Source organism: Mesoplodon mirus (assembly GCF_964341445.2).
Source record: "Mesoplodon mirus genome assembly, chromosome: 7".
Taxonomy (NCBI): Eukaryota; Metazoa; Chordata; class Mammalia; order Artiodactyla; family Ziphiidae; genus Mesoplodon; species Mesoplodon mirus.
This window is the reverse complement of record NC_138983.1, coordinates 43,854,044-44,430,759: the sequence shown is the minus strand read 5'-3', so window position 1 is coordinate 44,430,759 and position 576,716 is coordinate 43,854,044. Positions and strand designations below refer to the sequence as shown.

Below are 576,716 nucleotides of genomic sequence, written 5' to 3'. Positions count from 1 at the left end.
TGCCTCACTCCACGTATCTCATCAGGATGTTTCCCCTGAAGATTTGTTTTCCAGGTTTTAATGGTGAAAGAAAGAGAGGCTACGTACTTACAGGATTTAGAATAAGCCAGACTTTCACTCATGAACAGATGCTTTTACGCAAATCAATTTTCCATTTGCCTGGGTTTAAAGCTCTTCCTTCCTGGACAGAGCTCTCAACCAGGGCCCTTAGAGTGAAAGACTGGTTCAATTAAAATGAAAAGCTAAATATTAAATGGGTGAAGGGGTGTGTGTGTGTGTGTGTGTATTACAGTGAATGAACTTGCTGAGGCTAAAAAGCAACTATGTATTAACTAATATGTATGAACAGTTCTTTTTAACAAATTAATCAGGTGTGAGCGTTTTAATTGGACATGTTGATTAAGAAGGCTACAATCCCAAATTGAAGTTATGTTTAGATCTCAAATGAGTGTGGTGTTTTTCTTTATACTGGTATCAGAGACAAAAAAAATTATTTAAGTTGCAAATATAAATTTTTTTCTTTGCTTTATTCCTCACCTCCCCAGAAAGGGCTCTTGCTTGCTAGATCAGCTTTTTGGGGGGAGGGGGAAGGGAGAACAGTTGGAGTTATGACAAAACAGGCAAAAGAAAGAAACCAGAGAGGTTAAATTGACCTCCATAACATAGAATTAAGATAGAGAGAGGAATGGATCTATCAGAGCTTAAATGCACTGAATTGGGGGAAATTTTAGAACTTGAAGTAGGGGAGGAGAAATACTTTGGAGCAGGTTCCACGCATGAGTGATGATAAAATGACATGAGATGGGAAACCAAGAATATCAAATAATTTTTGCTTTTGATTATTTTCCATTCGGTGCTGAGAGACTTCAATACAAACTTACGTTTCTCTTTGATTATTATGGATGTAGGACCAAATTTCTTTGAATGTGAAACCATGGAAAGAGTCACTAGGCTGTTGAAACTTATATGGGTTATATACTGAATGTTAAATTAGAGGCATTTTTTTTCAACATTAGCTATTGCGTATACACCCATAAGCTTTCATGCACACACACATCATTTAACATCATCGATTATCTAATAACTGCTTTCTGATATTCCAGGGGAACTGCCAGGTGAGAGTGATTGTGTTAGAGCAAGACCATTCTCTCTATTGGGAGAAAAAAATCAAAATACCACCTCTACACTATATCTCAGCAACAAAAGGCAGAATTATCATATAATATTAAAGGCATAGATAGATAGAATATCAATGACAAACGGCTAAACCTGGAGAATCTCAGAGAGAAAAAAACATGTGACTCACAAACATGGACCATATAATTTTTTTCATACTCTTTTATAGCTCTAATTTACATAGAATTATCATCAGCCCTCTATATCCCGGGTTCTGCATCAGATACAACTGTCCCTGAATCGAATTATCCACAGTAGGATGAACCGTGTATGCGTGGGCCCGTGGATGTGAAGGGCTGACTGTATGACATCATTTTATACAAGGGACTTGAGCATCCACAGATTTTGGTATCTGTGGGGTCCTGGAACCAATCATCTGTGGATACCGAGGACAACTGTACTATAATACATCCAGCTATAAAGAGTCTCTCTATTGTTCCATGTATTTAGTTAGTTATGTCTCTAGAAATTTCTGTAGCCTAGCAGTGATCTTAATTTTGGTAAGGTCAAGAACATCTTTGAGACTCAGTTGAAAACTATGGGCCCATCCTAGAAAAATGCACATACATAACAAATACATACTACTTGCAACCTTAAGGGTTCTCCTGGAGACTGGCTTAAAAACTTCTAGATCTTTCTAAAACATCAAAAGCCTGCAACAGAGATGCCTTTGTCCTGTAACGAGACAAGCTGGCAAAGCAATGGGATTCTTCTCTCCTAACTATCTTCTGTCATACATGAGAGAGGAGATAGTTCTTGAGCAGAAATGCTGCTCACCCAGTTCCAAATGTTACTAAACTAAGGACCAGTTTTTCAGTGGTGTAACATATGGAGTCAAAGAGAGACTCATTAACACTCCTAAATAATTGAAAAAGAAAAACATGCCATCCTTCCCTACCCCACACATAAAGAGGAAGCAGGCCAAAAATCATGAAGTAACATTTGTGCATCTTTAAAGTTACAATTAATTATTTCACTGAAGCTTTCAAACGCATATTTCTTTGTTCCATAGCCTTAGGGAGCACTTAAGCAAATTCTAGGGTTATGGATCAAACTACCAATGAGCAGCAGGGTTAGGTCTTGCCAACTGAACTTAAGCACTGAAGTGTTTTTAATGAAAAAATGTTGTCTTCATAAAGTTGAAATGTATAGCTCTCCATTTAGAATCATGGCGTCGTAAGTGTAACTTGATGTGTATCTACTGGCTCTGCCACCAGAAAATGTTTCTTATAGGGATACTGTATATAAAGCTTTTAGCACACTTCATCTGGGAGCCCTTATGCTTGGACATACCACCTCTGAAGGCACATGACTTAGCAAGGATTTGGCATTGAGCAAGGGCTTAATAAAGAGTCATGTCAGCAGGCTCTCCTAAGGCAGCAGGGCCCTTTATTGCTGCTGCTCTACAGATGCTACTACCACTGCAAAGGATTTTTGGTGGCTTGGCTGCCCCAGTTCAGCCTCTGACCCATGGCTGAAGCAAAGAAATCCCTAAACTCTAATGCTTGCTTTATTCATACCCCTTGGTATCTGGTCATAGCAGGAAGCACACAGAATGGTGGCAGGGCCTTATACCTCCTTGCCTCTAGTTGAGAGAACAAGTTTATATACCTAGGAACAAAACTGTTTCTCTACTCACAACACACTTCTGACACCAAAGGTGTGGGGGTTTTGCCATGCAGCAACTAGTCCTTCAACTCTCGGGACATCAACTGGGTGCCCAATGATTTGATTTAATTCAGACCCTAACTACCAGGACTTAATGCAGACTCCACGGGTTACGGGCTGAGTCTCACAGGACTGCCCACACTTCAGATGCTCATCGCAAGTCTGGATTTCTGGCACTGCTGACCAACTGGCTATACGTTGGGAGTATCCACAGCCCTCTCCTCAGGTTTGATAATTTGCTAGAATGACCTCATAGAAGCCAACTTGGGGAAACAGTTTACTTATTATTACCAGTTTATTATAAAGGATACAACTTAGACACAGCCAAATCTAAGAGATGCATAGGGCAAGGTATATGGAAAGAAGTGCAGAGCTTTCATACCCTCTCTGGGCATACCACCCTCCCAGCACCCCTATGTGTTCACTAACCCAGAAACTCTCCAAACCTCTTCATTTAGGGTTTTTATGGAGGTTCCATTACACAGGCATGATGGATTAAATCACTGGCCCTTGGTGATTAAATGAATCCCCAGCGTCTCTCTTATGCCCAGAGGTGGGGGTAATGAGGCTTCGGGCTGAAAGTTCTAACCCTCTAATCCATGCTTGGTTTCCCTGGCAATCAGCTCCCACTCTCCAGAGTCATCTCCTTAGCATAAAGTCAGGCAGGCTTGAGGCGGGCTTACAATAAATAACAAAATATGCTCTTCTCACCCCTGTCACTCAGAAAATTCCAAGGGTTTTGGGAGCTTTATGCCAGGAACCAGGGAAGAAAATCAAATATATCATTCTTATTACATCACAACATCAAAATACTCCTCTTAAGATCACCTGCTATGTCTTTACATGATTAATTTCACATTCAATTCCTTCAAAGCAGGAGATAGACCCTGCAGGGAGTCTGTTTGGTCACTATGTCTTCATCTTCACCTGTTGATGCTCCCTTCTGTTTTCCTTTGTGGGGAGGGGCTCAGTGGAAGGGAGCTGGGATGCATGTAGGCATCTGGGAGCCCTTATGCTTGGACATACCACCTCTGAAGGCACATGACTTAGGCACTTGTTCCCAACCCTAAGTGTTAACCCTCATATCTACTCTGGTCTAGCAGGTACATAAGTCATCATCATTATCATCATTTTCCTCAAGGCTTAGAATGTATCTTTCTCTTTCAAATCCTTTAACATGCTCTCCCCAACCTACCTTTCCAGCCCTATATTCCACTGTTACTTTCCCACCCTTTACAGTTCAGGTAAATGAATATCCATCTTCTCAAATTTTAATCCCAGTTTCAATTTCTTTCCTGAACTCCACACTTGTATATCCAACTGCCTACTTTAATAATGCCACCTGGATAGAAAATACATAATCCCAAACTCATCATGTTGAAAATTAAACTCCTGATTTTTTTTTTTTTTTTTTAGTTTTCTAGAAGGTTCAGCCTGTATTCTGGAAGAGTGAAGCATCCGGCATGTTTTATTCATCTCTCCTGTTCAGTCTTAGAATTGCAGTGTGAGTCTTGTTCAGTATAAGAGGTTTCTCCAGTTGAAGCAATGTGGACTGGCGTCCACTCTGATCACTGACCTGGAATGTGCTTCCTTCACGGTCTGGCCAAATCTGCCTGTTCATTATGTCCCAATCTTGATGTCACATCATCCATTCATTCCTTAGATGTTTATGTCACTGCCTCCTCTCTCCAAGGACTGTGAGAGCTGGAACTGTTTCTGTGACCTAGACAAGCATGGTCTTGGACCTCATAAACTATATACACTAGAGTGGGGAGACTTTTACAATAAAAGTAAAGTAATAAATAAAATCATTCCAGACCATGAAAAGCAATAAGAAGGATCAGCACAATGGATATGAATGTTTCTGGAGATAGAGCTACCACTCTCTCCTCTGAGTAAGGTCCATCTTCAATTTAGGTGCAACACTCAGCCAAATTTAATAAACTTTCTAGGGACTTCCCTGGTGGCACAGTGGTTAAGAATCCACCTGCCAATGCAGGGGACACGGGTTCAAGCCCTGGTCCGGGAAGATCCCACATGCTGCGGAGCAACTAAGCCCGTGCGCCACAACTACTGAACCTGCGCTCTAGAGCCTGCACACCACAGCTACTGAGCCCGCGTGTCACAACTACTGGAGCCCATGAGCCTAGAGCCTGTGCTCTGCAACAAGAGAAGCCACTGCAATGAGAAGCCCGCGCACCGCAACGAAGAGTAGCCCCCACTCGCCGCAACTAGAGGCAGCCCACGCGTAGCAACGAAGACCCAACGCAGCCAAAAATAAATAAACTTTCTATATCCCACTCCAACTGTACCACTGAATATCTCTTATTTTTATTTAGATGAGGAGTCTTGGCAGTGAAAGAGGACTTATGTAAAGGGCATTCACCATTGTAATTTGCCACAGATTAGGGAAACCAGAGGCTTCTCATAGATTTACTCCCTGTGCTTTTGCTGCTAAAATCCCTGCTAACTTCGTGTAGAAGTTCAAATGGAAACTCTGTTTCCATTTGAATGAATCTATTGAACAGTTCTTGAATTCTGGTGCAAACTCTTGCCCATCTTTGTCTCTAACATATTGCCTAATTATTTGTTGAGTTTGTTGTATCCATTTATCAAATGTTAAGTTGTTGACCCAGGCTGCATCCTTTCCCTTCCTCCTTGAAAAACTTCCCTTTTGCTAAGTGTTTTTCTTCACTGTGTCTTTTTTCACTACAAGTGCTTTCGGCTTGTCCTAGTGCTCCTAAGCTAGCACCAATTTTATCTAGTCCTTACTGAGGGTATTTTGGCCTGTGTTGGGTTTTCTACCACATATGCCGCTATAAGTGTATCAGTTGCCTGTGTGCAATTTGGAAATGTATTTTCCATCCGGAAATGTTGATTTCCCCAAGATAAAGTCATGTGAGTGTAAGTCACTCTTAAATATATCTTATTCTGAGTGTGCCAGAAAGCTTCCCCTAGCTACCCTTGGCAAAAGTCAGAGACTTCAATGAAATCTCACCATGTTACTTCTAGCATTAGCATTACTCTTGATTTCCCACTAAGATTTGCCATGGCTGAGTTCTTCCAACCCATTCTGCTTTTGTCCTTTCTAAACATGGGGTGGTCAGATAAGACTTCTCCGACCCTCACCCCACCATACACTCCCATGGCATCCTGTATTTCTCCTTCACAGCACTTCACTCGCTTGAAATTGTTATTGTATGTATAATAATTTAAGGTGTCACCACTGCTAGACTCTAATTCCAGTGAGGATAGGGACTATGTTCTTCTCATTCATCACTGTATCCCCAGAGTCAAACAAATTGCCTGAGGCAAAGTAAATGCCCAACAAATACAAGGTAACTGATTGACTTAACTTTCGTGTCACGAGATAGTGAAAAGAGCTGGTGGCTCTGGCCATCTCAAGAGCACAGTGTCATTCTGTAGATCATGTCTGTAAACTCTGCAGTGATCTTTCACCAATGAAACTTGCTAAAATCCAATGACTTGGAGGAACAGGCACACCTAGACTTTCAACAAGGAGGGTTTATATGCCTACCTACTGCCATCTTGTCACTCTCAGGTTTTTGGCTACTTGACTCAAATTCTCTTTTCAAAAGCATGCTGTCCTTATCTTCTCCTCGTGTGTTTACAAGAGTGCCCATCCTCTGCTGTAATTAGTTCCAAGGCTTTGGGGATTTTTTTGGAATTCCTCCAACCCAGCAGAAAACAAAGAGCAAATTTATACTCCTCTGCTTTGGTCAAAACTGTAAAGTAGAAAAACTTCATTGTTGAGGCTGCCTTCCTGTGAGCCATCTCACTCATCTGGGGTGTCTCCCCACTTGGGTCATCCATCTTCTCCATGTCACCCTCAGGTGATCAGCTCCCTCATTCTGAACCCCAGCTCTCTCCCCACTCAGCATCCCCTAGTTTAATGCCTCCCCTAGAGCTCTCTATCCCAGAGGGCACCGACCCTGCTGCGCTGTCCTGGCTGCTCAGTACTAAGGGGTTGCCCATCTCAAATGATGAGTTTGCATTTCAGTGAAGCCTCAGAGGGACACAACTGAACCTGAGTAACTAACTCCACTGATCGGAGTGCCTGGGTTCCAGAACAAAGAAGGAGAGATATGGGGACGGTCAGAGCCCTAGAGCAGTCAGGATAGAAGAGGAGAAACATTGGCACAAGTGTTAGAGCCTGACAGACTGGCAGAGCTGGTACCCTCATGTATGAAATCCGGAGCAGATAATTTTTTAACACTGTCCTCTGTATGAAAAAATTATTTGCAGTAAATAGCTTTAGATTAGCCCATTTTATTCCTTATTCTTTAATAAACATTTTGTCTACATAGTTTCCTAACAGTTGACAATCATTCAAGCACACTTTGGGTATGGTTGATGTTTCCCATCCCTTTGAGAGGACATATTCCCTCGCTGAAACATTAGATTCAGAATAAACAATGTTAGTACAGTGACTGAAAGGCAAAGACATGGAACTTGAGTCACTTCAATTCTGTCACCCTGTGTAATCATTTGGAATGTTTATCTGTCTAACATTTAAAACAGGGAAACAAAGGGGCCAGAGTGATCATTTGAAAACTATGTTCTGATGAATGGGATCCAGGGGAGGATCGGTTTCTAGTTTACAGTGTGTGCCGGAGGACCATGTGGCTTTCATAGGTATTATTAAAACTCAACAGTAACCAAGCAGCAATTGTTTAGAAATTCTTAGGGCAACAAAAAATATTGGAGGGAGGAGTATTTTATCACTGACAATGTTTGGAATTCTCTACATTTGACAATAATGGAAAGCAGACCAATGGCTTATTCAGTTTTATGATAGTTTTAAAATTCTCTGTGGAGCTTGCACACACCCCTTGCTGGCATCCAGGGCAGGTCATTCCCACTGTCACCTTGGGTGTTCACTACCAGTGGGTTCAGATCCACATTTTGCCATTTACTGTACAATCTTGAGCAAATTTATACATTTTCTAAAAGTTAATTTCTCTCATTATCTATCACTATCAAGTGCTTACAATGTGCTGAAACCACGTTACGGGCTTTGCATGCCTCATTTAATCCTCACAGCACCCCATTGGCTGGGTATTGTCATTATTTATAGTTTGCAGATCAGGAAACGGGGACTCAGAAGATAAACAACTTAGATGTTCACTCGATGAGTAAGCTGCAAACTTGAGACTTGAATTTAGGACTGTGTGACTTTAAATCGTGGGCATTGGATCTTCCCTCTCTAAACATCACTTCCCTCATCTGCGGATGGGGATACTCATATTACTCTACTACCAGGCCCCTGCCTTTCTCTCTCTGGCTTCATTTCCAGATCCTCCCCAGTTCCCACTGTGGGATCTGGCAAGACCACACTATGTATCATGCCCTCAACCCCACATCTCCACTCGGCCCTCTCCTATGCACTCTTTAAGAATCAGCTCAGACATCATCCCCAGGAAGCATTTCTTGACTCCTTCCCTTGCCTGCACCCAAGCAGCCCCCTGCATTGGGCTCTCATAGTGCCCTGCACATAAACTCTGATGCAGCACCTCCTCTCCTGATCTAAATAGTCTATTTGTGTGTTGGTCTCCCCAGCCATCCCTATGCTTCTGAAGGGACTTTGTCTTCATTTTTATGCCACTAGCACCCAGCACTGTGCCTGGAATACAGAGGAAGCTCAAGAAAGATTTCGGAATGATTTAGAAACACTGGATCTCAGTTTTCCTGACCTGGCAGGATACAAGGAACCTCATCATCGGCTTGGCTCCCTCTACAATATTTTGCTACTCCTTTCCTGGAGACTCCTTACTTCTCAAGACAGACAGACAGACAGGTAGAACTGTGGGAAAGTGCTCTGTATATTCATCTTCACCTTGTCTCGTTGTATCCTACAGAATTTGCCTTTTTGTAATATTGGCCATTCACCTGAAAGGCTTTTTCCAGACTTGCCTACCAATGCATTTGACCTATTCATGGGTGATGTTTTCCTATTTTAGCAAACAGAAAACCATGAGGATTGAGGGTCCTAACTCAATGATCAACTGGCTACCCTCAAAATTTTAGTGCAATTAATTAACAATCATTGAAGAAGCTATCTGTGCATTAACACATTTATTAGCTTAGGTGGGTGTGAAGGTCACGGAGGTAATGTGTATTGATTGGTGAATGAGGGGAGAGGATTTCCTCCCCCCATCTCAGAGCTTTTATTGGAGGCAGACTTTACCCAAGGAAGTCCCCTGGGCAGAGTCCCCAGGTTTCCATTTGTCCAGGTTTCAGTAGCCTGAGTTTTCACTAGTCTAGAGCAAGTTACTCTGAGCGTTGCCTGTGGACCTCAGCAGTTAGGAGTGCTTTGATTTGATATTCGTCTTTTTTTTTTTTTAACCCACCCAGGATCAATGTCAACATTGTAGATGTTTTCATCTTGGATGCCAAATTGTAATATGACCAAACAAAGGCCTCTCCAAGCGGTTTTCGCTGCTCAAATTGTAGGCTAGGCCAAAATCAGTGCAGCAAGTGCCTGAAGGAGGCAAAGCTGGGCTTCCCGGGGTTCCAACCTGCCCCTCTCCAGGGAACCAGAGGTTCAGGCGGATGAATATCTGGGTGTGATTGGCAGACTTTCCTTAGACCCATCCCCTTTTCCTTGTCTCAGCACCATGTTTGCTTTGCTGTGTTTGCTGTTAGAGATCTGTGTGTTGAGCCAACATTCCAGCCTGTGGATGCTTGTATTTGCCCTGCTCTGTTTCACACTGAAGGACTATTTACATTCTAGTCTTCAGCACTTCTAGAAAACTGGAAAAGGTTATGAGTCCTGGGCCTCTAGGCTAGACAAGCTGTTTTTTTCTGTGGTCAAGGAAATGCAGCAATTTCTAGGGTTGAGAGCTAATGAGAGCATCGCAGAGCTTCTGGATTCACGATGTTGTCGTATTCTGGAAGACAGCAAGGAATTCTGAGAAATTGCCAATGTTTTGTTTTGTTTTTTCAAAATAACCATAATGAATGGGCCATAAGCAATCCAAAAGCAAAGAGCGCATCAGTGTTCTTGTAACTTCTGCGACCACACAAGCTAGAATCTTGGATCGGCTGCTTTCTTGCTGTGATTCCTGGGAAAGTTCCTGAAACTCAGTTTTTCAGTCTCTAAGTGTGGCTAATAATACCTACTTTTTGGGTTGTTGTGACTAGCAAATAAACCAATAAAAGTAAAGCATGTAGCAGAGCCCCTAGCACTTAGTAAATCCTTGATAAAGTAGTAATTATTGTTATTGGCTGGGTTTTTTTTCTAATTTAAAATTCCTCTTTAGCACCTAAGTTATTTTCCTTTTTCTTTCTTATATTCTTCTGCTAGAGCAATGCTCAGTTTGCTACTGAGAATACAAAAGCTTCTTTACTGTAATATATACTGATCTTATCATTTTGACTATGCAGGAGCACTATTAGATAAAAATCTTCCTGTAGCATATTGCTGGCAATCATCTTTATACTGCCATGAATGCAATAAATACAAACTCATACACAATATGAGGGTTAATAGTTTTTACATTCTGCTTTCTTCTTTTTTGTTTCAAAGGATTTGTGTCCTACCCAGAGGCCTGCAATGCCTTTTATTTATTTATTTATTTATTTTATTTTTTATTTTTTTGCGGTACACGGGCGTCTCACTGTTGGGGCCCCTCCCATTGCGGAGCACAGGCTCCAGACGTGCAGGCTCAGCGGCCATGGCTCACGGGCCCAGCCGCTCCGCGGCATTGGGATCCTCCCGGACCAGGGCACGAACCTGTGTCCCCTGCATCGGCAGGCGGACTCTCAACCACTGTGCCACCAGGGAAGCCCCTGCAATGCATTTTAGATGCAGCAATATTGACTCTGAAATTTATCATTCAGAGATGACTATGTAAACTTATTTCACCTAAGCCTCACTTTATTCATCTGTGGAGATAATACAACTTTCTATCCATAAGGGTGTGGTGAAGATCTTATAAGATGAAGCTTACCTAAGGTCTAACATACAGTATGTACTTAGTGAGTGTAGCTATACTAATTAAATTTTTTGCTGTGATCCATTGATTCAATCATTTTTCCTTTTTCTCAGACTAAGACTAGTTTATTACCTTATAACTGTGCATGCATTTGACTAGTGATGTATGAAAGAAGTTCCTGAACCTTTCTAGGCCTTATGTACATATTTGTTTATTTATTTGTTATTAATAAGCTTAGGAATTGCCATATGAATCAGAGAAGCAGAGGGAGAAAGTCTGCAAAGTGGGAGGAATGAAGCTGAGGAATAGGAAGAGTGACAGGGAGGTAGAAGGCTCAGTGGCTTGTGATTCCAGTTCCTTCCAAAGGCTAGGTTACCTGTCTCATGTCTGACCTTGGAATCTGAGCTGGCTGCCTAAGCTAGCTCAAGTTACTTTTTGTTACTTGCAACTAGACAGACCTAATAGAGTTAAGCTTCATTAAATGGTTAGCAACTAACCATTCATGGCAACCTTGATATCAAAAAGATCTTACATTAAAAAAATCAGAAAATCAATATCCCTCATGAACATAGGTGAAAACATTTCTAACAAAATACTCCCAAATAAGACACAGCAATGTATAAAAATGGTAATACAGTGTGACCAAATGGGGTTTATCTCAGAAGTGCAAGGATAGTTCAACATTCAACAATCAATCAATATAATTAATGTATTAAGAAAATAAAGGAGGGACTTCCCTGGTGGAGCAGTGGTTAATAATCTGCGTGCCAGTGCAGGGGATATGGGTTCGAGCTCTGGTCTGGGAAGATCTGACGTGCCACGGAGCAACTAAGCCCGTATGCCACAACTACTGAGGCTGCACTCTAGAGCCGCAAGCCACAACTACTGAGCCCGTGTGCCACAGCTACTGAGCCCGCATGCTGCAACTACTGAAGCTCACGCCCCTAGAGTCCATGCTCCACAATATGAGAAGCCACTGCAATGAGAGTACGTGCACCACAACAAAGAGTAGCCCCCGCTCGCCGCAAATAGAGAAAGCCCATGCACAGCAGTGAAGACCCAATGTAGCCAAAAATAAATAAATAAATTTATATTTTAAAAAAAGAAAATAAAGGAGAAAAACTATGTGGCCAAGGAAATGAATGCCAAAAGACAGCTGACAAAATTCAGCACCCATTTATTTTTAAAATACTTAGCAAAATAGAAAGAGGAACTACCTGAATATAATAAAAGGGATCTATGAGAAAACCTACATTTAACGTAATTATTAATGATAAAATGCTGAGTGCTTTCTCCCTGCAATGAAAGACAAAGTAAAGCTGTCTGCTCTTATCACCTCTATTCAGCATTGTTCAGAAGGTACTAGCCAGTGTCATAAGGCAAGAAAAAAATAAAAGTCATAAAGATTGGAAAGAACAAAGTAAAACTATCTTTATTCAAAATAGAGTCACAGACATAGAAAACAAACTTATGGTTACCAAAGGGGATAATAACAGGGGGCAGTGGGGGGAGAAGATAAATTAGGAGTTTGGGATTAATATTACACACTACTATATATAAAATAGATAAACAGCAAGGACCTAATGTATAGCACAGGGAAGTATATTCAATATCTTGTAATAACTTATAATAGAAAAGAATATGAAAAAGAATAGATACATATATGTATAACTGACTCACTTTGCTATACGTCTGAAACTAATACAACACTGTAAATTAACTATACTTCAATTACAAAATAGTTGTAAAAAAACTGTCAATACAAGGTTGCCCACTCTCACCGTTATTATTCAACATAGTTTTGGAAGTTTTAGCCACAGCAATCAAAGAAACAAAAGAAATAAAAGGAATCCAAATTGGAAAAGAAGAAGTAAAATTCTCACTGTTTGCAGATGAAATGATACTATACATAGATAATCCTAAACTACTAGAGCTAATCAATGAAATTGGTAAAGTTGCAGGATACAAAATTAATGTACAGAAGTCTCTTGCATTCCTATACACTAATGATGAAAAATCTGAAAGAGAAATTAAGGAAACACTCCCATTTACCATTGCAACAAAACAATAAAATACCTAGGAATAAACCTACCTAAGGAGACAAAAGATGTGTATGCAGAAAACTATAAGACACTGATGAAAGAAATTAAAGATGATAGAAACAGATGAAGAGATATACCATGTTCTTGGATTGGAAGAATCAACACTGTGAAAATGACTCTACTACCCAAAGCAATCTACAGAGTCAATGCAATCCCTATCAAACTACCACTGGCATTATTCACAGAACTAGAACAAAAAATTTCACAATTTGTATGGAAACACAAAACACCCCGAAGAGCCAAAGCAATCTTGAGAAAGTAAAACGGAGCTGGAGCAATCAGGCTCTCTGACTTCAGACTATACTACAAAGCTACAGGAATCAAGACAGTATGGTACTGGCACAAAAACAGAAATATAGATCAATGGAACAGGATAGAAAGCCCAGAGATAAACCCACGCATATATGGTCACCTTATCTTTGATAAAGGAGGCCAGAATATACAATGGAGAAAAGACAGCCTCTTCAGGAAGTGGTGCTGGGAAAACTGGACAGCTACATGTAAAAGAATGAAATTAGAACACTCCCTAACACCATACACAAAAATAAACTCAAAATGGATTAAAGGTCTAAATATAAGGCCAGACACTATAAAACTCTTGAAGGAAAACATAGGCAGAATGCTCTATGACATAAATCACAGCAGGATACTTTTTGACCCACTTCCTAGAGAAATGGAAATCAAAACAAAAATCAACAAATGAAACCTAATGAAACTTAAAAGCTTTTTCACAGCAAAGGAAACCGTAAACAAGACGAAAACACTCAGAATGGGAGAAAATATTTGCAAACGAAGTAACTGACAATGGATTAATCTCAAAAATTTACAAGCAGCCCATGCAGCTCAATATCAAAAATAAAGAAACAACCCAATCCAAAAATGGTCAGAAGACCTAAATAGACATTTCTCCAAAGAAGATATACAGATTGCCAACAAACATATGAAAGGATGCTCAACATCACTCATCATTAGGGAAATGCAAGTCAAAACTACAATGAGGGATCACCTCACACCAGTCAGAATGGCCATCATCAAAAAGTCTACAAACAATAAATGCTGGAGAGGGTGTGGAGAAAAGGGAACCCTCTTGCACTGTTGGTGGGAATGTAAATTGATACAGCCACTATGGAGAACAGTATAGAGGTTCCTGAAAAAATTAATAATAGAACTACCATATGACCCAGCAATTCCATACTGGGCATATACACTGAGAAAATCATAATTCAAAAAGAGTCATGTACCACAATATCCATTGCAGCACTATTTACAATAGCCAGGACATGGAAGCAACCTAAGTGTCCATTGACAGATGAATGGATAAAGAAGATGTGGCACATATATACAATGGAATATTACTCAGCCATAAAAAGAAACAAAATTGAGTTATTTGTAGTGAGATGGATGGACCTAGAGTCTGTCATACAGAGTGAAGTAAGTCAGAAAGAGAAAAACAAATACTGTATGCTAACACATATATATGAAATCTAAAAAAAAAAAAAATGGCTCTGAAGAACCTAGGGGCAGGACAGGAATAAAGATGCAGATGTAGAGACTGGGCTTGAGGACACAGGGAGGGGAAAAGGTAAGCTGGGACAAAGTGAGAGAGTGGCATGGACATATATACACTACCAAATGTAAAATAGCTAGCTAGTGGGAAGCAGCCGCATAGCACAGGGAGATCAGCTCTGTGCTTTGTGACCACCTAGAGGGGTGGGATAGGGAGGGTGGGAGGGAGACGCACGAGGGAGGGGATATGGGGATATACGTATATGTATAGCTGATTCACTTTGTTATACAACAGAAACTAACACACCATTGTAAAACAATTATATTCCAATCAAGATGTTTAAAAACAAACCAAAAAAACACCCAAAAAACTGTCTTTATTGATTGACAACATGTTTACCTAGAAAGTCCTAAGGAATCATCCCCCTCCTATTGTTCCTGGCAATGCTGGATACAGGGATAACCCGTGAGCACGTCAGGCATAACGTGCTCTCAGAACTCACAGTCTTGTAGTAGACGGAGAATTATGATAGAGTATAGTAGATTCTGCGGAGGAGGAAATACAATAGTGAAAGATCAAAAACCATGCAAAGGCATGAAGAAGAACCAGCTTTTAATACAGGTGAACAACAATTAAGATGCATGAAAGTCCTGAATATACTTTCATATCTTAAAAGAAACAATGTTGTGAATGCATGTGTATAGCGTTTAGGTTACTTTCCTTTCCTATTACTGAGCAGTGAAGAGACTTGCAAAGATGTGGGATCAAATAAAAATGGCTGCTTTACTACTGTGACCCCTTCTATTGTGATTTTCCATGTAACACAATTCTCACCTCCACCCCTACCCCACCTCCATGATAAGTGATGTCAAAACTGATGAAAATAAGCCACTGGACTCTGCATCCTAGAGGTTAATAGTTTGCACAGTAAGTTTTAGGAACTTTTTTCTGCCCAAGGCCAGATCCTGTTTTCATCTCCACTCCCAGCCACCGAAATTGCTTTTTCCATCACACTCTTCTTCTCCAGGACTACCAGAGGGTGAAGCATGGTGCAGAGCACTGGCTGGGCCAGAGGACACACCCCAACCAGCTCTCGAGGCTGACAGTGGGTGTGAGAGACGCCAATCCCCAAATGAAAGGTGAAGACCCAGCTGGCCACCGTCACAGTGCAGAGTGCCTAAAGCAAGAAACAGCATCTCAGACAGGCAAGTGGCAAGGACGGGTACTCCACCAACAGAGGAGCAGCCAAGCTAACCTGGACAATTCTAGAAGAGAAATCTGCACACATCAGAACTCAGACTAATGAGCTGGTGAGCCCTGAGCAAACTCAGGAGGGAAAGAATACCTGCCATCTAGCAGCCATCAGATTGCAGCCTCTCCCTAAGGTGAGCTCTGAGGAAACTCAGCATGGGAAAACACAAGATACTGGCCCCAGAGAGCTGAGATGCACATCAAAGGAATGATTTCAGTGAGCGCAGACTCTTGCATCTTTCCCATGCATAGAAAAGCACTAAATTCTTTAGCTTGACATATCTGGTTTTCTTTAATTAACAGTAATCTTTTGATGTTCCCGACTACCTGCCCTTTGTTACAAAACTCCTATATATCCTAGCTCCCCACCTCACCTCCTCAGAGTGGTTCTCTCAGGGTTACTTGAGATGCTGCCTCCCAGGCTTGAAGTCTTAAAAATTCCCTGCTGAATAAAACATAACTCTCAGAAAAAAACCAAAAAAACTCAGACTAACTGGTATTGTACTGGGTTTCATTAGTTCCTGAGTGATGAAGTGGTGGAAGTGTCTTTTAAAACCCAACGTATACCATCTTAAGTTGTATATTTAAGGATTTCTAAGTGAGCTGTTTAGTAAAATACATCTAGTTCTAAAAAAAAAGAAAGAAAAGAAAACACAAAGACTAAGGAAACTGCAAAAACCTACTAGAACTAATAAGTAAATTTAGCAAAAGGCCACAGAGTCGATATACAAAAATTAATTGTATTTCTATATATTAGCAACAAACAGTTGGAAGATAAAATTCAAACATATGTTTTGCAATGTACATTTACAGTAGTATAAAAAAATACAAAATACTTTGAAACAAATGGAAATTTATGGGAATTTAATCGAAACTGTGCAATAGTGATATACTGAAAACACAAAATATTGCAGAAAATCTGCATTTTACTGACCTGCTCACTTAGAAATCTTTAAATACACAATGTAAGATGGTAATCAAAAGAAAACCCAAGGGCTTCCCTGGTGGCGCAGTGGTTGAGAGTCCGCCTGCCGATGCAGGGGACACGGGCTCGTGCCCCGGTCCAGGAAGATCCCACATGCCGCGGAGCGGCTAGGCCCGTGAGCCATGGCCGTTGGGCCTCCGTGTCTGGAGCCTGTGCTCCGCAACGGAAGAGGCCGCAGCAGTGAGAGGCCCGCGTACTGCAAAAAAAAAAAAAAAAAAAAAAAAAAGCCTGGGCATCGATGGATGAGTGAATAAAGATGTGGTCTATATATACCACAGGGGATATTATTCAGCCATGAAAAGAAGGAAATCCCGTCATTTACAACAACATGGGTGAAACTGGAGGACATGATACTAAGTGAAATAAGCAGACAGAGAAAGACAAGTATTGTGTGATCTCACTTATACATGGAACCTTTAAAAAAAAAAGATCAAATAGAGAAACAGAGTATAGAACCATTGCTGCCAGGGGTGGGGTAAGGGGGTAGGGGAAAATGGGGAGATGTTGGTCAAAGAGTACAAAGTTACAGCTATGTCGGATGAATAAGTCTAGAAATCTAAGGTACAGCATGATAACTATAGTTAATAACACTCTGTTGGATACTGGAAATATGCTTAGAGTAGATATTAGGTCCTTTCACCACACACAGAAAAACAGTAACTATGTGAGGCGTGTATGTGTATGTATATAAGTATACATACATACACACACACATATATACATGTTAATTAGCTTGATTGTAGTAACTACCTCATTGTATATATGTATATCAAGTCATCATGTTGTATATCTATCTTAAATATATACAATTTTTATTTTAAATAAAATACTTGGGCATTTTTTTCCTTCAGACTTCCATGTCAAGGTTGAAGTTGCTTGATAACAGATGTTGTGGTTAACTCCCCATGTTTCCGTAACCTCCACATCTTTTCTCATAGACAAAATTAACTAGAATTTGTCTGACACGTATTAGGCTTGGGAATCCAGGACTCCTCAATGTATAAAAAACTCTTAGATCGGTGCTCGGCAAATGGTTAGTTCTTAATATATGTCTGCTACTATTACTATATGACTTATTTATAAATAAGCTCTTGCCTGCAATGAGACATTGTTCATACAACGAGGAAAGAAAGCTATTTTGGTTATTTATTCAGCATAATTTATTCTTGAATATATTGCATACTGAAGGTAGAGATGAAAATTACAGTGTTTGCCTTCAAGGTGTTTTCCTTTAGTTGGGCAACAGACGCATAACGTGGCAAGAATAGATTCGTGTATTACATGCAATGATGGATACATTTCTTCCATGTTTTCAGAAAAGATGGGAGGGAGAAAGAGACCAAGAGAGCGATGGGTGGGAAACTGAAGAGAAAATTGGAGGAAGACTCTACACTGCTCCTCACTCACTGTGAGGATAAAGGAGCCCAGAAAGGGAAATCCCAGGGTTGAGAACACACATTTTTAGGCAGTGCATTCTTTTCCTTGGGATAGCTCTATGGCAGAAATAAATTGGATGTGTGCATTAAATCTATTTCTCTTGTACTCTGGGCAGTAATGTATGGAGAGTTGGGTTTTTTCAACTTAACTGACTTTAAGGACCTTTGCCCAGAGAGGATTCATCAATCAAGGTAGCCATGTGCCATCCACTGTGGGAGTCCACCCACCCCTGGGCCTGAAACGTGAATATGGCATCAGTTGACAAAGGATGCCTGCCAGTCCACTGGCTGTGGAGGATGTTTTCTAAACAACACCTGGGAGTTTGGTCAAGATCATGGCGTGGATAACTTAGTGGGTCTCAGCATTTTACTACACACCTTGGGAAATGGCACAGGGCAGGGCGGCATTCTCAGTTGAGGTATTATGACGTAGAAGTGGATTGTGGTCTGTGGAAATCATCACAAGTAATCTATTAGAAATAATAAATAGGTAAATAATGTTTGCTAGTTCTTTTCTTTTTTTTGCGGTACGCGGGCCTCTCACTGTTGTGGCCTCTCCCGTTGCAGAGCACAGGCTCCGGACGCGCAGGCTCAGCGGCCATGGCTCACAGGCCCAGCCGCTCCGCGGCACGTGGGATCTTCCCGGACCGGGGCACAAAGCCGTGTCCCCTGCATCGGCAGGCGGACTCTCAACCACTGCGCCACCAGGGAAGCCTGCTAGTTATTTTCTTTAAAAATACACTGTAGTGGATAAAAGTGTCTCCTTATAATAACATCACTGTCACACATTGTTTACTAATATGCTTTCTTCAGTCAAAAGAGACGGGTTGTCAGGACTTCCCTGACAGTCCAGTGGTTAAGACTCTGTGCTTCCAACGCAGGGACCTTGGGTTTGATCCTTGGTTGGGGAAATAAGACCCCGCATGCTGCGAGGCGTGGCCAAAAAGAAAAAAAAAGAAAAAGAGAGGGGTCGTGTCATAGATAGTAGGCAAGAAACGTGTAACTCATGGGAGCGTGTCACACACTGAATATCATTCATCATCGTTTGAATAAATAGTGGGTAAGTCATTTGACCTGTGTGATCTTCCAATTTTTGGTTTGTTTGTAAAAAAGAGACATCTCATAGAATAACCTGAAAAGTAACAGTATGTGACTAAATTTAGCACAATGTCTGGTAAGCCATGTAGGGAACTGCTCAGACCCCAGACTTAGTATAATGATTATTTTAAAGTGAAAACATTTGAGCTAAAATGATGCAGAAAGAAATCTTATCTGAATGCCTCATATCTAACTAAAGCAGAGCCTCCAAAAAATACAGCTGCAATTAACCCCCTGTAAACAAACCTTGTCTTTTCTCCTGTTAATTTGCCTATGGTCAGTTAATTTGCAGGCCCCAATCACTGGACCCAAGTTGGAAGAGGAAAAGTTTGTCCTCTCCGACAGACACTTAGTTTTCTTCCTTCCGGAATGATCACTGAAAGTGGTGAATAAGATGATGAAAATTCACAGCAAAACCTTTAAAGGGAAGAAATAATTGTGAATACTTAAAACTTAGTATAACCCAAATGTCTTCAAGTCCCACCAAACTGAGAGAATGAATAAATTCTCACTAGTACCCAAGTTTTGCAAGCTCACAGCCCCACCTTCAGGATCTCATCTCTTTCTCAAAGATCCCTCTTATTTTGGTGGAGTCCCTAGATCTCACCAGAACTTAAGAACAAGTCCAAAATTGTCCTACTGTGTTAACCTCCTTGATGATGTCCATTGCTCCAAGACACCTGAATGTCTCCACCACTGCCAATGCCTTCCCTGACTATCCTGCTTCCCTCCTCGAATCCCCAAACCCTGGCATGCTGATGCTTTACTGTGCCAGAATCATTCATGTTGGGTTGTGCAGAAATGTAAAGAAAGATAGGTCCTCACATCAGTGCCTTGCCACACCCTGCCCATCCTATGGATGACAGGAAAGCCAGCAGGACATGCAAGCAGCTTCTGCTGAGGCCAGATGGAACAACAGACCCTGGGCTAACCCCTCTCCTGTGCTGCCATTATCCTGCCACCAGTCCATCCATCCGTCCTCAGGTCCACTCCAAATCACATCCTGATATTCAGCCACTCAAATGGAGAACTTCCTACTCTTCCATTTTTCTGTGTTCCTTGAGCCCTTGTGAATCCTCTGCAACTCAAAGTGTCCTTAATATTGAACATAAGCATCAGGCATCTTACTAAATGCTTTATATATATTATCTCTTGTAATTTTTTAACACTTTGAGGTAAGCACTAGCCTTAATCTCATTGGACAGATGAGGAAACTGACACATAGCTATTAAGCAGTTTGCTCAAAGTCACACTGGTGATTAGTGACAGAGCTAGGATTTGAGCCTGGATTTCATGTCAATCTCTCTAAATCTAGAACGCTTAATCTCTATATAACCCCGCATCTCTAAGGGAAGAAAAGCTGCTCTATTATAGGATGACTACTTTCTTTTTTTTTTTACTCTTTACTCTCCCCCAAACGATGAGCACATTTAATTTTATCCAGTCCCATTCATTTCAATAGATATTTATTAAGCACTTCTTGGGATCAGATTCTCTGCTGGCCACTCCTTACAAGGAAGGACCTGTTTCTTAGGCTTCTGTGTAGCCCCAGTTCCCATCAGTGCTTGGATCTGTAGTGTCTTTGACTGAGGCATGACAAAATGACTAAGCACACACAATGCCAAACAAAATCCCTAGACAAAGAAGGAAATCAAAGAGAAGTGCAGGTAATAAATAAATTAGCAAATCACAATTTCTCCCAGACATTCCTTCCCTCCCAGTCACCATAGGTCTCCTCCTTGTTAATAATGATTAATCCTGCTTCGGTGGGAGGGAGAAACATGATTCTTATATGTGAATATTTTTCCCTCTAAATTCAACACGGTGTTGGATTCCAAATTGGCTGTTTAAACTCCTGCAAGCACCAACACCACAGTCAATCCTCAAGGTGATTCACTGCCTTTAATCCAGAACTTGAATTGATTAATGCATGAATACGTGTGGGAACGTGCCTGACACCCTAGAGCAAAGCAGCTTACTCTGCCCAGAAAGAAGACCTTGCGGACTGCCCTTGTGGCTCTAAAGGCTCCTACAGGTTCATAGACCTCACGGGCCCCCAAAGGAATGATGAGATGCTTATTCTTCTAAGGACTAACAACCATCCCAAAGAAGAGACTAGCATCCTCAGTTCCCTGAAATACTCAACAAACACTCTTCTTGATCAACTGTATGGGTTTACATATATACAGTAATATCACGTCCTTTTTTGTTCTCTTCTTTATCTTCTGACGTGGATGCTTATAAGCAAAGAGATAGATAAATTAGGGCTTGAAGAAGCTAGGGTTAACTTGTCTTTTTTTTACACTGCATCATTTTCCTGTTCAGTTGTGATATATCATTTGTTTAAAGGAGAAAATCAAACAAAAGTTTAATAACATGCATACATGGGAGAAACCCAGGAAAACTGAGTAACCCACCCAAATGGCTGAAACCCTCACCTGAAATATCATCTTCAGCTAAAGACAAAAGAGGATGTTAGGGAGGAAGGCAATTTACATGGAAATGGAAAAGTAAATGTTTGGTAAACAAATGTTTGCTGGGCCTTGCAAATCAATACAATACCCATAGAGCAAAGTTTGTTAAAATTCCTCTATGGGTATCATATTGTTTTGACTAATACGTTTTAAATGGAGTAAACAAAATCCTTAGATTTCGCAGAGAGCTGAGGCTGCCACAGGACATTTGCACAGACTATTATTTCTGTGTGGAATGCTCCTATTAACTTCAGATCTCAGTGAAGTAGTACTTCCCAGAGAAGCCTCACCTGACCTATCTTACTAGTCAGATCACCTCATTATTCACTCATAATGATGCAAGTCCACCTTCTACCATTTATCACAATTCTAATTTTACGTGTATTTGTGTAACCACTTGATGAACATCTGTCCCTCCCACAAGCAAAGGGACTACATCTAATTTTTGCTCACCACTTCTCATCAGTGTTCTGCACAATGCCTGACACAGAACAGAGGCTCAACAAATATTTTTGGAATATATGAATAAATGAATGAAACTCTATTTCTAAGCACTCCATTTCACCTACTCCATTTCACCACAGCAATAAATATGTAAAACAGAAAGAGCACAGAATCTAGAATCAGGCACGCCATTTTATGTCTGTAATACACTTATTAGTAATACTGTGACCTGGGCCATACTAACAATTCTGAGCTTCTGGGTCCTGGAGTATCACCTACCCATAGGATTTTGGTGAATGTAAAATAGCACAATAGATGAGAAAAGGTACTGGGTAGACTCTAGTACTGTATACAAATGTTAAACTACTGTTCTGAATGCTACAGATACAGAAGTTCACAGAATACTTGCTACCCTCAAGGAAGATGTGTTTTCCTTGAGCTTCCAAAACACACGCATACAAACACACACACACATACACTGATTACAGAGACTGTCGCACACACACACACACACACACACACACACTGATTACAGAGACTGTCAAACACACACATACACACACAATGGTTACAATGATTACAGAATAGTATAAGACAGTCTGGCATAAATGTGAGTGCTACAATTCTCTGGGAATATTTGAATGCTTCCAGAAGCAATGTGGCAGAGAGGAAAGTACGGTGAGTTTGAATTCTAACCCTCATTTCCCATTTAGAGGATTGACATTATAATTCCAACTCTGCTACTGACCAGCTGTATAGCCTTAAATAAGTTATTTAACTCCTTTAACTTTCAGTTTCTACATTGAAAATGGGGGTAATCTTAACACCTCTATAAGGCTGCTGCAAGAATTTGTGCAGGCTGTAAATTCCTGTATTAAAAAAAGAAGAAAGACCTCAAGTCAATAGCCTAAACTCTACCTTAAGAAACTAGAAAAAAAGAACAATTATACCTAAAACAAGGGAATAATAAATATCAGAGTGGAAACAAATTAAATAGAGAGTAGAAAACTAATAGAAAATCAACAAAACCAAAAAATGTCTGTTTGGAATGATTAATAAAATTGACAAGGCTTTCGCTAGATTGACCAAGGAGGGAGAGAAGGAGAGAGAGAGAGAGAGAATCCAAATTAATAAAGTAGGAATAAAAGAGGGACTATCACTACCAACCTTACAGAAAGAGAAAGGATTATAAGGCAATATTATGAGCAACACATTTTGTATGCCAACAAATTAGATAACCTTTGATAAAATGAACAAACTCCCAGAAAGCCACAAACTACTGACTCAAAAACAAAAAAAATCTTAATAGACCTATATCAAATAAAGAGGTTGATATAGTAATCAAAGAAAAGTCCAAACAGAATAGATTCATTGGTGCCAAAACTTCTTTAAAGAAGAATTAATACAAATCTTCACAAACTCTTACAAAAAAAAGGAGACACTTGACTTATTCTATGATATCAAAACCAAAGATATCACAAGAAAAGAAAATTACCAACCAATATCCCTTATGAATATAGATGCAAGAATCCTTAACAAAATATTAGCAAACTGAATCCAGAGATATATAAAGGACATCATACACCATGACCTACTGGTATTTATCCCAAAAATCCAAGTTTGGTTCAACATACAAAAATTGAACAATGTCATACATCATATTAATAGAATAAAGACCAAAAACCAGGTGTGCATTTCATTGATGCAGAAAGAGCACTTGCGAAAACCCAACATCCTTTCATGAAAAAATATTCAACAAACTAAAAATAGAAGGGAACTTCCTCAGCCTGATGACGGACATCTTATGAAAATCCCACAGCTACCATCAGACTTAATAATGAAAGACTCAAATCTTTCTCTCTAAGAACAAGAACAAGACAAGGATGTCCAATCTTGCCACTTTCATTCAATGTTGCACTGGAAGTTCTAGCCATGAAAATTAAGCAAGGAAAACAAATAAAGTGCATCCAGATTAGAAACGGAGAAGTAAAACTATCTTCATTCATAATAAAATGAACTTGGTTATAGAAAATCCTGAGGAAAGTACAAAAAAGAAAAAAAACCCATTAGAGACAATAAACAAGTACAGCAAGGTTGCAGGTTACAAGATCAACATACAAAAATCTATTGTATTTCTAAATACCAGCAATGAATGATCTGAAAATTAAATTAAGAGAAGAATTCCATTTATAATAGCATCAAAAAGAATAAAATATTGATACTTAGGAATAAATTTGATTTTAAAAGTGGAAGAAATATGCACTAAAAACTACAAAACTGTTGAAAGAATTTTAAAAAGGTATAAATAAATGTAAAGACATCCCATGTTCATGTATTGGAAGACTTTATATTGTTAAAATGTCAGTACTCTCCAAACTGATTTACAGAGTCAACACAATCCTAAAAAAAAAAAATTCTAGCTGTCTTTTTTACAGAAATTGACAAACTAATCCTAATATTCAAATGGAAATGCCAGGATCCAGAAAAGGCAAAGCAATCTTGAAGAATAAAGTTGAAGGACTCACACTCCTGATTTCAGAACTTACTGCAAACCTATAGCAATCAAGATGGCACGGACTGTCATAAGGTAGATATATAGATCAATTAAATAGAATTGAGAGTCCAGAAATAAACCTGATTAACTGATTTTGACAAAGGTGCCAAAATACTCAATAAGGAAAGAATAGTCTTTTCAACAAATGGTGCTGGAACAACCGGGTATCCACATGCAAAATAAACTTGGACTCCTACCTCACACCATATACAAAAATAAACTCAAATGGCTCAAAGTTGAAAATGTAAGAGTCCAAATTATGAAAGTCTTAGAAGAAACATAGGTGTACATCTTTGCAACCTTGAATTAGGCAATTGTTTCTTACCTGTGGCACCAAAAGCACAAACAAAGAAAAAAATAGAAAAAATGGAATTTATCAATTAAAAACTTTGTGCTTCACAGGACACTATCAAGAAAGTATCCCACAGAATGGGAGAAATATTTGCAAATCATATATCTGATCATATATATATCATATATCATATATCTGATAAGGGAAGAGTAATATATATATAGAACTATTACCAGAATATATAAAGAACTATTATACTCAACAAGAAAATGACAAATAATCCAAATAGTAATGGGCCAAGGATTTATATGCATAGTTCTCCAAAGAAGATATATACACACTTCCAATACATTCCATCGTTCAGAACTTACCGACACAGTCACACTTATTGCTAGAGGCCAGGGAAACTTAGCCCCTGATTGCAAAGCTACAACTCTATACAATGAAAGGAAGAACACAGATTTTTGGTGGAGACTTAGCCAGACAGGCCTCAGTAGCAATATTTAATCATATTATTCCATCATTTGAGGCAGAAAGTATGTAATGCCTTAAGAATCCTTTCAATCTCAAGGTCACTCCAGTTTGGTGAAGCTGACCTTGGCCTCTCAGTGTTCAGGTTGTTATTCTATCCTTGAAGCCTGAAACTCTTCTCATCCAAGGCACTTAATATGGTGACACTGGGTTTCCTTTGATCCCATATGGGATATGTAAACTCAGAACAAGAAAAATATGTGCTTTGTGTCATTTGTACATAAGTCATTTCCCCTCTTGGAATCTCTGAGGCTAATGAATGAGACTTTTCATCCTCTATAAATACTCTTCATGCTTCATGAGCTGTAATGAATAGGAATGACATTCTCTGAATCCATTTGATGTAGGTGCATGCAGATTGAATGTCTTGTCATTGATTATACTTTTTGCTTTGTGGTAACCCATGTGATAATAGCATTTCCTTGTTATTGTAGAAAGAAAAACTTGGGGGGAAAAAGCAATGCAAAGACTCCCAGCTCAGTTCGGTTACATTTGGATTAGTTAGCTATGTGCTGATGCCAGTAACAAAAGATTGACCCAAATCCCAAAGCAGGCAAGCACTCAGAAAGTTATTTTATTTTGAGAGTGAGGTGATCTCAACCTTATTTGATCCCAACCCCCAAAAGTAATAAATCTGATTTTCTAAAGTCAACAAAAAGATAATACAGTTGCAAAGCCCTTTGCAGCTTTGCAAATAGCTCTTATCTTTTATTGCAGTGTGGTGGGACACTTAATATGTATTTGGTGAGTACCTACTATGTGCAAGGCACTGCCTCAGGTGTTGGGTTTTTTATTTCCCTGTTACTTATGAGGAAACTGTGGTTCAGAGACGTAAAGTGGTTTGCCCAAGATCACAGCCAGTGGGATTAGAACCTACTTTTCTTAACTCTGGTTCTCCTAAATTAACAGTAGGCTATAGTAGCAACTGTTGATTATTTACATGTGCAGGCAAAGTGGTAGAAACTTTATATACTGTATCTCATCTAATCTTCTCATCAGCTGTGAATAGGTATTGTTTCCCTCATTTCACAGATGAAGAAACTAAGGCTCAGAGGAGTAAGGAGCCTTGCCCGAAGTCACAACACCTGTAGGTGGCAAAGCTGGCATCTACATGTAGGTCTGTTTATGGAGAGCTCTCCTTTGCCTGTACTACTCTTCCTCTCTGTTGACTGGCTGTGGCCAGGAGACCCTGCTGTGGCCACACTTGATTGGATAAGGATTGACACCTGATACCCAGGCACCTCTCCTGACCAGGCCCAGTGCTTTGTGTGCCTCACCACCCGTGGCACACTTCAAGACATAGCCCTGCTGGGGTATCAGTTGCTGCCACGGTCCTTGCCTATTCAAGCTGGGTCACTGACCTCTGCCTGGCTCTATTAGGTCCTAAAATCACTTGATGACTGCCCGTGCTCCCTGCCCTGATAACCAGGGGGGGCCACTACTTCATCCTTCCCTTGTTCTTCTTGCCAGCTTGTATTTCTGGAAATGAGTCTTGGGTTCAATTCTCCCTGGCCAGCACCAGCAGCATAATTTTCAAGGCCCAGTGCAAAGTTGAAATATAGATAGGGTCTCGTGTTCAAAAATTCTTAAGAATTTCAGGGATTTCCCTGGCTGTCCAGTGGTTAAGACTCCACACTTCCACTGCAGGGGGCACGGGTTCAATCCCTAGCTGGGGAATTAAGATCCCGCGTGCCATGCTGTGCGGCCAAGAAAAAAAAAATCTTAAGAATTTCAATACATCAACAGCAGAGCACTGAGGCAAGCATGGGACCCTTTTGAGTGTGGGACCCTGTGCAACCTCACAGCTCACATGCTCATGAAGTCAGCCCAGGTCCTGCAGGTTTTACTGAAATTTTTGGAATGACCTGGTTTTCACCACAGATTCTCCCTTTGTTTTTGGGGACTTTTTATTTTATTTTTTTATTTTGGTTGCGCCGAGTCTTAGTTGCGGCAGTGGAGCTCCTTAATTGCGGCTCTCAGGCTCCTTTAGTTGTGGCACGTGTGCTCCTTAGTTACGGCTTGCATGCTCCTTAGTTGTGGCATGCGAACTGTTAGTTGCGGCATGCAAGTGGGCTCTACTTCCCTGACCACGGATCAAACCCACGTCCCCTGCATTGGAAGGCGGATTCTTAACCACTGAGCCAACAGGGAAGTCCCTCTCCCTCTGTTTTTGCAACACATCTCCCTGCTCTAACCTAGAACAAGTCTGCCTTCACCATGGCTGTTAGGAACTTGGTCTCCATCTGTTGGCCCCTTCCCCCATTTGTCTCTAACTTCCCAAGACTCCAGTAACCTACCTCCCCCGCCAGACCAGCCTTTACACTGATATTCTCCAGAACACAGCTCACCCATTCAGCTTTCCAGGCAATGACTCTGCAATGTGTACAGACAGGGGACTGATGGGGAGAGAGAGAAGACTGTGTATGTTCGGCAAAGTATTTGTTTATAACAATTTCTGGCATCCGGAGTAATTTTTGCTTTTTATTAAAATATACCTCTGCATTCTGGAGTTGACTCTCAACTTGGCCTGAGCTTCTTGAGGGAAATTTTGGGAGTGTGCCAAACGACAACACAGAGCTTCATATTTATGTTGTAAAAGCCAGCAGTGTCGTCATAGACAACTTCATTCCTTTGTTGGAGCAATTTTCTAAAAACCAGATCACAGCTGTTATTCAGTACAGTCAACCACACCTTCCACTCCTTTAACGTTATTGACAACAGCAAGGCAGAGCATGTAAGTCATATCCAAATGGAAAACATTGGCTCCAGTGCATCCTGTTGTGAAATCAAGAGGGGAACATCAAGAGGGGAAAGAAAAAAAATTCCAAATGGAGAAAGACAAAAGAGGGAGAAGTTCAAAAGGCCACAGGCCAGGACGTCCTGTGCATACCCAAGACTCTGGCTCTCTTAAATCAATACTAGTTGACAATAGCAACAATTTATTGGGCATTTGCCATGTGCCTGGCATGGCTTGATTGCATATCATATTTATCTGGTCTTCCTAACAACCTTGGGAAGTAGGTATTATTTCCCTCATTTTATGGATAAGGAAACTAAGGTTCAAGGAAGTATGAAGCCTTGCTCAAAGCCTTGCTCAAAGTCACATGTCCTGGAAATGACACAGCTGGAATGTATAGATAGATACTCTTCAGGTCAAGAACCTTCCATAGTCTATACTGTCTCACTCCCTGCTGATTGACTGCAGCCTAGAGACCTCGCACTTGTGGCCACAGCTGATCACATAAGGCTTGGACATCTGACACAAGGGCAGCTAATTCAGGGGGTGGCCAGCAGCCTATGGCTTGTGCAGCCAGGCTTTAAAGTGTGATCTGGGCCCATCTGGCTCCTTTCTTATGATTTTAGAATCTAGAAAAATCACAGCCACTGAGCTATGGAAGCTGTGCTGAAGATTGGTGAGATGCACTTAATACAGGGGCGACAATTCTGGGTCACATGCGAACTACAGTGAGCAGAACTACAGGCAGAGAGAGGGGAAGACAGAACAGACACACAGAAAGAAGCAGAGATGTCAAGAGAAAGTGAGTGTAAAAGCAGAGAGATACAGAAAGAGACATGGAGAGGCAGAAAGAGAGGAAGAGATCAGGGCAGGGACACAGAGCCAAAGGGAATGGAGGCTGGGTTCCTGACAGAGCCCTGACTTTAGGCCCCAGGAGTCTTAGCTGCACTGTTGGGCTTCTGAGAGGTCTTTGGAGCCTCGTAATAATCCTTTCTACCTGAGCTCAGGAGAGTGGACCTCTGCTGCATCCCCCCAAATTCTGACTTCAACAGCCTGATGTCAAAGCTGTTCTGACTCCACCTGACTACATGCCCCCCACCCCCTCATTCTCATTAAGGGCGACACCCGCTGTGTGTCCCAAGGACAGCCGAGAAGCCAAAGATTCCCGAGGCCGAGTTTCATGTCTCATGTTGCTTTGGTTAACCTTCCGCTCCCACCATCCCTGAGTAAACACTGGGTCTCTGCCTCCGGCCCACTCCTGACCAGTCCCAGCTTCCCCTCCAGGGCTGCTCACCAGGCCTCCTGCCACCATGGTTACGGCCAGCATCTTCTCAGGTCACTGGCCTGGAGCTCGAGGGGCACCAAGGCAGGTGGTCAGCCCTGAACACTGCCTCCTCTTTCCTATACGTCCTCTCCTCCCCCAGCGCCCAGATGTGGGCTTTGTAGAGTCCAGGACTTTATCTGGATACAGAGTTAATAAAAGCAGAGACAGTTTAGTCTAGAGACTGAGATGTGAGCAGACCCTGGCTTCTTGTCTGGATTCTCTTCCTAACTGGCTGTGTCACCTTGGGCAAGTTGTTGGCATCTCCGAGTCTTGGATTACTTGGGTGTCTATATAATGACATGGAGGGTGGATGACAGGAGCTGAGGCCCCTTCCAGCTCTTTCAAAAATCCCAATTTAAATGCCATTCCCTTTGATTGGCATTTGGAGAAGGGGACCCTGGATCCTTTCTGGAATTTGCGCTTAATCATCATACCTGTTCTGGCTACAAGTATCAAAAAAGCACCAAGAGTAGCACTGACCAGATTATAGAAAAGGAACCACGTTGGCAGAGAAGGTACGGAAACAAACTAACTGGAGATTCAAGCAAAAGCAAGATCTCACACCTAAGAGACGCCTTGTCACGCCGACAGCCCCAGGAACGTGTGGGCAACTGTGTGAACGGCAGAGGTGCAAGGGTGTGTGCGCTGCTGAATTAGCAAATTTCTAAGACCTCTATCACAGCAGGCCCACTTGCAGGCTTTATTTAGGTAAAACTCCCATTGAGCTTCGGCTCTCAGGGCCCAGTCTGACTCAGAGCTTCAGAATCTTGGCCTGTGGTGCGATGAGTCATGGTGATGAAATTTCAACAGAAAAGGACATTCTTAAAATTAGCTTTGAGACAGCAACTGGCTGTGCTTTTGCTCTGTAAGTGCCTTTCCCAGGTTATTTTAGTTGGTGTCCTCTTTAAGGGGACCCGGAATGGTCGGGTGAAGTCTGCCTCTGGTTCTCCAGCCCTCGGTTCCTCAGGTTCCCATCACTCCAGACCCTCTCTGTGCTCCTTCCTTTCAAGGAAGCAAGCGCAGGACCGGGACACTGACCCTCAGGCCTGGTCTGACCTTCACACTTCCGCCTGTGATCTTGTGGTGCTTCCAAGCTGGGCTGGAGTTCTCAGAAGAGACTAAGGCGAGGGCTGGGCTGGGCTGGCTTGACCACCCCAGTGTTAGAACTTCCACCACCAAACAAAGATGGAGTGTGAGGGTCTCCTCTCACCCAAACTCACAATTCCTCTGACTCTTCACAGGCCAACTTTGTGCCTTTTGACCAAGCCTCCTCCCGGGGCAGGAACTCAAAGCTGACACTGACTTTGCAGTCAGAATATTTCCATGAGCAATGAGCTGTGGACGAACAATTTCTCCTCTGTTCCCTGTACAACAGAGGGTTCTGTTGAAATCAGGCAGGCGTGGCTCAACTCCCATTCTTTATTTTCCCTGATGGAGATCTTGCTCTCTTCAATGTCTCCATCCCTCCTTAGGGGCATTCTGTCTTATGGGGATAACTGGGATTTCCCTCAAAAATCCAAATGGGCACAGAGCTACCCGGGTCTTCAGGGAACATGATTGGAGCTACAAGTAGAAACAACGGGCACAGCGCAGCTGGTGAGAATTGAGGAGGTCCAAAAGATCTAAATAAATATATCTCCCTTTGGCCAAGTTCCTTCTATCAACATGCTTACATTCATTTAATCATTCACATCATAAGAGTTGACTGCAAACCAACCAGAGCACATCACGATGCTGCTTTACAGGGACTATTGCTATGAATAAGATACAGTTGCTGCCCACAAAGAATGCACCTTTATATGATGGATACGGGTAAATAATCAGTTATAGTACAAGGTGGTATGCTATCACAGAGGCTTATACAAAATATTATGAGATACAGAGAGAAGGAATGGAAGGTAGGGATGTGGGCAGGCTACAAGAGAAAGGTGAAGATGTTTATTATTAATTAAAAAAATAAACAGAAAACAGGTAACACCTTTTCTGGTTTGTATAACTAGTATGTTGAACAAGCATGACTCATGGCACATTAGAAATGAAGCTTTATCACTGACTCCCCCTGTCCTGGTTTTTCCCCACCCCTCTCTCCCCCTCTGCTGTTTCAGGTCAAAGCCATGAGCAAGAGGAAAGGTAAAGAGATAGGACAGCTTTGATTTGAGCCTGGCCTTTGGCCAAAGAAAGCACCCCTGGTTGGGCCAGAGTAGGACTCTTCTCCTGGGGTCATGCCATGGGTTCTTCCAAGATCACCTTCTGAGAACTCTGTCCTATAGTTCCCTTGACCCTGACAGATGCGATTCCGTTCCTGAAGGCACTTGAGGTGCTGGCGAGTAGCACATCTTGTCTTCCTGCCAAAATCCCTTCACTCCTCCCGAAGGCACTTTCAGACAAGATCTAAATGACCCAACCACACAATTGTTCTCTTTTTGGTATGGCCCACATCTTGTGCACAGGAAACAACTGCATCTCTCACCCTGAGAAACTCTGGGGGTTCAGTCCAAAGCCCCACAGCACTCTCTTCTGGCTCCTGAACCTACATAGCAAGTCACCCCTCTCTCATCCTCTACCTCTTGGGGGAAGGAGCCAGGTGCCAGTCACGGTTGGCTTTCTGGGCATGACTAGGGCACTGGTTCTCTGTGTCTCCCTTCTGTAAGGAATAGTTTTTGGTGTTCTCCTGCAGCACCTGCACCCCTCCCCTGAAGGGAGAGAGCAGGAACAGCTCCCCTCAAAGGAATCTCTTCTCTAATCGTCTCCCTGTTCCACTCTCTCTGACCCTTTTCCCTGTCCTTGAGCTGGATGAAGAGTGAAGATACCTGAGCCCTTCCCCTGGAAAATCTGCATCCTGTGTGTTATCATACTCATTTTTGAATCTTCATGTTCATCATAGTGGGGTCTCAGGTGAACCAGTGGCAAGAATCCCCTTCCAACATCTTGTTAATGTCCCATCACTGTAGCAGCCTGTTCTGGGTATGGCATCTCCAGGAATGCTCAACCAAGCAATGGCCTGCTTGGATGCAGAGGCAGGGACCTCTTGAGGACCCAGTTATTTCCAAGATGCTCCTCATCACCTAACTTTCTGAGCTCCTTGCACACAACCCAGGTGAATTCTTTCTATCCTAGAGTTTACCTGGAGGAACTATGGGGTTGGGTTACAGCCTGGATTAAAAACTGAAGTTTTTTGAACAGCGTAGTTGAGAAAGAACAGGTATGAAGTGAACCCATGTTTCTTCACACGGAGGATTTCTTCCTCTACAGGGTGTTGTCTCACGCTGACAGACCATTGTCACGCTGACCTCCACCCACCGAGTGGAGGATCCACACTAGGAGTCCACACAGCAGCATCAGAAATGGAAGTTGACCTCACTGGTGAGGCCACTTCAGTGACCTTGGTCTTGGCCAATCCATGAGCACCTCTGACAGGTTAAAAGGTGCTCCTATGAGCAAAAGGAAAGAAGCAGAGCCCAGGATCCCTGGCTCACCAGCACATCACTAACCTTCTGTCACCTCCATGTAAATCCATCACCAGGATCCCAACAGCCAAACTCTGAGCCCTGAGTAGGAAGTGAAAGCTGAGTCACAGATTGGTGACTCACCAATGAGAAAGCACACAATGAGTCAGGCAGACAAGCCCTGGGGACAATCTTTTTAAATCTGAATTCTCTGGACTGCTTCTAGAGAAACACCCTTGAAGGAGAGAAGGCCCCAGAGTAAACAGGTGGGAAGGCAGGTCAAGACACCAAACTCTGCTCTGAGGACAATGAAGTGCCTTGGCTTTTTGCATGGCTCCCTGAGAGCTTGGGGTTTTGTGCAATAGATTCTAACGCTGTTCTGTAAGCTCCGACCCCACTTACTGATAACAAATTCATCAATCACCTCAGGTCTGCTGCCAGCTGTCAGTGACTCATCACTGTTCATTTCATCATCTATGACCCTGGACACAGAAGGACTGTCAGGGACAGGGCGGTGACATAGAACAGCAGCTGTGGACACAGCCTTGCTTACTACACAAACCTGGGTTTGAAACCTGGCATCACATTTAAAGGGATCTTGAGCAAGCCACTTGCTTCCTTTTTTTCCATCATTAAAGCAGAAATAATAGTGCACTTAAGAGCTGCATGGAGGGATGAGTGCGATGCCATTTCTAAATGGCCCAGAATGTAGTAAGTGTGCTATAATTGGATAAATATTATGTTATTTACTAAGGATTTGTGTTTTCATTGATGATTTCTCTTCCTCAGAAATTTTCTATTTGCTTGCAGAGTTAGATAATTATTTATCATTTATTTGGGGGCAGAAAAAAAGAAAAAATGTGCCAATATACTCCCTTCCCCTGCAAAAAAATCAAACAGCAAGAGGGATCTAAACAAGTTGGAACACACAAACCCTTGAGACAAGGGCCACATTCGGTCCATTTTGTATCTGCAGGGCCTGGCTAAAGGTGCTTGGGCAGTGGCTCTAAATAAATACAAGACTGAATGGTGTGTATGTCCACACTGAACGTTTTTGGAGTTTATGTCATGGGTATCTGGATACATTCATTCATCAGGAACCTATGTGCACAGCTCTGCATCCCATATTATGTGAGACACAACTTGGTCATCCACGCACAGAATAACAAAACAAGCATGTGCTCAGGTGTGGGGAATCCAAGGCCACGGAGTGACTAGTAGGGTGAGGGCGGTCCTGAAAAACATTCCTGAGGCAGAATTGGGAGCTAGGACTTGAACGAATGGGTGGACTCCTCCAAAAAGCAGGGTCAGGAGGGGCACCATGAAGGGGAGAAGTACTAACTCACGAGGGGGGTGGCAGCTTCCCGCCTTGGGTAGCAGCTGCATTGTTGGGCAAACAACCATCAACGCTGATTCTTGGATACAGTAAGCATCCCTGGGGCTTCTCAGAGATGTTTCCGAGGGGTTTCTGTCAAAGACTGTTCTTCCTACCTTCAAACAGGTTGAGGCTCAGTGCCCTAGAGACTTGGGTATTACACGTAAATGTGATTGCCTTGGTAACGCCTGGGAGGGTCAGATCATAGACATAAGATTGGGAACAAGGTTCATTTAATAGGTAATCTCTGGCTGTTGCTTTGTTATTTACGCTTCTCTTGGTTTAGTGGTTACTCCCTGCAAGCGGTAACTGGTCTGCAAAACAAAAGCCTGGTTCTCATGCCAGCCACTGAGGAACTCACAGCCGCCATCTCTTTTTATGTCCCTTAATCTCAGGGTGATGGGAGGTGTATCCAAGTGAACCTTCCCTCTCTAGCGCCCCTGCCCTATCAGATGGCTTCTGGTTTCCCAGGTAACAGCTGCTGTTTAGCTTCAGAGTTGCAGGAGAGACCCTGGGGATTGACTGCAGTGGATTCCACTGGGCTCAGAGGCATTCTCCCTCTTGTTTTGCCAACTGGGATCCACGCAGGCATTTGATGAAGGCAGCTGCAGAATATGTGGTGTGGCAGCCCACAGTATTCTTAAACTTCTGCCACAAAGGTGTCAGGGAGGCAGCACAGAACTGCTGAAATAATGCAGAGTTTGGAACCTGAAAGATGACCAGCTGTGCAGCTTTGCACAAATCACTTAACCTCTCTGAGCCTCGGTGTCACCATCTGTCAACTGGACTTCATAACTCTGCCTCACAGGGTGGTTGTGAGGATTAGCAATAGTGTATGCGAGGTGCCTGGCACAGTCATGGCTCAGGCAATTAGTGGTATTAGGGTACCAGAGAAGGAGGCTAATTTCACAGCCTGCATCACAGGACCGTGTTTGTATCCCTTCGTTCCCAGTGTGCCAGGCATCGTCCTGGCATGAAACTCACCTCCTGTCCTCCCTCCAGTGAGCTCAGTCCAGTGACTGTCTGGTCTCCTTTCCGGTGGCACAGACTGTGTCAAACTCTTTCTGCCTCTGGATGGGGCCCATTCTGGATACCTCTGACTCCTGTTGTCTTGGGAATGAAAGTAAAGTGGCCCTGGAACATAAAACAACAGATTGGTGCGGGGCCGGGAAGCCAGCAGCAGGCATGTGAAAATAAGATCTTAGTTGAATAGCTGTGGCAAATATTCTTGAAACATTCTCCCTCTGTTCTCAGGGTGAGAGGCACTCTCACCCCTGATTGCGGGGCTGGAAAAATCTGTTCCTCATTAGGGGCATCAGTTCTTTCAAGCAACCCCATGGTGACAGCCTGGGTGCTGAGAAACCAGGCTAGCTCTTCCCAGCACTGAAAACCAGGCTCCAGGGCACTGGGGGGGCCTCCAAGTGCCAACAGAAGTGGCAGATCTGTCTTCCCTTCTTTTCCAGTCAAAGGCATGTTTCTCACTATACCCTCCGTAAGCAGAAAGGGAATGATCCTCCTATCACCACCACGTTTACTGAACACCTATTCACCAGACATTGAGTGAAGACACCCCATCATCTATAACCAACCTTTTCTGTGTTTTAAGCTTTGCTCTCCGCCCCTTTTCACCTCGTATCTTGCTTAATCATTTGTTGAGAAAATAGACCCCGTGGGGCAAGCACATGTCACTCACTGCAGCAGTCAGTGTCCAACCAGAAAACAGAACCTCCCTAAGTATTTAAAACAGAGAGAATCTAATACCAGGAAATGGCTATGGAGAAGATGGAAGATGGGAGAAACCATAGGGGTGATGCGGCGGTCCAGGGGTTAACCTCAGCAGGAAGTGGCTGGCACTTTCAACTGAAAGGAGGAAGGGAGGAGCTCACGTCCCCCAAGTCGAGGTACTGGGCGAGGTACTGGTACTGCTGAACCCCGACCACGGTGGACATGCCTGCAGGAAGCTGCTGCAAAGGCGAAACAACTACTCTGGAGGTTTTACCCCAAGAGGGAGGCAGGAGAAATACTCCCTCTTCTCCCTTCCTCCCACCTTATAATCTCCCATCAGCACCACCTCCCATTGACTACGCCCAGAGAGGCGCCAGCTGGTACGGGAGCTGGGAAATGCAGGCGCAGCCCACACCATGCAGAGCCAAGCAGGGGAAGGACATGGAAGGAACATCATCAAGGACCGGCACACCAGGGACAGGAACATTCGCATTCGTTTATTTAGTCCCCACATAAACAGTCACACTCTCAGGCAGGAACCACTGTTAACCTATTTTTCTGATGAGGAAATTGAGCCTCATAAGAGTCCAACAAAATTGCCCATGGGCTGTTAGAGCTGAGATATTTTGGCATCCGAACTAATCTAAGGTCTGTCTGAGATTTAAACTCTCAAACCTTCTTTTCTCTCCTGACAGGAGAGCTGGGTAAGCTTTGATGAAAAGTGAGCCAGATCTATCTTTAGACTCAATCAAAGGCTTTTAATTTAATTTTTGAAAACCACGATTAATGGGAAGTACATTTGTTCCCAAAAGCAAACAACTAAATGAAACAAGCCTTGTGGCTGGCTGGAGCTTGACAGCCAGTCAGCCTTGGAGAACAAGCATGGGGTCTCCAGGGACCGCAATGTGGCTCAGTAACGTGGACAGAGAACCGCCAGGGTCGGCTCTGTGCCCGGTCAAGGCTGCCTGAGGTCTCACCAAGTCATATGTACCTTTCTGCCAGTGTCGCTGCCTGGCACCATTGCTGTGGGGTTCCCACAGCTGTGTCGGTGACCCATGAAGAGCCTGCAAGGAAGGCTATTCCAGGCCACTGTCCCTTCCTCCTGGGGCTCTGACCCAAGTCAGGTCATTTGATGGCCCTCCTCACTATCCCCTCAGCATTCTGAGCCGGCCTCCATCATGGGACTTGATGCACTGCTTTGTAATGGTCTATTTTCTCATTGATCTGCTCCAGTGGATTGTGAGCTCCACCAGGTAAGGCCCTGTATGCACCCCGGGCTTAGCACAGCACTCAATACACAATAGATATGCAATAGAAATTTGAGGAATGAATGAGTGAAAGGACATACAGGAACCCAGAATATTCTTAACAACATGATTCAGCAGAAAGAATGTGAAGTCTGGTGTCCATTCAACCAAGAATTACACCCCAGGTGTGCTATCCACACTAGGTAGTCATGTAGGGTCTGAACTTCAGTATTCTCCTCCATAAAATGAGATTAACATAATCTTCCTTTAAGGCTTGTTGTGGCTATTCAAAGCTTACACTTGCTCAATGATTATCACTTCCTTTCTCCCTTGACGTTTTGAAAGGAAACTATTCTGTTCTCCCCTAAAATGTTTTTTGGGTGATGAAAGAATTAAATATTGGGATACTTAGGCCATGATTTTGAAGCGGGGTGATGGTATGAACTAAGATTCTGTACAGAAAATAGAAATCATTTTGAGTAATTCAAAAAGAAAGTGATTTAATGCAAGGAATTAGGAAAATAAAATTGCCAAAAAGGCTGGAAGAGTGGATGTCAAGAACCCAGCACTGGACTACTGAGTTCAAGGGCATCCATCCACCACAGCTGCCATGCTCATGTCAGGAGGCTGCTGCCATCACATGAGCTGCCACAACGGCCAAATCATCTCCAGGATTTGTAACCTCATGTGTTAATTTTCTATTGCTGCATGACAATTTTACCACAAACCTAGGGGCTGAAAACAACACACATTTATTATATCATAGTTACTGTAGGCCAGGAACCCAGGCATAGCTTACATGGATCCTCTGACTCAGTGTCTCATGAAGCTGCCATCATGATGTCAACTGGGGCTGCAGTCTCATCTGAGTCCTGCCTGGGGAAGGAACTGCTTCCAAGCTCACGTGATTGTTGATGGCATTCAGTTTTCTGCAGGGCCTCAGTTTCTTACCAATTAGTATTAGGCAAAGGGCATCCTCAACCCCTTACCACATGGCCACTAGCTTCTTCAAAGCCAGTAAGAGAGAGAGCATCTCCTAGTAAGATGGATGCTACTATCTCATACAACATAATCATGTACATGTAATCCCATCACCTTGCCACATCCTATTGGTTGGAAGCAAGTTACAGGTCCCACCACCCACACTTCAGGGGAGAGGATTACACAAGTGTGTGAATGCCAGGAGGAGGGATCACGGGGCCACCTGACAGTCTGTCCACCACACCTTGTTTGCCAGCAGTCTTAGCAGCAGGAGGGTGGCTTCCCCTCACTTCTTTCTGCCTTCCATGTTATTCACAAATGCATCTGATCGCAAAGCACAATTTACATTTATAACCCTAGCTGCAAAGTATTCTAGAAAATGTCATGTATAGTTTTCCAACTTCTCTAACTAGATGGAAGGTAGAATTGCCATTGAGAGAGTCAATCCAAAATATCATCACCAGTGGCACGTGATATTGAGTACCTGCTCTAGTGGACAATCTTACTAATATGTTGACGAGACATGTATTGAATATTGCTGCGTTAAGAGTTAGTGTTGCAAAATGGTAAAGAGTGTGGGCTTTTAGTCAGGTTGCCTGGATTTGAATTCTGGTTTTGTCTTAAAAATCCTCATCTGTGGGACTTCCCTGGTGGCACAGTGCTTAAGAATCTGCCTGCCAATGCAGGGGACACAGGTTCAATCCCTGGTCTGGGAAGATCCCACATGCTGTGGAGCAACTAAGCCCACGAGCCACATGTACTGAGCCCGTGTGCCACAACTACTGAAGCCTGTCTGCCTAGAGCCCATGCTCTGCAACAAGAAAAGCCACTGCAATGCGAAGCCCGTGCGCCGCAACGAAGATTAGGCCCCGCTCCCCGCAACTAGAGAAAGCCCGCGCGCAGCAAGGAAGGTTCAACACAGACAAAAATAAATAAATAAAAAATAAATAAATTTATTTAAAAAAATCCTCATCTGTAAAATGGGCATGATAATCATACTTATATAATCATATAGTCCGTGAATGCTTGGCATAGAGTCAGCATTCAATCAAAGTTAGGTATCATCATTCTTGTGGGTCAAGCAATTTCCTAAGTGTTTTCCACACATTATCTCATTTGATTTTCACAAGAGCCTTACGAAGTTGCTATTGTTATTCCCATTTTACAGATGAGAAAACAGTCTCAGGGAGGTTATACAATTTCCCAAAGACGAGCAAAGCCAGTTATTAGCAGAATTCACAGCTCTTAGTCATTGGGTTAAACTGCTTCCTCTTTACACTTTGAAGATAGATTTGATTTTTATAAATGGCCATAATCAAAATAACAGGAATAATAATAATCCTTTAAAAGTACGTAGGACTTTACATCTTACAAGGTGTTTTCTCACTTGAGCCTTCTGACAGAATGTTGTAATGTGTATTTGTTGTTTGGTTTGAAAATACTCAATTCTGCAACAGAGAAAAAGAAAAAAAATTAGATAAGTGAAATTCATAAAATATGTTAGAAAATATGGCATGTATATATTTAACATAGATAGAAAGGGATGGAAAGATCAAGAGATACCTAATGTTTATGAGGCACTAAATATTCATGAGGCACTTATATACTAAGAAGTGATATATAAATATGCATGAGTCCTATGAGGAACTAATATGCTGGGTGTACTACATATACATGAGCAATCAATATTCATGAGACCATAATTCAGCCACACACTGATTGACACCCATTCTGGCTCATGTGTCCTCTGCAAGCTCATGGCTGAAACTCATGGCTGCTTAGCAGGTGAGCTGCAAGCTACAGCTATTAGCCTGGTGTACTTGTCCTGTCTCTCCAATAGTTTAAGTGTGTGTTCTTGGCCAGGGCACTTTCCATTTGCGAGCCCCTTAGCTCAAATCTCAACTCTGGTCCTGTAACCAAACCACCAGCGGGGAAGGCTGATGTGGCAGAGAAAGAGACAGGGCAAATGAACACTGCCTACCCCAGGATTCGGTGTGTCCTTCCACCCTGATCACACCCTACCTCAGAGTGCTCATCTCTTTCCTCTTGCTTCCCCTATGTGTTTTACATTGATTTTATAATCCACGTGATTCAACATCCTAATTTGGTTAGTGAGCCTTTCTATTCCATGACCTCTGGTAGGGTGTACCAGTTTGCCTGGTAGAGTGACCTTAGAGGCTACCACTGCATCATGGTAATTTCCCATGTGATAAATGATGGGAGATAGGTAAGGATCATGCTTCCCACTTTATGGATAAGGAAATCAAGAAATATAGAGGATATGTGACTTATCCAAGTACACACAGCTAGTAAGTAGATTAACTGGAATTAATAACACAGGTTCCAACTCCAAATCTAGTTCTTTTTATTCTAAACAAGTCCACATACCAAAAAAAAAAAAATCAGAAGGTACTATAAAAAAATGAAATAGTTTTTCCTTGTGGGCCTCTAAAGAAAGTTTGCAAAGAAAAATTCCAAGGCTGTTCTGAGCAGTGGTTCCTGGGCAGAACAAGACATCGCTCTGGTGAAGCCCTTATTTTGATGACGCCACACTCACACTCATGCCCGTACTGGGAGCATCCTTAAAAGGGGCCTCTTGTTTAGATTTACAGCCACCCTTCCTCTATTCCTCATTTATTCTGTAAACACAGCCTCCTTATATGCAAGACCCCCAGCCAACAGGCGCATGGAGGCTCTGAAGCTATGAGGAATTAGGTCCAGAAAAAAAGGAGGCTCGAGCCAGAAAGGGTTCAGTCGTCTTCATGTCCTTCCCAAAGCTGGGTCCCTTGCCAGACAGTATCACCCTCAGAGGTTTGACCTGTGTGTTTGCTCTGGCTCTTTTAACTGTTGACTTTTGAATCAACTCTAGGTTGGCTCGGGTATGAAACTTGCTCTCCTCAAATTAATAGTTACTTGAATAAGCACTTTTGTTCTTCCTTCCATTCCCTTCCTCACTACCTTTGAAGCCATGTGTAAATAAAGGTTGCTGGCCAAAAGGATTTGGGGGCTGTGACTAAGGCTCTTGGGTAAGGACCATCTATGTCAATTCCCAAGCTTTTGTGGGAAACGTCAGTCTTTTCAGGGGAGAAAATGGGTAAGCCACAGTGGAACCTTGCAAATAATTTCAGCAATCATTAGGCACCCCAAATGGGTAATTTTTCTGCAAATTTGCACTGGCTTTGCTCTTGCTTCCATTTCATCATAGCCATATTACCTCCTTCAATTGCCTTCAAATCCCTAGGTTAGAAAAACATCACAACTGCTATTCATGGATATGAAGAACTCAAGGTATTAACAAGGAAAGTGGACACAATACAGTCCTGTATTTTTTCAATCATGTTTTTGTGCATGTGTTTGAATGTGTGCAGGCACACATAGAGACAGCAAGAAAAACATGTGGAAGGAGAAATAACAAAATGCTTAAGTGTACTTATGGAGGAATTATAGGTAATTTGTACTTGATTTTTTAAAATAACTCTCCATATTGCTTAAATTCTTATAATCATCTTTCACTGCTTTTACCATTTAAAAAAAAAAGCTTCTCTATTTCCTTTCTGAATAGAAATAACAATACTTAACAAGGTCTTTATTGTTATCAAGGAGTTTTTTAAAGCTAAATAATCTCAGCTGAATTTCATAACATCCCTGGGAAGTCAGTATCATCTTTATATCCATTTTACAGATGGCTCAGACACCCTGTTGTATCCAAGGTTACACAGCTACTAAATAGCAAAATTGAGAGGCAAAGACATATTTTTGACGTCAAAGCCCATGTAATTTCCACTCTGCCATAGCTGCTCTCTGTAAGTACTTTCAGCCATGTGTCCCCAGTTTCAATCAACAATTGTTCTCTGGCATGGCACTCCGGAGGGGTGCAAAGATAAAAATTCTGCCCCTCCAGGAATTCACGGTCCAGAGCAGGGGTTCTCAGCCCCAGCTGCTCACTAGATTCACCCTGGGCCAATTTTAAAACTCTTGATGCCTGGGCCAACCTCAGATGGTCTTTAAAACTCCTCAGAAGATTCCAAGGTGCAGCCAAGGTGAGACCAACTGGTCTACCAGGGAGCTGGCACATCCGTAAATGCACAGATCCACCAGAGACAATATATATACTCAATTATGATAATTCACTGTCGTTTCCAGTAATTGCTTCCTTCCTGGCATTTTATGGGTACTTGGCACATGGATTTCTTTGCATGGATGTTACAATTGAAGACTATAAATTTAAGGCTATGTACTATAAACAGGTTTTAGTGTTTATCCTTGAAATTAGTCAGAAATAACTTTTACACTCTCTTACTGCAGTGTAGTTGGGCAGTGCCGTGTAGCAAAGAGAATTCTAGACGTGGGGCTCTGAAGACAGGTTTAGTCTTGTCTCAGGCTGTAAAAACTGTGATTTGGGACAAGTCACTTCTCCTCTCTGGGACAAGTTTCTTTCTCTATAAAATAAAAGGGTTGAACCTAGGGGCAGGACAGGAATAAAGATGCAGAAGTAGAGACTGGACTTGAGGACACGGGGAGGGGGAAGGGTAAGCTGGGACGAAGTGAGAGAGTGGCATGGACTTATATACACTACCAAATGTAAAATAGATAGATAGTGGGAAGCAGCTGCATAGCACAGGGAGATCAGCTCAGTGCTTTGTGACCACCTAGAGGGGTGGGATAAGGAGGGTGGGAGGGAGACGCAAGAGGGAGGGGATATGGGGATATATATATGTATAGCCGATTCACTTTGTTATACAGCAGAAACTTACCCACCATTGTAAAGCAATTATACTCCAATAAAGCTCTTTAATTAATTAATTTTTTAAAAAGACAAAAGCAGGACAAAAGCAGCAAGGCCATAGCAAAATGCAAGAAAATTCATCTGAAAACTTTAATTAAAGAAACACTGTTTTTTCAGACATTATCAAAGGCTGACTAATTCATAAAATGTCATTACATAAAATGTCAAAAAACAACATATTCAAGTGATGGTCAGTATGCCTTGTTTGTAATTTATAAATAATGATAACATAAAAATAAATAAATAAATAAAAGGGTTTAATTAGATGCTGTCTGCCATTCCTCTAGCTCAAATTTCCCATCATTCCCTATCATGTAACTCTAGATTGCCAAAAAGCAGGGAGTCCAAGATAGACAATGAATTTAAAACCTACCTATTTCAATTACATATTGCTACATTATAAATCACCTCAAAATCTAGTGGCTTACAACAATGGTTTCTTATTTCTGATTCGGTGGATTGACTGGGAGGTCCTACTGGTTTCACCTGGGCTCACAGGTGCAGCTGCAGGCAGGGGGAGCCAGCTGAAGCTGGAACATCCAAAAGGGTTTACTCAACTGCCAACTGGGCTGGCTGTGGGCTGCAGAGCCTTCGTTCTGCTCCACATGACCTCTCATGCTCCAGGGAGATAGCCTGGACTTTCTCCTAACATGGCGGTCTCAAAATTCCAAAAGGGTAAGAGTGTAAGCTGCAAAGCCTCCTGAGGTCTAGGCTCTGGAACTCCCACAGTGTCACTTCAGCCATAATTATTGGTCAAAGCAAGTCACAGGATTAGCCCAGATTTTAAAAGAAAAATTTTAAAAAGGGTGGAGCAATAGATTCCACCTCTTGATGAGAGAGGCAACAATGACAAGATGCAAAGTGGTGTGGACACGTGAAGTATGATTCATGGGTGGCTATCATAATAATCCTCTGTGGTATTTTTGCCTGGAGGTGCCATATTATGTAGTGGTTAAAGACACCGTCTTTGTACTCAAACAATCTGGTTTCAAATCCTGCTGCTTCCACTGATTTGTGATATAGGTCAAGAGACTTAAATCTCTGTGTGCCTGCTTCCTCGCTGGTAACTTGACAAGGATAATAACTGTGCCCACCTCATGAGGCAACTGTGGTAAATAAATTTGATTATGTCTGTAAAGCCTAAAATGTGTCCTAAAAGCTCTCTGCTCTTGCTACTGCTCCTGGTTTCCTACAGGAGGTGAGGGAGCTGCTGCATCCCTCAAGTCAAGGCAGCGACCCTTATTCCCCTCCTTCCCAACATTACATGGGTTAGACTGACTGTAGTCACTCGTTGCAAACCTGAGAGGTTAAAATGCGTTTGGTACTGGTTATCACTGAGCTCATTCACATACAGCATCTCTTCTGTGAAAGGTCCAGCTCTGAGCACTGATCTTAAAACAAGGAATGTGACTTTTGGGCTCAGCGGGGGGAGTGTGTTTCTGGCATGAACAGCTCTTGTTCCCCGGTAGCCCCTGACTCCTGACTGCCTGGCTGAGTGCAACTCCAGGTGAGAGAGCCCTCTGCCCCCGGGAACCTCAGCCCCACCTGCACAAAGCATGCCACCACTTGCTGACCTTGGCTCTCACTTGGAGGGCTGAAAGGGCCTTCAAGTCACTGGTGTGGTCCAGCCTGCCATTTAGTGCCCGAGGTGCACAGGCTCCCTAAGTCAAGACTTACCTGTGACTTGTTCTCTGGGATATATGACCTAAGTTTTCTCCAAGGCAGTTTAACTATACTTAGCAGTCTGACTTGGGGCTTTGGAGTCAGACAGACCTGGGTTCAAATCCCTATACTGATACCTCATGACTCAGGGCAAGTGGGATAAGCTCACTAAGCCTCAGTTTTTTCCTTTGTAAAATCATCTACCTTACAAGGTTGCTGTAAAGATTAGAAATATGTATATAAAGCACTCAGCTCAGACTCTGGATATTAGTAGGATTAAAGTAGGTAATTTGTTCAAAGTGCCTAAGAGCTCAGGGTACACAATAGGTCCTCAGAAAAAAAAATCCTTTTTCTTCCCTTTCAGTATCAGGGTGAATCTAAGCCTGAAGATATTAATTTATTCAACAAACCACTGCAAATGCTGCAAAGAATACAAAAAGAGAATACAAAAGTATATCAAACTCCAAACTGGAAGGCCCATGAAAGCAGGGATCCCACCTTTTTGTCACTCATTGTATAAAAGTTATCTAGTACAGTGCCTGAAACACAGTAGGTGTAAAATAAATGCTTGTTGAAAGAAAGATAATCTAGTCTCTGCCATCCCTGAGTTTGGATTTAAAGAGAAGATGAGGAATATACATAAATAACTGCATTTTCAGGTTGATTGATTCAAGTGATCAGAGAGGAGCAATGGTTGTGGAAGAAATTCCACCCTCCTGAGGGTTAAGGTAAGGCTTCAAGGGAGAGGTGCATTTCGAATGAGCTTTGAGGAAGGGGAGGATTTCAAAGTGCAATATGGTAAAGAAGACTGAGAATAAAAAGGAGGACCACGTTTAACCTATGGCTGAAATTTAGAATTGAAGTTGTAAGCGGCTCTCTCTCTCTGTATGTTTATATGTCTGTAATTCAGAAAGGCCTCAGAAAACCTCTCATTATCTGATTGTGTAGTATTTTCCCATCTCTGGGTGGTATTCCCAAATTATATTATAAAATATCTTAAAGCAGTTCATTGTATTCTGACTGGCTTAGAGACAAAAAAGCTCATATATAAATTGAATATTCCTAAAATTCTCAGGAATAAAGGAAAGTGAGCCTGAAATACTTCCAATGTGGAAAAGAAAAGGTATTCTTATAGAAACAAACTCAGAATTTTTTTAAAATTCAAGTTCTCAAGATGTAGGTGAATCTTTGGCAAACAAGACTAGGTCAGTAATTTCAGTTTAATAAAATAGCTCTGTTTTCTCTGAGTTAAAGTTAAGCATGATACAAACATACGTTTTTTACTTTACATAAATATCTTCTTCCTAAGCTTATCCAGAGTTACTGATAGAGCAGGTTAGCATTACTTCTACTAAATATATAGAATTTTTTAAAATTTAAATTTTTGTTTAACCATATTGGATCATTATTCTGACCAACTTTATTTCAACATTAATTGAAATTGCATCAGCTTGAAGGTAATTTCCAAGATCCTTAGGTAACTTAAAACCTTGGACTGATACTAAACTGAGTTAATTAATAGATATTCATTAGATACTAAGATCATTTCTAAGAAGATTCAATACTGAAAAAGTATCACTAAGTATAATTTAAGATTGTATACTTTTGCTTCCTATTTTTATATGCTATGGAGAGGGTATATGTACATATTTGGGTCCGTTAATGAATGTGTTTGTTTTTATCACTTTGAGAAGTTGTAATAAAGGATGTGCAACAGATATAGAAAATCGTAGAAGGTTCCTGAAAGGGGATTTAATTGCGGTCAGAGCTGGCTACATTTGTTGGGTTTATTTATGAGATTTTCATTGTCTTTGAGCTATTTTACACCTCTCTATAAATTGTAGATGATGAATATGCAAACTCTGTCTTGTCAGGTAGAGATTAATTGACTTCCTTCTTCCGCTTAGAGAAACCAGTTTTGGTACCTAAACTGCAAACTGAACCAGATCCCGTTACCTTGCCCAAACTGTCAATTTTCCCCAATTTTTCAGTCTTCCAGATTCCTTCATTATCTGGCTACAACCTTCCAAACTAACTTTTCCAATTCATCTGGCTTCTGCCTGGTGGCATTACTGAGAACTATAGCCTGACTGTCCGTATCCTTCCTGGGACTCTCTGTTGCCTTGCAGCTGGCCATTTTCCCCAGGACCTGAAGAAGGCCTGGAAGCTGAAGCTCTATGGCTTGATATAAAGCTCGAAGGACTCACCATTGCAGTAGACCATGCATGAACCCGAATTCTCTCTGGACAAGCCACTGTCTGGATTACTAAGTAAGGCCAATGAAATACTTGGGTCACGCATGCCCTTATATGAGGGGTAACCTTGACTGTGGAAAATAACATCACCAAGAGCATTGACATCCTAGCTCAAGAGCTTCAAGAAACTCAAGGAGCTGTGCTGCATAACTGGATGTTTTCCTCCACTGGCCTGTTGGAATCCACTGCACTGGTTACCCTTAGAGTTCAACTCCTGGTTCTTTAATACAACCTTTTATGTTACTGTTTCCCTTTTCTCATTTTAAGCATACTTCTTTTAAGATGCCTGATCTCCAGGAGTCTAAAATAACCAACTTTTGCCACCACTTCTCTGCAGATGGTTGAACTGGTTTTGCAGGAATAGAGGCAAGAAAACGTCCTCGAGAGACTATTTCTCAGACCCTGCTTCACTCCATTCAGGGGTTTATAAATTACCTCTGAGTTGTTCAGTGACAAGTGATATTCATTCATTTTGAACAAAAGGGCAGACTGACAATGTTGAACTTTACCTGAGCCCTGTGCTCTCAGAAAGCAGAGCTGGCTAAGAAATTCCCCTACACCTTTGTTCTCTGAAATCCCTCCTCTCTTTTGTGTTCCAAGAAACAGCTACCAGCAATGCTCTCCCATGTACTAAAAGAAGACCCATCTCTATCCTTCTTCATGACTCTTGTAAGACTGTGGATGACCCCCTTGTTGACCTGCCTTTATTAAAATCCCAGGCCCCCTTTCCCTTTCTTAGAGAACTTTCTCATTCATGAACATTCTCCCTATTGCAATAGCTTGAATAAAATCATCTCCTTATTTGGCAAACTGTTTTGACTGTTACACTTTCCAATTTAAAAAATAAATAAAGATATAGGAGGCTTTTTTCCTGCCTTTGGAACAGTTGTGTGAGGAGGTGATGTCTGAGACAGTGACAGCCACCTCCAACCATGGAACAAGCCTGAGGATGGCTGTCCACATGCTGAGGATGACACAGGGAGAAGTGGAAAGTACCTGGGTCCTTGATTACTTTGTTACGTTGCTGAACTAGTCAATCCTTTTACTCCCTGTCACTTCCAGACTTCTTGTTATGGTAAGTAACACAGAGTCTTATGTTTTAAGTTATCCTCTGTTGGGTGTTCTGTTCTGAAGCCCCAAATACCCCAATAGGATGCTTGTTGGCTTCAGGAATAAAGAAAACTTGTGCCCAGAAATCTTGAAAGGTGTTTGTTTGAGAAGAAATGATTGCTTGTTATGTGTAGGCTGTAGAAAGACTCGGTTTCCTGTGTCCTTCTGTGGCACTGGAGTTTTAGAATCATTCCTGAGAGGCCAAGACTGCCACAGACTCAAAAGAAGCTTTCAGGTGTGAATGAAGAATGATTCAAAGGCAACCTGTGTGGATAGATGATTGAGAACCCAAAGAACTGTTGGACACCTCAGCAGATGCCAGCACAGGTACATAACCTCACGGATCAAATGCACCCTGTACTTCCCCTATAGCACATACAAGTGTTTCCAGGGAAAAGTGGGAATGCTCAAATGGACAGAGATGAACGTTTATCCACATGCAATTGCCAAACTCATGAGGCGAGGGCTTTGAAGATGACTATCTAGAGGGGTGGCCTTCATACTGAACTCCTTCAAACTCTAGAGTTCCCAGGAGGAAACTTGGAGTATTGGCATGAGTTGGGGAAGGGGGGCAGCAACATAAGGGATGGGATCCCGACCCCCTGCTGCAATTCAACCAGAGCAATCCAATTTTATGTTTTCTATTTTGGGGTTGAAAGTAAAATTTTACTCAGGACAGAATTCCAATGCTAGAAAAAATTATTTTGAAACCTCTGAGCTAGAGGATGCATCTCAACATCCTTCTCCCATCCCCATCCTCAGGCAGACCTTGAGGCAGCAGGTATATGGCTGGGGTTGAAGGTGGGTGTTGGGCACACAAGTTTCCAGAACTTCACTGACATGAAGGCCTATTTTTACTATGGGTCAGAAATAGGAGGGAGCGGGGCCCAGCTGTAGCAACCATATTTTGATAAAGAAATTTACGGTTACATTCTCCCAATAAAATAAAACTCAAATCCTCCAAAATTTAGCCTGGAAGGAGAATCTCCAGGTGGAGGATGGGAGTTGGACCTAGAAATCCTCTTCTGTCCCTCTGGGTTCCGAGCATTCTCTTCCTCTTTGGATTTTCTCAGTTTGCTTGCTGCCTCCAGTCTTTTTTTTTTTTTTTTTTTAATTATTTGTTTTTATTTTTGGCTGTGTTGGGTCTTCGTTGCTGTGCGCAGGCTTTCTCTAGTTGCGGCGAGCGAGGGCTACTCTTCGTTGCGGTGCACGGCTTATTGTCGTGGCTTCTCTTGTTGCGAAGCACGGGCTCTAGGCACGTGGGCTTCAGTAGTTGTAGCACACGGTCTCAGTAGATGTGGCTCACGGGCTCTAGAGCACAGGCTCAGTAGTTGTGGCACACAGGCTTTGTTGCTCCGCGGCATGTGGGATCTTCCCGGACCAGGGCTCAAACCCGTGTCCCCTGCAATGGCAGGCAGATTCTTAACCACTGCGCCACCAGAGAAGCCCACTGCCTCCATTCTTCAATGGCTCCCCACCTTCCTGGGCAGGAAAGGTGCTGTTCTCCCAACATCTTTCTATCTTTCTTCAAACATCTTTCTATTTTCCCCTTAAAATGACAATAAGTCACTTTCACAGATTCTTCAGCTAAGACTGGAACTTTCAAAAACAACTGAATGTTAGGGAAGAGCAAAAGGGGAAAACAGAGAGTACAAATCATTTAAATGATGCAACTTCCAAAGCACAGGCTGTGATTCCACTTGAACTGGATAGGTCTCAGGGATTTTACCTCTTCCCATTTCACACAGGTTCCATGAATGGCAATGAGCTAGTTATCCAAAGGGCTGACATCACTTCCCAGAGCCTTTGCCTAAGTCCTCACTTCAAAGCTCCCACCTGTTGCCCATGGGTGATGCCGTATTGATGGCCACCACCTAGGATCTTCTCTTAAACATCTCGACTCTTTCCGTTGACAAGATCAAAAGAGATTCTCTCCCCCTACCTATCTAAGCTTGGTTCTGACACATATTTTTCCCCCCAAGATTGACGGGATGATTCATTCTTCAAGGGAGATTGCCCAGTACAAACAATGGTATAGCTTTACACTTTTGGATCAAAGAGTCTACTGTTATCTTAATCCTTTTATAACCAGATAGGAAAAATTATGCACCAGGATTTCTCTTACAAAGAACATTGTATTTTGGCCTGAAGGCTGTGGGATATGGGGTGGAAAAGCTTTTATAAATACTTGGGGCTTGAAATTTATCTTAATCCCTGGATCTGAGTCCAGGTCTGTTCCTGGGCCAGGGTAACAGATGCGCTTTTCAGTAATAGAAGAATTTGAAGTTTCAACAGGTAATCCAGGAAATGAGGAAAGGTGCCTTGGGCTGGTTACTGCATGAAGGAGGAATTTGGAGAGAACAAGAATGTCTAAAAGTGGACTTTGGTGTGACTGCTGTAAATTCTTCCTCTAACTCCCCTTAGAAATCTTTGGTAAAATCTACAATGCTCATTTGTGCTTCGGTGTGAGTGAATTCTTTTGGATATTGACTTTTGTGTCTGGTTGGGGTCATCCTTGGTGCAACACAGGGTTGGAGGAAGACAAAATCTAGAGACAAATGGGCCATGAGAGAATAAGTCCTCGGGGAACAAGTGCTGAGAGAGACAGGCTGTGAAATTGGAGTTGTGAGGCGAGTTTAGCTGGATCTTGTAGGTCAAGGAGGCCTTAGGTGACTTCAGAGCCACAGTGTGATAAATTAGCATTGTAATCCTTCACTGATCCTCAATATCTAAAGTCCATACTCTTTGGTGGGAGAGGGGCTACTCCTCCAAATACCTTTCTTTCTTCAGCTATCTTTCCATTTTCGTTCTAAAATGGCAACAAATCTCTTCCACAGAGATTTTTTTAGCTAAGGCCAGAATTTTCAAAACAACTAAGTATTAGGGGACTATAAATCAATTAAATGATGCAATTCCCAGATCACAGTGCTCTAAGTCTTTGTATGGATGACACACAAAGCCCATTAAAATCTGGCCTCCCCAATTCTCCAATGTCATCTCTCCCGCACTCCTACTTGTCACTGACCCTGCAGCATTACCACCTTTAAGAAACCTAAATGACCGCTCTCTCACTCCACCAGGTAGAACTGACCGCTCTTCACTCCATGTCTCATTGGAGAATAGCATCCAAAATGCTTTGTGTAGATATTTATTCACATGCTTTTCACCTCCAATAGACTGTGAGTTTCTAACCCCAGGAACTAACAAGTGCTTAAAAAGTAGTAGAATCTCAATAAATAATGTGTTGAATGGAAAGGATTCCAAAGCAGGATACAAAAACAAAAAAAGAGCTGATAGACTAGGGTGAAATGACAGTTCTGTCACTTATCAGCCAGAAGACTTTGGATAGGTTCCTGAATCTCTCAGAGTGTCAACTGCCTCATCCATTAACAACAGCTACTTTGTAGAGAGAAGTTGAAAGCAGGGGTCCCCAACCCTCTGTTAGGAACGGGGCTGCACAGCAGGAGGTGAGTAGCGGGTGAGCAAGTGAAACTTCATCTGCCGCTCCCCATCGCTCCCCATCGCTGGCATTACCGCCTGAACCATCTCCCCCCAGACCCCCCCGTCCATGGAAAAATTGTCTTCCATGAAACTGGTCCCTGGTGCCAAAAAGGTTGGGGACCGTTGGTTTAAAGTATGTAAAGGACTGGCCCATAGTAGGTGTATAGTAACTAAGTGGACACTGTTAGTGAGTAGGCTGGTGGTTTTCAAGATATTTCTTTTCTAGCAGTGTAACCCTTTAAAAAATGAAATGGTTCACAGCCCTGAATAAGAGCAGAGCTGCTCTAACTTACATGTGCAGCCTCAGAGCCCTACCTGCTTAGCTACTTCCCCATATTGACACAGTCACTCTCCACCCCAGAAGAACCCAGGGCTCCCAGAGTAGGGAGTAAAATCTACTGCCTTAGACCAGCATGCGAGATACACAACGGGTAGTATGTGAGATGATTTTTATGTGGCTTAAAGATATAGCATTAAATAACACTGATACTTTTTAAAAAGTTAGTCCCTATTCAATTAAAACAAATTTTCTGATTCTTTAGGGGAAAAGTCTGAGTTTGGGGATAATATGTTTTTAACTTTTCTCTTACTTTTCCTAAGACTCCAATATTCAGAGAGGGCAGACTGCAGCCTCAGAACCTTCTAGTGGTACCTAGCTGGAATTTAACACTATGGATTTGTTCAGTTCCAATCTCTACCTATATAGTGCTCTTTAAGTTTGGGAAAATTATTTGACCACAAACTTCATTTTCTTTATTTGTAAAGTAAAGGTAATAATGCTTACTTCATTTGTGAGTATCAGCATGTATTTACTCTAAATACATTTACTGAGAGATTTCTGTGTACTGGGTGGCCTGGTGGAATACAGTGGTAGACCAGACAAATGAGATCTTTGCCCTCATGGCTTTTCCAATCTTGAGGTAGATATAGATTAACAAAGAGAGGATTCATTTATATAGCACGGTAAGCCCACAGGAGGCATCCAGGATGCTTGGGAAACATTAAGAAGGACACCTAACTTGACTTGGGGGTAGGGGTAGTCAAAGAAGATTTCTTGGGGAAAAAATGGCAGCTCAACTGAGTTCTGAAGACCTATTTAGTCCAGAAAGAGAGGAGGGAACAGCATGTGTAAAGATCTAAGAGGCAAGGGGCACTGAAATAAAATATGCTGAGTCCTTAGTATAATGTCTCGAACACAGACATTTTTCAAAATGGCCAGTAGCCTTTAGAACTGTTATGTACTTGGCCTCAAGAATATTAGATTTATCTCTGTACCTCAGCATGAAAGCAGTTTCTGCCACATAGTGGATGCCCAGTAAGTGCTGAAAAGTGAATGATTGAATAAACAAATAAATGAGTAAATAAATGAATGAATAAATAATTGTTAGTTATTTCTATCTGCTCCTAGAGACCAGTCCATACCACGAGCCATATTCTTACTCAGCCCTTGCCTAGAATAGTCTGATTCCCAGCACTGTAGAGAGAGTAATCCTGCAGCCTGGTTTGGACTTGAGACTTGGGAGATTTTTGCTGGGTTCATCTGGCTTCACATGGCCTCCCTTACCTCTAACCCAGGAGGGGCTGTGCTTTTCCCTCCTATGACACTGATGCTACTAACTGAGACCCACATAGCTGCTTTTCTTCGAAAGGCATTGTGTCTGAATGGCTCTATTTGTCATCCCACAGAACTAAGCAACTTGTCATATTGTAAAAACAACATGGCTGCCTTATCTTCTGGGACCACACCTGATTGTGGCTCATGAGCCAATGGAGCAGCTTAGCAGGTGAGAGGGCATTAAAAAGGAGTTAAGGCAAGTCAAGCTAACAATAATAGTAAGGATAAACATTTATTGATCACCCTTGGAAATGGATAATGATATTATCCATATTTTACAGATGAGACAACTGAGGCTTGGAGAGTGATGTGATGGTGTTTAGTCAGGGGTAGCTGGGATCAAACCCCATTAGTGCAACAGAAGAGCAGGTACTCTTAACCTCCACCATGTTAGCACAAGCAAACAAAGCAAAACAATACTTGCACATGCTGCCCACACCTGTCAACACCAACAAAATCAGGGACATGCCAACAAAAATCTATGCCAAACTTTGTTTTTGTTGACTTTGAGAACCTACTAGGACACTGAGTAAACATTTATTTAGGAAAATGGGGGAAAGATAACAAATAGATTGAACCAACCAATCCCAGTCATGGAATCATTTTTTCTATTTTGAACCACATCATCTCAGATTGCACTTTATCAGTTTAATATTTCTTAACTTGCAGTCAGTGCAGCAAAAGGCTCAGACTTTGATAGCAGAGTTAGTTCTGCCTCTGGAATTATAACATGGCCTCCGAATTCTCGATTTTTCCTTTCTTTGTAGAACTAGCTCTTCTTTCCAAATCTCAACACCCAGATGCTGGAGAGCAATATACAAACTACTAAGAAACTCTTTGCTTTAGACATCTGCCTTCCAGTCCCCCCTTCCCCCCTCCCCTCCCTCCCCACACTGTAGGTGTTTGACCTTGAAACCCATCGCTGCCCCGACCCAGAATTTTGTCCCTTTGAGATTAGTTAGGCCCTGAATATGTTCCTCAAGATTCACCTCGAACACGGATAATTTTCATCATTTGTTTAGGGCCTTTACTACCCAGGCCCTGAGCAGTGCATCGTCCATGCACGACCTCGTGTACTTTCTGCAGCCCACACAAGTCCTGAGCTCCTCTCCAACGGCCCTTCCATGTGACCTCCTCTTTCTAACTCCACCATTTTCCTCACTCCCCATTTTCAGCAGATCGCCATGCTGCATACTTCATAAAGACGATAGAGGCGATTAGACAAGATCAGTTCTCCTTGCCCCTCCTACCCAAACCCACCCCCTCCCATCTCGAGGGCTCTATGCAATTTATCTTTTCTTTCCTAAAATGTAAACCTGTCCCTCACCTGACGGCCTCTGTTAGAATCTTTCCCTTCCTTAAACACACATAGTCTCTCTTGAAATTCTGATCCATTCTTGCTTTTATCTTATTTTCTTTTCTACTGAGCCAAAGTTTTCAGATTCTCTTTTTACTTTCTCCCTTACCTTCCAGTCCTCTGTGGTCTGTCTTCAGTTCTCACTGCCCCATCAAAACTTATTTGGCAAAAGTCACATGGGACCTCCTAATTGCCAAGTCTGTTGGTGAGATTTTTGAAATTGTCTCATTGGGTATCTTTAGGATACCCAACACTGTCAATCATTCTTTTTTCTAATAACCTCCGGGCTAACCTGACTTAGGAGACTGTACTCTCTCCTTTTGCTCTTTATTTCTCTGATCCTGTTCTCTCAAGCTCCTTCAGAGGCCTCTTTTCCTCTGGGTGACGTCCTGGCCCACCTCTCCAGCCCCATCTCCCACCAGGCCCTCCGTTCTACTTGACCCTGTAAAGACACTCACTCGCATGTGTCTGTCTATATGTACCACACAGCCTCAGGCCTCCATGCCTTTGCTCCTGCAGTTCCCCCTTCCTGGGATGCCCTTCCCCCCTACTTTGCCTGGCTCACTCTTACTCATCCTGTAAAGACGACCCGGACTGTACCTCTGGTTTGGAAACTAGCCTGTCCCCTCTCGCTTTCTCTCCTCAGCTCACCCCCTCCTTTGCTCCCAACAGCTCAATGGCACCATTTGTCTACGTCCTTTGTCACACTCTTATGGTTTTTGTTTTTGTTTTGGCCTCAGATACTCTCAGTGGAACTCCTGGATTCATCTCTATGAGGCCTGAAAGATCCATGGCAACCACATGGTGGCACAAGGGGCACAGGGAAGAGCAGTGCAGGGGATTCCTAATCAATTAACTGAATTAGGAAGCTCAGTTGGAGTCCCTGAGGTCTGATGGGGAACCCTGGACCCCATAATCCGAAGCCGCCCGTGCAGCCAAGCCCTCTCTTTTTTCTCTGCTGGCTTTGCTCTCTGTTCTCAGGTTGCTCCATGTCACAGGAAAAAGTCAGGCCACTGTTATGATTAGCATGACTAATCTAATCATGCTAATTATCTAATCTCCGTGGCACTGAGGCCACTCAGAAAGCCTCACTGATGCTGGCTGACTCCTATCACGTTCCTCAGACCACATTTTCTTCCAGCTGCTTCCATTTTTCTTAAGCCCCCGCAACCCACTCCAACCCCCTTACCCATGGCTCCTTCTTTGCTTGGAAGACTGAGGTCCTTGACTTCCTTCTTCTCCCATTAAAAACCTCCATGTTTCTTCCCAGCCTCTCCCTCTTCCCGGCCTCTTAGGGACACCCGTGCCCTGGGCTTGAGGAGGTACTCCTCCCCCTACCAGTCCTAGAGATCCGACTCCCCAAGATCTTCTCCTGGTTCCTGCATCTTCTTCTTCAGTTCCCCTAGGCCCATCACCTCAGCTTAAAAAGAGGCTCCAGTGTTCCCCACACAAATACATACATAAATGGATAAACGGGCAACTTTTTTTTTTCTATGTGCTTCATTCAAAACACCATCCCACCTTTCTCTTTAATGGCTGCTTCCTCTCCTTCACCTCTTATGGATTTGAATTACATAAGTAATCCATGTTCATGGCAGAATAGTTAGAAACTGTATGTAAGCAAAAAGGAAAAAAAAAATCTACTATCACAACACCTCGGAAATAACTCTATTATTATCTGGAGTACATCTTCCAAACTTTTTTCTCTGCACCTATGTCAGTAAAGTTAAACAGATTTTAAAGATAAAATAATATTCTGCGTTGTGTTCTGTAACTTGCTTCTCTTATTTCACAGTGTACTTGGAGCGTCTTTTCACTGGGCTTGCCCAGATAATCCAGGATCATCTCCCATCTCAAGATTCTTAACTTAATTACACCTGCTAAATCCTTTTTGCCATATAAGGTAACATATTCGCAGGCTCCAGGGATTAGTGCTTGGACTTCTTTGGGGGAGGGGGCATTATTCTACCCACCCCAATTAGTCAGTAGCCCAGAGACATGGGAAGGGTTGGAGTGATAGGTGGGGGGATTCCCGGCACAGGGAACCGCAGAGCTCTGATGAAACCTCAGTCTTTCCCCATCACCCAAAGCCTCCATGCCCATAAAGGTAGATCTATACAGTCTTTTTAAAAAAACAAGTTCACAATTATAATGGTACCTCTTTTTTTTTTTCTTTTGCGGTACGCGGGCCTCTCACTGTTGTGGCCTCTCCCGTTGCGGAGCACCAGCTCCGGACGCGCAGGCTCAGCGGCCATGGCTCACGGGCCCAGCCGCTCCGCGGCATGTGGGATCTTCCCAGACCGGGGCACAAACCCACGTCCGCTGCATCGGTAGGCGGACTCTCAACCACCGCGCCACCAAGGAAGCCCAATGGTACCTCTTTTCTGGTCAATTCCTTCCTTTTGGAAGACACTTTTCTCCCACAGCACGTGATTCTGCTGGGTTTGTCAAGGAAGGTACATGCGCTCCGGGCTGACCAATCACAGTACTCCACGCCTCTGCGCACAGCAGTTGAAGGATGGGCAAGCAATGCAAATGCGGTTGGTAAGATTCTTGAGGGAGGGGCCTGGCCTGGATGCGGAGGCCAGGAAATTTTCTCTCTTGTGGAGACGGTGAGCTCTAGAAGTGCTGGAACCACGGGAGGCCATCCTTCTCATCATGAAGAGAGATCCTGTGTAAAAATGAAGCCATTCCAGAGGAAGGGAGAGAAACATGGTGGTGTGGGGCGTGGAGTGGAGAGAGAGAGAGATCTTAAAATCAGAGGACATCGTCTGAGCGTTTCGTTCCAGACCTGCCTAAGGCCAGGCAACTTCTGGACTCTTTAATTGCATGAGCCAATAAATCCCTCTTACCTTTCTTTGCTTGAACTTTGAACTAGTTTGATTCAGGTTTCTGTTACTTAAAATAAAGAATCCTTACTAATATAATATTATTCCACCATATAGATGCATTAAAATCAAATTAACCAAATTCATTAATATTTGGCCTTTAGATGGTTTCCAATTTGTACTAGTACTATTTTAATAGGACCATAGTTAACATCCTTGTACATCTATCCCTATGCATATGAATGATTATTTAGAAAACATTCAAGGAAATACAGTTAGAATAAATTTGAATGTATTCTTTAGAATACAGTCAAAGAAACCCATCAACTTAACCCGCTGTGATCTGGCTACAACCCCACAGCTCTCCTTAAACTGCCCTCTCCTAGGTCACCAAACATTTAACTGCCTATTCCAATAATCCTTTTCTCCATCCTCATCCTATTCAGCCTTTTCTTACTCCTTCCACCTCGAAAATCCTCTTAGACTTCAATGAGCCTTTCTCCTTATCTTCTTTTCTCATTTCCAGGATTGAATTCGGATGCCAATTCAGAAAAATTGGTGAAAAATTGGGAGTACTAGGTTGAGGTGTGGTTTGTTAGTTTGTTTGGTCAGGAAGAGGTGATGTATTTCACATATAATGGAAAATAATATAAAAATGAGTGGAAGCGTCTTTTAGGAAAATCACTTGACTTCTTGTGACTATTGAATAAATATACATTTATTTCTAAGAGAGTGCTTTCTTTTTTCCAGTTTTATTGAGAAATAATTGACATACATCACTATAAGATTAAGGCATACAGCATGATGGTTTAATTCACATTTATTACCACAGGAAATGATTACCACCATATGTTTAGCTAACCACAACCATTCTCTGCCAGAGAATGTGTGATCAATTAGCGATGTTTACCAATGCACCAAGGCACTGGCGGGGAGGGCCGGGGGCTGAAGTGGGAGGTAGTAAAGACTGTAGCAGGAGTCAAGCATTTGCCATTGCTATAACTAGAGGTTCTTAACCTGGAGGATACAGATCAGGAGATTCCCTGGGGGTTCCAAAGTAACCCTGGGGCTTCATAAAGCCCCTGGAGTTGTATGCAAATGTTTGTCTGATTGTGCATTTTTCTAGGAAGAAAAAACCATAGCTTTTATCAAATTTTAAGACTCCCAAAAAAGATTAACAGCCATCTCTGGGATGGTTTCCTATCCTGTGTTTTCCTCAAGTGACCTTATGGCGCTCAAGGTTTGGAGAAGGAGAATCAAGTAACCCAGTAATTACCATCCAACCTAACACATGCAATGACTTCATGAAGATATGGGAGGCCCTGAGAGATTCTTCAGGGAGAAACACAGAGGCCACTTAACACTGCCCTTTGGGCCAGCCCAGAATAACTTAACTGAAGGGGAGGGTGGGCAGGCAAGTTAAGAGGAAGTGCAGCTGCCCTTTGTGACACATATTCATCCCTCTTCTAACCTGTTCTCCCAACCCTCTCCCAGCCTGCTCTGCCTCTGCTTCTCCCAAACTACTCCTAGCTCTCTGGTACCCAGGAAGCCAGCTCAGTGCATGACCAGGGGCCGCCCTCCAGCTGTGCCCCCAAAGCAGAGAAGTTTGTGACATTTGGAATTTTGCACGTTTGGGAAACAGTTTTCAAGCCAGCTACCATATTTCACTTTCAGTATAATTTCCTGTCTCCCCTTTCTGTCTATTGTAGGCCTCTTAAATCATGGTGGCTCCATCCAGACCTCCTCATCTTAGTGACTATCTATGTTCTGCATTCCTTTCTTCCTCTGCCCACGTCCCCCACCCATGTTTAATGGGAAATGTTTCCTGTCAACTTTTCTTCTGTCCTTTCTGTTGACTGTAACTCCAGCCATTTTATTATCTTCAGTGAATTTAATTAAAAAAGGATGAAGATCCCATGTTCCAGGATCACTAGTGTAGATATTAAGTGAACTAAGATTGACCCTCAGGCTTCATCACATCCTCTGGAGACCTCCCAGAATCCAGCCTAATAACTGTTTGTGTTTTTATGTAGTCCATGGTCATAGTTCCATACTGTGCCTTGACAGACCACGTTGGATTCCTTCCAAGAACACAATTTCTTGAGACCAAGTCAATGTCCCATTAAAATTTTAATCTGCCTCCTGTTACCCGTAAGTATTTGTAAGCCAGACTTTCCAAATACCACTTGATCTTCCACAGAGAATTTATATTTTACATATTTTCTCCTCACATGATTACATGGAGCATTGCTGCACACAAAAAAGGCCCATGCATCTCAAGGCCCTACAACTTGATGCCTTCTCCTTCTAGACATTTGTCCTCTACAGGAGTATGAGCTCTGAACTCACAGGACCTACATTCAAATTCCGCCTCTTATATTTCCTAACTGTGTGACTTTGGGCAAGCTGATTAGCATCTGTGAGTCTCAGTTTCCTTATAGAGTGACTGATAGAAATAAACTGCATAGAGTTATTGAGGTAATTCAATGAGATAATACATGAAAAGCATTTAGCAAAGTACCTGGCCCATGAAAGTGGGGGAATGCCCCCACCAAAACTGTCCACATCCTAATGCCTGGAACCTGAGAAGGAAATGGGGAGATTATCCCGAATTATCGGGGTGGACCAAATTTAATTTCATGAGGCTTCAAAAGCAGAGAACTTTCTCTGGCTAGAGGTAGAAGAGAGAGAGGCAGCAGAAGGAGAAATCAGAGATGCATGGAGCCTTTTTGTGTCAGGCCCTATGCACATTAATTATTGACTTTAATTCTTCTAAGAACACTGTGGGGTAGATAGACATATACCTTTTTATAGGTGTCTCAGTGAAACAAACTTGCCCAAAGTCCAACAGCTGCAAAGAAGAAAAGCTATGATTTGACTTTCGGTGAATTCAGGTCTGCCTGATTTTAAATTTATGTTGCTTTCCACCGTCTTATGATGTTTTGCATAAATACCACTTTTGCGTCATCACAGCGGCTATCCCTACAGCCCTGTAAAAGCAGCTCATGCTCACAACCACACACTTTGAGGCAGGTTTTATTATCCTCATTTTAAAGATGAGAAAATTAAAGCCCAGGGAGCTGAAATGCCTGAGTGCACACAGTCCCTGAGAGACACAGTTAGATTTAAGCTCAGGATCCCTGACTGCAAAAACACTTCAAGTGTTCTTTCCACCACACCACAGCTAGTTCCAGTCAATGCTGACGAATTCAATGTTGTGTAGTCTCAGGCTTGCTCTCTCTTTTCTAAAATTACTGCAAGGCAGTATTCCTAGCACCTCTGAGTCAGATTTCGGTTGCTTCTCTGTCTTGATTATACGCGCCACACCTCCCAGTGCTGGGTCAGCTGCAAATTACATCTGTGTCACTCTGACTTCTCCAGAACACACACACAGATGAGGAATGAAACAGATTCTGACGCCAGCTCCTGAAGTCTCTGGGTCCCACCCTCTCCCCCAACACAGGCAAACTGGCTCACGCTCCCTTTTGTTTAAGGTCTTTTGGTCAATTTTTAATCAGCATGACTTTTTTTTTTAAATTTATTTTTGGCTGTGTTGGGTCTTCGTTGCTGCTCACGGGCTTCCTCTGGTTGTGGCGAGCGGGGGCTACTCTTCGTAGCGGTGCGCAGGCCTCTCACTGCGGTGTCTTCTCTTGTTGCAGAGCACGGGCTCTAGGCAAGGGGCTCAGTAGTTGTGGCTCGTGGGCTCCAGAGCGCAGGCTCAGTAGTTGTGGTGCACGGGCTTAGTTGCTCCTCAGCATGTGTGATCTTCCCGGACCAGGGCTTGAACCCATGTCCCCTGCATTGGCAGGTGGATTCCTAACCTCTGTGCCACCAGGGAAGTCCAACAACAACATTTTCTGAGTGCTTACTACGTACCAGGCATTACTCTAAGCATTTTACACATATTAACTTATTCATCAAAACAAATATGTGATAAGTTAACAGTCTTCATTTTACAGACAAGGACACTGAGGTACAGAAATATTAAGTATCTTGTCCAAGGTTACACAGCTAGTAAGGGACACAGCTACAATTGGTACCCAGGCAATCTGGATGTTATGTTAGGTGTTAGTTCATAGGACATGTCGGTGGCTGTCTAGGAAGATGCATGAATTTTCAAATAAGTATTTATTATTTCAAGAATTAGAGAATGTATTCATTTTTTCAAAAAGCACCTACTAAATATTGACTCTCTGCCTCCACTAGAGTAGATACTATGGAGAAGAGAATTAGCAAACTGGTCCATATATACTGAGGGAATTTAAACCTAGCTGAGGAGATCCGGGATACAGATATGACACAACTAAATAGTATTGAATAGAATCAACATCTGAGTAACAGATGATATAGAACAGTTTATCTGTGACAATGGAAATTATAAAATGGGGACATTAATTGTGGATCCATTGTGTCAAAGTAGTGCAATGGGCTAGCACTACAGCGTGAGTAAATTAAAAGACGTAAAAGGAAAATCTTGATACTGTGAATTCATTCAATTAATTCAAACTATTTATTGGGCACCTACTATGTGTCAGGTAGTATATAGTTACTAAACATTAAACCAAGGCATGAATTACTGAGAGAAATTATAAAATTACTTTCTCCTGGGGCACTTTAAAAAGTAGGACAGTCTATATTTAGCTATGCCCAGAGGCAGGGAGATGAACTGGGTGATGATAACTGTACCTAATAATACCAGGTTGACCTAAAAGAGGGTCGCCTTCATGTCTCTCTCTTGCTGCCCCATTGAGGTACACAGGGAGAAGTGTCTTCAGGTCATCTCAGGAGCTCACAGAAGTTCAAGACTCCTGCTGCATACTTTTCATCATCCAACCCAATCCTTCACCCCTCAGTTTCCTCCCAAACCCTTTTCTAGAGCCCTCTGGAAAGAGATCTGTGATCAACAAACTTCCCTGTGTCCTCATTGCTCTTGAAACAGAAGGAAAGGGGGCAGGGCACAACCTTTAAAGGAACATAGCCACAGGACATGATGAAAACTAGTTAGAATCAACTAGGTCCAAGATGACAGAAAATTTGACTTCTGGTGGACCTTGAGTCTCATTATATGCTCAGTGTAATACATTAGCATGCTAAGTGACACACCCACCAGCACCATGACAGTTCCAAGGCCGACCATCAAAGATCAAAAAGTAGGCGGTGGCCCAATTCCTGGAAATCTCCGCCCCTTCCCCCAAATAGTTGGAATAATCTTCCCACTCATTAGCCTATAAAATTACCCAGTCCATAAAAACTAACCACCTCATATTTCAGGGCCTCTCGCCTTCTGAGATGGCACACACTCTGACTGTAGAGTGTGTTTCTCTCTAAATAAATCCACTTCTTACCTATCACTTTGTCTCTCACTGAGTTCATTCTGTGAGGAAACATCAAGAACCTGAGCTTCAGTAAGTCCTGAGACCAGGTGTGTGATCTCAATTAAAAGTCCCCATCTGGGTTGCACGGTTTCACTCTGACCACTCTCTCATCTCCTGGCCTTGTTGAAACCTGGCTTTCCCCCCAGACACTGCTTCCCCTACAGCCTCTCAAGGCCCTGTTCTCCCTCACACCAAGTGCATTTCAGTGCTCGGAGGTGGGGTGAGCATCCTCTTTGCACATGCTCCAGTTTAGACCATTTCTTCCGCTTCCTCTCTCAGAAACTGCAGCTCCTTTAAAGCTCCTGCCTTCAGCTCACACAAATGCCTTGTAGTTGTCAACTGTCTGCCCCTCCAGTCACCAGTCACTCACCCCCCTTCTTTAATTGAAGGCTTTGGTTATGGGTTCTAGGTCTTATTCTACCTCTGTCATCTTCTGGATGCTTTCAACATGCCTATAAATGGACCATCCAAATCCTTGGCCTCTCTGTTCCTTGCTTTTCTCACCTTCTCAACCACAAACATCCATTCCCATGGTCACACCCTAGACCTTGCCATCGGTGGTAGCTCCACCCTGATTTCAAATAGCCCACTCCCTGACAACACTTTATCAAAACTTGCAGTCTACTGACCCCATCACTTTCTTTCTATCCTTCTCTCCATCACATTCTTCTTACCCAGTTTAAACAGCCACTCCCTGGCAACAGTCACCCTCAACTCCTTTGCTCAAGTCTACTCCTTCTCTCTCCGCCTCTCTCTCTCTCTCCATCATACTCACCCATAAACCTCAGCAGTCAGTGAACCAAGTTCTCAGATTTTCTGTGCCTGCACCCAAACAGGTGAATATTCACGGAGAAAAAAGCACAAAACAAAGCCAATCTGTTTCTTTTTAAATTCATGCTCACAAACCTCAAATGAGCACTGTCTGGAAAACTTACTGTGCTTCTCCAGCAAATCCACTCCCCACTCTCCAAGTCAACTAGCTCACACCCTTTTCATTCTCCTTAAACTTCCCATATCCATTCTTACCACTTTTCCCTCTCAGCTGAAGACTTTGATTTATACTTCACTGAGAAAATACATGTTATCAGAGAGGAAATGCCTCAAATCACTTCCAATAAAATGCATACGAAAACCATTAAAAAAAAAAAGAAAGAAAGAAAAGACAACTTACACAATGGGAGAAAATGTTTGCAAATGATGCGACCGAGAAGGGCTTAATTTCCAAAATATACAAACAGCTCATACAACTCAACAACAAAAAATGAACAACCCAATTGAAAAACAGGCAAGAAGACCTAAATAGATGTTTCTCCAAAGAAGACATACAGGTGGCCAACAGGCACATGAAAAGATGCTCAACATGGCAAATTATTCGAGAAATCCAAATCAAAACTACAATGAGGGGACTTCCCTGGTGGCGCAGTGGTTAAGAATCCACCTGCCAATTCAGGGGACATGGGTTCGAGCCCTGGTCCAGGAAGATCCCACATGCCGCAAAGCAACTAAGCCCGTGAGCCACAACTACTGAAGCCTGCGCGCCCTAGGGCCCATGCTCCGCAACAAAGAGAAGCCACGGTGATGAGAAGCCCGCGCACCACAAAAAAAAAAACACAAAAAACTACAATGAGGTACCACCTCACACTGGTCAGAATGGCCATCATTAAAAAGTCTCAAATAACAAATGCTGGAGAAAGTATGGAGAAAAGGGAACCATCCTACACTGTTGATGGGAATGTAAGTTGGTGCAGCCACTATGGAAAACAGTATGGAGGTTCCTTAGAAAACTAAAAATAGAATTACCATATGATCCAGCAATCCCTCTCCTGGGCATATATCTGGACAAAACTATAATTCAAAAAGATACCTGCACCCCTATGTTCATAGCAGCACTATTCACAATAGCTAAGACAGGGAAGCAACCTAAATGTCCATTGAGAGATGAATGGATAAAGAATGGATAAAGAGATGAATGGATATATACATTATATTCATAATGTATATTTATGGATATACAATAAAAAAGAACGAAATAATGCCATTTGCAGCAATATGGATGCAACTAGAGATTATCATACTAAGTGAAGTAAGTCAGAAAGAGAAAGACAAATACCATATGATATCACTTATATGTGGAATCTAAAATATGACACAAATGAACCTATCTACAGAACAGAAACAGACTCGCAGACATAGAGAACAGACTTGTGGTTGCCAAGGGAGAGGGGGGTAGGGGAGGGATGGACTGGGAGTTTGGGGTTAGTAGACGTAAACTATTATATACAGAACGGATAAACAACAAGGTCCTACTGTATAGCACAGGGAACTATATTCAATATCCTGGGATAAAGCATAGTGGAAAAGAATATAAAAAAGAATATATATATGCATATAACTAAGTCAGTCTGCTACATAGCAGAAATAGGCACAGCACTATAAATCAACTATACCTCAATTAAAAAAAATTTTTTTAAATCTATACCAATCTTCTCGCCTCCTCACTTATGGAAATGGAAGAACTGTCATTTTCCTGTCAATGTTCAACCCCTTTACCTGTGCACTCCCCCACATTCCCTCTGGTCCTCTGAAGGACTGCACTCCTGTTGTCCCCTACATCAGCAGTTCTCAGAGTGTAATCTGCCAACCTCTGGTGATCGCTGAGACTCCACACCTGGTCTCTCCCCAGTCTTCCTCCCACCCACCCATCAGCTAACAGCACCAAGCAAAAACCTACTAGTCGCCCTTTGTTCCTCCCTTTTCCCCACCCTACTTCAAGCCTATCATGAATACTTGCCAATTCTTCCATCATAATCTGGCATCTGAACTCTCCTCTCCATCTCTAATCTAAGTCACTATCATCTCTACCCTGAACTGGTTTAACAGTCACCTAACAAGCTTCACTGCTTCTGCTCATAACCCTTGTAATCCATTCTCTACACACCAGCCAGAGTTATGTCTCAAAAAAACCCATATCAGAACATGTCATCCCCCCCAAATGAATCAGTTGATAGCAATTCATTACTCATAGAAAAAACCACAAGGTGTTGTAATCTCTGGCCCTTGCCTGTCTCCACAATCCCAGGGCATTTTATTCACAGAGCACAGCCACTTTGCCTTCCTTTCTTTGGAGCACTCTGCCCTTTCCACCCCCTGGCTTTTGCACTTGTTTTCTTTGCCTGGAATGCTTGTCCACCAGTTCCTCAGATGATTGGCACATTCTCATTCTTTTGGTCTCAACTCAAACATCTTATTCAGAGAGAACTTCCCTGACAACCATATCTTAGGTAGCCTCCTCAGATTGCTTTCTATCTTATTACCTGATTATTTCCTTCATGACGTTTATTACAACCCACAATTATCTTAATTGTTTCCTCATTTATCATCTGTCTCCCCAACTAGAGTGTGAGCTTCATGAGTGCAGAGACCTTATTTCTCTTGGTCATTCCTGGATTTCCAGCACCTAGGACAATGCTTGGCAGAAAGCATGCACTCAATCAACATCTGTTAAATAAACAGGGTGAATGAATGAGTTTTTAACATTCATGTGCTGGTCCTTTGGCTATGTTCTTCGAATGCATTATCTCATTTAATCACCATAACAATCTTGTGAGGTAGGATTACTATTATTTTCATTTGACAGATGAGGAAAAGGAGGTTCAGGAGAGTTATCTGCTCAGTCACATAGCTAGTAGCAGCTGTATGAGTCAGCTTGGGCTGCCATAACAAAATATCATAGACTGGGTGGCTGAACACTCAACGGAAATTTATTCCAGCTGATTCGGTTTCTGGTGAGGCATCTCTTCCTGGCTTGCAGACATCTGCCTTCTTATTATGTCCTCACATGGCCCTTCTCCTATATGTGCATGGAGAGAGGGAGTGAGCTCTCTGGTGTCTATTCTAAAGACACTAATCCTATTAGATCAGGGCCCCATCTCTATGACCTCGTTTAATCTTAATTACTTCCTTAGAGGTCCCATCTCCAAATAAAGCCATACTGGAGGTTGGGGCATATGAACTTGGAGGGGGGAGGGATACAAACATTCAGTCCATAAAACTGACAGAGCCAGGATTCAAACCCAGACTTGTCCAATTCCAAAGCTCATACTCTTAATTGCTGAATTATATTGCCATGTTGCTTCCAGGTCCTTAGCTCTGTCCTTTTCCTGAACCTCTTCATGCCTGGCTTCATACATGGCCAGGGATTGCTTGTCTGGTTCTCTCGTGGTACACACCTGACTTGGAGTTGACAGCCAAGATGCAAAGCCTGGCTCTTTACTCTTCACTACCTTTGTGATCTGGAGCCAATAGCTTAATGACTCTGGATGTGCCTCAGTTTTCCCATCAATGAAATATGGACAGTAACAGAAAGTACTTCTAGGAACTTCCTTCAGGTGGTGAGGAAGAGAAGGAAACAGTACTTATGGGAGTCCAGTGAAGGTCTTGGAGCAAATACACTGCATGATTCTCGTTGTTGTAAATATTTCCCTGAGTAGCATTAACAGGTGCATAGACAGGGGTGCAAGAAAGCGGCCTCCACTCCGGCGTGGTGATGTAGCCTGTGGGAAGGGCTCTTACATGGCTGTGACCAGTATTTTTCCCTTCCTCCTCATGTTCAGTCATCATTGTGCTTTTGTTTTGTTTGAATTAAGTATTTTTCTATTTGGCTTATTTGCTCTCCAGGCTGGGAGGGACTGCCTCAAGGGGATCATTCCAGAAGGGAGCCTGATCCCACTGAGATGGGTGTCACCCTGTCTGGAGGTTCTCAGGAATGTAATTTATCTACTTGAGATTTGATGGTGGATTAAATAATAACAACAACAAGGATCATATAACAACATTTATACAGCACTAACTGTATACCAGGCACTGATCTAAGAACTACACAGTGAACTACAAATGAATTTGTTTACTCTCCACAATAACCACACCTAGAAGTAGATGATAGAACTAGTTAGGTACTATAGTAATCACTCCCACAACTAGTAAACACCTGGGCTGGGATTTGAACCAAGGGACTCTGGCTCTACACCCCATGATCTAAACCATACTAATACTCTATAAGGCCTCTCCTGGCACCTATTATTCCTCCCTGCCTGGCCTGTAGTCCCACGTGCTGGGAGGTGGGTCCATCCCCCAGGACAGGGAAAGGAAGCCTCCCCTATGGGAGGGGAGAATATCAGGGAGCATCCTTCTAGGATTGTCTGGGTACAGTTGCCAACTAGTGGGATATGGTTGGTGGCTCTGAGGTCTCCCAGATCACCCTGTGTTTTCCCTCTCTCTAGCACTAAGCAGCCTGCATCCTAACTATTGGCCCATTATCTCCTCTAGGAGGCTGGGAGTTCCGCCAGGGATGGTGTCTAGGTGAGCTCAGTGGTTCCTCAGCAGCATGAGGGCAGGAACATTGTCCATCACTGAACTGTTGTGATCCTGGGCCTGACACAATGCATTATGGAATAGATGTTCATGAATGAGTAATGAAGTAGGCCCACAAACACCACAACGAGCACTGGTACAATGGTTTTGAATATTTGGAATCTTTTGTTTATTTCTGCTTAGTGCAAAGGCCCCGAAACTTGAGTCACCTGAGGAGTTTGGTAAGAATGCATATTCTCAGGCCTCGAACCTGAGATTCTGATTCATTTGGTTCAGGTGGTTTTTAAAAACATTTCTACTGGAATGTAATGTACAACCAGAAAAGTGTACATAAGTATACAGCTTGCTGAATTCTCACAAACTGAATGTATCTATGCATCCTGCACCGAGGTCAAGAAAAAGAATATTATTAGAACAGTTTGGGGAGCTTTAAACATATAATCCTGATAATTCTCATGCAGTTCCCCTGAACAGCAAGAAACACTGTAGGAGTGATTAGCACTAAAATTCTTAAAATGGAAACAGCCCATGTGTGCATCTTTGAGGATAATAAGGACAAGAGAACTGGGAAGCGTTGTTCGTTGGTCACCAGAACCCCTAGGGACACAGCAGGTGGCATTGCTCCTGGAGTTGGGAAGTGGAGAAGGCCCACTGAGTCACCAACTGGCTTTCTGGATATAAGAGAAACACAGCTCATAAACTCCCAGCACCTAGTGAGGAGCCCTGAAGACTCAAGGGGACAGAAGTCCATGGATGCCAGGTTCAGGCCTTCAGGTTATTAAGCCACTAAAGCAAACAAGCTTTCAGAGCAAAGACAGTGGGGCCTCATGGACAGTAATCATTGAGTCACCCATTTCCAAAAGGATGAGAGTCCCTCCTATGAGTTCTATCTGAACCAGAATGGATGAGGCCTTCAGAAATTCATTTTCAATCTCTTTTACACACACACACACCCAACCAAGGCTTGCTTTGTAATGTTCTTGCCCATGCTTCCAATTGAGGTCTTTCACTATGGGTCAGACTCATTCTCTGTCTTTTTCCTCCTATTTTTCCTTTCTTCAAAATTTTTTGATTCCTGATGTTCAGACTAGAAGTTATGAACCTGAACCTCCATAAAAATAAACACATTTGCTGATGGGAAAAGAAGAGAAGGCTTTATCCTGGTTATCTCTTGATTACCCACCAGTGGATTCGTGGAGGTCTGAAATCAGCCTGAGTATTCCAAGCTGTATCTCGAGTTTTCCTGCAGCATTTAACATCCTCCAAGGCCTCGCCTTTTAACAGGTATAGACATAGATGGGGGCGGTTGGTGGGGGGAGTCTTGTGCAGAGAAGGGAAGTCATTTTGGCCTCAGACAAACAGTTTCTCTAGTTTTCTGTTGTTAAGTCACTAACAACTTCCCTAACTTTAAATGTTTTTCGAGTGTTGTACATTCAACAGAGGGTTGGGCTTTTTTTGTTTGTTGGTTTACTGGATTTGGCTTCTGAATTCTTTTCCCAGAATTTATTTTCTGTGGGAAATAGAGTTTGAAACATTTCCAAATAAGTTTGGAAAAGAGTTGCCCGGATCCTGTAAAGATTTAAGATGAGTTCGTTTTCTGCATAACTCCTTGTCTCCCAGCCAGTCAGTAACCAAAAGGACAGTCTCCATCCTGGCTGGTCCTAAGGAAAGCTCAAGCGTAGTCCATTCCCAGAAAAGTCACAAAGAGGGAACTTTTCATAGTCTACTATTAATTCATCCAATCACTCATTCATCCACTCATTTTTTCAACAGATTTTCATTATTGAGTGTATACTATATGCCAGGAATTTGCGAAGTACAGATCACCAAATGCAAGCTCCCTTCTCTGGCCTCTCCTTTTATTTCTTGGTCGGGGGGGGAGGGTGGGGAAGCACTCAAATAAAAGCAGGGAATACAGGTCTCCTAAATCATCTTCTTTTTCCTCTAGCTGCCTCCAGGCTTCCCAATCCCCAGTTAGAAAGCTGCATAATTGAGGTAAAAGTGATCCTCTCCCAACCTGGGTCTCCTCTCAGTGTTGTCATTAACACCTGTGCTTGTTTCAGGGTGGCTCTTAAGAGCCTAATAAGGGCCAAGAGGATCCCTGGGCTTTGCAAGTCCAGCTGCCATATTGCAGCAAGCCCTCAGCCTCGGAGGGCCTGTTGATGGCAGGATCTGTTGATTGCCTGCCAGACAACCAGCTCAAGCTAGACCAGTGCTCTGGTCTGCTTTGCAAAATCAAAAATCAAGTGTTCCACCCAGATTGTCTTTCCTAATTTTCAAACTTTTGATCTCATTCCAAATTACATGTTATGGCAATCTGCATCCGTGGGATGATGATCATTCTGGAAAGCTGAAAGAGCAGCTCAGCCATATGTTTGAAAATGTGTCACCGGCAGTGTGATTGTCAGTAACAACTTGATTCAGGCTGCATTTGAGCCTTTGACACTTTTCAAATTGATGTTTTCTCCTTAATAAAAACAGACCCCCAATTTAAAAGTCTTCTAATGGAATTTAAGATTTTTCCTTAATGCAGTTGACGTGCATGCACCTGGTTTTAAAGCAAATCCAGTATGTGAAAATGGATGTATACCCATCAAATCAAGGGGAAAGAGAGGCACTTTCAGATTGAGGGATTCACTTCACAGAATGATTCTTTTCTTCACCAAAGTAATCTCCATACGGTTCTCTGAAAGGAGTTAGCTTTCCTAGTGTACTTAAACACTTTGTAAAATTCTAATTTAAAAACACGGTTTAGACATCACACATACTGTGTAAAGATAAGACTGCTCAGATCAGACAGATGGCCTCATGCTATTTCTAGAGCCATTACCCCATTTCAAATGGAATCCAAATGACTTGTCAACATCTCCTTGGCATTCAGTGCCCTGCCTAGATGGCGCTGAAGCAAAGCTTATACTTGCTATAAGACTTAGATCAATAGTTACTCCTTTGTCGAGCCCTCTCAGACAACGCTCAACTTTTTCCCAGAGGTGAAATCTTTCTGGCACCTATATAGCATTTGCACTGCCCAATTTGAAGACTGCCCTAGAAATGGTCTAGGTTTTATTCATTTTATGAGTTCAGATAGGTGCCAGGTCCTCAAGAAACTTGCCTCAAAAAATTATTGCAGTTGATGTAATTGAAGGAGAAGCAGCCATCACTCTTCTGAAGCGGTGTCTTTCAGTTAGCAAGAATTCCTCAGAGTGAGATCTCATTTTGGTCACAGGGAAATGTCTCATAGTGGCTTAGAGTTAGGTTGTCTTCATGGACAAATTAGCAAAATTACAATAGAAAATAAAAGACCACATATAGGCCTAAGCCAGTCAGCAATCATCTCTTGCAGCCAGAGGGACTGCTTCAGAAATGTGCAATGGAAACCAGATCTGGGATGTTTGTTGGAATTGATAGGGAGACAAGCTCTCTCTTCTACTGGAGTTAATCCTCCAAAAATATAAATTAGTAGCTTCTGGGGGTTGCCTTATCAACCAGCACAGAAGAAAAACTAAGTGGTAGAGAAGCCCAAGTCTTGATGATATCATTTGAGACCTGGGATCCAACAGCTCCTGAGGCTACACCTGTATTTAGGACTTTTCAGTTAAGTGAACAGGTAAATTTACTTTTTTTAAAACTTTTTATTTTATATTGGAGTATAGTTGATTAACAATGTTGTGTTAGTTTCTGGTGTACAGCAAAGTGATCCAGTTATACATATACATGTATCTAATCTTTTCCAAATTCGTTTCCATAAAAATTTGTTACATAATATTGAGCAGAGTTCCTTGTGCTATACAGTAGGTCCTTGTTGGTTATCTCTTTTAAATAAAACAGTGTGTACACGTCAATCCCAAATTCACTTCTTTATTTAGACAAGTTTGCATTGACATTTTGTCATCTTCAAATAAAAGACTCCTGACTCCCCCTTTCCCAACTGGTCTTTATATCAATTACCAAGACCTATGGTTTCTCCATCCAAAATATCTCATATCTATTGGCTTATCTACAGGCCAATGCCCATAATCTAGTTCAAATTCTCATGACCTCTACCTTGAACATGCAAACTCTGAGTTTTTTCTCTCAGCCTCCACTTTCTCCCCTCCTATCTAGCTTCCCAGAAGCTGCCCACTGAATCCTCATAAAGCACAGATATCATGAAGGCACTCACTCTACTGCTCCAAAACTTTCAGTGACCCCCATTGCCCCCTGAATTAAAAAACCTACAGTCTTTCCCTCTTGTGTGTCTCCTTTACTACTCACAAAGAATACCTCACTTCTGGTCACCAAATATGTGGAGGGGTTTTCCCCACACCAAGGAATTTTCCATAATACCAGCTGGGTGTCCTACAGTTTAATTCAGTTCTGACACCATCTACCTGGAAATAGTGTCAGATCCCACAGGTGTCAGTCCCACAAGACTGCCCCCCTCCCACTTCAGATGCCAATTGCAAGCAGTAGTTCCTCAGGTTACCCACAACTTCTGTCCAATTTAGCTACCAATTGGAGTGGTCCCATGACCCTCTCCTTGGGTTCAATTAATTTGCTAGAGTGGCTCACAGAACTCGAGGGAGCACTTACTTATGTTTACCGGTTTATTAAAGGATACGGTAAAGGACACACATGAACAGCCAGATGAAGAATACATAGGGTGAGGCCTGGGAGGGTCCTGAGCACAGGAGCTTCTGTTCTCCTGGAGGTGAGGTGGGTTAACCACCCAGTACATGGATGTGTTCACCAATCTGGAAGCTCTATGAGCCCCACACTTTTGCAATTTTATGGAGGCTTCCTCATGTAGACAATGAACAATTATTAACTCCACTTCCAGCCTTTCTCCCTTCAGAGAATGGGGGCAGGGCTGAAAACTCCAAGCATCTAGTCCTGGCTTGTTCTTTCTGGTGACCAGCCCCCATTCACAAGTCATCCAGGACCCCAACCAAAGCCACCTCATTAGAACAAAAGACACTCCTAACACTCAGGTAATTATAAGGGTTCAGAAGCCCTGTGTCAGGAACCGGGATCAAAGACCAAATATTAGAACTAGATGCTCCTAGAGCTCTTATCACTTAGGAAATTACACGGGTTTTAGAAGTTCCGTGCTAGAAACCAGGGGCAGAGACCAACATATACATCTTTTCTATTATCTCACACCTACTGAATAAAGTTCAAATTCCTTAGACTGGTATTCCAACCCCTCTATAATCTAGCTGCAATCTCTACCTTTCCAACTACTATTTTCTGCTATAGCTCTCATATAATTTATACTCAAGGATTATTGCATTCTGGTTGAGTATTCAAGTTCAGAGCAAGTTTGATGTAGAGCCAAGGTGAACTAGCTCTTCCCATGGCCAAATCTTCCAACTCCCAAGTCAAATGAAGCCTTGTCCGGATGTCTTCCCTAACCCCACAGCTGGGAACCTTCTGAATTCTTACTGCCCTTTATCTCTTCACACCTTGGGACTTTACCTATCACTTCCTCTTATCTTTCTACATTTTGTTATAGCTACTTGTGGATATGTTCTATCTAGTCTGCTCTCTAGACGTCTTCCCTTGTAGGTAGTTACTCTCCTTCAGACAGAGTCTGTTTCAGATTCTCTTATGTGTGCATCCCATCCCCTCCCCCCATATATGTTTATTGAATTGATATAAAGGAAGGAATGAGAAAGGTTGTTTAATAGATCCTTAGGAAACTTGCTTTTCCATGAGTATAAAAAATAACTTATAAACAACCTATCCATATATAAACAGATACTATTGGAGTTACGAGGATGCTTGGAATTGGCTTTCTTAAGTACTAAATTTCACACTTTCCCCCTATTTTTGCACTGTTAATTTTCTAACACAGAAGTAAAATTCAGGGGCTTCCCTGGTGGTGCAGCGGTTGAGACTCTGCCTGCTAATTCAGGGGACACGGGTTCGAGCCCTGGTCTGGGAGGATCCCACATGCCGCAGAGCAACTAGGCCCGTGAGCCACAACTACTGAGCCTACACGTCTGGAGCCTGTGCTCCGCAACAAGAGAGGCCACGATAGTGAGAGGCCCGTGCACTGGGATGAAGAGTGGCCCCCGCTTGCCACAACTAGAGAAAGCCCTCGCACAGAAACGAAGACCCAACACAGCAAAAATAAATTCATAAAATTAAAAAAAAGTAAAATTCAGATAATCTTTGGCAAAACCTTAAAAATTCTAAATTATCTTGATGATGATCAAGAACCACGAGTGTAATTGAAAAAGTATCTCACAACCAGAAGTTCTCTCTGAACCATGTTAATAGAAGCCATAACATGGTTTTATATCATGTGGCACAGTTTACAAAATACTTCTACAGACATTATTTCATTCCTGTTTTACAACCCTGTGAGATCAGTAGGACAGGAATTATCAGCCCTGTAATAAGGAAATAAGGAAAAAGTAAGGGCTAAGAGAGGCTAAGCAACTAGCAAGTTTCCACAACCAAGTAGATGACAGAATTAGGACTAAAACCCAAGGTTTCCGAGCCCTAGTCCAGAACTCTTCCAATTATTCTGTGCTACTTACCTTAGGCTAACAGATAACTTCTTCCCTTGCCCGTGATTGATTTAGCAAAGGACTTAATGACCACTGAATCTCCACCTCAGTGATATGAAGAGAGGTCTGGGAAGTGGTATTATTGTCTTGCTCCTAAGAGAGAGACATAGGAAGAGAAGCGCCTCTTTTTTTTCCTCTGGATGTAATTGGATATGGTAATTGCAGAGCCAAGAGAAGCAGAGCTGGAGCCTTGAGTTCCCCTTACCTGAAATCACTCTACCCTTGAACTTCTTGACATGTGTGATAATCAACTTCCTTATTGTCATTTAAGCCAGCGTAAGTCAGGGGTTTCCATTACTTGTATCTGAAACCATTCTAACAGAAACAATATGGGAAAGTTTATGATACATGGATTTGGGGTAGAGAGTCCTGGGTTTGAATCCCTTCTCCAACATTTCAAACTGGGAATTTTACTTAACTATTTAGAGCCTTGCGTTCTTACCAGCAAAAGGAAAGATACGTGTTCCTACTGCTCAGTGCTATTTGATCCAATACAATAAGCAGTGGGAAGTGCCTGGTACCTGGTAGATAATAAATAGCCATTATTGTGAAAATGAACTTTATACCAATGCTATAAATATTTTTACCAAAAAACTTTAAACTCTAAATTTACACAAAACAATTTTATTGGTTCACTCATGCTTTCTACTCTAGTCAGGCAGGTCTTAGAGTAAATACAAAGGTTGATTCCTAACATGCTCAGATCAAGAATATTCAGCCTCTGAGTGAACTTCAATTCCCTGAAGATTTGGGATCAGGGGGCAGGGGATGAAAGTGTTGATAATAAAATTATGATTGGAGCTGAGATTGGAGGGCTGCTACCAGGACTGGAATTTGCCTTGAAGTCAGCAATCAACTTTTCAGAGTGGTCTAACAAATCAAAGACTTGTCATTTATTTGTTCTTAATTTTCCTGCAGAAAGGGTTTTAAGCATTAAATAGTTTGATTTTATTGCATTGATTTAAAAAAAAAAGAGGAATAAAAGAGAGACATTGCCATCTCTTGTTCTGAAAGAGAAGACAGTTTGGATACCCTCACTTTACCAATATGCAATTTACACAACCATGAGGTCATAATAGTTTAGCACAGGGCTGCGCCTTCTGGGTCTTCCTGGATTGAAGCCAAGTGCCTTTTTCATTTCAACATTAAAACAAAAAATATCATCTTGGGATGGTGTCACATTGCTAAGAGCCAATTTTTTGCTTGTTTTTATTTTGCTTTGTTTTGTTTTTGCCACAATTATATATTATATAGGTCAACTTTCAAATCTGTTTATTGAGATTTATTATATGACTCTTTTATTTCTAAGATCTTCTTTTTTTTTTTTTTTTTGCGGTATGCGGGCCTCTCACTGTTGTGGCCTCTCCCGTTGCGGAGCACAGGCTCCGGACGCGCAGGCCCAGCGGCCATGGCTCACGGGCCCAGCCGCTCCGCGGCATATGGGACCCTCCCAGACCGGGGCACGAACCCGTATCCCCTGCATCGGCAGGCGGACTCTCAACCACTGCGCCACCAGGGAGGCCCTCTAAGATCTTCTTAATGGAAACTGTACTGTTAATTGTAGCAACTTGGAAACACTGTATCTTTCTTAAAATTTCTATTAAAAATTTTTTTAAGCCTTTATTGAATTTGTTACAATATTGCTTCTGTTTTATGTTTTGGATTTTTTGGCCACAAGGCCTGTGGGATCTTAGCTCCCCGACCAGGGATCGAACCTGCACCCCCTACATTGGAAGACGCAGTCTTAAGCACTGGACCGCCAGGGAAGTCTCTCTTAAAATTTTTATAAAAGACAATAATCACCCAAAGATGAAGGTCAGAAGCAGATTGGAGGGTGTCAGAGTTTTAAAGGAGGAGCTAATGTTTATTGACAGCATAATCCCCAAACTACTCTGTTACCTATTACCCCTCTGTTTAATGGAGTGAACCTACTGCTTATGTGGTGAGTAAGGCCTCGCTCTGGCTGCACACAGTTGTCCAAACAGGCCCTCAGCCAGCCTTGAGTAAAGAGATAAAACGCTCGTGTGCTCTAGGAAGTCAGAGGACCCACGCTTGGGACCACGAGGGCAGCGTGAAGCTGGCGTGTGGAGCAGCTTTAGAGCCATTTCTTAACAGTTCTGGCTTGGGTCTTGATTTTTCAGGGACAGGGACAATAATGTGAGCAACTACTTACAGATCCCATAAGATCTGGGAGCTAAGTGTCCTCACGAATTTTAGTCTGCTGGAAACCTGGATAAAGTCACTCCTCCTTGAAGGGAGTCCCCACCTGCAGCTGCTGGTGTCAGGACTGGAATCTCCTCCCAGCGTGACCTTCATTGCTCTGTCACCCTGAGAACTCGCCCTTCCCCCAAACGCACAAGCTGCAGTCACCAGCTCCGACACCCACTTGCCTCCATGTGGGTGAGTCCCCACCTCACACCTCACCCCACCCCCAGCTCCTGTGAAAGGACTTTCTCTTGAATCGGCCTTTCTGATCTCAGGTGGAGAGTCAGTTGGCTTTCCAAGGTGTTCTGCAGGCTTTGAAGTGAAAAGAACACGGATGACTATTCTTGTGGTTTCCCTAATCTGTGTACCAAGGGGAGCAGAAGCCAGTTGATCCTGTGTTTGAAATAAACCAGGTTACTGGTCTGAAAGAGCAGGAAGCAAATGGCTTCCATAGATACAAACCTTCCTGCATTAAACCCTGGGCTGGCCATCCTTACTTTGCTTTCAAAATACGAGGAATCACTACCATTCCCAGGGATGGCTATGGAATGCCAGTCCTGGTGAGCAGGCTTGTTTTTCAGTAACTCTCCCGTCTACTGAGGTAAAGAAAGGCTAGAGGCCTCGGACTAGGTCTAAGAAGTGCCCAAAAAGTCTGCTGAAAACTAAAAATAAGTCTCAAATTTATCTCATTGTTGTCTGTTTTCAAGGTCAGATTGGCTGATGATGTCAGTCCAAACAGCCAAACAATCTTCCCTGTTACCCCTGTCCAAAAGGCCTCCCCAGTTAGGAGATTGGGATTGACATATATACACTAATATGTATAAAATGGATAACTAATAAGAATGTGCTGTATAAAAAAATTAATAAAATTAAATTTAAAAATTAAAAAAAAAAGGCCTCCCCCATCACCTACAAAATGCCATCTATTTTGGGCCATGCTACAACAGTGTTTTGGGCTGGATGTGTAAGGGCTACAAAATAACCAACGCACGATACCTTCCTCAATTAGCTTTTACACTAGGAGTATCCAAAGAGTTGTTATTGTAAATAATAATAAGAAGTAGCTAATGAGTAGAATCAGGCACCACATATGTTGAGAAGTATTTTGATGCATTTCCTAATTTAATCCTCACTATAACCCTGGGAGGAGGGTACTGTCACTACCCTATCTTGCAGATGAGGAAACGGAGCCTCTCTCAGTGTGCTGGTCATTCTGTGTCTGCCTCCCAGCAATTCTCCACCCTTCGCTGCCCTGCCCTGTGTCCAGGAGGCTGAGCCTTAGGACAGCACAGCCCAGCTCCCTTGTGAGCTGACTTTGGCAAGCTGCAGAGATCAGAGGGTGGGAGAAGAAGAGGTCAGGGTGTTTCTTTCCCACTCATCCCCTTTTTCCTGCAGCGGCTGCATTGCTCTATAGACACATGGCTCCTGGCAGCAGGCCCTGGACCTGGGCGTTCACTCCCCCAGCTCTGCTACAGCCTTCCCTCCCTCTACTTCCCATCCCAAGAGCAGTGATGGCTTCCGCCTGTTGCTAGACACTGGGTGCTCTGTCCTTGCCTGTTCCCTCCACCCTGTCCTCACCTCCATAAGTAGGCACTTCAATAAAATCTCCTCATCTGAGCCAATCAAGGGCAAATTGGGTTTCTGTCAAGATCCCGACTGATACATCCAGCAAAAGAGATGCAGACCAGAGATTCAAACCCATAGCATTCAGTGGTAGGGGAGAAGAGAGGTAAACTGATAATAAAAGAAATAAAATTATGAGAGCCATGAGAAAGTTGTAGAAAGTGTTATGGGAGATCAAAGGCCAATTAAAAAAATACTTTGTAGGGCTTACCTGGTGGCGCAGTGGTTGAGGGTCCACCTGCCGATGCAGGGGACGCGGGTTCGTGCCCCGGTCCAGGAAGATTCCCACATGCCGTGGAGCGGCTGGGCCCATGAGCCAGTGGCCACTGAGCCTGCATGTCCAGAGCCTGTGCTCCGCAGCGGGAGAGGCCACAACAGTGAGAGGCCCACGTACTGAAAAAAACAAAACAAAACAAAACAAAACAAAAACTTTGTAGAGGATGTGACACAGTGTTAGGCCTTTTAAAAATGTATAGAAGTAAATTTAGAAAACAAACTAGTGGTTACCAAAGGGGAGAGGGAAGGGAGGAGGGACAAATTAGGGGTATGGGATTAACAGGTACAATCTATTATACATAAAATAGATAAGCAACGAGGATTTACTACATAGCACATGGAATTATACCCATTATCTTGTATAACCTATAATGGAGTATAATCTGTAAAAATACCAAATCACTATGCTGTACACCTAAAACTGACACAATACTGTAAATTGACTATACTTCAATTTTTTAAAAAAGTAGAATTGAGACAAGTGGATACGAAGGAAAGAGTTTCAAATACAAGCAAAGGCAATGAGGCAAAAAAGCACAAACCGCATGTTGGGAACAGAGGTGGTTTACTCCTGGAAGTGGGGGTAAGCTTATGGATGTTTTTTCACAAACTGTATCCTACAGAACTCCACTGTTCTATGACATGTTACTACCATATTGAAAAAAAAGGGGCTTCCCTGGTGGCGCAGTGGTTAAGAAGCCACCCGCCAATGCAGGGGACATGGGTTCGAGCCCTGGTCTGGGAAGATCCCAGATGCCACGGAGCAACTAAGTCCGTTCACCACGGCTACTGAGCCTGTGCTCTAGAGCCCTCGAGCCACAACTACTGAGCCCGCGAGCCACAACTACTGAAGCCTGCGCTCTAGAGCCCACGCGCTGCAACAAGAGAAGCCACCGCAATGAGAAGCCCGCACACTGCAGCGAAGAGTAGCCCTCGCTCACCACAACTAAAGAAAGCCCGTGTGCAGCAACAAAGATCCAACACAGCCAAAAATAAATAAAGAAAGAAAGAAAGAAAGAAAGAATTTTACTCATTCATCATTCAATCGTTTATTAAATAAAAATTAATGGAGCCTTTATCCTGAGCCAGGCTCTGTTAGACTACAGAGGGAAACCATAGGGACTAGAAGAAAAAGACAGAGTTCCCACTCATCAGAAAATCTGGACCGGGACTTCCCTGGTGGTCCAATGGTTAAGACTCCGTGCTCCCAATGCAGGGGGCCCGGGTTCAATCCCTGGTCGGGGAACTAAGTTCCCAGATACCACAACTAAGACCGCAGGCCACAAGTAGAGAAGCCTGCGCACAGCAATGAAGAGCCCACATAGCAGGAAGGAAGGAAGGAAGGGAGGGAGAGAGGGAGGGAGGGAGGGGGGAAATAGGGAGGAAGGGAGGAAAGAAAGACTGTATAACGATCTTTAAGAAAAAAAAAAGCTCTGGACTGCTTGAGGTTGAACATGAAATGAAAATATATAGTTACAATGTAAGCTATAATTTCAATACAATTCTCTGAAAACACAGAGAATGAACTCCTTATCTAGCAATGAGGGGTTTGGAGGCCTTCAGAAAAGAGCTGATGTTTAAGCTTAAAGGATGAGTAGAATTTGCCAGGAAAAAGGAGAAACCTCATGAAAAGACACTGAATTTGAATATCCAGACCCCATACTTAACTGCATAAAAGATTACTCCTTATAAGACAGAAAAGAAAGAATCCAATATATATGGATAAATATGAACATAAATTAAAAACAAAAGGATTTTCCAAAAATGCCTTTTAAAGTTATAGAGGTTTGGGAGAAATTTTAATAACGTAAATGTAAAGAGAATATCAAAAGGTTATGAAAGTCTATTTCAAGGCCAGCAGCTCAGCTGCTTCTCCTTGAGTTAAAGGAAGAAAAAAAAATCTTTTTTCTCTTTTGTTCTTGATCATGAGATCCAGTATGCAAGTTAGAGTACATCAGAGAAGTCCAGCACTGGCCTCTGGAGACTTTCTGAATTTGAACAGAGAAAATGAGCAACACACAGTTATTTCAAAATGTTTCTAAGTTTTCAGTTTAGAACACTGCCCACGGTATACAGGAAATTGCCAAAGCCTGTTTTTCTTCCTAATAATTTTAGATTGCTATATTCTTTTAGGTAGGATTAGAGTAAAGCTTTCCTTTGCTGTGCAGCTTTTTTTTGTTTTTTTTCTTTTTAGGTTACCATATGTACCAATGTGACAATTTAACTCTACAACTACTTTATATTTTAAGGTTTTATATAACTTTACATATTTATATTCATAGTGTACTGATTACTTATATTTCCAAATACTTAAAAATGAGTAATCTGTACGTAACAAAACAGGAATTTTAAAAAAAGTTTTAAGTGCAATACAAATACATTTATTTTGTTTTATTAAGTGCTATAAAGATGATTTTTAGTGGCTCTTTTTGTTAGCTTTTTCTTTTTTTTTAATTATAGGAGTTTGTTGTGGTTTTATTTTTTACCATGCAAGATTTTAAATCCCACCATCATGAGAGAAAAGCCTGGTTTTGCCCTTAAAACACTGACAAATATATAGACCTGACAGTGTTAGCGTTCAGTAGATGTTTGTTGAATAAATGAACTGATGGTGCCATAGGGAGATTGGAAGAGGAGACAAAAATCTAACCCTGGCTCCCATTTGAATCTGTAACTCTTCCTAAATTCAGTACAGGCAGCCCTCTGTATCCATGTGCTCACCTAACCATGGATCAAAAAATATTTGAAAAAAAAAAAATCCGTAAAGATCCAAAAAGCAAAACTTGAATTTGCGACACCAGCAACTATTTACATAGCATTTATACTATATTACGTATTATAAGTAACCTAGAGGTCATTTAAAGTATATGGAGGATGTTTGTAGATTATATGCAAATACTATGCCATAAGGAACCTGAGCATCCTTGGACTTTGATATCTGCGTCGGTCCTGGAACCAATCCTCCATGGATACCAAGGGATGACTGGACTAGGAAACTCTTTGTTGCCTACAAACCAAACCTATGACAAAGGACTTGGGGTTGAACAAAAAAAGTCTTGAGATAGTTTTTTCTTGTAAAGCCTGGATTAAACTTTTTAGCATTAATACTATAACAATTTGATTGATTCATTCACTCATTCAACAAATTTAAAAACATTTATTAAGCACTTAGAGGAACAGTAGTGATAATAATAATAACAATAGGTAATACCAATTCAGAATTTCTTTTGTGCTGGCCCTGTACTATGTGCTTTGTACTGATTATCTCACTGAGTCCTTACAACAGCCTGAAATAAGCTCCACTGTACAGAAGAGAAAAGTGAGGCACAGAAAGTCATATAACTTGCCCAGGATCACCCAGCAACTAAATGAATTCTAAACTGAGTCCAAGCCAGTCAGACTCCAGAGTTCCACAAGCTTTGCTACCCTAGGACCACATGCTGGGTGCCCAAAGATAAAAATATATGTGGATCATCCTTCCATAAGAATTACAATGTTGTAGACTCAAAGACTGTAAGAGCAGGTCATCTAGGCTCTCTTTTTACAGATGAGAAATCCAGGTTAAGTGAGATGATTTATCCAAAGTCACCCAGACAGGTTGAGAATGCCTCTCTCCCAACCCTTTGTTGTCTCTCACTCCATTTCTCTTTTCACTCCCTACACGGAGCTAGAAACTTCCACTTACTGAGTGAACTCCTAGAGCCGTATTATCACCACAGAAATAAGAAACCAGATGGAAATGATTTTTAATTATGTACGTTTGTCTCCTTAGAAATAATCCTCATTGATACCTTTCAAACTGGCAAATTGTTGAAGCTGCACGTGGATCTCGACCTCGTGAAACATAAGCACTAAGGGGAGGGATAAATTAGGAGTTTGGGATTAACATATACACGCTACTACATTTAATATATAAAATAGATAAACAACAAGGTCCTACTGTATAGCACAGGAAACTATACTCAGTATCCTGTAATAACCTATAATGGAAAAGAATCTGAAAAAGGACAGATATATATGTATTACTGAACACTGCGCTGAACACCTGAAACTAACACAACGTTGTAAATCAACTATACTTCAATTAAAAGAAAATCAGCACTAAAACTGAGTTTAGCAGTTTATAGAGGTGGCGTTGGGTCTTCCCCCTCCCTGCCACACCCTAGGTTTCCAATTATCTTTCAGTCCCATCTTGTCTCCTGCACTGAGGCCATGTAACAGGTCGTTACTAAGTGATTGCATAACTGGAACAAAAGCAAGATAGAATCAAAAGGATATTTTGAGCTCAAGCGACAGCAGCCACTGATTCAACCTCCTGATTGTTAGCACAAGAAAAGGCAGGTCTGGGAAGCAATATAACACAGCGGAGCCTGCTGAAAGAGTAGGACAGACTGGGCAGAACTCACAGCCTAGTGGTACAGCACTGGGTATCCCATTTAACCACTTTGAACCTCAGTCTCACATGTAATAAAGTATATTCCACACTACCTGGCACATAATACGCATTCAACAAACATAGCTGTAATTATTACAATCCCATCCTAGTTCGGCCCTCTTCATTCACCCCCAGATTGCCCTCATCTACACAGTGGAGGAACCCAACGGGATGTTTGTTGAAGCTTTGCTCAAGTCTTCATCTTCTCAGTTGCAGCTCAAATTCTACCACCTCATGGGAGACTTTAGCACCTGCCGGAGTGAGAATTAATAATTCCTCCTTCCATGCTCTCTAGCTGTAGCCTGATCCAGCCTACATCTCACTTTCTCCTGTATTTGATTTTGTTTCGTTTCTATCCAAAGCATAAATTCCTTGAGATGAGGGATATTTGCTTTCTTTCTCACAGCCCCTGTACCTTATACAGAGTGAGCACCCACTAAATGTGTGGGCCTTGCCCTGAATGCGTTTTTAACAACTCAAGTGCCATACTCATGAAAAGTATTCGAGAATTACGATTATGGAGTTGAACTGAGTTCTTAAGCAGTGAGGGTTCTGGTTTTTCTGGTGGTATTTTTTTTTTTTTTCAGGTAGCAGAGTGGGGCAAATACAAAAAAAAATAGCAAATATCTAGGCTCAGCATGAGGACTCCTGCTACACAGGGCATTTCTCTTTGGCGTCAAAGTTCTCTACAGATTCGTTGTTGTTGCTGTCCTTATGGCAATCACAGTGACAACCTTAGAGCCAGGTAGCATCCTCTCGTTTTACTACTGACAGCTCCAGGAAACAAGAGAAGTGGGTGGAGCTTGTTCAAACCCACAGTTCCGCAGGTCATCTGTAGTTGGAGCTCCTGTCTGGGTAGGGGCAATAGGCCTGAGGCTGGCTCTGGGAGTGGAGCTAGGAGAGGGCACAATGGGTCCTTCTGTGCTTCAGTTGCTCTCTCTGAATGATGGGAATAAAATCATCTTGTTCTCCAAGATTCTACCTCCCTAAATTGGTGACACTAATTTCAGAAACCACCAGGACAAATGAGCAATGAATGTCAAAGTAGGTTGAGGTACTCCTGAAGGATGGTGCTCCAAAGCAGAGAGAAGGCACATTCTTTTTACATAACAGATGCAACAATAGCTAATATTTATTAAGGGCTTACTGTGTGTCAGGCCATGTGCTAAGCATTTTATGTGTATTAATTCATTCAATTCTTCAAACACTGCTATGAAGTAGTCGTCATTTTACTGAGGAGAAAACTGAGGCACAGAAAGGTCAAGCCAAAAGCTACACAACTAATAAGGGGCAGAGCCTGGAATAGTACTCACATAGTTGAATGCCACTGGCATACTCTTAATTATGTTGCTGGACTGTCTTCCTGTGGCCATCTCTTTATTTTGGTGCCTAACACAATGCTTTGCATGTAATAGGTGCTTTAGGAAGTCTCTCCCTTCTTCCCCTCCTTCTAATTCCGCCCCCGGCTTCTCTATTAAGTTAGGTATTTGACTTTTAATGGTGTATCTCCAAATGGAAGCTGGAGAGCCAAAATTTATTTTTTTCACAGTTATGATTAAAAAAATGAATATGAACACATTCTGGATCATTGGGATAACCATCTGATACCAAGTACTGCCTTGTGATCTCAGTGCCTGTGTAAGCTATGCCTTGCCACCAACACTTATCACTTTACTCGTTATGCTAATAAGAAAGGAATAGCACAAAGTTAATCTCTAATTATGTATCAGAGTCAAATGAAAGCCAACTATTACAATAATATAGGGTGTGAGCAGAGGAGGTGTGGTACCTGGAAGGGAGGAAAGAGGTGAGAAAATCGAGTCAATACAGGGCACTTCCCACACCATAAGAGTGGTAGAGCCACGCAGAGCTCAAATGTACTCACACCTGGGCAGTCAGTACCACGTGTTGCTAGTAGTAGTTGAGTAAACATTAGTAATTTAAATTTTACAGTTCTGGGAGGAGAATTTTATATTTAACTTATAAATTTGTTTTGGTTTTATTCCAAAGTTGTTCAAAAGCTGTAACACAAGTTTCTATCTCGTTTTACGTTTATAGTAATGCAACGTTTTAAAAGAAAATAATTTAAGCCAGGAGTGGGTTGGTTTAAGAAAATTTTGCCCTTAAAATAGTGCCCTCATATTTGAGAATCACCACACAGTGACACGTGTTGGGGCTTTCCTATTTAAAATCGGTGGCAAACACAAGCACCTTGGTCTGTCATTAACACGTTGGTGTGAAACAGCCTGTTAGGTCCTCTCTTTTCGAGAGCAGACTTTGGTGGGAGACAGGCAGGCTAAAGGGCTTCACAGAAAAAAAAGGCGGCCTCAGTGCATTGGGGCAAGTCATTAAGCCCCGAAAAACCTCCTCCCCTGCCTTACCTGTCAAAGAGGGGTAATCTTTTTGAATTATGGTTTTCTCAGGGTATATGCCCAGTAGTGGGATTGCTGGGTCATATGGTAGTTTTGTTTGTAGACCTACTAGAGAATGGACTTGAGGATATGGGGAGGGGGAAGGGTAAGCTGTGACAAAGCGCGAGAGAGGCATGGACATACATACACTACCAAACGTAAAACAGATAGCTAGTGGGAAGAATCCGCATAGCATAGGGAGATCAGCTCGGTGCTTTGTGACCACCTAGAGGGGTGGGAGGGAGACGCAAGAGGGAAGAGATATGGGAACAGATGTATATGTATAACATTCACTTTGTTATAAAGCAGGAACTAACACACCATTGTAAAGCAATTATACTCCAATAAAGATGTTAAAAGGGGGGGGTAATTTGTACCTTCTTTGCCCGTTCTGTGGGCCCCTTGCCCACTGGGTGAGGAGGTGGCTCCACCCGCTGGTGCCCGGATAGAGAGAGCTGAGGCCGGTGGGCTCCCCCACCCAGCCGGTTACTGGAAGCTGCAAAGCCCCTGCCCTGCTCCGGGCCCCAAGCACCGCACTGGGCGCTGCTGCAGGGGATGCAAAGCGTTGGCGGTCCTGCCACCGGATCGCGGGTTTCCGCCCCTTTGAGGCCCCCAAGAGACTGGGTGAAGCGGAAAGGAACTCGGGCATCACCTCAAAACTTTGAAAACTCTCAAAGCGCATGTGGGGTGGAAAGCGCACAGGTTTCTCTCCAACTCTTCAAACTTGCGGAGGGGCTTTTCGCGCACCAGGTGTGGCCCGCGGCCCCAGATCTCGGCTGTCGACTTTAGGGGCCCCTGGTCTTTGCGAGCAGGCGGCGGACCGCAGGCAGCGAAGGCCCCAGGCTCGCTCAGGAAGGGTTGCGCGGGTCCCCGGGCAGGGCGGGCCCTTCCCCGAGAGCCGGCGCGAGCTGGCACGGAGAGGCCGGGACAGGCGAGCGGCGCCGGGGCCACCTGCGCGGGGCCGCAAGGCCGCGGGTCCTCCCGGCTGCGCGCCCGGCTCGGACCGGCTGCGGGCAGCGAGGGGCGGGGGCGCGGGGCGCGGGCGGGGGGCGGGGGGCGGCCGAGCGGCTTCCCCGAGGCCGGAGGCGGGGCGGGCGGGCTCCGGAGGCGCGGGGGGCGGACCCGGCAGCCGCCGGCACTGCTTCCCCGCCCGCCCGCTCGCACTCAGTTGCGCCGCCGAGCCAGCATGGGAGCTGCGCGCGCCCTCCCGGCCCCCACACCTGTCTGAGCGGCGCGGCGAGCCGGGGCCCGGGCGGGCGACCCGGCGCGGGTGAGTGAGGGCGCTGGCCCGGCGGGGGCCGTGGAACAAAGGGCCGGTGGGCGCGAGGCGGGGGGACCGCGGGCTGCGTGGCTGGGGGGGACGGCACTGGAGACCTCGCCTCGGCTACCCTCGGGGCTCGAGGGGTGCGACCGGCGGCCTGGGGGAGCTCCGCGGAGACTCAGGAGCTGCAGGGCATTTGGATTCACGCAGTGTCACCCGTGGATCGGGTGGGGAAGGAAAGTTGTGCAACTACCATCCCGGATGCTGGGTGGGAGTAAAGAAAGAGCCCGCTCTGGGTACGCTGTCCTCCGGCTGGAAGATGATAACACCGGCGCCTCCTACGTGCACACACAGACACACACACACACGCACACCCTCACTTTTTCCCTTGAGTTTTGCACATACGTATTCCAACAAGATTTGAACATTAATTTTTAAACCCTGGGCATGTGATTGTGAACAAACCTTAGCAAGCAAGGAGACTGCAGCAAAGAGGCTCTTTTCTCTGGTGCCTTGATAACCCTGCGCATCCCTAGAAACTACTGTCCGTGAACTATCAACAGTTGCTGGAAGCAAATATTTCTTCCTGAGCCTGTGGACATTCATCACTAGTTAACGTTTAAAAAAACAGTTTGAAAAAAGTTTCAAAAATGTTTTAAAAGAGGAGGGAGAAAAATTATTTAGATGAAGGAAAACTACCACTCCCCTCCGGAATACAAATTAAGTTTGCTTTCGAACATCTCATGAGAAAGCAGCTGATAAAAAGCCTGTTTGTTTAATTCCCTTTTGGGTGACATCCATGAGACTTCAGAAACAGCCCCTGGCTGATGGAAAGCTCCTGGTTGTTCAGGATCGGTGTTGGCTTAGGGTTGCCGTCTCTTAGCGTCTGAAACTGAACTTGAGGGGTCTCTGTGCCCTCCTTAGGAGCAGGCAGGCCAATGCCAGAATCGTTTTGACGAGGCCCTGTGGTAAGGAGTTGAATTTATGGTTTGAAGTCAGCTGTGGCCAAAAACTGAATTCCAAATTAATATCAGGCTATTTATTGCACTTGTTTCAGAATCATACCTGTGCATAAGAGCATTTAAAATAGACCTTATAACTGCATCTCTTAAGAAGTCTGTCAGACAGGAGTGGATTGGAGGTGGAGTGGGGAAAAGGAACTTAGGAACTGCCACGAAAGCCACTATATGTACTTGTGAAAGTGTTTGTGATCATATGCACACCGTCTGCATTTGAATAGATTGTTTCACTTGTATTTTTGCCACTTAAGTCAAGAGATAACTCGTCATCCTTTCCATTGCCTGACCTGGAAAGGAAGCATTTTTTTTTTCCAAGGTAACTAATATGGATCTCATTTTTGTAACAGTGACAACTTATTCAGGTAGATGGTGAATGTGGGTGCATTTTTCTGTCTGTAGTATAAGTGCCAAAGTGCCCATTAGTGGGTCTGAGAACACTTCTGGCCCCTGTCTGCAGTGTTTAAGAGTCTCAGGTTCTCCTGCACATCTTTTCTCATAGATCCCTTAGGATTTAATCCACCAGCCATTATTCATGCCTAACTCCCCTCCCCCGCCCCCAACTCCAGGGAATTCGTTTCTCATGGTCTCACCATTGACAGTTTTATACTCTGCTCTTGTTCTGCTGCCAGGTTTGTCCCAGGCTCACTAGGGTAGTTCATTTTGCCTAAAATCTGATAGAGAAGAAGTTAAACTTCGTTTGACCACAAGATTATGTTTAGGGTAGCTGGGCTTGTAAGTACCCTGCATTTCTTTCCTGTACAAGACTGTAATTCTTAAACCATTATGTGATTAGGTTTGTTTCCCTTTAACAGGTTCTGTGCCTCAGGAAAATGAGAGCATGCCTGGCTGCAGCGTATTCCCAGAGCTTTGTTCATTTTTAGCTATTTGCTTTAGGAATTAGCATGGTTTCACTGTTCAGTATCCCTGGGCAGAGAGTCCATGGAAAAACCCTTTGCCATCCTTCCAAATGGTGTCCAAAACTTTTATCCTCACAAACTTCCCTGCTGTTTCTTCCTGTCATTACCGTTTATAGTGGTCACAGGGATTCAGACGTTGTACAACAGAGAACTTATATCCTGAGGATTAGATTTTCCCTGCCAGCACTTCTTTGCTATAGGAGTTAAACCATTATCCCAAACACTTGCCCTCTTGAGGAGACCTGTGTTGTTGCAGTTTTCAAGGTGTAGAACTGGCAGAGAGCCATCTCAGTGCCACGGTCTCCAGGCAGTGATTGTTGTCTGCACATCTGATAATGTGCAATGTCCCTTCACTGTAAGGTTATTAGTGGGCTTATGAAGTGGCAGTATCTTCATAAGGTATAAATATTTTCAGACAGTGGACAGAGGGACAGCAGCTCATGTTGAGTGATGGAACATGGAAAGTGTAACCCTCTTGTGAGTCAGATATACAGAGCTGGAAAAGGAATACTGTTTCCATATTACTAAGCATGGCGAGAAAATATTTGCTGACCTTCATTTTCCATTCTTTGTCATTTAGGTGAAATGATGCATGAAAATACTTAGTCGGGAAGTTTAAAAGATAATTATGTATCTAAGGACTCCTTATCCAGTAAAGGCTTATTCCTAGAAATGAAATGTTGTAGACCTGAATTATTTTGTCCAGATTTTTTTAATTAATTAATTTATTTTTTAACTTTTTATTTGATATTGGAGTATAGTCGATTAACAATGTTGTGATAGTTTCAGGTGTACAGCAAAGTGATTCAGTTATACATATGCATGTATCCATTCTTTTTCAAAATTCTTTTCCCATTTAGGTTGTTACATAATATTGAGCAGAGTTCCCTGTGCTATACAGTAAGTCCTTGTGGGTTAATAATAAGGATAAGATTTGGAAATGTTCATTCCTTTTTTAAGGTGTGAGTTTTCCAGACAGTTCTATAAGGATAAAATGATTCATTTAAAGGCAGGAGAGAATTAAAAATTATGTGACCCATTAGTTACTTTTCCAGTAGTGAGATTATGACTGTTTTCATCCTAGAGTGTTTCTGTTTAAATAAACTTAAATGGGCATAGCTAAGGCTTACCAAGAGTTTATAAAAATGGAAACAATAATTGTCTCCTGGGGAATTATTCTAGTATCAGGTGAACTGGGAAATTAATGCAAAGCCACCAACCTAATTTTAAAGTGTTTTATTAATGGGGAAGGGGTCAGGGCAAGGTGTGAATGCCTTAGGAAAGGCCCTGAGTTGGAGTAGGGTGTGTCCCCCTCCTCCTCTCTACCCCAAGACTTTCCTAAGAGCTTTCTCACCTAGCCATCCTCCACTCCATTCTTGAAAGCTGCCCTCTGCTGGAGGCCTTTGTTTCCTTTGCAAACAGATAAGGGAAACCTTGCTGTCCAGACAGGCAAGAGATCAGCATGATAAATTTTCCTTTTCCTTTCCCCTTGTGCCTCCGCCTTCCACAATTCTTTGAGTAAACGCTCCTGAGCAGTAAATGACAGTACAGATGCTGTCTATAAACAACATAATGCCTGACCTGTACTTTTGTGTCCCTGGAAAATTATAAAATGAGAGAATCTTGGACCTGGAAAAACCAGAGCTAGAAGACTAAGAGATCATTGTTCATAACAATTTCTAAATCACCCTAAATACACATTTGGTAAAGGAGTAACTTATGAAGCTTGTAACTTTAATACAGTTGTCAGTTTAAACCCAGGTGGGGACCTGAGAACATACAACTTTCTCTTCCAATTTCTGATCAGGTATTTAAAAACCAAATCAATTTGGAATAATTTGACCTGCATTAATTTCTAAATCTGAATTAAAGTTTTTTTGTTTTGTTTTGTTTTGTTTTTTGCGGTACGTGGCCTCTCACTGTTGTGGCCTCTCCCGTTGCGGAGCACAGGCTCCAGACGCGCAGGCTCAGCGGCCATGGCTCACGGGCCCAGCCGCGCCGCGGCATGTGGGATCTTCCTGGACCGGGGCATGAACCCGTGTCCCCTGCATCGGCAGGCGGACTCTCAACCACTGCGCCACCAGGGAAGCCCTAAGGTTTTTTTTTAAATACAGTTTTATAGCTTTCAGAGTTAGATAGAAACTTATTTATTTATTTTAAATTTATTTATCTTATTTATTTATTTTTGGCGGTGTTAGGTCTTTGCTGCTACGCGTGGGCTTTCTCTAGTTGCGGCGAGCGTGGGCTACTCTTCTTTGAGGTGCGCGGGCTTCTCATTGTGGTGGCTTTTCTTGTTGTGGATCATGGACTGTAGGCGTGCGGACTTCAGTAGTTGTGGTGCACGGGCTTAGCTACTCCACGGCATGTGGGATCTTCCTGGACCACGGCTCGAACCCGTGCCCCCTGCATTGACAGGCGGATTCTTAACCACTGCGCCACTGGGAAGCCCTAGAAACTTTAATGAAGATATAAAATGTTCTCAGAATAAGGTCTTACCACACAAAGTAATGAATAGAGTTGAAATAATAATATAGGGAACTTGTAAGCGATGCTTCAAACTAAGAGAATTAGTGTTTTTGAGGTATCTGAAAAGTTTATTTTTGAGGGATTAGAGCTTTACCCTGCCCTGTTGGTTTAGCAGTTTTACTTATAGATGGCTGACTTCTCCTAAACTGGCTGACTGCCCAGAATTTCACTTGTGAAGGCTCTGGATTAGATTAGATGCTATTTGTCTAGAGTCTTAATATTCTAGCCATAGTCTGCAGTAGGCTCTTTAGTGCCCTCTAACAGCATCCTGTGATCTGTAAGTGGTCTGGGAGGCCCTCATTTTGCTGAAGAACAAATTCGATTCTGTGTGCTGAGAGGCTGGAGTGAAGCTGTGGCCAGTGAGAGCCAACACGCATACCCCAGAAAAGACTTGTTCCTGTGTCTCCACACCCACTAACTGGTTTCTTAAAACAGTGTTTACTTTTTGAAAGGCAGACATTTTTCAAAAAGGTATGCCATGGTGACACATGTGAAATGAGGCATGCTTTAAGACCTTGGAAAGTATTTTTTAAACAGGGGTTTACTATACAGGAAAAGCACTTGGAAAGGTGAAATTAGAATCGATTTTGCCTGAGAGGGGGTTAATTCATTAACACAAGGTTCTTAGATGGATGGTTTTTTTTTTTTTTTTTGCAATTTTAGTACATTAACAATGTTATTTATTTATTTATTTATTTATTTATTTATTTATGGCTGCGTTGGGTCTTCTTTGCTGTGCGCGGGCTTTCTCTAGTTGCGGTGAGTGGGAGCTACCCTTCATTACGGTGCACAGGCTTCTCACTGCAGTGGCTTCTCTTGTTGCGGAGTGCGGGCTCTAGGCACATGGGCTCAGTACTTGTGGCACGTGGGCTCTAGAGCTCAGGCTCAGTAGTTGTGGCGCACGGGCTTAGCTGCTCTGCGGCATGTTGGATCTTCCCAGACCAGGGCTCGAACCTGCGTCCCCTGCATTGGCAGGCAGATTCTTAACCACTGCACCATCAGGGAAGTCCCTATTTCAGCTTATCTTAAGAAAGAACACACAGAATCCAGAGGTCCAAGCTGCCAAGTATTTCTGTTTTCAAAATATTATTCTTGGGAGAGAGAGAGGAGGAGATGAGATAGTATGATCTTATATATTATCATGAGTTGTAGATATTTTCAAGGGGCAGGAAGAACATGACAGTTAAAATATGCTCGTATTATCAACTAGAACATGCCTTTTGAAATCCTAAATCTGAAATTTGTATGTTAATTGGATTTTAGGAGTACAGAGTGCAAATTATTTACTGCTGTAAATAATTTGCACTCTGTAGGACTGTGCCAATGGCATGTGTCTTTAGCTTTATCCATTCGTCCAACCGTTGACATTGTCTATTGGCTGGGGTGTCAGGGAAGAGAATGGTAGGAACAGGTCTGAAACTAGTTCAAATACACTTTTAAAAATCCATCTAGGGGGCTTCCCTGGTGGCGCAGTGGTGAAGAATCTGCCTGCCAATGCAGGGGACATGGGTTCGAGCCCTGGTCTGGGAAGATCCCACATGCTGTGGAGCAACTAAGCCCATGCGCCACAACTACTGAGCCTACATTCTAGAGCCCGTGCTCTGCAACAAGAGAAGCCACCACAATGAGAAGCCCGTGCACCATAACAGAGTAGCCCCCCAATCACCGCGACTAGAGAAAGCCCACGGGCAGCAACGAAGACCCAACGCAGCCAGAAATAAATAAATAAATAAATAAATAAATAAATTTATAAGGAAAAGAAAGGTAAGCTGAAGTAAACTTGGCTTAACACATCTGTTGCTCAGTGTTAGCAGGCATTAATGTTCTCCATGTTATAGTCCAAGTGAGGAGGGGATAGTATGTAGGGGTCCAAGCTGAAGCCCTGTGGGAAATACATGATTCTTCCTAGTACATATCACACTTGGCAGGGATTCTGGTGTGGGGGGCATTTCGTCACCTACACAGCAACTTATACAGGGAAAAGGCTGTCCAAGCCCTAGGTATGTCCAAGGTCTGGGTCCTCGGCTAGGAGATGGGAATAATCAGAGAGAACCATCTCCTGGAGTCTCCTGAAGTGTTGTCCTCACCACACCTAATCCACCCGCGAAGTCCCCCTTAGGGAAGAGGGCTCTACCTGCATTAGCATCCCCTCCCTCATCCATTTAGAACCTTTAGTCCTGGCAATACCCTCAACCAGCACAAACACTTGTGTGAACGTACACATGCCCCCCATGATTTCAAGGATTTAGAGGAATAATTAGATATATTTCCTCCATGCCAGAGGGCCCAAGGACCCTTCCTGTTTGGAAAAATGGAGAGAAACAGTTTCAAGGAATCAGGAAGTCCCAAGGAATTAGCTTTTCCAGCACTTCATTTCTTTCTTTTCCAGCCACGCACTTGACAGAAGTGGAATCAGAAAGAGTCAAGCAAAAGTTCCCAGAGGCAGGTGGGGCAAGCACATACTGGAAAACATAGTGTGTGCATATTGGGAGTATGGCTTGGCATGCTCAGCTGGACTAGATCAGATCAATGGGATTTTCCAGTTTTAGGTAAAAGAAAGCAAAAGTCACCCAGAAGTTGCTGGCAGCTCTGTATTCTCAAAGAGGAAGCGTGAGAATAGTGAAACAGTTTCTTCCTGACTCCCACTCCCACTATGTCCCACTAGCTTCTTAAGACCTAACCCCTCCTTGTCCTTGTTTTGGGGTCCTTCATTGTGAATGAATTAACCTACCTGCTATTCAGCTTCTCTTGAACAGAAGATTCGGAGCCAGTCTGAGCCAACTGATGCTTCAATATTTATAAGAGTACTTCCAATCATCTTTGTTGTTGTTGTTTCTCTTGTGGGATGATTGTTCCGGGTCTTTAAACATACCTTTCAGGATAAAATCCAAACTCCTTCATCTAGTATACACAGCCCTGCATAATCTGGCTCTTGCCTGCTGCTTCCACCCTGTCCTCTCTTCCACCCTTACTGAGCTTAGTGTGTTACTGAAGTGACTTGTACTGTTGCCTGTCTCCTTGCCCTTGCATAGACTGTTTTTCCCTCTTTCTAAGTGTCCCCTTCACTCTGTCTTAGCTACTTTCTGTTCAGACTTAACACCCATCTCAAGCATCACCTCCCCCACAATACCTCCCCTGTTCTTCTTCTCCCCACAACTGGATTCCACGCCCTTTCTCTGAGCCTCCATATCATCTATGTGCATCTCTGTCATTAGCACTCAGCGTGCATCATTCAAAATATTTTTTCACAGATGTAGAGAACAAACGTATGGATACCAAGGGGGAGGGGGGCTGGGATTAACTGGGAGATTGGGATTGACATATATACACTATTGATACTATGTATAAAATAGATAACTAATGAGAACCTACTGTAGAGCACAGGGAACTCTACTTAATGCTCTGTGGTGACCTAAATGGGAAAGAAATCCAAAAAAGAGGGGATATATGTATATGTATAACTGATTCACTTTGCTGTACGGTAGAAACTAACACAACATTGTAAAGCAACTATACCCCAATTAAAAATATATATATAGTTTTTGAGCCACACTAATAATTCATTCATTCACTCTTCATAAATACAAACTATCCATTCAATAAATCTTTGTTGAGTTGCTAGCATAGGCCCAAGTTCAAGGCATTTAGACTAGCTGGGAACACAGATGCACAGACCTGAAAACGTAACCAATAGTTACTTGAAATAGGAATAGAAATAGTCACAATGTGATACTTGATGCAGTATTAGAGCTTTAGATCTTTGACAAAGACCCTGGTAGTATACAACAAAATCCAAAGGATGAAGGAATATTTGGTTTGTCGGAGACCTGGTTACTCTGAAACTAAACTTATAATAGTTAAGGTTGTTCTAAATTCAAAACAAAGCAAAACAAATAAAACAAAAAAAGTCTCATTCCCTCCTCTCAATCACTCACCATTTAAAAGCAATCAGAGTCCCAGTAAGTGTGACACTGTGGACCCATCCCTCCTTGATGCCTTAGTCATTCAATAAACTGTGTAATTTAAATTTACCCTCGAGATGAGCAAGTTACTTTAAACATTTTCGCAGTACATCCTATAATGAGATTGAGAGGAAGGAAGGAAAGAAAAGCAGGGGGACCAGGAAGGTAGGAGAGGATGAAAGTATAGAATCAAGCACAAAGAAGGCTCAAAACTGTATGGATATCAGGGCTGGTCAAGCAATTCATCTGTGAATTAATGACTCCATGCACCTGCCCTGCAGCAGGCCGTCCTTAGGGACACCTTAAACATCAAGGGGAATGAATACCCAATTTCATTTTGGGCACCCAGCCACAGGAACAAACAAGGTCAAGCCCTTGCGTTGTGAGTGAGACCATTACCTAGGGATTCCTCTCCACACCCCGATTAATGAGCAGGGTTCACAGTCTTAAAACAACGACAGGCATGCCCCCAGGCTGCCTCCCCAGCAAAGGAGCGCTCAGCCCCTTGCCCTCCTGACCTGCTTGTCTTTGTTCCTGCAGGGTGGTGCTCAGCATGGCGGGGACCCCAGGGCTTCTCCTCCTCCTCAACATTCTCCTCTGTGCTGTTGGGCAGGTGAGCCCCTACAGCGCCCACTGGAAACCCACCTGGCCTGCCTACCGCCTCCCCGTGGTCTTACCCCAGTCCACCTTAAACTTGGCCAAGCCACACTTTGGGGCCGAAGCCAAATTGGAAGTGTCCTCCTCGTGTGGCCCCCAGTGTCATAAGGGAAGTCCACTGCCCACTTATGAAGAAGCCAAGCAGTACCTGTCCTATGAAACCCTCTATGCCAACGGCAGCCGCACCGAGACACAGGTGGGCATCTATGTCCTCAGAAGTGGTGAGGGTGAGTCTTCGGGAAAGTCTCGAAGGAAGCGGCAGATTTATGGCTATGACAGCAGATTCAGCATTTTTGGGAAGGACTTCCTGCTCAACTACCCATTCTCAACATCGGTGAAGTTATCAACAGGCTGCACCGGCACCCTGGTGGCAGAGAAGCACGTCCTCACGGCTGCCCACTGCATACACGATGGGAAAACCTACGTGAAAGGAACCCAGAAACTTCGAGTGGGCTTCCTAAAGCCCAAGTTTAAAGATGGTGGTCGAGGGGCCAACGACTCGAGCTCAGCCGTGCCCGAGAAGATGAAATTTCAGTGGATCCGGGTGAAGCGCACCCATGTGCCCAAGGGTTGGATCAAGGGCAATGCCAATGACATTGGCATGGATTATGACTATGCCCTCCTGGAACTCAAAAAACCCCACAAAAGAAAGTTCATGAAGATTGGGGTAAGCCCTCCCGCCAAGCAGCTGCCAGGGGGCAGAATCCACTTCTCCGGTTATGACAATGACCGACCGGGCAACTTGGTATACCGCTTCTGTGATGTCAAAGATGAGACCTATGACCTGCTGTACCAGCAGTGTGACGCCCAGCCCGGGGCCAGCGGGTCCGGGGTCTACGTGAGGATGTGGAAGAGACAGCAGCAGAAGTGGGAGCGAAAAATTATTGGCATCTTTTCCGGGCACCAGTGGGTAGACATGAACGGTTCTCCACAAGATTTCAACGTGGCTGTTAGAATCACCCCTCTCAAATATGCCCAGATTTGCTATTGGATTAAAGGAAACTACCTGGATTGTAGGGAGGGGTGACACGGTGTTCCTTTCTAGCCACTCTTAATGGTTTTCTATTTTAGGAGAGGCCAAATTTTGTCATTGGTGTGTGTGTGTGTGTGTGTGTGTGTGTGTGTGTGTAAAATGTGTTATAATATCTTTTACCTAATTTTTTTAAATTGCAAGATGACTGGCTGTATTATTTGAAAACTGGTTTGTGTATCATATATCATTGAAGCAGTTTGAAGGCATACTTTTGCATAGAAATAAAAAACATACTGACGTTTGGGTCAATAGGGAAGATTTAGTGATTAACTTAATCTTTCACCTTTTGAGAACTTTGATTTTTATTTCATCTGAACTTGTTTCCAAAGCTTATATTAAATACGTGGCATATGGGAGATATAAATTCTTATGTGTGTGTATGTGTGTATTTTCTCCTGAGGTTCAACTTGCTTTGTTTTGTTTCTTTTAGCGCCTAATCATTAATGTTTCCAGATGGCAGTGTTCCCCACCACATACAACTCTTAGGAACTTTCACAGCACTTTTTAGACAGGCAGTTATAATATTTTGGATTTGGGGGCATTTGCACAGAAGTCCTGGATCAGTAAAATAATTTATTGATTATACTGGTACACATATTAAACTGTATCCTACAGTAAGTATCCCAAGCATCTTTCAAGTTTGAAATAGTTTCTCTTCTGGAGGCTGTTGCTGTACTTTCTGGGAAGCCTTTGCATGTGGCTCTGCCAGCTTTTGTAGTCACACCAGAGTAAGCAAGATTGTTTATGCCAATCCTTCCATTTAACAGGATTTCACTCACATTTCTTGAACTAGCTGTTTTCCAGAAGACAATAATCAGGGCCTAATTAGAACAGGCTGTATTGCTTCCCAGCTAACAGTTGTGGTCACACTAAAAACAATCATTGTATTTTACCCCTGGAGTGTAGCACATCTCATGTTTTATCATTTGGATGGAGTAATTTAAAATGAATTAAATTCCAGAGCACAATGGACACATTGCTTGGCAGATGTCACAACAGAATAACCACTTGTTTGGAGCCTGGCACAGTCATCCAGCCTAATCAAAATTATTCTGCATAGTTTTCAGCACGCTTTCAGGGAGCTGTGGACTTGTGCAATTTGGAAACTTTTCTCTCTTACTTAATTTATAGGAAAAATATTTAGAAAATGCTTTAAGAAAAACCAATATGGCTTTTTTTTTTTTTACTAGCTTTAAAAGGGCCTCTTTTACTAGAATTCTCCAGGCTACAGACACCCATAATCAAGTACAAGAGTAAAAAATGAAAATTGGGAATGCAAAATGGATCAGAATCACCACTTCAATAAATGTCTTTATGAAAGTTATATCGATATGATTCATCACAGTATATAAGGAAAAGATCTGGACTCATTTTATGTTTTCGTTCTATGCCTCTCAGCCCGAGCACTTCTTTCTAAATGTATCAGTAGAGGAAAAAAAAGCAAATGAATTACACGGCAGATATGTGGTGTGCATGCACCCCTGACATTTCCAGCCTGCATTGTGACTATTTATTTGTGAGGACATTGAAATACAGCACTGATGCTTAAACCTTCTCTGGGTGACTTTTGGCTTATGTTCCTCGAGCTTTTCAGAAGAATAATCATGATAAAGCACTCAAGAAACTACACCCATAGTGCGTTCCTCAAATCACGTAAGAAATACTGTGCATAGCAGAGATGCAAGGCCACCAGAAATCTTCGGATTTCCACAATGTGCTTTGGAATCTAACAGGAATCTAGCCTGAGGAAGAAGAGAGGTCTCCATCTCTATGTCTGGTATTTGGGGGTTTTGTTTGTTTTTGCTCTTGCTTGGTGCTAAAGGAAGTTTGCTGAACACCTAGACCGGAACTAATTTTTTTTTTTTTTTTTTTTTTTTTTTTGCGATACGCAGGCCTCTCACCGTTGCAGCCTCTCCCGTTGAGGAGCACAGGCTCCGGTCGCACAGGCTCAGCGGCCATGGCTCAGGGCCCAGCCGCTCCACGGCGTGTGGGATCTTCCCGGACCGGGGCACGAACCCGTGTCCCCTGCATCGGCAGGCAGACTCTCAACCACCACTGCGCCACCAGGGAAGCCCAGGGAAGCCCCCGGGAACTGATTTTTAAAAAAAATATTGATAGATGCTCCTTTTATGAAGCACATTGATTTCTTGATTTTGATTTTTTGCAATGTTGAAACTCAACAAGGGTGAGCAATGGCACAAAGTCAAAACAATACAATATTTAGTTCACAAGTAGATGTAATTTACTAAGAATATTACCCACAGTCTATATACAGCATAATTCATAGAATTGTAAAAGAAGACTATATTATAGTTCAACGTGTCCACCTTTTCAGTGGTAATAGAAAGAAGCATCGTATTGAAATATCATGGAAGTTGAAATAAAAGTCTCTTGCAATATTACTAATATAATTAGTGCTTTACATATATTAGTTGTACATTGTAAGGATTTACTCCTAGTAAGGCTAGTAGAAGAACGTTTCCTGAAGTGTGTGCCTTAAATGCTTATCCTTCCAGATTTTCTACCAAAAATTAAAATGGCACCATCATCAAGGTGGAGGGGGTTGCCTCACAATATTCCCTCTCTTTATTGGGGATTTACTTGCATGTTTGCACATTAAAAGCTCTAAGAAGTCCTGTAATAAAGAGAAATGTTTTAAAATCTGCATTTCAATAAGCACCTTTGATCACAGAAACCTTGTTTTCTCATATAATACCTACGAGTGATTTGGTGTTCTAATGAATACATTTTGGGGATTGCTGTAACAGCCTTTTGGTCTAGGTGGCGCTGCAGAAAGTATGAGACCCGAGTGGTGTCAGGTACCGGTGCCTTCCGGGTTCACCAGAACCCCGTATCCAGATTTGGAAATGTTCAGAAGGTGAAACAGGAGACAATAAACTTGAAACATCATTTGTTGTTGAGAATCAGAAGGTTGTGGCAGAACTGGGGACACACATTTTCCGTAGACTACACAAAGGTTTGAATTTCAGAAAGGAGCTAGTCCAAAAAAAGCGGGGGAGGGGAAACAGGGCTAAAAGAGATACAGAAATATGAACTGGCCAGTGGCAGTGTTGTACCTGTGTTCTCTCTTTACCTTTTTTGGACCAGAAAATGGATTTGTTAAAAACCCTGTTAAGTAAAGCGGAGCCCCAAGATCATGCTCTTCACTCTGTGTGACTCATACTACCTGCTCGGTGGGAGGGCAAGCCCGCGATGACCCCTGGGTCAATGTTTAATGATGTCTCTCTAACACCTCCGGGAGTCTTTAGTTTCGAACTTGTGAAGGATGACAAGCCTACACTGGAATAAAGACTCTGGTCTTTCCGCCCTGTGCTAGCTGAAGGGTAAGTGGCAGTCATCCAGAGTGTCCGAAACAATCTGGACAGCAGTCCTCAGCATTTCCTCTCTCACGGCTGGTCAGAGCTCGCGGCCAAGGAGGCTAGTGGACAGTCACTGCGCTAGCCTGGCTTTCCTTCCTGCTTTCTCTGAGTTTTACTGCTCATGTCTGTCCTTTTTCTTAGTCCTTGTCATGAATCAGCTCAAGGGTGCCTTGAAGTTGCCTCCCTCAACTGATTTTTATGAATATTTCGTAGAGTGGCCATTTAATTTATCATACTTTTTTGAGACTGACTGAAAGGGAATTCTATTAATAATGAGGCTAGGGCAGCAGGCACACCACCGGTAGGTACTGGGAAATCCAGCATGTCTGGTCACCTAAACTGGTAAACCCTGCAAAGCACTGTATGGAATGCAGACCAACAGCCATCTTTGTGAACCGAGGAACAATAGTGGGGCTGCATGCCTTCTTTGCCTGGATCAGCATTCTGAGGGCCTCTGATAGGGGAAGAGCATTTAAAAATCCTTTCAGTGGGGTGGGGTCTAGAGTCCCTAGGTGTAAACACAAACCATTTCTAGCAGATGAACAACCCATCTGTTTTTAGTCTTCTGTTTCCCCAGAGAAGGGAATAAACCAGCTTCCAGAAAAAGAGTAAATAAGACTGAGAGCTAAGGCAACAGACTGGTGTTGAGGGGGATGACGGCCCTGGAGTTGGGCCGACTGATTCCATAGTTGCCTGCTCCCTTTTTTTTTTTTAAGATGTTGGGGGTAGGAGTTTATTTATTTATTTATTTATTTTTGCTGTGTTGGGTCTTAGTTTCCGTGCGAGGGCTTTCTCTAGTTGTGACAAGCGGGGGCCACTCTTCATCGCGGTGCGCGGGCCTCTCACTATCGCAGCCTCTCTTGTTGCAGAGCACAGGCTCCAGACGCGCAGGCTCAGTAGTTGTGGCTCACAGGCCCAGCCGCTCCGCGGCATGTGGGATCCTCCCAGACCAGGGCTCGAACCCGTGTCCCCTGCATTAGCAGGCAGACTCTCAACAACTGCGCCACCAGGGAAGCCCACCTGCTTCCTTTTGGTGAATAAATCTCAATGCACTTCAATTTAAAAGTTAAGACCCTCCTCTCTGATTTAAAGATCCTCTCTCTCTGGGCTCCTACTCCTCCAGTGGGCTGGGGTAGGACAGAAGAAGAGGAACAGGGCAAACATCTGGGTCCGCTCCTCAGTGGTTGCTGCTTCTTAGATAATACCAGCTCTTCCATCCTCCTTAGCTCTTCCCTCTGGTGATGTCACCCTCTGCCTCCTGCTGCCGGCACACTCTTAACCTGGAAGACAGGCCTCTCAAGTGGTTAACCAGCAAAATATCCCAAGTCCAGCCATACTCTTCCAGGCTGGCATTACCCATGAGAAACTCACAGGCTTGCTATACCCAACTGTGAGCTAGCTGCCCATTGAAGATCTGGGAAGAAAATATTCTAGGTTGAGGGAGCTGGAGTGCAAGGGCCCCTGGCAGGATCAAGTTTGGTCCATTCAGGAGGTGAAATGGGTGAAGGGGTTAAAAAGTATAAACTTCCACTCTAAAATAAATAAGTCATAGGGATGTTATGAGGAATATGGTGACTATAGTTAATAATACTATATTATATATTTGGAAGTTACCAAGAGTAGATCTTAGAAATTTTTGTAACTATGTATGTGACGGATATTAACTAGACTTATTGTGATGATCATTTCACAATATATAGAAATAGTCAATCATTATATTTTGCATCTGAAACTAATGTTATATGTCAATTATATGTCAATTTTTTTAAAAAAAAGAATGACACTTAGGTTTGGGGGCCGAGCATCCAGGTAGATTCCAGGTGCCATTTCCTGAGATGGGAAAGAGGATTAGGTTTTGGATCAAGAATTTTGTGTTGGTCACGTTGTTGGATTTGTTTGTTTGTTTTGTGGTACACGGGCCTCTGACTGTTGTGGCCTCTCCCGTTGCGGGGCACAGGCTCCGGACGCGCAGGCTCAGCAGCCATTCCTTACGGGCCCAGCCGCTCCGCGGCATGTGGGATCTTCCCGGACCGGGGCACGAACCCGTGTCCCCTGCATCGGCAGGTGGACTCTCAACCACTGCGCCACCAGGTAAGCCCGGTCATGTTGTGTTTGAAATATCTAATAGACACCCAAGTGGCGATGTCAAGTGAGCGCTTGAATTGTTAAGTAAGGATCTCTGATAGTGAAGCTCAGTAGAAAGATCTTGAATTGGCATGTAGATGGCACGTAAAGCCACAGAGTGAAAGAGTATCACCTGGGGAGAGAAGGAGCAGAATGAGGCTTGAGGAGAGGGCCGAGGATGGGATCCTGGTCCACCATCATTTAGAGACTGGGCTCATAGAGGAAAAGGAGGAGGAAGAGGCAGCCAAGAGGCTGAGAAGAAGCAGCCAATGAGGTCAGAGGAAAATCAGGAAAGTATGGCCTCCGAGAAGCCAAGAGAAAAAAAGTTCAAAGCCAAGTGGGGGAGGGAGGAGGGCAAAGGGGCAGGACAAGAAGAGGTTGTACCCAGAAATGTCCTTCTGACTGGTGGGCAAGGCAGGCAGGAGTCCATTAAGGAGCCACCTGGTCCTCCAAGCAGAGCCTCGCCTAGTGCAGTTCTGTGCTCCCCACTGTGTGAGCACAGGCTCTGCTTCCTCACTGCCTATGATGACTGATTAACCGAATCCTCAGTGGAGCCCTCAGGAAGTGCAAGGATCCAGGGCCACACGCTCCCTGGGGGAGTCCAAGGGCAACAAAAACAGGGGCTCAGGGAGGCCCACAGCCACCCCCTTCTGCCCAGCCTGATGTTCTCTGAGGATAGAAAGCGCAGCGTGACTCTTCGGTGGTGTGTGTGTGTGTGTGTGTGTGTGTGTGTGTGTGTGTGTATCAAATGTGTAAAAATACCAAGTGCTCTCTTAGTCTTGATTTATCACTGTCTCTCATCTTCAGACTTTAAAAGGACTAAGGCACGCTCTTTCATAAAGAATGAGGACAGTTCTGAGAAGGTCAAGTTCCAGTCCAGTGAAGCAAGACTGAGGTGTTTGCATTGGAGAGAATGAGGAGAATCTTGGAAAATGAAATAAATAGAGCGCGTGAGTGGAACCAGAGCAGCAGCCTTGGGAACCGCAGCTCAGCCTTGCCATCAACTGAGCTGTCTTCTCAGGAAGGCCTCCCCTGACCATCTTCTCTAAAAAGTCAACTCTCCGCAGCCCCTGCCTCAAACAGGTCTGACTTCCCTTCCCTGCTTTAATGTCTCTGCTTAGCGCTAATCAGTATCTCACATACTCTATATTAAATTTCTCTTGTTTGTCCCCCACTACTAGAATATAATTTTGTGAAGACAGGGATTTTTGTCTGTTGTTTCCCCGCACTTAGACCAGTGGCTGGTACATGGGTTCTCAATACATAATGTTTTTCAAACGAATGATTGAAACAATCCTGGTGGCTTTATATAACCTGTAACGCCATGACTCAGGATTACTTGGGCTTGGCTATTCCTTGTGTCCAAATGCATTCCAGAATAAAAGTCTTCTATGTTGGGCTTCCCTGGTGGCACAGTGGTTGAGAGTCCACCTGCCGATGCAGAGGACACGGGTTTGTGCCCCGGTCCGGGAGGATCCCACATGCCACGGAGCGGCTGGGCCCGTGAGCCATGACCGCTGAGCCTGTGTGTCCTGAGCCTGTGCTCCGCAATGGGAGAGGCGACAGCAGTGAGGGGCCCGTGTACCGCAAAAAAAAAAAAAAAAAAAAAAAGTCTTCTATGTATTCTATCCTGTTCTAGGATGTATTACATTGCTGTTGTTATTTATGTGTCTGTCTCTAGACTCTGAGCCTTGTAAGAGCAGTGGGTGACTCCTATTCTTCCCTGTATCTTCCATTGTTTGGCCCATGGTCTAACATAAGAAATATATGGCGAGAAAATGAATGGATGTCTGTTATGACTTGGCCTGTGGCCCAGAGCCTTCTTCCTCTCCCACATCTCCCATGTAATCAGGCAACCTGTCCTATAGATGTGCTGTCCATCTCCTTCTGTCCAGCTCCTCTGCCACTGCCCTGATTCTGACCCTTACCCTCTCTTCTTTAAACAGTCATAGCAGCCTCCAGACCATATCCTCCCAGCTCACTCACAGCTGCCCAAGGCATGTTCTAAAGAAAAGACCTGGTTAGGCCCCTCCCCTATGTGTCTTGTTGACTAGACTGTGGCCACTAGAGGATAAAGTTTACTTTTCTTAGCCGTGGATTTACCATCCATCCAATATGGTGGTCACGTTTATCCTCCATGGCTCCCCAGTCATTACAACCTGGCCTCCAGCAAGTTGTACTGAATGCAGCTGTGTTTTCAAGCCTCTCCCATTGCCCAAGCTCTCCTCCTCTGCCTAGGTTGCACTTCCCCCATCTCTTCAATTATTCAGCCATTCAATTATTCATTCAGCAAGAAGCCCTTCTTGGTGCCAGTCACTGTGCTGACACTGGAGTTGCAGAGACAGATGAGACACATCCCTGTGCTCAGGGTGTGCCTGTGTCTTCTCCTTTTGAGGTCACTGTAGTCCTGACTCTTGCTCTACTCCCCAGAGAGGTAAGGCTCAGTCACTACCCTGTCTACAAGAATATCTTGGTGTCCATGAAATGGAATTGCCACTTTGTACATTGAACGAATTGAATGTTCCTCTCACATTTTAATAAATCTTTGAGTTAGATTGTCCTGCCTGGTTAGTGCCTTTCTTTTCTGGGATTTTTTAATACTGCTCTGCATCCAGTTTCCTGATGGAAAATGCCATGTTTGGTAAACCAGTATAACTCAGGCATGACTAATATCCTCCATGGATAAGCCTCGCTTGGACGTAAGGACATTGTCCTTTAGCATGAACACATTTAATCACTCCAGGATGTTTGCTAGACCAGATTTAGAAGATCCCCTAGAAAGGCCACCGTTTTTTTTCTATCCTCATGGGGAAAAGGTGTTTGTTGATTGACTCTAACATAATATCAGGAAGAATTCATTCAGTTCCCCCCTTTTTTTGGATCAGCTTCTTTATGCCTCATTAAGTTCTTCAAGTTGTTTAATGTCCCACATTCTCTTCATTTGCATTCATCTGAGGACTTAAAATGGTAAAATGTTATGGAGAATCACTCATAAAAAATAATTTGACTTGAAATCTAGTTACTTATAATACTCACTGTGTGAAAGGATAAAACATAATTATGATTACACTTGAGTCTATACATCCAGACATTAACATTGTAATCAGATTTCTTTTCAGTCCATATTTTTTCAAATGGCTCATTTTTGTTGAAAATATAGCTCTTCAGAGTAAGAAAGAGCCTTTGATTTGATTTTTTAAAATGACTTTCTTACTGTGAGCTCTGTTTCCCTAAACATTTTCTTTTTAATTTATAGTGTATTGAATTATGTTTTTCTTGACTCTGGAGCTCCATAACCCTTTTACATAGTGTTTGTTTTAGATGCCATTTTAAAAACCCTATCTTTTGAAATGTTATCGATCTGCCTAGAGAGTCAAGCTGGTGATTTGGCAAATTTTAAGCTCTTTAGATGGTTACAATTGAAAAGATAAAAAACAAAGTAAGAAATCCTGTGATTGCAGATCAAACTTTTCTAAGTGGCTGGCCAGCATTTTTAAAACAAACTCTATACTTTTATTAAAGTGCCCTATATTTCTGGCTCACTGATTGTCACCATGTTGTAGAGGTGAGACAAAGAGACTTATCTGGTAGAACTGAACATCAATTAGTTTCTTTTGTAGAGGGTATTCACCATTCAACTCTCCTGTTTGCCATCGGCTTGTTGACTTTCTATAGCCAGTGAAAACCCATCCAAGAATCTTACAATTTCCTCATGAATTTGCTCTTATAAAGAATTTATATTGGATTGAGGCAAGTATCAGGCCATTTATTCATGAAATCAACAAGCATTTATTGAATACCTCCTATGTGTGGACACTTTTCTAAGTGTTTTACATAGATTAATTCATTTACTTCCCACTACAAACCTATGAAAGAGGCATTGATTTTATCTCCATTTCAGAGATGGGAAAATCCAGGCATAGAGAAGTTAACTTGACAAAAAAACACATTTAAAACTGGGATTCATATCCTAGCAGTCTGCCTCCAGAGCTCATGCTCTTGTTCTACTTATAGCAAGGTGTCATGGAACTACTGGGAATGTAGCAATTTAGCATACCTCCCTGGTTGGGGGAGGGGGCTTCAGGGAATGCAGCACAGAGCAAAAGATGTTTGATCTTTGATGAAGCATCAATTTAGTCCCTGTGAGCAACTGGTTAGCATATACTGAGTTATCTGGAAAGAAGATGCACTAGAAAAAGGATAAGTGCACGTATCTGCAAAGCTGCATTACATACCTAAGAACGTGTAACATCAGTAAAAGTGTAATACAAATCATGCATGATTCCATTCATTTTATATGTGAATGAAGTATTCTAAGTTTTTTTTACATGCTTGTCAAATTATATGTATATCTTTCATTAAAATCTATTTAAAATGGCCAACATTCAGAAGTTTCTGAAATGCCTCAAAAGAGATTCAAGTTTTTAAGATACACTGTGATTCTAATTCTGTTGTTTGTGATGATAACATGATTCTTTCTTTTTTTTCTTCGCATCTTTATTGGAATATAATTGCTTTACAGTGGTGTGTCAGTTTCTGCTGTATAACAAAGTGAATCAGCTGCTATACATATACATATATCCCCGATAACATGATTCTGACCAACTCTTATTTAATAAATGTTTCTGACCATTTAGGAAGACCTTTCTCTCTAGCTCAAAAAAGAACCTCCCAAAATAAATGACAGTTTGAAATACAACCTTGGTCTGCAGATTCATACTAAACGATCTCAGATTTCTTCAAGCTTTGAAAAACATACTAAAAAAAAATCCTCTCTCCCTAAGTGAACTTTCCCTGGCCAACTGGGCTGTTTGCTCATTCTTGGGTCGCCCCCTAGTGGTTTATTCAACTTATGACTATTTCTCAGATACTAATAGGCTGCTTTGCGTATTTTTCATTTTGTCCCTTCCACAATTTTTTGCTTTTGCCCAGAGAAACCTCCAAAGACAGAATCTTGAAATTAAAAGTGTACAATGTGAAAAGTGGCCCAAACACTCAGTGGTGATCAAGACACCATTGACGCTGATGGTGGTGAAATCCTGCCTTCAAGTTTGTACTCTTGCTTTTCCTCTTTGTGCCATGGTACCATGTTTTTACTTGTCCACCCCTCACTCTCTTCCCTTTGCCAACATCCCAGTGGAGTGGTGCCAGGTAGCCTAAGGATATGACAATGACTTACAGGCAATGCTGTGCCTTGAAAATGCCAATGAAGCCCGTTGAATGCTGCTGGGCGGGAGCCCCCTCCTCTCACCCACATAAACAAGCCGGCCCTAGGGGCCTCAGTCAGTCCCAGACTTCTTGACTCCTGCTGAGCAACCGGGGCTGTGACTTGCTGGCTCAGCCACTTGAGCACCATCCAAATAGCATGAGAAGGGTGAGGCCCGGCCCGTGTCATGGACCTGACCCTCTGCAGAACGCTGGGTCCTGGCCAATTAGTCCAGAACCAGGAAACTCAGTGCACACACATCATTACTTCAAACAACCTTCGTTAATAAGCAAAAAGCCAATAATTGGTTTGATTCAATAAGTCAGAGTACCAATGAATGTTTTAAAGTAAAATGGTTTTTAAAGATTTTGAAGAAAAAACCACACTCCGATTCATTTTAATGGAGCAAATCTCACTCACAAAGCTACATTGAGAATTCAGAGCAGGGGGCTTTGGGGAAGGGAGGGTGAAGCTAAAGAGGACCCTTGTCCAAGAGAAAAGAGAGGGGATTGAGAACAGTGGGCCGGGGTGGGGGGAATATTAGCTCTGAAACTATGAAGGAACCCACCCTCTTCTCTGGAGTGCTTGAGCCCACAAGATGCCCTGAGCAATGGCAAAGGACCATGTGTGGCTATCTGACCCTATTTTAGAGGTGCTTGGATTATCTACTTCATTGTGATTTAATCTCACCTTTTTCTACCACATCTCCCCTCCCAACTCCTACATTGAACTAGTGGGTGCTCAGTATGAGCAATGAAATGAGGCAGAGACTTGGGTGCCAGTCCTGTCAGGATGCTGATCTGACTATATGTGGCTCCTCGACCCTATTTGTGATCAAAGTACCACTCACCCAATAAACCCAGAAAGGAGCCTCTCTTCCGAGCAAGGTAGTGGGAAGCCATCACTTCCCTCTGAGGGCATGAGCAAATGGGGCTGAGATTCCGCCTAAATGTCTACACGAACAGAACAACTCTGCAAACAGATCGGCATCACTGAGTTTCCAAAACAGGAGAAAGTGCGAGCATCTCCAGTCTCTGTGAATTGCGGTGCAAATTATTCTAGGAGTAACAGCTCCATGGCATCATCGAATCTGGAATCTAAATATTTGCTTCAGGAGATTATAGGGAGGCTGTTAAATCATAAACGATGTGCTGATTTTGTACTCCCACATACAGGTCATTCTTTACATTTATTGAAATGGGGGAAAGGGTTATGTCTCTATCACTCTTTATTCCTTAAAGTAAATCCTTTCCTTTCTTTGAGTCTATTCATTAATTTTCATAATTTGGTATCTGGATTTTATAGAATCCTTTACAATTTAACACCTCTTTTGCTCCCTTCTCATAACAGCCCTGGTCATCACTTTCATAATCATATTTTCTTACAACTATATATTACTCCTCACGGTTCATAAAACACATATTCAGGATCTCATGAAACCCCCCAGAAGCCCCAGGAGGCCGGTAAAGCAGTTGCTATTATACACATTTTACAGGTGAAAAAACTGCTAGCTGAAAAAACTGCTCCAGGCTGCTAAGCTCAATGGTTGAGTTAGGAATTGAACCCAACCGTCTCACTGCTTAACTTAATTTAGACTCCACCCTACATCAACAAGGTCCCACACTTGGGCTGTGACAGACTTTATTCAAGACTTAGATTTTTCTTTCACACAACTTTTTTAAAAATTAATTTTTATTGGAGTATAGTTGATTAACAATGTTGTGTTCGTTTCTGCTATACAGCAAAATGAAGCAGTTATACATATACATTTCTCCACTCTTTTTTTAGATCCTTTTCCCATATAGGTTATTACAGAGTATCGAGTAGAGTTCCCTGTGCTACACAGTAGGTTCTTATTAGTTATCTATTTTATACATAGTAGTGTGTATATGTGAATCCCTTAAAAATGTGAACAAGTGAATTGTGTGATTTATAAGGCAAAATGTCTATATTAAAAGACAGTCACATATTTGGATGCTAAATAAACATTTTATGGTGCAAATTACCACCACGTCCGCCAGATTTCCAAAATGGATTGGCATCATTAGTCATTATTCAGCAGTAGGTACTCAATAAACATTTTGTTGGATGGATGGATGGATGAATGGATGAATTGGTGGGTGGATGGATGGATGGATGGATGTGGTGCTGGCCCCATTCTGGGTCAACACTGAGCAAAACAGGCAGGTGCCCTGCTGTACATCATTCACAGGCAAGTGGAGAGACAGACTTCCCACACGCAGTTTTAGTTATGTCTGATGAGTGTTATAATGTTAGATGTTAACTTTATTCTAGACCAGGGTTCAGGTTGAACCCTTAGTCCCATAGGTACAGTGCCTAAGGCCCCCAAGCCTTTTAGGAAACTATAAAGACATTTGAACCCTGTGAAACAAGAAGAATACAGTGATTCTAAAAAACTGCAGAGAGTATGCAAAACCAAAAAGAAAAAAATTTTAAATATCTGTAAGATGTAATGTATTGACTTTGTTAAACCAACTTGATTCATTTTTGTCTTTATTATTTGTTGAAATTTTCATTACACTTTGAAAACAATTTAAGGTTAGAATTTCTCACATCACAAGATTTCTAGAGACGGCACAAAGATTTCCAAGATATTACAAGCAATCCTAAAGTAAATAAGGAACATAACCAAGTAATTTCAAAAGCATAGTTATAAAAAGACTTTCAAAAAACTTCCATGCAGTACCAGGGGAGGTGGCACACACAACTCCAGCCGCCATCACCCACAGAAGCGGTGCTGGTGAACACAACAACCTGCAACCCCTGCTGCTCTCCACCGCGCCCCCAACGGCGGTGGAGGGCAGGAACCAGGCAACCCTGGACATGATGGAGGTACCCAGACTGGGATGGCAGCAACCACGGCAGCAGCAAGGCAGCAGCAATTCCAGAAACAACAAACAGCGACAATGAGGCTGACCACTCTGACAGAGGCAGTGGAGGGTGGAAAGTGCCCATTTTCAAATCTAGCCAGAGGCAACTCACGTAAAAGAAACCAAAAACTTGTGCTATAGCACCACTGAAAAACAAAAGAAAGACCTCTAATTACTAACTGTTGAATTGTTAGAATCGAGTTAAAAATCTTTACCTAAAGAAGACAGGTGTTCATTACTTCAAATGTGCCAGCAAAGGAGCAACTCCTCAAGCACCATGAAAAACAATAGTGATGTAATGTCACAGAAAGAAAATGACAGTTCTCTAGAAACCAAATTTAAAGTCGTGGAATGTTTTGATTTAACTGATAAAGAATTCAAAATAGCTGTCATGAAGAAACTCAGCAAGCTACAAGAAAACTCAGAAAGGCAGTTCAATGAACTCAGGAATAAAATTAATGAACAGAAGGAATAGTTTACCAAAGAGATTGAAATTCTAAAAAAGAATCAAACATAAATTCTGGAGCTGAAGAATTCAATAAATTAGATGAAGAATGCATTAGAAAGCATTGCAAATAGAGCAGACAGTATGGAAGAAAGAATTAGCAAGCTCAAAGATATGATACAGGTAGAAGAGAAGAAAGAACTAAGACCTAAAAAAAAAAAAGAAGAAGAAGAAGAAATTCTAAGAGAAGTATCTGACTCCATTAGGGAGGACAAGATAAGGAAAATGGGTATCCCAGCAGAAGAAGAGAGGAAGAATAGAGCAGAAAGTTTATTTAAAGAAGTAATAGTGGTTAGGATTTAGCACTTTCACTGCCGTGACCCAGGTTCAATCCCTGGTTGGGGAACTGAGATCCTGCAAGCTGCGTGGCTTGGCCAAGAAAGAAAGGAATAATAGCTGAGAATTTCCCAAACTCAAGGTAGGAACTGGATATACAAGCCCATGAAGTTAAGAGAACACCTAATTACCTCAATGTAAGACACATTATATTAAAACTGTCAAAAGTCAATGACAAAGAAAGAATTTTAAAGGTAACCAGGGGGAAAAAATAAACATGGTAACCCAGGAACCCCCATTAGGCTATCAGCGGATTTCTCAGCAGAAACTCTACAGGCCAGGAAGGAGTGGAATGACATGCTCAGAATATTGAAAGATAAACAGTGTCAGCCAAGAATACTCTATCCAGCAAAGTTATCCTTCACATATGAAGGAGAAATAAAAGATCTCCCTAACAAGTGAAAGTTCAGAGAGTTCACCACTAGGCCTGCCTTATAAGAAATGTTGAAAGGAGCTCTTCTACTTGAAACAAAAAGACAAAGGTACACAAAACTTTCAGTAATGTGATACATAGAATCAGAAAATTGCAACTCCATATAAGAATAGGTTATTAAGCACTAAGTTATAGCATAAAGGTTAAAAGCGGAAAAGCAGTAAAAATAGCTATAGCTACTTCAATTTGTTAACAAAATCACAACATAAAAAGAGATAATTTGAAACAACAAAAACATAAAAAAAGAAGAGGAAAATGATGGAACCCATATAGACAAATGAAGATAAGACGTTATCAGCAGAAAAAGGACTATTTTATCTATGAGACATTTTATACAAACCTCATGGTAACCACAAAACATAAAACTAGAGCACAGACATGAAACATAAAAAAAGGGAAAACTGAGAAAAACATCATAGAAAAATACCAAACAAAAATGGCAAACAGAAACACAGGAAAAAGAAATAATGGAGGGGACTTCCCTGGTGGTGCAGTGGTTAAGAATCTGCCTGCCAATGCAGGGGCCACAGGTTTGAGCCCTGGTCCAGGAGATCCCACGTGCCACAGAGCAACTAAGTCCATGCACCACAACTACTGAGCCTGCACTCTAAAGCCCGCGAGCCATAACTACTGAGCCTGCGTGTCACAACCACTGAAGCCCATGCACCTAGAGTCTGTGCTCTGCAACAAGAGAAGCCACTGCAACGAGAAACCCGCACACTGCAATGAAGAGTAACCCCCACTCACCGCAACTAGAGAAAGCCTGTGCTCAACAACGAAGACCCAGTGCAGCCATAAATAAATAAATAAATAAATAAATAAATAAATAAATAAATAAATAAATAAATTTTTTAAAAAAGAAACAATGGAGATATAGAGCAACCAGAAAACAAAAGATAAAATGGCCATACTAAGCTCTCATTTAGCAATAATCACCCTAAATATAAATGTTTTGAGTTCACCAATCAAAAGACAGAGTGGCTGAATGGATTAATAAAACAAGAGCCAACTGTATGCAACCTCCAGGAGATTCACCTCAGCTCTAAAGATAAACACAGACTCAAAATGAAGGGATAGAAGATGATACTCCAAGCAAATGGCAGCCAAAAGAAAGTAGGTGTAACCATACTCATATCAGACAAATAGACTTCAAGCCAAAAAAGGTGACAAGAGACGAGATGGACATTATATAATGATAAAGGGGACAATTCATAAGAAGATATCAGTTATTAATATAGTTATTAATATATATGCACCAACATAGGAGCACCAAAATATATAAAGCAATTATTAACAGACTTAAAGGGAGAAATTGACAGCAACACAATAATAGTAGGGGACTTTAACACCCAACTTACATCAATGGATAGATCATCCAGAAAGAAAGTCAACAAGAAAACAGCAGCCTTATATGAAGCATTAAACCAGATGGACTTAAGTACAACATGCACAAAAAAATTATAGGCCAATATCTCTGATGAACATAGATGCAAAAATCCTCAACAGAATATTAGCAAACTGAATACAACAACACATTAAAAGAATCATACAGAATCAAGTGGGATTTATTCCAGGGATGTAAGGATGGTTCAACATCCACAAATCAATCAACATAATACATCACATTAACAAAATGAAAGGCAAAACCATATGATCATCTCAATAGATTCAGAAGAAGAATTTGACAAGATTCAATACCCATTTTTGATAAAAATTCTCAAATCGGTATAGAAGGAACATATCTCAACATAATGAAGGTCATATATGACAAACCCACAGATAACATCATACTCAATGGTGAAAAACTGCAAGATTTTCCTATAAGATCAGGAACAGGACAAGGATGCCCACTCTTGCCACGCTTATTCAACATAGTATTGGAAGTTCTAGTCAGAGCAATTAGGCAAGAAATAGAAATAAAAGGCATCAAAACTGGAAAGAAAGAAGTAAAACTGTCACTATTTGCAGATGACATGATTTTATATACAGAAAACCCTAAAGACTCCACAAAAATACTGTTAGAAATAATAAATACAGTAAATTGTCAAAATACAAAATCAATATGCAAAAATCAATTGCATTTCTGTACACTAACAATGAACTAGTGTCAAGAGAAATTAAGAAAGCAATCCCGTTTACAATTGCAACAAAGAATAAAATGTCTAGGCATAAATTTAACCAAGGAGGCAAAAGACCTATATGCTAAGAACTATAAAACATTGTTTAAAGAAATTGAAGAAGACACAGAGGAATGGAAAGATATTCTGTGTTCATGGATTGGAAGACTTAACATTGTAAAAATGTCCATATTATTTAAAGCAATCTACTGATTCAACACAATCCCTATCAAAACCCCAATGACAATTTCCACAGAAATAGAACCCAAAATCCTAAATTTATATGAAACCACAAAAGACCTTGAATAGCCCAAAGCAATCCTGAGAAAAAGGACAAAGCTGGAGGCATCACACTCCCTGATTTCAAATTATACTACAAAGCTATAGTAATCAAAACAGCATGGTATTGGCAAGAAAACAGACACGTAGATCAATAGAACATAATCAAAGAGCCCAGAAATAAACCCACACATATATGGACAACTAATTCACCACAAAGGAATAAAGAATGTACAAGGATAGTCTCTTCAATAAACGGTGTTGGGAAAACTGGACTGCTACATGCAAAAGAATGAAACTAGCCCACTATCTTACACCATACACCAAAATCCACTCAAAATGGATTAAAGGCTTGAATGTAAGGCCTAAAACCATAAAACTACTAGAAGAAAACATATGTGGAATGTTCTTTGGTACTGATCTTAGCAATATCTTTCTAGATACATGTCCTCCGGCAAGAGAAACAAAAGCAAAAATAAACAAGTGGGACTACATCAAGCTGAAAAGCCTCTGCACAGCAAAGGAAAACATCAACAAAATGGAAAGACAACCTACTGAATGAGAGAAGATATTTGCAAATCATATATTCAATGAAAGGTTAATATCTAAAATATATAAAGAACTCATACAACTAAACAACAGCAAAAAACGAACAACATGATTTAAAAATGGGCAGAGGATCTGGATAGATATTTTTCCAAAGAAGACATGTAGATGACCAACAGGCACATGAAAAGATGTTCAATAGCACTAATTATTAAGGAAATGAAAGTGAAAACCACAGTGAGCTATCACTTCATCCCCACTAAAATAGCTATTAACAAAAGGGCAAGGGGTAACAAATGTTGGAGAGGATGTGGAGAAAAGAGAATCCTTGTGCATTGTTGGTGAGATTGTAAATTGGCAGCCACTATGGAAAACAGTATGGAGATCCTCAAAAAATTAAGTAGAAATACCATATGATCCAGCTACTCCACTTCTGGGTATTTATCTGAAGAAGACAAAAACACTAATTAAAACAGATATGTGCACCCCTACTTTCATCACTACATCATTTACAATAGCCAAGATATGGAAACAATCTCAGTGCCTATTGACAGATGAGTGGATAAAGAAGATGTGGAATATATATACGATGGAGTACTACTCAGCCATAAAACACATGAAATCTTGTCTTCTATAACAACATGGACCTTGAGGGTGTTATGCTAAGTGAAATAATTTGGATGGAGAAGACAAACATTGCATGCTTTCATTCATATGTGCAATAAATAAATAAATAACCAAACAAAAACAAACACAAAGATACAGAGAACAGGATAGTGATTATCAGAAAGGATGAGAGGTGGGAGGATAGTGAAATGGTTAAAGGGGGTCAATTGGGTCAACTGTATGGTGACAGATGGAAAATAAACTTTTGGTGGTGAACATGCAGTAGTGTATACAGAAGTTAAAATATACATATGAAACTTATATAATGTTATAAACTAATGTTACCTCAATTCTTTAAACAAGGTGAGGAACTGGAGGATGGAAGTAAATAATCAAATAAATTTTTTAAAACTTACTTGTTTGTATGTACATTTTAATATGTTTGATACCAGCTACCAAAAATGAGGAAGCCTGGGTTCTGCAATTGTTGAAAACAGGCCCTGATGGGTGGAACCAGCCCAACTATGAGCTCATTTCAGAGAATCACTTGGTTTTGTTATTCAGTTAAAATATTTATAAGATGATTTTTGAGCTCAGATCACTTTTTTAAAAAGGAAGGGAGGGACGAGGGAGGGGAAGAAGCTGAGAGAGAGAGAGATTTTTAAAACTTGGCTTTGGCATGGCTGCTGCTGGCGGTGGCAGTCTATACCTTTTGCCAAGTCAAAAGAAATGAGCTGCTAAGATATGGGTTTGTTCTCAAATAGGTATGGCAAATCCATAATTTACTTTTCTTAGCTCTAGCACCCAGTGCCCTGGTCATTCAGACACCTCATAGGCACTGGCATTAATCCAGCACCTAAATAGCAGCCCCACTGCAATACCCAAAAGGGTGCTGCACAGGATGATTTATTTCTCTGAGTTCTTTCTCCATGACTGAGAGCAAGGAAGTAGGGCTGTAGTGGAAAGAGCAAAGGGATTGATCATCAGCTCTGTGTAACCTCCAGATTAAAGGAGGCTAAAGAAGTGACAGCTAAAGGCCATGCATAATCTTGGATTGGTGTCTCACAATGGTGGGGGGAGGGGAATAGTCATAATGGACATTTTCAGGGCAATTGATGAAATTTGAATGACTATAATTTATAGCATTGTAGCAAAGTTAGTTTACTTATGTTGATAGAGAATATCCTTGTTCCTAGAAAAAGTGTTCTGAAGTATTTAGGGGGGAATTGGACCTGTTTGTTACTATAAGTGATAATAACAATAATAACGATAATAATGGTTCTTGTAAGAAAGGGGACAGCCTCTTGCTGGAGGCTGGGGACATGGTGAATACTTCTCTTTGTGTCCAAGAATTCTCCCCCAGAGGTTTCCATATCCACAATTGCAAGAGAGCAAAGACTCAGCAAGTCCTAATGCTTCTCATGATATAACTCGATGAGGAGGAGAGTGAGTGGGGATGTTTCAGAATTTGAGGAGTTGTGGCTAAAAATTCAGACATTCAGGACAGTAAGAGGAGGTCATTTGGCCCTAACAAGGCAGGATTGTCAATGCCAGGGACTGTTCTGGGAGTGGAGGGCAGGCCAGGCCATCTTAAGCAGTACCCGCTGTAAGGAGATAAAAATCTCAGAGCCCTCAGTATTTAAATGGAAAAATCCTTGCTAACTCACCCCACTTAAAAAAGTGGGACATAGGGGCTTCCCTGGTGGCGCAGTGGTTGAGAGTCCGCCTGCCGATGGAGGGGACACGGGTTCGTACCCCGGTCCGGGAGGATCCCACATGCCGCGGAGCGGCTGGGCCTGTGAGCCATGGCCTCTGAGCCTGCGCGTCCGGAGCCTGTGCTCTGCAACGGGAGAGACCACAGCAGTGAGAGGCCCGCGTACCGCGAAAAAAAAAAAAAAAGTGGGACATAAGGACTCTAACCTTCAATATCACTTATGGCCAACGTGGTGGTTAATTTTATATGCGAACTTGATTGGGCTAAGGGATGCCCAGATAGCTGGCATAACATTATTTCTAGATGTGTCTGTTTCTAGAAGAGATTAGCATTTGAATGGGTAGCCTGAGTAAAGAAGATCTCCCTCACCAGTGCAGGTGGGCGTCATCCAATCCTTTGATCCTAAATCAAATCCTAAATGTTGGGTTGGCCAAAAAGTTCATTTGGGTTTTTCCATAAGATGTTACCAACCCAACCCAATAGACCAAAAAGTCAGAGGAAGGATGAATGTGATCTCTGCTTGAGCTGGACATCCGTTTTTAGGACTTGGGTTAGGACTGGAATGACACCAGCGGCTTCCCTGGACCTCCAGCTTGCAGAGAGCAGACCGAGGGACTTCTCAGCCTCCGTATCACATGAGCCAATCCCTCATAACAAGTCTCTTTCTATATAATGTACATATCCTATTGGCTCTACTTCTCTGGAGAACCCTGACTAATACAGCCAGGTACTGTGCTAAACACTGCACGTGTATATCACTTAATCTTTACAACCTCTATTTCACAGATGAGGGAACAGAGGCACAGAGAACTTCAGGAACTTACCCAGGTTCACACAGCCAGTGGGTAGCAGAATAGCGTTCTAACCCAGCTATGTGAACTCATACTTCTAGTGATTTTATGTGCAGTGAAAAGCAAGAAGCGGCCAAATGAATATTTGAGAAATGGCCTTCAAGAACCATGGCGGGGACCCAGAAAGTCCTTGGAAGAAAAATGGAGCTGGGATTTCCCTTGCAACTTTGAAGACTGTCTAACACCAAAGCTGGCAAACTGAGTCCACAGCGATTGTGTCTCATGGGGAGAAAACAAACCCCAAACACTGGCTGAGATGACTGTGTGATCACTGCTTGGAGGACATCCAACCCAACAGAGTACACAAGAGCTTGGGTAAGTCCTTTTACCGTGAAAGACAGTGAGTGCATTGTCAATAGCACGAGGTCTCACTCTCCCGCCTGCTCATCCTCTGAGAGGACCAGGATCACTCATCTGCTGACACCCAGCCGGATGGCCAAGGATGTCAACCATGAGAAAGCTCTCGTAATCTGACTGCATGGCCAGCACTAACTCACTCCTCTGTCTCTTCATTAATACGTTCACTAAGTGTTTACAGTGCCCAGTTGGTGCCAGACAATGAGATAGGTGTTGGCATGAAGTGTAGCAATACCTAAACTGGGGCCTTGGTGTATGTTTAGGGGTGGAGGGTAGTCATTACAGAACCACTAAGTAAGAATCAGATTTAATCTGTGACTCTGAGGTAATGAGAGCTGCATTTTATTAAGAGCACACTGTTGCCAAGCATTTTACTAATGATAGTTATAGATCACTGTATAATGGTATAATTACATATATATACATCACTATATATCATTATAAAATGATATAGAGAGACTCTCATGGAATCATGAATGGGGGGCACAAATCTCGGCCACCCTGCAGGCTGAGCAGAGTAGAAGAGGCCCTGCCAATTCCCTAGCTGGCGTGGGATCTGCGTGGGTTCCTTGAATGAGAAGAAAGAAAACTGTGCTTCTCATCCTTCTGGCTTCCGTTCCACATGGGATGCACTGATAGCATCTGGATGGTGCAGTGCACTGATCCGCCCTCAGTGGTTAAGGACGTAGAGGGGGGTTGTAGATGTGGTTGGAAAAGTGAGGGATGACAGTCATCCACATAAGGAGGCTTGACTGATGCCAACGGGAAAAGTGAGCATCCAGTCACACCAGGCGCTGGCACTCACCAGCTCATTAGTATCATCATGGGCCCAGACACTGCCAAGACTGCTTCTCAGTCCCCACTGACTCCAGGGCAGCCAAGGGAGCGCCCTTGAGCGCCCTCTGGCTACAGATCTTTGTGTGCCATGCCGCGGAATTCCTTGCAGCTGCCGCGTTTGTACTCCCTGGATCCAGCCAGCTCTGAGAGCCCTGGACACAGCTTGTACAGAGGGAAGCAAAACGCTTTGGAGTCAGGACACCTGGGTTGGAATCTTGCTGTCATTTCTCAACTGTATGACTTTGGACAAGTTTTTTAAATTGCTCTGAAATTCATCTGGAATGTAAAACAGACTTAATGTCAGCTACTGCAGATGATTATTACGAGGAGAAAAGTAGATGAACAAATGTATCAGATTTGACAGAACATTGCCTGGAACGTGAGAGACATTCAATAAATGGCAGGTATTATTACCGTGAAGGAAATTCGAGTGCCGTGATGGGATCTTAGACTCCTGCTGATCTGAGAGCAGCAGCCATAACACATGGCGTCCAGTGAAGCCATTTCCTGCTTCCCATCTCAGCCATATATTCAATCCTTCATCAAACATTAACTGAGCGCCTACTAAGTGCTACACACTGCATTAGGAGCAGGGGATACAGCTGTGAATAAGACCGACATGGCCCTGCCTTCACGTTGCTCAGAGCCCAGTGAGAGAGGCAGACAGCCACTGAAATCTACCATGATGAGTGCTAATGGAAGAGCCGGAGTTGTCCCTGAGGGCATCAAAAGACAGGGCTTGACTATTCTGTGAAGTGGGAGAAAGAGAGAGGCTCAGAGAAGTTAAATGACTTGCCCAAGGTCACACAACTGGACTAATTTCTGCAAGCCCTCTGGGAAGTGGAGGTTTAGCTGCCTCAACAGGCTCATACTATCACAGTGCTCACTACTATGAACTGCATTTGTCTCCAGGACTGGGGCCCAAGAGTCTCCTGGATGTTTGCTCAGCACCTGCCTGACTGGCCACTGTGAAATAAGCCCTGGTTCCCCCACCGGACTGTGGGCCCTTTGAAGACAAGGGCCACATCTCTTTCATCTTTATATTCCCCCAGAGCCTAACTCAGGGTTTGGAACATAGTAAGTCTTCAATATTGAATGCTGAATTAATGAGTGAACGGTGCTCAGAGAGGTCAATTGACTTGTTTAAGGTCACTTGGCCAGTAAGCAGCAGGGCAGGGACAGAACCCAAGTTCTCTGGCTCTGGCCCTGGGCTTTCGCCTCCAACACTGAAGGGAAAAATCAGCAACCAGGGCTTCCCTGGTGGTGCAGTGGTTGAGAGTCCGCCTGCCGATGCAGGGGACACGGGTTCGTGCCCTGGTCTGGGAAGTTCCCACATGCCGCGGAGCGGCTAGGCCCGTGAGCCATGGCCGCTAAGCCTGCGCGTCCGGAGCCTGTGCTCCGCAACGGGAGAGGCCACAACAGTGAGAGGCCCGCGTACCAAAAACAAACAAACAAACAAACAAAAAAACTCAGCAACCAAAAAGTGAATGACCCGCCTAGCCCTGGAGTCCCTCTTTTCCATCCACTAGAGCTTGTCAAAAAAGAGAAGCATATACCCATTCTCTATAAAACTCACTTCCTTTGCTTTCTCTTTAATTCTCTTCCTCTTACTCTCTTCCCCCTCCTTCTCTCTCTCCCTCCCCTCCACGTCTCTGCCTCTCCTTAATTTTTCCTTCCCTCCCTCCTTATTTTCTCCCTCTCTCTCTATTTCCCCCTCTTCCTATCTCTCCCGTCCTCTCCCTCCTTTCCCCTCCCTCCCCCATTTCTCTTTCTCTGTACATATGTATGCATATACATATACATATGCATATATGTATACATATACATATGCACATACATATGCATATACATATACTATACATATACATATACATATACATATACATATACATATGGTGAGGTCCTAAGAAAGACTATAGGGGCCCCAGAGGAGGAGTATCAAGGGATTTAAAAATATGAAAAGGGCAAAATTCAAATGATTCCCTGCTCCCCACCCTAGTTGTTTCCACCCAGCATGATATGGCTTCATCTAACCAGCAGAGGGCGGGCTCGGATGGTCAGAGTATCCCAGTCCTGCTGACAAGTCTTCACCCGTGCTTTGGCTCTGCAGAGATGATGGATTTTTTACAAAGAAGGGGAAAAAAACACCAGAGCTAAACGTCTTTCCCAAATTATCCCACCTGTGTCAATTTCACCTGTCCCGTTTCTTGGACAGTCGTCAATAATAAAGTTGCTCTTTAATAGGTGAATAACGGAAGGAAGTGTTTACAGGAATCAAGTTCCTTTTTCTGTGTACAGATTCTAAAGCCTGAAGCCTAAGCAGTGGCATGGTTAACTAGCTGGTCCTAAGGAAAGAAAGCTGTGATCATATTTTTAATTTTAGAAATTGGAACTGGAGAGACCTTAAAAATTGTCATTTGACTGAGGACTAGAAAAGTTCGGCTGACATTGCACAGTAGATCACGGGCTACGGTGGACATTCACCTAGCTGCTAAATTGTAGACGGTCCAGATTATATTACTGTAAGTCCCCTACATACGAACCTTCAGGTTGCAAACTTTCAAAGATGAGAACATGGAGCTTACTAATGAAGACCTGATGGAATTGGAGGCCCAGAGAAAGGACGAAGAGTGACAAGAGGAAGAAGAAGTAACTGAAGAACCAAAGAGTATCACAATGCAGGAAATGGCAAAGGGATTTGCTTTATTTGAGGAGGCACTGTTAGTTTTTGAAGCACAGGTCTCAAGTGTAGGACGGTACATGAAGGTTGCAGCAGCTGTTCAGAATGCAATCCAGTGCTACCATGTCATCTATAAAGAGAAAAAAAGAGCTACTACCCAGACATCACTGGATTGATTTTCCAGGGGAGTAGATAGAATTGAATCCAGCAAGGAACCAGAACCTGTGTCATCAACCTCAGGTGTGAGTGAAATTGCAGCTTGCCCTCCGTCTCCTATTGCTGACAGTCCTTCAGCTCTACCATCTCCCACCTCCTCTCCCTCCTCCAGTCAGTAACTCTTCTTGCCTGTTCACTGGATGCCAGACCCTGTAGGCCAGCTGTTGTACTGTACTAATGTACTTTTCAAGGTACTGTACTGTGAGATTTTAAAATTAATTTTTATTGGAGTATGGTTGCTTTACAATGTTGTGTTAGCCTCTACTGCACAAAAAAATGAATCAGCCATACACATACAGATATACCCTCCCTTTTGGACTTCCCTCCCATTTAGGTTACCACAGTGCATTAGGTAGAGTTCCCTGTGCTATACAGTATGTTCCCATCAGTTATCTATTTTAGTACATAGTATCAATAATGTATATGTGTCAATCCCAGTCTCCCAATTCCTCCCTCCCCACCTCTTTCCCCCTTGGTATCCATACATTTGTTCTCTAAGTCTATGTCTCTATTTCTGCTTTGCAAATAAGTTCATCTATACCATTTTTCTAGATTACATATGTGTGTTTTTATAGGGTATTTGCTTTTCTCTTTCTGACTTACTTCAGAAAGTATGACTTTGTGTGCCATGGGTTAGACCTGTCTAACCCATGAGTTAGACATTATTACCAAGAATATTACCCATGTCTGAGTAATATTCCATTGTATATATGTACCACATCTTCTTTATTCATTCCTCTGTCGATGGGCATTTAGGTTGCTTCCATGACCTGGCTATCGTAAACAGTGCGGCTATGAACATTGGGGTGCACGTGTTTTTTTGAATTATGGTTTTCTCTGGGTATATGCCTAGTAGTGTGATTGCTGGGTCATATGGTAATTCTATTTTTAGTTTTTTAAGGAACCTCCATATTGTTTTCCATAGTGGCTGTATCAATTTACATTCCCATATACTGTAAGATTAAAAATGTTTTCTTTACTTTTTGTTTGTTTGTTTGTCATGTATTATATGTGTGAAAAGTATTATAACCTATTACAGTACAGTACTATATAGCCGACTGTGTTAGTTGGGTACCTAGGCTAACTTTGTTGAACTTACGAACAAATTGGACTTAACAAACGCGCTCTCGGAACTCATTCATATGTAAGGGACTTACTGTATTTTCCTTTAAAGAGTGTGGAGTTTTGTGTCAGCAGGCAGTTAAGTTACTAGCAGATCATCTTGATCCTGCTGAGACTTGGTTTTACATGTTGTTAGAATGCGTCTGGAGTTGCCCTAACTACAGGACGCAAGCCTTATTCCTAAAACACGGCCTCTTGATGTCTCAACTAAATTCCCTGAGTTTTCATGACATCACTTCTCTCAGAATGGTTGAAAGTCCAACATGTCCAGAGGTCACACAAGCACTGTGTGACCTCTGGAGTCTCTGTTCAGCTCTCTGCCCTTCAGGTATTTTTCTCTGCCAGGCCTTCTGGGGTCTTATCCTGCACAAAAGCAAACTGGTATTCAGGCAAAGACACAAGAGATTCTCTATGCATATTTCTAAAGCTCCTTTTCTGCAGTGTCCTCCTCTCCAGGACACTGCCCCATACATTCCAGCCACCTCAGAAGCCCAAACACCAATATCTGTTTCCTCTACTTGGCAAGACTTCTGTTTCCTGTTTTGGCTTCCTCTACCCAGCCGGACCCCTATAGGGATTAAATGCGATAATGTGATAAATATGTAAAGCATCAAGCAAAGTAATAGAGTAAATCCTATATGATGTGTTATTATTATCCATTCTTTTGCAAATGTTTAAGTAGTGTGTAGAGAATGGAACATAATGGATAGTATCCTGGGCCATGTGTAAAAACCAGAGAATATTCTCCAAATATAAATATCATTTTTCTGAGTTGTTTAAAGTTCTGGAAAACCAAGTGGTTCAACAGGAACAATGGAGAGTTTGATGTCCATCCCACACTTAGCACGCTCCTGACCCTAACATCCTCTCGTTTCTTAAAAAATAAATTTATTTATTTATTTTTGGCTGCATTGGGTCTTCATTGCTGTGTGTGGGCTTCCTCTAGTTGAGGCACGAGCGGGGACTACTCTTCATTGTGGTGCGCGGGCTTCTCATTGCGGTGGCTTCTCTTGTTGTGGAGCATGGGCTCTAGGTGCACAGGCTTCAGTAGTTGTGGCTCGTGGGCTCAGTAGTTGTGGTGCACGGGCTTAGTTGCTCCACAGCATGTGGGATCTTCCCGGACCAGGGCTCAAACCTGTGTTGCCTGCATTGGCAGGTGGACTCTTAACCACTGCCCCACCAGGGAAGTCCCTCTCATTGTTTTACTTATAAACATGACTATACACCATGCCCACTGTCTACCCTCATCTTAGACTGTTAAGCGCCTTTGAGCCCAGAGACCAGTTTTATTCCTATTTGTCTTTCTTACAGACAGTGGCAGAGCACATAGTAAGTTCATTCAAATATTCTTAAATTTTTAAAATGGAATAAAAAAGGTAATTTTTCACACAAGAAAATAAAAGTTGAAGTTATGCTCATACCACACCAAAGCAATGTTTTGTAAAGGTGAAAATACAATTACCCCTTTACTGGCTCCAATTAATACTGAACAACCAGCTAAGAGTAGTGGAAAGACCTGGGGAAATCAAGATCTGGTTTTAAATCCTAGCTCCTGGCTGTTTACTAAGTGAATGACCTTGAGTAAGTTACTTAATATTCTGAGCTTCAGAATATTATCTGTAAGAAAGGAATAATAACTCTACCTCCTGGGTCTGTTACAAAGATTATAAAGAAATAATATACCTCAAGCCTCTACCACACATTCTCCATGGTACATTGTGGAAATTCAGTTCCCAACATTTAATCAATCCAATCAACCATTAGTTTAACTCTGGAGTTTTATGTATCCTGGTAAGTTTGGATGACATTACGCAGTAGATCAGGGGGTAAAGTGGATACTCACCTATGATATTGTCTATCCAATCCTCTCTTTGGCGGGATAGTTCTTCCCCCAGTTGCAACCATGTGATTTGCACAGGAATCTCTGTTCTTACAGACCCCACTCTTGGCCATCGTTGATAGATCCAGAGGTGGGCACCTAACCCAAGCCAGGCCAATCAGAGCCCTTCCCTCAGTTTTTCGAACTAAAAGCAAGGAAGAGAGTAAACATCCCTCTGATGGTGAAAGTTATAGGATGTGGAACTTGGGAGTTTCCATGAAGGAAGCCAGTCTGTGGAGTGAAAGAATGAATGGATGGACAGAGAGAAGCAGAAGAGAGCACTAGAAAGGGAAATGGAGGCTTTCAGGTTCCTGGTGCTCAGCTGCATCACAGCTCTGCCCGTGATTTGGTTGCTCAAACTTCTTTCATTCATGCAAGTTTCCTGTGTTATTTCGGGTCCTATGAGAAGTAAGTTCTGAAATGAGATTAGAAGTGCAAGGCATTGATTAGGGAAGATGCCTGTGAGGGAAAATGTGGAGGGAGACAGAGGATACTGGGAGACCCCCTCATCAGACCAAGATGCAAGTCTAAACTTTGTGAAGAGAAAAACAGGGGGATAGTCTTGGACTGCAGTATAGCTCTAAGGAATTCAGCAAGTCTGATGGAGAATCCTTGAGCCAAAGTCACCAATCAGAGGGTTCCTGTGTCTCCCAAGAACAGCCCACCACATCCAGTCACTACACAGCTTGTGTAGGGTTGCCCAATTCATATGGGACACCCAGTTAAACTTGAATTTCAGATACAAAGAGTTATTTTTAGTATACACATGTCCAAATCTTGAATGGGCATCCCATATTTTTATCTGCTAAATCTGGCACCCCTGAGCTTGTGAGGAGCTTGGACTCAGTGTGAACACAGTGATGGATCTCAGCATGCAGCCGCTGGGACCATGGGTCAATCAAACTCCCACAGGTGATCTGCGAGGCACAGGCTCATGGCTACCACCATACTCTAGTGCCCTTCCAGCAGATTCCTTTTTCCTAAGCTAATTTGAGTTGTGCTTTTTTTTTTTTTTTGCTGTACGCGGGCCTCTCACTGTTGTGGCCTCTCCCGTTGCGGAGCACAGGCTCCAGACGTGCAGGCTCAGCGGCCATGGCTCATGGGCCCAGCCGCTCCTCGGCATGTGGGATCTTCCCAGACCGGGACACGAACCCGTGTCCCCTGCATCGGCAGGCGGACTCTCAACCACTGCGCCACCAGGGAAGCCCTGAGTTGTGCTTTTATCACTTGCAACCCGAAGAGTTCTGACTGACTGCTGTAGTTATCTTCTGCTGTATAACAAACCACCCCCAACTCTGTGGTACAATACAAAAACCATTTTGTTATGCTTGTGGATTCCATGGGTCATGATTTAGGACATAGTATAGGGAGGACAGCTTATCTCTGCTTCACAATGTCTGAGGCCTCATCTGGGATGCAAATAGCAAAGGATGCACATGTGGCTGGAGAACTGAGTCATCCGGAGGCTTCTTCACTCATGTGTCTGGTACCCAGGCTGGGATGACTTGAAGGCTGGACCCAGCTGGGACTGTCAACCAGAATGCCTATACACATCTTTACATGGCTTGAATTCCTCACAACATGGCTGCCTCAGGGTAGTTGGACTTTTTACCTGGTGGCTTGGGCTCCAAGCAGGATTGATCAGGTAAATAAGGCAGAAACTGCATGGTCTTTTATGACTTAGCCTCAGAAGTCATACAGCTTCACTTCTGCTGTTTTCTAGTGGTCAAAGCAGTCACAAGCCACCCAGATTCAAGGACAGGGGGCCTAGACCTCACCTTTTGATGTGAAAGAATTTACAGTCATGTTTTTAACAGGCCACACTAATGAGTTGACCAGGATGAAAATGTCATTTTTAAAAACTCATCTTCAGGGACTTCCCTGGTGGCACAGTGGTTAAGAATCCATCTGCCAATGCAGGGGACATGGATTCGAGCACTGCTCCAGGAAGACCTCACATGCCGCGGAGCAACTAAGCCCATGCACCACAACTACTGAGCCTGCGCTCTAGAGCCCACTAGCCACAACTTCAGAGCCCATGTGCCACAACTACTGAAGCCCGCATGCCTGATCTCATGCTCTGCAACAAGAGAAGCCACCACAATGAGAAGCCCATGCACTGCAACGAAGAGTAGCCCCTGCTCGCCACAACTAGAGAAAGCCTGTGCACCACAATGAAGACCCAATGCAGCTAAATTAATTAATTAATTAATTAATTAAATTTTTTTTAAAAAACCTCATCTTCAGACCCTCCTCTGTAAGGAACTTTGGCTCATTTGCAAAGTAAAAAAAGTCAAATACTTTCTGAGTCCATGGCATAAAATTCTTTTCCAAATATCCAGACTTTCTTCGGAAGTACTAACAGGACTCTGTCTGCCCTATTTCTTGACTAAATCTTTGGTTAAAAATGTAAGCAACTGCATAACATAGCAAGGACATCAGAACAAGCATATTTCCTTTATAGACAGAGACCTCCAACGCCATCAATTATTCTCCGTCATTTGGTGTAAAGCTGCGGATAGAGGTTGCAACAGCTGTGAGGATGTGCAGGAGGAAAATGAGAACAGCTCTTCTCATCTTCAAAGGTCTTGGGCAGATCAACTCTCATTCTCATGATCAAGTTTCTAAAGATTTTTGACAACCTGGATATCAGTAATAAAGAGATGATGGAGAAGCATTTCGTCACTGTATGATACATGCACAACTTCATAACTAAAAATAAAATGAAACACCACGGGCCCCTTTAGAAGGCACACATGGATTTAAACTCTTTTTTTTTCCCACTTCTGTCTTGGGCAAGTCACTCTACTTCTGAGCCTCAGTTTCTCCACTGTAAAGTGCAGATCATAACTCTGAGAGAGTTAGTGTGAGGATTATGATAATACATATGAAACAAAACAGCCAGAACATTGCATAGTTGCTACTGGGAGATTAAAATGAACTGTGGAATAACCCATCATCAAATGCTTGCCATCTACCAAACATCACATTAGAAACTTCAGAGGACACGGTGATGATCAAGGCACAGTTCTTGTCACCAGCGATCATAGCTGATTAAGGGGGTACCATATCTGCTATGAAGGAATCAGACAGTCTGAGGCTGAGTTCCAGGTAGGGTGCTTTCTAGATTCCTCTGGCTAGCCAGCATGTGCTCAGTTTACATCTGTTATCGATACAATGGGAATAATAATAACCATCCCCTCCCTACCTCACAGGGTTATTTTAAATATTGCTTAAGATGGTAGGTATTAAAGTGCTTTATAAATGTTAAAATATTAAAGATTGGTCTTGGCTCACAAGCAATGTGTGGCCCACGGACAGTAAGAACCAGCATCACCTGGGAGCTTGTTAGAAGGGCAGACTCTCAGGCCTCATCCCAGACTTACTTAATTAGACTTTACAGTTAACCAGACCCCCAGGTGACTCCTATGCATGTTAGTGATTGAAAGGCAGTGGTCTGTAAGAGTACACATTTTGATGAAATAAAAACAAGCAGGGCTTCCCTGGTAGCGCAGTGGTTGAGAGTCCGCCTGCCGATGCAGGGGACACGGGTTCATGACCCGGTCCGGGAAGATCCCACGTGCCACGGAGCTGCTGGGCTGCTGAGCCTGCACGTCCGGAGCCTGTGCTCCGCAACGGGAGAGGCCACGACAGTGAGAGGCCCGCGTACGGCAAGAAAAAAAACAAAGCAGTTTAAGATCCATTGCAAAGCAACCTGTGGGCAACATGCAAAAGGATCTAGTAAAAACTAAAATCCTAATTTCTAAGGATATCAGTTAAAAGAAGAAAACAAACAGGGTTAGATATGGAAGAATTCCCAGGGGCATGGGATATTGTACACATGCTTCAGTCTTATCACCCAAAGTCCAACCTGAAGAGGCTCCGTCTGAAAAAAGGAGTTGTATAACCTCTCTTCCATGCCTGCATATCTGAGCCACGGCCAAACAATCATTTTTGCCACGTCAGTGATCAGGACACCTCAGTGCACTGGGCTCACCCATGCCGATTGCAATCAACCAATTGCAATCAAGCCAAGGCGGCCGCCCGTGTGTTGGTTCAGGACAGTGTGCAGTACGGGTGTCGAGCTCTCCCAGTACTTCATTTACTCCCCAGTCATAACCTTATCCATTTTACTCTATCATCTGTATTCAAGTTTGTCTCCTCCACAGCAGTGTAAGCTCCTCGAGGTCAAGGACAACATCTGTCTTTTCTCTAATCCCCAGCTTTCCTCACAGTGCCAGAGGAAGCCTTAGCGGGAGGCTAAAGGAAAGGAAAGGTCCCCATTCTGGTGGGATCCAGTGTGTACACCCTTCCCTTCTCCTTACACAGTTCCAGTTCTTCCCATCCCCTTCATCTCAAAAAGTTCTAATTCTTTACCTGTGCAAAGGCTTTGGATTCATTTTAAACTCAAATATTTTATGAACATATTTATTACTAACTGAGGCTTCTCTATCCTTAATCATATGTTTTTTCAGTGTTCAGTTAAGAAAAATTAGGTTAAGAAAAAATACACTCTATTTCCACAAGAGTCTAAATATACAGTTTGAGATTACAAAATTGCTGGAGAACTGGAGGAATGTAAAGGGAAAGGTGGTGTTTCTTGGATGAGGCACTACAAAAGACCTGCTAACACCTCATTAATGATACTGAGCATCTTTTCATGTGCCTGTCATATGTATATCTTTGGACAAATGTCTACTCAAATCCTTTGGCCATTTTTAAGGTAGGTTACTTTGCCTTTATAGTGTTGAGTTGTAAGAGTTCTTCATATATTCTGGATTTGGGGTATGCATTTATATGTCATATATGATTTACAAATCTTTTCTTCCATTCTATTGGTTGCCTTTTCACTTTCTTGATACTATCCTTTGAAGCACAAAAGATTTTTAGTATGAATGAAGTCCACTTTACCTTTCTTCTTTTTCTTTTTTGCTTTTGTTCTGGTGTCATACCTAAAAATCCATTGCCTAAACCAAGAACATGAAGATTTAAGCCTCTGCTTTTTTCTAAGATTTTTATAGCATACAACTCTTACATTTAGATATTTGATCCATTTTGAATTAATTTTTAAAATAAATTTAATTTATCTTTGGCTGCATTGGGTCTTCATTGCTGTGCGCAGGCTTTCTCTAGTTGCGGTGAGCGGGGCTCTTCTTCATTGCAGTGGCTTTTCTTGTTGCAGAGCACAGGCTCTAGGTGCGTGGGCTTCAGTAGTTGTGGCATGCGGGTTTAGTTGCTCCGCGGCATGTGGGATCTTCCCAGACCAGGACTCGAACCCTCGTCCCCTGCGTTGGCAGGCGGATTCTTAACCACTGCACCACCAGGGAAGCCCTGAATTAATTTTTGTACATAGCGTGAGGTAGGGGAAGTGTTCAACTTCATTATTTTCATGTGAATATCTAGTTCTCCCAGCACCATTTGTTGGAAAGACTATTTTTCTCCTGTTGAATTATCTTGGCATCATTGTCAAAAATCAATTTACCTTAAAAGTAATGGTTTATCTCTGGACTCTCAATTCTATTCCATTGATCTATATGTCTAACCCTGTGCCAATACCTTACTGTCTTGATTACTGTAGCCTTGTACTATTTTAAAACTGGGAAGTGTGCTTTCTCCAATTTTATTTTTTCAAGAAAAGAAAAAAATTGTTTTGGCTAGGTGAGATTCCTTACAATTCTATGTGAAATTTTGGATCAGCTTGTCCATTTCTACAAAAAAAAAAAAAAAAGACGTTGGGATTTTGATAGTTATTGCATTGAATCTTTAGATCATTTTGTGGAGTATTGTCAATATTAACAATATTAAAATTTCCAATTTATGAACAAAAAATGTCTTTCCATTTATTTAGGACTTTTAAAATTTCTTTCAACAATGATTTGTAACTTTGTGCAAGTTTGCACATTTTGTTAAATTTATTCTTAAAATGGAGGTTTCCATTATTGATTTGAGATTTTCCTTTTTTTTAATAAGGTGTTTACAGCTATAAATTTCCTTCTGAGCATTGCTTTAGTGCGTCCCATAAGTTTTGGTATGTTGTGTTTTCATTTTCATTTATCTCAGAGTGTTTTCTAATTTCCCTTAGAGCGTACAGTTTGAGTAGAGAGAGCATAGACTCCCTCAAAGTGTACAGTTTGATAAGTTTTGACATAGGTATGAACCTCTGAAAACATCACCCTAGTCCTGATAATGACCATATCTGTCATTTACTTCATGTCTTTTCTTCTTACCTTTCCCACTTCTCCAGGTAACCATTGGTTTACTTTCCCTTACAATAGATAACCTTTGCATCTTTTTGTATTTATATGATTGGAATAATAAACTGTTTATTTTTTTCTGATTTCCTTCATGTTCTGTTATGACTTTGAGATATGGGTAGCTCATCTCTTTTTTTTTCTGAGTAATATTCTTATCTTTGGATATGCCACTGTTGATTTACTTATCCATCTCTTTATGGGTCTTTAGGTTATTTCTAGGTTGTGACTATTCGAAATAAACCTGTTACAAACATTTGTGTCAGTTTAAAAAAAAACTGACACAAATGTCAGTTTGAGTGTGACTTTCTTCTTCTATCTATTGGTTATTTAGGAGTGTGTTGTTTACTTTCCACATATTTATTAATTTTAAACAACTAGATGCTCCCCAAGTACCTCAAATTTAGCAATCAAAATTAAACTAATTTTTTTTTGTTTTCCTTTTCTACCTCACCTTCCTTCTCATCCTACATTCCTTAATTTTCTTGTTGTAGACGGGACAAACCCTGGAGTCATTCACCTCTCTCTCTTATGACTACAGCCAGTAAATAAATCATCTAGTCTTATTGCTTCTCAATCCCCCCCACCACCAAATTTTGGCATATATCATGTTCTCTGTTTTCATCTACACTAATGTTATTCTAGACTAGGTTCTTTCATCTTCTCTCTCCTTGACTATTTAACTATCATCTCTTAACCTCTAGTCTTCAACACTTTTCACTCACCCTCCACATTGCCAACAAAATATCCTTACACTCAAATTTAATCATATCAGTTCCCTGCTCAAAACCTCATTACCAGTAGAATAATCTCTACATTACTTTGTATGACATACAGGCTTCAAGATATGGCCCCTGCCTCCCTAACCAGCTTCATCTCCCACTAAATGATCACATCTTCCTCTATCCATCCAGAACAGGTATAAATTATTGAACATGTGTTGTATCTGTCACGCTTCCATGACCATGAATACTGTTACCTTCTTCCCCAGAGATCTCCTCCCTACTTGGCATTCTACCAACTGGCATCTTTCAAGTCTCAGCTCAAATCTGCCTCTTCTGGAGAGCATTCCCTGTTCCCCTAGAACAACTTAGGTGCTTCTCCTATGCTCAGAATATACTGTATCTACATCTCCAGTAAAATAATTATTTTATAGTATTGTGCTCATTGTGATGTTTGTGTTCCAATTAGAAAACAGTTTGTTGAAGGCAGAGCACATATTTAATTTAGCTTTGTATTTCCAGTGCTAGAGTACATCTTGGCCCAAACCAGGTGTTCAGTGATTGAATCTCCCATTGTTCAGTACACTGTCACATACTATATAACAGCATTAAATTTCTTTCACCACCAGTGACTCAAGAATGTTACTGACTTAACTACTACATCCCAAGTACTTTACAGGCAAAATTAACAAGAGCAAAGCACAGAGACCTGAAACCTATTCTGGCAGTGTCACTGAATAATGTTATACACACCATAAAACCCTCTTTGTCTAATTCTGATTCTATAAATTAGGGGTGAAATCTGTTACCCACTTCCTGTGAGGTTAATTTTATGTGTCAACTTGGCTGGGCCATGGTGCCAAGATATTTGGTCAACATCCTCTGGATGTTTCTGTGTGAGTGTTTTTTGGATGTGATTGATATTTAAATCAGTGCACTCTGAGTAAAGTAGATTGCCCTCCATAGTGTGGATGGGCCTAGTACAATCAGTTGAAGGCCTTAATAGAACAACACTGACCTCTCCTGAGCAAGGAATGTTGCCAGCAGACAGCATTTGGCCTTGAACTATGACACTGACTCTTCCCTGGGTCTTCAATCTGCCGGCCTACCATGCAGATTTTGGACTTGTCAGTCTCCATAATTTCTCTCTCTCTCTCTCTCTCTCTCTCTCGCTCTTGCTCTCTCTGTCTCTGTCTCTGTCTCTGTCTCTGTCTCTCTCTCTCTCTCTATATATATATATATATATAAACAGATATATGTGTATATATGTATAAACAGATGTCTGTTTATCTGGAGATATATGTATAAACAGACACATGTGATATATGTTATATATAACAGGTTATATATTTATATGTTATATGTTTATGTATGTTGTATATAACATGTTATATGTTTATATATGTTATATATAACACGTTATATGTTTATATGTTATATGTTTATATCTGTTATATGTTTATATATCTGTTATATATGTATAAACAGGTATATAAACAGATGTCTATTTATCTGGAGAACCCTGACTAATACAAAAGAATCTTTTCTACCAATATGGAATACAGTATGGAGTTTCCTTTAAAAAACTAAAATGGAGCTACCATATGATCCAGCAATCCCACTCCTGGGTGTATATCTGGAAAAGATAACCTATAATGGGAAAGAATCTGAAAAAAATGCATGTATATATAACTGAATCACTTTATTATACACCTGAAACTAACACAATATTGTAAATGAACTATATTTCAATTTAAAAAAAAGAATCTTGGGGCTTCCTTGGTGGCGCAGTGGTTGAGAGTCCGCCTGCTGATGCACGGCGCATGGGTTCGTGCCCCGGTCGGGGAAGATCCCACATGCCGCAGAGTGGCTGGGCCCATGAGCCATGGCCGCTGAGTCTGCACGTCCGGAGCCTGTGCTCTGCAACGGGAGAGGCCACAACAGTGAGAGGCCCGCGTACCGCAAAAATAAATAAATAAATAAATAAAGATGGATTCAAATCCAGGTATAAATGACTACAAAACTGTGCTCATCCAAGCTTTATTATTTTTCCCATTTTCCACACAAGTCAATAGAGTCTCAGAGGGACTTCCCTGGTGGTCCGGTGGTTAAGAATCCGCCTTCCAATGCAGGGACGCAGGTTCGACCCCTGGTCAGGGAACTAAGATCCCACATGCCGCAGGGCAACTAAGCCTGCGTGCCCTAGAGCCCGTGTACCACAACTACTGAGCCTGTGCGCTCTAGAGCCCATGCACCACAAGTAGAGAGAAGCCCACACGCCGCAGTGAAAGATCTCGCATGCCTCAACGAAGATCCCACATGCCGCAACTAAGACCTGATGCAGCCAAATCAATCAATCAATCAATCAATAAATAAATATTTTTGAAAAAATAGAGTCTCTGAGTGATTAAGCCAGTGAGAGGTCAGTCACACAGCTGGTAGAGGGTAGAGTGCAGCTCTGCCTGCCTCGGAGACAAGTCTGGCCCGTGAGTGACTAAGTCCCATTTCTCTTAACAAATCCTTACATAGTGTCCTTTAAAAAATAGGATGCTTGGTCCTTCATTCAATTTATGTTCATCAAACTGAGTTATTTTCAGTAGTTACAAATTTTTAAGACTTTTTTTCTGGTTATTACTGACAATGTGCTTTTCCTACAGTGCCTTGGTAGTTAAACCCACATGTTACTATCTGTCTGGCCTCTTAATAGAATGTACTTATTTGCACTATCAGTTCCCTGTATGGTTGCTTATTTCTTGGCCCAGCTGTAGATTAATTATAATGCCCATGTTTATGTTCTTATGGGTGTTGTTCTAAAATCATTTTTAAGTCAGTTATTAAAAATGTTAGATGACATAAAAACAGTTGTTCTTTTTATTTTTCATGAAAAAAAATCTCCTGGTTTATAACTCCCAAGTTCTAATCCAAGGACAGAAATTAATTTTGTGGTGTGAAGTTGGGGATAATTTATGGAATCTAGCAAAGATAAATAAAACATTATTATTCTTCCTAAAAAAAAACAAAACTGTGCTCATCCTTATTAGGCTATCCTATCTTCTTTTAAGTAATCTTTCTAGAGATTTTATCCAAATGCAATTATCTGGAGGAAGGCACATGGCAGATGGAGACTGGGTTTGTTCAAGCAAAATGCAAGACCAGGCTGGATTGGTAGTGAACTACAAGTAAGTGGCAGCTCTGTCCTAGATGGGAAACAGCCAATGGGAAACAACCAGAAGGGGACAAAAAAACGTCAGGAAAAAAAAACAGAAACAGGAAAGTTCTGTGAGAAAACTCAGGGCTGTTTTAGAAGGAAGATTTCATAGCACCAGAGGCAAATATGAGGGAGCAGATAAAAATGTTCAAGAACTACTCCCTGCAGAGGACTTGGAACACAACTTTACGGAAGCGCCTGGAAAAGTCAAATAGCCCTGACACCCACTGTAAAAACAAAACAAATAAACAATAACAACAAAAGATCCTGAATCAGGAATCAAATTGAATTCCCCGCATAGTATTTACTGGGCACCTCCCTACATGATCCCTATCTTCGAGGAGCTCACAATCTATCCTACTGGGAATGGAGGTGGGAGTGGAAAGGACGCAGCACACATACTAAACAACTGTCTGTTATAAAAAGCAGCTGAGTGTCCGGTTACTAGAAAGACTGAGCTGCCACAGAAGGTGTGGTTCATTCTGCCCGGGAACACCCTGGAAGGCTTCACAGAGGAGGTGACATTTGAACAGGGCCTTGAAGGGTAACGGGGCTCTCTGTAGTCATGGAGAATTTTGAGAGACTAGACTATTTTCTAAGGGGAAGAAAAGACACATGCTTTTACTTGCTTTTCTCCAAGGTGTGGAGAGCACTCCTTGAGGAATAATCACTGCGTTGTCCTGTAATAGATCAGGGGCACTTGGTGTTTTCCATATTTCAACAGCTGGGGGAATTACTGTAAACCCAAGCACTTCACCCTTTGAAAAGCTTGTCATGGGGCAAAAGAAATGGTCTTTAGAATTCACATGTCATAAAACCCTGCAGGAGCAGCATGTGTGTGGGGAAGGCAGCTTAGGTTCAGTGGAGCTACGTGGAGGAAAAAGATGTTTTGCTGTGTTCAGAGAGATTGTTGACCATTCCTGAGAGATTGCTGAGAGATGGCGCCGTCACTTCTGAGCTGTGTTCCCCTAAGATGTAAAGGAGAGCCCCATCTGTAAGCCCTGGTAGCATTTGTGTCCAGACCACAGGAATTCTCTCTTCAGGCTCTGACACCTTGCCATTTGAAACCAAACCGAGAAGGTGGCTTCACGCTGACAGCAGAGTTACCAAACAGATGCGTTTAGCCAGAGGATCCAACTGCATTGCTTCAGAAGGAAGAGTTTTCTAGTTCCCAGTACTGCCTAACAGATGGCAGGTTTGCACTTGGGAAACATTTGCCACCAGGATGAAGTAACGTCTTTTAGCAGTTACGGTCTCGTTATTTTTAATGACCATTGGTGTGATGCACTGTTGTACCTTAGAAAGACCTGGTAACTCATGGAAGGGATTGTGCCTGGTCCTAATCCTTGGGGAGGAAAGTTATAAAGAATTCAAAAGAGGTGGAAATGATGCTTTCAGCCCATCTCCATTAATAACTATCTGTGCTTTCGTGGCTTTGACAAGTCCTTCAGTTACTCAAACAAGCTCTGGTGTGGAGAGTGGACACCGCTGGCCCCTCCTGCTTTTGTTCAGGAGCGGCGGATGACAGCTCGCAGGTGCAGCGAGCTCCTCCCTTGCTGTTCAGATCAGGACACTTGGACATGCAGGGATGAGGGCATTTGGGGCCCTTTCCACCTGGAACTCTGGGGAACTGGCTGAACAGCCAGACAGCTTCACCTGTTACTCTGAGGCTTATCCGTCAGACACCTTAAACCCTGGAAACAACCCTCCAGTGACAGAAATCTGCCTCCCCTCTTTGCATCTTTCTCTGGCATGCAGTGGTTCTGCCCCTTAGAATCATCTGGAGAGCTTTGAAAAAATAACCAGTGTCAAGGTCCCCCACTCCAGAGATTCAGATTAATTGGTCTGGGCTGGGGTCTAGGAAATCCTCTGTTTTTTAAAAGCTCCTCAGATGAATCCCATGGGCAGCTAATGTTGAAAAGCATTGCCCTGGAATCTCATACTTTTGCATAAAGCATAATTTTTTATATCCAGTTTTATGCCAGAACAAAAGTTTACATCAGTTGATAACACCACCAGCAAAAAATATTATTAATAATAATTGCTTAAATTGTACTGGCTAGCAATTTATAGTTTACCATCCTTAAAATGGCCTTAGGCTCAGTGAGGTAAATTAGCCGGGAATAAGCAGGTCATTGCTGCAGAGCTTGGTCTAAAACACCCAGGTTTTCTAATTATTTGAGCTCAACCCCTTTCACTGTTTCACCCTGGCTCCAAAATTACCAAGTCTGTTTTCAGTTATCAGACTATTTGAGGCCCGTGAGACATTTACAGCTGGCCCTCCACCACTGGACCGAATTGCAACATTGAGGTAATTATCTGAGTAATTCAGGCAATGACATTTACTTTTCCTGAATTACCTGGATAATTACCTCAAGCCTAATAAGATGGAAAGAAGCCAGAGCCGCATTCTGATGGTTTTATTGCTCCCACAACAATGCATTCTTATTTAAAATGTCCTGATTTGAAGAAATAAGCTGTGGAAGCTTGCGTCGCCCCTCATTTGCCACAGGATTCCTCATTAATCATCTGGGGAAGATGGCAGCTGGTTCAAGCTCCTGTGGCTGTTGACTGCTCCTCCAAGCCAAAGAACACAGCCAACCTGGATTCCTGACCTGTTCTCTAAGTCTCTGGGAGTCACATCAGCTAGTGAGGTGACAAAGAGGAAGGCTTCTGGGTGTTGGGTGTTTCTGCTTTTCTTTTTGTGCTTTCCCACATTTCTTTCTTAAACAGTGTCACCAAACAGTCTGCACTACTTCCTTATTTTCCCAGGCGGGGTTTGGCCTGATCTGTAAAATGGAGCACCTCATCCACGTGGCAAGGCCTCACCTTTCACTTCAAGGCTCATGGCCAGAAACTGGAGAACTTATTCCAATTAAAGGGACAGGGACCCCCTGCTTCTACTGCTATCACTACCCAAATGTCTCAGAGGAAGAGGTGTCCATCCTATTTCCAACAAAGAATTCCTCCTCCTGGCCCTTGGTCATCCTTCTGGAGCCTCGTTTTATCAGTCATTCTCTCTCCTTCAACTCTCTGCAAGCTTTGCTCTCTACTGGCTCCTTCCATTCTGCCTACAGATAACATTAAGCCTCTTCATCCCTGTAAGTAGAAAGCAAGGAAGCCAGTGAGATTGGGAGGAAGCAGGCGACAGCCAGAAGTTGATAGAGTGACAATATTAGGAGATGGGAAAAAGAAAATAGAAGCCAGAAGAATGGAGTCAGGTCAGAGACAGATTGATGCCTCTGGAAGCCATCGATGCCAATGTGGAAGCCAAGGGAGATGTGAGTTTCCAAAGAAACAAGTAGTGGAAAAGCATGGGTTTGGAATTGAATCCTGGCTCCTTCACTTTCTGGCTACATGATAATCTTTAAAATAGTGATGTTATTAAAATTCACTTCCTAGGGTGTTATGAGATTGAAATGATTTATTGCATATAAAACTACCTAGATAAATTTTATGCTAATTAATTGTTACTATTATTACTGCAAATGGGAAGGGCTGGCTAACAATGATAAATGCTTCTGTGGAGTCAGAGTGGAAGAGGTAGTGGGGGTCTTCTAGTCCTATCCTTTAAACTTTTTAAACCCCTTCCCATGATAAGAAAAACATTTTATAAAGTGATCAAGAATATTCATTCATATATACATATATATCATATATATAATATATATATGATATATATATATAGTGGGTTGAATATGGTCTCCCATTTATTTGGAGATAGGGTCTTTGCAGATGTAATGTAGGTAAACATCAAGATGAGATCATCCTGGATTGCAATGGACCCTAAATCCAATGAATGTGTCCTTATAAGAGATAGAAAAGGACACACAGAGGAGGCGATGTGAAGATGGAACTAGAGATTGAAGTGATGCTACTACAAGCTAAGGAACATCAAGAGTCTCCAGAAGCTGAAGAGTCTAGAAAGGATTCTCCCTTAGAGCTTACTGAGAGAGCATGGCCCTGGACACCTTGATTTCAGACTCCTAGCCTCCAGAACTGTGAGAGAATACATTTCTGTTTTAAGCCACCTGGTTTGTGGTCATTTGTTATAGCAGCAGGAACATCATACATGTACTTATATGTATCTGAATATAGAGCTTCACAAAATATCTGTACCATGTGTGATGTACAGATAATATTTTACAGATGTAAAATAATAATAGATTATTTTCTGTTAATGTTGATTGTGACCCACTAAATTGCTTCTATGACCCACTGATGGGTTGTCACCTACAGCTGGAAAAAAACACTGTTCTACTTGTTCTCTCATTGAGGATGAATGTTGGCTGAGAAAAGATATTTGATTTAGTGATTAAAAGTCAATGCTGGATCCTCATTAAATAAACACAAATGAAAAGAGGGAAAAAAATCAATGCTAACTTGCAAGGAAATAAATAAGATTGTGGGAGGTGTTAGTTGGGATAGAGGTTTGATCATTATAACAAAGACCCAATGTAGCAGTGGCTTAAACAAAATAGAAGTTTATTCCTCTTGTTAAAGAATAATTTTTTTTAAATAAAAGATAAAATTTCAACTCTCGTGCCAATATAAAATAAATACACGTCAAAGATTTTAACTCATTAAGTAAGGAAGGAAACAGGAAGAGGTTACTACCAGTTCAAAAGAGAATTCAAAGTATCACACTTATGTAGGTCAATCACGAATGCTGGAATGAATCTACAAATAGATGTAAAACTGGCTTTTTCCATGGGGCAGGAGAGGGGGAGCAAGAAAGAGGGGAACCTCTTTGTACCTCCACTAGAGAGAATTTGTTTGCATATGGAACAGAAATAATCATTTGCACTGTTGTCAGTTATGCACAAGTTACAAAGTTATAAAACAGTTCAAAGACAATGAATGGTAGAGATAACCTGGCTGGGTAAGCTCCTCAGGACAGCCACGAATCTTTTCATTGCTCACTTCAAAACCTTTCACAGTTTTCCTAATACTCTCTTACATAATAACGTGAGAATAATTATTCTAGAACTACTGTGGCAGTTCCCAGTGCCAGGGGACCTGCTCCTTCTATCTGACGTATTCTTCCTCCATCCCTAGGGTGACACTTTCTTCTGCATGGACTAAGACAGCTTACCAATGTCACAACCACATTCCCATCAACAGGAAGTGGAGAAGGGGGAAATTATACCCCTTTCCTTTAAGGGTATAACTTAGAAGTTGCACCCATCACTTCCAATCATATTCTGTTGGCCAGATCTTACTCATATGCCCATTCCTTGATGCAAGGGAGGCTGGCCAAAGTAGGCTTTATTCCATGTGGCCTGGATCAGCGGTTTAAGGACTAGTAAATAATAATGAAATGAAGACAGAACATCTTGATTACTCTTTTGAGAATTCTGGCAATGAAAGGAAGAAGTAGACTAGGAACAGGAAGGGAAAGTCAGGCTGAAGGAAGGAAGGACTAACCTTCACTGGCCTTTTTGAACTAGAAAGCTCACAATGCAGCCAACCCCTCCATGTAGCCTTGCCTAACCCTCAGGGTTAAAAATCTCATTCTTCCCTGGTGGCGCAGTGGTTGAGAGTCCGTCTGCCAATGCAGGGGACACGGGTTCGTGCCCCCATCCGGGAAGATCCCACATGCCGCGGAGCGGCTGGGCCTGTGAGCCATGGCCGCTGAGCCTGCGCGTCCGGAGCCTGTGCTCCGCAACGGGAGAGGCCACAACAGTGAGAGGCCCACGTACCGCAAAAAAAAAAAAAATCTCATTCTCCCCTTAACTCCCATATCACTTGACGTATGCTCTTTTTCCTCATCACCGACTATTTGTGCATGTGTCTCATCTCTCCTGCAGGCTCTAAGTATCTCATTTATCATTCTAACTCTCACCACTTCTAGTATACTGCCTTGCCCAAAGCTGACATCCTTCTCATTTATCAACTTCCTTCCTATTGTTCTCTCTTTAGCATGAGCAAAAGGGTCTAGTGTTTCCCTTCCCCTTTCAACAGGGCAGAGAGTTAACACTGCTCTTTGAACAGTACTCTTTCCATCTTGCACTCAGGATGAATGTAGAAAATGACTAGTCACAGACCTCAGGGATGGGAGCACCATTGCTCAGAAGTGACAAGTTGCTAATATACAGAAAGCATGGGTGATATTTCTTGCTTCTCATGTTGCATGTTTCTGTGTGTTAATGATTTGTTGGGTAGGTACTAGAACTGATAAATATGTGCAAGTTCATAAAACTGGTTATGACTTTTAGAAAAATGAGACTTCAGATCCTGAGTCTGAAAATCATGGCTTTAAATCAGATTCTGTTTTGATATACAGTAACACACAAGATTTCATTAAAGTTAAGTGTCTGTTCTACCCAGGAGAGTCTAGCATACTGGAAAGTATTTTGAATACCACAGACAAAGGTACAAATCCTGGTCCTGCTACTTCCTAGCATATATTACCTTGGGCAAGTCACTTAACTTATCTGGGCATCTACTTTCTTATCCATTAAATGGGGATAATAAATTTACCTTGCATGGTTATTGTGACATATAAGGCTATTGTATGTCCAGTGTCTATCATAAGTTCGATACATTTATTATTTTTTAACACTAAACTGAGAGTATTTGGATTTTTGACTGCATTCATCTTTTTCAACCAAATTTATGATATTATTATATAGACATAGCTACAGTTAGCAGAAGAAAAGTCATATTTATGTCAGTTATAGGCTATATACAAAGATGAATTAATAAATGCCTCTGTTTCGTCCATCAATCATTTCAGGCAAATTATGAGGAAGTATCACAATAATTTGTATAACACAACTAACAGTTTGTCTTTCTGTGAAGTGGGTAAGGTGGGGAGGTGGGGAGTAGTTTATGGTAATAGCTCTACAGCTTTTAAACTCTACCTTTGTTTCTTATTTACTTTGGGTGAAGGATCTTTTTAGCCTCTTTAAAACTTCAAGGACTTCCCTGGTGGCGCAGTGGTTAAGAATCCACCTGGGGCTTCCCTGGTGGCTCAGTGGTTGAGAGTCTGCCTGCTGATGCAGGGGACACAGGTTCGTGCCCCGGTCCGGGAAGATCCCACATGCCGCAGAGCGGCTAGGCCCATGAGCCATGGCCGCTGGGCCTGCGCGTCCGGAGCCTGTGCTCCGCAACGGGAGAGGTCACAGCAGTGAGAGGCCCGCGGACTGCAAAAAAAAAAAAAAAAAAAGAATCCACCTGCCAATGCAGGGGACACAGGTTCGATCCCTGGTCCGGGAAGATCCCACATGCTGCAGAGCAACTAAGCCGGTGCACCACAACTACTGAGCCTGCGCTCTAGAGCCCGCGAGCCACAACTATTGAGCCCATGTGCTGCAACTACTGAAGCCCCTGCGCCTAGAGCCTGTGCTCCGCAACAAGAGAAGCCACCACAGTGAGAAGCCCGCGCACCGAACGAAGAGTAGCTCCTGCTCGAAACAACTAGAGACAGCAGCAATGAAGACCCAACACAGCCAAAAATTTAACAAGTAAAATAAAATAAAATAAAACAGCTGTCCTTGTTTTAAAAAAAACCAAAATACAAAAAAAAAACTTCTAGTAAGTCTCAGAGACCCCAATTAAAACTATCAATTAAGTTTGTACAGAGAATATTTTTTCCAAATGTAGTTATAGGGCAAATATTTCAGAATGGATATAAGTGATGGTATTTTAATAATTTTGTTGCGCCTTAAGGTATAGTATCAAATTCTGCTCATGCCTTCCAGGGGGGGTAGAAAAATGGAGAAGGCAGAGGGAAATTACTTACTTGGCCCTCCTATTCTTTAATAAGGCATTGACCCTTGTCAAAGAAAACACATATACACATGCACACAAACAAGGACCCCCATTTACCTTATTTTCAAATTTAAATTACAGGATCCGGTCATTCATCTTTGTCACAATCTGCCAAACAGTTTTGCAAGAGCATGTTTCATAAACAAGCTCTCCTTTCAGCATCAGCCAGGAAGGTTAAGGTTTAAATCCTGTGTGATAGAAACGCTTTTTGTAATTCTCCCCCAAACATCTGTTCAGTCGCTCATCAACATCTGTCACCCATTTCTAGGCTCAACCCAGACAAAGCTATGTTCTTCTAACACTCCATTCCAAATTCTTACCAAGTGATTCCTACTCAGACTAATCTTACACAGGGATTGAGAAGATGTCTTACTAGATCAAATTCATCTTCTACTAATGAAGCATCTACCCTACAGCCTTGGCATAAACCCAATGACTCAGAGGAAGGGAAATTCCTCATAACATGCTAACACTTTTCTGCCTCAAATTGGTACACTGAAAACTTTTAATTCCCTTCAACCCTTCGAGGTTAGCAAACATTATCCTATACATCCTATACATGTGTGTATCTTTAACTTCAGCCCATCTTTTACCCTATTCAAGCCCCAGTGGTGTTGCTTTGCAAACTAACTGAAATAAGAACATATGAAATGTTTCCTAATACTTGACCCAACTGTTTGCATGAAAAGAGAAGAAATGTTGGCTCGTTTGGAAAGACAGCACAGTGGTTAAAAGCATGCAGAAAGACTTGAAGTGAGATCTAGGAAATGTCACCTCTAAGGCAGGTAACCTTGGTTGCTTTAGTTAATTTAATGACCCTGGGCCCTCAATTACTTAATGGGAAAAATGGGTACCTCATAGGATTATAGATTTAAATTGTACATGTACATTGCATGTAAGGTGCTTGACACTGTGACTGGCACATAGGAAACAACTCAGTCAAAGATAACTCTTGCTGTCATCACCATCACCATAGTCATCACCACCACCATCATCATCATCAAAGTAGAAAAAGACCAGAATGGCTTTACCTTACTCTTTTGCTCTCAGCATGTCTTTTTCGTTTCTGTTCAACCAGCATTTATTGAGTGCCTCTTATGGGCTCTCAATTACGTGTCAAATGTCAACATGAATCAGGTAAATTCCTTGTTCTCAAGGAGCTCTCTCCTTAGTAGAGGGAGACAGATAGACCTACACTCTGCTCAGATCAGACTGTGATAAGTGCTATAAAATTATAAGTAAAGCTCCCCACAGTTTATTTGAAGATGTTTTAACACCAAATCTCTGTTTTTCTTATTAGAAGACTTTAATGGGGGCTCAGCTTACAAAGTAACTTAGGAATTTAAACCCCAGGGCAGAATTTTCATTTCAATGGGAACCTAATGGTTACAATTTAGGTCAATGTTTATAATGTCAATAGTGCAATGAGAAGGAGGAGAAGGGTTTTCACCTCTGTTTCCATGGATGTTAAAAAAGATAATAATGAAGAATTCCCCTAGAACCAGATGGAGCAACTGACTTATTCTTTTTAATTTCCTTCATGAAGTATAACATTAAAAAAATTGAGGAAGCTGCCATGACTCATTAAGACCAATCTGATATGGTAAGGGTACCAAATATTAATATCTATGTATGTACATAGATATCTATATGTAAAGATATAGAGAGAGGTATATATAGAGAGATTTTATTGGAGATCAGAGTCCCACAGATTCCATTTTCCATTGAATGTAATCATGAGGAAAGAGCCCCTTTGGGAATTCCATCCTGACTGTAGCTATGGGCCCCTTTTCCATGTTATCTGGAGAAAAGGCAAATGGAGCTGAGCACCTTTCAGATCTATATCCCGCTGCTGTCGTTCCCTCATGGGTCCCTGTCCTAGGGGCCTAAGTCTTGTGCGGGAGATAGATATGTCATACTGAGGACGTGACATTATATGCTGAGATCAGCAGAAAGAATCTGAGTTCCTCAGCAGAGGGAGATGGGGCAGGCAGAGACTTACCAGGCAGAGAGACCTGCCTGGGGGGAGGGTCTGGGGCTCCTAAGAGTAGGTCTGGAGGGGAATGCAGAATTTGGGTGGGGAGTGGGGTGACTGAGACTGGGAGGAATGGGCCAGAGGCAGCTGTCTCAAAGGAGAGCACAATTTCGTGTTTAACAAGACAACTTCCTAGAAACGGGTGAGGTCCAAGGCCCATTCTGGAGACCCCTCAAATGTATTCACGGAGGCTTTCATCGGCCACGTAAGGCCGCATGTGTTCATGGAAGTTTCACAGTGTGCAAATTGCTCCCCTAGGCTTTACCATCCAATGTTATCCTCCTTTAACAGATTGAAAAATTGAAGCTTACCAGCTGTGTGTCTTTGGGTGTTTTACTTAACTTCTCTGAACCCTCATCTCCTTACCTCTGAATGGAGAAAACAGTGCCCACCTCTCTGAGTGTCTGGGAACATTTATGGACATTGTCTGGTGGTAACAGGCACGCATCCATTAACTTCTTTGTGGCCCAGAGTTATTAACTAGGAAGTGATAAGAAATCAAACCCAGGTATCCTGACCACTACCTCACACATATTCCGGGGCATCACTCCACTTCCAGGCACACCCGGCAGACAAAGTACACACCTAAGTCCCAGCTGAGCGGTCACCAGGTTTCCGTGTGAAGTTGGGAGGCATTTGTCTCTCACCCTTCAACTCCCACCTACTTCCACAAACCCTGGCCCTGCTGACTCCTACCCCAACCGCAGTCCCCACTGATGGGGAGTTGGGGGAGAACAAGCAAGTCAAGAAAAAATATTACCCCAAGGGAGGCATCAGCCATGAAGTAAATTGGGAGGGAAACTAATGACAAGTAACACTAAAAAGACCCAATTTATCAAGATGTTTTTACTTGTCTTTAAACAAAAATTACAAAGGAAAATCAGATAACCAAAGAATGCATGGTCTGTGAGGGAGAAAACAAGGAAATTGAGCTAGAAAAGGGAAGGGACTGACTAAACACCACTTTGAAAATAGAGATGTTTCTAAATCAGTGGGCCCTAAGGACATGTTTCCTGAGACACTTACAGCCGAATGTATTCGTTTCACTGAAAATCAACCTAAGACTGGAATCTTGATCTTAAGTTGGTGAGAGCTTTAAAACTTGATTGATTGTTTCCCCCTCAAAACCAGCCTCTGCTGCTACACAGACACTTTGTACTTTATCTCAGGGTCTGGAAGCCACATTCTGCCTCCCAGGCAGGACCCTTGGTAGGGCAGGCAGGTGGAGAAGGTGATCTGTATGTGTCCAGGTGATGTCCAGCTTCCCGTGCCCACCTGGCCATAGAGCCTGGAAAAGCAACTGGCCCAGGACACCACGCAGGTAAGCCAGGCACACAATGACTCAGGCTGCGTCATGTGTTTTTCTTAAATGTATATCTGATCCCTTCTACACACAGAATTCACAGACATTTTTTAATGTAAACAGATCACCCTCCTTCCTTGCTTACGACCCTTCTGTAACTTCCCATGTCACCAGAATGAAACTCATGCTCTTCACCAGAGGCTACGAGGCCCTGCAGGGTGTGGTTCTGAGCCACCTGGACGTGCTCATTTTGTGTCTCTCTTTCCCACCACGACTATGCCACGGCTGCATTTTCCGGCTCACCCGTTTGTAGGTGACACCCTCTTCTTTCCAGCTTATAGTCTGAGCACGTGCTGTTCCCTCTGCCTGGAATCTCTTCCCCGGCCTCTTTGGCTGACTAGTGCTCACTCCTTCAAATCTCAGCATTATTGTCTCTTTCTTAAAGAGGCCTTCCCTGTCTCTTAATCCAATTAGCTCAGCCCCTTTTTACACTCAGAGTAGCCCAGTCTCTTCCTTATTGGCACTTATTAAAATTTGTGGAGTTATTTGTTTAATGTCTGTCACCGCACCCCTCATAGATGGGGGTACTGGCCACAACTATTTTATGGGTATTGTATGCCATGAACATAGGACAGCTCCTGGCTCAGACTGCTGTGTGACAAACATTTGGAGAATCAGTGAATGGCTGCCTTGGTGAGAACTACCAGGTTATCTGCTCCTGCAGCTGGCTCAGAAAGGGTACATGTGGCTTCTGACCAAAATCAGCTCACAACATAATATCCAATTATTAAAAGTGCTTGTCACCAAATTGAATTGAAGTCAAAATGGTAGGTTGGCAGACTGCCTTCTCCTTCCAGCCAAGGAACTATGGTCAAGGGAGGTTACTGGTCTGAAAATTTATAAAGAACTTTAAGAAAAATAAGGGCCATTTTCTAAAACCAGGAAGCCCCTAATCAAAGTCTCCTGGAGAACTGGTCACTCAGGTACCTGGTCACACAGTCACTCATGTAAAAGCCAAAATGTCAGAATGTGAAGCTGATATTTGAAAGAGAAGCAGCTGCACCTCCAGAGAAAACTGGGTCCCGCAGATCCTTGCCCACATGGTGCATTGTTTGCCCGTGTTATCCCGAGACGCCCAGCTGTTCCCATAACTAAAGGCAATTTCCAGGCATTCCTCTGGTTTTCCACTGATTGTAAAATATTATTATAAAGGCATAGCATGTCAAGCCATGGTCATTTATGAAAACCAGGACACTTCCTGGGAAAAGCAGATAAAGAGAGAAACTCACGACTCATGTCTGTCTCCCTCTACTGAACCAGGACTGAGGGTTCCTTCCAGACTAGAAACTGGATGTTCCTGCTCTTTGTTTACCTGGAGCCCAGAACAGTGCTGAGCACAGAGTAGATCATCAGTTAATGTTTACTTGAATAACAGATGGATGAGAGTGTGTCTATGCGATTTGTGGAGTTTTCTTTCACTGAGATGAAGCTGCCCCTCCCAGTATCCATGTAAGAAGATGCTGTACCTTTAACCTGACCCACCTATGTTCAGACCCTGTGGAGACATACTCTACAATCCCCAGAATCCCCTTCTCTACTCCCAACTTCTCCTGCTCTGTTTACACTCAGTCTGTGTCCTGACCTTTGACAATATCTCCCAGCTGGAGTCTTCCCTCCCTTAACACAAGGCATTTGTACTCAATTTTCCACTCCCTAACTACTGTAACTCAGGCTATCTCATTCCCATCTTTGGCTACTTGGATAAGAGTCTTCATCCAATCTTCAGCCAGTTCAGGTTCACTTACCTCCCCTCAGCCCACTCCCTCTGTGAAATTTTAAAGAAATTGGATACATTGGCTAGCTGCCACCAGATGGCAGGTAACAGGCCTGGTGTCATAGGCCCAGCTATTAAAGTACCTCCAGATATGAATGACTAAGGAGAAAAGGATTACTGCACATGATGCCACTACCTATGTTTTTTCTACAAAGACAGTAAAGAAAACTACCCAAAACAGAAAAACATCAAAGCACAGATTGGCGCTTATTTTTTCTGATCTTAACTAATTCCAAACTGTTTCTCTCAACCCCGTTATGCTTTCAGGTTTGAGTTGGAAATGTCTTCCCTTTTCTCCAAGGATAAAAGATGTATATAATAGTTGTTAAGAGCTTGGACTGTGGATTCTGGGAAAGCAGTATGGAAATTCTGGTTCTGCCTCTGAGTAGAATGAGCAAGCTATGTAACCGTTTCAAGCCTCGGTCTCGTTATTGCCAAGATACAGAGAACAACAGCACAGAGGAAGATTACTCACTGAGCTGTCTGAGACCTCACCTGCCTCGATGAATGAATGATATTTCCAAAGTATAGATACCTCATCTTCAAAATAGCTTTTCTTGGGCTTCCCTGGTGGCGCAGTGGTTGAGAGTCTGCCTGCCGATGCAGGAGACACAGGTTCGTGCCCCGGTCCAGGAGGATCCCACATGCCGCGGAGCGGCTGGGCCCGTGAGCCATGGCCGCTGAGCCTGTGCGTCCGGAGCCTGTGCTCCGCAACGGGAGAGGCCATAGCAGTGAGAGGCCCGCGGACCGCAAAAAAAAAAAAAAAGCTTTTCTTGCTACCGCTTGATCCAGCTCCAGAATCTTTTAGATATATTTCCTCCTCTGCCTCCCCCTCCTCCTCCTGTTCTCTCTCTCTCACTCTTTCTCTGTTCTTATTTATTATATGGATTAAGGGATGAATGTCTAATGTCAATTTGCACAATTACAGTTAAAAAATGTAAAAGATGTGCTATCCACCAAAATATAAGCAAACAAGAATCCCAGCTTCTTGTCTTACAAGGTAACTGCCATCACCTGTCCTGATTCATGCCATCTGTGTTGCGTGGACTGCGCTCCTCAGACATGCCTACCAGTCATTTACATGTCAGCCACATGCACCACTACCGTACCAAGTGGTTCCTCAATTACTGTAATTTTTCATGCATAATCTTTTAAAATATTTTTAGAACAATTAAAATACTTATTTCCAGGGCTTCCCTGGTGGCGCAGTGGTTGAGAGTCCGCCTGCTGATGCAGGGGACACGGGTTCGTGCCCCCGTCCGGGAAGATCCCACATGCCGCAGAGCGGCTGAGCCCATGAGCCACGGCCGCTGGGCCTGCGCGTCCGGAGCCTGTGCTCCGCAATGGGAGAGGCCACAACAGTGAGAGGCCCGCGTACCGCAAAAAAACAAACAAACAAAAAAACTTATTTCCAGACCCCTGGGTAAATGATCTATTTATTCTATCTTCCTCAAGCCCTTGAAGGGACACATTTGACTGTTTTGAGTTAGTCTCCAAGATAACTTCTATACAACCCACAGGAAATAGAGAAGATCATTAAAATACATGATTACTGAGAGATAAATGGAGTGATGGAATAGTAATTAATATCACTTGAGCTCAGATTGCCCCTGTAAGATCTGCAGGAATTGCATGACAGGACAAGGTTTTGCAGAACAATATTTCATCAGGAGATAATGGCAGTATCTCATTAGGCTAAAGGGAGATGACGGATGATGGAAGAACACTTTTCATGACAGCTCTTCTCTGACTGTAATAATACCTTGTGCCATCTCCACATGACAGAGACATAAATTCATACTGTATCTAAATAACACCAAAACAGTGTGTCAATTCAGGGTTTTAAAAAATTGATCAAAAATTGTTTCGCTCCATAGAGAGATCCAGCCATAGATTGAAACTACATAGGATATATTTTAGCATTTTACTGGTAAAAAATAAGACATATTTAACTATAAATAAAGTGCCTAAATGAAAGGCATTTATATATATTTTTTAATTTATTTTATTTATTTATTTTTGGCTGGGTTGGGTCTTTGTTGCTGCGTGTGGGCTTTCTCTAGTTGTGACGAGCGGGGGCTACTCTTCATTGCAGTGTGTGGGCTTCTCATAGTGGTGTCTTCTCTTGTTGCGGAGCATGGGCTCTAGGTGTGCGGGCTTCAGTAGTTGTGGCACATGGGCTCAGTAGTTGTGGCTCGCGGCCTTAGTTGTTCCGCAGCATGTGGGATCTTCCCGGACCAGGGCTCAAACCCGTGTCCCCTGCATTGGCAGGTGGATTCTTAACCACTGTGCCACCAGGGAAGCCCAGAAAAATATTTATATCCTTAAACTTTGCTACTTGAAGGTCATTTCTAAAGTATCTAGAATGAGCTAAAATGTTTTCAATGAAAAAACGTTTCCTGTAAGTACCCACTTTTAGCATTCTAAATATTCTCACACTTGTTCTGTTTTGTCCAGAAACACTGACTTTTTTTTAATTCCCATCTTGGGTATTAGATTACACATCCATTTGTTCATTTTCCTCTTGTGTGACTCACCTACTAGAGTGAGTGCAAAGATTTTTTTTTTTAAGGCTGTGTTCCCAGTACCAAGGATGATCCTTGGCACATAATTGGTGCTCAGTGAGTAATTACTGAATAATGAATTATTTTTACCTTTGCTCTCCTATATCTTCTAAATGTCCTATGCATTATTTTGTAATAATAAAAATAATGTTAATTTAGAAGTAACAGGATACAAGAGTGACCAATATGGATCACTATATGGTGAGTTCTGAAGTTGCTTTCTCTTTTCTTAGATCTCCCCTCATCCCCCCACCCCTCCCACCCCACCTCCACACCCGCCAATTTACAGTGGCTAGGGTTACTGAATGTTTTCCTCTGGTTCTTCTAACTAGTAAGACTGCATGCTTCTATCTGAGTTTTAGCTGTCCTGCTGAGTACTGACTGGAGTTTTCCCTCAGGTAAAAATCCATAAAAAATGCAAAACTCACACATGACATTTCTTTCTTCCAAGCGTGACTCTTGTCCACCATGTCAGCTTTGGTTCCTCTTTAATTGCCTCCCCGTGATTGGTTTTTATATTTTTTTCTATAGCTTATACTTGTTACTTATGGGAATTATTTACAGGAGCAACTCTGCCATTATCAGAAGTGGAACCTCAGATTTCCACGTTTTAGAAAGCACTCTGCAGGAGTGTTGGGAATGGATTGGAGGTGAGACTAGGGATGGGGAGATAAGTCAGGATGCTGTAGTAAAATGCCCAGGGAAAGGGGATGAGAGTTCATAGCAGCAGCATTTAGGTGAAAAGGAAAGTTTGTATTTGAGAGTTCCAGACTCTAAAATCCCAACTCTTCAGGAGAATGGCCAGCTTTTGAGTCTGAACTAAAATGTCAAGAGTTTCTGGTTAGGGAATGCAGGTTGTGGTGAGAGTTGATGCGATGATCTTGGGTGGTATTTTCTCAGGAGACAGTGGGAAGTTCGAGAAGGGAAGGGGACCAGAAGTTGAACCCTGGGGAAGATGCAGAGAGTGATGGGCAGCAAAGTGGCTAAGAAGAGTAGGAGATGCTGGAGAATCAGGAAAGTGGTAGTGGTGATACTGAGAGCTGAGAGTTGTTGTTGGTTAATAACATCGAATAACTCAAATTAATCCAGTAAGCTGAGGTCCAGAAAGCTCCCATTGGACTTGGTAGTTGGAAAGTCACCAGTGACCTTTGTGGAGCAGTTTCAGTGGAGGTTGGAGAAGCCAGATTGGAGAGAGTTAAAAAGTGAACAGGAAGTGAGGAAGCGCAGATTGTTCTGCGTCTATAGATGCCTTTGAAGCATTCCACTTGTTTTTCTGTGATCTTTGTCCACACACAAATTTTACAATCATGCACCACCTAATTTTTTTAAGTGTAATTATATTAAGCCATTTTTGGTTCCCTTTTTTATGTGAATATCCTTGAAAAAAATTGCCATCTGGTTACGCTTTCAAAAGCATTTAGAAGCAAACAATTGGCAAAGAGATTGCAATGGTGGCAGACACTTCCAGTAATGTCCATCAATAACTTTCCCCTCAAAAGATTTCATAATTTCACCTACACTAAAGTGGAGGTATCTTTGGAAGGCAGCTATGCTCACCACTGTACAACCAATGCTGCACTATGTGGAGGTGTCTTTGTTAATTCACACCTCTAGTTGGTTGTGATCCCAGGTTGCCAATTACTAGCTATATGACTCTAGTCTTCCTGAGCCTCAATTTCTTGGCAGAGATAATAATAATAACAACAACAAGACCAGCTAAGCATTTACATAATGCTTACTACTTGCCAGGCACTATTCTAAGTTTTCACATGTATAATAATAACAAATAATTTAATTATTTTGACAACTCAACTAGGTACTATTATTATCCCCACTTAAGATGAGAAAGCTGTGGTACAGAGAGGTTAAAATACTTGCCTAAGCTCACAGAGCTAATAAGTGACAGAACCAAGATTTGAACACGCAAGCAAGGACCTCATTCAATGGCAACTGATACTGTTGTTATCACAGTTTATTCATTCACTCAATAAATATTTATTGAGCACATATTCTAAGGCAGGCAATGTACAAGGACCTGAGTATATAGTGGAGAGTAAAATCTTGGCCTTTGCTAGAAAAGATTCTAACCTGATCAGGGAGATAAGCAATTAAAGGGTGAAAAAAAAAATATGTAATAACAACTTAACTATAAGCTTAATGCAGAAGGCATTAGCTTTTGTGCCTTGCTATGGAGAGAACAAACAAGATGTGGTACAAAGAATAATGGGGAGGGACTTCCCTGGTTTTCCAGTGGTTAAGAATCCGCCTTCCAATGCAGGGGATGCGGGTTCAATCCCTGGTCGGAGAACTAAGATCCCACATGCTGCAGGGCAGCTAAGCCCACACGTTGCAACTACCGAGCCCTAGCACTCTGGAGCCCACGCCACAACTAGAGAGAAGCCCTCGCACTGCATCGAAGAGCCCGTGTGCCGCAACGAAGACGTTGCGTGAGCCCAACGCAGCCAAATAATTAATTAATTTTTAAAAAAGTATAATGGGGAATTGCTTAACCCTGGGTGGTAAGGAAGTCCTCTGTAAGAAGGTAGACATTAAAACTGACATCTGGCTGACAAAAAGGATCCAGCCATGGGGAACATTAGGGGAAGAGTATACCAGGCAGAAGGATCTGCATTGTGAAGATTCCAAACATGTAAGACCTAGGGGACAATTTGGACAAGGGCAAATTGAGATAAGCAAAGTCTGGCAACATGGAAAGATGGCCAGATCATGCAAAGTCTTGAAGGTCATGGTAAGGAGTTTGGATTTTACTCAGAATATAATGCAGATTCCTTGAAAGTTTTGAAGCAGGGAACTAGCATGATTCCGATTGTATTTTTAAAAGCTCACTCTGGCTGTGATGTGGAGAATTATACTGGGGAGGGGGCAAGAGTTGGAGAGAGGAGATCAGTTAGGAAGCTGTTGAAGTAGTTCAAGTGAGAGATGATTGGCATCTTCGATTGGGGTGGTGGTTGCATAGATGGGGAGCCCCAGGGAAGAAAGCAAGAGACACTCAGCTGTAGGCCCAAGTTGCACCAGTGGGAAGCTGGTAGAATTTTGCAAGTAGTTGATCTCTACAGAGATGGCTAGAGTAAGTAAGCAGTGATCCAAGATGACTTGAAGTGCTACATGAGAAATGTCTAATGTAACCTCTCTTTTATCTCAGTGAAAATGTGCACCTAGAAATTCTCTAGCAGACTTTCTTTTGATCCCACTGCCCACCCTTGCTGGAGGCCAAGAGCAGGAACACCCAGCGATAGGGCTGAGATTTCTATGATGGGCTTAGACCCTTGGTCTGGGCACATTGTCCCTGAACAAAATCAAGGTTCTGTGAAGTAGAAGGAGGCAGCGAATGGTTACTGGCCAGACAGCCCACACGCCTACCAGAGACAGGTGTGAGAGGAAAACATCAAGAATTCTGATTTGAATAGAGTAAGTTTCAAAACACCTGAGAAACGGTGTCGATTAGACTGTTGGATATACAAGTCTGGAATGAAAAGAGAGGTTTGAGCTCCACGTATTTTCTTTTAAGTTTAGTGTTCTGTTTAAAATGTGCTGAGTTGTTGAGGTCGCCTCAGATCTTGGAAATCGTTGCGAATATAAATGGGAATGTGAATGCGGCACAAATAAACATGAGGGCTTTCGTGAGTGTATCAGGATTCAGTTTTACATTGTGAGATGTGATTAACCTCACAGCCGGCCTATCTGAGAACAGCTGAGAGCAAGGAGGGCAAGAACATATGGCGCAGCAGTTGGGAACCATCGGTCGCAGCAGCCCAGCTGCCTGGGAACTTTCGAATGGAGAGTGTTTCATTGGAAAGGCTTCAGTCATACTAAGGGACCAGGCTATCCATGGGAACATGAAAGGAGTGAGACTAGGATTAAGAATTTGGGCAGAGGAGAGTACAAGAACACTCTCCCATCCCAGGCATTGACGCTCTGTGAAGACAGAAAACAACATGGCGAAGACAGAGCCCAGCATACCCAAGGTGTGATAATGGGTAGGGCTGGCTCAGGAGTTAGAGGGACCTGGGTTCTAAACCTGGCTCTGACCTCGGGACAGTTCCTTACCCTCTTTGAATCCCAGTCCCTTCATTTCTAAAACACTGTGATGCCTACCCTGGAGGCTTAAGATGAGGAAATGAGATAATGTAAGAAAAGAGACCAGTGGTGCTTCTTTTTAAAAAAATAATATATACATATATTTATTTATTTGTTTGTTTTTGGCTGCATTGGGTCTTCGTTGCTGCGTGCAGCCTTTCTCTATTTGCAGCGAGCGGGGGCTACTCTTTTTTTTTTTAACATCTTTATTGGAGTATAATTGCTTTACAATAGTGTGTTAGTTTCTGCTTTAAGACAAAGTGAATCAGTTATACATACACATATATCCCCATATCCCCTCCCTCTTGCGTCTCCCTCCGTCCCACCCTCCTTATCCTACCCCTCTAGGTGGTCACAAAGCACAGAGCTGATCTCCCTGTGCTATGCGGCTGCCTCCCACTAGCTATCTATTTTACATTTGGTAGTGTATATTTGTCCATTCCACTCTCTCACTTTGTCCCAGCTTACCCTTCCCCCTCCCCATGTCCTCAATTCCATTCTCTAGTAGGTCTGTGTCTTTATTCCCGTCCTGACCTTAGGTTCTTTGTGACCATTTTTTTTTCTTACATTCCATATATATGTGTTAGCATACGGTATTTGTCTTTCTCTTTCTGACTTACTTCACTCTGTATGACAGACTCTAGGTCTATCCACCTCATTACAAATAGCTCAATTTCATTTCTTTTTATGGCTGAGTAATATTCCATTGTATATATGTGCCACATCTTCTTTATCCATTCATCCGATGATGGACACTTAGGTTGTTTCCATCTCCGGGCTATTGTAAGTAGGGCTGCTATGAACATTTTGGTACATGACTATTTTGAATTATGGTTTTCTCAGGGTCTATGCCCAGTAGTGGGATTGCTGGGTCATATGGTAGTTCTATTTTTATTTTTTTAAGGAACCTCCATACTGTTCTCCATAGTGACTGTATCAATTTACATCCCCACCAACAGTGCAAGAGGGTTCCCTTTTCTCCACACCCTCTCCAGCAATTATTGCTTGCAGATTTTTTGATGATGGCCATTCTGACGGGTATGAGATGATATCTCAATGTAGTTTTGATTTGCATTTCTCTAATGATTAATGATGTTGAGCATTCTTTCATGTGTTTGCTGGTAATCTGTATATCTTCTTTGGAAAAATATCTATTTAGGTCTTTTGCCCATTTTTGGATTGGGTTGTTTGTTTTTTTGCTATTGAGCTGCATGAGCTGCTTGTAAATTTTGAAGATTAATCCTTTGTCAGTTGCTTCATTTGCAAATATTTTCTCCCATTCTGAGGGCTGTCTTTTTGTCTTGTTTATGGTTTCCTTTGCAGTGCAAAATCCTTTAAGTTTCATTAGGTCTCACTTGTTGATTTTTGTCTTTATTTCCATTTCTCTAGGAGGTGGGTCAAAAAGGATCTTGTTGTGATTTATGTCATAGAGTGTTCTGCCTATGTTTTCCTCTAAGAGTTTGATAGTGTCTGGCCTTACATTTAGGTCTTTAATCCACTTTGAGCTTATTTTTGTGTATGGTGTTAGGGAGTGTTCTAATTTCATTCTTTTACATGTAGCTGTCCAGTTTTCCCAGCACCACTTATTGAAGAGGCTGTCTTTCTGCCATTGTATATTCTTGCCTCCTTTATCAAAGATAAGGTGACCATATGTTCGTGGGTTTATCTCTGGGCTTTCTATCCTGTTCCATTGATCTATCTTTCTGTTTTTGTGTCAGTACCGTACTGTCTTGATTACTGTAGCTTTGCTTTGTAGTATAGTCTGAAGTTAGGGAGCCTGATTCCTCCAGCTCCGTTTTACTTTCTCAAGATTGCTTTGGCTATTTGGGGTCTTTTGTGTTTCCATACAAATTGTGAAATTTTTTGTTCTAGTTCTGTGAAAAATGCCAGTGGTAGTTTGATAGGGATTGCATTGAATCTTTAGATTGCTTTGGGTAGTAGCATCATTTTCACAATGTTTCTTCTTCCAATCCAAGAACATGGTATATCTCTCCATCTATTTGTATCATCTTTAATTTCTTTCATCAGTGTCTTATAATTTTCTGCATACAGGTCTTTTGTCTCCTTAGGTAGGTTTATTCCTATATATTTTATTCTTTTTGTTGCAATGGTAAATGGGAGTGTTTTCTTAATTTCACTTTCACATTTTTCATCATTACTGTATAGGAATGCAAGAGATTTCTGTGCATTAATTTTGTATCCTGCAACTTTACCAAATTCATTGACTAGCTCTAGTAATTTTCTGGTAGCATCTTTCGGATTCTCTGTGTATAGTATCACGTCCTCTGTAAACACTGACAGCTTTACTTCTTCTTTTCCGATTTGGATTCCTTTTATTTCCTTTTCTTCTCTGATTGCTGTGGCTAAAACTTCCAAAACTACGTTGAATAATAGTGGTGAGAGTGTGCAACCTTGTCTTGTTCCTGATCTTAGTGGAAATGGGGGCTACTCTTTGTTGCGATGGCTTCTCATGTTGCAGCATGGGCTCTAGGTGTGTGGGCTCAGTAGTTGTGGTGCATGGGCTTAGTTGCTCCGCGCACGGCATGTGAGATCTTCCCAGACTAGGGCTCGAACCCTCGTTGCCTGCATTGACAGGGGGATTCTTAACCGCTGTGCCACCAGGGAAGTCCAGTGGTGCCTCTTAATAAGGCAAGAATCTGCTTAGAGTTGTAATAATATAATAACCAAAAATTACGTGGGGATGTGAATGTCCAAAAATAGATTAACCACCTAAATCACATGGCAACTGCATAGCAGAATGTTACATATCATTTATAAGTATGTGTTAAAGAACATAATTAATGGGGACATATGTACCATATAAAGTTATGTGAACAGAGCAGGATGTAAAATGTACATAAATATTATTTTTTAAAAGGAACTATACACATCAAAATGTTAACAGTGGTTGTTTGAACTGAGAAAATATAGATCTGGGTTTTGTTTTTATCAAAAAAGCACACAGATTTTTGTCAGTTTCTGAGTTTTCTATGAGAATGAATTGCTTTTATAGAACATGGGAATTTAATTGGAGATATTAAATGGTGGATGATTTAATGTCACTGTGGTTGTTACCCTTATTAGTGTATTGTTCTAATTGGCTGTTCCTCAAACCCACCACTGGCGTAGCCCCTGGGAAAATGGCAACAATCCAGTGGAACCCAAAAATGTGCACCTAGAGGAATTAAAAGGATTTTTCTTCATTTGATTTGGGTGGTTTCCACTGGCTGGGTGTGCCTCATCCTGACAGGAAGTGTGTGTCACCAGACAAGAATTTTATTCTTTGCAGCAAAAAGTTGGTTAGTGGAGACAGAAAAAAACGGCCATGAGTGTTTCTCATGGATCCTGCTTGGTTGTGTCAGACCAGCTCTCTTGTGTGGCTGGCATCCCTCCGAGAGGAGACCCCTCCACTCAGGGGCCACCCTGCTGCAAGTGGGCAGGGATGTGCTGTAGGGGTCTCCCAGGGCTCTAAGAGGTCAGTTTCATTTGACCCCTGGGCTCCAAACCTGGCTTTGTCCCTTGGTAGAGTCACCAGCCCTTCCTGAGCCTCAGTTTGTCAACTGTAAAAGCTTTTGTATCTGCCATGCCACTCCTTCTGGAAAGGGAGTTTCTTTTGGGGCTGGGACCATGCTTCATTCCTTTCTGTATCCATAGGGCCTAGCCCGGTGCCTAAGATCAATTAAAATCTGCTAAGTGACAAAGTTGCATAAGTGGCTTTTAAAAGGTTCCATCCAGGCTTGCAATTAAATTTGTGAACATGGTCCTCCAGGGTATATTTATACATAATGGTTTATTTCTGGAAAAAAAAATCTAAAATAAATGTCGGGAAATGGTAAGATAAATCTGCATGGTGGTACATGAATGGACCCACGTAATCTCCATATTAATCTCTTTGATTCTTGGTTTGCTCACATCTCCAAAATAGTATCTACTTTATTGAGTTCTTCTGTGCCTTAAATGAGCAGTGTTTTGTCAAGTGCTTAGCACATTTGTGCACTCATTAAATGTTCATTTCCTTTCAGCAAGGGTAGTGAAAGGTAGCTCTTATAGCTAACACTGGAGTATTTGATTTGAAGGACTTGACCCCAGGCATCCTGGCTGCCATCCAATAATGGCTATATCCAATAGTGACACAGATTTTTCAATGGAGAATAAATAATTCCCATTACGAAAGACCATAACATTGATCTCAGTGCATAACCCATCCAATGTTGGAAGCCTTATATGGTCATGTAGGAAAGTGTAATTAACTGTCCATTCATTTACAGAATACCCACCATGTGCTAGGCATTGTACCAGGCACTGGAAGTTCAGGGAGAAGACCCAATCCCTGACCACAAATAACTCACTGTCCAATAGAAGAGACAGAGGCAGAAACAAATTATTATAATATAATACAATGAATCCTAGATTAATAGCCCATGGGAGGAAGAGAAACATCCAACCACACTTAGCAATGAAATGTACCTATTTCATTTTTATGTGAAGCCCAGAGCTCTCCTATATTTCTGAAGTATAGAAAACATTTAGAAGAGACTGTCTGTGGAAAATAAAAAGGCATCACCTTCACAAAGGATAATCTCACTTATGGAGTAAATAAAATGAAGCTAAGTTCATGGGTGGGATACACAGAAATGAATACAAATGCAGAGACCAAGTTCAGTAGGGAACACACCATGGTCAATGTGTTTATTGGAGGGAGGAGGAGGTGATGGGTGATGGGTGATGAGAAAGTGGTTCTCGCATCATCTATATGTTTCCATATTGTTTATGTTTTTAGCATCAAGGTGGTAGTCAGATATTACTTATGCTATAATTGCATTATTACATATGCACAGGAAATGGATGGGAAGGAAGGAGCCTTTCCCCAGGTGACCACATGGTTTGCTCTCTCATCTGCTTCAGGGCCGTGTTCAGATGGCACTTTCAGAATATCCTTTTTTTGTTTTGCGGTATGCAGGCCTCTCACTGTTGTGGCCTCTCCCGTTGTGGAGTACAGGCTCCAGACGCGCAGGCTCAGCGGCACGGGCCCAGCCACTCCGCGGCATGTGGGATCTTCCCAGACTGGGGCTCGAACCCGTGTCCCCTGCATCGGCAGGCGGACTCTCAACCGCTGCGCCACCAGGGAAGCCCCAGAATATCCCATTTTAAGTCGCCACCTCACCACCAGTAAAATTCCCATCCCCTTCTCTCGTTTCTCCGTCCCCATAGCACTTACCAGACTCCGACACTAAGTATTTTACTTCTTCTTAAAGTTGATTGTCTGCCTCCCGAACTATAATGGAGGCTGTGGCAGAGCCAGGATCGGTGTATGTTGTTTCCCGGGTCTAAACCCAGCACCTTGGACACAGGGCAGGTGCTCCCCAAGCCAACTGCCTGACTTACAGACAATAGGTTAACAGCAATGATTTCTGAATGGAGGGATTACAGATCTTTTTATTTCTTTCTTTCTGCTACTTGGTATCTGAATTTTTGAAATGAGCTCATGTTAATTTTATTACCTTAACTTTTTAAAAAAGTTGACTGGGAGGCAATAAAAGGAGACTCCAGTAGAAACCACAAGGGGAGAAGAAAGGGCTGATGGAAGTCAGGCCAAGGAACAGGGGAGACCTCATGAGACACCTGGTGGGTGAGGACAAAGTCCCTCTTCCAAGACTCCTCTGCTACCTTGTTCTTTTCAGACACCGGGATAAATGCCTTGTCTAGAGGTCACTGGCTCACAAAGGATCTCCTGCCCCATAGCGCCCCGTTCCCCGAACAAAGGGCCCAGAAATTTATCCTCATTCTTCTATCCGCCAAATGTTTTTATCTGGTTCCTACTTAGGTTTCAGCCAATTCTTTGCTGAAGCAACTTGGCTTCTTGTTTTCCTTGGGAACCAGACTCTTTTTAAGTCGAAGCCATAAAAAGGATGAAACCCATTACCTGATACTTTTCTATTCAGCTATTCAAACCATGTCACAGATGGGGACCCTGCGTGCCACACTCTCATTGTGGGCCACGGTATCTAAGCTGAACACTTTGCATAAGGCATATGGGGAAAGTGAATGCTAAAGCTTTGCTTTTTCCGTTCTTTTTTCCCCCTCCATTTTTCTCTATTCTATTTCCAATCTAGAGCTATGGTCTTGAGTGAATGATTGTAGAAACAGCTTGGTCCTCCTCTCTGGGTGCTGCCCAAGAGCAGCGGGGGAAGGTGGTCATGATGGTCCAAAAGTTAAGGGACTTGGATTCTCATAATTGCTCTGCCACTAACTGGCTACATGATCTTTGTTAAATCGTGTCACCTCTCCGTGCCTCAGTTTCTTCATCTGCAGAATAAGTGTTTTTGAAGTGTTTTTCCAAGTCCCTGCCCTAATCAGTTTTTGTTTAACTGAGGATCAACAGTGACACCTTGTGGTGCCCCCTGGTTTCGGTTCAGTTTTCTAGCCTACTGCCTTGGGCATTTCATCCACAGAGAGCCGAGACCCCCCTCCCTGGTCCACCCACCCACGGGTGAAGACCTGTGCTTCTGTGGTGCAGTGTGAAACTCGATGTCAATGTGAGGGTTTCACCCCCAGGTGTCTTGTGGGGCTGCCAGTGCAGCTCTAGAGGGGGACCTGGGAACATCTAACAGCGCAGGAGCTGAGATTTAATGGTTTTCCAGGGCTCCTCCTAATTTCTGAAATAAGCCTTAAGGCAGACAGAGTATACACAGCGTGGCCTGGGGACCTAGGACAGATATCTAACTGGCCCCGGAACGAATGCTTGACAGAGGACGGGACACTTAAATCTGGATCTTACAGAGTGAGTAGAGTTCTGCCTGCAGAGGAACTCCAGAAGAAAGGACAGGCTGACTATGGGCAGGCTCTATCTGCAAATCAAACCCAGTACCTTCTTGATCCAACCACTTCCCCTTCCACATATCACTCAATTTCTCAGCTTCATATTTTCGATGTTCCAAAAGAGCAAATGTCATGCTCTGTCCTCCCATCTGCATTTCCTAGTCACCCATCACCCCATCCGGTCTCAGCACCACCGCTCAGCCACTAACCTATGTCACCATGACACCTCAGCCAAATGACCCTTTTACTGCTGCCGTTGTCATCTTATTTCCCTCCGAGCTGCGCGTGGCACAATAGTGCACCCTCTCCTTCCTGAAGCGCTCTCTTGGCTTCTGTGACACCCACACTCCTAGTTATGCTCCAAGTTCACAGTCTGCTCCTTTCCCAGCCTCCCTTCTCAGCCCCTATTCCACCCAACGTGAAATGTCACTATTTCTTGGCGCTCAGTCCTGGACCTCCTGTTCTTTTTTCTATCTAGGGAATCTCATTTATTCCCATGGTTTTAAGCACCATGTATCAGCTCCTAGATTTGTAAACCCAAACCTGAGCTCTGAAATCTAGACTTCTCAGCTCAGCTTAAAGGCTACCTGAGGGTCAAGTGGCCTCCCTTGGCATTTTTCTTATGTCTACCTCCCATCCTCCCTGCCATACATGCAGATCCAGCACCTAGTGGGTACTCAGAAAATATTTGCTGAGTGAATGAAATATAAGTAAACAAAATCATTTCAAATAACAGAATAAACTTGTGGTTTTGATTTTTTTTTTCCTAATCCTGTAGTCAATCCAGTTCAAGTTCAGCCAGGTGAGTCTCACAGGGTGTCATATGCTCTGTGTTTCAGGATGTGATCTAATTTTGAATTGTTTCTTAATGCAAAGTATCACCTTTTTCTAGGAACTAATTTCCCCCCAACACACACACACTGTCTACTGGGGAGATGTCCCCATGAAATCACATTGATGATCTTGAGCAGAACATTTCATTCTCCTTGATTATTCCAGGTTCATAAACTTATTCATCTGTGGCCCTTATGGCAGTGGATACTCTTTCAGGAAATACTGGAGCTGCAGCAGCCCGTGTTCCAGCTTGGTGGGTATTCACGTTCTAGGTACTTTTTACTAGCTCATACAATTCCTGTGTGAGCAGGAGTTGAAAACAGCCTTCAAGCAGCAGGAACTTTGGTCACCAGGGATGGAAAGTTGTTATTAAAATAAACCTCCAGTCACTGTATTCAGGAAACTTTAGGAACGTTTCTAAATAGTCCAAAATAGTAATGGCCAAGGAACATTCATCTTGCTCACTTCTCCGTGGGTGACACTGACCAGAGGCAGACTCCTTTCTGCCTCTGATAAGCTGTAGGACCCTTGGACAAATTACTCAGCTTCTCTGAGCCTTTACTTCCTCTTCTTTAAAATGGGCAAAATAATATCCCCACACAGTCACTCAGAGGAGTAAATCAAACAATACCTGTTGAGTACAGAGCACAATGCCTAGGACATAATAGCAACTCGGTACAAAAACTTTGCTATCCCTGATACCCAAGTAAAGGAAACTGCCCTCGAGATACAGATACGGTCCCTGGAGAATTTTCTTCTTGACTTGCTCAACCAAACATACACATGCATAATCCAGCAGCCTAGTTGGGGAAGGGCTCCCAGCCTTGGGTTACGGTTTGTGGTTTCCATGGCTGTCCACCTGGTCCTCTCCTGCGTTTGTTTACCCTCATATCCCTGCATCAGTAGAGTGCCTGGAACATAGCAGGTGCACAAAATGTTTGCTGACATATTGAACTAGATATGTGCTGTGCTGTCCAATATGGTAGCCACTAGCCACTTGAGCACTTAAAGTGTGGCTAGTCCGTTTCACAGTGCTCTAAGTGTAAAATAGACACCAGATTGTGAAGATTTAGTACAACAAATATAAAATAATTTGTTTATAACTTTTATGTTGACTACATGAAAAATATATTGCATATATTGTGTTAAATAAAATGTTATTAATTTCACCTGTTTCCTTCTACTTTAAAAAAATTTTTTAATTGAAGTATAGTTGCTTTACAATGTTGTGTCAATTCCTTCTTCTTTTTTTTTTTGGCCATGCCACACGGCATGCAGGATCTTAGTTCCCTGACCAGGGAATGAACCCGTGCTCCATGCAGTGGAAGCGCAGTGTCTTAACCACTGGACCACCAGGGAAGTCTCAATTCCTTCTACTTTTTTTTTTTATATAAATTTATTTACTTATTTATTTTTGGCTGTGTTGGGTCTTCATTTCTGTGCGAGGGCTTTCTCTAGTTGCGGCGAGTGGGGGCCACTCCTCATCGCGATGTGCGGGCCTCTCACCATCTCGGCCTTTCTTGCTGTGGAGCACAGGCTCCAGACGCGCAGGCTCAGCAGTTGTGGCTCACGGGCCCAGTTGCTCCGCGGCATGTGGGATCTTCCCAGACCAGGGCTCGAACCCGTGTCCCCTGCATTGGCAGGCAGACTCTCAACCACTGCGCCACCAGGGAAGCCCTCCTTCTACTTTTTAAATGTGATTACTAAAACTTTTAAAATTACATGTATGGCTTATCTATTGTATTTCTACTAGACAGAGCTGAAATAGACTATAGACCACTGACTGACTGAGGGGTTGATGAATACAGTTCTGACTTCTCCCTTCCAGCTCCCTCACTTGTAAAGATGCACAAGCTCTATCAGGTGCTTTCCAGTTTCAGAAGTCTATGCCTTTACACACTTTAGGCTACAGTTTCTTCTTAAGTAAGAATACTTATTATATTTCTACTACGAGCCAAACCGTTTTACATTGGTGTTTAATCTGTATACTAAATGTAAGAGAAAAGAATGATTCTCCTCATTTGATAAGTGAAGAAGAGAAAACCTGCATAAGTGAAGAGATTTGGCTAAGGACATAAGTGGCAGAGCTAAGCTAGAATCTTCGCCCGTCTTCTCTGGTTCTTTGTAATAATTTTCAGTAATTTTCAATTTTCAATAAATTTCAAGAAAATGTGATTCAAGAGTTGATGTGGGGCTTCCCTGGTGGCGCAGTGGTTGAGAGTCCGCCTGCCGATGCAGGGGACACGGGTTCGTGCCCTGCTCCGGGAAGATCCCACATGCCACGGAGCGGCTGGGCCCGTGAGCCATGGCCACTGAGCTTGTGCGTCCAGAGCCTGTGCTCCGCAAGGGGAGAGGCCACAACAGTGAGAGGCCCGTGAATCGTATATCATCAGAATCATTATAAAAAATGTATGCAAGGGGCTCCTCGGAGACTGGAGAGGTTTGGTAGATCAATGACACCCAGTAGTAAAGTGTTCGAGGCTTCTCAGGAGGAAGATCAAGGGCTGTTGGAGGTTAATGGTTCACCAGCTTCAGAAGATATGGCTGGGGGGGGTGGGTAGCAGGGAATGAAACATTGACCAGCTCTGATTTAAATGCAGGAATGTGTTAGGGAGGCACGGAAAGGTCAAGGGGAGCATTTGGCACCTGAGACAGCTCCCACGGGCAAAATTCCTCTCTCAGAGACGGAACAGGAAAAGGGAATGTGCTCCGAAGGGGAGAAAAGGGTCTCTGGCCTCAAAGTGCACTTATTTTGCCAGCTCCTACGGCCATTCCCAGGGCCTGCTGGAGGGGGAAAAAAAAAAAAAAGGCGAGGTCCTGTTTGACTTTTCAACCTCCCAAAGTCGACTAAATTTTGGAGAGCTGGGACCAGGCGGGGAGGGGTAGGGAAAACAAAGATGCATAATTAAGATATTGTCCTTGCCTTGGAGCCAAACTGGAAAATTCAACGAGTGGTGCTGAAGGCTCTTGGACTTCAAGTGTTGGCTCCATGTAGCCTGGTGATCCTAGGCAATTTAGTTACTTTCAGAGTCTCAGTTTACTCAACTGGAAAAGAAAAGTAATAAAGTCTACCTCCAAGTATTGTTATAGTAATTACATGATAATGAGAAATCTCCTGACTCCCAGTTCAACAGTGCTGAGTTGAAGAGTGGGCAAGACAGTATCATTGTTTAAATTGGTCCAAGGGCTCCCACAGCCTCTAGGGGAAGGTTCAAACTCCCTTTTGTGACCTGGCCGCACCTCATCTCCCTGCTTCCCTCTCACCCTCACCTCCCCACTCCACCCTTAGGAGTTTCTGATCTGCGACACTTTTAGAAGCAACATCCTGAATGCTGAGGTTCTTGCTTTTTCCCTCCTTAGAGGTTTCTGCAGCCTTTAAGTTACCCAGGGAAGTTGACCCCTCAAAGGTCCTCCCTTAGCCCAACCCACCAAGCTATCTGGTCCTTTGCCAGGGCTACACCTTAGCCCATTGGGGCCGTGCTTGATCACCATAGACATCATTTGACAAAGAGCACGTTGCATTTCTCTTAATATGTCTTAAAACACAAAACAAAAGTTAGCTGGCTGGCTGCCCGGTTTCTGTTATGTAGACCAAGATTAAATTTATCTTGGACTGATTTGCAGAGCCCCTGGATGCTGGACTGAAAAGTGATTTACATTTTCTCTTGGCAGGGGATTACCCAAGTGGGAATTGCCTTGAAAAATAGCTGTTCGAAGCTTGTGCATGTGTGTGTACACACATATATACACATGCCCTGGTCTGGTCAGGTTGATAAGTTCTTCTCATTGGTTGATAAGCTTCAGAAGTAGAAAATCAAGAGCTAGGAAAAGGTTATAATATCACAACCTTAATGGTAACAGGGCTGCCATAACTAAGATGTAAATTTGATTCTGGACTCTAGGTTAAAAGGGAAGCGTATTCAAGCAGGTAGCTCTTATCATCAGAAAGAAGGGTCCTCCTGACTGTTCTTGGGAATACTGAGAATATTGCAATAATACATATCTACCATTCACTGAGCACTCATTGTGTACAGGGGCATATTTAGTGCTTATAGCAACCACGCAAATTAGGTTTGTCTTCTATGGTTGAGAAAATTCAGACTCAGAGAGGTGATGACTTTTGTAAACCTCCCCGATAGTAGGTGTTGGAGCCTGAATTGCTACCCAAGTGTGTCTGGCTCCAGCTACTACCCGACACTGTCTCCCCAGCCTGTGACAGACATGACTTCAACAATGTTTTCACAGCAAATATACAACTTTGGGGGGCTCTTTGACCTTCAAGTAGAAATTTGAAGACTTTGGGGTTCATTTGGTGTCATGTTCAAACTGGAAACGAGTTGACTGACAGTCTCAGAGCTTTGCCCCATTCCCTCCCCCATCAAAAAATATATATATTGAGTCCACCATGTTAGATACCCTATAGACATTTCTCTATTTAAACCTCACAATAATTGTGTGACTTAGAGCCTTATTAAAGGGTGTTGGGCACCAGTAACAGGACCCACATGAAAGAATTTGAATAAAGGGGGACACATCATTATAAAGAACGGTCGTGCGTCAGAGAACTTAAGACCAAGAAGTGTGAACTGATTCACTTTGTTATAAAGCAGAAACTAACACACCATTGTGAAGCAATTATACTCCAATAAAGTTGTAAAAAAAAAAAAAAAAAAAAAAAAGACCAAGAAGTGTGACTGGGCTTCAGAAGAGACGAGAAGCAGGAGCTGGGCAGTCAGAGCCCAGACAGTCGAGGCTGCCTCTCCAATGAGCAACTTCTCTCAGTCCTGCACCTCCATGTTAGGGTGACCCACCGTGTGCCTAAGCACAAGGGCCCCCATTAGGGTTAGACTCCAGCCTTTGATTGACGAATTTGGGGAAAGGACCAGGAATTCATCGATCAGCCCTTTCCCCTCCCCTTTTTCTCTTTGCAGGCCCTCAGAAAGCTCCCAACCTCCCTTCCTGCATCTACATGGGGTGGTCTCTGACTGCTCAGGGCTGCCTACAAGGTCTATCTCACTATGGGGTTCTGCAATGCCACACTGAGCCAAGTTCATCTACAAAAGGCAGATGTGTAAGTCCTCCTCTGCCATAACCTGGCCCATCTCTTATCTGTCTCTGAAGTGGGGCAAAGGAAAGGGAGGCCACTGCCTGGGCCCCCTCAAATTCCTACATACAGTCAAAGAGGGCCACCACTTGGACTTCCCTGGTGGCGCAGTGGTTAAGAATTCACCTGCCAGTGCAGGCAACATGGGTTCGAGCCCTGGTCCGGGAAGATCCCACATGCCGCAGAGCAACTAAGCCCGTGCGCCACAACTGCTGACCCCTCATGCCGCATCTACTGAAGTCCGTGCTCTGCCACAAGAGAAGCCACCGCAATGAGAAGCCTGTGCACCGCAACGAAGAGTAGCCCCTGCTCTCCACAACTAGAGAAAGCCTGCGCTCAGCAACAAAAACCCAACACAGGCCAAAAATAAATAAATAAATTTATTAAAAAAAAAAAAAAAGGGCTTCCCTGGTGGCGCAGTGGTTGAGAGTCTGCCTGCCGATGCAGGCGACACGGGTTCGTGCCCCGGTCTGGGAAGATCCCACATGCCGTGGAGCGGCTGGGCCCGTGAGCCATGGCCGCTGAGCCTGCGCGTCCGGAGCCTGTGCTCCGCAACGGGAGAGGCCACAACAGTGAGAGACCCGCGTACGGCAAAAAAAAAGAAAAAAAAAAAAAAGAGGGCCGCTCTGTCGTGGCCTCACCCCCTGTCCCAGAGCAAGAATTAACAGAGCCTCTGGCCTCTATGCCCAAATTCTCTTGGGATTCTGAAGGACCTAACTTGGGCCAGTCCACCCTGGGTCCAACCAGCTCTGCCAGGGCCTGGAGGAGTCACAGGGTACCGACGGGGAGGAAAGTTGTTGGAGGAAGAGGACTGGGGACAAGCAGAAGCCTTGAGGTTTCTGTTGTCATTGCCTCTTCACTAGCAGAAAGTTGCACCTTAGAAGAAGCTGCTCTCAGAGCTGAGATTCATGCCCAGGTCTGATAGACCCTCACCACCATGCTCTTAACCAAACACAGACTGATGAGAGCTCGGAATCTGGCCCTGAGCTTGGTGTTCTCCAGTTGGCATTAAGTGGTACACTTGGCATCATGTAAATGATTTCAACAGTAATGCTGAGAGCAAGGCAGAGCTAAGATTATACCTTCTGCCCTTTAGTGTCCTCTCCTTTTCCTTTCTCCTTCTGGACCACCCTAGAAATGTGGGGCTGCACAGGCTGATAGAAATCATAGTGTACTTGATGCCAGAAAATCTCCACTTATGAGCTGTGTGTCCTAAATCACTTTATCTTAAGCTCTTTGATTATCATTCAGTTTTTCATCCATTTAACGATTATATATATCTGTGTATAATACATATGCTAAATATACATTAATAAATAAGGCATGTATAGTTGGCATACAATACATTGTATATGTATTAATATATAATACATATGTTTTTTATTGTATCAATAGCTCTATTGGATATCTACCACATGCCCGTCACTGTGCTATGTAATTAAAAGCACAACAAATCCTATCAGACGCTTAGTTTTTTCAAGTAAGAAATGCAAACTAAAAGGAACTATGCCAAGATAATATTTTTCTATTCTCAGATTGCCAAAACTCCAAATGTTCTGCAGCACATATGAGGTCAAGGGGAAACAAGTTTTCTGATACACTGTGGGTGGGAGTATAAAGTGGTACAGCCTCATGGAAGGCAATTTGCCAAAATTTGTTCAAATACAAACTCGTATGCCCTTTGTACCGGCAATCTGTTCCTAAGAAATTATCCTTTGGATATTCTCGCTTTCACAAAAGGTAACATATGTATATGATTGTTATCACTGCAGCACAGTTTGTAATAGCAAAAGATTAAAAATAACTGAAATGGCCACCAGTATAGGCCTAGATCAGCCATAGAGTGAAACACTGGGCATAAGTGACAAAGAATGAGGAAGCTTTCTAAGTTCTGACAAGGAAAATTGCCAAGACATATTGCTAAGTGGAAAAAGCAAAGTGCAGGATGGTATATAGAGTGTATTAATGTAATACTAATGATAGTATAGTTGTACAAATAGTGTTAGTTACAAACTAATACAATAAAATTATATAATAATATTAGTAAGAGTAATACTAATAATTACTATAGTGTATATGTGTGTAAAATTTTGTATAGGCATTTTTTTTAATTTCTGGAAAAGATTTTAAAACCAATGTAAGGGGTTATTATTTTTTTTTAAGGTAGGTGGGAAACCAGGCAAAAGGGAACACGGGTAGGAATAAAACATTTCACCTAATATCTTTTGAGAATTTTTGAACCACATGAATGTGTAACCTATTCGGAAATTGAAATAAATATACATAATTTTAAAATAACAACACTACAATGAATGTTAAGAAGGTGAAGGCCAGGGTGCTACAGAAGCAGGTAACGTGTGACCTGACCTAGTCTGCTGAGGAAGTCCCTGAGGAAGTAAGTTGTAAGTTGAAACTTGAAGGATAAATAGGCAGAGGGGTCCATGGATGAACAAGGGCCATCCAGGAAAAGGGACCCCAAGTACAAACCCCTGGGGAGAGCAAGAGCTTCACAGGCGAGGAGTGGAAACATACTCAGCAGACTGGAATGCAGATACAACGGGGCAGGGATACTGGGGAAGCGGTAGCTGATGCAAAGTTAGGGGCCAAGTTATGCAGGCTCTGTTTAAAAATTTGGACTCTATCCGAAGGGCAGTGGAAAGCCATTGAAACGGTTTCAGCAGGAAAGTGATGGGATCAAGGTTGTGTTTTGAATAGATTGCTCTGGAGTCTATGAGGACAAATGACCAGAGGAAGCCGAGTGGATGTTGACTACTCATATATCTGACAAACCACTTTGGAGAACTATTTGGTGCTTTTTTTATAAAGTTAAACATACATCTACCCTATGACCTGGCAATTTCATTCTTAGGTATTTATCCAAGTTAAATGAAAACATATGTTCGCAAAAGCATTTGTACAAGAACTTTTATAGCAGCCGTTATTTATAAAAGCAAAAATTGTGCCCCTCAAACTCCACAAATTTCTGTCAAAAGATGATTTCATAAGCAAAGTGTGATACATTTATACAATGGAATACTACTTGGCAATACAAAGAAAGGAACTCCTGGTACACACAACATGGATCATTTTTAAATCCAGGAAAAAAAGCAGACACAGAAATGCATATACTGTATGATTCCATTGACATGAAATGAAATCCATGTACAAAAAAGTATAGCGATAGAAATCAGAAAGTAGCTGCTGCGGGGAGAGGGAAATTGACTGGAAAGAAAAATGAGGAAATGTTCTGGGGCGCTGGAAATGTTTTATATCTTTTTGTACTTGGCAGTTACACAGTGTAAAACTGTCAAAACTTGTCAAAGCTAACAACTGAGACTTGTGCTTTTTATAATATGTTAAGTATACCTCAATTTAAAAGAAAAAGGGAAGAGTGGACATTGAGAAAGTGAAGAGGTGTTTACAATAATCAAGGAGAAAGGTGATGCTTGCCCAGTGGCCTAGCACAGGGATCAAATAAAATAATGTGTTTAAGAGGGCAAACTACAAAGCTCCATGCAAGCCATAAAGCTCTATATAAACTGTGAAGCCCTGTGCAAAAGTGAGGATTTAGTCTAAATCCACAGCAAATTTTGGAGGTGATTGTTGACCATCTGAATTGCCCAGGGTAGTCCTGTTTATTTGCAATGAAGGGCTGAGGGAGTGATTAATCATTATTTTCTTGTTGGTTTGTCACCTTTTGGTAGGAAATGGAGCCAATGGCTGCTGAGATTCATCAGAATACTTGTTCTTGGGGCAAAAAAAAAGGTGGGGGGAGGAACTGCTTTTGCTGGGGGTAGTTTTCTATTGAAAACTGGGCTTTCCCAAACAAAAAATGCATTCAGCTGCTGGGCTTGAGTCTTTATTTTTTTGAATAATTAGGGTTTGAAAGATACAGAAAGAAGGAAGTAGTCAGTTCCTGAGGCAGGGACCATAACAATCAGTGACACGGCCACCCAGCATTCAGGAGAGCTTGTTGAGAGCTGAGAGTGTGTGGGAAACACACGTGCCTGCTTGAGGCATCTGCCTCTGCATGTAGACAGGTTTGGAGAAACAGCTGTGCGGAAATCAGTCAAAAGCCATCTGAATAGCTGGTCTCTCACCATTTAACTGAATTCAACTTTCTTATATGTGCTTTTTATTCAATGTTAATAAATCCCTAATTATTCATTTTCATTTAATGTTTTTTTTTTCAAAACCACTTTGAATGACCAGACACAGCTGGGCCCTCCCTATTCACACCAATGGATGCTAAACACCCCAGTGCTGTACTTGGGCCCTTGGTCCCTGCATGAAGCAGGGCCTTAGATTCCATGACCTCTGGAAGATGACTGAAGATCATCTTCCGAGCTGCAGTGGACATGTGTTGTATTTTTATTATCTAGTATCTGTCAGCCGGTCCCTCTCTCTTTCTAAGGATTGATCTTTGTTGTGGTTTCTCTTGGTGGGAGGTAGGACCCATCTCCCACATCAGAAGTAGGCAGGGGGGCTTCCCTGGTGGCGCAGTGGTTGGGAGTCCACCTGCCGATGCAGGGGACACGGGTTCATGTCCCGGTCCGGGAAGATCCCACATTCTGCGGAGTGGTTAGGCCCGTGAGCCATGGCCGCTGAGCCTGCGTGTCTGGAGCCTGTGCTCCGCAACGGGAGAGGCCACAACAGTGAGAGGCCCATGTACCACACACACACAAAAAAGTAGGCAGGATCTCACACACATACACACCCATACACACACACACACACTCACTGGCCCTGGCAAAATCTGAGGATGGGCAACTGACTTGGGCTTAGCCCCACTGGTGGTCTTCCCTTGAACTGGGAGTCTCAGGGAAGCAATACAAGAACATGGATGTGGTTGGTTGCTGTCCGTGGAGAAAGCTGGAAGTCATTGTTCAGGAAGTAGCAGAACCGGCATGCTGACCAAACCACTCCTGCCAGGGTACCACTGCTGTGACACCTTTGGCCTCACCCCCTGACTCTCCACTTCTGGATGGGAACACTGAGGCCTAGGATGTGAAATGACATGTCCATGTTCACACAACAAATTATCAACCAAGCCAAAACGGATATTTAGACCTTTTCACTCTCCCCAACTACTTTCTTCACAGCCCAAGAATCTCCCCTAATTTCCACCAGTTTCTAAGCCTAATTCTCTCCATCCTCCAATAACCCCCCAATAAATTCCCTTCCATATAAGTTATCTACAATCTGTTTTCATTGCTGACACCGAAGACAGATACACAGTCATAAAATAGTGCTTTCATTTCCTGTCTGAAGCCTTCGCAGAGATGCTGTCTAGCAGTATCTCAGATACTCAGATCCAAGACTTTACTTTGGGGGCCATGGAAATACAGCTGAGTAAGTGGGAGTGGGGATGAGGTAAGAGGACTGAAAAAGAGAAAGGGAGAAGGAAAAGTACCACGTATTTCCCATCTAGTCTGTGCTAGAACTGACGGTACAGTGATGGTCAATACAGGCAGAGGCGCTAACAGATGCCAGGAGCTGTGCTAAGCGCTGTGCTTGTGCTGACAACACTGGGAGGGAGGTGTTTCCGCATCAGAAGTGGAAGGAGTGAGGTTGGAAGAGACTGAGAAATGTGTGGGTGGCCACGCAGCCCTTGAGTGGCAGAACTTGCATCAGATCTCATTCCTCACAAGATGTGCCCATTCCACTGTAATAAATGTGTTGGAAGCTGATGGGTAAGCCATGTGTCTTTTTTCTCTTTTTATTATGATTTCAGAACTGTACCCAGGATTTGGAATGACTTCACCTGAGCATAATGATGTAACGAGCTCATTGGATCATGTATTTATTTATTTAAGAAGCACGAGGTAGAAAACTTTCTCAAGCCCGTGAAGAGCAGAGCTGGGGGCGCGTCCAAGCCTGTTTTGATTTAAGTGGAATGGATCCAGCTTGAGTGTAAATTCAGGACCGTGTTTGCTTGTGTCACACTCTATTTTTTCAAATGACTTTCGTATGTCTCACTTCGTCTGTTTCCCTCACTTCTGGATGAGAAAACTGAGGTCCAGGACTTGAAACGACGTGTCCCTGTTCACACAACAAATTATCATCCGAGCCAAAACTCAAACCCAGATCTTTCCGCAGTTATCCCACTGCTTCCTCCCCAGCCCAAGAATTATCGTTATACCAAGTGAGCTTAACAAGGTGACTTGGATTGATTCATCCTGATGGTTTGATTTAAGCTCCTGGGATTATTCTGGTAAATATTAGTCCCACATCTCTTTCCAAATATGTTCAGTCTCTCCCTCTGTCTTTATTTCTTCATCTTTTTCCTGACATTCCTCGTCTCCACCCTCCCCCTCCCACCTCCTCCTTTTCTCTTTTAACCTTTCCTTCTCTTCTTTCCTCCCTTCCTCTCCTCTGGTCACACACACATTTGTTTTTCTTACCTAGGGGTGGTATCATGTTGACAGGGTGGGTGAAATGAGGAGTATCCTTCAAGTCCCTGGAAGGAGAATATTTTCTTATGGATTTTTTTATTGTTTAGATAGTTTTGCCAGGCTAATGAAAGATGACTCTGAGGTCCCCTTATCTCAGGCCAACCGGAGGATGCCTTCAAGTTTTTGTTTTTGTTTTTTCCAAGCTGGTTCCTTACAAATGCACCCAGAAGGTCACTCTCAGGTCCCCAAGATAGTGGTGGGTAATCAATCACATCCAGGACATCGCATCACAGAAGATAATCTCATGAATGGGAGGATCTGGGGAAGGAGAGAGGGGAACCTGAGCTGTCCCAGGATTGTGAGAGCAGTAAAGGTGATCTGATGGATTGCTTTCTCCAGAAGTTCTCTGGGATAGACACAAGGATATTCCAGCTCCAGTGGTTGGTCTTCCCCTCTGATTTTTGACTCCAAATAAATAAATATACACTTACACAAAAGGCTCAAACATTTCCCAGGTAATCCGATCATTGCAACTCAGCAAACAATAAAGACAGTGTCTAGTAGCTCAGAAGCCTGGGTCCACATGGGGCCCCCAGGCAATCCTTGCAAAACAAACAGAAGGGATTCCAGTTCTGGCTTTGTCAAGGACAAGCTTTGTGAGCCTGCGTAGCTCACTTAACTTCTCTGGGCCTCAGCTTCTCAACCATAAAATAAAATAACAAACTAGTTTATTCTTTCCACAAATATTTATTAAACATCTACTTTGTGACAGGCCTAGTTGAAAAGGTTTTTTTAAAGGATAGACACAGTCCCTGGTCTCGGGGTGGGGGTGGGGGAAGTCTCAAAGTTTAATGGGGAAAATATGTATAATAAAGGAAAATAATAATAACATTATATATATATTATATATATATATATATATATAAAATATATATATATATATATATATAATATATATATATTTTTTCGGTACGCAGGCCTCTCACTGTTGTGGCCTTTCCCACTGCGGAGCACAGGCTCCCGACGCGCAGGCTCAGCGGCCATGGCTCACGGGTCCAGCTGCTCCGCGGCATGTGGGATCTTCCTGGACCAGGGCGCGAGCCCGTGTGCCCTGCATCGGCAGGCGGACTCTCACCCACTGCGCCACCAGGGAAGCCCGGTAATAACATAATATTTTTAAGTGCTCTAATGACATTATGTGCAAAGTGCTATGGAGGGACAAAGGTCAAAACAACTCAACCTAGGAGCTCATCTTTAGGATTCTTCCCACCTCTAAAAGTCTGTGTGTATGGCTTTATTTGTTTGTTTTGTTTTGATCTCCTTTTCACATTAATGTATTTTATTCTTCCTTAACTAGTTAACTTCAAATCATTGTCATCATTATCAACCATTGCCAATCACTATATCACACATACTGTTTAATGACCTCAACAATTATAAAAGTCAGATATTATGGTCACCATTTTAGATATAAGAACACTGAAGCTCAGAGAGGTTAAGTAACCTACTCATACTCACACAGCTGGGAAATTACAGAACTGGGATTTGAACCCCAACTGCCAACTCCAAAGCTCATGTCCTTTCCACTGCATGCTGCTCCTTCAAGTAGGTACAGCCACTCAGGGCCAGCAACATAATTTGCAGGACCAAGTGAAAAGTAAAAATACAGAGGTTTTTGTTCAAAAATTATTAAGAACTTCAAGACAGCAACAGTAGAGCATTAAACAAAGCATGGGACGCTGAAAGATTGCCCAGATCACACACCCATGAAACCTGCCCCTCCAGCCACAATTCACTTTACAGATGGCATCTCCCATCCAGGAGCAAAAGCATCATAGCAATTTGCAGGCCCAGACCACAGTAGCAGAATGTTTTATAATCATGCATCACGTGCAGGTTACCTGATGTTACCCAGAGGGTTCAGCGTGGACCATGTGGGCAGAATTTGTGGGCGCTGTGTGATAGCTTTCCCAGACCAGGAAGAATTTTTTATGTGGGGAAAGGTACATAATCTTGGGCTGACAAGGGTTCTGACTACACCCTCACCTACCTTTAGAACCTAAGGAGGGGGGACATTAATACAACACAAAATGAAACACAGCCAAAAGCCCCTTAGCCTCACTTTTTAAATTGCAGACCAGACCTGTAGGTGCCCTAATGAAGGACAGTGGACAAAAAGCAACAGGACTGCTGGTTTATAAGCTTCTCTCCTGAAGCACACAAGGAGGTGTCAACTCCTACTGAGCCAATAGAGATTATGAATATCCTTTCGGTGAACAATTCTTTTTTTTTTTTTTTTTTTGTGGTACATGGACCTCTTACTGTTGTGGCCTCTCCCATTGCGGAGCACAAGCTCCAGACGCACAGGCTCAGTGGCCATGGCTCACGGGCCCAGCTGCTCCGCGGCATGTGGGATCTTCCCGGACCAGGGCACAAACCCGTGTCCCCTGCATCGGCAGGCGGACTCTCAACCACTTGCGCCACCAGGGAAGCCCAGTGAACAATTCTTAATCAGTGAGGTTTAATCTTTTGTGATCATAGACCCATCTATGAAAGTTTGGACTATTTCCCTCCCAAAAGACACATGTGTACATAAAACAGTTTGCATGCAATTGTAGACTTCCTTCATTGACCCCAGATTTTTAAAAAAGACCCAGGCGTTTTAGATCACAGATCCCCCGGTTGTAGAAAACTACAATGTTGGGCCCAGACAGAAACTTAGAGATCATTTTTGTGAAACCATCGTATTTCTCAGGGGGTGAAGGTTGAGGTCGTTTGGGATAATAAATGATTCTGTACATTTTCAAAGACCTACTCCGCTGATTGCCAACTCTACCCTTGAACCAGCTGCACGTCCCAGCCCCCCAATTTGCTCCTATCAAAACACTGCAGCCCAGTGGGACAGTCTAACCCTACAGACGGCTGATGTGAGGACATCAGTGAACGTTTGCAGAGTGCCTGGACAAGCCAGGGACTTGGGCACCAGGACAGCTCTTGTCCTTGAGAAGATCACAGACGTCTAGGGGAGAGACACATACAGACAAAAAATGTAAAATAACACAGGCAACTATAGGTGTTTGAGAGGTGACATACCGGGTGCACTGTGTCTGCCAGGTTGGATCATTCGTGGCTCCCAGGAGAGAAAACACTTACACAGGGTCTTGAGGAATGAGCCCAGAGCCATGGAGGGACAGAATCTCCTGGCTGAGGGGACCCGCATATGCAAAGGCAGAAGAGACTCAGACAGCGTGAGATACACAGGGAGTTGGAATTGGCTAGAACATACGTTGTGTCTCAAGAAGAGGCAGGAAGTGAGACTGGAGGAGAGGGAAAGGGGTCCAATTCTGGAGGCCTTGGATATCACACTAAGGGGTTGGACCTACGGAAGAATGTCAGCCTCGGTGATGGATGAAGGAGTCTCTTCCTGGGGATGGTGCAAGAAGCCAGATATCCATCTGTGCCGGACAGCCTTCTACCGGCTGGGGTGGAGGACAAGATGCGGGGTGAAAAGCTTTTCTCAGATCCCGATCACCTCTGTCTCTAAAAATCAGCCGCTGCCCAACACTGGAGAACAAAGGAAGGGCCCTATAAACCTTTCATAAAAGACAGGGACAGTTAGCCTAAAACACATCTCTAAGGTGTCAGTGAGATTTACTCACCAGAAAAGTACCATTCTTCTCCACAAAAAGATGACCAAATCGGCCTTCTTACAAATGCAGAGAAATTGCTTTCATTAAAAAAAAAAAAAAAAAAAAATTGAAGGGAACCTGACTCCAGCTTGATATATTGATGTGTTTCTCTCTGCAAAGTCTCACATTTTTCATTTATTTGTAAATTAAACCAGTTTAGTCCTAGGTGGTGGGCTGGCTCTGAAGAAATATTAATCAAGAGAAGAGGGGACTTCCCTGGCGGTCCAGTGGTTAAGACTCCGAGCTTCCACAGCAGGGGGCACGGGTTCGATCCCTGGTGGGGGAACTAGATCCCGCATGCTGCAACTAAGACCTGGCGCAGCCAAATAAATAAATATTTTAAAAAAAGAAGTTCTTGGGACAGGTGTGCTTTCTCCCAAACTAATGCATAGACAAAAAATCCTGATCACTGAGACACTCTATAAAGTTAATCTCTGCTCTGAAGCTGTCCTTCCCTTATTTACCACTAGATGTCATGAGAACCCTGTTTTTAAAAAGACAAATCTTCAAAATTGCTGACCTAAAGAAAACCATTCCCCCTAGTGTTCAGATATTTGAGTAAAAAAGAAAAAATATTCTTAACAACAGCAAAAATTGCAAATGTTCAGAATTTATCTCTTGAGTAGCTACATAATGGTTGTAATTCCTCAGACTACCTTCAAATAAGATAGTCCCTACAGGATCACAACAAATAGATTTTTGTTGAAATATCCACGGTAAACGTTCGTCGTACAGGAAATTCCATTGCATTTACACTATTTATTTAATAAAAATAATCTCTGCGATTATTTGCATTTATTTCTGAAGGAGGATGTTTTTCCTTCCTCAGAATAAGTTCAGGAAATGGGTGAAGTGTTCAGGAAGTTAGCTAAATGCTGATGTAAATCCAAAAGGAAGGTCTGTTGTTTAAAAAAAAAAAAAAAGGACCAAAAAAAAAAAAAAAAAACTAGGAAGTGGTTCTCTCTTTCACTTATGGAAAATGTTATACAGAATTTCTGATTTAAAAGGAAGAGGACTAGGGAAAATGTGTGTGCTCGTGGTATCTTTTGCCGTGGGTCTGGTTGGGCAGTCCAGACTTTTACTGATCACAGTAACCCACAGAGAAAACTGTGTCAAGAAATAAAATCTATTAGATGGGAGACGTGCGTGGGATTAAGTTTGTACGAAATGAAGCGCTTACTATGGAATTTGTATCAGCTATTCTAGGAGGTATGTCTTGATAGGAAACTCTGAGTCCAAAAGAGGTGGTGGGACCCCTTAGCACTACACAAACAACTAAGCACTATGCTCTCCTCCCCAGGACCCTGTCCCTTCCAGCCACCAACAAATGGTGTCATGCTGACCTGCAGACTTCGAGGGAGCCTGTCTCATCCGGGAAACCCCAGCTTCCCAGGGTGCAATGTGCCACAGCCCTTCAGCGAGGAGGTCGTTATTTATCTGGAACTTGCAACGCAGGGAGTGTGCTACAGCAGGTGTGCAGAGCAAACAGAAAGCTCCAGGCCTCTGAAACACAGGCCGTTTAGAAAGCACAGATTCGGCTCATTGAACTGTGCGAAGGAGGACGCAGCTTGTTGTGGTTTCTCTGAAAATCGCCCCCTCCTTTCCAGCAGCTCTCTGCTACCCCCTTCATTCAGACCTTCATGGTCTCTGAAACTGGTCTGCCTGCCCTCCCCAGCCCCGCCTTGTCTCCAGCCCAGGCCCCTGCGGCAGCCAGGGCGAGCTTTGTAAAACACCAAAGTGCATGTGAGCCTCCCTTGCCCTCAAACTTTTGCCACCTCCCCTGTGACCAGCGCAGGGGACAGGACAAGCTCCAAGGCCTTTCGGCCTCAGCCCACCCACACTCCCACTCCAAGAATCTCAGGCTCCAGTTACACTGAACGACTCACCGCCCGCACCGCCCCACAGGGATCTATCTCTCAGCCAGGTTTGTATTATTATTATTATTTTTTTTTTGGTCCTCGTTGCTGCTCACGGGGCTTTCTCTAGTGCGGCAAGCGGGGGCTACTCTTTGTTGCAGTGTGCAGGCTCTAGGCACGTGGGCTCCAGCAGTAGTGGCACACAGGCTCAGTAGTTGTGGCTCGCGGGCTGTAGCGCGCAGGCTCAGTAGTTGTGGCACACGGGCTGAGTTGCTCTGCAGCATGTGGGATCTTCCCGGACCAGGGCTCAAACCTGTGTTCCCTGCATTGGCAGACGGATTCTTTTTTTTTTTTTTTTTTTTTTGCTGTACGCGGGCCTCTCACTGCTGTGGCCTCTCCCGTTGCGGAGCACAGGCTCCGGACACACAGGCTCCGCGGCCATGGCTCGCGGGCCCAGCCGCTCCGCGGCACGCGGGATCCTCCGGGATCGGGGCACGAACCCGCGTCCCCTGCATCGGCAGGCGGACCCTCAACCACTGCGCCACCAGGGAAGCCCGGCAGACGGATTCTTAACCACTGCGCTACTAGGGAAGTCCCTCTCAGCCAAGTTTATTCACACATTTCTTCCTTCCACTCTGGGCAAATGAGGAGATGAGGGTGGACTGTGCATTTCTTTTGATTTCTATAGAGTAGTCTCTTTGGATTTATAGCATTATGACATGTGAGAAGCAAGAGAGCGGGTCTCAGAGGACACAGGGCAGACACGCCTACACACACCACCTACTGGGTGCAAGTCTCATAAACCACGTGTGCCAGCAAAGATATTCAGATGGAGGCAGCCGATCTGATGACTAAATGCCTCCAATGGCACCTCACGAGTAAGTTGTAATTTTTATTATTTTATTTTATTTTGGCCATGGGGCACGGCTTGCATGATCTTAGTTCCCCCACCAGGGATCGAACCAGCACCCCCTGCAGTGGAAGCACAGAGTCTTAACCACTGGACTGCCAGGGAAGTCCTTAATTTTTACTTTTTACATTTTGAACAGAGGGTGGTTTTGAGTAGCAGGCAAAGTTTTAGAAAAGTCATGCTTGCTGGGATCTGCCCCCTTTTTCCTATTCCTGCGCCCTCCCTACACATTTACCTGTTGAGGCAGACGTGTCCTTCCGGGGATCGTATGGGATGAGAATGGTTTAGAAAACGTTTTCCCATTGCACTCAATACTCAGAAGCTGTTCTACCCAAACTAAACCAACAAGGCCCTGGGACTCAGATTAGGAAGAAATTACCTAATAAGTGTGATAGGAATAGTAGCACTGATCTCTTAGTAGGTACAGATCCTTTACCAGGTACTGAGGCATGTAGTTTGTTGCCATGAACTTCTGGAGGGAAAAAGTTGTGCCTTATTTATCTTGGTGTACCCTCCCAGGCTGACACATGCTGGACCCTCATTCAGCTATTCCACAAATATTTACTAAGCAATAGAGGATTTGTTTTTCCAGGTTTGGAGATTTAAGCTTGTTAATAACAGATGAATTCTTTCTCTGTTTCATCATCTGCACTTTTGGACTCTGAGTTGGACCTTGTCTTTGTGGTTTTCTACAATCACTCCCTCTCTCCCTTCCACAGCCCACCCCAGTATTCTACATATAGTAGGCGGTCAGCAAATATTTGTTGGGGAGAGAGGAGAAAAAAGGGGGAAGAGAGACAGCTTAACAATAAGCAACACGGTGGGTAGGTAGGTGATCAGTCTCAAAACCATCTTTGAGACTACAGTATTTTCTGCGGCTACTGCCCAAGCATCTTTCCAGAAAGTCCTGCCTAGGCGAGGCCTCTTGTTGGACCTTTGGTTTCTTTCCTATGCTGGCCACATTTGTCACCAAAGCTCCAGTTTCCCCGCCTAACAAGCTAAAATCCTCCTGTCCTTCTATCCTCCCTTCGTTATTCTCTCCATAGATATTTCAGAAACTCATGCCAGGCCTTGAGAACTCACAGATGGGCACCTTTGGGTGCTCAGAGTCACCGTCAGGGTGCTCGGTCTAGTAGGGAGACAGACACATGAATAGTCTTATTACCAACAGCTCAATGAAGGCTCCCAGAATTGAAAGCACAGAGGCTAAAATTTACCTATGATAAGAAGAAAAGAGAGGCAGGAAGTGGCAAGTAGGAGGCTCAGGGGCGTCTTCCCAGGAGACATGACCTAAGATTTCAACGTTAAAGAAGAATAGAAACAAGCCTAGTTGAAAAAAGAGGGAAGGGGCATTGCAGGCAAAGGGAAACACATGCGGAAAGGCAAGGGAGAGTAAGGAAAACGATGGAACTAGGACAGATTTTTCTCTGTGACTTATCAATCCCATCTCAGTGCTTTATACTCTACATTCACCTCATATCAAGTGAAATGATGCAATCCTGCAGCATCTTGGAAAGTTTAGACAGCCAATCATTCAATCTCTTAAAGAGAAAGGCATTGATAATGTGGGCTATCTATGAGATTAAGCACGTTCTTGGGTGAACACCGGATCGGGTGCTTATAGGAAACCATGTGGGAGGCTGATGAAAATCAGGCGGTTGATGTGAAATGTAATAAATCTTACTTTTTATTCTCTCTCCCTGGGGGTTTGAGAAGTTGGAATCCTTTGCTGTGAGAACAGATGATTCCGTGGTTTCTCTGCCTAAGGAAAAGGACAGGGTGATTCTGGGAATTTCAGGTGGGACCAAGGTCCATTCTGAAAACTTTTTGGACTAAACCTTTGCAGGTCCAACATTTTCAAAACATTTAGCGAGATGTTCCCAGTCCTACACCCCAGCTGCATGGTGAAGGAAAACTGAGCAGAGGACAACGCCCTTCTCCGAGTGTGGTTTATTTCTGTTCACAAAAACTCTGAAGACAGGAGGCCAAGGCTGACCTCTTTAGTCAAGAGTCTGCTCAACTTTAAAATTATGATTGCATGTGAAAGCTAAAATGGGAAAGAGAAAAAATCAGTTCTCAGGACAGAAATGCTAAAAAACCCTTAGGCCACATTCCAGTCAAGGTCCCAGCCCTGCGTATGGAGCTCCTATCAGGGGTGGGTGGACGGGAGAGCAGCTAAGACCAGTTCAGATCAGCTGAGTGTCCAGGGTCCTGGGGTTTATTCTAGAGGTGTCCAGCCTGCAGATAAAGAAACTTACAAGAGTGATTATGCTACATAATCCTTAAACAACAGAAGCTCATGGCCAGGTCTCATTATTGAGTTGCCTGCCAAAACATTTACCCATTCTCAGTGAACTATTTGCAGTAAAAAAAAATCAGAGGAATAGAGCGTGTTAGTTTCCTAGGGCTACCGAAACAAACTGGGTGGCTTAAGACACAGGAATTTATTCTCACACAGTTCTGGAGGATAGAAGTCCACACCCAGGTTTTGGCAAGGTTGGCTTCTATTGGAGGCTCTGAAGAAGAATCTTCCATGCCTCTCCCAGCTTCAGGTGGTGGTTGGCAGTCCTTGGTATTTCTTACCCTGTAGCTGTATCACTCTAATCTCCGCCTCTGCCTTCCCATGGCGTTCTCCTGTGTCTGTGTTCAAATTCCCCTCTTGTTATAAGGACACCAGTTATTGGATTAGCCCCACACTCATCTAGTAGGAGCTCATCTTGATTATGTCCACAAAGACCCTACTTCCAAATAAATTCACATTCACAGGTAAAGGGGGTTAGGACTTCAGCGTGTCTTTGGGGCAGACACGATTCAACCCACAACTGAGTGTAGAACGAAAACAAAACCCTGGGCTAGGCATGAGAGAACAAGGTTAGCCCACAGGCTACTCACCCACGGAGGTACTCCCGGCAAGTTTCAGTTCTCATCTCGAAAGAAAAGTAGTGCCTGCGCTGCTTACCTGAGAGGTGCCATGAGCAAAAACTGAAATCGTGTAAATAAAAATATTTTCTATACGGAAAGTGTTTCTGCAAGTGCAATGGATTATGAATTCATTCCAGCTTGTGCTGAATTTTCCTTAATGTCATATAATTACATAATGAGTAGTAATGAAATGAGAAACACAGCCGGCCTCACAGGGAAGAGAATTTAAATTACATGCCTCCTTTCAGGTATGGTTTGAGATAAAATACAATAGCGATCTGCAGCGAAGGAGAAGAGCATTGCAGATTCTTGCTCCCTGGGCTTTTTACTCACACTAAAACAGGGTGGTATTCAGGTGAGACCAAGGGGTGGAAAGCAATTGAAAGGCAAACCAAGAGGGCTGATGTTCTCTGGGACATCAGCAGCCGTCTCCAATAGCAGTGACTTCCCTACCCTCTGTCTGTGTGGTCCATAATATTACTTGCTCCCATGACAGTGTCCTGCTAATGGCCTTGAATTTGCTTTGTCTGATGGCTTTTCTGGATATGGGGACACAGACCACCCAACTTATAAATTTAGCTAAAGTCATTTTCCTGGCTGACTGATACAACATACTCCCATGTCTATTACACGAAACAGAACCATTTTGTAACCAGAAAAATAAAAAAACTTTTAATGAAAATCTGAAGTTAAAAAAAAAAGCTCTCTTTCCCCTCTTCAAGAGGCCTGAAGCTCTAGCAGTGATAGGGAAATTTTTTGCAGGCTGTCAGATTAAGTCAAGGGGACTGGGAAGGTGTTTAAAAATGGTTACATGTATTGGAAATGCCAAAAAGGGGTGTCATGGGGTGACGACAGCTTGAGAACTATAGTCACATCCGAAGTATAATGTGATCACTTGAGTGTTACTGATGACCACAGTAGTGATAAAGTCTGTTGACTTTGGATCTCGGGGGTTTGCTGACCCAAGAGAAATCCCAGGGTGGGGAAATAGCACCAGCAAAAAAAAAAAAAAAAAAAAGACAACGAGGCTCTCGGAAAGAGGCTCTCCCTCAGCCCTGCAAACCCAATTCTCTATTTCTCACTGCTGGGTAAGCATGCTTCCCAGGGGCTTTCAGGCACCTGCAGGAATAGGCCAAATCACACACCAGCTACTAAACAAAACTTTATTTTCCTTTGATACAAAAATTAAATAGCAAAGTTTATTTATTTTTGTACAGTGATAAATTAGAAATTTACAGTACAGACATCAATGCAGACATACGTTTGTACATCCTCAAAAACAGGGTCCATTTCCTCTGACGTTCAGCAACTCGTTCAGGGCATGTAGGAGGGTCTGCCTGGTACCTCTGTGTCGAACATCTGAAAGTCCCTCAGGTAGGCCTCGAGGTGGCCGGAGCTCGGGTGGCACGGGGGCCCGAGAACAGCCACAGAGCACAAGCGTGTCTGCCTCACCAGCAGGCCGGATTTCATCTCTGCATAGATCACACCTGATATTTATTCTGCCTTTCCTACAAAGAGCTCAAGGGGCCTTTGTCCTCCTTCCTTCTAAAGTCTCACAACATCCCTGTGAGGTAGGAAAAAATTCAGGACCACCGCGATGCCCCACGGGGAGACATCTGGAGAGCAGCCTCCCCTCCCCAAACCCTCAGCCATACCAGCCCGAGCCCTCAGCAGGATGGGGGAAGGTGCACACCTGGGAGAGCAGATGGACCCAGCCTCCAGGCGGCAGGGGCTCTCGCCCCCTCCCCGGAAGCCTTCTGGGATGACAGTGGTCATGTACTGAATATTGTAGGCGATCAGGGAGCTACAAAAGCTTGGAGGACACGGCTCATAGGACCCCAAGCAGGCCCTCTACAAGTTGCCTGGGTGAATCCTGGGAATTTGCTGATGCAAAGAAGAAGGGAAATAAGGCAAACCAGGAACGGGCAACTGGGTGTACCAAGGAGAAGAGGCCTACTGGGGAGATCCGGGGTTCACTTCCCTCCAGGTAACACCCAGGGGGCCATCACTGCACATGTGCGTGGCAAGAGGCGGCAGCAGACAGCTCAAACCAGGCCGCAGCGAAACAACATCCATTATTTAAGGCTCTGGTATCTGATCCTTGGTAGGAGCAAAATGCTCTCCTAGGAGATTCCAAGATCTACAGCCTAGGCCCAGAAGAAAAATGAGAACCCGGGTCCTTTGCCAGACATAATACAAACCCAGACGGGGACTCTGAACCCAAGTATAATAAAGGAACAAAAAGAACCATCAGAGTCCAATGACTCGACATCTCCGGCTGGAATAGCAAGCCTCTCCAATCTCCTCCATCACAGAATGAAATGCAGGATGTATAACAGATCGATTCTGGGGGCTCCTTCCAGAGTCTGGGCTCCATAGCCCTCTCCCCTAACTGCCGTTGTGGCCACCTCGCTAGAAGCCGAGGCTTGCACCATCCTGGTGAAATCTTAAGTTGAGTCTGCCTTCCAGGGCTGAGGCTGTCGAGTTTCTCTTTACACCCTCGGGCCTCAGCTTGGTTTCCAGCACTGAATTCTGTGACCGGGGGCTGAGGGGGACCAGAGAGGACAGGGCTGGGGGTGCTGGTAACATCACAATTCAGAAGCTAGATACAGAAGTTTCCCAGGTTCCAGGTTTGGGGGATGCAGGGGAGGGAGGGCCAGGGGAAAGCAAAGTCAAAGAGCATCTCAGGGAAATAAAAAGTGGCACCGCTTCTCCTGTTCCAGGTCCCTGAGTAAGCTGCCAGATCAGAAGCAGTCTCAGAGATCAGGAGACGGGTCTCCATAGAGGAAAAAGGATATGAATCAACCAAGTAGCTCCATCAGGTGGTCCTGGCCAGTTCCACTCTTCCCATGTTCCTCTGCCCTGAGGTGTGGCCTTTATGAAGGAGGAGAAAGGAGTATGCCAGAGAAGAGGCTGGACAGAGGTGCCCTTGGTCCCTGTTGAGGCCAAGGGATTTTTGTAGGAAGCTATAATTATACCTACTTATCCTAGATTTCCGAGAAAGAAAAAGAACGCTAACCTTTTCCCTAGCAAGATGCTGTCCTCAAATTCACCTGTACGAGTCACCAGAACACCCCAAGCCCTAAACTGCCTGCTCCCGAAGCCGTATTAGATGTGGGAGTTCATGTCCCTGTAGCCAATGTTTGTGATCTTCCTAGGAGATTTCCATGGAGACTGTCATGAAACAGAGCTGATGCTTTCTGGCAAACCCCCTGTGAATCGATTTGCAAGGAATCCTGGGAAGGGATAAGTGATGGGTTAAAGGGAGAAAGACCCAGGAAGAGGTTTATGGGATGGTGACAGTGGAACAGATGGCAATTCAGTAGCCCCTGCGACTTCCTGAAACCAATGGCCAAGTTCAGCAGACCCAGGGGCATCCCAGTCCAGGTCGGTTAGAAGAACAGAGCTGATTCTCCCTGACATCCCCTAAGGTGCCTAACACAGGGCTTTACACACAGTTAGCACTCAATAAATGTGCTGATAATTAACCTTTTTTAAAACCAATACCAACTCAACAGGTGATGGATTCGTTTCAAGGTAACTGATATCTAACTCTTCGGCCACAAAGCTCCTTTCTTAAAACCGTAAACACTCTCCATGGTCTGGAATGTGAAAGGAACGGCCTATAAGCCTGTGACATTGCCAAGGCTACTCATCTATTCTGCACCGATGACGACTTCTGATCAAATATATATTTCTCCTGTGAAGGCAAGAGATTTATGGAAGAGACATGTTACAACCCAGAAAGCTCCAAAACTTGGGGGTCCAGGTTCACCCAAGTACTCTTATTGTTACTTATTTGTTACTATTCATAAATATTGAGCACCCTCTCCATGCCGGGCCCTCTGCTAGGTGCTGCGTCGGTCACACGATCACTGAAACATTACAAAGAGAACTGCATTACAATCCCCTGCCTGGTCCTTCTTTCCTTTCCTGGGCCAGAGTCTCCGCACAACTCCCAAGACACTGGAGCGGAGCGTGAGTAAGGGCAGGCTCTGCCCCTGGGTGCATGCTCCAGGGCCCCGGCCAGCTATGGGAACCATCTGCAAGCAGCACGGGGCGTTCACATTTTACATTTCATAGGCGATGCAGTCTCAGATGGAGTTCAACTGGTCCTTCTGGGGATCATTTCTCATGCTCCTGGAGCCCTGACCCAGAGTCCAGCCAAGGTACTCAGGCTCAGCACACACAGCAGGGGCCACCGGTGCCCACTTAGGATCTGTGTCCAAAGCCCCAAGACTTTGCCTTCCAAAACATGCAACAGACCTTACGTGTATCTTCATCTCAGACAGGTCAAGAACCACACCACAACAGAGAAAGAAGAAAGGAAAATGTCAAACCAGGGGGGCATAAAGCTCAAACAAAAAAAGACATGCTTATTTCCAGAATTTGAACTCCTATTTGGAATTTTGAGTCCCTGGAAATATTTTTCCACAAAGAAATGTGATAAAAGAGCCTCCCTACCTGTTTTAAAGGGGGGAGGAGCATGAATAAATAAATAAATGAGTCATCGCAAGGTAGTTGCTGAAGCAAAGACAGGTATGAACTTCAAGGACAGCAACCTGTGACATCGTCAATAATTTGTCCCAGAGATCTGGTGATTAGAAGGCCTGAGGCGGGTTAGGAGAAAGGCGAGTTACAATTTTAAAAGAATTGCAGCTTTTGCGAGTCTGCTAGGGGGTACCCCCTTGCAAGGAACATAAAGCATAAATTTTAAAAGCTCTGGATACCTCTGCAAAAGGCAATTAAGACCTGTGCTGTTAGAGTTTGCAGTTCATTTCATATGGTCTACACTTTATTCCCTACGAACCAATCAAGCTCCTGGCTGGCATTCTGGAGATTCATTAAGCACCATATAAATACTCCAGGCCACACTGCCTCCAAGGAAATCTTACACGGAGCCCTTGCCAATTACTAGGAAATAATTATGCACCAAGTAGTTGGATTAGCTGTCTTTAGCTCCCTTTACAAAATTGAAAAAGTCTCCATTGTGGTAAGTAGACCAGACTCTGATAACATTCTTATGCTAAAGGAAAAAAAGGCACTATCATTCTGAGAATGCAAGCTGACCATAGCTTTAAAGTCAGCTGAGTAACTGTTATGTCATGGTCCAAGAATGTGCTTTTAATTGTAATTGACACACACAAATTACATAGCTAATCTGTGTGAATGCAAAGTTGCCAAGAAACTTAACATTTTAGCTCTTCCAGACTGGCGTCTGCATAGATGCAATCACACCAAGTAAAATATATTAAGTCCCCATTGCTCAATGCAGTCGGTCTCTGGGGTGGGTAAGGTAAGTCGACTTGGTAAATATCATTTTCCTCTGAATTAAGTGATTGTCAAGAAAGTGAATCACCCTTCCTTTCCCCCTCATTAGGCATGCTGCAGTGCAAAAGTTCCTATAAAAAATACCTGTTTTTGAGTCATTAATGTAAAATGGAGAAAACAGCAGCAGCCTAGGACAGAGCTGTTGAAATTTAAGAGGAAGAGGGAGAAGAAAAATCCACTGGATACCTTCTGTGTGTTTGTACAGAACTTTTGTTTGTTCAAACAATTCTGTTTTATGACAAAGGCACTGAAAGATTCTGACACCACCTCTTGGGAGAGCAATCCACAAAGTTCTAAACAGCAGACAGTACACCACAGAAAATGTTTATGTTAGACCAGCCAAACTATAAAACTTGTAACACTTCTCTGAACCCAGCATTTCCAGTGTTTATAGATTGCTTTGCTATCTGAAAGACCCAGTTAGTATTTAAAAATTTTTAAGGGTTAAAAAAGTTAATATTTCTCCCTGCAAGTTGCCTACTCACAGCTCAAATCCCACCCTGCAGGGAAAAGCAGCATCGCCCTGGACCTCCTGGAATCTAGGCAGGACCTCCACGCTCCAAGCTGCGACCTGCTAAAGTGATCAATGTTTTGATTCTTCACAGCTTTGAAAGCCTCTAACTGGCTTTTCCATTTTTGGATCATTCCAAAGTCCGCAGCAAAATCATTAGTTTTATGATGCTGGGGGGGAGACGGGGGAGAGTGGTGGAGGGTTATGGGGGTCACTTAAGTGTTGCTAGCTTGTTCAAACTGAGATTCACTGCATGAAGCTTTTAATAGCATTTGCACCGCAATGCTGGCGTGCCCCCTTCAAAATCTGGAAAGCATGGAGGCTGGCTAGCCTTATACCACAGTTTCATTGCCTCTCCCAGGCTTCACCCAACCATTCCCTCTTTTTTCTCTCTTTACCTTCCCAGAATTCACCAATCTGTTGGAACACTTCTGCCACGTGTGAAGAGTTTTGGCAGACCAAATCCACATGCCTGAAGTGATGCCTACCAGCAAAGACATAAAAATTTTCAACATCTCAACCGCCATATTGGAGTCATCTGCGGAATACCGGAACAGCGCCCAGTTGGAGATTTCATAGAAATAACAGGCAATCACACAGGTTGCAGGCACCGTGTACAGGACTGAGAAGACCCCAATCTTGACCATCAGCCTTTCCAACTTGTCTGTCTTTGTCCCATCCTTTTGAAGATTCGACCGAATTTTGAACAAGGCCACCAAGCCTGCAGCAATGAACAAAGTTCCAATCACCAAGTAAGTGAAGAGGGGAGCCACCACAAAGCCCGTGAGGGCATCAAGGTTTTGGTTGCCCACATAGCACAGGCCAGTCAGTTCATCTGCATCCACCAGTCTCATAATCAAGATGACAATGGTTTTCACTGCAGGGATAGCCCAGGCTGCAATGTGGAAATAAGAGCTGTGCATTTCAATGGCTTCATGACCCCATTTGAGTCCCGCTGCCAAAAACCAAGTGAGTGTCAGAATAACCCACCAGATGGAACTGGCCATTCCAAAAAAGTACATCAGCAAGAAAATGATTGCACATCCTGTGTTCTTAAGTCCTTCTTGGATGAGAACAGGTTCTGCTGCCTCTTCAAAATCGCAGGATATCCTTTCCCGGCCTACAGTCAGCCTGACAATATAAGCAATGCTATAAATATTATAGCACATACTGAGAAATATGATGGGGCGCTCCGGGTAGGAAAACCTGGCAGAATCGATCAGGAAGGTCAGCACAGTGAAGGCGGTGGAGATGAAGCACAGGCTGGCCCACACGGCCATCCAGATATCGGTGAACTCCTTGGCCGAGCGGCTGTATAAGCCAGCATCATAGCCACACTTGAGAACGCAGTTCAGGCTCCTCTTCACCCAGATGTACTGATCAGAGTTGGTTCCCACGGAATGGCACTCTTCCCCAGGCTGGACGGGGGTTTTGTGAGGTAAGGGCACCTCCTCATCACCTGGCCCTTCCATGCACATGTGGTTGTGGTCATTCTGTGGTGGGAATTTGCTGCAGTTCAGGCTCTCTGGCCAGGCAAATCCAAATTCCTTCAGGACAGGCTCGCAACGTCTCTTGACCGAAAGACACATCCCGCCGCAGGGGCCGATGGGGATATTGACCTTCTCTGTGCACATGGGCACATACACGGAACAAAGGAAGAACTGGAAAAGTCATGAAACGAGCAAAGAAAACAATGACTTGGAAGTTTGACCAAAGGCTTGCACAAAACTGACTTGAATGCTTCTGGGCAAAGTACGCATCTACTTTTAAATCAGTCTACGGGGTGCCTGTTGACTCTGACCTCAAACAAATGTACCTAATAATCCATCACTTGCACACTTTTCTTCTTTTGGGTCTAGTAATCCTTTCCAGGAGAACACAGATAAATAAATATATAAAAGGGACCTGAAGCATTACATAATCCCTTTTTGCACGACACTTAGGGAAATAAACCTTAAAAAGCTGACTTTGAGTCTCCCTCCCCTTTCAGCTACTATTGAAAGAGCTGGACAAACTAATCAAATGACTCGGTCCTTTGGGTGATGGGGTGATTTATTTTTACCCCCATTTATCACCGTAAAAATAAATGTAAAAAAAAAAGTAGATACGGCTTTTCTCATGTTAATATTCTCTCCTTTCTCTATTTTATCCCCTAAAATTATTTTTTTTAACCACTCTCATATTGAAAGAGAAAATGTCCTCACTGCGATACTGTTAAATCCAAGGATGGGATGCAGGTTGAAGCCTCTGGATACCAGAGGTTTGTTTGGCCAGGTTTCCTCAAAGAATAATAATGAAGCACAATAGGAAAATATAAATGTTCAGTCCCTGAAACTGCAGTACCAGCAGGGGAGAGTCCAGTTGCTGTCCTCAATTCCTCCAGCATTGATAAACAGTCTGCTTGGCTCCTTACAGATGTTGTCTATGAAGTCTAGAGTTACAAGTAACTATTTTCCAGCATGTAAAGGGATCCAGTCCTGTCCTTCAAAACAGCTTGGCTGCCTCCCCAGGATACATGTAATTAAAAATATATATCCCTGCAAAAGCTGTTTCGCCAACAAAATTGTCACTGATGTCAGGATATGTGCTGTTTCCAAACTGAGAGCTAGAGAATCATTTTCTTAAGTTTTTATAACCTAGTTCTAAAGTCCTGAAACTTCCAAAGGGACATTTTACCAGCAACAGGTCTAATCCCAACCATCTTTCTGAAACCACAATCCAACTTTTCAAACGACCTATGTAAAAACATGCACCTAGTAAGTCAGCTGCCTGCCTGTTTCTTATCTCTCAAAAGTTACAATCAGAACCACAGATTTCTAAAGCTTTTAGCCTGGATAACTATCCTCTATTTCCCCCAACTTCTCTCCTTTCTAAATTTCTAAAAATCACTCGTAGCCTCACCAATCAAAACACAACCAGTGTTAACATTTTTAAAAATTTCCTTTCGGTTCTTTTTTTTTTTTTTAATGAACTGGTTGTTGTTATAAGATTATAATCACCCTGTATATGCAACTTCTTCACTTTGTATGGTAGGATGAACATTTTCTATATTATTACATAAGCTTTAACATTTTTAATGACTGCAAAAACAAACAAAAAAACCCTAAAAACCTTCCAATACACAAACTACCTTCTGGAGCTTGACCATACTAACGCCTTTTTCCCGAGTGGTATCTTCTCCCCCGCCAAGTACTAAACCTGCCCTTAACCCTGAGGCTAAGAAGGAACTCAAGCCATCGCAGCCATTCCTTACTGCATGACCTCTAAAATCATGCAGGACGACGCGAGGGGCCATTCTGCAGAAACGGGGCAGGGGTATTTCATTTAATAACACACCCAAAAAATATGGGGGGAGGAAGGAGGTCGGTGAGGGAGGGGAAGTTCCCCGTCTCCTTATCTCTCCTTCCAAGTCTTAGCTGCAGCTGGCTGCCCTGCCTGGGACTCGCCCACCGAGCAGCGGCGGCCAGAATCCTTGGCAAAGATAACTCTCAGCTCCACTGGGGTTAGGGGCTTGGCCAGACACGGGTGGGCAGGGGAGAAAAACGGAAGGGCGGGGTGTAAGAGTGGGTCCTTTCGCAGGCCAGATGACTTACACAATGTTTTGGCTTCCAGTCCCTGAGAAGGGACAGAAAAGTGGGGGTGGGAATGGAAATCACTTCTCCAGGATAGTTAATACCCTTCAGACTTAGGAAGGGGGCAGGGGCTCGACTTGGCAAGGGCTCCACGGAGTTAGTTTGGGGCGTCCCTGCCCTAGGGGTCCCGCCCGGGGTAGGGGCGCCCACCTGCAGCTGGCTGGAGCAGCCGTACTGGATGAGCGGCGTGAAAGTTGTCAGCTGCAGCTCGGCGTCCGTCTGCAGCTCGTGCCCCACCAGGTTGGGCATCTTGGTCACGTTGTACCCCAGGTTCTGGCACATAGAGATGCGAATGGGGTCGCAGCGCCGCTCCTCCTCGTCCCCGAAGCCCCGCGCCGGCCTCAGGAGCAGCAGCAAGAGCAGCAGCAGCCGCAGGCTGAGACCGACGCCCCCGGGGGCCCCCAGGACGCGCGGCCCTGCGCCCCGCCAGGCCATGGCCAGAGCCGGGGGGCAGCGGCGGCGGTGGCGAGGGCTGCTCCAGCAGACACCCCCAGTTTGCACGGGGGAGCCGGCTGCCCGCGCTGCTCCGGGAAAGGAAGTGTGATAAGGCGCCAAGGGCGACGAGGGGGCAGCGGCCGGGCTCTCCCGCAGCTGCGCGCGACTGTGTGGGGTATTAGACGCCCCCGGCCGGGGCCGAAGGACAGACTGCGAGGGTCATGGCTACAGGCGGCAAGCCCCCAACCCGGCGCCGGCCGCGGCCGCTCAGGGTCTCCGCGAAGCCCGCCAGCACGCAGCGCCCCACCGATCTCACCACCCGAGCCCTCCGAGGCGCTGGAGTTTTGCTGGGCGGCGGCGGGACGGGACGGACAGCACGCCTCTCCAATGGCCGGGCGCCGTGGCCAGCGAGGGGCGGGGCCGCTCTGCCCTGGGCAGGGTCAGGCTCCCGCCCGCCCGCCCCCCTCCTCCGCCCCTCCCTCCCGTCCCGTAGCGCTCCGCCCCGCTTCCCGGCTCTCACTTTCCTCCCACCCGGTTCGCGGCGCTCGGAGGCCAGGCGGGGATGGAGCCTAGACGCTCCAGCCGGGCCAGCCTGCCCCTTCTCTCCCAGGTGAGAAGCGCTCCCAGAGGAGTCGGCTCCCTTTTCCTTTTTTACTTCCAGCTGTCAACTCAGCCCGTGGCCACTTGCCCTTCAAGCAGAGAAACGTATACAAAGAACACGGGATTTGGATTTACAAAGATTGTGCCTTTAAATCCGGCTGTGTGACCTTGAGCAAATTGCTCAGTCTCTCGGCGTCAGTTTCCTCATCCGTAAAGAGACTTGGGAGGATTAGAGATAACGCGTAAAATGCTTAGCACCGTGCCTGGTACAGCGTGAGCTCGCAGCTATTTTCACTCCGAGCTTGCTTGGGTTGGAGCCCGGCCCCCTCTCCCCGCCCCCAGCCTCGGCCTGACCTGCACCCGGGAGCTGTCTGTCTCCAGCCGCGAATGGGGGAGGCGCCCCGGAGCAGCCGACCAGCCAACGGTCTCGCGCTCCGATTTCCTCACCGTATGAAATGAAATTCCACAGGGGGATTCGAAAGGAAATGAGACCGGGACGCTCCGTGCTTCTCGGCCCGCCGCCCTTCCTGTCTCGGGGACACGGTTTCTAAATAAGGTTGGGAGGGTGAGAGGGCAGGAGGGGAGAAGCTTGACCTGTGCATGGGGGGCTGAGAAGGCGCACAACCGCCGGGGCTCCCCTTCCCCAGCCTCCCGGGCATCCCTCCCCTGCAGCCTGCATCTCTTTCTGACTTATTCTGCTTCTGCGGGAGTCCTGGGGCTCATGCCAGCCGTGTTTCGATCCAACTTTTCCCTCTCACTACCAGCCCTTCTCCCCACCCGCCCCTCCTTGGACGGAGCTTTGTGCTAGCCCACACTCTCCACTTTCCAGTCGGGCCAGGGAAACCCTCAGCAGGTGGATTCCTAAGCCATTTACTCGTTGCAGGACTGTGGTCAAGCCAGTGTGCCTCTCGGAGCCTCAGACTGGCCATCTGTAAAATAAGGAAGTTCATATCTCCCCCCACACAGTTGTTCTGAGTTAAATGAGATAATGCGTGTAAATTGTTGAGCGCACTGACACATCTTAAGCGCCGAATAACTTGGTTATTGTTCTTGTTGTGGGACATCTTCTGCAGCCCAGGTCTGAGGATCTGGGTTAAGAGCTTTCTACTCTCTTCCTGAGGTATTTTGGCCCAACACTTATACCACTGTTTTCCAGGGACTTGATGACAGGGACCAAGTTTTAATGTGTGTTTATAACCTCCCATTTCAGCTAAGTCTGGCATATGGCAGAGGCTGGATGCAAGTTGGAAGGGCCTCTGTACCACTCATGTGGTGCTCATTCATCTCTGCAGAGTAATGCATGAGACCATTGGCCTACAGAGATGAATAAATGATTAGGTGAATGAATCAAGTGAATAGATGATTCTCACCCTGTAGGAGCTCACAGGAGGAGACAAAGAATAAAAAGACAACTGTAACTCGAGGTGTAAGTGCACACAGAGAGAATTGTGGGTAAATTGAAGGTAGAGGTAGCTGAGTTTGGAGGGCTGCCCAAAGGGGGATGATCAGTAGGATTCTGAGCTACTGGACAAAGCAGAGCTATGTGCGATTGGCACTTCTCCTACAGCACTTGCGGGGAGGGTGGGGGGAGTTTGCTTTGTGCTAAAGATATGTGTACATGGCTTATTAAACAATGGAGTCCATGAGGTCAAGAAGCAGGAGCTGTCCTTCGCACAGGGCCTGGCACACAGAGGGAACCCACTGGTGTTGGGTGAAGGAATACCATTAAGTCAATAGCAAATAACTCATATAGAACCTGTATTTTGTGCCAGGTACTGTTTTACACACTTTACATGCATTATGTCATTTATTTCACACAACAGCCTGAGAAAACTGATGCTCCGAGAGGTTAAGCAGTTTGCCCAAGAACACAGAGTAAGTGACAGAGAAGGACTCAGATGCATATCTGCCTGGCCCAGAAGTCTGTGTGCATGGCACTGCTCTTACAGAGGAAGCTGCTTGACACTTGGCCTAATCCGTAGTTAAAGATGATAGTTTTGTGATCTGGACCTCTTATTCCTAGAGCCCGGGGGATCCCTGCCTCAGCCTGCTTGAAGCGACTGTCTCCTTTGAGAACACTTGAAAAAGCCCCTTGCCCGTCAGAAGCTTTTCCTGTCAACAGCTTTTCTTTCCCGGCATGGAACTCATCGCAGGTATTTTCCAAAAAAGAAAGCCAGGGGAATCACATTTCAGTCTGAATGTGGAAAGAAAACAAAGACCACGACTTAGAACTAAGTCTGAATGGCCTGGAGCGCCTCAGCCTCCCTCTCACAGAGTGGTTTACACAGTCGACAATCTGCGCCTGGTGACAGGCATGGCATGTTTGTCTTTGTTGCAGAAAACACTTCCCCAAGGGAGTTCCAGGCAGAAGGCTATCCACCCTGTGACATGCAGAGCGCTTAAGAGAGGAGTAGAAGGTAGGGACTTGGGAATAGACCTCTGTTAACCTAAAGGACAGGCCATGGGTCCGTAGTGGCTCTGGCCTGAGTGCCTGGGCAGCTTCTTAGTCCACTCCCTGAGTAATAGGTATGCAACCACTTTGGAGCGGCAACAAACATGACTTCAGCGGGCTGTTGGGCAGTTGGAGGGCTCTCCATTTGCATCTAATGAGAGGCTGGGTTCTAATTAACTCCTGTGATGTGTTAATTTTTCAACCTGACATTTTCTGCTCTCATAGATTCTTGTAATGGTTCCTAAATTAAAGGCTGCATTTGAAGACTAACATTTAGGTTAAAATCCACCACCTAGGGGGGTGGGGGGGCGCCTATAAACATCCTTTCCCTCCTAAGGGAAACCTCTCATTTGCAGTTCTTTGCTAACCCAATTAAGTGCTGAAGTAGTCACCCTAGAGCCTGCTTTTTATTTCCTGCGAAACAATCCAACTAATCCATATTCAATAGCTTCCAAGAAAAGTCTTATTCCAACCACTCATGAAGAAACCAGCTTCTTTGAATCTGAACAGAACATTTAAAACTCACAAAGAGCTGTCTTGATAGAAAATGCAAGAAAGTGGTTCATTATTATCCTGTTTGGTTTTTGAGGGGAAAATTCACTGCGACTAAAACCTCATAAGGATTGGGAATTTACTGCGGGACAACAGAAGCATAGGGAGAAGCCATGCCCCATCCCATGGGTTTATGGACAGTCTAGGTGCTGCATCTTACCCTGCACCCGAGCTAGTTATAAAACAAGAACATGTGTACTGAATAAAGCAGAAGGGAACACTAATCTTGCTCAAAGTTGAGGAATCAGAGTCCCCAAGTGGTTAAGTAATGGCAGAGCCAAATCCCCTTCTTATAATGGTTGCACCATTAGCTAGCAGAGAAGAATCAAGTCACCATAGAACTCTTGGGTATCAACGAATCAAAGCCCTGTTGTTCCTCTTTCCAAGCATAATAAAATGGTACAGAGGACACTCTTACCTGTTGGTGGTGATGGTTTAATGCACAGATGGTCAACCAATAACCTTTGCAGGAGACAAAAAGTAACGCAAACATTTTATACCTCCACAACCTCGTTTCATTTCAGTATTTATCAGTCAAGCCATTAGCAAATGTTCAATGATGTTTAGTCCAAATAACCATTGTGGACATGTCACTGAGCTGAGTACTGAGTGGTATGCAGATATAAAAGGAGGTCCCTGCTTTCAAGGAGCTTATAGTCACATTGGAGGAGATTAAGACATGAGACCAAGAGTGAAACAAGCTTGTTTATAGTTAAGTGCTTTTTCTTGAGCTCTCTTACTGTATTATACGTTTGGTTTCTTTGTTTCTGTTTTTTTTGTTTTGTTTTGTTTTCTTCAGTCTCCTTCACAATCCTCTGAGGTTAGAGGCTGTGCTGAACAGCAAAGAAAAACACTACCTGACCCAATGAAGGCTCTCAATAGATAGTTGTTGAATAAATAAATGAATGGGGGACTTCCCTGGTGGCACAGTGGTTAAGAATCCGCCTGCCAGTGCAGGGGACACGGGTTCAAGCCCTGGTCTGCAGCTAAACCCATGCATCACAACTATGGAGCCAGCGCTCTAGAGCCCGTGAGCCACAACTACTGAGCCTGTGTACCGCAACTCTTGAAGCCCACGCACCTAGAGCCTATGCTCTGCAACAAGAGAAGCCACTGCAATGAGAAGCCCGTGCACTGCAAGGAAGAGTAGCCCCCGCTCGCCACAACTAGAGAAAGCCTGCACGCAGCAACGAAGACCCAATACAACCAAAAATAAATAAATAAATAAATAATTTTAAAAAGAAGACGTTAACTATGGGGACTTCCCTGGTGGCACAGTGGATAAGACTCTGTGCTCCCAATGCAGGGGCCCCAGGTTCGATCCCTGGTCAGGGAACTAGATCCCACATGCATGCCACAACTAAGAGTTTGCATGCTGCAACTAAGGAGCCCACGTGTGGCAACTAAGACCCGGTGCAACCAAATAAATAAATAAATAAATAAGAAGTTAAGTATGGTTAAAAGAAGGGTGTATGGGCTTCCCTGGTGACGCAGTGGTTGAGGGTCCTCCTACCGATGCAGGGGACGCGGGCTCGTGCCCTGGTCCGGGAGGATACCACATGCCGTGGAGCGGCTGGGCCCGTGGGCCATGGCCACTGAGCCTGCGCGTCCGGAGCCTGTGCTCCACAACGGGAGAGGCCACAACAGTGAGAGGCCCGCAAAAAAAAAAAAAAAAAATCTTAAAAGAAGGGTGTGTGACTGCCAAGTTGACAGAGAGTGACACTGGTAGCTTTGTACTGTGCCCATTTAGCTACAGTAGAACTACAGTTTCCAGAATTCCCTCTCTTGCATGGTTCTAGATTGGGATTGGCCACAAGAGAAATTAGCCCGAGACTGGGGAGGTGGAAGTGAAGCAGCACTTTATGCTCTGAAAGTCAGTGTTGAGTGCCAGGCACGGTGGCGGTTCATGGATGTTTTCCCTAACTGCTGGCTCACTTGCTGGCAGGATCTGGACCTGCACTATGTCCTTCAGCGTCTCTGAGTCCTGGGCCAGGTGCTTGAATAATTCTGTGGCCAAGGGCTCAAGCTTTTGCAGGTCACCTGCATCCTCAAGATTAGAGGTAGTTAGAGACAGACACAGGATCCAGTTTGTCCCTGTGGTTCCAGTGTGCCCTCAACTTCCCAAACTTTTTGCCCAGCTTTCCTTCTTGACTGCAGGCCTGGTTGATCTGTACTGACTTCAGGCCCAGTACCCTTGCAGAGTACTGCACTGGCTCCCACAGTTTTGTAAGGTCTGATGCTTTTTATAAATTCTTGATTCTACCTTACCCAGAGTGACTCTGCTTCTTTGATCAAACCCTGACTGATACATCCTGTAAAAAAAGACTCATAGGGCTTCCCTGGTGGCACAGTGGTTGAGAGTCCGCCTGCCGATGCAGGGGACGCGGGTTTGTGCCCCAGTCCGGGAAGATCCCACATGCCGCGGAGCGGCTGGGCCCGTGAGCCATGGCCGCTGAGCCTGCGCGTCCGGAACCTGTGCTCCACGACGGGAAAGGCCACAACAGTGAGAGGCCCATGTACTGCAAAAAAAAAAAAAAAAAAAAAAGACTCATAGGATGTAAGCTCTGGCAGCTGCCTTAGAGTTCACCTGGTCCACTCCTCATTTCTGAATGGGGAAACTGAGGTCCCAAATGTGACTTGCCTAAGTGGCACATAATAAATGAGTGGTTGAACCAGCTTGCTAACCTGCTCTGTGACCTAAGTATTTGCCAAATTCCTGTTTGACTTATGGAATTGCAACAGGCCTGCTACACCAGATCCTATTATCTATCCAAGCACTTGATTGAGCCCCTTCATATCAGGCACTGTGCTTGGTGTTCTACATAGATGACCTCATTTACTCCACTTGCCCTCCAGCGTATATCCTGAAGTATTGAATTATCAATGCTTCTCTCGGTCTCCACCACCACCAACTGCCCAGCCCTTATCACCCCTCATTTACAGCTGACTCCTAACAGGCCTGCTCATTGGCAGTCTCTTCTCTATACAGCAAACAGGGCCATCTTTACGCATCAGCTTCCACCATCAGCTTCCTCTCCTGCTGAAAGCCTGTCAGTGGTTTCCCACTGCTGTTGGATTAAAATGCATCAGGCCTACAAAGTCCTGTAAGATCTGGCCCCATCTCCCCTCCGCTTCGGTCACACCCTCTGCCTTGCTCACTGCACTCCAGCTACAGCGACCTTCCTTCTATTCCTAAAACATACCCCGCTAGTTCCTACCGTAGAGGCTTTGCTGTCTCCTCAGCCTAGAGGCCACTCTCCCCCAGCTTCCCATGGCTGCTCCTTCCTGAAAAATGTCATTTCCTCTGCAAGGTCTGCCCTGGACACTCATGTCTCACCCTTCCCTTCAGTCACTCACTCCTTCCTCTGTTTTATTTCCTTCACAGCACTTATTGATGCCTATCACTGTCTTGGTTATTTACTTGCTTATTTATCAACTTTGTCTCTCTCTTAACTAGAAAGAATCTCCATGAGGACAGGGTCTTAACTGTGTTATTCACTAATATATCCCTGGTGCCTAGTAGGTGCTCAGTAAATATTTGTTAAGTGAACAAACCTGTGTGGTACCTACTGTTATTCTCTCCATTTTACAGATGAGGAAACACAGTGCCTGCGAGATTAAAAACTTGCCTGGGGTCCTGCAGTAAATAGCTTAGTTGATATTATTCCAACACAGGTTCACCTGACCATTATGCATCCTACTTTCGAGGCTTTGTTGCCTCCACAAGTGTCCTCTGGGTGCAAAATGTATCCAGATATTAGAACTGCAAGGAAACTTTTATAATCACCTGCCTCCTTGCCTAGTCGTTATATTGATAGTAAAGTTAATCAGTTAACCATTTATGAGTCCTTCCTATGGGCACTGATAAGGTAATTGGAACTGCTCCCCCAAATAGGACAGACATTAAGGATCCCTCATTTATCACATCCTGGGAATTTACAGATGCCTGCATTTTTATCTGATTTTCCTTCAGTAGCCCTCAATTTTTCAGTTTCAAGAATGTGACTGAATTTTCGACCTCCCTGTCCCAGTTTTTGTTCATTATCTCTTTTGCCTTCAAGAAACTATACCATTTCTGTTCTAAAACAAGAAGAGACAGGGGATTTTCCTGGTGGTTCAGTGGTTCAGACTCTTCACTTCCACTGCAGTGGGCACTGGTTCGATCCCTAGTCAGGGAACTAAGATCCCGTGTGCCGCAGGGCACAGCCAAAAATAATAACAATAATAATAATAATAAATAAAGATAAAACAAGAAGAGACACATTTTAAGAAAACAATTTTCAGATACATGCAAAGAAACAGTAGCAGTTGATAACATCTGTTAGATCACCAGAGACCTGGAAGGAACCTTCCAGATCATCTGCTGCAGGACTCAACAGATAAAGCATCTGAGACCCAATGGGTGCAGATGGCTTGTCCAAGATGGGGCTAAAACTAGATATCCTTTACCCTGCTTCCAGGACTCCTCCCATCACATCGCACCATCTTCCTTCCACCTCCTTACTGGGGAAACCAGGATCGCTGTGGAAACCAGGTTATGGGTAAACAGCAGCAGACCTATTACTCAGACCTGAGGCTTCAGACTGCATATACAGGGAGCTAGGTCATAGATTTTTCTGTAAGTCAGGCCCTTTCTCATTCTCAGTAGCACTGCCACACATGACCACTCATGCACTAAGGATGACTAGACTTGCCTCACCTGCCCACCCTTCAGAGCAGCCAGTCACTCCTCTACCTCAGCAAACCCATCTCTCCTTCCTCCTTGTCCATACATTGTGTTTCAGAAGAGCTGTGTTGAATGGCTTCCTCATTTCTGCTTCTGTGACTGTTTAAGCCCCTCTTGAGGGGCGAGCTGAGATATCCCTGCTAATGAAGTCTGAATTGCAGCATCCCCATGAGGCCAGAGCGGTGGGAGTGGCTCAGAGGATGTCAGAACTGGAAGATAACCTTAGAGACCAATGGGTCTACCTTGTCACCCTATTTACGGGTAAATGTGGATACAGAGAGAAAAGTACATGATCATTGACTGTTCACTTTGATATTGCTAGCTGGACACAGAGCAAAGCTAGAACCCAGATCTTCTGACTTTGCAGCTCAGTACCTCCTACATCATGCTGAAGCCCTGGCACTTAGAATACAAGGGACACAATGAGCCACCTGGAAAGGGTGTTGACTGACTGACGATATCTTCCAGCAAGGAAATCAGGAAATTCTGTTTCCTTTTTAGAATTAAGCCCTACCATAGTAACTCCCTACAGGAAAAACAAAAGCAATAACAAAATTTCTTTATCATCCTAGGGCTTTTGTGAGAATATAAGGCATACATATATAAAGGTTCTTACCATGAGGGTTGGAAAATTCTGTTGGCTTTCCTTCACCTGTTTGTTGTGGCACTGAGTTAAAACTTGCCTGTGTTGTCATACTTAAATCCAAGAATTCTCCACTCCTCATTCTAGAGGTAAGTTTTCTATGCCTTTTAGTAAGGGTAATGCTATGGTAAAATTCCAGGGGCATAATTTGTCTTATATTCTAGGTGAATAGTGCCTCCTGGAGTTGTACAGTGTGTGTTCTTTTTACTATGCAGTGGCAATAAATAATAGCTAAAGTGCTTTACATACATGATCTAAGTTAATATGATACTCTAAAAGGTCAGGACTACTGTTGTGTCTGTTTATCAGTGACAGACGATTTGGAGGGATTAAGGCACTTGCTCAAGTTTACAGTATGGGGCAGAGTTAGGTCTGTCTACAGATAGACCTATAAATAGAGCAAGCAAATTAAAGCCAGAGAAATCTGAGTGGAAATTTTAACTTGATAGTTCTAGCTGGGTGGTGCTGATCAATTCAACCTTTCTGAGCCTCAGTGTCCATATCTTTAAAAAGACATAATAGAAATTATGGCAGACACTGTTAGTTGTTTAGCCAGTAGCTCCCCCCAACCCCTACTTGCCCCATCCAAACCTTTTTTTCCTTTCTAACAACAGTGTATTAGACTGTCAAGTGCTTCAGAGGAAGATGAGCTCTTTCCTGGTCCTAGGGCATGGGGGTAAATCTCTCCCCTTGCAAGTGATTGGCTTAGGAATGGGCATATGACATAACTGTAGCCAATGAGATGGAAGTACAAATGAGGGGTAGGTATGGAGGGCTCATCTTTGGGGGTGTTTTTCCTAACTTTTAGAAAGGGTATAGCAAAAACATCTGCCTCTTCTTACTCCAGCTTTTGGATGTTGAGTGAGGATGTGATGGCTGGAACTGTTGCTGCCATTTTGCTACCCAAAAGACTGCAGACCAAATGCTGATGATGAATATGTGGTTAATTTTATGTGTCAACTTGACTGGACCACAGGGTGCCCAGATATTTGGTTAAACATTATTCTGGGTGTTTCTGTGAGGATATTTTTGAATGAGTTTAACATTTAAATCAATAGACTGAGTAAAGCAGATTGCCCTCCCTAATGTGGGTGGACCTCATCCCATCAGTTGTAGATCCAAATAGAATAAGAAGGCTGACCCTCCCCTGAAATGAGAAAATTCCTCCTGCCTTACTGCCTTTGATCTGGGAGATCAGTTTTCTTCCTCTTTTCAGACTAGAACTGAACTATTGGTTCTTCCTGGGTCTTGAGCCTGCTAGACTTCAGACTGTAACTACGCCAACAGTTCTCCTGGGTCTCTAGCTTGCCAACTCACCCTGCAGACCTTGGGACTAGTCAGGTTCCATACCCAATTTGATATATGTATATATATTCTGTGGGTTCTATTTTTCTGAATAGCCCTAATACAATGACAGAGCAGAAAGATGAAAAGAACCTGGGTTCTTACAGATATGATTGAGCTACTGAATTAATCAACCCCAGTAGTCCTTATGGCTGAACTTATGGTTAAGTGAGATAATACATTTTTCTTCTTGTGGAAGCCACTTTTAGTTGGGTTTCTTTCTTATTTCTTGCACATGAAGGCACTATAACTGATCCAGCAATCAAACCAGTAGGATTGTTGTGAAAGTTTAATGGTGGTTAGTAAATATTAATTTTCCTCTCAGCACCTAAATTATAGTGCAAGACTCTCTTCTTAATAATGATAATCCCTTAATTGGTATAGTCTTTTTGTCACAGGGTGCTTCCATAGTCATTATTCTACTAGATTGTGAATTTCTATTATTATTATAATTATTATTATTAATTATTTTTGGCTGCACCATGTGGCTTGTGAGATATTAGTTCACTGAACAGGGATTGAACCCAGGGCCGCAACAGTGAAAGCACCAAGTCGTAACCACTGGACCGCCAGGGAACTCCCTAGATTATGAATTTCTTGAATATTGAGACCATGTTTACTTTATCTTTATCCCTAGCTCCTAGCACAGGTGTTGAATCTTTCTTAGATTATATCTTTTCATGGATTTGTTCTTCAGCGACATTGATGCCCACTTGGAAGTAATTACCTAGGAACTGGGTAAAGTGAATTGACACAACTCTAGCTGTATACCCCATGGTATAGTTGTTGGTTATAGGACAGTTCAATTTGGTTCTTTGATTGGCAAACCTTATATTAAGGTGTTTAAATGTTAACTGCTATTATCTAAGGCCTATGTTATATTGAAGACATCATTAACTTTATAACCCATCATGTGAACATTCCCTGACTGTCAGGATTTCCACCAAGGGCAGACTTAAGTTGCTTGGAAGGGCTTGGGTAACCCAGGGCTCTAGGAAGGGCATTATATAATGCTAAATGCGATTCTAAAGGATAAACAAGAATTTTAAGGACAGATAACCATCACCTAGCTGCCTCTGCCTGCTGGAAGATGTGTTTTTCTACACATCATAGACCATAAATGAGAAAGGGAGAGAGAAAGAGGATTCTCATGAGAGATAATTTTGTGTACATGCTGGGGGAATGGGATGTGGAGTGGAAGAGGGTTATCAAGGGAAAGGAAGTCTATGGCTGTCAGTATCTCTGGGCTTATTCCAAGAGGAAGAGCCTCTCCGAGGAACATTCAACTCTTTACCATGACTCCTATGTAGACTTTGTGAATGAAGGGAATCTTTGACCAAGAAAGCCTTCTTTATGGTCAGTAAGCCTGTGAAGAAATTATTAATATTATTTCAACAGCTGTTCCCTAATTTAACCTCTAGCGAGTCTAGAATCTAGAAGGTCAGGTGTATGGCTCAGGAAATAATATCTTCCGTCAAGAACCCCAAGTGATGGCTTCAGTAATTTTTCAGACCTTACCTTGAGTATTACTGATAGAGAAACATCTGAACTAGGAACCCTATTTTGAGGTAACCCCTTCCAGCTAATCATTGTGGCCCAAATGTCACTGTTAGGCTTTATCTTTGAGCACAGGGCATGTAGGTGGGAAGAGGTTGAGTCTAGAGAGTATGATGCTTCGGTACTGTCTTCAGGAAGTGCTCATGGTCCCTTCCACTCACAAGAGGGACCTTAACCCTGACAAAGGGCATGAACAATGTCAGGGCTGCTTCCAGCCCATTTTCTGTGAGAATTAGTAAATTATCCCCTCTAGGTGGACACTGCCCAAGGGGTTCATGGCTTGGTGAGAGAAGGAAAGCTAGATTGTAGCCCCACTTGCCCACAGTGGGGGGCCTTTGTACACTGTATACAATCTTCTCAACCATACAGGACGGCCTTTCGTTATATGAGACCCTTCCCTTGACTTTCTCCAAGTGATGATCTCAGTCACCTGAGGGTTAATTTTTAAAAATTAAAATAGCTTTTTAGGGGATCCATAATAAGGCCCTAAATAAACAGCATCTCTTTTCCCACTGGGTTGGAAACACATTGAACAAATAAACTAAAAATATTGCGTTTATTAGTGACAGAGGTTACACTGCTCAGTAGATGCTACAGCTTGAGTACAAAAAAATACTTACCCTTTATTCACTGACCATTATATACCAGGTGCTGAATTGGCACTATATCTAACCTCTCCACAATTTGGGGAGATAAATATTATGACCCCCATTTTGTAGATGAGGAAACTGAGTTAATAAGTTGAGGAGAATTCAAACCCAGGCCTGACTAGCCCCAAAGCTCCCCACTTCTTACTTGGCATTGCCACTTCTGGAGAACCAGCTGGAACTTCTACAACCAAAACCCAATTAAATCAACCAACAATTCTTCTGAGATTTCCAAAATTGTCCTCTGGCAGAGTTTTTTCCTTTCCCCAAAGTCCTCCTTTGGCACAAGCCAAAAAAGTTCTGGTTCCTCCAGCAGATATAGAAATGTGTAAAGCCTCAAGTCCTCCAATTCTGGGTTATTTTTCATTGCCCCTGGGAGCACTAGGTCTAATGCCAGCATGGACGTACTATTTTGAAACTAAACGCATTTCTGAGAAAACTCAGGCATAGTGCCATTGCAAGGACGTATTTTATATCATCACCCAGGTCTTTTGTCCCATAGTGCAGTATCACCGCCGTTGTCCTTCCATCTGGGCTTTGCCGCCTATGGAGAAGGGCTGCTTTGTTCGGTGTTTCTTCCCAAACATGTTGGGAAAACCACATTCACAGACCCAAAGGCCTATTTTGCTCTCATGAATTTTATCATTACACACATACAGTTTTCCATGGGATAGTTCTTGCTTTAGGTCAGGTTCCTTAGAAGCAGAGCCTGAGATGTGTTGGTTTCAAGTGATTTATTGCTTGTTTTCAAGGAGAAGGAGAGAAACAGTTATGACAGGGGAAAAGGGCTAAACAAGAATTTGGCTTCAGCTGGAGTCTAGCTTTGGCTTGATCCCATGGGGAGCTCTGGAACACAAGTTGCACCCGAGGGTTCATCTCGCCTTAAAGTTAGGAGGGCTGGCCCTTTGCAGCCCCATGACAGTCATATTTTGGCCACTGGCCATGGAGGCCACATATCTGTGTGCCTGTGTGTGTAGCTTCCTGGTCAAGGTGGCTCCCATTTGCTCAAGGTGGCTCCCTCTTAGCCAAGGGCACTTCTCCAGAGAAGGGAGTAACTGTGAATTGTATTAGCCAAGTCTCCCAGTAGCTCAGGGAAACTGCCTGGGTGCGCTGGCTGGTAAAAGGGATCTGGGCAGGGCACCAACACCAGTTCTGAACCACAGGGCACAAAAATAATTTGAATCTGAATATTGGTTCATTAATCTCAGAGTTCCCAGAGATTATGCTTCATTATATATTCCTCTCTACACATTTAATTGGTGAATAAACCAGCAGCAAAACAGTCCTGTACTTCCAAGTAGCTGTGAGTAAAAATAATGTTCAAGCAACAGTCACCCTATTTCAACATTCAGCCAGACTGCTGAAATGCATAACTGTGACAGCTACAGCATAAATTCCATTTTATATTCGGTTTCATGACCAACAATACTGTGTATCGTTCAATCTCACAGTGTGACCAACAGGTGGCACCAGAAACACCCACACTTATTCCAACTAATTTATGCATTATGTATATATTTGCTAAAACGTCAATTCCTCTCTACATAGATTTTTCACGTTGAAAAGGCACACATAGCATTAAGCCCAAACCAGAAATTGGTAACTTACAGTTTTCTATTTGCTATTTGACCTCTGTCTTGTAAGGTTACTTGAATGAAAAAAAAAAAAAAAAAAAGGGTGATAGGGCCAGTGAATTCAGAAAGAAAACAGCTATTCATTAGCAAAAGGAAGGAAAAAAGATTGGAGTCCTGCATCCTTTTCCTTCAAGGTCTCTTGAGTGTGTAAATGCTGAAGATTATTAGGAAATATTTGAATAACAGGATAAAAAAGTCAAGGATACTGCCTCCAAAACATGAACTTTATTCCCCACTGAAAACATACTTGGATGGCAACCAAGTTGCTCAAGGATTGCCCTGGCCAATATCTGACCACAGGGTTCCACTCCAGGAAAGGTCTCTGAGTCCAGCATTCACCATTTTCAAGTTTGTTTCTTTTGAAGTTTGTACTTTATTGTTGGTAAGGGGAAGTAAAGAGGGGGTGGTGCGGCATCTTCCCATTTTTTTTTCCAACAATCCAGCACTGCACTTTTTTCCTATGTTGGGTGATCCAAGGAGCAGAATGACTTAGGGAAAAAAGCACTGAACTGAGAATTAAGCCACAATACCCAATACACTGAACTGAGAATTAGGCCACTTGTATTATTTGATTCTTCAACTATGTTAAAAATGGTTAAAAATGGGGATACTGAGTCTCAGAAAGGTCATTTAGGTCTAGCCAGGATCTCAATCCAGTTTCTCTGACCTCAAGGCCAAGTTAAATCTAGATGTGCCATGAGCTCACCGTGCAACTTTGGACAAACTATTTCACCTAACTGGGCTTCAGCTTTCTCTATAACATGGCCCCAACACACCTTCCAGCTAGAAACCTCCAGATTCTGAATAGTACGTGTAGAGTGCAGTGTCTTGTGTACTGATTGGGACTGGAGGTGTGGTTTGGCTCCACAGTCCGTAGGAAGGGAGGGTAAAGCTCACTTTGATAGTGTTCCAAAGTGGAAGGTGACACGGCTATTATACAATGCGTGAAACAGTCTGGTTCTTTTATTTGGGGGGAAAAGTAAATAACAGGTCCTGATTAGTCTTTCCTATACCTGTCGTCAGCTTATTATACTGTAAACATTGTGCCTCTGGGAGCTTTCCTTTTCAAATGAAATGATCCCAGGGTTTGGAATTCCTCTTCTTATGCCATGCTCTTCTGCCATGCATGCCGCCAATTATTTTCACTGCCCTTCTCCGAACTTTTACTATTTTTACTCTGCCTTTTTTTTTTTTTTTTTTTTTTGCGGTACGTGGGCCTCTCACTGTTGTGGCCTCTCCCGTTGCGGAGCACAGGCTCCGGACGCGCAGGCTCAGCGGCCATGGTTCCCGGGCCCAGCCGCTCCGCGGCACGTGGGATCCTCCTGGACCGGGGCACGAACCCGTGTCCCCTGCATCAGCAGGCAGACTCCCAACCACTGCACCACCAGGGAAGCCCTACTCTGCCTTTTTGACAGCAAGACTGATTAAAGGGAGTTTTTTTTGCAGGGGAGGGGTTTGGTTTTTTTTTTTTTTTCTTCTTAACTTAAAAGATAGAGACAACAGGACGCTTGAATGGTGCATACGGATTCCTTGCTTATTTATATCTCCGTAATGTGAATGTGAAAAGTCAGGAAAGAGGGAGAAAAGAAATTAATCTCAACTGAGTGACCACAGTATATCAGGCTCTCTGCTCAGCCTATATGATTTCTCATCTCCCTTCATCCTCTTGAATAGGAGGCAGTGCGGTATAGTGGTTATGTGCCTGGGCCCTCCAGGTGGACAGACATGGCTTCTCATCAAAGCCCTGGCCCTGCTTCCCCACGTAACTCTGGGCAATCTATGTAACCTCTCTAAGCTTTGGTTTCCTCCATGAGACAACATACATAAAGTACTTAGTATTAGCCCAGAGTAAATGCTCATTGAATATTAGCCAACATCATTACTACACTCCCAAAGGGCAAAGCTTATCTACTTCACTCTAGCTAAAAAAAAAACGAAAGTCCTAAGAAGTTAAGTAAAAGATTTCCAAACTTATATTAATCTGACACTGTTATGGATACCTGTTGTGTCTTTTCCTGAGTACCCTTCCTTCCCGGGCAAACCATCCTACCCACCATTGTTTTGCTAGAGCAGACCCATACCCTACCTGTCTCCAAGCTACTGGGGTGGACACATGACTCAGATCTGGTCAATCAGAGTGTCTTATGTTCATGTTTGCCATGATTGGTCTAGGGCAGGGTCCGCAAAATGTTTCTATAAAGAACAGATAGAAATATTTTAGGCTTTGTGAGATATAAGGTCTCTGTCACCACTACTCAATTCTACTGTGATAGCAGAAAACACAATTCATAAATGAATGGATGTGGTGTGTCCAATAAAACTGAAATTTATGGAGACTGAAATTTGAATTTCATATAGTTTTCAGGTGTAAAAATACTATCCTCCTTTTTTTCCAACCATTTAAAAATGACAAAACTGGGACTTCCCTGGTGGTCCAGTGGTAAAGAATCCACCTTCCAATGCAGGAGGCATGGGTTCAATCCCTGTTCAGGGAAATAAGATCCCACATGCCACGGGGCAACTAAGCCCACGCACCACACCACAGCTACAGAGCCCACATGCTCTAGAGCCCATGCGTCTCAACTAGAGAGAGAAAACCCGCAGGCCACAACTAGAGAGAAGCCCGCATGCCCCAACGAAGATCTTGCATGCTGCAATGAAAACCCAATGCAGCCAAAAATAAAAATAAATAAATTAATTAAATAAACATTTTTTTAAAATGACAAAACTATTCTTAGCTTGCCTACTGTCCAAAAACAGGAGACAGCCTGGATTTGGCTCATGGGCCATAGTTTGTTGACTCCTGGTCTAAGACATGGGCATGTGACCCACAAACAGCCAAAGTCCTGTCATGAGATTTAATACATGGACACTGGGAGAGAGTGTGTGCCTTGTCCTTTTGTATACTGATTCCCATGGCTGTCTTGCTTTCCACATGGAGAGATCCTGTGAGAGTATGAAACCAACAGCACAAAGAAGCAGAGCCAAGCAGAGCCAGCTAAGTATAGAGAAAGACAAACAGAACCCTGAAAACTTCATTTGAGCCTCTGACCTAGCCATGCCTATTAGTTCCATGAGCCAATGGATTCCTTTTTTTTTTTTTTCCTAATCTAGTTTGAGTCAGGTTTTGATCACCTACAATGAGAGGGTTCTGATAGAGACTTATGGGTTTTCTTCCTCACGCTATGCAATACCTCCTTACAAAATTATTAAGAAAAGAGAAAACTAGCATGTATTATGTACTTACCATGTGCCAGGCAGTTGGGTAAGTTGCTTTCACGTGTGATCTCTCCTTTAGTACTTATAACAACCCACTAAGGTTGGCATTATTTTCCTCATTTTATCAAGAACACAGACACATTTGATGCCAGTAGATTGCTTGTTCAGATCCAGTGTTTGATGGCAGAATGGAGCACCTTGCAGGGATCTTTAGGGGATTTGGGGGGAATGGACTTCTCAGGTCCCTTTTCTCTCCCACTTCACTCCCCAAGAAAGACTGATGGAAGAGTAAACTTTGTCAGGGCACGCTTAATCCCTTTTCTGGGAAAGAGAGCATGTACTGATCAGGAATCCCCACTGTTCCCTCTGGCCATCCTGGGCAGTGGGGAGTGGCCATTCTGGAGTTCTTGCCCAGCTGCCCGGCAGAGAGTGGACGAGCAGCTGAGGCACTGGTGAACAGCCTGGATTAACCCGGGCAGTTAGCAACTCCCTTGCAGGACCGATCCAGGATTTCCTTCAGAAGTATCACTTCACAGCAGCTGGCTGGCCTGCCTTTGCCAACTGCTTGACCCCTGGCTGCACAGGAAGCTTCAGCAGGTAGAACTTGGCCAGCATGAGGCATAGACACACCCTGAGCTCCTTCGGACAGAACAGAAAGGTTTGCGCAAACAAGGTTTGCATGATACAGGATGAGATAGGTGCCAGGGAAAATAATCCTCCACATCCATTAACCCTCACCTTGATATATCAGCTCTTTGAATTTTGGCTTAAAGACAAAGAACTACCATAGTGATAGCTACAGTTACTTATTGGGCAACTAGTGTATCACCTTCCATTTCTTATTAAAATAGCTACCATTGTTTATCAAACAGTCGCTGTCTGCCAGGTACTTTACTTATATTATTCTTAATAATTTCAACAACGTTGCAAAGGAGACATTAAGTATTACCGACTATTTTATGAACAAGGTAGCTGAGATGACTAGAGGTTAAGATATGACGAACTCTAGGAGGGAAGGAGAATTTGCACCTGATCTGTCTCTATTTCCACCTCACTGTGGTAGGGGTGAGAGATTAAATAAGAAGAGAGGGGCAATACTTTCACAGCCTCCGGGAGTTCTCAGGATGGGTCAAGCCACCAGAAATAGAAATGCAACTTGAGGCTTGAGTCCCTCCTCAGGCTCTGGGACTCTTTGAAGGCAGGGATTTTTGTTATTTTGTGTTTACCTGGTGTACCCTCCACACCTAACTCATACTTGGCTCTGAGCAGGGACACAAAGAATATTTGTTGAACGAATGAGGAAATGAGTCCAGGTGTCTGCTTTCTGTAAAACAAGAAATGGCTGAGGGGACACTGACTTGATGAGGTCCTCTCTTTGTATATGTCACTTTCAGGAACTCTTAAAAATCATGAGAACGCTCAGGGGCATCCACACTGCAATTTAATGCAATGGACTGGAAGTTTACATAATTTCGCAGGTCATTTTATAGGCAGTGATTTACCTAATGACACCCTAGTGGCCTAAAAGAGTTAATGCATCTTTCAAAAATACTTCCCACTGGAAAAAGGATTTGAAAAAGAATAGATACATGTATATGGATAACTGAATCACTTTGCTGTACACCTGAAACTAGCACACTGTCAATCAACTGTACCCCAATATAACAAACGTATGGACACCAAGGGGGGGAAAGTGGCAGGGGGGAGGGGCAGTGGCGGGATGAATTGGGAGATTGAGATTGACATGTATACACTGATGTGTATAAAATTGATGACTAATAAGAACCTGCTGTATAAAAAAATAAATAAAATTTAAAAAAAAAACTTCCCACTAGACTGCTGGGGAGTAGCTTGAAGCAGGGAAAGAATCTGATTGAAAAACTTTCATTAGGCTTTTTTTTTTTTTTTTTTTGCTGAACCTTAACCAGGCAGTGATCAAGTGCTGGGTGCTTAAAAAGTTAAGCAGAGACCTCTAGAAGGCAAGTCTTTCAAAAGGGAAAGGAGGAAAAAATGGGGGAAAAGTTCAAAAACTGGAGCTTTGACTACTTCCTGCCTAGCAGGCAAACCCTGAACCCAGTTCCCCTTTGCTTGCTCTTGGAAACAAGGCTGAGTTAGCAAGCTATAAATTCCACTCTTCTAAGTATGAGGAATGTGGAGATGAATGTGAGGAAGTCTTCGTTCCAGAGGAAAGGGCATGATAGTGGGCCAGCTGGAGATGGAAGACAGGACATACTCCAAGTGAGAGCCAATGGAGATTTGAAATTAGAATCTGGGCTCAACCTGCATCTAGGTTTTAAGAACTCTGATTGTAAGTGGATAGGGCTGTCAAGCAGTTGGAGGGCATTTTGTAGAGACCTGAAGTGACACAGCATTGATTTGCCCAGAAAAATGACCAGCATATTTATCGGATAATTTGAGCCAACGTATCTTCTTGGTAAGGAGGAGTGTTTGTGCAGGGAGATCTGACCTGGAGGGTTAGGGTAAAAGAAGAGGAGAGCCCTGCAGAGATGAGTAGAGAAGGTCAGCTGGTGCAAAGAAGCTCATCTCGCTTTGCCATCGAAGGCAGCTTGATGGAGACGGGTTGTCTAAACAACCTGTCAAATTTCCAGTGGGTTGTAGATGATGCCCTCACATAGAACTCATGGCCTGGGATCCAGGTCTGGCGCTTACTTTGGAACTTGTGGAAGATCATTTTTATTGGGAAGTGTGGTTTGGAGAGTAAAACTGTAGAGGACTCTACCTTTGAAAAATCAGTGTTTGTTGGCACAAACTAAGGCTCTCTGGATTCTTAGATATTTAACAGGTTTAGACTAGGTATAGACAATGACTGTGTGGGAACTAAGAATTCAAGGATGATGACCCTGTAAGGTTTGCTTTGAGTGGAAAGACTTAAACATATATTTTCTTAACGTAACCTCACCCAGTCATAGGGTAGGTGGATAGTAGAAAAGGCATTGCCTTAAACGGCCAGAAAGTGGGCACCCTAGGCTAACTCTACCATTAATATGGAAAGTGGGGCAAGCTATTTAACTTCTTTTTTTTTTTTTTTTTTTTGCAGTACGCGGGCCTCTCACTGTTGTGGCCTTTCCCATTGCGGAGCACAGGCTCCGAACACTCAGGCTCAATGGCCATGGCTCACGGGCCCAGCCGCTCCGCGGCATGCGGGATCCTCCCGGACCGGGGCACGAACCCACGTCCCCTGCATCGGCAGGTGGACTCCCAACCACTGCGCCACCAGGGAAGCCCTATTTAACTTCTTTTTTTTTTTTTAATTTTTATTCTTTTTGCGGTACACGGGCCTCTCACTGTCGTGGCCTATCCCGCCGCGGAGCACAGGCACCGGACGCGCAGGCTCAGCAGCCATGGCTCACGGGCCCAGCCGCTCCGCGTCACGCAGGACCCTCCCGGACCGGGGCACGAACCCGTGTCCCCTGCATCGGCAGGCGGACTCTCAACCACTGCGCCACCAGGGAAGCCCCCTATTTAACTTCTTATATCTCATTTTCCTTTAACATCATGGAGATAATAGTATATTTTTTTCTTTCCACAGGAGTTCTAGTCAAAGTTAAAAAAGATAAGTGACCATACTCTTAAGAATAAAATTAGGGACTTGCCTGGTGGCACAGTGGTTAAGAATCCACCTGCCAATGCAGGGGACATGGGTTCGAGCCCTGGTCAGTGAAGATCCCACATGCCACGGAGCAACTAAGCCTGTGCGCCACAACTACTGAGCCTGCGCTCTAGAGCCTGCGAGCCACAACTACTGAAGCCCACACACCTAGAGCCTGTGCTCCGCAACAAGAAAAGCCACCGCAATGAGAAGCCTGCACACTGCAACGAAGAGTAGCCCCCACTCACCGCAACTAGAGATAGCCTGTGTGCAGCGACGAAGACCCAACGCAGGCAAAAATAAATAAATAAATAAACAAATAAATAAATAAATGTTTTTTTTTAAAAAAAGAATAAAAATTGATTCAACTGCATTACATGAAGAAGGCTTGAGGGTCTGGGTTTAAATCCCAATTCTATGATTTACCACCTGTCTAATCTTGGACGTGCTTCTTAACTTGTTACTGCCTCAACTTCCTTGTTTCTGAATATCTCTCTCAAAAAGTTGTGAAGATTGAATAATGTAGGTAAAGCACCCACCTTATAGACAAGGTTTGCTAAATTATACTGTTTATGATTATGACTCTTATCAATCAAGAAACACATATTGGGTTTCCCTGGTGGCGCAGTGGCTGAGAGTCCGCCTGCCGATGCAGGGGACGCGGGTTCGTGCCCCGGTCCGGGAGGATCCCACGTGCCGCGGAGCGGCTGGGCCCGTGAGCCATGGCTGTTGAGCCTGCGCGTCCGGAGCCTGTGCTCTGCAACGGGAGAGGCCACAACAGTGAAAGGCCCGCGTACTGCAAAAAAAAAAAAAAAAAAAGAAACACATATTAAGTTCATAGACTAGTACTTAAGCTGATATATGGTAAATGTTGATTATTATTATTATCATTAATGTTTCTACCAGATATGAAAAAAAAATTTAGAAGTAGAATTTTTCTTGCCTCTCTAGAGAATGGCTGAATTAAACAGAAGTAAATCTAGTCTGTGCAGAGCAACCTGGGCATTACTGGACCTGGGTCTTTTCCTACCTCCGGAAATCCTGTTTCACAGTTTTCATTTGATCCAAATAGGAACAATGGAGGGACTAAAACCACCCACAGTGTTTAATGCATAGGCAAAACCCAAACTGGGGATAAGCCTCAGACAGGATTCCTCAGCAATAACTTAGTAGCAACCACAGCCCTACAAGAGTGATGTTCTGCCAGAAGCCTCAAAGCCAGGGTGGTGTCCTGCCACCAACTCACCACAAGAGATTGTACCAAAACAGTGGGGTGAAAGGAGCCACATTTAAAAAATTATAAGACAAAGAAATACAAGTCCAAAATATTCATATGCAGAATATATAATAATCTCATGACCTCCATAACTGCTAAGAGAGAACTAACTACGCTAGGACTCTTTAGTAAAAACTTACCGTTGGGTAACAAAATTGGTTAAGCTTGCCGGAAAACTAATAAGACACCAAGATATTTATTTTTCTAGCCGAAGGGTCTCATGGTTACACCTAAAACTTTTTTCTGCCCATTACGTCTTTTTGGAGTCTGTTCCATTTTTGAGTTTAATGAGTTTCTGAAAACTTATATGAAAAGTTTAATATATAAAAATCAAGCAATAGACTTACATGCTATGTGAGGAATTTTATCCATAAGAACAAAAAAAATTATAGAGCTCCTAGTATATATTATAAGTGTTTTAATCTTGGTTTAAAAATAGAAATCTGAGTGTTAGACTATATATATATCTATATATATATATATATCTATATATATATATATATAAACATATATATGTATATATATGTATGATTATTTAAAATGGTCAAAACACAAATTAAACATTAAATACAGAAAATAAAATTTCTTATTTAAAGTAATTGCTTATCTCAAATTCTGCTCTGAGCCTATTTGAAATGATATTTTGTAGACATAAGATATTGGTTTAGGGTTAGGAAGGTAATTTTTCACTGGCTTTTGGGAAGTTTATTTTGCAGAGGAATGAGGCAACTGGTAAGTGGATTATGAGGCTATTTAGTTTCTGCCAAATTTTTGTCTTGGATTAAGATGGTGGAATAATTATACAAGTTAATCTTGTTTCTCCACCCTCGGAAGCCCTTAAAATAACATAAATGATAATAAAAAGGAATTAGGGTTGGCACATTTAGCAAAAAACAAAACAAAGAACACCCAGTTAAATTTATATTTCAGATAAACAGTGAATAATTTTTTAGTATAAATATGTCCCAAATGTAATATTTTGGACTTACTGTATTTTATCTGGCAACCATAAAAAGAATAAATCCATAACACTGTACTGTTAGTAGATCATAGTTAGGAAGAATTTTGGGATTGCATCAGACTGGATTTGTGTTACAATTCTACTTCTAGGTATTTGCCCAATAGAAATGAAAAGATATGTCCACAGAAACACCTGTACAAGAATTTCACAGCAGTTTTATTTATAACAGTCAAAAATCTAGAAACAACCAAATTCTCATCAGCAGTATTATAGATAAACAGTTCGCATTTCTGACAAGTTCTCAGGTTGTGCTGATACTCATGGTTCAGGTACTATACTCGGAGAACTACTATTGTAGAGAAATCTGTAAAAAAAAATAGATTGGCTCAGAAAGAAAGATAAGATTGAAAGAAACTCCTAGCTCAGAGTAAGGGTGACTATATAAGTCAAGAGCAGTAGGGGCCCTGCGATAATTATCTGAATAATTAATTACAAGATAATTTGCATAATTAATTATCCAGATAACTAATTACAGACCTGCATCCAAAGCAGCAAAGTCATGTCCCTGACCCCCCCCACCACCCATCCCCGCCACCACTGAGTAGCCAGCAACAGCAGCAGCCTTAGACCCTGAGTTAAAGTTCCAGTAGAATATTCCTGCAAATAATGTTAACTTCCTATCTGGGGAGGGATAGGATGTGTGGTGGGGAGAGGGCTGAGAGAGAGAAATTGAAAATTCCAAAATGGACTCAGAAGGAATTTTTTAAAAAGCTTAAGTCATCTTTGCTTAGGAGAAAAATTCATTGACATCTTCCAATGCCAAAGTAAAGCCCTTCTCGTCTGGCAATGAGGGGGGAGGTGGGAGTGGAGAGGGTAAGGGGTTTTAGCCTGTCTGTCTGCCAGACAGCTAAGTCCGTAAAGCGGAATCTCTTGGTCAAAGCCCTGCCCACTTACATGAAGATCACAGCCACTCTCCTTCTTAGGGGAGAAGTCTGTTGGGGAAAATGAACATGAGTAGCTGCAGAGGCAGCCCATACCAGGCACCTAAAAGTCATATAAATATGAACAGACAACTAGGAATTACCAGGTATCTGAGGATCACCGGCATGAAGACAAAGAAGGAGCAAAGAGAACAAACTGACCAGAGGAAGCAAAGCTAATTCAGTGAGCAGAGGAGGACTTGATAAAATATGAACTTGGGAAGCTAGGAACATTTGAGAGGCTATCACATGCATAAAACAAAAATACGTACAATCACAGCCTAAGACTGCCAAAGAAATGTAATAGAAACTAAACATGGCTGAGGACTGTGTCTCTTACTGTTTCTCTCTTGTTTTCTTTGTAAATGATAATGGCTAGATGCAATAAAATAGGCACAAAAACTGCAAAATATAAAAAGATGTGAGCTTGCCAAAACAGAGCTTTGGGTTGGCAGGTGGTGCAGCCATGGGATACGTCAAATTGCTCATTAAACTGCAAGTGTAGGAAATTCCAGATTTGGTGTGGGAAAGGCATTTTAGGGGTGGCATGTGTCATGTGTGAAAATTGGGTTGTATAAAAGTTGAATATGTGGGACTTTCCTTGTGGCACAGTGGTTAAGAATCTGCCTGCCAATGCAGGGGACACGGGTTCGATCCCTGGTCCAGGAAGATCCCACATGCCGCAGAGCAACTAAGCCCATGCGCCACAACTACTGAGCCTGTGCTCTAGAGCCCGCGAGCCACAACTTCTGAGCCTGTGTGCCACAACTAGTGAAACCCACATGCCTAGAGCCCGTGCTCTGCAATAAGAGAAGCCACCATATTGAGAAGCCCAGGCACCACAACAAAGAGTAGCCCCCATTCACTGCAACTAGAGAAAGCCCACATGCAGCAACAAAGACCCAACGCAGCCAAAAATAAATAAATAAAATAAATAAATTTACTAAAAAGAAAAGTTGAATATGTGAACGTTAAGAACCATCTGTGTCCACATTCCATTTGGGTTTCCCCAGAGCTAAGTAATATAAATCTTTCAGCTTAAACTCAAGGTCACCATAAGAATAATATCTATGTATCACTTCACCACTTAATAGTTTACAGGGCCTCCCTGGTGGCGCAGTGGTTGAGAGTCCGCCTGCCGATGCAGGGGATACGGGTTCGTGCCCCGGTCTGGGAGGATCCCATATGCCGCGGAGCGGCTGGGCCCGTGAGCCATGGCCGCTGAGCCTGCGCATCCGGAGCCTGCGCGTCCGGAGCCTGTGCTCCGCAACGGGAGAGGCCACAACAGTGAGAGGCCCGCATACCGCAAAAAGAAAAAAAAAAAAAAAAAAAAATAGTTTACAAAACACTTTTACTAATTATTATATTTAATCTTAACCTGGGAGGCAGCTAATATCCCTGTTTTGCCCTTGAGGGAACAGAGGCAGCCAGCAATTTGAGTCTTCCTTTCAGGAAATATAGAAACTCATCAGAAAGGCAATTTTGCAAATTGTTTCCCAAAGGATGTTCTGCAGATTGTTGATCCCATAGGACAGTGGTTCTCAAACATTAGTGAGCATCAGAATTGCCTGGATGGCTTGTAAAAAATACACATCTAGAGAGAGAGAGAGAAAGAACTGGTTATCTTTGCTTATGAGCTTATGCATAATTTTTAGTTTCTTCTTTGTACTTTCTACAGAGTGCACATATTATTTGCACAGCCAAGAAAATAAATCTGTAATTTTTAAAGGTGCTTAGAGTTTGTAGGAATCTCAGGAAAAAAACCAAAACAAAAAACCCATGGTGTTTTGTTTTTTTAACACCACCTTTAAAATTCTACCTCTTTTGTTTAATCAATTTCTCTTATAGAATTACACATTTCTTGTAACATAATTCATACAGAAGGCAATTTGGGGATATTTACTAGTACAAAAAAGGGATTATCCCATTAATCAACTAGGATCAAATTACCACATTTCAGTGCATATAGGCTGTAATTAAGGCGAGTCTAAACTAGACTGATCTTTTCTCTTTTTTCTTTGCTTCCCATAATAACCTAGTTTCAACTCCTTACTATTCTTATGTATTTTACCCAACTGTATTTGAAAACTGCCCCAAAGTTACAGGCCAACCTCCGATATTCGTACATAACAATAAATGTCTTGTGAATCTCAGAAAAATAATGGTAAACCTGTGCATATTGGGATATGTTAATTGTAACAACCACATGCTCGACAGGTGGGCTCCCGTGGTTCAAGTTCATACCATACAAGTTTCTCTGTAGGGGAAATATTCCCCTTTGAGAAAGAATGAATAAATAGTTCAAAATTAACTGACTTTAAAAAACATTTCCATAACTCAGCTGTAAGAATATAAAATAATGCCATTTGCAGCAACATGGTTGGACCTAGACATTATCATACTTAGTAAGGTAAGTCAGACAAAGACAAATATCATATGCTATCACTTTCATTTGGAATCTAAAAAATGATACAAAGGAACTTATTTACAAAACAGAAACAGACTCACAGACATAGAAAACAAACTTGTGGTTACTGAAGGAGAAAGGGGAGGAGGGATAATCTAGGAGTTTGGGATTAGCAGATACAAACTACTATATATAAAATAGATAAACAGTAAGGTCCTACTGGATAGCACAGGGAACTATATTCAATATCTTGTAACAAACTATAATGGAAAAGAACCTGATAAAGAATATATATGTATATATGTGTAACTGAATCACTTTGCTGTATACCAGAAACTAACACAACATTGTAAATCAACTATACTTCAATTAAAAAAAAAATTTCCCAGATAGACTCATTACAATTTTTTTTTGCAATAGGTAGTTTAAATCAGACTAGAGCCATTTAAAATAACCCCAAATTGTTCTTACTCTGTAACATGTTCATGAAAATACCCTTTAAAAATTGAATTAATAATGCATATACTGTATACCTGTTAAGTGCCTAATTCTGTGAGGTTTATAAAAAGTTTCCTGCTGGGCCTCCCTGGTGGCGCAGTGGTTGAGAGTCTGCCTGCCAATGCAGGGGACACGGGTTTGAGCCCTGGTCTGGGAAGATCCCACATGCCGCGGAGCAACTAGGCCCGTGAGCCACAACTGCTGAGCCTGTGCATCTGGAGCCTGTGCTCCGCAACAGGAGAGGCCGCGATAGTGAGAGGCCCGCACACCGCGATGCAGAGTGGCCCCTGCTCGCTGCAACTGGAGAAAGCCCTCACACAGAAACAAAGACCCAACACAGCCAAAAAAAAAAAAAAAAAAAAAAAAAATCACCTGTAATTAAAAAAAAAAAGCAAAAACAAATAACAAAAGTTTCCTGCCATAAAAGAACTTCTCTCTAAATTGATAGAAATAAAATTTACACATATGAAACAATAAGAGACAAATGAAGGACAGTAAAAATGAGTGGTTCAGTGAAGTCAGCCCACTAAACAAGAGCAGGAGCTATATTCCAATCATCTACATCTCTCTAAACAAGGGTCTAACAGATCAGTGATAGTTCAGGGTATTTAGCAGTATAGTAATTCCTAAAGGATTTTAAAACAGACTAAATTGAAGTGAATTCTTGCTCTGGGAAGTCTTCAGTAAGGAGACATTTCTTCTTCTCCTCCTCCTCCTCCTCCTCCTCCTCCTCCTCCTTCTTCTTCTTCTTCTCCTCCTCCTTCTTCTTCTCCACCTTCTTCCTCTCCTTTTTCTCCTCCTCCTCCTTCTCCTTCTTCTTCCTTTTTTCCTTCTTTCTCCTACCACTACCAGCCTTGAGTACATTTACTATTTCACTACAACCTAGTGAAGGAAATAGACAAGGGGGAGTTTTCCTCTTAGGGAAATAGAGCAGTTAGAATGCTCTTGGCTACAAGTAAGAGAAAAGTCCACTCAAATGAACATAATAAAAACAAAAACCACCTGCCTCACAAGATAAGAAGCACAGAGTGAGGATGGGTTTCAGGTGCATCAGGATAGAGGCTTTGCCAAATAACCAAGGTTCTTTATCTGCACCTGTCCATCTCCATCCTCAGGCAGGTAGCAGAATGGCTGCTGCAGGTCTAGGAGGCATTCCCAGATGTGGACATAGTCCAGAGCAAGGATGGGAAAACTATGATCCGTGGGTCAAGTCTGAATCACCACCTGATTCTATAAGTAAGGTTTTACTGGGAAACATACTTCTGAGGTCCTTTACATATTTTCTGTGGCTACTTTCACCTTATAATAGAATTTAGTTGCAACAGGGAATTTGAAAAGTTCTCACAGAGCTTGCCAAACCAAGAGACAGCCAGACCACTGCAGCTCAATGTTCACAATATCCGTTCCTTTCTCTAATGATTCCTCTATCTATCCATCCACCCATTGATCCATACTTTCAAAAACATTTATTGGATACTGTCTGTCTCTGCATGGGTACCTTAAGCTCACACACACACACACACACACACGACACTATTTTAAGAGAGAGAGAGATTCCCAGAAACCTGCTTCTCAGAAATTTGCTTCTGAACTGCCTGACTCTGAACACCTCTAAACCTTTGTTCCTTCTTGCTCCCAATCCCTGGAGTAATCATTCTCTGTCTTCTCCTCCTTCAGGCTTAGAGTGTCTTCTTCTTGGGGCTCCCTTGCACACTGGATCCGATTCTTTAATAAGCCCAGACTGTGAGAGTGCAAGGCAGGGAAAAGAGAAGAAGGGAAAATAGAATAGCATCTACTGAGGGTCTCATTGTGCAGAGCACCCTACGTGCTTCTTATCTTCACATCTGAAGTCAGAGGCAGGCAGGTATGAGGAACCTTGGCAAGCAGCAGAGGAAGGGAATGAAAAAGGATACTTTCATTAATTGTTACCAGGGAGAGTTTGTTGCTCCAGTTTGTTTGACAATTCCCTGGGATATTTTCATACTCAGGCTCCTGATAAACTAGATATTCTTTTCAGTCCTTCCCTTTCCTACTCTTTCTGAGGCCTTGGAAACTTAACATTAGAGTGAAACTAAAGATGGTGCCGAAAAATATTCCATTCTAGGTGACATATTCTTGCAAGGAGCTTGTGCAAAATGTTAGCATTTTGTTTGCAAATGTTTGCTGATCACAGAACGAATGGTATCAGTTTTCTGTGAAATGAAATGTGAAGAGAAGTATCATTTATTGAGCATCTATTAAATGATTTGCATATTAATCTCATATTCACAATAAGCCTGTGAAGTCACTTAAGGATAGATTTAACTGCAAAACGCAGAAAATCTAACCTGAGTGGTTTAACAAATTAGGGGTTTAGTAGTCCAGTAGCTGGTGCTGGCATCGATTCAGCATCTAAGTGATTGACATCAAGGAATAGTCTCTTTTTCTGCATCACTCTCCTTGGGAAGTTGGCCTTTAGCCTTATGCTTATCATCTCATGATTGCAAGATAGCTGCATCAACTCCAGATATCATATCCACGTTCAAGGTAGAACTCAGAGGGAAATGTAGGGCCTACCATATTAGTCCCCATTTTATCAGGAATGCAAAAACTTTTCCCAAACCCCCTTCATAAGACTTCTAGTTAGATATCATTGGCCAGAACTAGACCGGATGGATACCTTTAGTTTCAAAAGGAGTGGACAAAGTGGGAAATAGGATTTTCAGGGTGGCCTTAGACTAGGGATAGGCAAACAACAACCAAATCTGGGCCACTGTCCGCTTTTGGTTTTTCTTTTGGTTTTTTTGTTTGTTTGTTTTTGTTTTTTTTGGCCACACCGCATGGCTTGCAGGGTCTTAGTTTCTTGACCAGGGCCCCCGCAATGAAAGCACTGAGTCCTAACCACTGGACCACCAGGGAATTTGTAAATAAATTTTGTAAATGTTTTTGTAAATAGTTTTGTTGCAACATAGCCACATTCGTTCATTTACGTATTGTCTATGGTTGTTTTCATGCTACCATGGCAGAGTTGTGACAAAGACTCAAAGGTCTGCAAAGTCTAAAATTTTGCTATCTCACATTTACAGAAAAGTTTGCCAACCTTTGCCTTAGACCACTCACGAGCCATCAACTAGTTTAGCTACTTCCCTCCCCCAAACAAAACTGAGAGAGCTTCTGATAGCAGAAAGAAGGGACACTGTCACTGGGTAGACTACCAGCATTATCTGCCACTCACTACTTGTTTTCGATGAGGAGACTGAGGCTCCGAAAGTTTAAGTAACCTGGCAAGGACATAGGTTGAATGAGTGCAGCCTCAAGGTCAAGCTCAGGGCTCTCTGACTTCAAGTCCTTTTTTTAAAGAATATTTATTTATTTGGCTGCATTGGGTCTTAGTTGTGGCATGTGGGAGCATTTGTTGCAGTGTACAGGCTCTCTAGTTGTGGCGCACAGGCTCCAGAGCTCGCAGGTTCACTAGTTGCGGTGCATGGGCTTAGTTGCCCCACGGCATGTGGGATCTTAGTTTCCTGACCAGGGATCGAACCCATGTCCCCTGCATTGGAATGCGTATTCTTAACCACTGGACCACCAGGGAAGTCCCACTTCATGTCCTTTTGACCCTATCATATTTTTGTGAGTTTTCCCATCTGTGAAGGAGCTGTGAGATATTCACCTGTTATTCAACTCAGCCCTTAAATGAGTTGTACAAAAGGACAGAGAGCCAATGGATCTATCTCAGCAGGCTCACAAGGTAATGAAACATTTACTTTTTTTTTTTGCGGTACGCGGGCGTCTCATTGTTGTGGCGTCTCCCACCACGGAGCACAGGTTCCGGACGTGCAGGCTCAGCGACCAAGGCTCACGGGCCTAGCCGCTCCGCGGCATGTGGGATCTTCCGGGACCAGGGCACGAACCCGCGTCCCCTGCATCGGCAGGCGGACTCTCAACCACTGTGCCACCAGGGAAGCCCAAAACATTTACTTTTAAAGTGCATTTCAAGGCTCATTTCCCACCTTGTTCTCTTTCCACTACGTATATTCATGGGCTAGTAGACCCTGATCTACTTTAGGAGAGGTTTTTTTGGTTTTTTTTTTTTTTTTCATTTTTACTCCCTAGCACTTCACATAGTGCCTAACACATAATAAGGACTCAATAAAAGTTTGTTGTTCTCCCCACTCCACTATTGTCTCATACAAGTAAATATACAAATCACTCATGTTTGCATATATTACCTCCCCAATGAGTCTGTGAATTACCTCAGTGGATACTCACTGTGCACTCAACATATTCAGAATGACTGAATGACATCTCCACCCCACCACTGGCCTCTTGGAACTGAAAATGACTGTAGTTGTCGTGTTTGAGGGCAACGTGGATCACCTTTGTCCTGGCTGCTCAGTCTCATTTCTGTGTGATGGCAGCAGCCTCTGTATGGATCTCAGACTTCAACCTTGGGCTGTCTCCGTCCCTTCATTTCCTCTGCAACCTTGAAGCAACACCACAGGGGTTAAGAGAGCTGATAGCAGCGTAGTCTGGGACTAATAAAAAGGGCAAAGTTTCGAGAGGAAGGCTTTCGCAAATCTATTTTTCTTTTCCCTCTCACCTTTCTCCATAACTCAGTCTAAGGGGAACAGGAAGAAACCACTTCACCTCTTCCCATCTTCCATTCCAGATGTCTTAAGCTTCTTCAAATGCTCTCTATCTCTCTTGCCTGCAAATCTTAGCCATTTCCCTAGCCCACAAGATCCTTCTTCCTTATCCCCATTCACCTTCATCAGGCTAACTCCTAAGATTTTACTTTAGAGTCAACTTTCCTCCAAAAAGCCTTCCTCAGTATTTGAAGATGCCCCTGATATCACAGCCATAGCATCCTATACACCGGGCCTAATTGCCTGTCTCCCAGTTTATCTCTTGTTTGGGTCTGTAAGTAAAACCTATGAGGAGCCACATCCAGCTTATCCTATGTGCTCAATTAGTTACTGGTCAGTGAAAGAATGAGAACAGGAGTAAGAATTCCAAAGGCCTCTAACCCTTCTCACGGCTCAGGCCAGGGAATTCCTAGCCACATTTGATTTCCTCTTCCCTAGAGGTTTCTGTTTGTTCCTCAGACTTTGGAAACTGTTAACCAGAAGGAGCTTCTTTGTTTGGAGATCTTATCTTCGTCCTTCACCACCGGGTGTCGTTTTCCTCTGTCTCTCCAGCCAGGCATTCCTCTGCAGCCCACCTCAGCTCTGTAAGTGGCGAAGCCTGGCGCCCTGGACAGAGTGCAAAAGCTACAGTGTAATCTCGCTTTCTCTCAGGGCCACTGACCAGAGGAAACAAAAGCTGTACTGATTGGGTTCTCCTGATGAGAACCAGCCAGTGGCTCTGAAGTTTCCTTCGGTGTTTAAAATTCCTTATCTGGCATTGCTAGCAAATCAGCAGGCCCACAAGTCAATGGAGGCTTATCTCCAGAGCTGACTCTTCAAAGAGATATATGCACACCACTCCCCTGGGTCAGATAGCTGTGCCAGTGAGAGACAGGAGTAATTGGGATCAGTCAACTTAACACATATAACACAAGCCATTAACTGTTTTTTAAAAGCAAAGGTAGTTTTTGTTGTTGTTGTTATTTTTACCATCATAAAAGTAATCAGTGCTCAAAGAAAATTTGGCAAATAACAAAATGTGCAAAGGAGAAAATTCCTTGACAACTTAGTATATTTGATATGTTTCTCTTTAGCCTTTCAGTAGGTTATTTCTTTAATAGTTGTCATATACTTTTTTTTACAACTTCACTGTTCTATTTTTAAACTTTTTTGGGTTTTGAATTTATTTATTTATTTTTGTATACAGCAGGTTCTTATTAGTTATCCATTTTATACACATCAGTGTATACCTGTCAATCCTAATCTCCCAATTCATCCCACTACCACCTCCCCCCACCGCTTTACCCCCTTGGTGTCCATACGTTTGTTCTCTGCATCTGTGTCTCTTTTTCTGCCCTGCAAACCTCTTCATCTGTACCATTTTTCCAGATTCCACATATATGCGTTAATATATGATATTTGTTTTTCTCTTTCTGACTTACTTCACTCTGTATGACAGACTCTAGGTCCATCCACGTCTCTACAAATGAGCCAAGTTCATTCCTTTTTATGGCTGAGTAATATTCCATTGTATGTATGTACCACATCTTCTTTATTCATTTGTCTGTCGATGGGCATTTAGGTTGCTTCCACGACCTGGCTATTGTAAATAGTGATGCAATGAACATTGGGGTACATGTGTCTTTTTGAATTATGGTTTTCTCTGGGTATATGCCCAGTAATGGGATTGCTGGGTCATATGGTAATTCTATTTTTAGATTTTTAAGGAACCTCCATACTGTTCTCCATGGTGGCTGCATCAATTTACATTCCCACCAACAGTGCAAGAGGGTTCCCTTTTTCTCCACACCCTTTCCAGCATTTGTTGTTTGTAGATTTTTCTGATGATGCCCATTCTAACTGGTGTGAGATGATACCTCATTGTAGTTTTGATTTGCATTTCTCTAATAATTAGTGATGTTGCGCAGCTTTTCATGTGCCTCTTGGCAATCTGTATGTCTTCTCTGGAGAAATGTCTATTTAGGTCTTCTGCCCATTTCTTGATGGAGTTGTTAGTTTTTTTAATATTGAGCTGCATGGGCTGTTTATATATTTTGGAGATTAATCCTTTGTCTGTTGATTCATTTGCAAATATTTTCTCCCATTCTTAGCGTTGTCTTTTCATCTTATTTATAATTTCCTTTACTGTGCAAAAGCTTTTAAGTTTCATTAGGTCCCATTTGTTTATTTTTATTTTTATTTCCATTACTCTACAAGGTGGGTCAAAAAGACCTTGCTGTGATTTATGTCGAAGAGTGTTCTTCCTATGTTTTCCTCTAAGAGTATTATAGTGTCTGGTCTTACATAGGTCTTTAATCCATTTTGAGTTTATTTTTGTGTATGGTGTTAGGGAGTGTTCTAATTCCATTCTTTTACATGTAGCTGTCCAGTTTTCCCAGCACCATTTATTGAAGAGACTGTCTTTTCTCTATTGTTTATCCTTGCCTCCTTTGTCATAGATTAGTTGACCATAGGTGTGTGGGTTTATCTCTGGGCTTTCTATCCTGTTCCATTGATCTATATTTCTGTTTTTGTGCCAGTACCATACTGTCTTGATTACTGTAGCTTTGTAGTATAGTCTGAAGTCAGCTCTGTCTGTTTCCCTCAAGATTGCTTTGACTATTTGGGGTCTTTTTTGTATCCTTACAGATTTTAAGATTTTTTGTTCTAGTTCTGTAAAAAATGCCATTAGTAATTTGATAGGGATTGCATGTGAATCTGTAGATTGCTTTGGGTAGTATAGTCATTTTCACAATATTGATTCTTCCCATCCAAGAACATGGTATATCTCTCCATCTGTTTGTGTCATCTTTGATTTCCTTCATCAGTGTCTTACAGTTTTCTGAGTACTGGTCTTTTACCTCTTTAGGTAGGTTTATTCCTGGGTATTTTATTCTTTTTGTTGCAGTGGTGTATGGGATTGTTTCCTTAATTTCTCTTTCTGATCTTTTGTCGTTAGTGTATAGGAATGCAAGAGATTTCTGTGCATTAATTTTGTATCCTGCAACTTTACCAAATTCATTGATTAGCTCTAATTTTCTGGTGGCATCTTTAGGATTCTCTATTTATAGTATCATGTCATCTGCAAAATTGACAATTTTACTTCTTCTTTTCCAATTTGTATTCCTCTTATTTCTTTTTCTTCTCTGATTACTGTGGCTAGGACTTCCAAAACTATGTTGAATAATAGTGGTGAGAGTGGACATCCTTGTCTTGTTCCTGATCTTAGAGGACATGCTTTCAGTTTTTCGCCATTGAGAATGATGTTTGCTATGGGTTTGTTGTATATGGCCTTTATTATGTTGAGGTACGTTCCCTCTATGCCCACTTTCTGGAGAGTTTCTATTAAAATTGGATGTTGAATTTTGTCAAAAGCTTTTTCTTTATCTATTGAGATGGTCATACTGTTTTTTTTTTTTTTTTTTTGCTGTACGCGGGCCTCTCACTGTTGTGGCCTCTCCCGTTGCGGAGCACAGGCTCCGGACGCACAGGCTCAGCGGCCATGGCTCACGGGCCCAGCCGCTCCGCGGCATATGGGATCCTCCCAGACCGGGGCACGAACCCGTATCCCCTGCATCGGCAGGCGGACTCTCAACCACTGCGCCACCAGGGAGGCCCGGTCATACTGTTTTTATTCTTCAATTTGTTAATATGGTGTATCACATTGATTGATTTGTCTATATTGAAGAATATTTGCATCCCTGGGATAAATCCCACTTGATCGTGGTATATGATCCTTTTAATGTGTTGTTGGATTCTGTTTGCTAGTATTTTGTTGAGGATTTTTGCATCTATATTCATCAGTGATATTGGTCTGTAATTTTCTTTTTTGGTAGTATCTTTGTCTGGTTTTGGTATCAGGGTGATGGTGGCCTCATAGAATGAGTTTGGGAGTGTTCCTCCCTCTGCAATTTTTTGGAAGAGTTTGAGAAAGATGGGTGTTAGCTCTTCTCGAAATGTTTGACAGAATTCACCTGAGAAGCCATTTTGTATTTTGGAAGATTTTTAATCACAGTTTCAATTTCATTACTTGTGACTGGTCTGTTCATATTTTCTATTTCTTCCTGGTTCAGTCTTGGAAGGTTATACCTTTCTAAGAATTTGTCCATTTCTTCCAGGTTGTCCATCTTATTGGCATAGAGTTGCTTGTAGTAGTCTCTTATGATGTTTTGTATTTCTGTGGTGTCCATTGTAACTTCTCCTTTTTCATTTCTGATTTTATTGATTTGAGTCCTCTCCCTCTTTTTCTTGATAAGTCTGGCTAAAGATTTATCAGTTTTGGTTATCTTCTCAAAGAGCCAGCTTTCAGTTTTATTGATCTTTGCTATTGTTTTCTTTGTTTCTATTACATTTATTTCTGCTCTGATCTTTATGATTTCTTTCCTTCTACTAACTTTGGGTTTTGTTTGTTCTTCTTTCTCTAGTTCCTTTAGGTGTAAGGTTAAATTGTTTGAGATTTTCCTTGCTTCTTGAGGTAGGATTGTATTGCTATAAACTTCCCTCTTAGAACTGCTTTTGCTGCATCCCATAGGTTTTGGATCATCATGTTTTCATTGTCATTGTCTCTAAGTATTTTTTGATTTCGTCTTTGATTTCTTCAGTGATCTCTTGGTTATTTAGTAACATATTGTTTAGCCTCCATCTGTTTGTGTTTTTTACATTTTTTTCCCTGTAAGTTATTTCTAATCTCATAGCATTGTGGTCGGAAAAGATGCTTGATATGATTTCAATTTTCTTAAATTTACTGAGGCTTGATTTGTGACCCAAGATATGATCTATCCTGGAGAATGTTCCATGTGCACTTGAGAGGAAAGTGTAATCTGCTGTTTTTGGATGGAATTTCCTATAAATATCAGTTAAATCTATCTGGTCTATTGTGTCATTTAAAGCTTGTGTTTCCTTATTAATTTTCTGTCTGGATGATCTGTCCATTGGTGTAAGTGAGGTGTTAAAGTCCCCCACTATTATTGTGTTACTGTATATTTCGTCTTTTATAGCTGTTAGCATTTGCCTTATGTATTGAGGTGTGCCTATGTTGGGTACATATATGTTTATAATTGTTATGTCTTATTCTTGGATTGATCCCTTGATCATTATAGTAGTGTCCTTCCTTGTCTCTTGTAACATTCTTTATTCTAAAGTCTATTTTATCTGATATGAGTACTGCTACTCCTGCTTTCTTTTGATTTCCATTTGCATGGAATATCTTTTTCCATCCCCTCACTTTCAGTCTGTATGTGTCCCTAGGTCTGATGTGGGTCTCTTGTAGACAGCGTATATATGGGTCTTGTTTTCGTATCCATTCATCGAGCCTGTGCCTTTTGGTTGGAGCATTTAATCCATTCACTTTCACATTTAATCCATTCACATTTAAGGTAATTATTAATATCACCTATAGGTAATGTCCTATTACCATTTTCTTAGCTGTTTTGCATTTGTTTTTGTAGGTGCTTTTCTTCTCTTGTGTTTCCCACTTGGAGAAGTTCCTTTAGCATTTGTTGTAGAGTTGGTTTGGTGGTGCTGAATTCTCTTAGCTTTTCCTTGTCTGTAAAGCTTTTGATTTCTCCGTCAAATCTGAATGAGATCCTTGCCAGGTAGAGTAATCTTGGTTGTATGTTCTTCCCTTTCATCACTTTAAATATATCATGTCACTCCCTTCTGGCTTTAGTGTTTCTGCTGAGAAATCAGCTGTTAAACTTATGGGAGTTTCCTTATATGTTATTTGTCATTTTTCTCTTGTTGCTTTTAATAATTTTTCACTGTTTTTAGTTTTTGTCAATTTGATTACTATGTGTCTCAGCGTGTTTCTCCTTGGGTTTATCCTGCCTGGTACTCTCTGCGCTTCCTGGACTTGGGTGGCTCTTTCCCATGTTAGGGAAGTTTTTGCCTGTAATCTCCTCAAATATTTTCTCGGGTCTTTCTGTCTCTCTCCCCTTCTGGGTCCCCTATAATGGGAATGTTGTTGCATTTAATGTTGTCCCAGAGGTCTCTTAGGCTGTCTTCATTTCTTTTCATTCTTTTTTCTTTATTCGGTTCCATGGCAGTGAATTCCACCATTCTGTCTTCCAGGTCACTTATCCATTCTCCTGACTCAGTTATTCTGCTACTGATTCCTTCTACTGCATTTTTCATTTCAGTTATTGTATTGTTCATCTCTGTTTGTTTGTTGTTTAGTTCTCCTAAGTGTTTGTTCTTTAATTCTTCTAGGTCTTTGTTAAACATTTCTTGCATCCTCTCAATCTTTGCCTCCATTCTTTTTCCGAGGTCCTGGATTATCTTCACTATCATTATTCTGAATTTTTTTCTGGAAGGTTGCCTATCTCCACTTCATTTAGTTGTTTTCCCCTGGTTTTATCTTGTTCCTTCATCTGGTACATAGTTCTCTGCCCTTTTGTTTTGTCTATCTTTCTGTGAATGTGGTTTTTGTGCTACAGGGTGCAGGATTATAGTTCTTCTTGCTTCTGCTCTCTGCCCTCTTGTGGATGAGGCTATCTAAGAGGCTTGTGCAAGCTTCCTGATGGGAGGGACTTGTGGTGGGTAGAGTTGGGTGTTACTCTGGTGGGCAGAGCTCTGTAAAACTTTAATCAGCTTGTCTGCTGATGGGTGGGGCTGAATTCTTTCCCTGTTGGTTGTTTGGCCCGAGGCAACCGAGCACTGCAGGCTACAGGTTCTTTGGTGGGGCTAATGTCGGACTCTGGAAGGGCTCATGCCAAGGAGTACTTCCCAGAACTTCTGCTGCCAGTGTCCTTGTCCCTGTGGTGAGCCACAGCCACCTCCACCCCCCACCCCCGCAGGAGACCCTCCAACACTAGTAGGTAGGTGTGGTTCAGTCTCCTTCCCCCTGGGTCCCAATGAGCCCACTACTTTGTGTGTGCCCTCCAAGAGTGGAGTCTCTGTTTCCCCCAGTCCTGTCGAAGTCCTGCAATCAAATCCCACTGGCCTTCAGAGTCTGATTCTCTGGGAATTCTTCCTCTTGTTGCCGGACCCCCAGGTTGGGAAGCTTGATGTGGGGCTCAGAACCTTCACTCCAGTGAGTGGGCTTCTGTGGTATAAGCGTTCTCCAGTTTGTGAGTCACCCTTCTGGTGATTATGGGATTTGATTGTATTGTGATTGCACACCTCCTACCATCTCACTGCAGCTTCTCCTTTGTCTTTGGTTGTGGGGTATATTTTTTGGTGAGTTCCAGTGTCTTCCTGTCAATGATTGTTCAGCAGTTAGTTGTGATTCTGGTGCTCTCGCAAGAGGGAGTGAGCCCATGTCCTTCTACTCTGCCTTCTTCCATCATATACATTTGGTAATCAATATAAATTTGTATTCTGCCTTTTTTTTTTTTTGCATGTAAAAGTATAACAGGAATATTCCCCCAATGTTTTACATAATTAGGTGAATAAAGTTTTAATGGCCACTTAACGTGTATACATTGGATAATTTATTTAACTCAATTCCTCATTGTTAGGTATTTAGATGGTTTCCAATATTTTTTATCTGAATTGTTATGAATGTCAATGAACATAAAGCCTTTTCTAAATTTACATTTATTTCCTTAGCCTGGATTCCCAGGAGAGGAATCAAATAATATGAATTTTTAAGGTTCTTGGTTTATCTTGCAAGATGATTTGACAGAGGGGCTCTACTAATATACACTTCTACCACCAATGTATGAGAACACCAGTTTATTACACCATTGCCAAGACTAAATGTTCTCCTTCAATATTGTATATTTTTCTTATTTTATAGGAAAAAAATAATCAACATGAGTTTAACTTGCATTTCTTTCATTTAATGAGGTTAAACATGTTTCTCAAGTTTTTTCTTTTTTTTTGACATAATATATTTATGTCCTTTTTGTACCTCTCTATTTGGTTCTGTACTATTTTTCTTGTTAATTTTCAGGTGAATTAATTCTTATCTTCCATATACACTGGGAATACTTTCTTCCTATTTGTTGTTTTCCATTTGATTTTGGTTTGTCTGGGGTACAGAGAAATTATTTTTTGTACTTCGATGTATTGCTTTTTAACATTGTATTATCTTCTGTTACTTTTAAACTTAAATAATTTACCCCATACATACTTGATAATCGTTCTTTTCTTTGTTTTCTTTGATTATATTAGTTAGTTTGTTATGTTTGTTTGTCTGGCTTATGAGTGTAGTGATTAAGAACCCCAAATCCAGAGTCAGACTGCCTGAATTCAAATACCATCTCTACCACCCACCAGCTCTGTAATGTGGGGCAAGTTACTTAAATTCCCAGCATCTTTATTTTCTCATCTGCAAAGTGTAGACACTAATACACAAAAATAGTTGCTGTGATGATTAAATCAGTTAATATATGTAAAGCAGTTAGAACTGTTCTTAGATGCTTAACAGTAAGTGCTATGTAAGTGTTGGTTATTAATATTTAATTATCATAGACATATTGATTTAAAATCTGGTAAAGTTAAGTTATATTTTGCTATTTAAAAAAATTTCTTGGGAATTCCTTCGCGATCCAGTAGTTAGGACTCCGCATTTCCACTGCAGGTGGCCTGGGTTCGATCCCTGGTCAGGGAACTAAGGTCCCACAAGCCACGCAGCATGGCCAAAAAAAAAAAAAAAAAAAAATTCTTATTTCTCAAAAATTTCTTGCATAATTTCACCTACTTGATTTTCAGGATGAAATTTCAGTCATGCTCTGAAAAAGATTTACAATGGAAATTTTATTGGTCTTGCCCCATCCTCTTTTGTGTAAGCTTACAAGGCTGTATAGCATGGTAAGAGACAATGGTGTAGTGGTTAAGATAAGAATGAAAGCATCAGATACACCAGGGTTTGTGTGCATCTCAGTTATGTCACTTTCTAGCTCTCTCACCTTGGTCAAGTTACTTCCCCGAGATTCAGATTCTTCATCTCTAAATAAAGTAGAATTTGTAATAATAGAAGCTGCCACAACCCAAATGTCCATCAATTGATGAATGAATAAATAAAACATGATGTATCCACACAATGGAATATTATTTGATCATAAAAAGGAATGAAGTATGATATATGCTACAACATGGATGAACCTTGAAAACATTATGCTAAGTGAAAGAAGCCAGTGGCCAAAGATCACATATTTTATTATTCCATTCATATGAAATGTACAGAATAGGTAAATTTATAGAGATAGAAAGTAGATTAGTTGTTGCTTAGAGCTTGAGAAGATGGGGAACCTGGAGGGTGATAACTAAAGGATACTGGGTTTCTAGGTAAGTCTCATGTGGTATGAGCTGATTGATGGTACCAAAATTGTGTGCCTGCATCCTTGTTGCAAGGAGACTGACTACTACATTGTAAAATTTACTATATAAATATGGAAATTCCCCTACTATAGAAAGCCTATTCAAAAGATAATGAACAGTCATGATTATAATCAGATACAAGGACAAAGACTCTCAGAAAACCACAAATCTAAGGGGTGGATGAAGGAAGTGGATCCAGAGAAGAATACAGAAAGGAAGAATCATATAGATGGAAAGACAATATAAATAGAAAAATAATGGAAGAAATGGATTAAAGAATCTAAAGAAGGAGAGAGCAGTGATCAAGAATGTTAGTTCTGGGAGTTCCCTGGTGGTGCAGTGGTTAAGAATCTGCCTGCCAACGCAGGGGACACGGGTTTGATCCCTGGTCCGGGAAGATCCCACATGCCACGGAGAAACTAAGCCTGTGCACCACAACTACTGAGCCCGCACTCTAGAGCCCGTGAGCCAAAGCTACTGAAGCCTGCGGGCCTAGAGCCTGTGCTCCGCAACAAGAGAAGCCACCATGATGAGAAGCCCTTGCACCGCAACAAAGAGTAGCCCCTGCTTGCTGCAACTGCAGAAAGCCCACAAGCAGCAATGAAGACCCAACACAGCCAAAAATAAATAAAATTAAATTTAAAAATTTTTTTAAAATGAGGTCAAGTTTACCTTGTAATGGCCAAATTACTGTGGCTCAAACTTTCATCATATCTGATGACAGGCAGTCTCATGTTTTATGCGGCTCCTCTCTACACAGAGGTCTTTGCACTTGCCAGTGGCTCATGTGTTCCACAAATCCATACTGCCCTGGCCACCCATGTGGTTCCAGATTGTTCATCACAGCTCCCCCACTGTCACCTCTCACCTCCTGCAACCCCACGATTGAAGTCACCACAGCCATGCTGGCCTCAAGGGAAGGCTTTTCCTCCCTTTACTAAATGTTCCCAGAGGTGGACATAGACCCTTCCTTTAATTTCCCATAGCCTGACCAGGACTAGGCTGCAACATTTAATAAAGTTTGATTAAAAGTTTAAGGATAAGAGAAAGGAATGATAAAACTGACAAATTGCTAAATGGCTATGAGTTCTGAACACTCTCAAGAGTCCACAAGCAGCACAGGCTGTCTTAGGGCCGTGGAGGTGCCTTGTTGCCTAGTTCCCAGGCTTGCTCTCTCTGGCAGGGGCTGCTTATCTTCTCCCTTTGGGAGTGACCTCAAGTGAGTTCACCCTACTGAAAGTTCAGGCCCCAATCTCCAGAGGCCCCAGAAGAAGACCACATTTCTCCCTGTGCAGTCTTTCTAGCCTCAAGTTTGCCCCTCCTACCCCCATTTCCTGTCCACTTCCTCTGAGGAAACTTCAGCCCTCCCCAACTCACGGGGTCAGGTCTGCTTCTATGGCCTCTGTGAGATCATCACATAAAAGCAAAATATCTGATAGACGACATTCCCCACGTCTGTGTTTGAGTATTACCACCTGTGAGGTAATCACAGGCCTGTCTTTTTGTACTAAGCCTGGACAAGTCCAGTTTCTTTTTGTGGCATTTTATCCACATGAAGTAAAAACCCAGAACTGTAGCTTCCCTGTAGTCCTAAAGTGCTCATTCCGCATCTCCTGTGAGAAGCTGTTTAAACAGGAAGCACAAGCATCTCTATGAAAATAAACAATCCCATACCGGCTACGGGAGTCTATACCCACACCTTAAAGGAAATATTTCTCGAGAGGCATCTTAAACTCCAGAGATGTAGCTCCACCCATAATAAAGGCAACTTTTGACATTATGATGCAGAAAAGTTTAGGTCTCTGGAGTTGGAGCTGTCAAACTTCCATTCCAGAAAATGGTCTGGTTTAGTATTAGTATATCTAATCTTGGCCAGTTAGATCATTTCCCCTAAACCAAAACTACCCTAGAAAAACTGCTTGAAGAGGGGACTTCCCTGGTGGCGCAGTGGTTAAGAATCTGCCACCAATGCAGGGGACACAGGTTCGAGCTGTGGTCCGGGAAGATCCCACATGCCACAGAGCAACTCAGCCCGTGTGCCACAACTACCAAGCCTGCACTCTAGAAGCCCGCGAGCCACAACTACTGAAGGCTGCACACCTAGAGCCCGTGCTCTGCAACAAGAGAAGCCACCGCAATGAGAAGCCTGCACACTGCAACGAAGAGTAGCCCCCGCTCGCCACAACTAGAGAGAGCCCACGTGCAGCAATGAAGACCCAACACAGCCAAAAATAAATATAAATAAATAAATTTTTAAAAGAAAAAAAAACTGCTTGAAGATCTGAAATTACAACGTTCAAGCCACTCTCCCCACCCCAGCCTTTAAAAATCTCAGGCCATTTTTGACAGGGCTCTGGTTACAAGCATCATGTGCCTGTCTACCCCTAGAGATTGTGGCTTTTCCCAAGTGTCTCACTTTAAGGTAGTCAAGCTTAGAGTCAATCTCTAAGGTAAGGGTAGAAGAGAAATTGCTTCCTCCTTCCATGGGCCACAGCCATTTCCTTGCCACATGAGAATGGAACTAATTTTGATTTCTTTTTCTTGAACCTTAGATACCCGGCTTGTCAACAGTCATTCAAAAAGAATTTTATAAAGGTTAAAGAATTAGAGTTAGCCAAATTGTGAAATTGAGACTCTAGGGATTCAATTTCTAGTCATAGGTCACGCAGAATTAAATGAATTTGGAGGTGTAGATTTTAGTGGATTTAGGTTGTGGAGATTGTCAACTCAGATAAATTGAAACAAAAGGTGGATTTTCTCAATATTACTGAATAGGCTTAAAGTATAATTAACAACAGCTGGCAAGAGCTTACGTTTATTTCCATTTGTATTGGCCACTAGCCCAAACAAGAAAAATGGATTTTTGCCAATCATAAAGCTAAAAATCATCAATAGGGAATGCCATTTTAAATTTCAAAACCACAAGTGGACATACAGTATATAGAAAGAAGTCATACAGAACTTCCCAGTCTTTCCTCTTGGTGTCAGTTCCATTCATTCAAGTATTTATCACCTATGTGCCAGGCATTGTGCTAGGTCCTGAAGTTGCTATCAAGATAAATGAGGAAGCTTGCCCTTGAGTTCTTTACCACCCAGTTGGAGGACAGAGATGGGTGAAGTGGCAGGAAACATTGTTAACTAAAGTGTTACAATAAAAAGCCTGTTCTCAGTCGATAACACAGGGGTGAATTATGCATTGTAGAAGCACAGAGAAGGACAACTAACTGCCCAGAAAGCTTCATAGAGAAGTTGCATTTGAATATGTTCCTGAAAGATGAGTAGAAGGTCACCAAAGAAGGGGAGAAGAATTCAATGTTTGTTTGATGTCTAGCCTTCTTAATACACTGACTATAAATTCTGTGTGGTTGGGATCAATCTTGTACATTGTATGCCTGGCGCCCAGCTCAGCACCTGGCACACATCAACTGTTCTAAAATATTAGTTAACCCGATTGACTAAAAATATCTTTGGCAGAGAGAACCACATGTACAATAACAAATAAACAACACAGTGATTTTTCTAGATTGTGGTTTATAATATCAGCACCATTAGCTCCTGGAAAGGAAGCACTCTCCCAAGAAAGCTCAAAAGAGTAAGCACTAGAGAGGAAACCACAACCTGAGTTTTAGACTCAGCCTTGTTATTAATGAGTTACCTGACTTTGAATCAATGATTATCCTGTATCAACTTCAGTTTTCTCACTTGTAAAATAGCCTTGTAATGGTTTATTATTATAATATTATATATTGTAAAAAACAAAAACGATTAATAGAAGGGGAAAGAATGTAGCACTGCTTTCCTTCTCTTTCTAAATGCAAAATTAATACATGCATCCCAGCTTTAAGATGCAAACGGAGCACATACTGGTCATCTCACCCTCCAACACCATAATTGCAGGACTGATAAAAAATAGGTTAATAGAGCTTCCCTGGTGGCGCAGTGGTTGAGAGTCTGCCTGCCGATGTAGGGGATGCGGGTTCATGCCCCGGTCCGGGAAGATCCCACATGCCGCGGAGCAGCTGGGCCAGTGAGCCATGGCCGCTGAGCCTGCGCATCCGGAGCCTGTGCTCTGCAACGGGAGAGGCCACAACAGTGAGAGGCCCGCGTACCGCAAAAAAAAAAAAAAAAAAGGTTAATAAACATTCAAAAACAAAGAAGGAACTTTCTTAGGATTAGAAGCCGTAATCACGTGGGAAACCAGAGCGGTGAGCTGAGGCTCCCACCACCTCAAAGCTCTTGCTCTTTGTCACATACTGCCCTGGCTGGGGGCCTTCTGGTTCTCTCTAATCTAACCGAAGAGATGAAGAGATAGAAAAAAATTGAAACTGAGAGGAAAGATAAGAGGTACTGAGGTTACAGAGATTTTATCATCAACCTAATGCAGGTGTTTTTAAAATGTTTTGTGCCATGGATCTCTCTTCAGCAAGCTTAGTGAAGACCATGGAATCCCTTCTGACTTAAGTCTAGTTGGGCTGCTATAGCAAAATACCACAGCAGAAATTTATTTCTCACACTTCTGGAGGCTGAGCAGTCCACGATCAAGGTGCTGCCATGGTCAGGTTCTGGTGAGGGTCACCTTCCTGGTCCATAGCCAGTATTCTTGTTATGCCCTCACATGGTGGAAGGGCTGAGAGAGCTCTCTGGGGCCTCTATTATAAGGGCACTAATCCCATTTATGAAGACTCCACCCTCATGATCTAAGCATCTATCAAAGTCCCCACCTCCTAATACCATCATATTGGGCATTAGAATTTCAACATATGAATTTTGGGGGGACACAAACATTCAGACCATAGTACCTTCTCAGATTAATACTTTCAAATGCATAAAATAAAATATATAAAATTATATAAGAAATCAATTATATTGAAATGCGGTTATCAAAATGTTAAAATTTTGTCATGTGTTAACATATTAACAAATTGAATAGCGAGATGTTACAGCCAGCTTATTATTATTTTTGAGATATTTGCCATAATTGTAATATAACGTGAAAATATCTGTGATTTCTGTTGGTGATAATGTCACAGATACTGCCAATACTACTGTGGTTTTTTGCCAGTATGCAAATTGTGGAAAGTAATATATTTCAGTTAGAGGCTAATGAGAATTAAAATGTAATAGTTTTTTCATCCAGTTTCATGGACTCCCCTGAATTCTATCTACAGACCTCAGGTTAAAAAACTCTGGTCTCATAGAATTTCCAGGAGATTTCCCAAGAACAGAGGAAATGTGATTCTTTAATTTTCTAGACCTGAAAAAAAAAAGACATGATACTTCAGATTAATAGAGTTCACTAAATTCTAGCAAAATAATACAAAAAATGAAATAAACATGACTGAAACATATGGTAAAATATCAGCAATAAGGAGAAAACCCTATAAACTACCAGAGTAGAAAGCTGAACTACAAAGGAAGAAGATTCAAATAACCCTGGATATCTGATTAGCAAAATTCTATGCAAGCAAACAATGGACAAATATTTTTTAAATACTGAGGGAAAATTTACTGTGAATCTAGTTTTATTTATAACCAGATTATCAGTAGTTTGAGTAGAGTGAAAATAAAATAAAGCCTTGTTTGGACATGTAAAGATTTAAAACAATTAGCACTCATGACCTAAAATAAACTGTATCAAGAAAAAAAAATCCAGAAGGAAGTGTTGGAATGCAAGTATAATATACACTATGTGGGAAGAAATTAAATAATATAGTAGTATAAAACGTAAAAAGTGAAAGAGCTCTGTCCTGATCCCTTTATTTGTTGTGTATTCTCCTATACCTTTTTCAATGCCAATAGAAACATGTACACAAATATAAATATACAAGATACTTTTTATTCTTTAAACAATGAGCTCACGCTATATAAAATAGTTGGTGGGTTTTTTCTCCCATTCAATGGAATGTCATGCACATCCATGAATATTGGTACAGGCAGATCTATCTTACTCATTATACTATCCACATTCCACAATATAGATGTATCAATGTTCATTTAACATGTCCTGGATATGGACATTTAGATAGTTTTAATATTTTTGCTCTTATAAATAATGCTTGGAGAATTTTTGTCAGTATTTCTATAGAATAGAGCCCTAGAATTAGAATTCTTGGGCCAAAGAATATGTGTATTTAAAATGTTTCATAGATCCTGCTGAAATTACTTCTGAAAATATTGCTTATTTATAGTCAGACTACAAGTACATGAGATGCAGTATTTTAAGGGAGGGAATCTTGAAACATGAGAATAGACACCAAATGGAGAGAATTTGTTGTGAATTTTTAAACAAAAATACAGAAAATAAGAATGACTTTGAGTGCCTGTGACAGATGGCTTTGTCCTTTGGACCACTTGGAAAATACTTTTCAAAAATTGATCACGTGCCATTGTCAGAGGTGGGAGGTGGGGTGGGGAGGAGGGCAAAATGGGTGAAGGTGGTAAAAAAATACAGACTTCCAGTTATAAGACAAATAAGTTCTGGAATGTAATGTACAGCATGGTGACTATAGTTAACAATGGTGTATTGTATATTTGACAGTTGCTAAGAGTAGATTGTGTAAGTTCTCGTCACAAGAAAACAAATTTGTAACTCTATGTGGTGATGGATGTGAACTAGACTTACTGTGGTGATCATTTCACAGTATGTGCATACATAAAATTATTCTGTTGTACACCTAAAGCTAATAAAATGCCATATGTCAGTTATATCTTAATAAAAAATAAAAATCAATAAATCAAAAAAAATTGATCACAAACTAATCCAAAGAGATTTAGTATGAAAGGAACTCAACTATTCAGTTAGGTCTTATTCTATTAAGAGCAGACTATTAAATAAATTCTTGCAGAAAATTTTATCTTTCTTAAGGTAATTTTAATGAGGAAAACCTCTGCCTTTGGACTTAATTCTAACCATCATGGAGCACTGATTTGTGCAGTGGCAGTGATAAGATCCTTGATAAGAAGTATCTGCAGGTCATCTTAGAATTTGTAATATTTGTAATATGTAAGAATATAATTATTGGGTAGGTTTAGACATGCACTTAAGGCTTTTAGTAAAACAGACATTGAAAAGTTTAGAGAGAAAAAAATATATAAATGGCCTATCACTTGAATCTTCAAATGAGAGTATAACTACAGAGTGCTAACTATAGAAGTTTAGCTATAAAGGTATATTTTAAATTGTGTTTTACAGCAAATACTTGAGTGTGCCTATGTGCTAAATATTGGGTTAGGCACTAAAGACACTACATCTGTTTTGGAGGATATTGCCGTTTTGAAGAACTTAATGCATTTGATATGTATTAATTCTCTAAATTACTTTAAGCAAAAACATAGCTCCATTTTGTAAATGGGTAATAGCAATTGTGGAGAGACAAACAATAATATCAATTGCAGAGAGGTAAGCGTTTATTTTAAAAGATTATATTGACTACCTGCTATGAGCACATCTGACACACAAAGAAATAACAAGAAATGATTCCTGCCTTCAAAGCACGTGCAGGTTTTTAAGTACCAGAGATTCAAAAAATATTGTTTAAAGAACAGCAGTAGAATCTTCACAAAGAGAAATAAAATGCTGGTGCTACATGTCTTGCATAGATTTTCAAAGAACTTGTGAAAAGTTAGAAAAAGAGGCACTTTATTAAGGAAGGACACACACAAGTAGCAGTAAGAGCTCTGAGGATGTAGCTAAATCCCAGAATGAACAATTGTTTGAGTCTCATTATGGTCAACAAATAGGACATTGTAGCTCTGTTTGGCCTCATAGGGGAAGGAGTAGGCTCTGTGCTTGGGGGCAAATACTGTAATCTAAATGGATGATAAGCAGAGTACAAAGTGATTAACTTCTCTTTTGCTTTACATTTTCTATCAATAATAATTATCATTGGGGACTTCCCTGGTGGCTCAGTGGTTAAGAATCCGCCTGCCAATGCAGGGGACACGGGTTCGAGCCCTGGTCCAGGAAGATCCCACATGCCGCAGAGCAACTAAGCCCGTGTGCCACAACTACTGAGCCTGCGCGCTAGAGCCCGCAAGCCACAACTACTGAGGCTGCACGCTGCAACTACTGAAGCCTAGAGCCCATGCTCCACAACAAAAAGAAGCCACCGCAGTGAGTAGACCCCACTCGGCACAATTAGAGAAAGCCCACATGCAGCAACAAAGACCCAAAGCAGCCAAAAAAAAAATGATCATTTATTAGAAAGAATAAAATTAAGGATCATTGAAGCCCAAGGTGCGTGAGAAGACAATACAAATTTAGCTATTTTCCATGAATTCAAGTGTACAGGCTTAAGTAAATTTCATATCGTGGAACTATATTAACTTGTAAATATTGCAAAATTATGAAGCTTATGGATAGTTTGAGAGGACCAGAAGCTTAAGGTCAGGTTAATATTGTCCCAATATTTTAAAAAGTGTAAAATGCCCTTCTAGAAACTATATAGACTGGGGTGATAAACCAACCAAAAATTCTATAGGGGAATCAGTTACTTGTTCCCTCATAATATGCAGTTTCAGACTAGTATGCTAGGTTCTGAGGGTGTCATAAAGATGACAATTAGGACATAGATTCTGCTTCCAAGGAATGGAGAGTTTAACAAGGGAGTTAAGGAGGTAAACCAAAAACAAACAAATGAATAAAAAATAAATTGTAAATATTTTTGTCTTGCTTTCTTCTTTAAGGAGAACATACAGTGCTTTACAATTTCCCACCACATCTTTATTTATTCATTCAATATTTTATTAAATATGTTCTATGTGTAAGGCACTGAGCTAAATGGTACAGAAAATAACAAAGAAGAATCAGAAGATCTTACCTTCAAGGAGTTTACAATGAGAGGGAGTTTTATTAAAAATTTAAATGTAAGTGTCCTAGTCTGTTTGGGCTGCTATAACTAAATACCATAGACTGGGTGGCTTAAATAACAAACATTCATTTCTCCCAGTTCTGGAGGCTGGGAAGTCCAAGACGAAGGCACCAGGTGATTCCGTGTCTGTTGAAGACCCGCTTCCTGGTTCATAGCTGGCACCTTCTGGCTATGTTCTCACAAGGCCAAAGGATAGAGAGTTCTCTGGAGGCTCTTTTATAAGGGACTAATCCCTTTAGTGAGGGCTCCACATCATGGTCTAATCACCTCCAGAGGCCTCCACTTCCAAATACCATCACATTGGGAGTTAGGATTTCAACATATACGTTTGCGGGAACACAAACATTCAGTCCATTGCAGTCAGTGAGGATGATCAGCTTGCTCTGGTTCATTTAAAACAAGCTGTAGAGTTGCACACATATTCATTTGAGAAGGAGGGTCGTGCAGACTACAAGGGAGAAGGAGAATCAACTGAGAAGGTTAGCCTGTTGTCTCACAGGTGTTTGTGTGTTTTGGCAGAGACAGGGGTAGATACTTAACAAATCTCGTTTCAATCTTCCTTTTCTGGTCCCACAGGAAGACTACATTTCCCATTCTCCCTTGAAGTTAGGTTGGGGGCAGGTAACTAGGTTCTGGAAATGGGTTGCAAGCAGAAGTGGCATAAACGACTTTGAGTTCTGGCCCTTAAAAATAAAAACGAGTATCTACTAAAGCTAAACATACAACTTCCCCATGACCTAGCAATACCACACCTAGGTATAGTCCCAAGAGAAACAAAAGCATATGCTACAGAAAGACAAGTGAAAGAATGTTCATAGCGAGTTTAGTCATAATAGCCCCAGACTTACAACAACCCAAATGTCCTGGAATGGAAAAATTGTGCTGTGTTCATATAATAGAATATTATACAGTGATAAAAAATAATGAAATATAGCTATACACAGCAACGTGCACAAAATCTTGAGTGAAAGAAGCCAGATGTCAAAAAATATTAATGTATGCTTCCATTAATGTAGATTTCAGGAAAAGGCAGAAAAAAAGCTATGGTGATAGAAGTCAGAATTGTGGTTACCTCTCTTTGCAGGTGTATTAACTGCAGAGGGGCACGAAAGAGCCTTCTGGCATGATGGAAATACTCTTTTTTAGGATAGTTGTCTTAGGAGTGAAGGCAAATGTAAAAATTCATCAAGCTGTACACTTAATTTTTTTGGCACATTACTATATACAACAACTAAAAATTATGTACAAAAAATCAAACAAACAAACAAACAAAAAAAAGTGACCACTGAAAGCCCAGTAAAGATAGAGGAACTTTTTTTTTTTTTTTAAAGATAGAGGAAATTTTAACCTTGAATCACTACTTGGAGGAAAGTTGCCCTGAAGTGCTGGCCAACCTGCTTTGGACTTCGTGTGAGCACAAAATAAACCTTTCTTAGTCTAAGCCCCTAAGATTTAGGGGTGTATTTGGTATCACAGCATAGCCTAACCTTTTTTGGCTACTACAGTATTTATTCATCACCCATAAACTGCCAAGGTCAGAAACCTGGTTTTGTCAGCCCACCAGTGGAGGCTCTGTGTTTCATAGGCTAAGTGACCCAAAACAAGCTTATAAATGAATGTAAAAATTAAAATGCCCATTCATTTAATGAAAGGGAGGGGGGAAAAAGCCCTCTCATTCAAACTAGGATATCCGTGTTACCATGATCAAGCCCATTCTTTCAAGATAGACCTGCATGGAAAGTCAAACCATAATCAAAATTTGTCTGGTGCACGTGTTCTCAGAAAAATAGCATTAATTAGATGGATCAAATGTTTAATGCTATCCTTCCAACAGAGCTTGTGAATCCATTTCACAGTAAAGATATTTTGTCAGTGGGTCCCTGGGGGATACCTGAGGTCTCTGGACTGCAGTTTCCACTCCCCTTGGCATATACCTGAGTTGCCTCAGTGGCTCTCCTTTTTTTCCTTCTTATAATCCTATTAACTTTACTTTTTATGCATATTATTGCATTCTAATTTTTTAGATAGATTGGTCTGGCCTCTGAAGCCTTCCTTTTTATATATCTACTCCTATCTATTATATGTAGTTTATGTATTTTTCCTCTCAAAGAACAATCATAAATCTTTTACTTTCAAATTCTGTGATGGGAGTGGTAGAAGTTTGAGGTGGGGAGAATGGTGCCCTAACCCTCGTCTCCAAGTACTGATAACATCATCAAATTGATATAGACACTGGGAATTCTATGCAGTGTGTCTGAATATTTCATAAGGTGATTTGAGAGCCATTTTGTGGAATTCCTGAAGGCCTGAAGGACAGTGAGGAAATAGGTATCAGAGCCTAGAGAAAAAGGGATCCCTGTTATGTACCTGTTATGTAGTGGAGGAAAATTTGGCAACACTGTTGCCTGCTGAACTGTGGAATATAGAACATATCTCCAACAAATTGGTACATTTGGTTAAGGAAATTTCCAGGCAGAATGTTGAAAGTACCAACTAATTTTTTTTTTTTGAACTAGGTGTGATAAGACACAGAGAGAGATCAGATGAAAGAACTATTCACTTCTTAGGCAGAATTTAGAGGAAATATAAAGAACCTAGGCTCTTCGGGTTAAAAAATCAAGACGTTGTTTATTCCTAGCCTGGCCAGTTGGTAAAAGGTTAGGAATTGCTTTAAGGCAAAGGTTAAAGCAAGGGTGCAGCTGTAAGACTTTTTTAAGATCGTAGAAAGATTTAAGAATGTTCTTTCTAGATCTTCTCAGATCGATAAGAAGGCTTCTTAATATTTTAAGGGCATTTTCCAATAGCTTCCTGACTCTCAGCTCAAGATGGAAAGTGTCTGTCTCAAAAAGATTGACACTCTCAAAGAAAGTGAGCGTGGCTTTTAAAAAATGGAGTGGTTAGAGTTTGATATATGAGAATTCCCCAAATTAAAAAAAAAAAACTGTATTGGCAGAAGCAATACCTGTTTGGACTGAAAGAGCCTAAGTATCTCTCAATATAGCAGCTTTCAACATTTATATGGGCAAAAATTTATATTTGCATCTTAAAAACTGAATATAATACTTTAAATAAAACGATGTGAAGAAAAATGTGAGGTTTTGCAACCAAAATTGGTAGAAAGTCAGAATCATATGTAGCTATTTTGAAAAGCTTGCCTAGTATCAACAAAGAGAAAGTGTATCTGAATGTTGCTGGAATTAGGAGGTACCACAGTTATCATACTTAGTTTGAGCCATGCTTTGTCATTACACTATCCTTGATATGCATTTCTACAATGACTACATGTAAAGCTGAACAATTTAGTGTGGTTAAATCCTCCGCATGAGCTCTAAAGAGCTCTTCCATTCTTTTTCAAAGAGATCTTGAAAGCCAGAATCTTGCAAGAGCAACAATTTTCAGCTTGGCATGTATTCAAAGCCCTTGAATTCAGCCACAGATTGCCATATTAGTTTCCTTCATTCACTGTGTATCTTCCTTGAAGAAAGTCTGGTTCACCTTGTTGATGAACCCTAAAGCCTTTTTTTTTTTTTTTTTTAATGGAAAAGAAGCAACAATGAAGGCCCAAGAGAGTATCCAGTCAAGCTAGTGGTCATATACAACCTAAAAGAATAAATGGCCCAGGGCTTCCCTGGTGGTGCAGAGGTTGGGAATCCTCCTGCCAGTGCAGGGGACATGGGTTCGAGCCCTGGTCTGGGAAGATCCCACATGCCACGGAGCAACTAAGCCTGTGCGCCACAACTACTGAGCCTGCGCCCTAGAGCCCGTGAGCCACAACTACCGAGCCCTCGTGCCGCAGCTACTGAAGTCCGCATGCCTAGAGCCCATGCTCCGCTACAAGAGAAGCCACCACAATGAGAAGCCTGTGCACCGCAATGAAGAGTAGCCCCCGCTCACTGCAACTAGAGAAAGCACGCGTGCAGCAACAAAGACCCAACACAGCCAAACATAAAAATAAATAAATTTATTAAAAAAAAAGGAATAAATGGCCCATGTAGGTACAATGTGTAACTTTACCCTTAAAATTATTGGCAACATTATGAGAAAATTTTCTTCTGAATAACAGCCTTATATATCTTATAATACCATATAAAGGAATTTACAAATGTAAACTACTGATTTATTGCAAACTGCTCCTTTTGCTTTTTGTTTGTTTGTTTTAATCCTAAAGCACACATCATCCTCCCTGAGAACTTATTAATGCCTCCCTGTTCTGGAGTCTCTATAGCAGCACCAGTCAAGATAGAGAGTACTCTTTCCATTTGTTTGAATCCGAGAGTTTGCCTGAAATTGCCCCTTCACCATCCAACTCTTTAGCACTGTCATTTTTGGCACCTGTGACAACAATAACTGTGTTCTTCTCAAATATCTTCAAGCTTCAAGTCTCCATTTAATAGTTAATTAAAAGAAATTGCATGCTTTTAATTTTAATTTAAAATTTTCCTTATTTCTTGGTGTGTATTTGCTGTGCCACATGGTAAAAATTATGCGTATCATTATGCACGCATTACTATTCCTGTAATTTCTGTGGACAAGTTTATGCTGTGTTTCTGATCCTGTCATATTTTGAATTGGAGATTTTTTTTTTAATTGTGATTATCTTGTTCCTATCCTACCATTGTATATTGGGTATGTTAAAGAGGGAGATAACTTGAACATGAGAGCTGTATTTGATCCTACAGAAGATCCTGGATGTTGAACAAGATGGGGTAAATGGATGGAAATTAGGTTCTTCCCCTTGAGAAGGAGAGGGTATGTTTATCTGGGGAAAAAGGATGTGTCCAGATGTTTGGGCAGCCAGAGGCATAGGACTATGGCAGACACTTCTGGGTGCCCCCAGTATGTGTTCTTTTCATTTCACTTGGTAATAAAACCTGAAATATTATCTGGGCATTTGTTCAACCAATAAAAAAAGATTACATTTCCCAGCCTCTCTTGCAACTAAGTGTGGCCATGTGACTAAGATTTGGGCAATGAGTTGTAAGGAAAAGTGGCTTGCATAGGTTTCTTGGGAGGTTTTCTTAAAGAGAGGAAGTATGTCCTCTCTTCCTCTTTGGCTGGTCTTCCTGGCTAGCACGTGGATGTCATGGTTCAAGGTGAAGCAGCCAACTTATAAGTTAGGATGGAAATCACAGGTAATAGTCTGCAGAGCAACCTGTCAGAAGAAGTCAGGGATTCCTGATGGGTATGGAGCCACCATCTTAGACTAAGACTGTCTATATTTATCAGAGAGAGAGAGAGAGAGAGAGAGAGAAACTTTTTTTTAATACATTAATTAATTAATTAATTAATTATTTTGGGCTGTGTTGGGTCTTTGTGGTTGCGCGCGGGCTTTTCTCTAGTTTTGGCGAGCAGGGGCTGCTCTTCGTTGCGATGCACGGGCTTCTCATTGCAGTGGCTTCTCTTGTTGCAGAGCACAGGCTCTAGATGCGTGGGCTTTAGTAGTTGTGGCACATGGTCTCAGTAGTTGTGGCTCGTGGGCTCTAGAGCTCAGGCTCAGTAGTTGTGGCACACAGGTTTAGTTGCTCCGCGGCATGTGGGATCTTCCCGGACCAGGGGTCGAACCCGTGTCCCCTGAATTGACAGGCAGATTCTCAACCACTGCGCCACCAGGGAAGTCCCCAGACAGATAAACTTTTATCTTTTTACCACTGTTCTTCTGGGCTTTCAATCTGAGTACTCCTCTTTTATTATCTTATTTAGTTTATACTATATTATATTATTATTACACCTATCTCATATTGTCTTGTTTAGTTTTCTTATAACTTAGTACTAAGTTTTCATATAACTAGTTGTTTTGTCTAAAATATGATGGGAAAGCATTCCTTGGGTTGTACATAAAAGTAATAGTATTAAACAGTCTAATGGCAATCACTGATAGGCTGCTTAAATGAATGATATTTCCTTCATTCATTGTTTAGAAAGGGCCCATTGGGGAAGGGGAAAAACCAAAACAAAATCCAACACTATTCCAATTGACTGAGCTGCAGAAGTGGAAGCTCCTTAACACCCAGATGGCATTTGACTGTCATTTTAGAAGCAAGGGTTTTCCATCAAGTGAGACTACTACATCGTCTCCCGATTTCTCTTCAAGTGACGAATGCTCCTTAATCTCATCCATGCCATTTACACGCCACTTGTGTTTAATATATATAAATTTCTTTTTAACGGCATCTTTGGAGCTAGCATAAATCATCTTGCTTTTTAAAGGTGCACTCTTAGAAGCCCAGAATATAAATATCAATACTAGGTCTTCTTTCTTAGACTATTGTTTTGTATGTGGCATCATACAGAGCAAACTGGCAATCATTCAGAGGTAGCAACTTCACAAAAGATGTGTAGGGATCCTCTATGGTATCACCAGTGTCATTTGCCAAGATCTGCTTTGCTTCCTCTACAGTTATTTGTCCTTTCTCATCATTTAAACAGAAGAGACTTTCTTTCTTCCCTCCCTCCTTTCTTTCTTTCCTTTTTATCTTTTGTGGAGAAGATTTCCTTATTTTCCTATCATTAAAAACTTTGATGACTTCATCATTCACTGTAACTCCAGAAGCCATAGTGCCTGGGGCTGCATTGGCAGCTCTGGCTCCAGCTCTGTGGCACTAGGAGGAGGAGAAGGAGAGGAGAGGTGGGTGGAAACCTTGTCTCTCTTGTTCACATCTGAATCTACAGAGCTTAGAACAGTGCCTGAAAATAGTATGTGCTCAGTAAATATTTGTAGAATGAATGAATGGGATTCCTCTAAAGGTTGTACATAAAACTAATATTAAACAGTCTAATGGCAAGTTCCTGCTTTAAGAAACTTTAGAATTTGTAATTTCAAGGAAACTGGAAAGATATTTATAGGTGAGGAAACTGATATTTAGTGGGGTTATAAGACTCATAGGCCGCACGGGTTCCTTGTCATGCCAATTATTGGCCAAGCTCTCTAGCCAGGTATGAGTTCTAAGACCACTGCTGCCTCTACTATGTGTACTATTTGAAGCCAAGTCCCCCTAAAACTGAGTTCCCCTACTGAGTTTATGATTAATCTCTCTATCTAAAATTTAATTTCCTTTCTTTTCCCCCCTGACCTCAATCCTGTGGTAACTGAACACTAATCAACTAGTTAGATGACTAAAACTGCTGTTGTTATAACATCATTAATGTACTAAAACTGCTATTATAGATATCATCATTATTAGTGTACAAACTCAGGTTGTTTCTCCAGGGCAAGATGAGCACACAGACCCCGAAGCCGTGGACCACCTGGCCTGAGAATTCGACACATCCTGACTCCTGAAACTACGATTAAGAAATGTCACGAGATGATGATTAATCCTAGCCTCTTTGTTTTTCCTTTTTAAGAAACCCCTAACTCAAAGACCAAGTGGGAGTGTATCTGAGGCTTGTCTCCCACCCCCTTGCTTGGCGCCCTGCAATAAAACTTTACTTTGCTGCAAACACCTCCTGTCGGAGTCTGGCTTTCTGAGTCTGGGGCATGTGAGTCCTTGCTGGGTTACATATTTGGCTGATGAGCACCTGTGATGTATGCTGTAGACAGGACTGCTCAGTGGCCCAGGGTTTGGAGAGGACGACCTACTACTGTCCTTTCCCCATACAGGAAGTGCAAGAACATAGCTAACAGATTTTTCAAGCATTCTCAGGCACTGCAGAGCTTAGAAAGCCCAGTAATTGGGAGCAGTGCCGTCCCAACCAGCAGGCAGCCTTGGCTATTTATTACCTGGCGCTCTAGGGTAGCAGAGCTGGCAGTTCTGAGGAGGATGGTTGTCCAGGCCCTCCTCTGGCAATCGTCTTCCTCCACCAGCTCCCAACAAAGACATTTAATCCCTTTCTTCCACTGCTCTCAGTTCTACTTGGTTGGGCTTTTAGAGGACAGAGACTAGAGTCCAATGTTACGCAAGTCACCTATCTTCGCACATCTTTCTCAGCGCGCTCGCGCCGGCGCGGAGCTAAACGAGGGGGTAGCGGGCGCGTCCTCGAGCTGCGCTCTCCCACCTTCTGCTCCCCGCGCTGAGCCGGGCTCCGAGAGGCGAGGGCCTCGGGGCCTCGGCCGCTTGAGGGAGCGCGCACGCTCCGCCTCTCCCCGCCTCCCTGATGCGCGCCCCGCCCCCTCGAGCAGCCGTGCGCCGAGCGCTCTACCTCGGAGGACTTTGGCCCAGAGTAACCCCGCTAGCGTGAGCTTTCCCCTCTATTCCGCACCTACCCCCGGCACGCCCTGAGAGCCCGCAGCGGTTGGGCGCTCGCTGCCCGCCCCTCTTCCTCCTTGCTGAGCTTCGGCTCACCCACTCCCGGCCCCTGCGCGCGGCTCCTCGTCATGGCGGCCCTCAGCAAGTCCATCCCTCATAACTGCTACGAGATCGGCCACACTTGGCACCCTTCCTGCGGGGTCTCCTTCGTGCAGATCACCAGGGGCGCCCTGGAGGAGTCCCTGAAGATCTATGCCCCCCTGTACTTGGTGAGACCCATCAGCTCCTCCCCCAGGGCGAATTTAGTGTGGGGAATGGGCCAGGGCGTGCAGTCGTGCTCCGGAGGGGCCCGGGGCACTTGCCCTGTGTCGATTTCTGATTGGGAGGGGTCAGGGTATTTTTGGCGGCGGTGGGTGGGAAGGGGGGAGATCGCGAGGGGCGGGTATCCCAGATCCTACGGGGGGCGGGAGAAGGGGGAGGGGAATTAGAAGTTGAGCTGTCATCTGAATGCCTGTTGGGGAGAAGATGGGTTCCCAACTTCAGGATTAAGTTTGGGGCCCTTAAAATTGTGAGTTCAGAGGCCTGCGTTATTTTCCCTCCCTCCTGACTTGTGGAGAGGTGTTGTAGGTCAGCGAGGCGATGAGAAATGGCCTGCAATCATTCCTCATCTAATTCCCCCTGTTTGGGCGCCCTCCTCCCCAATTTTTTTTTTTTTTTTTTAAGGGCATATTGGACATCAAGTCCCTGTGGCCTCAGATCTTGTCTCAGTTTGGGATGAGAGGATTGTAGCTTGAGGGTTTTGCAAGTGTTTTTTAAGTTCACAAAGTGGTCTCCTGGTTGAGATTTTGCTTGGTGTTTTAAAGGGTGGTTCCAGTCTTTGAGTCAGTGAAAAATGTTTAGGAGAATGTCAGGTAGGTCCTTCATTACACAGCTTTACCTGTAGTGCAATCTAAGTTTGGAGTTTTAAATAGAGAATATTTGGAAATACGTGTTTGTATCACGGAGAATTGTTAAAGAAGTTTGTTCTTAAATGTTCTCACCAGCATCTCTTTTTTTTCAATAATCTCATCCTTGGTATTAAAGATTTATCACTTTGGCTATTGAAGTTCATTCTCTTATTTTCTTGCCCAATAGAGCCTGTGTCCTAAGAAGGCAAAGGTATATTTATTTTTGGTATGTTTTCTAAAAGTTCCATCCAATGTTCAGTGGATGGTCAATTCTTCTCATTGAGTAATGATTTAGATTTATACCCTAATATTCCTGAAGGTGTGTCATGACCATATCTGTAGTACTTCTTGAAAAGTCTGATTATATATTACAGAGTTAACAGAGGAGAAGATGGTAACTTTCTCTGAGCTTGCGGAAGCCAGTTTCATTTGTATCATATATACTTATGCTTTTCAAACTTTAATGTATGTTAGGAATCCTCTGGGGGAGAATGTTAAAATGGGGGTTCTGATTCAGTCGATCTGGGTGGGGCCTGAGATTCTGCATTTCTACCAAACTCCCAGGTAATATTAATACTTCTGGACCAAGAGCCACAGTTTGAATAGTAAGGATCTAGAGTAAAGGCTGATAATAAACTTATCATTGGAGCTGTAAATGCCTTCCTGGATTTTCTTTGGCCAAGATCCATGTTTATCTGCTTTTCCACATGAATTGTGGCCAGTCCGTAGCTCAATTTTTTTTTTAAATAGAATATCTACAAACATGATTGCGCTCTTGATGTATTCAGTAATACAAAGAGATTGTTCTTTCCCTTAGAGGATTATGAGGTATGTGGGGAGAGAGTTTATGGTATGTAATTTCTCCCTCTGAAAATCCATAGCGCTTTTATTGTACCTCACTTATTCATTCATCCATTCATTCAACAATTGTTCGTTGAGGGCCTGATGTTTTTCATATTTACAGCCTAGATAATTTATTGGTTATGTTTCCTGATAGGCTAGTTTGGGGAAGCAACAGGAACATGAGCAATAGAAGCCCACCTTCTATTCCAGTAGGTGGGCTGGGGGCAAGGGGGTCAAGAAAAGTTTGTGTTTTACCATTATGTCTCCAGCTAGATTAAATACTTCTTGAGGACAAATTCTCGATCTTATTTGGCCTTGTAATATCTGTATTACAAGATAGCTGGGTCGCCATTCAAGAGTGGTTGTGAAGTAAAATTAGTGGAATTGACCAGTATTGTATTTTAAGTGAAATAGAAGAGAATAGAAAAAAATTAGAGTCCACTGCAGGTGGTATGGATAAGCATTATTTCATGACAGTTTTGTTTGTTATATTTGTATGGGTTGCTGGGGCTCTTAGAGCATATACCAGCACTTTGCTCATTGTCAGTGTTAGGTAGTTGTTGATTAAATGTGCAATCCAGGGTACCAAGATACAAGGTGGTTTGGGAAGAAGTGGGCTTTTAAAAGGGATCATCCACTTCTGATTTTGAATCTCAGCTTCATCAGTTACTAGCTGTTTGACTTTGTGCAAGTTACTTTGTCTTTCTCTGTGAGAATTAAGTGAAATAATGCACTGAAGATGTATCCGGTTTTCTAGTTCATAATAGGTCTTGAATAATTCGGCATTTTTTTCTTCCCCATTCTCTCAGTGGCACTTAAGTTAGGTGTGAAGTTCATTGAGGGCGGCTAGGGAGGGCTCCTTGGAAGAAGTAGCATTTGACTTGGGCCTTGAAGATAAGGATGTACAGACATTGATTCATGTATTGATTCATGTATTAGATATTTATAGGATACTTATTCTTAATGGAGCGGAGGGAGAATAGTGTGAATTGAGGCAGAAATCTAAGTGGTTTCTTAAAAGAAGTAGTACGTGTATTGATTGGCTGAAACAGAAGTTATGTGTATAGCTGTATGAGTAATAACAACTCTTATTTATTGAACACTCATGTGCTTAAACCTTCATGTATTTTCTCTTATTTAATCCTTACACAACTCTGTCTTATCTCCATTTCATAGGTAGGAAAACTGAAGATTAGAGACATTAAGTAGTTTCCAAGACTCAGAGCTAGTAAGGGAAAGGAAAGGTGTTTTTTTTTTTTTTTTTTGACTCAAAGACTGAAGGCCAGGCCAAAGGTGACATTGAGTTTTTTTTTGAACAAAGGGGTTACAAGTACAGGATGGTGCTTTCAGATGATGAATCTGGTCGAAATGGGTAGACTGGATTGGAAAGACTGTTTAGGAGTTGATGCAGTAGATTCACTCAAGTGGTAGAAAGAATCAGTTCTCATGGAATCTTACTTTGCAACTTATTAGCAGTGTGATCTTAGGAAAATTATCTTACTTCTTTGAGCCTTAGTCTCCTAGCTTTGCAGAAGATAATTATACCCATCTCTTAGGGTTGTCGTGAGGATTTAAATGGGATAATAGTGTGTTGGAATAGCAGCTGTCATGTAGTGGGGCCCTAATCAAGCATTGCTGTTATTAAAACAGTGCATTCGTTATGATCTGTGTCTCCACCTCCAGTTAGAATGGTGGTTTGTATTCAGAACTAGCACGGTACTTCAGTAGGTGCTTCAGTAAGTGTCTGAATGAGTGCAGGTATGAATGAATGAATTCATGAATAATTCAGGAGTGAGGAGATAGTATTTGGCCGGTCGAAGGTAGTGCCAGAGAGAATGGAAGGGCAGTTTTAGAGGCATTTCACAGGAGAGGCATTTCATAGGAAGAACGAACAGCACTTAGAGACTGAGAATATTAGGGCAGTGTGAGGACTTGTTTATGCTTCCAGGATTTCAAGTCTGATGCTGTTGCCATCATTGATAGAAAAGGAGAAGTTTAAGGGAAGCTGGGTTGGGGGAAAATTTTAGTCAAGAGTGTTTTCTGGAGCCTATATATATATATCTGCTTGTATATCTGCTTTTCATTTGAAATATTACCATGTGTGTTGTACTAAACTGATTCCTTTTGTTCCTTTCAGGTTTACTCTCTTTAAAAAAAAAATTTTTTTTTAATTTATTTATTTAGTTATTTGGCTGCGCCTGGTCTTAGTTGTGGCACGCGGGATCTTCATTGTGGTGTGTGGGATCATTTTTTTTTTATGTGGACCATTTTTAAAGTCTTTATTGAATTTGTTACAATATTGCTTCTTTTTTTTTAAATGTTTTGTTTTGGCTGCGAGGCACGTGGGATCTTAGCTCCCTGACCAGGGATTGAACCCGCACCCCCTGTCTTGGAAGGTGAAGTCTTAACCCCTGGGCCACCAGGGAAGTCCCACGCGGGATCTTTTAGTTGCGGCATGCGGGATCTTTAGTTGCGGCATGTGAACTCTTAGTTGCAGCACGTGGGATCTAGTTTCCTGACCAGGGATTGAACCCGGGCCCCCTGCATTGGGAGCATGGGGTCTTAGCTACTGGACCACCAGGGAAGTCCCCGGGTTTACTCTCTTGTTCTATACATCTGCTCTCATGCTTTTCTCATCCTGGTATCTACAGCTGTTCTTGGTATTCACCTTCTAATGCTTAAACCATGTTGAAATATAGATGGACTATTCCTTTTCACAGTGAATCTTTGTGTTTTCATGATTTGTAAAAAACATCATCATCAATTTACTTGATGTAGTTTTTTTTTTAAAAAGAATCCTACATATGTTGTAATGTATGCTAATAATTTATGTATGTACCAAAAATGTATTTCAGGAAGCTATATTTTGAATATAGTTATTGCCACGCATTCACAATAAGTGGTACCCATCACTACACACATTCACATGAAACAGTTGTTCAACTGTTTAAACCCTTGACTACCACTAAAATTAATGAAAGCATAGTGCCCTTGGTACTTTGTGGCAAATTTAGAATACACAGTTGCCCATTTAGGAGGATGGATTCTATGCTGTTCAAATTCTTTGGTGCCTTTTCTAAAGGCAAAGCTTGTTCAGTTGTCTCAGGTGGTTCTAAGATCTTTCTTATGTTTTTCCTGGTGTCTTTCCACAGGACCTCCAGATTAGGGTACTGGCATTTATCGTTAGCTGACTTCAGAGTAGAGCCTTTCACACTTTGGGGAAGGAATGATTTAAAAACCTGCTTCTTCAGCGACTTCAGATGTTTACACCCTTCTTCAGAGTATAAAAATGTTTACTTAATATTTACTCCCCTTGAATTTTATAATCTTAACAGTCTTGTTAGAGTGTAAGTTCATAAACACTTAAGCAGAAGTTGGATTTCTTAGGAATAAAAATAACCAACAACAACTTATGGACAGTCTTTAGTGCAAAAGTCTTGAAAACCACTGACTAAAATTTTAGTGATGGAGTTTTTTTTTTTTTTTCTTAATGTTCTCACACAGTTTTATTTTATGGAAAAAATGGTAATTCTACAAAACTTCTCAAGCTTAACTCCACTTACAAGATGGTGTTCAGATTTCTGTATTTCAGTATGACTTAGGAGGCAGGATCCTAGATTCTGGGATCAAATTGCCTATGTTAGAATTCTAGCTCACTACTTACTAGCTGGGTAACCTCAGACAAATTACCTAACTACTTTAAGCCTCAGGTTCGGTAAATTTTAACTCTGGAGGCCCTGGTGAGGATTAAATGTGGCATAATATATGAAGTGCTTCTGGCACATAGTGTGCACTGAGTTTTTAAAGGCAGTGTTTTAGCAGGTAGAGAAAATGAGTCCAGCAATGAGACTTCTTGAAATTTTTGGTAATAGGCCATTTGTTTTTGTTTTTTACTTAAAAAAAGAGAGAGACCAAAGTCATTAAGGAATACAAACTGCTGAGAATATTTGAATTATTTGACATTTGGAGATCATGGAATTTGTAAATATGATGGATTAATTCCCCTTTGATTTTTCCCTGAGTCCTACTTTAGGGGTGGAGGTGAGGGGCTCATTTTATTTTTCTAGTCAATAAGTAAATGATGATTCTTTTACAAGCTTTGTTATTATCCCTTTGGAGGTGTAACAGTCATTTGGTCTTTGTCTTTCAAATGAGCAATTAAATGATGAGTTTTCCTATTCATCAACAAGAAATTGTGAGTGTGTTGAACTTGTTTTTCTATGTGATTTCTTGGTATTCTTTGGCTGATCTCTCTTGGGTACAAAGCACACTTCCAGCACATTACTTCTAGTTGAAAGTTGAAGACATATTATACTAAACACTTTCATAACTCACCCTTTTCTGTAGTAGATATATCTATCTGAGTATAGCTGGCCAAATCTTCTTTACTATTGTTTGCCCCTTTAGTTATCCTAAATCGGGGATAAAAATTAATAAATCTTGGAATATAGGATCTAAATAATTATGATCCATTGCTATTCATGTTTCTGAGTCAGTAGATTCTTATTAAAATGGATATTTGGTTGATTTAAAAAAATTTTAAAGCCTTCAACAAATCCTTAGTAAGTATTTTTCAATGTCAGCATTAGTTCCTTTTGCCTCGTCACTACAAAATTCTTTTCAAATGAAATGGAGTGATCCTCTATCTGGGAAAGTTTATTATCCTCTTCAATAGAATAATTCATTTTGGTAGAGAGAGAAGCACACCTGGAGAAGTTAGGGCTCCAAATCCACTCTGGTCATCCCCGTGGTGACAGATTTTTCCATGGGATTGCCTCATAACCAACTCTCTAGTTGATTCACTGTGGTACAGATTATTTTGAATAACCAGACCTCTTATTTACTATTTAGAAAATTATATTTTTCATGAACTTTTGACTCATTAAAACATTTTTTATGATTATTTGCTGATAAACATTGATGAAAAAATATACACAAATTGAGGGGAGATGATTTGATGATTAGGTTTAGTAATATTATATATCTGAACCTTGATGGTTAGTATTGGAATATTTGTCCCCTATTCATTTACCAGTTATTTATTGAGTCTGCTATGTGCAGGCTGCTGTGTATAGCAGCTGTGTGCTATGTGGTATGGTGGAAAATAAAAAAAAATGAATGGGACATATTTCTTATACTGTAAGAAGTAGGGGAGACTAGGCATGTATTATCCTGTAATAAAATTCATTGAGATAAATACCATAAGGTACATATTAAAGTGGTTTGAGAGATGGAGGTGGAAGATCATATTTGGCTGGGGAGATAAGGGGAAACTTAACGAGAAAGATGGCATTTTGGGGCTTCCCTGGTGGCGCAGTGGTTGAGAGTCTGCCTGCCGATGCAGGGAACACGGGTTCGTGCCCCGGTCTGGGAAGATCCCACATGCCGCGGAGCAACTGGGCCCGTGAGCCAAAATTACTGAGCTTGCGCGTCTGGAGCCTGTGCTCCGCAACAAGAGAGGCCGCGATAGTGAGAGGCCCGCGCACCGCGATGAAGAGTGGCCCCCGCTCTCCACAACTAGAGAAAGCCCTCGCACAGAAACGAAGACCCAACACAGCCAAAAATAAATAAATAAATAAATAAATAAAGCAAACTGTCAACAAGTAAAAATAAACACTATTATAAAAAAAAAAAAAAAAAGAAAGATGGCATTTTAGTGGCCTTGAAGGGAAAACAGGATTTGGAAAGGTAGAAATAGGTGGGGGATAAGGGAGAGGAATGGCTTGAACAAAGACATTCAGGTAGAATAGGATATGGTGTGCTTTGGGGAATGGCAGGTGGAATTTGGACGTTATTTGTTGCAGTAGGCAGTCGCTAAAGGTGGCCAACAGGGGTAGTATGCTTGAAGTTATTTCATAAAGCTTAATCTGGCAGTGGTATATAGAAATCTTGGATTCAGTGACTCAGATGTAAAGCAGGGGGAGGAATCCAATGAAACTATAAGATTTTAAGCCTCGTTTATTGGAATATGTGCAAGGTAGTGCTTTGGAAAAAATATCTTCAGTGAAATATGCTCGATTGCATTGGGGCATATTGAGTTTTAGCTACTAGTACGATATCTGGGTGGAAAATGACCAAGAGGCATTGAGAAATGGAGAGTTGCTGTTCTAGAGAAAAGGTGAGGACAGAGATTTAGGTTTCATTTCTATTCTTATGAAATATTCTTTATGTCGTAAGATAGAGATGAAAGTTGAAGCCCTGGTAAGTCAACAAGGAAGAGAGGTCTTTAGGTCAGCAAGGGTTTAGAAAGAGAAGACAACTTGAATGCTCATTTTTGGAGTGGAGGAAAAAAAAAAAAGAAGCAGTCAGAGAGGTATGAAGAGATGGAGAAGAAAGAGTGTTGCAGAGAAGTGTTGAGCAGGGAGTTTTGGGAGGTATTGTTAAGAGGTGGGAAGAGCATGGGCTTGAATCTCAGTCCTGCCATTTACTAGCTTTGTGACCTTGAGCAAGTCTCTTAACATATGTGAACCACAGTGTTCTCATCTGTAAAATGGGAGTCAAATACCTATCTCATGTCTTTTAAAAATATGAATCAGAACACTCCAGTGGCTTTCCATCTCAGAAAATGTGAAATCTTTGCCATGGCTGTTGCTTGATTGCATTTCATACCATTTTTCCCTTTGCTTATTCACCTCCATCCAGATATAATTACATGATTTATTTTATAATTTTGAATCTAAGGTTTGTTATTTAGGATGGAGAGCTCTTGATTTCTGAGGAGTAAATTGGACAACAGATTGTCAAAAAATGAACATGTCTGTGGAGTAAATGAATGTAGTATGGCTTCCTCTTTTCATGAGTTATGACTTCGAGAAAAAAAACCTTGCCTCATATTTGTGCATAAGCAATATACGTGTAAGTAGTTACTTTTACTGATTATGACAAGACAACCTGGATCGAAAGGCTGGAACACAAACTTATGTTCCATATATCTACCTGTATAAGGTTTGATAGTGATAAAAAATGTGTAAGACTTTGATAATAGATTTATAATTTATTCATTAAGTATTTATTGAATATGTACCAGGCCTGTGCTAGGTGATAATTTGAGAAGGGGAGTTAATTGAAGTGACTGCTTAATAAAGAGCTAAATAAGGTTTTAGAAAGTCTTTTCAAAATGTATTGGTAGGGACTTCCCTGGTGGCGCAGTGGTTAAGAATCCACCTGCCAATGCAAGGGCACGGGTTCAAGCCCTGCTGCAGGAAGATCCCACATGCTGTGGAGCAACTAAGCCTGTTGTACCTGCTCCAAAAGTACTGAGCCTGCCACAACTACACGAGCCTGTGTGTCACAACTACTGAAACCCACGTGCCCAGAGCCCATGCTCCACAACAAGAGAAGCCACTGCAATGAGAAGCCCGTGCACCGCAACAAAGAGTAACCCCTGCTTGCCACAACTAGAGAAGCCTGCGCACAGCAATGAAGATCCAATGCAGCCAAAAATAAATAAATAAATAAATTTATACAAAATGTATTGGTACAAGCAATCCCACTCCTGGGCATATATCTGGAGAAAAACCATAATTCAAAAGGATTCATGGGCCTCCCTGGTGGCGCAGTGGTTGGGAGTCCGCCTGCCGATGCAGGGGATACGGGTTCGTGCCCCGGTCTGGGAGGATCCCATATGCCGCGGAGCGGCTGGGCCCGTGAGCCATGGCCGCTGGGCCTGCGCATCCAGAGCCTGTGCTCCGCAACGGGAGAGGCCACAACAGTGAGAGGCCCGCATACAGCAAAAAGAAAAAAAAAAAAAAAAAAAGGATTCATGCACCCCAGTGTTCATTGTAGCAGTATTTACAATAGCCAGAACATGGAAGCAACCTAAATGTCCACTGACAGAGGAATGGATAAAGAAGATGTGATACATATATACCATGGAATGTTACTCAGCCATAAAAAAGAATGAATAATGCCGTTTGCAGCAACATGGATGGACCTAGAGATTGTCATACTGAGTGAAGTAAGTCAGACAAAGAAAGACAAATATCATATGATATTGCTTGTATGTAGAATCTTAAAAAAATGGTACAAATGAACCTATTTACAAAACAGAAACTGAGTCACAGATGTAGAAAACAAACTTATGATTACCAAAGAGGAAAGGGGGGGGGATAAATTGGGAGATTGGGATTGACATATACACACTACTGTATAGAAAAGATAACTAATAAGAACATACTGTATAGCACAGGGAACTATATTCATTGCTCTGTAATGACCTTTATGGGAATGGAGTCTAGAAGAGAGTGGATATATGTCTATGTGTGGCTGATTCACTTTGCTGTATAGCAGAAACTAACACAACATTGTAAATCAACTATACTCCAATAAAAAATTTAATTAAAAATGTATTGGTACAGTTTTTCATTACTTGTATAATATAGTGAATGTGAAATATATTTACATCCCCAAGGACTATACTGGGAACATAGTAATGCATATTAGTTGATGCTTTGATGATTAAGGGTGTTAAACTATTTTATCATAACTGGTATTTTATTAAAGATTTGTTTTAATCTCTGTTGATCTGAGGTCAAACTTTTAAATTGTCTTTTGATTTATCACTATCTTAGCTTTCTTTCTACTAATTGATCTCCTCTAAAAGAGTGTTGTGATTTCTTGGGTGTATTTTTTCCTTCATGTTTAGTGTGAGATGTATCTGCTTCATCTGAGGAAACTAGGAGTGTAGTTAATAAATATTTGTTAATGAGCCTGATTTATTAGTGAATCAAATTGGTACTGTAAATTGATGTTACAAATTGTATATGAGGCTCTCTCCTTCAGATATGCTTGAGGAGAATCAATTGAAGTGAATGAATGCAGATTTTAAGCAATTTTGCTTTCAGCAGCATTGAAAAATATTAATTGAAATGAATGTATGTGTGAAAAAAAGAGTATGAAAAGAGGGAAGAATGCTGGCTCAAGTATCATCAGGTTTGATCAGGTTCCTTTTATAAGAATGCTGAATTTACAGTGTTTTCAACTTATTATCATTTATTTTGTATAGTCTTTTGACTCATTACATGTGTCAGGTTGCTTTGATTTCTTGATTCTAACTAGATCCTTGGAGTTTGGATTGTCACTAGTCCAGTTTGGGAGTTGCCCTGAAGGATTCAGTATCTACTGACAATGATGGAAGGAGACTTATTCTGATCATTTTTGATTTCTAAACCCTGAAAAAAGTAGACACGGGGCCATCTTTTTCAGACCTATTTCTTAGAAACTCTCAAGCCCAGGAGACACTGAATTAATCAGGATCAGACTGAATTTCAGAGTGTGCTCATAGTTCCATTTGGAGTCCAGGGAGTGTTACTGTAACTGTATTTACTATGAATCTTCATTTTCTCTCTCTTTCCTATCCTCATTTTACTCTTCAAATATTACAGATTGCCTACAATGTGTCAGAAATACAGGGGTAGGGGGATCAAGATGTATGTGGACATTACAGTTAAGGGGGAAGATAAGAAGATAAAAGAAATATACAAAAAATTATTTCAACTGTGGTAAGTGCTAATAAGAAGTACAGGACGTTACTAGAGAGTGTTACATGAGGTGGGTTTGGGAAGGCTTTCCCAACGAAGTAACATAGTGAGTATATGAATATATACATATATTAAGTGAATATGTATTAGGCTTAACATTTATGGCACATAACCCAAATTTTAGTGTGAGATAATTCAGAGAAATAAGAAGCAGTTACTTTACAGAGAGATTATTTAACAATTTCTTAAAACCAGTATCCTGGGCAAGAATTTGATTTCTTTCCTTTTGACTTTGGTCTTTACTTAAATTTGAAGCCAAAGGCAGTAAAGAAACAGCTTACATCATACAAATACCTTGATTAACAGATTCTCTGAAATTGAACCTCCTTCTAATAAAAATCTGTATTTTAAGTTAAGGTAGTCAGAAATTTTCAGTTACAAATGTTAGAAAAACTATTTTAATCTCTATTTGTCTTCACTGATTTAAAGGTAAATCAAGGTTGTTTTAGACAAAATTGTCTAAAGGTCTGGGAAGTTAAGCATCTTTTTAAAGCATTCCTTTTCTGTGCTCTTTTCTCTTTTTCATGTGGTTAAATTTCTTTTCTGGTTTAAATAGGTGGTCAGGATTATCCCCATCAGAAAATAGTAAGGGATTTTATTTTATATTTGTTAAATAGTTGACGGGCTAATTGTTAGACTTCAGTGTGGGTGAGTTTTAGCAAATGTGTGAGTACAAGTACAGTTTAAACCTTTTGAGAATCGCTTTGTCTTCTGTTAAAAAAATTTCATATAACAACAGATGGTAAGGCAGTTTGGTATTTTTTAGCAACATAGTCCCCTGATATCTGTGCTTTCTTCTCGCTCAAATTGTCCCTACTTCTTTGACTTGAACTCTTAGTTTGCTAGAGTTCTATTTTAAGGATTCAATTCAATACGCGATATTCTCATTGGAGAGACTGGAATGTATGTACATACCTTCTGTTTTTCATCTGAATATAGTTCTTCAGTAGGAAGTGTATTATTTGAATTTTTCTTCATTAATTAAGGTATTTCACATTAGAGCCCATGATATTTGTACTTAAGTATGCAGAAGATGGCAGGTTATGAAAAATGTTTTGGTTTAAGATTATAGTATTACATGGGGAGTTATAGCAATAAGTTGAAGTAAGTAACAGGTGTGTGTTTTCAAGACTATCCCCACATTACCAAAAATATTAATATTACTTACTCAGTTCAGAACATGGCTGTAATAATATACACAGGACTCAATCTGAGTTTTGTTCTTGATCATATTTTGTCTCAATATTATATCTAAAGTATATTTTCAGGTTTATTTTTAGAGCCTATGTCAACTTCCTTATAAATTTGAAAGTGGCTCTTTTATTGAGAGTAGATGATTATAAACTTAATGGTCATCACAGAAACCTGATGGTATGATTTTCATTCCAGGGAGGCTTAAGAGTAAGTAGATAAGGAAACTTTTGAAGATTTGCTTGTATTCGCTGGCATATATTAGTAACAAAGTTGCCCTAGTTTTTAAAAAATTTTATTATTATTTAAAAAATTAAAAATTTTATATTTTATTGAAATATAGTTGATTTACATTAGTTTCAGGTGTACAACACAGTGATTCAAACTTTTTATAGGTTATACTCCATTTAAAGTTATTTTAAAATATTGGTTATATTCCCTGTGATGTATAATATATCCTTGTAACTTACTTATTTTATTTTATTTTAAAAAACATTTATTTATTTATTTGGCTGAGCCGAGTCTTAGTTGCGGCACGCGGGATCTTCATTGCAGCATGCGGGATCTTTAGTTGCGGCATACAGGATCCAGTTCCCTGACCAGGGGTTGAACCCGGGCCCCCTGCATTGGGAGCGCGGAGTCTTAACTGCTGGACCACCAGGGAAGTCCCAGCTTATTTATGTTATATGTAGTAGTTTGTACCTCTTAATCCCTTATTCATGTCTTGCCTCTACCCCTTTCCTTCTCAGTGGTAACCACTATTTTTTTCTCTATATCTGTGAGTCTATTTCTGCTATATTCATTCCTTTGTTATTTTTAGATTCCATATATAAGTGATAACATACAGTATTTGTCTTTCTCTGTCTGACTTATTTCACTAAGAATAATGCCCTCCAGGTCCACCCATGTTACTGCAAATGGCATAATTTCATTCTTTTTTATGACTTGAGTTCTTTATTCATTCATCTGTTGATGGACACTTAGGTTGCTTCCATATCTTGGCTATTGTAAATAATGTTGCAGTGAACATTGGGGTGCATTTATCTTTTTGAATTAGTGTTTTTGTTTTCTTCAGATGTATACCCAGGAGTGGAATTGCTGGGTCGTATGGTAGTTCTATTTTTAGGTTTTTTTTTTTTTTTTTTTTTTTTTGCAGTACGTGGGCCTCTCACTGTTGTGGCCTCTCCCGTTATGGAGCACAGGCTCCGGACGCGCAGGCTCAATGGCCATGGCTCACGGGCCCAGCCGCTCCGCGGCACGTGGGATCCTCCCGGACTGGGGCACCAACCCGTGTCCCTGGCATCGGCAGGCGGACTCTCAACCACTGTGCCACCAGGGAAGCCCTATTTTTAGTTTTTTGAGGGACCTTCATACTGTTTTCCATAGTGGCTACACCAGTTTACATCCCCCCCAACAGCGTACTAGGGTTACCTTTTCTCTACATTCTCACCCACATTTGTTATTTTTGTCTTTTTGATGATAGCCATTCTGACAGATGTGAGGTGATACCATTGTGGTTTTGATTTGCATTTCTCTGATGGATTAGCGATGTTGAGCATCTTTTTATGTGCCTGTTGGCCATCTATATGTCTTCTCTGGAAAAATTTATATATAGGTCTTCTGCCCATTTAAAAAAAATTTTTAAAAATATATTTTTATTTTTTGGCTGATCTGTGTGGCATTTGGGATCTTAGTTCCCCAACCATGGATTGAACCTGTGCCTCCTGCAGTGGAAGTGTGGAGTCTTAACTACTGGATCACCGGATAAGTCCCTTCTGCCCTTTTTTTTTTGGGGGGGGGTACGCGGGCCTCTCACTGTTGTGGCCTTTCCCGCTGCAGAGCACAGGCTCTGGATGCGCAGGCTCAGCGGCCATGGCTCACGGGCCCAGCCACTCCGCGGCATCTTCCTGGACCAGGGCACAAACCCGTGTCCCCTGCATCGGCAGGTGGACTCTCAACCGCTGCGCCACCAGGGAAGCCCTGCCCATTTTTTAAATTGGATTGTTTGTTTTTTTGATATTGAGTTGTATGTGCCGTTTATGTATTTGGATATTAACCTCTTTGTGGTCATATTATTTGCAAGTATTTTCTCCCATTCAGTAGATTGTCTTCGTTTTGTCAATGGTTTCCTTTGCTGTGCAAAAACTTTTAAGTTTATTAGGTCCTATTTTATTTTTGCCTTTGTTTCTTTTGCCTTAGGAGACAGATCAAAAAAAATTGCTATGATTTATGTCAAAGAGTGTTCTGCCTGTTTACTCCTAAGAGTTTTAAGGTTTCTGGTCTTACATTTAGATCTTTAATCCACTTTGAGGTTATTTTTGTATGTGGTATGAGAAAACATCTTAATTTCATTCATTTACACGCAGCTATCCAGTTTTCCCAGAACCACTAATTGAAGAGACTGTCATTTCCCCAATGTATAATCTTGCCTCCTTTGGCATAGATTAATTGACCATAAATGTGTGGATTTATTTCCGGGCTGTTTATTCTGTTCCATTGATGTATTTGTCTGGTTTTTGCCAGTACCATACTGTTTTTTTGTTTTTTTTTTTTGCGGTATGCGGGCCTCTCACTGTTGTGGCCTCTCCCGTTGCGGAGCACAGGCTCCGGACGCGCAGGCTCAGCGGCCATGGCTCACGGGCCCAGCCGCTCCGCGACACGTGGGACCCTCCCGGACCCAGGCACAAACCCGTGTCCCCTGCATCGGCAGGCAGACTCCCAACCACTGCGCCACCAGGGAAGCCCCCATACTGCTTTGATTACTGTAGCTCTGTAGTGTAGTTTGAAGTTAGGGAGGTGATCCCTTCAGCTTTGTTCTTTTTAAAGATTGCTTGGCTATTCAGGGTCTTATGTGGTTCCATATACATTTTAGGATTATTCTAGTTCTGTGAAAAATGTCATGGATATTTTGATAAATCTGTAGATTGCTTTGGGTAGGATGGTCAGTTTAATAATATTCTTCCAATCCTTGAACATGGGATTGCTTTCCATTTCTGTATCATCTTCAGTTTCCTTTGTCAGTGTTTTATAGTTTTCATAGTATAGGTCTTTCACCTCCATGGTTAAGTTTATTTCTAGATATTTTTTCTTTTTGATGCAATTTTTAAATTTAATTTTTATTTTATATTGGAGTATAGTTGATTTACAATATTGTCTTAGTTTCAGGTATATGGCAAAGTGATTCAATTATATATATACGTATATTCATTCTTTTTCAGATTCTTTTCCCATATAGGTTATTACATAATACTGAGTAGAGGACTTCCCTGGTGGCACAGTGGTTAAGAATCCACCTGGCAATGCAGGGGACACAGATTTGAGCCCTGGTCTGGGAAGATCCCACATGCTGTGGAGCAACTAAGTCTGTGCGCCACAAATACTGAGCCTGTGTTCTAGAACCTGCGAGCCACAACTAGTGAGCCTGCGTGCCACGACTACTGAAGCCCATGCGCCTAGAGCCCGTGCTCTGCAACAAGAGAAGCCACTGCAATGAGAAGCTTGTGCACTGCAACGAAGAGTAGCCCCCACTCGCCACAACTAGAGAAAGCCTGTGCACAGCAACAAATACCCAACGCAGCCCAAAAATAAATAAATAAATAAGCAAATTTATTTAAAAGATATATATATATATTGAGTAGAGTTCCCTGTGCTATACAGTATGTACTTGTTGATTATCTATTTTATATATAGTAGTGTGTATATATTAATCCCAAACTCCTAATTTATCCCTTCCGCCAACCTTTCACTTTGGTAACCATAAGTTTGTTTTTACAGTCTGTGAGTCTGTTTCTGTTTTGTAAATAAGTTCATTTGCATCAGTTTTTTAGATTCCACATATAAGTGACATCATATGATATTTGTCTTTCTCTGTCTGACTTACTTCACTTAGTATGATAATCTCTAGGTCCATCCATGTCACTGCAAATGGCATTATTTCATCCTTTTTTATTGCTGAGTAATATTCCATTGTATATATGTACCACATCTTCTTTATCCATTCGTCTGTCAGTGGGCATTTAGGTTGCTTCCATGACCTGGCTATTGTAAACAGTGCTGCAGTGAACATTGGGGTGCATGTGTCTTTTTGAATTATGGTTTTCTCTGAGTATATGCCCAGTAGTGGGATTGCTGAGTCATATGGTAGTTCTATTTTTAGTTTTTTAAGGAACCTCCATACTGATCTCCGTAGTGCTTGTACCGATTTACATTCCCACCAACAGTGTAGGAGGATTCCCTTTTCTCCACACCCTCTCCAGCATTTACTGTTTGTAGACTTTTTGATGATGGCCATTCTGACCAGGGTGAGGATACCTCACTGTAGTTTTGATTTGCATTTCTCTAATAATTAGTGATGTTGAGAAGCTTTTTCATGTACTTCTTGGCCATCTGTATGTCTTCTTTGGAGAAATGTCTATTTAGATCTTCTGCCCATTTTTTGACTGGGTTGTTTGTTTTTATGGTATTGAACTGTATGAGCTGTTTATATATTTTGGAAATAAATCCCTTGTTGGTAGCATTGTTTGCAAATATTTTCTTCCAGTTCATAGGTTGTCTTTTCATTTTGTTTATGATTTCCTTTCCTTTTAAGTTTAATTAGGTCCTATTTGTTTATTTTTGTTTTTGTTTCCATTACTCTAGGAGAAGGATCCAAAAAAATATTGCTGCAGTTTACGTCAAAGTGTTCTGCCTATGTTTTCCTCTAGGAGTTTTATAGTATCTCGTCTTACATTTAGGTCTTTAATCCATTTTGAGTTTATTTTTGTGTATGGTGTTAGAGAATGTTCTAATTTCATTCTTTTACATGTAGCTGTCCAGTTTTCCCAGTGCCACTTATTGAAGAGTGTCTTTTCTCCATTGTGTATTCTTGCCTCCTTTGTTGTAAATCAGTTGACCATAGGTATGTGGGTCTATTTCTCGACTTTCTATCCTGTTCCATTGATCTATATTTCTGTTTTTGTGCCAGTACCATACTGTTTTGATGACTGTAGCTTTGTAGTATAGCCTGAAGTCAAGGAGACTGATTCCTTCAGTACCTTTTTTCTTTCTCAGGATTGCTTTGGCTATTTGGGGTCTTTTGTGTTTCCATACAAATTAAAATTTTTTTTTGTTCTAATTCTGTGAAAAATGCCATCGGTAATTTGATAGGGATTGCATGAATCTGTAAATTGCCTTGGGTAGTATAGTCATTTTGACAATACTGATTCTTTTAATCCAAGAACATGGTATATCTTTCCATTTAAAATGGGATTGTTTTCTTGATTTCTCTTTCTGATAGTTCATTATTAGTGTATAGGAAAGCAACAGATTTCTGTATATTAATCTTTTATCCTGCAGGTTTACTGAATTCATTTATTAGTTCTAATAGTTTTTTGTTGGAGACTTTAGGGTTTTCTATATACAGTCTCATGTCATCTGCAAATAGTGACCATTTACATTTTCCTTTCCAGTTTGGATGCCTTTTATTTCTTTTTCTTGTCTTATGGCTGTGGCTAGAACTTCCAATACTGTGTTAAATAGAAGTGGTAAGAGTGAGCATCCATGTCCCTGATTTTAGAGGAAAAGCTTTCAGGTTTTCATCACTGAGTATGATGTTAGCTGTGCATTTGTCATAGATGGCCTTTATTATGTTGAGATATGTTCTCTCTATACCAACTTTGATGAGAGTTGTTTTATCATGAATGGATGTTCAGTTTTGCCAGATGCTTTTTCTATATCTATTGAGATGGTCATGTGATTTTTATCCTTTTGTTAATGTGGTGTATCACATGGCATGATTTGTGGATATTGAACCATCCTCACATCCCTGGAATAAGTCCCAGTGATCATGGAGTAAGATCCTTTTTATATATTGTTGAATTAAGTTTGCTCATATTTTGTTGAGGAGTTTTGCATCTGTGTTCATCAGTGATATTTGCCTGTAATTTCTTTGATAGTGGTTTTGGTATCAGGGTAGTGGTGGCCTCATAGAATAAATTTTGGCAGCATTCCCTTTTCTTTAATTTTTTGGAATCGTTTGAGAAGGATAGATATTAGCTCCTCTTTATATGTTTGGTGGGAGTCCTTTGTGAAGCCATCTGGTCCTGGACTTTTGTTTGCTAGGAAGTTTTTTTTTTTTTTTTTTTTTTTTGCCGTACGCGGGCCTCTCACTGTTGTGGCCTCTCCCGTTGCGGAGCACAGGCTCTGGACATGCAGGCTCGGCAGCCATGGCTCATGGGCACAGCTGCTCCATGGCATGTGGGATCTTCCTGGACCGGGGCACGAACCCGTGTCCCCTGCATCGGCAGGTGGACTCTCAACCACTGCGCCACCAGGGAAGCCCAGTGTCCCCTTTATTAACATTTGTTTTTCTTTTTGCTCTTCTGATTGGATGGTATTCATTATTCTATCTTCCAGATCACTTTTGTGTTTTTCTGTATCACCTAGTCTGCTGTTTATTCTGTCCAGTGTGTTTTTCATTTCACATATTGTATTCTTCAGCTCCGACTTGTTCTTTTGCTTGTTTTCTAGTTCCTTGTTGAAATTCTCACTGTGTTCATCTATTCTTTTGCCATGTTCTGTAAAAATTCTTATTACTATTGCTTTGAACTCTTTATCTGGTAAATTATTTATTTCTGTTTCATCAGTTTTTTCAGTTTTTTTTCTTGTTCTTTCATTTGAAACAAATTCCTCTTTCTGCTCATTTTAACTTTCTCTGTCTCTGTGAAATCAGGTGAAATAGTTACCTGTCCCATTCTTGAAGACATGTCCTTATGTGGGAACATCTGTATGCAGTCTGCGTGTGCCCAGGCTTTGGTGGGAGAGGTTGATCTGAAGTGAGTGGAGGTCATGTCTTCACCCAGGGTATGCTGGCAGCTATCACCTTGGTGGGAGGTGGGGCTGGAGATTGATGGACTAGATCCAGGGCCAAGTGTGAGCCAGATCTTTTCCTCTGGTGGTCATTACTGCCCTCTTTGGGATGTGGTTGGGTGCCAAGGTGCTGGAGTAGAAGCCCTAAGGGCTGGGTCTGAGCTGGTTCCGTTCCCTCTAAGTGTGCTTTCTCCCCCTCCTGGCAAAGGCAGCTTCATCCCAGAGGGGAGCAGTGCTAGAGGAAGAGAGGTTGGAGCAGGCACTAGGTGTGGCCCCAGGCATGCTGGGGCCCTTGTGAGAAACTGGCCGAGCTCCAGGCAGTCTCAGTTTGCTTCCTCCGCCTTGTTCCCAGGAGTCAATAAGTATGTGCATGTGTTCTTCATGAGTGGAGTCTCAATTTCTTAGAGCTCTCTTGTAAATATTACTGGTTTTCAAACCAGCTAAGGAGACTTGTCTTCCTGATGTTGGACCTCAGGGCTAGGGTGTCAAATATGTGGTATGAATACCTCATGCCTCACGGAGGATCTCCCAGCCCATGATATCTCTGTCCTCTTCTGTGTCCCATCCTAAGCGTGCGGGTACCGACCTGATCACCTTGCATCTCTTCTTCCCTGACTCTGTGTGACTCTTTATAGCCTTGGTTGTAGGAGAGTTTTTCTGCCAGTCTTGTTTGTTTCCAGTGAGATTTGCTGTACATGTAGCTATATTTTTGATGTGTTCTTGGTGGGGAGGTGAGCTCAAGTGTCCTCCTACTTTGCCATCTTGATCTCCTCCCCTTTGGGTGGGATGGTCGCTGGAGGGGGCAGTGCTTCTTGGGTGCTGGTGATATCATGCTTTTTTATAAGCATCCTAATTCACTGTTGGGCTGCACCCTGCAGGCATGCAAGCCCTGTACCTGCCCAGCCTCAAGACCAAAGGAAGAGCCCAGAGTCAGCAACAGAGACATCAATGGTTTAATGGATGGGAGAGTCTTACATGTCTGAAGCAAGATCCTGGAACAACACCCCATCGTATGTGGCAGATGGTGGGCAGGACATGGGAGCAGCCTTCACTCCTAGGGGGAGGAGGAGGTTACCAGTTATAGGGGGAAGTGGCATCTGGTTGGCTCATTGGTTAACAAGGAAACTAGCAGAGGGGCATTCCCCTTACTGTCCCTTTGGTAAGCTACCATTGTGGAGGTGTTATAATCTAAGTATTAGAACAGTCACCAGCTGGAGTGGGAACAAGTATGTAGGCATGTGAGTAGGGTGTAGGTGAAATAGGCACTGGTCCAGCAGGGGATGTACCAAGAGCAAGAGAACGACCATCTTGGGTGGTCTGATCATACATTTGCTGACCATGAGAGACGAGTGAAAACGTCTAGTTTTTAGTAAGCTTGTTGTCTGTATGTGATGAGTCAGCATGGTGCAGATCTGGATCTGAGTTTTTGTTTTGTTCTGCAGTTTATAGTTTGACTCCCAGTTTCCTCATGTATAAGTAGATGACAGTCCTGTCTTAACTACTTCATGATAGGCTGTGGCAGTCATATGAGATAGTACATACGTGAAAGCTTTGAAAACTGCAGAAAGATATGTAAATATTGGTCTGTGATACTTGGTTCCTTGTCTTTTTGTTTTAGAATTTAAATTTGGCTTTTGTAGCTTAAAAATAATTTTAACCTGAAAAATAAAAGTGTTGGCAGCAATTTAAATGCAGTGTATTTGTTAGGGTTCTCCAGAGACACAGAACCTGAAGGGTGTGTGTGTGTGTGTGTGTGTGTGTGTGTGTGTGTGTTGTATGTGAGAGGGTGTGGTGTGTGTTGTATGTGAGAGGGTGTGGTGTGTGTTGTATGTGAGAGGGTGTGTGGTGTGTGTCACACACACACATACAATATATATTGAGAGAGAGAGAGACAGACAGACAGACTGACCTCTTTTAAGGAATTGGCTCACACAGTTATAGAGGCTGAGAGATTCCAAGATATAGAGTTGGCAAGCTGTAGTTCCTTATAGTCCATATCCTAAGGCCTGAGAACAAGGAAAGCCAGTAGCCTAAGCTCCAGTCCAAAAGCCAGTAGGCTTTCACCCAAGCCTAGTGGATGTTTTATTCTGAGTCTGAGGTGGGAAAAGACTACAGTGTCCCAGCTTGAGGGCATGCAGGCAGGAGGAGTTCCCTCTTACTCAGCTGTTTTGTTCTATTTAGATCTTCAGTTCATTGGATGAGGCCCACCCACATTAGGGAGGGTAATCTGCTTTACCCAGTATACTGAAAATGTTAATTTCTTCCAGAAATACCTTCACAGTCACACCCAGAATGTTTGGCAACACTGTGACTCAGTCAAGTTGATAGAAAATTAACCAGCACATGCAGTATAAATTTGTATGTGACAACAAAGTAATTCAACCTCCCTTACTATGCTAAATATTTTTCTAAAATGAGGTCTTATTCTTTTAAAAGGGTTTTGAAATTTGTTAGAGAGAAAATAGAGGAAGTCTTCTGACCAGAGATGAATATTCTACTTTAGTTCTGTTCATTGAAGTTCTGTTTTTATTTTGAATCAGTCGGTGCTATAAAAACGTGGTTTAGGGCTTTCCTGGTGGCACAGTGGTTGAGAGTCCGCCTGCTGATGCAGGGGACACGGGTTCGTGCCCCGGTCCGGGAAGATCCCACATGCCGCGGAGCCTGCACGTCTGGAGCCTGTGCTCCGCAACGGGAGAGCCCACAACAGTGAGAGGCCCGCGTACCGTAAAAAAAAAAAAAAAAAACCCCAAAATACGTGGTTTAGTTTTGAGTCTCGCGAGGACCACTTAACTTCTTCTATAGTTATTTTAATTTCCATTAATTTTTTCAAACATCTTGATTTACTAGAGACAGAAATGTCTTCAAAACACTCTAATAGAACAAACCTGCACAGCACAAAAAGGAACTGGAATTAGAGTAGGGAGCCATTGTGCAGAGAGAAGGAAACATATATTTTAAGTGACTTCTATGTGCTAATTCTGCTCAGTACTTATATCTATTATCTCATTTATTTAAAAAGTACTGAGTTCTTGGAAGGAGAAGGAAATAAGAGTAAAGTTAGATGCACAGCTGGTTGGTTCCACTTTCTTCTGTTGAGATTAGTTCTTTTTACTTGCTGACTTAGTGTTGTGAACATTGTGTTTCCGTCTTCTTTCATTTTTAGCTCTTGTAGACTGGGAATGTAATTTCCAGCCCTGGAGTCATCATGGTGCCTTAGTTAGTCTTCCCCCGGGTTACATAACTGGTATATGTATATACCAAATTTATGAATATTTTATTAGGTTTTAAAATATATATATATCTCAGTTCTGTTTTCCCTATATTTTAGTATTTTTTCTTTCAGGATGGGCAGCCTGAATTCCTATAGGGGTTAGTAAGTCACAAGTTTTTTTTCTGTAACATGCACAATGGATAAGTGATATGTCCCCTCATTTAGAATGTCAGACTTTAGCGTCAGGTATCATGGTTAAGAGCATGGACTCTGGATCCACTTACCTGTGTTCAGTCCCTGCTTTCCTACTTATTCATTGTGTGACTTTGGGCAACATATCTCTTTGTGCCCATGTTTTCTTATCTCTCAAGTGGAAATATTGATCATGTCCATCTTACAGATTGTTAATGAGGATTGAGTTAACATTTGTATAGTGTTTAGAACAGTGCCTGGCACATAGTAAGTGTTACAAGTGTTTGTTAAATAAATATTCTGTTAATATTTTAAAAATGTAAATTCATTATGCTGTTTTCTTTAAAGTAGTTGTTCTCAATAAGGTAATTTTGCCTTCTAGGAGACACTTGGTACTCCCTGGAGACATTTTTGGTTGTCACAGCTCAGGATATGGTACTGGCATTATGGAATAGAAGCCAGGGATGCTGCTAAACATCCTGTAATGTGTAAGATAGCCCTCCACAGCAGCAAATTATCTGGCTCAAAATGTAGGTAGTGTCGAGGTTGAGAGAACCTGCTTTAAAGAAATCATTATTTGCTGGTGATTAAATAAATAAAACATAAAATCAACTCTTTATTATTGGAAACTTTTTTTTTCCAAAATCTAGATTTGTTAGACCCTCTAGAAATAGTCTTCTAGGACAGTTAATGATCAAGCTCTGGGGCTAACAAAGACTGCTAAATTAAAGTTTGGTACTAAGGCTAAGATCATGGGGTCAGCCCCTTTGAGGGCCAATTAGCTGTGTTCTGTTCCATAGCCATGCAATCCCCATACCAGTCAACCATTTGTGTGGCAAATGTGCAGCATTAATCACATGGGGAAAGACATAAGGGAGAATAAAGGAATTAGATGAAATGTACATAGGCCTGATAGATGTTTAATAGTGATATTTTTGTAAAGGGAAACTCCTAATTTGGGGGCCTGTCATTATAATTTTGCATCAATCTTCAGTCTGTAGCCTTTGTGTTAGTCAGGTCAGTCTCCATACTTGCCCTCATGAGCTATGCTTAATGCCGTCTCTGACTTTTGACTTATGCCTGGAATGTTCATAAAGATATTTGTCTATGTTTTCTTCTAGATACTTTATTGTTCATATTTTGAAAATTTAAGTCTATGATCCATCTCAAATTAACTTCTGTCTATAGTGTGAGGAAGGGGTCAAAGTTAAATTTTTTGTTCTACACAGGTATCCAGTTCATTTAGTACCATTTATTTAAAAAAAAAGATACAATTTTAGAAGTAGGGAAAAAAGAACTCTATGTCATATTTTTAGTGTTGACCTTTTATTTTTATATTTCAACATGATGATTTGATATACATGCATACCTCAGAGATACTGCAGGTTCAGTTTCACAATAAAACAGCCACACAATAAAACTGCCACAATAAAATGAATGTGGCAACAAAGTGAATGTTTCAGTTGCTCCTGAAATATACCTTCTTAGCATATTTTCAGTATTCAGTACAGTGTTACTAACTATAGTCATTGTGCTGTATATTAAATCTGTTAGATTTATTCATCCTATATAACTACATAACTACACCTTTGTATCCTTTGTATCCTTCGACCAACATTTCTTTATTTTCCCCCACCCCCTCAGCCACTGGCAACCATCATTCTGCTCTGCTTCTGTAGGTTTTTAGATTCCACATATAAGTGAGTTCATGAAGTGTTTGTCTTTCTGTGCCTGGTTTATTTTACTTAGCATTATTTCCTCCAGTTTTATCCAAGTTGTCCCAAATGACAGTATTTCCTTCTTTTTTAAGGCTGAGTAATCCATTGTGTGTGTGTGTGTGTGTGTGTATCACAAGGATTTCCTTTTCTCACCAACACTGACCATCTTTTGTATTTTGATCATAGCCATTATAACAGGTGTGTGGTGATAGTTTGTTGTTTTGATTTGCATTTCTCTGATGATTAGTGACGTTGAACATCTTTTTGTGTACCTGTTGGCCATTTGTATGTCTTCTTTTGAGAAATGTGTGTTCAGGTCCTTTACTCATTTTTTTTAAATGGTTATTCTTTTTTGTTATTGAGTTGTTTGAGTTTCTTCTGTATTTTGGATATTAATCTCATCAAATTTTGCAAATGGTTTGCAAATATTTTCTTCCATTTTGTAGGTTGTTTCTTCACTCTGTTGATAGCTTTTTTTTTTTTTGCTGTGCAGGAGCTTTTTAGTTTGATGTAATCTCATCTGTCCGTTTTTGCATTTGTTGCTGTGCCTGTGGAATTATATCCAAAAAAGTATTGTTCAAACCAATGTCAAGAAGCCTTTTCTCTATGTTTTCTTCTAGTAGTTTTATAGTTTCAGGTCTTACATTGAAGTCTTTAATGATTCTGAATTGTTCTGTGTATATGGAGTAAGATAAGGGTCCAGTTTCATTCTTCAGCATGTGGATAACCAATTTTCCCAGCACCATTTATCGAAGAGACCGTCCTTTCCCTGTTGTGTGTTCTTGGCACCTTTGTTGAAGATCCTTTGACCATAAAATGCATAAATTTATTTCTAGGCTGTCTATTCTGTTCCTTTGGTCTACATGTCTGTTTTTATGCCGGTACTCTGCTGTTTTTATTACAATAGCTTTGTAGTATATTTTGAAGTTAGGTTTAGTGTGTTGCCTCCAGCATTGTTCTTCTTTCTCAAGATTGCTTTGGCTAGTCACATTTTTTTGTGATTCCATATGAGTTTTAGGATTGTTTTTTTCCATTTCTGTGAAAAATGCGTTTGGAATTTTGATAAGGATTGCATTGAATCTATAGATGGCATTGAGTAGTACGGACATTTTAACAATATTAATTCTTGCAATCCATGAACATGGACTGTCTTTCCACTTATTTACATCTTATTCAGTTTCTTTCATTAATGTTTTAAAGTTTTCAGTGTACAGATCTTTCACCTCCTTGGTTTAATTTATTCCTAAGTATTTTATTGATAATATAATTGTAAATAGGATTGTTTTCTTAGTATCTTTTTTAGATTGTTTGGTGTGACTGTGTAGAAATGCAGCTGATTTTTGTATATTGATTTTGTATCCCACAACTTTACTGAATTCATTTATTAGTTTTAATTTTTTTTGGTAGGGGTTTCAGAGTTTTCTGCAAACAGAGACAATTTTACTTCTGCCTTTCTGATATTGATACCTTTTATTTCTTTTTCTTGACTAGTTACTCTGGTTAAGGCTTCCTGTACTAAGTTGAGTAAAAGTGGTGAGAGTGGGCACCTTCGTCTTGTTTCTGGTCTTAAAGGAAAAGCTTTCATTTTTTTACTGTTGAGTTTGATGTTAGCTATGGGCTTATCATATATGACCTTTTATTATGATGAGGTTTATTGATGTTTTTATTTTGAAAGGGTATTGAATTTTGTCAAGTGCTTTATCTATCTGCTCAGATGATCATGATTTTTATCCTTCATTTGGTAATGTATTGTATCACCTTTGTTTTTTTAAAAATAAATTTGTTTACTTATTTATATTTATTTTTGGCTGCGTTGGGTCTTTGTTGCTGCTCACAGGCTATCTCTAGTTGCAGTGAGCGGGGGCTACTCTTCATTGCAGTGTGCGGGCTTCTCATTGCGGTGGCTTCTCTTGTTGTGGACCATGGGCTCTAGCCACGCGGGCTTCAGTAGTTGTGGCATGAGGGCTCAGTAGTTGTGGCTCCAGGATCTAGAGTGCAGGCTCAGTACTTGTGGTGCACGGGCTTAGTTGCTCCGTGGCATGTGGGATCCTCCCTTACCAGGGCTCGAACCTGTGTCCCCTGCATTGGCAGGTGGATTCTTAGCCACTGCACCACCTGGGAAGCCCCGATTATTATTTTTTTACTGTTGAATTTTGAGAGTTCTTTATAGATTCTAGTTCCTAGTCCTTTTTTTTTTTTTTTTTCCGGTACGCGGGCCTCTCACTGTTGTGGCCTCTCCCGTTGCAGAGCACAGGCTCTGGACGCACAGGGTCAGCGGCCATGGCTCACAGGCCCAACCGCTCCACGGCATGTGGGATCTTCCCGGACCGGGGCACGAACCCGCGTCCCCTACATCGGCAGGCAGACTTTCAACCACTGCGCCACCAGGGGAGCCCCTTCCTAGTCCTTCTGTGCATATGTGGTTTGAAAATATTTTCTCCAGTCTGTAGCTTGTCTTTTCATCCTCTTTATATGGATACTGCTTCTTTTCTTCCTTTTTAAAGGAAGTTTTAAATTTTGATAAGGTCTGATTTTTCAGTTTTCCCTATTATGAGTCTTGATTACTGTAGCTATATAATAAATCTTGAAATTGGGCAGACTGATTCTGCCTACATTATTCTTCCTATTGTAAATTGTTGTAGATCTTCTAGTTCCTCTGTCTTTTCATTTAAACTTTAGAATAATCTTCTCTATATCTACAAAGAACCTTGCTGATATTTTGATAAGAGTTAGGAAGAGAGCATTCAGTGTTTTCATCGTTAAGTAGAAATTAGCTGTAGTTATCAACTTGACGAATTTGCCTTCTGTTCCTATTTTTGTGAAAGTTTTTGTCATAAATGGGTGTTGAATTTGGTCAGATGCTTTTATATTGATTTATATAACCATGTGATTTTTCTTTTTAGCCTGTTAATATAGTGAATTACATTGATTGATTTTATAAATTGAACCAGCCTTGCATCCCTGGAATAAAGCCCACTTGGCCATGGTATATAATTCTCCTTATGTGTTGCTAAGTTCTATTTTTTTTTTTTTTTTGCGGTACGCAGGCCTCTCACTGTTGTGGCCTCTCCCGTTGTGGAGCACAGGCTCCGGACGTGCAGGCTTAGCAGCCATGGCTCATGTGCCTAGCCGCTCTGCGGCATGTGGGATCTTCCCAGACTGGGGCATGAACCCATGTCCCCTGCATCGGCAGGCGAACTCTCAACCACTGCGCCACCAGGGAAGCCCTAAATTCTATTTACTAATATTTTCTTTAAAAAAATTTTTTTTTTATTGGAGTATAGGTGCCTTACAATGTTGAGTTCATTTCTACTGTACAGCAAAGTGGATCAGCTATATGTATACATATATCCCCTCCTTTTTGGATTTCATTCCCATTTAGGTCACTACAGAGCGCTGAGTAGAGTTCCCTGTGCTATAAAGTAGGTTCTCATTAGTTATCTATTTTATATATAGTATCAATAGTGTATATATGTCAATCCCAATCTCCCAATTTATCGCCCCCACCACGAGGGTTCTTTTGCATGTGACAAGTTTTCTTCCCTCTTACTGCTTTCAAAATTCTCTTTTTGTCTTTGATTTTTGAGAATTTGATTATCATGTGTCTAGGTGAAGATCTCTCTTTCTTCTTTTTGTTTTATTGGGATAGTAATTGACATCCAGCACTGTGTAAATTTAATATGTATAGCATAATGGATTGACTTACATACATCATGAAATGATTATCACAATGGGATTAGTGAACATTCATCCTCTCAAAATTAATGAAATAGAAAAAGAAGAAATAGATCTCTTTATAATTAATTTGTTTGGGATTCTTTGGGCTTCATGGATCTGGATGTCCATTTTCCTCTCCAGATTCAGGAAGTTTTCAGTCACTGTTTCTTTAAATAAGCTTTCTGCTCCTTTTTCTTTACTTGTTCTTGGACTCTCTCAATGCATATGTTATTTCTTTTGATGGTATCCCATAATTTCCATAGGCTTTCTTCATTTTCTTTCAATATTTTTTCTTTTTGTTCTTTTGCCTGGGTAATTTCAAATGACCTGTCTTGAGCTCACTGATTTTTTTTCTTTGGCTTGATCAAGTCTAGTCATTGTGCTCTTTAGCTCCAGAATTCATGCATCCCTCCCTCCCTCCCTTCCTTCCTCCCTTCCTCCCTTCCTTTCTTCCTTCCATCTCTTTGTTTAACTTCTCATTTTGGTCATGTATTGTTTTCCTGATTTTGTTTTAGTTGTCTGTCTGTGTTCTCTTACAGCTCACTGCAGTTCTTTAAGACAACCATTTTGAATTCTTTGTCTGGCAGTTCATTGATCTCCATTTCTTTAGGGTTGGTTACTCGTGCTTTATTTTGTTCCTTTGTTGGTGTCATGTTTTCCTGAACATTCGTATTTATGTGGACTTGTTTTGGTGCTTGTTCATTTGAAGAAGTAGGCACCTTTTCCAGTCTTTACACTTGGGCTTCTGCAGTGAAAGCCAGTGAAAGCCATTTGGTGGAGTCTGTGGATAGGTTTGCTGCTGGAGTTTTCAGGTAGGCTACTCTGGTGCCTGGGGGTGGACTTGAAGCCTGAGTTTGCTGGTGTGCACCTTATACTTGGGTCTACCTGGGCAGGCCTGGTGTTTGGGGCTTCAGTTTGGGGCTTGAAATGGATCCATGGGGTAAGCCTGGAGCCTGGTTTCTTGGGGTTTGGCATGGCACTGGGATGGGCCTGGAGTCTGAGTCCATGGGGGCACTTCTGAATCCTGGATCTGTGTGGCCTGGCCTGATGCCTGATTTTACTTGGCAGGCCTGGAGCTGGGGTTTGTGGTGAAGTTGGGAGCTCACTTCACTCTTCTTCCTCCTTTGGGTGGGTGTCTCTCTGCATGCTGAGTTGCCTGGGGTTGGAGGTTGGGTGATGTGGGTAATATGAGATTATTTTTCATACCCTCTTCAATGCATCTTTTCTTATTCCTCCACTCCACCTGGGTGCTTTAATCTCTCACCTGGAATCCTTAGCTCTTGTGAAAGTATTTTTGCACATGAGTATTTGTTCAAATTGATATTTCTGCAAAGGGATGAGTGCTGGAAACTGCTATTCTGCCATCTTACTGATGTCACCTGTGTCATTTAAGTCAGCCTCTTTATTTAATAAATGAGGAAGATGAAATCTAAACAGCATTGAAATAAGTAGCATTCATATAAATTGTTGTAGAACTAAGAGTAAAAATCGTATCTCCTGATTATTTTATACTTTATCATGCTGATTATTTCTATTCTCTATTCAGATCTTTTTCTATAATAATTAATCCACACTTTCTCATACTTATTCCCCTTCCACCAGTTTTATAAATGTAACATGTTTGTTGCAGAATGTCTAGAAAATACCCAAAAGCAAAAAGAAGATTAAAATAATCTATTACCAAGACAACCAGTTCATAATGTTCTAGTGTTTGTTCCATATGTCCATTAGAAAATATTGTTTTGTAGTCTGTCTTATCACTTTAAGTATTTTCATTCATTTTTTTCCTGGTCATTATATTGTCTTCAAAAGCTATATGAATGTAAATAAATAAATACAAATATATATTTTAATAATCATAGTATTATTATATACTTTGATGTTGAGCTAAATGTTGGTATGCATATTTGGAAAATTCATAAGGAATTTATTGACATGGAATTACTTGGTAAAAAGCATATGAACACTGCAACATTTTTTGCTATACAATATGATGTTTGTGAAGTTGTTGGATGATGTCTGATAATGATTTTATACATGTGTGCCTGTGCCCTTACAATTCTTACATGGCTAGTACAGTTACTTTTATGTTATTTGGTTAGATCAGTGCTTCTAATCTTTTTTCACACTATAGCATGCTGTGATGTACATAGACAATGATAATAATTGTGTGGCACACTAGGGAAAACAGAGGTGATTATCACCTGGCTCTGTTACCCTAGTCCTGGTCTGGCTACCCAGACTGTTGAGAGGATCAGTCTTTTGGCCACTTGTAAACCCTGGTTGGAAGCTCTGGGTTACAGCACAGTGTTGATAAGGTCTTAGGTTACTTCCCATGTGTTGTGTCAGATTTTCCCTGTTTCTTACAGTAGACTGTACAGCATGATTTACCAACATTGCAAATATGTAGAATTTATCTACCTTACTGTTAGTGGACATTTAGGTGTTTCGCGGTATTTGTAATTACAGATAGTGTTATGAATATGACTTTTGATGGAGATAAGCAGTTATTTCTCTTGGATATATACCTAGGAGTGAAACTGCTGGATCATAGGATAAGTGTACATTTAGTTTCATTAGATAGTAACAGTTTTCTGAAGTAAGTATGCAGTTTTACATTCCCACCAGCAATGTGTGAAGTTCTAGTTACTTCATTCCCGACAGTGCTCTGCATTGTCATTTCTCCTTGTTTTAGACATTCTGGTGTGTGTGTGTAGTGATATTTTATTGTGCAGTTTTCTGAATACTAGTGATGCTAAGCATATTTCATATGCCCATTGGCTGTGTTGATGACTGCTTTTTTTTAAATTGAACTTTTAATTTTGAGATAATTGTAGATTTTTATGCAGTTGTAAGAAATAATAGATTCCCTGTGCTCCTTATCTGGTTTCTCCCAGTGGTATCATCCTGCTAAATGATAGTAAAATATCACAACCAAAATAATTGCCGTTGATACAGTCAATATACAGGACATTTCCATCAACACAAGGATCCCTTGTGCCCTTTTATAGCAATACCCACCCCTTCCACCTACCCACCTCCTCTTAACCCCTGGTCACCATTAATTTATTCTTTATTTCTATAAATTTGTCATTTTATGTGTTACGTAAATGGAATAGTATAGTATGTAGTCTTTTGGGATTAGCTTTTTTCATACAGCATAATTCTCTGGAAATTCATCATTATTGTATCGTGTATCACTAGCTTGTTCCTATTTATTGCTAAATGGTATTCCATGGTATGGATACACCTCAGTTTTTAATTTTTTAAATTTTTTTATTATTTTTTTTTGTGATACGTGGGCCTCTCACTGCTGTGGCCTCTCCCGTTATGGAGCACAGGCTCCGGACATGCCATGGCTCATGGGCCCAGCCGCTCTGCGTCATGTGGGATCTTCCCAGACCGAGGCACAAACCCGTGTCCCCTGCATCGGCAGGTGGACTCTCAACCACTGTGCCACCAGGGAAGCCCACACCTCAGTTTTTTAAACCATTCATCTCTTAAAGGACATAGGAGTTGTTTCCATTTATTGACTATTACAAACAAAGCTGCTATAAATATTTGTGCACAAATTTTGGGTGAACATACGTTTTCATTTTTCTAGGATAAACATTCAGGACTGCAATTGCTGGGTCATATGATAGTTGCTTGTTTAGTTTTTATAGAAACTGTCAGACTTTTTCAGAATGCTTTTGCCATTTCACATTTCCCCCAACAAATGCATGAGAGATCCAGTTTCTCCATATCCTTGTCAGCATTTGGTGTTTCCAGTATTTTTAAATTTAATCATTCTGACAGTTCTATGGTGATAGCTCATTGTGGTTTTAATTTGCTTTTCCTTAATGGCTAATATGCTTATCTTCCATTTGCATATTCTCTTCAGTGAAATATCTGTTCATATCATTTTTATTTTCTAATTGGATTGTTCATTTGTTTACTGTTGAGTGTTGAGATTTCCTTCTATATTCTAGATACTAGTCGTTTGCTGGCTGTGTAGTTTACAAGTATTTTCTCCCATTCTGTAGCTAGGGTTTTTATTCTTAACAGGTCTTTCACAGAGAAAAAGTTTTAATTCTGAAGTGTAATTTATAATTTTTCCTTTTATGAATTGAGCTTTTGCCTAGCCTTAGATCCCTAAGATTTTCCCTGATTTTTATATTCTCCTAAACGTTTTGTAGTTTTATGTTTTAGATTTATGTCTCTGATACATTTTGAATTAATTTTTGTATAAAGTGTGTATAAACTGTGAGACTTTGACTGTGATTAATTTTTTTTTTTTTTTTTTGCCTGTGGATATCTATTTGCTCCAGCACCATTTGTTGAAATAGCTATTTTTCCTCTATGAAATTGCCATTGTACCTTGTCAAAAATCCGTTGGATATATTTGTGTGGGTCTATATCTAGGTTCTCTATTCTATTTCATTAATCTATTTGTCTATCCTTTTGCCAATATCACAAAACCTGATTGCTGTAGCTATATAATAAGTCTTGTAATTGGGTAGACTCATTCCTCCCATTTTATTCACTTTTTCAAAGTTGTTTTAGCTCTTATAGTTCCTTTGCTTTTCTATATAAATTTCAGTATAATCTTGTCCACATCTACAAAACCTTTTCTGGAATTGTAATAGAAATTGTGTTAAACCTGTATATTGCTGTGGGGGAAAATTGACATTTTTACCATGTTGAGTCTTCCTATCTATGAACATTTATTAATCTGTTCTTTGATTTCTTCCATCAGCATTGTGCATCTTTCAGTATACATGTCATATTCAAGTGTTGTAGATTTTTCCCTAAGTATTTCGTTTTTTGAGGAGTTATAAATGCTATTGTATTTTAAATTTTGTTGTCCATGTATTCATTTTTTTTATATAGAAATACAAATAACTTTTGTATGTTTATCTTTGCCTTTGCTAAACTGCATTATGAGTTCTAGGAGGTGTGTGTGTGTCTGTATGTAACTTGCTTGGGAATTTCTGTGTAGACAATCAGGTTATCTGCAAATAGGGACAGTTTTGTTTTTTCCTTTCCAGGAACAGAGGGGATTTTTTTCTATAACTACTTGAATATATAACAGAGTACCATATTCTGCCCATTGTTGAGTCTAAAATGAAAGAGACATTACATTCTAAATCCTGAAGATACTAGGAGACTATTAGAACTGAGGAGATGGTTGAGGATCCAGGGAGTAATTGAAAATGACACCAACATTTTGTTTCTAAGTAATTGGGTGGATGTGGTACTATTACTTGAGGTTAGAAACTCAGAAATAAAAGCATTTTTGGGAAGTATAATAAGTTCTACTTTGGACATTCTTTTTTTTTTGATGTCTGTGGTATGTTTTTATTGACATGTCCAATAGACATTTGAAGTATGCATTAAGAATTTAGGGGAGGGATTTCCCTGGTGGTGCAGTGGTTAAGAATCTGCCTGCCAATCCAGGGGACATGGGTTTGATCCCTGGCCTGGGAAGATGCCACATACCCAGAGTAGCTAAGCCTGTGTGCCACAGCTACTGAACCTGTGCTCTAGAGCCCGTTAGCAACAACTACTGAAGCCTGTGTACTCTAGGGCCCACGTGCTGCAACTGCTGAGCCTGCTGCAACTACTGAAGCCTGTGCACGTAGAGCCTGTGCTCCGCAACGAGAAGTCACCTCAATGAGAAGCCTGTGCACCACAATGAAGAGTAGCCCCTGCTCACTGCAACTAGAGAAAGCCTGTGTGCAACAACGAAGACCCAATGCAGCCAAATATGAAAAAAAAAAATTAGAAGGGGTTATATTGGAATTCCTACTTTGACATGATAGATGATGCTGTGGGAGAGATTGTATATAGAATGAGTAGAGATTCGAGGAAGAAATGCTAACAAAGGAATAGCACTTAGAGATATCATGGGAGAATGAAAACAATGAAGTCACAGAAACCATAGAAACTTCTCTTTTGTCAAAGTTTTACCTATTTGTCAAGATCATCTTCCAGGCATTATTACCTGTCCAGTCCCATCTCCTTTTTGGTTATTCCCTAATATGTATTTCTATAGCAGTTTCTCCTTCTTCTAGTATAGCATTTACCACACTGCCTTATTGCAGTTTATTGTTTATATATCTATTTCCCTATCAAGTTTTTATGTTCCTTGAAGGCAAGGATTAGATCTTATTCATTGTTGGTTTTCCTGTGTATGGCATAATTCTTAATAACAGTTTGTTTAATTGAATGAAGTAGGAAATTATCAGAGGCTTCTAAGGGGTAGAGTAAGAAAAGAACTGAGAAGAGGCCATTAGATTTGTTGATCCCTGACCATAGGGAAGCTGTTAGGTCTAGAATGGTGAAAAGTGAATGCAGAGTTCTCTGGTCTTCCTTTTCTCAAGTCAGTCTTGCCCTTTCTTACATTCCCTCCCTCATTCCCTAATTCTGTCCCCTTAACTTTTGTCCCTTTGATATATTGTTTCATCATGATAGAAAAGCATTTCTTCCTGGTGACCTGTGAGAATTATACTGTTCTTCCTAATCTAGCTGATGTCCCCTTCTCAGTGAAACTGAATGAATGAATTTCTCTGGTTTTTATCATTGAAGTTTTCTAATATCCAGGCTGATAGTATCTGTAATGTAGTTTTGTTTTAGCATTCAATTTCTATTTGATTGGACTTTATTTTTTCCATTTAAACATATATTTTATTTTTCAGTATAAAACTTTTTTAAAAAATTTATTTATTTTTGGCCGCGTTGCGTCTTTGTTGCTGCACGTGGGCTTTCTCAGTTGCTGCGAGCGGGGGCTACTCTTCCTTGCCGTGTGTGGGCTTCTCACTGCGGTGGCTTCTCTTGTTGTGGAGCATGGGCTCCAGGCACGTGGGCCTCAGTAGTTGTGGCATGTGGGCTTCAGTAGTTGTGGCACATGGGCTCAGTAGTTGTGGCTCATGGGCTCTAGAGTGCAGGCTCAGTAGTTGTGGTGCACGGGCTTAGTTGCTCTGCGGCATGTGGGATCTTCCCGGACCAGGGCTTGAACCCTTGTACCCTGCATTGGCAGGCAGATTCTTAACCACTGTGCCACCAGGGAAGCCCCAGTTTAAAACTTTTTAAGGCATTATAAATATTTATCTCAATGTTTGGAGGTTATTTATCATATGATCCATGTTGTAATCTCTAGGTGTTTATTTACCCATTACACTTTAAATAAATTAAAGTGTCTTCTGTCCCAGAAGTTGAATTTTCATGGAGAGCCAGTAAAATACCAGAGTTTTTACTTTAATTTTTAAATACATGCTATTATTTCAATATCTTCCACATAAGAACTAACTTAAGTGGGAAAAGTTGGTTATATTAAACAAAAGAGCCTTTTTTTATTTTTTTTTTCCAGATTGCAGCAATTCTCCGGAAACGAAAATTAGATTATTATTTACACAAACTGCTCCCTGAGATCCTACAATCTGCTTCATTTCTGACTGCTAATGGGGCCTTGTTTATGGCTTTCTTTTGCATTTTAAGGTTGGTACACATAATCACAACTGGTGGTTAATACAAATTCCTTTGTTGAAACTGAAACAAACAGATGTTTATATAAATGTTGTGCAGGTCTCTGCTTGTGTATTTTTTTTCTCTCTGTGAAATGACATTTATTTATCTCAAAGAACGCTTGTAAAACCAGGAGTTGTGGGCCTCTTGGCCTAAAAATGTAATATATACTTCAAATTATTGCTGTGATTATATAGCAAAAGTGCTTTAATGTATCATACATTTTCTGAGGCCCACTACATTTACTGACTTGTTAATGAGAATTTCTTAACTTTTCAGTTTCATAGATTAGGAATTCAAAGCAACTGTCCATGATATTGCTTAGGTCCGTATGCAGTGAATGGATTTCAAAAGGACTATGAAATGCTCGTGTTTATCTGTAAAATTTCTGGTATATCCTACTGATGAAACTTTTGGTCCTGATGCAGTGCATTATCTGTGTCACATGCTTCATACAATATACATGCAGTTAGAATTCAGTTTTTAGTGCTATGATATACTTAGCCTGTTTATTATATGTTTACTTTTTATCTTTTCCCCCACACATTGTTGAAACCCAAACTAGTTTATTTAATTTGTCAAGTTTAAATACTAACTTTACATTTTATTACTATTAATGTTCCCCAGTTAGTATTACCCAAAATAATTCTGCAGGTAAATTTTAACTGCAATTAGAAATATAATTTCCGCTTGCGAGAACACCAGAATCACAACTAGCTGCTGGACAATCATTGACAGAAAGACACTGGAACGCACCAAAAAAGATACCCCCCATCCAAAGACAAAGGAGAAGCCACAATGAGACGGTAGGAGGGGCGCAGTCACAGTAAAATCAAATCCCATAACTGCCGGGTGGGTGACTCACAGACTGGAGAACCCTTATACCACAGAAGTCCACCCACTGGCATGAAGGTACTGAGCCCCACGTCAGGCTTCCCAACCTGGGAGTCTGGCAACGGGAGGAGGAATTCCTAGAGAATCAGACTTTGAAGGCTAGTGGGATTTGATTGCAGGACTTCGACAGGACTGGGGGAAACAGACTCCACTCTTGGAGGGCACACACAAAGTAGTGTGTGCATGGGGACCCAGGGGAAGGAGCAGTGAACCCATAGGAGACTGAATCAGACCTACCTGCTAGTGTTGGAGGGTCTCCAGCAGAGGCAGGCAGTGGCTGTGTCTCACTGTGGGGAAAAGGACACTGGCAGCGGAAGTTCTGGGAAGTACTCCTTGGTGTGAGCCCTCCCAGAGTCTGCCACTAGCCCCACCAAAGAGCCCGGGTAGGCTCCAGTGTTGGGTTACCTCAGGCCAAACAACCAACATGGAGGGTACCCAGCCCCACCCATCAGCAGTCAAACGGATTAAAGTTTTACTGAGCTCTGCCCACAAGAGCAAAGGTCAGCTCTACCCACCACCAGTCCATTCCATCAGGAAACTTGCACAAGCCTCTTAAATAGCCTCATCCACCAGAGGGCAGACAGCAGAAGCTAAAAGAACTACAATCCTGCAGCCTGTGGAACAAAAACCACATTCACAGGAAGATAGACAAGATGAAAAGGCAGAGGGCTATGTACCAGATGAAGGAACAAGATAAAACCCCAGAAAAACAACTAAATGAAGCGAAGATAGGCAACCTTCCAGAAAAAGAATTCAGAATAATGATAGTGAAGATAATCCAGGACCTTGGAAAAAGAATGGAGGCAAAGATCGAGAAGATGCAAGAAATGTTTAACAAAGACTTAGAAGAATTAAAGAACAAACAAACAGAGATGAACAATACAATAACTGAAATGAAAACTACACTAGAAGGAATCAATAGCAGAATAACTGAGGCAGAAGAACGGATAAGTGACTTGGAAGACAGAAAGGTGGAATTCACTGCTGCAGAAGAGAATAAAGAAAGAATGAAAAGAAATGAAGACAGCCTAAGAGACCTCTGGTACAACATTAAATGCAACAACATTCACATCATAGGGGTCCCAGAAGGAGAAGAGAGAGAGAAAGGACCAGAGAAAATATTTGAAGAGACTATAATTGAAAACTTCCTTAACATGGGAAAGGAAATAGCCACCCAAGTCCACGAAGCGCAGAGAGTCCCAGACAGGATAAACCTAAGGAGAAACACGCCGAGACACATACTAATCAAACTGACAAAAATTAAAGACAAAGAAAAATTATTGAAAGTAGCAAGGGAAAAATGACAAATAACATACAAGGGAACTCCCATAAGATTAACAGCTGATTTCTTAGCAGAAACTCTACAAACCAGGAGGGAGTGGCATGATTAAGTGATGAAAGGGAAGAACCTACAACCAAGATTACTCTACCCGGCAAGGATCACATTCAGATTCAATGGAGAAATCTAAAGCTTTACAGACAAGCAATAGCTAAGAGAACTCAGCACCACCAAAACAGCTCTACAACAAATGCTAAAGGAACTTCTCTAAGTGGGAAACACAAGAGAAGAAAAGGACCTACAAAACCAAATGCAAAACAATTCAGAAAATGGTAATAGGAACATACATACTGATAATTACCTTAAACGTGAATGGATTAAATGTTCCAACCAAAAGACACAGGCTCACTGAATGGATACAAAAAGAAGACCCATATATATGCTGTCTACAAGAGACCCACATCAGACCTAGGGACACATACAGACTGAAAGTGAGGGGATGGAAAAAGATATTCCATGCAAATGGAAATCAAAAGAAAGCTGGAGTAGCAATACTCATGTCAGATAAAATAGACTTTAAAATAAAGAGACAAGGAAGGACACTACATAATGATCAAGGGATCAATCCAAGAAGATACAATTATATATGCACCCAACATAAGAGCACCTCAATACATAAGGCAACTGCTAACAGCTCTAAAAGGAAATCGACCGTAACAGAATAATAGTGGGGGACTTTAACACCTCACTTACACCAATGGACAGATCATCCAAAATGAAAATAAGGAAATAAGGAAAATAAGGAAACAGAAGCTTTAAATGACACAGTAGACCAGAAAGGTTTAATTAATATTTATAGGACATTCCATCCAGAAACAGCAGATTACACTTTCTTTTCAAGTGCACATGGAACATTCTCCAGGATAGATCACATCTTGGGTCACAAATCCAGCCTCAGTAAATTTAAGAAAATTGAAATCATATCAAGCATCTTTTCTGACCACAACGCTATGAGATTAGAAATGAATTACAGGGAAAAAACTGTAAAAACACAAACATGTGGAGGCTAAACAATATGTTACTAAATAACCAAGAGATCACCGAAGATATCAAAGAGGAAATCAAAAAAATACCTAGAGACAAATGACAATGAAGATATGATGATCCAAAACCTATGAGATACAGCAAAAGGAGTTCTAAGAGGTAAGTTTATAGCTGTACAAGCCTACCTCAAGAAACAAAAAAAATCTCAAAGAATCCAACCTTACACCTAAAGGAACTAGAGAAAGAAGAACAAACAAAATGCAAAGTTAGCAGAAGGAAAGAAATCATAAAGATCAGAGCAGAAATAAATGAAATAGAAACAAAGAAAACCATAGCAAAGATCAATAAAACTAAAAGCTGGTTCTTTGAGAAGATAAACAAAATTGATAAACCATCAGCCAGACTCATCAAGAAAAAGAGGGAGAGGACTCAAATCAATAAAATTAAAAATGAAAAAGGAGAAGTTACAACAGACACTGCAGAAATACAAAGCATCCTAAGAGACTACTACAAGCAACTGTATGCTGATATAATGGACAACCTGAAAGAAATGGACAAATTCTTAGAAAGGTATAACCTTCCAAGACTGAACCAGGAAGAAATAGAAAATATGAACAGACCAATCACAAGCACTGAAATTGAAACTGTGATTAAAAATCTTCCAAAAAACAAAAGTCCAGGACCAGATTGCTTCACACGTGAATTCTATCAAACATTTCGAGAAGAGCTAACACCCATGCTTCTCAAACTCTTCCAAAAAATTGCAGAGGAAGGAATACTCCCAAACTCATTCTATGAGGCCACCATCACCCTGATACCAAAACCAGACAAAGATACTACCAAAAAAGAAAATTACAGACCAATATCACTGATGAATATAGATGCAAAAATCCTCAACAAAATACTAGCAAACAGAATCCAGCAACACATTAAAAAGATCATACACCATGATCAAGTGGGATTTATCCCAGGGATGCAAGGATTCTTCAATATACGCAAATCAATCAATGTGATACACCATATTAACAAATTGAAGGATAAAAACCGTATGATCATCTCAATAGATGCAGAAAAAGCTTTTGCCAAAATTCAACACCCATTTATGATAAAAACTCTCCAGAAAGTGGGCATGGAGGGAACGTACCTCAACATAATAAAGGCCATATACGACAAACCCACAGCAAACATCATTCTCAGTGGTGAAAAACTGAAAGCATTTCCTCTAAGACCAGGAACAAGACAAGGATGTCCACTCTCACCACTATTATTCAACATAGTTTTGGAAGTCCTAGCCATGGCAGTCAGAGAAGAAAAAGAAATACAAATTGGAAAAGAAGAAGTAAAACTGTCACTGTTCGCAGATGATATGATACTATACATAGAGAATCCTAAAGATGCCACCAGAAAACTACCAGAGCTAATCAATGAATTTGGTAAAGTTGCAGGATACAAAATTAATGCACAGAAATCTCTTGCATTCCTATGCACTAATGAAAAATCTGAAAGAGAAATTAAGGGAACACTCCCATTTACCATTGCAACAAAAAGAATAAAATACCTAGGAAGAAACCTACCTAGGGAGACAAAATAGACAAAAGACTTGTATGCAGAAAACTATAAGACACTGATGAAAGAAATTAAAGATGATACCAACAGATGGAGAGATATACCATGTTCTTGGAGTGGAAGAATCAATATTGTGAAAATGACTGTACTACCCAAAGCAATCTACAGATTCAATGCTATTCGTATGAAATTACCAATGGCATTTTTTATGGAACTAGAGCAAAAAATCTTAAAATTTGTATGGAGACACAAAAGACCCTGAATAGCCAAAGCAATCTTGAGGGAAAAAAATTGAGATGGAGGAATCAGACTCTGGGACTTCAGACTATACTACAAAGCTACAATAATCAAGACAATATGATACTGGCACAGAAACAGATACGTAGATCAATGGAACAAGATAGAAAGCCCAGAGATATATCCATGCACCTATGGTCAACTAATCTATGACAAAGGAAGCAAGCATATACAATGGAGAAAAGACAGTCTCTTCAAAAAGTGGTGTTGGGAAAACTCGACAGCTACATGTAAAAGAATGAAATTAGAACACTCCCTAACACCGTACACCGAAATAAACTCAAAATGGATTCGAGACCTGAATGTAAGACCGGACACTATAAAACTGTTAGAGGAAAACATAGGAAGAATACTCCTTGACGTAAATTACAGCAAGATCTTTTTTGATCAGCCTCCTAGAGTCATGGAAGTAAAAGCAAAAATAAACAAATGGGATCTAATGTAACTTCAAAGCTTTTGCCCAGCAAGTGAAACCATAAACAAGACAAAAAGACAACCCTCAGAATGGGATAAAATACTTGCGAACGAATCAATGGAGAAAAGATTAATCTCCAAAACATATAAACAGCTCATGCAGCTCAATATTAAAAAAAAATCAACCCAATCCAAAAATGGGCAGAAGACCTAAGTAAACATTTCTCCAAAGAAGACATACAGATGGCCAAGAAGCACATGAAAAGCTTCTCAACATCACTAATTATTAGAGAAATGCAAATCAAAACTACAGTGAGGTATCACCTCACACCAGTTAGAATGGGCATCATCAGAAAAATCTACAAACAACAAATGCTGGAGAGGGTGTGGAGATAAGGGAACCCTCTTGCACTGTTGGTGGGAATATAAATTGATACAGCCACCATGGAGATCAGTATGGAGGTTCCTTAAAAAACTAAAAATAGAACTACCATATGACTCAGCAATCCCACTACTGGGCATATACTCAGAGAAAACCATAATTCAAAAAGACACATGCACCCCAATGTTCACTGCAGCACTATTTACAATAGCCAGGTCGTGGAAGCAACCTAAATGCCCACTGACAGACGAATGGATAAAGAAGATGTGGTACATATATACAATGGAATATTACTCAGCCATAAAAAGGAACGAAATTGGGTCATTTGTTGAGACATGGATGGATCTAGAGACTGTCATACAGAGTGAAGTAAGTCAGAAAGAGAAAAACAAATATCGTATATTAATGCATATGTGTGGAACCTAGAAAAATGGTACAGATGAACTGGTTTGCAGGGCAGAAATTGAGACACAGATGTAGAGAACAAACATATGGACACCAAAGGGGGAAAGCAGCGGGGGGAGTGAGGGTAGTGGTATGATGAATTGGGAAATTGGGGTTGACATGTATTCACTGATGTGTATTAAACTGATTACTAATAAGGAAAAAAATGCTCATAATTTAATAAGAACAATATTTCTTCCTTTCTGAATTCTTATACCTTGTATTTATTTTTCTTGCATTATTGTACTTGCTAAGATCTCCAGTACAGTGTTAAGTAGAGGTGGGAATTATGGGGAGCTATGAATCATTCTCAGTCTAAAAGTGAAAGCTTTTTTTTTTTTTTTTTGCGGTATGCGGGCCTCTCACTGTTGTGGCCTCTCCCATTGCGGAGCACAGGCTCCGGACGTGCAGGCTCAGTGGCCATGACTCACGGGCCTAGCTGCTCCACAGCATGTGAGAGCTTCCCGGACCGGGGCACGAACCCATGTCCCCTGCATCAGCAGGTGGTCTCTCAACCGCTGCACCACCAGCGAAGCCCTAAAAGTGAAAGCTTTTAATGTTTTACCAAACTAGTTTTTTGTATATAGGGAATAATAAATTGAATAATAATTTTATCCTTTTTTTTTTAAAAAAAGAAATATAATTTCTAAATGTTTTCTATAGATTTTTGCCTTAAGAACATTAATATTTATAAACTTTTAGTAATTGATAAAGTGTATACTATTGAATAAGTCATGCCTTTAAATTGACCTGAAAAATCTGTGTAAGAAACTCTTTACCACGTAGTCTCTGGAAAGTTTCTAGTGCTTGTTAAAACTCTAAAAATAGAGTTATAAGATAATTAGATTTTAAAAATTGCAATAATAATAAATTGGTCTTGCAGCATATTTATGTTCTATGAAGCTTTTGGTTAAGTTTTGGAGACATAAAATACTTATAATAAGGTAACATCTGTGTTTCTCCTATAACTGACTCACTCAATTATTTTCCTTTAATGTTTATATTCAGTAACTTGTTAAGTTCTTTGTGTATTTTATGTTGGAGGGAGAATCACTTCCAGTTTTCTTAGGCAGAAAGTTTCTGATGTCCATTGCAGAAATACCCATGTTATATGTATGTTTTCTAATATTTTTAAAGCTAAGCTTCAGTTAAAAAGAAAATTTCATCTGATTTTTTATCCTTATCTGTATGTACATAGCATATATTTTTTCCTGTAATACATCATTTAGCAGTTGACCAACTTTGTTCAGATAATTTCTTATAATTTTTTGTTTCTCCCTTTCTTAGGAACAAATTGTCTTTGAAAGGAAAAAAGAATCTTCCTAATATCTCCAGATTTCTTTTTTTTTTCTCTTTAAAAACCCAACCCAATGGCGTTTATAATTTGTGAGACAGTATGCAGATTCTTTCTCCCAAGGGATATATTCTAGTAAATAAGAAATTTTATATACACATATAAGTAAAAAATGTAAAATTCTTTAGTAAGGGATGTAAGAAAAAACTTACCCAGGGTTGTAGAAGGAAAGAATGAGAGACATTTTTTGAATATCTATCATGTATTAAAAAATAGTAATAGTTGAAAAAAAATGATACAGATGAACCTATATACAAAACAGAAATAGACCCACAGACATAGAAAACAAATTTATGGTTACCAAAGGGGAAGGGTGGGGGGTAAATTAGGAGTTTGGATTAACATACACACACACTACTATATATAAAATAGATAATCAACAAGGACCTACTGTGTAGCACAGCAAACTATACTCAATAGTTTGTAATAGCCTATAAGGGAAAAGAATCTGAAAAGAAAAGAAAAAAATATATATATAACTGAATCTCTTTGCTATATACCTGAAACTAACACAACATTGTAAATCAGCTATACTTCAATAAAAAAAGAGCCATAGGGCTTCCCTGGTGGCGCAGTGGTTGAGAGTCTGCCTGCTGATGCAGGGGACACGGGTTCGTGCCCCGGTCCGGGAAGATCCCACATGCTGCGGAGCGGCTGGGCCCATGAGCCATGGCCGTTGAGCCTGCGTGTCCGGAGCCTGTGCTCCGCAACGGGAGAGGCCACAACAGTGAGAGGCCCCCGTACAGCAAAAACAAACAAACAAAAAAAAGAGCCATAATGAAAAAATAGTAGCAGTGATAACAATAGTAATAATGGTAATAATAGCTAACATTTTCTGAGTACTTCCTATGTGTCATGCATGGTGCTGGGAAATACCTCATGTAGCCATCATAACAACTCTATGAGATAGGTAATATATTTATTCCCGTTTGGTAGATAGGAAATTGAGAACATAGAAGGTTTGCAGAGTCAACAATGTTGGATCCAGGGACTGTCTGAATGAGTATAACAGATTAAATTATTGGAAGGAGAGATACCTATTAGTTTGCTATTGTAGTAGCCTGAAGAAGAGATGGTGAGGGACATAACTGAGGCAAGGGCAGTAGGTTGGAGAGGAATTTGAGAGATAAATTGTACATGGAAGTATTTAAGGGGATGATTTCATGTATGGGATATGGAAGAAGGTGAAGCCAAGGATGTCTCAAAGTGTCACACATAGGTGGATAAGTAGTTGTTGATATCATTAACCTAGGAAAAGAGAGGAGAAAGAACAGGTTCATGGAGATGAGGGAGAAAGATCATGAGTTTGGTTTTGGACATGCTGAATTTGAGGTGCTGTGGGACATTTAGATAGAGGGTGAACTGAGAAGGGGAACTTCTATGTGTAATAACTGAAATGACTGACTAGAAATTTCATATAATCATTCCAAATTTCAATTTCAGGAAGATACTTGGAAAATTCTACTCATGGAGTCCCGGCTTTGGTGCCGCTTTGCCAGCTTCTTATGTGGCCATTCTAATTGAGAGAAAAAGCAGGTAAACTTTTACATACCTACATATTTAATAGAACTGATTTACTGTCCACCATCACAACTAGAGATTTTTTTTTTTTTTTTTTTTTTTTGCTTACTGTTTATCATGGTCCAGGAAGGAGAAATATTACTACATATATTTTTCAGTCTTACAAATATTGGGCTGGCCAAAAAGTTTGTTTGGTTAGGGAATATGTTGTTCAATACAGTTCTTGGTGAAAATGAAAAATGTCTTTTATTTTTACTTAAAACTGAACGAACTTTTTGGCCAACCCAATATTTGATGGAAAATTTAATTTTATACTTATATTATTTAAGTTTTTAAGCCTATAAAAAATAAAGGTTGACATTATATACTAACAATGCCCATTAGTCTTTGTTTACTAAAAAATTAGAGGGTTCTCTGATGTGTCAAACTAAAACATGGCTTGCGTAAATTCTAATTAAAGATCTTTTCCATAAGTGCAATACAATTATCACAGCTAAGAAAATAACAGTAGTTTTCTTTTATCATTTAGATCTGTAATTTGCTTCGGGCTCATTAACCTCTATTAAATCAATTATTATTTTTAAGATATCTTCTCATTTAAAAAAATTTTCATTTTTATCAACTTGAAAATGTTCCACGTAGAACAGTAAGATTTCTACAAAATGCTACAAACTGTTATATAAGTTTTTCAGTCAGGTAAACTGATGAAGTTAAACATTTTGCATAAAAGAATATTTGCCATTTCAGGGATAATTATTTTTATTGTTGAGAACTGCTTTGATTCCATCTTTATCCCAGAGAATAAAGATACGGTCATGTATATTAATCAAGATGGGATCATCTTTCAGTTTATGAAGATGTTTGTTATAATCATCGATCCCCTAGTAAGACTATAGATAGATCTTGTTAGGTGACTAAATATTTACTTAAACCACCTGAAGCCATTTTAATGCATTCTTGTAAATGTAATAGTATCTATAAATTTTTGTGATTCTCTGTTTGATGATACTTTTAGATTATTAAAATTACTAAAATCAAAGGATGTTATAACCCCAGGAAAATCGTCAGTATTGCTAGAAACATAGGTTACCCCACCTGAGAGGACAGTACAGAATAGTTGTTAAAAAGTGTGGATTCTGGAGCTATAAAATCTGTCTTGGGAGACTGGCTCCGCCACTTACTGTGTGACGTCTATGGCTTATTCCTTACTTGAAAAATGGAGGTAGTGATAATCTACTCACATGGTTATTCAGAGAATTAAGTGAGTTACATATGTAAGCATGCTTAGAAGAGTGCCTGACACATGGTAAGTGTGTTAAGTATTTTTATTGGTTTTTTGCCCGTAAGTAATGAGAGCCTTGTCCTGGTGATTGTAACTTTCTGATCAATTTAAAAATCTAAATATTGGTTTTGGAAATATGATTTCAAAGTATGTACTCATATATGGAACTTTAAAGATGCTTTAAATGAAGTTTGCTTTAATTTATTTTTTAGCACTTGAATAATAAGGTGGCATTTTTGAAGTTATTTGTCTACTTTTCAACAGGAAATGTTGAAATGAACACCTGTGTAACAATCACCTAGAGTCAACAGTTGTTAACATTTTACCTTTTTTTTTTTTTTTTTTTGCGTTGTGCGGGCCTCTCACTGTTGTGGCCTCTCCCATTGTGGAGCACAGGCTCCGGACGCACAGGCTCAGCGGCCATGGCTCACGGGCCCAGCCGCTCTGCGGCATGTGGGATCCTCCCGGACCGGGGCACAAACCCGTGTCCCCTGCTTCGGCAGGCGGACTCTCAACCACTGCGCCACCAGGGAAGCCCCAACATTTTACCATTTTTACTTTATTTGTATGTGATTATACGTCTATGTATGTGTGGTATTGTGTGTGTGTATGAACCATATAGAAGTACATTGTAGACATCATGACATTTTACTCCTAAATACTTTAGAATGCATGTTCTAAAATAAGGGTACTTTCCTACATAATTACAACACTATTATCACACATAAGAAAATTAGCAGTCATTCCTGATTACCATCTTGTCCATATTGTCCTAAAATGCTTTTTTTTTTGTGGTACGCGGGCCTCTCACTGTTGTGGCCTCTCCCGTTGCGGAGCACAGGCTCCGGACGCTCAGACTCAGCAGCCATGGCCCACGGGCCTAGCCGCTCCGCAGCATGTGGGATCTTCCCGGACCGGGGCATGAACCCGTGTCCCCTGCATTGGCAGGCGGACTCTTAACCACTGCGCCACCAGGGAAGCCCTAAAATGCCTTATTTTGAACCAGAATCTAGTCACAGTTGATGTATGGTGTTATATTTCTTTATTTCCTCTTAATGTAGTTTAACCTCCCCCTTTTCTCCCCCACAGCGTTGACTTACTGACGTGACCACGGCAGTGGTCTTGTTGTGTGTAAAACATTTCTGGTTTTGCCTGAAATTGTTCCTCATGGAATTGTTTAATTGGTATTTCCTGTAAACTTGAAGTTCAGTGAAAGACTTGATTAGATTTGGATTAAACATTCTTGGTAAGAATTTACTTCATAGATGATGCTGAGGCCATCAGATGGTCCATAGTTCTAAGTAGTTCAAAGTTTGAATATGTGATTAAAGTGGTAATTGCCAGATCTTTCCAATGAATCTGTTATTTCTGGTTAATTAGATGAATAGATTTCCTGACATTCCACAACCCTTGCTTGGCTGGAATGAACCTCAGTTGATTGTGACATCACTGTTTGTGAAATTGGCTAGTTATGTGTGTGTGTATTCTTTATCAAGTTTAGTTATCAGTCTCATATTTACCTTATAAAATATTTCACAAGTTTTCATTTTTCCCCCCTTTCTCTGGTATAGTTTAAGTAACAGTGAATTTTCTGGCCTTTGAGTATTTGGTCTATTCCTCTGTGAAACCTCCTGGCCATGGTGACTCTTTTGGGTGTGGTAGTTCTTAGAAAAAGTTATCAGTTTCCTCTGTGGTACTTGGTCTGTTTAAACTTTCAAGTCACTCAATAGAGAAAGAGTTTTAGTAACTTTCTCTAATAGTTAGAAAGTTATCCATCTCTTACAAATTTTCCATTTCCCAGAAATTATCTATTTTATAAAGATTTTTATATTTGCATGGAGTTTGTACAAAGTAGTCTGTTATGATTTGGTTGAATTTTATGTTTTCAATGGTTATTTCTCAATTTGTTATTTATTTTGTATTATTTTTAGCTAGTAATTTTGCTGATTTTGCTTTTCAATGAATCATCTTATTTATTAGTTCTGTTTTTTGGTTTTCTAATTCAGTTCTTGCTTTCATTGTTTTTCCTTCTTTTTTTGGCTAATTTGCTTTCCTTTTAAAAATCTTTTTAGTTTCAGGCTTTATTTATTTTCATTCTTTAAGTCTACTGATACAAGTATTTAAGGCTATGAATTTTCTTCTGACCACTGCTATAATTGTATCCCAGAGATTCTAACATGTAGTGTTTACATGATCATCATTTTCTAGAAATTCTATAATTTTAGTTTATTTTTCTCTTTTGATATAAGAATTATTTAGTAGTGAGCTGAAGAAGATGAAAGGGCCTCTTTGTTATTGCTGGCTCATGGTAACTCTGCTTAACCATTTGAGGAACTGCCAAAGTGTTTAGTGAAGTTGTTGCACCATTTTTCATTTTCTCCAGCAGTAAGGGATCTTGCTTCTTCACATCCTCGCTAACACTTGTAATTATATGTCTTTCTGATTAAGGTCGTCCTAGAGAGTGTGAAGTAGTATTTAAGGTGTGGTTTAGATTTGTATTTCCAAGATGACTAATGGTGTTGAGCAACTTTTCATGTACTCACTAGCCATTTGTATATCTTCTTTGGAGAAATGTCTGTTTTGATCCTTTGCCTGTTTTTTATTGGGTTATTTATCTTTTTATTATTAATTTGTAAGAGTTCTTTAGATATTCTAGGTTCAAGTCTCTTATCGGATATATGATTTGCAAATATTTTCTCCCATTCAGTGACTTGTTTTTTTTTTGTTTTTTGTTTTTTTTTGCGGTACGCGGGCCTCTCACTGCTGTGGCCTCTCCCGTTGTGGAGTACAGGCTCCGGACGCGCAGGCTCAGCGGCCATGGCTCACGGGCCCAGCCACTCCATGGCATGTGGGATCTTCCCGGACCTGGGTACGAACCCGCGTCCCCTGCATCGGCAGGCGGACTCTCAACCACTGAGCCACCAGGGAAGCCCCCAGTGACTTGTTTTTTTATATTCTTGATTATGTCCTCTGAAGTACATATGTTTTAAATTTTGATGAAGTCCAATTTATGTATTCTTTTCTTGTGTTTTTGTGTCATATCTAAGAAGCCATTATCAAATCTAAGGTCACAAAGATTTACCCCTATGTTTTCTTTTAAGACTTTTATAGTTTTAGTTCTTGTATTTGGGTCTTTGATCCATTTTGAGTTGAAATTTTTATCTATGATGTGAGGTAAGGGGGTATTACATTTTTAATATCACTTTTCACATGTTTGTTGCTACAACATAGAAGTATGATTGGTTTTTGAGTGTGATCTTGATTCCTGGGACCTTGCTGAATTCACTTATTAGTCCCAGGAGTCTTTTTCCATATTCTTTGAGATTTTTGACATAGAAAATTATGTTGTTGCAAATAGGGACAGTTTTATTTTTACATTTCCAGTCTGTATATCTTTTATTTCCTTTTCTTGCTTTATTGTGTTGGTATGTCCTTTCCTTGTTCTTGATCTTAGGGGAAAGGAATCCAGTCTTTCACCTTTAAGTATAATGTTAGCTGTAGGGTGTTTTTTTAAGATGCTTTTTATCAAGTTTAGGAAGTTTACATGTTTTCCTAGTTTTGCCGAGAGCCTTCATCATGAATGGGTATTTTGTCAAATGTCTGTTCTGGATTGGTTGATATGATCATGTGTTTTTCTTGTGATTTATTTTAGTCTGATTCTAGTATTTTAAAAATATCAACAAGGTCAAAGTGATGTAGTTCTTCATATCTAGCAGGGGTTCTCAATCTTGGCACTATTGACATGTTTTGGGCCGATATAATTCTTTGTTTTTGGGGAGGGCTGTCTTGTGCATTGTACTCATGCATACAATTAGCCCTCCCTTCCCCTCCCCACCAAATTGAGACAACAAATAATGTTTCCATGGGAAATATGTTCCCCATGGGACAAATCTCTCCTTTGTTGAAAACTACTGATCTATATCATTACTGAATTTTTTGTCTAGTTTTATCATTTGCTGAAAGGTGTTAAAATCTCCAACTGTGGTTCTGAATTTGTCTGTTTATCTCTTTAATGCTATCAGTTTCTGTGATGATTTTATTGGTATATACACATTTATAATTGTCATATTTTTCATGATAAATTGAATATTTTATCAATATAAGATGTTCCTCTATAGCTCAGATAATTCCCTTTGTTCTGATTTCTATTTTATTTGTTATTAATATAACCACTCCAGCCTTCTCTTAGTGTTTGCATTGTATATATTTTCTTTCCAATTAATTTCAAGCACCTCTGTCTTTAAAGTGTATTTTTGGCAGATAGCATATAGTTGGGTCTTGGTTTTTAAAATTTATTCTGCTAATTTTTGCCTTTTAATTAGATTATTTTGTCCATTAATATTTGATGTATTATGTTATAGCTAGATTGTCTACTGTTTTATTACTGTTTTTTTTTCTCCTTTTTATCTTTCTCTGTTCCTCTGTGCTTGCATATTAATCCCTCTCTCCCCTCAACCCCTAGCACCACTGATCTTTTTACTGTCTCCATAGTTTTTTTTTTTTTTTGCGGTACGTGGGCCTCTCACTGTTGTGGCCTCTCCCATTGCGGAGCACAGGCTCCGGACGCGCAGGCTCAGCGGCCATGGCTTACGGGCCTAGCCGCTCCGCAGCATGTGGTATCCTTCCAGACTGGGGCACGAACCCATGTCCCCTGCATCGGCAGGTGGACTCTCAACCACTGTGCCACCAGGGAAGCCCTCCATAGTTTTATTTTTTCTAGAATGTCATATAGTTGGAGTCATACAGTATGTTGGCTTTTCAGATTGCCTTCTTTTACTTAGTAATAGGCATTTAAGCTTCCTCCATGTCTTTTCATGGCTTGATAGGTTGTTTCTTTTTAGAACTGAATAATATTCCATGGTCTGGATGTACCACAGTTTATTTATCCATTGACCTACTGACAGACATCTTGGTTGCTTCCAAGTTTTGGTAATTATGGATAAAGCTGCTATAAAACCCACCCTGTGTGTGGGTTTTTGTGTAGACATAAATTTTCAGCTGCTTTAGATAATTACTAAGGGGTATGATTGCTGGATCATCTGGTAAGAGTATATTTAATTTTGTAAGAAACTGCCAACTGTCTTCCAAAGTGTCTGGGTCGTTTTGTATCCCCACCAACAATGAATGAGAATTCCTGTTGCTCTACATCTTCACCAGCATTTAGTGTTATCAGTGTTCTGAATTTTGGCCATTTTAATACATGTGTGGTGGTATCTCATTGTTGTTTCAATTTGCATTTCCTCGATGATATATGTATTTTGTGGAGCATTTTTTCATATGCTTACTTATTTTAATCTCTATGTGTCTATATGTTTAAAGTGGGTTTCTTGTAGATGACATATAGTTGGGTTATGTTTTGGGATCAACTCTGACAATCTGTCTTTTAATTATTGTATTTAGACCATTGACATTCAAAGTGATTATTGATATAGTTGGATTAATTTCTACCATATTCATTACTTTTTCTCTTTGTTGCCTTTGTTCTTTGTTCTCATTTTTGTCTTCCACTCTCATTCTGCCTTTTGTGGTTTTAACTGAATGTTATATGTGGTTCCATTTTCTCTTCTTTCTTAACATATCAGTTATACTGTTATTTTTTTTTTACTTTTTTTAGTGGTTGCCTTAGTTTTTACAGTACATCTTTACAACTAATCCAAGTCCACTTTCAAATAATACTGTACCCCTTCATAGGTAATGAGAGTATCTTATAATAACAAAATAGCCCAAATTCCTTTCTCCTGTCCTTTGTATCATTGTTGTCATTCACTTCACTTATAAGCATAATTACCACACACACACATACTCACACACCACACACACGATATATACATACATAATCAAATACATTGTTGCTATTATTTTGAAAAATTGTTATCTGTTTGAACAATTAAAAATAAGAAAAATAAAATTAAAAAAATCACCTTCACTCATATCTTATTTGATGCTCTACCTTTCTTTATGTAGATGAGTTTCTGACTCATATTTTTCTTCTCTCTAGAGAACATTTAACGTTTCTTGCAGAGCAGGTCTACTGGCAACAGATTCTCTCAATTTTGTTTGTCTAGTAAAATCTTTATTTGTCTTTCACTTTTGAAGGATAATTTTACAGGGTGCAGAATTCTAGGTTGGTGTTTTTTTTTCTCTCAATGCTTTCAGTATTTCACTCCACTCTCCTGTTTGCATGGTTTCTGAGGAGAAGTCAGATGTAATTCTTTTTTTTTTTTGTGGTACGTGGGCCTCTCACTGTTGTGGCCTCTCCCGTTGTGGAGCACAGGCTCCGGACGCACAGGCTCAGCGGCCATGGCTCACGGGCCTAGCCGCTCCACGGGTACAAACCTGTGTCACCTACATTGGCAGGCGGACTCTCAACCACTGCGCCACCAGGGAAGCCCCAGATGTAATTCTTACCTTTGTTCCTCTGTAGGTAAGCTGTGTTTTTCTTTAAGGATTTTTATTTATCTATGATTTTCTGTAGTTTGAATAAGATATGCCTGGGTATAGTTTTGTTTTGGCATTTTTCCTGCTTGATGTTCTCTGAGCTTCCTGGATCTATGGTTCAGTGTCTGACATTAATTTGGGAAATTTTTGAGTCATCATTGCTTTCAAATATTTCTTCTGTTCCTTTCTCTCTTTCTTCTCCTTCTGCTATACTCATTACACATATGTTATACCTTTTGTAATTATCCCACAATCCTTGGATATCCTCTTCTGTTTTTTTTCAGTCTTTGTTCTCTTTGCTTTTCAGTTTCTGAGGATTCTACTGATAGATCCTATAGCTAAGAGATTTTTTTCCTCAGCTGTGTTCAGTCCACTAATAATCCCATCAAAGGCATTCTTCATTTCTGTCATAGTCCTTTTCTTAATGGTTCTTTCTTAGGATCTCTGTCTCTTTGCTTATATTGCTCATCTGTTCTTATATTCTGTCTACTTTATCCATTTAGAGCCCTTACCATATTAATCATTGTTGTCTTAAATTCCTGATCTGATAATTCCAACGTCCCTGCCATGTCTGGTTCTCATACTTTCTCTGTCTCTTCAATTTGTGTCTTTTTTTTTTTTTTTTTTTTTTTCGGTACGCGGGCCTCTCACTGCTGTGGCCTCTCCCGTTGCGGAGCACAGGCTCCGGACACACAGGCTCAGTGGCCATAGCCCACGGGCCCAGCCGCTCCGCGGCATGTGGGATCTTCCCGGACGGGGGCACGAACCCGCGTCCCCTGCATCAGCAGGTGGACCCTCAAACACTGTGCCACCAGGGAAGCCCCAATTTGTGTCTTTTGCCTCTTGGTATGCCTTGTAATTTTTTCTTGTGAGCTGGACATGATGTACCAGGTAAACGGAATTGCTGTAAATAGGCCTTTTGTAATGTGGTGGTGAGTTGTGTGGGGAAGGGAAGTGTTCTATAGTCTTTTGAGTCGGTTTCAGCCTTCCAATGAGCATATGCCTGTGGACTGTGAACTTTACAAGTGTTTCTCAATTTTCCCCCTCCCCCTTGGTGGGGCAGGATGGTTAGAGTGTGCTGGAGTTGGGTTTTTCTCCTTCCTCCATGTGGAATTCTAGAGCCATCTGGAGTTGGGTATTTTCCTTCCCCAGGTGAGTTAGGCTGTCATAATACACCAGCAGGTTAGGCTCTGTTTAACTAGTTTCCCCTGAGGGCAGCCAGTGCTCTGGTTTATTTTAAAATGGTTCCTTTTCCCCTCCCCCTACTTGGAAGTACAATGGGATTTTTCTCTGCTATTTACTGTGAGAACCTATTCAAGCTCCTGGAGGTAAAACTCAAAAAAGTGTGGGGCCCCCTTAAGACTTGATACCTCTATATTTTTTAACTTCCACGCGGAACCGCCTGCTATTTATCAATTACAGTGCAGGCTTTCCTCTACTGGCTCTCATTCCCTCCGAGGTTTCAGCTTGTGAGTCTGTTCTCTGTTAAGTTGTAATTCTCTGTATCTGCCTGCAGTCTGTCCAATTTTGCGGGCAGCAGTTTGCAGTGTGACCTTACTTTTCTTGTGGATGTTAACTTTTCAGTTTGTTGAGCTTTTTACTTGGTGTTAGGAGTAAGTGGTCACTTCCAAGCTCCCTACATGGAAACTGGAAACTGGAAGAATGATTTTTTTTTTTAGAATTCCATTTCTATGTATTTCTTTTTAAAATATTTTTCTTTCGTGTGTGTGCTTGCTCTACAGGCTACATTATATATTTTTAACTTTATAGCTTCTTAGTGTTAATATTATCACATCCCAAAATGTAGAAATATGTTTAGGTCCATCTTAGAGGCTACTTATTATAGAATTTTTTTTTCCCCTTTCCTTTCTTTTTTCTTCTTCTCTCTTCTCCCCCCCCGCCCCCCCCACCTTCTTTCTTTCTTTTTTTGCTAGCCAATAGTCAGTTACTCTGGCACCAGGAGTTCAGTAGTCCATTCTTTTTCCACTGATTTGGAATGCTTCTTGTCATATACCATTTTCTCATATATATGTGTGTTTTGTTGATTTCTCAATTTTTTTCTGTTGATGTATTAGTCTAGGTCTTATCTTTACAATTTTAGTTTCAAAAAAGTCAAAATTTTCTTTGAAGACCAACATTTGTTTAAATACCATAATAATTCTAAAATAAAATTGTGTTATTGATATTAAAAGTTATAACTTCTTAAGGCATAAAGAGGTTTCCTAGAAGTGAGGTGATAACTTCGATTTTGGTTACTAGTTTATTTCCTATTCTCCGTTTACATTTGGTAGTACACTATTTTTTTTTTAAGTTTTCTTATTTTATTTTTTTAAGTGAGCTATTGCACTAGTGTTTTATTCATAGACAGTAGGTAGTCATAGAAAATTGGTTCTAGATTATGGCCTGTTCTAAATATTAATTGGAGTGGATTTACTGTTTTGAAGACCTGATCAGAATTTTAAGTTTGGCTTCTTTATAAGTATTATCCCATGGTTGCTGAAGAAAAATTGATCCTTATCTTGATGTGATTGTTTAGTAGTTGAACTTTTTGTGATATGTATTGATTCTGTTGTTTATTAGGTGATGCAGTTGATACCTGGAAATAGCTTTTGAGTTCTTGGGGTTTTTTTAGAATTGTGTATGTATATGTACATCAGCCACAAATACTGGTTTGGGGGTCTAATTAAAAACGTTAAAATTTAATTTTATAGTATTGTTCAGAAGCTGGTGACTTACTGTTTAAAAAGCAGGTTTAAAAGGTTTTTTTGGCATTAACCTTAAAAGATAGAAAAACAAATCTTTTTGTTTTATTTCTTTACAAGTTGCTTTATAGTGTGTCTTATTTTAAGAAAGTATGGTCTGTGTTTATCTGGAATTGCACAAAAGTTAACTCAGTGGTCTTACTTGCTTTGAAAAAGTATTTTTTACTTAAAACAAATTTTTATTGATTTCATTAAACATCAAGATCCCTGAATAGACAGTAAGTAATTTACAAAGGTTGAAGTTATATGTATTTCAAAATTACTATATCTAGCCCCAAATGAAGCATATTAATATTATAGTTTTTACTTTAAGGAAAAGGAATTTATAATCATGCCTTTAATTCACAAAGAAAGTCAATGATATATTGATGGAGATAGCCAGTAGGCAGCTTGAAATATGAGTCTAGATTCAGGAGAAGCACAGTAGTTATATAAATAAAATTGGAAGTTTCCTTCTTGTAGGTTATTGTTGAAGCTATGGGAGAAGATCAGAGTCTCAAAGCTCAGAATAAGAAGAGGTCTGAGGTTATAAATCGGGAAACAGCAGCATTTAAGGAATCAGATTTCAATTGATCTTTTATCAGTTGATCAGTTGTCAGTTCATCCTTTTAAAAATAAATATCAGTAATATATTAGAAAGAGTAGAAGAAACAGAATGTGGAAGATAAGCAGTTTTTTTCAAATTAGCAAATAGTGGTAATCCTAATTTTTAAATCTCTAAAGCTGTATTTAATAAAATCTTTACTGAGGTTATACATTTTGTATAATCAGTTTTTCAAAAAGCGTTTAATGAGGTACAAGCATACAACATGGTTATATATACACACATATGTATGATGGATATATATATATATAGATATAGATGTAAAAGTGAAGATCTATCAAAATTCATAAGTATGTCTTCATCTACATTGTTTTAAACTTATTTCCTCCCAACTTTCCAACTCATCCATCCATTTATTCACCCATTCCTCCATCCATCCGTCCATCTTTCCCAGTCTCCTTCCCTCTACAGAATTAAGCATGCTTTGCCAGCTAGTTCCTAACACCTTGTAAGAGGGCAGCTTACTTAAATCTTAATCGCATCACTGTGGGGTTCTGTGAAAGCTTTGAAGTTGTTTCCAGGGTTGCTTAAAAAATTTGTGCCACAAAGAACTGTGATGGTAGTAACTCAGCAGGAAGCATTGGTAACATCTAGTTTATCCCTAGGTGGGCTGTTAAGAACTAGTCTTCTCTTTCTTTTTCTAGGAAGTGCTTTGTTTGTGGTTCAGAAAGAAGTTGTTCTGATGGATTTTGTTTTGTAGAATTGCTATGGATTTGCTTTGATATTTAGTATTAGTTTAGGTAAGTTGAAACTGCAGGGTGCTCAAACATGGATGTGGATTAAAGTATCAAAAATTGCATATTTATTCTAAGTATATTCGTGGCTTGAGTTGTTAAATTACACTGTTGTAGTTATGAAACTCCCAAGCAGATATGACCAAAATGAATCAACTATATAATATGTGAATAAAAGAATACTTATAAACTGGCCTATAAATTCTTGGTATCTTCAAGTTTCAGTGTCATGTTCACAGGAAGAAAATTAAATTACCTTGCAGTCTTCTGAAAAGCTTACTCTGTATTATCCACTATATATAATAGAATGTGATTATAGACTCTTGCTCTAGACTGGAAGTTTACCTTATCCACTCATACCTTAAAGAAGTATTTTATACTCTTCTAAAACATTCTGACAGATGAAATCTATTATATTTTGAAAGACTTTCTGAAATGATTAAATAGCATCTCTTGGTAACCATTACAATGTTTAAGAACAATCACCTTGTTTTTCTTTAATCTCTAATTTCTCCTTATCCATAGAACACAGAACACATATTTTATATGTATACATAGAATATATAAATATTTAGAATTTAGAGGTTACACCATTCTTTCTGTATTCCGTAGTGACCTTAGTTATTAAATATGTTATATACAGTATCATTCAGAAGTTTGAGAAAGTTAGCTAAAGAATATTTACACTAAAGTTTCCAGAAAAAAAGCATTATTGTTCGTCTGATTAGACAAAATAATGTCGTTAGAAGATAATCCTTGGAATTTCAACAGAATGTGAGAATACCTTTTAATCTACTGAGATGTTAAGAAAATTTAATTATTTTAATATTTTCCCATAGGAGTAGTGATACTCTGATTACAAAGAGTTAGCTCTTACAGCAGTGGTTCTTAATACTTTTTTAGATAGTACCCTTTGATGTGCACACCCACTTACATTTTTCATGCAAGTTTAAAAGATTCACCCCCTTTCCCCATCAAAAAAAAAAGAAGCTTATCTGTAGTTTAAAGAAATACTCGACTAACTTTAGACTGCTTATTCACTGAGCTTCACCAGTCTTCTAATCTAGTGATGCTCAGCAGAATAGGAGTCTTTGTGTATCAGAGACTCCCGTGAAGTTTAAAAAGTTATTGTCCTCCTTGGCCCCAGCCCTTCCTCTAGGCCACCTTTTATTCTAATTGGCACCTCCCCCTTCCCCATCACTGTTGTAGCAGTGTTTTATAATATATAACTTGGTTTCCAGAGAGAATTTAGGCACTAGGAAGGGAGTGACTTGTTTGTCTTCAGACCTAGGCTAGATACAGTCAAGTGTTAAATAAAATTGGTATTTAATTAGCTTATCTATTTCCTATGATACTGAACATCTCTGGAGAAGTGTTAAAATAAATCACTGTTCTCATATTCTAACCTACCAAGTTGACATTGGAATGGAGGTTAAAGACGTACCAGGTAAAGGCACCAAAAAGAGTATGGCTATGTAATCCAACATATCATGCCCATCACAGGCATTGTCCTCTCATTCTTGAGGCTATTAGCTTTGGGTTGGAATTCAGATAAAGCTGGGAAGGAGGTGAACTTCCTCATTGTTTGGGAACGATAAATTGAAACTTGAGACCAGAATAGGACATAATCTAATAACGATGCATCCTCAGTTTTTCCCAGTAGTAAGAATGTGTCAAGGCTTTGTTCATCCTCATCACACAGAAGCCTGCTAGGACAGCATATTAAACAAGTAAGTGAATTTTAGAATTGAAAGGTAACTTAGGACTTCCCTGGTGGCGCAGTGGTTAAGAATCCGCCTGCCAATGCAGGGGACACGGGTTCAAGCCCTGGTCAGGGAAGATCCCACATGCTGCGGAGCAACTAAGCCTGTGCACCACAACTACTGAGCCTGTGCTCTAGAGCCCGCGAGCCACAACTACTGAGCCCATGTGCCACAACTACGGAAGCCCGTGCGCCTAGAGCCCGTGCTCCGCATCAAGAGAAGCCACTGCAATGAGAAGCCCGTGCACCAAAAGGAAGAGTAGCCCCCGCTTGCCTCAACTAGAGAAAAGCCCGCATGCAGCAACAAAGACCCAGTGCAGCCAAAAATAAATAAATTAATAAATTTTAAAAAAAAGAAAGGTAACTTAGTAATGTAAAGATTTTCTTCTGTAGAAGCAGTGCATTGGAAAGAACGTGAAACTGGAGCCAGACGAACTTGTTTTTTGCTGCTTTTGTATTTTTAAGGAAACCACTTCTTTGATTCTTTGTTTTCAATAGAGTGAGGACAGTAGTATCTGTGTTACACTTCATAGAACTAGTGAGAGGATAAAATCTGATTTCAAAATATTATACCTTGTAAATTATTAAATTTTATACAAATGTATGACAAACAGATCATGTCTTTGCTTGCTAATAAATTAGTATCATTAATTGGCCCTCACTCTGTCTGGTGGCTATCTTTTGTGATTATATTTCTATAATACATGTTTGTAATGTGTTCCTTTTTATAAAACTGGGTTCCTAGTAACACCTTGCTTCATAATTCTACCATTTGCTTAGTGTCTATAGATGCCAGGTATTATTCTTGCAGGTCTGTGAAAATGTAAAGGTTAACAAGATAATCTTTGCTCAGTAAAGGTAAACAGTTATAGATGGAAGCTTGTGATGATTCTGGAGCTGGATTACTGTTAATATTAGAGGCAGAATGAGATTAGTGGAACAAATATTTTTAAAGATAGCATCATACATTAGTTCACTTCATAATGAAAAGTATTTTCAGGGACTACCACTGAAATTACAGAAATATTTTTATTTTGGTTTTGTAATGAAGAATATTTTTTTTTTCTTCATACATAACCAACTGTTGGTAAGAATAGGTATCACTTGAGAAGGATTTAACTTTTCTGTGTATGTGTGACTCTTGGATGATGATGTTACCCTAACTTTTCTTGATATAATTTATTTAAAATAAGTACTATTAGAACATCTTTGATTTAGAATTTGGTAGGAACTAATAAGATTGGTAAGGATTAGTGAGAACAATTTCAATTCGTATGTACAAATCATAGAAAAGAAGAGCTAAAAGGGACCTTACAGATCATCTTATCACTGATTCTGAAATTCTTTTTTAGAAGGTCAGTAGACTTGTCTTGTTCTGCTGAGATGCATTAGGACCTGCTGAAGAGGGACATTGCTGGGGGTGTGTGGCCCAGTGGGTATGCCTAGACTGCCTCCTCCTTTCAACCAGGGTGGCCCAATGATATGTTTTATATATTGCTGATAAATGTAAATTTTTTTCTTTAAGTTGTTTTTATGTTTGAAAATGTAAGTTAGATAACTAGTTTTGTTCCCTTATTTTTATGACAAAATTACAGGGTACCAGAGAATTAAAGTTAACTGGAACCCTGATTTCCTAACTTCACTTCAGCATTGTTCACTTATATCGTACTGCCTCCATGTGGCTTTAGTAAATTAAAAATCTTATTAAGCCATGTTAAATGATGAGCAATCAAGACTTTGTATGACTGGATCTGACATCAAGAAGATTTGATTGATGATGTTAATATGAAGACCTGGCATGATATTTAAGTGAAAGTGATTTGATATTGTTGCTTCTTTTATATATAAAGTAGTAGTTTCTTTGAGTTCTAAAAAAAGTTCATAATTGAAACTCAAATAAGTTTTTATAATTTTCAGAGTTTGTTATTTGAACTCTGCCCTTGAATTCTTAAAACATTAAAGACCTCTTTCTTAGAGGATAGGATATGTTTCATTTATGGTCTCATGTGCAGATAAGTTAAATAAAGTGATTAAGGGCATAAAATTGTCCTTATCTTTGAGTTTCTAGATGAATTCTCATTAAGTAAGAGTAAATATGCATTTAGTAAATATGCAGTTTTTCTGTAAAGTGAGTGTTTATAGAGCTTTTGTTTGTCCTTTGGCATTAGAGAATTAACTTACTGCCTGACTTTTCACTTAACAATGAAATTAAAACAAGGTGATTTTGTATGATCTGTAATGGCATCTAATGAAGTGTTGCACTGTGTGTGAAACAAATAGAAGATCTGTTTTTTAAAAAATAAATATGCATTTAGTTAGAATTGATATGGCCTTGACATTTTTGGCAAGATGAATTTGTTAGGATTCTTCCTTAAATTTAGAATTCTCTAGCATAAACATAGAATAATAGCAAATTGTACCTCTCTTCCTATTAATAAATAATAAGGTATTAGTAGTTTAAAAAATTGAGACGTAATCGACATATAACATTATACTAGTTTCAGGTGAACAATATAATAATTAGATATTGGTGTATATTGCAAAATGATTATCACAGTAAGTCTAGTTAACAATTACTAGGCAATAGTAATTTTAAAGAATTTTAATTAACGAGCATTAAACAGAATGTTTAATGACTACAGATTAGAATGACTTGTAGAATCTATTTACAGCCAACTATTAGGGTACTGAAAACTTAGATCAGCATAATCTATCCCTTTTCCACAACTTCTGATAATTGTTTTGGTAGATTTCTAAAAAAATGATAAAGTGATTATTAAGTCAAATTGATGGTTAGTCTCACACTGTCTCTTCTTAAAATTATTTGCAGGAGAGGGCTGCTCACAATTTATATGGCCAACTTGGTGAGTAATTCTCTTTTTTTGCTTTCAAGGTTTTTCCATGCACTTTTTAACCTTTTTTTGTTTGTTTTTTTGAATCAAGTTCCCTTAAAAAAAAAAAAAAGAAAACCTACTTAAATTTGAGAATATTTTCTGTCTCTGTTTTAAAGGATAGACTTAAATGTTTAAAATAGCTTTGATGCTCTCTGGTTTATTCCTGTCATATATGACTGAATTGCACTTACTTCAGGAGGAAGATGATTCACGGCGCTGTGTCCTTCATGACTCTTTTTCCCTTAAAGATTAGATCTTCATCTTTGATAGGGTATATATCTATATCTGTATATGTCTCTCTATATATCTTTAATTTCATTTCATACTCTGCTTCTATTGCTAACTTCTTATGGCAAAAAAGATTTAAGGATGAGCTTTTATGATGCACAGTTTTCTTGGAATCAGAATAGCATTCATTTCTATCTCTAAATACTGAATATATTTAATAATATAATTAGCTAGGCTTCTAAATTTCTAAGTTTTCAGAATTGAAATTAATGTTGTCTAGTCTGATATTTACTGTAAATATATAATTAAGGTTATGATTTTCATTGTCAAGTTCATATTTTAAAAACATATTTGTATTAAAACCTTTTAAAGTTGTTTAATAGAATTGATAGGTGACATTGAAAAATTCAACTAAGGAAAGATGAATTAATTATGTGTTTACCTAAGGATAGGTTTTTGAATTTTGTAACGGGAATGTAGTTCAGGGTTGTATTCAGCAACTTATTTCAGTTTTAAAATATTTAATTTTTGCTCTGTTCTTATCATGTGTCAGTTACTGTGCCATATGCTGGAAAGCAAGATGAAGACATCCTTGTACTTATGGAGTTTGCTGTCTAGTGGAAAAGTCACAATAGAAATAATGTTTGAAAAGGACTGGAAGATGAATTATAGGGTGCTGTGGAAACCATAATAGTAGCACCAAACTATGCTAGGTGCTGCTTTCCTTTCTGATTTTGTAAAAAACTTAAAAAATATTATGTCTACATACTAGAATAGATTTGAGTTTTAATGCATTTTTTTTTCTTTTAGTCATACACATGCTTTTCTATACTACCACATGGTGATACTTTAATACTGAAATACTATATGTATTTACACACTTATCTTAAATTCTAAGTAAACTTCCACAAACTTTTTTTGTGTTGCCTCGTTTAGAATGGAAATTCCTGGAGAGAAGATATTTGATTTTGATTGACATAATCAATGTTGGAAAACGCCCTAAAAATACTTTTTTTTTTTTTTTTTTTTTTGCGGTATGCGGGCCTCTCACTGTTGTGGCCTCTCCCGTTGCGGAGCACAGGCTCTGGACGCGCAGGCTCAGTGGCCATGGCTCACGGGCCCAGCCGCTCCGCGGCATGTGGGATCTTCCCGGACCGGGGCACGAACCCGTGTCCTCTGCATCGGCAGGCAGACTCTCAACCACTGCGCCACCAGGGAAGCCCAATACTGTATTTTTTTTTTAAGATTTAACTTTTTATTTTGAAAAAATCATAGGTTCATATGCAGTTGTAAGAAATAAGAGAGAGATCTCATGTTACTCTCTACCCAGTTTCCCTTAATAGTATTATTTTACAAAACTGTAGTAGTATCAAAATAGGATATTTACATTGATATTTACTGTAAGTCAAGATAGAGAACATTTCCTTCACAGGGATCCTTCATGCTGCCGTTTTGTAGCTACATTTACTTCCCTCTGACCCTTACCTCCCATTCCTCAACCTCTGGCAACCATTAATTTATTCTTTATTTCTGTAATTCTTTAAATTCTGTAATCATTTCAAGAATGATTTATAAATAGAATTATATAGTACATACTATTTGTCATTAGCTGTTTTCACTCAACGTAATTCTCTGGAGATTCAAGTTGTTCGGTATATCAGTAGTTCATTCCTTTTTATTGCTGAGTAGTATATCATAGTATGGCTGTACTGGTTTATTTAACTATTCACCCATTGAAGAACATCTGGCTTGTTTCCAGTTTTTGGCTGTTACAAATAAAGCTGCTGTAGATATTCATGTGCAGGTTTTTGTGTGAACATGAGTTTTTATTTCTCTGGGATAAATGCCCAGGAGTGTAGGTGCCAGGTTGTATGGTAGTTGAGTGTTTGGTTTTTAAAGAAACTGTTAAACTGTTTTCCAGAGTGGCTGTACTATGTTGTTTTGATAGTGTTTCCGATTTAGAATAAACCTTTGAATCTCTCGATCTTTCTAAATGGGAAACTTTTTGTGTTAACATTAACATTTGTCTGTTAAGTAAATTTGTACTTTTTATGTCCAGATTAATAAATTTCAGTATTAGGCAAGTTTTTCAGAAAGTGCAAAATATGAATTGGTCTTTTATCTTTTGTCAGCCAGGGTCTGTAATTTAAAAATGTAATGAGATCAAAGGCTTTACACATGGATTTTTGACTATGTGTATGTCCAAAGGAAATGAATTTTTGTACATGATACATTCTGGATACTAATGATAGTCTTAGTATCTTCATCATCCCTTCCTCTGAATAGAGCCTTTTATTTATACTATTGCTGTATAACTATTACTTAACTAAGAGAGTGGTTAGTGCAGAATAGGTAAGAAATACTTTCAGAGACTGAGTTTAACCTTAAGAAATAACTTTGTTCTGTAACTCTATTATGTTGCTTACTAGACTAAGTTGAGATTGTTGGCTTATTTTAACATCAATGACAAAATTTCTAAATGTTGGGAGGTTTTATTTTAAGAAAATTATTCATTGTATTTAGGTATGTGTTTCTGATTTGGAAAGTAGAGAAAAACATGAAGAAGAAAGTAAAAATCGTCTGTAGTTTTACTGTGTAGTAATTACTAACATTTTAGTGTTTATTTCTTTATTTCCCTTCCCTTTCCTCCAGTGTACCTATATAAATACACAAACATAGATGCACATTCACATTACACATTATATACCCATTAAAGAAAAATTGGGGGCATACTGTTTTGTGACATCTTTTGTTACTATGCCATATAGTTTTGTTTTTTTTTTGCGGTACGCGGGCCTCTCACTGTTGTGGCCTCTCCCGTTGCGGACCACAGGCTCCGGATGCGCAGGCTCAGCGGCCACGGCTCACGGGCCCAGCTGCTCCGCGGCATGTGGGATCCTCCCAGACTGGGGCACGAACCCGCATCCCCTGCATCGGCAGGCAGACTCTCAACCACTGTGCCACCAGGGAAGCCCTGCCAAATAGTTTTGATTGCTCATGGTACTAAATAATCATTTTTTGAGGGTGTAATCCTACCTTTTCACATACTTCTTGGTTATATTTTCATTATATTAGGTTGGTTTTATACATATACACATATATACAGTCCTACTCAAAATGTTGGGTGACGGTAAAATACTCTTTAGTTAGTAATAATATCATTTTGTTAGTTTTGGCTGTGACAGTTTACTCACTCCTTATTTTGATCAGGAAATTTCAAAGGCATTGCCATGCCTTTGAATGAATACCTGATAGAAAAATATGCAAAACTGGCTTTGTATTATCTTTATCATCTTTGTCTTTATTTTTATCAGTGAACACTTACTGAGTGCAGAGCACTTTGCTATGTATTTGGACACAAATATAGCCATTATTCTGTCCTTGAAATTAATTTAGTTGAGGGAATAAGGTATATCTAGATTTGGATTTAAAATGAATAGGTAATAAATAGTCCAAGATAGTGTATCCATGTCAAATATGTGATTAGACAGTACAGTCTTTAGAACTGTAGAAAAGGGAGTTATCTTTGGGCTGGGGAAATCAGAGAAGGTTTTATGAATTACATGGGACCTGAACCTTGAAGAAAGGAGAGGAATCGGAGGTAGCTCCATCTTAGAGATGTGTCACTGGTGATCACAGAACAAAATTGTTGCCTTTCCAAGGATTGCCAAGTTGAGGCCAAGGTTTAGGAACAAAAAAAAGAATAAGCAACATTTGCTGAGTATCTACTCTGTTAGGCACTGTTGGTGAAATTGGGGTTACCAAAATAAACAAGGTATAGTCCCTGCTTCTAAGGACCCTATATTTTACTGAGGGAGAGAGAGATGTAAGCTTCCTCTCTGTTTTTTAGCATTGATAGTTGTCTCAAAACAGAAAACAGGACAGTGTTTATACTATGTAGTTGTGAATATATGCTCTGTTTATGTTAGTGTTGTAGGGGGCAGGTAGAGAGCTACATACTCTAAATAAGGTATGTCAGGAAGCCCTGGTAAGTCTCAGTTATTAGAACTAAGTAATTTATAGCCTTAGCTATAAATGTCATAAATTATAATTAAACTAGCAGTTTTAAAGATTACAAAGTCTTACAATTTAATATAATTTAATTAATACCCATGTGAAAATGTCATTGATTTCTTGTTCTATGTTAGCAAATTTTAGAAAGAAAAGTGTACAATTTAAAAAATTGTATAATTTTTTTAGATTTTTAACATTGTTAGATAATTAGTTATTAAAGGGCAAAATGTATAAAAGGTACACAGAAAAGGTATGAAATAAAGAATTAAATATTTTCTCTGGCATTTGCCCAAGATATGGCTAGAAGATGATGGAAGTGTTTTCCTGGAGCTAATATGCCAGAGCCAATTACCCACAAGAACATAAGCTGCTAGCATTCAGCTTTGCCACAGTATGATTTAAAGGAGAATACATAAAAGTTTGCATTTACATGATTTCCCTTTATTTCGTTGGTTGTGACAATGACTGAGGATTCCAGTTTTTCAAGATTTATCATTTGCTGCTAATAGTTATTTAGGATGTGATGTCAAATTCTAGTTCATTTCTGTTTAATTATAATTTATGACATTAAAAAATCTGTCTATGTTAACTCCCTTTGAAAACTTCTCTCTGCAGTTTGCTTTATGCCACCAAACATTCAACAATGCATGCATTTTAAAATTGTAAACATATACCTACAGGCTTGTCTCTAGCATTTGTTTTTTAATTTTGAACATGCAGTGTCTTTGATTAAAACATCTGTATTTGATTTTTCAAACATAAGGTTTGAAAATGTTGATTCATAAGTTTTCTTGTAAGACCACTTTAATTTAATTAGATCCAGCAGGTATTGATTATATATCAGCTATGCTAGGCACATGAGGATACAAAAGAAATACAAAACGGATTGTAAGCTAGTCGGAGAAATTTGACAGATGAACTCGAAAAATAATAAACTGAAAGTATTAAATTCAAAAAACAATTATAAATACTGTCTCTTAAATTGCTCCCCTAAGCCTTCCTTTTGCAGCAAATGACATCAACCATCCATCCAGTTGCTCAGGCCAGAAACTTAGGAGTTTTAACTCTTTTCTTCACCTTATACTCGGTCCAATCCATTGTAAAATCTTATTCTACTTCAAAAGTATACTCTGGATCTTACAGTGACTCATTACCTACACAGTTATAACCAGAATCTGAGCCCTAACATCTCTTGCCTGAGCTGTCTGAATAGCATGAGTGGTTTACATCTTCCCACTCCTGTCTTCTTTTTTTTTTTTTTTTTTTTTTTTTTGCGGTACGCGGGCCTCTCACTGTTGTGGCCTCTCCCGTTGCAGAGCACAGGCTCCGGACGCGCAGGCTCAGCGGCCATGGCTCACGGGCCTAGCCGCTCCGTGACATGTGGGATCTTCCCGGACCGGGGCACGAACCCGTGCCCCCTGCATCGGCAGGCGGACTCTCAACCACTGGGCCACCAGGGAAGCCCAGAACTATGGCTTCTATAGTGTGGCATTTATCATGCACGTTCCTATTGTGAGATACGAATTTAATTAGAAGGCTAAATATCACCTTTTAATCATCTATATAAAATTATTAAAATGCTTAAGTCATTCTTAAAGAAAATGTAAATGTAAGGGGTAAAAACGCATTTACTAATTAAGGGTTTAAATACCTTGATTTTAAAATAATGGATTATATGTTAAATTTTTTGGAGGAAAAGATGTAGATTTTGCAACATTTGTGAAAATATATGACTGAATAGCATGTGATAAAAGGGGTCTATGATTGTTTTTTCTACCAGTAAATCTTGTACCATTTAGTGGTACTTCTTAGCAATTTTCATAAACATAATGAGCTTATTAAACTAACAATTGTATTGCTTGTCAGAAATGATACATTGTTTGAGAAATTACATTTATATGTATCCTACAATGTATATATTCTGGAATTTTTTGCACTCTGGCATAAGATACACTGTAATTGGTTCAATAAATTGAGCAGTACGATGAAGAAATTTAAGATATATAAATGGGTTTAAGTGTAGGAGAAAAGTGGCTCATTTGGAATATGTCTCTAAGGCATGCCCTTCACACCTCTAATAGCAATTAGCAAAGCAGAGGATGAAAAGTCTTGGCCCAACTTGTAAATGCCATTTGGTGAAAGACAGTGGACTTTGTTATTTTCATTTTGCTGAAAAAGTTACAGGAGGCAGGTAAAGGCTACTTTTACTAAAACTTGATCTTGTATTTGTGAAGTATTTAAGGAAAAATAGAAAAGAAAAAGGAAAAAAGTGAAAAGGAAAGAAAAAGGCATTTATTCTAAAATGTACTTTGACCACACAGACCTGAATCTTTCAGGTCTGGCATTTATTATTTTACCTCTGCAGTTATTTTGTTGTTGTTGTTAGGTGGTTAATACGAATAGAAGTTTAATAAAGATATTTTAAAGATTTAGCTCTATTCCATAAAATTGGCACTTGTGACAGGATCTGGTTTATTGTAGCTATTAGTGTTAAGTTGACTTTCTGTCCCTGGAACTATGGCAGCAACCTGGTACAGGTTAAGAGACAGAAAACATGGAAGAGTAGAAAGCAAACTGGTATGGAATCTGGAGACTTAAACCCTGGGATCAGTGGTTTCACCAGTTAGTGTTCATGCCATTTGAATCTGTGGCCCCTGATTATTAATCTAGGAACGCTGAGATCTTTTCAGGATTGCTTCAAAATACTTTGCTTTTGTCATTAAGAAAGACTTTCCAGCCACTGCTCCTTACTTACTGGTTGTATGATGATCTTGGTCAAACCATTTTACTTCTACCTGCATTTTCTCAGCTGTGAAATTGGGATCATAATAGCTCCTACCTCACAGAGTAATAATGTGAAAATTAAATAAGATAATACGTATAAAAGACTTACTAGTGAGTAGGAAGATCTCAATAATGTTTGCTTTTATTATTGTTTTTGTCCTTGTTGTTGTGACTGACTTTGATCATGTTTGTGAAGTCTTCACAGTATGGAAAAATGTTATCTGTGTTTCCAGGAAAAATGTTATCTGTGTTTCCATGGAAAAATGTTATCTGTGTTTGTATATCTGAAAGTATACAAGTTGGAAAACTTGTATACTATGAAGGCAACAAGTTTCCTTAAGTTTAGAACAAAATATTTATAGTTTGATCTGGTCTTGTAGCATCCTGGTAGAGAATTCAACTAAATTTAGGTATCTAAAAAGAATTCATGGGCTTCCCTGGTGGCGCAGTGGTTGAGAATCTGCCTGCCAATGCAGGGGACACGGGTTCGAGCCCTGGTCTGGGAAGATCCCATATGCCGCGGAGCAACTAGCCCCGTGAGCCACAGTTACTAAGCCTGCGCGTCTGGAGCCTGTGCTCCGCAACAATAGAGGCCGCGATAGTGAGAGGCCCACGCACCGCAATGAGGAGTGGCCCCCACTTGCTGCAACTAGACAAAGCCCTCGCACAGAAACGAAGACCCAACACAGCCATAAATAAATAAATAAATAAATTAAAAAAAAAAAAAAAAGAATTCATTTAACTCTTGTTTCCCCCGGGTCTATAAAGTAATGATTAGATAAAGAAGAGTTGATGTTCTGTTTTTATGTTGTTTTAGTAGTTTTGAATTAGAAATGAAAATATAGTCATTGATAATACTGTATGATAAATTATCCTTACTGTCTTTCCTCCAGGGAGCTCAAAACATTTTAGAAATGTAACTAAACATTTTATAGGCACTTGTAATTATTTTTCTTTTACTGAGGTGAAACATGGAAGGTATAAGAGTTGAGAATATTTGTCTTATCTGAGGGATTTGGAAGTGCTAAAATATTTCTGCTCCCTGGGGAAATGTTTCCTTTATGCTATGGATATTTCAAAAAAAATCTTAATTTGTTCTGAAATTATCAGGTAAATAAGATAGAGGTTATCTGCTTGTGTGCAAGAAAACAAAGAAAACGTGAACTTGTTTGCCTTGTCACTGAATTTATTTTCCATGTCACTGAATTTGTTTTTGATGTCACTGTGCGACATTGAAGTCAGATTATAGACTGATCAGAGACATTGATTATTAGGTTAGTCTGCATCTGAAATATAGGTTGCAATACAGAGACAATGTCACCTGATAACAAGTTATCTATTAGAAAGAGAAAGAAAACACTCAATTGTGTCCTAGGTGGTGGACTGGGCACAGTCATTTACTACTTATGCCCTTCCCTCCTTTCTCTCAAATTTTAATGAAATGGTAGTAAACATTTGCAAAAAGGAAGAAGTCTTAAAAAATGTTGCAATAGACTTAGAGATTTTAATGAATTTCTGGAAACTGGAATTCTAATCCTAATAACTAAAATCCTAATAACTAAAAATCCAAGGAGGAATAAACCACAGTCTAGCACTCGCAAGTGAATGCTACAGGAGAGGTTGGAAACATTCTTCACTGTAGAAGTCTGGAGAGACGGCAAACTGGGAGCTTGAAAATGAGCAGGAATCAGCAGGAGTGTATCTGGAACAGTGGAGTCATTTCCCCAAAATAGTGGGCTTGATTCAGGGTAACTTTATCCAGGAGTAAAATTTATTAAAGGATTTTGAGCATTTGGGAAGCTCTTATACTTGGCTAGTTTATTTGCTCAATGTTCATTCTGTTCAGCTGAAGTCTGCCAGTCAGTATTCCTAGTTTATGTATATAATTGACAGTTGGCTTCCCACTCAGAGAAGGACAGTGTTGGGCAAACAACCCCAGAACTGCTGCTGCAGTGGACATTTCTGGTGTGTGTGCATCCTCCTAGTTTTTCATTCATAAACATGAGTATACAACAAGTTTCACCAGGCATTTCGAGAAAATGAACAGCACAAAATAGATCATACCGAACAAGCATTTAATTTGAGAGAAAACAGAATTTAGCAATGGGAGCAAACCTGAAAAAAAAATTTCTTCAGAGAGTTTTGAGAAAATATAGCAGTCACAAAATAAGAATAGATTTCTTTGTAAAAGAAGCAGTTAGAGAAATAAGTTATTCTCAGAAGTAAAATGTGATTGATTTAAAAACTCATAAAAATGAAAGGCTGAAAGATGAAATAGGTTATTGTGTAGAAAATAGAGCAAAAGCTGTAGATGGAAAACACTCAAAGATAAATTGAGAGATGTGGTGGGCTGTTCTAGAAAGAGAAAATAAGATGGGAGAGTGGCAGGTAGGTCTCTCCAAGGGCATTAAAGGAACATAGATCTCACTGACCATGTGTCGGACTCTACCAGGAAGCCTGCTTAGAAGCTGCTGGAATGCCTTGCCTGCAGATTTCCCAGTTGACCCATGGGCATCCTTAGTGCTCTGTGCCCCTCACCCACACATGCCCCCACACTATAGTTGGCTCCTTATGCCTGTTCCTGATGGTGGTGAGAATGAACCTTTGCAGATGGCTGCTAAGCATGCAGAGAAAGCCAGCCTGACTCTGTGGGTCTGGGAGAAACCACAAACTTAAACATTCAGCACAACCTTAGGGAAAACGTAAGGAGGTTGGCTTTGCAGGAATGAGAGAAGGCATTCAAGCTTAAGAACTCTTTCATAAGAAGGAACAAGAAGAGTAGAGCAGTCATATCCATAGAAGAGGTTTGTGAAAGCCTCAGAATCCCTAATAGGGCTGACAGAAGATATTTCTCTCCTGAAGCAAGTCAGTGAAGAATGGAGGAGGTGACTGCTTTTTCAAATGTGAAGACTGTAAAGCAAACTTGAAGGAACATGAAAAATCAAGGAGACATGACACCACCAAAGGAGCAATTTTCCACTAACGAACCCCCCAAAATGAAGACCTGCAATTTGCCAAAGAATTCAAAATAAGTGTTTTAAGGAAGTTCAGTGAGCTATAAGAAAACACAGAAAGACAGTTCAGTGAAATCAGGAAAACCATATATGGTCAAAATGAGAAGCTTAACAGAGAGATAGAAATCATAAAAAAGAACCAAACAGAAATTCTGGAGTTGAAGAGTCAGTGAATGCAATGAAAATTGCAGTAGAGCTCATCAGCACTGGATTGGATTAAGCAGAAGGAAGAATATGTGAAATGGAAGAAAGGACCTTTGAAATCAAGTCAGAGGAGAACAAAGAAAAATGAATGAAAAAGTAAAGAAAGTTTATGTGAAAAATGGGATACCATTAAAAGGGACAATCTATGCATTATTGGAGTGCCAGAAGGAGAAAAGAAAGAGAAAGCAGCAGAAAGCTTATTTAGAGAAATAATGGATGAGAACTTCCCAAATATGGGGAGAGATTTAGAAATCCAACTTCATGAAGCTAATACATCCCCAAACAAATTTAACTTAAGGAGATCTTCTCTGAGACGCATTATGATACGGTTTTGAAAATCAAAGATACAAAGAAAATGTTAAAAGCAACAAGAGAAAAAAAAATTCCTACGTGCAAAGGAAACCCCATAAGGCTGTCAACAAATTTCTTAGCAAAAACCTTGCAAGCCAGGAGAGAGTGGGATGATATATTCCAAGTGCTGAAAGAAAAAGACAAAAAAACCCTGCCAACCAAGAATACTTTCCCTGGCACTTGTCCTTCAGAAATGAAAGTGAGATGAAGAATTTCCAAAACACCCAAAACCTGGGACTTCCCTTATTGTCCAGTGGTTAAGAATCTGCCTTCCAGTGCCAGGGTCATGGGTTCTATCCCTGGTCAGGGAACTAAGATCCCACATGCCACAGGATAACTAAGCCTGCATGCCACAACTACTGAGCCCGTGTGCCTCAACTAGACCACATGCCGCAAAATACAGAGCCCACGCACTCTGGAGCCTGCACGCCAGAACTACAGAACCCAAACTCTCTGGAGCCCACATGCCACAACTAGAGAGCCCATGCGCCACAACTAGAGAGAAGCCCGCACACTGCAATGAAAAATCCTGCATGCAGCAACAAAGATCCTGCATGCCACAACTAAGACCCGACACAGCCCCCCCCAAAAAAGAAACAATAAAACCCCCCAAAATATAAAACTTGAGAGTTAATCACCACCAGACCTGTCTTATAAGAAATGAGGGAAGGACTTGTTCAAGCTGAGAAGAAAGGACACTGATTAGTAACATGAGAACATATGAAAATATATAACCAAATGGTAAAGGTAAGTATACAGTCAAATACTAGTACTGTAATATGGTGTTGTGTTAACAAGCTAACTTTGTTATAAAGGTTAAAGGACAAAAGTATTAAAAATAGCTATAGCTACAAAAATTTGTTAATGTATGCACAATATAAAAAGATGTAAATTTTGTTATCAAAAAACATAAAATATTTGGGGACTAAAATGGTAGTTTTTTTGTATGTGATTGAAGTTAAGTTGTTAACAAGTGTACAGTGTACAATAGACTGTTATATCTATAAAATATTTTATGTAATATAATAACCACATGGTAACCACGAAGTAAACCTATGGTTGACACACAGAAGATAAAGAGAAGGGAATCAAGGCAAAACAGTACAAAAAATCATTAATTCAGAAAGGAATACAGCAAGAGAAGAACAGAGGAACAGGGAACTATAAAACAGCTAGAAAATAATAAGATGACATTAGTAAGTCCTTACTTATCAATAATTAGTTTAAGTGTAACTGTAATAAATTAATCAAAAGACATGGGTAAAAAATCAAGACTCAATTATATGCTGCTTACAAGAGACTCTTGCTTTAAGGACACATATAGGCTCAAAATGAAGGGATGGAAAAGATGTCCTGTGCAAATGGTAGCCAAAAAAGAGTATGAGTAGCTATACTTAAATCAGACAAAATGGATGTTAGTCAAAAGCTGTAAGAGGAGACAAAGAAGGTTCTTCTGTAATGATAAAGGAGTCAGTTCATCAAGAGAGTAAATACGTATGCAGCCAACATTGGAGCACATAATATGTTAAGAAGAAACCAACAGACTGAAGGGAGAAATAGACAACAGTACAACAATGACAGGGGACTTAAGTATGCCACTTCAACAATGGATAGACCAGGCAGCAAATCAGTAAGGAAACGTTGGACTGTAGATGAAATGGACACAACACTATAGACAAAATGTGTTTGACAGATATTTTCAGAACATTCCATCCAAGATGGAATATCCAAAGATATTCTTCTCAAGAGCACATGGAACACTTCCTGGGATAGACCATATGTTTGGTCACAAAACAAACCTTGGACACTTTTCCAAGGAAGATATACAGATGACCAACAGGTACATGAAATGATGCTCTGTCTCTCTAATCACCAGGGAACTGCAAGTCAAAACCACAGTTAGGTATCACCTCACACCTTTTAGAATTGCCATTATCAAAAAGACCAGAGATAACAAATGTTGACAATGATGTGGAGAAAAGGGAACCCTTGTCACTGCTGGTGAGAATGAAAATTGGTAACAACTATGAAAAACAGTATGGATGTTCCTCAAAAATTAAAAATAGAACTGCCATGTGATCTAGCAATTGTAATTCTAGGTATAGAGCTGAAGGAAATGATATCACTATCTTAAAGAGATAACCTGCATTTCCATGTTCATTGTAGCATTATTGACAATAGCAAGATATTTAAAGAACCTATGTGTCTCTTGATGAATGAATGGATAAAGAAAATGTGGGGGGTGTGTGTGTGTGTGTATGTATGTATGTATGTATGTATGTATGTATTATTCAGCCATAAAAGAGAAGGAAATATGCTATTTGGAACAACTAGGTTGGATATTGAAGGCATTATGCTAAGTGAAATAAGTGAGAGAAAGGTAAATACTGTTTGAACTCACTTATATGTGAAAAAGCAAACGTTTATAGAAACAGAGTAGAATGGTGGTTGCCATGGGCTGGGAGGGTGGGGGAAATGGGGAGATGCTGGGCAATGGATACAAACTTCCAGTTATAAGATGAATAAGTTCTGAGGATTTAATTTATAGCATTGTGACTATAGTTAACAATATTGTATTATATACTTTAAAGTTGCTAAGATAGTAGATATTAAATGTTCTCACCATAAAAATAAAGGTAATATTCCATTGCATATTAAAAATAAATAAATAAATATAAATAAAGGTAATTACGTTAGGTGATGGAGGTGTTAACTAACCTTATTGTGGTAATCATTTTGCATTATATATGTATATGAAATCATCACATTGTATGCCTTAAACTTACACAAGTTTCAAGTATATTTCAATTATATAGCAATAAAGCTGGACAAAAAATATACAAGCACATTATATAGATTTCTGGTGATAATTCAGCTGAATAACTAAAATCATAAATAGTTAAAGTTATGGGTGGCCAGTTGAACTTGGACTTGAAATATTCACTTTTATTTTATATTGTCTGACTTTGTTTTTCTCTTCCTGTTCTTTACTACTATTACTATTATTATTTTTGGAATTTTATTTACTATTATTATTTTACCCAGATGTGTTATGGGTTGGGAGTTCTCATTATCAAGATCACTGCTGTACAGGGAGATCAGCTTGGTGCTTTGTGACCACCTAGAGGGGTGGGATAGGGAGGGTGGGAGGGAGGGAGACGCAAGAGGGAAGAGATATGGGAACATATGTATATGTATAACTGATTCACTTTGTTATAAAGCAGAAACTGACACACCATTGTAAAGCAATTATACTCCAATAAAGATGTTAGGGGAAAAAAAAAGATCACTGCTGTTAGGATATATAGAGTAGCCAGAATTAGTATAACACAAAATATTCACTAGTCCTTACTCAAACCAGTTTTTAGGTTAGCATTGTCATCGTCCTTGTTGGTCTGTTGTTGACATTTGACAATTCAATACAAGTTCAATACAGATCATTGGAGAATGAAATTGCAGGTCTTGTAGAAGATACAGCATTTCATGAAGCCCCTAAAAGTTAGTATTTATGAAAAAATTAAATCACTGGGAATTGTGGACCTGGCAGTTTACAGCTGAAGAAATGTTTTGAAATTTAGCTTTATTTTCAAGTAAAACCATTTCCTCACTATTTACTCTGAAAGTTTAGTCCTTGTTTTAAGTCAACCAAAATTCTCTTTGTGGGTTTTTTTTGGTTTTAATTATTCTTAGATAATGTGGACCTTCTGAAGTCCTTTTAAAAATTCTTATTTAATTAAGGGGAAAAAAAAACTACTTAGAATGTGGCTTACGAGCCCAAGCATAGAAAATAAAATCAACATTCTTCTGCCAGTCAGTATGTTAGTCCACAGGGCTGAGACTGCTTTTTAAAGTTTCCTCCAAGTGTCAGTGAGTTGTAGCTTGTACTGACTAGGTAAAATTTTATTGGTGGGAATGTAGGGCTTTCTCTAAGCTATTCACTGAGCTGTTTATGTTGGAATCATGGACTACAATGTAACACTTAAGCTGTTTTAAAATGTGTTACAGACTACTGTGAATAAGAAGAGCAAAAGAAACAATACTGATGCTGATTGCAAACTGAGGGACATATCTATACAGTATATGGAAGTAATTGTGCAGATTAGTCTACCAAGGATGCAGTACTTGTAATGGCACATTACTTTTACAACAGAGGCTTTGGCAAATGAATTAGTCATACAAATAGCTAGAAAAATGGAAGTCTAGAATAGACCACTGACCATAATCCAGTATATTCATGCATAGTCACTTTTATTCGTTATCCTTGAACTCAGAAGAAGAAGTTTGGAGGAACGCTGAATGTTGAGCTTGATAAGAGAAGCCCTGTAAATTAATTTGTAAAAAATGGGGACAGATTAGGCACTTAATGATATAAATTATATCATAGCTTTAAAAATGTATTAAAAAAACTTATTTGCTTTTTTTTTTTTTTGCGGTACACGGGCCTCTCACTGTTGTGGCCTCTCCCGTTGCGGAGCACAGGCTCCGGACGCGCAGGCTCAGCGGCCATGGCTCATGGGCCCAGCCGCTCCGCGGCATGTGGGATTTTCCCGGACTGGGGCACGAACCGGTGTTCCCTGCGTTGGCAGGCGGACTCTCAACCACTGCGCCACCAGGGAAACCCCATTTTTTTTTTTTTTTTGCTTTTTAAAAGAGATTTTATAAGCCAGATCTTTCTATACTGTCCATTATTTTGTTTAAAAAATTCATTAATAATGCTCGAGTTTTGTGACATTTTAGTACCATCTTATTTATTGATAAGTTAATTATTAACCTATATTCGAGATTATTTTAGTTTATAGATGTTTTTCTCTACCTTGGTAATGTCTTTAATGACTTTATTCTTTAAAGATTTCTGTCTCCATATTTCAAGCTGAACATTTTTTAAGGTAAAATAAAGTGATTTTATTCATCTTGAGAGCTATGGTTTATCCCTACCTTACCTCTTGCCAGTCTTTCTTTTTTTCGGTAAACACTTTTATAGTCACCTTCACGTTTTTCCTTATGCAATGGAACTATATTTACATTGAGTTTACTACCTTTGATGTCTGTAAATTGTGTAAGCTTAGCTGGCATTGACTTTTTTATTAATTTTTTGTCTAGCTGATATTAGGTAGAAATACTTCAAATTTAGAAATATTCACTCTTTTTGCCACGCTGCGTGGCTTGCAGGATCTTAGTTCCCCGACCAGGGATTGAACCCGGGCCACGGCAGTGAAAGCAGTAGAGTTCTAACCACTGGACTGCCAGCAAACTCCCAGAAATATTCACTCTTAAATAGATGATGCAGCTTTTTTGGGAGTGCTGTTTATAAGAGAAGTTTTCTTATAACTTCAAAATTTTCCTTTCGAAACAAAAGAAAGTTTTATGCACACAGCAATTTTAGTTTAATGTCACAAATGAAAATGAAAAAGAGCAAAGCCTGTAATATTTAAATTAATTATTGGGCTGGTCATTTTTGAATCTCAGTCTAAGAAGATCTTTGGGAAACTTGTAGCATAGTCTTAGAAATCCATTAAACATTAAAGTGATTTATGTAGAATTTGGTTTATTTAATGCATTGGCAAAATAAAACAAAAATATCAGTCTATTGTTTACTTTTCATTTTTCTAAGAATATAGCTTAATTTTAGTTACTTTAGCAAATCTGAAGATTAAAAACAGGTTTATAAAATCACTTTTCAGTTTTCACTTTTGAGGAAAATCAGACCAATTAAGATTCATTCTGTTTTAAGATTACTTAAGTTTCATATTGTTTTATAATTTCCCCCCCCCACCAATTACATATACATACATATATACGTATATATGTGTGTATATATATGACCGTAGCTGTTAATTGGTGTGCTACAGCTTCGTGTATTGACATAGTTTGCAATGTAAAATTCCATATTTTCTACAACTAGAATCAACAGAATTCATCTGGGTAATTGTTAGCCTTTATGAACATACTTTTATTGTGCTTAAAGTCAGAAAACAGTGACATTGAAAGCCTATGCTTTTCTAACATATGGCTTCAATTTGCATTTTAATCAGAATATGGAAGTCATTACTCTGACATCTGAAACTGAGTTAGCAATAAAAAATTATCACTAACAGGACAGCAGACACAATTTATTTTGTGTTTATTACTGGGTGGCCTTCTACAAACTTTCCTGAACTTAACTGATTCTAGATATTAGAAAATTGCAATTAAGTTGTGACATTTATTTTGGATGTGTTTAAGTTGAACTATCTCAATAGGATTGGTATAATTAATATCTGTTAACATTTATATCATGTGTTCAAACATAGCATATATATTCATATGTACATACATAAATGTGTATGGAAAGTATTATTTGAAAATGCTTGATGGCTTAATTATTGTTAATATCTCTAAATGGAAATGTTGGTGTTTTGGGTTTTAGGTTTTATTCTAAATATTTTGAGTCTTATAGTGGGTTGTATTATTTCTATAATAATTTATAACAGGAGATGAAATTTCATTAATTTACAAATTTTATTTTATTTTATTTAAACTAAAATATGCAATCACAATTGTTTACAGCACTGTTCAATAAATTATTAAAACAAATTAACTTGTAATGAAGAAAATACTTAAATGTACACTGTTCTATGATTTAAAACTTTATTTGTTTTAAATTTATGAAATGATTTTAATTTATGTAGTCAGCAAATACATTTTTCTTCTTCATATGCTCCATACATTGAGCTAAGTGCTGGAGAAAACAATACTGAATAAAATACGGTTCTTGTCCTTGAGAAACTCAAGGTTTAATGAAGCCTAAGTACCAGTAAATAGATATATTACAATATGATATGGTACATATTATTTTAGTGATGTGGAGGAAAGAACAGTTTGCAGGGAAATGTAAGGGAAGGTTTTACTGAGGAGGCTTCATGTGAAGGATAAGTACAGACTTTTCCAGATAGGTAAACAAGGCAAAGGTAATTCTCCAGATAGGTAAACAAGGCAGAGAGGGAGCATTATGTGCAAAAATATGGAGTCCTGAGTCCTGGCATAGTTAGTTATCCTTGTTGATTTATTCATTTTTTATTCAGCTTATACTTATTGTGCACCTATGCGCATTGTGTTGAGTGCTGTGTATATCATATCATATCACATTATATCATATCATAGTGAACCTGACAGACATGCTTCTATCATAAAATTCAGTTTAGTGTGGCAGAATAAACAAGTAATTAAAATCATAATAGGTGTTACAAAGAGGGAAACCTAGGGTGTTATAGGTGTATATAACAAAGTTAAATATAGCAGAAGCTTCTGGAATATTGAGGAGTGGTATGAAATGGGACTGGATAGGGAGTTTGGGTCTTATTGTGAAGGATGTTATATACTGAGTATAGGAATTTAAATAATATCTTATTAAAAATTAACTACAGTTCCATAGCATGATCAAAATTTACATTTTAGGACAATGATAATGAAAGTACTCTTAAGGATGGATTATAGTAGGGATAGATTTATAATGTGGCCACTTGGGAGATTTTTATAATGTTTAGTCAATAGACAGTTTTAATTGCTTAGAATTGGCATTTAGACTGGAAAGAGAAGACTAGGATGTGTCTATCTGTCTGATTTTTTTAAAATCATTTTTTCACTTCCATTTGATACTATTTTCAGGAGACCTCTACTAGATGTTTTGTGCCTATCTTAAATGATACACAATAATGCAAATTAGTAGTCTTATTCCACGCCCTTCTACTGTGCCCAGCTTCTCCATAACAATGACTCATGTCATCTAACTTATTTCACAGAATAAGACATGTCAGACTATTCTTGACTAGTGCGTTTGTTTGTAATTTGCTAGGTTTTTTTTTTTTTCCAAATCCTGATTTATTTTAAAACTTTAAACCATTTTCCCATGATAAAAGTTCCTAGGTCTTGTGTTTGTTTGTTCCTTTAGGTTTTTAACCTCTCCAGCTAGTACTTGGTCATCGCTTACTGGCACAGGTCCATTTTAGAACTCTCCTATTCATGTCTTCGGCACTAATGCTTAAGGCCAGGAATAGTCACACTTTTTCTATATAGAGCCAGTTAGTAACTGTTTCCAGTTTTGAGGGCGATATGGTCTCTGTGGTAACTATTCAACTTTGCCATTGTAGGACAGACATAGAAAAGATGTAAACAAATGAGCATGGCTGTGCACAGTAAATGAATGTGGCTGTGTATGAAATTCAAATTTTATACAATTTTCACATGTTGGGAAATGCTATTTTTTTGATTAAAAAGAAAACCTATTTGTATTAGTTTCCTAGGGCTGCCATAACAAATTATCACAAACTGGGTGGCTTAAGACAACAGAAATATATTTTCACACAGTTCTGGAGACTAGAAACCTGAAATTAAGGTGTCAGCAGAGCCATGCTCCCTCTGAAGTCTCTAGGGAAGAATCCTTCCTTACCTCTTCCAGTTTCAGGTGGCTCCTGGTAATTCCCACATTCCTTGGCTTTTAGCTGCATTATTCCAATCTCTGCCTCCATAGCCACATGGCCTTCTTAGGCCAGTCATACCAGTCATTGGGATTAGGGCTCACCCTAAGATGATATGACTTCACCTTGATTGCATCTGCAAAGGCCCTGTCTCAAAATAAGGTCACATTCACAGGTACCAGTGGTTGTGATTTCAACATATTGTTTTGTGGGGGGTTTGGGGCCACACACAGTGTTCAATGTACAACTCTATTTAAAAATGTAAAATCCATTCTTAGCTTGTGGGCCATCCAAAACAGGTGGTAGGGTGGATTTGACCCATGGCTGTATTTGCTAACCCCTGCCCTAGCCAGAGTTGGCTTTTCATTTACTCTCTGATTAAACATCTTATCCTTATTGGGAAACAAGGTGAGAATTAACATTTATTGAGCCCCTACTGTCTTCCAGACATTTTGCTGAGTGTCTTGACATGTGTTATTTTGCTTAATCTTCAAACAGCCCTATGAGGGCTGCCATCAGTAGTTTAGGAGACAGAGAACATTAAATTATGCATTCAAGCTCACATCCCGTAGGTAGCAAACAGTGAATCTAGACTTGAATCTGAAGCTGAAAGTGAGTGACACTAATGTTTTTCTCTTCCTACTATATCACTGTAGTTCTTTAGATATGTAGTAACTTCACACTACTTGGAATAGAGCCATAACCCTTAGTCTCTGTTTTAGCTTTTCACTAGGATGATTGCATATTCCAAATGTTTCACAGTTGCTTGAGTTTTATATAAAAGAAACCAATTTGGTGAGCTTAAGACAAAAATTGGGATTAAGGGAAGGACGTTGAGATGGCTCACAGAATTGAAGGACATACTAAACCATCAAGTCTCAGGAAAGACTGGAACCAGGGCAGCTGTGGGGAACCCAGCAGTAGCACCTTTTTAAAAATATGATGCTATCATTAAAGTGACTCCGCTCTAATATCTCCACCCCACTCTCTTCTCCTTTGCCTTTACCCTAATCTGATTGACCTACTTCGGGTGTAGTGTATCTGATCCCAGATCAAACAACCATAGAAGGGTTGGGGGACAGTGAAGGAGGGAGGCATAGCCCAAGTGTAACCTCTGGAGTATTCTTCATGAATTAAATAGCATCCTGAATTTTGTCAATGACATCTGTTGTATCATACACATTCATGGGGCTTCTGTGTGGTGCAGAGGGTCAAATGGAATAGTCCCCACTTAATACTTGGTGTGTGTCATTGTTATTTCCTGGTTATATACCTAAGACAGTGACAAATCTGAATTTAGAAATCTTTCCTCCAGAGTAGGTTATATTCTCCTCTGTTGTCCCATGGCACTTAGTTTGTGACTCTGTAATATGGTGTCCCTGCCTTCCCCCACTTGCTTCTTTTCTCCTTTCTCCCTTCTCTTGCATTTCTCTGGCATTACACTTATAAGCTCTTTCAGAGCAGAGATTTTATTTTAGTCATAGCTGTATTCTAATGAGCCAGAGCTTGAGAAGATCTTGGGGAAGAGTGTTCAGGGAGAGTGGACAGTGAGTAAATTAGATCCCTAGTTGGGAGCAAGCTTGGTCATTTGGTTTGGCAACAGCCAAGAAGACTGTTATAGGTGGACAGAGTGGTATAAAATGAGGTTGGAAAAATAGGCAGAAGACAGTTCATATTTAGGACATTGTTGCCATAGTAAGGAGTTTAGATTTTATTTTACATTTAATAGAAAATCATTGGAGACTTTTAAAAAATTCTTTTTTATGCATTTTTTATTGAAGTGTAGTTAATTTACAATGTTGTGTTAGTTTCAAGTATATAGCAAAGTGATTCAGTTATACATACATATGTATGTATATTCTTTTTCAGATTCTTTTCCATTATAGGTTATTACAAGATATTGAGTATAATTCCCTGTGCTATATAGTAGGCCCTTGTTTTCTTATTTTATATATTGTAGTGTGTATATGTTAAGAAAACCATTGGAGAGTTTTAAACAAAAGAGTGATAGGATATGATCTCCCTTTTCAAATAGTTACTCTAGCTGATTTGGGAAGAAATAATTGTAGGGGAGATGGGCAGCAGTATTGGAAGCCTTGGGGCCAGTTCTCAGGCTATTGTAGAGGATTATAAGAGCTCTAGAAAATTTAAATGTCATATAGATAGACAAATTTTGGTTAGCCGCTAAAATTTATACTAATTTGTTTTATTCTTTTACCAAAGCAATATTTGCAATCAGTATACCTTCTCTCTCATTGCCACCCCTCCCTTCTCTTATATCAGTTGCTTTCAACAATTGTATGAAGAAAAATATTGTACTAAAATCTGCTATGAGGCATGCTCCAGTAAATTTTTACTTGTACTAGTGAAAATATTATAATTATCTTTTTAGTAGCATAACTTTCCCTGAATTGCATTCTGATACAGTTTTTTGAGTGAAACAAAGGGATGAATTAAGCTAGCATAACATTAATTACCCATAATCTTGGGAACACCCATGAAAGTGTTAAGTTAAACATCTTAGGGGTCATGATGCAAAACAGGTTAAAATCCCTTGTCCGGATGAAAGGTAACCATTTAATTATATTATTTATTTATCACTTTTTAAATTAGAGTTAGAAATTATCTTAGATTAGAACATATTTATGCAAGTGATTTGTTAAAGTGGTATGCACATATAGAGCATTTTAATTCCCAGGATCAATATAAATCTTTATTAATTATTTTGAAAAATAATTATAATTCATGTCTTTATTAATAGGTTCTTGAAACTTAATTTTTATAGCAGTCTCTTTAGAAGTCTGGAGTATTGTGCCTATGTACATAAATGGATATTTTTACATAGATAATAGTATAAAATTTTTTTCTTAAATTTTATTTCACTTTCATCAAATATTTTAAAATATTTTATTTAACAGTTATAATTATTCATCCTTTCATTAAAAATGACCATAATTAAAGCCATTACATTAATTAACTTTCTAGCAAAAAATTTAATATACTGTATTCTTCTGCTTTTTTAAAAAAATTTTTTTTGAGAAGGAAATTTAGTCCTTGCTAACAGTATATAGATTTACAAGTACTATTTTTTTAATTCATATAGCACACTGTTTGTATATATAAACACTTGTGGGAGAAAGGGACTTACTGATTGTACCATTATGAATGTGATGTTTTTAAAAAGACATGGTTTCCATTTTTGGTGTTAAAAATTGCTAATAAAGACCCTATGAAGTATATGCATATTTGGAAGTACTAGAAAGGAAACATTACATTTAAAGAAGGCTGGTTTTGATTATTAAGTAGGCATATATACTTTATGTGTTTATAAAATTTAGTTTTGGATTCTGAATTCCTTTTAGAGTAATCTGTGATGGAAATGAAAGTCAACAGCAGAGGCAAACTAGTACAGGAAATAATGAGAAATTGTGGATTTAGGGAGAATGATTAAGAATTGGGATCTATTACATTCTTTTTAAAAACACATATTCAAGTGTAGATAAAAAGGGCTAAGTTTATTTACGATATATTTGTTAACAACCGAACTCCTGTTTACTTTGTTAAAACCATAACAATGTAATCTGGTTCCTTTCGACTTAAATCAGACAAAGAATTCAATATTGAGGTACTGTTTATAGGTCATTAAATATTTGTTTGGTGTCTAAGGATAATGTTTAGCATTGTGTTCAATTGGTGTGAACTGACCAATTCTTAAATGTCTTACTTCAATTAATACAAAATACTAAGGGTTCCTTTCATGCCAAGTTACTTGCTCCATGGGTGCCAGCCACACAGTCTCCATAAGCAGGCTTTTCTGGGGACTAATCAAGACTCATGGCCTTCAGGTTCTGCAGCGCTAGCATTTCAGAATCTGAAACGTCACTTTTTCTTTTTATGAGGTTCTCCATTTTTATCCCTAGTTCTTTCTCTCATTTTAAGTTAGGTGTAGAATCGAGCTTGTATGATTGTACTCTTTTTTTTTTTAATGTAAACACTGACGTTTATTTATTTATTTATATTTTATTTATTTATTTTTGGCTGCGTTGGGTCTTCGTTGCTGCACACGGGCTTTCTCTAGTTGCAGTGAGCAGGGGCTACTCTTTGTTGTGGTGAGCGGGCTTCTCATTGCGGTGGCTTCTCTTGTTATGGAGCATGGGCTCTAGGTGCGTGGGCTTCAGTAGTTGTGGCATGGGCTCAGTAGTTGTGGCTCACGGGCTCTAGAGCACAGGCTCAGTGGTTGTGGCGCACGGGCTTAGTTTCGCCGCGGCATGTGGTATCTTCCCAGACCAGGGCTCGAACCCATGTCCCCTGCATTGTCAGGTGGATTCTTAACCACTGTGCCACCAGGGAAGCCCCTGATTGTACTCTTAATGTAGTTAGAAATAAGTGTAATTTGGTAGAACATACTGGAAAGTTATAACAGTAAATAAACCCAAACAAAAGTTTATGCCAATTTACTGGTCTTCAGTAGATGAAGTTTCCAGTCAATTAAAGACAGCCGTAATTTGGGGGCCAGATATCAGTAAAATGGCAAAAGTAGGCAAAATTTTTGTTTGGTACTCTCCCACCTTCTTTTTCAGCGTCTCCGTTCCTATTTCTGTTTTTCTTCAGGTGCCTGTCCTTGTCAGCTAATTTTTCATAAGTTTCCTGTGTCCAGAGATATTTGCAGCTCAATGCAAATATGTGTTAATTAATGAAAAACCCTGAATATCCAACAAAATTCAATAATGCAAATGTGGTTTCAGACACTGTGAGAGGAAATGAAGATCTGTTTTGGAGGTGAAAGGGACTTTCAACATCTCTTAAATCCAAAGGCAGATAAATAAGTTCTCCGACTATCTGATCATGCTGGTTCTAGAGTCTTACTTTGGCTTTATTGTGTTTAGTCCCAGTTACTCTCTGAGTTGGTTACATAGTTAAGAGAGAAATTGCTGGAGATATAGTTGTAGAGTATAGTAAAACTCCTGTCCTCTAACCTTTTATAATTTCCTGTTAAGAACATTAGAGCTGGAAACAAAACTATAGCCCCTATACACTTTGACAGCACCTTTATTCCATAGTCTTAATTGTGCATGTGTGTGTGTGTATATGTGTGTACACATATTTCCTTCAAACCTTCTACTCCTCTGATGCTAGATCTTTGCTCCAGCTGTTTCAACTTAATACGTACTTTTTTTTTTTTTAGGTTTCTATTACTTGTAATAAGAGAATCTTTAGCAGAGCAAATGTCTAAGATTTTGCTACTAGGAGAAGGCTAAGGAAATGCTTTTGATTACTGAGTTCCTACCACATGTATGGTATCATTATATAGGTAGTCAGTACATGAAGAAATGAATAATTTTATTCCAATGTTTCGTTAGATTCTTACAGGATACTTGATGAACTTTCTTTTGTTAACCTTGAGAAAAATATTGCTAGAAATAATAACTGTTATCTGTTGCTGGTAGGAGTGCGAATTAGTACAGTCAGTTTAGAAAACAATTTGGTACTTCTTAATAAATTTGAATATACACACATCCTACACCTCGTCAATCCGTTCTTTAAGTATGTACTAGAGAAATTTTTTTTCTCATGTGTAAAGGAGAAACCAACAAGAATAATTTGAGCAGCATGTTCATAATTATAAAAACTCAATTCAACTCAAGGATCCACTGGCAGTTAAATAGATGAGCAAATTGTATAGTATTCATATACTGGAATACTGTGTGGCATGGGAGCTTCAGGTTGGTTGTAAGAAACTTCAGTGAATTATTTCTTCCAAATGCCCATGCATTTTCCTTTTTGGAAATTAAGTAGGTTTAGGTTTATTCTTCTTAGAGTTCTGGCTTAACACTGAGTATTTGGGGTTTTCATATCTTCTCACTTTCTGATTTTATGATTTGTAACCTCTACTTTCCTTTTAAAAAACTTATTAGTGGTATAGCTATAGATGAAAGGAACAGCAAGGTTTGTATTATCAGCACAGTTTATTTTTGTTATACATGTTCCTTATTCTTTCTGTCACAAATAATATAAAACTGTTTACATTTTTTCTTTGATAAAAGTAAGCCCCAAATTTATAAAATATAAATATTTAGGAAATTATTTTATAATTTTCCAGACATCTAGAACTCAGAATATTTAAGGATTGATAAATAAATCCAGAGTTTCACTCCGAGATAAAGATTTCATTTTAACAAATTCTGAGGCAAGTTCTTCACTATGCTTATAGATTTATTTGGATGCAATTAGCTGGATACCCAACTGCAAGTGACTTAAAGTATAAGTACATTTATTTTTAAAATAAATTACAAGGAGTCTCGAGAGTAGCAGTTCCAGGATTCAGTGATGTCATCAAGAACTCAGGCTATTTAAATCCTACTACTCTACGATTTTTGGTTCATTGACCTTTTGCTTTTATGTTTGTCAATAAATTTCATGATAATGATGGTAGTGATGGTGGTAAAGGACATACAGTTTCTATTTCTAATTTTTTCTGGGAAGACTTAGATGAACAGATTGGATGTTAGGACATAACTCTTTAATGTTCTACTGATATTTTGGAAATCATCTGACTGAAATCCTGACATCATGGAAAGGGAATGGGCTTCCATATTTGCAATTCCTCCTTCTGTTTTTGCCCCTTCTTTCCTTACTGTCCTTTTCATGGCCTGTAGAGATTGGACTGCATATCTGGCTATTATAGTCGTTGTTAATGACTCTTAATACTCTAGTATGGAATGAGTAACTGTTAGATGTTTTAAATGAGTTTAAATTCACATTGTCATCTAACTTCACTCATATTTTGGTTTTTTATTAAATTAATTTGGTTGTAAAAAAGGTGCTATTTCTAATTTAGTTTTGTTAAAGAGTTTTTTCTTTTATTTTTTACCTTGATATATGACCTTTCATTTTCTTTTTAGTTTGTACCTATATACTTTTTAAAACTAGACTTAATTTTCAGAGCAGTTTTAGGTTTATAGAAAAATTGAAAAGAGAGTACAGATAGTTCCCACATTCTCCCCTTCCCTTTTCCCCTATTATTAACATCTCATTAGTGTGGCACATTTGTTACAGTTGAGGAGCCTATATTGATACATTATTTTTAACTAGAACCCATAGTTTACCCTAGGGTACACTCTTTCTGTTGTACAGTTCTATGGGTTTTGACAAATGCATAATGTCATATATCCATGATTACAGTATCATGTAGAATAGTTTCACTGCCCTGAAAATCCCCTGTGAATTACCTATTCATTAGTCCCTTGCAACCACTGATCTTTTCACTGTCTTTATAGTTTTGCCTTTTCTAAAATGGAAAAGTTGTTTATTGGGTTTTTAGCTATTATTAGAATGTCATGTGGAGAAATAAAGAAAATTTTACTTCTTCCTTTGTAATCTGGATCCCTTTTATTTCTTTTCCTTGTGTTATTGCACTGGCTAGGACTTCCACTATAATATTGAATAGAAATCAAGCTGACATCTTGCTTTATTCCTGATCCTAGGGGGAATGTATTCAATCTTTTCACCCTTAAATATGTTAGCTATAGATTTTTTGTAGATGCCCTTTTTCATTTGAGCTCGTCCCTTTCTATTCCTAGTTTTTATTATCAGGAATAGATGTTTTTATCAGATGTTTTTTCCATATCTCTAGAGATGATCGTGTAGTTTTCTTTTTTAGTTTAGTATGGTGAATTACATTGCTTGATTTTTTTAAAAAAAATTAACTAACTAACTTTTTGGCTGCGTTGGGTCTTTGTTGCTGCACTCAGGTTTTCTCTAGTTGCAGCAAGCAGGGGCTACTCTTCGTTGTGGTGTGCAGGCTTCTCATTGTGGTGGCTTCTCTTGTTATGGAGCATGGGCTCTAGGTGCGTGAGCTTCAGTAGTTGTGGTGCGCGGCCTCAGTAGTTGTGGCTCGCGGGCTGTAGAGCACAGGCTCAGTAGTTGTGGCGCACGGGCTTAGTTGCTCCGTGGCATGTGGGATCTTCCCAGACCAGAGATCGAACCCATGTCACCTGCATTGGCAGGCAGATGCATTACCACTACGCCACCAGGGAAGTCCCAGTTGTATCAGTTTTTGACTCATACGCTTTGAATATCTGCTTTTTGATCCATAAACATTTAAGTTTATTATGTCCTCTTGGTGAATTAACCTCTTTATTATTATGAAATTGCCTTCTTTATCTCTGATATCATATGCCTGTATCTAAAAAAAAATCACTGGCAAGAGGAATGGGATTAACATTACTGATTTAGTTAATAGCCTTGTAAAAGAAGGTAGATTACCTAAACAAAATCAGCATCTTGTTAGAATAGAGGAGGGAATTGAAGGAAGGGGGAGGGATGTTGTATAATCATCTAATGATTATTACATATGCTAATCTTGCCTACTTAAAAATATTTTATATGCTAATGAAATGAAAAAATCAAATTTAGATATAATTCTTTATTCCCCACTCTCAAATTTTAAGTTAAACACTCTCAATTATTATATTTATATTATCACCATTTAATGATTGAGAAAACTTTGAGTGACTCAACTCTTATTTTGTTTTGAAACAGAATTGAAATCTACCTCTAAATCTCAGCATTTGTGGGTTTATTTTTGTTTGTTGTTATCCTTTCTTAGTTTGTTTTGACTCTAAGTCTAAGAAGATAACATTGTGGGGGGAAAATATCCATGCTTTTCTTAAGTTTTATTATGTTCAAAGAGGAAAAGCAGAACATCACATAGTACATTATTTCATCATGTCACATTGGATAGAACATGACAGAACATGTATTTACAAAAGTACACTCTTCTTTAGAGCTGGATGACTGCTATCAATTTGGAAACAAACCATCTGCTTATTGTTTAAATTTCTGGATAACTTAAACCAACCCACATCTATAAACAGAAGTAACATTCTTTGTAACCTTAAAACCATTGCTAACGTCCATTGTCTCCATATGTAATGCATATTTCCTGTGTAGTGAATGAAAACAGATTATGACATTTGTGTTGTCTAAAAAGATCAAGTTGATTTCATTAACAAGAAAGGTTAATGAGTTATACATTCAGCATCTGAAATTGTTATAATATAGTTTGGGACATATTTGTTCACACCTTGGTAAAGCACATACCCCCAAACTATCAATAAATAAGTGCTTACTTGACACAGTCCAAATAACTACTTATTCATTAATTCTTGCATTCATTCAACAGTTAAGTGTTTCTGAGGTGTTAGGTGCTAGGGGTATAATGATGAGTGAAATATAGCCTATAGTCCAGTGAGGATTTTAGATGAATAGGTAATTACTCGAATAAGTATTATACTCTAATAAGTGTTATAAGTAAAATGCTATAATAAATATTACTTATAACAAGTATTATAGGTTGTTGAGAGAAAAGAAAGATTCACGGATGACTCAAGTTTCTGCTTGGGCAAATAGTGGATGGAAAACACAGGTACAAGAACATTCATCTGCAAGTGAAGGTGAGATTGGTGATTTTTGTTTGTCAGTTGCTCAGTTTTATATATAGTACTTATTTTATGTAATTATCAAGTTAAGTGCATAATAAGGCAGTGGTTCCTAAATGGTGATAATGTAGAATTTTGTATGGAATGTGGAGTTTTCATAACAATTTACTCTTCTTGGATCCCTAAGTCTTCCTCTGAGTGTGACATACAGACTGTATCTTTCCTAGATTATTCATCTCTTGCATTTATTCTTGGCTTTAGTGTTATTGCTAATTTTCTTCTGCTTTGGTCAACCTCTACCTGTGCCCCCAGTTTATATGAATTTAAGATGAAATCTGTATCTAAAGTATGTATGTATTCTTCCTATAAAATTTGTCATTAGAGTAGTACCCAGGTTTTTCCTAATGGCTGGTGATGATTAAGTTACCAATTAATTGGAAACTGCTCTGGGGAGAGGGACAGGTATGCGTTTTTTTTAAACAGCTTTATATTTAATGATTATCACCTGTTTTAAGTGTACAGTTTGATGAGTTTTGACAGATGTTTATAGTTGTGTGACTACGACCATAATCAAACAGAATTTCTTCCCTAAAGAAGTCTCACTTTTTCCTTTGCAGTCAGTTCCCTCCCCCCATATCTCTCGGGTCCCAAGCAGTCACTGATATGCTCTCTGTCACTGTAATTTTGGCTTTTCTACAATTCATTCAGATGGACATATGTTTTCATTTCTCTTTGGTAGATACCTAGGGATAGAATTGCTGGGTCTTATGGTAAGTTTATGTTTAACTTCATAGAAAACTGACCAGCTGTTTTCCAAAGCGACTGTACCATTTTGTGCTCCCACCAGCAACGTATGAGAGTTCTAGTAGCTCCATATTCCCACTATCACTTGCTGTTGTTATTCTTTCTAGTATTTTTAGCCATTCTTGTGCATGTATAATAGTATCTAATTGTGGTTTTAATTTGCATTTCCGTAAAAGTTAATGATGTTGAACATCTTTTTGTTGACTTTTTGCCCATTCATGTATATGTATGTTGTGTGTTTATGAGAGTATATGTACATACACAATATACACACACATGTGCATGCATACATATTACAGATGAATATACTATATGTGTGTACATATCTTTTTTCTTTGGATGAAGAGTCTGTTGACATATTTTGTTCATTTTAATTTGTTTGGTTATATGTCTTATTTTTGAGTTGTAAGAATTATTTATATATTCTGAATGCAAGTGCTTTGTCAGATATATTTTTGCAGATAGTTTCTGTGAGTTTGTGGTTTGCTTTTTCATTTTCTCAGTTGAGTCAAGAGCAAAAGGCCTTTAATTTTTATTAAAGACACATTTTTATTATTGTATAGTTATCTGATGCTGTGTAGCAAACTATTCAAAGTTTAGTGGCTAAAAATAACAATAGTATTTACTTTGCATGAATCTGCAGTTTGGGAAGGGCTTGCCTGGAATAGCCTATGACTGTTCTGCTTGACATTGGCTGGTACATCTTGAAAGCTAAAGACTGGAATCATGTGAAGACTCACTCACATGAATGGCACCTTGGCTCGGAGTAGTTGAATAGCTGTGTGTTGGAATAGCTGGGGCATCTCTCTCTCTTTTTACATAGTTTTTCTAGCATGGTGAAAAACTATGTAAAAATTACCTTTTAAAGGTAGTTGGACTTCTTACTTGGTAGCTCAGGGCTCCAAAGGCACATGTCCAGACAAAGTGAGAGCACCAGGCAGATGGCATTTTGCCCATTATGATTTAGCCTTAAAAATCAGCATCATTTCTGCCTCATTATGTTTAAGTTACAGTTACCAAGGTAGTTTCAAAGGTCCCAGGTTCAAGGGCAGGGAATATATGACATATGGAGGAGAGTCAGTGTCACATTTTAAGAAGTACATGTGGGATAGGATATAAATTAGTGTGGCCATCTTTGGATAGTAACTGTCATAATGAATACTTCAATGTTTTATTCTTTTTTCCCCCCTGTGTATCATATATTTGCCTAAATCAAATTATAAAGTGTTTCTTTCCATTGTTTTTTTGCATAAGTTTTATGGTTTGAGCACCAGCATTTAAGTCTGTGTTCCATTTTAAGTTAGTTTTTGTGTATGGAGTGAGGTGTAGGTTGAAGTTCATATATTTTGGTTGAGAAATTCAATTGTTAAAGCTCCATTGGTTGAAAAGACTAGTCTTTTCCCATGTACCTTGATACTTCTGTAGAAAATCAATTGAACATACAGTGTGGATCTGTTTCTAGGATTATTTCTCTTCAGCCTCTGGAAACTTCTTTAGCATTTTCTTAAAGCATTTCTGCTGGTGACAGATTCTTAGTCTCTTTTGCATGAGAATGTCTTTATCTTGCCTTCATTCCTGAAGGATATTTTTGCTGGATATAGAATTCTGGGTTTATAGTTCAAAACCTTAAAAGATATTTTCTCCTCTTGCTTCCATGGTTTCTGATGGTTTCTGATGGCAAATCCATACTCATTTTAATAGTTGTTCCACTATATAACATATACATATATACATATATATATATGTATGTATGTATTTTTTGGTTACTTTCAAGATCCTTTCTTTATATTTGGATTTCAGCATTTTTGTTTATGATATGTCTAGGTATGGTTTTCTTTGTTCATATCTTACTTGAGGTTCACTGAGCTTAAATCTGTAAATGTTTGTCTCACCAAATTTCAGAAGTTTTTAGCTATTCTTCATATATTTTCTCTATATCAATATATAGAGAAACATATATCAATCTGTTTTTCCTCTCTTTCTAGGTTTCTGATAATACAAATGCTAGATCTTTTGCTATTCTCCTTCAAGTCTGTGGGGTTCTGCTCAGTTTCTGTTTTCAATCTTTTTTCCTCTCTCTTCTGTAGACTGGATAATCTTTATTTATTTATCATCAAGTTCACTGATTCTTTTCTCTTTTCTCTTCATTCTGCTGTTGAGCCCCTGTCTACTGACTTTTTTATTTCTCTTACTGGATTTTTCAGTTCCAGAAGTTCCACTTTTTAAAGTTTCTGTTTCTCTGCTGATAACTTCTCTTTCCATCCATTTCAAGTGTGTTTAACCTTACCTCATGTAATTATAATAGCTCCTTTACAGGCTCTGTCTGGTAATTTCAACATCTGATTGTCTTTTCTTTGAGCTGTGGTAACGATTTTTTGTCCTTTTCAGGTTGAGTAATTTTGGATTGGTCCTTGACATTTTGATGTAAATCCTATTTTTTTTTTCCCCTTTTTTGTGGTACGCGGGCCTCTCACTGTTGTGGCCTCTCCCGTTGCAGAGCACAGGCTCCAGACGCACAGGCTCAGCCGCCATGGCTCACGGGCCCAGCCGCTCCGCGGCATGTGGGATCTTCCTGGACCAGGGCACGAACCTGTGTCCCCTGCATCGGCAGGCAGACTCTCAACCACTGCGCCACTAGGGGAGCCCGGTCCTTGACATTTTGAATGTCAGGTTGTGAGACTCTGGATCCTGTTAAACTCCTCTGGAGAGTGTTGATCTTTTAAACATTTATTATTATTTATTTATTTATCATTATTTTTTTCTTTAGTAGTAAGCAGTCCCCTGTTAGATTCAGACTGCAAGTTCTGTCTCGTCTTCAGTGGGCAGTAGCTCCAATGTCAGTTGCCTTTCCTATGTTGCTTTGTGTCTGTCCTGACTGTGTGCCACTTATGGGCCATGCTGGGACTTGGGTGGTAGTTTTAATTGTAGTTTTGCCCTGAAAGCCTTCGCTTTGCTACTTGGGTCTGTTCCATGCGTATGCTGGTGAGGGGTGAGCTCTGTATTTGTGCTAGTTCAAACACAGATTTAGTTAAGAGATTTCCTTTTCCAGCTCTTCCTTTCAGGGATTGCCTCTTTATTCTCTGCTTCATTGGGCCTCCTCTTTCTGGTCCTCTGTCCAGAAAGACAGGATTTCTCTCAGAGTTGTAGCTGCCTGCTCTGCTATTCCAGCTGCACACACTCTTCAGGGTCTGCTGTTGGGACAAAGTGGATAGAGAAAAGAGTGAAAAAAATAATGGGCATTCTTCCTTTCTTCTTTGGACTACAGAGGTCCCCTTTTCCATATGCTTTTGCCCAGAAAAACAGAATTTATTTTCCAATTTTAACTACCTACACTGGTGCTGCTTCATCTTATAATTAGGGCCTGTCCTTGGGGCAGAGTCAAGAGAAAAAAAAAGACAGAACCTCTCCCCCGAACCAGGGATTAATTCCCTACACATTCTCTGGTTCACTTGGGGCCCTCTTCCCTGTTTTCTGACTAGAAAGAGTTTCTCTCAGAGGTTTTGCTCCCTGTGCTGTAGCTGCTGCAGTGCATGGGCCCTGAAGTTATGAATTGTAATTAATGAGCTGGAACGGGTGGCCTGTAGGCAGCTGCCTGGAGGAAAGAGAGTGAGAATGGTTTGTGGACCTCACAAAGGTCTTGGTTGCTATGCTAATGCATTTGTGTATTTTGAAAGTATATGACTAGATTTGTAACATGCGGTGCTTCTTTAGTGAGAAGCAGATAGCTAATGCCCAGTTTTTCTATTTTTTACTTTGTATTTTTATCATCATAGAGAGGGAAGCAGCTGGTGCTGAAAAACCTCAGTACTTAAATCTCTTTTCTTCTATGTCCAGGATAAACAGCTGGGGAATGACTATTGCATATGATTTCTGAAGACTTTTGCTAAATTAATCTTCTTGAAATAATGTAAATTTTCTTTTTTTCTGGTTGTCTTGTCAAGAATTTTAGCATAAATAAATAGCCATATGGCATAATGTGCTAATTGTGGTTGACTGTTTTATATAGTACCTTTTTCATTGCCATCTGATGTAATTTTTAATTGCAATCTGATGACCACTTTTTAAGGTAGAATTGGAATTCTGCATTTCCTTTGAGATACTAATAGTAATAAAATTATCATTTATTGAGCACTTACACTTTTCCTTGAGTTCCATACCATTGTTATCCTTATTCTGTTAATGAGCTCAAAGAAGTAAGTTGCTTGTTTGGATCACACATCTTACAAATGGCAAAGCTAGAATTTGAACTAAACAGTCTGTCTCTAAAACCTGCATTCTTAATCTTTATGCTATATTGTTATATTTTTTGCAAGGCACTGGGAATACGTAAAAATTAGTATTCCTGAAACATCTTTTCATCTCAGGAAGTCCTAAACTAGACCTTGGATTCAGTATTTTACATTTATCTAGCTCTTTACAGAGCTTTTCACATACGTTAACACCTGCATTGACCACCACAGGAAAACAGGTTGATATTAGCTGTCACCTTTTTACAGAGGAGGTCAGAGCTTAGAGAGTTTAAATGACCTGCCTAAGCTTGCCCAGAGAGTAAATAGTGGAAATAAGATAACTAGAATTCTAGTTGCTTGACTAATAGGAAATAAACATATGCTAAATACAACTTTTGTATTTATATCTGTAAACTGCATGTTAAATTAACCCAGTGAAGTCTTTTTTTAATATGATGCTTTAAAGTTTTTATAATCATACTGCTTTTCAAGGTAAAGTCTATTAAATATATATTTCTTGTTAATTTTACTTGTTTTGTGTTGATTTAATGCATTAAAAAGCATTAAACTGTAATAACATGAGTCTCTATTGACTTTCGATTATCTTCACGTTGGGAGGTACTCAGTGTAGTATTGCTTGTATTATAACATTTTATTTTGTTCCAAAATTCTGTTTTAAATCTGTTTTATCTTTTAGTGCACAAAAATTGTTACTTTTCTTTTTATTGTTACCAAAAAGTATATGTGCATGATGGAGCATTAGAAAATAAAGAAATCCACTCAGAGATTAGTTCTGTTATCAATTCATTGTATATCCTTCTGGCTCTTTTTTGATTTGCACACACAAACACAAGGATCCAGTCAGAACTTTGCATTTCTTACACCTAGATTTCATGTCTCCTAAGTCACTTTTATCTAACACTCTACTTAAAAGCAGTCTCTCTTGATAACCTGTTTTTAACTGAGGACCTACATATGGTTTTTTCCCTGCCAGTGACAGATGTTTAATGAATGCTTTTAGTATTAATCATTTTAGTTGTTATCAAAACTCAAGGAGAGGGAAATTTCAATGAAGAATTTGCTGGTGGTAAATTTACAAATGCTGAGAATTAGCCCTGTATCTCATTGTTTTGGATACTTGTTAGTCGTTGTTTGGGTAACAAGTAAATTAAAAGCAATCTCTTTAGTAGAGGTCAAAAGAATGTTGTTCACTCCAGTGCTTTCCTATAGAATCAAAGGAAGCTGAGCTGAACTGACAGAGTGCTGTTAGAATGAGACGTCCTTAAACATGTTGCTGGGAAGAGCTCATGAAATAAATCAATTTAGTTGGAAACAAAAGATTGAATTTGGTATTCTCTTCCTACTGGAGAAAGTGCAGAAGAAGAATTAGATCTTCAAACTGCCTCAGGTTTTTGAGACACAAAAGAGTAAGTAGTTTGATGTGGTTTAGAGGAGAAGTTGTGTATTTCATCCCAAGTGCTTGTTGCCTCTGCCATTCCCCTTTTGGTCCTCAAATATATACAGTAACTAACCTGACCTAGCTGAGGACTCTTAATCACATTACTAGATTAAATAAGGTTTAAAAAGAAACAGGAAGATGGAAGATGTAATTTAATGTACCTATCATTAAGAATAGAAAAAAATGCGGTTTATCAGTGGTGAGAAATTCTTTTCCTTTAATAAAGATTTCTGTAAATAATTCTTTCAACATCTAGTTGTATATGCTTTAGTAAAATTCTGTCATAGCAAAGTCATTCATTTACTGCTTGTTTTTGTTTGCATGTATGAATAACCTTTCTTCCTCCCCATTACTGGCCTATTTTAACTCTCTGTGAATTATGCATTGGAATCATATTCATGTTGTGCTGCAATCACAAATTCAGCAGTGTTTGTCCTAAAAGTTTTTTTAGTTTTCTAACAGCATGTAGATATCAAACACCAACCCCACGCCCCTCCTTCTTCTAATCCTGTTTCCTAATTCAGAGAGGGAAAGGGAGAGGGAAGGAAAGCATTTACCTATATCTGGACCATCTCCCATGTAACGTAGCTAACAGATTGCTCTGTGCTCTTAACCGTCTTCTGCAGGAATGCCCTTCAGTCAGGATCCATTATCCTTATTGTGTCTGTAACTTCTTCCATCTTACTGACTACTTCTACTAAGCCATTAAAAACTTGTCTAAGTCTTTTATCCTCAAAATATCCTGTTGTCAATTTTCTCTCAACTCTGCTCTTTCTGGCAACAGCTCAGTCTCATTCCTCACTTTTATTGTGAAACTTTTTGCAAGAGTTGACTCTTAACACACTGACTTTATACCCCCTTATTCAGTCCTCAACTATGTTCTTACATACACCACTCTATTAAAATTGTAAAGTATTTGACCTCTTTGCAAAACTGGATACTAGGGATTCCTTTAAAAGTTAAAAAAAAAGTTTTGATCAAGGATTTACAAGTAGTTTAAACCGTCAAATAGTATGCTGCAAACTAGTAGAAAAAGAGTAGTATTCTTATTTACTTGTTCCACTGCCTGAGTCCCACAACCCAGAGGCAGCTACTTGTAACTTTTTCCTTACTTCTTCTGATATTTGCTTCCTTATAACTAAATTAATATGTTTACACTGCTATTTATGTTACACTGATAACACTGATTTTGTACACATACATCAGTTTCCTTACAGTTTCCTCTAGTTTCTTATCCCTCCTTCACTCTGCATTTCTTTAGATGTGCATTCACTTTTTACATTTAAATTCTCTCTTTTTTTGTTGTTCATATACTAATTCTTAAAAATTTGTTTAGTAGAGCATGCTTTGAATTATATTTTCGATTAATAAAGGTTGGAAATGCATTCCTCTTATACCAGATGGAAAAATAAAAGACATATTGAACAGAGGAACTTGCATCTTCTCTTTTATCAATCAGACTCTCATGTAATCTTTTTCTTTCAGCCTCATGTGCCATCTTACTTGTCTTTGAACATACCAAACATGATCCTACCTACTGGTATTTGTACTTACTGCCCATTCTGACTGGAATACTCCTGTTATGGACTGAATATTTGTGTTCCCCCAAATTCATGTCAAAACCCTCTCCCCCCAGTGTTATGGTATTAGGACGTAGGGCCTTTGGGAGGTAATTAGGATTAGACGAGGAGCCCTTATGAATGGGATTAGTTCCCTTGTAAGAGTGCAGAGAGAGCTTGCTTCTCTTTGTTCTCTGCCATGTCAGGATACAAACAAGATAGTCATGTAAAATCATCTATAGTAACCAGGAAGCAGGTCCTCATCAGATACCGAATCATGAATGGAAAACAATGTGTTTTCTTCTAAGAGTTTTATAGTTTTAACTCTTACATTTAGTCTTTGATCTCTTTTGAGTTAATTTTTGTGTATGGTATAAGGTAAGGGTTCAGCTTCATACTTTTGCAGGTATTTTCCCAGCATCATTTGTTAAGAAGACTGTCCTTTCTCCACAGAATGGTTTCGGTACCTTTATAGAATATCATTAGGCCATATACAAGGGTTTATTTCAGGCTCTCTCCTATTTCATTGGCCTATATGTCTGTCTTTATGACATATCTTTATGATTACTGTAGCTTTAAAGTAAGTTTTGAAATCAGAAGGTGTGAGTCCTCCAACTTTGTTCCTCTTCTTCAAAATTATTTTGGCTATTTGGGGTCTTTTGGGTTCCATATGAATTTTAGGATGGATTTTTGTATTTCTGTAAAGAAGTCATTGGGATTTTGGTAGGAATAGCATTGACTCTATAGATCATTTTGGATAGTATTGACATCTTAACAATATTACATCTTCCACTTCATGAACACAGGATGTCTTTCCATTTATTTATATGTTTTTAGATCTCTTTCAGCAGTGTTTTATAGTTTTCAATGAACAAGCCTTTTGCTTCTTTGGTTAAATTTATTCCAGTCTTTTATTTTAATTTTTTTTTTTTTGGTGCAATTATAAACAAAATTCTTAGGTTCCTTTTAGGATTGTTCATTGTTAGTGTATAGAAAGCATTAAGTCTTTTCAGGTGTTATTTAATATATGACATCACTGAATTACTTCATCTTCTGTCAGTATTTCAGTACCAGTCAAGTCATCTGAAATCAGATGGAGACTAAAAATCAGAATAAATGATAATTTCTGAATTGATTTCAAGTACTAAATTTTTATTTAATCTTTGTTAACCAAACTAAGTTTTAAACTTATTTAAGTGTGCTAATTTGAAACTATAGGCATTGAGTGATAATAGCAGATCTAAGTAACTTTTGAAATATTTTAGTTTGGGCTCTTTATAGCATTAAAATGTTCTGAAGATGATATTTCTGGAGTATAATGTAGAGCTTATTGTGCCTTATTGATGCTTCTCTAGAAGTTCCTAAAAATGTAATAGTGTTGAATGTTTTGCATTTTGGGGTTGGAATGTACAGTTGAATACAGATTATAGATGATATATTTTTGCTTTTTTTACATTCACAGGCCACAGAAACACTATTTAGAATGGGTGTAGCAAGAGGAACCATCACAACGTTGAGAAATGGAGAAGTAAGATGAGAATTTTGATACAATTATTAATTCTTAATTCATAGTATACTTTTTTTAACAAATTGAGAATACCTGATGTACAAAGTATTGAGTAAATCTCATCTACAAATCTATTTCAGTTAAGTCATGTTAGAACCAGATCTTGGGTTGAATATAAATTTCTGAGCCTTTTAATCTTTGGTTACCAATTGTTTTCACTCTTAAAAGAAAATGACATTTAATAATAACTTCTGCAAATATATATATATATATTTATTGAACATAATCCCATACTTCTTTCTTTCTTCCTATTTTATGTTCTACAGATGTGATACTTCTTTCCTAGCATAAAATAATCTGAAATGTTGATATTTATCACAGAAGGAAGGACGAAGGGAGGGAGAGAAATGGAATTTAGTCTGTTCTGTTCTTTCTTATAGTTGAGGCTCAATGATGATACAGTCTAAGTTTAGACTTTTCTAAATATTCCTGCCAATTCTTAAAAAAAAAAAATCTACTACCTGAAATAAATTTTCATTACCAGATTATTACTGGCCTAATTACCACTCTGTCTGCTTTTTCTTTATTCACTCCCTTACTAAGATATCCTTAGGTTGAGGTTGAATATAATGTCATATTGCCATGTTCCCCTTTCTATCCTACTAGCAAATATTTATGGATAAAATACAGTGCTTTTTATTCTGGAATCAAGTTCTGTGTTATTTAATGTAATATATATATAATTCAATACCCTAAACACTTGAAACTGTATTATTGTGTGATTATAAAATTTATCAGTCGATATATCTGCTTGTTAGGTGAAAATGCACAGTCATTGTGAAATTATATGTCTTTAAATGTTTAATTGTACATATATTGGCAAATTTCTTTGGTATTAATTTGTAATATATATTTTGTCTATGAAAAATACTTAATTTATCTCTTTGTATTCTCAACAAACTACGGTATGTGGTGCCATTTTGAGAGAAGAAAACATTCCCATTAATAAAGTCAGACGTATTTATTTGCCTAAAATGTGTCAAAATGAATTTTAGATTTTAGTTATTACTATGAAATTTTTCATGGAGGTGGTCAGTGAACTTTTGAACTTTATCTTCTTTTATAAAAAGTTTGGGGAAATAAATGTATGCAAGACAGTTTTGCAAGTAATCTTCTGAGCATATCAACACATTGCATATGTACATATTTTACTTAATGGAGAGGAAGTAGTTAAAGCAGCTGGCTTTGGATCCATTTCTCCCCCAATTACTGGGGATTGCAACAGGTAACTAACCTGTTTAACAGGTAATGTAGGACAAAGTTTATAAGCACTCTCTTGTACATTTTTTCCTTGTGTTTTACGATCTCTGAAAATGGAATATGTCTTCTAATCAGTGGCACCTCATAGTCACCATTTACTATTTTTCACGTTTTAACACCTCTAAAATTAAGTCTATGATATTTGAGAGTGGATAAAATATGATTATATTTTGTAGATTAAAAAAAATACAGGGCTTCCCTGGTGGCACAGTGGTTGAGAGTCCACCTGCCGATGCAGGGGACACGGGTTCGTGCCCCGGTCCGGGAGGATCCCACATGCCGTGGAGTGGCTAGGCCCGTGAGCCATGGCCGCTGAGCCTGCGTGTCCGGAGCCTGTGCTCTCAACGGGAGAGGCCACAACAGTGAGAGGCCCGCGTACCAAAAAACAAAACAAAACAAAAAAATACAGAGTGATACATAGGGAAGTATTCAGTAAATGGTAGCTAGGATAGACCACAAATTAGTTTTAGTTATTTGACTTTTAGGAAATAGAGAATTAAGACAAAACAAAACAAAGAAATTATTGAATATGTGTAAATGCAAGTGGCATAGATTTTTTGGAGATGGTAGGCTAAGTGCTATGGGAATAGATGATGTAATATGGTTCCCACCTTTAGAGGAGCTAACTCTCTGGTGGAGGAAACAGTGGCATCAATACGTGGGAGAAAAACCTGAAAGAGAGTTAAGGCTGAGCCTGGAAGTAAGTAACTAGAGTCCAGCTTACACTTGGAATGTGCTAAATTTTAGTGTCTGGCCAATAATAAAGAATTACTTTAGAAGTAGGAGATAAATGAAAAGGTTAACAATTTAATGGACTACTTAAAACAGAAGCTGAAATCACCATATTTGTAATATTAGAAAACTTGTGACATCCTAAGGGAGGAGAATGGTAAGGAGTTTACTTGTCCTAGGGTATTTGAAAAATTGTTTTAGCTCGTTACTGCGAAAATATCCGTTAAGCAGGGATTAATAAGTAACCCCATGACAGTGATATTAGGTAGGAGGAATAAAGACTGGTATATCCAAATCACAAAGATAGCAGTCTTTGAGTAAATTTGTGGTCTGGATGCTTGATGATGCTGAACTTTGCTTGTCTGTTGTCTTCCCTTCTTTGTGTTCCTGCTTTAAGCCTATATTTTGTCTACCTATTGGACACTTCTGCTTGCATATATTAAGAAATGTTGAGATCAGAAAACATGGTTCCTTTCTCTGAAAGGAAGAACGTAGTTTTTGAAGGAGTTTGAAATTTATTTTATAAGTTATAATGAATCATTGGAGGATTTAAGCAAAGGAGTGATAACTATCTTTTAAAATCTTCATCATAACTCTGCAAGGGAGAAATTATTTTATAAATAAACTGAGTCTCAGAGAAGTTAGACAGTTTGCCTGTGATCAAACAGGTAGGAGATGAAAGACTTGGGATATGAACCCCAGTCTGACTCCAAAGCCCATTCATTCCACTATACAATATAATCTCCCTCAATGTAATTCACTTACTTAGACTAGAGTTTTCTAATCATTCAGTTGTCCTATAGTTGGACAGTTGAAAAATAGCAACAGCATAGTAGCTAAGACCTCTGAGATTATGTAATCAGTCATGTTTTTTAATGCATTCTGATTATCACTGATATCTTTTCATATGTGTAGAGGTATATGGCTTAAAATGCATAGAAAAAAATATTGACCCTTCACAATTCTGTTTTGTCACTGAATGCCTAACCATGTTGATGTATTCTTTGTACAGTCCTATATATAGGGTAGCTGGATTTTTTTATTTTGATTAAATTACATAAGCTAAAATGCAGGTAATTTTGGGGGGGCAGAATTTTTTAAAATTTAAATTAAATTTTTTTTATTTTTTAACTTTTTATTTTACATTGGAGTATAGTTGATTAACGATGTGTTAGTTTCAGGTGTACAGCAAAGTGATTCAGTTATACATATACATGTATCTGTTCTTTTTCAAATTCTTTTCCCATTTAGGTTGTTAATGTAATATTGGGCAGAGTTAATGTGTTTCCTTATTTGGGAAGGCTAACTTGTAAGATTATCACTATCAAAAATAGTTATTGAATGTGCTTGGCTCAAAAATTGTACTTTTAAAATATTTTCAAGAAAGGTACAATCCTGTTTTCAGCCTTCCAGGTACTTATGTATAGGGTGAAACAAGTTGTTTGTTAAAAAAGATAAAGTTGCTCTCTTAAATTTATGTATTGGAAAAATTATGTACTGTTATTTTATATAACTTGAAACCTGAGTAATCCAGAAATTAGTGTTTTTTCGTTAGAGTCTTCTTAATTCAGAGTTTTAAAAGAGAACAAAGTTAAGCAGTTCTTTACCATAGGCAGGAGATTTCAAACTCTAGGTCTTAACTAAAGCCTTTACCTTCTGTGTATCAGCTGCCACTGTATATCCACTGAATCACTGAGAGTATGTAATGAAGAAGCTAAATGATTTCTTGTAGCCAGTGAGTTGATTCATCTATTATAGCTTTATTAATTTTAAAAAAATTCTGTGAATTTTCTAAAGTACAAGCATATCTATCTTCATTTTTTTCAGAATGTTTAATGTTTCATATCTGTGTCTTTATGTTGGAGAGATTCATGAATAGAAGAAAAAATAATCTTTGCCTGTTTGTTCAGTCACCACAAGTATTTATTGAGCACCTTCTATGTTCCTGACATTGTTTTAGGTGCCTGTGATCTATCAGTAAACAAAACAGACCAATATCCTTGTCTTTGGGGAGCTTATATTCTAGTCCACTGATAGCTTATATTCTAATTATGGAAGAAAATAAAAATGTACAAAGCAACTAGGAAGTAATTACAATTACAAAGCTTCAAAAGAAGGTATAAGCAAGTATATGATTTAAAAGTATAAGCAATTTAGATAATGAAGGACGAAACAATAATTAGAATAGGGTAAGTTAGTTCAGAAGATTTCTTAGAAGGCACATCTTAAACTGAGCCTTGGAGAAATTTATGAGCATCATTGAAGAAGAGGTCAAAGGGCATTGCCAATTAGGAGAAACAATATAAAAAGGGACATAGTTGAGAGCTGGGAGAGATGTCTTGATGTAGAATCACAAAGGAAGGGGGAGGAGGTTGTGGTGTTGAAAGGGAGTAACATTTGTTGAGTGCCTTTTCCAGGCACTTTATAATTATTCAGCTTGTTTATACCTCAAAACAACTTTCCAGTTTAGATCCTTTTATCACCATTTTTTCCAAAGGAGATAGTATTTTTTTTTTAAATCACATTTCCCTGAGAATTTGTGATATGGATGCTATGATGCTGTTTAATCTAGTGGTATAATCAAGAATGAATACCATTTCTTCTTCCCAAGTGGAGAAGGCAGCCTTGTGTGATGTAAAGAGCACTAGTCTGCCTGCCAGTAGACCTGGTTCTCTTCCTGGCATTAATAGCTAGCTATGTGATCTTGGACAATTTACTTAGCATCTCACGATTTCAAATTCATACTTTGGAAAATGAGTTGATTAAATGATCTTTAAGGTCCTATTCAGCTTTTTAAAAAATTTTATTTATTTATTTGATTTAGTTATTTTTGGCCGTGTTGGGTCTTCGTTTCGGTGTGTGGGCTTTCTCTATTTGCAGCAAGCGGGGGCCACTCCTCATCGCAGTGTGCGGGCCTCTCACTGTCGCGGCCTCTCTTGTTGCGGAGCACAAGTTCCAGACGCGCAGGCTCAGTAGTTGTGGCTCACGGGCCTAGTTGCTCCGTGGCATGTGGGATCTTCCCAGACCAGGGGTCGAACCCGTGTCCCCTGCATTGGCAGGCAGATTCTCAACTACTGCGCCACCAGGGAAGCCCTATTCAGCTTTAACATTTTCTGCTTCTAGGCAGCTTTGTATAGCCTTTCTTTTTTGTGGTTCTCAGCCTTGACTGTGCATGAGAATTGCCCATGGAGCTCTGTAAACTATAGGTGCGTGGGCTCCATCCCCAAAGACTTTGTCCATTAGGTCTAGCCTAGGGCTCCAGTATCTGTATTTATTAAAACATCTACTGATTTTAATGCTTACCCACTATTGTAAATTACTGTTTTAGAGAAGTATTTTTCAATCTTACGTCTTCTGTGAACTCAGGGAATGTACAATTTGAGTTAGACAAAACAGATAAAGAAATAACAAAAAAATCTGAGGTGTATTTAAAGATTTTTATATATAAAGTAGAACACGGTAGCATGGTTTGTTGATGTTTTGGAAAGATGGATGTGGGATTAGACACAGTATTTACTTTTGTTTTATGTTACTGCATAGTATTAGGTATTCTGTATGTTTTATTAGAATGGAAACCTTTTTTTGCCTTTCTGGAGCATGCTTTTTAAATAAGTCATAAAGAATATTTCATTTTTGTGATTGCTGCAGTGAGGCCCTTGGTTTAAGATAAGTATAATCATAAATATCTTTGTAGATTTATGTATATATATAAAAATAGTAGGGCTATATTATCCCCAAATCATGAAGTTCATAATACAATGATATAATTTTTAACAACTTTTTTCATGAATTAAGGAATACTTGAAGTCTATGAAATTTACATATATAATATTTACTCTTAGTCACAAAGTTAATTGGCTATTAAGATATTAGATATATCTCTAACACTGTTGAAATTATGTTAAAAATTACATTCAGGGCTTCCCTGGTGGCGCAGTGGTTGAGAGTCCACCTGCCGATGCAGGGGATACGGGTTCGTGCCCCGGTCCGGGAAGATCCCACATGCCACGGAGCGGCTGGGCCCGTGAGCCATGGCCACTGAGCCTGCGGTTCCGGAGCCTGTGCTCTGCAACTGGAGAGGCCACAACAGTGAGAGGCCCGCGTACCGCAAAAAAAAAAAAAAAAAAAAAAAATTCAGTTTAATATGATACTTAAACCAAGTATTTTCCTTTTTTTTGAACGTAAACTCTTTATATAAGGAAACCTAGAAGTAAACTTTTATTTATATTTTTAAAATTGTATCTGTTTTTTTCTCAATTAAATTTTTTACACTATTTCTCTTTTAATACCACCTGAGGAAATATATGTCTTTTTTTTTTTTTTTTTTTTTTTTAACTTATTTTATTTTTTTGCTTTATAACAAATTTAATCAGTTATACATATACATATGTTTCCATATCCCCTCCCTTTTGCGTCTCCCTCCCACCCTCCCTATCCCACCCCTCCAGGCGGTCACAAAGTACCGAGCTGATCTCCCTGTGCTATGCGGCTGCTTCCCACTAGCTATCTACCTCACGTTTGGTAGTGTATATATGTCCATGCCGCTCTTTCACTTTGTCACAGCTTACCCTTCCCCCTCCCCATATCCTCAAGTCCATTCTCTAGTAGGTCTGTGTCTTTATTCCTGTCTTACCCCTATGTTCTTCATGACATTTTTTTTTCTTAAATTCCATATATATGTGTTAGCATACAGTATTTGTCTTTCTCTTTCTGACTTACTTCACTCTGTATGACAGACTCTAGGTCTATCCACCTCATTACAAATAGCTCAATTTCATTTCTTTTTATGGCTGAGTAATATTCCATTGTATATATGTGCCACATCTTCTTTATCCATTCATCCGATGATGGACACTTAGGTTGTTTCCATCTCCGGGCTATTGTAAATAGGGCTGCTATGAACATTTTGGTACATGTCTCTTTTTGAATTATGGTTTTCTCAGGGTATATGCCCAGTAGTGGGATTGCTGGGTCATATGGTAGTTCTATTTGTAGTTTTTTAAGGAACCTCCATACCGTTCTCCATAGCGGCTGTACCAATTCACATTCCCACCAGCAGTGCAAGAGTGTTCCCTTTTTTCCACACCCTCTCCAGCATTTATTGTTTCTAGATTTTTTGATGATGGCCATTCTGACTGGTGTGAGATGATATCTCATTGTAGTTTTGATTTGCATTTCTCTAATGAGTAAAGATGTTGAGCATCCTTTCATGTGTTTGTTGGCAGTCTGTATATCTTCTGTGGAGAAATGTCTATTTAGGTCTTCTGCCCATTTTTGGATTGGGTTGTTTGTTTTTTTGTTATTGAGCTGCATGAGCTGCTTATAAATTTTGGAGATTAATCCTTTGTCAGTTGCTTCATTTGCAAATATTTTCTCCCATTCTGAGGGTTGTCTTTTGGTCTTGTTTATGGTTTCCTTTGCTGTGCAAAAGCTTTGAAGTTTCATTAGGTCCCATGTGTTTATTTTTGTCTTTATTTCCATTTCTCTAGGAGGTGGGTCAAAAAGGATTTTGCTGTGATTTATGTCATAGAGTGTTCTGCCTATGTGTTCCTCTAAGAGTTTGATAGTGTCTGGCCTTACATTTAGGTCTTTAATCCATTTTGAGCTTATTTTTGTGTATGGTGTTAGGGAGTGATCTAATCTCATACTTTTACATGTCCCTATCCAGTTTTCCCAGCACCACTTATTGAAGAGACTGTCCTTTCTCCACTGTACATTCCTGCCTCCTTTATCAAAGATAAGGTGACCATATGTCCGTGGGTTTAACTCTGGGCTTTCTATCCTGTTCCATTGATCTATCTTTCTGTTTTTGTGCCAGTACCATACTGTCTTGATTACTGTAGCTTTGTAGTATAGTCTGAAGTCAGGGAGCCTGATTCCTCCAGCTCCATTTTTCGTTCTCAAGATTGCTTTGGCTATTCGGGGTCTTTTGTGTTTCCATACAAATTGTGAAATTTTTTGTTCTAGTTCTGTGAAAAATGCCAGTGGTAGTTTGATAGGGATTGCATTGAACCTGTAGATTGCTTTGGGTAGTAGAGTCATTTTCACAATGTTGATTCTTCCAATCCAAGAACATGGTACATCTCTCCATCTATTTGTATCATCTTTAATTTCTTTCATCAGTGTCTTATAATTTTCTGCATACAGGTCTTTTGTCTCCTTAGGTAGGTTTATTCCTAGATATTTTATTCTTTTTGTTGCAATGGTAAATGGGAGTGTTTCCTTGATTTCACTTTCAGATTTTTCATCATCAGTATATAGGAATGCCAGAGATTTCTGTGCATTAATTTTGTATCCTGCAACTTTACCAAATTCATTGATTAACTCTAGTAGTTTTCTGGTAGCATCTTTAGGATTCTCTATGTATAGTATCATGTCATCTGCAAACAGTGACAGCTTTACTTCTTCTTTTCCGATTTGGATTCCTTTTATTTCCTTTTCTTCTCTGATTGCTGTGGCTAAAACTTCCAAAACTAGGTTGAATAAGAGTGGTGAGAGTGGGCAACCTTGTCTTGTTCCTGATCTTAGTGGAAATGGTTTCAGTTTTTCACCATTGAGGACGATGCTGGCTGTGGGTTTGTCATATATGGCCTTTATTATGTTGAGGAAAGTTCCCTCTATGCCTACTTTCTGGAGGGTTTTTATCATAAATGGGTGTTGAATTTTGTCGAAAGCTTTCTCTGCATCTATTGAGATGATCATATGGTTTTTCTCCTTCAATTTGTTAATATGGTGTATCACGTTGATTGATTTGCGTATATTGAAGAATCCTTGCATTCCTGGAATAAACCCCACTTGATCATGGTGTATGATCCTTTTAATGTGCTGTTGGATTCTGTTTGCTAGTATTTTGTTGAGGATTTTTGCATCTATGTTCATCAGTGATATTGGCCTGTAGTTTTCTTTCTTTGTGACATCCTTGCCTGGTTTTGGTATCAAGGTGATGGTGGCCTCGTAGAATGAGTTTGGGAGTGTTCCTCCCTCTGCTATATTTTGGAAGAGTTTCAGAAGGATAGGTGTTAGCTCTTCTCTAAATGCTTGATAGAATTCGCCTGTGAAGCCATCTGGTCCTGGGCTTTTGTTTGTTGGAAGATTTTTTATCACAGTTTCAATTTCAGTGCTTGTGATTGGTCTGTTCATATTTTCTATTTCTTCCTGATTCAGTCTCGGCAGGTTGTGCATTTCTAAGAATTTGTCCATTTCTTCCAGGTTGTCCATTTTATTGGCATAGAGTTGCTTATAGTAATCTCTCATGATCTTTTGTATTTCTGTAGTGTCAGTTGTTACTTCTCCTTTTTCATTTCTAATTCTATTGATTTGAGTCTTCTCCCTTTTTTTCTTGATGAGTCTGGCTAATGGTTTATCAATTTTGTTTATCTTCTCAAAGAACCAGCTTTTAGTTTTATTGATCTTTGCTATCGTTTCCTTCATTTCTTTTTCATTTATTTCTGATCTGATTTTTATGATTTCTTTCCTTCTGCTAACTTTGGGATGTTTTTGTTCTTCTTTCTCTAATTGCTTTAGGTGCAAGGTTAGGTTGTTTATTCGAGATGTTTCCTGTTTCTTAAGGTGGGATTGTATTGCTATAAACTTCCCTCTTAGAACTGCTTTTGCTGCATCCCATAGGTTTTGGGTCGTCGTGTCTCCATTGTCATTTGTTTCTAGGTATTTTTTAATTTCCTCTTTGATTTCTTCAGTGATCACTTCGTTATTAAGTAGTGTATTGTTTAGCCTCCATGTGTTTGTATTTTTTACAGCTCTTTTCCTGTAATTGATATCTAGTCTCATAGCGTTGTGGTCGGAAAAGATACTTGATACAATTTCAATTTTCTTAAATTTACCAAGGCTTGATTTGTGACCCAAGATATGATCTATCCTGGAGAATGTTCCATGAGCACTTGAGAAAAATGTGTATTCTGTTGTTTTTGGATGGAATGTCCTATAAATATCAATTAAGTCCATCTTGTTTAATGTATCATTTAAAGCTTGTGTTTCCTTATTTATTTTCATTTTGGATGATCTGTCCATTGGTGAAAGTGGGGTGTTAAAGTCCCCTACTATGATTGTGTTACTGTCGATTTCTCCTTTTATGGCTGTTAGTATTTGCCTTATGTATTGAGGTGCTCCTATGTTGGGTGCATAAATATTTACAATTGTTATATCTTCTTCTTGGATCGATCCCTTGATCATTATGTAGTGTCCTTCTTTGTCTCTTCTAGTAGTCCTTATTTTAAAGTCTATTTTGTCTGATATGAGAATTGCTACTCCAGCTTTCTTTTGGTTTCCATTTGCATGGAATATCTTTTTCCATCCCCTTACTTTCAGTCTGTATGTGTCTCTAGGTCTGAAGTGGGTCTCTTGTAGACAGCATATAGATGGGTCTTGTTTTTGTATCCATTCAGCCACTCTGTGTCTTTTGGTGGGAGCATTTAGTCCATTTACATTTAAGGTAATTATCGATATGTATGTTCCTATTCCCATTTTCTTAATTGTTTTGGGTTCATTATTGTAGGTCTTTTACTTCTGTTGTGTTTCTTGCCTAGAGAAGTTCCTTTAGCATTTGTTGTAAAGCTGGTTTGGTGGTGCTGAACTCTCTCAGCTTTTGCTTGTCTGTAAACGTTTTAATTTCCCCATCAAATCTGAATGAGATCCTTGCTGGGTAGAGTAATCTTGGTTGCAGGTTTTTCTCCTTCATCACTTTAAGTATGTCCTGCCACTCCCTTCTGGCTTGTAGAGTTTCTGCTGAGAGATCAGCTGTTATCCTGATGGGGATTCCCTTGTGTGTTATTTGTTGTTTTTGCCTTGCTGCTTTTAATATGATTTCTTTGTGTTTAATTTTTGACAGGTTGATTAATATGTGTCTTGGCGTATTTCTCCTTGGATTTATTCTGTATGGGACTCTCTGTGCCTCCTGGACTTGATTAACTATTTCTTTTCCCATATTAGGGAAGTTTTCAACTATAATCTCTTCAAATATTTTCTCAGTCCCTTTCTTTTTCTCTTCTTCTTCTGGAACCCCTATAATTCGAATGTTGGTGCATTTAATGTTGTCCCAGAGGTCTCTGAGACTGTCCTCTGTTCTTTTCATTCTTTTTTCTTTATTTTGCTCTGCAGCAGTTATTTCCACTATTTTATCTTCCACCTCACTTATCTGTTCTTCTGCCTCAGTTATTCTGCTATTGATCCCATCTAGAGTATTTTTTATTTCATGTATTGTGTTTTTAATCGATGTTTGATTCATCTTTAGTTCTTCTAGGTCCTTGTTAACTGTTTCTTGCATTTTGTCTATTCTATTTCCAAGATTTTGGATCTGGGAAATAGAATCTTGGATCATCTTTACCATCATTATTCTGAATTCTTTTTCAGGTAGACTGCCTATTACCTCTTCATTTGTTAGGTCTGGTGGGTTTTTATCTTGCTCCTTCTCCTGCTGTGTGTTTTTCTGTCTTCTCATTTTGCTTATGTTACTGTGTTTGGGGTCTCCTTTTTGCAGGCTGCAGGTTCGTAGTTCCTGTTGTTTTTGGTGTCTGTCCCCAGTGGCTAAGGTTGGTTTAGTGGGTTGTGTAGGCTTCCTGGTGGAGGGGACTAGTGCCTGTGTTCTGGTGGATGAGGCTGGATCTTGTCTTTCTGGTGGGCAGGTCCACGTCTGGTGGTGTGTTTTGGGGTGTCTGTGGACTTTTTATGATTTTAGGCCACCTCTCTGCTAATGGGTGGCGTTGTGTTCCTGTCTTGCTAGTTGTTTGGCTCAGGGTGTCCAGCACTGTAGCCTGCTGGTCGTTGAGTGAAGCTGGGTGCTGGTGTTGAGATGGAGATCTCTGGAAGATTTTCGCCGTTTGATATTATGTGGAGCTGGGAGGTCTCTTGTGGACCAGTGTCCTGAAGTTGGCTCTCCCACCTCAGAGGCACAGCACTGACTCCGGGCTCCTCAATTTGGGATGATGTGTTGTCTATTCATGTATTCCGCAGATGCAGGGTACATCAAGTTGATTGTGGAGCTTTAATCCGCTGCTTCTGAGGCTGCTGGGAGAGGTTTCCCTTTCTCTTCTTTGTTCTCACAGCTCCTGGGTCTCAGCTTTGGATTTGGCCCCGCCTCTGCGTGTAGGTCGCCGGAGGGCGTCTGTTCTTCGCTCAGATAGGACAGGGTTAAAGGAGCAGCCTCTTCGGGGACTCTGGCTCACTCAGGCCGGGCGGGAGGGAGGGGCACGGAGTACGGGGCAAGCCTGCAGCGGCAGAGGTCGGCGTGACGTTGCACCAGCCCGAGGCGCGCCGTGCGTTCTCCCAGGGAAGCCGCCCCTGGATCCCGGGACCCCGGCAGTGGCGGGCTGCACAGGCTCCCGGAAGGGCGGTGTGGGCAGTGACCTGCGCTCGCACACAGGCTTCTTGGCGGCGGCAGCAGCAGCCCCAGCGTCCCACGCCTGTCACTGGGCTCCGCGCTTTCAGTCGCGACTCGCGCCCGTCCGTGGAGCCCCTTTAAGCAGCGCTCTTAATCCCCTCTCCTAGCGCACCAGGAAACCAAGAGGGGAGAAAAAGTCTCTTGCCTCTTCGGCAGCTCCAGAGTTTTCCCGGACTCCCTCCCGGCTAGCTGTGGCACATTAGCCCCCTTCAGGCTGAGTTCTCGCCGCCAGCCCCAGTCCTCTCCCTGTGCTCTGACCGAAGCCCGAGCCTCAGCTTCCAGCGCTGCGCGCCCCGGCGGGCGAGCAGACAAGCCTTTCGGGCTGGTGAGTGCCGCTCGGCACCGATCCTCTGTGTGCGGATCTCTCCGCTTTGCCCTACCCAGGTATGTGGGGAGTTTCTTGCCTTTTGGGAGGTCTGGGGTCTTCTGCCAGCGTTCAGTAGGTGTTCTGTAGGAGTTGTTCCACGTGTAGCTGTATTTCTGGTGTATCCGTGGGGAGGAAGGTGATCTCCGCGTCTTACTCTTCCGCCATCTTACCCGGAAGTCCGAAATATATGTCTTTAATAAAAAAAGTATTAGTATTTCTTATAGTGAAGTCTCTGAGGCCTAGTGCCTAGTACTATGCCAGTAACTAGTGGCTTGTAAAATCTAATCAAATGAGCAAATACTTATTAAGAGCATCTTAAAGGCAGATGTGACACGTGGCACTGTTATCAGATCTAGAGTCCCTTCCCCACTTCCTTCCCTAAATATTAATTGAGTGCCAGGCACTATGCTAAGTGCTGGGTTTTAACTGTAAATAAGACTAATTTGGTTTAAGCTCTCAGGAGTGGCTGAGTCTATGAACCTGCCACTTAGGACCTTGCCATACAGCATTGGCTTCTTTAATTAGGAATAAAAGCATCCACTTCATACATTACTCTGTGAGAAATAAATTTATAAAGCAGCTAGCATAATAACACAAAATAAGCCTGTTAGGATTTAGCCTGTATTAAATGATAGCTATTTGTTATTTAATTAAATATGATGAAGTATTTTCTATATTGGAGTGAGTATATGGGCATCTCTGGATTGTGGTTATTTATAACGGAGTGTGAACTAACAGTTGGTAATGAAAGGCAAAATATTTTGGGTCCATAGCTATGCTAATAGCAATGTTACTGGTACTTTTAAATGATCATATGGGACTCAAGATATTTGGGTCAGCAGATATTACCAGTGCCCTCTGCTGTCTAGTGGCAGTAGCTCAGTAATACACAGTATGTTTGGTTAGAGACTTTAAGTGCACTACTCAAATTCTGTTGATCATGATTTTGTTTCTATACGTAGAATAAATATAGCAAGGGGAAGTGTAATGGTAGAAAAACTGACATATACAAATAGACATAAGAATTCTATTAAAAAAACAGAGTAAAGTCATTATGTAGTGAAAATTTAGATAATTCCAAGATAATTCCAAGTCTTAGCTGGGCAAAAGTCCCATTGAGAATGACTAGACACTGACCTCCCAGAAATGCAGACCAAGGCTCAGTTGATCCTGTCAAGGAAAATTGGATTATCTCTTCTGTGATAAGACCTCTGATTTATGTATTGTATTTTATCAGGAAGAAAATATTAAGATACTTTACACATGTCTATTGCCATTGAAATATACTCTTTGTTAACTTGACTAGTTTCCTCTCATATCCCCATATCACTAAGGGAAAAAAAAAAAGAATTCTGACCACTTTAGAGTGTTCACAAATAATGTTTGCAAGTTTATTGTTTTGTTCTGGGAGTGATTTCCTCATTCTAAACATGTTGATAAACCATACCAATACAGTTGGACCTCAGTATCCATGGTTTCTGCATCCGCATATATGTAGGGCTGACTGTACTAGGGCCATTTTATTTAAGGAACTTGAGCATCTGTGGATTTTGGTATTCGTGGTGGTTCTGGAACCAGTCCCCCAAGGATATTGACAGATGACTGTAATCTATTAGAATTTAGCCTAGAAAAGTTATTATGATGTTTTTCCTTTCAAGAAGCAAGTAGAATATAGCTTAAAAAAAAACCCCAAAAAAACACAAATGGGGAAAATGGATAACATCCTGAGAAGGAGAAATGAAATAATTATGGAAAAGGATCTAGAGAAAGGTTAAGGCCTAGGGAGTATTTATAATAAGCAAGGTATATACAAAGAAGTCCCAAACCTATCTCTGATGAGGTGGGAAGAAATGAGTTTTGATTGCAGGACAGAAAGTTTGAGATAACTGGAGCCACTGGTCATGACTTCAAGGTGGCGAGACATTAAGAGACTTCAAGGAGGTTGTAGGTCTGCTATCTTGCTCATTTTTAAAAAGTTGTATTTCTTATTAGCCATCAATCTGGATGGTATAGATACTGCCAGAGGCAGAAGACTGGTCTAAGTAACATCTTCATTTTTTTTTTCAGTTTTCTAATTCCATGAAACAAAACAACATGTTATATTTTGGCAGGTGCTTAGAAAATTTAGAATCCATGCCAGTGGCATTGTAAAACATTGAGCTTCAGAATTTATATTTTATCCTTCCTGGAATATTTTGTCTTTGTTACTAAATCTACTTTAAATGGCTCATCATGTTATGTGCTGTGGCATTATTTCATATTCTTGGTGAACAGTTTATTTGGAAAATTCTGGTGTAAAGAAGGCCAAGGGCCAAAGTAAGGTTTTAAAAACATCAGATCACAGTGTTTAAGCTTGGTGGCCTTGTCTATACCAATTCAGTATGTGCCTTTCTATACTGAGATAATTATCTTTCAAAATGCCCTTACTTTCTTCATAATAATAACTCTGCTTTTGATTTAAATACAAAAATAAATGTGCCATAATTTTGTCCTTAAACAAAACAAACATTATCTGGATAATATCTGGAACTATGGAACACTTAGGTTTTATTTTTCAAAAATTGGAAGGGTTCTTAAGATAACATCAGTTTGTTTTGATCCTAATAGGAAGAGCTTTAGGCCAGGAAAGCAATTATTTCCACATGGGTAAGGCCAGTTCCAACTACCTCCCCACTGAACTGAAACTTGCCTACTTTGGTTATATAGCTAAATGTGGTTGAGAGCATTAAAAATGCAGGCCCTCTTTTAAAAATAAAGTCTTTAGACATACAGAAAATGTTTCTTTGTACAAAGCATACCACAGGAATTTTGTGTGTAGTATTGGGGTGAGTTCAGCAGCAAGTAATTTAAACATTTTGAATTTCCAAAGAAATTCAATTTTTTACACATACGTGTGTCCAAATATAAGTTTTACCATTTTGTTTGTACATCTTTTTTCCTTTCTTTGTTGACTCTTGGCTGTGTTCTCAATAGATGAGTTTGCTATGTAGAGACAAGTATTGTTTGTGGTGGTTCAGTAGGGATATGGCAGATCAGAAAAGAGAGGATTTGTGTTAAATGATGTGGTTGGTCTTTCTGGTGGTCAGCCCTGATCCTAACACTATGAATCACTTCATTAGCATAACAGACACTCCTGTCACTCAGGAAATTCCAAGGATGTTTCAAGCTGTGTACCAGGAACTGGGAACAAAGTACAGATATATTCTTTATTATAGCACAATCTATAGATTTGCTTTTTCTGAAATTTTCATATGTATGGAATTATACAGTATATACTCTTTCATTTCTGACTTCTTTCACTTAGCATGTTTTTGAGTTTCCTCCATATCAGGTTTTTTCCCCTTTTCATGACTGAATAGTATTCTCCTGTATGGATAATATTTTGTTGATCTGTTAACCAGTTAACGAACATTTGGATAGTTTCCAGTTTGGGGCTATTATGAATAATACTTCTGTGAGCATTTGCATAGAAGTCTTTGTGTTGACATATGTTTTAATGTCTCTTGGGTTGATACCTAAGAGTGGAATTGCTAGGTCATATGAGTAACTTTTAAAGAAAAAGTGGCTGTATCATTTTACATTCCCAGTGGCAAAGGACAGGAGGCCACTTTGTCAACATCTTTGCCAACATTTGTTTGGTATTATCAGTCTTTTTGATTATAGCCATTCTAGAATTATGTTGCAGTATCTTATTGTGGTTGTAATTTACATTTCCCTGTTGACTAATGATGTTGGGTATCTTTTCATGTGCTTATTAGTCATTTGTATATCGTTGATGAAATGTCTGTTAAAATCTTTTGTCCAGTTTTATATTGTTTGTTTCTCGCTGTTGAGTTGTAGGAGGTGATTTAAAAAAAAAAAATCTGGATACAAATCTCTCATTAAATATATGACCTGAAAATACTTTTTCTCAGCCTGTGGCCCGTCTTTCTAAGTAGTGCTCTTTGAAAAGTTCTAAATTTTGATGAAGTTCAGTTCATTCTTTTTTTTTTTTTTTTTTGTATCATATCCAAGAAATCTTTTCTAACCTAACCCAGGGTCACAAAGATTTTCTCCTATGTTTTCTTCTAAAAGTTTTATAATCTTTGGTTTTGCATTTAGATCTGTGATCCGTTTTGAGTTGGCTTTTGCATACAGTGTGAGGCAAAGTTTCATCTACTTATTTTGCATATGGATATCCAATTGTCCCAGCAGTATTTGTTGAAAGAACTCTTCTTTGCCTGTTGAATTGCTTTGACACCTTTGTCACAAATCAATTGACTATAAATGTTAGGGTTTTATTTCTGGAAATTTTGTGGTTCTGGTTCTGCTAAGATGGAGGAAACACAGCCTATCTCTCCTACTGATTACAACTAAAAACTCTGAAAAGAATACACAAAGCAACTATCTGAGATCTCTATAAAGAGTAATCACAGGAGGTTTAGGGAAGGAGGTCAAAACTGGACATGTGACTGATAGCAGTGAGTTTCCTTTTCCCTTCCACCTACCATCCTTTATCTCCTGGCTTGGACTCTAGGGACTCCCCTATTCTTGATCCCCACAATGGATCCAGGCAGAAAAAGGTCTAAGAGAAAACCCCTCCTCCTCTGTGTATGGTCAGAGAACTGGAAAGGAGGACCCCTGCATAAAGGAGACTGTGCAGAAAATCACCATTTTCTTTTTGTTTTATATTTTGCTGGTGGTACAGCAGTGCAGGCCCCATCATGAGGCTGTCCTCCAGTGGTGGTGGCAGTAGTGGCAGTGCCGCTATGCAGCCATTTATAACTGAAAGATAATCTTCCTCTTTGACCAGAGAAGCTGGAAAAAGGGACTCCTGTAGTCCAACGAGTGTGGAGAGAGTATTTGTTATTTTTCACTTCCTTTTTTTCCTTGCCACTTTACCCCTGAGGCAGTTGTAATTGCAGGAAACATGCGATGGAATGGGGAACCAAAAAACCCAATGTAGACAGAGGATTGAGAAAAGGGACATGGAGAGGCAGGAGATAGAGAAAAAGATGACCTAAATCTGTGTATGAAGTCTGAAATTCACTCCTGAGCTAAGCACGTGTGGAACTTATTTGAGGAAGCATTAAAGCTTTGAGAACTAAACTATAGCACAGACCACTGCCCTTTGGTGGCACATATGGGGAGAGACTGAATAGCACTGAAAAGACTTGGGAAACTGAAAATGGTATTGAAACCACAGCCCACAGACGGTGGGTTGGGACTTGTGGTTGGAACATAACAGGGTTGATTGCCTACAACAATGACAAAACAGCAATAAAAACAACAACAAATCAGTTGTACACAGGACCAAGAGTCTTTAACATGATTAAGAGTATCAAAATACAAGTCTCAAGTCTCCAAAAGTATTTGACATACCAAGAACTAGGGAGATCATAACCAATTGTCAGGAAAACAGTGATCAACAGGTACCAATTCTGCAATTACTTCCATGTTGGAATTATAATAAAAAGTTCTCAGAGCAGCTATTATAACCCTGTGTAAACACTGTAAAACACTGTGTAACCCTGTGTAAAAGTGTGTAAGCACTTTTGAAATGAATGGAAAGATTGAAGTTCCCAGACAAGAAAAAGAAACTGTAAAAAGAACCAAATTGAAATTTGGGGACAGAAAATTAAAATAACTCAAATATTAATATTAAATGTTAAAATAACTAAATATTCATTAGATGATTTCAATAGCAGAGTGAACATAGAGGAAAGAAAAGCTGAAGAAAGCTCGATAGTAATTGTACAATCTGAACAATAAGGAAAGACTGAAGAAAATGAACAGAGCTTAAGGACCTGAAGGTCAATAGCAAAGGTCTAACATTTGTGTCATAAGTGTCCTAGAGGAGAAGACAAAGAGATTTGTGAAGAAAAAATATTTGAAGAAATAATGGCTGCCAACTTCCAAATTTGGTGGGCATACATTTACACATTCATAAAGCTCAGTGAACCCCTACGAGTCTAAACATTGTATGATTCCATTTATATGACATTCTGCAAAAGCCCAAACTGTAGGGGATGGGAGAACAGATCACTGTTTGCCTGAGTTTGAAGGTGGAGGAGCAGTTGATTACAGAAGGACAAAACAAAAGAATATTTTTGGTGATGGAACTATTCTGTATCATGATACTGGGTGGTAGTACACGACTCTGTGCAGTTTTCAAAACCCTTTAAACTAAATTTCACTATGTAAAGTAAAAGATTGAAAAAGTAATGCTTAAAACAACAAAAAAAATGTGTATTGGAAGACAGTACCATTACTGTTGAAGATTAAGGAGCATAAATAATTAAGGAGGCTAGTTCTACAAATTATTTTTCTCCTTTGGCTTCTTTCAGGATTTTTTTACTTATCTTTGATTTTCTCTAGTTTGAAAATGATATGCCTAGGTGTAGTGTTTTTGGCATTTATCCTGCCTAATTTTCTCTGAGCTTACTGATTTTTATTATTTGGTGTCTGACATTAATTTGGGGAAGTTCTCAGTCATTGTTGCAGGTATTTCCTCTGTTTCTTTTTTTCTTCTCCTTCTGGTATCCCCATTATGTGTATGTTATGCCTTCTGTGGTTGTCCACAGTCCTTGGATATTCTGTTCTGGTTGTTTTTTTTTTTTTTCAGTCTTCTCTTTGCTTTTCAGTTTTTGGAGGTTTCTACTGATACATCCTCAAGCTCAGAGATTCTTTCCTCAGCCATGTCCTATCTACTAATAAGCCTATCAAAGGCATTCTTCATTTCTGTTACAGTGTGGGTTTGTTTGTTTTTTAAATCTCTAGCATTTCTTGTTGGTTCTTTCTTAGGATTTCCATCTCTCTGCTTACATTGCCCATCTGTTTTTACCTGCTGTCTACTTTGTCCATTAGAGCCCTTAGCATATTAATCATAGTTGTTTTGAATTCCTGGTTTGATAATTCCAACATCTGTGTTTGGTTCTGATGCTTGCTTTGTTTCTTCCAGCTGTGCTTTTTGCCTTTTAGTATGTTTTGTAATTTTTTTTTTTTTTTTTTGCGGTACACGGGCCTCTCACTGTTGTGGCCTCTCCCGTTGTGGAGCACAGGCTCTGGACGCGCAGGCTCAGCGGCCATGGCTCACGGGCCCAGCCACTCTGCGGCATGTGGGATCTTCCCGGACCGGGGCACGAACCCATATCCCCTGCATCAGCAGGCAGACTCTCAACCACTGCGCCACCAGGGAAGCCCTGTAATTTTTTTTAAATTAATTTTTATTGGAGTATAGTTGATTTACAATGTTGTGTTATGTTTTGTAATATTTTTCTTGAGAGTTGGACATGGTGTACTGGATAAAAGGGAACTGCTGTAAATAGGACTTTAGTAACGTGATGATGAAGTATTGCAGGAAGGGAAGCAGTTTATAGTCCTATGGTTTGGTCTCAGTCTTCTAGTGAGCCTACGTCTCTGCACTGTGAACTTTGCAGGTGTTTCTCAGTTGTTTTCAACTCACATAGGTGGGGCAGGATGGCTAAAGTAGGCTGGAGTTGGGTTATTCCAGACCAATTAGGCTCTCATAATACCCCAGCAGGTTAGGCTCTAGTTAACTAGTTTCCCCTGAGGGCAGGTCTTATTAAGAACAGAGTGCTCTGGCTTATTTGAAAATGGTTCCTTTCCCCTTCTTCCTGCTTGGAAGCACAGGAGATTTTTCTCTGATATTTATTGGGAGAACCTATTTAAGCTCCTGGAGGTAAAACTCACAGAAGTGTGAGGGTCCCCTGATGACTGGTGTTTTTAACTCTCAAATTTGTCCACACTGAGCCTCCTGCAGTTCAGTCAGTTACAGTTCAGGTTTTCCTACTCTGGCAGTGGTCGCCATGGTTTCTACTCCGAGTCTCTACTGAGGTAAGCTGTGACTCTCTTGTATTTGTTAGTCTGTTTCTCCAGTGTTGGGGGAAGTGGTTTGCCCTGTCTCCACGAAGAGTTGTTGGATTTTCAGTTTGTTCAGCTTTTTGATTGTTAGGTTGGGGGTGGTAACTTCCAAGTTCTCACATGTGGAACTGTAAGTCCCCCAGATTCATTTCTACATGATATTGAAGTATTCAATTCCTTTTCAACTAAGTTTCCAATTTTTATTTTAAAGAGAAGATTGGTAACATGGAGTGTCTTTGAAATGGGAGTAATAAGCTTTAATATCCTTTATAAAGCCCAAGAAAGAAGTTGAAAAGCATTTGTCAAAAATAAAAACTCAGAACAGAATTTTGAAATGTAATGATACTTAATAGTGTTAAAATAAAGTCTTCTTTTCATGCACACTTTGCAAATTTACATGTTAAAATGAAATATATGTGTATGTTTTGTATTTCCTATTAATAGTAGGTATATACAATGTACATTTTGTGACCCACAAGCTATTCTTTTTTAATGCTATATTCAAACTAGGTGGAGGAAAATAAAAGTGCTTTCTTGTATGTGTGTTTAAGCTACGGTTTCTTGTTCATTGTTCAGATTTGTGATACTGGGTAGAGGTTGTACATGTGAAGTTGAAAACCAGGTGGATTATGTGGAGGACTACAGACTCAAGTAAGAATTCCCAGTTAGTGAGCGTTTAGCTCCAGATCTTTTAGCTCTGACAGCTGTATTAAAGCATTGTTGATCTTGCGTTTCGAAAATATTGATTCTGCTTCCTTAAGAGCTGTGTTTAGCTTTAGTTTGCATGGGTTTTGTCGAGACTATTTTGGCAGCTATACTTAGTATTTTTTTAAAAACCATTGCGTTATATTTTCACCTAAATGTTAAGTAGAAGAAAACCCTTGAAAAGAAAATCAAGTTATATACTAGGTATAGTCTTTTCTGTAGTTTTCTTAAACGTAGTTTATTACTAAGGCACAAATATAGATTAACATTTTAAATAAAGCAAATTTAGCAAACGTGGTAAGACCAGTTGTTCTCAAAGAATTACGGTAAAAGCATATGAAGGTGTTTTCCTTTTCTGGTGCTACCTGGGGTGTGCAACGCTATGGGAAAGGAAACACCCAGACTTTGCAGAAAATATGACAACCCCTTCTTATCACCACCACTGCCAAAGAAAAAAAGATGTTAGCTTACCTCACAGAATGCTAAAAAGCAGGTGGTAATAGCTATTTGTACCATGCCAAAAGATAATGAAAAATTCAGTAGCAAGTAAGTATTTGTTGAAAACAAATTGTGCCCCTTCCCGTTTCTTCCACTTTTCATGTTCAGATCCTACTCATTCCTCAAATGAGACCTACCTCAATTGCTACCTCCTCTGTGAAGCATGGTTTGCTTTCCCCAGCTGGAAGTCATTTTTCCTTTTTCTGCAATATCACAGCACAGTATTTATACTCTCTAAAACCCTTCAGCATTTCCTGCATGTACGTTTGTTATTTAGTTACTTGCCTTATGTTTCCGGCTAGATTTTAAGTTCCTTTAGACGGTTTTTGTGTCTAATTTTCCTTTGTATTCTGGATGACACTAGGTACATAATTCCAGTTTATGTTCAATGAGTTAATAAAGACAAATTGACAATAAATTAAGAGGAGACAACTAAAAATGAAAGTCCTCTCTTGTAGGTATGTTTGTTTAGGTTTCAGTTTCTTGTTCACTGCATGAATTTGTGATATTAGGTGGAAGGCTGTTCAGTATAGTCTTAATAATCACATCTACCTGTTATGATATAATGATTAAAATGGTAGCACCATAATCAGGGTTCTGTGAATTGTAGGTGATGAGAAATATTGTCTGTGGGCAGGAGTTTGAGTCTCCTTAAATCTTCAACACCTAGGCCTGTGGCACATATAATTTCTATTTGCTTTTGTATTTTTGCTATGTTTGATTATTAAAACAATTGATTTTAATGTTAATGTGATGGGAGTGCCTGAAGGTACTTTGTGTCACTTGCTGCTTATTGATTATTTTACTTAATGAAAATTAGATTTGCTTTAGGAAATATTTTTTCTTTAGAAAATTATGTTTTTAGACTGTGTTCTAGACACAGGGAATGTAATGATAAATGACATAACCCATGCTTTCACGGATCTCACTTTTTAAAGTATAGGTTCATTTGGGTTTCTTTTAATTTTTCTCTTGAATACTTAGTGTTAAATGTTAGAAATGTGTTTTTTGTTAAATAGCTTACTTTCATATGGAATGTAAGTAAAATTAATATTTTGTTTTACTATGGTATTTGATGGAAATTTTCCCTATCATATGCATATGATCTACTAAGGTTTAATTACTTCTAATCCTAATAGAACATAGTTGTATAGAGTTGAGGTTAGGGAAGGGCAAGGGAAAAATGCTATTGCTTGAAGCTAAAAGCTCTATTGTGTCTGAATTGTAGCTGTCTAAATGACTGGTGTTTCTTTTCAGTTGGCATGGTTCAGTCATCATTAAAATTTGTTTGTCACCTCTATAGTCCACAGTAAAGTTAAAGGCAAGTAAAATTTAGTTCTTAATGTTTTTAATTTCAGAGCACTTTTTAAAAAAAGGGCATTATAGTTAAATCATCTCATAAAAAGTAAGTTTTTCTATAGGTGGATTTCTTAGGATAATTGAAATGTATGCAGTGACACTGAAACTTGCAAATCACATTATTTTCTGTATGCTATTTCTGTATTAACACTATTGGTTATTAAAAATCCCAAAAGAGCTTGATTAATCTTAATCTGTTTTGTTCTAAAAGCAAATTTAGTGAACATTCTCTAAATAGAAAAAAATTTACAATGTATCTTTCAAATATTTTAGAATCTTTTAAACTCAAAAAGTACTTTGTGTCACAGTTATTTCATCTGTTCTTTTGGAAAATTATTTAAGAGAATTCTATCTCAATCAACTATACCTCAATAAAACTGGAAGGAAAAAAAACCACTGGAAGCAGTTCTATTAAAAAGGATGAAGATAGGGGCTTCCCTGGTGGCGCAGTGGTTGAGAGTCTGCCTGCCGATGCAGGGGACACGGGTTCGTGCCCCGGTCCGGGAAGATCCCACATGCCGCGGAGCGGCTGGGCCCGTGAGCCGTGGCCGCTGAGCCTGTGCGTCCGGAGCCTGTGCTCTGCAATGGGAGAGGCCATAACAGTGAGAGGCCTGCATACCGCTAAAAAAAAAAAGAAAAAAAGATGAAGCTAAAAAAAAAAATAGCTCAAGGAATGCATTTTGCATGCACTCTTAAGCATCATTAAGAGGGAATGAGGAAGAAAGTGTGGGGAGGAGCCTTCCAGAAGCCTACAAATTATGTCAGGAGGAAAGGTCTCTGTTCCTGCATAAAAGCCCTCAGCCCCAGTTGATCTGAGAACCTTAACAACTCCCTTCCTGCCAGGGCCACAGGCAATCTATAAAAGGTACTATCCCCATGATGCCTCTGCGAACTCTGGACTCTACTTGGATTCTGTCTCCTAGACCCAGTTGAGTTCTGACTGTCTTTTTTTGCAGACCCTTCACTCCAGAACAGTGGTATTTCAAACAGTCCCTTGCTTCTCGGCTGCTTTCACCCAAGACTCGGACTCTTTGACCCCCCCTGCTCCATGCTCAACTCAGCCGTACCTGCCTGGGAGGGGAGGCCAGTTGCTTTATATCACTCAAATCACAAGTCATTAGTAACTATCAATTTATTATTAAGTATAATAACATTAACTACCTTCATCAGCATAGCTCTACATAGCATAGGAGGTGCTTTCCTATCTCTTTTGGTCATCACAAGCATGCTTGGCGTGGACAGAACAGGGTTTATTCATGTTCCCATTTGGTGGAAGAAGAAACTGACGTTCTGAGGAGTTAAGTGTCTTGCTCAAAATATGGATGTGGGATTAAGATCCAGGTTCCTGGCATACAAAGTCAATGCTTATTATTACTTTCCTCCCTACTGTGTGCTTAGCACTAGGCTAAGTCACCAGGACACGGTATAAACTCAAATACATGTGCCCTTCACTGAGGTTGATAATGACTGACAGCCATTAATGTTTTCACCCCAGGAGTACTGAGAACACCAGAAGATGCCAATTTCTTAAGCCATTACTGTGAAGCTGGGAAAAAAAGAACAGTTACATGAATATCATATATGTTCTGTAAAAACAATTTAATTTCAGATAAACTTTCTGTTTGGTATTACCTCCATAATTGGGTTAACTATTTATTTTTTAATTCAACAAAGTTTTTAACCTTCAGTAGTAATAGAGGATGCCTTTAACAGTTGCTTTTTGAAAATTGCACAGTGAGGAATTAATCTGTAGTTTTGCCTGACAGTGGCTTTTAGGTAAGAATTTCATAGAAGTATTTGATTACTTTAGGTCTTTAAAAACAGCAGTGATACAGAATGATTTTTAGTAAATTACTGTTTAGTCCACTTAGTAAATGAAGGAGTTTCTAATGCTAAAAGTATGTTTCAACATACAGATGGCCAAAAAACACATGAAAAAATGTTCAACATCACTAATTATCAGAGAAATGCAGATCAAAACTACAATGAGGTATCACCTCACACCAATCAGAATGGCCATCATCAAAAAGTCTATAAACAATAAATGCTGGACAGGGTGTGGAGAAAAGGGGACCCTCCCACACTGTTGGTGGGAGTGTAAATTTGTACAGCCACTTTGGAGAACAGTATGGAGGTTCCTTAAAAAACTAAAAATAGAAGTACCATATGATTCAGCAGTCCCACTCCTGGGCTTATATCTGGAGAAAACCATAATCTGAAATGATGCATGCACTCTGATGTTCATTGCAGCAGTATTTACAATAACCAAGACATGGAAGCAACCAGAATGTCCATTGATGGAGGAATGGATAAAGAAGATGTGGTACATATATACAATAGAGTATCACTGAGCCATAAAAAAGAATGAAATAATGCCATTTGCAGTAACATAGATGGACCTAGAGATTATCATACTAAGTGAAGTGAGTCAGACAGAGAAAGACAAATAATCATATGATAATCACTCTTATGTGGAATCTAATTTAAAAATGATACAAATGAACATATTTACAAAACGGAAACAGACTTCACAGACATCGAAAACAAACTTAAGGGAAAGGGGAAAGATTGTGGTGGGGAGGGATAAATCAGGAGCTTGGGATGAACATACACTCACTACTATATATAAGATAGATAACCAACAAGGACCTACTGTATAGCACAGGGAACTCTACTCAATATTCTGTGATAACCTATATGAGAAAAGAATCTGAAAAAGAATGACTATATGTGTATATATAACTGAATCACTTTGCTATATACCTGAAACTAACACATTATAAATCAACTATACTCCAATAAAATTAAAATTTTAAAAAGTATGTTTCAGAAACTGTACACATGACAAATTGTATTGTGTTTAAGTATATTTTTAGCATTAGATTCTGTCTCTTTTTTTCCTTAAATATTCTTGTGTTATATTAGGGGCTTTACCTATAATGAAATTATTTTTATTCTGTATGTATTGCTTCCTATGTTGAATGCCTGTTGCTTCTGGCCCAATGGCTGGAATGTAGTATATGCTTTTAATAAAAGGTGGTTGTTAAACACTCTCATGAGGGAACATTAATTTATAAGATTTTAAAATACCCAGGAGAAAAGTATTAATACACATTGGTTTACCTCTCTTTATGAAAACATCCTCTTTGCTAAATAAAGTTTAGAGTGCCATTTATTACATTATGAAAGGGTTTTTCTGATAAGAATTTGAATGGTTAGCCTTATAATGCTCATTTAACTTTATACATATATTTATAAACAAGTATTTCCACTTTGTAAGTAGGAAAACAAAGATTTATAAAATTATGATTTTGTTTTCTTTTGAAACATTGTGAAACTCAGTAATTTGAGTCACTCAATTTATGGACCAATATTTTTCACTCAGTGATATGTTACTTTTAGGTTTCAAATTAGGTGTAGGAGTGAATAGAAAATTATTTTATAAAACAAGAGAGGGGAAAAAAATTAAGGATAAAAACCCAGTGTTTAAAGATGATGTACTGGAAAATGTGGTTATTATTGTATGGTTAGTATTATGGATACTTTGTTTTCCTGGTGTATAATTAAATGAGTCTTAGTCAAAATAATAGTTTGACCGAATGCTTATATGATTAGTTAAGAATATTTTATCCTGTTGGGTTCTCAAACTTTTTCAGACTTGGAGATTTTAAATGTTTAAAAATGTTAATGCTTGGTTTTTGTCTCAAAGGGAGATATGTCAAACCAAGTAAGAGTTCATTAATAAAACTCTTATAATTTATTTCCCACAGAGATTTGGCTTGAATTTATATGTTAGAGGTTACATAGAAATACTTCATAGAAAGTCTCTGAGGTAAAGACACTACATTAGAGGGGCCAGGCAGGGAAAGCATGTATATACCAAGTTGACTGAGTGGAGTACCTGTGGCCAGATTCTGATTGATGTGTTCACGTGAAATGAAAACAGGGAATGGGGAAATAGTTACTGTCTGACATAAAGTATTGTGGTTGGGTTGGAACTGCCAAATCTAAGAGATCCTGTTGAACTCAATGTAACCCTCCCATGGGCTTTGCAGATTTTTCATATCTTGACCTTAACCGCCATGGAGCCTCAAACCGCCCTTTCTTTGAGCCCAATCAGAATGTGGTCTGTTGTAATGATTGCAGTAAGATGACCTGAAACATGCTGTGTATATGTGTATTTCTGTGTGCACTCGTGTGTGCATGTAATTCCATTTGATTTGCTTTATGCTTATAGTACTTTGACTATTGAGAATCTTTTGGTAGTATTTTACAACTTTAGATTTCAAAGATTGGAGCATTTTTCAGCCAAACTGTAAAACTAAAGGAAATGTCTAGTCACCATGCTGTTTCAACAACTTCTTATTGTTTGCGGTAAAATAAACAAAGTCAGATTCCTTTTACCATTCATTCATCTAGCACAAAATATTACTTATGCCTGGCTAGAGGCTGTTTATTTGCCAGTCTTTAGAAGTTAAACCTTCTTAGGCTGTGTTACACTTTGAGACTCAGTTAATGTCTATATCTGACTTTGTTTAGAAAGAATGCTTTGTATTTATGTTATAGGATATTTTGCTAAATAAGGTTGTTTATTCAGAATTCCCTGCTACAAGTTCAGAGTTAAACAATGAGGGGGAGCATCATCACAGACTCCTCTTTGTTGTGATGATGAAATTTAGCGGATAACTAAAAGGTGTTTGGATGCCTGTTTCTTTAGAGTGTTGTAGAAACCCTGCCCATGCAGTTGACACAGTCATCTTTTTGTTCAACCCCCACCCCTAATCTCATACAGGGGCTTTTATGAAAGGAAAAAAAAAAGGTCATGGAATTTTTCTAGGTTAATTGAATTGAGCTGATTTGAAGTCAAAACTGAAAAAATAAGTTATAGTCTAGCATTCTGTGTTTTTAAATCACTCTTTAATGTTTCCATTGGATTTTGAAAGTAATATACGCTGACCTTTTCAAGGCATGTAGAAATGTATAAAGGGAAAAATGTCCCCTTTTTTCCACTCGTTTTCATTCTCACCCTCTGGAGTAACCACTATTAACTGTCTGATGTTGTAGTCTTCTTGACTGTTTTGTATTCATCTACATGTATAAGCATATATCTCTATATGAACATGGAAAAAGACTGTGTACGTTACGTATCTGTTTGAACAATAAAATAGGATCATACACATTCTGCATATTACCTTTTTCACATGTAAGTAGATCATGAATATCCTTCAAATTGGTACATATGCCAATCCAACTTACTCATGATAACTGTCGTATAATTATTGTGTAGTACAGATTCACCATCATTTATTTACTCATTCTCTTATAGTTGAACATTTGGTTTGTTTTCAATATTCTATTTTTGTTAAAATATTTTAATGGTAAAATGAGCATCCTTGCGCACATACTCTTAGGCACTTTTTTTTTTTTTTTTTTGCGGTACGCGGGCCTCTCACTGTTGTGGCCTCTCCCGTTGCGGAGCACAGGCTCTGGACGCGCAGGCTCAGCGGCCATGGCTCACGGGCCCAGCCACTCCGCGGCATGTGGGATCTTTCCGGACCGGGGCACGAACCCGTGTCCCCTGCATCGGCAGGCGGACTCTCAACCACTGCGCCACCAGGGAAGTTTTTAAAAAGTCACTATTTCACCCTTCTCTTTAAATTTAAACTGCTTGTTAGGTTTCTTGAATTGTTCCTCTGATTTGTGACATTCACAGTTTACAAAGAATACAGGCTATAGTCAGAGATTTCACTGAAGAAATGAGAAATGGTAACAATGGTAGTTTCTTGGCATCTTGGAAAACTTCTCTCTGTAACCTTAATATTTATTTTTACTGTTCAAATGTGAATCAAGCTTGTTATGTTCATGCTGGAGGATCAAATCACTTTTGTTAATATTTATATTTCTATAATTTATACTCTGCTTGAGGCTTTAGAAGATGAATGGTGAAAAATGAGATAGTATGATAGCACACTTCCAAAACTATTAAGTTAATGAAACTTAATAGATTCTTTTTATCTTTTCTTTTTAAAATTTCTAGTCTTATTTGGTTTTTTTAACTAGGGGACAGTAAACTCTCCAGGGCAAGATTGTATCTTCTACTTCCGTGTTTTGCCTCCACAGAATCTTGATGTCCCGTAGTAAGGATTTACTGTTTTTTAGATTGACTTACAATCCATTATTTGACATTGGACACTGATTTACCCTGTAAATTCATGACGCGAATATCTTTATTGAAAAAGTTTCAAACATTCATATTCAAAGAAGTCAAGTCTTACTTAATGGTTTTTTTTTTCCCAACCATGGTCAGCTGCCTGAGAAGGCAAATTATTATTTTGCGAAATATTTTTATGGCCAGTTTTGAGTCTCGGTTAACTGCAACCCTCTGCTATTCCCCCATCTTTAAAATATTTTTCTTCAGTACTGTGTTCTGATAGCTCCTGTAGTTTGCCCAGGGAATTCAAACTAATCTTATGAGCATCCTATGAAGACTATATTATGAATATAAATTTGCTGCAGAAGCTACTACAACCTAAAATAAATTCTAATGCATATGCAAACTCTACAGTTAAAATTATACACACATGTATTTTATATGCCTTCTTGCTTGAGTTTAACTTTTTTGTATACATTTTCCCCTACGTATTCTATTCCATGCTAGTCTCTTTTCCTTAATTTTGTATTGCTTTTTAATTTTTTCTGTATATTATCTCATTAGCTTCATAAGTTCTCAGAGGTCACAAACTATCTTTGTCATTCTTTGAATTATATAAAAATGTACATTTTTTCTAGTGCAATATATTCTTTCCATGATTGCATAAAGTAGAAAAATGTTATTTTTTTAAAAAGTCTTATTAGATGGTGTCCTACTTTTTAAAGGCTTAACCAGTCCCATGCATAGGATTATTACCTATCATATACCAGCTGTACCCATGACCTTTCTCATGCTTCCCTTCTAGGAATCCCAAGCATTCCCAGCCACATAGTAATCATTATAAACACATTAAGAGTTTGGATAGTGATGGGGATGGTAGATAGAATATCTCAGTGGGCAGCATCCCTCTGATAAAGTTTGTTTGATAAAAATATTTATAGGACTGGGAAGTATGCATTCTGAAACTGCTATTAAAATAAGATTAAAAAAGTCATTTTGAAAGGCCAAAGACAGAGCAGCAGATCCAGATTTTCTTTTTAATTCAATCATGTGGAACAAGGAACTGCTATTTTAATACTTTTGAATCTGCTGATTCCTAAGAGAGCTGTGTTACAAAAATCTCATTTACTTTATTTTGTAACCTTGTCAGATAGGGCCAAAATTGATTTACCCCTCAAATTCTTTCTTGTTTGTTTACAGATATTCTCTAGACTTCAAAGCTCTTCCAACTTCTGATAAACATAATCACCATCTTTGAGAAGTAATGTCACTGCCTAATTCCAGTTTATCTTTGACTGCTGTCTTTGAGGATTGTTATAGATAATGCCATGGAAAATAGAAAAACATCTGGTTAAAAGAGAACTAGTGGCAGTGGTGGTATTAGGTGAGAGAGAGTGGGGTGGGGTGGGGGAAATGTGTATTTTGAACAAGAATCAAGCAAACTTTTTCTTAGTTTTTTTCTTTTTTGATGGTATTTTAGTAATTGGAAAACTTGAAACTGACACTTAGACCATCACATCCCAATACTTAGAAATCTTTTGGAATTTCAAAGATTTACAAACAAGGGTACCTTAACCCTTGAATGTTCTGAGAGAAAGCAAGGAGGAAGCCAGTGTCTTTTATGTCCTAATTTTATATGCCACATAGCATCACTGCTGCCATATTCTACTTGTTAGAAGTGGGTCACTAGGTACTGCCAACACTTAGGAGGGGAATTAGGCTCTACCTTCAGAAGGGAGGAGTGCACAGACTTTGTGCAATCTATTTTAAAACCACTACAGTCATGATATATGATTTTTTTAATTGCTGTGAGAGTCTATTATTTGTGATTTTTGCAGCAACGTTAATAAATATGTTCTGTAATTTGTTTTTGAAGTTGTTTTTAGGTCTTCCAATCAGTGTTATACTCACTTTACAGAAATAACTTGGAAAATTTCCTTATGTTTTTGGAGTAGTTTCAAGTATCATTGGGTGTTTACAGTTTTTAAAGTACACTAGATTAATCCTTTGTCTGTTGTTTCATTTGCAAATATTTTCTCCCATTCTGAGGATTGCCTTTTTGTCTTGTTTATGGTTTCCTTTGCTGTGTAAAAGCTTTTAAGTTTAATTAAGTTCTATTTGTTTATTTTTGTTTTTATTCCTGTTACTCTAGAGTCTGTCATACAGAGTGAAGTAAGAAAGAGAAAAACAAATACTGTAGGCTAACGCATATATATGGAACCTAAAAAAAAAAAAAAGATGGTACTGATGAACCTAGTTGCAGGAATAAAGAAGTAGACGTAGAGAATGGACTTGATGACATGGGGTGGGAGGGCAAAGCTGGGGCGAGGTGAGAGTAGCATCGATATATATATATATATATATATATATATATATATATATATATATATATATATATACTACTGAATGTAAAATAGTTGGCTGGTAGGAAGCAGCAGCATAGCATAGGGAGATCAGCTTGGTGCTTTGTGATGACCTAGAGGGGTGGGCTAGGGAGGATAGGAGGGAGGCTCAAGAGGGAGGGGATATGGAGACATATGTATGCATATGGCTGATTCGCTTTGTTGTGCAACAGAAACTAACATGGTACTGTGGAACAATTATACTCTAATAAAGATCTGTTAAAAAAAAAAGCACCCTAGAATTCTCCTGAGAAACCATCTGGGCCTGGGGCTTTTTCTTGGGTGCTGCATAACCACTTTTTTCTATTCCTTTCATAATATTTGATTTATGTATACTTTCCGTCTCTATTAAAGCCATCTCTGGTACCAGTTCCAGTATTTTTTAAGATAAATTTTAAAAGCAAATTTATACTCAGAAGACCATATCTTTTGTCTTTGTACTATAAGCCAGTGGGAATATAACTGAAATTATATACTTACATATTTTGTATATAGGCAAACATCAGAAATATATCATTTCTTTAAAGAGAAGTATACCTTTCTTACACATATTAGTTTTTTAACCTGTAGATGAAGGCATTGCTAATTAGGTAAATATGAGTGAATGTAAGAGTTTTCAAGAAACCATGTATTTTTTTTTTTGTAGTGTGTGTGCTATTTTAAGGCATTAGTCATCATATTACTTATGACAGAGATAACTTCTATCCCATGTAATTTGATATAGTGATGTGAATTTATTTTATGATCTATTCTCATTTAAACTGTCTTGTTTCAGTTTATTACTTTATAAAAATCAGTTGACATATTGGTAAGAATGTAATTATAGGTGTGAATAAGCCATGTGATATTGCTTTTAATAATTATCTTGGTTGTCAGGTTTTCATACTTTGTTTACTCATACAAAGGAATGAAAGAGGCACCAAATAATATAGTCTATTATTAAGTTAGGATTGGGTGATATATAACCATGGAGATAATAACATGGTACCTGCTCCTGAGGAGCTTATGTCTAGGTGATCCTAAACTAGGACAGTAGTAGTGAGATCTGATTTGAAAAGCATTTAAGTATCTGAAAATTGTAAGAGAAATTTATAAGATCACTTTGCCTGTAGTTTTTCTGAGATTAAGCTATGTATCATTAAATATCAATAGGTTAGACTCTTAATTTTTATCCATTTGCCTTGTAATTTATCTATTTTTTAAAGTTATTTTCATTTTATTTTCCCATTTATTTTTTCATAGAGCTAAATGTTAATGAGATTCCACATACCAAAATTATTTTAGTTTGGTACTAAGAATTGTAAGTGAACCCTTTTTGCGGGGAAGGTGTGGAAATAACTGTTAGTTAATTGTCACACTAAGTACCCAGGGAATAAATGTTAAGCTTTTAATTTTGTGGTTATGACATTAGGAGTGAATTTTCTTTTCATTGTATAATCAAAAAAAGAATTAAGAACTCAGTTTTCTCTTATTTTTCTTTAGCTGGTTCACATACATGTCTTAGTGTTCACTAATGAGGAGATTATATATTACATGTGTTTTGAATTTTTACTGGGCCTAGGATCATGCTAGGGTATAGTAGATACCCAATAAATTTCTGTTCAGTTTACATGTATTGAAGCATTGCTGTGGAAAATAAAATATTTTTGTGGTAAGACATAGTCTTGTTAATTTTGCTTTTTTCACTTATGGGCAGGGAAGGTTAATGTAGTAATGTTCAAAATATGATATTCATGCTTATTCTTTAAAATCTTTATAAAATGTCTGTTTTGAATCATCTAAACTCATTTAAAAGAATTGCAAATTTTAAGCCTTTTCATGATTTTTACTTCCATTGGATTTAATGAAAAAGGAAGCTTTTTTGGCTTCACACAAAAGGCAACATTTTCTCTGCTCAAGTTAAAAAAAAAATGTAGCTCTTCATTGAGTGACGTGTTGGGAAAGCTACTGTTTCTTGCACATATTCTTAAAATCAACAAAATACTGCCATAGGACAACTAGCATCTGTGGTTGGACTTATAAAGCACTATCTACTATGCTGAAGTCTGCAATACTGTAGTCCAGCTACCTATCATTCTGCAAATTTAAAAAAAGAATCTCTCAAATCTTTTAGTAGACAAAGACTTTAAAATTTTTCTCCTATTACAGTATACCAAGTCTTCTTTGGAACTATTTACTTTCTACTTTAGTTTCCTTTACATTTTATAGTTCTTTTTTTTTTTTAATTGAAGTATAGTTGGCTTACCATTTTGTGTTAGTTTCTGGTGTACAACAAAGGGATTCAGTTATTTTTCAGATTCTTTTTTTTTCTTTTTCAGATCCCTTTCCATTATGTTATTATTGTCAATATCTCATAGTTCTACTTTCTGAAAAAATAGTAATACCAATACCAATAATAAATAATAATACCAATATCAATAATAATATCAGTATATTTATGTATAGTAGAAAATTTGATTATCATAAAATATACAAATTAAAGCAACCATAAAACTCTACTGAAAATGATTGCCTTGTATTTGTAATCTACTACATTCAGCAAGGTTCCTGTTGTCCTTCACATCCTCTGTCAATCTTCCAGAATTCTCTTTGAAGTCACTGGTTGCTGTAAGTATGGAAGTAAAGAAAGGAAAACCTAACCTGCTGTACATAGAGCTCTCCTTGAAGTCGATGACAGTTAGCTGTGAACAAATGTGTCCCTCTTTCAGCCTTGAAGGATCTACAATATATAACAAGTCACATGTGACGTGGTATTGTTTTTTTAGAAAATTATTAGGTATCTTGCTTATTTCCTGATGCTCTGTGATAATTTTAGCTTTTGTATAACATAAGTAGATGAATTACATCATCTTACTAAAGTGGTGCATGCATATGCCATTTAACGAATGTTGGATTCTATTTTTCTACCTTTTAAAACCATATAAGCAGTATACATTTTATTTTTTAGAAACAAAGTATGCCTTTTAATTAAGTCTTAGTTGTGTGTTATTTGAAGGCAGTGTATTAAAGTCTGTATTTTTTTTAACTTAGAATGTTTTACCTCAGAAACATGAGTTTTCTTTGCAAGATATCAAATGCAAATCCCACTAGCCACATTTAGGCAATTTATTTACTGTGAAATGTCTTTCTTTCTCTCCTCCTTCTCCCCTGTCTTCCTTCTCTTCTTTTGTGGAATATGATGCTGCAAAGAATGGTAAATATCAATCAGTTTCAATCAGTTTGATTGAAAAAGTCATTTCCTCACTGCATACCCGTGAAAATTATTTTGTGTGGCTGTTATTTTCAGCCTGCAGCTTCTTGGACTCTGCCTCCTATTGTTGATGTTCCATGTTAATAACAATGAGTAAAATTTGAGACATTTAAAAAATATGCATTTGCTTGATTTTATTATGGTAGCATTTTAAAACAATTTTCAGTATCTGGGCAAGACTGTTTTACAACTGTTATAATGTACGGAATGATACCACTCTGTTGGCTAACATATTAAAGAGAACAAACCAGTTTTTAAAGTCTTCCTTCATAATTTTATTTGGGAAAATAAAAATCATGTAAAAATAATATTTGTGAGTTTTGTTGGGAAATATTGTGGGATTTTGCACTCAAAAGTGATGTATACCTTTTATCAACCTTTGCAATGGTGAAATATTAAAAAATTAAGTTAAATATTTGATAAAATATTACAGGTAAATACATTCATATTCTAATTTTTGGTATACTTAAAAATGAAGGTTGTATTAGCTATCATTTAATAGACTTTTTTTCACTATAGTTAACTTGGCTAATGAGGCACAAATGCTGAGGAAATAAAATTTATAAGAATGATAAAGTCACTAAAATCCACTATAAGTTTGATTATTTTAGGATATCCTAGTCTTTCTATCCAAAAAGTTGTTGTAATTTGACTATATCAGATTTAAATGCTTGGCTATTAGAAAGTTTTCTTTTTCTTTTGTGCATAGTTGGGACCATTATTTTTATGGAGTTTGGTGCGGGGAACCTGAAATTGAGGCTTAGTTTTACAGGAAGATCTTTTCAGAGTTGTCGGGAAGTAGATTCCAAATATAATTGTGCACAATCTGGCCACTTATTCAGTATTTCCTGACTTTCTGATAAGACAGAGCCCAGATTGAGTGAAATTTTCAGTGAAACCTGAACTTTTAGACTTTAATGCATAATCCCACAAGTGGGATAATATAGTATATACTTTTAGTGGGCTTTATAAAACACTCAGAATTTTTAAAAAATTGCTTCCCAAAAAGGAATTAAAATTACTTTATGAATAGATATATATTTTTGGAACACATATTATCTAATATTAAATATTGGTGTTTGTAAATTAAAGATTTGGAGCATTGAGGAGATATTGATAGAGCATGGTTATATTTCTCTAAGTTAAAAACATGAGCCTTATATATGGCAGCAAAAAAAAGGAAATAAAGTATTTTTCAGGTTTAGGCTCTTTTTATCTTCAGGCAAGCAAAATTAGATCGTTTTCCTCTTTTTAGAAATTCCTGATATAAAAAGAAAGTGCAATAGCTGCATGGTTATGTATTCTTTTAATTTAATGCAAGAAATTCCAATTCAGCATAAATGATAAAACATACCCAACTCTTATACAGAGTTGTTAAGTAGTATAAAAGGAAAAATACACTAAATTCCTTTGTGTTGTCACATAAAATAATAAACACTTTATTCTTATATCAGAATCAAGAAAGGAGATGGTAACCTGTAATTTGACATTAGATACAGATCTTTTTCTGAATTAGAAAGTGAAATTTGCTAAATTTCTGCTATTGATGAGAAATATTCCTTTATCATGGTACTTAACAGTTCTGTTCAAATTAGTAGTTTTTCATTATTTTCATGGTTTATTTGTGGCCAGTGTGGTTTTATGTGTGGCTTAGTAAAAAAACTGTCACTTAGGCTGGCATGAGTCTAAGCTTAAATTTTATTTTCATATTTAGTTATTTGAAGCATTTCTTGCAAATCCTTTTACCAAGGATGTCATATAAATACAATGCTTATTAGAATGAAAAAGTTATTCTTTTAAAAAGTGGTTCTTGGGCTTCCCTGGCGGCGCAGTGGTTGAGAGTCTGCCTGCCGATGCAGGGGACACGGGTTCGTGCCCCGGTCCGGGAGGATCCCGCGTGCCGCGGAGTGGCTGAGCCTGCGCATCCAGAGCCTGTGCTCCGCAACGGGAGAGGCCACGGCAGTGAGAGGTCCGCGTACCGCAAAAAAAAAAAAAAAAAAAAAAGTGGTTCTTAAAATTTGTATGTTATAAGAGAAGAAAGTTGACAAAGGCATAAATTAATTCCACCTCAGAATCCATTCTTATTTTGTCCTAATACATTTTTATTAGGATACATCTTTTCAATCTAAATTTATTTAGAAGAAGGCATACTAGAGCAGAAACCCTGGAAACCCTTGAAATGCATTAGAGTGTTCTAGAGAAAAACAGAACAGAACAAAACAAAAACAACAAAGCAAGTTACTTTCCTAGTTTAAAACAGCTAATGCCTGAGTTTGGTTCGTTTGCTCCTTCCTTTTATTCTTTCCCTTCCTTTATTCCTTCTTTTCCTTCTTTGCTCCATCCCTCCCTGCCTCCCTCCCTCCCTTCCTTCCTTTCTTCCTTTTTTCTAGTTTTTCTGCCCTCCCCCTCTCTTTCTCTTCCTTTCTTTTTGTTCTTCAGTGAATGAGTAAATGATGATTGAACACCACTATGTTCAGGCACTTTACTACGTGATGGGGACAAGTAAAAGTAATGGAAGCAACTTTAAACAGATGCTTAAAAATTAAGAACATCTGACTGATGTTTTATAAATTCATTTCAAAAAATTTGAATGTCTCTTTTTACTTTGCTAGGCACTGGAGATTTTCTTTCTTTACAAGAGGTTCATAATTTAAATATATTTGGTACTATAATGGGGGTACATACAAAGTGCCATGGGTAAAAGAAGGGAGTATCTAAGCCTTCGAAAAAGATTTTTTATGCTCTGATTTAGAAGCCTAGCTCAGACACTTCGTATGTTATTAACATTTATTTAGTTAAAATCAGAATTTATGAATTTCAAGCCTACATTTTTCCAGAACCAGCCTTAATGCTATCCCAGAATCTTTAGAGTTACGGATGGTTGGCAGTGGGAAAAACATTCTCTACTGTTACTGAGTTTTCTTCTACAAATATTCTGGGGAGTAAGTAGTCACCACAGTTGTGGGCTAGGGATAGGGAAAGATGTGTTTCATTCAGAAAATGAAGTGAATGTTCATTTTTGGTATATATCAAAGGATGGCTTATAGCTGTGCTCAGAGCATAAGCTTTCTAGGAGCTGCTCTCACATTCATTTCTTACCAGGTCCCTTTGTTATTTTATGTGTGGCCCTCAGTTCATCATCTTCTTGCCACAATACTTTTATCCTATAAAAAATATTTTTAAGGTCTTTAGATTCTAAGGCTTGTTCTCAAAAGTTTATATTTGATATGACATATAGTGGTATTGATATTTCCCCCCAAATCAACTTAAAAACAAACTTTTAAAGGTTGAGATCAGAATTTGGAAAGGACTCAAATTGCCCTAGAATATAAAAGCTTAAATCTTTATTAGTAATTTCTTGTAGATTTACAAATACACATCTGGAGATTCTGCTTTTCATTGCCATGTCCAAGCATTGTCATTTCAAAGACCTTGGGTAGATACAGGTGTTTAATGTAAAGGAAGTTAACATCAGTATTAAAATTTTTGCTACTACTCATTTTTAAACACAGTTCCCTCTAGGATCAATTGTAAGAGAATCAAATGAATAGCCAATACTGAGAAAACAGGAAAGCTCTTCAACTAAAGATAAATTATTGGGAAGGGAAATAGAAATAAATCCTAGATAAACACTAAGATTTGTATTCAATTTAAGTCACGATGATTATTTAACCACAGAGTGACATCTTTGAGATATTTTACTTTCCCAACTTTTATCTTTCTTTAGCTGTTATTCCCATTTTCCTTAATCAAAGATTCACAATTTGGGAAGAAAATTCAAATGAAGATTTTAACTTCCATTTTGGGGGAGATAGTGAAGATGTGTTCTTTTTCAGAAATTCCATCTTTTATTAAGTGTATCTAATCTGTCTTAAGGCATCTTTATAAATGGAATTTACAGTACTTGAGGATAGGAAATATAAAAGATTTAAATGGAGACATAATATGTTAGAAGAAAGGTTTTGATAAGCTAAGCTTTTTGGTCATTTTGTAATAAATTAGAAGTGGCTTACTTCACATACAGGATAGAAGAAAAATAATAAACTCTTAGGATGGCCCTGTGAATTATAATTTCTAGTTTTAACTTATATGAATGTTTTGCCTGATGCTATAGTAACTATAGAATTAAAAGTCATGAAAGGCACTAGAATTCAACCTGAGTTAAACTTGATGTTTTCTATATGACTTTAGATCAGTATGTCTCTTGTGAGCTTAAATTAGATTCTCCTTATTGATTGCAAACTAAAATTGTCCAAGAAGTTTTCAAGTAAATGTTTTTCTTGAGATTCCCAGTAATTGTTTTGGCATTTCCAAAGCATTTTATTTTATTGGCTGGATTTTGAATAGTACCTATATGTATCTTCTGAATAAATTCTTTTATGGGAGTAATTATTCTTACCTACAACCCCCATCCCTAAAGTCAATTACAAGTTAATAACAGTGTTAGAAGTCCTTATAACTACATCATCTTGTTAGTCCAAGAGTGTTAATTATCAGTTGTTATAATTTGTCAAGTCTATGGTAGTGTTCCTCTCCTAGTTGGTTAAGTTTCCACTAAAAGCTAACACCAATGAAATGGAAGGCATATGGCAATTTTATAGATACTGAACTAATGGCACTAAGCAAGGACATTATAAATTGATGAGGATCACATAAAGTTATGCCATATTTGACAACAAAGATGGTGACTTGGGCATGAAATTGTTTTTATTTACTTTGTAAAAATGAAGTTATAATTTTTTATTAGCTTATTTTTTAACCATAGAAGTATTTTCAAGCTGTCAATCCTTAATCATAGAAATAAGCTTTTCTCTACAATTAGGTATATCTTACATACCAGTGTGCAGTTATGCCTCTTTACAAACAGGCTAATTTTTTGAGAGGAATATACTTGCAAGATGTATGTTTTCCCTCTATAATTGCCTCTGTGTGTGTATGTGTATATATATACACACACATATATATATACATAATTTTTAAAAACATTTCCCCCCATTTTAACTGTTACTCTGTAGTGTGATACTTTTCTGCCACCATTTTTGTCTTGATAAAAACGTCAAGTTATACAAGCTATGGTGTATCTTATATATATATATATATATATATATATATATACACACACACACACACACACATACATATATATACACACACATACATGCACATTGCATGCATTGAACTGTATGTTTTCTTTTTTCCTATATTTGGAAAAAAATGAAATATATAGGAACCACCTTTTGGGAAAATTAAATCATAATTCAGTGCTTTGAATGACTTCATATTCATGTATCACTTTTCTTACATTCATCCATGTCTTTGGTATATTAACATAATTGTTGGTATGCTTGATCCTTTATCATGATTTCTGTTTTAATGAAGACAAATTACTAATTTATATTTTGGGGAGAGGAATTTAACCTCAAATCTTAGCTCTGTTTTTGCTGAAATGGTATGACATCATCATTGGATATTTGGGCTGTTGCTTGATAGTGAACTTTTGTTTTTTCAAAAAGCTATTCATGAAGAAAGGGACACGTTCAGATACCTTTTGCAGTCTAAAGCATGCAACACTCCCAATAGAGAACTTTCTTAGAGCCCAGACACTGGGAACTCCTTGGGCAATGCTATTACAAGTGGTTTAATGTTTCTGAATAGCGGATTTTAGAGGGAATGTCAAGAGGATGGAAACCTCCTTGTATTGACCTTTCTGAGACAGTGCATTCATGTCAAAAACTAATCAAGTGCAGCTGCAAGATTAATTGTGTGGAGAAGCTATAAACATAGAAAGCTGTGACCTCTACTCAGGACTCTGTTTTATGTACAAGCATTCACTTTGGAACTACTGACTATGAACTTGAATGAACAATAATTTACTCAATTGAGCGTACAGTAGTAGTAGTATTTAATAATCACTGAGCTTGTAGGGCACGAGGTGGACCCTTACAGATTTCTAGTTGAGACATTTGAGGAACTAGAGTAGGCCTGAGTAAATGAGAAGAGGGGAAAAAGAACTGGGTTTTGTGAAGCCATGAAAAAAAACTTGCCATTATTAATCTTTGCATCTTTTTCTTGAGTTTGTTTCTTTATAATGGAATTTCACTTTAATCCATACTATAACTTGTTTCCTTCCCTAAGTCTTCTTAATAATTGTTAAAAATCCCTCATTAAAATATGTAATTAGTAATAATTCTTGACTTAATAATTATCTTACAGGAGTGAAATGATGTTTTTAAATTATGAGATAACAGTTTGTTTTTATTTTCAATAGGAAATAACTTATCCACCTAAACATTTATAATATATATGGGCATTCACAGGGCTTTAGGCTTTGTCTACATATATACAAAAATCTTATTATTTGGAAAGTAAACTAATTGTATATTTGAATTATCTTGTTACATTTTTGCTAATCTTAGGAATTCAGGATTTCCAAAGTTATATAATATGTATCTTTACAGTGTATAAATTATTATTTATTTTAGTGTTTTTTGTTTGTTTGTTGTTTACATTAATAGACTTGGGCTTTTAGACCAATTTTAGGTTCACAGCAAAGTTGAGCAGAAGGTGTGGAGAGGTCCAGTATTACCCTCCCTATTCCTTCCCCCGACTGCCCCGCCAAGTTTTCCTCATTACCAGCATCCTCCACTGGAGCGGTGAATTTGTTACAATTGAAGAACCTACATTCACACATCATTGTCAGCCAAAGTCCATAGTTTACTTAGGGTTTACTGTTGGTGTTGTTCTTTCTATGGCTTTTGACAAATCTATAATGATATGTGTCCATCATTATAGTATCATACAAAGTAGTTTCATTGCCCTAAAAATCCCGTGTTCTACCTATCTATCCCTTCCTCCCCACAAATCATTGGCAACCACTGATGTTTTTACAGTCTCTTTGCATTTCTAGGATGTCATATAGTTGGAATCATACAGTGTGTAGCCTTTTCAGATTGGTTTCTTCACTTAGTAATATGCATTTAAGGTTCCACCCTATCTTATTGTGTCTAGCTTGATAGCTCATTTCTTTTAGTGCTGAATAATATTCCACTGTATTCTTTTAGCTTTTAGGAAGGGAAAGAAACTTACATGTTAGTCCTGTTATTTAAAAATTTGTTTGCTTTTCATTTTTATTCTTGTTAGGTAGAGTACAATTATTCCTATTTGCACATGAGAAAACTAAGGTACAGAGAAATTCCTTAGTTGAAAGGAGTAATTCAAATCTGAGAATTGGATCCTGGAAGACCTTGTTCCTGCTATATCTTCTTATCTTGGAGAAGGAATATGTAATATATGTAAAATCTTACATGTTGTCATTTTAAGTGCAACCTAATTTTTATTAAAAATACTGTCTTTTTACATCTTTCATGTTCCATTGACATTTTTTGTATGGAAGATAAACTGCTTTTGGGAAAGAAAATGTAATGAGTCTGTATAGTGTATATTGCCATTTTGCTGAGGTTTTAACTAGTCTTAGTAGGTGCAGTTTATATTTCACCAACTTTAAGATTTCATGCATCACAAAGTATTCCTTGGCTTTATCCTTCTGTAGTCTTGTGAATTATGTCTTTCCTAATGCAGTCAATGAATATAACATGGTAATTAATATCATTGTTAAGACGTCTGCTACTTAGATGAGTTAGCTGTATCTTATGAAGGCTCTTACTTTGGGAAATGTAAGAAGTGATTTAGATTTATGGTTTTTTTTGCGATACGCGGGCCTCTCCCTGTTGTGGCCTCTCCCGTGGGGGAGCACAGGCTCCGGACGCGCAGGCTCAGCGGCCATGGCTCACGGGCCTACCCGCTCCGCGGCATGTGGGATCTTTCCGGACCGGGGCACGAACCCGTGCCCCCTGCATCGGCAGGCGGACTCTCAACCACTGCGCCACCAGGGAAGCCCTAGATTCATGTTTAATGTGCCTTTTTTCTTTCATATTTTCAGAAAACTAATACTTGAAAAAGTTACATATACTATTAGTACACTGAAAATTTTAACTTAGTTTAATAATATATGTTAATACTAAATTTATATATTAAGCCATCCAGGAACTTTATTTTAATGACCATTAAAGAGGTATTAACACGTGCATAGTACTGTAATAGAATCTGTCATATGATTACATTTTCTTAGACATAGGAGATTTTAAAACACATTTACACATATGCATGCACATACACTTTTAGTTTTTACTTTAAAGAAAATTCTGTAAAAGTATTTCTACCATTGCCACTTTAGTAGTTTGCATTTTTTATTAATCTGTATAACTGTTGAGCAAGTGGCAAACCATATGTGTATGTATATAAACTATACTTTTATATTACGCAGATGTGTGTTTATAACATATTGCATGCATATAATGATGATTGATATTTGTTGTCAAGCATTATGCAAGTTTATTTATATGGATTTTCTTACATAACATGATAACCTGTGAAGTATATAACATGATAACGTATGAAGTAGATGCTATTGTTATTTTCATTTTACAGTAAACTGTGGCTTGAAATTAATTAAATGCCACATGAGCATACTCCTGATAAATGGAATATTGTCAAGAATTACAAAGTGTCTGAGTGTCTACTTGCAGACCAACTTGTTTATGAAACTATCCATAGTGTCGTGGATGCTGGCAGAAGACATGAGATTTCTGATCAGAGACAAAAGACTATTACTCAACAGCGACAGCAGTAGACAGAATATCATCATTGTTTTGGGATAGTTCCTTGAGCCCCAATTCTCCTAGGGTGAAATGAAGAGGGCCAGGTGACATGTGCATACATAGTATATTTCATGATAGGAGAAGAACTCTGAACCTGGGGAACCAAAATCTTTTATAATGGGCAGTAAGCATGCCTTTTTGCTCGAGCAAAAAACTGTATCTTCCAAAGTTGTTCATTGTATACAGACATACTTGAAAGACAGTCTAGAACAAAGGGTGAGTGCTTCTGTTATAAAATATGTAGAAATATGAAAGACCTCTGCAGAATTTTTCCCCCTAATCATATGTTGGTAGAATGTATCCAAGAGTGACTATCTTAAGTACTCTTTGTTATACTGTCTCCCCAAGTAAAGTATTTTTGCCTTTATTCTTTCTTTTCCTTTTCTGCTCTATGTAGTCTTCTCTAGGTTCTTCTCAGTCATTCAGATAAGTTTTAGAATTATCCCTTTCTTTGCAGCTTCACTTCCATTACCCATTTCTGTACTCTTGTCTTTTTGTGACTCAGTTACTACAGATAATCTGGGAGGTCTTTTCCCTTGCTTTTTTTGTTCTCTCTCTCTTTCATCTTGTTTTTGGTTAAAATGCCTCTTTTTGAAAATTCTTTATGAACCTATAATAGGTTTACTTGGCCAGTCTTTCTCCAATGAATGAATGGATTGAATATTCATACCAATTATCTGTCAAATCCAGGTTCTTTGGCCCACTATTTAAGGCCATCTATAATTTGTTCCTTTCTTGTCTGTTCAACTTTTCTTCTTACTGCTGCTGTACAGAATACAATATAATACTTGTTTCTATAGCTATTCTTTTTTCATATTGTTTCTTCTTTCTGAAATGCCCTTTGTAGCTCATTTCTGAATTCTACCTTTTCTGGTCTACTTTTTCCATGAAACTCTCTCAGACAATGCTGAATGTGCATTCTGTGAGCTCTTACTGTGTTTTTCATCACTATTTATTGTTTAATGCTAATCATTCTTGAATTAAAGTCATTTTTGCTAGTTTCATCTCTGGCAAAAGTCAGAGACTATGCCATCTTTGAATATCTACTGCTGCTGGTGGCTGTGAACTTCAGAAGAAGAAATGAGAAGTTACATGGATGGAAAAAAACAGAGGTGTGGAGATAGTTGTGCAAAGCCAGGGGAACATGGTGGAAACATAGGGTTGTTTTAAGGAGTAATGTGGGATGAGATGGGATAAATATAGAATTGTTTGATGGAGTTGCAGCTGTGGATTTTCAATAGGCAATAAGGACCTACTGTAGATATTTAAATAAGAGTGGTATGATGAAAGTGATGCATTAGGAACTCATGTCTGTCACTTTACTATGGATCAGGAGGATTAAATACTAAGACACCAGCTAGGAGATGTTTATTGTTGACGGTTAGTTATTATTGATGGATATATTGTGGATAGCATAGATACTCTAGTGTCAAAACTAATGTTTGGGAGGGATCTGAGGCTGGAATAGGATGGGGGGCATTGCTGTTTCTATAGAGAGACATAATTAAACACCACAGTTTATGTAAAACTTTGAGATTCTTTCAAAGTTTGATACAGCAAGCTATGTTATAGCCAGATTTTTAAAATATATCACTTAATTACTTAACATCTGTGATGCTAGTATCATAGGCTGTAGAGATATACAGATGAATAAGACAATCTCCTATTTTTCAAACCTAAGATAAAAGTTGGCTAAACATAGTAAATTCAGTTAGATGGTGTTCTTGCTCTGTATCCTTTTCCTTGTCCTGAGTCCGTATCATATTCTCTGTCCCACACTGTTTCTCAGCATGCTGCTGGTCAAAGGATAGGGAATTGGGCAGTTAGGAGAAATTGAGTGCTTTCGTGATTCTTTGTCCTCCCCAAGGTCACAGAGATAACCTCTTTGGCAGATAGGCTTGGTGGGTTGGACATGGGATTCTCTTTCTTACTGATTGTAATAAATCTTCATTTTCCTTTTATCACTAGGTCTAGCTGGTCACTTATGTTTGCACAGGTGGTTGTGAGCTATTGTTCTAGTCATTGAAAATGTGATTCATTTTGTAATACATTTATTGAAACACAATTTGTAGTAACATTTCATAAAGTGAGGAAATAATGTGCATCTGGTTTGAAAAGATCATGTTCTGTTCCAGATTGTTGGCAAAACTTCAGAAATTGCATCTGAGAGTAATATGTAGTAATTTGTGAAATGCTCTGATTTAGTGTTCCGTAATGTTAGTAATACATGTCTGTATATAGTGGATAAAAATTGAGAATTGTGAAAATTTGTTATAATTAATTTCAAATTACTCAAAGATTATAGAAAGGCAAATGATCGTACATTTAACTCATTCAGGAATTTTTAAATGTTATGTTCTTTTCTTCCCATTTCTTGGTACAGATTACTTCTGTAATTATTCAGAGATGAAGATTTATTAAATGAAACAGTGTAAAAACGAATCTCACAGTGAAGGCAAATTTCTCTGAAGTATCCATAATATAACCTGTGGTAGTGTTGCTCAGAAGCTAATCAGAAACATCTGTCAGGAATATTCACATTTAATGTTTGAGATACATATAGTATAGTTCACCAGAATAGAAAATTTAGTCTACTCAAGTTTAATATTTAAAGGTATTTTGGCAGCACACCAATAGTTTAAAAACTATTATAGCAGGAACAATTATTTGGGACACTTTATTTTCATTTTTACTAAAGTCTAAGGTATACATTGTAATTGCAATAGATTATTGTTTAAACTTAAAATTATCTCATGCCTGGATTCTTTATTTTAATATGTATTTTTATTTTAGTATGTACGGTAGAAACTGTGTTGGTCAGAATAGCCCATCTCCAAAGGTAAGGTAAATAAAAATTCTCCCTAGCCTGCTGTGATGCCGAAAAAATCATGAAGACATGCCTTTTATCTAGGCGAGGCATGAGGAGACAGAATACTTACCAAACTAGTAGCTAGCTCCCACCCTTAGCAGTGATTTTTCTAATTGAATTTATCGATGATTAGTTTGGAACAGAGTGCTAGGGTAATGGAACAAAGGATGAGAGAAGGGAGGTAGGAAACATTTTAGAACTTCTAGCTCAGATGTATTTTAGTTTGGAGCCTTGGGTTATTTGCTTTGGGACATTGGGTTCTTGGGATGGACTCTGAAAGCAGCACCAAGGGTAAACTTTGCTTATAGACTTTTACCTAGGGTTGGTGAAATGAATAATTCTGCTTTTGTATTGTCCTTAGAAGTTCTGTTGTGATCCTCTTACCTTATGGCTCTTGTTCTCTGATCCCTGTGATCTTCGCTATACCTGAAATCGTTTTAGTAGACTTTCCAGGTGTCCCTTAGATCTCTCTTTGGGATTCAAGGACCACATGTTTCTGGTTTAATGGTTTGTCATCAGGTAACCTAGTGTATTTAATTGAGAGCATAAATTTCCCAAGCTTTATAGTAGTAACAACCACCACCATTTATTGAACCTCATCATGGTGCCAAGGAATGTGCTAAATGGTTTACATACATTTATTATTTCATTAAGTCCTCAAAACAGCTCTAAAGATATGCATTCTTAGCCCCATTTTATAAATATAAAACTGAGGCTCAGAGAGGCTTTCTCATTTGTCCAAGGTCACACACAGTAAGGACTTAAAAGCATTAGTACTTCCCAGAATAAAACACTGCCTCTTAGAATACGAAATTTTTAATGAAGTTGACTTTTGGTATTTCATATAAACATATTGTTTATTACCATTATGTAACTACATACTTTTCATATTTGCATAGTTCATTGTCTGTTTTAAAAGCAGAGCTGTTATAGCTGTTGCTAAGTTCTGTATCCTTGATCTTATATTTCTAGGCATCCTATTGTCATGGACTTAGTGAGATCCACAGAGTGAAAAGTATAATGAAGAGAATTAGGAAAAGAACATGGAAAGTAAGGAGATCCTATAGAATTGAGGAGGCCACAAGAACCATTATAGAATTTGGTAACTTTGACCCATTCACTTTCTTGAGTTGCTGTGCCTTGCCTTCCTTTTTGTCTATTCCTTTTAAAGATCAGTTAGTTGATTGGGAGATGAAGGTTGAGAAGAGAGGGAACAATTAAAAAGATATGGTTTTTAACCACTCTTTCCTACTGAACCCTTGTTTGTAAAGATTGCGTGGTATAAAGCATTGAAATTCTCTTGAGATAGTATAGCAGGATAGTCATGGTAAAGAAAGGGCTCTTTGACTTCATAGCTGTGAGATCTTGGGCATGTTTATTAAGATAAAATGGGCATAGTGATATCTACTCATGTGATTATTAAGGGGATGAAATCAGATATTGTACATCTGTCTGCCCATGTATAGGCTTGATACAGAGCCAACATCCAATAGCTGGTGGTGAATATTAATCACTAGTACAATTAACCTGCATAAAAACCATTGGTTTTGAATAAATTTGTAGACTTTTTTTGGTTTTGAACTGTTAGAAGATAAACTGAAACATACTAAATTTTACAAGGGTTCACATGAGCAGACATCCATTCTAATTGGGCAGTGCCAAACTTTCCTCTGCAGAAGGGGAAAGGCTTTTAAAGAGCAGATGTGAAAGCAGTGCAAGGAAATTATTTGATTGGCTATAGCTTAAGTTATTGCCTTATTTGGGAAAGCCTAGTTGACTTGTGATTGATTGTTCTTAGGTTGGTTTGGATTTGTGAACCTTGAGACATTCACAGGAATTTTATCCTGACTTAGGTTTTGGTTTGCTTATGTAGGCCGCCAAGGCATTAGAGCCACCTCAGTCTAAAGACTTGCTTGTTTAATTACTTTAACACTACCCAAATGAACTCTTCTACATGTTTTCCTTGCCATTAAATGGTGGTAACTATGAATACCTCTTGCCCCAATTGTGAGAGTCATAAAATGGATTAAAGCAGAGCTATGTAATTACTCTAAAGGTTCAGAATTGTTCCTAGGTAAGAACAAAATTTGACTGAAATACAGTTGAATATATCAATAATTCCAAAGGAGAACTTTGTATATTACAGAGGGTGTTGGTCATTCAAGAAAGGGAGAACCAGGAGTGGTAAATTTAAGGTTAGCAGGGCCAGTACAGTCCAGAGAGTGCCACGGCCCAAGAATATAAACGTCCTGTCTGCAATAGGTGTATAGCTACTGATTTAATAGAAATAGTGAGTTTTGTTTTGTTTTGTTTTGTTTTTTAGCTTGACATCAGTATACATAAAAACCTTAATTAACTAATCTTGCTCTGATCCTGTGTTCACCAATAAATCTTCTGATTATAATCTGGCTTCTTATGGAGCTTACATTCAGGGAGAGTATTCATTGATAAGAGTCTCAGAGTGTGTAGTCCCTTTGGCAGTTAAATTTTATAAATTACATTTTGGCTAGAGCTGTCTCTGATAGCTTTATTGATGTCAGTAACTCTTTGTAAAATGGGTCTCTTTCCATGCTAAGAGGTCAGATTTCTTTGCCGGCCAAGAGCCAAACTGGTGCTTCTCTGATAGTCTCCTATGGAAGGTTTGCTATCAAATTTTAATAAATACAGACTTTTGTTGCTACAGCTATACAATTCTGTTACAGCGGCAGATGGCAGAACATTGAGCTGAATGAGTCATGCAAAGTGATATAACCTGGGATACCTAAGGATGTAAGGAGAAGCCAGCACCAAAGAAAGATTTCTGGACCATTTGAGAAACTTGCCTTGAGAGTAAATGACAGTACACAGTTAGATGAGTATCCGGTTATTCTCAGAGACTACAAAAGAGCAAATTTCAAGCTTCCAAACTTGTATGTACTGTATCTGTTGTTCTGTACTGCACCCCAGTATGGTAGTTATTGGTACATGTTGGGTAAGTTTTCGTAGAATGAGTGAGGAGGATGAATATTCAATCAGTGTTGAATAGGAGGTCAATTATGGACATATAAAACATAAAACACACTTCATTTAAAGAAACACTTTATTGGGGTGTGATTGACATACAACTGGCTGTGCATATTTAAGGTATACAGTTTGATGAGTTTGGAGATAAGTATACACCTGTGAAACCATCATTACAATTAATGACATAAACATACCTATCACCTCCAAAAGTTTTTTCCCACCCTTTTCTTTCTCTGTATTTTTGGTAGAACACAGTCTTTAATGACCTAATAAATATGCATATTTTGGCTGATAGCACATCTATTGTCTTATTCTAAATGGCGACTGAAAAAGATCTTATAGCTGTTCAGTTGCAGCAGAAAGTCTGCATAAGTGAACTATGACTTCAGTCTTTCCTTCCCATAACATTCCATAGTGATGGGATGTAGGAAAATAGCTTTAAGTACCTAAAATGAGACTAAGAATGAATCCTTTTACGGGAGCTGTGAGACATCGCTCTGTTGTAGTAGGAATTGTAACCCTTGCTGACTTTAGTGTTGTTCTGAGTCTTAATTTCCAAAGTGCTCTGAGAGCACTAAAAGGTAGAGACCCTCTGTCTTAGACTGTGGTGAATTCTCAGTGTAATGCAGTCCTGCTAGGGACATGTGGGGCTACCGGGTGGTCTTCTCCAGGTACCTTGCCAGTGAAAACCAGCCTTTTCTCAAACTTCTGTGTACTTATAGTAGGATTGGTGGTAGGTACACTAAAGTCTTACTCTCAGAAGACCTGTATTGGGAAGTCATTTTTTTGTAGACTATGCTATAGATTATGAAGTGAAGGAGAGTTTTCTTTAAGGAAAACACACTACTATGTAGATCAGACTCTGAAACACTTTAATGTGTTTTCTTTTGACTACAGCGCCAGGTTATGAGGCAAAAAATATATATGCTAGTAATTATGGTGTTTGCTTAATTAAGTGGTCTTATTTTAAGTATTTAAAACATTTCCCCTTAAATTACATCACTATGGAATGTTGTAGGAAGGAAAGACTGAAGCTATGGTTCACTTATGCAGAATTTCTGCTGTTATAACAACTGATTTGTGATAAGATATTTTTCAGACAACGTTTTGAATAAAGTATTGGATAAAAAGGTGTTAGCAGCCAAAATATGCATCTTTATAAGGTCATTAAGAAGTATGTTCTAGGTCCATATATCCATAATTGACTTTCTATTCAATGCTGTTGGGATATATACAGAAATATAGATGCTAAAGCATTTTGTTCTATTACCTATTATAATTTCCATTGTATGTCTAAGACCAATAGAATCCATTGTCATTTGGTAATACAAAACCCCAAGTTTTCTCCAAGTTTTGGATTAATTAAAATATTTTACATTATTTTAGATTCAGTTGTTTCTAAAAGGTGTCCCTTATATCTCTTTCTTAGACTATATTAAACATGTAATTCATTATTAATATGAACTATTTTATAATATCATATTTATCCATTTAGGACCTATCAAATAGTGTAGCGTTCTTTAACCTACACTAGATATCTCCAGTTGACTATTAATTTTGATTTTGGTTACTTATTGTTACCTATTGCAGTGTAATGAACCACTCCCAAATGCAGTGGCTTTAAAATGGCAGCAACTTCATTTGCTTATGAATCTGTGCAGCGGCAATTTAGTTTGGGCTTAGCTGGACAGTTCTTCTACAGGTCTCTCTTGGGATCGCTTACACAACTACCATCTTCTGGTGCCTTGATTGGGACTTCATAGTCTTAGATGATGTTGAGCTAGTCATTTGCGTCTCTCTCTTCCTGGTCTCTCCTCTTCAAGTTGACAAGCTTGGGCTTCTTTCTGTAAAGGTCTCAAGGTTCCAAGAGTTGAGTGTGGAGTCACACATTGTCACTTTTGCCACATTCTGTTGGTCAAAGCAAATCATAGGGCTAACCCAGGAATGGAGGAGGAACTCGTTTCCATCTCTGTCGAACTCTAATGAGCAGAGCAGCAAAGTCGATTGCATGGGGATATGCATACAGGGATGGGAGAAATCATTGTGGCCAACTTTGTAAACATTGTATCTTTCTCACCAATTTTTTTCTTTTGCTTTCAGTTATTACTTCATTGTTATTTTTATTCCTCCCTCTAGTATCCCCTCTCTTCCCTTTCCTTCCTATATTGAATTTGCTACTATATTTTTGAAAACCACTAAACTTATATTGTTAGAATGGTATGTAAAGTAAGAAACATGTTTACTTTGAGAGAGGACCTGAGATGCTCTTCTTCAAATCAAGTGCATGGTAGTTGTGGCATCTCTCTTTCTAGTCTCTGAACTTTTTTTTTTCTTCTCTACTGTGTGCCAAGATAGTGTTTTCTAACATATTCTTCACATATTTCCAGAGTTTTGCAGAGCTTCCCAGGAACTACTATGTAACGTGGTATGGAAGACAAAGCAGTACCTCAGGCAGAGCATTTTGACGTTCATTTATTTTACTTACAGTTTTTGTAGGTTTGATTTTGTTTGAACAAAGAGTTTCTTGGCTTAAAAAACAAAACTACCATTTTAGGTAATTAGACTTGTTGGCTGGCTGAGTATGGGATATGTGAGGTTAATCAATTATGCAGTTAAAACACAAATGACTTAAGGTCTTATAAAAATATTTTTGCCTTAAGCCATTTCTAGAATATATTTTCTAAATGGAGAATTTGTATGCTTCGATTTTTTCCGATACTTTAAAAACATGTTCTAGAACTTAGAAACCTCAAATTCAGAGCATCAATTACACAAAAAAGTAAAATTACATAAAAGTAAGGGCTAACATATTTAAGAAAGCAATGAATATAGTAAAACAGCAAAATGAAAAGTCTTTCAGTGTATTGAAGGAGGCATATCAGTTACTCCACACCAGTGAGGGAGTAGATTTTTTTTAAAATTAAAAACCATATTTATCAGAAATTGCCTATTTAAATGAAAAGGAAATAATTAGAAAAGTAAAAAGTTATTCTATAAGTTATAGGTGAAATTTTTGAGGATATGAAAGTTTAAATGAAAAAACAAACGGGTTTATAAATGTTGCTATAAATGCTTATATGATCCAGGGCTAGACCTGTCGAGCTGGGAGTTTCTACCTCCGTGGGATGGCTTGGGTGACTCCTTGACCTTTGGGTACCTAAAATGTTGATTGAGATTATTTGTGTGTCCCTTTTAGTTCTGACCTATAAAGCGATCAAGGAATAGAGGTTATCATCTTATATTTGAAGGACTGGTTTTGTAGAAGAAGGATTCGTTTTCTATGAAACTAGGAATTACAAGTATAATTTAGAGAAAGGCAGATTTCATTGCAATAGTGAGGAAGAACTTTCAAGTAGAACTGTCCAAAAAATGGATTTGGTTGCCTGGTAAAGTTGAGAGTTTCTCATTCTTGGAGATTCTTAAGCAAAAGTTGTACAGTGATCTATTATGGTCATACAGAAAGGAATTCTTGTCAAAGAGAAGGGGTAGATTACATAGTTCTTAGGGTCTTATAAGTGCTTAGGATTGAATGAGTGGTCCAAATAAAGCATCTCTAGGTTTCCTCTAGGTCAGTCGTATCACCTGAGGGCAATTTTATACAACCTCCAAGAGACACTTGGCAATGTTTGGAGACATCTTTGATTTTCCTCCCTGGTGGTGGGGGGTTGCTAATGTCATCTATTGAGTAAAGGCCAGAGATGTTGCTAAATATCCACAGTGCACAGGACAGTCTCCCACCTCCCCACCTCCAACAACAAAGAATTATCCATCCTCAAATATTACTAGTGCCAAGGGTGAGAAACTCTGGGATTTGGTTGAGTGAGTGACTTAAATGGTGGTCCATTTGATCTTTGAGACTTGTCTGGGCCTGAAGTGATTAGGCCAGCTAATACGAGCTGTAGGCAAACGTGTGAAGTAAGATATGGTTATTTTCAACAACTTTTTGCCATGCCCATCACATTGTCAACTCCATTGCTCCCAGGTTCTGTAAGGTCTGCTTCAGTACCGCCTTTTCTGGGCCTGTCCTCTCTAGTAATTCTTCATCTCATCAGACTTAGCTCGCCTGGGCCTTATTTCTTCAACATCTGCTCTCTGTTACCTAGATAATCTGAAAAATGAATACACCTATTGATATTGATTTAGTACTCTTTCCTTAATTGGTGATAATGCCTGAATCTTTTTTCCTCCACCAGTGATTCATGGTGATTCTGTGGAGGCTTCCAAGATGGCCAGTTGTCTACTCACAGGGCTATAAAATTTGCAAGTTGTCATTCACATAGATTACATGTGAATACTTTATTAAAACAAAACAGTGGGATTCTTGTCTAATATATATTCAAAATTATTTAAATAACAGTTCAAATAAGACATTAGAAATATTTAAATGCATTGATATGAGTCTCATTAGAGCTACAACTTGGAGGTAGATTAAAATGTCAGTGGCACCAGTTTGAGTACTGGAAATTATTAATAACTAAGAATGGTCTACAGTTACTTGGGTAGAGATCACTTAACTTTTGAAGATTAACCATCAGTTTTATTTTCTTATGTATGCAGAAATGAAATAGGCAATAGTTTTGTATTAAATTTAGCTGAAAAAATATAAACTGCTCTGATTTCTAGTTTGGTGGCATAACAATCCAAAATAAATTCACATGTCACCCTATTATAGATAAAGGGGAAAAGTTTTCTTCTAGTCATTCATACTATACTATAAAGTACTGAGTATATTTAATTGCAAAATTTATTGTTCAGGTGAGTCTCACTGTACGTAAAAGTCTAGTTCTAATGAAATTTTTGAAGCAGAGTAATTACCAATATTTTAATGTTTACTTTTCACTAAAAACTGGTCATTTTACCCTCTTTTCTTTATAAAGATGAAATCATACTTCCACAAATGCCAGTCTGTACTTTGGCTCCTCGCTTGATTAAGATGAAGGAATGTGTACTTAGAATAATTCAGACACTGAGACTGTGTATATCAGGAGCCACCTGCTTTCCTTAGGGGCCTTTCCTATTAAAGTATTAATCAGACTGTTTGTTGTTATAGACAGGATTTCCATGTGAAAAATTTGGCTAACATACACACATGCCTCATTTTTGCCGTGCCCTGTATTTAATACACTAAGAAAATTACGTTTAGAAATGCTCTTCAGAGCTTTTCAGCTTCCACTCCCAACTGGTGTGGTTTATTGTTACTAATTAAATTTTGAAGACTAAGATGGCCAAGTCATATCAGTTTCAAAGTGCTTTGGGTGTTGTGAGGACTTATTTTTGAGGATACTACTCTGTTTCCCTCCTAATCATCTTCCCAGCATGACAATATTGAGTTGCTTTACTCTGCTGATATACTGCTTATTCATCTCATTCTAATTTTGTGGGCGGAGACAACAATGCTATTTAGACGTGGTGTTTTAGAAATATGCCAGGGAGATTTTTGTATACGCTGTGATTGATAGAATTTTGTCCTGAGAAGTCTCTAACTTTCTAAACTGTAGGATACCTTTAAAAATATCCACTTGAAAAACCTGAGAGTCAGATGAAAGAAAAACTTAAGGCTATGACTTAAATGAATGAATAAAATGAATGTTTCTTTTTTTCTTAACCATGAAATCTATGTCCCATATGTCTGTATGCCCAATAACCTGCATTTTCAAGATACTGCTTTGGAATATAACCTAGAGTAAGTATACATTTATGTTATTGGTATTCGTAAATAAAAATGAATATATATGATATATTCATAAAGTAATACTGGAGAAGTAAGCTAAAACTCTGCGGCTGGGCTAATTGCTACTAACAAAGACTGTGGGAACATTAAGAATGCTATTGTGAGAAAGCTTAAGAAAACCTTTGTTCATTTCTTCCCATGCCTTTTTTTTTTTTTTTTTTTTTTGCGTTACGCAATCCTCTCACTGTTGTGGCCTCTCCCGCTGCGGAGCACAGGCTCCGGACGCGCAGGCTCAGTGGCCATGGCTCATGGGCCCAGCCACTCTGCAGCATGTGGGATCTTCCCGGACCGGGGCACGAACCTGTGTCCCCTGCATTGCAGGCGGACTCTCAACCACTGCGCCACCAGGGAAGCCCTTCCCATGCCTTTTAATGACATCTTTTGGAGAAAAAAAAATTGAGAAGAAAAAACAAAACTTACATTTTTCCTTCATTACAATTTCTATAAGAGTAGATGATTATCAGGTTGTGAACATAATTGAGGAACTAAAATACATATGAGGATCACATTCTTCATTCTGAAACTTCCTAGTTCTCTTAGATGCAGGCGTTATGAAAAAGTAAATAAGTTGGAGAGAAATAAAAAACAAGGTGGAGGTTTCTACAAGTACAAACTGTACTCAAATTTGCAGGTACATTATTTTGAGTTTATTTAGAAAGTTCATGGAATATTATCCTTTGGTAAGAGGATTCCGAAGAGGAGTTGTGCGTATAAACCAAAATCTTTCTCTCTCTCCATCCATCCATCCAAACAAAAATTTCACATTAGCAATGTAAGAATAATGTGCTTTTAAGGGATGAAGAGTTTGTACAAACATTTCTAGATATCAGTGCCTAAAATTCTGGTTTTGACTTTTAGATAGACTGCCTGCCTGCATGCATTTTAGGTCATATGGTCCAGATGCATCCTTAAAACTGGCTGTACACAAATTTCCTACAAGCTCTTGACCACATGCAACTAGAGTACAAAGCAGAAGAGAGTTTTCTACGATAGATATAACCTCCAGTCTATAAATCTCTTCTCTTTAATCATTTTGGAATCCGTAACTAATAGCTAATACTGGATATAAACTCGATTTTACAGTTGCAGTAGATTTTTTTTTTCTTTTGGGCTGCGTTGGGTCTTCGTTGCTGTGTGCGGGCTTTCTCTAGTTGCGGCAAGCGGGGGCTACTCTTTGTTGAGGTGCACAGGCTTCTCATTGCGGTGGCTTCTCTTGTTGCGGAGCATGGGCGCTAGGCACGTGGGCTTCAGCAGTTGTGGCACGCGGGCTTAGTAGTTGTGGCTCACGAGCTCTAGAGCGCAGGCTCAGTAGTTGTGGCGCATGGGCTTAGTTGTTCCGCAGCATGTGGGATCCTCCTTGATCAGGGATCGAACCCCTGTCCCCTGCATTGGCAGGTAGATTCTTAAGCACTGTGCCACCAGGGAAGTCCCCTAGGTTTTTTATCTGTGTTTGTTTTTAATTCATTTTTATTGTTGGAACAAGACTTGATAAGCGCTTAAGTTTCTTCTCATTGCCCTAGACCCATTAAGCTGTTGAACAAAGATCACTTTGGATTTAAAAAAAAAATCAGTAGTGATTTTTAATTCTTTTATTGTTCTCTTATCTATATACTGTTAAAATAACTTCTGAAGGTATTTTGAAAAACTGTGTATCTCAATATCCTTATGTTTGTTAGTGATAAACTGGATGCTGAATCTGTCTTGCTGACTGGGGAGGAAAAAAAAGCACAGAAGATTTCTTAAGGTTACACAGCACAGCTGAGAGATCTTGATCTGTTGTGTTGCTTTGATATAATAAGCTGGGGAAGCGCAAAAGGAAAAAATCTTCTGTGTGGAATAAGTTTGGAGCAGGTGATTGAAAAGCCTTCCACAGTTCATCTGATTTAGAATTCATGCACTCCTCCTGCCCTCCTTTTTTTTTTTTGTAATGCCCACTTTCATTGTGCTTTAAGCCTTTTAAAAATGCTCATTAGAAAAAAAGTTTAGTTCTGAACCTTTCCTGCCTGAAGAAATGGTAGTCAGTGGGAACTGAGTATGCAGAGAGGAATCTGCAGCTGGATAGAAATAGTGAGAACCAAGGCAGATATGAGCAAAGCCATGCCTAATCACGGAGGTATTTTCTCAAATGAATTCCAGAATGAGCATGTGCCCAAAGAACCAGCAGATGACTTGAGTGTGGGCACACCACACACCATTTGGGAAAACTATCATTCCGTTATACAGTACATGAGTGAATAGATATCGATACATATGCTGTGTTGAAAACAACCGTAAAGAGAATATATATATCCGACTGTTTACTGTTGATGACTGTTTTGTTGTGGATTATGTATTGGGATTGAGTTAGTTCTCAGTGGACACCTCAGACATGTGGAACTCAGCTGGAGGGCAGCTGTTTGCCTTTTGCCTACAGCACAGTGTGGTTTGGTCAAGCAGTGAGTGCTGTCTGACTGGCCACCTTAGTTAGAATTACAATAACCCTCACTCTAATGGTCTTTCTTACCTTCATCAAATGGCAAAAATCTGAATTGCAGCGCTGCCATGTGCTGTTTGTATGTGGCCCTGTTGTGACCTCTCTGAAGTAATCTGGAAGCTCTTATTTATTTTTGTAGTGTCTCTGAGGGAAAAACATAATGTCACCCTAAGCCTGGTTCTTATTTGAGGTTAATGGGAATACCACCCTTTGTATGAAAATAACTAACTTACTACAAGTTGTCTACTTATAATAATGAGGTTTTACTTAGGCGATCCGTCTACTTTGCCCTGCTGAAAGCACAATATTTTTTCAGCTTTAACTTTGCTCTGAGTCCATATAAAACCTTTCTCTATCCTCCGTGTGCTGAATGACATGTGAGGTATTTTTGTTTTGTTTTCTGAATTGCAAAAGTAAGATGTTTGGCAGCATTAGGGTAAAGAATGGTCCCTTACCTAGTTAACGTAAACACATTGGAAAACTGGCTCGTGGAACTTTTTTCTCTCCTCACTTAATATGTAAACATGTAAGGTTTTTTAAGTTTTTGATCGCAATATTTAGGTGGCTTATTTTCAAAATTTAAAAAATGTGTTTCTTAGATCTGTTTTTCTTTATTAGAATAAATATTTTATAGAAGTTCTGAGGATTATGGAATTTTTTCATCTCTGCTTTTCTTAAATCTGATTCATTATGTACATAGTGAGCTCTTTAACACAGAGACTACACCTATTTTTATTTTTTAATTTTTTATTGATGTATAGCTGATTTACAATATTGTGTTAGTTTCTGGTATACAGCAAAGTGATTCAGTTATACATACACATGTTTTTATATATATATATATATATATATTTTATATTCTTTTCCATTATGGTTTATTACAGGATATTGAATATAGTTCCCTCTCCTATACAGTAAGACTTTGTTGTTTATCTATTTTATATATAGTAGTTTGAATCTGCTAATCCCAAACTCCTAATTTATCCCTCCCCTACCTCCTTTCCCCTTTGGTAACTGTAAGTTTTGTTTTCTATGTCTGTGAGTCTCTTTTTGTTTTGTAAATAAGTTCATTTGTATCATATTTTAGATTCCACATATAGGTGATATCATATGGTATTTGTCTTTCTCCTGACTTACTTCACTTAGTATGATAATCTCTAGGTCCATCCATGTTGCTGCAGTAACATTATTTCATTCTTTTTTTTATGGCTGAGTAGTATTCCTTTGTGTGTGTGTGTGTGTGTGTGTGTGTGTGTGTGTGTGTGTATATCTCACATTTTTTTAATCCATTCATCTGTCAGTGGACATTTAGGTTGCTTCCATGTCTTGGCTATTGTAAATGGTGCTGCAGTGAACATTGGGGTGCCTGTATCTTTTTGAATTATAGTGTTCTCTGGATATATGCCCAGGAGTGGGATTGCTGGATCATATTGCAACTCTATTTTTAGATTTTTAAGGAACCCCCATGCTGTTTTCCATAGTGGCCGTACCAATTTACATTCCCACCAACAGTGTAGGAGGGTTCCTTTTTCTCCACACCTTCTCCAGCATTTATTATTTGTAGACTTTTAAATGATGGCCATTCTGACCAATGTGAGGTGATACCTCATTGTAGTTTTGATTTGCATTTCAGAGACTATATCTTAACCCACTATTTTATCTACTATTTTATCATGATTAGGTTGAATGAAATTTGTTAAAGCTGTAATTCTTTAATGGGAGTTTTTAAAGAAATCTTTGAGAGAAATCCATGACAGCTCATGGGCTTTGGAATCACCGCTGGTTGCCAAACCTGGCTCAATCCCATTATTGTCTGTGTCTCTCTAAACCTCTTCTCTGAAGTGGGGATAATAACACCTACATTGCAAGGCTATTTTGAGGATCATGTAAAGTGATGTATGTCAAGCACTGAATACAGCATGTGACATACAGTGAGCATTCAATAACAGCAGCAGTTGACTGAACTCTGAAAGATTTGCCTCACTCCTTTCTTTTTTTAAAATGACACTTATTAAAAATATACATATATATGTATATGTATAGGAAGCATTATGGGGATTATCCCTACCTTGGAAACACAGTAGCTACTAAATCAACATTAGTAAAAATTTTCTAGAGGCAGAGGGATATAACTGAAAGCCTTGAATTTGAAATCAGGTAGTCCTAGCTCTGAGTCTTAGTTCAGCCACTTAAATATTTTGTGATTTTAAGTGAGTAACTTACAGTGCCTGGCAGTGTTAGTCAATAGTAGTTCATTGGGCCTCCCTGGTGGCGCAGTGGTTGAGAGTCCGCCTGCCGATGCAGGGGATACGGGTTCGTGCCCCGGTCTGGGAGGATCCCATATGCCGCGGAGTGGCTGGGCCCGTGAGCCATGGCCGCTGGGCCTGCGCGTCCGGAGCCTGTGCTCCGCAACGGGGGAGGCCACAACAGTGAGAGGCCCGCGTACCAAAAAAAAAAAAAAAAAAAAAAATAGTAGTTCATTATCTAGTTTAATGCTCTACTTTCCTCTTTATGTTCTCTGGCCCTTTTAATTTTTTTGATTTACCTTTGACTTTAAACTCTCCTATGGTTTCTTTTTGGCTCCTTGCTCTTCCTTTACATATTTATTTCCTTTCTTGTTTGTTTTGATTTGCATTTTTACTGACTTTTAATGACCAACTAATCGACCATAAAATAGAGAGATGGGTATGGGAAAGAAAAGAAGCAGCTGAATATCTCGATAACTTTTAAATATAAGTCATTGGACAACCTTTACTTCCAATAACTGCATTTCCTTTACATGATAATAAGAGGGGTGTAAATAAAGTGCTGTGTGTGTTTGGTGATAATCTCTAGTTGGTTTTTATAGTTCCAGTTCAGAGAATATACTTCAATGAGTATTTTATTCCATGAATGAATTCACATGGTGATTTTCACTTGACCATTAAATTTTCTTTTAAATTTTTAATAAAGACTGATTTCTTTTCATGTGTAAACCCTTGTCTGTAGTCCTTTAAATAGTGAGTTGTAATTTAAGGCTGATATATATATTTTTTTAATTTGCCAGCGGAATTAGAATTGTGTTGTAATAAGGAATGTAATTTGCAGGTTATATTAGTTACTACATACTGAAATTTTCTATAGTTATATACTTTAAATCCTTTCACTTTTATGGAAGACAAAATACAGCTTACCTACTTACCATAAAAGGACAGAACATCATATAAGCTGTACTTCCCAGCCACTATCTAACATAGCTGTTTCTACAACTGGAAAATTTCAAGGTTAATATGTTGCCAGACTTTGTTTGCTGACCTTGAAGGTATAAATCAAGAATGGTGAGCAGTGCAAGGAAGAGACTAGGACCAAGTTGTTGGCGTATTTAATATAATCCCCCACATTCAATTCAGTCAGAGAAAATGCTCTCATTTGCTTATACATATGAGAGTATATACATATACTCTTGAGATTTGTCTCATTATATATTAGTGACAGTTTGCTTTGAAATAATTTTGTTGTACACTGAAAAAATTTGACTCATGGAATCACAGAATTTTAGAGTTCTGAAGGATCCTAGAGATTAATCTAACTTTTCTTAAAGATAAAAAGCTTAAGGCTCAAAGAATGGAAGTGACTTGATCAAGTTTATAGTCTTAATCTGGAGACCTCAGACTTCTTCCTTACTAATAGCCTGGTGTTTGTGACCCTAAATTCCCCATAAGGTGTTTTGTACTTTTCCCATATTTGTTTTGTCAAGGAAGGGAAACTTAAAAAAAAAAACACTCAGTAAGCAAAACTGCTAATCCAAAACAAAGGGACAGATTATAAAGATGTACTGTATATTATGTGAGATTAGAATTGTATAAGGATATTTAAAAATTATAAAACAATGCATAGTTATTTAACTTAAGAATCCCACTGCTCAAAATGATGCATTTTTAAAAGCAAATTAATATTATGATAATGATCTGTTGTGTGTTCAAAGCAAAATATATACATTGCAAGTTGTGATAACACTTATTGGTCCAGTGAGAATGACTTCCCCAAGAGGCCACGTAATGGTCTGTGTTTTCAGAAAAGTCAAAAATGCTTATAGAGCCTAAAGTTCAGCCTTTACAAAGTATACGAATGGGAGTACAATTTAGTTTTTTGAAAGATGGTTGCTATAAATAGAAATTAACATTATTATCAAAAGCCTTATATAGTATATCAAGAATCTGTCCACGTATGGAATTAGATGAAATAGAGATTGCTCTTGGGAACTTTGTGTTCTAAGTAACTTCTGGTGGTGACATAAAGGTATACAGACAACCAAAAAAGCTTTGTCTAAATATATACTGAGTAATTAAAATAATAATATAATTAGATGTTTTGGTGACTACCTCTTGTAGGGTGAGGTGTAAATATTCTGTCCTAGCATGTTGTATTGGGATGATTTGTTAATATGCCTGCATTTCTGCTAGACCTCATAAGGGCAACAAGAATCAATATTATCTAGTTTTGTTACCCTAGCACACTGGCAATATAGCAAGTACTGAAATAAATTTATAAACAAAGGTAAGAGCTTGTGGTTCCTTGTTTGTTCTGTTTTGCTTGAAGATCATGTGGTCTCTTGATAGTCTGGAGCTTATTTACCTCTGTATCTCTTGCCTTTTGACTTTGCTCAGGTACAAAGTGTTAGTAACACATAGATACCAGATAACTTTTTATGAACGGGTGGATGGATAGTTGGCTAAAATATGAATGAAGTACACATGGAGCAAGGAGAAATCTATTGCTTCTTTTCCAGAAAGCAGAGACAAGATTTCAGTATTTATTTGCATAATGGAAGGAAGGGGGCTCAGTGAATATGGGGAGGAAACAGACTTGATGAGTAATGAAGGCCAGGCAGCAAAGAGCATCATTGTCTTTGGACACATTCAAGCAGGAGTGGTCAAAGGCACTGAGCAGGGTTAAAGAACATTTAATTGAGTATGTTAAAGAAAAGCAGAAGATTTCTGTTGTAGGAAGTAGTTAAATGCACCATCTGTTTAGGTCTCTAGTAGACTTTAAAATGACTTCAGGATATGTGTTTTAACCATTTTGAGGCTTAGATGGTAAAAACAGCCTTCTTTACCAGGTCATAGTCACATTTTTTATATTTCTGGTTATTTTTAGGTTTTTAAAGTATTCATATATGGTGATATTGTTTCTTTGTTAGAGCGTTGACAGGGATAGTTTTCATATAATTCTGCATGACATAGTGATGACAACCGTAGTACAGTTTTTCCCTGAAAGTTTTGTAAGCTCTCTAACAGGAATCCATGTATTGTAAATCTATCACTTCCTGAAAAGTCATTCCAGAGAAAACAGTATTTTTCAGCTGAATGAACTTTACTTTCTCATTATTTGTTATACTTTCTGTACACTCGACTTAAAATGTTCTTTTGGTTTAGTACATTATGAGATTTCCATTACATGATTACTTTTATTTAACCACCCATATTCTTGGTGCAAATAGATAATAATGAAATTAATTCTATGTTTTCACATAAGTATAGTCAGTTTCAAAAAATAAAAATGGTTTCTAAAAGATTCACAATCCAAAAATAGACAAAGGATATGAAAAAGTGGTTAAACCAACTGACCAAAAAACAAACAAAAAGGTTTATAAACCTGTGGGGCTTAATTTCACTCATAAGAAGAATGCAGCTATAATATATCATTTCTTTCATCCACCACATTGGCAAGGATAAAACAGTTTGATAAAACACAGTTTTTGTGGATATAGGGAAACAGCTCATGTAAGGATATGGCTACTTTGATATACTATTGATGGGAGTGTATCAAAATTAAAAATGCACCTATCCCTTGATACAGAGAATTCAGTTTTAAGAATTTACCTCTAGAGATATAGGTATGCAAGTTTACAAAGTATACTTTGGTATTCAATATATGTAGCATCCACTCTATTCATAGACTGTTTAAATAAACGTGTGTGTGTGTGTGTGTGTGTGTGTGTGTAAAATTTAAAAGTATAAAACAATGTCTTTATTTGGCATGTATCTTTGTACAAATGTACACACACACGTACAGAATTCTATACAGACAGAATACCAGAGATATGGATAGAAGGGAACTTTCCTTTCATTGTATTTTTATCATTCACTTTGAATTTTTGTTTCTATCATGTACATGTATTAATTTGTAAAAAGCCAGTTTTAAGTGTTTCTGAGAAGTAATTTACATGCTCTAAAATTTACCAGTTCAAAATGTCAATTCCATGGGTTTTTAGTATATTTACAAAATTGTGCACATATCCATACAGTCTAATTTTGGAACATTTTCATTGCCCCCTGAAGAAACCTTATACCATGAGCAAACTCCCTGTTACCCCTCACTCCTCTAGCTCTAGACATCCATCACTCTACTTTCTGTAAGGAGATTTGTCTATTCTAGAATTTCAGATAAATGGTATCATACAACATGTGGTCTTTTGTAACTAACTTCCTTCACTTAGTGCTTCTGAAGTTCATTCATGTTGTAGCATGCCCTTCATTACTTTTTGAATTAAAAAAAATTAAAAATCAAAATGAAAATAGCAATTTCAAAATTACTTATCCTGTTTAAGTGTATTGTGCAATGGTTGTGAAATGGGAGGGAATTACAGAGAAATTATTTTTTGTTGGTAGTTACCATTTCTTGAGCATCTGTGTTGTACTAGTCACTCTATTAGGCTTTATGTATGTTATCTCATTTAATGCTTTCAATATATGTAATAGAAATAGATAATATTGTATTGTTTCCACAAATGAGGAAACTGTGGTATGATTATTTTATGTGTTGCTTTAGACATAAAAATGTAAAGTATAAAAATAGATGTGTTCAGATGTATACTTTACAGCTAAGGTTAGAATACAAGTGTAATAACATTACCACAATGCACAGTGAAAATGTCATTTACTGGCCAGACAGGTCTAATAGAACCTTTTGCAATTATGGAGATGTTCTATATCTGCTTGTCCATTATTGTATCCACTACCACATATGGCTGTTGATTACATGAAATATGGCTAGTGTGGATGAGGAAATGAATTTAATATTATTTTTTAAAATTAATTTAAATTTAAATAATCACATTCTGCTTCTGGCCATGACATAATAAAGGTAATCCTTACCTTTCCAACTGAAACAGCCAAAATGTGGGCAAAACATATGAAACAATGGTTTTACAATCCTGGAATTAGGCACTGAAGGGCAGAGATCCCTGAGAATGGGAAACAAATGAAATGAGTCTATGATTATGCTAGCTTACTGCCTTGAGAAAATTTCCAGGCTTGGATCAAAGAGGAGACATTCGTGCAAAGTCTAGGGGACTTTCTGAGTTGAAGAAACAGAGTGGAGAGTGAGAGGGGAGACCATGCTAGATGGAGTCCACTGAAGACTAGAGAGGAAAGCATTCAGCTGTTTACTGATTAGGGCATGCACATGAGGAAGATACCCCAGGTCAAAGAAAGAATGACCTGAAAGGATTAGAGGTGCTTAATTGAGTGCTGGCACTCAAGCAGCAGCAGGAATAGTGTCTGTTCCTATCAGCCAGACTGGAAAATCTCAAGATTCATGTGGCATTGGGGAGAGTACACATAAGGGTCTTATCTCAGCAGTGGGGAATAATTAGCCCTAAGTTGAGCACTACTTCACTCCCTCCTAAAATATCTTAAAAGCAAGTCCTTAAAGGATCAGACTGGTTCTAAATAACTGTGACCCAGAACAAAACTCAAGATTTATGGGCATACAAAAATATCCAGCATCCACCAAGGTAAAATTCAGAATGTCTGCTATCCAATAAAAATTACCAGGCATGCAATAAGAAACAAGAAAATTTGACCCATAATGAGGAGATAATCAGTCAGTTAAAACCAAATCAAAACTGACAAAGCTGTTAGAATTAGCAGGCAAGACATTAAAAAAGCGTTGTTACAAGTGAATTCCATAGTTTCAGAAGAGTTAGAGACATGGAAAACGGGGGGAAAAATCCAAATCAAACTTCTAACGATGATAATTACAGTGTGTAAGATGGAAAATGTACTGGGTGGCACTAATGACATATACATTACAGAAGAAAATATTAGTGAACTTGAATACCTAATAATAGAAATGATCCAAAATGAAGCACACAGATTAAAGAGAATATATTTTTACAAAATAAAGAGAGCGTTAGTGAGTTGTGGGACAACTTCAGGTGACCTACTATATATTAATTGGAGAGAGAAGAAAATATATTTGATGTAATTATGGTTGAAAAAATTTCAAATTTGATGGAAATTATAAACCCACAGATCCAAGAAACTTAATGAAACCCTTTTAAAAGAAACATGAAGACGAGTACTCCAAGGCACCTCATAATCAAATTGTAAGAAGACATTTGAAGTGGTACTCATTGAGCCAAATACTGAAATAAAATGATCCATCAACCTAGAAATTGATACCCAGCAAAAATAGCTTTCAAAACAAAGGTCAAAACTTTTTTAGACATACATTTTTAAGAAAAAAATGTTTAAAATATAGTGGTTTCATAATATAGATAAAAGTACACTAGGTGACAGCAATAGCACAGAAGTCAGGGTGGGGGAGAAATGGAAGTATACTATTGTAACAGTCCATATTGTATGTTTAGTGGTATAACATCACTTGAGTGGAGACTGTATCAATTTAAAGATGTTTACTGTAAACCCTTTAAACAAAGAAGCCAACAATGGAGAGAAGATGGAATCATTAAAAAAACTGAGTTGATTCAAAAAAGGCAGAAAGGAAGAAAAAAAAACCCAAGAAACTATAGAAAAATAAATAGCAAGATGATAGATTTAATTCTGAACTTACCAATAATCACATTAAATGTAAACAATCTAAATATGCCAAATGAAGAGGTGGAGATTTTCAGACATGATACAAAAGCAAGAAACAGCAATATGATGCCTACAGGCAGTGAACTTCAAATATAAACACCAAATCAGTTAAAAGTAAAAGAATGGAAAACTAACAGTAATCAGAAGTTACTGTCAGATAAAATAGATTTCAGATTAAAGACTATCATCAGAGATAAAGAAGGTAATTTCATCATGGTAAGGAAGATGTAATTCTAAATGTTTATGTCCCTAGTAGCAGAGCTTCAAAATACGCCAAGGAAAAACTGATAGAACTGTGAGGAGAGATTGTAGAGATACCTCCATAAATACAGCAGGATATTTTGATAGCTTCTCTCAATAATTGATTGAACAAGTAGACAAATCAATAAAGATTTAGAAGATTGGAACAACACTGTCAAGCAGCTTGACCCTCTGCCCAGCAACAGTTGAATTCGCATTTAAAAAAAATGTACATGGGCTATTTACCAAACATATGGAACATATTCTGGGACATAAAGTAAGTTTTGATAAATCTGGAAATAATCAAATCATACATATAAAGTATTTTCTGACCATAATAGAATATAAATAAGTCAGTAACAGCAGAAAGATAGCTGAAAATCCCCAAGTATTTGGAAGCCAGATAACACACTTCTAATTAAGTCATGGATCATAGAAGGGAGCAAAATCAAAAATTAGTATTTTGAATGGAACAAAAATGAATTCCCAACTTATTAAAATTAGGACACACAGCAGATCTAGGGGGAAATTTATAACATTGTACATCTATATCGAAAAAGAAAAAAATCTGAAACCAATGGCCTAAATTCCTACCTTTAAGAAACTAGGAAAAAAGGGCTTCTCTGGTGGCGCAGTGGTTGAGAATCCGCCTGCTGATGCAGGGGACATGGGTTCGTGCCCCGGTCCAGGAAGATCCCACATGCCACGGAGCGGCTGGGCCCGTGAGCCATCTGGGCCGCTGATCCTGCGCGTCCGGAGCCTGTGCTCCGCAACAGGAGAGGCCACAACAGTGAGAGGCCCGCGTACCGCAAAAAATAATAATAATAATAATAAAGAAACTAGGAAAAAAAACCCAAAGCAAACAGAAAAAAGGAATTAGTAAAGATTAAATTGAAATCAATGAGGTAGAAAACAGAAAAATAGAGAAAATCAATTAAACAAAAGCTCATTCTTTGATAAAATCAATACAGTTAATAAGTCTATACTCAGACTAATCAAGAAAATAGGATACAAATGGCCAGTATTGGGGATGAGAGAGGTGACATCACTACAGATTCTACAAGTATTAAAATAATAATATGGGAATGCTACATGTTACTGATAATGATATGTTCATTATCTTGATTATGTTGATGACTTTACAGATATATACCTGTGTCAAAACTAACAAAATTGTATGCATTAAATATGTTAATTATACCTCAATAAAGCTATAAAAATTTTAAGTAGCCACACACACATATAAAGAGTAGCTACAGAATTAGACTGTGGAGCAGTATTCTGTAAGTTCCTTAAGGGTTAGAATTGTATTTAAATATCTTCTTTATGGAGCAGGTACAGAGTAAACATTTGACCAATATTTGTTTAATAGAGGAAATGCAAGATACAACTAGCAAGGTAGAACATGGATATATCATTTACCTTCTAAGGATCTAAGTTTCCTAATATGAAAAAATATATTATCTGAAGGTCCTTTTAGCTCTAAAATTCTATAATTTGAAACACAGAGAAAATCTTCTTCATTATTTAATTGCAGGTTTACATTTATTTGGAAAAGCACTCTGTTGAAGTTACAATGTTTAAGAAATAAGCACAATTAATTTAAAAAACTTTGAAAACTGTATGTTACTAAAAATGGAATCCTTTCTTTAGCATCTTTGACATAATACTGACCATCTTTCTGAGTAAAATTCAAAAATTTTCCATTTGTTCTGTTGATATGGTCCTCTCATTTATCCCTCATCTCCTCAGTGTCTCTACTAACAAGTCTGTGCTTCCTTGATCACTTTGTATAAAACAACCACCCCTACTCGCCTGCATTTTATTTCCTTATCCTGCTTTGTTTTGCTCCAAAACTCATCACTGTCTGACATACTATTTCAATATCTTCTCTTACCTCACTAGAAGATAAGGTCCAGGAGGACAAGGACTTTGTCCATTTTGTATACTGTTGTAAGTTTTAGAATAGTGCCTGGCACATAGTACGTGTTCAGTAAATATTTCTTGAATGAGTTGATCAATTGTACTTTAATATCCCTTACATGTTTCCCCCTGCTTGCACAGATTTTCATATCTTAAATCTCCACTCTATAAAAGAGGTGAGCTCCGAATATTGGTAATTTGAGAGATTTCAAAAGGTCTACCTGTTTAAAAACAAACTTTTTTCCAAGCTTCTATCTCTGGATGAGGTTTTTATATCCAGATCACTTCCATGAATAACAAAACAAAATAAAAACAATCTGCTGATGCCTGACACTTTGCAGCATCATCTCATTTAATCTTCCCAACAATTCAAAGTGAGGTGATATACTCACTTTAGTGATAAGGGATCTAAGGCTTAGGGAACTTATATAAAGCATCAGAAGTCACATAAAATTAGATTCAAACCTGTATTTGCCTTATTCTAGAACTTGGGTTTTTAAACATTATGCTCTCTCCCAGTTTCAAATGTATTATTTGTAAAGATAATCGTTAGTTTAATATGAGCACAGATAGGTTGAGCATAGCAACATTTTGAGGGAAAGAGACTTTGGAAGTTTTCTTTGGAGAAAGTAGAGAGCGTGGGAAAGATTTTTGGGACACTTCTAGAGAGGTTTGTGAGTGGAATCTGCGAGGGGAATAATGACTAGTGCAGGGAAAGTATGAAACATTGAAAAATTGGGAAGGTTGGCATTGCCCAAAGGGGATACAAGGAGAGGGAAATAAAAACTGAGTTTTGTGATCTGGAGCATTGGCTGGCAAATTATAGCCAGTAAACGAACTCACTTGGACTTTATAATTGATTAGTCAATAAATGAAAATTATTTCTTATGCTTTAAGTAACATTTTCAAAAATAGTGATATGAACCTTATGCATCATGGATAGGGTATTTTTGAAGGCGTGAGAGAATGGGAGAGGAAAAGAAGGAGAGAGGAGAGGAGGAGAGTGTGTGCATGTTTATTAGATTCTTAAAAATAAATTTATTTATTTATTTATTTATGGTTGCGTTGGGTCTTTGTTGCTGCACGTGGGTTTTCTCTAGTTGTGGCGAGCAGGGGCTACTCTTCATTGCAGTGCGTGGGCTACTCATTGCGGTGGCTTCTTTTGTTGGGAGCATGGGCTCTAGGCACGTGGGCTTTAGTAGTTGTGGCACTCGGGCTTCCGTAGTTGTGGCTCACGGGCACTAGAGCGCAGGCTCAGTAGTTGTGGCTCATGGGCTTAGCTGTTCCGCAGCACGTGGGGTCTTCCTGGACCAGGGATTGAACCCATGTCCCCTGCATTGGCAGGTGGATTCTTAACCACTGCTCCACGAGGGAAGTCCCTATTAGATTTTATATACTTTGTATATAAAGAAAGATTTTATATATTTTATATAAGAAATTAATAAAAGTAATATTTGTTTTATAGTAATTGATACCCATCCTTTTTTTAAAAATTCAATTTATTTAAACTAAAAAAAAAATGCAGCTCCCCTATTTCTCCTATCCACCACTCCCCTGCCTCCTGCAACCACTACTCTGTTCTCTGTATCTGTGAGTTTGGTTTCTTTTTCTCCTTCTTCCTTCTTTCTTCCTTATCCTTTCTCTCTTCTTCCTCCTTCTTCACATTCCACATATCAGAGAGATCGTATGGTGTTTGTCTTTCTCTGACTGAGTAAAATAAGTCAGTTTAGTACCCTCGAGGTTCATCCATGTTGTTGCAAATGGCAAGATTTCACTCTTTTTTATGGCTGAATAATATTCCCCCTCCCACTCTGTGTGTGTGCGTGTGCACCACAATTTATTTTTTCATTCATCCATTGATGGACACTTAGGTTGTTTCCATATCTTGGCTACTGTAAATAATGCTTCATGTATCTTTTTCAGTTAGTGTTTTCATTGAATTCTTTGGATAAATACTCAGAAGTGGAATTGCTGGATCATATGGTAGTTCTATTTTTACTTTTTTGAGGAGCCTCCGTACTGTTTTCCATAGTGGCTGCACCAAGTTACATTCCCACCAACAGTGCACAAGGGTTCCCTTTTCTCCATATCCTCACCAACACTTGTTATTTCTAGTCAGTTTGATAATAGCCATTCTAACAAGTGTGAGGTGATATTTCATTGTGGTTTTAATTTGCATTTCCCTGATGCTGAGCATCTTTTCATGAACCTGTTGGCCATCATATGTCTTCTTCAGAAGAATTTAGATCTTCTGCCCATTTTAAAGTCAGAATGTTTGTTCTTTTGCTGTTGAGTTGTATGAGTTCTTTATATATTTTGGATATTAGCCCCTTATCCGATATGTCATTTGTAATTATTTTCTCCCATTCAGTGGGTTGCCTTTTTATCTTGTTGATGGTTTCCTTTGCTGTGTAGAGCTTTTTAATTTGATATCGCACTTTATTTTTGCTTTTGTTCCCTTTGCTTTTGGTGTCAGATTTTAAAAAATCACCATGACCTATGCTTACCAACTGTGTTTTCTTCTAGGAGTTTTATGGTTTCAGGCCTTACATTCAAGTGTTTAATCCATTTTGAGTTAATTTTTTTGTGTGCTGTAAGATAGTGGTCCAATTTCATTCTTCTGCACGTGGCCATCCTATTTTCCCAGTACCATTTTTTGAAGAGACTGTTCTATCGCCATTGTATATTCATGGCTCCATTATCATAAATCAATTGACCGTGTAGGCATGTGTTTATTTCTGGGCTCTTTTATTCTGTATCATTCTCTATTCTGTTTATATGCCAATACCTTACTGTTTTGATTACTACAGCTTTGAAATATAGTTTGAAGCCAGGAAGTGTGATGCCCATCCTCTTTTGGGTTGGTAGGTTTATATATTTCTAAGTCATTCAGATTGTATTTATAATGCTTATCTTAAGCCAAGGGGGCAAACCCTATCAAGCTCAATTTGTAACAGCAAAACTATTATACTTTCCTTAAGTCAACTAGAAATTGTGTTGGAAATAGCTAAACACTATTTTGTACCATTTTTGTTTTCATGGTTCCTTGTGGTCAGTCTTTAATAGTTGAAGATTGTTCATTTGTCATTTGTCTATGAGGTGAGGCCACTGACAATCCTTGTGTTTAATTTACACTCTTATTGTTAACATAAGAACACAGTTTACAACTTCCGTTTTACTGATTTAAAACAATTTTATGGAGATCCACTTTGTTGGCATAACTAAGCTTTTGGCCAGGACTTGGGTTTGGATTCTTTCCATATACATCTTAGTAATATACTTTGTGTTTCGTATGACATGTTCTAGGGGAGCTTCTTTAATCCAGATTTATTGTGTGTTCTGATGCTTGCTTTTAGAGGAATTAATTTTTTTATAGGGAGTCTATATCCCATACAGGATGATTATATTTTTAGGAGCTTTTCTTATTGATTACAGTTGGTTGACAACTGGACTGTATTTTATATTTTTAAAGTCTGGTCATCTTGATATAATAGTTAATAAGCTTTATGATTTTTCTGCTGACTTCACTATTTAAAAGCCATTATCTCTGTTCTTAGGTTACTTGCTTCTTGAGGAATTCTTAGATATAATTTTTTAAATAGGCTATTCCTTTTTGAACCCTGTTACCCTCTACCCAGCCTATATACATGTGTATATATATATATATATATATATATATATATATGTATATATATATATAGTGTTTTATATATATATATATGTACACACATACATATTTTATAATGTTTATAATTTTATTTATTATATGTGTGTGTAAATATACAGACTTATTGTTGCCTTGATATGACTTATTTGAAAGGTAGAGAATGTGATATGTGTATGACTAGCTTCGTACATCTTTTAATTGTTTCAGGTACAAGATTTAATAGTGGGTATTTTGCTTTCTAATACACACAAATGATGATGTCAGTGTTCTTTTGTAAGTAACGTATTTTCTCCTTGTTATAGGTCCTTTTATTCTGCATCACAGCTGCCATGTACATGTTCTTTTTCAGGTATGTTCTGTTATACCTATTTATTTTAATAGAAAAAAATACTCTTCCTTTGTAATTTTTAAATCAACCGTGTAACTGAAGTGTTTTCTAAATTATTATGCCCCACAAGTGACATGAATTTTTGTTTGCTTTGTTTTATTTTCTAGAGTGGTTAGAGATTAGTCACTGCTCCTTAGTGAATAGAGAAAGAGAGGGAAGGAAGATGTGATTTTTCACATTATGCTTATAAGTTCATCTTGGAAAGCTGAATATGTAAATTAATAGTCCTCAGATCTTGAAAGGTGAATTTCTGTTTATTGTGGACCTGATTTTAGATATTCTTTGCTCACCTTATAAAACAATCAACATTTTAAATTTAAATGAGAAAAAAGTGATGGTAGGGCTTAATCTAGGTCTTTTACGAACGTAGCCTAGCATACTAATCACTGTCTGTAAAATATTGTTAGTCCATTATGTCAGAGTTGCATTTTTCATTGATACTGAGACTCTGAGGAATGTGGGGGAGTGTTAGGATGGCTCAGAATTTTAATGCCAGTAAAAATGGTGCCTGTCATTATCATACAAACACAACAGTATGGGAGTTGGATTTTTGATTAGGAAGAGCCCATTCCTTCATTATCGTCATTTTCTGTAATACCAGTAATTCCTATTTGTTTCACTCTTATTACACTCATTTGAATAGACTCTTTCTTGATTTTTCTGGATATAAGCAGAATTCAATCACAGCAGGAAGTTCTAGGCTTTTAAAATTAAAATTTGAACTTGATTGACAAAGACAGTTATGGATTTTAGTAAGATATATTTAGTAGATATCTTTATCTTTTTTTGTTTAACCTAAATAAGGGAATTCAACCATAGCAGAATGTTTAAACAACTAATTTCCTGTCAGAACATTCTAATAAATACTTGATAAGCACAATGATATAATTTGAACTTCCTTTAACTATAAAAAATGTTATTTGCAAATATAAAATGATGATGGTGCTGTAATTTTACTTGTAAGGGACAGACAAGCTGTTAGAAGGAAGAAAATGGATGAAGTTTTTAAGGTGGGAAGGACGTATTCATGATGAAGTGCATAGTATTCTATGTCAGTTATTAGCGACTGAAAAATTGTTGCAGCTCTCTGGGGGTCTTTGTGAAATTGTATGACCTACCATTTTTAATATACTTTCATATACACCTTACAACTCCTGTAGTCTCTTTCGTATATTCTAGCAATTTAGGGGTGTGGTAGGGGAGTTAAGAACAATGACCTTTCATTTCATCAATTTCCAAAGATTTCTTAATTGTATTCAGACACATTATTAGGACAGTATTGCAAAAAGTTCAAGGACTTACCTTTATGCTGTCTAACCTGAAGATAAAGCATACCTAGCGGGAGAAATGTAAAAAAAAAATTAAAACTTAGAAACATATCTTTTGTTGGCATGCACAGGAGGGAAGCACAGTATCAAATAAAATTTTTTTTGTGTGTGAAAATTCCTAAAAGACCAGGTAGTTAAGTGAAATAGTCCTTCCCAATATAGCACTTATAGCATATTTGATCAACATTTAGCATTTCTTAGACATCAGAAGTTTTTGAGGTTTAAAAAACAAATTGTCTTGAATATAGTGATAATGCCCAATGTTAGGCATGGTCCTAGGATATTATACTTTGAAAACTGCTGCCATCAAACTAGTATTTTTGGTGTAGAAAGAAAATCAACCCTATAAATATGTATTTTGGTGCAGAGCTACGGAACCTTTTCCTGTTTCAGTCACAGAGTCTAGGTTAAAAACAACAATTTAAAATACTTTCCAGAAGGCTCAATACAAGGTTTTAGTGCCAAGATAAACATTTTCAATTTTCTGAGGAAAGAGGTTGTTTTTCTCCAAAAAGAAGCACTATCACCAAATTCCTAGTGTTCTTGGCAGAAGTTAGTTTGAATAACTCAACAAAAGAGGTTTGGTAAATGGTAAAATAAAACCATTTATAAAGTACTGCAACAGAAGAAAACAATGTTATATGTTTGTCTGAACTCTAGCAAGTGTTTAGAATGAACAATAGCAGTTAGCAAGTCTAATTCCATTAGAATATTTTATTTTTAAAATTCAAACTTTATTTTAAGTATATTGTAGATATTTGAGGACACATTAACAATTATTTTAATTCTAATTGCATAAAATTAGATCAGTAAATATCAAATGATATTGTCCCTATGACTCCATTTATAGTAACCTTCTTTAAGAAGAGGATAAGGGAAACATTTTATGTTAGAAATGTCCACTTGTGTTTTTATCCTAACCCATAAATGGGAAAAAGGGAAATGAGAACCCCCTTTCAATAGAGAGAAAAATGTGCCAATTTTATTTTTTTAAAGAAAGAACTTGAGGAAGTAGTTCCATAAGTATTTTCTAAAAGTGACATAGGATGTGATGGTTATAGTATGAATTTACTCAAAAAGCAACACAATGTTCAGAGTATTGAAACCATGGTTATTAAAATGTGTAATGAAAATGTCTTACTTTTGCATAGCTCTTAATAGCTCTTAATAGTTATTTTATAGGTATAGTTCTTTTCACATACATTATCTCATACATGGTGGTCTTGATTTTTAATCTGTATGCCAAAAATCTGGCTTATATTCAAATGGAATCCTGGGAACACTTCAGAGGCTTGGGTGGAGGAAAGGTAATATGTGAAGAGAAAGTTTTTTTCAGTTTTTTATTCCAGTTCTTAGCCAGCTGGCCATCTGGCCATCCAGCCATCCAGCTGTCTATTGATATAAATTGGGGTACAATATTTTGAAGACTGTTTTGAAAGAAAAAGGCTCTCTGTTCAACCCCAGTGGGCACTCTTCATAATGGTTCTGCCTCCTTTGTTTAAGCATTTTATTATTTTGTATGTTATTGTTATAGCTTTGCCTTAGGGCATGTCTGTCACTATCAGTTCAGGCCAAGCAGGAGTCATAGCTGAAAAGTTGATAGAATATTTTGTCTAATGCATCTCTTTAAAACATTTCTTTACTTCCAAGTGTGTATTTATGGGTAAAGCAGCCTAAGTTTTTTTTTTTTTTTTGAGTAAAAGGATTCATCATAATTATTGATTCAGGCTTGCTTAGGATCTTCCCAACAGTCATGTGGAGAAAAGAAATGAGTTTCTTTTGAACCACCAGCTCTTTTTTGTTTTAACTGAGAAGCAAAGGAAAGAATCAACAATAACACAGACACTACAACAAAACTGTTACACTTAATCCTGCTCATAAAAAAACAATGAAACATGCAACCCTTTTAAACATTATTTTATTGGTTTTATTTTCAGCATTAGTGATCTATGTATGAAAAACACTAATATTTTAGAAAAATGAAATAATTGAGCTTCATTTTTCTTTAATTTAAAATAGTATCATAAAGTGTATTACGACAACTTTGATCCCGTCTTAGTGAGTGCCTAGCTAGAAATTCTTTCCGCCTGCCTGTGCAAAGGCAGCAAACAGTTTGTTTAAACATGTAGATTGAAAGGCTCAGACTTGTCATAGTAGATAATCTACAGACTATATATGACTGATTCACAATAGACCTACCTTAATCTGCCATAAACATTGGAAAGCATTGGATTTTTAGTTAGAAACCAGTGCAAATTAAAGTTTATTGTAGTTGTGTTTTATACATATATTTTTTAATACATATTTAGAAACAGTATTGATGACTGCTACTCCATGAATTTGTACTATTCTGTGAAGGCAAAAAGAATAAACTATTTCATTAGTTTCAACATATGTAGTGTTGTTGTTGTTCTTTTTTAATTTACGAAAATGACACTATTTATTGGCTGGACAACCTGTAGTTCTCGAGTGAAAGACATTTATGATTGTCCTTGAATCTGTTTACATGAACTTAGTATCTTTGAAATAACAAAAAGTAAAGACCTTTTGATCTGGGTCTTTCAGCCATTTACTCATTTTTAAAAAATCCTTTATAAATATCAGTTAGGTTCTATTTTTTAAAGTATTGCCTAAAACTACACAAAAGTCCAGTCTAGAAAATTATATATGGCATTTGGAGTTTAAAAGTTTTCTTCAGGTTTGGGAGAGTGTGCCCTAAATAATTAGATTTTTAGTTCAAGGAGATTACTTCCAGCAATGCAGAGAATGAATGAGGCGTTTGGAGGGGGCATAATAACAGGTAATGGGAGGACACTGCTGCAGTTGTTCAGGAGAGAAATGGTGAGGACATGACTGAGGGTTATGGTAATGACATGATGAAGAGTTGATTTATCTAAGACAGGAGGATTGCTGCTTGGATGAAGAAAAGCAAAACACTAGAAGGTGAGCAAATTAGAAAATGTGTGGAAATTACATACAGGTTTAGCAAAGACTGAGATTGAGTTGCTTTTAGGACGTTCACATAGAGAAATACAGATATCATTTGTATATTTGGAGTTCAGGAGGTAAATAGAGGCTATTCTTGATTGTCACACTAGCAGTTTGATGTTGGACAAATTATACAACTTCTCTATACCTCAGCTTCTTCATTATTAAAAAGTGTAAATTGCTATATGGACCTCATAGGTAGGATTGTGAGAATTACATAAGAAACAACATCTTTCCAACTTTTTTGGATGTCACCCAAAATAAGAACTACCTTTATTTTTTGTGACCACGCCGTGCGACATGCAGGATCTTAGTTCCCTGACCAGGGAATCGAACCCGTGCCACCTGCATTGGAAGCGTGGAGTCTTAACCACTGGACCTCCAGGGAAGTCCCAGAACTACCTTTTCTATTGTGACTATTCATGCAGACCCATAAATTTCCCAGAATAGTATGTAACCTTGCTACGTATAATACATTTGGATATTTTCTATTCTAATTTATTTCATTTATTTAAAAAGCTATTTTGGGCTTCCCTGGTGGTGCAGTGGTTAAGAGTCCTCCTGCCAGTGCAGGGGACACGGGTTCGAGCCCTGATCCGGGAAGATCCCACATGCCGCGGAGCAACTAAGCCTGTGCGCCACAACTACTGAGCCCACGCTCTAGAACCCGCAAGCCACAACTACTGAGCCCATGTGCCACAACTACTGAAGCCCGCCCGCCTAGAGCCCGTGCTCCACAACAGGAGAAGCCACCGCAATGAGAAGCCCGCGCACCACAACGAAGAGTAGCCCCCGCTCGCCGCAACTAGAGAAAGCCTGCGCACAGCAACGAAGACCCACCGCAGCCAAATTAAAAAAAAAAAAAAAAGTATTAAAAAGCTGTTTCGACCCACTAATGGGTAACAACCAGCCATGTGAAAAACTACTGGACTCATACATGTGAGCACCTAGCATGGTGATTATTATCTTAGCAAAAAAATAGACTTGCGAGTAGTGATTGTTTTTAAACTAGGAAAGAAAGTTAATTAAAATAGAGAACTTGAGGAATGAAATTATATTTAGTGTTAATGCTGTAGACATATGCAGGTAAGGGTTAAGAGCTGTTTCTTTGCTCTAGCAACCTGGTGATCAGTGGTAACCTGCTAGAGAAACTTCTGTAGTTGAGTTGTGATAGTAGATTGAGAAATAAATGTGACATGTTGTATACCATAAAATACAATTATATTTGTCAATTATTTCTTAATAAACTTGGGGAAATTTTTTTTAATAAATAAAAGAAAATGTAAAAAAGTGTGAGATGTGGAAGTAGAATGAGTATAATAAACTCTAAAAGTTTGAGAGGAGAAAGATAGGGCAAGTTGTTATAGGATTAAGGGTTTTCTTTTTGTATTATTCCTTCTTTTCTTTGTTTATTTACTTACTTAGACAAGAGAGACTAAGTGGTTAAGAGAAGGTTGCACAAGCAAGAGAGATTGACAAGTTGGAGAATGGGAAAGAAAAGAGAAATGGTCTAAGATTCAGTCCAAAATGTCTACCTGCATGGTTAGATTGTTAAGCCTACTTATCTGGAAGAGATCATGATAAATGATTAAGAGGAAATTGAAGCTTTGTTTGAAAGCCTTGGACACACAGTTTAAGTGAAAGAGGACTGATATATAGAAAAGGTAGAAAGTAGAAAAATCTAATGTCTTTCGCTTCCTAAGTTCATCGTCATTCTTAAAAGGTGAGTTTTTAATGAGTTGACATGGGCTTGTGAAAGCAATATTCCTCAGAAAATATATGCAGGTGGAACAAGGTACTAATGTAGTTGGCACCCAAAACCAGTCAGCTTACTAAAAAAATGCAAAATCTGTCCTATGAAAAGAGAAGGTAAAGAGAATGTTAGGACTGTTGCTTTCTTCAAAGCAAACAGAAAAGGTGAGAAAACATAGGTTCATAAACGGTGTGAATCACTTCCTCCAAGAATGCAAGGCTTATTACCAGGTCACATGACTGTAATGTGAGGTTTTTTTTGAGGGGAGAACATTATTCTGCCCGTTGGGTGAATGTTCTCCATCTATGGATGAAAGTTGTGGCAAGTCTGTTTTCACTTTTTGCCTGCGAGCCTTTGAGGTACTTGGGCCTAGATAAAGAAATGGCTCCGAAAGTTTTAACATATATAAATGTTTATTGAGTTTAGTAGAAGGCAAAGGGAAATATTGTATGGAGAAATGATATGCACTTAAAATGCAACTACTAAGGTAAGAACTTAATGGGACACAATCATGTCAGAAGTGGTCAGCTGCCTTTCAAAAACTTGTTGCAGTTTTATTTTCATGAATAACAATGACATTTATTGCTGAACATAGAAAGCTCTTAGACTGGACTTTTGCTAATAAAAACGCTCAGATTGGAAGCAGTTAAGTTTAACTCCTTGTTTTACCAGTTATGAGGAATGCTATAATTCACTGTTTTCTTCACGCCTGACTCTGTTTCCATTATTTTCTACTGTTGGAGTTTTCCTGGAGCTAATCAAGGGGCACTCTAGGGTAGCAGAGTTGGTTAAAGGCATGCACTCTTGAGCCAGACTGTGTTGGTTCAAACCCTCTCCATCTAACTTCTTTGTGATATTGGGTTAGGTGCTCAGCCTCTCTGTGCCTCAGGTTTCTCATCTTAAAGTGGGGATAATAACAGTACTCACCTCATGGGATTACTGTGAGTATTAAATGACTGCCACATTGTAAGCTCTCAATAAAATTAGTTGTTTTTATTATTTAACTCTGAGCTGTAAAGGTCACATATTGTTTGATTCCATTTATATGAAATGTCCAGAATAGGCAAATCCATAGAGATAGAAAGTAGATTTGTGTTGCCTGTGGCTAGGAGACTTTTGGGGAATGGGGAATGACTACGAATTGTTTTTTTTTTTTTAAACGGTGATGAAAATGTTCAAAAAGTAATTACGACGTTGGCTACACAGGCCTGTGAATATATTAAAAGTCATTGAATGATACACTTTAAATAGTGAGTTGTATATGAATTATATCAATTAAGCTGTTATAAAACTCTGATCTGGAAATAGATCTTTATTGCCCAGCGGCATGGTGTTTCTGTGTTATCACCATTTAACATTCCTCTGGTTGCCACATCTCAGGGATGCTACTGTGTTTTTGTGGGCACATAGGCATTTCTTGAGAGAGAACCCCAGGAAACTTAACTTCTTCTCAAGTGTATTTGAAGGAGGAGTGTTCCCATGGAGAATGACGGACAAGTGCACCACAAAGCTTGCCAGCTTTCTTTCCAGAATTGTCAGAACTGCCGTTTAAAATATGCATACTCTTAGGTCTGAGACACTACACTTTAGAATTAGAAGGGAAGTAATGAGGAAGCTTACAGTAGATGCCACAAGTTTATATGAGATTGTTATTACAACATTGTCCTAATAAGATGGAAATTTGTCTTTGATACTTATGAGTTAGGGTGTTTTTTACTTGGTAATAATATTTGAAAAGTACAGTTTAAAAAAAGTTTTATAGGACTGCCAACGAAGACTAATTTCAGAAATATCTGCGGATATGGTATAATATCAAATGTCCTTATTAGGTGGAGAAAAACAAGATTGAAAAATGGAGATATATTTATTTATCTGAAAAGTTTAGGCTTTTAGTGAATATATTCTCAAGTATCAGTCTAATGCATTACTGCTGATCAAACTGAAAAGTCATCAATTGCCATTTAAAGACTGTGATCATCAGAATGCCCTTTAAATATCTATGAAGTCCACTGCTAATACATTCCAATTGAGTTTGAATGGAAATTACATTTACAGTCTTTGGAAATATAAATTATCAGTTCACAACCTGATTACTATATTTTGAGTATGTATTTCATAGATTGTATTTGATTATATAGTGATATTGATTATATTTTGAAGAAGAATTTTGCTGTATTTTCTGTTTATTTTGGGGAAAGTGTTTCAAAATCACTGTCCTTTTCATGGAAATTTATTGAAATGAATCGAAGGACGTAGAAGGAAATATTAATATTCATATAATACATCATATTTTTCCTTTTTCATGATCTAATCTAGATTTTTTTCAAAAAATCACAGTTAGCAAAAATTGGAAATATTTGAATTTATTCCAATCTGTATCCTTGAAACTTCAAATAAAATATCCATGTATGAATCCTACTTTTCATGCTGTACTGGTTCAGTGACAGCTTACTAGAAGAGGAAGTGTATCACAGCTGCCCTGAGCTGAAATTCACAGTAAAACAATATTTTTCCACCATTATCAATTTTCAGCACAGATTCTGTTTCTAATGTGTGACTGAGTCACTGAACCAGGAAGGTGTTTACCTGCAAGGTGAACTAGTGTAAATGGGAGATGCTTTTAACTTCTAAAATTTCAGCCGGAGTCTTCCCTAGAGAAAGGAAAAAGTGGGTCTCCTCCCTTTTTTATATTCTCTTGTCAATCACAAAGCCTCTTTGTACTGGTGGGGCCTTGATGGTGACTGAGTGCTGGCTGTTTGTCATGTTCTTGTCATCCTAAAATAAAAGAAGAACATAGCTTTGGGTTCTCAAGCCTTAGAGAATAAGTTGCTTGTGGCAGCCCAGGACCTCTGAATCCAAGCTGCCCTGGAATGCCTCTGAAGAGATTTGTTCACTGAAATGGAGTATGTAATTCTTACGGTTTTGAGCTCGTTGGGCATGTTCAGAAGAATAATGATATTCAGAATTAGATGATGGAGAGCAGTTGAGCTCATCACATTGATTTCTTCTATCACAAAAACATCAAGCTCTAATATTAGCACAGTTGCTATCCTGACTTCTGTTTCTTGCTTGAGTGTTAAAAAAATGCTTTTGGAATTGGATAATTCCCAATCCTGATATTTTGGACAAACCTTCCTTGCAGGGTGTCATTATAGGATATTTTCAGGGATTCTTATGAAAGATGAGACTCTCCTCACCTCATCTTGTAAAATCACCAGCAACTTCTACGGGTATGAAACATGTAGGGAGATTTATTACAGCAGGCCAACCGAATTGAAATTACTTGAGTCCTGAGAATTTAAAGATCATTGAAGTTTTTGATCACTTTATTGAAGTTATTATCTGTTTCTTTTGGATTTTAGCTTACATCTCTCATAGTCTTTTATTACATTTTAATGATTAGAAGAACTGTGTGAATGAAGGTGATGTGGACTGATGTGGCTTTCACCTTGAAAGAATATAGGCCTTAAAAAATTGTATTACTTTTTTCCTTATTTGGAAAAGCAGAAATAGTATCTATAAGGATGAAAAAGAAAGGTTTTGTTATCAAATGAAACATTTCTTTTTACCGATTCCGAAGTATGCACTTGTTAATGTTCAAGACATATGGACTGTTACAAGTGTAAATATCTGATGTAAGGGCTCTAAAGGAGTTCTCAAACTTTAGTGTGCATGCAGATCATTTGGGGAATCTTACTAAAAATGCAGATTATGATTCAGTAGGTCTGGGCGGGGTGTTAGCTTCTGCATTTCTCGGTTCCCCGGTGATGCCAGGGCTGCTGGACCTGGGGTCACACTCTGAGTAGCAAAGCTGTGAGTCACATCAAGAAATAAATAATAAAATTTTCCTTAAAACCTGTAACTAAAAAAAAAAAAAAATCCAGAGAATTTAATCCTTCTGCCTCTCTTGATAACCAATTCTAGTAGTTCACAGCATGAAGAGTCAGGACATTTTCCCCGAATATCCCAAATCTCTGATAAAAGGGAATGGGCTCACCCTAAAGGCCTTTTCTCACTTGAAATAGAAAACAGCTATTCATATAATCACTTTAGATGCTTAAAGATTATTAGGTCTCCTTTTCTCCCTCTTAACTTTCTTCTCAGCATCAACTTCTTTCAGAATTTTAAGATGTAGTTTACTTTTTTACCCCAATTTTAACTGCTCATTATCTACATAGGGTAAAAATGATGAGTCTGTTATTTAATAGGTGAATTGATGAGAGACTTTTCTGATCTAAAAGTTAACAAGTCTCCTTTTTAAAAATAATTTGTTAATTGTACAAGTAATACACTGCTAAGTTCTTTCAAAAAATTCAAATAACATCAAAGTGTATATAGTAAAAAGTGAAAGTTCTTTCCCCCTTTATCCAACTCCCTCTTCCTGCTTCTTTTTTCATTCAAAACTATCTTGACATTTTGGCATATATCCTTCTGGAATTTTTTTCTATACATATCTATGTACCTATGTCTTTATTTATTTTTTACAATAGGATCACATATTATGTATTTTCTGCAGTACTTCTCTATTTAATAATGTATCTTAGGGTTCTGTTTATATGTCACTATATGAATCTACCTCATTGTTTTTAGGTGCTGCAAAAAATTATAAATCTATAAGTAATACTTGAAGCCCTATTAACGTTTATACTGTTTGTAGTTTTTCACTATTACAAACTGTACAACTGTGAACATTCTTTTAAAAATATCTTTGTGTGCATATTCCATTGTTTCCATAGGCTGGATAGTTACCTACAAATGGATTCTCTGGGTCAGATATACTGGATGTATTTAATTTTGATAAATACTGCCAGATAGTCCTCCATAAAAGGCACTACCAATCTACTTTCCCTCCGAGAGTGCTTGTTGACTCCCAATCTTAGTTCATGTCAGTGATTTTTACCTTGTCAGTCAAATAATCTAAAAGGTAATGCCTCATTTTTGCCTTACTTTGTACTTCCCTGATGCCTAGTGATGTGGAACGTCTTTTCATTGGTTTATTAGTTGTTTTGATTTCATGCCCTCTACCCATTATTTATTTTTTAATTTTTTGCACTATTTGTAGGAGCTATATGCTCCTATAGATTTATATGCTATTAATATTTATTTTTTCCTGTTATATTGTTGTGTCAGTTGGCAGTTACGTAAACAACAACTGTAAAATTATAGTGACATATAACAAACAAGTTGGCTGGGTCAGCTCTGTGCCCCATTGCAGGTCTGTGAGTCAGGGCAGTTCTGCTTTGCATGTATTCATACTGGTGTCCAAGCTGAGGAGACAAAAGCTATTTAGGGTAAGCTGTCCTCATGGCAATGGCATGAGATTTGTATTTTACTAACAGCATCTCCAAGATACTCATACATGTGTACTTTAAGTACTTCATTTCACCCTAGCACAGACAAATATCTGCTCATTTACCAAGGCATTTTGTTTGAGTTGGAGTTCCCCAGCTGGGGTTCTGAGTTGTTTTTGTTGTATAAATCATACTTACAAGGTATTGTCTTTCCAAAACAGTAAACTCAGTTTCCATGGAAAAAACCTTTTTTCCTTTTTGGTTTATGTAATATGTAGGTCATTTACATAATTACATTAACAAATACAAATGACGTAAACACATTTGGGGATAAGCACAACTGATTCTTGGCAAGCATGTAACTCAACTAGTGTGAACTGATGTATGTGGTCATATTTAGTAGTGGTGTTTTATCTTCCAGCAGTCAATGTGAATGTTAGAACGTTTTACAGAGAAAATAGAGAATCTAAGATACATTTATCTTATTAAATGTAATCTCTTAAATGGAGATTGCATAAGAGAATTTTTACTGTAAAGAGCACATTTAAAAAATATTTACTAACATCTTTTGTCTCTGCAGTACCATCATCAACTGTCCTCTTTTCCAGTCTTTGAGGATTTTTTTTCAATGCCTTAAAGGCCTCAAGATTTGGTTTCTACTTTTTAAAAAATTGGGGGTTTTTGCTTTTTATTTATCCTAGTAGAACCAAACTTCAGAGTCATACTTTTATGATAGGAACCAGTTTATATATTTACATATATCATGATGCTTATGTATTCTAGCCTAAAAATAACTGAGGTTCAAGAATTCATGGCATATATGCTGATTCAGTGTTATTTTCAGTGAGTTTGATATGTTGCAAAGTTTCATAGAAGTATTTTCCTTTCAAGTGAATAATACCAAGACTTAATGTTTCAGAGGATCATAGATTTTTAGAGTGGGGAGCAAATTAGAGATTATGTACCACAAAGTTGTCACTTTTCTGGTGAGGAAATGAAATCTCTGAGGATTTTTGTGATTTGTCTTAGCTCATTCAGTGGTTAGAAACTGAGTTAGAAGTAGAATTTTGAATAATTTACTTTAAATACCATAAATTATTTCAAAGCAGTCGAATATTTTGAAGTTTATGTGAAGAACATAGCAAAAGATTCAGTTATTTTTGTACTCTTAAATACAAAGATTCAGGTTTTTCTTTTGTTTCTTTGTTTGCTTTGTACTCTTAAATACTACAGTGTGATGGAAAGCCTTTTTGAGAGAGAAATTAACTTAAACAGAAAGACCTAGAAATTAAGGAAGATAGAAATTTGTTCAAAATTTTGTTAATGGATATTTTGGGTTTTATATATGAAATAGTTTTAACTATATGAGAAATACCATCTCATGGGATTATTCATCTTTCTATTTAAAATTATAAATATTTCTGATTGCTGCTGTTAGGGATCTTTGGAATTCCCTTCTTGTGACTAGATTTTAAACCAGAAAGGAGGATAAAAGCTACTTTGTAGTCAGATGGCTATGCTTTCTGTCTCTGTGTTTCAATCTCTTTCTCTCTCCCTCTCTCCCTCTCCTCGCTCCCTCTTCTCCACCCTGTTTCTTTTCTTATCTTTTTGGTTTTGTTTTGTTTTCTGCTTTTTTTGTTTTAATACAGAATGTCAAGGAAATAACTGGCATTGCACTATGGCATTTAACATTAAATATTCATCATATTAAGTGTGACAAATGTGTGTATGACTAGTATTTTAGAACAGAATTAAATTTATGTTACTACTTCCTAATACATTATTAATAATTTCTTAAGAGGAAGAAACTCTACATTAGCATATATTTATAATCATCTCTGATCTTTTATTGTGAATTGATCACTGCTTCCTTTGTGAAACGTAAACAGATATGTATTAAAGCTTTATTTGAACTGCTGTTTGTACATTTTAAAGATTTCAGTTATTTTAATTTCTGCAGTGTATTTCCAGGCTTAAGCTCACTGGATATAGTCAATTGTCATTTAAATTCAGTCTTCTAAATTTAAGGTATATTAATTTCATGTAGGAAATCGGAAACATCTTAAGTTTTATTCTGTGTTTATTACCTTTGAGAATGTTGTTTTATTTCTAGTATTGAAGTTCATTTTGTTGGAAAAAATAGGCTAGGTTTCCAAAGAGATTTATAAAAGGGGGTTGTTATTTTTTAAAGCTGTGAAGTACTTGAAATTTCATGAGTCTGAAACTATGTTATAGAATATAGGTTTGACATTCTTATTTTTCAAATCAAATTGGCCACAGTAATAATAAGCTACAATTGAAATATGAAACTCTGACATAAAGCAGAAATTGGAATGTTACGAACAGCTGTTGTCATAAAAGAGATCGACTAGAATTTTACTGTGTGTCTAAAACATTATCTTCCCACAAGGCTCCTTTTTTAGCTTGCTGAATATGAGTTCTAATTCTGCTCTGCTTAATCTCATTCCAGCAGTCAAATATTATTTCTTCTTGTTCCATACATGAATTAGATAGATATTAGGGTGATCATATGTACCTTGTATAGGTTCTGTTTTGTCTAAAAGTGTTCTTTCCAAATCATAATTCCTTTGGACTTAACTGTTTTTACTGGTTAATAATATCCAGATCTGCTCCAGATCTTGACCTCTTGCCCTATTTCTAACCCTACAAAACTAACTGTGTTCCCTATTCTTGGCTGTTGAACCTTTTGTTTAGATTCAGCATATCTCTTCTTTCCAGCATCTTCTTCCCACTTTGTTCACCTGTCAGTTATGTCTTCTCTGTAAGGGGTCAGCTACAAAGTGAGAGTGATTAGACAGACCACATTTTGGACACATCACACTTGCTTTCAGCACCCAATTTTATTTGGAGCATAAAGTAATTTAAAAAATGCTAATATACCCTAAGTTGAACCTGTCTGTATTCTCACATATTTGTAATTCTTTTCTGTAGGAAATATAGTGCAGAGAGTCAGATTTCTGGGTACGTAGCATAATTAGGAAAAGTTTAAAATTCTTATGGGAAGAGCTAACAACACAGTAGTGAGAGAGATGAATATGATGAATCTGAGGAAGAGATATTTATCTAGATTTTATCAGCTTTGAAGGAGTCATTTATTAAGAATTTTACATGTAAGTCGCATAAGCTCGTATGACTTAAAAAATCCACCATACTGGGGAATTAGCTGAGAGTCCAGTGATTAGGACTCTCACTGTCAGGGACCCAGGTTCCATCCCTGGTTGGGGAACTAAGATCCTGCAAGCCCCATGATGTGCCCCCCACCAAAAAAATTGCACCATACTAGTCTGTGTCTCTCATAGCTTCAGAGCCAGTTTGCCCCTATCTTATAGTTGAAAAGATCTGTGGATAGTGGGGCTTTGATGAAAAATTAAATAATTATAGCTAGCTAATATTTACTGAGTGCTTACTGTGTACCAGGCACTGCACTAAGTGCTTTATAAACAGCTTTGGGTTAATCCTCACCACTACCCGCTACCCACTAGGGTAGGTACTGATATTTTCTCCCTTTTACATGTGAGGAAACTGAGACTTTGAGAGGTTAAGTAACTTGCCAATGATTGTATAACTAGAAGTAAACAGCTTGGATTTGAATTGGGGTCTCTCTAACCTCAGAGTCTATTCTCTTCATTTCTCAGTCCACCTGACTTGACCAGTACTTCCCCATCTTTTTGACGTCATGCCATACATAGAAAATGTTAGTGCGTGTCTTTACAGCATAGTGGGGAAAACGGCTGAGGCTGCCTACAGCCGCAGGTCTTGGGCACCCCAGAGGTCTCCCCTGCACCCCCATGATGTAAAGTCAAAGTAAGGAGGGAATTAGGACTTAGTCGTGTCGTTCAGTCGTTTGCAGCAGGCACACCTATTGGGAAGCTCTGTTCTGCACTCCGGCGCCTCACTGGGAAGTGAGGGTGAGAGGTAAGTGACCTTTTCCTCGAGATCACAGTGCCTCCAGCTCCCCATCATCACAGGCCGGGTAGTGGGAGCTTGCATTGGTGATATGTTTGAACAGCTCTGTGAAGTTCCTCTTTCTCTTTTATTTTTCTATCTGCTATAGTAATAACAGTTGATGGTTGGATTTTTTTCATTCAGGAAATATTTATTATTGAGTATTTACTGTGTGCAGTGCTGTGTGCTTTGGTAATTAGGAAGATTCACAGTCTGCCAGAGGAAATATTTCTTGCTATAGTCTGGACGTTTGTATCCCCCGCCCCCTGCCAACCAAATTCATATGTTAGTATCCTAACCTCCTAGGTGATGGTATTAGGCGGTGGGGCCTTTGGGAAGTGATTAGGTTATAAGGACAGAGCCCTCATGAATGGGATTAGTGTCCTTATAAAAGAGGCCCAAGAGGGGTCCTTTGTTCCTTCTGCCTTGTGAAGACCCAGCAAGAGGGCACCATCTATGAACAGGAAGCAAGCCCTCACCAGACACCCAATCTGCTGGCGCCTTGATCTTGGACTTTTCAGCCTTCAGAACTTTTGAGAAATAAATTTCTGTTGTTTATAAGTTACCTAATCTATGACATTTTGTTAAAGTACCTTGAACGGACTAAGACATACATAAATTACTTTAATATGGCATGTGAAGTGTCATAACATAATGGCATGAACGAAGTGCAGCAAACAGGAAGGGTACTGTGATTAGTTTTAACTAGGAAGTGTAGCGAATGTTTCTCTAAAAAGTAACATCTTATCAAAGCGTTGAAAGGTTAATAAAATTTAAACACGAGGTCAAGAGGTTGGTGATGAGGCCAATAATGCAAATATAGTTTGATAGCATCAGCAAAATCTTAGAAGTTGGAACGCTTATAACTAGTTTTACATGTTAGAAAGAAAGGAAGGGAGAGGGGGAGAAAGGGAAGGAGAGGGAAAAAGAACCCTTCCCTTTGGTACCTTATTTCTTTCTTCCTCTTTCCAGCCAAATTTCTCAAATAAATTATCCACATTTGCTGTTTGGCCTTGTTATGTGCCACTGTAATCTTATTTTCCTCTGAAATTGATCTCCCTGAGATCATCAAAGACACCCTGTAACTGAACCTAATGGACACTTTATGTTCTTATCTTACAAGGTCTCTCACCTACTAATGAAATTGTTGCCCACTTTTTATCTCTTAAAACACTCTTTTCCTTAGTTTCCATGAAGTCATGTTCTCTTGATACTTTTTCAACTCTCTAGTCACTCCTTCATCTCCTTTTCACTCTTTTCACTCGTTTAAAACTGTATATTCCCTTAAGTATTTATATATTCAATATTCTTTTCTAGGGCTTCAGCTTTTCTTACTTTTTATATTCTCTGTGAGTAATCTTACATATCTGTATGGCTTCAATGAGCATTTGTATACGGATGACCCCCTAATCTAGATCTATAGCTCAGATTCCTCCTGAACTTCAGGTCCAAATATTAAACTGTTTCCTTAATTGTTTCACTGTCCCTCAAAATAAATTTTTCCAAAATTGAACTTACTGCCTCTGCTTCAACCCTTTTCCTAAACCCGTTCTCCACCAAACTCTATTTTTCTTCAAGTGTGAATGGAAATGCCACTTACTCGTTTGCCTCTAGGTGGAAATTTGGCCAGCATCTCAAACTTCTCCTTGAGTATTCAGTCACAGAGAATTATCTATTTTACCTCCTTAATATACCTTGAATCCCTGAGACTCTCTCGGTGCCCACTACTGGTGCTCTGCTCCATAATCGAGGCCTCTGTTGCCCTGGTTACCACGACTGCCTTCTCATAGGTCTCCACACATCTACTATCTCTGATGTACCGTTTGTTTCCCAACTATAACCAGAGAGCATCCCAATCCTATGCTTCCAGTTCAAAGCCATTCAATGAATGTCTTGCCCTCAGAGTAAAGTTCCAAACTCTTTCAGATAATTTATAAGATCTTTATAAAGGTCCATTTAGGGGACTAGGAATGAAGGAATTGGAGTCTTTCTTAGATTTGAATACCACTTACTAACTGTGTGATCTTGGACAAGTATCTTCCCTTTGCCTCAGTTCTTTGCTGTGTTAAAATGGGATTGATAATAAGACCTAGGATCATTGCTAGGTTGGAGTGACTTGGTAGATAGTAATTAGAGAATAAATGTTAACTCTTATTATTGTAATTGTTACCTTACCCAAATATATTATTTTTAAAAATTCAATCTTATGACATCGCTTATCATCATTCACTGGTTAGAGCACAAGAATTTCTGTGACTTCAGCATATGTGGGGAGCATGTGATAATCAGTGTTCCTTATAGACACATACTAGCAAGAAATGAATGGTTTATATATGCTTGGTACCAAATGAGAGAGTAGACGATTGAACACCATAGTAGTTCAAAAAAGGAAAAAGATATTTTATGAAAATTTGATCTGTCCTTTAAAAGGATAATCAAAGTAGTAGCAGCTGCAGCAGCTAATATTTATTGAGACCTTACTATGTGCCCAGCACTGTGTTAAACACTTTACGTGCATTATTTTCCTCAAAAGAGCTTTAAGAGATATTATTTGCAGCCCTATCTTACCGATGAGGAAACTGAGGCTTACAAGATTAGACAGCCCTATCAAACGTAGAGCTAAAATTCAAATCCAGATAGATGACAAAGAAGTTCTCCAATTATTCATGCTTTAAAATGTTTTTCTGTATTTGTCACAAGTCTTCTGAGGCAAGGTAGACACACACACACACACACACACACACACACACACACACACAGAGTCTGTTTTTCTGTCTAATGGTATTTAAAAACAATTTAGTGTTATTTTAAATGTATATAAAATATGGTATATTTATCCAGATTTTCTCATGCAGAAAGTATATTCTTCAAGTAAATTATAATATCAGTGTACAGAAGAAAAATAATACCAAGCATCAGCCTTTTGTAACAGAACGATTTTGGGAATATATAATAGGCAATGTTCAATTGCAAAAAAAAGTTTTACAGTTGTATTACCTCAGACTTTTTAAGTGAGACGTTCTGAATTATGTTTATAGGAGCTTGTGTTAATTATGTCTACCTCTTTGTTGGCTCTTTGTAATATTGCAAATGTAGTAAAAGAACTAATATCCTATTGACAATTTATAAGTTCTGTTCAGTCTTGATTTAATCTGACTCTGTAGGCTTAGTACATTTCATTGACAGTAGAGTATTTGGAATAGAACTTTTGTTTGAGGATTTAGGATGTTTATATTGGGTTTTTATTTTATTTGTGACAGACTTGAAATGGTGTTACATCAAATACTATATTTTCGAACACCAAACAGGCTAGATTCTCTTGTGAGGACAGATTGGCTTTGGTTACCACCTATGTGATAATACCTTTTTTCTTTCATTTCATTGGAAAAGATTATCTAACAATTAATTGCCATTCATCTCAAATTTAATTTCATATCATGCATACCTATTGCACGGTTTACTTTTTGTTCTTTCTTTTAAAAAATTTTTAAAAGGCAACCTTGATGCTTTTTTTTTTAATAACTTGCTCTAGCAGGCCAAAACTATGAAAAATTTTCAGTTTTTGGAATGTATAATCTTTTGTCCTTATTTCTTTGATAAAGAGGATATAAACTATGTTTGAAACTGTCAAGATGTAGACAATACAATTCACAAGTTAATTGAACTCCTATAAAGGGAATATGACTCGCTGCTTTTCACTAATACCGGATAAAAGGAGGCTTTTTTCTTTGATATTTCTTGGAAATATTAATTTGTATTAGTTAATGTAGTTGTATTCAGGGGACTTCTTCCCCATGTGCCCCACCCCACCCCCTTACCTCCAGTAATAGCTTGGAAATGAAGAAATCTCTTGGAAGAAGTCTCTTTTCCATTATTTATATCTGCATCAGTAACTTCTGAACATCCATGCTGCCATTTTAGTTTGAATTACAAGTGGGGAAAAATGTAACCTTAAACTCTTTTCTTTTTTTTTTTTTTAATTGCACCATATAGTTAGCAATTTTGTAGTGGAATGAGCACAAACTTTAGAATTAGATTAATCTGGATTCACATTACACTTTCACCACTTACTAGTTGTGCAACCTTGAGCAATTTATTTAATCTCTTGGAGCCTGTTACTTCATTCAATACCAATAGTTTCTCTTCTGCTGATTGCATTGAGGATTGGAGACAATGCTGGTAAGGCCCCTGTGTGTGCCTGACACATGGTAAATACTAATTAAATTGTGGAGATTGTGCCAATTCTGTTAAGGAAGATATTTTATCTCAGTTGTGAAAAAAGATCTGTTAGATTTTGGTAGTCATTGTGCTAATTGCCAAATATTTTCAGATTGCTATCAAACCCACCCTCCCCCTGCCCTCCACCTTGTGTCACATGCTAGGGCTATGCTTCACTGACCCTTGAAGCTACCTTTAACTATCTTTGGTCAAAGGAATGTGAATGAGTGTGGTGTATGTGACTTCCAGGCAGAAGCTTTAAGAGGCCGTGTGTCAGTTGCCATAGCCCTTATTTCTGTCTCACTGATTGAGGAAATATGTCAAGATGGAGCATCTGCCAGCCTGGTTTCCTGAGTGACTACAATGAGCGTAGTCTTCTTGCTGATCTTGCAGTGTGGAGTACAAATAAATTTTTATTGCATCTTGCCACTGAGATTTGGGGGCTGTTCCTTAACTTGCAAAACCATATTCTGAATGACACAGAAGTACTCAAAAATTGTTTGCAATTTTTATGTGAATAAAGCCAAATCTTTACCTAACACAAATTACTTATAATAGTTTTTTTTAGCTCAAAATTAATCTTGAGCACCTTGGCCTTTGAAAATAGAATATATTTTATAAGAACATGGTGCTAAAAAGGCATGTTGGAATCTAGTAATTAAATTCTTAATGAGTGTGCTTATGGAGTAACATTGGGGAGAGGGAGAGGCATTGTTAGGCAGTAAAACTTCTGGGTTTCATTGAGTGTAGATCACACCAGGCCTGATAATAGCTATAAAAGCTGTTTAACACCATAAGCACCACAGATCCTGAGAGAAAGGTAAAAGAAGGTTAGAAACTGTAGATTAATGGTATTTCATAATACGTGTCTAGTTGTTGCCACTTACATTGCTGCTATGGCTTATGGTTGCCTGTCTGAGCATTTCCTTTGTATGCCATGGGGGTTGGGAGAGAAAGCAGATCAGTTGATGGGAACAGTTTACCTACAGTTGTGAAAGTATGCACTGCTTGCTGCTAGATGCTTATTCCTGAGCAAGTTCTTTAATCCTTTTGGTTTTGTTTACTTACCCATAAAGTGGGCAGGATAATACCTACTGATGATGTAAGGATATGAGATAATGTATGTAGAATAATATATTAAATGCTTAGCTTGATGACTACAACCTAGAAGGTGCAAAAAATATTGGACTTCCTATCCCGTCTTGCTAGCTGCATTTTAAAAAATTGATATATAGTTGACTTACAATGTTGTGTTAGTTTCAGGTGTACAGCAAAGTGATTCAGTTATACATACATATATATCTGTTTTTTTTTCAGGTTCTTTTCCCTTATAGGTTATTACAAAATAGTGACTAGAGTTCCCTGTGCTATACAGCATGTCCTTGTTGGTTATCTATTTTATATATAGTAAGGTGTTTATGTTGCATTTGTTGAGAAAGGTGATGCTGATGCATTATCAAGACCTTCCTTTTTCTAAATAATTTTAGAAAGTAATGACTATTCCTTTTCTTGTGAATAGTATCCTTTTATAAAATCCCTTTATTTTCCTTAATATCACATAAAACTCACTTACACTGTGAGTTTCTTGAATAGCATGAGCTCTTTATTCCAAAGACCTACTGAAGTACGCTATCAAAATGGGTCCTCATTTCCTTCTATAGTGTAGGCCCTCAATATATAGTAGATTAGATTAGATTGAATGTCTTTTTTAATTATCCAGTAATATAATTATCATGTTCATATTTTATATATAAACTCTGCATCTTTAATATCATATTTCTTGCACATAGTGACTTACCTGTATGAATAGGTATTAGACTAGAAATCCTCTAATAAATTAAATTGTAAAAATGCTGTTTGTCTCATGCTTATCTGATAATAGAAAGTTGTTGATGAAGCAAATTTCTCTTATCAAATCCTATTTTGTTCATTGTCTTAGATTTGAAAAATTCTTGGTTCCTTGTTTAGGGCTCCCTGAATATTTTTGCCACATGAGAGAATATTCAGCTGAAATTGGGGCAGAGGTGAAAAAATCCCACAATTGCATATTTATCCTAATCTGTGTAAGGAGACTTTGTATATACATTATTGATTTTGTAGAAGGGACAGAATTTATAGATTTAGTAATACATAGTTGAAATATCTTTGGTGACAAATATCAGTGTAAAAAAGATTTAAAAACAAACTCTGGTTTAGTCTTAGAAATAGTCTTTATGTTGGAATAGCCTTATAATATTTTTCATGAATTGCATACCATATAAGAATTGGATTTCATACTGTTAATGAGTGAGGCTGTGTCATAATCAGAGCGTTGAGTTCTTAAGTAATTAATGCTACCCTGATTAGCATATAAAATAACAGTACATTATCCAGGATTTTGATCCATTTGAAATAACATTATAATATAATACTAATTATCAAGTCATTGCTTTAATGACATGATAAACCTAGGATTTTGTATAATAGCAGAGTAAGGAGTATGAGTAACATAACTATTGAAGAGTGCCATTTATTAAGACATTTGTAAAGGAAAACGTATGTTCTTCCCAAATGGACAAATCTAAGGGTTGATGAGATACTTGTTTTATGAAGCAGTCACTAACATTTAAATGATAACTTTAAAGTTTACTGCAAGGACATGAAAGATTTCTTGTATCACACGCTCATGGCTTTTCTGTTAATGTCTTACAATAAGAGGAGAAAAGAAAATGCTCTGTTTTTTTTTATTTTTAACTAGAATAATTTAAAAATAGTATGTGTTCTTTATTTTCCATTATTCTCTCTTTTTTAAAGTATATAGCTTTTTTCTTAAATGTGTATTTTTTCCCTCTAACGTATTAGATTTCTATTTATTTAAACTTAATTTAATGTATTCAGTAATAGTAGCATAATGTTTGGATTCAAACTCAAGCTGAATCTTACCTTCCCTAATATTAATGATGTGTAGCTTTTTTCTCCATTTTATCCCAAAACAGTAAAGATTTTTACAGTTACAAGATGACTATGGTGTTTGTCACAAATTCTCAGTTATTAGAAAAACTATAGTATTACTTAAGTATTACTTAAGAATTTTACTAATGTAAAATTTTCTATCACTTAGATAATACTATAAAAAGTAGCATATTAATTGTATAGGGAAAAAAGTATTTTGGTATTCAACAACTGCAGTTCTTGAGAATCCAGTTATATGAGAGGTGAGTGGACATCTGAGTCCATATGTACTCTCTGGAAAACAGCCAGTTGCAGCTAAAACGTTTCTTCATAGTGTTCATTAACTTTCCATAGAGAAAGTGTTTCACACTTAGATCAGCTCTCTTAGAAGGAGGAAATTTAGAGCTAGAACAAATAATATTTAATGCTCATTTTATAGACCAATAGTGAGAAACCCAGCCAGAAGCCAAGGTTTTTACTTCTACACATCTGGTCATGGTGATATTGGAATCTTGATACTCTGATGATATGTCTTTGTTATGACTTGTGAATATTTTCTGGCCAACTCATTAAGCAGGTATGGAAACAAATCGAGAGTCAGACCAAGTGCCTATCATGCATGAAGAATACTGTACTCTTTTCATCCTAAAAGAGAAAAACAATTCTTTGGATGGTTTCATGGAGCCATTTTGCCATATTATACATAAATGGAGTATATTACTCTTCAGTGTTTTCTGTTCTCCTCCTCTTCTTCCAAAAAAAGAAAATGTTTCCTTTCATTTAAATGCTACTTTTTCTCATACTTATACCAAATTTTGATAAGGATCTGAAGACTTCTTGAAAATTATTGGTATGTATCATTTATAAAATATTCATGTATTCTTTTAGACACATTTCACCTAATCAGCTAGCATTTTGATATAATATATAAAGAAAATGTAAGACATGTTGAGCTTTAAACCAGTTTTTAGGTGGCTTGTACAGTATGCCAAATAGTCAGTAATACATTATCTCTGATGAGATAAAACAGGAGCATAGGGTAATACATAGTTCATTTCATCCCCTGGGTCATAGCTCTTTATGAAACACCATACAAAAAGTATCAGTAATCACTGTATGCATAAAGAGGATTTATTTCTCATTAAGCATCTTCCCAGTTTACTCAGTGTTCCTTGAGATACAGAGAAAATCATTTAAGATATTTTTATATGCATTTAATGAGGAGTGGTATCCTGAACTATCTATTGAATATATAGATTTAAAGCTAAACGATTTTATTGAAAACCTTTCTGTTTTTGAACAAAGATTGAATCTCTTACATGACTCAGAGTAATGAAAAAGGAAATATTTATTTTGAGGATAGGCCAATTTATATATTATTGGACATAACACAGACCACCCAGGCCTGAAGCCTACTGTTTATAGTTAAAGATCTTAAATCTACATATGTTCTTGATGAGCAAGAGCTATCTTTGTTCCAAGTAGAAAGTTTTATGTCTACAAAAGGTAATAATTTCATGTTTCTCCCCCACTCTTGGATAGTAAAATTCCGTTAAGTAGATTATTTCATTTCCACAGGGGAGAAGAGTTCTTTGGACCTCAGTAATAATAACATTGCTGAACTTCATCTATCAAAGGACTAACGTTTAATATTGTTGGAAAACCCTAGAGTTATATTTGCCCTCAAAACCAATTTCTTGTGTAAATATATATATATATATATGTGTGTGTATATTTGTGAATGTATATATGCACACAAAATATAGCTTAAATGTGTGAAATGTGTGAATATATATACACACACAAAAAACGTAGCTGACTTGTTTTTAGTGCAGAATTTGTGGTTTGATTTGAAGCTTCGTTGTCTGCTCAGCCGTCAGATTTTAGAATTCTTCAAAGATTGGTTTTAAACTCTCTTCTTGTCTCTGTATTCTCACTGTAAACAACTTACCCCATGTTCATAGCTTTAACTACCATCTAATGTAATAGGAGGGAAGAAGAAGAAAATGGTGCAAAGCAGAAGCTGTCAGACTTGAATCTCCTATTGGAAAATCATGTCTGTTAGCTATTATATTTCTTAGTAAAGTAGAAGGTAGGATCTTTGATGAAACTAAGGATAAAGAGCCAAAGGCCTGGATAGAATCCAGAATCTTTGCAATATTTATTTTGTGTAGATCAGAGTAAAAGGGTAGGATCGCTGGGCTGTGTTCAGGATCCATCTGGGCATGCTGATCATATTTTGTAGTGTAACTTTCTCTAGCAGCGCACACTTGCTTCTTTATAGTTATGGAGAAAGTAAGTAGTTTTATGTGTGGTTGCAGTTTTGCCAGTGGAGGTGATGCATGACTGAATGGCAAAGGAGTTTAGGGTAGTAGAGTGTTTCCTAATGTCATGGAATTTCAGCTGGGTAAGGAAGATGGTGAAGAAAGAAAGTTTGATAGGTGGAAAGAAATATGAAGCTATTGAATTGGAATTCTCTTAAGAGGCCAAAGACCTGTCATGGTGGGAGTGGTTCCTCAAGAGAATTAGAAGTAAAGGAGAAGGTGGTTACAAGGTGAACTGCTTGAGTAACTGATTCCAGAGCAGTTAGGGTGACAAGATGATGGTAGTAACTATGGAAGTAGATGGCTGAAGTGAGGTGGAGTTACTCAACTGGAATTGAGAAGGCCAGAGTACTGCATGGATCACACATGTGATTGTTGAAGTCACCCAGAATGATGGAAGGATTTGAAGTTGAGAGAAAGACTTCGGGTTAAGTTCTAAGGCCTTTGATAAATAAGAGAGAATGACAGAGAGGTTGGAAGATACAACAGTGATGAGGCACAAGGGCTGGTATGACTGAAAGGAATAAGTCTTAAATGATCAAGATCTATGCTAATGAATTGGGGATGATGCTAGAAATTGGGGATAAAAGCTAGAAATAGTGAGCAGGGAAGAAAGTGGTAAGTAAAGAAGCAGCCTTCTTTTAAGATGGCTGTAGGGCATATGTGTCTTTAAGATACCTCGTTTTTACTGGAGGCAAAGAGGCAAAAAAGAAAAAAAATTTTTTTTCCAGGTAGGGTTAAGATTATAGGACAAGGTAAAACAAGTAAAGGTGTACTCAGTACTCAATAAAGGTGATTTATTTATTGAACAATTGAAACATTAATTGATTGAAGCATTAAGATTGAAACATTAGGGCTTCCCTGGTGGTGCAGTGGTTGAGAGTCCGCCTGCCGATGCAGGGAACACGGGTTCGTGCCCCGGTCCAGGAGGATCCCACGTGCCGCGGAGCGGCTGGGCCCGTGAGCCATGGCCGCTGAGCCTGCGCGTCTGGAGCCTGTGCTCCGCAACGGGAGAGGCCACAACAGTGAGAGGCCCGTGTACCGCAAAAAAAAAAAAAAAAGATTGAAACATTAATATTATATCCACATCCCTTTTGGTTTGTATGTGTATTGGTATTTAGAACAGAGTATACATATTACAGATGGAATTTAATAATCTCAGCATCAATGAGATGAGGTCAGGAGTACCAGGATGCGTAAGAGAAACAGTCAGAGCTATGAGTGAAATCAGTGCAAAATTTATAAGTCAAATGAGACGTTTACTGTCTAAGGACTATAGAATTCTATTTGTAAATGTGGTAGATTGATTATGTACATGTTAAATTAAGTTTCCCTAAATGTCTGACACTGCTTAAAGAAAATGTCTCAAAGTTTTACATTCTTTGAGTTAATGATCATATGATCACTTTAATAAATTACTAAGATAGTATGAAAATTGCTTTAAAGTAATGATTTATTTAACCTGTTAAGTGGTAAAACTAAATAAACATTGTTTTTCTTATTGAATGATGTCATTATACTTTCTTGGAAATATTTTTCCAGAATTTCCTAGTGCAGTAAATTACCTTTATTAAACAGATATATTTAGCTGTGCCCATATTCCAGTGTTGGACTCTGTATATGTTTGAGAAAATCTTGTGTTGAGCAATTTCCTCAAGTCCACTTAGTATTGAAATATAAATATGTAATGAAGGCTATTTATTAGATCAGTAGTAATCATGAGAGCTAGCATATCTATAACACTTATATTGTGCCAGGCACTGCTTGAGTACTTTACAAATGTTAATTAATTCTCAAAACAACCCTCTGAGGGTAGGTGCCATTATTATCACCCTATTTTTATAAGTGGGCAAACTTATAGAGAGGGTTAATTAAGTTGCTATTGTAAGTGGCAGAGCCAGGACCTGGACCCAGATGCTTTTAACCATTATGCTAAACTGGTTTAATGTGATGTCAGGAAGAATATGACCTGTAAAAAGTAAAACTTTTTCTTTCCTGCATTCTGTTTCTTATTTTCTCAGTCGTATGGACTACTTAGAATTGGGTTCAGTGCTTAAGATGGAAAAACCTAAAATACAGTGGCTTAAACATGAGGTAAATTTACTTCTTGCATAAAAGAGGACCCCAGGCAGGGGGTCCAGAGCTGATACGGCAACTCCAGAATCGTTGTGTCCTAACTCACTGTTTCACCACCCTTCTGAATAAACTTCATTCTTAAGATCACTTCCTATACTAAGATGGCTGCGAGGACTCCAGCCTTTGTATCTGTCTTATAGGCTAGGAGGAAGGTGAATGGCAGAAAAAGAAAAAGAAAAATAGACGCTTCTATTGAAATCAACTTTCTTTAGACAAAGCCCCACACAACACTTCTGCTCTCCTCTCATTGCTCAGAATTTAGTCGCATGGCCATACAAGCTGGGAATTGTGGTCTTTTATTCTGGAGAGTAGCATGCCTAACTAGATAATGGGATTCTGTTACTAAAGTAGAAATGGGGGATGGTATTAGGTAAGTATCTAGCAGTCACCATCCTTGGATCCACATCTTTTCAGACTGATTTTTTAATACTGATTTTATAAGTACATTTTGAACTGAAGTTTAAATAACTGACACAGACCGGTGAAGACAAGGATTGAGAAGCAGTAGAATGGGATTTGGGGGCACTCATGGCATATAGTGAGGTTAGTGCAAAAAACAAATTGGAGAGGGCATAAGTCATAATTGCTGTAGTTTTCAATTACTACAGGGAAATTCTTGCATAAAATGATAAGTGAAGTCTAATTATACATTCACCTAAAATATGTGTTATATTATTAACAGGTTAATGAAAAGCAGCATTTTTAAATTGGATTTCCAGTTCCTTTATGGGGAGGGGGTGGATGAAAAAATTCTCACCCATTTGTTTCATTTATTTAGGTATGTGAGAAAAGATGATTATTGAACTGAGAAAGTCCTAAATGATCAGGAAGAAATTCCTTCCTAATTCTCCCTCTCTCACAGGAGATACGTACTCTTATCCATCATCCTCTTTTAAAGAATGGTAGACATGCTATGTTTTATTTCACATGGTTGTGGGAGTTTTATTATATCAAAAAACAAAGAAAAAGAAAAGAAAAAATAGTATTTTGGAGGAAAAATCTTTCATTGGAAAGGTATTTTCTTCCCACTGAAGATAATAGTAAGCTGCAGACGGTTACCTAAGCTTATTTCCTACTTTATTCACAGCTTAGATTTCATGATTTTTTTTAAAAAAACTATTTATTTATTTATTTATTTATTGGCTGTGTTGGGTCCTCGTTGCTGCACGCGGGCTTTCTTCTAGTTGCGGCAAGCGGGGGCTTCTCATTGCAGTGGCTTCTCGTTGCAGAGCACAGGCTCTAGGGGCACAGACTTCAGTAGTTGCGGCCCACGGGCTCAGTAGTTGCGGCTCGCAGGCTCTAGAGTGCAAGCTCAGTAGTTATGGCATACGGGCTTAGTTGCTCTGCGGCATGTGGGATCTTCACGGACCAGGGCTCAAACCCGTGTCCTCTGCACTGGCAGGTGGATTCTTAACCACTGCGCCACCAGGGAAGTCCCTTCATGATTGTTTTTGGTGGTGATACATAAAAACTTTTCATGAAAGTAGAAAATTTTGTGCATGTTATACATTTCAAAAAATAATGCATGAAACTAAGTGTCAGGATCAATACTCTTATTTTCCTGTGAGTGTGCTCTGGAATACAGAATAGCTAAGTAAAGTCTTGTTTACTTTCAGGGGAGAGTAACTACTCTTTTTTAAAGATGGTCTGAATATGAATATTTACGACTTGTTCATTACACACACTCTATCAACTATAACCTTTTTAAATGACTTAAGTTTCCAATAAATGATTTAAGAATTTGAACTAGAACAAGAAAACCTTCTATATCTTTATTTCGCAAGTATATTAGGAACAAAATTCTGACCTTAATGGTCAAAAATATTGGATGGATGGTCATGGATTTAACAGTGTTCTAGTCTGTCTCATCGTTGCTTTTTTCTCTTGCTGCACAATTAGTAAGCCCTGTTTACTAGTGTTAATGTTCTTTGTTTTGTTTGATTTGTTGCTTGTGGAAACCTGATTAGAGCTTTTCAGAGTGGATTGCAGTCAGAAGTGATTTATTTTGTATATCTAAGCTGGATTCCAGCTGCTTGAGGTTTTTCTCTTGGATGTCTAGATTTCAGATAGCATCTAGATTGAAAAGACAATTCTGGTTAAGATGCCTATCCTAGTCTTTCTTAAGCAGTTTAAATTATTTGTTTTTCTAAGTTTCTAAGAATTTTACTTAGATTTTTATGTTAAAAATCACTATGCTCAAATTTTTATATTGATAGGATTATAGATTCCATAATTTACTTTTAAAAATGGCTAGGTTTTTTGTTTGTGTGTTTTTTGGTTTTTTGCGGTACGCGGGCCTCTCACTGTTGTGGCCTCTCCTGTTGCAGAGCACAGGCTCCGGACGCGCAGGCTCAGCGGCCATGGCTCACGGGCCCAGCCGCTCCACGGCATGTGATGATCCTCCCGGGCCGGGGCACAAACCCGTATCCCCTGCATCGGCAGGCAGACTCTCAACCACTGCGCCACCAGGGAGGCCCTAAAAATGGCTAGTTTTAAGGAAGAATTATATTGTTTAAAAAATTACTCATACTTTTCTCATTTTGACTAGCCAAATCAGTAGAATTCAGTAAGCTGTCTCTAAGTAAAGTCCTACAGCACATAACAAAAGAACTTTCTCTTTAGTGTCTAATTCAGAAGTTACAGCCTCTGAATGTGGAGAGACAGACTCCTGTTCATACTCACCATACGATTTGTCGTATCCTAAATCTTTCCATAAATTTTTGCATTTTTATTTTATTCACCAAAACGTAAGCAGTTTCACATCTAGTTTTGACTTACATGACTTGTCAAACTCTTCTGTTTATTATTAAAATTAAGTTTCATAGCCTTCTTCACAATGCCACAAATTTAAAAAGTTCTGTGAAATAACATTTTCTGGGAAAGTATCAGCCATCATTACTCTTAGACTACAGATTTCTGTAGATGTTCTCACAGGTTTTGTTTGTTTGTTTTTTTTTTTAAGAGAAATTCAGTTTTTTTCAGATTCAAATCATATGTACCAGAAGGAACATCTGTAAAAATCTCAATTCGCTTTCCTTATGTGAATTCTCAGTTATAACATACTTTTCTTGTATCAGGTTACCTATCAGTTTACTTTTAGAAAGGTCATTTATGATTGCTTCCTTCTTGACTATAATCCTTAGAAGAAAAGCCCCCTTGAAAATTATACACCAGCACTAAAAAAAAATGTCTGTAATCACAGTCTTATTGGGTTCAGTTGATCAATATCAACTCCCTAGAGCTCCAGTATGGTTGGTCACATTAACTTACTGTGGATTTCTGTCAGGTTTTCATGGTTCTAATATCAATGAAGAGAAGAAAGTTGTACCACACATCCTATTATCACCCTATTAATTTTAATCTTTAGAAAGTCACTTATATGCAGGCTGCAGTTACTTTTGTGATTATGTTGAACTGCATTGTTCATCATAATAGCCCTCAGCCAAACAGCTATTGAGCACATGAAATGTGGCTAGTCCAAATTTAAGGTGCTGTAAGTATAAAGCACACGCCAGATTTTGAAGACTTAGTATGGAAAAAGATGTAAATATCTTATTAATAATCCTTTTATGTTGATTATTTGTTGACATGATAATACCTTGGATATATTGTGTTAAGTGAAATATATTATTAAAATTAATCACATTTTTTTTACCTTTTAAAATATGGCTACTAGCAAATTTAACATTTTATGTACACAGCTTGGAGTATATTTCTGTTGGACAGTGTTGCTGTAGCAGATACAAGACTGGAGGTGATCTCTATAGATCCTTCTGGTCTGAGCACTGTGATGATTCTGACTGATCTGATTGGTTCTGGAACCATCATTTTATTTCTGATTGTTATGATGTTGAGGTCTCTATTTAGGATTTTACAGTGTGCTATTTTGGGATGTAGAACTCTTGGAAAGTCCTTTTTATTTCTCAGGGCATGAACCAAAAACTACCTTTGCTTTCAAAGAATTTAAGCCCTTAAACCTTTTATTAGCTCTAGATCTTCTCATTTCTGAAGTTGGACCTTTCTAGCTGCTACGGCTATTACCCTGCTTTTCTTCATCCTTTTATTATTAAAAGCCTCAAATTTATTAATTTTATATTGGTGATTCCATTTATTCCATCCAAAGCTTTTGGCTTCTTACAGTCTGAGTTCTTCTTCACTAAGTCTATAGTAGGAAGAATATAGGATTTAGAGTCAGAAGTCTTAGATTCTAATTCTGGTTCCTTCTCTAATAATTTATTAGCTGAACAATCCTGGACAAGACACTTTTCTTCCTAAACCTCAGTCTTTTTATCTGTAAAATGGATGTTGTGGGAACCAAATAAAACACCATACAAATGTTGTTATTACCTACCCACGTTCTTAGAGGTCTTTTTAATCTTTTTGACAGTAGTTGACTTCAAGGGTACTATCCTCTCCTAGTACCCTTTATTCCTTGCTGTTTATTTTTATTGTCATTTTAGATCTTCTCATTCTCTTGCCCATTGATATTTGTGGTTCTACCAGTCTTCAGTCCTTCTAACGGACTATGGTTATAAAGAAAAATAGAACAAATATATGATATTGTTCACAAAATGGAAATCATCACTTGGAATCTGCACATAGATTTTTAAAGGCTGAGATTGTAGATTCAGAAAAAAGTTCCACCACCAAGGCGGGAGGAAGGAGAAAACCATAAATTGTAGAAAACAAGACCCAAGGGAAGGGGAGAAAGGAACTTAGCATGTACTGAATACCTGTCTTGTACCAGGCATTGCTCTTGATAGATGATTGTATGTTACCTCATTTTAATTATTTCCCCCCCTGTCTTACAGAGGGAGAAACTGAGGATCAGGCATATTAGCTAACTTGCTTTTAGTTTATTCAGGTCCCTCCTTATTATTTATCTGCGTTTTCCCCCCAGACTTTGTTTGGTAAATGTTGTTTACTTTGGGCATTTGAGTTCTGTGCTAATGATGTAGATAGAGTCGGTCTCAAGTGTACTAGCCAAAGTAAATGAAACTTGAGTATTTTTAAACAAGGATACCAGATATGAGATTTATGAAATGTATTTTGTACTGTTTTGGGGAATATAGGTCTCTAGACCAGTCTTTAGAGTGGGTGGAATGGGTGTGGCAGTAATTCAGGAAGCCTTTCCCTCCCAAGCTAGAAATGTCAACAGAACTTTCAAGTCTGAAAGCTGCTGAACACTAAAAATGAAACCCTTCTCAATGTCTGTTTCTTTCCCACATTCCCTCAGGGCTCAACTCCCACTATTCTGCCAGCTACTCCCTTTCCTGGTAGGCAAAGCGAAAATGGTAATTGTGAATTTGTGAGTCAATGCTGCAGCCTTCAGGGCTAAATCCAGCTTTATTTGAAATTTCTTCACAAATGTGACTTTTAACAATCTCTGCTCACTTCCCTCAAAGCTTTCCTCCCTGTCTACACTTCTCCGCTTATTAGCTCCCTAATGCTCTACCCTGCACATGTCTTTCTCAGGTTCCACCAGTACCTTCCTACCTTCTAACTTCCTGACTTACTTTTTCAGAAAGGCCCAAGTATCTTGTCTTGTGGCAGATATTCTGTACTGACTCAAGCGTAGAATTAGTAGCAGGAGTGAATGAACTCTTGAGAAAGAAATACCGTATTTTCAACTCTATGTCCTCATATTAAAGAAGGCTAGACAAGACTTCCATAAAATATGATTTGTAAGTGCACTGGTTTCTAAAGAAATCTTTTTTTCCCTTAAGGAATTCTAAGAAGCATCTGTTGTATTTCTAGAGAAAATCATCTTTAACCTCTCCTTCATTTTTTGTTTTATTTAAATGAATGGATATTTGAGAAGGCCTTGTCTCCATGTTCAGGCCCCTACAATTTTTCTGCTATAAAAAAAGTATGTGAAGTGTTACTATTACATTGGGTAATTTTATTTCAAACTAAATACAAGACTGTTATTTTCTTCTGTCCTGCTGTATGATTGTCTTTTGTGTTTTCACTTGACTCTCCCTCCTCTTTAGCCTTTTGGAATTTTGCCTCTGAAGCTTGAATCCCCTTCCTTTTTTCTGAAAAAATGAGATGCAGAACAAGGCATGGCTTGAAGTCAAAAGTAAATTCCTGTATTTAAGTGCTAGCAACCATTATAGGCTGTCAACCTGATGCTTATAGTGAGTGGTGCCTATCAACCACTTGTCTGTTAGGTGACCATATGTTCTAGGAAAGGGCACTGGACTAACTCTAAGAATGTTGAGTTTTGATACATTGTTGCCAGAAAAATCACTCTGTATATTAAGAGTTTGTCTGGCAGGATACTGAAAACCTAAAATATAACCCACACGTACAAACTTGTTGGAAGACAGAATACATTTTTCATCAAGTAGAGTCTCAGTGAGAAAAACCAAGACAGTTTGGATTTTAAAGTTTTCCTCCCACTTTTCTCTACTGCCAGCCTCCACAGGGCCCCTAATTATGTGGCACTGAAAAGAAGATTATTTTCTTCATTTTTAAATAATATTATTGCTTTTGACTCAGCAGCATTTCAGTTTACATATGCAAAGGAAAATATAAAATTACAAGAGATGGACATTAGCTAGGATGGTATTTAAGGAGAGAATTGATATGTAATTAGAACTACTTATATGTGACCGTACACCAGTTTTGCTCATCTTTGAAAAATAACATATACAATCCTAAATATGTGTGTATGTGGGTGTGTATGTGATCTTGCTACTATCTTTAATATATTTTTAAACATTTCTAATGTAGGCTCATTAAATGTTCTAAGATATTTTCTTGTTAAATAGTAGATCATATATACATTAAATATTCTAAGATATTTTCCTATGAAGTATTACACGAGTATGTTCCACCTTTCAAAACTGGTAAAGCAAGAGCATGTTGCAGAAAGTCAGCTTGTAACAAATATAGATGTATATAAACAATATACTCTATTCTTAATTCAACAGAACTCAGTTATTTGCTGTACTTAATTCAGCAGAACTCAGATAATTTTCACATATAGACGTTACAGGCGAATTTAGAAGTAGATAAACCACCTGGAGGTAAAAATATAATTTTGAACATTTGAATATTTAGTTTGTTCACTTGTATTAGAAGTTATTTTACTTTGGGTAGAATGTTAATTATATAATATTTTTTCTACTCAGAACATACAAAGCTATATCTTCAGTGATCCCTAGAATTCAAAGTTTCAGTCCATCTCATATAAATTTAGTATTGATTCAATTTATTTAAATTTGACACCTAGAAACAGATTGTGACTGTCTCAAGTTTGAGCAAATCATAAAAATTTATAGATTATTTTGTATCAGAATTTTTAAGTTGTGAGGAATCCTAAGGATCATTCAGTTCCACCTTTTCACTTTATATTTGAAGAAACTAAGGATCAGAAACATAAGTTTCTTTTTAAGGTCTTGTAACTATTTAGTGAAAGAGCCAGAATTAAAAAATTAGATTCTCAGACTGTCTTACCATGATCAGTTATGGAGTCTAAAATGGGAGAACACTAACTAGAAGGAAAAGAATTAACCTCTCAGTATATCAGGCCATATATATCTACTGACCTATTTGTGGATGATAGATCATCTCTGTTGAAATTCATGATAACCTTAAGACTGTTCTAAGTCATTAACATTGTTGGCTCTGATACAGTAAATGAAACATTGCTCAAGTAGGAGTAGCTGTGTTTTCTTTCTCTTGCATTTTGAAATTATCAATGCCACATGATCGATATCTAAGAAATACCTTCCAGATGGCTTTGTTTTTGTTTACTGATTCTATTTTGCAATGGATGTCCTTAAAAGTATATGGGCCTTATAGTTTTGGATGACCTTTAATTCCTCCCTGTTCCTCATTTAGGCTGGTCAGATAAGATTTTGTTTTTGTCTTTAAGATAAGCATGACTGTTTGCATGTAAATCCATTGTCACAGTTTATGTGTATATTCAAAAGACTTCATTTTTCCAAATAGTTTGATGAATTAAAACCTTTTTATTCTCATTTTCTACCCTGGTAGAATTTCACTTCTAATAAAGCTTGAGGGAAAGTAGAATACCTTTCTAAAGTTTCTCAAAAAATATCAGGTTATTCCTGTAACCAGTTCCCTAACCTTCCCTCCCCTGCCCAGCTCTTCCAAAAAAATATCCTCAAAGGTGGAGTGACAAGGCTGATAAGGGTCATCAAACTTAAGACTTCCCATGAGATCCTCATAGAAGGGACCTCTATGAAGGGACCTCGCCATAAAAACTGAGAGCACTTTGAAAACAACACAGTTTTCTTGGAACCTGGGAGAGAAGTTTGAAGAGACTACAGATGATGGCAGAAACACTCAGACTGTCTGCAGCTTTACATTGGTTCAACATCAGCAATGGGATGGGAAGGAAAGCCCAATAACGAGAGAATTGGATATGGTGTTAATTACACAAAGGTATATAACTATTCCATCCAAAGCGCCTTATTGGCAGTCTTGGTTTCTACTGTCCTTCTCTGTTCCCACAGTAAATAAATTATGTGACTTTATTAATTGTACACACACAGAGCAATATCTAGAACTACATTATGGTTGCTGAAAATGAGGTTATTCTCTGTGGCAGAGATAGTCTAGATGAATTCCTGATTGCAAAGTGAGAAATCGAGGGGTTTTGGGGGGCTTTTTTTTATTACAACAGCTAGTATTAATTACCTGAATTTTATAGTGTCTTAAAGTTTAATACTTTATGTCTTCATTTAGTCATGGTTTTGAAAAATTATTTTTAAACCAATTTTTTAATCTATCAGAATATATTAAAATGTCTTAAAGTTGTATAATTTAATCTATTAAAACAAAATAAAGAGCAATGTAAGTTTTTAGATGGCTTTAATATTGGTTGCTTTCAACAGAATTCAGTTTGTAAGTTGATGTTTAAAAAGTTTAAACAAATACTGCTAAGTGAGATTATAGTTTAAAAATAAACAGTGAGATAGAATTCAGTACTAGGTCATGAAAGGTACACTTGGAATATCTTTGTTAAACACAGATCTGGTCATGTCATTCTTCTGGGGCATGGGGCCTTTTGCCTTATAGCTAAAGTTCAAACTCATTTTTGACATGGTTTGACCTATGCCAGTCTTTCTCTACTCTGTTTCCTCCTTTCCATGTGCCACTCACATTAAACTTCTTCAGTTCCCAGAATACCCAATGTGCTCTCTTTTTTAAGTCTTATATATATTGTCCTTCTCTGTGTTCTTCCTCCACTTCTTCCTTTATGTACCACCTTAAATCTCTCTTTTTTTTCCTGGGTAGCCTTCCATGACCAAGCCAGGGTTAGACACCTCTCCTTTGTGCTCCTTTAGCACTGTGTGCTTTATATTAAGGTATTTCCTGTAATGTAGATGCACTTTTCACTTACATGTATACTCCGCTGGATTGTGAACTCTTGGAGAGCACGGATGCTGGCTATCCCCAGTCCTTGGCAAACTGCCTGGTACATAGTCGACTCATAGTATATATTTGTGAAATATTTAACTGCGTGAATGAGTGAATGAATGTGAATAATGCCCCAACCTACAAACTTTATGGTCTCACCTCTTTTTAAAAAATTTTTATTTATTTATTTGCGGTACGCGGGCCTCTCACTGTTGTGGCCTCTCCCGTTGCGGAGCACAGGCTCCGGACACACAGGCTCAGCGGCCATGGCCCACGGGCCCAGCCGCTCCGTGGCATGTGGGATCCTCCCGAACCGGGGCATGAACCCGCGTCCCCTGCATCGGCAGGCAGACTCTCAACCACTGCGCCACCAGGGAAGCCCAGGTCTCATCTCTTTTATTTAGTTAACAACTCCTAGTTCAGTGTAAACATGCCTATAGCTGCATTCCCATTCCTGCCTTTTAGACTGGATAGTTTTATATTACAGTCACTGTTATATTTCATTTGGGGTGTTAAAAAATAGCTCCTCCTTCAGAAAGATTAGAGACTCCTTTTTAGACTCCTATTTATGCACATTTATGTCTAAGTATAAATTTATACCAAATTATCAGTGGAAAAACTAATACAAATTTATATTAAGGATGAACACTGGGAGTTAATAAGTAATGGGTAGCTGAGTTTAAAATAAACACATTTTTTAGAAACTAAATATTTTTTAAAAGCTTATTAGAATTGCTGTTAGAAAAATGAATCCAAGAAACATGGTACCCAATTAGAAATATAATTACTCAAAAATACAGTGTTTTCAGTTACTACACAGATAAAAATTTCTTTCTTTCAACATATTTATTGAGTGACCTATATGCTATGCACTGATATAGGCACTTGGAATACATAGCTGAACAATGTGAAATTCCTGAATGCTTTAGTAATGAGAAAAAAAAAATGGAGCTCAGAGTACACACACACACACACACACACACACACACACACACGTACATTTATGCATGTATATAAAATACTAATTAATATGTTGTAGACAAGCTTATTTCTGAAATCAGTAACAGATTTTAATAATTATCATACTTAAAGTCAAATATTGAAGTTATTGTGTAAAAGACTAAATGATTGTAGGATTTGGGAGGAAAAGGGGAATTATGCCTTGAATTTCCTTAAATATTATAAACAAATACAATTGATCTTCAACAAAAATATGCTTGGCGTGTTATAGTAGGCTATGTTATTGTTCAGAAGCCTTTGCTGCCTCTCCCTGGGGAAGCGTTATACTCCCTGCCCTATTAACATCATGCCTGGCCTTCGATTTGCTTTGGCTAATGAAATGAGTGGAAATGGCTTATGCTTACTTTTGAGCAGAAGCTTTGGAGCCAGAACACAGTGTCCTGTATTCTCTTTTTTTCCCTGCTTTGACAATCAGCAGATCTGAATAGACACTTCTCCATCATGCTAAGGTCCGAAATAAAGAAGACATGTAGTTGAGCCATAGCCAACCCTTGTTTGACAGTTAGCATGAGCAAGAAATAAACTTTTGTTGTTGAAACCATTGAAATTTTATTGGAATCACATGGAGATTTTGTTAAAACGCAGATTGTACAGGTTGGGCCCCACTCTTGGAGTTTCTGAATTCAGTAGACCTGGGATGGCCACCAATATTTTTATTTCTAACAAGTTATTATCATCTGATGCTGATAGTGTTCCAAGTGGTCCACACTTTGAGAAACACTGACCTATCCTTTCCTGACTAATACGGTCTGTTAGTTTATATTTCTAGATACCTTAATTACACAGTAAATGCTCTGATAACAAGATGCAGAATATTTCCCAGCCTCATTGTTAGAAGGAGTAAACTCTGAACTGCCTTTGATTTCTGGGACACGGACACATAAAATGCCATAAGAAACCCTATATTTGGAAGAGTGGATTAGATAACTATGGATATTCCTATCACATTAGCCAGAGCCAAATAAAAACTGCCAAAAATATACAAAGAGCAAAGGAAATTTGAGAAAGAAACAGACCCATCTAATTGTGGGATAAATTGCCATCCCTGATGGACTTGGTAGGAATTCTCTTGAAAAGGGAGGGTGGTTAAAGAGGGGATTGCATATGAAAGGACGAGGGTGACCAAAATGAGGGAGGTGAGAAAGTGTGAAATGTGTCTGAAAGTAGCTACTAATACAGTTTGCTACTGAGAGACAGATAAGGAAGAAGTGATCTCATGAATTTCTTTCAGAAGTCCAATTTCTTATGTAGTGTATAATAGAAAACACAATAAAGCTTCGTTTCAGTCCTGTTTTTTTGTACTCATGCCTGGGATTGAGGTGCTTTTGGAATTTAAATTGCTAAAAGTGGCACATTAATACCAAGGGTTGGCCTTATGATTGTCCAGGAAATTTTGGAAAGGCTGATGTAAAAAATAACTGTTGTGAAGAGGGAGATGCGTGAGAGAAGCGAGCATGGAGTCCTGACCAAAGTCAGGCCACATGTTTTGATGGGAGGACATGCGGAAAAGAGGAACAGGAAATTGGATCCTTTAAAACTATCCATGCTCTTCCGTCCCTTGTAAAGTCTTTGCATAATGTCAGTTGGAAGGATTTTGCTCTCTCCCTTCATTTGTAATTTCTCTCCTACAGCCCAAGACCCCTCTTCTTCCCTGTAGTATTTCTTCTCCACAGTGAGACCCCAGCAGGCACAGAGAGTTAGTTGATTGGGGTGTAAAATGATTTTATTGTTGTGTGAGGATGTCTTGGACCAAACTCTGTTTGGGGGCAAATCACTTAATCTCTCTGGGCCTTGGTTTCTTAATCTGTAAAATATAGTTCTCTCAGGTTACTTTAGTTCCAACGTTTCATTTTTCTAGTACCATTGATAGTCCAGGAAGATTCCAATATGTTAACTTGCCCAATTTCAGTCATACGTAACACAAATTAGTTCTAATCTTTGAGATGAATGAAGTAAACTGTAGTTTTTAAATGAAGATTTTTATTTTAAAGTTAGGATACTCATCCTCAGTTAATCAAAAAATTATAGCTTTCCAAAAGCATCCAAAATACTGTTTTTGCTCCATTATCTGGAGATGCATATTTTATTTATTTTAGATTTGAACTTTGATATTAAATAAGCATAACTTTATGAAAAAGTATAGCCTAAATAGCTGCTCATTTTGTTCAATATGAAAACCAATTGCCATATTATTTTAATGACAGATACCAATGTGCACTTGAAAATAAATTAATGTTGATTCAAAGATTCTATATAATTGAAAACATTTGTTTTCATCCTTTTCCCAACCATTATAGGAGGGGAAAAAATGAAAATACTTGCCAATCTTGAGGTCTTTAAAAAGTAGATTGGTTCAGTATTGTGGTTATAATTTTGTTTAATGTAAATAATTTTTGTCCATAGCAATGCCATGATTTTAAGAAACTTGCTAAGTTTTTTCTTGAACTTATATAAAACACCATTTTGATCTTAAATTTGGTTTTTGCCTATTGTTAATTTGTCAAGTGTAAACATGTGCCATTTCCTTCGGAACTGCAAACAGTTTAGGTCTAATGGAGCTAAAATCTGCTCTTTTTACAAGTATTTTAAAGTTCGACTAGCATTGCTATTACCAGTTCATTTTGAGAGGGAAATTCATCCTAATTAACATTTCTTTTAGAAACAGTCTGAAGGTGATTCTTGGTTTCTTAGCAATTGAAGACAGCTTGGAGCATGACCTTCCTTAGTTTGGATTTTAAAGCAAAAGCAGTTCCAGCCTCTCCAAGTTTAAGGAGAAATCTGATTCTATTGGAGTTGTTACTGTAAGTTTGAATCCAAATGTTTCCAATTTGTATTTAGGACATACTGGAAAAAAGTACACAATAATCATCTGGGGACTTACAATCACACTTGATTACCCATAACTGCTGCCTTGCTTCAGCAGCTTTCCTTAGGCTATTGAGAACAAAGCTAAGCACCAGTGTTCCATTCTGTATGAAATAAATGTACTGTAAAATATTTACCAGAATCAAAAATAATATTTTTAACATACTGGGAAAATTCACCATTTAAAGGAATCCAATTGAAAATTATTTGGAAGATATATGATGTGTTCATGAAGCAAACAAAATAATCTTCCACAAATTTCTTCATCTGTTGCTGTTCCAATTTCAGATTTTTGTATATGAGATGAGCTTTCTTAAAGTAGGAACATAATATTAGTTATTTTGTTTTCTCATATTAAGTGCCATATGTGGGTTGAAACCGAACTCTCTGAGTCTGTTTTATTCTTCAAACAATAGTAGACTTAAGAGGAAAAACCTGTTGTGTGTTTGTAAGCAATGTAGTGTATTTTAATTGCACATCACAGCTTCTGAGTAGTAAATTGAAATGATTGATTTAACCTGTTGGAGTGTACATATGTGATTAGGACACTGAAGATTTTTTTAAAAAAACAAAACTAAAATAAAATCATTAAATTAATTCCATGTCAGTTTTTCTAATATTCTTATGATAAACAGGTGTCAATCAAAATCTATAGTTGTTGATCAAGTTTCAGTTACTAAATTATAGCTGAGTACTAAGGTAAGCTTCTACACCTGAAAACAGGTTAGGTAAATTGATTAGAAAAAGTGGTTTATTCTTTCATGTGGGATTTTAAAAACAAAATAAGAAAAATTTAACTTAAAAAAACTATATAGGGGCTTCCCTGGTGGCGCAGTGGTTGAGGGTCCGCCTGCCGATGCAGGGGACACGTATTTGTGCCCCGGTCTGGGAGGATCCCACATGTCGCGGAGTGGCTGGGCCCGTGAGCCATGGCCGCTGAGCCTGTGCGTCCGGTGCCTGTGCTCCGCGACGGGAGAGGCTACAACAATGAGAGGCCCGCGTACCACACACACACACACACACAAAACAAAAAACTATATAAAATGGTATGTGTTTTCTTTATAATGAAGACAACTGTGAAACACAAATTCAAGGCATTTAGATAGGCATTCTTTTTTAACTTTTAAATTAAACTTTTCAGTTGTATGCACTCCAAATGTATTTGTTTTTAGTATCAATGATAATTACATAATTTGACAAATCAAAATTTTGAAGATCCAGCTATTGTCTGTAACTGTTATTTATAATTAAGTTCTTATGTCATTCTTTTCATACCTTCAATATGCTTGAAGTTTACGCATTTTCTTTTTTTTAAAAAAATATTTATTTATTTTGTTGTGCTGGGTCTTAGTTGCAGCATGTGGGCTCCTTAGTTGCGGCTCACAGGCTCCTTAGTTGTGGCACATGGGCTCCTTAGTTGCGTCAGGCAGGCTCCTTAGTTGTGACATGCGAACTCTTAGTTGCAGCATGCATGTGGGATCTAGTTCCTGACCAAGGATCGAACCTGGACCCCTTACATTGGGAGTGCAGAGTCTTAACCACTGCACCACCAGGGAAGTCCCTAAGCATTTTCTGTTTTAAATAATTTTGTTCACATATTATAATAATGTAACTTTTATTTTTGATACTGAATGACTTAGGTGATTATGATATAATCAATAGAATAGAATATTTTAAGAATCATCAGTGTGCACGACTGTTTTAAATCCAATTTGTCTTTGCCAATTTTTTTTTAGCATCTTCAATTGTGCTTTTGCATATGCAGATGGTCACTGAGTTACAATGGTTCAACTTAGGATATTTCAACGTTACGATGATGTCAAAGCATTGCGTATTTGGTAGAAACCATACTTTGAATTTTGATCTTTTCCTAAGCTAGCAGTGTTCGTTATGATCCTCCCTGGTGATGTTGGGCAGCAGCTCCCAGTCAGCCACACAAATCAAGAGGGTAAATGACCACTACTTACTACCATTCTGTACCCATACAACCATTTGGATTTCACTTTCCATATGATATTCAATAAATTATGTGAGATATTCAAAACTTTATTATAAAATGGGCTTTGTGTTAGATGATTTTCCCCAACTGTAGGCTGATATAAGTGTTCTGAGTACGTTTAAGGTAGGCTAGGCTAAGCTCAGCTATGATGTTTGGTTTGTTAAGTGTATTAAATACTTTTTCTTTTTTTTTTAAAATTTATTTACTTATCTATCTATCTATCTGTCTATCTATTTATTTATTTATTTATGGCTGCATTGGGTCTTCGTTGCTGCACGCGGGTTTTCTCTAGTTGCGGTGAGCGGGAGCTACTCTTCATTGTGGTGTGTGGGCTTCTCACTGTCAGTGGATTCTCTTTGTTTTGGAGCATGGGCTCTAGGCATACGGGCTTCAGTAGCTGCAGCACATGGCTTAGTCGTTGTGGCTTGCAGGCTCTAGAGCTCAGGCTCAGTAGTTGTGGCGCATGGGCTTAGTTGCTCAGGGTATGTGGGTTCTTCCTGGACCAGGGCTCGAACCCGTGTCCCCTGCATTGGCAGGCGGATTCTTAACCACTGAGCCACCAGGGAAGCCCTGCATTTTCGACTTAATGATATTTTTAACTTGGGATGGATTTATTGGGACATAATCTCCATCATAAGTGGAAGAAAATCCATACTACTTTTCTCAAATCAAATACTTTAAGGAGATAGATGATGTAAAATGCAGGACTAAAGAAATTTGAAGCTGAACCCATAAAGTACAAATAAAGTAATTAAGCTCTTAGAAAGCACTACTGATACAGGAAATTGTGTGCCAAAACTTTTAGCCAAGATTATTTTCATTTATTTGACAAACATATACATAACTATGCAGATATCTGTTTTAATGATCAGAGATGGTATATAATTTATCTTTGCATTACTTAAATGATCTGAAGCACAGTGTCTTCTGTATGTTAGGTGCCTGATAAATGATTGTAGAGTGAATAAAGATAGATGCTGTAATATTTAACCAATATGTGAGTTTCCTTCTAACCAATTCAATGAGTAAAAAAGGACAAAAGAACTCTGACATTGATACTTAATGAGTGTTTCTTTTTTGGTCATTGTAGTCACATAGTTATCCATGTTCATTGGGATCATAGTTTCTGAAAATTCTATCTATATTATTTGTTTCAGTTAGTAACTTTATGCCTTCTAGCAAAACTTTTACAGTAGTATTATTAGTAAAGTTGACCGAGTCTTATGTTCTCTGCCATAGTATTGGTGAAATAGAGATGAATAACTTTTACACTGTTTAATCTTTTCCTAAATGTTCAGATATTGATGTTTTTAATTAAACAAACTATACAAATAATATTTACATGTATACTTGTAAAAAATTTTAAATGATATATGAATATAGAGAGTAAAAAGTTCTATTCTTCCTTCATGTCTTTTAACCCATCCTACTTCAATAGGTAGCCTGCTAACAACCGTTTGGCGTATATCCTTTTGACCTCTTTCTCTAACTTTCTATAGTATATAATAAACAGCATTTTATATTTTATCATTAGTAATAATATTTTAGCATTGATGCTTCGTATAGCAATAATGTAATCTTTTATCATTATTGAGATTATATCTATAGAATTGCTTGTTGTATCAATACTTAACAGCATTTCTGTAGTGTATATATCATCTAAGTAGTTAGTCTTGTAATCTTAAAGTTAAAAAAGAAAAGGTTATTTTTTTCTAAAGGGTTATAAAGGCTATTTTCTCCAATTCTACAGTTTTTTTAGATTTAATTACAAAGAAAAACATATGCAAAATATTTTATTTCTAAAATGGAGATACGTGCCTAATTAGATGAGTAAGTCCTATCCCCCTGCCCAGCAAAAGGTATTTCAAAGACTCGTGTTGTCAGTGAATTGATTGATATTATTTATCAGTGCCAATAAAAGTGGAAAGGCTTTAATTTCAAAGAAAAAAGAAAAAGGTTGTCTTTGAACCTTTGCCAGGAATACGTTCCATGTCTAAGTTTTATAAAGCAATAAGCAAATGAAATAATATTAGTAGCAGCCAGTAATCTCAAAACAAATTCAGGGTTTTGTTTGTATGTTACTTTTTTTTTTTAAATTCTTGACGTCAGTGAGATCATTATTTATGAGTGATTTAGAATAATTCATTTATTTTCCATTATTATTTCAAATAATAATAGTATCACTAAATACAATTATAGTAAGTGATGGAATTTCAGAATTAGAAATCATTTAATGAGCCAGTTATGGAGGTCATTTACTTCCAGGCTCTTTTTTAGGAGGCAATGAGATTAAGCCCTTAAATTAAGTGATTTGCTCTAGGTTGATAGGGAAGTTATGACTAGTATCTGTTTCATTGTTCATATCAAGAGTCTCCATAGCATCATGCACTGCCTTAGAAATATCCAAAAGGAGATTTATAAAAGTACATTTTTTATATCTATTATATTTACCAAATAAATGAAAACCGACTAGACAAAAAATTTTTAGGAGTCAAAATAGTTCTCAGAGTTTTCAGGTTACTAGAAAGCATATAATAAAGCAACACATTTACATCATCAAATTCTATGTTGGTGCCAAATGGTAGGGTGTTCTTAGAGATTTTATAACTATATGCAATAATAGGAACAGGAATGCCACCTGTCATTAAAAATCTCATATTTATGATATTTACTTGGGGGAATTTAATGCAATTGAACTAAAATTTATTCAAAATTCATATTTTGAATGCCTGTGAATTTGTTTTTCAACGAAAATGTGCAACAAAATGTTTGATATAGAAACCACATCAAAGAGCCAGAAATTTTTTCAAAAATGGCTTACTAGTGACATCTACTGGTACAATGTTGTGATAAAGGTAGAAGTATCTCATGGAAATTAAGAATGAGATAAAGAATCTTTGGGGGCAAAATTGTTCATTTTACTGTCATTTATATTTCTAATTGAAAAAAATTATCTTAGTGGGTTCTCTCCCACTGGCATTGACCAAGAGTATTATTCTAATAATAATAACATTAAACTTCTTTATACTTTCTTGTATATAATACGTAATTCCAACCTGACTCTCTATGATTAGTTGTTTATCAGCTAAGTTGTTTGATATAATGCTGCAAATTCTTTTTCCTCTTTGTCTCTCCTGGCTTTGTTTTATATCATACATAGCACAGAACATTGCAAATGTAGAGATTCAGTAACTGTGGATTGAGTCATACTAGTTATTTATCTCATTTGCATAGACTGACTTTAATAGGAAAGTTTATGTCTACATGAGTTAAATGCATCATTTTTATGCATACTCAAAAATTAAAATGAGACTTGATATTAGAGAATGGATTTATTAGGAGAAATGATTTTTTTCTTTTATAGAAAAGATTTTCTGCATTACAGGTTATGATAGAATAAAAAATACTCAGTCCTTGAATATTTTCTTTATTGACACTTAAATCCTAGATGATTGTATCCTAGTCCCATGGATTTAAGTACTACTTATAAACGAATCAGACCTCTCCCTTGAACCCACATCTATATAGCCAGCTGCTTGCTTCCTTAACATTTCCATTTATAGCTCACATGCATCTCAAGCTTAACATATCTAAAACAAAACTTTGATTTTTCTCCTCAAACCTGTTTCTTTTGGAGTCTTTCTCACTTCAGTAAATGGATATTGTATCCCTCCATTTGCTCAAACCAAAAATATTTTAATAATATGTAAATTCTCTCTTGTACCCCACATTCAAACTATCAAGAAATACCACCAATTCTGCTTTTGAAATACATTCAGAGTCTTACCACTCCCCTCCACCTCTGCCACTGTGATCTAGTCCAGGCACAGTCATTTCTCCTCCTAATTAGCATCTTTGCTTCTAACCTTGCCCTCCTGTAGTCTATTTTCGAACCAGCAAAGTGATTATCTTAAAATTTAAGACAGATCTTGTCACTTCTCTGCTGAGAACCTTCCCAAGTCCTTATCATGCCTACAGGGCCTACAGGAATTGTAGACCACTCGCTCCCTCCACAGCTATTACTGTGACCTCATTTCCTACCGCTGCTTCCCTCCAGCTGCAGTAATGCACTTGCTGTTTTCCTTACATGCCATGCAGACTCCTTATCAAGGGCTTTGTGCTTGCTCTTCCTTCAGACTGAAATGCTCTTCCCTCAATTCAGTAAGGTTTCTGATCAAATTACCAAATTCCACCTTCTCAGAGAGGCCCTTCCTGACTACACTATGTTAAAAACAAACAAAAGGCCCAACCTGATCACTGTTTCTCCCCTTGTCCTGCTTTGCTTTTTTCCATAGCAGTTATCACCACATGACATACTTACTTTTTTTTTTATCCTATCTCTCCCCCTTCTAGAATGTCAGTGGTATGCAAGCAGAGATTCTATATTGTCCACTGTTACATCCTTAGAACCTAAACCAGTGCTTGCACATAGTAGGCACTCCGTCAATATTTGTTGAATAAATCAGCGAGCCTTAATACATGAATGGAGAATGTGATTTGATTTACATTATAATAATGGAATCCATCAAATAGTGAGGCACCTTTTAATGGGCTCTGTTTTGTATAAATCTTTATGTTTATATCATACTTTTTACATTTAACACAGATTACAATAGTGTTTCATAGTTAGATTAGGGCTCAGACAATACTTTCGGTGTCAAAATGCAGGGCAGTATTACTATTTTAAAGATTCTTTTTCTGGAAATAATTACTTTTTTGTCCTTTTGACATAGACATCTGACCCTCAATTACATTAACAGACCTTATACACATGAATGGAAAGAAGAATAGCCCCTTTTGAATCCATGCTAAGACTTTATCAATATGAAGTGCTTCCCACAGGGTTCTGCTGAAAGAACCAAACTTCCATCATAATGAAATTGCAAATTCATTTGTAGATGCCCTTTTATATTTGAAAGCTACTTTTTGATGTTTGGTCTGCAGTTAGATTTATTGTTTAAGGTCACAAATATGCAATCCTGACCAGACCAAGTTGTCAGAACCCTTTATCTATTCAGCATTGCACAAAGACAAATGGCTATCTTTTAACAATAACATACCAGAGCCAAAATTTGTCCCCAGTTGTACATAATCTTTTAATCAATCTGCTTTCTGTTTTCTAGTCAATAGACTCCCAACCTAACCCCTCACCACCCCACCTATCTAGAAATTACTCAGTTATGGTTTTTAAATTACTGAGAAACACTTTCTTCAGATGGAAACAGATAACTAAGAATTTTAATGCTATAATTTTCCCATGCACGCTTTAAGCTTAACATATGAATTATTTTGCCTTTATCCTCGTTCTGTACAGAGTAGATAATTATATAGTATGTTAGCTAAATTCTCTGGTTACATTCTCACTGTTAACATGACCACAAAGTAGATTATGTTGCTTAATTGAATTCTTAAGTGCTTTAAAACGTCTCAGTGCACATAGATTAAGTTTTTTCCTGAGATTCTATATGTCCTCCAATAAAAATGTATATTTAAAAAATTTTAGATAGATTTCTTATATTTTTGTTCATTTCCTTTGTGACCTTTCATAAAAAGGCATACAGAAAGAATTGTCCAGTTAGATTTAAGGCTGTACTTTTTGTCCGACAATATCCAGTGTCTAATATTAACATATGTTAGAGCATCATTATATCACCAATCTTTATAGTTTCTCCAAGGAATTTTGATACTAGATACCCAAAGATTCTCTAGTAACTTGATCATACCTATAGAGCAGACCATTAAGACCAGGATAGTAACACCCCCATTTTAAAATCTTGTTTAAATACTTTTTGCAGATGTGAGAATCCCCCCCTCCCCCGTACTCCAGTTGCCATGTAGTTTGAGTCTTCCCCAGTTAAAAGGAATACACTGTTTTAGGAGGAGGTATAAGAGAAAACCATAACTTTTAAGTCAGATGAAGTCATTTTTTTTGTTTTTCCTGAATTCTGACTACTATTTATTTTGTGACCTCGGGGAAGTTACCACATCTGGGGGGCCTCTGCACAGCTGTGGAGTAGAGAAACACCTATTCATAAGAGTTGTGGTATAATTGAATGAGACGACACATATAAAGGGCCCAAAACAATGCCCAGCAATAGTAAGCACTCAGTGATATTTGGAATCTTCTCTCTTTCCTCTCCTCCTCCACCCCCTATTCCTCTTGCTACATTATCTCTTCTGATTGGGCTTACTCAGAAGTTAAAATTGTTAACTGAACTTGAAGCCTTTTTGTGCCTGCCAACTCTACATTGCTCTGCATTCACTGAATTAATAAACAGGGAGAAGAAGTCAGGACCTTGAATTGACCTGTACATAATACCCAGCAGGTGTATGTGGTCTTTCTCTTCACAACAAATTGCTCCCCCAGGGATTGGCTAGAATGAAGAATACTCCGCTCTCAGCCTTCATTTTAAGTCCACATGGATCCCTTAGAAGATTTACTTTAAATCTCTCTTCAACCAGCAAATCTGAGAATTGAGCCTTAAATTATGTTAATACGACATGGGAAGGCATTATCATTTTAATCATTTTGTGTAAGATGGCTTGTTCATTGTTTGTTGTTTGTTTGACCATTTGTACTGCTCAAATCATTGTCCTAAAAGAGTTTCACCTTTAAAAGAAAATCATTTTCAGGAAAAAATTAATAGCTATTTAATACTACTACTTTATATCTCAAACAAGTTATTTTATCATTGTAAATTTGTATTGTTTTAGGTGCAAAGATGGTTTGAAAGGATTTACATTCTCTGCACTTAGGTAAGTTGCATATTTTATTTATCTTTATGTTAAGAGAATTTACAAGTTAAGTTTTTTTTAAAAAGTAATATCATCGTACATAATTGTAATAAATATTTATTGACTCCACTTTTAAGTTGCAAGCAATTTTAAAAGTCACAAAAGTGGCTTTGTGGACATTTCATTAACAGAGTAATTTGTTAATTTTCCCCCTAAAAATCAGTCAGTCAGCCACTATTTGGGGGGCCTATTATGTGCCTTACAGTATGGGGTATTAAAGAAGATTACAAGAACTCTCTGTTTATGGAGCTTGGAAAGACAAAGCTACACATGAACAATTACTGGAAAATGAAGCCCTTAATTGTGTGGTACCAGATTACGGGCTTTGTTAGGGCAGGACTCATGCATTGTCAAACACATTTTGTATTACAGGCTTCACTAGAGTCACTGGAGTCTTCTTTTCACCTCGTAGCCCATCTCTTATCACAGTAATTGGCATGTGGTCGATACTGTAGAGATGTTGGTTAGCATTAGTGTTGAATTTTATAGTTCACCAAACATTTTCACATACATTAGGAAATTAAACTTTCTCTATTATTGAATAGAGTATTTTTGGTTGTGGAAATTCTTTGGTAACGATAACTAACTCATAACACACAGCAGTAATTTCTTCATGTCATATTTTTCATTAAAAGATCATGAAACTTATTAGAAAATAGCTTTTTGTTGTTGTTGCATTGGCTACATAGGATTCTGTGTAATTCACAGATTAAGTGAATTAAGTTTCACTTAAATCAAGTTTAATTAATTAAACTTAAATTAATTAAGTTTAATTAATTAAGTGAATTAAGTTTCAACTTAAACTGAAAGTTGGTAACAAAATCAAAGGTTGGTTGTCCTAAAGAGAAGACTCTGCCATTGTTCCTGCATCTTTCCTTAGACTCCCAGAATCCTTGCCAAAACTCAGAATGTGTTGGATATTTGCATATGTTTTCTTCAAATCCACTTATAATGAAGAGCTGACTTGGACTATTTGCACTTAACATTTTCTCTGTGTTACAAGAAAATATTCTGGAAAAATAGTTATTCACTCTTGCTAGTTCTGTAAGATAATAGTGGAAGTTAGGGGAATAGAAAGAGTCAAGGAGAGAACCACGGGAGAAGAGCCAGTGCAGGAGTCTGAAGGTAGACTAAGGCTGATTCATCGTAGTTTAAAACATGGTTAATAATGTACAAAGTTTGGTGACTAAGAACCCAGACCTTAGAGTTAAACACTTCTGGGTTCAAATAATTACTGATATTTTTGATTGTGCCTTTTCAAGGCACAAGATGCCTTTTCATGTTAACTGTCATAGAAAGTATGGTACCTGCTTCATAGTGTTTTGCTATGAGGGTTAAATGATTTAATCTTTGTCCAAGGCTCAGTGCTGTGCCTGTCATGTAGTAAATGCTCAGAAAATGCTCGCTATTACAATATTCCTTTGCTAGGTATTAACTAAATATTTATTATGTGCCCGACACTATGCCAGGCACTGGGATATAATACCAAAGAAGGTATATATAGTCTCACAGATCCCACAGTTTAGTGGGGCAGGGAAACTACTAAAAAGGTGCTTCCAGTGCTGGGGGATCACTGGGCTGTGAGAGCACAAAGGAAGGAAGGCTCACTCACTCCAGCTTGGGGCAGGGGCAGCTTCTCCAAGGAAGTGAGCTCTAATCCGAATGGTAGGTCCTGGCCAAAATAGCAACACTTTCCTTTCAGTGTTAGGAAAGGTATGAGAGATATTGTATCTGTTCGAGCATAGTTTTACCTTGTTTATAAAGAGCAGTAGTACAGACCCTAAACTCTCCATTCACACCCACGATTAGGAACCAAATTCTTTTGGACCAGCAGTTACCAAGGAGGCACAGCTGCCATCTGGTGACAAACAATCTCATTGCACGCCCCTTACAACTTGGTAAACTAGATGTTTTATCAAGTTTGTCCTAATGAGATGGGTTGCACTTGTTGATAGTAACAATTTTTCTCTCTTTTATGAATATTTAAATTTGCCATAGTTTCCATGTTCTAGAATTTTAGCGTAGAGTTATTGGTCTCCTGTTTTATCTATGTTTTGTGATATTTTCTGAAGGTTCAGCAGGCAGAATTGGCTAAGGAAAGCTTAGTTATTCTTTATAAGAGCAGTGACTCTTATAGTGATGGTGAAAACAGCAAAAATGAAAACTCTGATAAAGGATACTGATTGAGTGATATCTAATGGTTGGTAATGTTTTCTTTGTATTGTCTTTGGAAAAATATAGTCCAGTTTTGATGATACAGGAATGGTGTCTTCTCCTGGATATTAGATTTTTCCAAAGAGAAGTAAGTAGATTAGAATAACATCAAATTTAAGATTTTCTAATAATGTGGGGAAGACACACAGACTCTTAACCACTTTCTAATTCTCATTCTTTAGTTCCCTCTATTTCTCATGTGCATATAATGACCACCTACTGCACTGCAGCTGTTTTATGACTCAAAGTGACGTTAGATATAAATTTAGAGTAAAAAAATGAGAAATGCATTCAATTGTAACTGTTAGTACATTTTAGAGGAAAAGAATAGGAATTTTGTCATTAACTAGTAGATCCAAGTTAATAGTTCATCTGCTTTTTTGTTTGAAAAAACTTTTAAGTTGTGTAATACCTTAAAAAAGCGGTGACTTCAGTTAAAAGGGTGTTTCATCAAAGAGCTGTGCTGTATTTGATTTTAAGATGCCTGCACTGTTAAATAAACAGCTATTAACATTTTCTGAGTATTCAGATTTCAAAAGCCTATTTTTTGAAGGATGACTAGTTTTATATAAATTGTGGAAAATATTATTTCAAATGATAAGGTACTGTCCACAGTGTATTTGTATATAAACAAAATCAGTTTATTTTCTCACTGATTTTTTTTTTTAAGGGGAAAAATGCCTCTCATTGTGCTCTTTTCTTTAGGTTCATTGTTGGGAAGGAAGAAATTCCCACACATTCTTATTCACCAGAGGCGGCATATGCAAAAGTGGAACAAAAGACTGAGAAACATGAGGAAAAACCAAGAGGAACGAATATAATTGCTCTAGTCAGGAAGCTTGTGGATTCAGTGTGAGTTCTTTATCTTGATATTTTAGCACATTTTGTCACCATTTTATATAACATTTGTACCATGCCAAGGTATTTTTGTTTTCTTTTCAGGTAATAATTTTTTTTTTTTTTTACCAGAAACTGTGCATAGAGTTTTATAAAAAGGCACATGATGGCAAGTGAATGTTGTTTATTATTTCTAGCAGGACTATAGACCATTATCTGCCTTTAAAATAGTTTTACATGAAATTGAAATACTTTCCTATTTCAAACTAAGCAGAGTTGCAGGAGGCTAGAATAGGGAACTTCAGGAAACAGATTAATATGTGCTAATCGAATGTTTCACGTGTGGAAAGGAGAAAGAAAAATTCCAAGAGAGATTTAAGCAGATATAGATATAATAAGGAGCAAACTTTAAGTGAAGGATATTTTGCAAGAGTGGAACTTTTTAGGGCTTTGGAAATAAAATAAGAAATCTTTATTTATACAAAGAAGTCTATTTCATACAAATAAGTCTTCATTTGCATTTCAAATATTTAAGATATTTAAGAAAATAAATTTAAAGGTTTAAAATTAGAATACCAGCCAATAAAAATAATCTTGTAGTGCTATTTTAGAGAGTGTAGAATGAGGAGGCAGTATAGAAAGTTAGGGGATCAACTACAGGAAGCTGACACCCTTTAAGAAATCTGAAGACCTGTGTTTAACTCATTTTGCCCCTCCTGGCTTTGGAACTTTGAACAAGTGATTTAACCACTCTGCATCCCAAAGTCCTCATCAGTTAACTTTATTAAGGAGTGTTGCTTGCATTAAATGAAATAACATAGGAGTTTGCTTCACATACACGAGCACAGAGTAGGTACTCAAAACTTTTACTGAATTTAAAGACTTTGTCTCTTCTTCTGTACACCACAGAAGAAGGTAAAAGGAAAGAAAGGGGTGGTAGACGGCAGTAATAATTGTGGTAGGGGATCCCGTTAATGGGAGTCATGTCAACAAGAATCATAGGGGAATGCAGAGAATGTGTGATGTAGGGGATCCTGTTAATGGGAATCATGTCAACAAGAATCATAGGGGAATGCAGAGAATGTGTGACGGGGGTGAATGAAGCCTTGGGTATCAGAGCTGATCGGGCCATGGCAAAACTTGTCAGAGTAGCCTCAGTGGGTCCATTGGTGTGAAAGCAGGTGCAAGATAATGTAGAAGCAGAGCAGATGACATAGGAGACTGGCAGTCCAGCACTTGGGAAGCCATCTTAATGAAAGACTAGGAAAGATTAAATGACAGTATAGTTGATAACAGAATTTAACTTCACTAGCAAAGAGAGTTTAACAGTTTCTGTGTAGTTCTGGTAGCCATGGCTGAGAGATGTCTTTGAAGAGGACACTCAGAAGTATGAAGAGTGATGGTTTACATAAGGCAGTCCTTCTCTGATTCACCCCTTTTCAGGCCCCTAGCTTTAATCACTCAACAACTTCGCATGACCAGATATGTCATATCATGCTAACGACATAAGGAATGAACTATTGCTGTCACCCTTGACTAGGGAAGGCTGCCTGTGTACTCCAGCTGCAGTGCAGCATTGAATTTCGGAGAAGGTCTTTATAATCAATTTGCAAATGGAATTAGAGAGCTAGGATATCACTCTGCAAGTTATTATCATAGACAAGAAAGAGTTAATGTGTTCCAACCATGAAGATAATTAATTAGTTGTATTCTGAAAGAGTTATAAAGACTGCTTATTTTGGAACACGAACTCTTCAAAGAGAAAGGGGGAGAGTTAAACCCACATTAGATATTCTACTTACTTTTTTACGCCTGGAGTGAGTAAATAGTCCTGGAGTAGACATACCAAATAACTAAAATAAGTGTGTCTTGAATAGTAGTCCTCCCAGCAGAAATGTTTATTAAACACTGGAATACTAAGTTGTTTACAGTTAAATCACAAACTACTTTTGAATTCCTGCATGTTCTATTTCTATATTTATTTTAAAAACTGAATTTTAAATTCTAATACTATATCATGTTTCTTTCCCAGATGTTTTCTCTCAAATATAATTAAGTATAAATTCCTGTAACCTGAGCACATTCTCATTATGATTTTTGCTCAAGTACTGACGTCATGGATGATTTATGACCATTATACGCTACAATAAACGATTTAAAGCTTCCAAAAGATTTGGCAGAGTATAGAGATAACATATACATATTTTTCATAGTTAGTCACAAATATTTACCAATATGGCTTTTCTGTTCCACATTCAAGTATTTTGACTGCAGTCACGTATCTTATACAGTGTGTCAAATGGTGAGCAGCAAAGGGAAAAAAAATCTGTTATCTTTGCTTCTGTATGTCCTAAAAAATCAAAAGATGCACACATTTAGAAACGAGTTGATAATGTTTTCTGTTTTTGGTTAGAGAGTTTTAAGCAGATCAACACACACACACACACATGCACACACACATGCACACACACACATTTTAATTATATTAGTTTTTTTGGTTTAATTTCAGATGTAAGCATGGACCAAGGCATAGATGTTGCAAACACTATGAGGATAATTGCATCTCTTATTGCATTAAAGTAAGTATATAAAATCTACTTTAATAACCACAGGGAATATGTATAGAAAAAACTTATTTATTAAAACATAATTTAAACGTAAGTGGAAAAGTTGACAATCATTGCTATCATTCTTTGCATTTGACTTGAAGAATAAGACACTTGTGAGAAATAGATAACAATTTAGCTTTTAGTATTCACTTACCAGATCCTTTGTTAAATAATTTTTACATTAGCTTACTTAATAAATGTAAAACTTACAAAGTAGAAGGTGAAGCAACAACAACAAAAAAGAGAAAAATAAAGTCAAATTAAAATTACAGTTTGTACTTTGCAATGTATCCTCATTAGAATACATCTTAGAACAAGGCCTCTGGACTGTGCTGTGTGCTAGGGGATCAGCAATCAGTCACATACACCGCACAATCTGGGACAGTGGCATTTAGTTTTGGACTTGTAAAGCTGTTACATTTTTTAAGGCATGGAGGTAACTGGAGCATGTCCACAGTTGTTCTACATTAAGAAAGTTAGTTATGCCCACTGACATAAATTCCCCACTCCCTAATATACCAGGGCCGTGTAATGTACCAGGGCCGGGCTCCCTCCCCATCCCCCATCCCCCATCCCATGCCTGCCACCGCCCCCCATCCCCCATCCCACCAACTCTGAGAAGGAAGTTAATTTTCATTGCAGTTAGTCTGTCACAGGTGGCACCATCTGCTACAAGTTCTTTAGTTTTGGATGGTGCTCTAGCAATCCTGATGCTTTAGAAAATTTATGTTCTTTTTACAACATCTGATCCCCACTTTATTGATGATGAGAAGAGCAGAGTTGTACAGCACCCCAAAAGACAGCCTCCTGACCGTCCCTCTAGAAAGGGAGGGACTGTATCACATTAGTGCCTATGAATGTGAATGCCTGTGGCCGAGTGTTGTTGGTGGCACGCACCCAAGCCAACACTTACCTTTAAAGTACTCAAAGACAGAAACAGGGGTAAAATCAGTAGAGTATTTTTTCAGTTGTATAGTAGTTTCTGACACACTCTTTCCAAATCTGATTTCCTGCCCCATTTTTAAAGTGGCAAAAAAAAAAAAAAAAAAAAAAGAATGTTGCCAGCTGCTTCAGAGTCTACCAGCTCCCAGAGAGGGTTATTATTCCCTCCAACTGGACATAATTCTAGTTCAAGGGGAAACTTCAGGAGGGGAACTAAGAAAAGCACTTTGACTAAATTAGAGGTATTTGAGAAATTTGGGGGAGAGGAGAGGTGATATTTTTTAAAAAGTATACAAGAAAGTTAGTGAGAATTACTGCGCTATGAAAAAATGTAGTCATTCTTTCAAGCGTGTACCAGTACTATAAACTTGCTAATGTATGTATACATTGTAATATTATGTCCATGAATGTAGAATTATTTGGAGATTTGTGGATGAGGAATTTATATCACAAGTATAGTAAAATATTTTGACAGTGCACCTCATTATTCTATGGACTCAGTTACACCTCATGTTAAATCATACCCCTGAGTGAATATTCAGATGAATTAACATTCCCCCCAACTCACTATACTCCATTCACACGAACTTTTTGTTGATACCTGCCAATCTCTTTTTTGGCTTTGTGCTTCTTGTCCAAGCTACCGGAAATGTTTTTCTCATGCCAGCTCCTTCTCTTTTGTGTCTACTTAAACGTCACACCCTCAGTAGCCTTCCCTTACCACTCAGTCTAATATAGGATGCCCTGTTAATTTCTTTCCCAGTGCCCTGATTACTTCCTTCTCAACACTTACTGTAATCTGTAATTACTCTATGTTTATTTGTTTACTGATTTTCTCTTCCTCTAATGAGCATGGAAGCTCCATGAAGGCAAGAGCTTTGCGTCCTCTTCACTACTCTATCCCCAGCATCTAGTGTGATGTTCGTTTGGCACATGAGAGGCATTCACTGAATCTTTCCTGAATACGTGAAAGGGTGAATGAATGGAAGGATGAATAGATCTCTTGAAAATAGTGTGAAATGATTGAACATGAGTGCGATCTTTGAACCCTTAGGTTAATATTATGATATTATCAGTGACAAGATACAGATGTGACCACTTCATGCAGTAAACAAACACTAGGCAGTTTCAGTTAAGCATATGCATGATAATTCATGCTAATTGTTTGGACAATTTAATTTTCATGTTTTAACCAGGTATTAGATAGTTTCAGGTAAATTAATGAATGTTTCTTCATAGTAACTCAATTTTTAAAAAAAAAAAAAAAGAAGACTGCTATCCAGAAGATACAAACCTGACCTTTGAAACTTAGCAGCAAACACTGCTAAGAATGTAGACATTTTTCCATTCCAGTGGGGGTGAAAGAGGAGGAGGATGGGAGATCAGTATTACAGTGTATTGGCTGAATCATTTATAAAATACTATTCTTTTTGATAACATTTTGTTTCTAGATGACTGGAATTTTTCAGTCTCTCACCATTAAGTGACATCAAACTTCATTTTCCTAAAGAGGGAAATGAAATTGACCAACATTAGTCATCCTTTCCTTCCTTTTACACTGTAGATAGTTGCAGGTAATATGGAGAAATGTTGACAGCAAATGTGATTTTGTAGCAAATTTGCTTTCTTGGGTTTTGTTTAGTTTACCTTAAAGCTGCCATTCCCTAGAGATGTTTCAGCTTGACATATTGAGCACGGAAGTAAAAACCTAGATAGAATTATTTCTTTTCCTGGAAAATTCTTTAAACTTGATCGTTTAAATAGTTGACACCAAAGGTCTAAACAGATAATACAATTATTTTCTGTCAAAAGAATCTCTGCTCAAACAAATGATTAAGAGGCATTTTCTGTTAAAATTTCCAAAAGCATTTGGTTTTGTTAACTATTTTTTTTTGGAATTGCAGTGCTTTTGTTTCTAAAACTATTTGTGGTTTAGGGATTATAAATCCCAGTTATGTCAATAAAATGTCAAGAAGTAGAAGTTTGGTACATAGATAGACTTGGCCAGTGCTTGGGAGACTTTTTAAGCCTTTGTAAATCATAGAAAGTATGTTTGCTGCAAGATTTCACGCTTATTTTTAAGGCAATTGTTTTAAAATTGTTTGAGGTTTAGGACTTAATTTTGAAAATGGCTGCAATATAAACTTGTCTTAATATTTTTAGTTCCATTTTGATTCTGCGACAATAAAATTTATATCTATCGGTCTTCAAAATTTGGTTGTAAATCAGAATTTCCTCCCAATTTTCTCTAGGGTTTTATCAGAATGTTTAGTGTGGGATACTTGATCCAGTGCTGCCTCCGGATTCCCTCTGCATTTAGGCATCTGTTTACACAGCCATCCCGGCTACTTTCTCTCTTCTACAATAAAGAAAACTTCCAGCTCGGAGCTTTTCTGGGCTCTTTTGTTAGTATATACAAGGTAAGGCTTTCAGAAGAGGAAAGAAAAGTGGGAAATAAATAACATGGCTATTGTTAAAATGAGATACAGCCTGAACTCATCTGTCATTTTTTTAATACTCCTTTCTGTAGTATTTGTAAATATCTCATCACCAAATATGCACATTATGTTGGGAATAGAGGCTGGAGATATTTCTTCTCTTAAAGCTTGAAGGTGTAGATATATTTGCATTTATACATAATATTAAAGATTTTCAAAAACTCATTTTCTTTTTTTCAACAATGTAGGCACTGAGAAAATATGAACTTCCTGATATTTCTAACATCAAAACTGATGTATCTATTTGTTTTTTCTGAATAATTTGACTACCTGATTATTAATTTAAACATTTTCAGACCCTCCTAGCTGATATCAACCTTTGATAGAAACAGTAAGGATTTTCTCTTGTAACTGATACAAGCGATGACTTATTTTCCATCTCTCACTCATTCACTCTTTCTACTATACTCTCTCAAATAAACAAAGTTAACATTCTTCCACCTCTTTCTGCATGTTCCTATAAATGTACCCACACATATATAATAAACACCCACCTAAACACATATATAGGGATCATCTGTGACACAGCACTCTGCAATTTGAAGTAATGGCCTTTTGTTTAATGGGAATCACTAATATGTAAACCATATTACTGACATATTTTATTAAACATCTAAAATTTATGTTCAAAATTTAAAGGTAAAATGTGTTAACTAAGGTTGACCTATATGCATGTGCATGCCTGTGTGCATGTGCACACACAGTTGTTAAAAGAAATGCTGGGAAAAACTGAATTCTGGAATTATTTTGGATAAGATGGTTGTGTTTCATTTTATGATAAAGTTTACCTATAAAAGGTAGTTGTGGAGAAAGTTTTGAAATGGAAAGGAAAGAGTGGCAAACTATAAACTATAGTTAATTAATCACTTGTTATGAAATATTACTAACATTGAAAACATTTTCAAATGGTTTGACTAGGAAGCATTACTTATACCTTTGAATATATACAAGAGTTAATAGGGCAGAATATTGGTGATAATATGTTTATATTCACATTCTTTTTCATTTCTTGTGTCATAGAGTTTGTATTTACTCTTAAGATAAACTCTTAAATATTTAAATGTGGATTATCTCCAACATTTTTAGCCCAGGTTGGTTATTCTCCACCATCCAGCATATCTAAGAGCATAGGCTTTTTTGTTTGTTTACATTTTTGCTACTTATTTGCTTAGGTAATATAAACTAATGGTAATTAAACTAAGAAAAATGCAACTGGGTCAGAAAATCTATTATAAAAAATATTCATACAGCATGTTCCAAAGCCATATGTGATTTCTGAAAAATTTATCAATTTTTTGCATCTTCTTAAGAATGTAATTAAGAGAAGGTCAGGCAAACAAACCTTATTTCTTCCGTGTCTTCTTAGTGAACTGACCCTTTTTCCGTTTTGTAATGTTCCTCTTTATCCTGGTAATATTCCTTGTTCTGAAGTCTGCTATGTCTACTATTAATATAGCTACTCCAGTTTTCTTTTGATTATATTTGATGGCATATTTTCCTTCTTTAATCTTTCCGTGACCTCAGTTTAAAGGTTGGTTTCTTTTAGACCACATATAGTTGGTTCTTAGTTTTGTATCCAGTTTGGTAATCACTGTCTTTTAATTGGTATATTTAGACTCTTTACATTTAATATAGTTATTGATATGGTTGAGTTTATATCTGTTTGTATCTACTTTCTTATTAGTTTTATATTTGTTCCATTTTTTTCTTTGTTCCTCTTTTTTTTTTGTCTCCTGGATTTTGGGGGTATTTTTTATGTATTTTAAATTTATATTAATTTTTTTGTATTTTTTATATTCTGTCATCACTATTGACTTATTATTTATATTTCTTTTTAAAATTTAGTGATTGTCTTAACATTTATAATAAACATTTTTAATTTATTGGTCAATATTTTCAAATAATATTATACCACTTCAGTATAGTGTAAGAATCTTACCACATCATACTTGTAATTCCTCCTTCCCATCCTTTGTGCAATTCATTTATCTTTTCATATGTTACAAACCCCACAATATGCCGTTGCTATTTTTGTTTTGGACCAGGAGTCAGAAAACTTTTTCTGTAAAGGGCCAAAGAGTAGATATTTTAAGCTTTGTGGAACATATGGTCTCACTCATAACTATTCAGCTCTGATGTTATAGTGTGAAAGCAGCCATAGACAATATATAAATGAATGAGCATGGCTGTATTCCAATAAAAATTTAGCACACTGTATTAGAATTTCATATAATTTTCATGTCACAAAATATTATTGTTTTTTATTTTTATCCATTGAGAGGTGTAAAAATATTCTAGCTTATGAGTCGTGTAAAAACAGGTGGCAGGCTAGATTTGCCTAGTGGGCCATAGTTTTCTGACCACTGCTTTAGACAGTTGATTCATTTTTATAACAATTAAAGGTAAGAAAAACATGTCTTCTAAATTTACCTTCATTTTACCATTTCCAGAGCTCTTCATCTCTTTTTTTATACCTAAATTTTTATCTGGTATCTTGTTCCTTCTGCCTGTAGAACGACCTTTAACATTTCTGGTAATGCAGGTCTGCAGGTAGTGCATTTTCTCAGCTTCTATCTTTCTGAGAGAGTCTTTCCCCCCCCCCCATTAACATTTATTAAACATTTTGAGTATTATACACAATTTGCTTCTTTTGCTTACCAATTTTTGGCGTTTTTCTGTCAGTACTTTGTCCTTTTTAACTGCTGCAGATGTTACATTTTATAGACATATTGGTTGGTTATTTCTTATTTATCAACATTTGGGCTCTTTCCAAGTTTGAAAAAAAATGTTGCAACAAATACTCTTGGGTCCATTTCTTTGTTCAGGATTAATTTCTAGAAGTGGAAATTCTGGGTCCAAACCCAGAATATTTTGAATATTAATTGATATTGCTAACTTACACTCTAAAAAGGTCCCAATTTATAAGGCAGAAAATGCTCTTTTTTTTTTTGGATACTTAATCTAAATCTTTACTAACATGATGGGTAAAACATGTTTTAATTTTCACTTTTTAACTCTGTGAAGTTTAGTTTCTAACTTACTAATTTTGGTTTCTAGCAATATTCATTCTCAATTTATTACCTCCTTGAATTTTTAATTTTAACCATTATGCTTGATATTAGATTATTCTTTTTTGTAAAGAGCAGCCAATTCTTGTTTTATCATTGTAACATCCGATGGAATCTCACTGAAGATCAGAAACAAAGTCTTTTAAGGTCTCAGACCTTCTTCTTTAACCACCGAAAAGGTAGTGTCATACCTGCCTCTTTACTATCTGTGTGGAATATCCTGGCGTTCTCAACTTATAGACTCTCGGTCTGAGTGAACAGAATATTTTTCACAAGTGTGATATAGAGTAATTCACAGTCCCTCTTTTGATCTAATTTTAATAACTGAGTGCTAGCTCTTCTATTTATAATCCATTTCTGACCTTTGGACCCATCTGCCTAGCTCCTAGCTCTATAGGCTCTGGTTTCAACTTATGCTACCAGGGGACTCTCCCACTTTGGGCTGTCTTGGTAGATATTCTACCCTAGGTAGGTGCTGGTAACCTATTCTTGACCCTTGATGGGCATTCAGGCAGTTACAGCAAGAAATGTTTCACAAATGGTATCTGATACAGCCTAGTTAAGATTAATGGGGAATAAAGGTACTTTGCTTAGAAATAATTATCCATAGATCTAAAGTCAACAAAAGTCTTTACAACAAAAAAATACATAATTTTTTTTGAGGGTGGGAGGAGGAGGCTTGAAATAGATCAGAAGACACTTTCATATTAACTGTTCTTTTCATATTCTTCAAATCTGTACTTAATGCCTTTCTCCTCCTGGACATCAGAAGGAACACCTGGATATTCTGGGAGAAGTTTATATTTTTCCAAATCAGTTTCTGGAAAAAATGTGTCACTTTCAAATTCCTGCATGATCCTTGTCACAGATAGTCGAAGATGGCCTGGCCTGTTCATGGCTTCCTTGTAAACGGAACTGTGTCCCACTGTCCAAACCATGTCCACTTTATTAATTCCAGTTGCTCAATAAGTTTTAAGGCATCATCCAGACTTTTGGCAAGAAAATGAGCTCCCTGTGGAGGTACCTTGAGTTCTCTACTGAGAACTATATTAATTCTGTCCTTTAAAGGTCGATTCTTCTCTGGAATGGAGAACCAGGTCTTCCTACCCTTAATTACCAAATTCTGTTTACCTTCTACTGAAGAAGTTGTGGTCATTCTTTGGAAATACCTGTATTCATTCCTTAGTGGGGGCCAGGGCAGGTCCCCGTTCTTGACGATGGCTCGTCCCCGATCTTGCCAATGTTCTGTGTTCTGGGACACAGCAACGATGCAGTTTAGCGGATGAACCATGACAGCAGCAGAAAACACTTCCGAGCTAGCACGTCACACCGACATGGGGATTACCCACCAGCTTGTTGCGAAATTTCTGAGAGAGTCTTTATTTCACCTTCATATTGAAAAATGTTTTCTCTAAGTATAGGATTCTGACTTGACAGAGTTGTAGCTTATCCAGCTTTTTCTCCTTGTTAGAATGGGAGTGATACTTTTCCCAGCATTCTACATCTAAGCAAAAGTAGAATTTTTGAATTCATTTTGAAAAATCATTACAATGAAAATTTTATGTATAATTTCTTAATAGGGTCTATCCAAACAGTAACGTTATAACAGGTTACTGTTCATAATTTTCCCAATCATATATTCAGTTTGATTTTAATAAGATCACCAATTTGCCTCCAAGGTCAGCTAATGACTCACCCATTACAGATGTTACATGCATTTTTTTTCCTAGAACTGAAACAACTGAAGTCATTGTATTTTCTTCTTGATACAGGGTACTAGTTGCTTCCTGCGCTGGGTCAGAAATCTGGATGATGAACTGCATGCCATTATAGCTGGTAAAGCAATGATAAAATACATATATTACTATTGCATCAATCAGTAGTAGGAATGAAACAGACATGGTTTTCAAATTCATCTGATTTCTTTGTATCTTCCTTTTTCTCCCATTAAGGCACTAGTACAAATATTTTGTATTTGTGAAGTTTAACATATCAAGGCTCTCTTGCCATCTGATGTTTTGGGTTGGCAATATAATGACTTGGGTATCTGTCCTGCTACAGGCCAGAAATTCTAGGGAATGTGTCACAAAAGAACATAAAGACTTAAAATATTATATAAGTGACTAGTGGAAGTGTAGTTAGATTTCTTAAAATATTCTGATTTTACCACTGGCAAGTGATGTATTTTTAATAATAATTTTTTTAGGAACTCAAGTAATTTTATAAAAATAAAAACTAAACATTTTCTGTGAGTTCAGTATATGTATTACTTAAGTTAAATAGACAATTTTTCAGATATTTATTAGTAATATCCCTAATATTAGTATTCCAGGCCTCCTACCACCTTGGTTTTCCATTTATAGAATGAAAGTAATGGAGGGAAGTGTGATGACAGCACTAAACGTAATTTGAGCTGTTAGGAGAATAGATGAATGACTATTTCCACTTAAAATCAGAAATGATACCAGTAACCTTTATAAAATTATTTTAAAAAATCATTGTACTTGGTAAGACCACTGCTGTTTTGAAAAGTTAAATTTAGAATGTAGTTTCTTGTGATATGTATATAAGAACTGTGGTTTCTAACTCTAAAGGTCAATTTTTAAGTTTAAAATATGTGATAATAAATAAGAATTCACCCCATTTTAATGTCATCACTTATATTACTGCCCTTGATTTTGTTGTAACAAAAGTCAGTACTACAAATCAGTTCTTTCCTATTTAACTGAATCAACATTTCTGAGTGACTTAATAACAGAGAAATACTTTGAGTTCTGATCAGTTTTGCCTTATTTGTTGTTTCAGGATTTTTGGCGGGAATATCAATGATGTTTTATAAAAGCACAACAATTTCCATGTATTTAGCTTCCAAATTGGTAGAGGTAAGCAAACATGTTTAAACACATACAACCAAAGGATACAGAGCTTTTTAGCTGCTTTAGTAGTAAAAGTTTCAAAAGCAAATTCTAATCCTATAAAAGTACTTACAAAGTCAATTCTCCTATTTCTTCTTTTTTCTTTGTGTTATTTTCAAATATACACAAGCATAGGAGGAATAATGTGATAACCCTCATGTACCCATCATACAGCTTCAAGAGTTAACAGCATTTGGCCAATCTCCTTTCACCTATACTGCTCCAAACCCCCAAGTACCAAATTATTTTAAAACAAATCCCAGAGATCAAATCACTTCATCCATAAACAACTGAGGAGAAAGAGTCCTTAAAAAATAAAACTAAAGAATAAGGACTCCTTAAAAACAAGCAAATCACCAATGCCATCAGGGTATAATCAAAATACATGTCATAAATTTTAAAAACCTGGTAATTCTTTAATATTATCGTTATCCAATTAGAGCTTGCATTTTCAATATTACCTCACAAATGTCTTTTGCAATCCCTTTGTTTTAGTTGAGATCCAAAGTCTCTTTTTAGTTTATAATAGTTATCCCTCACCCTTTCTTCTTTTCTTCCCCCTTTCTTTTTTTCCTTGCCATTTATTTGTTGACAATCTACGTTATTAGTTCTTTGGAATTTCCCACATTCTGGATTTTGCTGATTGCATCCTCACTGGTGGTGTTATAACATGTTCCTTTAACTCATGTATTGTCTGTAAACTGTAAATTAGATCTAGAGCTTTAAGCAAGTTCAGGTTCAGTTTCTTTTAGGGGGATGGTAGTGGCAGAAAAACTTCACATTTACTGTGTGTGTGAATTCCTATTACATCGCATTAGGAAACACAAAAATGTCGGGTTGTCTCTCTTTTTGTGATGCTAAGATGGATCAGTGGCCTCAGTGTTGATAGAGCCAACATAAGGTTCCCCATCTTTTACCCTATTGTTTTAGCAGCCATTAATGACCAGGGGTTATTATTTCACTGAGGGTTGCAAAATCATCATAATCTAATATTATTGTTTCTTCTGCATTTATTAGTGGGAATTCTTCAAAAAGAACTTTCCCTTTCAGCTGTTTGGTTACTGTGAGATCATCTGTTCACAAAGTCATAATAAAGTACTTGATTACTTCCCTTTATTTGCTAATGTTTGGAATGAGTTAGTCCCTAGCGTCCTGCAAAGTTGACCTGTAAGTCTTTGTTGTCAGGTGTCTTTATGAAGACATGGAGTCTAACGTATTTGATTCGTTTCAACCTATTGCAGTCATTATGCTCAAATTGCCCCATCTTTGGCCATGAGAGCCTCTTCAAGTTGACTCCTGTTTCTTTTTTGATGTAATGCCGGTATCTTTGATAGTTTTCTTGCTTTGTGATAAAACAAGATATTCTAGGCTCACCTGGGTGGTTTCCTGCTCCAGACATAGAATCAGCCTTCTCCAATGGCATCTAGTTTCTTTTGGTGAGCAATGGTATTTAGAAAACTTTAGTTTGGGTGCTAACGGTTTTTTGCTCCTAGGCTAGTCATTGTTTCTTGGTCTTTCCAGTGAACAGAGTTAGAGCATCCTATTTTTTTCCCCTTTCTTTTCAGAGAAAGAGAAAATAATTAGGAGCACATTGATGTTTTCAATTCAAAGTTCAGGTTCTAGATTTTATTTAACTTGTTTGATTTTTAAAAAGTTTTATCTCACTGAAAAATCTGTGTCCCTAATGACATTAAGAAAATTACATATTTGTTTTATCCAAATGAGAGAGAGAGAGAGAAAGAGGCAAGGGAGGAGGCATTTATTTTTTCTCAGTGCCTTTGGAAGCCATTGGGGAGCTTTAAGCGTGGAAATGACGTGATTTAATTCACATTTTAAGAAGAATATTCTGGCTATTATATAGAGAATGGATTAGAGGCAAGACTGGAATCTGGGAGAAAACCGTTAGTCTCAGGCAGAAAATGGTGGCTTGTGTCAGGATGGTAGCAGTAGAGATGGAGAAAAGTACACAGATTTGGTGTATGTTTAGGAGATAGAGTTGGCAGGACTTGCTAATAGGAAAAGGGGAGTGAGAGAATATAATTTTTTTCCCTAGCTGGCAAAAAATATATTCTTTGACATAGGGGCCATCCAACATTGAGATCTAGTTTGTAAAATGTTTCTCTAAATGGCTAGAGGTTTTAAAGCCAAGCTGTGGTATCACTCTGTTTCTTATATCAACAGATCGTATCTGATAAGTGTGCTGATGAGAACTTTTTTTTAAATGCAGGAAGTTAGAAGTATAAGCCTACTATGTCCTTTGTGGAATTAATGACTATGGTACAATAGGCAATCATTTTCCTATGATTGAAGTTAATTTTATATTAAAATGCTGTATTACTATATAATGCATATTAAGTGAACATCACCTGTATAGGCAACTTTTTCTTGGAAAAAATTATTTCCAAGACATATTTATTGAGTATCGATTATGTTCCCATTACTGCGATGGTGCTGGTAAGCATATAGAAGTATGGGATACAGTCCCAACTCTTCATTAATTTAGACTCTAGGTCAACAGATAAGTTTTACTGTAGGAAATAATTAGGAACACAATGATCCTATATATCAAGAGATACCTGTTTCACATAACGTTTCTATGATGCCATTCTACCACATCTGAATTTCATTTTTGTTAACAGGAATACACTACAGTATATCTGTACCTTGTAATATATTATCATATTACTTTCAAAATAATGGCCCATGTTTATCTTGTTACTGAAGTAGATTATAAATCTCTTTGTACATATCTTACAGATTGAAGTTAATTTTATATTCAAATGCTATATTAATACATAATATTAATTAAAAATCAGCTGTATAAACAACTTTTTTCTTGGAAAAAAATTATTTTATGTTCTTTATTTCATGGTCCCCTCATGTCTTCTTAAAGCTCCCTCCAACCTATTGAAACACCATTCTGTCTTGGTCATATTTCCACTTTTCTTACTTGTTTCACTTTAGCATTCCTGCGTTCCAGAAAACCCATTTCCATGAATTATCCTTTGTTCCATCCATATAAATTTGCTGGAAACTCCCCATACATGTCATGTATTTTCACCCTGTTTGTTACCCCTGCTTTTCCTCTCTTATCTAGTTGTTGATGTTAGGCCTCTTAGAAAGCAGCAGTATTAAAAGTGGGGTCAGCAGACTAGTGCTGGTCTATGAACTGTTCATTACCATACCAGTTCATGACAAGGAAAGGATAGAAATTGAGAGGAAGCATTTGGAAACCTTATAGCAACTCGATGGAGTAATTTGTTTTTTGAATGTAATAGTGAAAATTTGGTTCAATTCTAGTAATTCATTTTTATTGTATTATAAATCATCAGGCCATGATTGTTAGAAATTTTTTTTTTTTAAAAAGTGGTTCTTCACTGCAGATGGTTTGAGATGCCCACTACTCAGTGTAGTCATTTCTGAAATTCTCCTTGGTCCTTTGTCCTAGACAGAGTAGTTGCTCCCTCCTCTGGGGAGCCTATATATATATATATACACACACACACACACATATATATATATATTTGAGATAAACATAGATATACGTACATACACATGTGATGATCTACACATCTAATCAATATAGATATCTTGTAACCTTATTAGAGTGTGTTAGTTATTTCTTATGCGCTAATCAGGTTTACACCAGTACATGTTTAATGAATGAATGAATAGATCTAACAGAGAAGGGAAGACTTGGGCATTGTACAAACAGCAGTGAAGAATAAATACCATGAAAGAGGTAGAAATAAAGTGCTGTTGAATTTCACAGAAAAGTATTATTACTGGCATCTGGGGTTTGGGGTGAGTGAATGAGGGAAAGGGAAGGGCTGACACTTAACATGTCAGGGAAGTAGCTATGATTTGAGCTCTGAAAGGATTGTTAGGATTTTGAAAGGTAGAAAAAAATAGTTGTAGATAGGGAACGTATCACTCCACCTTATTGGTAATGCTATTTAAAGTTGTTTTCTTTATAAATCTTGCGCTATGTGCTTGTTTTGCAGACAATGTATTTCAAAGGTATTGAAGCAGGAAAGGTTCCCTATTTTCCCCATGCAGACACTATCATCTATTCCATCTCTACGGCAATTTGCTTCCAGGCAGTAAGTATAACTTTTTCAAATGAGAAGTAGAATTATTTCTGTTTCTAGTGTATATTAAACCAATGGGGGGAAAATAAAGGCCTGGGAACATTTCCAGTTTTTACATTTTATGCTTTTTTTGTTTTATTAGCAAGATAGCTTGCAAGTTTCAAATCATTAAACATGTTAACTTAGTGGGCTAGGTCATGTTTTATGAACACAACAATTTTTAGGTTTAAATAGAGTGCAATTTTTGTAGGAGAATTATCACTCTAGTACCTTGGCTAGAATGCCCTAACTTAATTTTACTTCAAAAAAAAAGATACCATGGGCATAAATATGAATAATTGCTTTTCCCCAGTATTACTCAGGCAGTGAGGATAGGGGTAGAATCTAGTTTAATAGAAGCATCGTTCAATCTCTTTAAGTTCTGCAATCACTGTTATTGATGTTAATGGTCTTAGGGCTTTTGCAAAGTTTTGGGGACAGCTTTTATTTGCAGTTTGTCACAGTAATGCTGCTAAGTTGGTAAACTTACTGTAACTAGCGAAGTGCCAGCTATCTAATGGGTATCTAGTAAACGCTTCGCAATAATAATGACTATTAACTCAATTATTATTCCGTGAGCAATATTCCTATTTGAAGGCATATTTACAAAGATTCTTGAGTTATCGACTTAAACATTAATACATGTTTTTCTTACTACTGTCATCACTGTCGTTTTTTAAATACAGTGAACAATAAAAATAGAGATAAATATGTTCTGTTGCCTAAGACTGCTGATAATATTTGCTGTTTACTAAAAGAAGTCTCAAATTGAATATTCTAATCTTAGGCTGTCATGGAAGTTCAGACCTTGAGACCATCTTACTGGAAGTTCCTTTTAAGGCTCACCAAGGGCAAGTAAGTGACTGAGATGTTTTAACTGGTCATAGAAAAAAAAGCAATTTCCATAAAAAAAGATTTTGAATCTTTTGTTTACTTGAGGGAATATTCTTTCAGTGGTAAAGTAGGTATCTAGCTATAGATCAAATATGACCTAAAATTTAATAAGAATAACATGGGGCATTCTTTTAGTGAACATTATTTTGACTATTTTTTTCCCTATATTATTTTAGATATTTTAAGTGTTCTAGATTAATATGTTGACTTACAAACTGCTGATAAGTTACTATATAACATTCTTAAGTCTCACTTTTAAAATCTTTGATCTCTTCTTTTTGATTAAAAACATTACACAGATTCATTAGAAATCATGCCTGAACAATTGACTGATATCCACTTTGGAAAAATAATCATATTCTTTTGCCTGATATTGTAAGCACATTTTTCTTTGCCTTTACTGTCATATTCTTTATTATTGTTGTTGTTGTTAGCATTTCCTGATTATAATCTAATTCTTTGGGAGGCAGGTTGACCTGATAGAAAGACCATGAGCTTGGGAATTGAACAGGCCTAGGTTTGACTGCAGTTCTGATACCCTTAGCTGTGTCACCGGTTGGGAAAATTCTTTACCATCATGAGCCTCAAGTTTCTTTCTCTCTTCAATGAAACAATAATACATACTTTGTGGGAAAATCTTGATGTTTGTGGCAGCCTTTAGCACCTAGTAGGCATTCAGTAAATAGCAGCTGCCATTAATATTAGTAATAGCGAACAGTTGTATAGTGCTTACTTACTATGTCCCAGAAATGGTTTTAAGATACACACGTACACACATACAACATACATATACATACATATGTGTTTAATCCTTAAAGTAGCTCTGTGAGACAGGTACTATTAATATCTTGCTTTTACAATGTGAGGAAACTGAGATGCACACAGAGGTTAAACACCTGCCAGAATCACAGAGCTAGGAAAGGACAGAGCTAGGATATGAGCCAGGCAGTCTGACTGCAGAATTCTTCCTCTTAGCCATGACACTGTGTATCCTCTGTATTATTATTATTTAATCATTTATTTCTTTGTCATTTAGGTTTTTTTGCACAGCAATGAGTTTAACCAGTTGATTATTTCGGAAGGGAACATACTTTGGGAAGGATCTAAAAATCACATTTATTGGCTCTTGGAATAATGATACTGGCCAATGACTCAAAACTAATTTCACCTTGGTATCTTCCCCAGAAAAGAAAGGCTTGTGATCAGGCACAGAGACACAGAAGGTCCATCCTGCACATTAGCTAAAATATATGTCTTTTAAAAATTTTATATCTCTTAGGTTGGGGGATGGATAAAATGAGGGTGTGTTTTTACTATGTTGTGTCTGTTAGAAATTTGAAAACCTATATGCTGTTTGCCCTTCAGTCACATTTGGATGTATTTTCTGTTGACTGTGAGACATTAAAATTTCAATTATGAGAGGAATTACGTTTAATACGTTTGCTTGTCAGTAAATGTTAGTGCATTCATTATACATTTAGCTTCTTGTGATTTTATTCATCAGAAAAAATCACAATGAACCTATATTTCTATTTGACACAATCTAGTGGAAAGGATTCTAGAAGAGTTTGAAATAATGATGGTAATCTCTGGGGTTTCAGTTTGGGGGATTATCATCTTTTTAAAGAAAATATGAGACAGTGAATCTTGAGGAAGAGTATCAAAGTGACTTTTGAATCTGCCATTGAGTCTTTTGCCATGTCAGCCTTTTCGGTCTTCCCATCCCATGAAAGATAAGTCAAATGGAGTGAATCATCTTCTTTTATAAACTTCATTAAGTACTTGTTCCCTGTGTCCTCTGTTTTACAGATTTGCCGTCATGAACCGAAAAGTCCTTGATGTTTTTGGTACTGGTGCATCTAAACACTTTCAGGACTTCATCCCTAAGTTGGATCCAAGATACACAATTGTAACACCAGAGTTGCCCATCGAGTTTTCTTGAAGATGACTGTAACTTATTTAATGTGACTTAATGTTTCATTATTTTGTCCTAGAGAGTTAATTATGTTGAACACAAAGAAGGGGGCCCGAGCTTGAACGTCAGTGTTATTTCAATGACAGACGCTCTTTTTTTTGTTTTTCTTACCAATCAGAAATACAGAAGCTTTTCAGGAAAGTGTTGCTTAATAATTAAGCTCCCTCTATAGCCAGAATCTCATTCTGGATCACTGTAATGGTTGACATTATGATATATTATTATCGATTAAATTATATCCACAGCAATATTAAATAATCTATGTAGAAATGTAGTGACAGATAAGAGTATACTTAAAATTACTTTAAAAGATGTTTTACTTCATTCCAATATAATTCTTGGTTAAAACTAAGAATATTTCTACATTTTAGGATACAAAGGATCACGGGTACATGGATTTGGTCTGTAATTTTTTTTTTTTAACTTCTGAATTGGTAACTATAGTAGTGAAATGTTATGGGTATGGAGTAGCTCTTCACAGACAGTGCTGCTTTATTTAGTATAGAGCAAATTAATTGGAGAAAGTGGCCATTCTTACTTCAGGGATGCAAAGACGGGTATCATACTGTTTGGATAAATGCCGTGGTATCCGTGCTCTTTTTCTACTGATACCTTCATCTCTCTCCATGATCAGCTGGGTTCTTTGGCAGCCCAGTGAACCTATATATTAGTGGCAGGTTAGGAGCAAATGGAAATTGACATATCTGATAAAGTTGAAACATATGTTTTAATCTTTTACAGAAGCATTACACTTGAATATTCAAAAACAAATGAAGTTACTTTTAAACCTCCTGTAGGTTTATTATGTTTCTTTTCATTTATAAGTGCTGAATTCTTCATAATCTTTTACAGAAGCATTACACTTGAATATTCAAAAACAAATGACGTTACTTTTAAACCTCCTGTAGGTTTATTATGTTTCTTTTCATTTATAAGTGCTGAATTCTTCATAGCTAAGTTTGTATGCTGTTGTCGATTTAGAAGGGATCAAATTCTATGGAACAAAAGTAGTTTGGGCAAGTTTGGCAGTTTATTCCCTCAGCTGTTTCACCTATATGGATGTTTGACAACTAAAAACATTCTAAAAATCCAGTGGTGGTTTAAAAGTCCACTTCATAATTGGATGCAGGTTCTCTAGCCTCTTTTCAAAAAATCATTGTCGTCACTTTTACTCATGTTAGAGCAAAGAAGTGACAAAATGTAGTCACTGCTGATTATGAATTAGTTCAGGACAGCTTTGATTGAAATATGATCACTCTTTAGAGTTTTTCAGGGACAAGTTATTCTTTTCTAAGTTAATGCAAGGCTTAAGTGGTTGTGATATGTTACATTACAATTAACGTAACATATAGGGATAATGGTATATTTTTTTAATATAATTTTGTTGCTGAAAAGTTTTAGGCTGCTGTAAATTAATTATGCAGTAGAACTTGTGTAGCAATAAGACTTATAACCCAGACTTTTTAAATGCTTAATCCTCCATATTCAATTTCATCAAGCCTTGTATACTTCTGTTTACATGTAATTCTAACCTTGGTTGTTATGGCAGATTGAAACCAAACAAAAAAAGACAGAGTATCAGCGAGAGCCAGTTTAATTAGACCAAAATTTTGCAGTGTGATTAGCTTTTTAGGATTGACTTGTCTATTAGGCAATACTGTTAAAGGATCCTTTTGGCTTCAGACTTCCAAATCGATTAATAAATTCAGTTTTAAGTTTTTATTCACTGGAATCAAAATGATTATTAGTACTGTGTTTACTTTTAAAAATGAAGTATTATAGCAGTGAAGAAAGCACTGCTACTTGCATCTCATTTTCTCTATTCAGAAATCATGTTTATAACATTTTTCCTGTCAGTTAAACAGAAAACTTTTTAATCCGTAAGTTATTGTTTTCATTCAGATTAAAAGACTATGAAATTGGAAGACAAATTCTACTGAGGTATGATGAGATTGTTTAGTGAAATTTTACTGGTCAAAAGGTGCATTCCTATGATTTATTTTTTTTTTAACACAAGCTATAGTCATCTTTTATCTTATAGAAAGTATGAAATGAAATAACCATCATGAAGCAGAGTCATACAATGAATGTATAGCTGGAATGAACAGTTAACTAGTTTGCAGTGGTGAATAGAAAAGGACAATTTGATTTCATTGGGACAGACTGCAAAGTATTGAGCAAACACAAGGAAACTGTGTTTGTATTCCTGAATTCAATCAAAATGAATGTGTTTCTACCTCTAACTAACCAGGTATGGATTGGCAACTTGGCATCATAAATAAAGTCAAATAGATGTGTCCATTCCAAAACATGTTTTTTAGTCTATTTATACTCGGAAGAAATCCTATCTATGGTAAGTTTCCTTCCACTAGACCTGATTATATTAAACACTTATTATGCCCTCTTAGTATTTCCTACATCTTTATATAGACTGAAAAACAGTGCATTGAGGTGCTTAATAGGATTACGGTTGTTTCCTGTATTAATTAACTATTTCCTGTATTAGTAAAATCCTACAGTTAGTACCAACCAAGTGAAGAAACAAGTTGCATGATAACAAATTGTCTCAATTCTGTTAGAGTCTTACCCATTTTTCATCAGATAGTTTAGTCCATTTTATTACCCGTTTCTGAAATAAAACCTTTTGATTCGGTTGTCTTTTTTTTTTTAAAATAAATTCTATGATCTCTTCTGTAACTTTTCTTGACCTGTAAACATTGTCGTCTCTCAGTTGATGCCTAGTATATTTTTTGCCTTCATTTCTTCTTTAGTCAGTGGTTATTTAATTTAGAATTTTATCTTTTTTACTCGTTGCTCTTAGATTTTAGAATTTACTTTCTTCTCGAACAAAAGTGTCTTTCAGGACAAAACCCAAGTCGGTCAGTTGTCACACAGTGTGTTCTTGTTGAGCTTGTGTATTCATCTTCTTGTAGATTTTGTCTAGGCTAACAATTGATTTAGTTGTTAATGCTGACAAAATTGTTTCTGCTTGTGTGTTATCACATTCCTGAGTTTCTGAGTCCTCTGATAATGTCTAGTTAAGGAGAATCAGTTTTCTTTACCTTCAAGGAGCTTCGTCCACTTGCTATGGCACATCCTCCTCGCAGTGGGGGTCAAGTGGCCTCTCTGCAGGGCTAGAGGGGCGTGCCCACTGGGAGCAGTGGCCTGGTGTTTTTGCTGCCTTTGAATCAGAAGTCACCAAGCCCTTAGAGCCCTTGAATTCTCCCTGTGATTTATTTTTATTACTATAAGTAGAAAGTAATTTGTCAGATCAACAGAATCTTCTTGCACAGATGCTTTTTTGCTCCACAAAGAGAAAAGTATTCATGTCTGAACAGTGATTTTGCTGACATATCTGACAAACTTTATCTCCCCTAACACCTTGACCTGTGGCTGCTTATCTCTTCAGTATTCATTTTCAGATAGATGATTTAGGTAGCTGAAAATGAGTGACCAAGAAGAAGACCTAAGAAAAACAATAAGAAATAACTGTCTTCTGTGGGGCTGGGCTAAGGCCAGCTTAATTGTGGATGCTCAGGAGACTGTTCTTACAGTCGCCGTAACCCTGTGCCTCCTCCTCATAGCCCTTTCCTGCTGGTGCTTTAGCTGGCTCTGCAATTCCTTCTTGTGGAGTTGGCAAGGAAAGGAGTGTAGGCACTGAGGTGACCGTGAGGTCAGCGCTGTGCCCCAGGGCCCGGGGGCTGTGTGGACTTCCCTCTAGCCAGGATATGGGGACTTCAAGGTTAAGGCTGTGTTTTCTGTTTCAAGCTGTAGCCTCAGGTGACTTTGTAAAACCTTCATAGTTAGGCAAAGGGTAACTACAAAGAAATGAGACTGACATTGATGTGTGATTTCTGGGTCAGGAGCTTGACCGTGATGTAGCACGTGTCCTAGGACTGCAGCAGGACAGTGCATAGCCTGAAGCTTACAGCTGTGGTGAATAAGAATATGTGCTGTTTTATATTGAGAGAAAAGTGAGTGACTTTTAATTGGAGGAAAGAATTAATATCTGGTAACTGATTTCTTGCTCTTTGATGTGGCTTCTCCTCTCTCTCCCTTTTCATGCTTCAGTCCCAGCTGTCACCTTTCTCCTCTTTCCCAGCCTTGGAATCTTCATGTCTGGCCTCATGTTACCTCTCCGCACTCCTCGTCCCCGTGCCTCTTGCCTTTCTTCTGCTGGTTGGTGTTATGTTCCAACTATGCTGCTTGAATGTGGGTGCTCCATCGCTCCCTCTGGTGACAGCTGGTCAGGTGGGGCCTCTAGAAGGATCGTGAAAATGGAGTAGACCTTTCTGAGGATGGTGAATTGTGATATGGCTCTGCATTTGTTAGGCAGGAAGGAATGGAGGATAACTGCAGAGATGTGGAAAGAGATGGACCTCTGTAATGTGGGACCTTTAAATCCAGGACAGTCAGTTTCTTCTCAGCAACCGCATAACATCACCTGACTTTTGCTGTGGCTACACAGAAGGGGCAAAAACTCATTTCCTATTGCTTTCTCTATTTTCTTTCCACCTTTACCTCATCCAAATGTGTCCTAAGTGAAATAATACATTGGGCTTTAACCTTCACCTCTGCAGACCTGAAAATCCCAGTAATCACACACACACACACACACACACGCACGCACGCACGCACGCACGTGTGCACCATCTGGTCCACAGCAGAGGTCTCAGGCGAGGCGTAATATGTACTTCTTCTCTAGACCACAAGCCACTGCAGCTTGCCTGTTCGGTCTTGTGTTCAGTTTGAGGTACTCCCACCGCCCCCGCCCATCCTCTGCCTCCACCCCTGCCAAAGCATTCTGACCCTGTCAGAAAACCCCAGACTGCAGGTAATAGGATGTTCTCTGGTCTTAGCACACGGCATAGCAGTCTCAGCATCCCTCCGGACTTCTACAGGTGGACCTGTGGACCTATATTGACTGCAGTTCCCCAGGAATGTTACTTTCCTCTGTCCTTTAACTTGGACCAGGCAATTTCTGAGGGCTGTTTCCTCAGTATCTACTAAACTATTTTAGTTATCAAGTAACCCCTTACATAAATTTTCTTTTTTGGGTGATTTTGGTCCCACAAGAGGACCCTGTGGCTGTGGAGAGGGATTGGTACCCAAGGTCTAAAAAGGTTTAAAGCATGAAGTAATCCTGTTGTTGGTCATTATAGGATGGGGTGCCACAAGGGGTGTGTGAGAAGAGTGTAAGCACACATTTCACGTCTTACCCCTTCCCTCCTATTTGTTTCTTTACCACCAGGAAGGCCTGGGCTTTCCTACCGCATCTTTGCCACTTATTTCTTCAGTTTGAGTTCTCCAGGGAAAAAAATGAAGTCCTTATTTTCCTGTTTGTTTTAGGGAAAGTTGAAGGTGAGACTGGTAAGAGCCTAAAGGAATGTTGTGGAGTCTCTAAGGAAACGAGGTAGCTTCTCCTTCTCTCCTCTCCCCTCAGAAGGGAGCCAGAGGGATTCATTCAAAGTGGGAGTGTTTAGAGTCGTGTCCCAGTGACCAGTGTACCCTACAAGACTTGGCGTGGTGAAGAGGCAGTGTGTGAAGGGGGAGGAAAGAGTTTTTTCTCAGAATTATTAAAGTAGGTGCCAGGTCTGCAGCGTTATTATGAATACAAACCTGACTGGAGGCCAGTGGTCCAACTAGCTGTTAACTAGCGAGGTACTTTGCTTCGTCAGAGTATTCGGTGTTTGTGGCATGAATGAATGAATGGCCTTGTGATGCTTAAGAAAGGCAGCAGTTAAGTTGGAAATGTGTTAAAAGTATTAAGGGAGGTTTTTTTTGTTGTTGTTGTTGTTTTTGTTTTTGTTTTTGTGGTACGCGGGCCTCTCACTGCTGTGGCCTCTCCCGTTGCGGAGCACAGGCTCCGGACGCGCAGGCTCAGCGGCCATGGCTCACGGGCCCAGCCGCTCCGCAGCATGTGGGATCTTCCTGGACTGGGGCACGAACCCGTGTCCCCTGCATCGGCAGGCGGACTCTCTGCGCCACCAGGGAAGCCCAAGGGAGGTTTTACATGAATAAAAATTTTAACTTCCTCCTTTTGAAATTTAATTTGTAATATAGTAGAATCTGCAAAACCACAGGAAGGTATTCAGTTGCATCTAAATCTGAGTCTGCAGTTTGGGGAAGGCTGTCATTCTCAGGAAAAGCAGTAAGGTTCTCCTAAGACTGAAGAGGGCAGAATACATCTACAAAACTAGAGGTATACTTGAATCATGTGGGCTTTTTCTTTCCTCCATTAGAACTCTTGTTTCACTAGAACTTGGATTAAAGTTCAAAAATGGGATTGCAGTTATTGTTAATTGCTCATCTAATGATTGTTTAATCCTTCTTCCTTGCTGAGAACACTTACTTTGTTTAAGGCGGCAATATGCCCAGCCCCAGGGGATGGATCATGATTTTTCTAGGCCTTTCATGTTACTCCTTCTTGTCCAGATATTTTTCCAACCGTTCCTCTGAAGGTGGTCATATGACCCAGTTTGGGCCAATAAGATGTAGTGGGACAATCTGGGAAACTCTCAGGAAATTTTTTTCTTCCCTGATTAAAGGAAAGCTCTTTTCAACTCCTTTTGTTTTCTTGTTCATAACACTAGTTAATGGCATCTGGATCTATGGCAACAGTCTTGCAAACATGAGGTAAAAAGTAAAAAGATGAAAACCCACCATGTTAAAGATGTCACAGCTGAAAAATGGAAAGAACCTGCCTCCCAGATGACATTCAAGCCACCAAATCAATGCCAGTAACCACATACCTCTGAGCATTTTGAGCAAACAAACCTCCATCTCTTAAGGCTGTACTAGGCAAGGATTCTGTTACTTTTCAGTTGAAAACATTTCTAATTGACACATTCCAATCCTATATAGATCAGGCCTCAGATTCATTTCCCAGGGTATGCCTCCCTCCCTTGACTTAGAATGTTCCCTTTTCCTCCCCTACTCCACTTCTGCACGTGTTCTGAAATATTCAGTCACCTCCTCTTTGAAAGTTTTGCTGACCTTTTATCCCTGTCTTTCTGAAGCAGTTTGCTAACACCGCACATAAAGCACATTCCATTTTCGATTAGCTGTGTACTCACCTGTTGCTCCTTTATATTCTGGCATATATTTAAAGGGCAAAACCCACGGCTTATCCCCATCTCAGTGCCTAAATCAGGCCTCTATATGGGGGTTACGGGGAGGAGTTAGAGTGGGAGGTGGCGGTCCCAGCAACTGCCTGTTGAATATATGCTACCTCTGTGGAGTCTGCAGACTAAAAAGCTACCCTTAGCCCTCCTGTAAAAGTCTGGAAAATATTATCCTTACAAATGATTTTGTAAATACTCCAGGAAATTGTCTTCTATTACCATTCCAGCAGCTATTGGAGCCAGTTTGGCTTCAGGCCTTAGAGAAATGATTTGTCATCTGTTTCATTTGTCTGCTTTTTCCTGACAGAGCTGGAATTCTGGATTGTTCCACACTTAAAAACGCCAAATCCAAACCAGAGTTAGACAGGGCAGGACTCAAGGCTTTTCCTTCCCACTAATTTTACAGGGTAAAAATTCACAGGCAGTTTCCTAGAATTACACTTTGTGTCTGGCTTTTCAATAGCATATTACGATTACTTTTTCCCTATAAGAGAGAGGATATTTGAGAGGGAAAAGCTTGGAATCACTCTTATCAGTACAGGCAGGGCCCTAACAGATAGCTTTTCTGATACTCATTTTTTTAGGGGGAAAATAAGGAAACTAAAAGTATGAGGTGCCTCTGATATACAGCAGATTGTTTACATCTCATGCAAACCTCACAACCTAATAATAGATATTATTAGTTCTGTTTTACCAGTGAAAGAACTGGTAATTTGCCCAAAGTGGCAGTACTGGAATTTGAGCTCAGATCTTCCAGAGTTGAAAGTTTAAGTTTTGTTTTGTTTTTCTCAGAACATAACAGTACCTCCCAAGAGGTGGTATCTTCACTCCCCTCTGTTAAAAGTAATCATATAACATTGTAATAAAAATCTTGCCTCCAAAAATGGTTTTAACATTTACTTTCAGAACAGAAACTGGAAATATTATCTCACTCAAAAAAACTAAAAGACCTGATAATGTATATAAAACAGCAGTTTTCAGACACTGGCCATCAAGCAGTGCAGGGCAGTGATCTCTGAGAGAAGGAAAACAAATGAATTGAGTCCTGTGCTGGCCCTAGCTGATGCTTGGAGAGAGATTCCAGATTGCAGCTCAGGGAGGGAGCACCACAGCAGAACCCAGAGGCCTCCCTGAGCTGAGGAAACAGACCTGGGAGTCTAAAGAGGCCAAAGTGGTTGAAGCTCATAGAGTAGAGTACAAAAGAGGAGCAAGCTACACAGAAAGGAGGCATAAAGATATAGAGAGGGTCCCCTTGAGACTTAAGCTGAGTACTTCTGTTTGCGTGGGATGAAGCTACTGAGGCAGGAGGAAGAACCACCTGAAAGGAGCGGAGGGAATAATCACTGAAGTTCACACAAAGCGGTTAATAGTTTGTGTTCTTGCTCGCCAGAGTGGAAAACTTTGTAATTCTCAAAGGGCACTAGATAGGAAAGTCAGAAAAGTATTACTTCAGTAGGAGAGCAAAATTAACCCTGGACTAAAAGCTCCAAAGTTTCTGGTTTCTAAAACAGTTTCTGTGTAACTGTCTCCTAGAACAAAGTACAAGAATATAGGGATACAAATATTTTGCATATGCAACAAGGTAAAACTCAAAATGTTTGACATCCAATAAAAAAGAATTGTCAGGCATGCAAAAAGCCAGAACTTACAAAACCCATAAGTGAAGGAGAAAAAAGACATCCAGAAATGACACAAATTATAGAAATATTTTTACAAAAAGACATTGTAACTACATGCCATGTATCAAGAAGGTAGTGGGGAGACGCAAGAGGGAAAGGATATGGGAACAGACATATATGTATAACTGATTCACTTTGTTATAAAGCAGAAACTAACACACCATTGTGAAGCAATTATACTCCAATAAAGTTGTAAAAAAAAAAAAAAGTAGTGGTCCAGAAGTAGAGGCAAGATTGAGCATGTTAATTAGAGCTATAGAAGATATAAAAAGGACCAGAAAATATAAGAGATGAAAATATGCAATGTCTGAGATTTAAAAAAACAAACAAAACCCCACACTGGGTGAGATTAACAGTAGATTAGACAGCAAAAGAAAAGATTTTAAAACTTGAAAACATAGCAGGAAAAACTCTCTCAAATTATTTAGAGTGAAATATGACTGGAAAAAAAGTGGACAGAGCTTTAGTGAGCTATGAATCAACTTCAAGCAGTCTGATGTACGTACACTTGGAGTCCTCAAGGGAGAAGAGATGGGTGTGAGGGTGGAAGGGGAAAAGAAAAAAATACTTTCTTTTGTATTTTCATATTTCTTCAGGTCATTTGGAGACAGGGGCCAACAGTTCTTCAAATTTGATGAAAATTACAAACCCACAGGTCCAAGAAGTTCAATGAACTTCAAGGACAAGAAACATGAAAAGGATCACACCAAGGCACATCTTAATCAAATTGCTTTAAGCCAGTGATTTAAAAAAAAAAATCTTAGTACATCCAGATGGGGGAAAAGGACATGTCACATACAAAAGAGCTCAAATAAAAATGACAGGAAACTTCTCATTGAAAACTATGGGAGCCAGAAGACAGTGGAGCAACGTCTTTAATATAGTAAAAGGAACAAGATAGAATAAAACCTGTCAACCTAGAATTCTATATGCAGTGAAAATATCTTTTCAAACAACAAAGGCAAAATAAGACTTTTTCAAACATCCAAAAGCTGAATAAATACATCACCAGTAGACCTGCATTACAAAAAATGTTTTAAAAGTCTTTCAAACAGATATAAAACAATACTTTGTGAAAATATGGTAAATATGTGGCTAAATACTAAAGCTCTCTTTTTTGTTATTAAATCTATTTAAAAGATAATTGCTGAAGACAGTAATAGTACCCATTTATTGTGGACTTAATAACACATTTCAAAACATACAACAATTACGCAAAGTTTAGGAAGGGAAAAATGGAAGTATAGTACGGTAACATTTTCATGCTCTACATGAAGTGGTATAATATTACTTGAAGGAAAACTGTGCTAAGTTAAAGATGTATAAGCCCTAAGGTAATTCTCTTCACCCCCCAAAAGTGTTCTAGCTAATAATGCAACAACAAAATACCGTGGAATTGTCAGTAAGTGTTCAGTTTATCCAAAAGGAGGAAGAAAAAGGAGGGACAAGGGAACAAAGAAGACAAATAGTGAGATAATAGATGTAAGCTCAACCATAACAATAATCACATTGATTGTAAATGGTCTAAACACCCAATAAAAAGTCAGAGATTGTCACATTGAATAAAAGAAGGCAAGGCCCAACTGTATGCTATTTTCTCAAAACCCACTTTAGGTATAAAGACACTAGGCTTAAAGTATAGAGAAAGATATAATAACAATAAGTTAAAGAAAGCAGGTGTACTATAGTAGTAGTAAATAAAGTAGATTTCGCTTGAGAGCTTGAGAATATTACCAAGATTAAGGATTAAGATGGTTGTCTATAATGATAAAGCGGTCAGTTCAACAAGAGGAAATTACAATCCTAAATATATGCATAACAACTTCTAAATATGTGAGGAAAAGGCTGATAGAACTACAGTGGGAAATAACCAACTCACAAATACAGTTGGATATTTCAACACCTTCAATAATTGTTAAAACATGTAGACAGGGCTTCCCTGGTGGCGCAGTGGTTGAGCGTCCGCCTGACGATGCAGGGGACGCGGGTTCATGCTCTGGCCTGGGAGGATCCCACATGCCGTGGAGCGGCTGGGCCCGTGAGCCATGGCCGCTGAGCCTGCGCGTCCAGGGCCTGTGCTCCGCAATGGGAGAGGCCACAGCAGTGAGAGGCCCGTGTACCGCAAAAAAAAAAAAAAAAAAAAAAAAAAAAAAGTAGACAGAAAATCAGTAAGTAGAAGACTTGAAAAACACTATCAACCATCTTGACTTAATTGACCTTGATAGAGCACTCCACCCAACAACAGCACTACACACATTGTTTTCATGTGCATTCAGAGCATTTCCAATGGAGACCATATTCTGGGATGTAAAGCAAGTCATAATAAATAAAGGGTTCAAACCATACAAAAGTATGTTCTCTGGCAAAAGAAGAAGAAAATTAGAAATCAATAACATATCTGGAAACTCCCCAAATATCTGGAAACGAAACAACATGCTTCTAATTAAAAAATAATAATAAATTAGAAATATATTGGCCTGAATGAAAATGAAAACACAATACATTAAAATTTATTAGATACAGATTAGACAATCCTAGAGGAAAATTTATAATTGTTGCCTATATTAGAATAGAAGAAAATTCTCAAATCAATGATTTTACCTTCCACCTTAAGAAGCCAGAAAAAAGCAAATTAAACCCAAAGTAAGCAGGAAAAGAGGAAGTAATAAGGATAATGTCAGAAATCAATGAAATAAAAATTTAAAAGAAGAGAAAATAAAACCAAAAGCTGGTTCTTTGAGAAAAATCAATAATATTGATAAACCTCTAGCCAAACAGAATGGAAAAAAAAAAAGCACAGGACTATCAGAAATAAGAGAGAGATCATCGCTGTAGATACTTCAGAAATGAAAAGTATAATCACTGACTATTATAAACAACTTTATTCCAATAACCTTGACAATTTAGATGAAATGGACAAATTCTTCAAAAGATACAAATTAACAAAGCTCATGCAAGAAAGACTAGATAATCTGAATAGCACTGTATTTATTAAAGAAATGGAATTTTTAGTTAAAAGCCTTCCCACAAACAAAACTCTAGGACCGGCTGGGTTCACTGGTGAGATCCACCAAACATCTAAAGAAGACATAACACCAATTCTGTACACACTTTCAGAAAGTTAAAGAGGAGGGGAAACTTCCCATCTAATTGTAACAGGTCAGTATTTTCCTGATACCAGAATCAGGCAAAGAAATTACAAGAAAAGAAAACTGAAGTCCAACATGCCTCCTGAACAGAGACAAAAAATTTTAAGCAAAATATTAGCAAAGTGAACATAATACATAAAAAAGGATGACACATCATGACCAAGTGGGGTTTATCCCAGGAATTCAAGGTTGGTTTAACAACAGAAAATCAATCAATGTAATTCATCATATTAACTCACTAAAAAAGAAAAAAGATATGATCACCTCAATTGAACCAGGAAAAGCACTTGACAATAGCTAACCATCCATTTTTCATTACTCTCAGCAAACTGGGAATAGAAGGGAATTTTCTAATAAAGAGCATCCATTACACAGCTAGCATCATACTTAACTGTGAATGACTCAACATTTCCCTCTAATATTAACGAGGCAAGGATGTCTGCTCTTACCACTTCTATTCAGCATTGTACAGGAGCTTCTAGACATTGCAACAAGATATGAAAAAGAAAGAAAACCATCTAAATTGGAAAACAATAACTAATGCTGTCTTGTATGGCAGATAGCATGCTTATCTGTGTAGAAAATCCAATGAAGTCTCAAAAAAAAGCATTAGAATTTTGCGAGCCAATTCTAAAATGTACATTAAAATGCAAAAGATACAAAATGGCCAAAACTACTTTGAAACAACAAAATTAGGGGGCTTAAACTATCTAATTTTAAAACATTATAAAGCTACCATAAGCAAGATATTCTAGTATTGTTATGAAGATAGGCTATTAGATCAATCAAACATAATACAGAGTTCAGAAATCAGTCTAGACATATTTGGTTAACTGATTTTTGGTGAAGATGCCATGGGAATTCAGTAGAGAAAGGATAATCTTTTCAAAAAATGTGCTGGAACAATTGATTAGTCATATGCAAAAAACAAACAAAAAAACCCATAAACCCCCCAAAATATCTTTGACCTTTATTACAAAAATTAAGTCAGACCATACACAGTTGACCCTTGAACAATGCAGGGGTTAGGTGTGCTGACCCTCTATGCTGTTGAAAATCTGTGTGTAATTTTATAGTCAGCCCTCCATAGTCATGGTTCTGCATTTGCAGAGTCAACCAGCCACCGATCATGTAGTACTATAGAATGTATTTACTGAAAAAAAATCCACATATAAGTGGACCTGTGCAGTTCAAACCAGTGTTGTTCAAGGGTCAACTATATAAAATTTTAAGTCAAAATGTATCATAGACCTAAATATGAAACCTAAAACTATAAAACTTCTAGAAGAAAAAGTAGAAAATCTTTGTGACCTTAGGTTAGGCAAATATTTCTTAGACAAGACACCAAAGGTACAGTCCATAAAAAACAAATTTGACAAATTGGAGTTCCTCAAAATATGAAACTGGGACTTCTCTGGTGGTCCAGTGGTTAAGGATCTGCCTTCCAATGCAGGGGACACGAGTTTGATCCCTGGTCGGGGAATTAAGATTCCACATGCCGCAGGGCAACAGAGCCTGCGCACTCTGAAGCCCGCACACCGCAATGAAGAGCCCATGAGCCGTAATGAAAGATCCTGCATGCCTCAACTAAGACCCAAAGCAGCCAAATAAAATAAATATTTTTTAAAATATGAAACTGGCCTTTCAAAAGACACGTTTAAGAGAATGAAAAGGTAACCCACATACTGGTAGAAAATATTTGCAAAATACATATCCGATAAAGGCTTTATCTACAATATATAAAGAACTCTTGAAACTCTATAGGGAGATTGATTTCTGGCATGAGAGTATTAGCACCTTTGCTGACCTGCTTTCCAGTGAAATACGAAAATGATTTTTAAAAGCTCAACCATTTAAAACTCCTGGAAATCGTCCTAAGGAAAAACAGCAAATTAAGAAATATATATATATATATATATTTTTTTGCGGTACGCAGGCCTCTCACGCGGGCCTCTCACTATTGTGGCCTTTCCCGTTGCGGAGCACAGGCTCCGGACGCGCAGGCTCAGCGGCCACGGCTGACGGGCCCAGCCGCTCCGCGGCATGTGGGATCTTCCCAGACCGGGGCACGAACCCGTGTCCCCTGCATCGGCAGGTGGACTCTCAACCACTGCGCCACCAGGGAAGCCCCTAAGAAATATTTCTTAAAGAAAAGCTATGAAACGTCAACAAAAAAGGTGAGTTTTACTTGGAGTAAAGAAGGTGAATCTTTCAGTAAGGAAGTCTACGGTATTTGAACCAAGACTGCTCCTACCCTCTCCCCTCCCAGCCCAGCAAGGTTGGAGACTCCACTCTGGACTGCTGAAGCCAGGAACACAGAGCTCCCTCTCTCCCCAGCTCCCAGCCAGAAGGCTTTCTTCCAGGAGTATCAGGACTTCATCAGTTCTCATCCTGCCCCTGCTACCTGTTGCTGAGGCTAAATGCCAGGCAAATGCAGTTTAGAGGTGGGAGTTCCCTTTTATCCAGCCCTCACTTATGGAAGGAGGGTCTGTGTTGGGCGCAGCATGATGAGAACACTGGGGCCCTGATTGCCTTTTCCCCATGCTATGAAAGGCAAGCCAAGAGCACCTCAGGTTACTGCTATTCCCCACGCCCACTGAGCACTTACCTCCTAGAGTGAAAGTGTTTTCCAAGAGAAGCTTGCCATTGCCCCCACTCCAATGCCAGAGTCAGGGAAAGATGGAAGGGAGATCTATCAGTACCACTGTCATCCCAGGGTCAAGGGGGTGTACTCAAAGCTACACCTCCCTGAGAAACGACATCAGAGGCTTAACACTGTGGGGGAGAAATAGATTTCACTAAAATAATTCAGCCAGTCGCTAAGCAAATAAGAACAGCAAGCCCTGGAGAAAGGGAGGGGTCAGTGACCCAGAGTGGCTATGGTATATTATCCAAAATGTCCAGTTTGGAATCAAAATTAACTAGGTGAAAAAAAACAAAAACAAAAAAACCCCCACAGTTAAGTATGACCCATATACTGGAAGGACAAAAGCAAAAACAGGCAACAGAAACTGTGATAGTGATCAGATGTCAGATTTAGGAGGAAAATACTTCAAAGTAGCCATTATAAATATTTTCACAGTAAAGGAAAGCTTGCTTAAAAGAAATAAAGGGGACTTCCTTGGTGGCACAGTGGTTAAGAATCCGCCTGCCAATGCAGGGGACACGGGTTCGATCCCCGGTCCGGAAAGATCCCATATGCCGCGGAGCAGCTAAGCCTGTACACCACAACTACTGAGCCTGCACACCTAGAGCCCTTGAGCCACAACAAGAGAAGCCACCGCAATGAGAAGCCCGTGCGCCGCAACTAGAGAAAGCCCGCGCGCAGCAGCGAAGACCCAACGCAGCCAAAAAAAAAACTTTTAAAAAAGAAGGTATGATGACAATGGTGCATCAAATAGAGAATATCATAAAGAGATAGACTTTTTAAAAAGAACCAAATGGGAATTGTGGAGTTGAAAAGAACAATAACCTATATATTAAAAATTCACTGGAGAAACTCAAAAATAGGCAGAAGAAAGAATTACTGGGGACTTCCGGGTAAGATGGCGGAAGAGTAAGACACGGAGATCACCTTCCTCCCCACGGATACACCAGAAATACAGCTACACGTGGAACAACTCCTACAGAACACCTACTGAACGCTGGCAGAAGACCCCAGACCTCCCAAAAGGCAAGAAACCCCCCACATACCTGGGTAGGGCAAAGCGGAGAGATCCCCACACAGAGGATCAGTGCCGAGCAGCACTCACCAGCCCGAGAGGCTTGTCTGCTCGCCCGCCGGGGCACGCAGCGCTGGAAGCTGAGGCTCGGGCTTCCGTCAGAGCGCAGGGAGAGGACTGGGGCTGGCGGCGAGAACTCAGCCTGAAGGGGGCTAATGTGCCACAGCTAGCCGGGAGGGAGTCCGGGAAGACTCTGGAGCTGCCGAAGAGGCAAGAGACTTTTTCTTCCTTCTTGGTTTCCTGGTGCGCGAGGAGAGGGGATTAAGAGCACTGCTTAAAGGGGCTCCACAGACGGGCGCGAGTCGCGACTGAAAGCGCGGAGCCCAGTGACGGGCGTGGGACGCTGGGGCTGCTGCTGCCGCCGCCAAGAAGCCTGTGTGCGAGCGCAGGTCACTGCCCACACCGCCCTTCCGGGAGCCTGTGCAGCCCGCCACTGCCGGGGTCCCGGGATCCAGGGGCGGCTTCCCTGGGAGAACGCACGGCGCGCCTCGGACTGGTGCAACGTCACGCCGACCTTTGCCACTGCAGGCTCGCCCCGCACTCCGTGCCCCTCCCTCCCGCCCGGTCTGAGTGATCCAGAGTCCCCGAAGAGGCTGCTCCTTTAACCCTGTCCTGCCTGAGCGAAGAACAGACGCCCTCCGGCGACCTACACGCAGAGGCGGGGCCAAATCCAAAGCTGAGACCCAGGAGCTGTGAGAACAAAGAAGAGAAAGGGAAACCTCTCCCAGCAGCCTCAGAAGCAGCGGATTAAAGCTCCACAATCAACTTGATGTACTCTGCATCTGTGGAATACATGAATAGACAACACATCATCCCAAATTGAGGAGCCCGGAGTCAGTGCTGTGCCTCTGAGGTGGGAGAGCCAACTTCAGGACACTGGTCCACAAGAGACCTCCCAGCTCCACATAATATCAAACGGCAAAAATCTTCCAGAGATCTCCATCTCAACACCAGCACCCAGCTTCACTCAACGACCAGCAAGCTACAGTGCTGGACACCCTATACCAAACAACTAGCAAGACAGGAACACAACGCCACCCATTAGCAGAGAGGTGGCCTAAACTCATAAAAAGTCTGCAGACACCCCAAAACACACCACCAGACGTGGACCTGCCCACCAGAAAGACAAGATCCAGCCTCATCCACCAGAACACAGGCACTAGTCCCCTCCACCAGGAAGCCTACACAACCCACTAAACCAACCTTAGCCACTGGGGACAGACACCAAAAACAACGGGAACTACGAACCTGCAGCCTGCAAAAAGGAGACGCCAAACACAGTAACATAAGCAAAATGAGAAGACAGAAAAACACACAGCAGGAGAAGGAGCAAGATAAAAACCCACCAGATCTAACAAATGAAGAGGTAATAGGCAGTCTACCTGAAAAAGAATTCAGAATAATGATGGTAAAGATGATCCAAGATTCTATTTCCCAGATCCAAAATCTTGGAAATAGAATAGACAAAATGCAAGAAACAGTTAACAAGGACCTAGAAGAACTAAAGATGAATCAAGCATCGATTAAAAACACAATACATGAAATAAAAAATACTCTAGATGGGATCAATAGCAGAATAACTGAGGCAGAAGAACGGATAAGTGAGGTGGAAGATAAAATAGTGGAAATAACTGCTGCAGAGCAAAATAAAGAAAAAAGAATGAAAAGAACAGAGGACAGTCTCAGAGACCTCTGGGACAACATTAAACGCACCAACATTCGAATTATAGGGGTTCCAGAAGAAGAAGAGAAAAAGAAAGGGACTGAGAAAATATTTGAAGAGATTATAGTTGAAAACTTCCCTAATATGGGAAAGGAAATAGTTAATCAAGTCCAGGAGGCACAGAGAGTCCCATACAGAATAAATCCAAGGAGAAATACGCCAAGACACATATTAATCAAACTGTCAAAAATTAAACACAAAGAAATCATATTAAAAGCAGCAAGGCAAAAACAACAAATAACACACAAGGGAATCCCCATCAGGATAACAGCTGATCTCTCAGCAGAAACTCTACAAGCCAGAAGGGAGTGGCAGGACATAATTAAAGTGATGAAGGAGAAAAACCTGCAACCAAGATTACTCTACCCAGCAAGGATCTCATTCAGATTTGATGGAGAAATTAAAACCTTTACAGACAAGCAAAAGCTGAGAGAGTTCAGCACCACCAAACCAGCTTTACAACAAATGCTAAAGGAACTTCTTTAGGCAAGAAACACAACAGAAGGAAAAGACCTACAATAACGAACCCAAAACAATTAAGAAAATGGGAACAGGAACATACATATCAATAATTACCTTAAATGTAAATGGACTAAATGCTCCCACCAAAAGACACAGAGTGGCTGAATGGATACAAAAACAAGACCCATATATATGCTGTCTACAAGAGACCCACTTCAGACCTAGAGACACATACAGACTGAAAGTAAGGGGATGGAAAAAGATATTCCATGCAAATGGAAACCAAAAGAAAGCTGGAGTAGCAATTCTCATATCAGACAAAATAGACTTTAAAATAAAGACTACTAGAAGAGACAAAGAAGGACACTACATAATGATCAAGGGATCGATCCAAGAAGAAGATATAACAATTGTAAATATTTATGCACCAAACATAGGAGCACCTCAATACATAAGGCAAATACTAACAGCCATAAAAGGAGAAATCGACAGTAACACACTCATAGTAGGGGACTTTAACACCCCACTTTCACCAATGGACAGATCATCCAAAATGAAAATAAATAAGGAAACACAAGCTTTAAATGATACATTAAACAAGATGGACTTAATTGATATTTATAGGACATTCCATCCAAAAACAACAGAATACACATTTTTCTCAAGTGCTCATGGAACATTCTCCAGGATAGATCATATCTTGGGTCACAAATCGAGCCTTGGTAAATTTAAGAAAATTGAAATTGTATCAAGTATCTTTTCCGACCACAATGCTATGAGACTAGATATCAATTACAGGAAAAGATCTGTAAAAAATACAAACACATGGAGGCTAAACAATACACTACTTAATAACGAAGTGATCACTGAAGAAATCAAAGAGGAAATTAAAAAATACCTAGAAACAAATGACAATGGAGACACGACGACCCAAAACCTATGGGATGCAGCAAAAGCAGTTCTAAGAGGGAAGTTTATAGCAATACAATCCCATCTTAAGAAACAGGAAACATCTCGATTAAACAACCTAACCTTGCACCTAAAGCAATTAGAGAAAGAAGAACAAAAACATCCCAAAGTTAGCAGAAGGAAAGAAATCATAAAAATCAGATCAGAAATAAATGAAAAAGAAATGAAGGAAACGATAGCAAAGATCAATAAAACTAAAAGCTGGTTCTTTGAGAAGATAAACAAAATTGACAAACCATTAGCCAGACTCATCAAGAAAAAAAGGGAGAAGACTCAAATCAATAGAATTAGAAATGAAAAAGGAGAAGTAACAACTGACACTGCAGAAATACAAAAGATCATGAGAGATTACTATAAGCAACTCTATGCCAATAAAATGGACAACCTGGAAGAAATGGACAAATTCTTAGAAATGCACAACCTGCCAAGACTGAATCAGGAAGAAATAGAAAATATGAACAGACCAATCACAAGCACTGAAATTGAAACTGTGATAAAAAATCTTCCAACAAACAAAAGCCCAGGACCAGATGGCTTCACAGGCGAATTCTATCAAGCATTTAGAGAAGAGCTAACACCTATCCTTCTGAAACTCTTCCAAAATATAGCAGAGGGAGGAACACTCCCAAACTCATTCTACGAGGCCACCATCACCTTGATACCAAAACCAGACAAGGATGTCACAAAGAAAGAAAACTACAGGCCAATATCACTGATGAACATAGATGCAAAAATCCTCAACAAAATACTAGCAAACAGAATCCAACAGCACATTAAAAGGATCATACACCATGATCAAGTGGGGTTTATTCCAGGAATGCAAGGATTCTTCAATATACGCAAATCAATCAACGTGATACACCATATTAACAAATTGAAGGAGAAAAACCATATGATCATCTCAATAGATGCAGAGAAAGCTTTCGACAAAATTCAACACCCATTTATGATAAAAACCCTGCAGAAAGTAGGCATAGAGGGAACTTTCCTCAACATAATAAAGGCCATATATGACAAACCCACAGCCAGCATCGTCCTCAATGGTGAAAAACTGAAACCATTTCCACTAAGATCAGGAACAAGACAAGGTTGCCCACTCTCACCACTCTTATTCAACCTAGTTTTGGAAGTTTTAGCCACAGCAATCAGAGAAGAAAAGGAAATAAAAGGAATCCAAATCGGAAAAGAAGAAGTAAAGCTGTCACTGTTTGCAGATGACATGATACTATACATAGAGAATCCTAAAGATGCTACCAGAAAACTACTAGAGCTAATCAATGAATTTGGTAAAGTTGCAGGATACAAAATTAATGCACAGAAATCTCTGGCATTCCTATATACTAATGATGAAAAATCTGAAAGTGAAATCAAGGAAACACTCCCATTTACCATTGCAACCAAAAGAATAAAATATCTAGGAATAAACCTACCTAAGGAGACAAAAGACCTGTATGCAGAAAATTATAAGACACTGATGAAAGAAATTAAAGATGATACAAATAGATGGAGAGATGTACCATGTTCTTGGATTGGAAGAATCAACATTGTGAAAATGACTCTACTACCCAAAGCAATCTACAGATTCAATGCAATCCCTATCAAAATACCACTGGCATTTTTCACAGAACTAGAACAAAAAATTTCACAATTTGTATGGAAACACAAAAGACCCCGAATAGCCAAAGCAATCTTGAGAACGAAAAATGGAGCTGGAGGAATCAGGCTCCCTGACTTCAGACTATACTACAAAGCTACAGTAATCAAGACAGTATGGTACTGGCACAAAAACAGAAAGATAGATCAATGGAACAGGATAGAAAGCCCAGAGTTAAACCCACGGACATATGGTCACCTTATCTTTGATAAAGGAGGCAGGAATGTACAGTGGAGAAAGGACAGTCTCTTCAATAAGTGGTGCTGGGAAAACTGGATAGGGACATGTAAAAGTATGAGATTAGATCACTCCCTAACACCATACACAAAAATAAGCTCAAAATGGATTAAAGACCTAAATGTAAGGCCAGACACTATCAAACTCTTAGAGGAAAACATAGGCAGAACACTCTATGACATAAATCACAGCAAGATCCTTTTTGACCCACCTCCTAGAGAAATGGAAATAAAGACAAAAATAAACACATGGGACCTAATGAAACTTCAAAGCTTTTGCACAGCAAAGGAAACCATAAACAAGACCAAAAGACAACCCTCAGAATGGGAGAAAATATTTGCAAATGAAGCAACTGACAAAGGATTAATCTCCAAAATTTATAAGCAGCTCATGCAGCTCAATAACAAAAAAACAAACAACCCAATCCAAAAATGGGCAGAAGACCTAAATAGACATTTCTCCACAGAAGATATACAGACTGCCAACAAACACATGAAAGGATGCTCAACATCTTTACTCATTAGAGAAATGCAAATCAAAACTACAATGAGATATCATCTCACACCAGTCAGAATGGCCATCATCAAAAAATCTAGAAACAATAAATGCTGGAGAGGGTGTGGAAAAAAGGGAACACTCTTGCACTGCTGGTGGGAATGTGAATTGGTACAGCCACTATGGAGAACGGTATGGAGGTTCCTTAAAAATCTACGAATAGAACTACCATATGACCCAGCAATCCCACTACTGGGCATATACCCTGAGAAAACCATAATTCAAAAAGAGACATGTACCAAAATGTTCATAGCAGCCCTATTTACAATAGCCCGGAGATGGAAACAACCTAAGTGTCCATCATCGGATGAATGGATAAAGAAGATGTGGCACATATATACAATGGAATATTACTCAGCCATAAAAAGAAATGAAATTGAGCTATTTGTAATGAGGTGGATAGACCTAGAGTCTGTCATACAGAGTGAAGTAAGTCAGAAAGAGAAAGACAAATACTGTATGCTAACACATATATATGGAATTTAAGAAAAAAAATGTCATGAAGAACATAGGGGTAAGACAGGAATAAAGACACAGACCTACTAGAGAATGGACTTGAGGATATGGGGAGGGGGAAGGGTAAGCTGTGACAAAGTGAAAGAGCGGCATGGACATATATACACTACCAAACGTAAGGTAGATAGCTAGTGGGAAGCAGCCGCATAGCACAGGGAGATCAGCTCGGTGCTTTGTGACCGCCTGGAGGGGTGGGATAGGGAGGGTGGGAGGGAGACGCAAAAGGGAGGGGATATGGAAACATATGTATATGTATAACTGATTAAATTTGTTATAAGGCAAAAAATTAAAATAAATAAATAAATAAATAAATAAATAAATAAAAAAAAAAAAAAAAAGAATTACTGAACTTCAAGATAGATCAATAGAGATTATGCAAGCCAAAGAACAGGAAGAAAGAATTATCTATTCCACCATTACTGGAAGCAGAACATGTATTATTTATGGAAACATTTATTGTGTGCCTACTGTCTATACACAATACTGGGTGCTAAGGGATTTTTCTCAGTCTTGAAAGAGTAATTTTTATAGTTACTGGGGACGGTAGGCCTATGGTCATCTCAGTGGTCCTAAATGTAGGCTTTTCTTGGAGCCATATGAGATTTCTTAAAGTCATGTGCCTGAACCCAAAGGAGTGGTTGTGTAAGATATAGGAAAATAGGGGGTAACATTCGTTAAAACTTGCTAAGCCTTCTCTGGGTGCCATGTGTCCTCCTGGGAACTTCACATAGATAAATCTAATAAATACTAAGGTCACGTCTCCAAGTGATCTGAGACCCACAGATGTACCACCAGCCTTGGTATTCTATAAAGCTGTTACTCGGATTATAACCCTAGCTGTATAAGTTCTGGGAGCTGAATTTAACATTTATAGTAACATTTATACTGCTCCTTTTTGGTGTAAGTACTCAGCAGGTCATTTTGGAGTAAAAATTTGTTCTAAGAAGCACCACTGGAGAAGACCATCTAAGTGGTATAAATGTAAGGTATTGGACACCTGTTGTCCTGGAAGATGTTCTAGGACTTCTGTGGCTTTGTGAAGGCCAGAATCACCTTCTTCAAGGCTTTGCTTAAATGTCGTGTTCTCCATGAGGCCTACCCCACCTTAGCATCTCAGACCCATATAACCACCTTTACTTTTTAAAAAAAATCCTTAACACTAACATCATTCAACATGTTAAATTACTTACTTATTTATTAAATCTATTGCTTCACTATCTCTCCCTGTCAGAGAGTAAGCCCCACAAGGATGGATATCTTTGTTTCATCCACTGATGTATCTCTAGTGCATAAGAGTTTCTGAAACATAGCAGGAGAGAAATCAATTGAAAAAACATAGGCAATCCTAATCTGCCAATTTATTCCTCCTCCCCTTACCCCTGTAATAACCATAAGATTGTTTTCTACATCTGTGACTCTATTTCTGTTTTGTAAGTAAGTTCATTTGTACAATTTTTTGATTCCACATGTAAATGATAGCATATGATATTTGTCTTTCTCTGTCTGACTTACTTCACTCAGTATGACAATTTCTAGGTCCATCCGTGTTGCTGCAGATGGCATTATTTCATTCTTTTTTATGGCTGAGTAATATTCCATTGTATATATGTACCACATCTTCTTCATCCATTCAAAAAATAAAATAAAAATTAAAAAAAGAAAAAACATAGGTAATATGACCATATTTATTCCCCATACTGGTGAAGTAATCCATATCAATTGCAGATGGTTTTAAATTTTCTGGGGGCTATTTTAGGGATATATTAGTATTACTATTATCATAAAGGTTTCACTCAGATTTTTGTCTTCAGTATTGTTTTGAATGCTTTTATAGTGATTAAACAATCTTTTCAATATGACAGCAGGAATAAGAATAGTGGGAAGTTAGAACTGCCAAAAATAAGAAATTAAATTCCCCCATGTCTAAAAGAGGATTGCAGAATCATTTATCCTGGACAATGGTACAAGCCCAGGTGGGCCCAGAACCAGAACCTTGCATGCATGGGCTTCTTTACTCTGGCTGCCTTCTAGTTGGAGAACTGTGTAGGTAATTCCCCATGACCTGGTGCTGCCAGTGCCGCTGGTGGGCACATGTGAGAGTCTGATCCTCTAGAAGTCAGAGCTTCATGCCTTCACACCACCACTGAAATCCACATTTTTTTCATCATCCCCAAAGAGGAAGAGCAATAGTACCCCTCTTTTCCCTGTAATGCTATCAGAGGGCTGTCTCTTTATTTCTCCTACATCTGCTTTTCCTAGCTTTTTGATATCTTACCTCCCTAAACGGCGACCAAACAGGAAGGGCCTGAAGCCTCTTCTAATTAAGCTTCAAACAGACTGACCACATGGGGAAGTGGCCAGACGTGACTCCAGGCCAAATTGTGTCCATTACGTGCAGCCCTCACCTGGGGAGAAGGTAGAAGACTCCCCTTAAGGGCTTTGTGACCTTCCTGCAGATACTGGCTGGCCCTGCCCTTGCTAACTGTGTGACCTGAGCCCAGTGCAGAGCCCACAGAGAGTTGTGAGGGTTAAAGAAGGTAACTGGAGGAAGCACTGGGAATGATGCTTCTTTCACATGAAACACTTAATAAGCATTAGCAATTACTTTCCATAGGCTGGTTCAGCAAACATTTAATGAATCTGTTTGTGGAGATTTGTATCTTGACAATCAATATTGAATACAATTTTATTTTATTTATTTATTTTACTTATTTTTCTTTTCTTTTTTCTCTTTTGGCCGCGCTACATGGCATGTGGGATCTGTCTGACCAGGGATGGAAAAAGTGGCCCCTGTATCGGAAGCACAGAGTTTTAACCACTGGACTGCCAGGGAAGTCCCAATATTGAATACAATTTTAACCTCTGATGGCAGGAGAATTTCCTAGGAAACCTAGTCTGACTTTTCATGGGACTGGGGAGGTGGGTCATTGCAATGTAATGTAATGTAATATAATGTTGATTTTGTGGAGTTTTTGCTTCATAGCTACTTGTTCTGTTTACTGATCACATCCAAAAGCAGACTCATTTCCTTCCCCCTCAAACCTGCCCTTGACTCCTTTGTCGCAGCCTTGAGGGGCCTTACTCTTCTCCCTGTCACCTAGGCTCAATCTCTAAGCTCTCCCTCTTTCTAACCCACTGATCATCAAGTCCTAGAGATTCAAATTCTGCAATACCTTGCGTCTGTCTCCTTCTCTGCATCCCTCCTACCCCTCCCTCATTGTGCTCCAGAACCTAAGCTCCAAGAGGGAAGGGCTTTTTTGTATGAACAGAGCCTGGCACATCCAGGCCTGTCAATGTCTATTGGCTGTTGAATGAATTATCTTGTCACTGGTGCTGCAACCATTTTCCCTAATCAGCCTCCTGCATACTTGTCTCTTAAATAGATCTTAAAAAAAATCAACCTAGTTGGGCTTCCCTGGTGGCGCAGTGGTTGAGAATCTGCCTGCTAATGCAGGGGACACGGGTGCGAGCCGTGGTCTGGGAGGATCCCACATGCCGCAGAGCAACTAGGCCCGTGAGCCACAACTACTGAGCCTGCGCATTTGGAGCCTGTGCTCCGCAACAGAGAGGCCACGATAGTGAGAGGCCTGCGCACCTTGATGAAGAGTGGCCCCCACTTGCCACAACTAGAGAAAGCCCTCGCACAGAAACGAAGACCCAACACAGCAAAAATAAATAAATTAATTAATAAACTCCTACCCCCAACATCTTCTTAAAAAAAAAAATCAACCTAGTTATTTCCTTGCTTCAAACCCTTCAGTGGTTTGTTTTAGCCCCCAGGAGAGAAGTTCAAACCCAGCACCTAGCTTACAAGGCACACCTTGATTCATCCCCATGTTGTCCTTTAAGTTTTATCTTTTCCTGCATTGCCCCCTCTCACAAAATTCTACAGTTGCTGTTTCCTGGACCTACTGTGTGTTTTCACTGGTCTTTGCCTTTGCCTGGCCAGTCCCTCTGCTTGGAATGTCCTTCCCTTTGTCACCTGCTGAATTCTTATCCATATTTCACAGCCTCAATAATGCCTCAATTTTAAGCTCAATTTTGATGTTCAGCAAGTTGTCACCTCATCTCCGCTCCCACAGCTGAATATTTTTGTCACCCTCTGTCTTGTATTTTGGTTAATTGTAAATATCTGAGCACCTAAGTCCTTTGAAGGAAAGGGCCACAGCTTGGTAATTTTTAACCCCTTGTGTCTAGCTCAGTGCATGGCAGAAACTGTGCGCCTATGGTGGAGATTCTTGTTATTGTGATGTAGATGTACCCCTTTTGTAATTAATACAGTTGTGACGACGGAAGGACCGATCTCCCCCAAACCCAGAAGGGACTGAGTACAGGATGGCAGAAAAGATGTGGGGTGTGGATAAGGTGTTGCCGTTATTACAGTCACTGTAGTGGTGACCTTGGTGATGCCTGTCTCAGAGTGGTTCCTAGGTTCTCTGGTCGCTGGTCACACCGGTCACGCCAGATCTGGCCACCAGGTGGCACTCGCGCTCCACGAGTGATGGTGTCAGTGCTGAGCAAGGGCTCCGGCTCCCCTTGGTGACCCGCGGCCGGCCTCGGGAAGCCCGCGGGCGGAATCCATGGGCCATAAACCCAGTCCCCGGGTCTCCGAGCCACAAGTCGACATCCGTTCCCACGGGGCCTCTGCGAGTCTCCACCGAGTTGGGCTCCACACTCCTCTCCGCAAAAGCCTTTCTTTGTTTACTTTGGGTGAGGTCCCTCTCCCAGCAGCCTGTCTGGCTGTCAGGAGGGCTGGCGGGAAGCGCTAGGCGAGGTCGAGTCTCAGCCCAGTGGACACGATGAACTGTCCGCTCCCTGCCATGGAGTCGGCCCTTCGGTGGTAAAGACGGAGAGGCCCAGGCTTGGGAAAAGGTGTCGTCCAGCAGCCTCCCACTGTCCTGCCCCCCTGCCCCCAACCCCACCCTCAGAAACGCCACACATCTGCCTGGCTCCGGTATCTGTGACCAGCCACTGACTGGATTTTTCCCCGAGTAACAGATGACTTGCAAGAAATGGGTGTCATAGTACGTTGCAGGGAGAGTTGGGGGAAGCCCCATGCACAGAGGATTCCCTCCTGTGCTCAGGCAGGTGACCTGGGCACCTCTGGGGCCAGCAAGCTGTCTGGTTCCTAATCCTGGTGAGCCTTGCAGGAGGATCATTGTCTCCTGCCAGGCTGAGGGTTGCAGCCTGCAAGGGCCTGGCAAGGGGGCATCTCTTCTGCATCCATAAAAGGAGCACCAGCCTCTCTGCCTAAAGTGCCTTCCAGAGGTGGTGTGAGAGGAGTGAGACAAGCTTGAGAAAAGGCACCTTGCGAAGCACAGAGAATTGATGCTTCTCACACACGTGGTTATATGAAGTTAGATTCTGGGTCCAACACCCTCAGTCGTTTGTTGAATTAATTGCTTAGTGTTTATTTGAATTCACATGTCAACTTGGGCCTCTTCAAACTACAATTCTTTTGCAGAAGCCCAAAGTTGTCCCGAAGAATGTTGCAAGTTCCCAGGGAGCGAGGGCAGCTCTCCTTCTCACGAATACTTCTGTCTCCATGACACTGATCCAGAAAAGCAACTCCGCCCCTTCTTCAGGCTCTTAAAATCCATGTGAGAAAGGGAACCCTTGTGCACCATTGGTAGGACTGTAAATTGGTGCCGCCACTATGGAAAACAGTATGGTCGTTCCTCAAAAAGTTAAAAATAGAATTACCATATGATCCAGCAATCCCACCTCTGGGTATTTACCTTAAGAAAAAACCCCACAAATTCAAAAAGACATATGCACCCCTATTTTCATAGCAGCATTATTTACAACAGCCTAGACATGGAAATAACCTAAGTGTCCATCTATAGATGAATGGATAAAAAAGATATGAACACACACACTCACACACACACACACACACACAATGGAATATTACTCAGCCATAAAAAAGAATGAAATCTTGCCATTTGCAACAACATGGATGGACCTGGATGGTAGAAGGGTATTACGCTAAGTGAAATAAGTCAGACAGAGAAAGACAAATACCATATGTTTCCACTTATAAGTGGAATCTAAAAAACAAAACAACATGAAAACAGACTCACAGATACAGAGAACAAACGAGTGGTTGCCAGAGGGGAGGGGGTTTGGGGGGTGAAATAGGAGAAGTGGACTAAGCGGTACAAACTTCCTGTATAAAATAATTCACAGGGATGTAAAATACAGCATAAGGAATTTGGTCAATAGTATTGTAATAACTCTGTATGGAGACAGATGGTTACCAGACTTATCATGGTGATCATTTCATAATATATGCAAATGTCAAATCACTATGTAGTACACCTGACACTAACATAATATTGTATGTCCAGTATATTTCAATTTTTAAAACTCTCATTTAAAGTGTTCATGAATGTGATAGGATTTGCTGAAGTTTTGGGAGGAGACGGACGGGTTTACACCACAGCAATGAAGGCCTTCAAGTTCTGCATTGGGCATCCCTGTTCTTAACAATTTCCTGGCAGGCAACTATCTCTGGGGTCAGGGTCTGGACTCCACCCTGTTCTTGGGGAACTTTATGGTCTATACACCCTGGTTTACTCTTTTTTTTTTTTGCGGTACGCGGGCCTCTCACTGTTGTGGCCTCTCCCATTACGGAGCACAGGCTCCGGACGTGCAGGCTCAGCGGCCATGGCTCATGGGCCCAGAGGCTCCACGGCATGTGGGATCTTCCCGGACCAGGGCACGAACCTGTGTCCCCTGCATTGGCAGGCGGACTCTCAACCACTGCGCCACCAGGGAAGCCCCGGGTTTACTCTTTTTAAATTTTTTTTTAATTAAAATTTTTTTCAGCTTTATTGAGGTATAGTTGACAAATAAAACTGTAAGGTATTTCAAGAGTACAACAGGATGATTTACTATATGTCTACACTGTGAAAGGATTCCCCCCGTCGAGTTAATTAACACACACATCACCTCACATATTCACCTCCTTTAGGTTCTACTTTCCTAGCAAATTTCACTTATACAATAGTGTTACCAGTTTTAGTCACCATGTTATACATTAAATACTCACACCTTATTCATCTTATAACTGAAAGTTTTTTTACCAACCTCTGCTGACTGCTTCCATGTCCACCCTGGGCTTTACTCTTAAGTCTCTCCCCTGCTTCCCTCCTTCCAGTCTCTTTCCCTCTGTGTCATCCCCCTCCCTCTCCAGAGCAGGGCGAAGCTCTTTTGCTCAGAGGCCACTTCACCCAGTGGCTTTGTGGCTGAGTTCCTTTCAGTCTCACCCTCTACCCCGAGGTGCTTGTCAAAGTATTTTCTCAAAACAAAAGTAGTCCCCTCTCAAAGAGGAACTCTGGGGCCACCTGTCGAGAGGACGTTTTCACCACAACAGAATCCAAAGAAGGTTTCGACAGCTTTGACGTTGGGAGCAGATTTGAGTAACCTACACATTTTGTTAAAAATGAAATGATAAAGAAAACTCATGAATGACATGGAGGGAAGGGGATAAAATTCTCTCAGAAATCCAAGTGGCCCTTTCCAGTAGCTGAGACTAAAAGGGAAGCAAGTGTGCACCTTCTCAACCTAACACCTGACCCTGATCCCCGCAGGCCCTAGGGGTGTGGAGAGGCCTGCTGGGCCTGCAAGCAAAGGTTCCTGGAGGGAATGGAGGTTGGGGCTTACCTGGACGTCTGGGGGCGATGGGGAAGCTGGAGCCAGGGAGCCTGGCTGGGATGGACCCCCCTGGGGCCAGCATCTTGGCAGGGCTGAGTGCCAAGCCTCACTCCTACCACTGTGATGCACACTCGGGCAAGCACAGAGTGACTCCCAGTGCCCCGGCAGGCCGAGGTGGAGGGACCCTCTTCTGCATCCCTGCAGCTGGCTGGTTGGCCCACCTTATCACTGTCACTGACACTGTGTGGACTTGCCTCTTTTCCCCACTGCACTGCACCTCCCTGCCGGCAGGCACCGGCTCCAGTTTATTGCTGTGCACCTGGTACCCAGAGGGTACACAATACATATGGAAAGAAGGAAGGAAGAAATGATTGGATCCCTGGCTGGGGATCCTGGGTCTGATTTCTAGTTTCTACACTGACTTATTCTGAGGCCTCTGGCAAACCTAAAAACCTCTCCAACACTTCACTTTGCTCAGAACAGGATGGTCTTGAAGGGAAGACCTAAGGATCTAATAAACTAGATGAGAAAGCACTTGGAAAGTCAAAAGGACGAGGAACAGTGGTTATGGGGTCAGAAGCTCACAGGCCCTGCCCTGTGACCAACAATGTCCTCTGTACGGAACTTGACGCTGTGTCACATGAGTACTTGCGCTTTCCCCCCAAAGCCCAGCTTCACTTTCCTGCTAGCTTCACTTGGGATAAATGGAGACCCAGAGAGCAAGCCACTTGTCCAGAGCCACCCAGCTCTCTCTCAACAGAGCTGAGGTCAGAACCCGGCCTGGTAACTCTCGCTCCCTCCCGGCTGGGAGAACCTCAGGAAGCAGGCAGCTGAGAAGGGCAGGGGTGGGGCCCTTAGTAACTTCAGAGGATGCTGCATACGTGCAGGGCTGTGCGTGCTAATTTTAGAAGACATTTTGAACATAAACTCCAGGGTCCTGGAATTCAATCAGGTAGCGTCTGAATGTAAAGAAAAGAAAGCTTGCAAGGTATTCAGAATTTAAGTCAGTCCTGCCCACTCTCTCTTCCTTAACCCCCTTTCCTCCACTCACTTCCCACTAGTGCCATTCTGTCCCTTTCGTGCCACTTCTGGGCGCCCAGGCCTCTCACCTCGTCTCTCCCACACGCGGCCAGGTGAGTGGGCCTGATGTGCAGGAGGGCCTGAATTTGAGTTTGACACTGAGCAAACAGAGAACAAATGAATAAATGAATGGAGAAGCACATAACTGGGATGCAAGAGCCTCTGATGGACAAGTGGACGCTAACATCTTAATAACTGGTATCGTCTCCTCTCCCTCTGAGTTCCTGTGTCCACACAGGTCTCATGTGGAAAGCCTGGTTTGTTGACAGCTTCGAGAAAGAAATTTCTTTTTGGGGATATTCTGCCTCTCTGCGCCTAAGTCTCCTCACTTGATAAACAGGAGCGATGCTAACCCTTACCTCATAAGCTTCTGCAGGGCCCACAGGGGTGTGTAGCCAGGAAGGTGCAAGATAGCTGGTAGACTCTCACAGTCCTAGATGTTCCCTTAAGGGGAAGGCACGCCAGCCTCCCTCACTCTTCTGCTCACCACCACCCTCCAAACCCTAACCCTTCACACATAGCGGGTACCTGCGTGTACACGTTTACACTGTGCACACTGCACAAACCTCACACATCCAGAGCACACAGAGCATACCATACATTCACACACACGCTACACACATGCCCTCACTCTCACTCAGGCCCAACAAACCTGAGAACATGCCATTTCCTGGCTGCCACCTATGTGACATGATTAAGAGGTTCTTCCAATGTTTCCTCCAGGGTCAATTCTTTTTTTTTTTTTTTAATTAGTTTCTGCTTTATAACAAAGTGAATCAGTCATACATATACATCTGTTCCCACATCCCTTCCCTCATGCATCTCCCTCCCTCCCACCCTCCCCATCCCACCCCTCCAGGCGGTCACAAAGCACCGAGCTGATCTCCCTGTGCTCTGCGGCTGCTTCCCACTATCTATCTACCTTACGTTTGGTAGTGTATATATGTCCATGCCTCTCTTTTGCTTTGTCACAGCTTACCCTTCCCCCTCCCCATATCCTCAAGTCCATTCTCAAGTAGGTCTGTGTCTTTATTCCCGTCTTACCCCTAGGTTCTTCATGACATTTTTTTTCTTAGATTCCATATATATGTGTTAGCATACGGTATTTGTCTTTCTCTTTCTTACTTCACTCTGTATGACAGACTCTAGGTCCATCCACCTCATTACAAATAACTCAATTTTGTTTCTTTTTATGGCTGAGTAATATTCCATTGTATATATGTGCCCCATCTTCTTTATCCATTCATCCGATGATGGACACTTAGGTTGTTTCCATCTCCGGGCTATTGTGAATAGAGCTGCAATGAACATTTTGGTACATGTCTCTTTTTGAATTATAGTTTTCTCAGGGTATATGCCTAGTAGTGGGATTGCTGGGTCATATGGTAGTTCTATCTGTAGTTTTTTAAGGAACTTCCATACTGTTCTCCATAGTGGCTGTACCAATTCACATTCCCCCCAGCAGTGCAAGAGTGTTCCCTTTTCTCCACACCCTCTCTAGCATTTATTGTTTCTAGATTTCTTGATGATGGCCATTCTGACTGGTGTGAGATGATACCTCATTGTAGTTTTGATTTGCATTTCTCTACAGGGTCAATTCTTGATAAAATATTGCTAGACATTTCCAACAGTAATACCTGGCCTGTACTTTATCCACTCTCATAAAATCACCTGGGGCCTCCTCAGAGGCTGTTCCTGTCTCCTCTGCCCACAACGGGTATTTACTTCCCTTAGATCCTTGGTCTGGAGCAAGTTGACCTGCAGTGACTCCCCAGTGGGGTTTTAGCCCAGGAAGGGTCCCGGGGTGTGGCTGCAAGCCCATGCTCTCTGAACTCTCAGGCAGCGGTCCTGGCACCTGGCCCTCTTCCTGAAGCCCAGTGCTCATTGCTTGTCAGCTCTTCAGTTACTCATTCCCACACACCCCAAGTTGGAGAATGGACTCAAAGGGGATGGGCTTAGACATAGTGATAATGAATTTGATTATGATTTTTTTGTTCATTAAAAAAATATTTATTTATTTGTTTATTTTGGCTGTGCTGGTCTTAGTTGCGGCATGCAGGATCTTTTTAGTTGCAGCATGCAGGATCTTTTTAGTTGCAGCATGCGGACTTCTTAGTTGTGGCGTGTGGACTTCTTAGTTGTGTCATGCAGACTCTTACTTGTGGCATGCATGAGGATCTAGTTCCCCGACCAGGGATCGAACCCAGGCCCTCTGCATTGGGAACGTGGAGCCTTACCCACTGGACCACCAGGGAAGTCCCTGATTTTGAAAATGTTGAGTTCAAGACAGCTGGCACCTCCAGCTAGAGGCCAGCTTTGGAGTTAATGGGAGAGATCTCAACTATAGAGAAATAACTTTGGTAATTTATGCATATTTATAGAGTATTTGTTAGGCATTACATTTAGTTACTAGAATCAAAAACCAGAAAAAAACAGCTGCTTAAACAAGATAATAGTTGATTGTACTTAACATTAAGAACTGGTGTGTTGGTTCCATGGTATCTTTTAGGGGCCAAGGAACCCTTCTGTCTTTCTGCTTCACCATTTTAGTGTATAGTTTCCATCTTGGAATTGCCTCATAGTCAGATATGGCTGCTAGAGCACCAGCCATCATCTTTGCATTCCAGGCAGGAAGAAGGAGAAAGAGTGGAAGGTTTAAAAAAAAAAACAAACCAGTACCTGTACCAGCAACTGTCTATCTTCTTTTTAAGCTCGTCATACCCAGCAACTTCTATTTACACATTATTGGCTAAAATTTAATCAAATGGCCTCATGTAAGTACGGGAGGCTGAGAAATGTAACCTTTTAGCTAGCAACTTGCACCTGGCCTCAGCACACCATTTGACAACCATAAATACCCTTGTCCTTTTACAAAGAATACACCCCCTTCTCGAGGGAGACAACCCCAAAGTCTTGACCAACTTGAAAGCTGGGCTCTCTAAATGATGGGCAGTGCATGCCTTCACATTTGGATGTCCTTACTGTCCAGTGGTCTAAATGCTCCAGGGCCAAGTCATCTCTGCCCCTCCTGACATGCTCAGTATGCAGTGGCAGAGTAGGGGCAGGAGAACCACTATACACACTGTTGGAAAAGGAGAGAATGGAAACACGGCACAGTCACTGGCCTGACACAATGACCCGTCCTCCGGACAGCACTTCTGAAGACTCCCTACCATCTCAAAGGAGTAAATTCCTTGGTTATCTCGTCTGCCAGCCTGCTGTTCAGCTCTCTGGAAAGATCCCCCTTACTCATTATTGTTTCCTGGGTCCCCTGAGTCTCAGCTGGTCCAAAGTCCATCTTTGTATTAACTAGAAAAGGCACCTGTCTGGGCGGTAGGAGCTTTGCTGGGGTGTGGCTTTGGCAAGTAGACAGTGCCATTGTGCTAATGAGGAAATGACAGCCCATCTCCCGGGAGACACAGCTCTGCCCCAGAGAGAGTGGCTTGGAGAGGTGGAGCACAGGCTGGATTTCAGCCCAGCTGGGTTTCAACTGGGCATCTTTGTGCAGTGCTCAACATGCTTATCTGTAGGTGGTGGTCCTGGTGGTGCCTGGCTCCCCTCTCAGGGGAGATCTCTAGTCATAATCCTTCAGGGACATATCTGAGGTCTCTTCAGGGACAAAGTGCCCCTGGACAGCACAGCTTTAGCAGCTCCCGGGCTGTAGATGTGGGTTTGGGGATGCTGGGATTGTACCAGGGGTTTAATAGTCACGGGCTGCCACAGGGCTGGTAAATGAACGGCGTGCCTGAGAAGAGAGTGTAGCAGGAAGAGAAGCAAGTGCCAGATCCTTGAGAAACATTAAGATTTAAGAGGCTGCCTAGAGAATGAAGAATCACCACGGAACTCGGAGAAGGTAGGACAAGAAGCCAGGGGAGAGGAAGGAGAGAAGTCAGCTCGGAGACCAAGAGAAGAGGTACAGGGGAGGGACTGGCAACGTGTGAGATAAGACTAAATGGAAATAGTTGTAGAATCTGCCCTTTGACCTTCAATTACACTTTGACCCCTCTTATGGCAATTACCTTACTCTCCCTCACAGCCTAGGGCAGGGTGTGTGTTTCCAGTTTTCCTATGAGGGGGCGATCCTTCTCACTTTTCTGTGACATTTGGCCCTATGAGCAGTCCCTCTCCTCTATGCTGTCCTCCTTCAGCTTCTGGTATCAACTTCCCTCTCCCTCTCCAATGGTTCCTTCTCAGTCTTATTGGCTGGGTTCCTCTCTCTGTTCTCTCCAGGGCTCGGACATAAGTCAGCTGTCTTTTCACTTGTGTACCCCCATCGACAATGCCGTTCCCTCCTGAGGTTTCAACTCCCATGGTGATATTTCCAAATTCACTGATGCTTCCTGACTTGTCTCCTGATCTGTAGACACATTTTGGACATCCCCACCTGGATGGCCCAGAAGTATCTCAGATCCACTGTATTAGAACCAAAAAAACAGAAAGAAAAAAAAACATAGAATTTAAGCAAGAAAACAAAATTATTGCTTCGTATAACTGAAAAGGCCAAGATATATAAATTCTGAATTTGGACGTGGCTGGAGCCAGTTTCAAACTGGGTCCTCTGGGTGCTCCCCTCTGTCTCTAGGTCTCTTTGTCTCTCTCTGTCAGTGTCTGCTGCATCTTGGCTCTTGCCCCGGAAAAGTCTTCTCCATGTAGTGGCAAGATGGCCCTGGCAGCCTCCACTCTCACAAACCTCAGATGAATGAAGATTAAAAAAAATAGATGTGGGGGAATTCCCTCACAGTCCAGTGGTTAGGACTCTGCACTTTCATTGCTGTGGCCCAGGTTCAATCCCTAGTTGGGAACTAAAATCCCGCAAGCTGTGCAGCAGGGCCAAAAATAAATAAATAAATGACATAAAAATAAATTAAGGGCTTCCCTGGTGGCGCAGTGGTTGAGAGTCTGCCTGCCGATGCAGGGGACGCGGGTTCGTGCCCCGGTCCGGGAGGATCCCACATGCTGCGGAGCGGCTGGGCCCGTGAGCCACGGCCACTGAGCCTGCGCGTCCAGAGCCTGTGCTCCGCAACGGGAGAGGCCACAACAGTGAGAGGCCCGCGTACCGCAAAAAAAAAAAAAAAAAAAAAAAAAAAAAAAATATATATATATATATATATATATAAATTAATTAAAAAATAGATGTGGAAGAAAAGTCTCCAGGAGATTATTGTTGGTCCTCCTTGGGTCACGTGTCTGCTACTGACCATTTCCTTTGGTTGGGATACAAAGGCTGGCACAGGTGAGTGCCGGGTGGCATCCTCTGGGCAGGGCGAGGCCCTCTTCCCTCCAGCCAAACAGAATCATTTGTTGTTTCTCTGTGTCCTTAAAGGCTCTTTCACATCCTTGTTCCTGTGCATGTGATATTCCCTAGGCTTTAGTCCTGATTCTTTTTCTAGCCAATTCTTACCCTTCTTTATACTTGGTTGACACCTCCTTTGGGAAGGCTTCTGGCATGTCTCTGTTGGATGAGGTAGATGAGATGCTTGTGGTGATTCTATGAGACCTTGAGATTCTGTCATACAGTTATCCTGGCACTTATACATATTACATCCTGGCGGCACTTATACAGTTCAGTACTTATTGGTTTTCTTGTCTGTCTTCCCCATGTTCTGTGAGATCCTTCAGGGCCAGAATAACCTCTTCAGCTGTGTATCCACAGTGCCAAGTCCAGCTCAAATGTGTGTTCAACTGAACTGAATTGAATCAGTGGTTGAATTTGTACAAAGTAATGGCACACAGCAGTAAGGGACCCACATCACAATTGTTCATGAAAACCTGTATCATTGGCCCAAAGACTGAGGGCCTTCTAGGTCAAATGCCACCATTTTTGAAGCTTGTATAATGGCTGTGTTGAGAATGGATATTAGAGTCAGACAGACCTGGGTTCAGATTATGCCTCCACCTCTTACTAACCCTTCAACTTAGTCAAGTTCCTTAATTATCTGAGCCTTGGGTCTTTATTTATAAAATGAGGATTAGTAACATCTACTTCATAAGTCATTGTGAGGATTGAAATGAATGAAAGAAAGCGCTTATGAACAGCTGGTAGAGTGTTACACAGGCTCAATACACAGTCTTTCCCCTGTACTTCTGCTTTAGATACTGACCACCCTCCTTGGGGCCATCCCAGTTACGGCTGTTGTCCTGTCCTGTTGTAATTGTTAACAGTCACTCTTTCACTCCAAACAGCGTCCTGTTAAGATGATAAATTATATGGTCATCTTATTAATAAGCCCTGACACACCATCCAATCTGCTGTCGGCGGCGCAGACCTGACTTCTGCTAAAATGACAGCTGGGAGCCATAATCCCAAATTAGACAATCCAAGGTAAGGGGCAGAGGCAACTGGAAGCCATACTCCCAGGGCAGGCACATCCTGTCCACAGCAGAGACCTCTGTAGCCATCTTGGCATTTATGTGCACCTGAGGGCTAAGCCTAGATGTCAACAGCCAGTCAATGGCATTCAGAGGCTTTATTTCCCTGAATGAAAAAGAGAGAGTTGCCACTTTTTGGACTTAAAGACAAACTCTATTTCCTTCTCTCCAAACCTCATCCTCCAGAACCTGAACTGTCTGCCGGATGTTCCCTGACTGGGAATAAAATTACTTCCACTCGGCGCTCAATCTTTAGTCTCTTGGTTTTCATGTTTATTTTAGTAACAGCACTTATTTTGAAAACACTATTTGATTCTAAATGATGCACCCTTCTATGATTGCAATTTTAGCATTGGTTGCTGTCCTAGATTATCTGAGTTCCTCAAAGATGGGGACCATGTCTTGCTGCCATTGTGTCTCCATCATCCACCACCAGTGTCTGCACATGTGTACTGAGTGGATGGATAATGAATATGAATGAGATGGCCAAACCTGTCCTTGGTATTGAGTGCATCTGCCAGACAGGAGTGAGCTTTGTGCCACTCTTCCATGGCCCCTGAGGACGTAGGGGCTGAATTCACCCAGAAGCAGTCCCAGAAAATGAGTGGCCTGGGCTTGCGATGTCTCAGTGACTTGGTAAAGACTGCCTTTGGCTTATTTGGGGGGGGGGGTTGGCCACCACTGCCAGGAAACTAAACTGTTAATTACCCAAATGAGATCCTCCTGGGAAAAAACTCAATATTTATTAGCAGCTGTTAGAAAAAAGCTGATGACATGCTTTTCTCACCTCTCCTGATGGTAAAAGAAGCTTTAGAGAAAGAAACTGAATGAGTGAGGGAAGGATTGAAGGGATGCCAGAATGAAGTAAGAAGGAAGGAGAGTCATTCGTCCACACACATGTAATTCACATGTCTGGTCATTTCTTCTAGCTTAGACTGGATCCCATGACTCAGTTTTGCCAGCATTCGTATAACTCGTAAAACACCAGGACCCACTCAGTCCTGCATTACTTCATTATATCACCCATATTAGTCACGGTTTGGGCGGAACAGAAGTCACTCTAGGAATTTCAAGTAGAAAGAGGTTTAATACAGGGAATTAGAGATTTCCACGGCCATTGGAATGGGGAGATTTCCATTTTCAGGAAATCCTGAAGTGCAGAGGTCTCAGCTGCTACCCCAAGGGGAGGAATTCCCAGGGCACTGCCCAGAAGGGCTGGGAGCTGTGGTTGGTGATACAACAGCTTGTGGTACCAAAAAGGGTGGTTCTCAAGGTGATACCCGCAAACATCTGCTAAATGCCCACGTGCCTGCAAACAGCTGCCCCTGGGACATAATGACTTCTCGTCCTCAGTCTTCCAAAGCCCCTTAAGAGCCTCTCTTTGGCAGAACGGACCCAGAGCCAAGAACTGAAAGGGACTCTGGGAAAAGCAGTTCCAGGATTTTCCCCTGAGTGGATGGGCTGAGGATGCAGCTGAGCTGATCACAGACTCTCTCTCTCTACATATAGTCCTCATGGACTTGTGCTCACTCACTCATTCATTCAATGAATAGTTAATGAGGACCTGCTATACACCAGAGTCTGCACTTGTACTAGTCAAATTCCTCTAAGACTTAGAGCACAAGTCTGTATCTTCTATTTTTTTGTCTTCCACAATGTATCACAATTCTGGGCACATAAGCAGATGTGCATGAATTGCCTGTTAACTGACCTTAAACATGGCTAGCCTGATATTTCCAACAGAAGTGAGAAATATAATTTACATACGTCTATATAGATAGATAGATATTTATGGATATATGTTGTGTATATCTTACTATTATAAAGGCATAACATGCTGATTAAAGACAATTTGAAAAAACTGCATAATTAAAATTTTTAAAATTACTTTGAGCTCATTTTAATTTAGCAAAATCCTTACTTACCAAAATAATCATTTGCCAACATTTTTAGTTTGCCTTTTCAGTTATTGTTTTCTGCTTTTTTCTTTTATATAATATTAATATATTATTATTACTTTATATCTTTTTTCCTAGTATTAAGGTATTTTAATATTACTATATTTGTAAAATTTTAATAGCTGAGGAACAGTCAATTGAGTAAATTCATTATTGTTTAATCATTCTCCTAATGTCGGAAGTTTAGATTGTTTCCAATACCAGGTATTGCGTAAGCCTTTGTTTTCCTTTTATTGGTAGGTTGGGTCCTGGTGAGTATGGGTTTGCATCCTCTCCTTCCTCCCTCTCCCAGCCCTTGATATATGATCAAGCGGGCTGGAGGGTGTTCTTGGCCCAGGGCTATTAGTACACTGTGTTAATAGAACTCCCAGTTTGTTGTCCAGAATGAACATCGTTGGCCCCCAGGGACCCTTGCTTTAGTGAAAAGAAAGGAATCCACGCCTGTGTGGCAAAGAGGAAACCTGGCTTCCAGTCCTGGCTGTGAGTTCACTGCTGTGTGACACTGGGCTTGTGTCCTTACCTCTCTGATCCCCCAGTTTCCTCTCATTTGAGAGAATGACCAGTTAGTCTATGCACTTCACTAGCTCGGTTGCTCTTTAGATTTATCTCATCTCTGACCTGCCTTGGTATGAAGAATTCTCTGGCGACTCTCCTTCCATTCTGATTGGTCAGGCCTTTTCTTGGGGGTATTTGGTGGCTCAGTTCAGGGGCTGAGATCCCCTCCCCATCTCCCTGCCTTTGTCCACACGGTTTCTTTCCTCCACCTGCATTGCCTTTCTTCCCAACTCAGAGATGATGCTTGAGCAGTGCCCAGCTCAGGGTGCCCGCTTTGTTTTCGTTTCTTCTACTCAGTACAAAACACAGCTCAGATACCCCCTTCCTTGATGAAGTCTCTCTAACTGGGCCGCCGCAGCTCCGTGTCCTGGCCCCCATGGTAGCCCTTATCATGCCGTTTGATGCTACTGCCCTTGCCCGCATGGACTGTGAGGTCCTCGAGGCACACATCAAGCCTCACTGCTCTGTGGCAAGGTGCCTGGCACCAAGTGGCTGTTCGTGACTGTGTGGAATAAGGGAATAAAAGCGCACCACCCCTGGGGCTTCCCTGGTGGCACAGTGATTAAGAATCCACCTGCCAATGCAGGGGACACGGGTTCGAGCCCTGGCCTGGGAAGATCCCACATGCTGCAGAGCAACTAAGCCCACGAGCCACAACTACTGAGCCTGTGTGCTGCAACTACTGAAGCTTGCGTGCCTAGAGCCTGTGTTCTGCAACAAGAGAAGCCACCGTAATGAGAAGCCCGCACACCGCAACAAAGAGTAGTCCCCACTCACCCCAACTAGAGAAAAGCCTGCGCGCAGCAATGAAGACCCAGTGCAGCCAAAAATAAATACAAATAAATAAATAAATGTATTTAAAAAAATAGCGCACTACCCCGAGCAAGCTGACTTTACGCTGACAATCTGGAGCTGGCAGAATAAACACAAACCACCCTCCTCAACTGCAAAACAGGAAAGCAACTTGGGGAGGTTTCCTCTGTTTCCCTTGTTGGAGCAGGATGCACATTTTAAGGGCTGAGCAGGTCCAAGCTGAAGGATTTTACCTCAACAGCATATCCGTTTCCAGCATCCCTTTAAATGCTAGTTAGAGTCTCTCCCCAGGGATATCTGGCAGATTCCACTTCACTCTGAATAATTTTCATCCTCTTTATGCAGAGAGGTGGGTATGGAATGAGGGCGTTACCTGGCTGCGCCTGAAGTCCTGGGTCTGCGCTCAAAGTTGTCTCATTTCCATTCCCTCCACCTCCCGCCTTCCCAGCTCTGAGAGGGGCCCACTCCTGGTGCCCCTCCCTGTGGGGACACAGAGGCAGAAATAAAACTGAGTAGGTCTCGCTCATTTAATCTCCACCACCACCTTTCCAGGTAGGTTTTACATCCCCATTTTCACAGCTGAGGAAGCTGAGACCCAGAGAACTTTGTTAACCTGCCCGAGTCACAGAGGCTAAATGGCCGAGGTGCGATTCAAACTTGGGTCCCAATTGAGGGCTTCTCAGGGGCAGCTTCTGTGCTAAAGAATCTTTACACGGATGAACCCATTTACTTCCTAGGAACCCTCAGGAAACCCCAGGAGACAGCTGGATTAGCCCCATTTTGCAGTAAGCTATAGAAACTGGGGCATAAGAGGGAAAGCAAAGCAGCTGTGCAAGGTCACAAGGCTACTAACCGGCTTGCCCGCATCGTGTCTGACTCAGGACTAGGTCTCTGTCTGTGCCTCTTCTTCCTCTGCCTGGTGTCTTCACTCAGGCAAAGGCAACAGCTGCATTCAGGTGGCTGGGCAGTACAGCTCAATGAGTATTTGGCCCAGTAGGAATGATGTGGGATAGCATGCAGCTGGTCACTAGGCCCCGCCAGGGGGGCTCTGTGGACTCGGAACCTTGCAAGCTGGAAATCTCTGTGGATAAGCCCTGTGGTTCTGCTCCGAGGGACAGGACACCCCTTCTCCCTGAGTAGTTCTAGAAGCTCTAGTGGAACAGACGTTTCCTGCATGGCTGAATCTCCAACATCCTGGTGCTTGGGAGGAAGGCCATTTAGATTACTCTCCTGGATCCCAACAGTGACTCCTAAGCAGGCTCCCAGAACCTCTCTCGCCTCCCTCCAGTCCACTCAGCACACAATAGCCAGAATAATCATTAAAAAAAATACAGGGCTTCCCTGGTGGTGCAGTGGTTAAGAATCCACCTGCCAATGCAGGGGACATGGGTTCGAGCCCTGGTCCAGGAAGATCCCACATTCCGCAGAGCAACTAAGCTTGTGCACCAAAACTACTGAGCCCGTGTGCTGCAACTACTGAAGCCCGCCCGCCTAGAGCCCATGCTCTGCAACAAGAGAAGCCACTGCAATGAGAAGCCCTCCTAACCGCAATGAAGAGTAGCCCCCACTCGCCACAACTAGCCCCCGCTTGCCACAAGAGAAAGCCCACGCGCAGCAACAAAGACCCAGTGCAGCCAAAAATAAATAAATAAAATAAATAAATTTATAAAAAAAAAAAACAGAGCTGAGGATGCCACTCACTCCCTGGAAACGCTTTCATGGTTTCCCATTGTTCTTAAGAAAATAGCCAAAATCCTTGCCTTGTCCATCCCATGGGAGGGCCTGTCTCCCTCACTATGCTTCAGCCACCTTGATGTTTCAGTTTCTTGGTTTGCTCTTTTCCACCTTGGGATGTTTTGCTCTTTGTAGTTTCTTATTTTAAGATATTCTCTATGCTATGCCAGGCCCGCCTCTTATCTTTTAAATCTTTTCTGTTCCTCAGAGAACCACCCCTAACTCCTGCAGAGCTCTACCATCTCCTCTTATAGTTCTTCCCTTTCATGATATTTACCATCACGTATCATCAATTCTTTATTTAGCGTAGGCAGCGTTTCAGTGTTGATCCCTCACTGGTATGTAAGCTCCCTTGTGGGGCAGGGGCTTCCTGTCCCGGACTGCAGTACCTGATGCCGTGCAATATGTACGTAGTAGACCTGTGACAGGTATTTCCTGAATAAAGGATGTTAAGGAGTGAGCTATTCTTACCTTGGAAGCTGTTTCCTGCAGACACCTGAATTTTCCAAGCCCGATTTTTGCAGACGCTCTTCTTGGAAACCTCTTCCAAATGAAGCTGCCCTCACACTCTGAACATCAACGGCTATGGGGAACACACAGCTGCAAAGAATTTCTGCTTGTAATTAAACTACAACGAATGAAATAAGTGACACGTTGATCTTTCTCCCTGCTCACGTATCTGGGTCTGTGTGTTGCATACTAATTTCTGGTCTAAATCAATTAAAGTCCTTTGGAGAAAAAGGACTGTCCTTTAGAACAGAAGTAAGGGAAATGTTTGGAGAATTGCGGAAGACAGCTGGGCTCTTGAAGAGAGATTGGAAGGAGCAGGAGGGAGGGAACTTTCAGGTCCCGTAGTTCTGCTTTCACCTGAAGAGTGAGATCTGGGTTTTGAGACCTTAATCAACCTGGGTTGTGGAAATGTACCTCACTGTGAATCGTCTCAGTCCTTAGGAGAGGCAAATAACAAGAAAACAACTATATCTTAGGGATTTAGTCTAAACAATCAGCATCTCTGAGCTGCCCCGTCGCTAATATGGCTTTAGGGCAGTTTTCTTCTTCTCCAGCTACAGTACCAGGTGGGGAGAATTGATGTTGGTAATGAGGGTCTGAAGGCCTCATAGCATCCTCAGACACCTGGGGATGGCTTGACTGCTTTCAGACTGCTCTTACTTACTCAGGCAGGAAAGTAAAATCTACATTAAGATTCATAAAAATTTTACATTTTCTCTTGCTAATTGCTGTCTCAGTCATTCAAGAAATCTGTGTTCAGTTTATATAAAAGGGGACCCAGACACAGTGTCTGTCCTTGAGGTCTGCGTGTGGGGAAGAAAGCAGCAAGTGCTCTAGACAAGGCATAATTATTGGTTTGGAGGTGCTGTAATAAAACATACGCCACCTGCTACTGTATATGTGCATCTCTTGTGGTAACGGGGCTTTATTGGGTTGTATCCTGATAAAAGTAGTCAATTTAACCTATAGAAAAAAATCCTGCATGTAAAGTGAGAGCTCTCTGAAAATATTCTCACTGTCGATCACCAGTGGAAGAGGCAGGGTTCTCAGACAGGAAAGTGAACCTTGGAAAGCAATAGGTAGGAAGGATGGAGAACTCCTGTTTTTCTCAGGGCCTCTCTTGGTTCTACTTTTAAGGCCTTAAGATGTCTAGACTCACCTGTGGTAACTTACCCTGTGTCAGGTATTGGGCTAAATTTCTTTATATAGGAATCCCAGCCCTAAAATGGAAGGAGTGATTATCTCCAGTTTTACAAAAGGGGAGACTGAGACTCTGAGAGAGTAAGAGTTTTATAACTAGTAAAGGAGATGGTCTTGGGATTCAATACAAGGTCTGTGTGAGCATACAGCTTGCGCTTTTACCCATGGAGCTATGATGCATTCTGGATGGTGAGTTTGAAGCAGTGATGTGTTGATAACTGTTTAACAACTAGCTCTGAAAAATAGATAAATAAACAATGCCCTGATTTTTGCTGATTTCTGTGGTGTAAATACTCCCACCATGGCTGATTTCAAGTTACCAACATGAAGGCACTCACTGAACAGGGAGGTGGGAACAGATACGCACAGCTGAGCCGACTAAGGCACACCTCTGAAGTCACCCACACTATCGAAACAAGCTAGAAGCTTCTACAGGGTGAAGTCTACAAGCTCCAGAGAAGAAAGCCTATTACTGAGCTGAGTGAAGCCTTGAGAACCAGTTTATTCACATACATATTGCTCTCTTTCTTCTTTTGTTTTCCAGAAGATTTACTGAAGCCTTGAATGAATGCCTCTCCTTGCTCAGCTGTACCACAAAAAAATTAGGAAATGGGCTTCCCTGGTGGCGCAGTGGTTGAGCGTCTGCCTGCCCATGCAGGGGACGTGGGTTCGTGCCCCGGTCCGGGAAGATCCCACATGCCGCGGGGTGGCTGGGCCCGTGAGCCATGGCCACTGAGCCTGCACGTCCGGAGGCTGTGCTCCGCAACGGGAGAGGCCACAACAGTGAGAGGCCCATGTACCAAAAAAAAAAAAAATTTAGGAAAGGGGGGAAGCCCCTCTCACCCACTCCACCAGTCTCCAGTGGTGGTGGCAGAAGATGCTTAGTGAGACATCCCCAAGGACACAGGGAACCTTGGGTAGTAGGGCTACAGCTGTTCCTCCTCTCAGGAAAATCTTCCATTGATTATTTCAGGGAGATGGCATTTTTCCCCTAGAGAAGCTTTGAAACGTTCTCTGGGATAACTGAGCTCTAGCTCCGTTTTCCCTCATTGTCTGTGGCCACCTCTTGACCTTCAACCCCAACGTCATCATCACCCTACTTTTTCCTTTACTGTCAGCGTTCCCTTCAATGTGTGATTCTTGGACCACCCATAGCCGAATCAACCTAGAGGGCTTGATGAAAATGCAGATTCCAGGCCCAGGGAGCTGCACGAAACATGCTCTCCAGTTGATCATTATGTTCAATATTCGAGAGTCAATTCTCTAAACTGTATTTTCTCAAATGTCTCCATCAGAACTAGGGGTCATAGGATATTAACAAGCATTATGTAAAAGAAAAGCATGAAAGAGGCCTCAATGGCAGGGGTCTGCAGAGAGCTAAAAATCGAGTGGTGGCATCTTTCTGTACAGCCCTTGAGCTAAGAATGGCTTTTGACTTTTTAAAGTATCGTACAAAAAAAAAAAAAAAAAAAACTTGACTGTAGGAACACTTGGCAACTTTAATAACCTAATGTGCACCAGGGCTCTTCAAGAGGGTGAATAGCATCTCTCAATCATGAGAACACGGAATTTCTCCTCTATTATTACTATGTTTTGTTTTTTTTTTTGCGGTATGCAGGCCTCTCACTGTTGTGGCCTCTCCCGCTGCGGAGCACAGGCTCTGGATGCACAGGCTCAGTGGCCATGGCTCACGGGCCTAGCCAGGCTCCGCAGCATGTGGGATCTCCCCGGACTGGGGCACGAACCCGTGTCCCCTGCATCGGCAGGTGGACTCTCAACCACTGCACCACCAGGGAAGCCCCTATTACTATTTTTTATAGAGCATATTATGGAACAAGTGTTCTGTAGAATACGCTCTGAGAAACACTGTTCTAAACAAATTAATTCCAATCCAAACTTGGCAATCAGTTTCCCTTGAATCTTTCATTGTGATATTTTCTTTTATCTTGGTCAGGGATGCGATTGTTTCTCCTGACTCCGTGGATTCAGTCCATTCTTCCAGGTTTTCTGGTCAAGTCTTCTCTTTCCCATCCTCTACCTACCATTGCCTACATCAGTCACAATCTTTTCTTTTCCAAACTCTTAGAGCATGTAGTGATTGTTCAGTAAAACCAAGACTTTCTGAAGCTCCAAGGAAACGAAGGGTTCCAGAAAACAATAGTATTTTCTGGCTATCTGAGGGGTTACCATTTTTGGCATGAAAGCATTATTTAAGCTAATTCTTTTGGACAGCAAACCATCCTGAACAATTCTTTAATTGAACATAATTTAACTTGATTTTCATGACATGGTGCAGAGAGAAGATCATTTGATGGAAAGATGAGAAAAGTTGTGTTTCCAGCTGAGTTCCACCACTAATGAGATGAGAGGCCTGAAAAGTCAATTTTCCTCCCTGGCCTCTGAGAAAATGGGGTTATTGGCTTAGATGTTCTTCAAGGTCCTCCGAGGTCTAACATTCCATGATGTTCTGGTATTGCAGAGTTCCAGTAAAGAGAAAGGGATGAGGCAAGTACACTCAAGTTTCTATTAGATTTATATCTGATGATTTCTTGCCACACAAATCAGTTACTATTGCTAAATCATGTTTACCATACAGATTTTAAAAAACATTCTAATTGATACTTAATTCTACTTGGTGAGCAAAATTCAAATTTTTGCACAGCAACAGATTAGAAGTCAAAGATTTTCTTAATACTATTAAGTGGATTTTCTTCTTCATGAGTTGAGTCTGGCAAGGCTTTGATCATGGACCTTGACAGAATGTTGGTATTTTTATGCCTTTTAGAAAGCCCCAGCTGTCTGAGACACTCTGTCCCTGTGGTCTCACAAATCTGACTTGATCACTCTTAATTTATTTCTCAGATAAAGCTATTGAGTGTGGGAGAGTTGCTTTTTCCTTTACAGGAAGGTCACCAACTTCAATTTTGTGGATTTCTATTTATTAGTTGATGCCACTGGCATGCAAAGTTTGGCTAGGCTGTCACTCTGCTTCCAAATCCTTCCATCATCTCTGACTTTCCAGTGAATTCCCATCAGAGGCTGTCCCAAGAGTTCTGTTTTCTCCTCAAGCTTCACCCTGTCCCATCCTTCTCAGCCCAGCAACAGGCTGTACTTTTCTTCTTCATCTCAAAGCTCTTAAAGCACAGAGTGATTTTCCTTTCCTCATTCATTCATTCATTCAAAATCTCTTGAATGTTCAATCGATATGAATTGGGCATAGGCCTTCCCCCTTGAGGTATTTCCACTCTGGTGGGGGGTTAGAAGGAATAAAAACACCAATAAATGTGTATCTTACAAGTCTTTGAACACCAGAGGAGAAGGATTTACTTTGCTTGAATGGAAGAATCAGGAAAGTTCCCCAGAGAAAGTGATCTGTGAGTCGTGTCTGAGAGGGCGAGTCTAGTTCAATAGGAGACAATTGGGTGACCAGCACTCCAGGTGGAGGGAACAATGTGTACAAGACCATGAAGGCATGAGATAGTGTGACATGATCATAGGTAGAGTGAGAGAGGGCCTAGAAAGCAGGACATGTTGGAACCATGTTGGGAGAGGAGCTGGAAAATCTGGTAGGGGCTCTATCATCTGGGGGGAAGAAGTGTCTTCCCTCTTCTGTGCTCCTGGCACCACTCCCTTCTCCAGCATCTTGCTTCTGAGTTCTCCTTTTCTTTGTTATCTTATCTTTCAGCTCACAGAGAGGTGCAAATCTTATCTTTCTTACGAAAACACACACACACACCAACTTCACCCCACTCTGCTTTAAGCTTGCATCTCATAGTCCTTATACCTAGTTTCAAGTTCTTGAGAGAGCAGGTTGTCTCACTTTCTTTACTTCTTCACCTCTCATTCTCTCTACCTCATTGCAGTCTGGCTTGAGAAAAAATAAGAAGTGTGCTTGGGCACATCATCCAATCCTAAAGTTGTAAATCTAAAACCTATGAGTCAAATTTTTTTCTTCATCCCACTGTGAATTTTAAGGAATCCCATTTTATTTTCTTCCTTATTTATTTGAAGCTCATGTAGGCTCAGTTCCTCTCTGAGTATTAAAACAAGTCTATCCTCTTTCCCCTGCACAGTTATGTAAAGCCAATGGCTCCTTTAATTCCAAGGCCATGGGGTTCCCCTGTTGATGCAAAGGCTGAAACAGGGATCCATCTTCTGGGGAGGGTGGCTGGGCCGTGGCGGGGCGGCCAGAGCACAGAAGCCCGAGCATCCCCTCAGAGCTTCTTAGAAGGAGCTCGGAAATTCGCAGTGAGTCCCATGACTAGCCTCAGAGTGGCCAAGTTTCCAGAAAACAGAAATCGACACATATACAGAGATGTAAGCCCATATGATCACAGTCGTGTTAAACTGCAAAATGCTGAAAATGATTTATTAATGTCAACTTAGTTGACATAGAAGAGGGGCAGAGGAGTTACATCTTAACAGAGTGTCCACTTCCTGATACAGGTTGTCGTTTCTGGCTCATGGTTTGGCAGCAAAAGACCAAAGCAGTTGTCATACTAAACTGAATCATGGAGAAAGAATTGGTTAAATGTGCACAGTACTGGCCAAAAAAAGATGAAGGAGAGATGCTACTTAAGGAAACAGGATTCAGTGTGAAGTTCCTGTCAGAAGACGTGAAGTCCTATTACACAGTCCATCTGCTGCAGTTAGGAACTATCAATAGTGGTGAAGCCAGAACAGTATCTCAGAAGCAAGAAGAACTATAATCCTGCAGGCTGTGGAACAAAAACCACATTCACAAAAAGATAGACAAGATGAAAAGGCAGAGGGCTATGTACCACATGAAGGAACAAGATACACAACTAAATGAAGTGGAGACAGGCAACCTTCTGGAAAAAGAATTCAGAAAAATGATAGTGAAGATGATCCAGGACCTCGGAAAAAGAATGGAGGCAAAGATTGAGAAGATGCAAGAAATGTTTAACAAAGACCTAGAAGAATTGAAGAACAAACAAACAGAGATGAACAATACACTAACTGAAATGAAAACTACACTAGAAGGAATCAATAGCAGAATAACTGAGGCAGAAGAATGGATAAGTGACCTGGAAGACAGAATGGTGGAATTCACTGCTGTGGAACAGAATAAAGAGAAAAGAATGAAAAGAAATGAAGACAGCCTAAGAGACCTCTGGGACAACATTAAATGCAACAACATTCGCATCATAGGGGTCTCAGAAGGAGAAGAGAGAGAGAAAGGACCCAAGAAAATATTTGAAGAGACTATAGTCGAAAACTTCCCTAACATGGGGAAGGAAACAGCCACCCAAGTCTAGGAAGTGCAGAGAGTCTCATAGAGGATAAACCCAAGGAGAAACACACCGAGACACATAGTAATCAAATTGTCAAAAATTAAAGATTTAGAAAAATTATTGAAAGCAGCAAGGGAACAATGACAAATAACATACAAGGGAACTCCCTAAGGTTAACAGCTGACTTCTCAGCAGAAACTCTACAAGCCAGAAAGGAGTGGCATGATATACTTAAAGTGATGAAAGGGAAGGACGTACAACCAAGATTACTCTACCTGGCAAGGATCTTATTCAGATTTGATGGAGAATTCAAAAGCTTTACAGACAAGGAAAAGCTAAGAGAATTCAGCACCACCAAACCAGCTTTACAACAAATGCTAAAGGAACTTCTCTAAGTGGGAAACACAAGAGAAGAAAAGGACCTACAGAAACAAACCCAAAACAATTAAGAAAATTGTCATAGGAACATACATATTGATAATTACCTTAAATGTAAATGGATTAAATGCTCCAAACAAAAGACACAGGCTTGCTGAATGGATACAAAAACAAGACCCATATATATGCTGTCTACAAGAGACCCACTTCAGACCTAGGGACACATTCAGACTGAAAGTGAGGGGATGGAAAAAGATATTCCATGCAAATGGAAATCAAAAGAAAGCTGGAGTAGCAATACTCATATCAGATAAAATAGACTTTAAAATAAAGAATATTACAAGAGACAAGGAAGGACACTACATAATGATCAAGGGGTCAATCCAAGAAGAAGATATAACAATTATAAATATATATACCCAACATAGGAGCACTTCAATACATAAGGCTACTGCTAACAGCTCTAAAAGAGGAAATCAACAGTAACACAAAAATATGGGGGACTTTAACACCTCACTTACACCAATGTACAGATCATCCAAAATGAAAATAAATAAGGAAACAGAAGCTTTAAATGACACAATAGACCAGAAAGGTTTAATTAATATTTATAGGACATTCCATCCCAAAACAGCAGATTACACTTTCTTCTCAAGTGCACATGGAACATTCTCCAGGATAGATCACATCTTGGGTCACAAATCAAGCCTCAGTAAATTTAAGAAAATTGAAATGATATCAAGTATCTTTTCTGACCACAACGCTATGAGATTAGAATTGAATTACAGGGGAAAAAACGTGAAAAACACAAACACATGGAGGCTAAAAAATACGTTACTAAGTAACCAGGAGATCACTGAAGAAATCGAAGAAGAAATCAAAAAATACTTAGAGACAAATGACAATGAAAACATGACTATCCAAAACCTATGGGATGCAGCAAAAGCAGTTCTAAGCTATACAAGCCTACCTCAGGAAACAAGAAAAATCTCAAATAAATAATCTAACCTTACACCTAAAGGAACTAGAGTAAGAAGAATAAACAAAACCCAAAATTAGCATAAGGAAAGAAATCATAAAGATCAGAGTAGAAATAAATGAAATAGAAACAAAGAAAACAATAGCAAAGATCAATAAAACTAAAAGCTGGTTCTTTGAGAAGATAAACAAAATTGATAAACCATTAGCCAGACTCATCAAGAAAAATAGGGAGAGGACTCAAATCAATAAAATTAGAAATGAAAAAGGAGAAGTTACAACAGATGCCACAGAAATACAAAGCATCCTAAGAGACTACTACAAGCAACTCTATGCCAATAAAATGGACAATCTGGAAGAAATGGGCAAATTCTTAGAAAGGTATAACCTTCCAAGACTGAACTGGGAAGAAACAGAAAATATGAACTGACCAATCACAAGTAATGAAATGGAAACTGTGATTAAAAATCTTCCAACAAACAAAAGTCCAGGACCAGATGGCTTCACAGGTGAATTCTGTCAAACATTTAGAGAAGAGCTAACACCCATCCTTCTCAAACTCTTCCAAAAAATTGCAGAGGAAGGAACACTCCCAAACTCATTCTATGAGGCCACCATCAGCCTGATACCAAAACCAGACAAAGATACTACAAGAAAAGAAAGTTACAGACCAATATCACTTATGAATATAGATGCAAAAATCCTCAACAAAATACTAGCAAACAGAATCCAACAACACATTAAAAGGATCATACACTATGATCAAGTGGGATTTATCACAGGGATGCAAGGATTCTTCAATATACGCGCAACAATCAATGTGATACACCATATTAACAAATTGAAGAATAAAAACCATATGATCATCTCAATAGATGCAGCAAAAGCTTTTGACAAAATTCAACACCAATTTATGATAAAAACTCTCCAGAAAGTGGGTATAGAGGGAACCTATGTCAACATAATAAAGGCCATATACGACAACTCACAGCAAACATCATTCTCAATGGTGAAAGACTGAAAACATTTCCTCTGAGATCAGGAGCAAGACACGGATGTCCACTCTCACCACTATTATTCAACATAGTTTTGGAAGTCCTAGCCACAGCAATCAGAGAAGAAAAAGAAATAGAAGGAATACAAATTGGAAAAGAAGAAGTAAAACTGTCACTGTTTGCAGATGACATGATACTATACATAGAGAATACTAAAGATGCCACCAGAAAACTACTAGAGCTAATCAATTAATTTGGTAAAAGTGCAGGATACAAAATTAATGCACAGAAATCTCTTGCATTGCTATACACTAATGATGAAAAATCTGAAAGAGAAATTAAGGAGACACTCCCATTTACCATGGCAACAAAAAGAATAAAATACCCAGGAATAAACCTACATAGGGAGACAAAAGACCTTTATGCAGAAAACTATAAGACACTGATGAAAGAAATTAACAATGATACCAACAGATGGAGAGATCTACCATGTTCTTGGATTGAAAGAATCAATACTGTGAAAATGACTATACTACCCAATGCAATCTACAGATTCAGTGCAATTCCTATCAAATTACCAATGGCATTTTTTTATGGAACTAGAGCAAAAATCTTAAAATTTGTATGGAGACACAAAAGACCATGAATAGCGAAAGCAGTCTTGAGGGAAAAAAACGGAGCTGGAGGAATCAGACTCTGTGACTTCAGAGTATACTACAAAGCTACAGTAATCAGGACAATACGGTACCTGCACAAAAACAGAAACATAGATCAATGGAACAAGATAGAAAGCCCAGAGATAAACCCACACATCTATGGTCAACTAATCTATGACAAAGGAGGCAAGGATATACAGTGGAGAAAAGACAATCTCTTCAATAAGTGGTGCTGGGAAAACTGGACAGCTACATGTAAAAGAATGAAATTAGAACACTCCCTAACACCATACACAAAAATAAACTCAAAATGGATTAGAGACCTAAATGTAAGACTGGACACTGTAAAACTCTTAGAGAAAAACATAGGAAGAACACTCTTTGACATAAATCACAGCAAGATCTTTCTTGATCCACCTCCTAGAGTAATGGAAATAAAAACAAAAATAAACAAATGGGACCTAGTGAAACTTCAAAGTTTTTGCACAGCAAAGGAAACCATAAACAAGACAAAAAGACAACCCCCAGAATGGGAGTAAATATTTGCAAACAAATCAACAGACAAAGGATTAATCTCCAAAATATATAAACAGCTCATGCAGATCAATATTAAAAAAACAAACAACCCAATCCAAAAATGGGCAGAAGACCTGAATAGACATTTCTCCAAAGAAGACATACAGATGGCCAAGAAGCACATGAAAAGCTGCTCAACATCACTAAATATTAGAGAAATGCAAATCAAAACTACAATGAGGTATCACCTCACCCCAGTTTGAATGGGCATCATCAGAATATCTACAAGCAACAAATGTTGGAAAGGGTGTGGAGAAAAGGGAACCCTCTTGCACTGTTGGTGGAAATGTAAATTGATATAGCCACTATGGAGAACAGTATGGAGGTTCCTTAAAAAACTAAAAATAGAATTACCATATGACCCAGCAATCCCTCTACTGGGCATATACGCAGAGAAAACCATAATTCAAAAAACACATACACCCCAATGTTCATTGCAACACTATTTACAATAGTCAGGTCATGGAAGTAACCTAAATGTCCATCGACAGACAAATGGATAAAGAAGATGTGGTACATATATACAATGGAATATTACTCAGTCATAAAAAGGAATGAAATTGGGTCATTTGTTGAGACATGGATGGATCTAGAGACTGTCATACAGAGTGAAGTAAGTCAGAAAGAGAAAAACAAACATTGTATATTAATGCATATATGTGGAACCTAGAAAAATGGTACAGATGAACCGGTTTGCAGGACAGAAATTGAGACACAGATGTAGAGAACAAACGTATGGACACCAAGGGGGGAAAGCGGCGGTGTGGTGGTGGTGGTGGTGTGATGAATTGGGCGATTGAGATTGACAAGTATACACTGATGTGTATAAAATTGATGACTAATAAGAACTTGCTGTATAAAAAAATGATTAAAAAAAAATAAATTACAGAACAGTATCTCACTTTCATTATACTACCTGGCCAGATTTCAGAGTGCCTGAATCACCAGTTTCATTTCTCAATTTCTTATTTAAAGTGCGAGAATCTGGCTCCTTGAATCCTGAACACGGGTCTACAGTGATCCGCCGTCGTGCCGGCATCGGGTGGTCAGGCACCTTTTCTCTGGTGGACACTTGTCTTGTTCTGATGGAAAAAGGAGACAATATTAACATTAAACAACTGTTACTGAGTATGAGAAAATGCTGAATGGGGCTGACTCAGACACCAGATCAACTCAGATTTTCATACATGACTATAATAGAAGGAGCAAAGTTTCTAAAGGGAGATTCAAGTGTACAGAAATGGTGGAAAGAACTTTCTAACAAAGACGTTATGTCCTGTTTTTGATCAGTCACCATCCAAAATAATGAGTGAAAAATACAATGGCAACAGGATAGGCCTAGAAGAAGAAAAACTGACAGATGACAGATATACAGGACTGTCCTCTAAAATGCAAGATACAGTGGAGGAAAACAGTGAGCGTGCTCTGTGCAAGAGCCTTCTGGGGGACAGGAACGAGCACAGCTCAGAAGGTGTAGCAGATGAAGCAGACGCTGAACGAGACCGAACGATAAAAGGAAAAGGCGGTTTCATTGGCAACCTATTCTAACTAAGATGGGTTTTGTGTCAGTCATTTTGGTTGGCGCTTTTGTTGGCTGGACACTGTTTTCTCAGCAAAACGCCCTATAAATCATTAATTTTGCCCCGCAAGTTTCGGCCCTGGTAGCTGACAGTGTTGTGTGAATCATGGGGGTTTTTGTCTGTTAGCAAATTCCTCAGACCCCAGAAGGTGCGGTTGACTAGACACCCACAGAGAAGTGGGGTGTCCAGCCCCCCCCAGCACCCCAGGGTGCTGCTCACACTGTACCCACTTCCTAAAATCAAGGCTTGAAAACTTCTTAAGAACTGGTACATTTTCAGCTGTATTCATACATGTTAAGTGTAATATTTCACCTGACCAGACTGAGAAGTCCTTTAGCTCAAGGATTTGTTTTTTGGAGGCTATCTGGATTTTAACCTGCACTTGATATAAGCAATAACTATTGTGGTTTTATCGACATTATTACTGACAAGAAAATGACCTTTAAGTAATGCGTGTAATGTATAATGTACTATTGATGTGGGCATCAACATTGTATCTTCTTAACCATTTCAGGGCAAATATATTTTATTAGTACCTATTTAATCTTACTTTTGTAGTTAAATGTACTTTTTTAAAAGCTCAATTTGAAAAATATCTGTTACCATAAAAAAATAATAAACTGTATGTTGATTCAAAAAAAAAAAAAGGTAATCTATCTTCCTTTATCCTCACTCAGAGAAGAAGTGCCGTGATGGGCACTCAGAAGAAAACAGAATCTGGGCAGCCATGTTTAGCCTGTTTATGAGTGGAAAAGGAAAATTGCTCTGTAGAGAGATGTGCAGAGGGAAGAGGGGATGGCCCCAAAGAGAGGGGTCGCAATGATGGGTGGGTCTGTGGCCTGGTTTGGAGGGTGTGGGTCCATTTTCTGGTACCAAGTCTTCCTGGGACCTGTCAGCACTTCTTGCCTGTGAATTCATGTTGATATTTCTCTTCATCCAAAAAACTCACCGTTTGCTTAACGTTGCTCAGGGAAGTTCTGTTTCTTAAAACCAAAACCTTTTAAAGGGACTGATGGAATCCAATTCACATTCAGGTCTCTCTGATCTTCAGATCTGTGGTTTCTTCACGTCCAGTGGTTTGCCCAAGAGAGCACAGATTCAAGTGCTGCATTGAATTAAAGCAGAGTCTGACATACTTCCCATTTGTCCCTCTGGGATCCTGGCCTAGAACTGAATATCATAACTTGGGACAGGCTTTTAATGTGCCTGGGGCTCTTTTTCATCATAAATGCTGTTACTGCCTTACAGAACTGTTAATGATGTCAGTGGGTTTGGATATTTCCGTGGAAGTCACAATTTCATAGATCATGGATATTCTTTCATTCAAGACTAATCTAATGTTTTTATTTGTCAGAACTGTGTTTTGCACTGGGGATGCAGAGAAAAATGAAATACAATCCCTAACCCAAAGGGCTCTCAGACTTTTAGAGGATAGATAAAAGTTTAAAAAAGTGCTCTTCTTTGGGGTTTCCCTGGTGGTGCAGTGGTTGAGAGTCCGCCTGCTGATGCAGGGGACACGGGTTTGTGCCCCAGTCCAGGAAGATCCCACATGCCGCGGAGCCGCTGAGCCCGTGAGCCATGGCCGCTGGGTCTGCACGTCCGGAGCCTGTGCTCCACAACAGGAGAGGCCACAACAGTGAGAGGCCCATGTACCGCAAAAAAAAAAAAAAAAAAAAAATGCTCTTCTTACTGGTGATGAAACTGAACTGAGGCCTAGAATAGAAGATGTGATTTAATCAAAGACTTAATGATAATCTCTTTGTTCTTTCCATGCTGAATATATTGGATGCTAAATTATTCTAAATCTTTTGGCCCAATTGGAATGGTAGTGGTGGAAAATTAGAGGCTTGCATTATTGACTTCAAAGAGAATGTGGATCCAGCATTCTTGGAAATTATGTAAGTATTAAGATTGCCAGGCATTAAGCCTACTTTTGGAAATAAACAATTGAGTTTTATTTGTTTATTTAATTTATTTATTTGACACAGGGTCATTCTACTTAGTGAAAATGAAATAAATAGATGCAAAATACTTTCAAAATTGCCTAATCAGTTGATTTCTGGTAACAGTGAAATGCAATAACTAGGTCAACAAAAACATGGTATCAATCTTTGGGAGGCCACCTGAGGCTATTGTACTTGTTGTCCTGAACTCATTGATTTTTGTGAAGTCTAGGCAAATATATTGCAAAATGGAAGCAAACTGTCAGCTGAAAGGGGGTGAGACACCAGAGGGATGATTTGAAAGTCCTGATACTAGCTAGGCTTGATAGTAGATGGCCAGGGGTAAAAGACAGACAGGAAGAAGGCATTTTGAAAGTATATGAGCTTTGCTGTTGGATGACATGATGAAACCGGTGGCAGGGCTACCTATGCTTTAGGTATTGGAAGGGCTGTCTTGAGGAGCTCAACCTAGGTAGAGAAATGAACTTGGCCTTGAGAGGAGGCAAGGTCAAGGTGGAAAGAGTAGCTGATTGTGTCAAAATGAAGGAGGCAATGAGCAGGTGTGCATTGTGTAGGAAAATGAGCAAGAAATAGTGATGTCAAGAGCTACTCATGGAATTATTCAGGGCTGAGTCTGGGGATAGAGTATGCATCAGGTAAGTTGGCCTTTAAGAGTCTCCCTGGGGGACTTCCCTGGTTGTCCAGTGGGTAAGACTCTGCGCTCCCAATGCAGGGGGTCTGGGTTCGATCCCTGGTTGGGGAACCAGATCCTGCATGTATGCCGCAACTAAGAGTCTGCATGCTGAAACGAAGGTCCCTCGTGCCACAACTAAGACCCGGTGCAGCCAAAATAAATAAATAAATAAATAAATAAAAGTTAAAAAAAAAGAAGTCTCCTTGGGCTGACACCAGGCAAGAAGCCAAAGATGCAGTACTTGCGAAGGTTCTCTTTTTGAATGTATCCTAGAAGTACAGGAATTCCATTTTGTCTATATCATTTACATAGAGTTGACCCAGGATTTCTCTGAATTGTACAGGGCTGAAGTTAAAGAATTTGAAGTGGGCTAAAATCCTGAAACATAACAAGATTTTAACCACTATATCTGGAGACCCCGTTTTTTTTTCCTCCTCCTCAGCCATTGGACTCTCTGTTCTACATGGGCTGCTTCACTTAATTTGACAATAATTCTATACTGATTGAATTTTTTCAAGATATAAGAAATATGGATATATTGTTTGCTGGTTAATCAGAGTTTAAATGATTAAAAAATCTGATATGAAAACTTTCAAACTGACCCTACACTTAGAAAGACATACAATGAAAACCTTGTACCTATAATAATTCCTACAGTAATGAACTCACAGAGTTTTTAGCTTACTCAGGGCTTTTACTTATTCATGAGTCATGCTACCACATGGCTTCTGCCTTTTGTCTTCTCTTGGCCTCTCTCTGCTTCTGCCAGTCCTACTCTCTGCTCACTTTTTTTGCACATCTGATGTGAAAATTCTCCAAGAGTGGACTTAATGGATTGGATTAGCCAGTAACTGTTGAGTATAAATTATTTTTGTTGAACAATGCTTTTGAACCAGGCTGCTGGCCAATCTACACATAGTTATCTTTGGGTCAGGTACTCATTCTTAAGTTCAGAAGGTCATGCTTAGAGCCTGAGGTTATATGACACAAAGCATGAGAACCTAGGGGTAAGGAGGTTCTCAGAAGAAAGATGTGTGCAAGGTTTCTCATGGTTTTGCTTGGATATCCAGTAGTAACACTAGGAAGGACAGTCTTATAGAATTAACATGTCCACTTTACAGATGAGGAAATTGAGGCTTAGAGACATTTAGTAACTTTCCCAAAGTCACATGGCTTACCAGAATCAAAGCCTTGTGTTTCAGAGCCAAGATTCAATCCTAGGAGTTGAGTATGGGACATTTTGTTCCTGTTGTATTGACTCTTACATGGACTCCATGGGGATATGATCTGGCTGTTTTGACCTTCAGCATATTTAACTCCACATTAAAACAAACAAACAAACAAACAAATAAATAAATATAAAAATCAAGATTATGCCTTCATGGTGAATGTCTATTGAAAAAACATTTTTCCTTTGGAGGACGCTGCAATAATCCAATTTATTTCCTTGATTAATTTTTTAGACACTGCAGTTGAACCGGTTCCAGTTTTACTTTTTTTGTGTGTGTGCGTGGTACGCGGGCCTCTCACTGCTGTGGCCTCTCCCATCGCAGAGCACAGGCTCCGGACGCGCAGGCTCAGCGTCCATGGCTCACGGGCCCAGCCGCTCCGCGGCATGCGGGATCCTCCCGGACCGGGGCACGAACCCGCGTCCCCTGTATCGGTAAGTGGACTCTCAACCACTGCGCCACCAGGGAAGCCCCCAGTTTTGCTTTTATTTTACCTATGTTGATCTGGATTAATTCCTCCTGTGTATATTTTATAATAAACTTTCAAGTAGCCATTCGTTTTTGTTACTGTCATTTGTTTTGCTCTTGAAAAAAGTTATTCATTATTGTTGCTTCCACTTTTTTCCCTCTTTGGTCCTTATAGTTATAAAATTCAATTGTCCCAGATAAAATTTTTTAGATGTGAAATTAGCAAGAAGATTTGATTCTTTTGCTAGTTTTACTGAGTGCAGTTTTACCTTTTGACAGTTTAATTTTTTGTTGTTGTTGATTATTTCTTCAAAATGGACTTTTTTCCCCCTCAGGTCATTTTTTTTCTTTTTGCTTTTTACAGCATGCTCAATAATACATGATTCTTCAGTTAGTTTTTGCCTATAACAAATTGTAGCCTGTAGAGTTTTCATGGTTGTTAGTTTCATTGCTGTGTTTTGTGGTAATTCTATCAGTAATACTTATCATGAATTGGAAAAAAAGGTACCGAAAATTTGTATTGTTTTCTTGAGGTAAAGCGAGGAATATGCAAAAGGCAAAGGCATAAGATTTGAATGTGCAGTGGGTTAAATTATTGTGTTATTGTACATAGCCAGGAGTTTGGATTCTATAGGCAGTGCTCTTTCTTTTCAACCTCAGATACCTCCAGGATATCTGGTATTTTTTTCTTTCCTCCAGGAGGGTTTGGGGCTATCAGGCCAAGGATCAGGCCTTTTGCCCAACAAGGCTGCTGAAGGTGAGAAGCAGAGTTCACTCTGATTATGTGCGTAAAGGTTGGAAAACACCATGTAAATGAAACAACCCCCCAGGCCCTACTGCTCTCTGTCAGGGGGACAAGCTGTTCCTTTCCTGATCTTGGCTTCCAAGGTCCCCAGGCTGCCTTGGGGCTGGGCCTTTCATGCTCCTCTGGATCCAGCCAAGTTCCTCCAGGCTTGGAAAGGCTCCAGGCCTCTCTCTAGTTCCCCTACAGAACAAAGCCTCCCTGTAGGCCTGCTTGTCTGAATTCCAGGGGCCACATGTCAATGAAAGCACTTGGAAGTCACAGTCAGTTGTCTCCCTACCACCTCTAACTCTTGCGTTAGGTTCAATCCAGGCCATGGTTGTTATGACCAGGATGTCCAGTGGGATTTTCATTATTCATAAGACCATAGAAACGTGGCTAAGAACTAGACAAAACAAAATGAAAACAACCATGAACTTTCAGTCAATTTTCATTATGAACTGAGCATAAAGTTCCATGATTCTTGCCTTGGTATTCTCTGGAGATAAGGGATTCCATGACCTTGTCTGGAGGTGACCCTCCCTGTGTGTATGTTTACTGGATCCTACTCAGCTAAAGCCCAGGTAGAACACTCTCACTGATGCTCCACATGATCAGCCTGAGGACGATGGATAGCCAATATTTATTGTAAAGCAAAGCATTTTTTCCCTTCCCATTATTTATGGAAGCATGATATTTAATATGTTGATTACAGAAAAAAAATCAACAGAAATCTATTGGCTGTGACTGTTTCACAGTCTGTTTTCTGAAACTTTTGATATTTCTTTCCAACCTGCTTTCCAACCTATTTCTCATCTTAGCACAAGCTCTCTTGCTCTGTATGTGGATTTAATCCTTAGTACTCCCTTTCAAATACTGATGCTTGTCTTACCCTTAGCTACAACTCAGATTATCCCACTGGGTTCTGGGTGTGGGATGGTTCCTGGTTAAGACCTCTTATAGTTCTGTTTGGCTCCTGGAACCCTTTGAATGCCATGGCTGCTGTCAGGTTTGCCCCAGACTTTAAATGAGAACCAGAGAGAATGGGAAGGATGTTTACTACTTACCCATCTCTCTGCTTTTCACTAATGATTCTCTGGTTTTGCCTTCAGGCATAAGTAGGTGATTATTTTTCTGAATTCCACCACCTCCTGGAGAACTGGAGATGGGCTTTGGGGCAGATCTGGCTTTGCAGCTTGTGTCTGTTTTTTACTAGACCTGTGGTATTGGGCATGTTACTCTGAGTTTCTATTCTCTCATCCTTAGAAAAATTGTTCATGTAGATAAAGACAAATGCAGGTGTGAGTGCCTGGCAAACAGTAGGGGCTCAGGAAGAATTAGTTAGCCTGAAGTCCCTGAATGCATTTGATATGACCTGTCTTCGCTTCCCATGGGCGTTCTTGATTCTGGGGTTGCTTTGAGCCTAGAATAGTGATGCTGGTGCTGACTGTAAATTGAATTCTTCTCTCCAGACACAGGTCCTGAAGGGAGATGGGATGTGCACTATAGGCCACACTGAACCTCTCTTTAGAAACTTGAGCGAGTCGTCTGGGTTTCTTAAATGTTCTACCTTTCTTTCTGCCTCTGCAAAGGAAATGTGTGGGGATTTATATAATGCATTCAGGCTCTTTGAGGGCAGAGACAACATCGTGAAGGAAAAGAGCTGGCTTTATGTCTGGCTCTGTCACTTTCTAACAGCGTGACCCTGGGTAAGGGTAAGACTTTGCCTGAGTTTGTTTTCTCACCTGCCAAATGGGCATAAATCAGGGGAAGGTCCAGGTCTTGTGGAGGCTAAAACTTATACAGTTTGGGGGCCATGTTTAAGAAAAAGAACACAAAATTGTGAATACAAAATTAGTTATAAAACTTATATTTACTATGAGGAAAGAAATCACCATAAACCATAAAAAGTAAAGGGCTTCTGTGGAGCAACTAAGCCCGTGCACCACAACTACTGAGCCTGCTCTCTAGAGCTTGCAAGCCACAACTACTGAAGCCCGTGTGCCTAGAGCCCGTGCTCTGCAACAAGAGAAGTCACCACAATGAGAAGCCCGCTCACCGCAGTGAAGCTTAGCCCCACTCTAAAGCCTATGCTCAGCAACGAAGACCCAACGCAGCCAAAAATAAATTAAAATAAATATATTTTTAAAAAAGTAAAAAATACGGTAAACATTATATAATTTAGAAAACTAATATTTATTATTATTTAACTACATGGTATACTTCAATGATACTCTTTTTGCTTACCTTTTTGGCTAATTACTGTCTGATTACCTTTCTATAGAACAATGATTTTCTAATACCTTTGTCTATAGAGAGAATAGAAAGATACTGTATTCTTTCCTTTTGCATGCTGATCAAAATTTTTATTTCATTGCTAAGAGTATTAAGAGGTTTCTTTAGTTCCACCTATATTGTATAAATTTTTAGAGTTGTCAATTTGGGAGAAGTTTTATCAAGTTTAAAAAGATATGTGTATATGAGTTGTATTTAAGTGTTCTTGTATAGTACTTACATTAAACTCTGTGAAATGAGAGTATTCTTTAATCAGTTTGTCCTTGTCAATGTGTCAACCAGCAAAACTGTTTCAATGCATTTACATGATTCCCTCCTCTTCATTAACTGGATTATCAAATAACGCAAGAACCTATTTATTGCTTCTATTTGGAATTTAATCTCTTCTTTTTCAAGATTAACTACACTTGTTTGTTATCTGAATTTTCATTTTTATTACAATAGTATTTCAATGTCACAACAATTTCTGTTGATTTCATAGCTCAAATATGAATTTATTTGAATCTCCTCTCAGTTCTTTAGTATATTGGTGATCTGCTTTGATCCTACAACCTCAGCGAGTTATTGGAGAGATTTACATCAGGTGATATAAGTGAAGAGGCTTTGTGAATGGCAAAATGTTATGTTCTTATAAATTAATATATTTCCCTCCTCTTCCCCAACTCCCGTCACCACTTGCCCCTCACACCCCCTGGCCTTGTGGAGTTTCAGGGCCTCACACAGTGAGTGCCCAGTGAAGACCTATAAGCTGATTTACTGGTTCCCTTTCTATTGTTCTTTTTTTTTTTTTTTTTTTTTGCTGTACGCGAGCCTCTCACTGCTGTGGCCTCTCCCGTTGCGGAGCACAGGCTCCGGACACACAGGCTCCGCGGCCATGGCTCGCGGGCCCAGCCGCTCCGCGGCATGTGGGATCTTCCGGGATCGGGGCACGAACCCGTGTCCCCTGCATCGGCAGGCGGACTCTCAACCACTGCGCCACCAGGGAAGCCCTACTGGTTCCCTTTCTAAAAACTGGGAGGAGGGAAGAGGATGGAAGTGGACTATTAATTCTTATTTGTCACTGTCAACTTGCATCATGGTTTCTCTCTAGGACAAACAGGATGAAGTGTGATACAAATTCTCCTTGGAAGTTAGTTTTTAGAAAAAATAATCCCAGAATTTTCTTCTTTCTAACAAGGAGTCTTTAATCAGGGCTTCGGAAGTTTATCCTGTTTCTGCAGCCTGGGCCATAGGCATCAAATGGAGGTTACTAGTGCCTCCTTCACCCACCCCCACCCCTATTCATTCATCCTGGAAGTGTATCCCCAGTAGAAGACCAGGGCTGGGCACATGTGGCTCACCCCACATTTTATCTGTTATCTCCCCCCAACAAAGCTCCTGTTCCCAGAAATCTTCTCAAGTACACCTGAAGGACGATGGGTTTCCTGTACAGCATAGATACTTCTGGCACTTGGATTTAAATGCCAAGTGTAAAGCAATCTACTTTTAAAGGAGAATTTTTCTATTTGAAAACTCACCCTTCAGAGTAATTTTTTAGGGGAAAAAAAAAATCCATGAGGGAAATTAATTTCACTTGGTTGTTCTTTTTAAATGAATAATGGACCAGGTATACCCTTAAAAATGTGTGGTGGTGTTTGTTTGTTTTTCTAAGCTCAGTTAATTAAACCCTGGTGGTTCCAGTGGGCTGTCTGGAACCACCAGAGAATTATCACCTCCTCCTGAAAGTCTCCCTTGATTCCCCTGGCAGAGTTAGGAGCTTCTTCCTTTCTCTCCTCCCACCCCCATAATGCTATGTGTTCACTTCCATCATAAGACTCATCCTGTTAGTATTATTAACATATTTGTGTGCTTCCTGAACCAAGTGCCAGCTCCCTGAGGGCAGGAACTATGGTTTTTGTCATCTTTCAGGCCTTACTACCGGTAGGTGCTCACTAAAACCTCCCACCTGGACTTCCCCTATAGTGGGCTCCTGGCACTTACCTGAACACAGCTGTGTTGTTGGTGTCCTTTGCACTCTGCCCTAGGGGCTCAGCTATTCCCAAGCAGGTCATCCCTGCTGTAGGCACAATCTCTCCAGTCCCCCAAATCAAGGCCCAGGCCTGCTGACTCCTTCTGGTCTGGATGGCAGTGGTCCTGACACGTTGGACAGAGTCCTCTGCAGAGATGACGGTCACCGCCCATGGCAATGAAGGCAGAGGAGCTGAGTTCGGGCACTTTGGTGCCGGCTACCCTCTTAGAGTGGGCCCGCCTGCCAGGATCTCCCTGGAAGGAGTGATCTTGTCTGTTGCCCAACGAGTTGTCACGTTGGGGTTTGACTTGAGGTTCAGGAAGTCTAACTCTCAGGAAGCCTTGCCCAGGCCAACAGTAAGGTTTTCCAGGGAGAAGATCCCAAGCCTCTGGTTATGGGTTGCTCTTGGTCAGCCTGACTCCAGAAAAAAATGGCATCAAGCCGAGAGGATGATGAATGGCCCTTGAAAGCATAGGAAATTGGGTTTTATGACAAGTCATTTATTATCACCCTCCCTCCATCCCCACAGCCACAAATAAATAAATAAAAACCACTCAATATTTCAACCAATTAAAGAAACAGCAAAAAAGCCAAGTGCGATGTAGGAAAAGATACCAGCCCCTGATGTGTGTGGCTCCTTCCCAGTCGAAATGCTGAGCAGGACAGGGGAGGGCTGATTTCCGATGAGCTGCCACTCTCTGAAGCTGTTCACGCAGTGATAGTTGGTCTCCCGTGTGCCCAGCCACTGCCCATCCCTGGATATAGACTCCCACTGCCTCAGACCTCTGGCTCTGCCCTCACTGTCATCCTGTGGCCCAGGCCACCCCCACCCACCTCCCAGACCACGGCATTTGCCTTCCCATGGGTCTCTCACTTCCACTGGTGACCCTCAACCCATCACCCACATGGCAGCTGGAGCAACCTTGAAAAAGTACAAATTAGATCACAGCACACTCAGCCACATATCCTTTGTTCTGTTCCTTGATGGCTCAATCTCTTCCCCACTCAAGAGCCCTCTGTGCTTATTCTCCCCCACCCCCACCCCACTCTTCACTGGACTCACTACTTTGCCTCCTTCAGGCCTCAATCCAAACATTACTTCTTTAGGGAGATGTTCTCCCCCTTGCCGACCTAAAAGCTGTCCTTCCCATCCTATGCCCTTATAGTACCCTCTGCTTTTCCTCGTGGCATGTGTTAAAATTTGTAATTCAGCCATACCGTATTCTCCATGAAGGCAGGGGTAATGGCTGGTTGATTAATTGTTGCATATCTAGTGTCTGATACCATGCCTAGTACATAGTAGGTGCTCATCAAATATTTATTGAATGAAAGGATCTGCAACTTACTTTCAATATAATAACATAAGTGGGCAGGGTTTAGAGCTTATATGCCACGAGTTGAATAGTTCTGAGAAAGCCTAGATACACAACTATGTTTCACTGCTAATTTACAGGAGTACCAGGGACCCGGACTAAGATTTAAGTCCTATCCACCTTAGAGTTTAGACATAAAGAAACATGACTGAGAAACAATAGATTCCATGGAGGCCATGTCAGAAGGGAGACTAACAGGATTCCTGAGAAAAAAATCACCCAAAGACAGAGTTTCTCAACATCAGTACTATTGACATTTTGGGTGGATAATTCTTTGATGTGGAGGGCTTTTTCTATGCATCATAGGATGCTTTGCAGCATTCCTTGCCTCTACTCACTTAATTCCATTAGCAGCCTTCATTCCTAGTTTGAGAACCAAAAATATCTGTAGACATGGCCTGTACCCTGGGGAGGGGGTGTAAAATTGTCCCCATTTGAGAACAACTACCCTAAGAGAAGAAATGACGTAGTGAACAGATCCCAAGAAATGACAGAAAGAAGAATGCATGGAGGTAGTTAATGTCAGCACTTATTCCATCCACTCTGTTGACTTGTATAAATCCCCAAAGGCAAGCATTGGGTCCCTAGTGATTATAATGTTTTGGGCTCAAGCATTCTTGCTGTGGGAACCCTCCCTGCCATCTGCACAAAACACAAAAAGAGTTATTTCCTCCTGGCTTCAAGGGGCAGTGGCTTGTCCCATATCAGCAGTGGCATTTGGGACACAGATTCAGAGCTGGCACAGATCCTCTGTGGAACTGTTAGGACCTGGGGCAGTGCTGGCTGCTGCATGGAGTGACCAAACTCCTTGGTTCTGAGATAAGAGTATCATTTCTTGGAATTCCCCACAAATATTTGGGAAGTAGGATTTTGGAAAACATTGACTTCCTGTAATCAAACTGTCAGCAGAACTTACCCACTGTCAGGAATTTGTAATAAAGTTACCAACTTTATGATTAACTGACAGGCTGGTGAAGCTGACGATGCTAGTATTTGCTGCTTACTTTTCAACTTGCAAAGCCTTGGTTTCTTTTGCTCTCCACAAAAATTCTACAGAAAGGCACCAGTACCATTATTAGTCCCTCTTTTATACATAAACCAACTGCCCACGGCACCACTGTTTGGACTAGGACCAGGTCCCTGGTCTCCAACACAAACCGTGATTGGTCCTTTCAATGAAATCCTTTATCATCTTCTGCCAAGTGAGAGGGATAGTTTTATTCATTCAGCTAAGGCTGACCAATTGAAGCACAGACTCTGGTTTTTGTTAGCTTTGTCTCTCCAAGTAATGAACTGAGCAAAGCAAGAACATGTATCCAAATGTTTGTAAATTACTACTTTTTCAGGATCTAGTTATTTGTGTATATATACAGGAAATATTTGTTGATGGGACAAATAAATGAATGATTAAATATCATGAATTTATGTACTGAGCTGCTACTGGTCCAGCCTGGCAGTGGGTTGTGGCTATAGTGTAGGGTAACCAGCTATCTTGGTCTTCACCCAGGACTGAAGAATTTCCTGGGATTTGGGACTTTCAGTGTTTGCCTTGGGATGAGTTGGTCACCCAACCATAATAACTCTTTTAATGTGGATGTCCAACCCTCCCAGCTTGCAGGTGCATTAGTTCAACAAACACGTGTTGGAGTCTTTCTCCATGCCAAGCAATGGTCTAGAGATTAGAGACACAAGGGTGAATAGCATCTAGTCTCTGCCTTTGAGTACTTTATGGTTAAATGTTAATTAAATACCTGTTATGTATTAAGCTTTATTCTGGAGCTGGTGCTGTAGCAATGAGAGACATGACACCTGTCATTAAGATGCTCAAGAGTTCAGAGACACACAAACTAATAATTTCTTAGCAGGGTAAAAAGAGCTATGATAACAGCAGGTACAAGGTGTGCAAGACGAGGGTCCTAAAGTTCAACCAGGGGGTGAGCAGGGAAGACTTTCAAAGAGGAGTGACGTTGAAAGTTAAATAGTTTAAACAAAAACTTGCCAAAGAGGGAAAATAATATGGTAAGAGAGAGCATGGTCTATCCAGAGGGGTAGATGTGGGACGAAGTGTATCTATGGGGAGACCCCAGGAGCTGAGCTTGAGGGACAGCTGGCTACCCATGGGCCCTTCTGGTGAGGGTGGGTGGCCCATTCTGCTGGTGTGTGGGTGAAGAATGGAAAGGAGCAAAGTTTGAAAATGGAGGTCAGGGCCAGGCCGTGGTGGCCATGAATACTGGGCCAAGGAGTGTGGAAATAGAGCTCTCTGTGGAAGGGTTTTGGCAGAAACAGACTCAGAGTTTATTTCTGCCTACTTTGGCCCTCTTCCCTCCCAAACCCTCAACCATGCTCTGCACCGCCTCCCTTCACAGCAGCCCGGTCAGAGCCAGGACTGTTCCTGTGCCCCTTTCTCCTTCCATATCTTGCTCATTCCACTCCCCACCTTCCATCTAGTGTGAACTCTTCCAGATGTCAAAGCTCCTAATGAGTTTTGGCAGAAACAAACACCTGGGAGTTCTGGGAGTGAAAAACCACCACAGAGAGTGAGTTGTTGAGCTGTTTCACTTCTTTTGCTAAAGGCCAAGGGGTGTAGATTGTGAGATTAGCATAGAGAGGACCTCACTCTCTTTTTTGAAAAAATTTAAGTGTAGCTGATTTACAATATTGTGTTCATTTCAGATTCTTTTCCATTATAGGTTATTACAAGGTATTGAATATAGTGCCCTGTGCTCTGTGGTAGGTCCTTGTTGTTTGTCTATTTTATAGATAGTGGTGTTTATGTGTTAGTTCATATGGGATTAACAGATACATGTCACTTTCTGCTTTTTGACCCAACTTGGGTGAGCACACATGCTTCCAAGTTTTCATTGTATTATTAGTTCCTTATGCCACCTGCCCCAGGGAATGTTCCTGAAGGAGTAGAGAGACTCTTGATGTAAAAGAAGTACAGCCAATTGTCTGAGCCTGATCAGCCTGCAGAATCACTCACCCAGAGAAAGAGGATGAGCTAATGCAGGAAAAAGAACTCTTCAAAATCTAAAGGCCTTTGTAGTAGCTTCACTTAGCTGGTAAAGTGAATCGTTCATTCATTCATCCATTAAGATTTACTGTTCACCTCCACTGTGGTCAGAAAAATGAAAAGCCACATCCCTGCTCTCAAGGGTAATTCAGACTGTTGTGACTGTACGTAAATGAAGAATGGGGCAGGAGCCTGGTCTTTCTCCCATGCAAGGTAATTGGGTCCAAATTGATTTCAATATGGTTTAGTCCTTATAGGAAAAGCTTTCTTTAAGCTTAATGGAACTGGCCAATTTGCCGATGCCATTCCATCAGCCTGGCATGGTCTATCCCAACGGTTTGCACAAGACCTGTGCCGATTTCAAGTGTCAGCCTAAATGCTGTGACAAACCTTATGAAGCTTCCCTACCTAAGCAAGGCAGGCCTGAGGGCTCCTTCTGCCCTGTGCTCATGGCATGGGGTCCTTCATGTCAACATTTTCTCATCAGGTTATAGTAACACTGCCATGTCTACTGTGAGCTCTGGAGGAGGAGGTGCCTTTCTTCTCTGAGTCTTCAGCTCCCATCACAGGACCTGGCACATAGCATGTGCTCATTAAATTCATGATTGAATGAATAAAGGGGCTGGACCCATTAGCTTGGGCAGATGTGCCCCTCACATTCCATGTCACTGGTCAAGTCCAGAAACCTGGCAGGCAGGGAGGTAAGGTGTGCAGATACCTGTAAATAGCTGTGTTGAGTCTTTTGGGGGAAGTGTCCAGAAAGATAGATGCAAACTGGATCCAAATGCCAAGAACCAAAAAACTGTGAGAGAGTTTCTAATAAATCAGGCTGAGACTTTAAGGAGGGGTGTTTAAGGTAGGACAGTGACACCTAGTGGTGCAAGAAGGACCACCCAGATTCAGGCTCCTCATCCAGCTCATCACTGACCTGTTTCCAGGCGGGTTGGGATTCTGTGAGGACTCCAGCTGGGCACCAGTGGGCACCTGCAGAAGCATGTGTGTTAGCCCTGGCTCTGACAGGACCACTGGTCTCTAAGGTGGAATGGATGGGCTGACTATCAAAACCACAAATATTGTGCCTATAGTATTGTACACTTAAACATTTGTTAAATGTTCTTACTACAATAACACACACACACACACACACACACACACACACACCCCAAGTCTAATTCTGTGGCAGGGCCAGACTAGATGACCATAGAGTCCCCCTATTCAACCCTCCTTGAGCCCAGAGAGTGAATAGGACCAGCTGAAAGACACACAGCAAATTAGCCCCAGAGCCAGACCTTGAATCAAGGTTTTCTGACGCTCAGAAAGAAGTCTTTCCTCTCCATAATTCTTCATCTCCTGATGGCAGGAGAAACCGACTTCACCAGGTGGGATTATGTTACCATGAAACCAAGGCAACCTTGGAGAACAAAACAACAAGGGGGGATACTTGATGATGTGTCCAAGGGGAGTCACACTTTCTCTGCCTTACGAATGGAAGTAGGGATGGGATCAAGCCCACTGGAGAAGACTTTTCTCCTCTGTACACACCCAGCACCTGCATCCTTCCCCCTGACTGCTCAGAGCCAAGATCCATTGTCTGTCCCCTCTGTGAAGGACAATTTGACAAGGATCCTTCCTGGAGCTATGAAAATATGCTCACTTTTTCTCAGAGACCACACCCTGAGGTAAGGTGAAGGACCTGATTTTGGCCACAAAAGGTCCCATACACTCTTCCCAGGGAAGTAGATGTTAACTACTTTTCATTTGCAAACCCAAGAAGGCCGTTTTAATGACTGTTCCCTCAAGAACAAAATGTGCTCCATAGTGACTCCTGGTTTTCACTTCCAGATGCAGAAATAACTGGCAATGGTTTAAAGATGTGGCTCACCAGGTACCTCTTTACCATAAAATGAGGAAACTGGGGCTCAGAGAGGTTAAGTAACTTGTCCTAGGCATACAGTTCTTACAGCTTAGAACCAAGATTTAAACCCAGGTCTGTTTTCTCCAAGAGCACATGATCTTCCTAACTTACCACAATAAGTTATTCTGGTGAAATAAGGCAGATTCCCCAGCTTCCTCAAGGCACCCCACAGATAGAGTTGAGGGGTCTGGAGGGGAGAAAAAGAGAAGGGCAATCAGGAACACTCAGGAGGTGAGAAGTGAGGATAAGTCGACAGAGGGAGACATAATTGTTATGGGTTGACTATACATCCCCGTTCCTGAAATTCTTATGTTGCAATTCTAATTCCCAGTGCCTCACAGTGTGACTTTATTTTGATACAGGGTCTTTTCAGAGGTAATCAAATTAAAATAAGGTCATTAGGATGCCTCACTTATAAAAAAGGAGAAATTTGGGGCTTCCCTGGTGGCGCAGTGGTTGAGGGTCCGCCTGCCGATGCAGGGGACGCGGGTTCGTGCCCCGGTCCGGGAGGATCCCACATGCCGCGGAGCAGCTGGGCCCGTGAGCCATGGCCGCTGAGCCTGCGTGTCCGGAGCCTGTGCTCCGCAGCGGGAGAGGCAGAGAGGGAGGACCTCACGCCTGCTCAGGTTGCTGACAACGCCCCACTCCGTTAACATTTGCTCATGGCCTGTCAGGGCAGAGTGAATGACGATGCTCTCTTCAAGTCTGTCAACTTCCTAATCTAGTTCCACCCCCACTGCCCTGCCTCCTGATGAATTTCTGGCCATCAGTCATTCTTTCAGGCCCGACCTCCGTCGCCCTCTTACAAAGAGATTTTTCATCAGCCACAACTCTATTAGTCTTAAATGTATTTTAAGCATTGCTTTGTATGGTGCATACCTTTCTAAACAAATGGCACCATTTTAGTCCCTAGCCCTCATCTACTTCTTCAGGAGGGAGCTGATGCTCTATCCTCCACCACAAAATTCTTCTGAGTTCTGCTGGAAGGAAAGGCTACGGAGAAGGAGCCATCTGTGGTCCATGGAGTTTGAGGGGCAGGGCTCCGCTGGCCACAGGTGGGCCGTCGGAATAGGAAACCGAGGCTGACTAAATGTTCTGCCTCAGAAGGGAATATTTTTATAAATTCTACTTGCCATTCTGGCTGAAGGGTTCCCCTGACTACATGTAGAGGCCTTCCAAGCGTTTTCTGGAAGTTTCTTAGAAACAAAAAAATATTTTTTTCTTCCAGTTTTATCGAGATATAATTGACATCCAGCACTGTATAAGTTTAAGGTGTACAACATTATGATTTGACTTATATACATCATGAAATGATTATCACAAGTTTAGTGAACATCCCTCATCTCATATAGATATAAATTAAAGAAATTTAAAAAATTCTTTTTCTTGTGATGAGATCTCTTAGGATTTACTCTCCTAACATTTTTCTTGTATAACGTACAGCAGTTATTATCTTTATCATGTTGTACATTACTTCCCTAGTACTTATTTATCTTATAACTGGAAGTTTGTACATTTTGAGCACCTTCATCCAACTCCCCCTCTTCCCACCCCCACCTCTGGGAACCACAAATCTGATCTCTTTTTCTGTGAGTTTGTTTGTTTGTTTTTGAAGTATGATTGACTTACAACAACACTATGGTAGTTCCTGTTACACAACATAGTGATTGATATTTTTATACATTTCAAAATGATCACCACCACGGTAAGTCTAGGAACAATATGTCACCATGCAAAGATATTACATAGTTATTGCCTATATTCCCCACACTGTATATTTCATACCCATGATTCATTTATTTTGCAAATGGAAGTTTGTACCTCTTAATCTCACCTATTTCTTTCCTCCCTCCCCCCCACCTCCCTCTCCTCTGGCAACCAGCTGTTCGTCCTCTGTATATATAATTCTGTTTCTGTTTTGTTACATTTGTTCTTTTTTTTAGATTCCACATATAAGTGAATTCATACAGTATTTTTCTTTCTCTGTCTGACTTATTTCACTTAGCACAATACCCTCTAAGTCCGTCTTGTCAAAAACGGCAAGATTTCATTCTTTTTTATGGCTGAGTAATATTCCATATATATAGCTCATGTCTTCTTTATCCATTCATCTATTGATGGACACTTAGGTTGCTTCCATATCTTGGCTATTCTAAAGAATGCTGCAGTGAACATAGGGTGAATAAATCCTTTCTAATTGGTGTTTTGTTTACTTTGGATAAATACCCAGGAGTGGAATTGCAGGATCGTATGGTAGTTCTATTTTTAATTTTTCGAGGAATCTTCATACTGTTTTCTGTAGTGACTGGACCAATTTACATTCCTACCAACAGTGCACAAAAGTTCCCTTTTCTCCACATTCTTGCCAACACTTGTTATTTGTTGTCTTTTTGATAATAGCCATTCTGACAGGTGTGAGGTGGATATCTTATTGTGGTTTTAATTTTCATTTCCGTGATGATTAATGATTTTGAGCATCTTCTCCTGTACCTGTTGGCCATCTCTATGTCATCCTTGGAAAAATGTCTATTCAGTTCTTCTGCCCATTTTTTAAACCAGGTTGTTTTTTTGATGTTGAGTTGTATGAGTTCTTTGTATACTTTGCATATTAACCCCTTATCATGTGATATTATTTGCAAATATCTTCTCTCATTCAGTAGGTAGCTTTTTGGTTTTTTTGATTCCTTCACTGTGCAAAAGCTTTTTAGTTTGATGTAGTCCCATTTGTTTATTTTTGCTTTTGCTTCCCTTGCCTGAGGAGATATATCACCCCAAAAATATTACTAAAGCCATTGTCAAAGAGCATACTGCCTATGTTTTCTTCTAGAAGTTTTATGGTTTCAGGTCTTATGTTTAAGTCTTTAATTAATTTTGAATTTATTTTTGTGCATGGTGTGAGAGACTCGTGCAGTTTGATTTTTTTGCATGTAGCTGTCCAGTTTTCCCAACACCAATTATTGAAGAGGCTGTCTTTTTCCCATTGTATAATCTTGCCTCCTTTGTTGTAGATTAATTGCCCATATAAGTGTGGGTTTGTTTCTGGGCTCTCTACTCTGTTCCATGGATCTATGTGTCTGTTTTTGTGCCAATACCATACTGTTTTGATGACTGTAGTTTTGTAGTATAGTTTGAAATCAGGGAGCATTATACCTCCAGCTCTGTTCTTCTTCTTTTTTTTTTTTTGCGGTACACGGGCCTCTCACTGTTGTGGCCTCTCCCGTTGCAGAGCACAGGCTCCGGACGTGCAGGCTGAGCGGCCACGGCTCACAAGCACAGCCGCTCCGTGGCATGTGGGATCTTCCCGGACCGGGGCACGAACCCATGTCCCCTGCATCGGCAGGCGGACTCTCAACCACTGCGCCACCAGGGAAGCCCTCTGTTCTTCTTTGACAACTTCTTTACTCATAAAACAACTATTTACCATTTCAGGCAGAAGGATTTCTAAGGAGGAACACTCTATCTTTTTTCAGTGATGGAGGTGAGCATTGTCAGGTGGTCTGGAGAGGTATTAAAGTTTGGTCACTGCCATTTGCCTTTTAGATCATCTCTTTCTGTAGACCACCTGCATTAGAATCACCCAAGAGTTTTAACAGTAAATATTCCTGGGTTTTTATTACCTGAGATACTGATTCAGGAGTCTGGGCTTATATCTAGGAATTTGTATTTTTAAAATATCCTCAGGTCGGGTTTCCCTGGTGGCACAGTGGTTGAGAGTCTGCCTGCCGATGCAGGGGACGTGGGTTCGTGTCCCGGTCCGGGAAGATCCCACATGCCGCGGAGCGGCTGGGCCCGTGAGCCATGGCCACTGAGCCTGCGCGTCCAGAGCCTGTGCTCCGCAATGGGAGAGGCCACAGCAGTGAGAGGCCCACATACCACAAAAAAATAAATAAATAAAAAATAAAAAATAAAAAAAATAAATAAAATATCCTCAGGTGACTGTAATGTGCAACCAGGTTTGGGAAACTCAATTCTTCATTTCTACATTGCTATTCTATATCTTTTTTTAAAAGAAATTTATTTATTTTATTTATTTTTACTTTTGGCTGTGTTGGGTCTTCGTTGTTGTGCATGGGCTTTCTCTAGTTGCAGCAAGCAGGGGCTACTCTTCGTTGTGGTGTGCAGGCTCCTCATTGTGGTGGCTTCTCTTGTTGTGGAGCATGGGCTCTAGGCACGCAGGCTTCAATAGATGTGGCACGCTGGCTCAGTAGTCGTGGTTTGTGGGCTCTAGAGTGCAGGCTCAGTAGTTGTGGCGCATGGGCTTAGTTGCTCCATGGCATGTGGGATCTTCCCGGACCAGGGCTCAAACACCTGTCCCCTGCATTGGCAGGTGGATTCTTAACCACTGCGCTACCAGGGAAGCCCTCTATCTTGTATCTTTAACAGATGTTCACTGAGCACTTTCCCTGTTCCAGAAACTGATCAAAGACTTAGGGATAAAGGGATCAAAGGTGCAGTTTTTGTTCTCAGGTGTTCCATAGTTTATTGGGAAAGACAGACTGGTAACAAACATTTACCACATAGTGTCATAATTGCTCGAGTAGAATTAGGTCCAGGAAGGCTGAGAGCATTAAATCTTCTTTGGGGGGTGGGGGTAAGAGTGGGGTTAGAGGACTGGTTTTAATCTAGGGGGGATTTTGTCCCCAAGAGATATTTGGTAATGTCTGGAGACATTTTTGTTGTCAGAAGTTGGGAGGGGGTGATGCTGGAATTCAGTGGATGGGCGCCAGAGAAGGATGCTCCTAAACATCCTAAAATGCAGAAAAGCACCCATAGCAAAGACTTATCTGGCCCTAAGTGTCAACAGTGCTGAGCTTCAGAAATTCTGGGTCAGGGAAAGCTTCAAGAGGTTGAAATTGATAAGGCACCCAAGGTGGGGAGTTGGTGATTGATGGGGTAATGCAGGAAACAATGTGTCTGAAGTACAGAGAGTCATGTCTTGGGAGCTGTGTGACAACATGCAAGCTGGCACAGGCGGTGAGGGAAGAGGCCAGACAGGATAACCGGGGCTTGGATTCCTCGCACTGCAGAGTGGATGTCTTCCTTAAGGCTAGGGCAAGCCTCTGAGGGCTAAGTGGTCAATTGCAAAAGTAAGCCTGCATTTTAGAATTATTACTCTGATATAAGTTTGAGGGATAAAAGGAGAAGGTGGGTTGGGGAGCAGAAGACCTCAGGTCTCTGAACAAAGAGATAAAGACAAACCTTTTCAAACCCATAATATGGCCAAGAGCTGAGAGAGTGTGCCAGGTAGGAAAGCTGTGGGGAGCTGGAGGAGACTGTGGGAAACCCAGACAGGTTAAGCCACCTGCTTAAAGATGTATTTTTAAGCAACTTTGGTAGACATGGAAATTTTAGCACATCTTAAAGGTAAATGTATAAGCAACAATTGCTTTATAACATAGGGCTGCACAAACAACTGCTGAAAGGCCCTTGCAGCTCTTTCCTAAACACTACCTGTGGTTGGGTTTCTTCCCCACTAGTAAGAACAGGGCAATCATTATTATTAGGATAAATGAGATTTTATTTACCACAATATCCCTATGAAGTTGATAAGGATCCCCAATTTATAAATTTGAAGACTGAGATTCAAAGTTTAATTACACAGATAGTATATCAGTTAGCTATTGCTGAATAACAAAATTTCCCACCCCCCCATCTGTGGCTTACTACTGATCATAAGTTTATGGGTAGCTGAATGACTTTGCTGATCTTGGCTGGGCTCTCTCACACATCTGAAGACTTGGGTGAGAATAACTCAGCTCTATTCCACATGTCTTTCTTCTTAGAGTAGACTGAGCATGATCTCACAGCAATAGCAGAGAAGCCATAGAGGAAGCAGAAAATGTGGGGGCACTTTTTCAAGTCTTTGCTTCATTTGCTACTGCTACATTGACAGTGCAAGTCACACTGCCAAGGCCAGAGTCAGAGTGGGAGGGGACTGAAGGTTATAAGGCTATTAGGGCCATTGATCACTCAGTCTACCTCAGCAAAGCTAGGGTTTGAGCTGGATTCTTCAGAGTGTGTGCCTTTTCTATTAGACTCTCCTGCTTTGATAATACGAACAAAATCAAGAAAACCAATATATGTTAGTTAAGACCTTGCATCATTGAAAACACTTTCATATATATCATCTTAACTGAGGCTTAGCACAACTCCCCGAGGCTGGAAGAACTGATATTTTTGTTCAAAGAAAAGAAGGCAAATAGTATTTGGAAGCATAAAGGGCTAATTTTCTCAGTAAGCAAAGGATCTTAGGTATCAAGAAGAAAAAGATAATTAAATAGAAAAGTGAGGAAAAGGCCACAAACAGACAATCTACATACAGGGAAATGTCAATGGACAATAAACATTTGAAAAGATGAATAATATCATTCAAAATAAAGGAAATGCCAAAAATAAAAAGTGAGATATCATTTTCTCCTATTGGATTGATATTGACCTTTAGGTTCCATAATACCCAGTGCTGCTTAGGGACAGAAGTGGGGCCAGAAACAAGAATCCTTTTCTGCTGTTGGTGGGAGAATAAATTAGTGTAATATATTTGGAGGGAAATTTTGGCAATAGTATTAAAAGTATGCATATGAAATTTGACTTAACTATTTTATTTTTAGGAATTTACCCTAAAGCTAAATGTTCCTGAGTCTGCAAATACGTTTGTTGCAACATTGTTTGCGATAGCCAAACAATAAAACAATGTAACTAAATATTAAAGAATGAGTTAAGTACATTTTCTTTCAGTGTTGTCCAGACTGGAGCACAGGTGTCAAGGAGATGGAAGCAGATCTCTGTGTCCTGACATGAAAAGATCTCTGAGACATCTTATGAGAGAAAAAAAATCACAAGTCTGTGAATGAGATATACAATTTTCATTTGTATGAAATAAAGACAGAGATATCCATGCTGGTGCCTACATAGAAAATATCTCAAAGGACACCTTAGAAGCTAGTGGCTAATTCTGAGGAAGAGCCCTAGGGGAAAAGGGGAAAAAGCCCCCGGGTAGAGGGGGGAAAAGGACAGCTCTACTTTTCACATCATTCTCTTCCTTATCGTTAGAATTATTTTTCCATGAACATGTATTACTTTATCTAAGGAAAAAAAATAACAGAATATAACAGAACAGAGAACATATTGAGGTTATTGTATTTGCAGATCATTTTTTACAGGCACATATTACCTTTATAGTTGGCCAATTTGCTCAATTAGCAGTTCTTTTTTACTGCCCTCATCTTCATCTATTATGATGACTTTATTTTTGCTCAGTGTTAATACTTAAGAATTTCCAGGAATTGTTTCCAAGGAAACCCGTCTATAACCAGAAGTTATTGGCACAATCTCCTATGGCCACAGATAGGGTCTTGTTTCTTAGCAACTCGCCCAAATTTTCTCATTTTAATTGAAATCATACATTTCCTTAAAAGCCTTTTCAAAGCAGTGATATGGAAGGTCATTTATCCATGTTGATGAAATTCATCCCTTGAGAAAAGGCTTTGGTGAATGTGAAGTTCAAAAACATTCCCCCACACAAGGGTACCCTCTTTGTTAAGTGAATAAATCTGTCACTGCTTTCTACTCACCTACAGTCAACCCAGTATGGGTCTCTGCCTTTTGCTTCCTCAGGTAAAGTGTGTGAAGAATAGATACAGATTCCTGACCTGCCTACACCTCGGTTTTAAAAAGAATGACATAATGCCATTTGCAGCAACATGGGTGGACCTGGAGATTATCATATTAAATGAAGGAAGTCAGAATAAGACAAATATCATATGATATGGCTTATATGCAGAATCTAAAAAAAAAAAAAATGATAGGGGTTTCCCTGGTGGCACAGTGGTTAAGAATCCGCCTGCCAATGAAGGGTACACGGGTTGGAGCCCTGGTCCGGGAAGATCCCACATGTTGCGGAGCAACTAAGCCTGTGTGCCAAAACTACTGAGCCTGTGCTCTAGAGCCTGTGAGCCACAGCTACTGAGCCTGCGTGCCACAACTACTGAAGTCTGCGTGCCTAGAGCCCGTGCTCCGCAACAAGAGAAGTCACTGCAATGAAAAGCCCTTGCACTGCCACGAAGAGTAGCCCCCGCTCACCACAACTAGAGAAAGCCTGCACGCAGCAACAAAGACCCTATGCAGCCAAAGATAAATAAATAAATGAATAAATAAATATTTTAAAAAAATTGTACAAGTGAACTTATTTACAAAACAGAAACAGACTCACAGACTTAGAGAAAGAACTTATGGTTACCAGGGGGAATGGTAGGGTGGAGGGATAGATTGGGAGTTTGGGATTGACATGTATACACTGTTATATTTATAATAGATAAACAAAGATCTACTGTATAGCACAGGGAACTCTGCTCAATATTCTGTAATAACCTAAATGGGAAAAGAATTTGAAAAAGAATAGATACATATATATGTATAACTGAATCACTTTGCTGTATACCTGAAACTAAGACAAAATTATTATCAACTGTACTCCCATATAAAATAAAAAAAATAATAAAAAAAGACCAACTGAACTCAAGCAGGGTAAGTGCATTCATGATGCTGGTACATCTTTCTAGTGATCTGCACTCAAGCCAGACAGTACTGGCCATCATGACCTCTTTCCCCACCCAGTACTGACAAAGCCCACAGTCCTTCTCACTGATCTGCTCTGAGCAGTCACCACGCTGTGCTGGAGCTGCCCCACAGGGTGACACCTATCATCCTACCCTGGTGAAAACATATCCACCAAGATAAGTACAAAAAGTTACATAATCGCCAACATTGCATGTCTCTTGCAATGATCTGCTGAGAAGGAGAAACATCACGTCTGTGGTATTTCTGACAATAAAGGTACGTTCTAAACACAATCACGAGGAAACAAGAGGCAAACCTGAACTGAAAGACATTCTGCAAAATAACTTTCAAACTGTCAAGGTCATGAAAGACCACAGACTGGAGAACGGAGCATAGAGATTGATGAAAGCATCATATATTTCCACAACTTTTCCGTTTCCATTGGAAACACTCCTGGAGGGCAGCATTTTTGTTGTCATCAGTTATTTGAACCCTCTGAGGATTCTTCTTTTGGACTACTCTCCATGATGACGTGAGATATGGACTGAGGGCATTCTGGGAGGACACGGGTAGGGAGAGGGACCTGGGGAAGTGACTGTCACCCCAGGAAAGGCCTGCCAGCATAGGACACCTTGGGTCTCTGGGAAGACAGAGGGTCCTGAAAGGACTTTGGCTGTGCTGGGAGAAGAGTCAGGAGCCCTGAGGTTGGATGGAAGATGGAAGCTGTGACTCAACTTCACCGACCGAGTCCCAAGTCCCAGGTCCCCTGGGCGAACTGAGCAGGTTGCTTCCTGATTATTTGACAAGTATTTATTGGCACTGTCCTAGATGCTAGGCTACAGCTCGTGAGCAGATCTAATTTCAAGTCTAAGGAGAGGTCAGCATGTAGACAAAAAGATAAAACAGTGTTAGGGAGAGTGTAGGTATTATGGGCATGCAAATCAGGAGAGCCTATGCTAATGTGCAGAGTCAGGGAAGGCTTCTTGAAGGAAGCTGACAACATCTAATCTGAGATCTAAACATTGGATATGGGTCCAGCAGGTAACAGGAAGTGAGAGCTAGCCCATCTGCAGACAATGGGCTTGGACTTGATAATGATCAAGTTCCCTCCCATATCCCATAGTCTCTGACTTTATTTCATGATTCCCACCTCTGGTCTTAAACTCTGTCATCCCAGTAACAGGTTTGGGTCCCGAGGAGAACAGAATGGAGGTCCTGTTTTGGCTGCTCTGCTTCTCCCTGGCATGATCATCCTGGCTAATGAAGCATCTCTGCCAGGAGTTTTTTGATGTGACTCTCAGCCTGGATGGATACTGGGCTCTTCACACCCTCAAGACTGGATTGTTTGCCCTCACTTGGTGAGCTGGAGTCTTGAAGATCATGTTTCATTGTCTTCTTCGAGGTAAATGAAGCTCCCAGAGGCTGGCAGGTACATGCCAAGGGGCCGGGGGTTGTTGAGGCCAATGATGTAGCCTGAATCTTCTCTGAGCAGGGTTTCTTTGTGGCAGGCTCCTGTAGGCTCACGCCCTCAAGCAAGAGTGATCTCAGGCTCCCTGGCAGTGTGGCAGACGGTGAAGCCCTTGATGCTGGAGGTCAGGGCGGGAGGATGAAAGTCACTTTTGGCCCACTTGGCAAGCTGCAGGGCCTAATTATAACCCACCAGGACACTCCAATATGGAGTGAGTTTTGGAGATGTAAGAAACAAAGAACAGGGAATGATCACCACATAGCTTAAGAGAGGCATCCTCGGGCAGACATTGTGAGGAGTCAGGGAAGGAGCAGTATTACCTGAGGCTGGGGAGCCTGGGTTTGGGCACAGATCCACTTGGGTTATTAACCTCTCTAAGCCTCAGCTTTCTGATCTATAAATTGGGGGTTATAACATATTCCTCAGAGGATTATTGTGAGATTCAGTAAAGTAATGCAGATTTTAGCACTCACTTTGGCACCTAGCAAGTGCTCAAGAAATGTTAGCAATTTTTATAATAATAATGATTATTTATTAATCACATTTTGTGCCTAGCTTTGTAATAGGCTGACAGTTTTGAAAGTTCTTTAAGGATGAACAATGCACCTTGAACACACTGCTCATTTACAGAGAACAATTACAGCTGGAAAGATCTGTCAAAATCATCTAGTCTGAGCTTCAGTTTCCTCACCTGCAAAGTGGGGATGATGAACTCGGCCCTACAAGACTGAAGTTACATGTTATCTTTCTTGCAGAAGCCACAGCTATACAGCATTGTCTACAATTTCCCATAATGATTCCTTTAAAGTAGAGTAAGATCCTAAGGACACTTGAAAATCAATCAAATCTTATCATCCTTCTGGATTTTTATGATTTCTTGCTGTATCTTTTACAGCTGTTTCTCCCACACCTTTTTCAAGTTTTCCCTAAGTCTTTAACTTAGTTTCCATAGAAACAACAACTCTCTTCCTTTTCATACTGGAAGCTCATAATTTTAAACAGGATTTAATGAAGTGATTTAATTACAATAATAATTACAACAGGGATGAACAGATGTAGGTATCGAAAAACCGATTCTTGGTATTACACAACTCAATTGAAGGATGAAGAGTGAGCAGATATACTGAGAGCAGCCTACTAGCTGTGGGCTTCTGGATGCTATGGGCATCAGTCATTATATTTTACAGGAAATGGAGAGCACCAGCTAAACCAACTATTTGGTTAAACAAAAGTCTGTAAAAGAGCTTCTATGGTAGTTGCAGGTTCCATCATGCACCATCCTCTCTCATAGTCTGGGTCTTTATGTTTTGTTCTGTCAGGAAGGTCCTTCTCATCTCTTTCCACCAGAGAGAAGATCATCAAGAAGATTATCTGAGATGAGATTAAAGGAGGGCAGGCCCTACACACACCCTAATCTTATCAGCAACCCCAACCTTGAACCGTTGCCATAAAACTCCTCACCAGACTCCCCTGGGTTGGGACACATAACAGTTTGGGGCAGGAGCCCACTATGCCCCTGTTTCCCTGGCAAAGCAATAAAGCTATTTTTTTCTTCTTCAGCTAAAACTCTGTCTCTGAGATTCGATTCAGCACCAGTAGACAGAGGCTGAGATTTCAGCATCAAAATGAAGAGGACTTTGATAGGTGGGGCTGGAGTGGAGAGAATGAAAAGGCAGAACTGGCGAAAAGAGCATCAGGAATAAAGATCTGGGGCATGGACAAGGGCGATGTGGACAGGAGGGATGGTGAATGGACAACAGGGCCTGGGGGGGCCCTGGGTGTGTTTGGAGGAGAGGGTGCAGGAGGGCAAGGGGAGAGGAAGGTTACCCAGGCAGGCTGGGCTCAGATGATGAAGGATGTAAAAGGCAGGCAAGCAATTTGGGATTCTCTCTCTCTATCTTCATAACAGAGGGCTTGAAACCTAGCTGGATCCTGTGGGACTCCTGGGTACAAAAGCCTTTCTGTGGCCCTCATCTCTTGATTACAGGAAATAGTCTTCATTCAGCCTCCATGACCTTCCCTGAGTTCCAATGGGAAGGTTCAAACAGTTGCTAATCAGGGAA

General features: G+C 39.7%; 3 protein-coding genes, 1 long non-coding RNA gene and 3 pseudogenes across 9 annotated transcripts; 4 read left to right on the top strand and 3 right to left on the bottom strand.

Annotated features, from left to right (window-relative positions):
• The first annotated feature begins 86,798 nt into the window (after nt 1-86,798).
• Nucleotides 86,799-97,422, top strand: PRSS23 (serine protease 23). Its single transcript, XM_082628477.1, has 2 exons — nt 86,799-86,947; nt 95,903-97,422. Exon 2 carries the CDS (start codon nt 95,916-95,918, stop codon nt 97,044-97,046), a length of 1,131 nt encoding a protein of 376 aa, XP_082484603.1. The 5' UTR covers nt 86,799-86,947; nt 95,903-95,915; the 3' UTR covers nt 97,047-97,422.
• Nucleotides 97,423-184,600: 87,178 nt separating this feature from the next.
• On the bottom strand, nt 184,601-193,678 carry FZD4 (frizzled class receptor 4). Its single transcript, XM_082628351.1, has 2 exons — nt 193,076-193,678; nt 184,601-190,954 (listed from the first exon to the last, which is right to left on the bottom strand). Exons 1-2 carry the CDS (start codon nt 193,358-193,360, stop codon nt 189,626-189,628), a joined length of 1,614 nt encoding a protein of 537 aa, XP_082484477.1. The 5' UTR covers nt 193,361-193,678; the 3' UTR covers nt 184,601-189,625.
• Nucleotides 193,679-193,898: 220 nt separating this feature from the next.
• On the top strand, nt 193,899-198,813 carry LOC309807379. Of its 2 annotated transcripts, XR_014294561.1 has the most exons (4): nt 193,899-194,516; nt 195,984-196,113; nt 196,299-196,377; nt 197,764-198,813. It is a non-coding gene; the product is annotated as an uncharacterized lncRNA (long non-coding RNA). The 2 variants fall into 2 exon arrangements; XR_014294560.1 differs by lacking the exon at nt 196,299-196,377.
• Nucleotides 198,814-249,000: 50,187 nt separating this feature from the next.
• LOC309807578 (cofilin-2-like) lies at nt 249,001-251,241 on the bottom strand (annotated as a pseudogene). Its single transcript, XR_014296187.1, has 2 exons — nt 250,925-251,241; nt 249,001-249,803 (listed from the first exon to the last, which is right to left on the bottom strand). The product of XR_014296187.1 is annotated as a cofilin-2-like (transcript).
• A 73-nt stretch (nt 251,242-251,314) lies between these two features.
• TMEM135 (transmembrane protein 135) lies at nt 251,315-497,133 on the top strand. Of its 2 annotated transcripts, XM_082627650.1 has the most exons (15): nt 251,315-251,659; nt 286,946-287,073; nt 296,218-296,310; nt 312,708-312,741; nt 350,773-350,838; nt 423,647-423,693; nt 472,662-472,703; nt 475,662-475,808; nt 478,303-478,372; nt 481,597-481,764; nt 486,683-486,746; nt 487,716-487,792; nt 491,830-491,928; nt 492,743-492,810; nt 494,659-497,133. In XM_082627650.1, the coding sequence occupies exons 1-15, from the start codon at nt 251,519-251,521 to the stop codon at nt 494,789-494,791; spliced, it is 1,377 nt and encodes a 458-aa protein (XP_082483776.1). In that variant the 5' UTR covers nt 251,315-251,518; the 3' UTR covers nt 494,792-497,133. The 2 variants fall into 2 exon arrangements, with proteins under 2 accessions (XP_082483776.1, XP_082483777.1); XM_082627651.1 differs by lacking the exon at nt 481,597-481,764.
• LOC309807629 (dihydrofolate reductase-like) lies at nt 485,618-486,396 on the bottom strand (annotated as a pseudogene). Its single transcript has one exon. The product of its transcript is annotated as a dihydrofolate reductase-like (transcript).
• A 45,435-nt stretch (nt 497,134-542,568) lies between the features above and the next one.
• LOC309807956 (tyrosine-protein phosphatase non-receptor type 2-like) lies at nt 542,569-548,958 on the top strand (annotated as a pseudogene). The gene is made up of 2 exons: nt 542,569-543,197; nt 548,220-548,958. The product of its transcript is annotated as a tyrosine-protein phosphatase non-receptor type 2-like (transcript).
• Nucleotides 548,959-576,716: the final 27,758 nt, after the last annotated feature.

What these genes read in the sequence shown, in the direction of transcription:
- PRSS23 (XM_082628477.1), top strand. Translation starts at nt 95,916, where the DNA reads ATGGCGGGGACCCCAGGGCTTCTCCTCCTCCTCAACATTCTCCTCTGT.
- FZD4 (XM_082628351.1), bottom strand. Translation starts at nt 193,360, where the DNA reads ATGGCCTGGCGGGGCGCAGGGCCGCGCGTCCTGGGGGCCCCCGGGGGC. An exon ending in GCTGCTCCAGCCAGCTGCAG is followed by an intron (nt 190,955 to 193,075) that starts GTGGGCGCCCCT and finishes TGACTTTTCCAG; the next exon opens with TTCTTCCTTTGTTCCGTGTA.
- TMEM135 (XM_082627650.1), top strand. Translation starts at nt 251,519, where the DNA reads ATGGCGGCCCTCAGCAAGTCCATCCCTCATAACTGCTACGAGATCGGC. An exon ending in AGGAAGCTTGTGGATTCAGT is followed by an intron (nt 475,809 to 478,302) that starts GTGAGTTCTTTA and finishes GTTTAATTTCAG; the next exon opens with ATGTAAGCATGGACCAAGGC. An exon ending in GCATCTCTTATTGCATTAAA is followed by an intron (nt 478,373 to 481,596) that starts GTAAGTATATAA and finishes AATTTTCTCTAG; the next exon opens with GGTTTTATCAGAATGTTTAG.